The following is a 451862-nucleotide window of genomic DNA, read 5'->3' as shown; positions in this document are numbered from 1 at the left end:
GCACAGTTTGAGACTGTGGAACATGACTGAGTGGGGCTGCGTGAATGCTCCAAGCAACTGACCACTGGACACTGTTTTGATGATTGAATGCTGGATTTACTAGAACTGCAATTACAGAAGTTGCATAATGGCACATCTCAGAGTTATACTAATATAGCAAATATATATCCTATGATTAAAACACACCTCTGTTGAAACTAAACTGTGACTGAGCAATGTGGCGCCATCTTGTGTGGTTATAGACACATACAACTTATATAGGGTAGGGTTTGGGGCTAATTTTAAAAAGACAAATTTTCAATTAAGTCATGGTGATTAGTACCAACCTAAACTCTGGGAAGAGAGACAAATAACCTTTATGGCTCCAAATGATTATGGACATGAGAAAGAACACTGTTACTATGTTTAAAGAAAACACATTGCAAATGGAAGCATGATCAATATATTTTTATTTTTTTCAAAGTATTATGACAAGGATTCATTCAACAGAGTCTTTAAAAGTTTATTAGTCTATGAAATACAATCTGGATTTCACCTCTTACAATTAACACAGACACCCTCGCACACACTAAAACATTGCAAAGACGTCTTTAAAAATGTATCTGCTAAACAGGATAACTTTATGTCTGCAGAAATTCATGTGCAAACAACAGCCGTTAACGGGCCAATGTCTTCATTCTGTGATAAACTGATTAAAATATTTCACTTAAAAGCATCTCATGTCATGTAAGCAGTGGTTCTCAAACCTACCACCCAAGATGATATTTTCTTTTCCAAGTACAACCAGACTTAAACCCAGACAATATCAGGCCAAAATTAGGACTAAACGTGGTCTAAAATCAAACTAAACCAGGTCTAAAATTAGACTGAACAATTGATAAATAATTACTCACCCAAAACATGAATTGATTTGTCTTTAAATTAAACAAATACTATAAACACTAGAGGGCCGTGTACTTCTAGATGCAGACACGCACCACAGTTTGAGAAACACTGCATTAAAGCAAACCAAACCAGTTTCTGTGATCATCAGTTTACAGGCAAAGAAGCGACAGACAAACCAGTCTACATTCATTCAGCCAAAAACCACTACACTTAACACACACCAACTGTACAAGTCACTAAGATGGGCAGTCATGGTTTTATTAGACTTAAAATAATGTATTGCTTTTTAAAAAGTTCTGACAACTTCACATCATCACCCATTGAAGTGCTGTTCTTGCCTACTGTTCAGACACAGACCATAGTATCAGATGTATCAAGCTTGCATCACCTGATCGAGCACTCACCTTTATTATAATGAAATATATGTTCTACCACCTGCTGCCAAATATAATACACTATTTATTTGGTTCAGACATTTAGCATCTACTCATATAGCACAGATACAACTCTTCATGTTTACATGAAGGCATCATTTGGTATGTATTTGGCCCTGAATATCATTAAATATAATGATTCAAAACTGATTTTTTTGAAACATGAAATACATGGGTCCTATTTATGATGCCAAATAAATATAGTAACCACACTAATTTAAAATGCCAATAGTAAAAGTTTCATGAACAGAGCAGATTTAGAGAATACATGCGTCCACAAAAAATCATTTAAATGCAAAGTGAATTGCCTTTTATCATCTTTTAGGTGACCGGTTGCCATAGGCCCCTTTTCTGCTGATCAACCCTGATCAATGAGTAAGTAATAGCATCTGAATCACATAACAACACCCCTGGCAGGGATGGTGCCAAATAACACACTTTGGGTGATTGTATGGTTACCATGGCCACCATGTACATTAAGATGTCATCGAGAAACAACACCGTCTTCCTCAATGCTGCATACTGGATTTGACATTTGGGGGAACAAAAAGCTTTACATTGTAACCTTGATCTTGCTGCATCAAAAATGCATTGTGCTTTAATTAACAGAGTAGGTATATGTAGATACAAATAAAATACAGGTACATTCACTTACAATATTAATATAGAGTTTTACATAGTTTATAAAATATATCAAGCTACTTTTTCCAACTACTAACATCTTTAGCTTTAACCTGTGCATGTACTAAGACTGAATTGAGAGGCATGATTGATCTATATGGCTTTTCCTTGTGCTGGCTTCAGCCATCACTACTAGACCCTTCTAAGACATAAAAATTTGTATTTTTTATTGCATGTTTCTACAAATCTACATTTAAATTGGTAGGGGATGTCAATTGTTTCTGGAGGTTTGATCAAGTGCACTTAATTGGCACATGTTATTTTGATAATAAAAGCAGTTTTAAACACACCTCTTAATATTAGTAGTATTTCAACAGACAACTGTGAGTGGGGCCTACTGCTAATCTCCAAACCACCTATTCAAGGCACTGCTTAAACTGTAAACATGGCTGATTAATAAAATGACCATAAAAGCATGACTACCAGAGCTCCAAGTGAATTGTAGTGAATTTCAGATGTAGGTGTAGGTCATGGCACAGATATTCAGTTCAAAAACATATATACTATGTAATATGTTAACTCTGGATCAGCCTACATGCACAATTAATATCTGCTCCAGTCTGCTGTCTTTGTAAATCTAAGAAGTCAAAGTGCTATCACTGTCAATATAATATTTCTGACTAATCTTAAAATAAAGTATCCAGCTTCCTCTCAGCTATTAACTTACATTACATAAAATATACTATATTCTAAGCTCAACTCATTTTAGGCTTGAATATATAGTCACTGTCCATGATGATATGGACTACAAATTCAGCTGTCATTCATCTACCCAAGACTTGCTTGCCAACAAGGATAAATAAAGATTCATTTAATTGACTAAAGGAAATAGTGGTTCTAGTTTCTATCCAAGTCTGCTGCAAAACACTAAATTTTGTCAAATGTCAAAAATATCAAAAAATCTTCAGTTACCAGACAATCTTGGGCTTTGAAAGATTAAAACTGAACTTTGGCAGAAATAAGTCTTCCATTTTGAAAACCTATAGTGCCTCATGAGTCTGCTGGTTTGCAGTAACACTACAGGGCTGCGTGTAGTATTTGATCAAGACAAAGATAAACCATCTGTTTCTCTCAACAACCTCACACTCACACAACAAAAAGTCTAGTAAAACTATATTACAGTGGAGACTGTAGCTGAATTTTGTGACTCTGTAGTTTCAATGATATTGCCAAAATTCCCATCTCTCTGTAGTCTCTCCATCAATTGTCCAACACAACAGTGTTTAGAATTTAATCCTCCCTCTGAAACTCAGCAAGAATATATTGCAATATAATAGCAATGCAAATGTAATTAAAATGCCAGTAGGCTTACACTATTAAAGAATCACCACATGGATATACAAGTTTCTATGTAGAAAACAATAGCCTTAAGAAACGATCTGCTGTGTCACATCATTTATAGATACTTTTAATTCAAGGCAATTCAAGGATTCACAGCACTCACTACAGTACTGAACGAGTGTGTTGTATTTATTTATTATAGGCTATACTTGTAGTAATTAAGAGCAAGCCCTTGAGATAAGAAAAATTCAGAAACATTTTAGAACAGCAATCTCAATATTAGGACAGACAAACTATGCCATTTTAAGTATCTGCTGACTTAAAGTGAGAGGTCAAATGTTGCCACTGCAGATGGGGTCATGATGCCACATCCACACTGTGTGGCACTGAAGGCATGTGACTACCATGAATGAGCTGCTTTGTATTTACATGTTTAGATATTAATGCCTTCTTCAAAAGTACACAACCACCAGGAATGATTTAGCAAATTCACAGGAACGTAATAGTTACGACTGAACACATTTTTACCATTTAAAGTAAAGACAAAAATATACACAATAAAAGTAGGTTTTAACATTTGTAGAACATTGGTAAGTTTTCACAATGTTGTTGTCAGCATGTTGGTATAAACAGTACTTTAAGGACTGTAGCCAGGAATGGATTTACAGATTGTAGTGTCTGTTGTGAATGTAAGCATCTGTAGATAAAATCAGTTTGAGAAAAGGATGATTTGTGTGCATGCGCTAGTAGAAGGTTTAAATGCCAAAAACCTGCTGCATTCACTGACCAACAGATACGCTTTCACCAGTTCATGATGCAGTTTCTGTTCAGTGTCATGAAGTACACCTGACTGCTGCCTCCAGACCGCACAGATGCAAAGAACACCTAAGAGATACAGAAGATGGTGTTGCCAAGATATCAAAGAGCAGCACAGCCTTGAAAAAAATACTTATACTATACGAACAATACTAGAGTATATTTTCAACTACACTGTTGTACTAATGTCTGATGTGTCCAGTGTCTCATTTCAGATGCTGTGTTGAGATAGTTATAAACAAAGAGACTGTTGTTCACCTACCTTGTCATTCCTTTCACAAAGAAACTTGAGCCTCTGAGCCCTTTTGTGCATGAACACTCCGTCCAGGTGGCCCGTCTCCACAGACCGGATCTCTATGGCCTTCTCTCCCCAACCCATGATCTGATTTGAGCAAATGTGGGCTGCAATAAAGTCTAACATTAGTATTTTTGGTTGATTTTTTTGGTCAATGCTGTTGCACAACTTTGTTTCTTTCATACCAACAGAGGTGGGCATTTCCCCCCACTGCAGGACCACATCCTTGATGATGCGCCCATAAGTGTTCACATAAACCCCTTCATCCTCATAACACAATAACATCTCCATCCCATCAGAGCTGGGCAGGAACACGATGGCATGTGGGGTTACTTGGCTCTGAATCTGTGGCAACAGTGGATATGTGGATTAATTTACATAAAACATATGAATTATATTGTATGTATAAAATGTTGAAAAAACATACATGGACAGGTATATAAATGTCGTAGTTGTTTCCAGAGTCTACATCAATGGCATGGAAACCAGCACAAGAGCCATAAATGACTTTAAGCCTCTGACCCTCCTCTACAGTCAGATCCACCAGGAGCGGTCGATGTGGCAGGTCTGAAAAAGACTGGTTCACACAACAAATCCAGGTTTAGAGTGACCAAAATGAAGCCATTATTCCTAATGTACAGCAAATAGAGAAAATCTTACCTTGAAGGCCATGAATTTGTGATAAGGCTTTGGAGCCCAAGCATATACTTCTACTGCGTTCTTCAATGCAATGACCAAGAATTTTATTCTCTCATATTTCACTAGAAAAAAAAAAAAATCACCACAAAATTAGAACATTATTCAAATAACAAACAAGCTTAAACAGAGATATAAAAAATTACTAGAACTCACCAACTTTGTAGTGCACACAACCCTCCATCTCGCCCACAGTGGTCCAGCCCTGTTTCTTCTCCACCTCGGGATCATTGTGTAGGATCTTATTCCTCAGCCAGGCCAGGTAGTACACACGAACTTTGTTCTTCTTGCCTTAAAAGACAAAGTAGAGATGAGACACTTATTTACATTTTGCAGTCTATAATTAGTGATTGTCCAATATGGAGTTATTTTAGCCCATATCAATAACCAATATCTTTCAATGTTGTTATCAACATTTTAATACATCTATTATAGTGAAGTTACATTAAAAGATCACAAATTAGCTTTTTCTTTTATCAAATTATAATTTGTTGTGTTTTCTCAGAATGACACATAAGCTTATCACATCCCAATCTAAGATTATTTATTAAACGACTGAAATATTTATAGCGACGTGGGCAGCCGTAAAAGACCTGATATAGTGATGAGCAGGTTGAGGCCCTCCAGGACGTCCATCTGCTGGAACCTACGGGAGTTGATTAAAGGATAAACTTTGCCCTGTCCACTACGGTCCAACAGCTTCAGCCCATTTTCTGTGCCAACCAGCAGGTTCACCCCTGAAAATACACATACACTCAAGGTTGCAAAAGACTAAAGAAATGCCTGTGGATTGATTTGCCGACCAAAGTGAGCAATTAGCGAGCCCTCAAAACTATTTAGAATCCCTCTCATCTGACTATGCATCTGATCCAAATAGCACTCACAACATGCAATGATAACTATGCATACAGAGAGGTACTAGTATTCATATGTAAAAAGGCAGATTAAACTCATGATTCACTGTCAAATTTCCATGCCAAATCCTTATAGTTATATCCCAATTTATAATGTTAATATTATAAGCTCACTAAAATGAATTGATTAATTAAAAAGATCAACTCAGCCAGTTAGTCGGTCAATGGAGTCTTAGTTAAGGACTACAGACTTCTTCTGGAGGTATAGAGGCAATTCAAATAAATATTGCAGATTTATGTAGATATATGGCCCTCACCCCAAAGAGCAGCACACAAAATCTCTGAGTTGAATCTTTTCTTGTATTTCCGGATCTCTGGAGTATCTGTGGGTGGGCGTGTGTTGGTGGGATTTACATTAACCATGGATCCTTTCCTCACTTCCATCTTCAATTGTTCAAACCTAGAGCCTTAAAAAGGAAATGGTTTTAGCACAACATCCAAAGGTTAGGTTCCAGAGGTGTGAAGCTTCATACAGACCACTTAGCGACATATTGTCTCCTTGGCCTGGGGACTGGTACATGCCAAGATCTACAAATGTCGTGAAGGAGGACTTTCCAGTGGCTTTAACCAATCCTCTAGATTGGTACTGTAATGTGCAAGTAAAGTGGGGTTAGATAATAAAATATTTCAAAATGTTTATTTATGTTCCTAAGCAGGCAGGTTGGCACAGCTATACTAAGTATCCTAAAATAGCTTATATTTAACTTACATCATAGACAGACTCCTTCCCAGGGGAGGAGTGGGAAGCTGAGTCTGTAGGGGAATGGGAGGGCTGCACCACATCTGGTAGGTTAGTGTAACCATTATGGTTTCGCTTCTCTGGGGTCTTCAAGACACAAAAGGGTAAGAAGTCACTCAGATGGCTCAATATACAATAAAATATACTTATTTAAAAGGACATCAACTTGGAATCTTAATTAGGGCAAGCAATTATCTTCTATTGCACAGGATCAGTAACATAATAACAGACAATTGCAGAGCAGAAGACAACTGTGTCCCTTTTTCAGTGACAATAGTTAAGAGCTTCTTTGTGCATTGAGATGACTCACCCTCTGCACCAGCATGGTCTGGTCCCCGTAGCCTCCAGCCTGCTCTCCCTCTCCTTCCTCACCTTCATCTTCATGGACCACCATGGTGTTGACTGAATCTGTGTCTGCATCTCTGTGTCTACAGTAAAATCAAAATGTGTCAACAGTATATATTTCATGATGTATAGTGCATAATTCATGAATGAACATAAATGTGTCAAGTGTTAATACCGGTCAGTGGGGCTCTCCTCCTCCTCTGGTCCCTCTCCACTCTCGCTCTCCTCACTGCTCTCACTGCTCTCGGAGGATGACGAATAATCATTGGCCTTTACTGGAGGTCTAGGCTGCTCCTCAGCTCTCTCCTTGGCATAGAGGCCATGATCCTGTGTGTACAGTCAATCACAGATCACATTTTAGCATTAATGTAAAGTAACTTAAATACATACAGTTAATGAGCCAAACTGAAACAAAACAGTAAACACAAAGCACCCAAATTATCTTCAAGACATTTACACCAAGACCGTGTCAAATGAAACATCAAAATCCTTTTGTTTTTTACTGAATATAAAATTGGGTAACATGCATTTGATCATGTATATGTATTGTGGGCATGACCATGCATCAAGACTCAACACATGACACATGACACAGCAATAAGCAATACTAACCTCTCCTATAGCCCTCTTGTAACTCTGTATGGTCAAAACATTAATAAAACAAGTGTAAAGAATATATTAAACAACTTAAAACTTTCCATCATATAACGCTTTTTGGTTATATTTATCATAAATACATTTTATTGAGCCTCCCTGTACGGAGTATAATGCATCATACATACAGTAAGTGTATAACTTACAGCGGGCCGTCCAGGGCGAGAGGAGGTGCGAGACTCTCCTGGCTTATGACGATTGTCATGGGACAGAATGGGTGAATCCATTTTTGAGGAACCTGAAAAAACAGGAGTTATTAAACGTGCTTTAATTTTGACAGAAATATAAGTGCAAGGAGACGTACTCAAGATGCGATGCCTCTCCAGGGAACCAGTTTGGGGCAAATTGGAAATGACGCTTATACTGTCGCCTCTCTCCCAGCGGTCATTACGACTAAGATCTGGATTGCTGCCATAAAAAAGTTCAATCATTGTCCAGTCCAGTCATCTGTGTCTATGTAAATTTGTAAACACAAGGAAAAGAAAGTAAATATCCACAAGAGTTATACCTGGCTCTTATTGGATGCCTGATGCCAGATGTCAAGTTAGTGTTCAGAGCTGTGGCAATTGATGCTGTTCTTTGAGGAATCTGAATGGGGGAAAAAACATCTTAAATGTAACAGTGATGTGCAAAGTAATAATATTTGAAATTGTATTGAGAGAGTTAAAAGAAACTGAAATACAAAGATTTTTCACTACATTATGTAACATAATTGTGGCTTTGATTTTGATGAAAGGACATACTTTGGGAGGCAGCTCCACATCAGGCAAGCGGATCCAGGGCCCACGTTCCTCTCTTATCTGGTGCACCTGTGGAGCAGGGTTCTCAGAGGTGGGGTCTGAGTTTTGTCGCACCAACTCTCTAGAGTGAGTGGGCCGAGGTGTGGGGGTGAGGGAGGGGTCCTGGGTGGGGAAGGCAGACATGTTCTTAGTGGGCTGGTCACAGAGGGACTGGGAGCGAGGCACAGGAGCAGCATAGGGTTTTAGTGGCACCAAATGAGCCATTTGGAACTGTAGCAGCACCAAGAGGGATCAACAGCCATGTGTAAGAAACAGTGCAAAGGAAGGTGGGTAATCAAGTGAAAGATGAGAACGCCGTTAACAAATGCGGGAGAAACAAGAAAGAAGAAGAAGAAAATGTAAGTGCATAGGCCAGAAATATACCCATCAAAGCTGATTGAGACCTTAGGCAAAAGCAGCCAAAGGTTCCCCATCTTAATAGCACTGACCTTGCCCTGTCCTCCTTGGGGTTCAACAGGTCTCTGCATGGGAGGGGTCTGAGCAGACTGGGCCCCTGATTGGCTAATGGAGTCGGAGCGAGACTGGATGGCAGTGTCTGAGACAGTGGTGCAGATCTTAGGGGAGCCTTGTCTGTTGAGTTTACTTCGCTCCTCGACCTATATATATTAATGTATTTTATATTAATTTTTTTATGTGTAATATATATATATATATATATATATATATATATATACACATACACATACACATACACACACACACAAGATAGTAGCAGCAGTATACCAGCAGTGTATTACGATTAGGTGAGTACCTCACGTGCCCATGAAGGCTTGTTATTAGGCTCCAGGTTTTTGTTGTAGTGGTAGAGCTGGGGCTTCTTCTCCTGTTGCTGTTGAAGAGACACGAGATATGCGTGTTCCTGCTGCAGCTGCCTCTGCAGACGCTCTGACTGACGCTGCTCCTCCAGCTGCTTACGCTTGTACTCCTGAGATCAAAAATAACAGTCAACAACTAGAAAACTATAAGCATAGGTACGGATTAACATAAACAGAGAATAAATGGTGCACACACCTATTGGTCCTAAGGACAATTATTAGCAGTAAAATTGTGGTATATTCACTACTAGTTTGGTTTAGTGTGAAAGCTACAATAAACTATAAACTAAACACAAATTGGGGAAAAATTGGGATTAAACATGTAACTGAACCTGGCTAGTCCAGTTTCAGGATTAAGAGTGAACTAAAAAAGGACAAAACCAACTACAAATCAAGAATAAAAAGGAGCTCAAACAAAGAGCAAATTGGAACAAGTGTGAATGCATCCGTAGTCCACGTTTCAATCAGATAATTTCAAGTGAGCCAAACACAGGTCATGGGAACACTTTAAATGAAAGGGATCGTAGCTTTAAAAACTAGAGATAAAATATGAAGGGGGCAGTTACCATAAGTAGTGCTTGCTCCTGAAGTAACTGCTGTTGGAGGATTTCCAACTGCCGCTGTTCCTCCTCTAACTTGTGTCTGATAAATTCCTGCAGAAGTGGAGGGGTGATCAGGTACAAAAACAAACCGTAAAAAGTTGCATTATATTTTCAGTATAGAGCATGTGCAATACACTAGTTACAAAGCTATGCTTTTCTCATAGAAGGCTACTGTCTATTATCATAAAAATATGATAATGTTATGATATAAATGAAATCCTAAGCTTGCAGATAACAGATGCAAAGTACACATTTTGTGCATGAGCTTATTATACAGCTATAAAGATCTATCAAGATTTCAAATGTCAAGAATAGAGTGAGGGATAAAGCTTTATTCATTATTTATAAGGTAGTCTTCTGCTTTGGGTAGAAGGGAAATGAGCAGGAGAGACACAACAAGCTCACCCACAGAAAACTCATCTCTGAATAAATACTCTAATTTAGACCCTTGCTGCTATGGCAACCCACTCATGGAATTTCACCGGCAGAATGTGCTGCTGAATGACACGCCCACGCTCTGTTCTGATTGGTTAGTGGCAGTGCTATCGCTATTGTGATTGGTTACCTGCTCTCTCTCTGCCATCCTCCTGTCTTCCTCTCGTCTCATATCATCAAGTCTTCGATGGGCACCTTTTTCTTGCTGCCTCACCATTTCCCGTTCCTTTCTCTGTTGCTGTGTGCGAATGGGTGACAGGAAATAAACAATACAATATGAATTTAATTTTTTTGCAACCTCTGCTGTCTTGTCTAAGTGTAAAATGATTTGTCAGTGATGCAAACTCCTGGAAGAGTTATAACACTTGCTAACCTGCATTTTGAGCTTTGACCATTTTGACTTAAAATATGCATAACATTGTGGTTACCTCTTCAAGGCGGCGGCGCTGCTCTTTCTGCTCCTCAATGCGTTTCTGACGATCATGCAGTAGCTGCCGTTTGTGCTCCTCCGGGTCTCTGCACTGAGCAGCCAGTTGGGCCTGTTGCCTCTTTAGGGCCTCTGACCGCTCCTTATTTTCCTGCTGCAAACGCTGGAAGTCTCGCCTCAAAGTCGACTCCCCAGGAACGTTAAGTATTGAACTGGAAATAGAAATAAACTTAATATCAATCTAAAATCTCTCCTAGACAAACAAGCAATTACCTGGATTCTCTGTCATCTCCTCGATTTTCATCCTCTTCATCACTTCCACTGTACTCATACTCGGTCTCCTCTTTACAACACAATAAACATCAGTGTTTAAATCACCTAAACCCGTCAGCATCTACTTTTAAATCAAGCCTACCCTTTTCCCCCCTTTTCTTCCGTGTCCGGTCAATGTGGTCTTTGAGCTGAATTCGGACCTGCCGCTCAGTTGGCTGGTCCCGGATAAACGAGTGCTTGAGCAGCTGCTCCGTAGACGGTCGGCTGGGATACGTCTTCACCAAACAGCCCTCAATGAAGTCAATGAATTTCTTTGACCTGTGAAGGTGGATCGTGTTGGGAAAAGAGAGGATATAACGAGTATATATTGATCATAAATTAATTATAGATTAAAATAAATAAATAAATAAAACCATGAAATAAGTCATTAAGTTCTGCATGGAGTATGCAGTAGGTATGCACTCCTTAATGCCAACTCTAAATATCTGAGGTTAATTGCTTTTCATTGTAAAAGGTTTACATAAAAACATTAAAAACAATAATAAACAGAATAATAAAAACACTAAAATAATACATTCAGAATGCTAAGAAATATCCAATCTATTAGTGACCGGACTGGGAAGAGCATAAGGAGCAAAATGAGGTGAAAACAGAAGATGGCAGAATAGCAAAGTCACAAAATCATAAGCGCAGACAAACTTTTCTTATAACACATTTAAAGTGAAGTACATTGTACAGTACACACAGTGTCAGTAATCACATAAAAGTGTACATCAGATTAACTATTTTTAAAAGGTCAGGCAGAACAGCATAGCTAGGTAGGGTTTTTATTTGCAAGCACTGTGGTCGGGGAAAATTGTTTTCCATATTTAACCCGAACAGATAGGATTACACATGTACCTGTTGGGCAAACAATGCAACAACAAGTAACTTACCACTTCTTTGACTTAAGTTTAGGAGGGGGATTCCGGGGAATCAAGAAGAGAGCCCTCATTGGGTGCATGTCACACAAAGCTGAAGAAATAAAAGGAAATTGTGGTATGAAACGGGAGCAAAATGCCTGTACAAAGCCACAAGGCAGTGATAGTGTAACATGAATGTGTGCTCATATAATGGTTTGTAAATAATACAAGCCACCGTTACAAACACCGTCTCCTCAAACATGTCTACAGCTGCTGTTATCCAATCTCTCCTGGAGCCTGGGGCTTACTGTTGAAGTGAATATAAGAACAACGACTGTGAGTCACTGTTTTCCCAGCGTAGGTAGCTAAACCTGACTGGTTAGCTACAGTTTCACATAAAAACTTCAACACAGCAGTGGTGGATAAGCAGCAATCAGGATTTTTATATTATCCTTCCTGGTGAAAGTTAATTTTGAACTGACCATAACAAATTATTTATTCAATCACTTTGGGTTGGATGCAGTTCCCTCTCTCCTTACTCCTATTTAAGTATTTTGGAAGTAGTCCTCATAGTGCACCTTGGTGTGTGCACAAAAAGGATTCATGAGTTGCTGCAGATCTGAGAGTAAATATGAAGTAAAAATGCTTAATGTGTACAAGACACAGCAATCGGTAATTAAAGATTAGTGACAGTTTACAGAAGGTTTATGTGATGCCAGAAATCTGACACATATTGTGTCAATCAACTGGCATTTGGTTACAAAACCTATTATTTATCATCAATCACTTTTTTTTATAGTCTTTCACTTTGTCACAAGTGACATCCAATAATACTGAAGTGTACATGCTGCATTATTTATTATAGCATGTCAACAGGCAAGTAGTCAGTCCCAGCTGCAGCCACAATACAGCCTGATCTGAGGACTGTGAAAGCCTACTACACAACAAACTTAAGATTTTAAGTTCAACGCATGATCAATTAAAACATGTTTCAGTTGAATACTGGAACAAAGGTTTCTCAGTGGCCTTGTTCATATGCACACCAAAATCTGATTATAATCCGATTCCTGGAACTTTAAGATTATATACTGCAACTGCAAAATCTGATGAGTGTAATCAGAGGGACCATGATCAGAAAGAAATCAGATGATGTGGCCGTTTAGATGTCATTTTAATGACATCTAAACGGTTCTTAAAACTCTAAAAATCTGATAATCACATTTTGAGTGTGCATGTAACCGCAGCTAGTGCATTACACAATACAATGAATGATTTAAAGCAATTCTTAATCAATAGTAAGGCGCAATCAGTTCAATTTTTTACTAAGGTTTGACAATGAATTTAGCAGCAGACAGAACAGCCTCCACAGGCCGGCTACCATCTCACGACTACACCTTGATTACAGTGAGTCAGCACCATCTGACAACACAGACAAGCCGGCTGCTCATGACAGACACATCCATTCATGTGGTTTCTCAAATGTATTTGGAGAAATCTATAAGCCTATTTGCATTTATGACAAAGGGAAACTTCTTACGGGGCGCTCCCTCTGCCATCTCGATGGCTGTGATTCCCAGAGACCAAATGTCACTCTGAAAAACACAATAGAGAATGAGATATTTCTACCTCAATAATGGCGCCATGTACAGAAATGATATAAAGCAGGTTACCCTAAAGTCGTAGGTGGAGTCTGGGTTCTCATCACATGCGATGACCTCTGGTGCCATCCAGTAAGGAGTGCCAATAAAAGTGTTCCTTCGACCAACCGTCCTGTCTAACTGAGCACTAACTCCAAAATCAACTAAACAGGTCAAACAAAGAGGAGAGAAGTTGAGTGACTGGTAAAACACCAGTAAATGTTGCTTCAAATACACAAAACACAAATTGTTTTTACCAAGTTTGACTTCTGCGTTCTCTGTCAACAGCACATTCTGCCCTTTGATGTCCCTATGGATCACTTTATGAGCATGGAGGTGGGACAGGCCCTGTTTAGAAAAAGGAGAGTTTAGGTGGTCCATCTTGACCAACAGATATACAATTTGTCAATTTAAGAACACTACTGCGTACCCTTAGGATTTCTCTACAGATGTAAGCAATCCAATCCTCTTTTAAGGAGCTTCCTTTTGTGTTTTTTACAAGGTCTGTCACTGATCCTGCCCCACAAAACTCCATCACCAACTGAAAAAAAACCAAACTTAAGTGAATACAGTACATTCAATAATCAAAGCATAAATCATAGTACTGAAAATGATGCTTGGCACACCCAAAGTTGATCATCGTGCCCTGGTGGACTTTTCTTGACAAAAGCACCATAGTAAGTGGCTATGTTTCGGTGGTGGCTGTATTTCTTTAGCATGTTGATTTCTGCTTTGATCTCTTCCTCCTCCTCCTCTGTAACATCCATCACCTTGATGGCTGCCAGCTGCCCAGTTTTCACGTGACGCCCCTGAAGCAAACAAGTGTATACTTCAATTTCAGCTTTATGCAATTGTATGTAGGTTTTTTGATTCTAAAGTGTTTTAATGTCTTAAAAGCACTGATATCACTTTTCACTAGAAAAGACCCAAAAGGAATACAAGTGACTATATGCCCAATAACTGACCTTGTACACTTGTCCATAGGTCCCATTGCCAACGACCTCGACCAGCTCAAAGATTCCTGCTGGATCCTGTGGAAAAACAAAAAACAGGATTCATCAGGTGCAGTATGTGACTTGCAGACAAACGTAGGATGGATGTTGTGTCTGTATGTGTGTATAGAAAAAGAGTGTGAGAGTTAGAACAGGCTACCTAAAGTCCAATGGTTAAAATAAAGTGTTCAAATGCTTTGTTCTTTGAGGCATGTTGACACCTTTGTGTTTATGTTACAGCAAACCATGTCAGGTAAAAAAAAAAATCATGTCAAAAAACAGAAATAGATCCTTTTCTTTTTGTGTTACAAATCGATATGTAGAGCATCTAAATAGATATGTAGAGCTCAATATTGTTGGGTTCTAATGGACTACTCCTGACTACACATATAGAGCCTAAATACTACTGTTTACTCTCAAAGTTATGAGGAATGTAATGAGACCAGTTAATCTACACAGCATTCAACTCTATTTATAGATTTTGACACAAAAGAAAACAGCCTGCCAAGATAAAACTAACTTACAAAAGCAAGAAGTAACCCAGTCATATAAATCCCACTGACTAGTAACTCTATGCTCCTGTATGGGCTCTGACCCACAAGTACAAATATTTGTAGTATATATATTTTGAAATGCATATGTTAAACTGAGCAATAACTTGTAGAATTGCCAACTTTACAGGGTTGAATAGGATCAGGATTACCAGGCTTTGGCAAAGAAGCACAATCAATGTTTATCCGATTTTAAACATGTCCAGAAGTATTGACAAAAAGACTGAAATATATAACTGACAAATAAATACAAGAATCACATGTTTGTACAGATCTAAACTTAGATTAGTAGCTTGTATACAAACTAAGAGCAGTTATTTTGTTCTTTGTGGAGGAAATTAATGTACTTCAAAAATTACAGCCATTGGAATTTGTCAATTTTGTCCAAATTTCAATTTTGATTTGAATCTTGCAGCCCTAGTATATATTTTTCCCCAAAAGAAATGGTGAAATGGATTAATGGAACACTTAAAAACATTTCAGAGTATAGGCTTAATGGTGCAGGCCAGTGGACAGAGGGGCCACTACAGGACAGTGAGACATCATCAGGCTAGTCTCGTCATGTTCAGAAGACTCCAACACAACAATGGAAAGCTGGAGGTAGGGGTGGGCGATATGGACCAAAATGAATATCTCAATTATCCTAAAAAAGAATATTCAAACGATATTTTAATAATGTGTCAGGAATGTGCTAAAATGTGTCTTCATTGAGGTTAAAGTACTGCAAAACATGAATGGAAGATTAAATTCAATCAAAACAAGAATGGTTAACTTTATCACTTTATCAATGATCATTATAGGGCTGAGCGATTTATGAAAAATATCCAATTGCGATTTTTCTGATAAGCATTGCAATTAGGCTGGCGATTAAAATGTGAACTTTGCACAGAATCCCATTATTAAAATATTAAACACATCCAGAAGAGTTGACAAAAAGACTGAAATATATACCTGACAAACTCATACAAGAATCACATTTCAGAACATGTTTGTACAGATGTGTTTGTACAGGGTTAGCAGCTTTTGCACAGATTAAGACTATAGTAACTACTATACTACTGTATATAGTCATTTAAAAATTGCAGCCTTTGCAATTTGTCAATTGCGTACATTCAAATTGGGATTTCGATTAGATTACAATTAATGTGGCAGGCCTAGACTTCATCACCAAAACTTCTAAAACAGATTACTAACTTCATCAGCTATTCGTAACTGACAGAATTAATATTGCAGATGCTACACACTAATTAAAATGTGCCATAAATAGCTAAATTCACATGATGTATATGTTAATTTACAACATATAAGCCAGTAAAATGCTCCATTGGGCAAGAAAAACAAAATCAGCGCACTTCTACTGAGACATCACATTTAAAGACCAGACAAGTTCTTAGACAGGCAAAATGAAGAAAATGTAAACACTAAACGACGATGACTCAAGACTTTACCCTGAATTACAAAATAAAGATCTTTTTCACAAAACACACAATCCAGATACTAATAAGGAGTAGGTAGCTTTGACTTCATTATGCAACTCCCTCCCCAGAGAAACAGGGAAAATGACAAAGCCATATTGAAATGGCGTGAAAGTGGAATAGCTTAAGAAGATGTGTGGGTGGTGAGACTGCTGCTTTGGTTTAAAATGTACAGCATGACTTATCTGGCTTTCATCTGCTTCCAATGATGGGTTTCAGCCTTCAACAAGGAGGGGAAACGCATTGTAAAGTACGATTTAGCACATTTGTGAGTGTGTATAAAGAAAATACATGTAGGATAACACGGCTTCAGCACATACTTGGGTCGGTGGGAGCTATGACGTGAAACAGAGTGGCAGAGTAGTATAAGGAACAATAATATACAGTGAGAGTGGGTGTTGAGGCAGAGGCGGCGAATTCACCCACGTCCAAAGCAAAAGGTGTGGGTTGAGAAGAATGAAATCAGGAGGAAGGGTACAGCTGCCTGGAGGACTAGCCTCACCAACTTAACTAAATAAATATGAAACAGTGACCAAATAAACTGATAAAAACTGAGCAGGGAAATGTAGCAGGAGATACCAGGCTTTTGTGTTGTTAATAAATAACCATTAAACCGCTGGGATACAGGGCAAGAATTCCTCCAAATGATAGTCCTCTGGCAGTTAAAGAACAACACAGCCCTAGGCTGAGCTAAAGACACTATGCCAAAGTGGGAGGAAGTGGACCATACGTTTCCTGCTCTGATGTCATAGTGGACACAGGAAGCTCCTCCAACATCTGCTATCCATGGTTAAGCAGCTGCAAGTGTAATCAGATATATAGAATATTACTAAGATAAATAACTAATAGCTTCACAATAAGACACATTTATTGTATGAAAGAGGCTTTGTAACTGTTGCAAAGTTACATAATGCCTACCAATGTGTACCAAAATAAAGTCACAAGACTAGACTTTCTCACAAGTTCCTGAGAAAACTGATAAATCTAAAAATCTGTGTTGAATTTGTTACTTGTAGAATTTGCATAACTAATTATTTTATTCTGGTTCAAATAATTTTTTAAGGTCTTTAGATCAGTGGGAAAGTATCAGGTGACCAAACAACCCAGGATTTAGATTACAAAAGATCTATGTTAAATGCTTCATGTCAATGAAAGCTACTCTTGCAAGTGTTTATTTTTTAGGATTACTATTCCTAGGAATTTCTTAAGCAAGTATTGACAATGTTGCAGGTATAAGTAGGTTGTGTGTGGCTGTTTCTTGCATTACCTGATGTTATCAACTATGGCCTGTGTATAGAAGCTTGAAGAAAGTATCAAATACATCATTTATGATATCATTTTAAGAGGTATAGGCTATTTAATGAATTCTCTCACTGAATATGGCTAAAAAAGGGTGGGAGTGAGGTGTCCAATACATTTGCACACAAAGGTTTGCATTTGATACCAGTACTGTCTCTCAGGTGATTCAGGTGTTGCAATAGTTTAGCATTGTGCAGATAATAATACTACTTACCCTGAGTGCAGCGAGGTCTATGTCATCCAGGCTTCGTGTGGGGGCGTTTTCAGACATTCTGGCAAAACTTACTGCGTTAGCGAAGTAACCCACTTATTTACAACTAACAGATCAGCGTTTGGCTGCGTTATCGAATGCAAAAAGCCTCGTTTAAAGATAAAATTCAAGAAAAAGGCCGTGGTAATATGCCATAGACACCACTGGCGCTTAGATTGGCAAAAACATTGCAGAATCAAGTGGCACAGGCGCACCCAGCAGGCCAGCTCACGTAAAGTCTGATCCAACGTCTGAATGTTATCACCAGCTTATAATTGTAATTTCAAATGCATTTAACTTAAAATAACACTCTATGTGCGTCACAAATCCTCTATTAGCACCAGTCTCTAAAGTGTCAGTAGTCAGTGGAGCTCTGGGTTTGCTGTGCACCTCGCTGCGCTCGATCATTTTGACAAGACGTCGCGTCTCCGAGGCTTTGCGACATCACAGGAGATTTTACAAAAAACAAAACCCAAAATGACGACAAAAGTACTAAAAGCCGTACCTACCCCACCGTGCCATCCCTGTCTGTGGAGGCAAAAGTCTAACTGTGGTTAAGCAGCGCAAATGCTGCCTTCAAGAACAGCGCAATGTCTGTGTGATGGCGCCGAATCCGACCAGAACCAAGAGCATTACCCAAACATTAAACTACACCCGCCAACACGGCTTTCACCTGTGTCCAACACAAAAATGGGCCTTAATGGCACCTGTCAAACTTGAACACGACTTAAATATTCCGTGATTCTTAAGTAATCAAAATATTGAGTCAGGTGCGCACAATCTCTCGTAACTGGCTAACCAGAATGATTCAGGCTAACACGCTAAACGCTACCTTCCACAATAAAGTTTCCTGGTTCATCCATTTTCTATGTTGACAGTCGCACCTAGCACTGTCAACCTTCCGCGGAAAACACAGGCAGAGCCAGGCGGACAGGCGGGTGGACAGGCGGACAGAGACAAGCACACAGAGACAGGAGGGCGGTCTGGTGTCGCTTTGGCCAACACGGTGCTGCTGTAAACTATGTCCCTCCGACGTCTCAAGTTGTGCGTTGCGCTCGATCGGTCGCAGCCAAACTGTGACTACAGAAATGTGATCCCAAAAGGCCAAATGTACGATGCAGTAAACTTGTTATCTCGCCATGTTTTGCTTTCCGTGGATTCGTCCCTCCTCCCTGTGCTGCCTGTGCTGTGGTTTGGAGGGTGTAGTGACGAGGAGCTGCACACTCCTCAAGTGTTTCTCCTTTCGGAAAACTACGGCACTTCATCAGGGACAAACGACACAAACTACATTTAGACTGCGCCAGTCCAGGTAATAATAGTTTTGATTATGAATTCAGTGACAATAGATTATTCAAAACTAGTTAAATGAGTTTTCCGTTAACTTTTTTATTATAAAAATGTCTGTTAAAGTTACAATTTTCTGGCATTACTTTCCTGAATAACACAGATACATTTTTTTAAACTACAATTAGTGATCTATATGTGCTTAACAATGCCAAAAAACAACAAACATTGTACAGTGTCATTTCTCATGGGCTCATGTAGTTGTTGCATCTTTAATGAAAGCACAGACTACTGCATTTCTGGCTACAACAAAGTCAACAGAGAAGAGCAGGCACAGCCATCACCCTGCATAGGCCTGAGATACAGTCTTGCTCAGTGCCACATGAAAAATGTAGCATCTTAGTAACTTTATTACTGGTGTACATTTGAAAACAAAGGTGAAATGTTTTTCTTCTGGGTAACTCACCTTTGTGAGACAAACATTTGATATTTGTTTAAATGAAGCCCTGTGCTTTTTGTCACTTTAAAATTACACTTTTAACATATGCAGCTTAGCAGACTGCATGATAAGTATATTCTCTGATATACATACAGTTTATAAGATCACAGACGGCACTTGGTGTCAAAGCTGTAGTTGTTGAATGTGTTTGATTCACAGTGTTCTTCCTGTTCTGTATCACGATTATTGACTGCTATGAAGTAATTATTCACAATGTTGTAAAGGAAACTCATAAGTATTAATAATTACAAGTAACCTAAATATATTGTTTAATTATCTTGTCCACCTCTCATCACCTCAGTGCTTTCACCTGTTCATATGTTTAGAACTATTAAAATAAGATTAGATTCACACATACAGTCTTCTGTTGACACATAAGCTGTTGGTTTCCTGTACAATTTCCTTATTTAGGCACACTCTAGGCTTTTATTTCAGCTACAATCTAGTCATCTCTTTATATCCGTCACCATAACAACCACAAATGTTCTGACAGATTTGCTGGCACTGCAGCGAGAGGTGAAACCTCGGAGGGAGCGAGAGAAAGAGAGAAAGGAAGACAGAGACACAGCCACCCACCAAAAAACCTTGCACCAATAACTGTACACCATGTTCCTTGGCCATGAGAAGCACAACTTTCTATACAGTCCTGCAGTCCACCTCTGACTCACACGTCCTTGTATGTGTGGCCTCTGTGCTGTCTGTACTCACGATGACATTGCTCTGTAGATGTTATGAAACGACTCTTGTCACACTGAAGAACCCGGTTAGTAAGTGTTAAATACAGTTCATATAAAATATAACAGTCCATAAAAACGTTTGCAAGTTAGAGGGTGAACCTAAACCTAATTAGTGAAAAAGCACTGTAAATAAGTAGTTCATCAGAAGTGACTTCACTGGATTTAAAATTGGACAAGCCCTCCAGCCATATTTTGGTACAATTATGTCCAGAGTCCCACAGGAGCCATGCCTTCTTTAGTGCCCAGTGGAGGCAGAAGGTTCTCTGCTTTCAGATACTTCAGAGGGAAGTGCACCAGAAGTCCTCGAATGGCTTTGAGCTCCTCAGCGGCTTGCTCTGGGTCAGTGTCACACAAACGACCCACACACGCGTAATCTTTCAGCTCACGCATGGTGTGTGCTTTGTCACAGGGCAAGCATTTAAACACCTACAAAAAACACATATTAACAACAAAACTCATAAACACAAGTACTAAAAATACTTACCCTGTCATAAATAATGTCATTTTGCCTAGCAGCTTGATTCCAGACCAAAAAGAAAAAGTCATCACTGATGGGATCGTCAATGTTGATGCTTGGGTCTGACACAGCTCCCACAAGAACACTGGACATTGTAAGAGTGCATTAAAACACAGATCACCATAGCTTGCATGCAGAAGACCGGACACACTGGTATAGCCTAACCTGAAGCACTCTTTGCGCAGAGCCAGTGTGACAGGTCCGGCCTCGTACTCCTGTCCATCCATCACAGATGGCACTCTCTCTTCATCTTCCACAAACACAGCCAGTTCACTATCTCTACTTCCCAGCATGCTGCGGTCATTGATATTAGCTGAGCCTGGAACAAAGTGTATTGTTCTGTTTAGACCCATTTTTTGTAGTCTGCCTCATTATTAATTTTCTAATCTAATACTATTTATGGAACTATTTTTTTCTTTAATTTTAAAATTACTTTTTTAAAAAATCACTCTGAAAACTATTACACTATTTTGCATTTGTATTCAGAAGGATTCTTAATTAGTCTATGCCTTCACCGATTATATAGCAGCGGTCATCAGCGATGAGGGCCTTGCTGTGCACATAAATAAACTCCGTCACTAGAGACTGGGAGAGCTGGGCATGGGTCCTCAGGCCACACACTGTGATGTACTCAGTCCACTGGTCTACTACAGAGAATAAGCAAAGTGTTATCCACAACAAAAATACATACAATGGTAAATATGAGAGGATTGTGTAAATGACAAAGGATGAAAAAGAAAATGGAAGTGTTGAGTGGATACCTATGATCAGAGACTTCATTTTAAAGATGCAAAGAAAAAAAGAGAAACGTGTTAGAAAAGAAAGAGCCCAAGATGTGAAGCTATTATTTTATCATTTACAAAGACAACTTACTTTCTCCAAGCCTTGAAAGGATTGACTGACTGCCACGACAAAGTGTCCTAAAAATGCAAAAATCTTATATCATACATTTTAGTTTAATTCTAGAGAGAGATGATGCAAATACCAACAAAAAATAAATAAAAAAATACCTGTAAGTGAAGTGCAGGATGGCATTGATGGCATTTGCCTCTCCTGATGTGACATCTCCCTCAAAGCCAGGAAGCAAAGGAATCACAATATAAACTCTGTACTTTTTCTGCTCCCTGCAAGCACAGACTCCTTCATGTCCAATTTCACACAAATCGATGTTAAATAAGTAGTAATTGGCTGCTAAAATACTGTCATACTTGTGTGCACGCAAGATCCTGTTCACTATTGCATCTCCAATCCCATTGTATACTGTCTTTCCATCTGAGCAGCTAATAAAAAACTGGTTCTGTGAAGATAATAAAGAGTTGGTAAAGATTCCAGGTGGGAGTAAGCAAAGTCATGCAATCAGTCCTTGGTTAAACTAGTGTAGCTAAATATTTATAAGATGGTATTTGGCACGACAATGTTGAGAACCATTGCCGTAAATGTAACATGACTGTTACCTCAATGTAGATGTAGTGCTCACTCTTCTCGATGGTTTGAAGATAAGCATTCAGGATTGAGTTTTCACAGGTTCCTGTAGACCATCGATCTGCTGACCTCAAGACCTATGACACCACAGTTGCACTGTTGTAATTTTCCTTCAAATCACATTTACAGCATTATATAATAAAGTGATATATATTGACAAAAAACAATCTACTTTTCTGAAGATTAATTATGAGAGTACTAAAACTAAAATAATAAACCCTGATTATAATGAAGAGACTGGCCAGGATCAATTTCAGGTCTCCACCCTGGAATGAATAACTCAACATGCAACAAAAGCTATTGTTATCCTACACCTTGAGTCTGTCAAGGAGGACATGAAGTATAATGGTATTGTGAAACTGTTTTTCACACACGTGTTGGTAAAGATCTTCCGTAGAACGAAAGAAAATGTTAGCTCAAACTAAAGTCATTTTAACATATTTCTTGGGTATCTTGGGATTTACATTTTGCTCCTGGCATGCCCCACACATTGTAAAGAGAAATAATGGCTGAACTTTAACAGCTAAATGTCACATGGGACATGTCTTTGTGTAGGCGATTATACTGTAGAATGTACAGTGTGTGTCAAGGCCAGAAGCCGGTTACCTCCGATAGCTGCACACTGTTCCATATATTCAAACTTGTATTCTTATTCACAGAACAATAACATTTTTAGATTGATCACAAAGTTTGAACTGAAAACTGTTCATACCTGCACTCTGGCTTTGCTGGCCCCAGGTACGGTAAATGGTAGATCACCAGCAGTGCACTGGGACTTTGGAAGAAGGTATGGGTAAAAGTCATCCTTGTATTTGCTCTTGAAAATCTAAAGAGGAAATAATACCACAGCTATTAAGCAGATGTCAAACCATAAATGATCTTAAAAAAAACAATAAATGTATAAATGATGTTAAAGCAGTAAATGTATAAGACCTTTGTGAAGTTCCAGCGTTGGATGAAATGACGTGCTAGATCTCTGGCAGCTTTTCCATGAAAATTTGCTGCAAGATCACGCCATGGCATGCGAGGAATTTGTGTGCGATCAATATTATCTACATGACAAAATCTCAGTAAGTTCCATCTTACACACTAAACTCTGATGTTGAAGCAGATAATGTACCTTCAAACGGTTTATCCAGTTGGACCCAATCTTTTTTGACAAAGTTGCTATAGTCTTTGCCAAGCCACAGTTTAGTGTTACCAGTAAGATCCTCACAGTTAATTTCTGCTGCCTGAACCGGTTTAGACGGAGGCCCATCAACATCAGTTTTCTGTGGAAACACAAAGGTTGTTTGTGCTGGTTTGTAATATGTCTATATGGTAACTCTAAAATAACCATACCTCGGAATTCTCTGCTAACCCAAGATCAGTGAGTCTGTAGTGACTGTCGTCCCACCGCCCAAAGGCCAGGTCGATGCCTCCAACAAAAGCCACTGCTTGGTCAATAGCCACCATTTTCTCATGATGAGCCCAGAGGAACACCACAGAGGAGACATGGTCTGGATGACGCATCACCTGACATTAAAGAAACAATATAACCCCAAATAACAAGGTTGGGATGACTAGGCACAGTCATTGGGAAGGGCAGAAATATGGGTGAACCTTGATGTTGGGATGCATGTCCATGAGGACTCTCTTGCTGTGCTCACTGTTGATGCCAAGTGCAAGCTCCACCTCTTTGTAAAGCAGGACACAAATTTTGACTCCTTGTTCCTATAGTAAGAGACTTATTTTGAATTAAACCATGTAAAACTAGTTTAAACAAAGACATCAGAACAACAAATAAGGCTTCATACTGCTTTGCGTCTGAGAATCTCATCCAATCGCCAGTAGTTATCAGTTGCAGGCCTCTTAAGGTAGATTTCAGGACTGAGCCTAAAAGAAAATTATTTTTTTTCTACCAAATTTAACAATAGGTAATACTACAAAATAATGTGTCACATGAATAATCTTTTCAGAACACTTACCACCAGTCTGTAATGTATATTTCCTCCTTGGCTTGTTCAAGTGCATCAGCCAAGTCTGAGAAGTATCCTTTTCCATTCACATACCTGCATTCAACAAAATAAAGTCACTGTAAGAAAAACTTAATCCAATCAAGACCAAATTATTTGTGCATCAACACTGACCATTTGGTGAATGTGTTTTCTCGCGGCGGTGCGAAACTTTCAAAGCGTTGTGGCTTGACATAGTCACATGACTCTGCCAGACGGTTGATTTCATGGCTCCACCAGTGAGTCTGTCTGTAGCTGCTGCACTTAATAATTAAGCTCCTAAAAACACACACACACTTAAAGGTCAAATCCAATTGATGAGACAGGACGATGTGTCCAGTAAGAGACTTACCGAGCAAAGTTCTCAAAGCACACTCCATATGTAGTGTCTGTGTGGGCACGGCCCACTTTCACTTTAAACTCAGGGTCAAAGAGCAGCACAAAGTTTATACTGCCATTGTCCCTGTTCATGTACAACAGGAAAGAGTCCTTTACCACGAGCCAGCGGCGCGACCAGCGGAAACAAATCTGATGATGGCCGATACAGTTCAGGCCTTGGATACGATGACCCCCTGACCTCTTCACGATAGGCCCTTCTCTAAAATGAATGTAAAAAAGTGTTACAAATCAAAATTGTTAAATAAATAAAATAAATAAATGCATAGACAATTATGTAACTTACAGCCCCTTTGGTCCAAGATCAGTGATGAAGGAAAGGGCACCCACTGAGAGAAATTCCAACTTTAAAAACATTAACAGAAAATAAGTAAGATGATAAATAATATATGATATATGTATAATGTATGTGTCAGTCATAGCTCATACCATGCTGTGGTCATTCCTACAAAATCTATTTTCCAACAAACCATTCAGGTATTCTTCCAAATATTTCTACAGCAATAAAAGGAAAGTAATACAAGAACATGTAAAAATACTGTATATGATTTTGTATTTTTGGTGATGTACGTGAATTACAAATCAATTTATTACCATTTTGCTCGATGTTCTCCTTGTGCGTTCAGTCCCATGCAGACTAGGCATTTCCTCTGACATGTTTCTAAGCATGTGTCTCTCCTTTGCAAATCTGTAAAAATAATTTGAATAGTCAAAACATTTTTTATAGCCAAAGTAACAAGACGCCTGGATATCTACAGAACACCTGCCTAGATGTGGACCAGGATTATTTACATGTTAAATCAAACTTACTTTCCCAAAGGCATAAAGTGAAGCATCATTTTGTGCTTGTACAAGTCTCGATGCAGCTCCTGAAAATGCTTGTACTTCCGCTTCACCGTCCAGTGGAAAGGCCCATGGGTTAGACGCACAGTGTACAGAGTCCCTACATGAACCTTAAGGAAATTTAGATCATAAGATAAGACTTTTTAATAACTTCCCTATCAACCAAACATTTCATGTACAGGAACAATGACTATGTTTCCCATTAACAGTGGAAAACATGACCAAGGGTGGCCGGCCCTGGTGTCACTAAATTTGTACCTTGGATCTTGTAGTGTATTTCTCTGTATTGTCCACATGACACGTTATAGGAACCCCAGGAATCAAGTAGGGAACGCCTTTTTCTTTGATTTCTGGTAGATGATGAACCACAAGGAAAGGACGCCCATCTGTGAGTCAGAGAGGAAAACCTAGATTTTTGCACATTTTGCAATACAAAGTTAACAGGAAGTGCTTAAAGTTGCATTTACCACTACTGGACATGAGGCCATCAATCTGATCTGGACTGAGTACATGAAGGTCATGTGAGAAGCGTCTTCTGCTGACCTTTTGGGCAGATGTAGCATGAGCAAGAGGCTCAATAACATCTTCTTCATCCTCCATGGTTGTACTGTTGAGCTAGCCGATGAGCTGAAACAAACTGTCGATATTCAAACATTGTACCCAAATAAGCAAAATCATAAACAACTACCTTTGATGCTGTCAAACCTGTCCTTAAATTCATATTTTGGGCACCTTCTTTTAAAGAATTGGAAGAACTGCTTGCCTGGGAAATCCAGAGGGATATCTCTGTATTTTTATACAGACTGATATCAGTCTGATCCCCAGACACTCCGTTGCATCTCAAGCCCGGCCAAACGTGATCGTGCAATCAGATTTGTTTGTTTTTTAAGTAACACATGTGAAACAAGGAACTTATATGATACCTTTGATTTACTAATAAATTCAAATTTATCTCACCTTGGATTAACAAAATGTAATGCTTCGCTCTTTGATTCTGCAGAAATCTGCAATGTTTTTCAGTTCCCTTGTGGTATTTTTTTCAATTTTTTTTCGATAGCCGATAATATGTGTTCCTCATTGGCTAATACACCTGTCAATCACACCCATTTGAAAACGGGGAGATTCAATGGTGACCACACTCACATGGTCATTAAAGAATTGAAGTGTGTATTCTGGATCCCAGGCAAGAGAACTGCTCTTAGAAATCAGTTCTGTGTCATTCCCTCGCAGATTTTTTAGCCGATTTTAAAATGTCAAACACTGAACTTAGCGTTCATCGAATAGTTTCTGGCACTATGGTGTAATGAATGTATTTACCGGTACTATAAGTGACCCAGAAGCTTATCTCTTTTGTTTACTTTTTAAAGTGTTTTTGTATGTTTCTAATAAGATAAAGTTTTACGTTTGTTCGTGAGCTCTATTATTAGCAGCAAAAAGCTGTTACTCTATATTTATTAAGTCATGTTTTTTTGGACAAAATATAAATCATAGCAATGATAAAACAAAGTACTTGCTTTCCTTTCAAAGCCCTTGGACGTTAAGGTGCTCATAAGAGGCTTATTATGGCATGTTAAAGTATGTCATGGCTCATATATAAGAGTAAAGTATATTGGTAAAAATATATGGTGAAGTCTGCAGTACTGGAGAAGCATTGTCAAGGCTGCGTGGGTGAAAGTCCCTGAATGGCTGCTGGTCTCCCGGGCAACACGACTGCAAATAGGAAGTGTGTGCTGTGTGAATGTGGCTGAGTGAGAGAAAGAGCACATTTGGTGACGTTAAGGAGGAGCAGAAGATCAATGTAGGTAATTTGAGGTTAGATCAGGCAAAGGTCTCTACTATAGGCCACTACATGTTAGATCAAGCCAAAAAGGAAACAGATCCAGCACATGTGTCAGTTTATGGACAATAGTAGGAATGCATCATCATTAAATAGTGGAGAGTTAGGAGCACTTTTATGGGTTATAAATCATACACATGTGTTTGACTGAATGTAAAATAAACATTGAGTGTCGCCTGATAAGAAATTATAAGAGACTGGGCAATATTATTCACAATGAAGATTAACAGGTGTTGGATAGGTTGACATATCACAAATCTAATTGTGTGGTCCTATTTTCATGTTGGCTGGGTAGAGATGAACTGGCCCAAGAGGGTGTGTTTAGGTCAGACCAGCACCTGGGTCTAGTTACACTGAACAATCACCTTCAGCCACACCTCAGGCATGCGATGACTCTAAGGGCTGGATTTCTACCAATAACAACTTCAAAGACAAAAGGCACACACTGACATGGTAAAGGGTATTCTGGTTTGTAGAACTTTTTACCAACCCTGGCTCCTAAAGCATCAACAGGGCAACCATGCGTAATTACAGCATTATGTAATGTTATGTACAACACAGCACAATCCTGTGAGCCAAGGAACAATGTACACAATTATAATCCACTAAAATGAGCCTTATTTAAGTTTTAAGACCTATCTTTGTGCATTATATTTAAATGCACCAATCTAGATCCTTGTCATTGTCACATTACCGGTCTATAACAGATGTCAAAATGGCATCAAACTCTTTATAGACAAAAGGCTACGAGTTACTCAACAATTAGTCAGTCAGTACTAAAAGTCCAGCTCTAAACACCAACTAAGATAATTTAACTATCCATTTACGTTTACTGGATTAAATTGCCAGTAGCTGGTGGCTAAATGACTGGGTTTAGGTATCCACCCATTCCTGTTTCCATCGGCGACGCATTCCTCAAAATAATACCTTCATTTTCAGAGCTATGCAACAAACTCGGCAGCCAAGAAGTTTTCAGATCATTCACAGCAGCTTTGTTTTCTGAAGTGTGGAGAAGTTTATAAGTTTTCATTTGATTACACTGACTTATACACACATTAACAGCAGTGCTAACTAGATAAGCATCACTCTCTTCAGTCAATCCACCATGGCTACTTACCTCAGCCTCTGGAAAATAAGGAAACGCAGACTCGTCCGCGCAGAAATGTGTCCAAAACGCGCGTCCGCACTGAGAGCTCCGTGCGTAAAAGCTTTCTTTCATCGTGTTTTCAAAAGAAACTTCATTTGTATTCTTTACTAGCTCATGCACATTGCGCTAAGCCCCGCCCCACCAGCCTGCTGACCTGCCCTGGAGAGAGCTAAAAGGGAAAGCTGCACCTAAAATCAGACTCAAACATGTCGTGGGGCTTTGGAGCGCATTCAAACTAAATTATTCTCAGATCTGTAGTGTTATGACTGTGAATCTCTCATGTCACAGCCACACGGACATTAAAAGGCAAGTCCTGACTAGACTTTGGGGAGGGCAGGATATGGCTTCACATGCTGCAAGAATGTTTAGGGGAGGGGCGGGCCCATGAGGCAGCTGCGGTATGTATGTGTGTGACAAGTACATGTTTAACAAGATTACCAACAGCTAATGTTTCCTTTTCCATGTGTTTCAGCACGGATGTGTACAGGTAACATAAGGTGAATTGGTTTTTCAGGTGTGCTGCATGAATTAGAGACAGTTGTTAGAGATAAGGCATTAAATGTTTGCCCAGTAATCTTCCGCCTTGCCCAAATTTATTAACGCTACTTTGCGGCCTCACACCACAAGGGGGCGCTCAATCACAACCAATACTTTCTGAAATTGCACACGTCAGCTCCTGCTCTGCTAAAATACAGGCAACCAAATGTAAATAAAAAAAATTTAATACTATTGACATGGTGAAATAACAAATCATAATGCACAAAATAAAATGTATATTTACAAAATATGGCACCATAAAATCTAGACCATATTTCTCCACACCAGCTGTACCTAAGAAGACTTTCTAATAAATAATTGGAGAAGAAAGTAAGGCTTTGATTGAGAGTGGGGTGGCTCACATGCACAAGTCCTTAGCATAAGACATGCAGTGGAAGTTCCAGTATAATCCGTGTATGGCTCTTTTGTGCTGTAAGAAATGTCTCAATGTTTCCTTTGCTCTCAACAGAATTTGTGCACTGGGCGAGAGTTCAACATCAACCTGGTCTAGCCTTATGCATGCTGTAGCTCAGTGCTGCCTGTCTCTTAAGCCATTACCAAAGGCTAATAATAACACAAATTAGGTGTTAACATCAAAATTACTTAATATTGTATTTGTGTCAGAAGGCAGGACCACTTGGCATTACAATCAGCGTGAGCTGATTTCCCAATAAAAAGATATTTTCAAAGTATAGTATTTTCTCTAACTTGGAGTATATTTTTTGTTCTCTCCAGGAAACGGGAACTCTGGTGCTTGATTGAAGTGTCCATTGAGGAAGATCGCAACTGTGCCGATGATGAAGAGGAGAATAGCAGCCCAGAAACAAACCTTGTCAATCATTTTTCCAATTAGTACCCAACTCTCAATCTCCTGTTGATGCAAAGAAGAAAGGTATTTCCAAGTGTGTCATTAAAATTCATTAATAACAGAAAGTGGGTCGTTGAATCTTGAACTCACAGATCCAATGGTATTCTGTTGTCTTGTGCTTTCTGCAATAAAGTTGCAAGCATCAACACACTGCTTGATCTCAGGCGCTGCTTGGGCTAAACTCTTGTATAGATTAGCTGTGCTGCTCACATCCATGTTTTCCACTGTAAAAAATCATCATTAGTTCACGCCAATTATCAAAGTACATTGTACTTGATTAGTTGTCATGTACACTTTAGATTACATTACATTGCATTGTACCCTAACTATTATATATTAGAGACAATACATTTTATGAAACAGTTTTTTTTGTTTTTTTTGCACAATTGTAACTACTTGATTAACCCATTACCACTGCTAGACATACTAACCAATGGATCTGGTGAGCCCATGCCTCTCTCTTTGTTTGTCGAACATCATCTCACTGCGAGGCTGTTTGAGCACATATTCTTCTGCTCTTTGCATCAGGCCAAAGGAGCTCCTTCGTCGCTCTGTCAGTCCATTCACCTCTGCTGTCTCTTCTGTCTCATCGATCAATGGAGCCATGCCAAGAAGGCGAGGAATCATCTTCAGAAACAGCTGGACAAGGTGACCAAAATACTTTATCACCATATTGAATTGTTATACAGTATACTGTAGGATCATCAAAAGTATCAATAACTAGGTTGTTAGAATAGTTGAAAATGAAATACTAATTGACTACAGTTAGTATCAAAACTTATTTGAGCAAGTATCTAAAACAAATCACATAAACTGGACAAAATGTGACCTGTTCTGAATAGTTTCAGAATGATATCGACACTGCATGGTAATATTAAGAATGTACTGTTACTTATTATTCAATGTTACAGTCTGTTTTCTCAAAAAGAGAGCATTTAATCACTGCAGTATTGAAATCTGTATCTGGCCCTTTCCTCAGTTTCAAAATGGCAGTCTGAAAACACTACAACACTAGTATACAGTAAATATACACACGTGTTTGACGCTGTGGGACATGGTGTGAGTACTTGGACTGCGCAGAGAGAAATTTAGAACCACGATTTGATTGGTGGCGATCAGAGTTGTCACGGACATCACAAAAATCAGATACCTGAAAAGGACAAGTATTTAAGTTAAATTTGATGTGATTATTTAGTGTTTTTGGCTACAGATTTACTGTACTACACTCACTTTCCAATGAGAGGAACAGAGAGAGATGTTTCTGGGATTTTCTGTGCTATAAGGAATAGGAAAACAGTCTGGGCCAGTAACACTGATATGGACACAGTCAGCTTCTGCCCTCCAGCTGTGAACAAGCACAATTATTTTAAATGAATAATGTCACTATGATATCTCATGGACATTTCTAAACTGTTCCTGTCTGGTCCTCACTGGTCTGATAAAAGAAAATATTTATCATATGGCTCTTAATCTATTGTGGTTTGTGGTGCATATACAGACGAGTGCTAACCCTGAGCAGGCAGGAAGTAGGCGAGGACGACAAGGGAGGAGATGAGGGAGCAAGGCAGAATGATGTTGATGATGTAAAAGAGGGGCTTCCTTTGAATGATCAGGTTGAACATGATCTCCTGATACTCCAGATCGTCAGGAGAGTAACGAGGGTCTATTTTCTTTCTGGCTGGGCGGTGGACGATGGCCCACTCACCATTCTCTAAGACAAAAGCATAATATAAAAGATTATGTAAATATGTAATATGTTAATATAAATATGTACAGAAAAACATTTATTCCTTGCTCTTTTGAATTATATGGCCACTTGTCTAGAGCCAAGCCACAATCGCAAAGCATCATTAACAAATTAAGTGTACTATTATTAAGTCTATTATTTCTCAACAGATACATTTTTGACAGTAGATAAAATATTTGTGATTAATTGAGATTCCAATTATGACCCAAAAAATAGTGATTCGCTGTAATTGAGTCATAATCCACGTGTTCATCCATGTTGTCGGTAAAATACTAAAATAAATAATAAAAATATTAACTTTTTTTAATCTAATTTTGCACACCCTCCTCTGCTCACTGTTACCAATGAGGAGTGTTCAGATTATTTGTACCTGTAAAAGCTTCTGGATCAATATCGACCCACTCAATTGTTTGCCCGGTCTCCCCTACTGCCAATGTCAGGTCGACTTCATTGGCACTATATGTCTGTGACCTGGAACCAGATATAATTCTTGTTAAAGCTAAACTGAAATAAACAAATTGCCTACATACAAGACTATGGAAATATCTTACCTAAATGCAAGTGTGCAGTTTTGGTAATCAAATGGGAAGTAGGTAATTTCAATGGCACATGTACTGCGGTAGATAGCAGGTGGAAGCCAATATATCCAGCCTTCATTACTGATCAATACATTGGCATAGTAAGCCACGTCAAACTTGCCATCAATGCTGCAGATTGAAATTTTAAATGAAAACAGGTGGGAAAGTCTCTACAGTAAAAACATTATTAGGTTAAGCTCCTGACATACTTATTTTCAAGGACTATGTCGGGCAGCCACACAGTGTTGCATGGGACTCGAATAACTTCTATGCCATAATACTCTGATATGTTCCAGGAAAGCCGATAATCCGACCATTGCTGTGAATGATATTTAATCCCACACATTACTCCATGTGGGCCAAACAATCTATACAAACTATACATATTCAATGTTCAATAAGAGAATGATAACTTACAATTTCAATCCACACATTTGTTGTAAGGGTCTCCTCCTTTTCATTCTGTTGAAGTAAAATATTGCCATGATTTATAATATTTGGCTGAAGGCCTATTGTAATTAAATACTGCTAGCATTCTTACCAGAGAGATGAGGTTAGTTAAGGTCAACTTAATCATAACCTCCACTTTGTCTTCAGGTTTAACCACTGGCCGAATGTTTTTGTTGTAGTTTTTAAAAAGTTCTCTAATTAGCTTTGTCTCCTCATTACACTGCACTGTTCAGAAACAAAGAAGAAAATAAAACAGAAATACACGTTTCATACATATATTTTTTATACTTTTTATATGTTAAAAGCCATTCTAGCAAGCTTGATTATCTGTGTTCACCAGTGTATAGATTTGATAGTACACATTTTATTTTTGACAAAGGATTGAGAGAACAGTAGCTAAGCTACACTGCCAGAGATGAGAATTAAACCTGTGCTACACTATGCACTCAATCAGGTAAGACACTGAAGCACCACAGCAAAAACAGGACATCACTACAAACTATTGAGTGCTTTTACATCATGTCATAGGAATGATATGGCTTATCTATTGTATACACACAGTATAAGTTATATTATTAGAAAAAAGGCATGATTTCTAGATTTTTAGAGTCATAAACAAGTGGGAGCCTGATTAAAAGTTTGCAGAACTTATTCATTATCATGGGTCTATTTCCATGTTGCCATAACCCATTTTTTGCATCATCAACAGAACTATGGAAAATACAAAGCCTGGTTAGTTTTGCATATTCATTTAACAATGTCATGTCACTAAGTAAACCAGGGAAAAGTATTTGCATACTGCATGGGACTCCACATTGGTAGCCTCAACTGCGCGTTGACTGAAAAGTAACATCATCACCAAATACTAACATAACATTAGGCAATACCTATCAAGGCTATTAAACAAAATGTGGGTAACGGCTGAACTTCACTGTTTTCTGACACATGCAGGTAAAATTGAAGAGTGGCAGAGAAAGGTCATTCCTAAGCCTTTTCCGTCCAGAGCCAACTGTCATTATCACAGCTCACATTACACAACAGCTGGGCTTCCTGAAAGGAGGTCTTAAACTCAACACTCGAGTCACTACAAAAAACATAATTTTCATCATTGGGCAAAAATGATGACAGTAGCTTATTGTAAAAGTAAAGTTAAGATGTCAGTATGTAGTGATTGATTCAGCTCGCTGTTTGAAAGGAAAACAAGTCAAGCATATAGATAAGTTCATTTCATCATGGGGGAATATCTTTGTCTTCTACAAAATATTAATTAATCCTGTGGACCATTGCTGTTTAGGAAAATCAAGTAACGCACATACATCTGGATGTCTATGACCCAAAGTTTAGAAGTAGCTAAGCTAGTAGAAATAATAGTATAACAACGTACTACAGGAGTCCTCAACCATTAGCTGTTCTTCTCATAAGCTCCCCAAAGTCCTTATGAATATAGCATAAATGTGAGTACTCATGTTTGATTTAGCATATACTTATGAATGTATCCTGTTAGCAGAAGTCATGTATCCATCCAGCACAAGTGCATTCAGATGATCAAATGCACATGATGCATGTGAACATAACATTTACTGTTACTGATTCACCAAACAAACACAAACACTGACAAATAGATTATGCTTTTGTTTATGTCATTATGTCACAAGGACACATTAACTGTAGGGGTTGATGAGTCAACTTTTGCTGCTGTGCACTGTTTAATCTGTCTAACCTCCATAGTTTCTGGAATAGGGTCTGTAACAGAAAAAGCTTAAGTTGATGAATGAATTAATGTGGCAACAGAGAGCTCTTTTGCCATTTTTATTTGGTGAAAGTAACACTGTGCAAAAGACTGGAGACCACTGATCTGAGTATATTCGGACTAAATCCAGAAATGCAAAAATTAGGACGCAAAAATTAATGATTAAATGGGGCTAACTCAGGAATTAGGAGTGGCCTATGCGTCAGTCTACAACCATGTCTGTCTTAGATTTCAAAAGTGCGATGCCACATTGCAACCAGGGGAGCTGATTGCCAAACTACACAAATACGCTTACCTAACAGATGCTAACAGATAACAGAGATGTCCCATGGCTTTTGTGTATTTGCTTATATATTTTTCAGTAGATTTCTGTGGAAGTTGCTGCTCCCTCTGCAAACTATGGTACATTTTGCCCAAAGCTTTGTTTAATGACATATGTTTGTGAGCTGTAAGACATGTAAACAGGAATAAAACCAGGATCTGAATTGTCTTTAATCTTACCCTATCAACCCTACCAACATCTTGTGTATCGCCCTCAGTTGTTAAGCTGTATCTAAATAATAAATACCTAAATACCAAAGAAGCAATTCAGCAGTACTATTTTAATACCCAAAGGTTCATTCACAAAAACATCAAATACAATTCCTTTTCCAGCATATTTTCTGAGTGGTATAATAACAATATTAATGATGCCTTAAATTTGTAAAGCACTTTACAGGGTTGCACCACCACCAATTAGTCACGCACACCCCGCTTTTATGCAAAGCATAAGCATGTGGGTGAGCTGTCTTGCCAAAGGACACAACAGCAGAACTTGCTCTGAGCGAGAATTGACCCACGACCGAGCCACTGTCACAGTTGTGATTGTGATTACTTTATAATTAAAAAAAGAACCAAAACAATACCCTAATTTATTAGAAAACCTGGTCCCTGCTTGACGTCTGAGACAGTGCCATAACATGTTATGTGCGCTGTAAACATTACTCCTAATTTCCCTTTGATAAATAATTACTTTTGATTCCTAGTAACTCCATGAGAGAATACCCTTATAGGAATGTTCATGTCATTCCACTGTACTGGCACACAAACTGTCTTGACTTTCTCTGTATCTTAATCTAACTGATTTTACTTGTGTGATGTGAGCTGTGCCAGTCAGTGCAGTAATATCAGATAACAGGTCACAACACAAATTATCCCTGCTAATATCATCAGCATACTACATACACACACTGAAATGTACTGCTCTGCATACCTCACTACAACAGTTATGTGGCTTCTCCATGAATAAAAGGCTTTTCAATTTCACCTATAAGATTGACATATGCTATCATGTTTACTAGACTTCCCTATTGTGCCTTATAAAAATACCAAAACGTAGTTTAAACTTTTTAATAGAAATGGCAACAGTGTGTGTAGTTCATGGATTTACTAACTACACAGCAACCACAAGACTGTGCTGTAGATATTACTACTCTGCCTAAGATTTGCAAGTTCATCCGACTTACCTTGCAAAATTAAAGTCCCCAAAATAGTTACAACTCCACAAAGTATCCATAACTTCTGTGTCGCCATTGCTCGCCTTCTCTGCCACTTTGGCCTCTTTTTCCAATGTGCGATACAAAGGCAGAATGACACAGACGCAGATATCCAGAGTCAAGAGCGTACAGGAAGAGCCCCAAATCCCCTGCTGGCCAGCCCCTTGACTGTTGGTCACCCCGGCTGTCGCTAGCCCACGGTTCATGTTACACAGCAGCTGAAAGGAACTAAACCAGGACATCCAGTCACCCACAATAATCATCACTGCCATCATTAGACTCAACTATCTGACATAATGTCAACAATTTAAGATGGTACACCACCCACCAATTTTAAGCTAAGACATTTGATCAGCTAAAACAAATAGATAAAGATAAACATTAGAATTATAACACAAGATATACCTAAATGCATGGAACAGAAAATTGTAGGAATGGTATGAAAATGTAATTTTGCAAATAAATAATGTGTTGCAGAAATTCAACTTCAGTTGAAGTTTGTCTATTATTGACCAAGTAGACTGGATTGATAAGCAGTTTGGGACCTAATTTTGCCTCAAAGCTGAGCATCCCAACCTCTAGAACTAAGTAACTTGTTACACCTGTCACAACATACACACTTTTAAACACACGGGATTGTTAATGATCATTGCAGTCTGTTTTTTATTTTTGATTGTGTTGTACATTTTATGAATTTCACACTATTCTGCATGGTGAAATTTCTTACCAGTTTGCAATTTTTGTTTGTTAATCAAGATTAGCTGTAAATCCTTTGATTATGTCAGTACATAGCACTGCCTGCTACAGTTCTAGGTGCAGGCAGGGGTCAAAAGGCGAACAACTGCTATGTGTCTTGTATATTAATACACAAGATAGCTTAGCCTTGCCATTTCCCACACTGGTCTTCCGCATTGAGAAAGTGTCTAGGCTATTTTGGCTGCTGTTATAGAGAAGAAGAAATAAATAAAATAATCAAAGGGAAAAAAATGAGGTCCTGATTCTGTTTTACTATTTAAAGCTACAGAATAGTATAAATTAGCAGAGACATTCAAATCCATGGCTAAGTATACTGTATGATAATTGGTGGTGTGAGTAATTCAAGTTGAGTCAGTGTGAGTACAAGGGCAGCAGACTGGTGTTAGGAATGTGCTATGTGAGTTGCATAGTATGTGATGCACTTCTAAATATACAGATGGGGAAGCGGAGATGAGCTCCTTTCAGGTAACCGGAGCCTTCACAGGCCTGATTATGTGTCTCACACACGGAGACAACCAGGGACAGGGACAGAACTGGACAGATTCATATCACTACATTAGCCACAAGGGGGTCAATATTGTTACAACTACTAACCAACTATTTATAAGAAGTATGCAGAGAATGGGGGAACAATGAGAAACAATGGGGAAATTCTCGTGTTGTACCGCAAAGTTCAAGAATAACAGGAGAATAAATATAAAAACAAAAATCAAGATAAATAACTATTAAAAATAGGCTTTGAATAACATACAAATAGTGTACAGATAATAAAATACAACTCTGTGCAAATAGAGTATGAGGCTGCAAAACTATTGTTGAGTAAGTGGCTTGATGATGTTATAAAGTAGAACAGTGAATGAATGAAGTGCATGAAACTGTAAAGCAACTGTCTACAAAGGCTTTACATAAGACTAATCTATTATTATTATTATTATTATTATTATTTTTTTTGTTATTGTTATTCTTTTAGAAATAACATTGAATTACATATTGATTTGACATGGATAGCACAGCAAATATCCTGGTGCAAATTCTATATTTATCCAGGCTTATGATTTTTTTTTATTTTTATTTTACACAGATTTCACATGATTACACTCAAACAATATATGATATATTGATAACAATATTAATACCCATTCTTGTGTGTTTTTTGTAAATGACCATGGTGTCTTTTCAGTTCTTTAAATTGTATCAAGTTATCAAGTGTTTCCTGTTCATAGAAATAATCAAATAGTTGTCGGACTTAGGTCATTGTTGGCACATTCCTTTATCAATTGTAAAGTTCATGCTTGTGGGCTTCTGTATCTGCTGTAAAACTCCTGTAATACCTTTATGAGAAAATAAAGAGCTACTCCTATCACAGAGTATAAAGGCCATAAAACAACACTGATCTGTGCATGTTGTCAAAATAGAGATCATAAGTAGTACTTTGCAGGTGTCTGGGTGGTCACGTGTTTGCTTTGTACTTACTACAAAAGAATGCTGTATAACGTTTAGGATAAAATATGCACATATGGATGTATCAGTTTGAGCCTTTAGCCATTTGTATTATTGAATAATTAAAGTATTCCACTCTTACATGTGTCCCATAGTGCTTATCTAATCCAGTTCAACCAAACCTCTGCTATGAACTATTCTTTTGCCCTTTTATACTCTGTTGTTCAATTTAAAGATTTGAACTGCTAATAACCCCGAAAATATGTAAAAATTAGTTTTAAAAAACATGGCAATAGTATATCTGCAGGTAGTCCTGTCCCTTTAACCTAACATCAGCACAAAGCACAGCCAAATCTAACTACATATGCAGTATCCCTTCCGTAATCCTTGATTTGTTTATTTTCAAATTGTGGTTTGTGTTGCTAAGGCACAGTATGTTGGCTTTGTTTTGCGTGCGGAAAACTTATCTTTCTGACTCACTGTTCCTCTTTTAGTCTCTTTTCTAGTTATAGAATCTACAAAACATATCTTCACTGTTGCATAAGAAGATTGAATTAGCCACATTGAATCAAATGTTGAGAGGGTCACATGGTTTGTGAGCTTGAAATCCCTCCGTCCGGAGCAGTGTCTTCTGATTGGCTGGGCAGAATCGAATCAAATGCCCCATGACCTGCCCCTCCCTTCTCTGTGATTCATGCCCCATGCCCCCCCCCCCCCCCCCCCCCCCCTGCTGTTCTTGGTACCTCTTTATTGCACATGTAGTTTGGCATGAGTTCAGTACATCCTCATTCTTAAGCCATCAGCAACTAATCACTGCTATCAGTATCAGAGCTGATAATCATACGAACACCCTCTCATCTTGCGTCATGTTGACTTTAGACTCAAAAAATGTCCCTGAAGATTTTTTTATCTAGCTTGATCTAAAAACTAAGTCAGATTTATTCCATTTAGTTTTTTGGAATTGGTGTTTTGTAATCTCTGCTTGCCTTCAATCAATACTGAAGCTGGCCATAGGCTATAATGCCCTAGTTAAAAACCGATAAAGACTGAGAAAACAAGGTTTGTTTGCGATTTGATATGCAACATCTTAGTTAAACGTAATTCAAACCAGTATTTTTACCCTGGGAATAAAGGTAGTGCCTAATGGGAGTGCTAGTCCTGTTAAGAGTGGTATGAATGAGACACACATGTTAGAAAAGGGAGGGGGAGGGGGGATATGGGGGAGGAGGACTATAGCAGGGTGGGAGGAGGAGAAGCGGAGGAGTGGAGCAGCATGTGCGTATGCTTGAGCTGACCAGCAATATAACACATATATAAGAGATGCATGTAGAAAGGAAAGAGGCGGGTTACTGTCGGACATGCTGAGTATAGCTGTGCTTTATTATCAGCCAGCGCAGTGTGGCCGAATGATCTCTGAACCCATAGATTGAGCAACACGAGGAGCAGAAGCAGCAAGAGGGAGAGAGAGAGAGGGAGAGAGACGTCAAATGTAGTGTGAAACAAAGGCAGGGCTGAAGCCGGTGCCTAGAGAAAGGGGAAGGCTAAGGTAGTAAGACTGGAGCGATCAGAGAGCTGTGGAAATATGCCAGTGTAAAGAGGGGGGCAGCGGCGGGAAGGCAACTTCTGGAGTGGAGGTTTTTGGGGAGGAGTATGAGAGATTTGAGAGTGCGACAGAGGGAGGGTCAGCAGAGGCAAGGGTCTGCTTCAGAGGGATTGTGGTGACAGCCAGTGCGAGGCAACGGGCACCCATGTGAGACACCAAGGAATTAAAGAATACAAAAGATCGACTGAAGGATCAGGAGAAGAAGCAGCCAGATTTAAAGCTGGACTTCAGAATGGGCGTGAAGAGCAAGGCTGCGCTGGCCATCGTTGTCTTGCTGCTCTTCCTCGGCTCTCTTTGGCTACGTGAGTAATTTCTCCCTCTCATTCAGTCTGTGTGCGGTTTCTGTATTGTACTTTATTTCTACACAATCCTTCCCTTGTCTCAAGCACATATGCTACACATCAGGAATCTGTCACATGGGGCACTGCTCACAGATCCACACGAGGTGAACACTGCTGCCTATGGAGGGGATTTCAGTACACAGGAAGCATGTGGTTTGTTTCTGATGTGTAGAACAACTGGATGTGATTTAAATGGTATCCTGCGTGAGTGTCTGGGAGTGAAGATAGTAGCTTTTCCTACAGGAAACATTGTCACTTAAATGTGTCCATTATTATTCATTTAAAGCTGAAGACCCTTCTGGCCCCAGTCTCAGCAGGTTTCTCCAATGTGATTATGTTCTGGCACAGAACACATATCAGGTGTAGTCAAATGTCAGTGCAAACAGTTCACAGTGTCCTGCTCTATTTATTTAGTATCTGTTTTGTGTTTATGTAGTATCCTCTCAGTGTTGGTGGAGGATTGTGGTTCATTTCTATGGTTTTGACACCAACAGCAGGTGTCTGGCTTCTGCCAGACTTTCTCATAGGTGTCATTTAGGGACATCCAGGACTAAGACCACAGGAAAATCCCACAAATACCATATATAAAACCCATATTGTATTAAAACAATTAGTGAATAGGAACACGACATCGATATTACATTTAGAACTGTAATCATCATATATTATCCCCTTCAACTACTTTGGAGTGAAACAATGTCTTGAAACACTTAATTAGCTTGTCTTTATGGAATTCTGCCAAGCCTTTTTTTAGGTCATAAAAGTTCACTATGTCAAAGTCTGAAATGAGCTTGTTTGGATTAAATTCAGTAGTTATACCCAACACTAAATTGTTTTTTGCTAGATACAGTGTCTAGTGTAAAATCTTTTGGCAATTTGTTTAATTCTCAAAGTTCATCATGCATCTCTTCTGTCTTGCCCCAACAGAAGGCGGCCTGGACTACCACTGGGATTCTTGTATTAAGGGCTATAATCGTGTGAATAAGGTGAGCAGATGCATGGATTTAATATGTATGTTTTATTGTACTGCTCTGCTTGTGCAAACCTGATGGAATCATTTCCTCCTTAATGAATCCCCCCTCTGTCAGCTCCACCATCTGTATAACAGCAGTGAGGCCACAGCTCTGGATGACTCCATGCTCATCGAATTGTGCCCTGGACAGAAGTTCCAGGTGTCTCTGCTGCTGTCCCACCTGCAGGCTGGGCCCACTGGCCCCTCAGACGTCCTACTGGAGCCCTATCTCGCCAGCTGGGATGAACTGGTCAAGTAAGATCACTTCATTTTATGACCAATTTTTTTGTATTTTTAGTATTACCATATCTCACACTTACATTAGTGGGATAATCATTTTAGAAATCAATATCATTATAGTCATTTGTTTGTCTAATCTTTGTTTATTGTAACTGTAGATTTATGGAGGCTCTGGGTTCAGTAGTGGGACTGATTTCCAAAGAAATAGAAACAAAAACTACTATAATCCGTCAGCTGGCAAGTTCACCAGAAGACGATCGTGAGGCCGAACTGAATCCTGAGATCCTCCCCATGAAGACAGAGGCAGAGCAGAAGCCCCCCACTCACACCCCTGCATACCGCTCGGTGCGCTCTATGATCCATGTTGAGCTGGAGAAGGACATGGTGGATTTCCATCAGCAGACAGACTCAGGCTGTAGAACTTTGCTGCGCCTCCACCGGGCGCTGCTCTGGCTCAAACTCTTCCTGGAGAAACTGGCTGACACTCCAGCAACAGGCCGCCTAAGAAGCCCCTCTGACCTGTGCCGTGAGGCGTACCAAAAAAGCCTGGCCAATCACCACACCTGGTTTGTGCGGCGGGCGGCGGAATTGGCCTTCATAGCCATGCCTGAGCGCACCTTCTTCTTCAGGCTGGTGTGTGTGGAGGACCAGGTAGAGCTCAGCATTGTGCTCACTAAAGTAGTCCAGGCTCTGGAGAAGGTCTACAACAGAACGCAGATCGCGCTGGAAGAACATGGTATGCTGGATTTGCCATAAGAGCAACCATTTTTCATGTCTTTTAAGTGCCATATGTTTACTAAGTGCTGCAACAATCAACGAGAGCCACTTTGCCTTGAGTGAGACATTCCTCTCCAGTCACTGAGATAATAAGGTGGTCATGTTATGTTTTACCATGAAGATGCATTTAAAGGCAGCTGATTGATTATGAACTGTCTGAAAGCACTGTGTATCCATTAGAAAGGCACGCTCATTGTAAAGTGGTCAGAAGAGGCCAGACCAACATCATGAGATTCCATAGTGCAAAATACTTAAGCTCCAGGTTGACCCACATTGTGAGGACCATAAGTTCTGTGTTTTGGGGCACTCTACTTGACACACACAAGTGTACCTTCTTAATGTAAAAGAGGTTGTTTGGGCCATATTTTTTCGAAGCAGTATTAACATATTTCACACTGTTGAGTGAGCCTGAATAGATAAATTATTTCTATTTATCTAAATTTAAAATGCTGTTAAAATAATAGCATCCTATGTAAAGGAGTATGCTACCTCAAGAAAAGGTTTTGTTACCTTATAATGGCCTAGTACATTTACAATGAATATACTGTAGAGTAATTATGTATTAGCTGTAAATTTTTACAAAGAGAAATTGTAATTGTAATGTGCTACCTGAGTTTTGATATGTCATTTTTATAAAGTCTTAAAAATCTCTGATAATAAACGGAAACCAGTTGTCATGAATTCCTGTGGATGGTTTACTTGTAATGATGTCCTTTGTCCAGCAGATGTCCATCTCTTAGATTAGGTGCTCTTGTCAGCGTTTCATTTTAACCACACTTTGATCTAGTGCTGAGTTACTGTTCTTTATTATATTTTTGTGTTGGTAGTTAAAACGATTTGGCATATTTTATTCCAAGTTATGACATATGGCACTTCTCTAATACAATTCAATATTGTAGGTTAATAATTATTAACTGGAACAATGTATTAAAGTATGTTAATCTCCTCGTGAAACATGTAAACCCAACATGCATGCACAGTGTAATAGTTATGTGTCTATCATTCAGGATATTTTAAGTCCACAAAAGCCACTAATGCTTTGTAATCCTCATGACCGCTCCCTGTTTCTAAGGAGAGAGTGAGAAGGGAAAGACAAGGACAGAAGTCTTAAGGCGAAAGGAGGTAGGAGCTAGTTTAAGGTCACCAAACGGAAGTTCACTTCTGATGTAATTACACACCACTGGACTCTTCTCAAACTTAAGTACAGGTGATGGGTAGAAAGCATAGGCTGAATTAACTAAGTATTATATTAGCCTATATTAATCCAGTTTACAGAAAAAGAAGTAGAAGAACTAAATGGAATTGTTAGAAAGAAAACAAATAAACATAATGTAATGCCTCCAATAATACTGATGTGAACTTGGTCAATGGCCCCATATTTGCTTGCAGAGTAAACCAGGGGCATGTTACAACTTGGTGCAATATTTAAATACAATTTCGCAAAAGATATTATTTACACGCTTGGAATAAGTATTAGTGTAAATTTAAAACAGGTCTCATTGAAATAGAGTGTAGTGCCTCATAGATGCCACAAGATGAATGAAGCACAGACAGACCAAGGAAACAGAGGGCTTAAATTCCCTTAAATGACATTTATTTGTTTCTCTATCTTGTTTTTGCAGTAAACATGAGCAAAAATATACATACAATAAGAGCAAAAATAAAGGTTTGAGAATAGATTTACCATCCCACAATATTCCAACATGTACATCATGTAATCCCCATCCCAAACTATCTTCGCAGCACAGTCCTATAGGCCAGTACTAAGGTTAGAGGGAGAGACCAGGGTGTCATGAGGTTAATTGGACCTAATTACATGGCTTTGTTTAGCATTTGTGCGGGAGCTTGCTGTAGTATTCTGTATTTAGCCTGGCCATTTTGTCACTACTGCAAGTCCTGTTCACATGATTTCCAATCAGTGATAAATACATGTAGTTACATTGAGAAACATAGGACCCACACATAAATGCTGATAACCTTTGTAGTTGTTACATCCAAGATAATACATTCTCTCCTCTTTACAACAATATATCAATAAAAATATTCCTTTTAAACAAAACAATATCCTTCATATATTATTCCATCTTCGATAATAAAGCATGTTTTGGTGACAATTGCCATGATGTCTTTGCTCTTGATGATTCAGATGATAACAGCCATACAACAAATTAGATATTGCTTTTTGAGGACATCTCCAAATAATCTCACCATCTTAAAACATAAAAATTTATAAAATCAGAAATAAATGGAGATTTGGACATTCTGTGACACTGGAGAACAACGCTGTCTGTCCACCAAGAGGCACTGTTGCGTAGCAGTGAAATAATGTTCCTCTGTGTTGTGCGTATTATCGTTTATATAAGAGTAGATATTTGATACTTCATCCTTAGCTTTCCATCTTGTGTCTACAGCTTCTCTGCATAACATTTATAGCTGTGATCTTTGGTTGAGGATGTCTGGTTGATTCATGTTATATAATGTAAAGATCAATGAAGCAATGCCCAATTAAATTTAAGTGTTATGGAAAATCATGATCACAAATTAAATTGGTAAAAGGTGCCCGATTGAGGACTAAGTTAGAAAATGACAGTGAGGCAAGAAGGAAAAGGAGCAACAAAGTAGGGTAAAGAAGTTCAGCATGCCTGCTCTGGATTAGCCAACCAGATTAAGAGATTACAGTGAAATTAAGTAAGCATTACTGGAATGCTAGGAAAAAATGCATGTGAAATTGTCAGTGGGCTGCCACAAAAAGAACAGGATCATAAAGGACATAGATATAATATTTATATTCATAATTTTGTTTAATTAGTTGTCTTGCTGTCTAATTCCATTCATCCATCCACATTTACTTTTGTAAAAAGAATGGCCATGTTCAAAAAGCTTTTCAGGCAAAGAGTTAAGTAATTGTATCAGGTCTTAGCAGATGTTTGTTCTATGTTGTATACATCTACTAATCAGCACCACTTTCAGATAATTCAAGCTCGTATTTAAACTGTGTTGATGTGGATACAAGAAGTCTAAGTAATTTTACATGCACCTACAACTTTGCTATACTTAAATCTAGATTTTAAAAAGAATTGGGTGATTTTCAGGGAATGACCAGGACGGAGTGAATGAGTCGATATAAAGGGAACACAAACATCTAAGCCCTCTCCACCCAAAACATTATGTACATTATTCATTTCACTTCACAAAGAAAAAAACACACACTTCAAGTGCAAATAAATAAAAATATGACACCGGCATCTATTTCAGATACATAAGAAATAGATGCAATACAATAAAAACACTTGAAACGCAGCAATGGATAAAGTTAAGGAAATGTTTGATATGAGCATGAAAGTATTGTAAGTATGTAAAGCTATACAATTCCCTCCAGGTTAAAATAACTAATGAACAATAAGTCCTCTTGTGAAGAATGGGATCAAGCATTCATAATGTATGCCATTTAATGAATATTGCACAGTGCATGCAACTTCCCGACCTACAATATGAGATGTCATTGAAACACACACACTGCTTCCACACACACACGCACACACTTCTTTTAAAGGTTTTGCAGATTTAGATCAGATTCGTCTCAAAGTACTCTCCCTGGTGGTCAGTGGTGGTCAACATAACCTTAACATTTAATTGAGCAAAGAGGCGGGACACATGGACCTCCTGCCTTATCGCACACTAAAGACAAAACACACATGCAAAAATGGCTTTGTCTCAGCATCATTCACACAGGGAAAGATATGTCATCCAGTTGTTATTGTGTTATTGTTCTTTCACAAAACAAACATACTGATATAAGGTTATGATACCGGTATATACTGTTGATACACACATTTTTGTATTGTAATTGATGTCTAATATAGAGGGATACATCATAGGGAGGCAGCTGAAGTGGTGACGCTTGCTGATCCTTGCAAAGAGTTTCACTTTCTTTTCATGTATATCCCTAAGTTTGTCATGCACTATAAATAGACGTTAACTAATTTACAGAAAAGTGAATGTGTCCCAAAGCTCACAAACAGAAATAATGACAGAATAACCACCCGTTTTATGTTTTTGACTTGTTTGGTCTCACAGTTAAGTGAGGGCTGTAAACAGATTCTATAAAAGGGTGTGCATGCTGCCATTTGTTTCTGTAAATGTGCAATGTTGCTGAAAATGAAGAAGGAGGGAGGAGTTTGGTGTGGTGGGTGATGTAGTTAAACCTAGTTCTTCGTGTTGATCCTTAGTTTGAAAGACACACGTCCAGCAAACTTGTCCCTTTCGCTCCCAATGGGAATGTTGTCAGCGTTAATCTTGCACTCAATGTTGACATCTTGGTTATGGGTGACGTTAAGGAACTTGATGGCGACCAAAGGCTGAGAGTAGTTCACCTAAAGAGAAAGGATATGTCAAATGTGTACAAGTGGGAACATACTAAATACATTTTTCTAATTCTGTTATTTCAGAATCAATTTCGCTCTATTGACAGGTGAAGTAAATTTTTGTAACTAAGAAGTAATACTTGTACTGCCCTATTTATTTCCATGCAGTAAAATGCTTTGCAAGGTTATATAGTATGCTGTTGCTCTCATTTTAATAAATTGGTATGGCAAATAGGCTAACTTTAAAAAGCATTAAAAATATTAATAGATACTGCATTATTATTGTGCTGTCTCTAAGGATTAAACAACAAGAGTGCCTTACAATGTGCTGTCCCTTTCTAATGCACTTAATAAGGGGCTAAATACAACTCATAATTAACATCACACATGGTATATTTTCCTTACATAGCATTTAGATGTCTTACCTGAGCTTTCTTTCCATAGTAAGGGTAGTACATAAGATTAAAAGTGCCATTAGGAGGGAAATACATCAACTCTCCGATCTTGTCAGTGTCTTCCCTCTACAAAAGAGACACACTGTTAGTCTTGTGCATACATAGACATTTAATGAGCACATAGGTATTTTAACATGAGTTTTTCTAGTTCCACTAATACTACCGTGTCAAAGCACTATCTTGTACAATCCTAAAAAAAAAACTACTAGCACACCAAACTAAATTATAGAGTAGTGCTAGCAATTAAATCTAGACTCACTCTACACACTAAGGTCCTGTCCTCTTACCCATTCATCCTTGCCCACTTTATATCTCTGACACGGGATATATCATGTTGCACAACAGTGAAAGGAGAGAGTGACACACACAGATGGAAATATGAGACATGAGTGGAAACACAAACATGCAGTTACATAAAAAAAAGAGTTGATGGCATATTCCTGATAAAACAGTTACACCTGGGCTGAGATCCAAAAGATTACATCAACACTTCAGTGTGAGAGACAAAGGGCTGTACCTTAGCTCCACAGGTGACATACGGAGCGTTCCCATTCTTTCCTGGCAGCATTCCAATCACCTGTAACAAAACACTTTCACTCTTCACCGGTGACACCTTTTCATAAAACTGGCACAATGCCTAAGCATTGGTTTCAGATTCTTGTTATGTGCAACATTTTGAAGATTTTTCCCGATTCAATATATACAAATTTAAATATCCTAATCTTCATTCACTTCAATCATTGTGAAACCACTTGAATATTTAGGGCTTGATTATGGCAAAAATAATGATCACAGTTATTTGTCTCATAATTGCCCTAATATATTTTATTTGTAACTATTTTTTGTGACTTTTGCATTCATAGCCACCTACCCATAACTTAAGCTTTGCAGGGCATGAGGACACATATCATCCTGAATGGAAGTTAATTCACTGTAATTTCGCTTACCACATATTTGTAATTGAATAGAGCAGCAATTGAAATCATTAAATAAATGTAATTAATGTGCAGTCCTATAACCAAGCTACATAACTGCAATTTTCTTTTAGCCCTATTGCTCTATCCATTTGTAAAAAATTGTCACAGTATTTTCTGGCAGCTCAATCAGCTCAAATCAATACAATAATATTATTTTACAGTAAAGTATATTGTAGAGTTATACAGCTTAATATGAATACATTAATAATAGTATTATTTATTTGATCTTATTGACAAAAACTATGTATGCCTTTTTCAGTTGGGGCTTTTATTGTTTTAATTGGTAACCATATCATCAAAGCTAAATTAAATGTTAGAAAATCAAGAAATAATCATGTAAGCACTACACCATTTGCCCTGGTTTTCTTGTAACCATAATGCCATGTTTTGATGCTTACACACGGCAAAATGTGACATCAATAAGATCATTTGAATTAAATTGTGTAGCGTTAGTGTAATCTATGTCTGTTCATTCTCGTACAAATGGGAGTGGTCTATAATCATGTGTGTAAAATAGTGCTATATCCTTCACCTACAGTACCAGTCTTTCCTCTTTGATTAGAAACAGCCACTCTCTGTATCCTAGCAACACCATCCTGGCTCTCCTCCCCCTTTTTCTTCCTCGTTCGATGGTTTCATACCCTGTTCAGTTTGATGATGATGCACGGCTTGCCCTCCTGGTATCCATAGTGTTGGTCGTAGATGCCGGAGCACTCTTCCAGCATGGTGCGGTTGAATTGACAGGAGCGTTTTGGGTTGTTCTTCACCTCTCCACTGTCCTCCTGCTTATAGTACTGGTCCGGGACACACTCATCATTTTTCTGGACTTGAATTGAATTGTTGTAGGCTGTAGGGTGAAAAGAATGAGTTACTACAATGTAAAGTGATGTATTATAGGGCTGGGAAATTATATATTGTTATATTTATTGATGTGATTGCCAGCTCTGTGCTTACACTCATTCTTCCTTGTCTCCATCATGCTCTGGGTGAGTGACAGGTGAAGTATGAACTCTCAGAAGCAGCAAATAGCTTTACTTACCACTTAATGACATTTATAAAGTAAATAACTGCATGATTAATGATAAAACTGAAACCGTGATCTAGGTTTATGGATTTCTTTGGCACATGACCCATCCTAATGTATGAAATGTTATCAAAGGTACAATCAATATTTTCTTAAAGCCATATTTATTATGCATGTTCTGGCAGACTTACGTGCAAGGAATTTGTCCAAGGCCTGGGCATACAAGTCCCAAGTCTCTGTCTTCTGGATGTCATAGACGATCTCAAAGGTTTCGTCTGCTTTAGGTCTGATCACCATACCTAGAGGGGAGAGGCAAACGGCACAACTATAACACAGACTGATCACATGTTTGGAGTTTGGAGAAGAGGTGAACCTGGTGTGGAGAGGCGGTCCTGCCAGGTGGGCTTGTGGTCATCCAGAGTCTGCAGCATGACATACATGGTAAGTGCAAACAGTCCCGCCAGGAAGATGTAGAAAATTAGATAGAAGAGAAGAATAAGACCTGAGGACAGAGGGGAACAGGGGCTGTATTAATAATCAGCTATCACAGTGAAGCACAGTGCAAATACATGAAATACATATCATTCACAATTTAGATTTGGTTTTAAGTAGATTCCCCACTTTGATTAGCAAGAGCTTTGTATTTCTTGAAGCAGCAGTGGCTCTATTGGATACAGTTGTTGTTTCCCTAGGCAAGAAACATCATGGACCTTGTCTAGTATTAATGTGGAATGTGACTGATTGATTGGTGGTGGTCAAAGTGGCTGATGGCACAGATTGGCAGCCTCACTGCTCTCAGTCTACCCCAGGACAGCTGTGGCTACAGTAGTAGCTTACCACCACAGAGTATATGGAATGAATGAATAATGCAACATAAAGCGCAAAGAGTATCTGGAAAGGCACAATATAAATCAGGCTGTCCACCAGCAATGTTTCATGGTGTATCTTTATTACTGCTTTGATATGTTAGTTGTGTGTGCAGGGAAGTAGTGAGCCTGCCTAGTGACAGCTCACATGTTCACACAGTCAAAAGGTGTTAAATAAGGCAACTGTCAAACCAGAGTCACACTTCAATCCTCCGTTTGACAATATACATAAATTTAATCTATCCATTTATCTATCTGTTCTCCTTCATCATCCATGGGAGTTATCCAAATATAGAATATAGAATGCATTTACAGCATTCAATTATGTTTTTAATTCACTGTAGTCTATTTGTACTTTGATAAACATTTTTCAGTAAGATTATGAGACAACCTTTCTGAAATAGAAATAGCTCTTTGTAATGAGATACACGTCTTACAGAGTATAACATACATTGAAAATTGAAAGTGTCATTGTTTCATTATAAATAACTGAGTATGAGTAACTCATAGCTGGAGAGAATCAAAATGCTTTGGCAATGTCAAAATAAAAAGATCATAGAGCTTCTCTCACATTTGTGATGATGTCTGCTTTGTAACTCGCTTTCACACAATGCAGATTGACTGAAGCACTCTCTTCCATACTGCTCAGCTTGAAACAGATACTCTAAAAAATGTACTCTGAAGGCAACAGTTATGTAATCAAAATGTAATCAGATTTTTAGATCAATTTATTTTATTTAAAGCCACATTTCATTAATCGCAATGGTAATTAATAGATAATTAAATGAAACAAATAATTTACAATGTGCTCAGATCATGGAAATGCAACTACTACCAAATCATTTATCCAAAGAATCAATATTTGAGTTCATATTACGATTGATTGTGGTTCATGCCTCAATACTGGCATTTCTCATCTTCACACAAACACACTTGTGTTCATTAATAATGCAGAGGACACACATCTGTATAAATAATGACATCTGCAGAAACAAGTGCAGTGTGTGTGTGGTCACACTGTCGCTCCCAACACACATGTGGCCCAGCTAATCCTCTGGAAACTGCAACCCAACATCTGTCTCTCTCTTTCTTTCTCTCTAAAACCCCAAAACACCTATTACATAACAGAATTTTCATTTCCTCAAACTGATATTGAAACTAATAGTGCCATTGTCTGTCATGTGCTACAAACATTATTAATCAAATGTGACTTAAATAGCTGCTCTCTGACCCATTTCATTACAAAGCTGCAGTGTCTCGAGAGGGGGGTGTTCGAGATGACAGAAACTGGAGGAGGAGAGCGAGGACCCCCTGGAGATCAGGTCAGAGACTGGGTCAGGACATTACAACCCTGGTTTGTGTTAGCGGACCACACAGATAAGGTGACACTATAATTACAGCCTGCCAAACTATATCAGTCAATGTGTTTTACTCAGTGAGCATCCAGTATTTGTGATGTGACTTTATTGCCTCTAAAAATTGTAATGTAGTCTTCTTAGTAGCCCAAAATACAGGCAAAAATTTCTATAGAGAGCCAAAACCTTAAAAGTGGTATATAATAGTTTTGACATATGTACACAGAAAAATATATGCGGAAATATGGGAACCTAAAATGAGCAGTAATATCATTGACTCTTCCTGACAATGGTAGTAAAATGATTTGAAATTTTAGTTTACCAAAATGTCATACTCTTGAATGCAATATGTTTCAATCTGTGTTTGAATTTGTGCATATGTCTGTTCATTCACAAATCAATTCACAGTGCTAAGCCAGAATTCATGGCGGAAAAGATCTGGGCCAGAATTTGACCTTTTCTGAATAGTTTTAAATGTATCTATATCCAGTAGAACTACTTTATATTTTTTAAAAGTATTATTTTGAGTTGGAAAAAAATATATGTTGGGTGTTTTTATTGTCATTGTGATCAATATTGTTATTGAGTATGAAGCCTTTTCCTTTTTCAAATTTTTAGAATCATAACCACTATTGCATTTAATTTATTCCATTGTAAGAGACAGAAGGCAAAGGGTCCCAAATTCTTTCACTGTTTCAAATAACTTAACTCTCCTCTGATACAGATGTTGGTCCCATAACATTTCATTGCACAGAGGGTCATTAAGTATAAAAAGTAAATTGCCTGTTACATGGCACATTGTTGTCTTGCACACCTGAGGCCTGGTCAGGCTTCAGCTGAGAGGCCTCACCCTCCACCCTGTCTCCACACAGCAAGGAGCACTATTAGCAAGCTCAGCGCTACATCTGCTCCTCTCACACACTCAGAGCAATCCATAACAAAAATGTCAGGGGGACCAATCTCCACAGGGAGCAATTACACTGGGTACTGCAGTCATACAGAGCCAGTGCACATATTTGGATTGTTTGAGTGTCTTTTGTAATGTTTGTACTGATTTTTTACAGAGGACAAGTGGAAGTAAGCATTGTGTGTGAAAAATCTGTTACATTTGATGTTGCATTGCAGTAGAAACTTTTTTTCAAATTTTGAAACTGATTTTAAATTGTCATAGTGCCTTTCAACACAGTCAAAGCACTTTCTGTATTATTCATTCTCTCCACACTCCACAGCTGCCCTGGGGTAGACTGAATCCTAAGTATTGAAATCAAGTTTCTTTATTTGTATAGTTACCAAGCTTCTGTAGAGTTACCAAACAACCAAGAAATAAAAAAAACAATTGGACACCCATCACGTTTAAGGTGTGTGACTGGGTTAAATTTTTTTTTTTTGTAAAAATGTAACTAGATACACTAGAATGTGAAAGCCTCCCTTGTCACAAGGAGAGGATGTGCTATCCACAAACATGAGCCCATGCGGGGGCCAGTGGCTGAGCACATGGATCGAGGTCAGGCACACTGGCAGCTGGATGTCCCCTGGTATGGAGGGTGTAGGGTTAACTGTCTGATGGACAGGGCACTGGCTCTCTTTCACTCCAGGTAAGGGTCACAGATGGCCGTTGAAAGCAAAAGACAAAAGCACTGGTTCAGTATCCTACTAGTTCTTAGCTCATAATGGCTGGAGGTGTCCCTTTGCTTTCACTGTTAATTAGCAGGGCTTGTTATGCACTGACGCTGCAACCATCAAACGCAATGCTAGGATAAATAAAGCTAGCCTTGATGTAAACTCCCCACACTAAGTAACGTTCTTTCATGTTTACAAGGTCTTTTGTTGTTTTTAGAGGGGACAACATCCTCATTTCAATAGAAGTAATTGTTCATCCCTATTTGCTTTGAGCATTACCATCAGAACTGCAGAAGTGGTCTACTTACAGGGTTATTTTCATATCATTAAAGCACTTAAAACAAAACAGAAGACACAAGAGATCTGGGTTTCATTCCTCTTTGATCTGCCTCTCCTGACATAAATTAGATCCTGTCATTACCAACAGAAACAGCATTTGCCCTGGCCAGACCTGTGCTTTGCTCTTTGCTCTGTCATGGCTATAACAAGAGATAATTTCAGTGCCGTCTATGTCACATCCTGGAGTGAGTGAGGAAGTGCAGAAGGGGAAAGGACAAGTTTAGCTGTCGACCAATATATAGTGAGCAGCAGCTACATAAATAGCCTAATTAACCAGCCTTAGAGCGCAGCTTAAAAAGGCCAGCAGACCTTCAAGCACCTGGGACACACTGAGCTGGATTAAGGCATACCGTGTAAGAGGGCAGCAGTAAAGGAAGCTACAATCAATGAGAAGCCATAGTATATGACAGATTGTTCATTCATCAACCACAGTTACCAAGACAGCACTGGAACTGATTAATTATAGCAATCATCGCTCAGTAAGCGCTGTCATTGTGAAGATTAGAAAGACTTAAAATAACCCAAAGTTCCTGAAAGTAGGTGACTTAGCTCAAAGTAAGGTTCCACAATGATACCTCCCCAACAGCCAATGAAGTCATTAGATTAGGATTAAGTTGCTCACTGATTTACACACATTGGGAGGGGCCGGGCAGGGGGTGATACAAATAGCATTTGTCCCTCGGCTTTACCCAGATTAAAACGCGCCAATGTCATTAGAACAGAGCCATATGTGCCTATCATGTCATGAATCTTTCAAATAGTTCCTGGCAGCATGATGAACAGAAAGTGAAAGAAGCTTCAGTAGGCAGACTTGTATTTGCCCATCCGAGGGAAATAATATACCAATGTAATAGCATTTACCCCTAGCGCAGCTCTAAGGTCCTAATGTGCAATACCTGCCCTGACTGCGGCTGAATAAACTGTTCCTCTGAGATGTGATGATGTGCACTTTGCAACAGACTGAGACCTGTTCAGCAGCAACACTGCAGCAGCGTGCCCCGGTCCAACTAAAGCCAACCCATATGCCTACACCCTTCTGCTGAGAGCACTGCGGGGAGAGCAGCCGCGAAAATTAATAAATAAATGAAGCAATTCAATCAGAAAGAGCGTTGACTGCCGGCGTTTCCCAGTGTGCGCGCTGCCGCATCAGAATCAGCACCAGACCGGAGTGGACAGCGACAGCCACATTTAAAGTTTGCACATGTTTCTATGAGGCAGGAAAGTCCAGGCATTACACGACATTACATTACACCAGGAGCGACCTGTTACGGTGGGGTTGCGGCAGTGATATACAGAGCTATGTTTGACAGTACTCACCCCAGCTGCTCGCCGTCCTGCCCAGAAACTCCCTCGTTCGTGGGTTCCATATAAACTCCTTCCACTCTCCCTTTTCTCCTTCTTTTGCCATTTTATCATACAACTACACACTTCAAAAGCTCTAAAGAGGCGCCCTACGGAGCGAGTCAACCTGTCCGAGAGCTACAGGGACTGGTGCAAAGAGGTCTGCTGTACCGCGCCAAGACAAGAAACAAGCTCGCAAATAAAAGAGATTAAAGCACACGGAAACCAAATCAAAACCTGGGAACTAAAAATGGATGCGGAAGAGGACCGTTAACAGAGGGCTAGAGTGCGCGGATCTAGTGAGTGCCCTCCCCCCCAGCTCCTGTCTGCATGCCGCAGAGTTTTGATGAGTGGTGCAGAAATCTAGTGATACTGCGGTAAAGCCAGTACCCCCGCCCGCCTCTCTCACTCACACCTCCCCCTCCATCATCCATCCTCCATCCCAGCAGAGACACAAGTCCCGCCCCTTCACCCACACGGTGACCAATCAGATGTGCAGCATCCTCCTCTCACGCCAACCTAACGACGGAGCACGTGGCAATGAAATGAGCGTTTCTATTGGCTACTGGTCCAAAGACGTCACGTCCCCAAAGAGAAATCAACATCATCCATGTGATATTCATAAAGGATTAAAAGTGTCCCTGTTACTCAATAGAAGGACGTGTTTAATAATTCACCTTTCATCTCTCGTCACACACTGGACATTTACTCCTGGTTTCCTCGAGAGCGTGTGGTCACATGATCCGATTGTAGGTTCTCAACTTGGGAAAAATCTAGGCTCAATTTTTTAACTGTAACTTGTAACTTTTTCGATTTAGACCTGCATCCTTTTGAATTAATAATGACATGGGATCGAAGATTGAATACAAATTTAAAAAAAAATCTGTACTGAAGTGCATGGATGCCTTTGGTCATATGAGCTCATTATTTTATGAGATTGCAATTAAAAGCTTCATCTGAACTTGTGGAAACCTCCAACTGCTGCATTGGTGTGGCTAGCTCCCTCAGTGGGACAGAGATGGATCTGCAAGAACATAATGTCCACTCCTGCAACATCTCTGCTGTGATGCAGTAGACCGGTGTTTCTCAAACTGTGGTGCATGTCCCTCTGGTGGTACGTGGGGCCCTCTGCAGTTTCAGTATTTGTTTTACACAAAACTATTCATCCTCCTTTGGGCTGATCATTATTTAGAACTGCCTTAACTTGATTTAGTCTCATTTTAGGACCTGATTTCGTTCATCATCTGGTGGTACTGAAAAAACAAATATTATCTTAGATGATACTTGGTGTGAGATGTTTGAGAACTACAGCAATAGACAATATATAAAACATGTAGACAGTCTGTTTGTTATGTAAAGTTCATTATATAAAATTTATTTGAATGACAATATCAATGCAAATATAGCACTACAGTGATTTCCAAGGTACACCGTATCTTACCATATCAATATAGTATGGCACTCATATAATGGCCAGTGTTTAGTAGACACATAAAACCAACAGCTTCAGTAAGCTATACTGCAAATGATACCCAGGGTTTGATATCAGTCGGTGGGAATAAATCATATTAAGATGATTACTCTGCATTTGGAATTACATTTGGGGCTATTTCATTGTAAGGAATCTCTGCATGCATTGCACTTGCCCATATCCCTCAACCTGACTTGTTTCAAATGGACTCATGAAGCTTGAAAAAAAACTTTTAACAGGAGCAGGTGGAATAAAAGATAACAAATATTTTTTTAAAAGGCCAAAGCAGTGACTTTCATTACATTTACATAGGTCTCCTTTTCACGTGGTGTAACTGTACAATTTGGTGCTAACTATATCAAAAACATCAACAACCAAAAGACATTCAAGTGCCTTAATATTATTACATCACTCTTCAATTTCACATGGCTCCTAAAATTAAAACAAATATGTAAGAATAATAATAAGCACTATATCCATATTAAAACAAAATGGTAAGCCTCTGTGTATCTGAACAAAACCAGTTCAAGGTATAGCAGCAAAGTATCCATAACGTTGACAGGACTAGTTGTTGAAATTTGTACATAAATAAAAAATCTGTACATAAAATCATAAAGGATAGAAATAGAAAAATGTGTAAATGAAATGTTACCACAGCTTAAAGGGAGTTTTGCATAAATTCAACTGATCAGCTGTTGGAGTGAAGTTTTGAAAGAGAGGACTTTTACTGCTCACTGATATGACTGGAAGAAATGGATGGTCTGGCTGCAGCGGATAAAATGTATCTAGAAAATAAAAAAAATGTTTGTACAGTATATGCTACATAATATGTATTGACTAAGTATGAAAATGGAAAGAATTGCTACATTTTCAATACAGTTGTACATTATCTATTTACAGCAGGGTTGATATTCTCCAATACCATGATTTGTGCAGATTGTTCCAGCATTGAATCGAGGTGATCAATATTCTCACAGTCTTCTCAGTTGCACCAGTCAAAGTTATGGATGTCTCTGTGTTTTTCAGCATATGGAACAATCACTTATGTGCAACTGTGATGGAGTATTTGTATTGATGATTTTGACTGGACTGCACCACTTAAGCCCTCTATCACATTACCCTTGTTTTATACAACCATGTGACATTGTTATAGTGAGTATTTGTAGAATGTATATGTCTGACATGATCATCTCTACACACAATTTTACAATACTGTATGTCTATTGTTGACATGCAGAAATGACACAAAATATGACTCATTCAAGTCTTAGATATGTATGTTAGGCTAGTTGACACATTGATATTGCTCCAGCACTGGGAGCATATTGCTATAAAATTGCAGGAAATGTAGAGTAAATTAAATAGAATTTTAGATTACAGATATGCAAACAGATACAGTTAGGTAGCTTTTACTCTCCAGTGATGATTATTTGCATCCACAATGACAATTTATTGATACCAAGACATCTCATATGCATTCACAGGAAACACTTCAGGAACTGTCTCACTCAAGAGAGGTTTCTACACAACAATAGTTCAATCTTTATTGGCAGTTGCCTTTTTTACTTTATCTAAATGCTGGGAAAAATTAAAATGTATTTTTTGTCTTAAGGAGACAGGAAAAGATTTGGCAACAACAATCTAAAAACACCCCTTACTGGTAGGTCATGTATTTGAAGCAGTAATAGTGGTGCTTTGTGGCAAAAAATCATTGGCAATTAGAACACATTAAGAATAACAAGATATAGCAATTACAAATCATTCATTCAGGTAAGAAATTACTTTAGTCTGATTGTGACTCTTTACAACGCATTTACCAGTTTTCCCTAATCAAAGTATCAAATACCCTAACTGTCCTTAAGTCATCCTTAAGAGCAGTTCAAAACACAAGTATAGGCAAACTTTTGTAATGAATATCACCACAACCATTTAAATACATTTCCATTATAGAGCCACAGTACACTCTTCCTGTTGCCTTGTTGGTCCTTCAGCACAGTCCTCTGTCCGCCCTCAGATGGCTGTGTCCCACACTACAGCCTGTGGCCGCTGGCAGGGCGGAGTGCCAGTCTTACGAGGTTCAGGTGTCCGCCTCCAACTCGGGAGGATGGGCATGCTGTCCTGCTTACACAGGCTCTTGTCAGGGCGTCTGTGGGCTTTAATCTCTTTGCACAGGCAGCGTTTGCGCTCGATCACCTCCAGCAGTTTGCCGTCTCTCTGGGTCTGAGCTGTAGAGGAGGCAGTCCCGCTGATGCTGGGCTGACCCTGGGCTAGCTGAGCCAGCTGCTGGAACTGCACCTGTAGGTGGTGCTGTTGCTGCAGCTGCTGCAGCTGCTGCTTTAACTGCTGCTGATGGAGCTGGAGCTGCTGCTGCTGCCGGGACACACTGGGGCTGTTACAGGAGGCTGAGGGCAGGGCCTGGGGCAACAGAGAGAGAATCTCAGATGCACTGTATCAGTGTAGGATTATTTGTATCATCCAAAAGTATTTCAAGGTCCATGCCAGAGCCATGCAAATTCAAAACAGACTATTTCTACAAGAGCAAAAAAATATTATGAATACAAGTTTATTATTCTAGATGTGGTGTTGAACTCTGTACTAGTTGATTGACTATGCAGTTGGTAGAGCCTTCCACCAGGAGGCAGTGCTGTTCTACTTTCAGCTGATTAAGGGAGGGTCCATGAGAGTACAGACAGACTCTGCAGCATGGTCAAACTGCGTCAGCATTTGCTATGCAGCCAGAATCTGGGCAAAATGTGCTGTAGAAGACTGCAGCTCATCACCTCAAACAGTCTACGTGAGGCCCTTTCTTGCCCGTGCACTGAGTACACATTAGCCTGCGTCATAAACCTTTACTACTCAGACTTTGGTGCCAGAACAGAGCTTTTCTGCTCACTGGGCATAGCTACTGCTATAAATAGACCTGTTCAAGCACTGTCTCTGGCAGGAAGAAGTAATAATGAGAACAATATTAATGATCACTCCCAAACGTAGCCTGTCTAAAGTGAATATGATCTGAAATGAGGGGTGGGTACTGAAGATTTACCGAATTGAGTGTGTCCCGTGTGGGCAGACTGCTCTGTCTCGGGACGTCTCCTCCCACCTGTCTGACTCCAGCAGCAGAGGAGGACCGGCCCAGCCGCCCCACTTCTGGAACAAACCAACAGCACATCAAAACGAGCACTTTGCAAATATTACACAGCTTTAGACTCATCTGTGCTTTGAATTAGCAAAATCAATAATTACATTATGATATTCTGGTATCTAGCTCTAGTATATTCCAGATTGTCAATTCAAGGTAAAAAAAAAAAGTACATTAAATAAAACTGTAATAACTGTAGTAACTGTCAATCAATGTTCTAACAACATAAGTATACACAGGATAAACATGCGTCAGCAGATTTTTGCTTACGTCATCTGTACTTTATCTCAATACATAACTTAAAGTATGTGATATGTGACTTTTAATTACTATCCTGGTTAGTCACAATTTAAAGTAACAAGCTTATTTATGAAGCTCCTCTTTCAATGACTGTTTATGGTTTAGCATCACTGAGGATCTGAGGCAAAGTGCTGTGTTTATTGGCAAAGAGAATCCTTGAGGTATCTTTCCTCTGAGTGACAAAGAGACACAGAGCTTCAAGGCTGGCTGCAGTAAAGGAGGAGGGTTTGTTAAGGCTGTGTCTAGTGGATAAACCATTTTGGTCTGAAGTGGACTGTGTATAGTGGCAATAATTTTGGATATTAACACTTAATTAGGTGCTCTTTTTGTTGGTCTAGAAGAAAATTAGAGAACTCATACCTCCATTGCGACAGGTAGGAAACGTCTGGCAGGGTAGAGGCAGGCCTGCTCTGGGCAGTGCTCTGAACCCTGAACTACTGTCCACACCAGCCAGAGACTCACTGTGGCCCAGAGCCCTGCCACTGGCGCCACTGAAATGAACTGGTATCCCCGAGTGCCCCCCTCTAGAACCAAACTCTTCTTTATCCATCCGCAACAAGGCATCAGCACTGCCATTCCAGGCACGACCCTCATCTTTAAAGACAGAAAGACAGGTACATTTTAAGTTAAGAACATTTCAGGCAACATGTCCATAATAACTGCACACGTGTCTAACTACACATCTTAATTAAATCTAACTCCACCTTGTAACACAATCTATCTCTACATAATCTTTTCAGGTGCAGTGAGACTTACTCTCTGTGTCTCTGCTCCCATGACTGAACGAAAGCTTCCTCTGCATGGGCCAGTAAGAGCCTTCATCTGCTCCTAAACTGGAGTGGCTGTCCCAGGGCAGGAAACCAGCTTTGGAGTGGAGTGACCCTGACCCTCCATTGCTTTTGGAGGGTCCATCAGCAAGCCCAGTCAGGCTGGAGGGCTGCTGCAGTGAGGGTGTCTGTGACCCGGCTCGGAGGCTCTCATAGGCTGGGGGCCTTCGAATTCCTCCAGAGGGGTATGTCCAGAGCAGGGGGCTGTCTGAGGAGGGGGGCTTGTAGGCAGGCAGGCCATGGGCGTGTGAGCGGAGGTGTGGGCGAGAGTGAGGCCGCTGCGATGAAGAGAGCGGTGTGGGAGTGGAGCTGGTGCTGCTCTGGGGGGTCTGGCTGGATGAAGAGGAGGTGTCTATGGGCAAAGAGTGTGGACCTCCATCTCGGTCTCTGTCTCGGTCTCGGTCTCGGTCTCGGTCTCGGTCTCGGTCTCTGTCTCTGTCTCTGTCTCTGTCTCTGTCTCGATCCTTGTCCCTCTCTCGCCCTTTGTCCCTTTCCCCTCGCTCCTTATCTTTATCTTTATCTCTGTCTTTATCTTTCTCACCTTTCTCCTTCAAGAGGAAGCTAACAGACTTGCTTTCTTTGCCCGTACCTGTGGTTTGAGTCTGCACTGTGGCTTGGCTTGTGGACTGCCCACTGCTGCTTTTGTTGGGGGCGGGCGAGTCACCTCTGTCAGGTTTGCGGTAGTGGTGATAGTGGGATGGCCGGTGGTGCGGGTGGTGGTGGTGATGAGAAAAGGGTGAGGTGGATTTGGAGGAGGGTGGTAGAGGTGTGGAGTGACTCCTCGCTCTCAGTCCAGGGGCAGGGCCAAGCTGCGAGTCCCGATTATGTTTGTCTGATGAACTGGATGACTCTTTGGAGCCAGAGAGGGACACGGGGACACTGGAGGTGGACGAGGAGGTGCTGGCTTGTGTGGTGGTGTTAGACGTTTGCGTTTTGGCAGAAGAAGATTTGCTCTGGACACCACTGGAGGCAGCAGCTGGTTGGGGGAAGGCCAGCAGTGGGGGGCGATGCTGGAGAAGATTTGGGAAAGGCGCAGGAATTTTTGTGCTGGATTCAGACTCAGATTTACTACCTGGAAGAAGGTAAGGTGTGGGAGCACGTGGGGTGTGTGGGCTAGCAGATAAAACCTGCGGCACTGGGGTGGAAGATGCGGATGAGGGCAGAGGTGAGGAGTGTGACATTGACACATTTGCTTTCGGTTTGGAGTACGATGGCGATGATGAAGAAGGCCGGGGCAGAGAGGAAGAACTGGAGGAGGAGGATGGTGTGGGATGGTAATGCTTGGAGGATTTGATTTTTTCATGTTTGGGAGGGGGTTGTCTGTGGCTGCCCCTATCTTCCTGTTGGGGGTACTTCATCTCTTCGTATATGGCCTCGCTCTGGTCGGAGTCAGAGTCTGGAGTGGTTGCCACAGGGGTGACCGGGTGGGGGGTGGCTGTCTGGCTCTCTCTACTGAAAACTTGTCCCACCATCTCTATGTAGACGGGCTCATCGTCACCGTCGACCTGGACCTGGGAGTCGGCCCCCTGGAAAGGCAGGGAGGCAGGCACACGCGGGGGCACGGCATCAAAGGTCAGCTGGGTGCTCGGGCTCCTCTTAGGCTTCAGTGGGGGGACCTTTTTGGAGCAAATCTCACCAGAGTCAGACTTCTTCATAGCTGCAATTAACAAAAGAACAACAAATGTCAAGCAACTTCAACTGACTGGGCAGTTTAGTTTTATTAGAATAGCTATTTGGGCTCTTAAAAGCACATTACATCTTTAAATGTGCACTATGGGTCTGCCATTATGGAGACATTTGAGACATTTTTTTGCCTGAAATGTGAGATTAAACATGTCTGTCTTCCATCTATCCATTATGGGTGTTTCTATGTCTTGATAAACATGCATTCTAACTATGATTGGGGTAACCTCTCCACAGAGCTGACCTGTAACCTGGCCTGGTGGTGCCAATGGCCGGTCTCCATGAAGATAAATTAGTTAAATCATATGATAGATGAGAGATGAGTCATATGATGGAACATTACAGACAAAGTAATAACATCTCATAGAAGCTCGTACACTAAATTACATTTTCAGTAAAATCTGTATTGTTACGTTATTTATTATGACTGGCAATAGATCATAAACTCATGATAATCGCCTTGAGTTGAGGGTGGAGGCTATGTTAAACTGAGCAATCTTTATGTGCACCTAATAAAAAGTTAAAGGCCAAGATATTAATAGCCTTTTCCAATAAAAATCTTTCAAGCCCCACAGGTAACTCTTTACCACACATATCCTTCTCACTACACAACCTCCTTTGGTCCGTACTCACAGTTCTTCCTTTCTGAGTGCTTGGACTGAGAGTGTGTGGGTGGAGGGGGCAGAGCAGCTTCGGGGGCTCCTCTGCCATCTCTGCTGTCGGTGGACGATGTGCTCAGGCGGGTGCTGGGGTGACGTTTGGGTTTTACTGGGGGGCAGCGGGCTCCGTGCTGGGACTGCGTGTCAGAGTAGTCCTCTTCGTTCTCCAGGCTGCTGTCGCTGGCCCCTACCGCATGGCACGACTGTGAACGGGGGGCCATGGCAGAGGCACACGAGTGAGGGGACAGGTCCTGGGAAGCCGGCATGGTCATGAAGCCCATCCGGAAGTGGCGGCGAAATGATGCCAGGTCTCGGACTTTGCCCACGGTAGCAGAGGGGTCATTCTGGGTAGAACTGTAAAAAATAAATAACAAAGTGCGAAGCGTAGAACTCAATAAGAAGGACTAGGAACAACAAAACATATGCCAATGTATAAAAACACAGTAAAGTTGTAGATAGTTCTAGATAGATATTTCTACTTTAAGGGTAAAAGCTTTTTTCCATTGACTTAATAAAGATGTACGTCTTCAAATAATGTATTATTTATTTTAGGAAGTACAATCACAACAGAACAGTGACAATAAAAATACACAAATGATTGATTTTGTCCTTGGGCAATTACTTAGTTGATGAAACAATCAAATACAGTTGGAGGGTTAATTTTGGGTAAATCTATATTTTTAGAATCATAAAAAGTTTTATTGATGTTGTCACTGAACAAACTTCACAAACTAGATATGTGATTCTGCAATATATAATATATAATGAAATATTTATTCAACTATAATAAAATAGAAGGCATGCATATAATGAGGTGTTAGAATAAAAATAGACTTTGACTAAATATAAATAGACTACAAAATGCTAAATATGCAGAATATACAGATAGAATAGCAGAATAGAAATACACAGGAGAAACAGTATAGAAAATGTAAAACAATGATACAGTGGCCTTTATAGTACGCTGACCACCCACCATCTTCGCTCTATCTTTAGTTTTTCTGCACAGCCTTCACAGATGCGTTTGCAGGCTCCCGCTGCCTGAGGAAGGCCCTGGAGGCTTCATCCTTTACATTCATATATCTCACATGACTCTTCCTCCACATCTGCTTCACCCTCAAACACTTTCAATTAGAAAATCAATTCCCCTGTCATAACAAAGTGCTTTTAGACGGTGCAGTGCGCTAGTCTTTCTTTTCTCTAACCCCTGCACACATCTGCAGTCGCCTTTTATATTGCCACTGGCACTGAATCTGTTACCATGGAAACAGTTATGATTTTCATGAATTTAATACCTTGTCTTGTGTTTTAAATCATTGATTTTTTTATGAATGCAACAATGATAGTTCAAACAGAAAAAAATAAACCTGGGTAAAAAAACAGGAATAAAAATGCATACATATATTTATATCGAGGGAGTCCTCGATATAAAAAGAGCAGTGCTGCCATAAATAGTCGTGGTAATTCTTCAGTTCTATAAAAGTCAGGATAGCCCATAACCCTGATAACCCTTCACCATTTTAACACTACAATTATTTAAGACAACACAAAATGACCTTTAGGCTGTGTGGCTCTGGTTTAAACAAGTTTACTGCTGGGATGTAAGTTATGATAAATTCTTGAATTTCACTTTTAAATGTGTGAACTGATATCCCAAGCCTGCAGAAAAGGGGAAGGGGAAAACATTTCCATAAAAGAGAAGAAATAACAGCTGTCATTGTTAAATTTTACACTGTAATTTGAAAGATGTTTTGTTGGTTGAGATATTTGTAAATGACTGCAGTACTTGGAAGTACACATCTGGAGCAGCCCATCTGTGTATAAGTTTAAGGCTGCGAGAAAATCATATCTGTGCGAGTGTGATTAAACGTTCATAAATGCTGTCTTGTTATTGTGTGCATAAGTGATTCATCATTGCACATAATGGTGACATATGACTACCGGTCACGCATATTCTCTTTTAGATCTGTGGAGATTGCTGTGAAGCAGTGGAGTGTACATAACAGACAATTGGAGCTTACAGTTCACTGGAAGCAGAGGCAACACTGAGTTTGATGGCGGTGCAGTAGACAGAGGACACTTATTGTGTAGTCACAAAGCAGACTTGTGTGTGCCCTTGGATGCCTGTGGAAATGTGCTTGTGACTCCTCAATCGATACAGATACTACACACAGCCAAATATAGTCCAGGATACTGCCTCAGTATCTTCACATGCTTGGTATTTTAGTTCTCTTTGAAGATTCTTAATTAGATGGAGTCCATCTTATACCTGGACTATCACCTATTCATTATGTTTAGATAGTATTCAACAAGTAAGTGTTGTACAAAAATGTAAGTTCTCAAGTTTTTCAGTAAAAGTACTCCAATCCAGCCACATAGAATCAAAGGCAAGTGTGCTTCTCTCAAGGTTAAGTAAACAACCAGGAGTTATATGCCATTATCTGTTCTGAAGGAATATGTAAAGAACAGTGAATAAAATCATTAATTTGAAATTCAAACATCCTGAATCAGAGTGCCAGCTTTTGAAATCAGTAGAAGGATTTGATTGTCAGTGTACAGCTGTGCTTATCCCTTCATCAATAATGATGGTGATTATTCAAATGTAGTAATGATCACATACATTCATGATCATTATGTATCCATGGCACAAACCTGGTCTGTGCTCCAGGAAGACTCCTCTGAGTGAAATGGCAGACTGGCTCTATTTTACTTTAAATATAATATTATACATATTGTGTAAACTTTTGAGTCTTTTCTGTGGCTTTTTACTTTAAGGCTGTATCAATTACATTAAGTAATTATTGTGTAAACAAGACAATTTGACAAGAAATGTAACACAATTATTACTTTTCTGTTGAAGGACATTTACTGCAGCTCACACCAACTCACTAAAACAATATTTTCCTAACACTGGTTCCAATGTGGTTCATTAATTGCAATAATTGTAGTGCCTTTACAATTTGTGTTATTATTCTATTGATGGTTAATGGTAACGTGTTGAGTAGAAGCTGCTATGGTACACACAAATGAGATACTTATCACAAGCACTTTTGAAATTCAAAATGCATATCCTCATCTCATTAAAACAAATCAATGTAAAAGCAGTAAATTTTTGCTAGTACAGCTCACGGTCGGTGCAGATTCCTTCCTGATCGTGTAGTGAAGGTTTGAGGTCGATGCTGGCTCTGTCCTCATTCTGTAGGACCTCACTCACATCTTTGACACTTGACATGACATTTTAATTGATCGCCTAAAGTTATAGGTTGTCTCTGAGAATTGTCTCTTACTTTTATCATGAGGGCTATTCTCTCTATTTTTGGTTGCAAACAATTCAGATGGTGAAATTCATGTCAATTGAAGAAATAAAGGAATAGACATTTCACACCATGTACCTTTAAGATTGTGAAACTACTACTGTCACAGTGACCTTTATTCTGTGACAAAGACTGTTCTGCCTTAGTGCTTTGGAGAGGCATAGTATTTCAAGCACAAGTTGGTAAGTTTTCAGTTTTTTTGGGTTTTTTTTTGTTTTTGTTTTTTTTGTATGTGTATCACAGAAATAATTATATAGTTGGCTTTTTATTTAAAAGGGCAGAACCCACTTTCAAACGTTCAAAATGAGACCACTGTATAGTGTTATTATTAATTATTTTTATCACTGCAAATCAATTAAGAAATAAGGCTGGTGTGTTGTTACCATGCAGTCAGGAATACATTTGGACTGCTGAAAACAATTTAAAATGAACTATGTCATGTTTTTTAAGAGGTACAGCACCTTTAATACTAGACACATACACTTTGATGTACTGTACATCTTCACCTAATGAATGACCAAACCTTGTAGGTCACTGTAAAGGTCACTTTGAACAAAGTGTCCACACGTCATTGAGAATAACAGTTTTAGAAGGATTTGAAAGGCACTTTGCTTTTTTTTTTCAAAGTTCATTCAATATTCATTTTGGAGAGCATCCTCACAGGACTTATGTGCAAGCTTGATTCTAATTATTCTCACAGTTTTCACACAAAGAACAACTCAAAGAGCTCAGAGCCAGGCTGGTTCTGCTCTTCTTGATATTGTCTTGGTATTTTAAACATTGAGTATTCCATATTTGGGGCCTTTCTGTTATCACATCTTTATAAAAGTTATTTTCCTCTTGAGAGCCCTAAGTTCAGAAACCAAGAGTCCTGAACTTTACTACCATCTCTCACTACCGCCTGCGGCCTTTATCCTCCTTTGTACAGTCCTATCTTCTAAGGGGCAATTTATTTATTTTTTCTTACTTATATATTTACCATTGCTGGAATCACCACTCATACCCTTGTTTACTTGTCAAAGGCTGGGCCTGGTTCGTACATGGATGGGAGACAGCTGGGTGTACCAGGTGCCACACTGGGGCGCCAGTGGCAAAAACTGTTGTTAGGCAAGACACTTCGCCCACATTACCTAGTATAAAAGTGGTATGTGTGTGAGTGTCGGTGATGGTCAGAGGAGCTGATGGTGCAGATTGGCAGCCTCCCTTCTCAGTCAGCCCAGGGCAGCTGTGGCTACGATAGTAGCTTACCAGTAGCACTATATTATTATTATTATTATTATTATTATTATTATTGTTATTAGTAGTAGTAGTAGTAGTAGTAGTATGATTATTATTATTATTATTATTATTATTATTATTATTACTACTACTCTATTCTGTTCTAACTCTGATCTAAGCACAAGTAGTGATTAAACACGACCGTTCACTTTTCGAATCTTATATAAGTCTACTGCTTTTTGTTCACATTGTTTTTGCAAATTAGTGGCATCACGATCGCAATACAAAGTTTCCTTAGTACTATCATGTAAAGAAATACTAAATTTGTCATAAAACATAGCATTGGAACATAGCAACATTGATTTGCCAGTTTACATATCATCTTATTTATATAAAAATGTGACCCAATTTTTATTTTTACACAATATTTCTGGTAGACCTTTTATAACTTCCCACCGCCTGTCTTACTCTTACACTTGTTCTGATATGAGCCTATCTCTGGTGCCAAACATGAGTGGGGCTCATTTGCCACTATGACTCACTGAAATAGCCCAAAACTAAACTTAACTTAAAGATGACGCACATAAGAAAAGTACGACTGGTTATACTTACAAATATTACAAGTGCTCAGTATACTGTGCCATGCTGCTGAACATAAAGCAGACTGAAATGGCTATTTGGAGGGATTTGGGGAGTTAAGAGTAGTAATTTTGGGAATTGAAAACAGAAGAAAATTTATTACTGACTTAATTAAACAATCAGAAAAAAAAAAAAAGTTTATTTTTTTCATAAAATGTTGTTCTGGGGATAACAATAGGTCCTGATATGGATATAGGGCTGTCTTTTTCAATGAATTTACCTTTTCTCATTGCATTAAAATGTACAATGCACTTAAATAAAGTGAAAATAAATGAATGCTTTACACTTTTTTCTTTGCATAGTCTTTTTAATCTGGCCTTAAAACTGATCCCCTGAGCTGCTCCATGTAAGATGTTAATAATGTCTAATGCAATACACAAAGTTAGGCCACAATGTGTGACCCAGTGAAACCATCATATACAGGGTTGCCCTCACCTCTTTCTGCTTCCTTCCTGGTCCCTCTGCCTCCAGTCCAGTCGGCTCTTACGATACAACAGGTTCATGTCGCCACTGGAGCGCTCCTCGCCGCAGCCAATCACAGCGCAGTGTAGCCGCTTGCTCCGCCTCTCTATGTCACGCAGGAAACTCTCGACTGCCACATCCTGGGCGGAGCCAGAGCTCATGGTATAGAAGAGGAGAAGGAGGTGTCTCAAGGGGAGTCGCCCACAACTCACCTAAATGAGAAGAAACAGGGCCAACGTTAGAATAATAAATGATCAAAATTTATGTTAAATACTTTCCCAGTGAAGTACCAGCTGAGATTAACTGATTAGTTTGTGAAGTGGCACGTTAAATTAAATTAATCTAAATGTAGGAAACACATTTCACCTTCTAACTTTATCCTCAGATATGTGGAAAGCTGAGCCCACTCACAGTAAGACTGCATGTGTTGCGCATGTTTTTTTTAGGAATAAAAATACTTGTAATTGATTAAATGCAAAATGCTGTGGATTCCATAATATGTTTAGCCAATGCAACATCTACATGTAGACAAGGAGGTGGTGGACACTGCACTAGTAAGTCACACAGAGTAGTTTGTTTGGGACAGGAGGTAATACTGCATCATAAAAAAAGCTCTTAGGTTATTATAGGGGAACAATGTAAATGTATTGTGTGCAATACTAGGAAATCCACTATGCGCAACTAAATTGAAGTATATTGAAAGATTTTAAGAATTATAAAATGTCATGTCAGAAAAGGCATACACAATAACGCAACAGGCCATTTAAAGTATTAGATTAACATTGAACAAACCAGACCACAGCAGCCATTAAAGAACCAACTGCACTGACACATGTGGAAGAAAGTTACCATTTGTTTACACTCAAAGCTCCAGAGTATCCCATGCAAACCATTATGACTTTCATTATCTCGTTATGAATATTTGAGTAAGCATGGTAACTCGTCTGTAGTGCGTGTTTGGCTGCAGGCCCTGGGATGGCCTAGCTGCAGCAGACAGTAATGTAGTCTGTCATCTATGCCTACACGCTCACCCCACCAGGAGCCAGACCACTGCTGTTGTGGGGCAGAAAACTCACGGCCCAACACTGTAGAATATGGACAATGCACTTGGCTCAGAAAAGCACAGATGTCAGCTGTAACGCAATTGTTTTTTCCATCATAAACATCAGGACATCTAGAATTACAGCAGAGTGTTTCAGGGATACACTCTAGAGGTAGTGTGGGGTACATTTACACAAGACAAAAGATTGTGTTCACAACTTTGGATATCTTATGTCATGTAATAATAAATATAATTGGGCTACTATGTGTGATATGACTAAATGGTTTGTTTAGTTGACAGTTTAAAAGCAAAAAACACTGAAATAATGCAGGCAAGGCAAGTCTGTCTGTATAGCACAATTTGTACACAAAGTAACTCAAAGTGCTTTACAGAATAAGAAAGACATTAAAACAGCAATACAACAAATCAAAACATAAATAATAGCAAATAATCATCATAAAATTGACATTAAAGGAGAAGAGTGCAGAAAAAAAGCCTTTTGGTCCTATGCACAGCCAAATGTATGGATTAGAATTGTTGCCAAATACAAGTGTTTTTTCCAATCTAAACATCAGAACATCTAGAATTCCAGCATCAGTGTTATGGGATATTCTCAGGACAGTGTGGTATAATATTTAATATAGAATAGATTTTGTTTACAACTTTATATGTCATTCAATAATATAACACAAATTGTTTTGGTGCTGTCATTGTTATTGAGAAAGTGTAATAACTGTCAAATACTAGTGTTTTTCAGACAGGCAACATTCCTCAGAATCTTCCAGTTTTACTCATGTATTAAATGTGAGTGAAAGTAAATATTTCGTACGCCATAATAAAGCCTACATAAAAGTCTGAACTCAATGACCTGAATTCAGCTTTCATCTTTGAAATTTAGCTTGCCTGTGGAATATAATGATGATACAACATATAACATAAATTATACACAACTTTCCCATTTAAAGCAATGCAGTGACTCTATACATATTTGAGTGTGTTGCTAGATTTACCACTATAGGCCTGGGCGGTGTTTCCCTGGTAAAGCTGGCCATGTAACAGGGAGCCCTCAGTAAGATCAGGTCAGGTTACCTTCAGCATGTCCAGAACTGTGTCGATGTGATCCTTTTGTCACAGTGTGTCACTTATGTAGGCCGCTCTATTCCTGGACTGACCACCACCTTGGACACTACTCCTGTGTTGTGGTCACGGCTGTGTTGAAGAGTCTATGTTAATTAGGTTAGGACGCTGCCTCTGTAGGTACAGCTTTGATTTGGGTTTCTAGGATAGAGAAGAAGGGGGCTCTATACTATTGTGCGCTGGGGTAGTATCAGTGAATCTGATCCACAGAAAAATACACTTAAAATACACTATGAGAAAGCGTGTGACAGCTGCTGTGATAAAAGCACTACCAAAATTTAAATCTGGAAACTGAAGAAGCCGTCGTTCTATATAAAACAGTTCTATAAGGTATATCGTATACCTGTTACCATACCATACTTACCATACTGTAACTTCCTACACCAACTTACACTTTAAATAATGTATCTAAACTAAGATCCCAAAGGATCAGGAGTTTGGGTGCGCAATATTGACAATTTCAATATTTATTTATTTATTTTAATTATTCTTGATTTTCTCAATCACAATGTTCAGTCGATATTTTAACAAAGCATCAGGAAGGTGCTAAAATGTGCCTGTTGAGGCTCAAGTGTAGCACTAAACAAGAATGGACCATAAAACTACCTACAAAAGAGCAGAAGTAACAGTATCTTTTTTAATAGTTTCATTCATAAACAATATACTCGATATGCTAATTTTGCCTATCTCCAAAACAACAGTTGCGATATCATTTACTTTGCTGTATCTCCCACCGCTAGTCAGGGGCATAATATCATTAAAGCCTCATCTCATCTAACTGAATTTATATGCAACACTGAAAACTCGTTAAGCATTCATGCACAGGCAAACAAATGGCATGCATATAATCACATGTAAGCAACCACTTATGCATATAATGGCACAATGTGAATTCAGCTTAATGTAGGTTATGCACATGCACAGCCTATAAGCCTTAGCAACAGTAAGTCTGACCTGTTCACTTACGTAGTCAGCACGTAATCAAGTGTATCGAAATAGAAATGTGTCTATAATCATAAATTCAACTAAATATGTTTACTCTATTGACTTTCAGTTCCCTGAATGTGTAAACAACCCAGTTAACTAAGCTAGAAGAGCCAAATCTGTTCAAATCACCAAATCACCATACAACACCATTCGTCTAATAAAGCTTTTACAATACTACATGTTTTTAGTAGTTATTAAAACATGCATTTTCTGATCAACGCTGAAAGACTGTTCCCTCATTCACACATGTTTAACACACAAACTCTGCATATTTAGGCCGAGTTTTTCTGTCAGACAGAAAACACACTGTTCCATCTTGTGATGTCCTGTTGTAATACAAAAAGTGCTCCACTGTGTTTTAAAACTCCACATACCTTCATTAAAACCATTAGGATCATTTCAGCCCTGGAATTGCCAATCTCTACAGAACAAAAGGTAAAAAGTAGCTGTTAACTTGAAAACTATCTCTTCATGACATCACAAGGTGGAACAGAGTATTTTGAGCTTTGAAGATGATAATAAAAGGTTACTAAAATATGTGTGAATGAAACAAAACACAACTCTAGGTATGTTTTTGAGGAAGTAACAACATTATTACATGGCTTAAAGCTCTTAAGGGTCAATTTTGCGTAATGTAATGTATTTATATATACATGAATGACTGTTATTCTTGCATCTTCATTTCTTTTCACATCATGTCTTCCATAACAAATTCTTTATTGTTTACAAGCTGTGGCTGTGATCTGATGTCTCTTTCCTTCAAATTATCTTGGCTTGGGACTGACACTAAGAATACATGGACTATGAAGTTCTGAGGAAGAAAAGTGAATCTATATTATTGTATGCTTGCAATTCAGCATTATCACTTAGCACCATATTAGGCAAATATTTTGGAAACACTTTATAATAGCTACACTTTAATGAATAAAGCAGGAACAAATACAGAGCTCGTAATGGATGCATTGTTTATTGAGAATGATTTAGGCATAGTTAATTCCCCAACCCTAAGTGTAGTGACTATTTGTCAAAGAAAACTAGTAAACAAAAGCGGCGAGCAAACTTAGAGCTGAACATAACTCAAATAATCACTTTAGGCACCATGGATATGTGGTTTATGCAGAAAAAATATAACAAAATCAATGTCCAGGCCCAGAGATGCATTTTCCATAGGTTTATTTCCATGTACATAGGCAAACAAATAAGGTTACATGTTCAAGGCCTACTTCTGTCTCTCCTGCTGATGGGTAACAACCATAGGCTCACCCAGGTGCACTCTGGTCTACGTGAACCACCCACCTATATCCCCTAGGTGCCCCACAGACTAAACCAGAACAGACAAGTGTTACCAATATGTTATACTCATTTTATTCTCTTACTAAAAAAAAACTGAAGCGACCAAGATAAATGAATGCACCATATCATCAACTCAAAAGAGAAGAAGGGTGCGGGTGAGAATGGATCGAAAAGGTATATAATATGTAACAATATGGCAATTAACACAACTTAAAATATTATAATATAGTTTGTCACTTATTGGCGAAACATCTTGTACTGTGCCTAGACTAGTGCGGACTAAATCTCTGCAGTCTACAAAACCTCTGCACTCAGATGATTGAAGGTTCATGATACAGCTTTTCTTTCTCTGATGCCACCTGTTGTTGCTTTGCCAGGAATGTTCCACAGTATGGTATTAAACTTATAAATCTTGTAGTTATTCTATTACATGTGTTTTTATTGGGTGAAATATACATTGAAAAACATGGATTCCTACTAATTAAGTTAAACAAACATATACCTAACTTACTTGAGACTGCACTGCTCATGCACAAGCAACAAGTATTCTTTCTGATAGCCCCATTAGGTAATATAATAATATATATATAGGTAATTTCCTCCATTGTGTTCAGAGCTAAAACAGTATTTAAGAGTGCTTTTGTGAGGTTGCTTCAGGAACAATTGGATCTGAGCAGAGCGGCAGTACAGGCTGTCTTGTTCATTTCTTCTGCACGTCTCGTTCTGAACACCACATGCTCCCACATAGACACTAGTATCAGGACCGAAATCCATAATTATACACTGATACAGCCCATAACTGCAGCAGAAATAAAAAGGAGATGATTTAGAGCCAACAAGTCCATAGATATTTACTGTTTCCCCTGTTCTGTATTTTGTATTTATTTTATATTTTATTTAGTGTTGGGAGGGTAGAGTTCGAATGGAAATTCCAGCCAAACCAGAGACCATACAGTACAGCTTATGATTTTTAGCTTGCAGGAACATATGGACCCAGGGGAGGAAGGATGTATGGATACAGGACAAGAGGAGAAAAGAGAGGAGAAAGAGATCAAATGTACGGAGACAATGCAATAACAGTGTTGACATTATTTATTTAAGCACACACATGTTTAATTTTGTAGCATGTCATTCTAAATAAAAATGCTTATATCAAAAATAAATCTAAATTATGTTTGAAACTAGGAAAGCCAGGATTAAACTCAGATTAAATGTTTGCAATTCAGGTTTCTTGGACAGTAAAAACATTTTGATACTTAGCATTTTGTATTACATTTGCTAATATTGGGATGGCAGTATGTACTGCATGCAATAATTTACTGCAAATTGAAGTAATTATTGATACATATAACATTTTTGAAGTCAAACAGCTGATTTAAGAGTATATATACAAGCAAATGGAGGTAAAGGAGGAGAGGCCCAGCGAATGAAAAAACAGTGAAAAGCAGCCAGACTACGCGGATGATGGGGGAGGGAGGTGAAAATCTCGCACACTAGTCGCTGTGTGTGGTCTCCTAGCAACACTGTCAGCAGAGCATCTCCTACTCGGGCCCTGAATATATGCACCAAACACGGCAACGTCAGCCCTGGCACTCCCCGCAATGTGCTGGGGTCTTTAGACATCAGCAGTGCATGTGATTTGAGCTATCTTTAAACATAACATCTGTATCCAACTCATTTATGACACATACGACACACATGGCAACTGCATAATCCTACATGTAATGGATTATCACTGTAATTATCATGAAGTGGAAATGTGAAGTGAAATATCAAAATGTATCTATTACATTTTTTTTTTTTAAAGAATTTGAGATGCAAAAAGGCCTGTGAATCCAATGACTATAAACATGCCTGTGTTGGGTGGATGTTGTTTACTGAGCAGAAAAACAAAGCGTGACCTATGACCTCACTTCAAAGTCAAGAACAGTGAGGTGGAAAAAATGAACTGAACATCTGCATTTCCATGACAACTGTGGATGCCATCTGCTGATAAACATCATGCGATCGGATCAAAAAAGCTTCCCAACAAGACTGTTGCCCAGCAAAATGAATTATGAGGTATAATACATGGTTTTAAATGATTCTCTGCCCATTGTATTAGATAAAACTGTTGTAGTGAAGCCACTTCTAAATGTAAGTCTGAAAAAGTCAATCACATTCATTTTGTCCTGTTATCATCTACAGAAATTGGTCTGAAATGATGGTCATGCCACACAGGAACCATAGCTGTAGAGATGTTAGCATTAGTTATAGAGAGAAGAAACGTTGCAATTTTACAGTTATTCTCGATCACTGATACCACGACCAAACAACAGTAAATTCCTCCTGTCCCTTTCACTCATATTGTATCATACCACATCATACTGTATCATACCATATCATATTGTATCACACTGCATCATGCTGCATCACACTACATCATACTGCATCGTGTCTCACCGTACCATATCATACCGTATCATACTGCATCATACCGTATCATACTGTATCATACTGCATGATATTGTATCATACCGTATCATATTGTACCATACTGTATCACACTGCATCATACTGCATCATACTGTATCATACCGCATTGTACCATATCATACCATATCATACCGTATCATACTGTATCATATTGTATCATAATGTATCATATTGTATCATAATCTTTCACACCATATCATACCATATTATACTGTATCATACAGTATCATACAGTATGATACTGTATCATACTGTGTGATACTGTATAACACTGTCTGTCATTCCTCTCAGTGATTCTACATTTACCTAACTGCTGTCCTTAACTGCTGTCTAGCACCGGGATGCCCCTTATCATGTACCAGTGTTTCTTCAGTCATTATAAATCTGTTTACTAGTATATTTTCAATATATTATATTGTTTTAATGATATTCATGACATCCTACAGAAACATTAGCTTTATGAAAACTTTCTGAATGATGAAGATGAAGTGATGAAGATAGTGTGAAATAAAAACACTTTACTTTTACTTTTTGCACTTTTTAAATACAGATTGAATTGAAACTTAGTTTTGTGTCTAAATGGTACTGAATACTCATGATTATCAATTATCAAAGTAATCTTTACATCTCTATTAAAACCTTGCATGCAACCTTTAAGCCAAAAAATTAATTTGAAATTTGAAATAAATGCATGTTTTGACTTTTTTTTTTTCATTTGGGTGTTTTTATTGCACTGAAAAACCTAGAAGCACCTAAGACCTTACCCTGAATGGACTTGCATCTCCTTAAAGTCTTATTTGGCCTCAATAGAGAATGTTCCAAAGTATGGTTTTAATGTGGCATCTTCAAAGTTACACCTATAAAATGTCTAATAAAATAGGAGCGGTTGCATGTCTAATTTAAAAGCTGTGACACTTTTGTACACACCTTATTAATTAGTAAATGAGAGATAATTGCACTTGTATTTTTTTGCATGAGAGGCTAAATGCCATCATATTAAACATTCACTGAGCACACAGCCCATAAAATCACAGCCCCTGTGACTCCTGCTTAACCTGACTCATTTGTTTTCTAATACCTACATGCGTTCACTGCCACAAAACATTTTCCAATGAGTTTAATGGTGTGAGTAAAAGTGGCAGACACATAATGAGTTTGGTTGGTTCACGTAGCTTAGAGCTTCCTCCAGGCCAGCACTGGTAAAGTGTCTGAGCGTAGAGACCGCTTTGATCTGCTATAGCCAAAAGTGAAGGCATGCTGCTTCAGTAAACACACTCAAGACACATGGGGTCTTACACTTCCGAATGCTAAATAAACAACAATCAATGGCTCTAAAATATTTTAAAGAGACAATTACGAGTTTGAAGTAGTATTTGTCTTGAAGAAATCTAAATCAGAAGGAACATACCTGTCATGATAACACATTTTGGAGTGTGATATACTGCTACAAAAAACATCACAATAGATGATAATATTGAAACTCAATAATCGCAGTAAACCCTTCTCTAAATGTACAATATTGTTGAGAAAAACATAAGCTGTGAAAAAATAGCTGAGTGAAACATTTAGGAAGTGAGATCACCTATCTATAATGAGCCATAGAAGCAACTCTATCCAGCTCAAACGGTTTTATAAATTTCTCCATAGAGCAAAGAAAAAGCAAAGGTATATACTGATTCCCAAAAGTATTGTTCTCTCTATCAGTTATTGAACAAGTCAATATGTTAAATATCATGACAAATCACTGGTTAACACACAGACATAATTTGCTGCAGGTGGTTCATAAGACAAATATTTCCTAAGTAGGAAAATTGAAAGAGACTGAATGAAAAAAGATTTTCAGTGATTTTTCTGGGGTTAAATTACAGTCCTGCTCCAGATGTTCAGCTCTTTGCAGTATTTCAAAAGTGGTATAAGGAAGCAAACCCAGGCTATAAGTGGCATGTAATGATCTATATCCTTGAGATACTAACAGGTCTAGTTTAGGACTACAGCCTGACACTTTAAAGCTAAGAATATAATGGTGAAAGTAAGTTTTCCTTTTCTGAGCATGGCTGAACCATGTATGTGTTTAAGATACCATCACAACATTCTATGAGCAAATAATTCTTAATATAGATGTGGGCAGCTAAAATGAACACAATTAAAATGCAGACATTTGCATCAGAGCATTAGTCCATTATAACAAAAATAATCAGATTCTACATTTATTACTTAGGATAACGTGTTGTTATTTATTTCTTATGAAAATGCGATGTAGCTAATCAGTGGGGAAAAACTGTTGTCCCCCATCTAAGAGCATCCTCTGATAACCTGAAAACCATCAAGTGTCAAACATAAATGAAAAAATACTCTATTACCTTTTCATTTACACTGACAGGTGTACTTACAAATGATGCTCTGGGATCATCATATCATCACAGCAAAGCTATGTGAAAAAGTCAAATGTATAAAGCAATCCTCCACAGTCCAGAAATGTATCGTTCAAAAGCTAAACTCCTTTCAGATCTTGAGCGTTGGGGTGGGCACAGAAGCTTTGAAGAACACATCTAGTCCTTCTCCTTTGACTCTTTATCCTCACAGTCTTTCCTTAAGATTTTCTACACTGGCTCCATTTTAACATTTTAAAGCTTAAATCTTTGTAAGAGGCTTCTGATCCTTCCACCTGGCTGTGTGAATTTAAAGCGATCTTGATCCATCTTTATTTGCATATATGGTGTGATTAATACTCTACTATGAAATGGTTTGAAGCAAAGAAGATCATTCAAATAATTCCCACAGTGTGGAGCATTCCTAAGTCCAAAGTCACTTTTTCACCTTTGGGCGCCTTTGCTGCTCCATAAGCATGTCTAAACTGGTCTTAATGTGGAGCTGCTTGTGTCCCAGGCTCCAACAATATCACATTGTGCAGTGGAGGCCTGTGGTGATGACAGTGGACGGAGCACTGCAGGCCAGAGGAATCTGGCACAGTATTTCCTTTGACCCCTTTTCTTGTGGGCACAAAACTAAACTAAGGATAAAGCAATGCTCGTGTGCTTAAAACTTTAGCTTTGTGATATTACTGTATTAGAAAATGAAGTTTAAAAAATGTTGTCTACCGTTTAAAAAAGCATTTGAAGGATTCAGACTACAATTTATAATTCCATTTTTGAATAAACAAAAACAAGCACTGATATTTTTAACTAAAGTCATTTAGATTTATTTCAGGAACCATTGAGTGGTCTTTTGACAGTTTAAATTAATGTATAAATATTACTTGCTGCATTCTGTATATTAAAGAATAAATGTATGCATTCTGTGGATAGTGGATTGCAATAATTAATCCCACAGATTGGTTTAAAAAAATATGTATATATTTACTAACTGAACACCATAAGGCCACATAAAAATGCTGTGTCACTGTTTTGCAACAAATTAAATCAACTAATTGTAAAAGGTAAAAAAAAAAACACACAGATCCAATGATACATTCAACATGCATGCTTCACTCTCTCTTCCCTCATGTTGAGTAAATTGGTTATAAAGCCAAAAAAAAACAACCCTAAAATATCTTGTATCCAATAAAAAGTCCCACCCCTCCTCACTATTCTCATGCGAATTTGTACAAATGTGAATTCAATAAATGGCACTGACACCTATAGTGCTTTTCTTTTTGCCATCTTAACTGTGTCTGGAAGGTTTTTCACACATTTTGTCAAAATATCAGTGCTTATACAACAATGGCATACTTAATTGTGGTCTGAATGCTGTAACTAGTTGTCAATTTTTAAATTGAGCTTGCATTATTGGGCCTTGTTCATGGTTTTCAAAAAATGAAAAAACATAGAACCCAGTACAACATTAACAACTGAAAACAGAATATTATCTTTTGAATGGCCAAATCCAAGAAATTAGAGCCATAACATGATAAGGTCATTTGAGGAAAATACATGAATATGCTAATCACAGATGCTAATTATTTTATTAGCAAATAACAGAAAAGGTCACCCACTTTTTTTTTTTAAACCAGTCCATACATTACATACTGTAGTCTGACAAATCTAGCATCAAGCCAAGAAGAGATAGTTTCTTTCTTGTATCTGTTCTAAGTTAAATGGATAAGATGTGCCAGGGAGGGCATCTGGTGTAAAACTTAGATAAATGCTCTCTGTTTTGTTGAGAGGAACCTGGCTGCACCGAGAGGACCCATCCCGCCGACCTCTACCAGGAGGACCCTCACATAACTGACCTCCATCCACAGGTCCATAAAAGTAAACAGCCCCACGCCAAAAGACTGTCGAAGCCCACTGGTTTATGGCCACTGTGTTCAACATAACATTACAAAAGTTAACATTGCTTAATACTAAAGACAAGGCCAAACCCCTTTCCAAACCTTAACCATTACAGATTTGTGCCTGATTTGAACACAGGGCCTATGGCAACACGGACAAAATACACCTACCTACATGCCTATGCTATTCATGCCCTTATGTACACTTATGCTGACAGTTAAACGTCTGTTTTTGTTTGTGAGACCATGTTTTAAACTCCTAATTAACATACACAAGCAGCGCAGAGGCAACACAACACTAATTTCAAGAAAAAATCTCTTGATGAGTAAATGTGTTTTTAAGTAAACAAATGGAAAATGGTGAGGGATGTGTGGGTGGAGGTGCATCCTGGTGGAGGTCTGTAGAGTAAGGTCCTTTGGGTCTGCAGCCAGGTTCTCTTAGGTTTGTTTAGCTTCATTCTTTTTTTATAGGCATCAGGATTTTCTTTCTCATATAATTTTAAGATGCTAAATGCATTCATTCAAACGTATGCTGACACTATAGTGTCTGTTTTTATTTACCCTGTTTAACTGCATGCCCTTATTTTTATTTAATCATAGTTTAGGTATTATTCTTTGTTTTATGTTGCACCATAACACTGAAGCAAGTTCCTAGTTTGAGAATTTTGTTCACTGACAATGGCAACAAAAGTTCTCATTCTGATCAATGTTTTTACCAGTTGTGGCACAGCAGTTTATTGGGTTGTTTTTTTGCTAATAACATGAGTTATATAACCTACCATACTGTTTACATATGAATATTCAGAATCATATGAATATGATCCCAGACCCTGTATGGTGTAAGACGCTCCAATCAGTGTACTTGACTCTCGCTTCCCCTCCTCTTTGCCCTTCATCATCATCTTCTGCTGGAATCTGCAGTTACCAAGGTGACCCACTGCACTTAACATAGGCCTGTGCGGACACTGACCGCCTTCAGAAGCTCTTATACCCAGGCCTATACACAAAGACAAGTGCAAATGGGCTTTAATGTAAAGATGAATCACTCAAATGCAATAAATAACATGATTCAAAGTTAGAACGTTTCTCGTTGAATATTGTTTAAATCATTAGAGAATTATACATAATCATATTTAAACAGTTGATGACAAAAAAAATCATATTTTTCCTCCTATTTATCAGTCACAAATTTTGATTTTGCATGTTATTCTGTTGTATTAAAACAGATAAAACATATTTCAATATTAATTTCTTGAGCATAAACAAGACAGACTTCAATAACTGCCTTTTAAAACAGAAAAATGTCAAATTTCTACTTACAAAGTCCAGTCCTTGCTTCACATGCTTTTACTGACAGAGGATTGGCTGGACAGCCATGAGCCAGTATATCTATTTTGTGAGAAAATCTAGATGTTTTAAAAGTTTTACTTGTGTGTTTTTTTTTTTTTTTTTTTGAAAAATGCTTATATCCAACAGTTTAACAGAATATTTGTTTGTACATAATAACATTGATATAGTAGTAAAAGGGAAAGCTATTTCAAAATTTCTAGGAGTGATGCAGGACAACAAACATTAAGGAACATTTTAATTTTAGACAAGAGTGACACTGCATGACAATGGCGCACAGACCTCCCTCATGAACAGTGTGCATCCTGTCTATATTTTGTTCAGCTGAAGTCAGACTGAGAGCGATGCTGTGGTGGGCTGTGTATGTGAGTTAAAAGACCCCCCTGAATGCTGAGGGGAAAGCTCTGCAGCTGCACACGCTTCACTGATCCACAATTCTTCGGCAAGACTTTTTATAGACAAGGATTACCCAGCAATATGTGCACCTCCATGTTTGTTTTGTTTGCTCAGAGATGGCACACAGGCTTTCTCTGTAACATTATCTCTTGAATGAAGAGCATAGGATGTAATATAGCTTTTCTAGGACATCACATGTGCACAATCAGTGCGTTCTTTTATTTACTTGAAAATTCTAGGGTAAGGCCAAAGATTTTTTATATACACAAAAGGAATAAGTAAGCAACTAATAAAAGGTATGGGATATGGTTTTATGGATAGAGAGTAAACCACAGACGTCCTGTTTAGGTAGTGTAAAAATGGCGAGATACATCTAGGCCTTTCTTGATCATTTTATCAACAAAAAACATGATAATGACATATCGCTAAATAAATGAGACATCAACAATTATTTTTATTAATTGTATTTACCGAGTGCACATCTTCTTCTAACTAGTTATTTCAGTTTTTTGGGATACATGAAGAGTTGAATTATAGCTCTGTATACACAAATCTATATGTTTCAATCCACCATTTATTTATTGTCTGTGACAAAGCTAGTTTCAATGTTATTTTTTACATATTTTCTTTAGCATTACATCACACCTTTCTCAGGCTTTTAATAGTTTTACCATCTTGCAATTTGGCATACCTTAGGATATACAATGTATCTAGACCTACTTGTAAATTATGTCTGCAATTTCATCTCTTTTGATTTTATGCTGAAGCTTACTACACATTTTTCAATGACCTATAAAATGCGTGATGGCCTGCGGTTATGTAGAGTGTCCCTGGCCCAAAATTCACAAACTACTCAGCATCACTTAAGCAAAGCCCAATAGCCCACAGCAAAGTCCTGGATCAGCTGCACATCCCTGTTCATGATTTGCCTCAGAGCGTCTTGTGATGACTACGGCACATACAGCACATTAGAGACGTTCATTCAAAATACCAGAAAGCTTCAGTCATGAGGCACAAGATCAAAAATAGATCCAACCTTGAAGAAAAACGAAATCTTAAAAGAAAATCAAATCTGTCCACATATGTTAATTTAGCTAAAACTCACCTCATTACACCTGTGATTGAAAGCCAGGGCCAGAGCGTGGGTGGGCAGGTAGTCCACAAGTGGTTAGGCAGATTTCAAACTATGAGGTACTTTTTGTTCAGTAACTCCCACTACACACAAGTCAAAGAGTAGGCTCTACAGAATAAACATGCATGCCCACACGCAGCCTCCCACTCATCTCATTACATACCCTGATAATGTCTTCTATGGCCTACTTATGAGCGCTGTGTGGTAACAAGCACTGGAAAAGTATTAGAATATTACAGTATGGGCAGATTTCAGGAGAAACATAGGTACTTCGGTCTTTTTTTTTCTTTCCTTTCTGCAGGCACTACTCCATCACCCTGTCAGAATCTGCAGTTCATTACTGAACTGGGCATTAAACATCATGTGTGTTTATTATATTATATTTATTACTAAAATATTCATCTCTGTTTTTTATAGGATCCCTGTTCTATGCAAGATATCCTGTAAAAATATTACAGGATAGGGTCAATAAGATATTAACGAAACCCACAACATGTTAGCAAAGCAACTTGAACTATATAAGGGATTTGATACTTAATTGATAAGAGAATTTACTAGACAATGGTTTATTTTAGCACTGTAGACTTTAAGAATCTGTATAAAGACACAGCACGGTGGAATATAGCAGGGATGCAAGATTAGTTAGGTAATCAATGAGTATTTAGGTCACCGTATAACTGTATGATGATTTTAGAAACAAAAACAAGCCAAATCAACATATACTCCAACAAAGTTAACTGAAATGTTATATTTATGTCACATTAACTTTACTTTGTCATTAAGAAAGTTGACATCTGAAAGCTGTTCTCATTTGGGGATCCAGTATGAATGAAAGTCAATTAAAGATTAAGAATAATCGGAAACTCTGGATATTTCTTCTTACAACAATTGCAACACTAAAATTTGATATTGTGACATCCCTAGTGATTTCAAGTAGATTCATCATCATTTAAAATAAAACGGATTAGTGGCTCAATTACTTATGATCTAAAATAACAGAAAGACTAAAGTCATAATAAATAACATTATTGTCTACCAAGAAATGAAGTGTTTAGTCAGACAAATACTGACCAAACAGAAAGTCATCTGTAACCTCTGCTAAATGGAGAGAAAAATAGAAAGAAAAAAAAACTGTTGACATTACAAACATTGCATCTGCAAAGCACTACTGTATGAATGTGGACAAAGAGCATTTTCATTCCAGTGCTATTTGATAGCAAAATTGAATTACTTGTGTGAAGTAAAATTCACACTAGTATCTACAGCTTCCAAACCCTAAAGCTTTAACTATTTTATACCAAAAATATAGAATAAAAAAAGTTTCCTATTTCTAGAGTGTGTGGTGGTGCACATAAAAGCGCTCTATTGCAGTTGTCCTGAAATAAATCTGACATTGACACAGGCTGTGATTGGCAGTTTTTCAGCTGGGAGTCTCACTTGAGAAATCTGTATTCCTGTTATTCCGGCTCGCGATTGTGCTGGCAGCTGTAAAACCAAGAGGTACAAGCTGGAACAAATGTGATGGCATGTTACTTCACAGTGGGGTGTCTCACTCAGGCTGCTCTGACACACACTAGAAAATCACAATTGACATATTAGTGGATATAGACTTATTGTTAAAGTTAAGACATTATTCTGGTATTATTTAATGTAACAGCTGTTACATTTCTTATCAACAGCATGTTTTTTGAATATCACTCTTGCTAATGGTGGCTCACTTGTGGTGTGAGGCTGCTGGGATCGTTTCCACTGAAAATTAAGATTGCTTTGACATTTCCAATGCTGTAAGTTATTCTGTTTCTCTTTTGCATCTTGGTCCTTACATATGCAGGTAGCACCCTGTCTTCACCTATTTTCACCCATTGTTGCTGAACTTGAGGTTTTGCCGGTTTCCTGCGACCTTTGGGAATGACACGGACAATATATCATACTTCCTGCTATACTTCAGTTATGGTCCAGATCAGCTTTAGATTAAAAAACAAAAAAAAATATTAACATTATAAATACTATACATATAAGCTACTGTACATGCTTAACTTTAAAAAGTGTCAAATTATTCAAGGTCTTTTGAAGGTCTTGGGAAAACAGAAGTCAGCACAATTACACCATAATATGACTTATGCCATAGTTGAAAAAACAAAACACCAACATAGTGTTTAAGTTGTAATTTCAGATTTTATCTAGAGATTGTATATACTTTTCAGACATAACACTAAAAGTGGTCTACAGTGCAAAGGTGCAATAATTCCATACACAATGTAGTAGCCTAATTAGCAATTAATAATAATAATCACATTATTATATATGACAGTTATATCCTTGGTACGCTCTTTATTATTTAGCCTACATATTGATATGGCTATTATTCAGGCTTAAAAGAGTGTATTTTGTAAAACCTTGAAAATAATTATATTGTAAAATTGTATAATTTGAAGTTTGTAATTGAAAAACCCAGCCACATAGTGTTCTATTCATTCTGATTGTGCCAATTAGCTTTGCACATAATGGAGCTAAAATGATTTTGCAAAGGAGGCTAAACAGAGGAAAGAAGCCTAACAAATGACAAGTAGGAACATCTGTGTCGTTGTCTCAAATATACACATGTATGATTAAAATATAATGAAATACATAGTAATAAATCCCAGCATAACTGTCATCCCCGTCAATACGAGGGGAGTTACAAACTTTATTTATTCTGAATAGGGCCGTGCAAATGACTCTGAAGGTTTAATGAGGAGAAAACAGAGGGGAAATGAACAAAGATGAGTTGCCTGAAGGAAATCATTACCACACATCATTACTCTTGACTACTCTGCAATGAGAACTGGCTGCTCAAACTAACACATCTGAATTGCATGTGATCCCTGACATAGGACAGGATGCATAGGCTTTACCATGTCATAAAGTACAGTGGAGTTGGAGCTCCACAGAGCTGGTTCTGGTTGTCATTTGTAAAATAGTCTACTATATATATATGCTTTAAGATTGTATATGAAAGTCAGACTAAAAATGCCATTGTTCAGATTTCTGGTTAAACAAGCTTGGTTGAATAAAGCACAACTTATCAACAAGTTAAGTGTAAGACAGGTTTGAGTTTCCAATAGGTCACAAGCATCACACTCTTTACTCTCTTCTCATTATCACATAGAGGAGTGCAGACCACAGCAACAAGGATCTAACACACATCCTATAGCCAACAACAGCTAACAACACCGCTACTTTTTGCCCTAAGAAAATACAATAAAGTGTGATTATTACAAGTAATAATTTATCAATATTTCTCTCAACATATCATGTTTGCATTCATATAAAATGTGTATGTGCACACAGGGGCAAACATCATGGAGATATGAAAGACTTAAATCACAAGGTGCAAACTTAAATTAAGCTTTATTTACAAATTGTAATAAACTACAAGTTAGCAGGTTGTCAATATTATCAAAAGGCACAAGAAAAAAGCCCACAATGGTTGTCCCATAGCAGTGCCTCAGTAACTGCTTAGATATAATTGCAAAACAAATGCTTAAGTTACATTATTTCCATTTTTTCCATTATTGAGTTGTGTTGTAACTGTATGAAGTAGTGATTTATATAAAACAACGAGGGCTGGCCAAAGATACTAAAAAAGTCAGCTTTAGAATGACATTGAGCTGTATTTAGACTACATATACGCCCATGGACCACTCTGGCACCTGGCACCTACGACTGAAGGATTACACAGATATAAGGCCATGTGGGAAAATAAAAGTACTACAAGTTATTGTTGAAAATGTGATTATCTAAATAAAGTATCGTAATCTGTATTGAGTCTATTCCTTAGCATCAAAATTGAGTTTGAAATTTTAGTATGGGGTAGTATCATAACACTAAAAAGTGCACAAAGATGCATCCACCACAAACCAACTGATTTGTAGGTTTTTCTTTTTTGGTAATTTTATGCTTCATATACTGAGTGTTTGAAAATTAACATTTTTACTCAGCGTTATGGTCCACACACATTCAGATTTGTACCTAATATAACCCTTTGCCTCAATAGTAGCTTGTCTAACCCCTGCTGTCTGCTGACCCCAAACTTTACAGACTGTTTGGGTGCTGAAGGAAATCCATGCAGGCACACGCAGAGACCAGACCAAAAAATCCATTACAGCTCAGTGTTCAGCAAGACGAGGGTATCCACTCCACCAAAGAAATTGGCTTAAAATGTCAGCCCCTGCCATGTCTCTCTCCTATCCGTCAATTCCTTACTCTGTCCTTTCTCCAGCTCTAGTCCACCCCCATGTGGGCCGCAACTAACCCTCTTGTTTTAGCACAATGCAAGTCTAAACATGATTGTAAGAGTTACATTTATCAACAAATTGTTAAAATTACATAAGAAAGAACAAACAAGCAGTCATAAAAAATAGATCTCTAAATTTAACCACTCTTATAGTCTGCAATGTGGCAATGTTTTTTCCTCTAATTGATCATCATTATTTTTGATTACATAACATTACATAAATTACATTATTTATTTATTTTAATTAATTTCAGTATTTGCCTAAACATTGCATGCATTCAGTCTAAGCATTATGTAGGGAACGTTCTATAATGCATTTTTCCAATTATAGGTGTTTAAGTGTTAGCGAGGTACCTTGAAAAACACATTCTACAGTGAGCATGGTCGTTTCTCCACAGACTCCACCTCTAACTTGATTTGGTGTCTCAATGGAGATAGACACGTTTAATGCTATACTGTGGAACATTTCAGGAAAGCAATAACATATCCATGGAGACAAGTAGGTTTTGGATCCTCCAGCCAGAAAAAAGTTACATAGCACACTATTAACACAAACATTCCAATGTATTTCTCCTCAGTCTGAACACTGCACCAAACAACATTTTACTGAGCAGTGATTGGCAGCAGGCCTCTTGATAAAACAGTTCCAAGCTTATGCTTGAAGATTTGAAACGACTGAATCTCAATTAGGTTAACATTTTATTAGCGCGGACAGACTAAAAGAAAACTCAGTGACCTCATAATTTTATTCCAAACTAAATCTCTAAATGCAACTGTTTTAATCCCTTCTTCATGCTTTACTACTGACATTTTGAGGACTTGTAACTTTAATAGTCTACAGTATGTGCCTTAAACTTACATAGCCTAGTAAACACCAAAATCACAGCCTGACGTCTGACTGCATGTGGCTAACACACTGACCTATCTTTCTCTTATCACATTTCCAGCAGCATTTGGGGAGAGCAGGTGAGGGGCACAGTTGACGCGCTGCTGTCTCTTCTGCATTCAAGACATACTCCACAAAAACGTGTGGCTCAATGGCTGCACCCAGTGACCCTAAGTCACACAGCTGCAGCTATAGATCCCATCCCTCCCTGCTCGTCCCCCCTGAGGTACCAACCGTTTACTATAACCAAAACACTGGCAACTGATCCTAATTTGTCTACTACCTATAGTTACCCCAAGGCACGTGTGCTGTGCAAATGGCCCTCACTCAACAGCAGGCATGTTATACCCCAAGGTCAAGCGATACTGACTGGTAATTAATTGAATTTCAGGGGGTTTCTAAGCAGACAGAGCAGCAGCAAGCTTGGAGACACCATACAAGCAAAGAAAAATACAAATGAGCCAAAACATTTCAGATTTCAGACAAGATTCAGTGTGCCAATATTTACAGATCAAGGTTTGCATAAAGCTGATACAGATTATTGTAAATATAGAACAGAGAGTGTGGGAGAAACATTTAGAATACTAGGCTAGAAAAGCTGGAGGAGAAATCTCACAGAGAGGGATGCTTATCTGAGCGCCTGTCACGCCCGGAAAAGAGACGAATAAACGCGGCGGAAACGGAACCTTTACGTTTTGTCCGCGGCTTATTTTTATATTTTGGATAAGCTTGCGCCCCATAGGTGGCACTGGCTACTGCAGGATCTCACATCCATGCCCAATGCATTTTCCCTATGGAAGATAACAATAACACAAACGGTGTGAAGCGAACATCCAAGCATGCCCAGCACCACCACATCCTCACCTGGCACAAACATACACCACACACATACACCTCTGAAATACACCACACACATACACCACAGACGTATGTCAGAGGTGTATACCTCTGACATACACCACAGACATACACCACAGACATACACCTCTGACATACACCACAGACATACACCTCTGACATAAACCACAGACACACACCACAGCTGTGTTTCTCTCTAAAAACCCGGAGAATGCAGATGTTTTCTATGGGCCTTGCCACACGTTGCCACTCACTGTAGCATCATTTGCCTAATAACGCTGTGCATATCCGAGCTCACCGGTCAGCTGACAGAGGCTTGTTTTTAACTGAAATATTTATAAAGCCATGTCACGATTTGGTTTAAACACAGTTGGTGCTTAGACAGTTGGACATATTGTTTGCATGTCGCGCGTTTGCGACAAAAACAGGCCAATATGGCACAGAGCTTCAATGATAAACCGTTCTCACATCAGTCAGCCCAGATTTGGGGCTAATTATCACGCCAAACGCTCTGAGGCCCGTTCCTATGCGCACAGCGTAATAAGGGTGCCGCTTTATAAGCAGACGGTGCATTTTCAAAGTGACAGCTGGCAATGCTGGGTACATGGTGCCTGCACGGGCTGCAAAAACACTACATGACATTAATGAAGCTTTGAATCTTACCTTAGTCACTAAGGAGCCTATGGCTGGCGCAGATCCGCCTCACCACGCCGAGGTCCAGCTCGTAAAATGAGACAACAACAAAAGCACGCCGGTTGTTGATGACACAGCTGTCCTGGCGCACGCGACAAACGAGAGATCTTTCCCCAGATGTGTCAAGAAGAGCAGGAATGTGAAATCACTTATTCAGACGCATATCACCGGATTGACGCCTTTTCTTGACGTGAGAGGTCTTCCATTTTTATGATAAACAGCGCACACGGTAGCCTATACTATTGAGACCCGCCGTAGCTCTGATTGAAAATCATGATGCAATTCAGTACGACGTTACAAAACGCTCCAATGCAAACGCTGGAGAATGACCCCATCCTCGTCTTTTGGTGAAAAGCCACGCGACCTCTGCAAAAGAAACATTGCTACGCTTCAGCTGCGCACAGTCACTAAACACGACAAACAGCACTGCGCAGATGGAGGCGCACTGCACGGTTCAAGCGGTGGCCATCCTCCTCACGCGGACCCCCATTCATATTCAGCCTGGAGTAGACCCACAGAGTAGACCCAGAGACCAGACCCAGAGACCAGACCCACAGACCAGACCCACAGACCAGACCCACAAACCCAGAGAGCAGAGCGGGTCTATGGCACCGAGTCCAGCTGCTCAAGGAGATCCAGGGCGCGCGGGAGCCGCCACAAACGCCGTGCTGTTTTGGTGTCTGTCTGCTGAAGCGTGTTTTTCCACAGTCTACAGTGGCGGAGATTTGGCAAAAAAAAAAAAAAAGCGCTGCATTATGTCAGCAAGCATTTGATGTGAAAGCCCCTATCCCCCTTATTCTAAAGAGGATAAAACAGTTTAGCTCACGATAAACCAAAATATTCGCCTATAAATAGACTCCAATTGGAAATCTAATGAGCCTATTGTGTAATCAAGCACTAGTATGAAATCTTAAAACAATGTGTGACTGCAGCATCAGAAAAACACTCAAATGCAACAAATATTTAGCAAAGAATTCATATTAAGTATTTTAGGAGCACGTGACTCACTGGCCCACACATGGCCTGTGAGGGGACTGACACACCCCCGTCTGTGATCACAAAAGGACAGCTAAGGACATCCTAAAAGGAGTATTAGCATAGGCTATTCTACACAAACCAAGACATGTGCTAGTTACATCTTTTATCAGTGAAGCTCAGTCACTTTTTATGTTTTTATTTTTATGTTTTTATCTGTCGTAGTCTGTGCTTTTACAGGTGAAGTGTGGCCTAGTGGCTTAAGAGGCTTTTCTGTAATTTATGGATAGGTCTCCTTATAAAACATTGGGTTTTACTTATTGCTTTATATTATTGTAGAGAGAAGGGAAGGGCCCAGGACAATAAAGACAGACACAAGCTCTGTGATGGCCCCTAATAGGCTATAATTTTTATATCCATATTAATGTCCTTCTATTACTTACCGCATCAAATGAGTATAACAACCTGCAGATAGTATTGATTTTTCTGTTTTATTCAAACGTTGTTCTTGAATAGGCAACACATTTGGCTACTTCATCCATTTAATTATTCATGAAAGAAAAGGCAAACATTGTGGCCTGCGCTGTGTATTGTAAATTGAATAGGGAATAAATGCAAATTATAGAAGTAGATGATTTAATTGTTTATTTATTTATTTATTTTCTCATGAACTGTGTAATAGTGTATTATTTAAAAAAAATATATATTGTTGTTATTATTATTATTATTATTATTATTATTATTATTATTATTATTATTATTATTATTATTATTATTATTATTATTATTATTATTGGTGGTGGTGGTAGTAGTAGTAGTAGTATTTTATTTTTTATTTATTTATTTATTTATTTTTTTTTCTATTGGATGCACAAATAGCTCTAATATTATACTGGGGTCATGTCAGTAATGCGGGTAATTTGTTGCTATCATTAACATACTGACTTAAGCACTTCCTTTTTTCCAGTTGTTCAATTTCACAATATAATACCAAAAGTCTTCAGCCATGTACCATTGCTTCACTGTACAGAGGCTTTTATTTTGAAATATGAAGGGAAGTGACTTTTATATTTTGGCACATCAAACAGAAAGCAGGAAGTGATGGCTCTGAATTGGCAATGAAGAAAAACATATCTGGCTTTAAATATATTGTGTAATGTGTATGGATTTCTAATATCTCAGAAATTATATCAGTTGTTTGCTTCTAGATACAAAGCAGACCTACTCACCATGAAATGCAAGGTAAGAGTTTTGCAGTGTTCAGATTTCCAAATCACTATGTGCATGTTGAATGATAATGCTATGTCTTTTCAGATAACATCTTATGAGGGCAGTGACCATTAAAGTCCAAAATGCTCTTTTCCCACACAGAAAGTAGAAGACTCCGCACAGCTGCATTTGGTTTAAAAATGTCATTATGCCAGACATCCTGGAACATTACATGATTGTGTCATATTGTCAGTACAGTTACTTCTGATATTGCAAGAGTGTGTCAAAGTGTTGGGGGAGTGGATCTGTTATCACTGGTCTGGTCAAAGTACATGCAGTGGTTGCCATGAACTAGTGAGACTTCATTCAAATTCATTGAAGAAGGAGACCACAGAAGGTAATGTATTATTCATATTTATCAGTGTAATAATTATCATTTTTATTTTACGTATTAAAACATTGAAATTTGAGTTGAAATTTGAAAAAAAAAATTGCCTTTTGTTTAGTGCATAAATCAATGTCATCAATGGCACTGATTTATTAAGAAAATATTCTGAGCCAGCTCCTATGTAGGTCATTTATTAATAACCTCTTGCCACTTCTCAAAGCAACGTTTACAGGATACACTGTAGGGCTGCAAGAATTAATCTGAATAATTGTGACTAGTCAACTATCAAAGTAGTCAAACATATTTTCATAATAGTTTTTGTTAACTGGGTCATGTGACCCTAAAACATTTGCCAAAAAAGAAATCAGTAATACATTTTATATGCAAATATTCTAGTGACCGTCAGTCACCACAATTCAGGCTTTATTTGGTTAAAATCTATTTGAAAAGTGTATATGTACAGTTGAAATAATTCTATAACTAGTCATCTAAACATAAAATAATCACTGGCTAGACAATTATTAAAATAATCGTTAGCTGCAGCTCTGATGGACAGGTCAAGTTGCACAATTATCAGCACTATATCACCATCATCATAACTTTCAAAATAATTACCAATCAATGTACATTTGTCAGGTCTATAATTATATGGCCCATTGCACATGTCATTGGATGCAGAAAGTTAATGTTGTGTCTGATTTTTGCAGAAATGGCAAAGGAAAAAACGCAGTGGAAAGAGCTGTTAGAGGCCGTAAGTGTTCTTCAGTGGGTGCTCACGTTTCTTTTTCTAGGTGAGGCTATATATCTTACTGGCTTTATTATCAGTGTACTCAATATAATTACATTTAAATGCAAGTTATATTTTGAAAATCAATTTTTTTACAGAAATAAAAATGAATATTTTTAACACTGTCTTGTATGTGTAATGTCAGGGTTGTCGTGCACTATTTTGAGCATATTTCTCATGTTTACATCTCTGTGGGCACTGTCTGCATTGTCCTTTATGTGGCTGGTGATGGACTGGCATACTCCTGAAAAAGGTAAAAAAAAAAAAAAAAAAAAAAAAAGTGGTTTAGTTAGTTTTTTGCATTTGTACACGTATTTCCATAAACATTGAATGTAACATTTACATTCCATTTTACATCCCCAGGTGGCAGGGGAACCATGTTTGTAAGAAAGTGGAAGGTATGGGAGCACTTCAGAGACTTTTTTCCAATAAAGGTAGGCCTAGCCATGATTATGAACTTTGTCATATTTGTTTTAGTGTACAAAATTTAGGAAACTCTGGGGGTATATTTTCACCATAATTTGTTTTGAACAGCTAAAAAAGACAGCAGAATTGAGTCCAAGCAAAAATTACATTTTGGGTTGCCATCCACACGGCATTATGAGTGCAGGAGCCTTTAGCTGCTTTTCCACAGAAAGCTGTGGGTTCACAGAGCTGTATCCCGGTATGCGCTCCCGCCTGGCCATCCTGGCAGGTCTTTTTAGGATCCCACTGTTAAGAGAATATATCATGTGTGCAGGTTTGTACAAGACTTACCCCTCCTATACATCTGTCCCCTCTGCACGTCCAGTAATAAAAGATGCCCACAGAGATAACTTTTGTACTTTGCCTGTTTTCTGCTCAGGCCTTTACCCTGTCAGCAAAGCCAGTCTCACACACCTCCTTTCGAAGAGTGGCAAAGGCAATGCAGTTGTTATTATCATAGGGGGCGCTGCCGAATCACTGGCATCGTCTCCTGGAGCCAATACAGTGGTAATAAAGCAGAGAAAAGGATTTGTCAAAGTGGCCCTGGAGTTTGGGTGAGGACATATAACACAGGGAAATATTAAGTCATCTATGTGGACAAAGCCATGACGTCTTCTCTTCCTCAGGGCCGACCTGGTACCTGTGTACTCTTTTGGGGAGAATGAACTTTTTCAGCAGGTGATTTTCACCGAGGGCAGCATTGGTCGAAAATTACAAGATCTGTTTAAAAAGGTCATGGGCTTTGCCCCATGTTTATTTGTTGGTGAGAAATTTGCCTTTCTTCCTTATAGGAGGCCAGTTACTACAGTTGGTAAGCTCAGTTTTCCAAATCCAATTAACTCCTCAGATGTAGTGGTAGCTAATTGATTCTTTTTACAGTGGGAAGTCCTATTTCCGTGCCAAAGTGCATGTCCCCCACAGACGATGAAGTGGATCATTATCACAAACTCTACATGGAGGGTCTGACAAAGTTATTTCATGAGCATAAAGTCAGCTGTGGCCTCTCAGAGAATCACAAGCTCCTACTCATTTGACTCAGTTCTGATGTAATGGACCATACAAACACTGGACATATCTTAATGTTGTTTCTAGATGTTCTTGTACTTAATTATGTTGACCAAATGTGTTGGTAAAGTAAATTATTGCCTGTAAACCATCAAGTTTCTCTTTTCTAACATTGCAGGTTGTTAGTTACACCATTTCAATGGTAAAGGAACCGGTGATGTTTTCTGATAGTAGTCAGAGCCCACTCATAATGCAACTGTAAGGGTAAATGAATTTCCACTTTCCATTTTAACCTTTTGGACTTGTGTTGAAAGCACCAATATGTGCAGCTAAGTGTAATCCTTATTGAGGACAGTAGGGGGCATCAGTATCCAGGATCATTTAGTATCTCAAAGTTGGCCTCATTCTTTGCTTGGTAAGGTAAACAAATACTGAGTTCTGATATTTACAATTACAATTTCTAATTATAGCATAGGCCAGTGTGTTCAATCCACTCTTTTGTCCCTATAACCTATAAATACATAAAAAATGTATTGCTACTGGACAATAGAAGTAGAAGTTCAACTTTATTGGGTAATCACCAATGTATATCATACGTGTTCCAGATGTACAAGATGCAAAATAAAACAGGAATAACAATTCAGTAACTACATTTATTAAGCAGGACACAGGGCTAAGGTGTACTCCAATCAGACAAACCTAGAAGAAGTCCATATCATCTGGGGCATCCAGGTCACGATACTCAATAATGTTGCGTGGATCACCTCTTGACATCCTGTGACAAAAAAATTATTTTATAAAAAAAATGTAAAATGACATAATATATCATAACAAAGTAAAAGCCACACGTACAGTGCTCTCACCTAAGGTTGCGTGGCTTTCCCAAATAGCCACCTTGACCACGAAAGTTGTCATAGTTCCCTCTGCCTCCTCCATACTGGTTTGGGGGATAGGGAGGCCCTCCTGTGGGGGAAAAGGCAAAAAAAACTATAGCAATGCAGAATCTTCACACTTCGTTCTCGGGGGGGTCACAATATCAATACATGGGTCACAATATCATTATGAATTCAATGATTTACAATGCACCTAACATTTTATAATATTGCCAACAATCAATGATCTCTGGGGTTACAAGCATAAAATAAAACCTTACTGTGCTAAAATAACATATGAATTTAACCATACAGGTGTAGTGTATTGTGATTGTATTTACAGTATGAGGAAGGTGAGTATTACATTGGTCATTGTTGACCTGTAGGGATAGAATAAATACTTCTCACAGGATATAAAAAGGACTACTGACCACCATAGCCCATTAGTGGAGGACGAGGTTGTCCAAAGCCTATAGGACCCTGGGGTCCCTGAGGAGGGAAGGGGATGCCTGGAGAAAGTATACGTGAAGAGGAAAAAAAAAAAAAAAATCATGTTTATATTGTAGATATAAATAGGATTATAATGGGCAATGCATTACAGATCACACTGACCTGGGCCGGGCAGAGGAGGCAGCTTCAGCTCTGGTAGTGAGGGTCTCTTTGCATCCATTAAAAAGTTGTTAAAGAAAACCACCTCTTTTTTGACTTCTTCAATTTTGTCCCCATGTTTGTTTAAAATGTGCTTTCGCACAAACTCAGGGCCCTAAAGAATCCATGTACATTAAACATGTATCACCCATTCATTCAAATCATGCATGATTTGTTTTGTAACCTACAACGGGCCTTACCTTAAACTTTTTACCACTGAGGGGGCAGAGCCACTTGTCCTTTCCCAGCTCTTGAGTGTTAGCCAACACAAACTTCTCCACTTCCTCTTCAGGATCCTTTCGCCCCATCTTCACTGCCTCCTCCTCAGAGAGCACTTCTTTCAAGCTAAACAATGGACTGAGTTTCTCTTCCATCATCTTCTGCCACTGTTGCACTGTTTGGAGATCAGCATTTTAAAAAAACATTTGGCTTTGTTGACAACCTGTTTACACCTTCTTACCCTCTCCCTGTGTGATACGGTTAGGAGGAATAGGCCCGCGCACATGAATCATCCCACAGCGATTGGGCATGTCATCCTCACTTGGGTATTCACAAGTGTTGTAGTAGTCAATGGAGTGCACAATACGAAGATACAACAACAGATGATCTAAAACCTATAAGCAAAGCCTCAAGTCAAAATCAAAATTTGCACTGCAGACAAAATAAAACTGAGAAAGATGTAAAATATTGGTGTGACCTTTGCACTAAACAAACCTTGGCAAGCTTGTCGTCCCTCTCCACAGTCATCTCTGTGGGATTTCCCTCCTTATTGCCCTCCTCTGGATCCAGCCCAGTGCCCAGAAGCTCCTCCTCTTCAGCACTCACCTCCTCTATCAGGTAATCTGTGATGTTCCTCAGGATGGGGTTCTGAGCTGGCAGCTGTGAACATAAACATTATAACTTGTTATCAATGTTCTATCAAAACAACAGGTTTAAGGATAGAGTACAAGACTAACTTCTTTGTGTAGCCATAGGATATGGCCCCAGTGCGCTTTAGATTTTGCACTGATTTAATTTACTGTATACAACTGTACAAGTCACTGAATGAAATACTCTGTAATAAACCAAAATCAGTATACCTCAGGACTCTCTTCCTGGGTTTTGTTGCTCCACAATTCCCCTTTCTCATCCAAAGCATGAATCAGCTTTGCAGCAAACTTGATGTCATTGCGAAGCACCTGCTTATGCTGAGTGATCCCATTCACATGGCGCACCCTCCGAGCCAAGTCCCTGTTCACCCCAGGAGCCAGCTCACAGTCTCTTAGCTACAATGGGCAAGGATTACACAAGTATATAAATATATACATTATCATGCAGGAATAAGGCAAGACTTTTATGAAGTCTGTATCTCTGAGGCACTTACTCGAATATTCTGCAGGCTCCAACACACCTCTTTAATGTTAACACTGCGATCAAAAGTCACCCAGCATCTTCGAAAAAATCTTTAGGATCGCAAAAATGTGTAAGTGAGGAAATAGATGTTGCTTGCACTAATGAATATTCAAGTGATTGATTTAATTTGAGTACAAACCTGCGTTCTGGGTGGGGATCAGACAAGCAAACACGGAGAAAACCGGGGAATCTTCGACAGAGCTGTTATAAAGTAATGCATCTACATTATGAACAAAGCCACCTATAAACAGCAATTGTTTATTCATTAAAACTCACAGCAATAATCTCTCCTTTTGAAATGGTGGGAGCAATGCTTCTCATAAACAAGGAGCAGGTCTTGTGAAGTGGTCGAGGTCTGGGAGAGTCATCTTTGGGTTTCTTCTCTTCTTTCTTGTCATCCTCTGAGTCTTTAGGCTTGTCTTCAGTCATCGGAAAAAACACACTATTTACAGTTACCCATTTATGAAGGCAACAATTTTGCAGTCGTCTTTATTTTTACCTTCCCCCTCTTCCTCCTCTTCATCCTTGTCTTCCTCTTCTCTCTTCTCAGGTTTGTTATCAGAGCTGTTTGAGTTTGAGTCGGAATCTGAGTCGGATTCACTCTCTGAGCCACTTCCTTCATCATCACTGTCATTTCGTTTCCTTTTTCTTCTTGGCTATAAAAAGTAAAACCAGTGACTAGGACATTCAAGGACATTGGTTTATGAAAAAAAAAAAAAAAAGATTATAATCCAAACTAAAACTGGAATGCCTTAAGTAGCATATTGAAAACACAAAGATTTACGTACTCTCATACATACAAACTGATTATGCCTCATTTGAAAGCTGCCAGGACATTCGCATTGATTCAATGCGAATGTCCTGGCAGCCTGTGCTTGCTGTGCTGTGGACTTGCACCTTGTCCAAGAAGTTACTTTGTGCCAAAGTGACTGATTCATAACGACTTTAAGCAAGCTACAAACAAGTCAAACTGACCTAAAAAATTAAAACTAAATAAGATCTCTGAATGCTGATTAGCAAACAAAGCTCAAATTGTTTACATCTCTCTTCTGGTGTCAAGGCGCCAGAAGATAGATGTAATTTTAGCCACAGGACCTAAAAACCCAAAGTGTGGGGCTCATTCTGAGAACACGTTAGGTCATTAAGAATAAAGCAGCATTACAATGTCCAGATTTGGTTTAAACACGTATGTTAATATCTGGACCCCATGTAATGTTCAGAAAATATTAATCTTTACCCTATACCCTACCATTTCCCTGTACCCATTACCCTGTACACCAACATTTCTTAAAAGTGTGTGATTCTTAAATCAGATCTAACCTTCTTGGGCTCAGGTGGTTCCTGTTTTGGAGGCGATTTGTTTGCCGCCACTTTAACGTCCTCGCTTTCTTCTGGTGCTTTGGAATCTGCTTTCTCTTTGCCGACAGAATCCTCCTCCTCATCCTCCTGTGACACAATTTACTGTCGTTATACCACAGCTCAGCACAATTTTTTATTTTGTGATTTCTACCTTTTCATTTTTGCCCCCTGAAACTGGATCTTTATGTTCTGTCTCTGGGGTCTTGGAGTCCTCTTTTTTTAGCTGCTCAGGGGCACCTGGGGAGGGTTTTTCCCGCTCTTCCTCTTCTTCAGAGGGAAGGTCCAGGATGCGGAGGTCATGGTCAGTCCCTCCTTCCATCTTAATCACAGCTGAAGAATAACAAGCATTTATAAATAGTAGTATGTTCTGATAAGGTTGAAAACAATGTAGACAATGAAAAACATCCACTAATAAATAAATAAATAATATTTTATATATATATATATATATATATATATATATATATATATATATATGTGATATATATTATATTCATTTTCATATATTCACTCATATATATAGATATATAAGAATGAATGAATCATTATTTAGCAGCAACCATTTATTTTAGCATAATTGTTTCCTATGATACTAAAATTATTTATTGCTAATAAGAGATTTAAAAAAGACGACAGTATTTGGAGAAATTCCTGCACGTTTGAGTATTCACCTACCCCGCATGAGCTGTACTTAGTTAAGATTATTCAGACAATACAGACTCCAGGTCATATGTGTAGGGTTAAAACATGCCATTTTTCAAAAATAAAAATATGTAAATGACAATCCGCTGTTTCCTACAGTGAGATACTACTGAAGTTGCGGGGCCCCATTAGTTTAGCAGCTTTGAACAGGACGTTTGTGATCCTGTTTCTATTGTAAGATGTTCTGGACCAATATTGTGGTTTGCAGTGAACAAATTGTAAAATACTTATCTATGTATGTAATAGTGTAATATTAAACTCTGAGAAGAAAAATACACTTTGAATATCCTCTATGGCATTTTAGAACTTACCTGCATCCAGTACTTTGATAATGGCTTGGCTATGGTCAATATCCAGGGATACTCCATCAAACCAGCTGTTCTCCATGAGGAAGGTGAAGACATTGAGACGATTGTTGAGGGCACACTGGGCTTCAGCCTTAAGTCGACTGGCTTCATCCGGATGGTACTTGGACCTGAACCTAAGATATCCAGGCCCACAAGTGCATGGGTGAAATGAGGGGGGTTGGGATGAAGGGATGTACAAGTTAGAGAACATATTATACAAATTACAGAAAAATCATGTGATATGTATGTGACATGTAAGGATGTCTACTGTAAATATGCTTAATGTTAAAAAAAAAAAAAAAAGCCCAATTAAGATTTGCCTAAACAGATCTCTAGCATAAAAAGCCATCTTCTGTCTTTCAGCCAATGAATGAGATTCAGCCTGAGATTAATGCAATTATTTGAAAGAATAAAGCATTAATTAAACATTCACGTAACAAAGATAAAACACAATGTTTATCATTGAGTGGGCTAGAGTTACCTTTTGTTCTGGCAGTTTAATAACAATTTACTACAGAGATGAGACTCTTCTGTGAATATGCGCTCCACTTCACCCCAATGGTGTGTCTGTATACACACATATTCGGTTTTGGGATTCGATTTGATCCAAATTGGAAAAAAAACAAGTTATGCAAAAAATAAAAAAGCTTTCAAAAAAATATCGCAGTTCACTTTCTAACTGAACTCCTGAACTGAACTTTGTGTCTAAAAGCAACTGCATTGTGCGCAGTGCATGCCCTGACTGTCTAGGACCGATTCCTGCGGAAGGGCTCCACTCTTCACCAAAACTGTTGCGTAGAAGGAAGAAAAACTTGTTAAGGCAAAAAACAAATAAACATGTTATCTGTGAAATAAGTAATGAGCATTAACATAAGTTACACAGTTCCATAAAAAATTGGCAAAACTAAAATGTTAAAACAGAAAATTGTTTTGTCTGTATTACTTAAAAGAAAACTTGAAGGGATATGGCCAAAAATAACTGATGCATCCAGACGAATTTTAGCTTTATAAAAAACACTAAGAAAAATACACTGGTGGCCACATTTTAACAAACTATAATAAGTTAAAAGACTGCAGAGAAGGTCATTCAGATCATACCACTCTTCGTCTTTATGAGCCAAAAAGAAATCCTGCATCTGTTGACGGCGGAAGTCAAGCTTGTACTCATTATAGCGTTTGACGGCTTCAGTCTCATCCACGGAGTCATCCAGAGACAGCAGGAACTCCTTGAAGGTCTTCATTATTGGAGGAGGAGGGCCTAAGTCCATGTCATGAATGCTACCCAGCCTAATGAAAATGTTCAAGGTAAATTCCAAAGAGAACATACTAAATATTTTTTTTCCACTGTTTTTACCTTGCTTGTATGGGAATGCCATGATGAGGCTGCATGAGATGCATATCGGGATGACCCCAATGCTGTGGTGGTCCATAGCTCGGCCCAGCACCACCATAGCCCAGATCATAGCCTCCTCGATATGGCTCTCCCCCGTGATCATCCCTGACAGATAATACAAGACATTTTATTTGCGGCAGTTTGCTCTTAATTATTAAGACAGCTGCAGTTATCCACTGACCAATCACGCCTCATGCGTTTCTGCTGTGGGCTCATATCATGCCTGGGAGGAGAGAATCGATCTCTCCGACCCCGATCATAATCTCTGTACTCTCCACGGCTTCTGCGCTCTCGCCCTCTGTCCCATTCCCTGAAAATTAAAAATAACACAACACATTAGAAAATAAACATGTACAAACGTGTCCTACTGGTGTGTGAGCATTTACCTGTCATTCCAGTCATCTCTGCGTCTCTCTTCTCGCTCCCTGGACCGGTCATAGTCGCTCCTTTCTCGTCTAAATTTGTCTCTTCTCCTGCGGTCATATTCATCGTCACTGTCCCCCATGCCTGAAAATAGATGAAGAACAATCATAATGTCGCAAACAAACGCGGCAGCACTCACCGCTCATAAACACCATTAGGAACTGCACAAGGTCCCTACAGTCTGCACTGGACTAGGATGTTCCAGGACTTGTAGAGGTTCATAGAGTGCAAAAATGCTCCTTAACCCAATGTCAGGGATCAAGACTTTAACACCAACCACGACTAATACAGCCAAACCGTTATTTAGCAGCCAGTGTTACTTACTAATGTCCTACATACTCTTGAAACTTCAATGTGTTTACTTAAGTAGCAAGGATAAAGATGCCCCACATGGCTTTAACAAAAGGCAAGTATTAGTAGAAATATTTTAAATAGTATGAACAAAGCGCTATGTTAGCCACGCTCATGCACAGGCTAACCACTGCGCAGCATACGTGCTACGGTTTAGGTTACATCTGAGTTGTGTTTTCACGTATGCGAGTTGTTTTCATATATGACATACCAAAACTATGGTATCAATATTATATCAGAAAAAACAAATTATACCAAGTTCTTCAAGAGGTCAGTCCTTCCGCCTTTAGCCGAGTGTCTCCTTCTGTGAACCTGAAAAGTATTAAACTGCACCACCGCACCCTGCTGGTAGTGTACGCACATTACACCTTATGATCATACACTGTATAATTATGCTTCCATTGTTCCGGCAATACACATTCAATTCAATTCAAGAGCACATGACATTTTCTTCTGCTATTTTATAGTTCACCTTAATCGGTGCTGTTATCTATATACTACAGTATGCTGTCTCGTTATTAAGATCTACTTTCACAAATACCCATATTGTTGCCAATTGTTGCACATTAAAAGGGATAATGCCATGTCTGTTCTTCACACGGTCGTTTGCATGGTTAGGTGAGGTGTGGAGACCAGTTTAACCAGTATGTATATCATACATGATCTTCATACATGATCTCTACTTTAACAACTGTTGGCTGTTGTTCAACTTAACCTTTTAGAATCTTGAAACGGGTCAGTTTGAGAAAACTTAATGTTTTATTTTATTACTCATACAGATTTTTGTGTATTCAATTTTCCTTAGTATTCCATCCTGAATCCAGTGCAATACTAAAACTTTATGTTTTTCTTTGTCCTTCCTCTAAATCGTAGCTTGTGCCTCATATAATCTGAGATAACTTGAGGCCAAACTTGAGTTGTCTGTGCTTCATCCACTATGAATAATGCAGATTCCTCTTGTTGTGGATAGGCATCTCCAACTAGAGAAGCAAACTGAAATCCGTCTTGGGAAGGAACCATTCTTGGGACAAGATAGGCATCTTCTAAAAAACCCTAAAAACACAAACACAACTGAGAAGAGATGCAATCCTGTTTAATATAACCAAAAAAAGTCATATTACCTGATGTTTTGTCTCTCGGGCATCCAGCAGCACAAATAAAGATGCAGACAGACAGAGCAGGAAGGCAGATCTGAGCACAGAGGAGCAGAACAGCACAGGTCTGGCCATCTCTCCTTATACCTGCAGTGGTCCAAGTCTGGAGCCTTTTAAAACCATATGCACTACTGCAAAATATGACTTCAGATCTATTAACAAATGCCATTAATTATAATCGCTAGCTTAATGTGATTTGGGCTACCCTTTACCTTTCAACATATTCTTTAATGTATCCATAGTAACACCTATTGACTTCACCTTGCCTTGAGGCCTATTGTTCAGATTTGAATAGTAGTCTCTGCTAAGCAGTGGTGATAAAATGAATGCTTCAAAGACTAAAATTTGCTAATTAAGACAGATTACAGAGTTTAAAATAGTTTGTCTAATGCAATGCTTTTAATTCTACACAATGAGGACTGTGTCTTTATGTGCTAATAATTAGCTTAGAATTTTTTATCATATAAAGCTCCAGGAAGTCATATTGAAATTGTTTTAAATTACTTTAGTCTATACTTCCGGTCAATTATTTTATCCTCATTAATGCCAAATATAAATGTTCACCACCATAGGGACTGACAATTATTATATATGATATATATATTAATTATATCATATATATGATGCATTCTAATGCTGTCTGTAAAGTTCACAAACCCTTCAACATATAAAATAATCTGAAAGCTTTCTCAATAACTAAAGGAAATAAGGAAATAGTACGAATGAGAACTTTCCCAAAGACTTTTAATCAGTCAAAGACTTTGAAACCGTAACAAAAACAAGGAAGTAAGATTTTCTTTAGTCGTCATTCCTTTTAACATTTACAATGGAATGTTAATAGTTATTATCAGTTTTCTTTTTCTCAGATCTACTATAAATAAAATGTGCACTAAACATATTGTGTATTAGTTAAGCGTCACAAGCAATGAATGAAAAAAATCAGAAGTACCTAAAAGTAGGAGCATCAGAACAACAGTGACCAGGTGTGCACTAGGGATGCATCAATACTGGTATCAGATATGGCCAAAGCATTGACCTCAGTATCGGAACTAAAAATTCTGGACCAGTGCATCCCTAGAGTGCACAGTACAGACAGCAGGAGTGTAACAATCCCTTAATTTCCAAATATAAATACCACATAAATCAAGGCCATTATAAGGCAATGCTCTTTTTTAAACCCCCCAACTAATTCCTACAGTCGTTTATAGTTTCAATTCTTATAAAAATACAAAAAGTACTAAATATTGTATATACATAAATCTACAGGCAAAAAAAGTGTTTAAAAAATTATTTTTTGTCACTGCCAGAGACATTCCTCAGTTCAATTAAAAGAATGTCAAACACAACATTTGAAATAACTGCAGAAAGCAAAACGTGCAGGTAATGCATTTTTAGATAAAATAAAAGAATTCTGGGGAAAATAAATAGTTGAAAGAATCAAAGTTTCCCAATTCTTCAATAAGATGATAAAGCATATTGAATAGTTATATTAATTGCACTAATCCATCAACCATGAACAATATAATGAGCTTCATATTGTTTTTCATTTTGTGCAAATCTAGACGTCAGATCAGATGGTGAGTGAGTGACTCACATGCATGTAATGTAAACTATGTGCAAGTGGGTTTTTATGTTCTACAATGATCATATTTGCTTTGAGACACAGGTAGTACTGTTTATGCACTTTCATGTTATTACAGCACATTAGATTAGATGACTTACTTCAAATGTTTTATCAAAATCACATCCATCAAACATTGACATGATCCCTACCAATGAGCTGAGCTGTGTCATCATCAGTGTGTGTGTCATCACTCTCCGTGTCAGTGTTCTCCTCATGGGAGTAGTACCCCTCAAAGCCCACTATGGGGGATTCACTGCGGGCAGGGGAGGCCAGGCATTGGGCAGTGGTCATTGTAGTGTGGTTGATGGCGGAGTAGTCCACTAAACTCCCAGAAGGAGAGCCAGGATTGGAGGGTCGCAGCAGAGGGGTTCGTTCAGAGTCGCCCTCTGTCCCTTCCTCCTCGCTGCGGTGGCCTCCTTCCTCCTCAGACTCAGACTCTGAGTGGTCTGCAGTGGGACGAGTCACACGCTGTTTGCACACAGGACAAGTCTTTTTGGTCTGTGTCAGCCAGGGGTCCACACACTTGCAGTGGTAAGCTGAGAAAACAAAAAATTATAATCAAATCACAAACTTCTGAAAAGGCGTAACATATGTTACATATATTTACCATGTGAACATGGTAGGACTCTCAGTTTGTCCCCCTCTTCATATTCATCCAGGCAGATGGCACACACGTCATAATCATCTCCTACAATGAAATGTTATTTTAATGCCACTATAACTACAATACAACAAAACCATTTTGACAATACCTTTCGAAAACACATGCGTCGGAATGCGTTTGAGCTGTTCTTTGGACAAGCGGTTTTTCCTCATCCTTTTTGAGTATTGTACACATCGTATGATCTGCAAATACGGGGCCATTGTGGTGTTTAGATTCAGTATATTAAAACAGAAGTATATTCTTAAAATTTATACAATTTACGCACCAAGACAACACACATCACAATAATAATGAGGCCAATGACACCGCAAAAAGGTATCAGGTAGTAGGAGAGTGGAAAGCTAAAATCTGGTTTAAGAATCACATAGGCCCTGAGGGAAAAAAAAAAGAGTTGTTATAATACAGCATTTTGCCATGTCTTTATAGCCTGACATTTTAGTTGAAGCTTTTCTCACCCCTTTTCTGGAATAATATAACTTTTGAGCACTTGAGAAGCATAGAAGCTGGTAAATACAGATGGAATCTCAATTTCATCAGCAAGAGTCTCTGTATAAAGGCGACAGCATCAACATGAATGAAAATGAGAGAGAATGATATCTTTATTTAATGGTTACTGACACTGCAGTAAAAGGTTAACATTTCAATGGCCTTACCATTACTGTAGTTCATACTCAGTAGAGTGTCTGAATACATGTTGTGAACAATGGCTGCATCAAACCCAGCTTGTTGAGCATGTAGGACCTAGAGCAAATATTTTCCAGATTATCTATATGTACTATAATAGCAGGTGAAGAAGCATAATCTTTAGAGTTGCATATACCTTTATATCAAAATTACATTCAAAGCGCTTTATTAGTGCTATCAATTTGGTAGTGTTAGCATCAAAATTTGGAGGCAGTGGAGGTGCTGTGTCTATTGGTGTGCAGGCATTGAGTGGACGAGCTACCACCAATATTCCCTTCAACAGAAAGAAAAATATAGGTTAGGTGAACAATAAAGAATTTTGTAATGCATAAAAAAGGAATTCTTATATTCAACCATTAGCCCATCCTTGGGCAAGCTGGGTCCAAAAAGAGCTGGAAGATCCTCAAACAACATAGATGTCGAGTTGGAGTAATGCTGTCAATACAACAATCAATATTGAAACTCAAGGAATGATTTTGATATTGACACATTGTTGATATACTTACAGCATAGATATAGGCATAAGATGATGAAGAAAACAGGGAGCAGAAAACCAGGAAGAAGACATCTCCAACATGAAAGTGCATCATTGTCAATTATTGCTGAATTCAACTGTTCAAAAAGAGGTAAACCATAATTAGGATGGGACCAAAACTAGAATATGTATGCACAGAGCAAGTACAAAAATGGGAAGAGGGTGGCTGTATGGTTAGTAGTTAGGGTGTGTTTCTTTGCTTTGCATTTAAACAAAGAAGGCAGAGACGCAAACAAGAAATTCGGGCATAACGTGACCTACATTTTCAAACAAAAAAAGTAAATTTGAGGCATAAAGGTGTCTTGGGTAATTATGCTATACTGAAATTATACCACAAGAGAAAACTATGCCTTAGATGAAAGGGGTGTGACGCAAGAAAAGAGTGTGGATTTGTCCCCATGTTTACGTTTGGCTGACTAGGTTGACCACAAATCGATAAAGCAAATTCACACAAGATCAAAGTTAGCAGTTAAGCTCTATTTATGCTGTAGCCTTCATGTTAGTAGTCTACTTTGTCACTCGTAACCACAGACTGTCTATGCTGGCAACAGTTATGTCGAGTGACTATAACAAAGCTACGAACAACAGCCTGTCGCTAAATAGGCAGATAGACCACAACATGACACGAAACCTTAGTTTGTTTTCTGATTGTGTCGTAATATAACAACGTATTTTCTTACATATCACAATGTGGGCGCTGTTTTCTCGAAAAACAGTCCCGAGAGAAGGGATTAATGCTAACCTTGCTCAGGGCTGACGTTAGGTAACACAGTGTCGTCTCGCTGTAAAATCGCTGTACGATTATACCACACTCGTAACTGCCCTGTATTCACACAATATCACATTAAATACAGATCAACTTGTCCGATTGGGAGACGGTGCTCCCGTTTCCTTGTGTTGTTAGCTGTTAGCTCGTGTTTGTTATTGTTGCTACTTGGAAGAGGAACATTGATCCAGCGCCTGTGCTCATGGCGCCGCTGCTGGCGGGAGGGAGTTACTGCAAGAAGGCCGGACTGTGACGTCACGCGGGGAGTGTTCTGCCTGTATGCCTATGTTAGAATGTTCAGCAGTTACCATGGAGACACAAGACACACACTGGCAACACTGTCATATTTCTAAGATTGTCTGTTCATAGTCCTGTTTAGGTGTCTGATTTTCAACAAAAAAGTGAGAGTAACAAACTAAAAAAAACCTGTTGCCTAATACTAGCCAGCTTGTGACTGTAATGTTATTTGAGAGGGATTTGTTTAACAGCACAAATTACATCAGTTGCAAAGTATCAACAGCTTGTACCAGGAGTATAATCAAGAGTGAACAAGGTCTAAAATATGATCTTAGTTCTGTCCAAGGAATAACCCAAAGGAAGACATACACGTAGATTCATTTGGCACAGATATTGTGGAACAATTTCTAAACCTGTGTTAGAGCTCTTTGGTTTGGTGCTCTCAGCAACATTAACTTAAACCGTTAGAAGCAACGTGTTTTACTCCCTTACTTTAAAAATAAACACAATCTGATTATATTTCATGAATAATTTTCTGAAATTGATGACTAGCCTCTCAGTGAGGGAGTCGTGCATCTTAACTTGCACACCAGAATCTGGATTTTAGCTGAGTTGTATGCAAATTTGGGTTTATTCCAATGTCAGTGCATGGAGTGTAGTCTGAACATTTGAGCTTCAGATGTGTACCCTCCCCATCTCCATTCACTTTGCTTTATGGAAAAGTTGAGTTAGCATCACTTCATTTGGAGGAAAACATTTATTGTGATAGTTTCTTTCATTCAAAGAAAAGAGTAATGTATCAGTTACATTGTAGTTTACTCACCCATGGGATAATTTAAAGCAGTGGTTCTTAAAGCAGTCATTGGAGGATCTCAAGATATAATTTTTAAATATTACACTATTTTATGAAATTTGGACTTAAAATTGTAAAATTGTTACTGGTATTAATTTAATTTTGCAGTGGAGGTCTGGTATTGGCTGCAAAGTTTTTTGGGGGTTCTGGCCTCAAAGGTTTGGGAACCTCTGATCTAAAAATCCACCCCTCACAGTAAAAATACATAGATTTAAGATGTGTTTTTTTTAGCAATAAAACAGTTGCAATTGAATAAATACAAGATAGATAAGTTTAAAGCCACACCATGGAACACGCAACACAACAAGAGACAAGCCGGTAGAGGATCCAATCACCAGAAAAGTAGGACAGCTTTATTTTACATTTAATCTGTCATCGGGTAGGGCAAGGCCCGGGGGACATGGCTAAAATAAAATATAATCTTGATACTTTACACATCTTGAACTATTACAGTTTGTATTTTCTGATCAATTTTACAATTTTGCCTTTTGTCATGCTTTGTAAAACGAAAACATAATTTGATTTATTGCTGGACTGGCCCTGGATCATGGCATATGGAACTAAGACTTGAATGTAGCTATTTACTGTGTAAAAATACATAGTACCTTTATCATTTTTTCCTGCTTTTACTAATAAAGGGATTTGTAAGAAAGACAAACCACGTCACAGTGTCAGAATCTACACGTTTATTATTAATCTTTCTGTTTTTGTCAATTTGAGCTGCAAACATGTCAGTCCATTCAGCACATCTTGGCACACCGTACCAGGTCAAAATAAACTTAAATTAGATTAAGAGAATATCCACTAGTCTTCATTTCTTCAGCTCCACTATGTCTTGTGAATAATTTTAGATGATCATCCGCTCTCATAGAAAGTGAGAAACACAGCACCTAGAGGGTTAAAATAGTGTGTTAATGTTTTTGGAAGCTAAAATGATAAGAAAAACTCAAAGACTACTTACAAGAAGCCTTTGCCACATCCTAAAGGTCCAAAGAAGAGCTCTGTTGGCAGGCACACTTTCCGGCACACTCCATTCATACTGGGGCAGGACCATGGGAAAGATGCCGCCTCAGTTTCAACAGCTGAAAAACTAAAACAATTATTATTTACATCTACACAATACACAAACTAAATACTTATTTTATGCATGCTTCTTTATCATTTTTGCTATTATTATTTTATCTTTAAGTTGCTCCATATTGGTGAAGCAAATTCCCAGTTTACTGACAACAGCAATAAAACTCTTCTGATTACCAATTGCAGAGGTTTCAATTTTTTGGGAATAGAATGTCGACTACAAACAATAAAATATCCTAACTACTTATATTAAAAATAGTTTACCCTTAACAGACTCTTGTGGAATGCATGGGTTTCTTCTATTAGTTTAGCAGTTCATATTTCAATCCTCTCTCAAGTATTACTACTCATGGATGTGTGCATAAAATGGGCACTGTAAACGAAATCCTTATTTTAAAACATAATTTGCAACTCTAATCACAAATTGCAGCACTCGTCTGAAAAATCACACATTTTTTTCCCAAATCATGCAGGCCTAATATGATCTGTTAGCAATAAATGTATTCTGCTTCTTACCATTAAAGAGAAAGACAACCAGCAGAGCCAAGGCTACGATCCGATGAGACAACATGGTGGCAGTCAGGTTCGAACTGAAGAGGTTCTGCCTGGTTGTGTGTATTTGGGTCTATGGGAGGAGTGACAGTAATAAGAAGCAACACAGTGCGCACTAGGCCTTTTATTAAATCATTATAGAGCCAACATGCCTCTCATAATTCATTTAAAGAAACTTGATCACCACGCCAAACTCGTGATGGACTGTTGTCATGAGACAGGGATTCCAGGGAAAAATGATGCTTCTTTGGACCAAATTCAAATGCTTCTAATGTGGCTCTATTGTTTATAATGTGACAAATTTGAGAAACTGTGCTGTGTAATCACTCCATAGTAAGTGACATTACTGGATATTTTGTTTTGGTTTTGCCACACAAACAACACACAGATACTGGAGGCCATAACTGAGACAGAAATACAGTCATTTGTTTTAGTTTTAATCAAGATGCAGTCAGCTAATTATTATTTTTTGAAGAAGTTTTGTTTTGTTTTATTTTAACTGTGATGAATTGTGCATTGCTTGATGGGAGATGCGGATGTTTGTTTATGGTCTGTTTTGGTGCTCAAAAAGAGGAACTTAGATCTTGTCATTCCTTTTTCCTTTTTATTCATTGGTGTAATTTTTTTCATATTCAATATAATATCTGCGCTACATCTAGTCATACTTTTAGCTGCCGAAAATGTATTCAATTTCAGTCGTTGTTTTAAATGTTTTGGGGGTTTTTTTTCTATGTAGTCCACACAAAATATGCTAAAGATATTTTACCTGACAACATAAGCACTGGGCAGAAATGTTAATATAATAACTGGATTTCTGTGTGTTTCAATTATTACGCCTGAAAACATGGGATAAAATTATAATGGTTTAAAAAAATGTTATTGATTAATGAACTGATAACTTGCCAGGCAGTTTTGAGATTAGAATATGCTGAGTAAAAAAAGAAAAATGATATAAAAATAAAGTAAAAAGCAGTGTATTCTATATTTTGAGGGTCTACTGGCTCCACAGGTCAAGGCCCTCAGACTTTCATCCGAGTTACATCAGTTTCCCTGGAGTAAAGTCTTCACTGTTTGTCCCTCATGTCCTGTCTCCAGTCTCCAGTGATGTCCAAAGTCACACCAATACAACACCCGCTAATTGCTTTCAGAGGAAAACCAAGTGGACTAATGATCAATTGCATCACCTTTAAAGTTTTTGTTTCAACAAATGTTGCTTTAGTTGTGTAAGCATGTTCCTTTTATCCGATCAGAAGAATCACTGGAAACCAGAGAGTAGAATCACTCGAGTTTTCTTGTTCCCTATACATCCAATCTAATACAAGTCCGGTGCGTACTGTCCCTAGTACGTGCACAAAGATCTCAGGGGTGGTCCCGTTTTGATCTGAGTGCCTTACCCTGAACGCCACATTTAAACATAAATCACAAATATTCAGTAGCTGGGTGTGGACATCTTCTTCCTTCTGGCACTCCTCTACCCTCCAGGCGCCCCGCTGGCGCAGCGTTATCTGTAATAGCTTAATCTATCTATTATCACAGTACGTTCTTTTCTATGCGATAGGGCAAGAATGGAGTGTGTTTGTGCAGTGTTGCGTGAAAGTCCTAAACCTCCTTTTAGTCTAATCTTTAATATTATGAGCAATGACGTTTACGTCCTTCAGTCTTTAATAATAAGAGTCTAAATCCTAACAATGGTAAAACAAATTTTTCCTGTTCTTGTAATATTGTCAACTGTATAACACTGTAGACAAATCAATCAAAATAACCTCATTCTTACATTATTTTAGTTGTGCAGTGGTTTCAAGTGGGTTCAAAGTAGTGGTTTAAGGCGACCAAGACCACACTGTCTTACACGCTGAATGACAGCCATAATTCAGTAGCTAAAAGTCTCTTTCAATAACTTTACATTTAGGCAGGGTGGAAAGAGACAAATACAAACAGACAAATAATTTTGCCACTGTAACTGAATACATTTTAAGGGGGATTTGAAGGGGATGAATTATACAAAATTGATTTATATGAGTTTATAATCAGATTAGAACTGTGTTCCATCACCATTTTCTACTAGATTTTTTATTGATTCATGCATGTTTAAGGACTCCTATACTGCCTGGCATTCAGGGCCTGATTGGAGTGCTCTTTCCTAACTCTGTCTTTCCTAACAAAGACAAAGTCTGCCATACATCTGCATCTCTAAAGCACTAACCACTCCTTTGAAGATAGCGAGGTTCAAATCTTAGCCAGAGAAAAGAAATAGTTTGAGAGGGGAGTTAAAGAAGCTTTTTTTCTTAGGAAAGACAATCCTTCCTTAAACAGGAATGGGGCCTGAGACATAACCTCTCCCCCGTCTATAACTCCATCCTCAGACCCAAACAAAGAAAACAATAGCAGGGTGGTTAAAGGCTCAATAGGGCAGCTTCAGCTGAAACTGGAGACAATAGCTGTTTACAGTTTCAGTGTAGTTAGCCCCTACACTGAAAGATATAAGGCAGTGTCCAGCAGCAATCTGACCACGACTGAAGAAGCAGCTTGGATAAGCAGCCAAGCGTCTTCACTCCTACAACAATTTGTCCAGTTGACAGAATTAAACTTCGTCTTTTGCTGACCATATCTCGGACCTGTACCTCTGCCGGTAGCTTATGGTCTACTGGACAAAATTTGTTAATGGTCTTGTGGACCATAAATCTACACACTCAAGATGGTGTAGATGCTGCTAAAAAGCAGCTGAAAATGTTTCCCTTTGAGCAAGTGTTCTCACCCCCTTAGCTTAAGGGCTGCTATGACTAATGTTATTACAAATATAATTTATGCTGTTTTTACCTTGACCTACGTCTGTGAAAAGAGCAATCTAATAAACTTTACTTACATACTTACTTCAAAGATACAATGACTCATTCATTTGATTCAAACATTTCACTAGTGTTTTCATTTGTCACAATATTAAAATTAAAAGTCAATTTGTAATACAAACATACACTTTTTAATGAACAAGCTAAGCTACACTAGCTCATGATACTAATTTTCAACGCAGAATACAATTCTTTCAGTTTTTCTTTTATACTTCTGAAAAGATCTAGCTATGACACTAGTTCAGTATTGCTTTGTATCAATTTTGTCAAACTTGCAGTTTATTTCAATCACTTGGACACTAAAGTCTAAATCTTCTGCACAAATTCCACAACTTCCACTCGAGGAGCAAATACTCATTTCATGTGGGCACAAACTTATATCCATTTTTAAGCCTTGACCCTCACATCAAAACTACAAAACACTTTTAAAAATACAACAATCAACTATTTAAATACAGAACACAGATTAAAACTGCACACTCACCTACCTAAATAAATACTGGCCTATGGACTTTGGAGGAAAGTCCATAGAACAAAGACACAAAGGACAACACTGAACACACAAGAACCACAATGAATAGATTTTCTAGACAGACACAGAAGCACTAGAAACACAATGTAAACGACTTCTGTAGGGAGACAGTTGAAGGCCCAAGTCAAACACAGTTTAGACACCAACTGCTAAAATCCAGAGATTGGAAAGTATTTATTTTTTGTTGCCTTAATGATAAACCAACAGAAACAGTGTGATACTGGTCCTACAGGTGTCTGACTGCCTCACACTACATGAGAACATTCTCTGGCCAGTGTCTGGATGATGGTTAGATAGGTTTATATGCGATGACTGTGTTTATATTTTAACCATAAAGTGTCTTATGTTTTGTTCTAAACAAAATCTTTTGTTCTTTTCAAACATTCTGAATTTTGTGTTTGAAAGATTCATCCAAAGCTACAATATGCCAACATCTTAGATTACCTCAGAGAACAGGATCTAAATGTTTTTGTTTGTATTTGTCACAGAGGAGCACTCTGGGCTGAGACAGATGATCCCAAATGTCCGCCTCCATCCACTTTAAAAGGTCATACATAAGAGGGAGGGAGAAGGAGCGTGTTACAACTTGGTGTGTCTTTAAGAAATGGATACTTACTATTTTTCATGTACTAACTATAATGTTTTTAGGATGCTTTATCTTTTTGTGTTCTTACGATACCAAGAATTTAAATTGGATTTTGATTTTAAGGATTAGGATACCACCATGGTACTAAAAATGCTTAAATAATTCGACTAGCCGTTTTCAACACAAAATATTAGTACTTTCTGCATCAGGTCTAACTCAAGATCTTTATAAAACTGTTCAGGAACTTTACTTACAAATAAGTATCTAGTTTTGGTACTAGTTTTAGTATAGATTAGTATATGATTTTTTTTTATTTTTTTTTTTTTGTGGTTGTTACTGATATTTTTTTCTCATTTACAAATTAATGCTCCAAAGTAAAGTTGTAAAGCTTTAAGGTTTTTTCTCCTGTCTGTATTTTGCTTTATCTCCATATTCCAAAAAGATCAAAACAACAGTATATAAAGTAAATATGTATAACTGCCTCTTGTATGTCTTTTACAGATATGGCCAACTCTACAGTGGTGACATTCTCCATGCCCGCCTTCGCCCTGTTGAAGGCAGACAAATATGAGCTGTTTGCCCTCTTCTTAACACTGTACATCATTACTATTACCCTAAACATCTCACTGATCACTGTCATTTCTAAAAACAAAAGCCTCCATCAGCCAATGAATATTTTCTCTTGCCTTTTAGCTGCAAATGAGATCTACGGCAGCACTGCTTTGCTTCCTGCCATCTTGGTTTTGCTCTTATCTGACACATTTGAAGTCTCTGTAAAATGGTGCATGGCCCAAGTGTTTTTCCTTCATACATATGCTGGAGCTGAGTTTTGTATATTAGCTGTTATGGGCTATGACAGATACACAGCCATTTGTCACCCCCTGCATTATCACAGCATCATGTCAAACTCGAGATTAAGCAAACTAATCGCTCTAACGTTGCTATATCCATTTATTATATTTTTCATGTATTATTCCTTAACACTAAAGTTGAAATTTTGTGGTAACCACATGCCTAAATTGTACTGTGTCAACATGGAGCTTGTTAAAAATGCCTGTTCAAATGTCACTCATATAAGTATAGTAGGTCTTTGTCTTATTTTTTTCTATGTGGTGCCTCAAGTGCTCATGTTAGTATTTTCCTACATCCAGATTTTAAGAGTTTGCAGAAAATTGACCAAAGAATCGCAAAGAAATGCTTTGAAAACGTGCGTCCCACATTTGTTGTCGATTGTGAACTACACAGTGGGATCCCTATTCGAGATTCTCCAAACGAGATTCAGTATGAGGCATTTATCACTAGAGGCACGGATTTTCCTCTCCTTGTACTTTATTGTCATTCCCACAATAACTAATCCAGTGCTGTACGGGCTGGGCACTCAGCTGGTTAGGATTCAAATCCTCAAACTCTTTATCAAATACAAGATCCTGCCGACAAAGATTACTGTGGCTGTGACAGCTACATGACACAGTGTGCCTCTCTCCAGGGTAAAAACACAATCTAATACCACATGCTTACATGCTAAATTCTCACTTCCTCACTTGCACTCAAATGTGGAAACTCTTATTTGAAGCCTTTAGTTGTTGTTAGAATCTATCAAAATGTATGCTTAAAAGAATGAGTAGTGTGGACACAAAAATTCTAAATAAAAAGTGACAGAGACGTATAGGTTAAACAAAAAAGTCTATTTAAAATGTTAACACAACAATAAATATCTTTGTTAGTTTGTTTTCACCACTTTGTCACCATTCACAAATTAAGAGCTGATGAAGCCTGGCTGGAGGTGAACCGTTAACTACAAACCAAGTAGTGGCAGCCCAGTTATTGTAGTGAATTATTCATCAGCACACATGTCCTTGTTGGAGTCTGGTTTGAGCCCAGTTTAGTCCAGATGTAGACTTGGTTTGGCACTGTTCTAATTCTGGTTTGATCCTAATCTAATCCCGATCTAGTCATGTTCTAGTCCTGTTGTAGTCCTGGTCTAGTCCTGGTCCAGCCCAGAATTTGTTCAAAATTTAGTGTCAGTTCAATCCCATGTTTTATGTGGCCTATGTGCAAGTGTGAGCATACTTTATAACACTGCATTGCCTTTTTATTTTAATGAAATAAACATTAACAGTTAGTACATACATATTGTTACTTATTTCCCTAAATAAGACCAATCTGAAATTTATGATGTAAGAAACAGGGCTTCTCAAGAGCTACAGTATGACATCAAAATGTTGGGCATAATAAAAAACATCTCGAAAGCAGATACACTGTAGGCCAACTGTTGATTAGACAATACAAATTAACATGCTGCATTGCTCTTGTACATATAACTGCTCAAATTTTAATGACTATCCTGTTATATTATAGTGTTTTATACACTTTATGGTAATCACAAAGGTTAATGTGGGATTTAAAAGCATGGATCCAGCTGCTTGCCTGACATTGAAATATGTTTTTTTTGTGCTGCTTAGGTATATGTGCATGTATTATTTAAAATGTATCTCTATTATGCAATAGTGTAAATCCATTTGATTCCATATAGAAGCCAATAAATAATTAAATGCATATTAAATGGTCCTATATTGCTGTCAAAAAACTGACCTTTGACCTTGACTGTGAACAGCTCTGTTACACTGAGACACACAATAACACAAACATCTCTTTTCCCAGAGGAAGTCATTAGGACCTTCTGAGGTGCCCATTTAGATACCAGGAAATATAAGGCCAGATGTTATAGTAAACAAACTATAGTAATTAATAGCCTAACTTTAATGGCCTAACTAAGCCATATTAAAGTTAGAGTTATTTAAATTAGAGTAATGAGGCGATGTTTGAGGACTGGAGAGGTGTGGTTACAGCTGCCTTAGTACTTTAGAGAGCCAGAGGACACAGGTATCTGTCACAGGGGAGTTAAAATTAAATGTACAAAGGAGCTCATTAGAAGGATGCATTTGGGACAGTGAGGGTTCATCTTGGATTGAACTGAGTTAAACTTTAGGCCTGTGTGATAAGAGTTTTTGCTCTACAATTTCCCAATGTCTATTGATATGTTCAATTTCTCTGAGGTAACTTCCATTTACCTGGCTGGATACTATGGCATGGAGAAAACTAAAGAATGGTATTTCGTCTTGTTCTTCATTATATACCTCATTATAATAGTGGAAAACGTGCTGTTAATAGGGACTGTGTGCGTGGACAAGTCTCTCCATGAGCCTATGTACATTCTGATGTGTAACCTGGCAGTAAATGGTTTATATGGAGCCACTGCGCTCTTGCCTGCCCTGCTCAGTAACGTGCTCTCCCGCTCCAAAGACATCTCACTGGCACTGTGCCAGACGCAGCTTTACGCCATCCACACATATGCCATCACAGAGTTCACAGTTTTAGCAGCTATGAGCTACGACAGGTACATGGCCATTTGTTTCCCTTTGACTTATCACACCTTCATGTCCAAAAGAGTCTTCAGGATGATTCTTCTGACCTGGCTTTATCCCTTGGTCGCGTTTTTCCTCGTTTTCGCCCTGACGATTCGCCTAAAAATTTGCAAGAACACTATAGACAAAGTATACTGTCTGAACTACTTGCTGGTGCAGCTTTCCTGCACTAACACAGCTCTTGAAAATACTGTGGGTCTCCTCTCGGTGGCGCTCTACACGGGCCCTCAGCTGATCATGGTGATCTATTCATATGTGCATATCCTCAGAATATGTTTAAAGACTTTTTGTAAATCTAAACTTAAAGCGTTGAGGACCTGCATTCCGCATTTACTGTCGTTGAGTAACTATTCTGTTGGATGCTTCTTTGAGATAGCACAAGGCAGGATAAATAATACTTTGTCATACCAAACTAAGCTGTTTTTAGCGCTGTATTTTCTGATTTTTCCACCTATTTTAAACCCTGTCATTTATGGTCTGAGTATACAGGTTATTAGGGTCAAGTTCATCAACATTTTCAGTAGAAAACTGCAAAGAAAGTAGTCCCAGCTTTTTTTTTAAATTATTATTATTATTATTAATGGTGATTTTTTTTTTTAGATGAAATCTCCAGTGCTGTTCTTATCTTCTGTATCTTCTAGTGTTGTATTCTTAATTATTGTGCATTTTGCACTTCAGCTGTGTGGGGTTATTTATTTAAACGTGTACATTGTGTGTATATTCTCTACACCAGGACTCACTGATGAACTGTGAGCAAGTTTAAAATGCTTATTTCTTTGAACTACTGAAATGAATGAACTTTCCATGACACCACCATGTTTAAAGTAGACTACTTCTGTTTTATTTTTTTATTATTCGGAAATTGTAAATTGATCAGATGTTTGTATAGATAAAATATAACATATGACTTGAATGGGCCATACTTCACATTTATTGGATACAAAAGTACATGGCTACAGTATGGCGCACTTGTGCAAGGTCAGTCTGACAGGGGAATGTGTCTGAATTATACAAAGCATGCTTGTACATTTAACACTCAATAAATACAAATATGTCCATCTTTCTTATTATCCATAAACATTTACAAAAGTATTGCTGGACCAAATTCATAAAAACATAATGCTTTTTGTAGGTTTTGTATTTACCAGTAGCTTCACTTATAAATGCAAAAAAGAAAAACAGAAAGGTTAACCACATGCATACAAAAATATACAGCTATTCTGAGCAATAGTTCTGTTCATAGTTGCCCAGCATTTAATCTGTGCCCGTCTTTGAGGAGGAGCGGCTATCCAAACACAAACCGCATCATCTTTATAAATTACGATGTACATTCACAATCAATGAGGCACAGCACTTAATTTACAAGTAAAAATATTTATACCTCAAGATGTTGCTGATGTACATGTAATATTCAATATACATTAACACTTTGAATGTAACACCTGTACACTCTGAGAGCATACTCATACTCACAAAACATGCATGACAAAATGTTGTGTACAACTATAAAACCTGATACACAACTCCAGCATTATTCACACACACTGGACAGAAGAAAGGGAAAGTGGCCATGCATGTAGCAAAGTAACAAACTCAAAGTGCTTTGTCATAAACTGTGCATCAAACTTTTAGCTGTAGCAACTTTTAGTCTTGTGCAGTTTTCCTTCTGAAAATCAGCCGTGTCTCTGAGGAAGAAATGTCATAAAGGTGAAGATTGAGAGTGAAGAAAATCAATGATGTACAAACTGCTGTAGGATGCTGGCAGCTCAGGCACAAGCCGAGGTGGTGATGTCACTTAACTTTAGCCTAGAAAGCCCATAGATCGGTTTGTGTCTTGGACAGGGACATTCTGCAGAAAAAAGAGAAAATTTAGGTACAAATAAAAATGTGAAGTAGATTGGTAAGCGGTGAACTCGCCGCTATCTTGACATATGTGAGGAAAGAATGACGAATGAATCAGTGCAATGTTTGCACTAATAAGGTCGCTATATGGAACTCCACATGAAAAGAAGCCATCTGTTTTGGATGGCAGGGGCACACTGGGCAGGTGTGGGGGGCCCAGAGAAGACCTAAGACAACTTGTAGAACGCCTCTGGGTCCCTCCAAAGGAGAAAAGTGGCTGGTGCAATATTTTAAATATTGCAACATTAGGCCTAGGCTTCATAAACATATCCTTCCTATTTCACAGTTCATCATCTGGGATCTGGTCTGATTGTTTTTAATGTATTTTTATACACTGTTGGACAATAAATATCTTAAAAATTCACTTCAGAGTCTTGCATTTATTGTGCGACATACAACAGATGAATAATAAAGACATATGACTTATAACTACTTCATAAACACCACATGTACCTTGAGTGCACTGTGGAGGACCCGTAAACGGTGCAGTTTGTCGTTGAGCAGAGGGTCGTTGACTCTGCGCACAAACGAGCGTTTGTACTCCAGTCGACCGGCTGATCTGTGTTCAGCTGAGGTGGACAGCCCCGACTGCTCCAGAGCCCGGTACAGGTCCCCCAAAGAGTCCGACTGCAGCCTGCTCTCACGGGGACGCCCTAAGACAAGGCAGAGTCAGACACAAAAGAGGCTTGTATTGTTTATTTTATTTGTAAGGCAAACATGTCAATCATTAAATCTGAAATATGAACCAACACGAATTGTTATATTAATTAAGTATTTAAAGCCAATAAGTATTACAACTTTGGGATAAATGTTTCCCTCAAGATTTTTTTTGTCAAACCAAACATGTACTGATTCTGCATACAGCATAGCAAATACAGAAATGTACAGCAAATGCTGTAACTGGTTTGCAGTTTACCTTTGCTGCCCTCTGTTGGTTACTTGTAAAAATTACACTGCAGCTGGAATCTTGATTTTATCTTTCTGCAAAACTGTGTGGTAGGTCTGGAAGATTTAGGGTTTGGGTATAAAACTAAAACCTGCCTTTTGGTATCTAAGCTTTATGTTTCTCTCAGCTTTCCCCAGAAACTAGAGAAAAAATAACAATAAAGAAGAAAAGGACACGAAGAAATTGAGCCGTGGGCCAAATTCTTTATAGTGAGCAAGAATCAACATTAACATGAGATGAAAAGATTTCTTCTTGCTTGAGCATCCAAATGCAGCCATGAGGCACAATGACGTCTCAATAGGACCACAGCGAGAGAGAGAGGGAGAGAGGTGGAGGGAGAAGAGAGCTAGTGTGAGGGAAAAGGGTGAACTGCCAAGATAAATCAGTATCAAATCTCACACAAAATTTTATCTCACTTAGACAACTGCCCTGCGGGTCTCAAGGGAACAGCGAATGAGCAGACCACAAATCCAATCTAATAATGTGGTAACGGTTGTATTAATCGTGTGACATTTGGCCTGGGCTGCCTATTAGCAGCTTCCTCTTAATAAATCCACTTAGCGGTGTCAGGGAGGGTGCCTGGTTGAATGCTCTACGGATCACAAGGATCTAGTACCCCACTGATGTGAGGGAAATAATCAAGTAAAGTTGTTTGTATTGCATTATTTAAGATGAATTTAAATGTTGTAGTTTGCCCAGTTAAACAGAGGGACATATTTCTGGACATGGAATGTAACAATAGGATACAAAATATTACAGTATAATTGGCCGTAATGAGACATTCAGTCTTAAACAAATAAATATTTCATTGTTGTATCAATCCTACATTGTTCAGATATTTGATTTTGTATTCATTATTTTACATAGATTATTACCTATTTCCCGGGGGCGCTCCAGCTGGTAGTTCTGTGTTTCGGCCTCTTCAGATGCAGTGGCAGCAGCAGCAGCAGCTAAAATGGCGTGTAGCCCACTGTCCCGGGGGAGTGTGAAGCTGCGAGGCTTGCCTCCCATGTCCGAGTCAATGCTGGTCCTGAGGGGCAGAGGCAGCGCCCTGTACTGCTCCTGCAGAATGCTCCTCTGGTTGGGCAGCGTGGAGCGGCTGCGGTACTCTGACAGCTGGTCCCGGTCCTCAGACAATATGGACTCTTCTGTTGGGAAGGTCTGGAGGTACTGGATCCTGGAGGAGCTCCCAGAGGGGTCCTGCCAGGAGTTTCTATGCCCCGTGCCGGTCTTCTGCCCGGGGGAGTAGCCGTTGTTGCCTCCATCCTGAGACTCAGAGTGATAGTCTTCATGAGAGGAGCGAGACTGGAATGTGTCCGAAGAGGAGAGATGCCCGCGCTTTGGCTCCAAGTATGGGCTCACCTGAAGAGACAGATGCCAAATGAAACAGAACAGAACAGGACTGTAACTGTAACTTGTTCTGTGTTCTACAAAATCATACAACATTTCTCAAAGGAAAGGATTCCTCCCAGATTTTGAAGAAATTGTTATAGTATCGGTCTTCTAGAATTCAAATGTAAATATATCTTTTGGTCCTCACGGAATCCTAAAAATCAGGAAGAAATCCTTTTCGCAAACCCCATGAAGAGCAATGTTAAACTCACTGAGGCTGCTCTGGGAAATGTGTCGTAAGGTGGAGGTGGACTGTCCTGTTTGGGCATTGGAGGTAAGTCTACGTCATCATGGTCGCTCTCACTCCAGTAATCTGTCAAGCACATAAGCAAAGTAGGAAAATTGTATTTGCACTTGAATTTATTCTCTGACCATTAATTTGTTTATTTATGTAGTCATTTTTCAACTCTTTCCACTTATGTCAGGAGGTACATCAGAAGTAGATTTTTACATACTCAAGATGTGTATAAATCAGGGGGGCCCAAACTCTTTTCACCGAGGGCCATATCTTGAAAAATATTCAACACGGAGGGCCAGTGGTCAATACAGTGGATAATTCAGATGGGTGCATTTAACATAGTTTTGACTTCAAACTTTAAATAAGGCTTGAAATAATAATATTAGGTCTGTATGACAATGCAATGTGATGTGATTTAAGTTATATTGGTAGGATTACTCAAATTTGCCGTAAAAGTACTGATTATGATCAATTGGGTCAGTTCAACTGAAGGCCAATAAAAATTGGTCTGAGGGCCACATTTGGCCCCGGGGCCATAGTTTGGACACCCCTGGTATAAATGGTTAATGGTTAATATACATTTCTGGATGGCTCTTACAGAAGTTATAGTTTACACATTACAGAGGAGCCAGTGCATTCACTTGAGCTGAGGCAAGGTGTGAAGAAGAAAAAAAATGTATAATGCAGCTCTTCCTCAAGGTGTTAAAACACACTGACGATGTGATCTAACCACCCACCATTCAGCAACACTTAAGATCCTCAACGTAGGCTTTTAAAAAAACAACATTTTATCTGAACTCCCTCCTGCGGGAAGCAACATCTGAAAAAAATAATAAAAATGACTAAGTGACAAGTGCTGTGCAGAAAGGCAGAGTTGTGTAGAGAGGAAGAGAATTGGTACAAGAGAGGAAAGGTGTAAAATCGCACAAGTTGGATCCAAGAAAGAGATGTGTAATGGGCTCTAGTTGAACTGATATACTGTAGAGAGGCTTTCTGCTGCTTCAAATGTTTTAGAATAAGCCATTTAGGGACAAACGGAAGAAAATATAATGTGACAATGTGAAATAATACAAGTTGTGGAAATTGAATTGGACTGAAGCAGTGAGCATAGCTTTGGGATTGAACATATCTGCAACTACCAGTGTATATTTGTTATGCTAGGGTTTAGTTTTGGTGAGATGTGTAAAAAACATAGCAAATATATGCATTAAAATAAAAAAGAAAATAGTATTGTGTCTATTTTCAAAACTAAGAAACAATGCTTTCCCTTACAAAGTTGTCAGTCACACACATCCAAAGTGCAGGCCCTGAGCTTCCATCAACATTTTAAGTTAATCTTTTTCTTATTGTGTTCTCAAGGCACATGTGACTTTTATTACAATCAGAAAGAAGGATAAGATACACCTGAAATAGTATATTGAAAAGAATACCAATATACTCATACTAATAACAAATTACCATATGTATAATTACTAGTCCCTGGACTCTCTCATCCATTGGTTTCAGAAAAATGAAAAAAACAGCACTGTTGCCATAACAATTAACAATTCAACAATATATATAGACACACACACATATATAAACTTCAGACACATGATTGAATACTGGACACTGAGCCTTGAAATGAATACAAGGCAGCTGTGAAACTTATTGATCCATCATGCACCCCAAATCTGTCTGTGTTACTCATCAGCGGAAGTGTTACGTCATGCTACTTGTGCCCTATGACAGACCAGCAATAAGCATTAAAAAGATATGAGTCATCTCACCTTGGTCCTGCCGATTTTTCTCCTGCTCCTGCGAGTATCCAGCTACTGCCATACTGAGCCTGCTGAGCCACCTGAGGGAGAGAGCACATCATGACGCACTCAGCTTAAAACAACCTGTGTTTGACACCTCACAAAGCTGTTTAAAGGTAGAGTGGGCAGCCCAATAGTCAGACTCAATTTACAGCCAGCATGGGGTAGAAATGTGACATATGAAAGGGATTTGTGGGTAAGAGGTAACTGGGTATGCGAAAACCTCATTAACTCACCGAGACATGTCATCTACATCATCCGCTGCGAAATAGAAAGTCTTTATCTTCGGGTGGCAAGCCTTGAAAGCGCTGAAAAGGAGAGCTGGGGTTACATTACAGCGGGTATAAGCAAAAGAATAGGGACATATGGTGCACATTTACACATGAATGCATCGAAATATGGTGTTTAGGATTAACTGGCAAATCATCACATATTTATCCACTCAAAAGAATCAGGCGGCAAGCAAAATGTCACCACGTGGAAACTAGAGAATGGATGTGCACATTTATGGATTCATATTGCAGTTACAGGGAAGTGACTCAACTGAATTAAATCATTTGGTGTGTAAGATTACAATGCACCAGAAAATACTTGCAATTCATTGTTTTAGAAAGTTGAATCATATACTTATGTGAACAAAAATTATACATTTCAGAACATATTTGGCAATTAAGCCTTTGATAATAATGAATTATGACTGCATTAGGTAGATGCAGCAAATTTTTAAATATATTCAAAATCATAGCAAAGTTAGTCAATGATAAGCAACTTCAACAATATGCGCTAAAATAACCCCTGTGTCATTATCTCCGTCTGGTACACCACTGTTCAGTCCTTGGACAATGTTTGATAGCTAGTTAATGGTCAAATTTAGTCTTGTTGAAATTATTTTTCAGGTTTTATCTTTGAGAACAAATGATCTTTGTCAGACTAAAACTCCGACACACTAAATCGTGCCAAAATAAATAAAAATGTGTGTGCAGTACAAAATATTTTCAACCATGAGAAAAGTATAATTTTCAATTTCAACCAGTACTCACAACTTTCTTCTGCACTCAGTTGCCCTTTCGATCTTGAATTCTGGGAGGCTAACAAAACCCTCAGCTTTCTCATCCTATAAAATATTTAGTCATTCATTTAAGTCATTGTGTTACTTGTGTTATACTCAAGGTAAAATGTGTTTTTATTACCTCTTCATTCATGTACCAATAAAGACATGTGCCTTTCAGAATGAACCAGTATTTCTTCCATTTCTGTGAAAAGTAGGTTTTAGCGTCCTTCTTCTTCCATAGCCAGCCCTCGCAGTCACCTTGTCCTAGATCCCGACAGGAAATACGACGTTTACTGACAGAGGGCATAGGACTCCCCCCTGCACGCATAATAAATATGTTAAACACATTAAACAGCTGCTTGTGAACATTACCATAAGAGGTCCGACCTGCGCACTCACCTTTACTCTTCTTCTTTGACCGAGACAACAGCGAGGAGCGATCAAACACCTACAGGGGGAATAACATTGGAAAGTACAATTACTGCATAATGTGTTGCTGCCATAATCCTACAGATATATTTTGTGTTTAATAAACCTTTTCAGTACATTAGACTAGAAAACCTATAGGGGTTAGAGGATCTTAGACAAAAAAATGTATATTTTAATTTCTTATTTGTAATCATCACTATCAGTAATTTTCAATGAACCAGTGCATTTGTGCCCACATTCTTGTCAATGCAAAATTGTAATGGATGTAATAATCTTCTTAGAAAAAACATTGATCCCTTGACCGTTTTATACTGCAGACTGCGAGGCCCTGCCCCTTCATAGTGGCATCTCATCATGACAAGCACTGCATTTTCATTTAAATGTTTTGAAAAATGACTACGTGACATTTTTAAACCTGAACTGTATGACCCAGAAAAGTGGGCAGGAATAGGGGTTAGCTGAACACAGAAAATACAACTCTGACTAAGCTAATGATGAGTTGAAACCATTATAATGTGGTTAAAAGAGCAAATTAGTTGATATTGTTTACTTTGTTTTGTATAAATAAGTTATAAAAGATAACCTCACACAATGATGATACAATAATAATATGCAACACGACACTAAATGAGTGATAATCCTTTCGTCTTTCTCTTGTGTTAATCAATATACAAGTGTTGGGCATTATATAAGTAATATTATTATTATTGATTAGGTACTGACGTGATAGAGGGAGGCGGAGTCGGAGCTGGAGGTGGACCGTGACACTTCCAGGGTGGGCACTAGAGTGTACTGAGTGGGGCTGCTCCCTCTCTCCACTTTCCTCCGGTTCTGACTCAAGCTGCGACTCAACAGGAACTCCTCCCCGGGGCCTTTGTCTTCACTGGCGAAATGCAGCAGGGAGTTCTCTGTCAGAGGAAAACACAAGATAAATACCTCACTACAGCCCACTATTCTCCACCTGTGTGACTGTGCTCACAATGAAATGCATAATGACATACCCACACACACAGCACAGCTACAACGCACTGTATATTAAACACCTTTCTATTAGAGCCTGTATTTATTTCAACAATATGAACATAAGATTGCACAATAAATACAATTAAAATTTAATTTGAATTGACACAGCAATCAAAGGCTGCAATTATTTAGATAAATGTTCTCTGTAAAGAACAACATATTATCTTGTAAATATATATTATATTGTTATATATTGTTCTGAAATGTGTGCCATTCTTGGATTAGTTTAGTAGTGTAAATTTCTGTTGTATCTCAAATGGAAATGCTTCTGGATGAGTTTAAATGTGTAGTCAGAGCAGTGGTGAACCAGAGACAAATACTGACAGATGGGTTTTTGTAGCTCATATTGTAGGACTGCATCAACAGGAAAGAAAATAACATTTTTCTGCCAAGTATTACGATTGTGATTTAATTTGCAGTATATGTTTAAAAAGTTGTGTTTGTTTTTGATAACTACTAATCAAATTTGCTGAAATCTTATTTTTTCACATATGAGCATTGAGAGTCAAATCTCACCTTCAGATTAGAAAAACTGCCACATTAAACAGTGCCAAGATAAAAAAGAGATAATCTATGTTTATGTCTATATTTACCTCATCTATCCGCTGCTGACATTACTTATCTAAAATGTGAGATGCCTTCAGACTGCCTCCAAATCATCACAGAACAATTATGTTGCCAGACTGGGAACTGTGCAGTTGCTTTATGTAGGTGTGTATAAAACATCAACATTTTCAAAAAGCACAAAGAAACAACATATCACCGTCATCCAAAGTGGAAGCAAACAAATCACTCTAGTTCTTTCTTGGAAGACTGAAATAAAGCAATCCAGAGTCTGCCCACTCCATTTGACACCTAACTGTGCAGCCACAAACACAATGTGAAAACCTCAGGAAAATATCAACTCTGTCTGCTGTTGCCAGAGCAACCGTGCACTTTTTATATCCAAAAAGATGCAGGAAGAGGGCGATAAAGAAGGAAGGTACAGTCATACAAGATGAACGTATGGATGTGGTACTGATGTGCAGCATGTTATGAGCTCTGACAGGCCAGCTCATGCGTCGACTTGAGGCTTGCAGATCTGAAAATCTGAGGATATTATGGGATATCCACCCACTCGTGCCTCAGTCCCTCCCCTTCTCCTGTTCTTTCCTCCCACTCACCTCTGCGGCTCTCTCTCTTCAGCTTGGCCAGGTCCTCACCGTCCCCGACCCAGTTATAATCCAGAGGCATGGAGATGGGCCTCAGCCTGCCTGTAGACCAAAAAGTATCCATTAAAAGCTCTAATATTGGTCCAAAACTGTCTCAAGATGTCCATGTTTTGGGAGTGTTACCATATGTGGGCGTGGTGGCCCTGCACACAGAGCCCTGGTTCTGGTCGTACTCATAGCAGTACAAAATGGCGTCTTCTTCCACCAGAGGAAAGCGCTGCCGACACTCCTGGTCCAGGTATGTGTTTGGCGACTCTGAGCCTTTTGCCACATTACTGTCTGACTGAGTGTCCTCTCCAGACAGGTTCCCCTTGTCCTCCCTGGTATCACAGAAATCTCCAGTCAAATGAACAGACAAGATTACCAAACATTGCCTAATTAAATTCCTGAACCTCAAATGTCCTTATATTTGCACAGTTAGGACTGAAATAGTCTCTTTGATGAGATACAAAACATAACTCTTTTTGCAGGTAGTTTGAAGAAGTATTGCTTCATAATGAGATCACCCCATGAATGTTCAATGGTGTCTATGATCTTCTATTTTTATTTTTCCTCTCCTCTCTGTCACAATATGTAAATTTTCATTTTAATCCAGAAGCCACCACTGACAAAACATTGTTCTTTTATATATTAGAACAATTAACACTTTACATTAGACATTGACCTGTGACAACAATATTCTCTATACTGTAGTATCATTAAATACACACGTAAAATGATTTGGAAAATAGCTTTTGGCTTTCTCAAACTTTCCTAGAACAACTCGATCTAAGTGAAAAAATCTAAAAATATTCTTGGCATGTGTGAGGACTTGATGAGTAATCACTAAAATTAACAACTAAAGTAGGAGACTTGGTAAATGTTGGACGAATCCCTTTGGTGATTAGCTTTAATACAGATGGAAGTTAGCTTGTTCACCTGGGCGTGTAAGGCTCACTAGGTGGAGGTGGGATGTAGAGGTCTTGAAGGGCGCAGCTTCCTCTTCTGGACGGCGTGCTCAAAGTGCTGGTGGGCGTTACCACACTGCTGCTCGGGCTCTGAGGAAAGAGGGGCTTCGTTTAGGTGTTAGGAAACAAGGGAGCAGACAGATGAGGCAGGAGAGGAAGAGAAAAGTGTTAGAGAGATGAACAAGATGGAGGATTTCACCCAGTCAGTCAAACAGGGAGCAGTTGGCGGACTAAAAGCGCGGCTGTGTGGCATCTCAGGCATGAAATGAGTACAGTGTAGTTTGCTCTACTTTCAACTGGTGCACACAGACACATAGGTCGCACTGCACTTTAGTCTGACAATCATTTCAGGTCAAGGGAAATATCCTCAGCCTATATATTCACCCATATTTACTAAACCTAACCATTTATCTTGATGTGGGGCCAAGGTTGCCTGGCAGTGTCATGCACTAGGGCTGCACAATTTCATGATAAATTATAATTTTTCTGGCAAGTACTACTATTAGGATTGTGTTTATATTTGTGATGTTTGATAAAGGATTGTGCTGAGAGTGCACATTGTAAATATAATTTAAGACTGAAATCTAAATTGATAAACTCTGATATCAGAATCCCATCACATCTAGAATATATTTGTAGATACCCAAACTAGGGGCACAACAGGATTTTACTATAAAAAAGACAAGATATATAAATAATTCCAGCCTGTGATTTGATAATTGTGGCAACTCATATTGCAATTTCAGTTTGATTGCGATGTATTGTGGATGCCTAACGCTTACCTGTATCTAATATACAAAGAATTGGACGGATGGCAGTGCAAAGCAAAGGCCAAAGCACTGCAAAAGAATGACTACATTTTGGAGCTCTAATAAAAGACTTCTAAATGAACCATCAAAAGAATGCAAATTTGTTCAAACTATGCAAATGTGTTGCATAACTACAATAATACTAGGGTTGTATTGTTGCTATTGTGAGTGTCAGAGTTACAGTCAGATTGACAATTCAATAATACTAATACCATAATTTGGCTTCAACATCACTTTCTACATAACTACATCGTTTCTGTCTCTAAAACGTCAGCTGTAAAGAAGTACAAGACAAATGGGGGAGGAGGCTATGTACAGCTGGGCCTTGAGGGAAGAGGACATTTTCTGTTTGGCCTGGGACTCGATGAAAAGCCGTCCACTTTAATACACATCCTCTTTACTTTCATAACGTGATTGGTGCAGCTGAAGTAGGACAACAAATGCCATTCTCTGTGTAAATGTCAAATGAGTACTCAGTAGTGCTAGACACAGGATTAGATCAACAAAAAGTAACTTAGCTAAGATTGTCAGTGTGGCCTATACTAATACAGGAATTCAGTTATATTTAAAGTTATAGAAGTGATGGGGGACTGACATTTATATACAGGCACATTTACAGAAACACTTATGATGACTAAACCATGTACATTGATTTGTCTTATGGTCTTACTTGCAGTGCCAATGGTTTCCATCTCATGTTTTTCAGCAGGGCAGGCGTTGAGGTGAGTGTGCTCTGGGGACGTTTCTTTAGTGTTAGAGTCACTCCGGCTGGATCCCCTCGTAACATGTTCACCAGGTTCTTCAACTGCCAGCCAACCTAAATCAATCAACCATTAAATTACTCAGTGACAATTTAGGTGACCCTGTCTTGCAATGCAATAAACCTTTTTCTTCAGATTTTGATAGGGTGCACTTAACTGTAACACAGGCAGATGGCCCTTTACTATTTACAGGGAGAAGAAGAACTCAGAAGGGAATTGTGGACTGGTCCAAATATCAAACCCACTCAAAGCGTAAAAATAATTAACTATCAACAAGAGCTGTCAAAAATATAGAAAATCATATATTATTAAAACTTGTACCAAAACTCTTTGGAGTAATTAGCCAGACAAAATAGGCACATAAACAGGAGAAATTTGACCTTGTCAGTTTTGTCAAAATTGGTACAGAGCATACAGCCTATTCCTTAGAATCAGAATCAAGCTTGAAGTAGCATGAAAAAACACTATCAACCCATTGTTTCTGTTTCTTGCTGTAAGCTAATCATTAATTATTATTATTATTATTATTATTATTATTATTATTATTATTATTATTATTATTATTATTATTATTATTATTATTATTATTATTATTATTAAAGTAAATAAAAAATGTAATACACCAAAGCTGCAAATCGGACATCATAAGAGGATTTGTATATCTTCAGTATTAAAAAAGGTCAGGAATGACAAATGGGCGGTGAAATGGTTATATTGTGAACAGTAGCCTGCCTTGTAGTAAAGAACGTCTAACCCACTTATGTTGATCTTTGGCACAAAAACTCTCACCCTGAGAAACATTGTCTGCGACTGAACCTAATCTGCCACATCCCGTTGGAGAGAAAGAGTCCTCTCTCGAGCTTGGCTGACTGCACTGAATTTCAAAGCATATTTCGAATGATGGCCAGAAAACGCAAGCACTGACCAAGCAATCACTTTATTCCCTTCCAAGTCATTTTTCACCTTGACAACTACAACATAGAAAACTCAAAATTGCAAAGTGCATTAAAGAGATCCGTCAATTAAATATTTTTGGAACCAAGCCCCATCTATTGCTGGATAGAGAAGATTGGCTTTGGTTTCTCTTATGCCAAAAGTTATTTAAAGCAATTCTGTCCTCATCTTCTCATATTTGTTTTTCTGCCTAGTTACAGTACATGCAAAGTGGGTACATTTATATGGCCAGTAAAAATAATAACAGGATCTGATTTTTGGTGTTTACACCCACAGAAGAAATATGAAAATCAAACACAAAAACACGTCTATCAGTTAATCAATGGATTTTAGTATCTGTTGTATTTGGAAAACAAAGTACAACTGATTTAAATAAAAGTCTTTAAATCTTTAACATTTTCATTTTTGTCCTTGCTTCATTAGTTTCCAATGTTTTGGTGTTTGTTAAATCAGAGATAAGAAATCAGATTACTCACATCAGATGTAACTGTTTACTTGACATTTTGATAGTCAGATAACTGAAGGAATCAGATAATGATCAGATTTTTGGTGTAAACATAGCCTGTGATAGATTTGCGCTATGACCAATGCAACTAAAATCATTCCCAAACTGTCACCAACCTCAACCAACCAAATGTAATTAACTTAGCATGTCCAGTTCCATAACAGCAAAGTTTGTCAGTCAAGATGAGTGGCACTGGCTGATCACATGACATGAATGCTGTCTCCTGATTGGCTGTAGTCTCCTCAAGCTGTCAGACTCACTCATGTCACTCACAGATGCTGCTTGTGTAGCAGAACAGTCTCCTTCACTTCTAAACTGCACTGTCTCCATCACCAAACATTTACTTACATCTAGGCTATATCTTTGGTTTGTGAATGTCTATGATAATCACTGCTGTTCATTTAGTGTCACAGTGGCTGAGTGGCTTTTGGGTGGATTCTGGGTTCAACTCCCAGGCTTTTCTGTGTGGAGTTTACATGTTTCTCCTTGTGTCTGGGTGGGTGCACAATAGGTAAAATCCTCCAGCATAAAATCTAGAGATGGGCCCACACTGCTTGTGACAGGTTGCTCCTTTATGCTTTAACGTCATATTAACATACCACTTTAAATAAAAAAAAAAGACTAAATGAAATGTTTTAGAAAATATATAAGACAGTAAATGAAACCATCTCCTTTTATCGACCGGGCAAAATGACACATTTCAATAGTTATTAGCAATCATAGTTATCAGATAGATGTGATGTGAAGAGATGTTTAGTTAAGCTTTTGAAACACTGAACCTTTACTACTAAACTAACTACAGATAATAGCCTGTAGAGACAATTTATTTGAGTGACAGATGGAAAACCAGCGCAGACTTCCTGCCGTCAGGTCAGGCCATTTTCAAACTTCAAAGGACAGATAAAAAGTGTCAGTGCTAGAAAATAAAGTTTGTTGGTTGAAAGTGTCATTTTTCTGTGGGTGAACTGACTGAAACACAGCACACTCACCGCCTGCATAATCATTACACTCCTCGCTGTTGCCCTCACAAGTAGTAATTATTTTAGACAATGGCTGCTATTTTTGAAGTGTGCACGACTGGAAGTTTGTGCTGCAATTTAATTAAATTTAAAGTATGTGCATTTCAAAAAATGGCATAATACAAGATGCAAGTAATACAAGTAAGAGATTTCTTAATGTTCGAATATATATATATATATATATATATATATATATATATATATATATATATATATATATATATATATATATATATATATATATATAACAGAACAGGCCTGATCTAAAGATGTTAAGTTTTCAACGGGTAAGACAAAACTTGCCTAATCGGTTGAACAACAAAAGCAACTAAAACTGAATAGTCTTTTTTCTTACATTAGCTAAGTAGATGATCGTTTGCAGCCTGAGTCCATAGTTGCATATTAGTTAATTACAATTTTAGTGGTGTATAGTCATCAATGGCACTCACTACTGTCTGATGATTGACTTGAATGACTTCATCTCCCGCATGGATCTTCTTACAGCGGTCAGCCAGGGACTACAAAAATCGATACAGGAATTATTGGACATTTCCCTGTTTCACAACCTCATAACTAAAAGCATGACATCAATGACAACTCTTCATCCTCTCATACTGCAGTGGACTTACCCCTTCTGTTGTGCCTGTGATCACATGCAGTCCGTCATATGTTGACTTTATGTACATGCCCTAGGGAAGGACAGAGTGAAAACACTGTGTATAACTTAACATGAAAGTAAACACAAGGCTCATTAAACAAATCATCCTCTAAGATTATCCATGTAGACATCTGTACATCACAGAGGGGTCACTGCATGTTGACATATTGTATTAAATCTGCATACAGTGTAAAAGGGAGAATTTCTCAGTATTTTTCTGAGTCACAATTTGTAAAATGTACATGAAAAAATCTAAAATCTTCAGATTATTAGTCCTTAAATCAAAAAGATAAAGAAATGATTCATGACTTGGATCAAATCACAGGACATTAAAGGCTACTACTTATCACGATACACTTTGCATGTTTCTATTGCCATTCAACCATCGTCTGCCTTTTCTGAAAGTTCACGCTTCACTGCGATTGGTTAAATGCTGCAGTCACACACTCAAAGCTTTACAGAGGTACAGAACCAAAGAGAAATGGGTGGGAACAAGTGTCTGTGTTTGGACAGCTACACTAAACAGAGAAATTGTGAATCATGATATCAACATGGCCAAAAAAATAGCAGCAGTCACAGGGATCAGATGACAATTTGTTTTTATCACCATATCGCCCAGCCCTACTAGTGCTTTTTCACAGTGGAAGTCGTTCGAACTAGCTTGTTTGAAATGTTGGTCATCTTTTTCCTGAAGCTAAAAGGGGTCTAAAGTGCAGAGACACACTCTAACCCAGAGCCACGCTTGAGTAGGCCTCACATGGCGGCGCACACGTTAATGGCACAGCCGTCTCCAAGACAAGTAAGAGGTTTATTTTTAGGCCACTGCTGTGTTCAGGTTTTCATGGAACGCATGACAGGACGTCCATTGCCCCCCACTAGCTTTCTATGTGGGGGCGGGGTCTTCCCTTTGGCCTAAGGCGCCAAGTGCAGGTCAACTGCATAAATCCAGAACAGAGCGTTATAAAGGGACTATATCTGCATTTATATCTCTTGACTCAAATATATATATATTTATACTATTATATACTATTATACTCATATATTTTTATGAGCATGGTGTACTGTCCAGTCAGAACATGGCTTGTTCATTTTAAGGTGAGTCACATGCCCCCAAGCGCAAACAAACCAAATTGACTCAGGGCAGACATCATAGGTCATACTGATATTAATGTACACCAGTGCCTTTACTATATGACCCTTTATAAACAAAACATCTGTAGTTGAATATTATGTTGTATAGCTAGATTAAGACCATTTTAAACATGTCCATACTGTCACATGGAACTACTGTAACCACATACAGTTGTTACAGTCCCATTAGCTGTAAAAGTATGATTGACTCCCACAATAGCCCACCCTGTACCCAATGGTTACATTGATCTTTTAATGTATGTTTCACAGCAGATATATATAGATATATACAGTCACATGTACTGGATGGTAGAAACCAATGAGATATGTCATATTTTCCTGTATGACATTTACTGCATGTCTCCACAATGATTTTGGGATAATACTAGTGTTTGAAGCACCTACATAGACTTATAATTTTAATTCAAACATGCCTCTTACTACTACTACTTTCAAGTATTGTGTTTGTTTGTTTTTAACCTCTTCTTCATCAGTTAAGCTGTAAGCAGTAAGAAAACATGTAGGGTAGTCCTTTATATTCAGATTCTTGAGCCCATACAATGAAAAGTTTGATAGTTCACAATAAAAACCTCATAAAAATCATCTTTTTAATCTTAAATGTGTTTCTCATAACATTTATCCAGGCCTGGTACAGGTACAAAGAAGAGCACTGTAAAGCACTGTAACTAAATCACTCCCTAAAAAAATACTATGTCTGTTATGCAAATGAGTCTTGCAAACATATATAGTACAATATATTCCTATGGGCATAAATCTTCTGACCTGTAGATTACCACCAATAATGCTAATTAAATTCACACATGCATGCTGTGTGTTTAGAGAAGATAATCTACCTGTACAGACCCTCCATCCCACAGATAAAAAACATTTAATTACATAAAGTGGACACTGGGCCAGAGCTTCACATGGGGTGTGGAGAAGACATCCTTACCAGTCCTTCAGTGGATTTGATGTTGGCAAGCTGCACCACTTCTAAATGTGCCGCCTGGGACACCATTGGATCAGATGAAAGTGAGATGATATGGTCGCAGACTTCAGACAGGGTTTTACACTGGGGACAACAGAGTACATTTGAACCAGGGTTTCACACAATATCTGAAGAATACGCTAATGTAATGTTGAATATTGCAACACGCAGCATAATTTATAATTTTAAATGACATACACAATTTGTTAGAAATGTAATTTACTTACTATCCCCTTTTACAGTAAAGTCACAGATTCTAAATACGCTTGCTGGGTTTCTATGATTTTGGGGGCATTACCTTGAGTTCCTGGAGTCTAATACTAAACAATAGTTATTGCTTGCCTAATCTTAACCTATTTTAACCCACATCTGAATTTATAATCATAGCATTGCTCTAATAATGAAGTATGGGGAAATATGGGAACCTGATTTCTCCCCAAAAGGGAGGCAGGAAACATTCAGACATAATCATTATGATAAAATCAATATTCTTTCTTTGCCATTTCATTTCTTATTCTGGATTTCATGTAGTGCCATAATGTTTTATTTATTCATTATCTTTTGTCTGATCAGTGTATTTGAGACTATTGCAAGTTATAGTTTGAAGTAAAGATTGATAACTCACCACATTAAGGATTTTGTTCTCGGTCTCATAGACGGAGCAGTCCTGGGAAACATACAGAGCACAGAGTTACCTCCAGAGAATGTGTCAAAATATGAAGTTATTATTGGCATTTCTGCTGTAGGTGGATGTAAGCAAAAAATCTAAGCAGCTTGGCACCTCTAACCCCCTTGCACTCCCACACAGACATGCAACAAACACCAAACAAATGAATCACCAGAGCGGAGGCATGTCTCAATCGCTTCGGCCTGTCTTTCCTCTGTCCTGTCCCTCCATCCACCCCCTGCACTCCCGCCCCTGCTCTCCTATCAGCACCGCCAACAGACCAAGAATCTCCCCACTTCCTGTAATGTATCAGTCTCATTAGCAGTACATGTCTGCACTTGACAAGCTTTCACATCTGACTAATGTTTGAACGGCTATTTGCATAATTTTTTAAAACATCTTTCATCACTGCATCATGTATCATCATATCATTCAATGCACTTCTTTAACACATCAAGGCTTGTCTCTTAAAAATAAACCTGGTACCAGTGATCCAAAGTAAATATATAATTAGTACAGGTTGTTTACAGTCCGTGTATTATTATTATTATTATTATTATTATTATTATTATTATTATTATTATTATTATTATTATTATTATTATTATTATTATTATTATTATTATTATTATTATTAAAATATTACAGTACATTTAACTGCAAAAGAAGGCAGTAATAGTAAATATAGGTCATTCCAAAGTATTCAGTATTGTATTTATATAACATTATGTCCAATTGGCTGAGACACTTGTAAATGTATGAATGTGGCTGTGAGCTGTGATGCATGGAGTTGTAAAGCAACAAAATAATATTACTTTATTGTTATTATTAGTATAGTGGTCCATCTCCAACAAGCATATGCTGCCACCAGGCCAAGGTCAGATCTGTGGAGAGTTGAGCTTGCTCACAATAACAATAACAATAACCATTTAAAAATTTATAAATAAATAAAAAACATCTCAGATTGAATAAATCCAAGTACAGTAAGTTAAATGTTATGGAACATTTCAGGCAAACCAATCTCATTTCCATAATGAGGTAAGCAAGAATTGGAACCCCCACCACAAAAGTTACATAGTCTACCTTTAAGTAGTAATATTCTGAAGTGCAAATACAAATTTTTACTCCTAAACAAACTTTGTTTCTGCATTTTCTATGAGCCTAGAATATTTGAAGCTGAATACATCCACACTATTGCACTGCTAGTTCTCTCACGTCACTAATGAGCCCAATGAATAAGTGCCACCTCTTCTCATTTCCGTCACATGTGATTCACTTCAAGAATAAACGTAAATTGGGTCCAAGTTAAATTACTTTGAGTACCTGTTGCACAATTGTGGTCAGTTCAAGACACAACTGGATGACATTATTTCTGGTGACAGAGTAATCAGCCACTGCTGCAAACGGAGATCTGAAAAAGAAAGAGCACCTGGAGTGAACCATTAGACCATCCTTTGGTAAAATGAAAATCACTGGTAAAGTTAGTTAGTTATGAACATCATTTATAGTTTAGATGACAAACAGCTACTAACTAGAAATGTTGTAATATGAAATCTAAGTGTTAATAATTGTGAAGTTTTACAATATGCACCATAACAATATTGTGAAATAGTTTTCTTTTGATCACATTGTCTGATAGATTACCATTAGTAAGTGTCCAAATGAAACTTTCTACATGATAAAGTCAAGTTAATGTGATTGAAAATATTGCTTAATTTTGCTTCAAAAATTTTATCTTAATATTGTTGATAGAGAAATTGCATTTCCACACTGCCAGCTCAGTCCTTGTTATCTTGGTAAATTTCATAAAGTATAATACTCCCTACAATGGAAGCATAACTAGACTGCACTGGACACTACTATCACAGTGTCTTGAGGGTACATGTCTCTGGATCCCACTTCTGTGCTGATCATAAATAAACCTCTGCTGCATTATAACTCCAGCCTTTTCTTCCAACTCTCAGACGACTTCAGTTTATTCTACAACAATTATATTCTGACCGGAAAAATCACATTTATAAATTAACTGATTAAAGTTGGGGTACCTGATATTCAAACTGTATTCAAACTTCAAAAAATTAAGTATGTATTTATACCTAACTAGTCCCTAGCTCTCACAAAGCTTTTTCAGACAGAAAAGTGACAGCCGATCCAATCTCATTCCAAAACGTCTTATAGTGACTCACGGGGCTCATAGCAAGTTTGCTATACATTCAGTGTTTTCTAATTAGATGAAGACACCCATCTACACCCATCTACCCATCCATTTGTCACAAAGATTTGCTTTTATGATACACATTCTGGGGTAAAAACAGATTTTACTCATTTATGAGAAAAAAAGTTGCTACCAACTAAATCCTCATACATGTTTTCCAACTTCATACCTGTTCTGTAAATTAAGACACATTTTACATTATAAAGCTGTTCATAATTCCTAGTATACTGAGTGCAATGTGCCATTTTTATTTAAATTCAGCATTGTCAACTTCAACTGCACATTGATCATATGCAGACACTGTCTCTTTCCCACAGAGGCACAAATCCATGTAAAAATAGATTTGCTCGATGTTTGTGAGGCCATCTCCCCCCAAGCTTTTTTTTTTCCTTGTTAGTTGATTAGTTATGGAAATAGCAGAGAATCTAATGCAAATCTGGTCTAAACATAAAGCTATCCCGGGATTATAACAATGTTTCAGAGGCAGGATTTCAGCACAGGCTGTGTATCATTTACTACATTGAATCTTATGCGTCTCATTTTCCCACAAATCTTATAGCAGTTGTCAATATAAAACAATATTATATTGTTGTCAATATGTGCACTTCTTATAGGTTCTAGAGTGACAGAACACTGAGGCTAGGGAATTCAAGAACATGAAGAAATCCATTCATATTATTTCACAAAACAAACTTTGTGTGGCCCTAATAACAATAACAACAATTGGTCTATTTTTGGCAAAATAGTAACATACTATGGCTTTAAGGAAATATGTACTGGTAGTTGAGTATTTTTTACATTTTTTTATTAAATACAGATGCAATTGGATAAACAATCATTTAACAAAACCTTAAAAATAAGCACTGCCAGCATATTCAATTATTGACTGTGCAAAAGCCTCACTGTCCTTCATATAAATGGTAGGATTATGCATACGTTTGTGTCCGTCTAATGTGTTCAGTGTGGAGTTATAGCACTTTGCAGCGCTCACCTGTCAAGCCAAGCCAGAAGGCTCTTGGCTGCAGCGATGAGATCCACCACTGAGGTCAGAAAGTCATTGGGCAGTTTTCGAGTGGCTCTGCCGTCGTAGTGTCCACTGCGGCGCCTTCCAGTAATGAAGTTCTGCAGTTTCTTTGCTGATGCATTCAGCTTATGAGAAAGAGTTTTTAGGTTCTCAGTCTCCAGGCCATAGTTCTAAGAGAGAGGAATAATGTTTTACTTCTTTTGTTTTCATATTATGGGTAGAAAAGCTATATAAACATCATTGTTTCAGTTTAGATAAAATCAGTAAGGACTAACGATTATTCAAACTCCAGTTCAAGTGAACAAATGTTGAAAGATAATTGGTTTATTTTGGTTAAATATATTAATTATTAAATATATTAATATAAGTAAATAAAGCAGCACCACCCCCAGTGTATTATATGAAAAGTAATAGATTAGAAACAGAAGATCAATACAAGGTAGTGACTTAGTCAATATCTCATCACCTCAGTCTGGAACTTGAGTGCTCCATCTCTGGTTTAGGGCAACTGTTTGCTTTTAAGACTACCCTTATGTGATCATTGACACTGCCCAGAGCTAAGAAATGGCCAGCGTGACCATCTCCATAGAAGACTGATCATGTGACCACTGCCATGTGAGGGAACAAACCAGTGTCATACTGAGGTTGTCCACTTGCCGTGGCTGTCACTTCACATGTGCATGGAAAGTTGAGCATTCGTTACCACTGACTATTGCACAAACACACACAAGATCGCTGCGGGCATCTGTCACCCTACTGTTTCTTGGGAGGGGAGAGAGAGAGGCTGGAGAACCACTAATCACATTTAATACAGCACTGCCTTTCGGACTTAAGGGCAAATCCCAGTTATGTAAGGAGCTTTGGGGTAGTTGCAGGACCCCCCCTTCCACCCCCCACCCCACTCCCCCATGAGCCAGGCTGGACAAGAGACTCTAGTCTGAGATAGCATCTGTGACCTATGAACATAAATCTCCTGTTGGTCTCCTGGGTTAAAGCTGGCATCCTTATGGTGCATCTAGTACTGACATTGTCTATGTCCTTTTTATAGCTCATAAAAGAGCAGAAAATCTTTTGTTTATAAGCTCACAGGTGCACAGAGTATCGCACAAGTATTGTATTTGTCCGAATATGACAACATATCAGAATACGCTGGTAGATCTGTATTGACTTGTGGTCTAATATTTACCTGATTGCACCTGGAATGCACCATTGAACAGTGCTGGAATTAATAGTATCCAGCACTTATTGCTTCCTGTTGCATCAGGATGCATCATTTGTTTGAAATACATTTGATCTGTGTAAAAAGAATGGATTGTTGTAGGCTTAGTAGTAACAAACAGTGCAGCACTTTAAAAACTGCTATGTTTATGAAATCTCTAGTTAAATAGTGGATTTGGATTTAGTAAAAAACATCCCACAATATATCTTTTTCATGACTTGTGGGTTTGTACCCACAAATATATAGCATAAAGGAAAATTTTCTATTTGCATGCTATTTCTGATTGGTGCTCAAAGAGCGAATGGAGCAACAGTGCCCAGTATATGTGAGGTCATTACAGAATTTGGTCATAGTCACTGGCCTACTAAGTGCTAATAAAGCTGAGTAACTTTAAATAGTACAACATGACTAAACAAGTCACAATCTTTACACATTATTGGCATATCTTCACAACAATGTTTTTATACATGACATGTGTAAGTGTCATACATGTCCACAGCCCTCTGATCAGCACATCATGATAAAACTACTTGTACTTGAGAAATCACTTGAAGTAAAAGAGGCAGTAATCCTTATCAGCACTAATGACAGCTGGGAGATCTGCCTGCCTAGGATATTTGGGTCTGATTATTAAAACGCACATGTTTCCCAGTTCAGAAGGTGAGTGATTAAATATTAAAGCTTCTTGCAGAAATATATTAGACGTGCCTTAAGTCCTAAGAGTACTGAAACTTTAATCTAGGAAGTGACCATTTTAGTGTTTGCAAATATTCACTTTAAATGGAAAGTTACCATGGGCGCCACCATTATCTGTGGCAGTGTTTCCATTTTTCCTGTTTTTTCCGTGAGGCTGTCGATAAGTTATATACACACTACAAAACCGTTTTCAAGTCACCCAGAGAAATGGTGCATTTTTGACTTGCTGGTGCACTTTAGTGGCAAGACTTTTCTCTTGATCCCCATTGAAATGAATGCCAAAACAACAAAAGTGCAGGCAAGTAGCATTCAGAGGTAAAAGTAGGCGGGGCAGAATAGGACGACTCGAGCCGTTGTCTTCCAGGGAATGGTGATGCTATAAGCTAAGCAAACCTTTTTTTTCACATTTTTCCTTTATAAAAAAATAAACCACGATAAATGATTCTCCGTCTAAAATGTGCACCCCTGAATGCAACAGTTGTAGTGTGGCCTATTTACGGTACAGTGTGGCATTTCGGACTAACCAGAGCACAAAGCAGATCCACAGCCTCAAGAATGAGCTCCTGGTGTCCGATCCGGGACACGCCCAGGTCCTCCAGCTCCTGATGGGTGATCCGGAGCAGCTGGTCTCCCCCAACGTTCTCTCTTTCAAAGTTCTTTATGTATTGCTGCAGGCAATCATCCAGACCTGAAGAAAACCACAGGAACAACTCTGTGCTTCTTTGAAATTCTCAACCGATGCTCTAATAAATAAATAAATTCATAGGCAGATCAGGCGTAAGATTATAAACACTAACAGACACACAGAGCATCTTATTAAAGTCCACATACCAGATTTTTTCCCATGTATATGAGCAAAATGTCTTGCCCCTGTCTGCATCTAATTATAAAGATGATAATCAGTAAGTACACATTGGTGAGCTAGTTGTTGTTACTTCACCATGGCGTCGAAACTCCGCTGTGGTCTTTGAGTTGTGAAAAGTGTTTGTAAACTCATTGCAGTGAGGAATAATTTTGGACAACTGGAAAATGTTTAAAATTATCTAGTTCAGTTTTTACTATGGTAAAAATCAGATAGAGAGTTTTGATATGACGTTGCATGGTGATGGTGGAGATAATAGGCTACAAGTAAGTATTTTTGATGCTTTCTATTCTTTGTCTGCCAATAGTAATGGTCCACAGAAAGGTTTTAGGGAGGTCAAATGACAGTGGTAAATTAGATGACTTAATGCTTAATTTCATTTATAATTTATGATTGAAGTGGCATTTATATGTGGCTATATAATATAATATTATTAGACACTGAACAACCTCTACACAGAACCAAAGGGGCCGGCCTGGATAATTTGCAATATCATGACTGCGTGGGAAGTGTCAGTGTGGCCATATTTGATTGGCAGTTGCTGGGGAAAATCAACAATAACATGACTTTCAGAAATACATTCACTTTCAGCTTTTCAAAAGCATAATGATGTCCTCCAACACCAAAACTTAAACATTTGTGATCTAATTCGAATAATCTGTAGCTGTACCAGTGCTTCCTTCAAGGGACTTGTCTGTTCAATGGCAAGAAAAAATGTGATAATAATTTCTTGTCACTCTATAGTGACAAGAAATTATTAGTGCTTTGGATCAAATGGTTATTTTTTATTATTGATTATTAAAGCAGCATGTTTACACTGAAGTTCACAAAGTTTCAGAACTGTATTAAATGGTTAAAAAACTCCACAATACTGTATTATTACTAGTACTTAAGCTTAACTTAACATTACATTGACAACTGTGAACAAAACCTCACATACACCTAGGTATATCTGTGTTATTCATGTTCTTAAATTTTGAATAGCTTTGTATTAGAAATGTGCATATCCCCTCAAATACCAGCCAGTGTCCTGCATGTTAATCACTGGTCCTTCTCCTGCTGGTGACAGAGAGTATCCTTTGTTAGTGTTTCTAAACCCTCAGCCTCTCTCTTCTCTCAGCCCTGAGCTCATCACAGAAAAGACCATCCAACACGTGACACTGAAGCCCAAGGCCCTGATCTAGTATTCCTGTTGAGTCCGACTGGCAGTTCAACCAAAGACTGGAAACTTAACGGGTCTCATGCCACTGCAAGAACCGTCAAACCTTGAATAATCAGCCTGTTTACCAGCTTAATTGAGTCTCATTTTGTCAATGAAGTATTTCCCCGAGTTGCCATGGAGATGAGTAAGGACGTTTTGGCTGGGGTTTCTCTGACCTCAAGCGCAAATGAAGTAGCCTACTCAGACAGAAGACAGGTCCGAAACGCTGATAAAGTTACTGATATAGATTTCTAATAGGTCTGGTGTAAATGATCTTGAAGTAGGGCTGTAGTTCATTAACTGGTCGACAAAATCTTAGTCAATCTTTTTTTTTTTTTTTTTTTTTTTTTTTTTATCAGTCAACTAATTATATTACTTGGATTATACAGATTCAGATGCACCCCCGGGAGAGAAAAAAATGCATGGAGTGAGTAATGCTATTTTCAAACATAATAGATGCAGTTTAAGTACAATTTTTGCATGAGACCCCAGGATTTTGCAGGCTTTTACCTGCGCCAATGCCATTGCACCCCCTCTTTTAGTCAATTAATAGATGAATAGGGCATGTCTTTAGTTAACCAAGAAGTTCCTAAATGGACTACAGCCAAATAATGAACAACCTCATAACATCACAATGTTAAAGAATACATTATAAGAGTATAGACTGACAAAAGAAGACGTAAACCTAATTTTTCCACAAATGTAATAGATTTTTCGTTTAAATCCAACTGTCCTAAAACTGCCTTTTTTTTAATAATTCATCTCTTAACGATTATGACAAATTGACTTAACTTCATTAAGAAGTCTATTACATATTACATACACATTTATAGAGCATCAACATCCTATAGATGATTTGACTATCTCATTGAAAAACTATATGTAACCATCTTTTACATTTTCCTCTAAAACAGATCTATTACTGTAATATGTCCAGAAAGTTAATGCAACTGGAGAAATGTAATATTTTGTTTCAGACTTGTCCCTGGTATGATGAAAGGGGAGCTGCTGCAGATCCCCTGACACTGTGTAATCTGTGCTACATGAGTGATCCTGTCCAGTCCCTCCATAGGTCAGATTATCGAGCATGCAGAGGAGAAATTAAAAGCGCAGCACCAACACATTCTAATCTCTCTTTGACATAATCCACTAATGGCACTGAAGCAGATTGACAAGGCTGTTCGTTCTGTGATAATGGCACTTTTTTGTCGCTCTTGACATGATCAGTGTCTGAAAAGCAGAAAGAGAAATGGGGACAGCCTGAAGATACAACTCAAAACAGAAATGAATGTTATTATTTGGATCATAAGGGATTATACTAACCTGCATTGTCAGTACTTCAAAAACCATAAACATCAAAATATACAGGATTTTATAAGTTTCTCATAGAGTTCAATTGCAGATGTTATGTATATATAGATGTTAAACTAAATCTTCATTGAACAAATTGGCAGAACTCTTTTGTAGTAATTTCCTACATCTCCAGTTTAACTCAGCCATTACAGAGCATACTATAAAAGCCAAATGCCATGAAAATGTATTTGTAGAATTTGTGTTTACACTTTACACAGTTGAAGTACAATCCACTGGTTGGGACAAAGTGTCACTCAAGTCAGAATCTTTTGTGCTTACTTATGAGACTCTCTGTTTAAACGGCCTTTGTCACAGCTGGGAATGGGGCACCCTTCTTACACAAAAAGAGAGATGGAGGGAGGGAGCAGCTCGTGGGATTGTGGGAAGGTCACAGTTTGGCCCTGTTTGGCCTCCAGTGTCACCCCAGAGTGCTGTGCTTATAATGGGACGTGTGAATGGTATAGCCGACAAAACGCTGCCAGTCTTTGTAGAGCTGAGGAGACAAGAATAAACAGTTCCCCTCCCCTGCACTTTAAATTAGCATTAGCAAGCTCTGGGCACTGAAACGGTCGCTGCTCCAATTGTCAAATATGGGACACAAAGAGCTGTATCATATGAGTCAGATTCAGTCTGTTTTGTTTTTTGCTTCATTGCCTTTTTAAACATTCATTTTCAGACTTCAAAGAACTTTCGTCACCAAAACAGGACTTAACACAACTTTTTAACATACAATTAGGTTTGTTTCTTAATAAATAGTAATATCTCCTGTGTAAACTTGGGATCCAGGGGTCCATCTCATATGGCCCTGGAGATTTTTTTTTTTTTTTTATCTAATGGTACACAACACACCTATTAATGTACTTAAAATATAACAACTTTCAGCATGGCCATCATCACCCCCGCTTCTCGTCCAATTTCACAATTACTTCTTTCTTGGATCATTTTGAAACACCCCACAGGAGAAGAGAATGACTTTAAGAAAAGCTCTGCTCAAGCTTTTAGCCCTTGGCTAAAACTTGCCAATTTCATTGCTTCTGGCTCTGGCATATTAACTATTCCGATTTACTGAAGGATCTGAGAAATTAGGATTTCTATCAGTTCATTTTACTGCCTTGTCCCTATTACAGGTCCTGTGCAGACACATTTTATGTCTCATAAAAATGCTGCTCTAGTGTGTAATACAGTTAATCAGGTCTGATCTTCACTATCACCATAAATCCGAGGGAGGAGAGGAGGCACCCTCTGAGTTATGACCTGGGAGGTGTCTGTGGACCAGTGAAAGATGTATGCACTAAATGTGGATATGTCATCTGAGAGATGTGAGCAAAACAACTCCCAAAACAAAGATGCTGGACTATTTCAAGATTACATAATCTAAAACAATTTACTGATGCAGAGCAGACAGGCTCACATGATAAAACAACAATTTAGGCAGCAACAAATTGGCAAAAATCATGTTGATCATATTGATTTGGCTGTTCATGAATGGATTTACAAATGTGAAGTTCTAAACCAACTTCCACCAGCTAAAACCAATCAAGGAGTGAGTGAGACACCTACTCCAGCACGAAACAGGATGTTCCTGTGGCATTGAGGGATGGGTCAAGTGCAGAGGACAAATATCCCAATGGGGACAATAAAGTGTACATTAAGTGTATCTAATCCTAGTCTGAAAATGCAGCCTTGTACAAGACCATAGCAGTGTCAGAAATCTTAATTAATCTTGATCTTAATTTCTCCAAAACCATTGTTTAGGCATAATATTTTGGAAAGAGCCCTAAAAGTGATAAAAGTAGCAAATAGACAAATTTGCATTTAACATATATGAAAGAAATACAAGATCCCCATTTACTAAATAACAATTGGGCCCAGGTCTCTTAGATCCAAAGAAAGGTGCGTTATTATTACTCATGTAATTATACCTGGATGTGTGCTGTTTGCCAGGGAGTCTCACGCGTTAACACTAAGCGCTGCAAGACACAATAGACGTTCCTAAACGCCCACTGTTTGGATTTGTTGAGGCTATCGATACAAATAGTTTCTACATAAAAAAGAGGTTGTGGGGGAAATGATGATATAGATGATATACCCGGACTATATACCCGGATGATATACCCGGACTAAATCTGGGATCAGCAGGTGTTGTTGTTTTTATTTTTTTATTTTTTTATTTTTTTATAGGGAATGAGTCAAAAGCGTTTCTTTTCATGGTGCCACAAAGGAAGGGCCAAAGCTGTGGAGTTTTTTCTGAGCTTACCTTTCATCCAGTCGACTACTTGAGATGAGCTCCACTTGCTTACTGGCTCCATCACGAGTGCCATGGCAGAAGTTTGTCTTGACAAAAGATAAACACTGCCCGAGTTGTCCACCCCAGCTCTTCAGAAAAATGCACTTGAAAATTGAAGAAAAAAATAGGGTGTGTTGCGCAGATTGTGTGTTTTCAAACAAAACATTGGAGATGGTTCAAATTATCTTTTAAGTGAATCCGAACACACACATTCCTGCGCTGGCGATTGTATCACAAAGCTATTTCCCTTGTTCCTGGTCCGAGGCGCCGTGTCCGTGCTGCTGCTGCATCAGAGCTGACCAGAACACTGTAGAACACATCCCGAGTGTCCATAGATGCGGACACTCAGTGCACTGAGCCTCTGGATGGACGCGCTCGCTCCGTGCATCCTCCTCAGCCTCTCTGTGCACTGGACCGACGCACGGATGAGACAAGTGCCACGAGGAGGCGGGAACCAAACAGGGAGGAGCTCACGTATAACAGTCTACTCCAATGGTCTAGGCACGGGCATCTGTCCATCCGTTTGTTTCGATATGACCACAGTGGAATTTATAGGTCTGCGCTATTTGATTTTGAAATATCTACTTTGTTCATGTCCACGGTTTTGGATAAAACTATTTACTTCTATTTTAAGTAAATGATTTGGATCTGCTGCCCCTTGACCAGGAGGGGCACGTTATTTCCTCCTTTGTCGCTGCTCTCCAGCTGCTCACATGCTCACCACAGCACAGAGGAACCGCCGCCTCTGGCACCAGGGCCCACATAGTCTGTGATTTCTCCAGTGATAAATGAACATGGGTGGAACACTTTTGTTAGTGGGTTTTTTTTTTTTGTTGTTTTTTTTTTTTTAAAGCTAAGATATCCACTTTACATCAGAAGAAAAATAAAATAGAAATATTATGGGACACCATAAACATGTTTTTGTAATGAAAAGACTAAAAAACATTAAAAGCACCATCTGTCTCTATTATGTGGTTAAGGATGCTACAGATTAAAATGATCATTTGAGGCACTAAAGTGAGTAGACCTATGTCCATGCTCAGCCTGCACAGCCAACATGATGGTAGACTCTAAGGGCGCTGCAGTTTGCTCCAGATGTGGGACAGCAGACTACACAATAAAACCATCAAAGATTTGTGGTCACAGAGGTTGTTGGCCCCTAGAGGCAGCCACATCTTTGTCAGTCTGCCCTACGGCTACTGTTATGTCAGAGTGAGCATGACACAGCAGCAAGTGTGCCTGAGGAATACATGACTAATGCTACATAAGGTTCCATAGGTGCTTTATGAATCAATGTATCACAAGTTGTTATTGATGAAATGCACTTACTAAATTAACTGATTTATTAAATGGAGAAATCCAAACATATCTGATGCTGTGTGAAAGAAAATGCTCTATGAAACTAATATCTGGTGGAACCACCTTTGGCAGCAATGAGACCATAATTGGTGATATGTATTTTAAATCAGTGGATTCATTTTAGCCCACTCTTGACAAAATAGTTTTAACTCTTGAGGGTTTGAGGAGACCAAACCATATCACATTTTTATCCTTCTACATAACCCAAAAGTCTGAATGAAAGCAAGTGGCCCATGGGTCCTGAGGCAGCAGCAGCCTCAAACCATCACAATGCTTCCACTAGGTGTGAGTGTAAGCATGATGTTCCTTTTATCAAGTGCAGTGTTTTAATGTTTAGTGGTTCTTTTGTGACCTCCTGAGTCACTGCACACTTCTGGCCTCTCATTTGTTGTCATTATTTTTGGATCACCCATCTGGCTCCCTGGGTGTGGTCAGTGAAATTGCACAAAAATGTCCAAAAACTGTGGTTAATCAACAGGGGCAATTCATTTTTCACAAGGGGTATATGGACAGAATAAATGGCAGGTAAAGTGATTTCAGTGAATTGTGAACATGATTCATGTTATGTTGCAGTGGGCCTATTGCATATGATTAGGCTACTACAGATCTACAGTCTCCCTATAGGCCTACTATTAGGTCTGGACCTACACTTCAGTCACCATCATTTATAAATAAAGGTTATGTCAAAAAAGCTGAAACACACTAGCCTGCCAGCTCTAGTAGCTGCCTCTAGGTGGCAGCGTCGCTTGTTTTATATCTGTATTTTACATTAGAAGTAGAATCACGAGGCGTCACTGTGCTACTTCCGGGTTTGGGTTGGTAAGAAATGATAAACTTAAGAAGAACTTAATAAACAAGAATGGACAAAGTGATACCCTTGTCACGGTAATGTTATCGCTTTATAGTCAAACGAGAAAACACAGGTGTCTCTAGCCCTCTTGTTTATCATTTACAGTCTCTTTTTGCACTTGTACTAATCCCACTAAAATGCATTTGCCAATTTTCTGTTCACAAGATAACATTTCGTCATAGCTTGAACTGTTACCTTGCCCTAATTTCATTCACATAACCCTGTCTGCACGTAAGAATTGTGAATTCACTGCTCAGGGTACTTTACTTCCACCACGAACCAATATAATTTAATGTGTTTGTATATAACGAAAATGTTATAAGAAAACCAGTAGATCCAGTTTGAGTGATAAATGAGCTGTAATGTTATTCCTGTCTTTCTCCTGCAGGTGGAGATATGTTCATTTTAGTTTATGACACCAAGGTGGCATCTGATCTGTACAGCACAAAATAATGGAAGATCCTGAATTAGATATGGAAATAGCCTCACCACCAGGCAGTTTTCTGGAAGAAGATGCTTCAGCCAGCATAGAAAGCCCACCTATTGAAGAGTTGGAGGAGGAAGAGGAGGATGAAGATCTGTACTACATCCCGGAAAGAAGACCCTCTCTGGACCTCGGGCCAAGTCCTATGGAAACAGGCGCACTGTAATAGCCTTCTCTATTGATTATACTACCTCTTTTGAAGAATAGATCACACACAGTATTAGTAAAACTGAAAAAATAACCCACCTAAATTACTTCATGTATACTATATACACACACGGACTTCCCTACTCCCACTCGAAAGGTCATATTGTGGGGGAATTCCTTTGAAACCAGTCAGTTTTTTTTTTTCAGGCTTTATGTGGAGCGGCCAGAGTCTCCAGCTGCAAGTTACATGTCAATAAGAAGTGAAGGCATTGGTAGTTCTCTTAACTTGTCTGAAGATACTGGATCACTTACAAGGTAAGAACACAATATTTAAAGACATACTTATACTTCACTTAAACAAGATTTAAAAAAAACATTTCAAAATTGTTTTTATATATTAAAAAATTGCTTTGTTATAGGATTCATCTAGAAAGAACAGACTCTTTTTCTACCTGTTACTCTGTGGACAGTGATGATTGTGAAATAAGGATATTAAAGTATGTGTACAGTAGCTCAGACAAAATTTTATTTAATCTTTATGCATCTAGAAATATTTACTTTGTTTCTATATTTGACCTAGGGGTAAAAATCAGGATGGTGCAGACGATGATGATACTTTACCAGAGTTAAAAGAAAATCTCACTGAGGTTCTTCATCCTTCTGTGACCATACCATTTGTTTTTAAGGTGGGTTTTGTCTTTTTTTCTTTTGATTAGGTTATTATAGATTTATATTTGTTTTTTTTTATAAATATGTCTTTTGAATCAGGCCATTTGTGAAGTCCTCAAGCAGCTGAAACCATTGGGTCTTGACGCCTTTCGGAGGTCTTTGTGGCAGCGTTACCCACAATCCTTCAGCACCTCTCTACAAAACCTGGATATTGTGGACATAGTGGACCGGATGCTTGAGTGCTACAGCCTACGTGTGTCTTTGCAAATTACCAAGACCCTGCTGCAAGAACTTGAACTAAAGAGGCTGGTTGATTTCCTTGAGAATTTAAAAATACAAAGTAAGTTATTAACTCAGAAACTGTAAAAAAAAAAAAAAGAAAAGTAAGATTTATTTAGTTTGTATGCATTTTGTTATTATTTATGTCATCATTTGTGTTTAACACAATTAATTGGTAGCATATGTAGTAATGAGTTTCTGAATAGCTCTATTAGTAAATATACATTGCATTTTTTTTTTTTCACTGGAATAATTCATTGATTGTATAGTAGAGGTCACATGTTTTTCTTTTTTTTTGTAGATGAAGTGCGCTATGAATTAAGTGAGAGATTCAAGAAGATTTATGGAGTAATTGAATGTTCAGGGGGAGATAAACCTTTGGACAAAGTCCTCACAGATGTCAGTATTAAATCAGTGCGCGACAATGGTCCCAACATTGAACATGAAGTGATGTCGATACAAAAACCAGAAACTATGGAAGGCAAAGATCTAAGTATTAAGGACATCTTCAGCACTGACTTCATTGAGAAGCACAATGAACAGCTGATTTTATTATATGGAAATGCTGGATCTGGGAAGTCAGTGGTCATCAGGAAATTAATTCATGATTGGAGTAATCAGAAAACTCACGACCACATTACACTAATGCTTCCGTTACCTTTAAAGGAACTAAAGCAAAAGGTCAGAGATACTGACTTTTCATTTTTAGACATTTTACATTCATTTTACCCTGAAACCGAAAGACTGAAAGTTGAGGACTACAGTAGCAAAGATTACAAGATCATGTACATATTTGACGGTCTTGAAGAAATTGCCGAGGATATCAACTTTTCAAATGCACAGCTTGTTTTCAACATCCAAGAACCTGCTAAACTAAATGTTCTGATTGCAAACATCCTTAGAGGCCAATTACTGAAATTTGGCTACTGTTTGTTCGCTTCTCGGCCACTGGTGGACTACTGCATCCCCTGGGACACGCATCACTTTGTGTATGAGGTGCTTGGCTTTAAAATGGAAGAGAGAGAGGAGTACTTCAAGAAGAGGTTTAGAGATCAGAGTCAAGCTGGTCATGTCATTGCATACATCAAGTCCTCCAAAACCCTCCACATTATGTGCTATCTGCCATTGTTCTGCTCATTATTGTCTGATTTGTGCCAAAGTGTATTTACCAAACAGGACCCACAGGCAGAACTACCCAAAGGAATCACTTGCATGTACACAAGGCTGTTTCTAGCACTTATACATGACTATCGGAAGGACCGAAAAGTCACCATTGACAAGCTTAAATTCATTATGGCACTTGGGAGACGTGCCTTCACCATGTTGGAAAAGGGAGAGCATTTTCTGAGCATAAACTACCACAAAGATGAAGGGGAACCAGTGGATGACTTTGAAGCAGTGACTTACAGTGGCCTGGGCACTTTGTTCTACACAAAACCACTTTTGTATGTAGAGGAGAGGTTGTTCAGCTTTCTCCACCCCACCATGCAGGAATATGTTGCAGCCCTCTATGCATTTCTCACATTTGTGAACGAGGACAAGAACATTTTTGAGCCACCAAAAAGCAAAATGACATGGAAGCGCAATAAGAAAGGCTGTTTGGATTTGTACAAGTATGCATTGGAGAGAAGCTTGTCTTGTGAAGATGGTAAACTGGACATTTTTGTGCGTTTCTTATTTGGTATGTCCAATGCAAAAAACACAGAACTCATCCAACAATTTTTCAATCACACTGTGACATGGAAATCAGTTGCAAAAGAGGCTGAGGCGCTTATTAAGAAGAAAATGTCAGAAACCCAGAATCTAGCAAGGGTCAAAAACTTGGAGAACTGTTTAGTAGAGCTTATGTAAAACAAGTCCAAGGCAGTGCAAGCCTACTTTAAAATGCTGAATGCTGACATGTTTGCACTAGTTAGAATAGCAAGCAAATTAGTGTTTTGACCTTTGAAGAAAAATATCAGACAGATACAACATATTAGATTTGTATTTTACAGCAGATTTTACACTTAGAAACATTAGCAAAAACAAAATCTGTTGAAGGTTTCAGTTTCTGTGCTGTTTTATATCTCTTAACCGTGTTCATGAACTTCTTATAAATTGCTTATTCCTTTGTTTGCAACGTGAACTCATTGTCAGTTTGATAAACTTGTGAGCTTCACCAAAGGCATTATTCACTACACAAGTAAAGTTGCTCTTGAAATCCTCTTGTGTGACTTTCTTCAAAAACAGATCTCTTTTCAGGATTTCTCCCTGTAGTGCTGTTGATCTAAAACATAGAACGATATGATTGAAAGCTGCAAATTCAGCTACACTCTAAGTTTATTCTATACTCACTCTTCTAACTCCACAATTCTTTCACTGCTTCTTGTGTCTTCAGGGAATTTGCCATTGACAAGCCAGTAGATAAGAGTAACATCATCATGAGTGGTAAATGCCTCACAGTGAAGCATCAGCAGGCTCCCTGAGCAAGATTTAGACATATGAAAAATCAAACCAAGGTTGCAATTAGACAACACACACACAGCATCAAAATTGGAAGAAAGGTTGACTCTCACAAGTTACCTGGATGCGTAAATACATGAATCCGATCAGATCCAATAATGTTTGGAATGCAATCTATGCCTACAAAAATAAGTTATAAAAATATATTTCAAAATACACTTGCAAAACTAAAAAAATAGACTTACCTGGAAACCCATCTATCACAAGGAAGCAGTAAGTAGAAAAAGCTACAACACAGAATGAGTTAGATGTGGCATAATGGACAATATTGTTAGCTGATGTACCTCCAACTACATTTACCTGTGAAGATAAGAGATGGCTTCATTGTTGTAGGCGTTATCTAGTCAGTCCATGAGACTTACTATATATACACACATACAGACTTCCCTACTCCCACTCGAAAGGTCATGCTGTGGGGGAATTCCTTTGAAACAATCACATATAAAAAAAAAAGTAATATGCCGTGCTCCATCACGTACAGTAAATGGATGCTGACTAATCCTTGATTCTTGGTAGTATACTGTGATGGTATCTGTCATGCTGGGAATCATCGATAAAAAAATGCACAAAGATGTTAAACCGTATTCAAATGTTTAATGAAATACTGACAGAAATTTTCAGTTCTGCCCTGTTCCACGCAGTAAGATCCATTAAGGTAAACTGTAGTAGGCATATACTGTGTGCAGTACCTGTTACTTTCCCACATCTAGATAAAACTGTGCCGTGACCATTTGCAGTGTTAAAGTTAAAGGGTTATTCCAGAATAAAGGTTTTCAAAACCATCACAAAGCAGTTCAATCCTTTAAGTTTTTAATATTTGGCCTAATAGTGATGACGAGTCATCTCAACCCTGTAATAATTGTCATTCATTTAGGTGCTATATTAAACAGTTTGAGTTTGGAAATATGACTTGCATAAAACAAAAATCAAAAGATGATGGAACGTGACATTTTCGTCTGACGCTACACAATGATTTCACAAGCTCTATAGATACTGAGCCACTAGATCAACTTCTCATTAGTCAACACTAAAAGTAGTCATGGAATTATTACTCAGGGGAAGTATTGGCCTTATGACCTTTTCTCTAGTTGTCTACATTCTCTCCCAGAATAACCCTTCAACTGATCGTATTTTAATATTATACACTTAAGACATTTGATAAATTACTAAAAGCATCTCTATAATAATTTTAGAGCTGCTCCGTAGGCCATAAAACACATTAATTCTTATCGTTTCAGTGACATGGAAAAAAAAATAAAATTGTGTCTTCAAAATTTTGGTAATCAATAAAATAAACCATAAATGCAGTTACATTGAGCCTACAAATATGTACAAAAGGGATAGACACTTTTAGAGATGTATAGTTCAATGTTAGGGGCCAACAGCCAGTGCAATGTCCTTTGATAATCTCGAAGTCCATTTCTGACATCTAGAGGTTTACTCCAGACCCAGGATGTAGTTGATGCCTTGAACAACTCCAATGATCACAGGTTGCCAGGCAACAAGGTACCGAAGCCAGTCCAAAAGCTGCCCATACATGACATGTGGCCTCTCCCAACTAAAATATGGGTTAAGAAATAAAAATACTGTAAAGAATAACTACATTTTATACTGCAGATAATCAAATAACACTGACATAAAACTGTCAAATGTTTCAAAAAGGATACGGATTACTAAACATCCTCTTCAGGTCAACCTTCTCTTTGCAGTACGGGCACATCTGCTTCTTACCCACAATGCACCATCCCCTTATGCAGAATTCATGGAATCTGAATTTAGAATTAAGGAAATATGGACATTCCACTGACAGACATGATAGCTCACAAGTAATTCATCAATCCACTCAATTATAGTAAAGGATACACATGATTGCAGGTCAGCCTGTAAGTGTTCTCAATGATGCCCTCCTCATTCACATCCACAAGGATGGGCTGACCACACACAGCACAGATATTATCAGAGAGGTGCTTGGTTGGCATTCCAGAGGCACTGTAATACTGAAAACAAAGTGAGATGAAATAATTATTATGCATCTAATGTAGGCAGTGTTTTCATGAGAAATATCTGCAAGTCACAAACTTACACCTATTGTGGATGCCATGAAATCTGCGCACATTTCAGCAAAGTCTCTTCCAAGGACTCCGTAGTAGAGACCATAGAAAAGGAGGGAAACTCCAAAATCCATTGCATCTTCTGGTTTTATCCTGGACAAGATAGACATACAATGTAGTTTTATAAAAAATATTAAGTGAATATTTTTATGCCATACATATACTTTGTATGTTTTAATATTCTGCCCTTTAATCAGACCATTTTATGATCATTCAATAAATTGAAGAGCTCACTTAAAAGCACTGAGATACAGACTGACAGTCTGAGTTTAATTTCTTCTACAAAATACAGGCACATACCTGAATATAAGATTTATACCAAAAAGTGTAAACATGACAACGCTGTATCCAGCTATTCCAGTAGAATAGCTGATCTTGTAGAGGAGGAGGAACCACTTGTACACCAGCCTAAGGTTAGAGAATGAGAATTAAATTAGTTGATTGTATTTGTTCTGAGCCCAGTCATAATTAAAATAGACTCTGGTTTGTACCTTGGTGTGGTGCAGGCAAGTGGCTTGCGAGTAGCACGAAAAGAGACGTATGCCGTGATGGCAGAGAAGATAAACCAGGTGGTCAAGAACCTCCACCAATGCAGCTTGGTTGTAAAGTAGAGTGGTACTACCCACATTTGAAACAGGGTGACCAACTACAAAAAGCAGAAAGAGTAAGTTTAGAAGACAGACACTGAATGCAGAACATGAAACATCAAGAATTATATCTATTTGTTGCCTTACGTTGTATGACTTAGGATGCCTCTGCTTCCATTGGACAAGAACTAGTTGAGCAATAACTAAAGTGACTATAAGGATCAGCACCATCTCTGCGTGCATAGCCTCATGGCCTCTGTGTTTGGCATGCATTTGTGCATGTTGCACCCTGTAGAGAAAATAAAATGGTCAGACAAAGATTTTCTACAATAGGGTATTAGGCTCAATAAAAGTACATGTAATACACGCATGCAGCACATTCAGAAACCAACCTCCATTTCTCCTCTGGTGAAAGCTTAGACAAATCAATCTAGAAAACAATTAAAGAACATAAGAATTAGAGAATGCTGCATTGCAGGATGTAATCTTAATTCATGATGTCTCTACTCTAAGCTGCACATTTTTCTCCTTTAATTATAATGACATAACATGGCATTGGGCATAAAAAGTATGCACAGTTGCATTCATGCAATAAATCGAGAGGTAAAGTTAACCCTAGAAAAACATTTAGCTAACATTAATATTAAACCCTAAAGGACAACCTGAACAAACATATTTGCTCAACTATAGGAGTAGGAAATAATAGTACAGGAAGTATTACCAATTAGGCCTGTCATCTTTGTCTCCGGTGACTGCTCTTTGACCTGATCAGCAGCATACGCCGTGTTGGCGTTTCATATAAAAAAAGGCCCATTTGACGTAATTGACATCGTCAAACATGTGCATTTATGGGGTCAAACGACCCCCACTAGGAACGGGATTGGGCAAATTTAACTTTATTTCACAGATCAACTGAGACAACCTAAGTAACTAAATTGGTTGGTGTGTATCCCTCACATTTAATGCTCTAACTGTATTAGATAGTACAGGCAGGTCAGCCGAAATGTAAAGCCCAACCAAAACTGTTGTATTGTGGCTCCTGCATACTACTGGCTACTAAGCTACATACGAGCTACAACGGGTTGCCAGCATAGCTCCATGGCTACCAGAGAGCTAGGCTAGCCCTCAGTCAGAAAAGTGTCAGATTTAAGTGCTTTTATTGGGGCACTGAAAATTACCTCATGCGCTTCGTCGCGATGTTCCAGTCCATGATCATGTTCTACACCATCAACCTCCACCTCAAACACCCCGGCCATCTTCAGAATACGGTTTACCTTTCCGGGGCCATTAGCATTAGCATTAGCCACAATCTTTAACACAGGGACTTCCGGCTCGTCATGCACAAGGTTTCAAAATAAACGTACATTTATGTGTAATTTTATATAAACCCATTACCAACGCATATGTACTGTCTATGCTCTCAACACGATGTAAACATTTTCCTATTGAATATTGCACATACGCTACTGTTACAAATGTAGACCCATAAAAGTTGATACTTTAATGGGTCTGTAAATTCCAATGCTTAAAATAAACTTAAATGGCTACAAATGGTTACATTGATAATTGTCCTGTTTGGCAATGGCCAAGAGTTGACATAATTTCTCATTTCAGATGGATATTAAGAAGATCAGGAAAGGGCACTACGATCGCTTGGTGCAATCCATCAGATTAGAGCTTGACAGACACGCAGCAGGATTTGTGAGGAAGGGATTTGAATAACTGAGAGAACACAAGTGCTCAAGGTCTGCCATCAGGGCGCAGTTTTAGAGAATTCAGTTTAATTCAGTTTTTGTTTTGTTTTCCAAATGGGCACTTTGGACAATAACTAGATGGATAATAGGTTTTTTTTTTGTTTTTTGCAGATGTAGACCTTCTCTGGATGTTTCATTGTTGCTTCTTCTTAGCACTTAATAGATAGCCTGGTGTTGGTGACAGGGAATAGACTGGAATAGACTGATTTAACGGTGTTGTATTCATTTTAGTTGATATGGATTAAGGTCAGACATGCACAGACCTATAAGAAAAAAATCATCAAGGAGATCTATTTTGCTAAACTGTAAGTAGTTTATAATATAACACAGGTTATAATGCGAAGAAATGTTTTAAAAGCGGTAGCCCAACGCTTCCCATGGCTGGCCAATGCCACTCTGTACGGCTGCATGTTTGCCAGTGGGGACCTGGTCCATCAGCTTTTGGCCAAAAATGAACAAATGGACTGGAAGCACACCAGAAACGTGGCCATTGTGGGCTTCTGTTTTCAGGGGCACTTTAACTATTTCTGGCTGCGAGCTCTGGAGCAACGCTTTCCTGGAAAATCGGCCCAGACTCTCTTTAAAAAACTGCTCCTCGACCAAAGTTTTGCATCTCCACTGGCCACCAGTGTCTTCTATACAGGTCAGTATAAAACACTTTTTTCCAGCATCATGTTATGCTGTACTACATGTATACACAAAGCAGCAAAAGATTATGCACTTGATCAAATTGTTTTTGTTTTTTTTTTAATCTACAATGGGCCTGAATACAGCTACATGAAAGTAGTCTATATATGTATTGTATATTGAACAGAAATAATAAGGGGCAGAGTACATTGACTATACCTTCTATATTTTTTGTCATTTTTTTCTTTAAAATATTATTTCTGAGAAATCCTAATGTATGCTGTGTTCTGCTATAGGAGTGAGCTTCTTGGAAGGGAAGGACGATGTCTTTGAGGACTGGAGAGAGAAGTTCTTTAACACCTGGAAGGTATTTTTTTAAACCCTCATTCAGACTTAAATTAATATGAATTGTTTAGTCCTAGAACATAACCCTAGGTGCAGGTTTACAGACAGTTCTGAGGTAGTTTACTGAAGGTTTAAATGTAGAAACAGACATTAAAAGTTACCATAACACTTTGTGCTTGTTCATCAGTAGATTAGCCTCATTTTTGGCGCAGAGCTGGGGGCAAACAGAGTAAAGCACCATCACAGGTGTGAAATCCAGCTGTAGTCATCTACATCCACCATCATTATCATTATGACTGATGCTCTGTAAAAGATCAGCAGCAGAATTAGTTGGACTGAATTAAAACTGCTTACATTAATTTGCCCAAAAAAGCTTCTGCATATTTTTATAAAACATAGTTTCAAACATTTTTTGTTTACTTTGTTTTATTACTCTCTTCCAGACTGGACTCTTGTTCTGGCCATTCATGCAGGTAAGTGTTAAGTCTATTCTCATATAAAAGCACTTAAGAGTCTCATATGTAGTGGTAACAATTCAACACATCTTCTCTCCCACTTTAGCTCCTCAACTTTGCACTGATGCCTCCACATTTAAGGACCTCTTTCATGGCCTGCTGTGCATTTGTCTGGGCCACATTTTTATGTTTCTCACGTCAGAATGGAGACGGGACAGCTGGCGTCGCATTAGCGTTCATTATGGACCCAAGAAAAACACTTGAGGACCTAGAGGAGGCACGCAAAAAACGCAAACTCCAAAAGGAGGACTTTTGGATCCACAAGTAGAGAAACAAGCAATCAAAAGATACAACTTTTAAATGAATTATCCAATACTGTCTTTTTCATAACACCCAGTAACCTTATTCTTGCAACATTCACCAATGTATAAAGCTCCAACTATACTGAGGCCTGTTAAATATACTGTGTGTATTCATTTTTATAACCCACTAAATAGTTCCTAAGAATATAATGTGAAATATGCAGCCTAATTTATTTATACAAAATCAAATAAACAAAAAATTTCATAAAAACAAACAAATGCACTACAATACAATACAATACAATACACCAACAAAGAACATATTTGCCTTGCAATGATATGCAAAGGTGTGGCTATGCAGTTCCCTTCTTGCTTTTGAATGGAACAGTAATAAACACATTATAAGACATTACTCCAGTGATGGTGGATTAACCGGGATCAGTTCATTGTTAATCCCCCATGACCCTGTAAAACCATGACCTCACAAACAGGAAATAAAATGTCCAATCAGAGACGAGCATGCTTCCTTGACACATCCACTGTGCATATATAGGCATACATTTGTGAATGAGCAACTTTAGTTCAGTTTAAGGTACACTATGTAGATTTGGCATTAAACTTGCCCATCTTGGACTTAAAAAATAAAATAATTAAATAGCGTACTTTGGGACATTTTAGACAAAGTAATAAAATAACAACAATAAAATAAAATCTCCATGGATGCAAGCAGATGGCGGACTCTCCATGTAAAAAGTGACATAGTGCATTTTTAACTGTGATATCTGGTTGATTATCTAGTGAACATTAGCATACATCTAACCTTTACCAAAATGAGCATAACTCTTATATTTGGGCAAACATTGCACAGTCAGGTCCACAGACTGTGATTATACATTTATTACCAAATTTGAGGGTGGAAATAGTAACAGCAAATTGCAATAATAGAATGTACAGTATAGGTAAATGATCTGCTACAAATGAATGGATAGATGGATTATCTAACTTTTTTATCGTTCATTTTATGGTAATTTACCTTCACACCATTGTCTTATCATGGGCTAAACCTTTTACTTTAATTTTTACAGAACAAATAAGACCCAAAAGTGAATTAGGCCAATTTTTCAAAAAGTAGGTCACATTTAAACACCACACCAGAAGCAATTAAATGCCTCTGCAGCCTATTCCGCCCGCTGTTTGAGAAACCTCCCGCCAGTTTTTACAGCCGGAAAAAGTTGCACGCGGCTCAAATAGCGGACTGTGATTGGTCTGAGGATTGTGCTACTGTCTTTTGATTGGTTAAAATCTCTTATCGAGTCGTCACTGATTGGTTGAGGCGTGCCTTGAGTCTGACGTGTAACCGGTCTTTGACTTGTTGGCGCCTCAGTTTGAACTGCAGATTGTCCTCTCTATTCTCTGTTATAAGCCGCTATAGCTCTGCTAAACGGGACTTTTCCTCTTTTTACTACAAAGAGCAGCCGCATATCATCTGTGAGATCAACAACAATATTTGCAAAATGCACGTCATAAAGAGAGGTAGGGGCAAGATGCATGAACTGATGTGTGTAGAACCATTAAATTACAACAAATGTACAGTTGTCCATTGTGCATTTGTTGTAATTTATATATTTATCATCGTTAACGGCCCTTTATTATGTTAGCAACGCTACAGTAAAGTTTTTTGAAAACCTAACAAAGACAGGATCGGCTTTGTTATATCATATTGCTTCAAGTCTTTCATTAGTGCATGTTACGTGCAGATTATAACCCATCTGAATTATAGAGTGCATATAAATTTGAGTCTGGTGCTCAGTATCTACAGCTGATGTCGGATGTGAATCAAAGGGAGGTCTTTGTTGACTGCATTTGACGTTTGAGTGTTGGCGCGAAGCAGCGCCTCTGTTATTGTTCTTGGACAGGTGTTGTCTTGAATACTACTTGACTTAATTCAGTTTGTTTTATTCTGTTAAATAAAATATCAGCTTCATATTGTCTTATGATCTTTCTTTATGACCTAGCTTTTAGCTTATTTCTGCACACATATATTTCAGATGGACGCCAGGAAGCAGTTTGTTTTGATAAAATAACTTCTCGAATCCAGAAGCTTTGCTATGGGCTCAATGCTGACTTTGTGGATCCAGTAAGTTTAGAGTCATCCTAAGCTGAAACATTGACAGTAATATCAGAGTCTAGCATTCAAACACTAATTAAGTAGCATTTCATCTTGACTGCCTTTCTATTGTTCCAGGCTCAAATCACTATGAAGGTGATCCAGGGGCTGTACAGTGGAGTGACCACTGTGGAATTGGACACTTTAGCTGCAGAGACCGCTGCTACACTGACCACCAAACACCCTGACTACGCCATCCTCGCTGCACGCATCGCTGTGTCCAATTTGCACAAAGAGACCAAGAAAGTATTCAGTGGTATGTATAGAAGTTTGAATGTTTATTAATGCTTTGATTATGTGACTAATAGCAAGACCAAATTTCAGATGTGATGGAGGATTTATACAACTATGTTAATCCACTGAATAAACTCCACTCTCCTATGATCTCAAAGGAGACATTTGACATCATTCGTGAGAACAAAGCAGTAAGTGAAGTTTACTTTTTTTCTTTTTTATCACACCAACTTTGTTTTAAACATAATATCCATTTGTGTAGCGTCTCAACTCAGCCATCATTTATGACAGAGATTTTACATACAACTTCTTTGGCTTTAAGGTAACATTTAATCCTAATTTTGAGTGATCCTAATGTCTCACTGGAAATCTAAATTAATTATATTTTTTCATTTTAGACTTTGGAAAGGTCATACCTCTTAAAGATCAATGGCAAAGGTCAGTAATGTGATACAAAATGCAGCATATTGTGCAGTCATGATGTTAATATTTATATCTTTTGTTGTGCAGTTGCTGAGAGGCCCCAGCATATGCTCATGAGAGTGGCTGTGGGGATTCATAAACAAGACATGGACGCAGCCATTGAGACCTACAACCTGCTCTCAGAGAAATGGTTCACTCACGCCTCCCCTACACTGTTCAATGCTGGCACCAACAAGCCTCAGCTCTCCAGGTAAGTACTGTGCTAGTATCGCTCTATTTAAAATGAACAACAAACATTTTCTTATATTCTTCTGACTATCACACAGTTGTTTCCTTTTGGCCATGAAGGATGACAGCATTGAGGGCATTTACGACACCTTGAAGCAGTGTGCTCTCATCTCTAAATCTGCTGGGGGCATTGGAATAGCTGTGAGCTGTATCAGAGCAACAGGCAGCTACATTGCTGGGGTATGAAATATAGGCTACAGTTTATGGCAATCTTTATGTGTGACTGGTTTGTATTTTAAACTATTATACATTCATTTTGATTCTTTTCAGACAAATGGGTGTTCAAATGGACTGGTCCCTATGTTGCGAGTATACAACAACACAGCGCGCTATGTTGACCAAGGAGGAAACAAGGTGAGATTGAATTGTAATTTTAATAATAATAATTATTACATTTTAACTCACATTTAATCACTTTTATGATTATTTTTTAGAGACCTGGGGCATTTGCAGTCTACCTCGAGCCATGGCATTTTGATGTGTTTGAGTTCCTTGACTTAAAGAAAAACACTGGTAAAGAGGAGCAGAGAGCCCGCGATCTGTTTTTTGCTCTGTGGATCCCAGATCTTTTTATGAAACGTGTGGAAAGCAATGGGGTGAATATGACACACTGAACATAAAGGAAGGATGTGTTGTTTAGATACAACCAACTAACGTATATCTCCTAAAGGATTGGTCCCTGATGTGCCCCAATGAGTGCCCAGGCCTGGAAGAGTGTTGGGGAAAAGAGTTTGAGAAACTTTACACTCAGTAAGAGTTGTATTACAAAAAATACCCCTTAGTCTCATTTTATGTTTAATCATGATTTGTAAAATGTTGTAGATACGAGAAGGAGGGCAGAGCCAAGCGTGTGGTGAAGGCCCAGCAGCTGTGGTATGCCATTATTGAGTCACAGACAGAGACGGGTACCCCATACATGCTCTACAAAGATGCATGCAATAGGAAGAGCAACCAGCAGAATCTAGGCACCATCAAGTCCAGCAACCTGTGCACTGAGATTGTAGAATACACAAGCAAAGATGAGGTAAATAGAAACTCCCACAATTAATAGAAAAAAAGAATTGATTTAAAAAAAAATTTTTTTTCAACGTAGGTTGCAGTTTGTAATCTGGCATCCATTGCTCTCAACATGTATGTCACCCCGAAAAGGACATTTGATTTCAAAAAGCTAGCATCTGTAACTAAAGTCATCGTCAGGAATTTAAACAAGATTATAGACATTAACTACTATCCCATTCCTGAGGTAATTTAAACTTGTTAGTTTTTTTCAAATATTTGTATATTTTATTTTAATATGTGGTTCATCTGTTAATTCTAGGCCAGGAGGTCTAACATGCGCCACAGACCTATTGGGATCGGTGTTCAGGGTCTTGCGGACGCCTTCATTCTCATGCGTTATCCATTTGAAAGTGAAGAGGCCCAGTATCTCAACATCCAGATTTTTGAGACCATTTATTATGCTGCTTTGGAGGCCAGCTGTGAACTAGCTGCCCAAGATGGACCTTATGAAACATATGCTGGCTCTCCTGTTAGCAAAGGAGTGAGTTTCTTTCAGCTAATGTTGACTGAAAACACTGTTTACATTTGTAATTGAAAAATGTTTTGTTGCAGATTCTTCAGTACAATATGTGGAACAAAACCCCAACAGATCTGTGGGACTGGGCAGCTTTGAAGGACAAAATTGCCAAGTAAGTCAGTGTTGGCAAGAATAACCTGGACAGCAGATCGCATTAAACTTTTGGGCAGCATTAGCTCAGCTTTTACAGTGTTTACCATTCTACCACCCCTTTCTACCACTGTATATACTGTTTGTGTCCTTACCTTCAATGTCTGCGCACACTGGGGAATGAATGTATGATTGTTTCTGTAAAGTAATTAGAGTGCCCAAAATAAAAGTAAAATAGCCATATAAATCTAACCATTTGTCCATGTTTTGGCTGATTATTCACAGGCATGGTGTGAGGAACAGCCTCCTCCTGGCCCCAATGCCCACAGCCTCTACTGCCCAGATCCTCGGCAACAATGAGTCCATTGAGGCTTACACCAGCAACATTTACACTCGCAGGGTGCTTTCAGGGGAGTTTCAGGTCAGCACTATTTGAACTTACTGACTCAAGGGTGAAAGGCATATTTAGTCACTTTTACTCTTCTATACCTCAGATTGTGAATCCTCATCTGCTTAAAGACCTCACAGAAAGAGGGCTGTGGAATGAGGACATGAAAAACCAACTTATTGCTCACAATGGATCTATTCAGGTAACTACCTAAAATATAGAAATGTTGAACTGAACATAATCAAGGTAAGAAGCGTGTTTATATTCTGTCAATTTTCTGACCACAGGATATTGAGGAGATTCCTGATGATCTAAAGCAGCTCTACAAAACTGTTTGGGAAATCTCTCAGAAGATGGTCCTTAAGATGGCGGCTGACCGTGGTGCATATATTGACCAGAGCCAGTCTCTGAACATTCATATTGCTGAACCAAACTATGGCAAACTCACAAGCATGCACTTCTATGGGTGGAAGTTGGTAAGTTACCGCAATATTGGCACAAGAAAATTTTAAAATGTATTTGGGTGTATATTTTAATGATGTGTTGTGCAGGGCCTGAAAACTGGCATGTACTACCTGCGCACAAAGCCTGCAGCCAATCCCATTCAGTTCACTTTGAACAAAGAGAAACTAAAAGAGGCCCAGGCAGCAAAGAGCAGCGAAGAGGAGACCAGGGAGAAGAACACAGCTGCTATGGTCTGCTCATTAGCCAACAGGGACGAGTGTCTCATGTGCGGTTCTTAAGCAGTTTGACCCCATCTGATTATTTACCAGTTATACCTCAGTATGTGTTTTTTTTATCACAAATTATTTAATGCATCATGAAATGTGCTTTGTATAGAATGGCATCATGCTATGAATTTTTAAAAACATGTTTGTGTGTTGTTTTTTTACTGTCTGGGAAATTAAATGTTTTCTAGTACAATAAGCTATTTGTTGTTATCTGCTGTTTGGTGGGACATAAAAGACACGTTTAAGTGTTATTTTCCAGTGCTGAGATGCTATGTACCATGGGACAGGTGATCTTTCTAGGTGACAAATTAATGAAGCAAGGTGTCCATGTATCATGTCCTATGGGACAGATGTGAAACAAGCTGAGACCTGTGTCATACACTGATGCACAAAAACACATTACTACTGTTACAAAATGACAAAGATAATTTAATCTTTTAAACAACCTTATATTCCACAAACATCTGAACTAACTTAGGGTGCACTATGTAACTTTTGTGGTTGCTTCTTTTGCCTGTATATTTTCCATAATATGGAATGTATCCATTTTCTATTTATTGAATTGTTATTGCTATAGCAGCACCTGCTTTCTTCCATATTTAATGCCATATTTTGAAATATTTTAGACAGAGTGATAACATCTCAAAGGAAACAAGCAGGTGGAACTCTTCCCTAGCAAAATTAAAGCATATACCTTTTAAATGAAAACTTGGTAAGTATTACATAAAGACCATTAATGACATTGTTGATTTTCAACATTCATTCAACAAGAGTAAAAGGGTAGTTGCTGAATAGTGCAAGTGAATAAGTTACTCAATCTGTCCCAGGCCACTGTTGGATCTACAGTTTAGGATTTGGAACAAACTACAAGTGTAAAAAGTGCTTAACAGGCACACTACATCAAAGGTACACTCCCAGAGGTGCGAAGGCTGAAACTTCAGTCATTGGTCCAACGCATGTGCTATTGTGGCTGAACTGCAGTAATCCTATGAGCCAAGATACCCAAACCCTATAGAAGCTAACTTGGACCACACACCCCCTCCACTGAAAGGTCCCCCTCCTGCGACCCGAATCCTGTATCCTGAGAGCTGCTGCTGTCTGTTGGAGACGAAGCCCCTGTTTTAGGCCCAGGTTTGGCAAGACTCTCCTTGGAGACATTCTCTGAGATGTGTTCAAACTTTCGGCCTTTCATCCATTTGGGCTCTGCATTCTTGTTTTGAGCTTCAAAGACTTTAAATCGGTTTACAAGCTGTTTGGTGCCAGTCTGTTCTTTATTTGTTTCTTTTTGGTGATCAGTGTTTTCATGGGATGTTTGCTTCTCTTCTTCCTGGATGTCCTCAGCCTTGATCACATGACTTGTCCCTGCGGTGGTCTCCTCTTTAGATTCCTGATCAGTATTTTCATTTTTCTCAATGTGGCTGGGCTTGTTCTGGTCTTTATTTTCTCTACCTCTTCCTTCCTCCATCTTCACCACTTCACACTCTGTTGTCTTTGATTCCCTGGCTTCAACTGGTCTCATGCCTAACTCTTTTTCTTTGTCCCCGTTGTCTTGATGCAGCACAACCTTGAGAGAGGCAGCTTTATCATCTTGTCTACTGTTGAAACCTCGGAAGTTGTTCTTGGCACCGATTATATATTTTCCAAGGAAAGAGGAACCATCTTTTGAACAGGCATCACTAACAGTGTGTCCGTCGTCTATCAGTAGCTGTTGCACTACCTTCATGTCAGTGTGTAACCTGCCCACTGCTTTGCTCAGCTCAGTGATACGATTCCCAATGTCTGAAAAATATATGTACTTTAATCCAGTTTTTCAAATAAAATTTGTTCTTTAATGGATTGCCTGACAAGTTATCTTTTTTGTCATTTTTTGTATTGTCTTCTGTTACAGGAGCAACAGATGTAATTTAGCACCTTTGCTAGAATCTTAGCACTAACTTTTACAGATATTCATCTTCTTCTATCCTACTTTTTTCTATTTTTGAAATGCCATGTTCTATATAAATTCTATTTAAAATGAACGACAAACATTAAAACATCTATTAAAATTAGTTAATTGATACTCAATTAACTAATCGATTACAAAGTCTATCATAGAGGATACAAAATGCTATATATTTGTTTAAATGTGTTTGTTGTTTTTGTTTAACCTTAAGTTGGTTATTAAGATGTGTTTATTTTTCTATATTTACCTTTTCTTTTTGCCTCCTCAAACTCTCTCCGTGCTGATTCAATGTACCGTTGCACCAGTGCCCCAATCACCTGCTGTCTGTACGGTAGCTGCCCGTCGTCTGAGCTCTTATCATTAGTCTAATGAGACAAAAAGTGACAGAATAAATGACACTAATTTGACATCAATGTGCATTAAGTAAACAAAACATGTACTTACAATTGAGGTAATTGGGGGATATCTGCTGCTGGGATTACATGTGCAGCAGCAGCAAAGTCGCCGGAAGAGTCCTCTGAAGAAACAAATAAACAATATGTATATGTGTGTTTGAATGTAAATTGGAAGAAGTTAGTTTTTATGGGTGGACCTAAGAATGTAGAAGACAGCTTTAGGTGACGGGATGATATTGAAGGGAACAGGCATAGTTAGGCCCTCTCTGAAATAGCTAAGGTACAGCTTTGACCTGGCAAACTTCCACTCCACGTCAGCATCATCCTGTGGACATGTTTCACAAATCAGTGACAAATGTAGAATTATTCAAATTAAATATGAACAAAAGTCAATTTAACACTCTTACCTCAATTTTCTGGAAGGAGTTGGTGATCATAGCAATCAGCATGTTGAGGAGTACGATAACAATGACAAGTGTAAAGATGCCATAGAGAATTCTCCCGACATACTCTGCCAACACAAACTGAGGCATGTCCACATAGTCCTGGTTGGCCACTCCGAACATGGTCCAGAACAGGAAGTGAAATGTCTCATTAAACCTGAAAAATATCATCAATCAATATCAATCATAATAGTAACAAAAGAAACATGCTTTTTAGTCTATTTTTGGCAACAAGTTACATACTGTTGATTTAAATATTACTCTTACAAATCCTATGAGATTGTTTTGGTCTATGGGTCATTGGGTCTTGCAACATAAATTGCACCTAAAGTCTACCTGCTTTGCCTGCTAAAAGGTCTATCTTTACCTGCCCAGATGTGGAGAGATGACATATGGTACATAAACGTTATTGATGCCACAGAGGAAAGCAGTTCCAATGATCATCAGTATAAACATAAATCTGAAAAAGAGACAGCAATATACATTATGCATTTTCATTTTCACATGTAATTACAAACATACTAACTACACGTGAGACAGTTTTAGAAGATTCTTGCATTACCTCATCATATCATCGATCATTTTGCCAATAGAGATCTGTAATGTTCCTAGAGATTCATGGGCTGGCAGGATGTAAGCCAGTCGAGTGAAGCTGAGCATGCTGGTGACTGCAAACAGCACCTCTGCGATCAGCTGTGGGTCCTCCTGGTGCCAGTCATCCCGCACTGCAACATGTTTATATAGAAATACACAGATTTGAGCCATAAGGCAATATATTTTACACTTCACTGTGATTGGTTAAATCCACCATCACCAACCATCACTCACTCCAGAGCATGAAAGAGGCTGGCAAATAGGAGGAGTGGGTGGGAAAAGGGTCTGTGTGTCTGAGCCTTGGGGAGCATTAAACAGAAAAGCACTGAATCACAATATAACATTCTGTCTAAATAGGAACATCATGGTTCAATTTCATATCGTCCACCTCAACAATAAAGCAAAAAAACAAACATTGACAGGTGAACGGCATAAAACTGATTGTGTTATCTTTATGGCACCTGTTAGCAGATGGGATATAATATAAAAGGTTGAGAGTTTATTCCGTCCTAAAAAGGTGGATATGCACAGACTAAGACTAGGTCAGAGTATCTCCAAAACAGGTAAGAAAACAAGCTGACCAGTTTGGGTGAAGTAGATGCATTCATCTGATTTGCTGTGGTCATGACAGAGGAAGTATCCTTTGAGCATAATGACGACACGCAGCGCAAATGAAGCCAGGTACATACTGAGCACCATCATGTCCAGGCAGTTCCACCAGTCCAGGAAGTAACTACGCAGGCCTTCAATCCATACCTCCTTACACTCATACCAGAAAAATCCTGGAAGATCAAAATTTATAATAACAAGCCATGATTATTAAGAGGTACTATAATGGTGATAGCTGTGGGAGAGATAACATACCCACCACCCACACCATGTGGAAAGAACTGTGCAGAATGTTTTGCTGCCTGGAGGCAAACTTGTCTCTGTACATTTCCATAGTTATAGATTCCCCAAGCAACGTGATGAGGAACCACAGATAGGACGCAGAGTGCAGGAGGAACTTGATGACGGGGATCTTGAGTATTTTTCCACCCTGTTTGAACAAGTCATGCAAATGGTAAGGGATAAAACAAAACAATTTTACAGACTTTTTTATCATTCACCACATCTCCTTTTTCATAAGTGCCACCAATGAATCTATCTACCAGCAATACCGTATTCTAGACTGTTTGTTTTATGTATGTTATTTATAACATGTACAAAGTAAGAAGACCTCAGTGGTTAATTTCAATGCAGAATATGTTTAATATGAAGTCTAAACATAATCCCAGGAATATTAAAATAGTTTGGTACCACTTTATAATAACTACACCTTAATTAGCCTTATTAAAGCATGAACATTCATAATGAGCAAATAATTTATTAAGAATGATTCAGGCTTAGTAACTACCTATCTAAGGGGTTAAGAGTTAGGGTTTCAATAAAGTAGTCACTAAGCCTGAATCATTCTCAATAAACTATTTGTTCATTATGAATTAAGTCTTTGTTCATGTCCATTTATTAAGACTATTAAAAGTGTAGTTACTATAAAGTGTTAACCTAGTTAATTAACTTTGAAAAGAACCTTAGACTTTGGTGCAATCCAGTAAACGAGGCAGAGGAAGGGCATTGTGAGGAAGATCCCCACAGAAACAAATAGTTTCCAGGCAGTTCTGCTGCCTCTCCAGCCCGCCAGGTGCCCACACCAGATCGACGATAGCACCTGCTGACAGATCGGATGGGCCACAAACTGCACAGAAATGGGCAAGAATACTTTGTTTGTCTTTTGACTCCTCATGATGAGTTGTTTAATTTTAAAACTTAATTTTATCTAAAAACAAAAAACCAAAACTTTTAAACAAACAAACAAACAAAAAAAGGAATCAGGGAAGTTTTGGTTTCCTGCTTGACTATAATTACCTGTTTCTGGTTATAGTTGACAGCGAGTCGGAGGCGGGACAAGTTGGGTATTCCCTCCTCAAAGGCCTGTTCATCCAGAGCATCAGGGCTCTCATCCCCACAGCTGTTCAGGATGGTGCTCACCTCACTCTGGTTTCGACACATTCCCAATAACTCCACAGCAAACTCCTGGCAAAGCTCCTCCAGGCTGAGGTACTGAGGCTGCACAGATCATCACAATCATCATCCCTTTAATAATCTCACCTCACACTGGACTACATGCAGGCCTGGCTGCCATGTCAGCTGTGACTGTGTCTTCTCTGGTGCAATGTGGAAAAGGCCCCATACATCAAAATGTGGAAAAGTAATATATTATTATTTTTTTGTTGAATTACAATAAATAAATAAATAAATCTCGTGTATTAAATATGGACGCGGACACTAGACAAACCTTAAACTCAGGCTCTTTTTGGGAGAGCATGCGCAGTTCTTTGCTGAGGCTGAAGGCGCTCAGCATGGCGTCGTCTGAGGTGATGGACAGGTAAGCCCGGCTGGCGATGCCGCGGTACGTGTTGATCCGGGACAGGGAGAACTTGAGCAGGTCGTACTGACGCCCGTTCCGACACTCCAGACACGCGCAGGAGATTTTATGCGGCCAGGGGATGCCGTGGCCCTTCTGTGTCAGCATGGTCACTATGTCATACAGGTCCTTCTGACAGGCCAGGGTCAGAGGGGTCACTCCAGGGGCAAACTGAGAGTTGTCAATGGAGCGGTCAAATATGGCTTGGGAGAAGGAGCGCACGTCCATCTTGTTTCCCTTCTCCTGGTCCAGACGGTCCAAGAGACGCTTCACCACTCTGGGCTGGTTGGTGTCCACTGCCACAAGCAGCGCCTCGTGGATTTGTCTAAAGTCAAACTTTACCCCCTGCAGAAGCGCGTCCATGGCGTCCTCGTTGCCCAGGCGGATGGACAGGTTCAGCGCCTCTCTCCAAAGGCGGTCCTCGGACTCGTCCAGCTGGCGGATGATCCCGTCCCCGGTCTTCAGGAGGCCGCACAGCAGCTCGATCTTCCCCTCCTGGATCGCACTGAGCAGCTCCGGGGGGAAGCGCATCTTCTTGTTCATGATCTCGCGCCATTGCTCTGGCTACAGCAGCAAAAACAGATACAGCATGAAGACTGGATCAAAGAAACCTTATTTGGCCAACTAAAGAGAAATTTCAACAACGCAACGCAAAGTTCACGCAGTTAGGAATAATAATAAATAACACAATAAATAAAAAAATTTAAATAGGCCTATTTCAATCTAACAATTTAACTGTGACAGGCCTATGCACTGCAGGTCAAAGTATTTGAAGGACATGTAGCCTATATCGTCTTTAAGGGAATACAGAATACAACTGAAAATAAAAAGTTTCTAAATGGGTTTCAAAGATTGGGCATAAAATTGAATATATCAAAAGAACTTACTGTGAGATCCTCCATTCTTTCAAATGAGAATTATTCAAACTCCTGCAGGAATAAAATCCAAATCATTCTCAGAAACGGTGAGAAAATAAACGCATCTTACATTTGGAGCTGCTATGATGAAGATGATAGGAGTGAAGCACACTCCTTCACTGAGGGGACAAGTGAGCTCTGCTGTCCTGTGATCATGTGCCACCAGCTGACTACATGCTTTCTCCACACACAAAGTCAATAACACATTTGAATCCCCCATAGGCCTGTAGTGTCATGCTTGGCTGGGACCAAACCACACTGTTGCTTTATTCAGTAGAATGATGTGCCTCCTCCCCATTGGAAACAGTGGCTTGGGATAATTAAGTCAGCTGTTACTGAAAAGGCAGCAGCTGTCCTCCACTCCCACAGGACGGTTCAGGGCAGGGGAAAACATGGAGCTGCAACACGCCTGCCCTGTCCAACTTCCACCAATAAGTATCTCAAATTAATTAGATTAGCAATATTTTATCATTTATATCAATAATTTTCATTCAACTAAATGTTATTCTGTTACACCACATAAGATGTTTTTGTTTTTTTTTGTTGAAAATTAAGATTAAATGGATTGTTTTTCATTTCATGCAAGAAATTATGGTGAGACATGTACTTGGCATGGTAGACTGAATTAAAATGCATAATAGGAATAACAAGTAAGGATGAATGTTATATTTCTATAGTTGAAAAAGAAAAACAAACCTTTTGTGTAATTATCACATACAGACTGATATACTGCAAGTATTATTTTATGTTTTATGTAATTTATATTAGGCTAAAATAATAATGTTCATAGATTGAAATGTCATTTTAAGTTAAAACTTCAATTATCAGTAAAACAATTAGGTGCTTCAAATATGAATAATACTTTTGTGCACCTTAATATTATAATTATCACAATAAAACACACTGGAAGTTCCAATGAGGTTCATTTGTAGTAGTATTCTAATCTGAACAAACAGCCACAACTTTTTTCAATCAGTAATGTAACGGAGTTTTATATTAAATCCAACATATAACAAAATAATCAGGAAATAATGCACACAAAACTGTGATAGGTATTGAGGAACAGTGGTTGAGTGGAATTCTGTTTCATATGGCACAAAAATGTACTTGTTTGCAAAACAAGTCATAAAATACTGTCTAAGTAGTGATCTCTTTTGTGAAATAACAAAATCCCTAATTCAAAAATACTACATTTAAAAGCTACTCAAAAGTACAATATAAACACATTAAAATCAAAATAATTGTTTCATTATTTAGCACTGTATCTGAAGATGTGTCCAGATAATTATATACCACCCCTTGTGACAGCTATTATCAGTACTTCCTGTCGTCAGTACAGTTCACACAATAGGCTCAACAGCCTCAAGACATCAGCTAATGCACATGTGAAGATGACATTAGGAAAAGTTAGTATTATTATTATTGTAAAAATAATCAAAGTGGCCTAAGAGTGCCATGGACTTGAACAGATTGTTTGTAATTGTTATTTTTTCCAGGCGCTAGATTTTTAAGCCAACTATTTTAGTGAATTAACACAATTTTAGCATATAATTTAAAATATGTTTTAAACATCTAAGAAAATTCAAAATGACAAATGAACATGACATGATTCTCAATGAACATTCCTTTGTCATTGTTTTATAACACTATTATGAAATATGATCATTGTCACTCCCACATGCAGATCACTTTAAAACTGAAAATTTAACTCCTAAAATTAAATATGAACCAAAGTCTAGTTGTGCATGTGTCAGACAGGTTAGTCTTTTTTTGATTCAGCATCCTCCTTCATCTTCTGCTCCTGCATTCGGCTTCGGGTGGAGCCTAAAGAAAATAGTGTAGATCATAGTTATATCCAAGAAGCTACAATAAAAACACTACCTAAATAGTATTACTGTAAAATATACATAAGTGAATTAAAACTTACTCATCTCTGCAAGTTTCTGAATCAGGGTGGAGTCTCCACTAGATTTGCTGCAATCAAGAAAAATAAAGTGCAATTGACTAAAATGCAAATGAATGGATTTGAGAGTTACAGATGTATTTCTACAAACCTGCCATCAGCTTCATCTTGACCATCAACATCGAAGCGGAGCCTCTTCAAAGGTTTAAGACTAGGTCCGAGATCCAGAGTCCTTTTGTAAGAGCGATCACTGCTGTTCACCATTTGGTTTATCTTTTGGAAGCGGTTTGACAACTGCACAAAGAACAAAAATAAAATAAAATCAAGTGGTCTTTACCTTAACAGGCATATTTCATGTTTTCATGTTTTGCTACGCACCCCAAACGATTCACCAATGGATACCAGCATTCTGCAGGGACAAACATAAATATGTAAATATAGTTCTGTCATGGATGTTGTGAAAAGATTTTGTAATAAAAACCTGGAGCGTGGCGTCATGATGCCAGGAGACATGCGCGTGCTCTTTAGTGGGGAGATGTACACGTTGTTGCTTCCCGGGACTCGGAGAGGAGAGTTTGGGAAATGGTATGGACTACGAGGGATTTGTGGGATTGGAGAAAGAGTTGGAGGCTGATGGGAAAGAAGGGACATTTAATTATACAGAAATATTTGAATATTTTCAATGAAATTATATTATTGCTCACCCTGGGGGATGCATACTGTAGGATGTTTGTTTTGAGCCTCTGCATAAAGACCTGGTTGTAGAAGACAATGATGGAGTCGTAGTTTCCTTCAGAGATCAGCACTTGCTTGAAGGTCTACCACAGAAAAAAAAAATGCAAGTTATACATTTTATAGCACAATATAAAACCTCATTAAGTTAAAGATGAGATTACCTCTTGCTTGGTGTTTGGCATGTTCTTGTATGCTGTAACAATAGTCTTGAAACGCAAATCTACACTTTTCACTTTGGCGATGGCATACATGGCTGACATCATCAACTGTAAACAAAAAAGAATTTTACAATTTACAATGGTATGGATAAAGATACATTTTTTTCATTCAAGGATTAGTTCTGGGCCACAAAAATGCCATAAGCTACAAAATATAAATTCCTTTTATTTTATTCTACATACAATCTGTACATATGTGCCTTATTCAACACAAGTCTCCATTTTAATTATTTTGTAATTTTTATTAAATTTACATCCATTTTTGGCTCTTTGTTATTTTATTGTAATGTGTGAGCTATTGTGTCTAGGTAATCTCCCTTATGAATCAATAAAGTCTAAAATATACTGGAAATAACTCTGTATTGTTCTAAAGCCAGCAAATATAACAGTTAACCTACAATTTACACTGAAACAAGACACTCCTGCTATGCAGCTTTCTGTCCTTGGTGTACCCATAAGTGACAGTTTGACTATGTGACATAAAAAACAGGTAAAACAAACGTCTTTAGAGCATTTTTGATAAATATTTTGGGTGACAAATAAGTTACCTGGTCAAGATGGCGGTTCCTCATGAGCTCATACTCATGCTGGAGTGTGTGCTGGAACAGGGTCCAAATGATGGGCTCCAGTTCAGGGTGATAAGAAAGCAGGTAGGAGCAGAGCATCTTCAGACGGGTGTAGGCCAGACGGTACACTGAATTAAAATTACACAAATAGTTAAATATAATTAAAAAATTATTGTATAATGTAAATACACATTTTTGTCTTAAAGTACATTTTTTGTAGAAGAGACTGAGAGAGTTGGACTTTGCGTGTCGACTTGGTTGAGCTGCGACTTGAGTGGGGGTGAGTGCAATGGCAGGGGCCTGGGAGCTGAGGGTGGCAGGGGATTCAGGAGGTAAGACCCGAATACCCGGGCGCAAAGGAGACAGATATCTATAGAAAGAAAACATTTTAATTTGTGGCTGTAACAAGAAAGTAGTGACATGTGTAAAAGATAATCTGTTAAAAAGAGGCTGAGGAACAGGTTTGGTTGTCTTCAAATGACACTACTAAGCAGAGGTGGGTAGTACTTGAGTCACTTTTTCATAACATTTTAGACCTGGTTAAGCAATATATTTTACTTTCAAACAATACAATACTTGTGTAAAAGAACTATGAGCAAGTTGAAAAGTGTGAAAACCTTGTGGTGACAATATTAAATAATTTGAATATTTGTGTTTCTTGCACCACTCCTTCAGATAAGATCTAGTTTCACATTTTTGTGGCATATCTTTATAATAATATAATATAATAATATAATAATAAATAATATTATTTAAATCATTTCTTAACACATACCTTCTACCTCTACTTGAGGACAGTTTTTGTCTACTCTGCCCACCTCTGTTTCTTAGTGTTGATATTGCAGAATGTTAGAGCTAGTTAGCTTGACTCTGAGCACTCACAGGTCAGCTGCTGTGTGGTTGTGCTGCAGTGGTTGGTTGAGGTTGGCTGGAGTCTCTACTGGTGTCTCTGCTGCATCGGCCTCCTGCTCAAGCTTCAGAAGGTCAAATAGCGGGGAGCCCTGAAAACACAATATTTATTTCACTCATCAGGAATCACACAGGTAGTATATGGCTCATTTATCTCTATTGCAATTTCAGTTTCCCATTAATTCTGGGGAGGCTATGGTGGGACAGTAAAATTAATTTGTGTATAAATGTCACATAAAATTTTTAAACACTCCTTTAGACAAAATGTGATTTGTCCAGGTGTTTTTAAAGTAACCTTTATTAATGGGAAACACTGAAATTTATCAAACCAATGAAAATTACACACAAATATCTGACCAACTGAGAAGATGTGATACCGGACAGAGATCTAGGAAATCACTTGTCTAGAACAATTAGAGGTTGCACATTTTGTTGACACAAGAGCACACTCTTCTGTCCAAGATCTGTAACTGAAAAAAACAAACCCAAAAACAATCAGTTGGAAGACAACTCTTATTTGTTTTATAATGAATGTATCCATTGTTGTTCAGTGTAAACTATAGGCACTTTAAAACCACATTTGCCTCAAAGCATGGCCTAAAGCACAAAACCACACTTGAGCTATTTTTTTTGTCCACAGACCTATTGGAAGTAGTTTCCACACAGCAGCTGCAGGCACAGACTTGTTGCATGTCACATATTACCACACCCTGCTCTGGACTGACACATCTCAAAAGCAAAAGTCTGTGTCTCACCACACAGTATACAATGACGTAAAGGAATTTAACTCTTTATTACCAATCAAAGATGTTACAATGATTATCACATTGTGAATCTAATCTGTTTCGGATCCATGTAATCTGTGTTTTATGTGTGGAACAATAAAAAAGTCAAAAAGGGATGACAATGCTCATTATGTATACCTTAAAATAAGGTATACATAATGAGCATTAACTAGCATGAATTTATTGAGTGCAATTAGGGCTGTCGCAGTAACTGCAATATTGCAATATCTCTGAATCACACCGTACACGTGAAATGCGATCACCATGGCCATGGTGATCGCATTTCACATTTTAATGAAGATCCACGAACCTTTGCCACAGCCCAATGTACAATATGCAAACTTAGTCCTCCTTCTGTTTTTTTTTTTTTTTTATTGTGGTGTAGTGGAGTTTGAACTGTCAAAGCTCCACCCTCCCTTCAGGCCTTGATAGTCTAGCAAGTTCTTTGGTTGAAGCATTTGGGCAAGAGGTGATTCAACACACAGTGGCAGAGCAGTGCACTATAGATCAACTTCACTTGGATTGGTTTGGCTGGATCAGCAGGACCGCACAATAAGTTGTTGAGGAATCAGCATTTTTGAAAACAGGCAGGAAAAAAAAAATACCTCAGGACAATTTACTTCTCAAATTTGGATTAAAGAAAAGAGAACTTCAACAGGCTCTGGATACTTGTACAACTGGAAGAGGTTGTTTTTGCCAAACCATTTCAACATGTCTGGTATGCAAATTTCAAACTGCCAGTAACACATTTGATTATTTTTTCATTTTTTGAATAATAACAGACTGTAAACATGTATAACCACTCCATAGCGATTTTCAACTTCAGTGCTGTGGGTAGCACGGGTGCCCCATGTAACAGAAGCGATGAGTTTAAGTACCCTCTGTACAGTGCAGTGTTCAGTGTGGTGTTTGTGATCGGACTTCTCTTTAACGCTGTGTCTATGTATATTTTTGCTTGTACTCTGAAACTGAGAAATGAAACTACTACATACATGATGAACTTGGTGGTGTCGGATTCTCTCTTTGTTCTCAGTCTACCTTTTCGAATTGTCTACTTTGTGAAGAGGGAGTGGATTTTTGGCCCAGTGCTTTGTAAGATTTCTGTGGCTTTATTCTACACAAACATGTACGGGAGCATCCTCTTTCTAACCTGCATCAGTATAGACCGCTTCCTGGCCCTTGTGTATCCCTTTCGCTCTCAAACCATTCGCACAAAGCGCAATGCCAAACTAGCTTGCTTAACTGTGTGGACAATAATACTGTCTGGAGGCATAGCTGTTGGCTATCAACTGAAAACAACATCCCTCAAAAATATCAATTCTTCCACCTACTATTGCTTCGAGAACTACTCCAGAGACCAGTGGAGGTCAGAGCTGTCCAAAGTGGTGATGTTTATAGAAACTGTGGGTTTTATCATCCCACTTCTGCTCAATGTGTTCTGTTCGGCCATGGTGCTACGGACATTAAAAAGCCCCCAGACAATCAGCCGTGGAGGGAACCTCAACAAAGCTAAAGTTTTAAGGATGATCATTGTCCATATTGTAATTTTCTGCTTCTGTTTCATTCCTTACAACGTAAACCTCATATTTTACGCCATGGTTCGCTCCAAGGTCCTCAAAGGGTGCAACGCTGAGTTTGTGGTCCGAACAATCTACCCCATCGCCCTGTGTATAGCTGTCACCAACTGCTGCTTTGATCCAGTCATTTACTACTTCACTTCAGAGAGCATTCAGAGCTCCATCAAACGCAAGTCCACTAAATGGCAAAATGGGACAAAGCTTTTTGACAGACTGCAGTTAGACAGCTCCAGAAACAGTCCCATCTCAACCCCCAAATCTCTCAATCTAAGACCAACTCTATCAAAACTGTGCGACGAGTCTGCCAATAATTCAGACAAAGACATTTAGGAATAATGAAGAATGCAAACCCATAAGCCACACTTTGAACTCTTAAAACAAAAGGCCAAATAAGTTTGGTTTGATTCACTGTAATGTTATATTTGATGCCCTGTGTGAGTTTGTACAGGAAATTACAACTTTGTTCGACTATGAACCAGTATTAAATTAGTTTAAATGTACTGTAGCTTTTTTTGTGTGATCGCAGAATTGAAAAGATTTTTTTTCTGATTGTAAGCACTTTGTAGCATAAAGGATATATTTTGTTTAATAAAATCACTTATAAATACTATATTCTATAGTATTTTAGCATTTACAGTTCTATACCTCAGAGGTTTTAACTGAGTTTGATAAAGCCTACGCCACAGAAGAGCAGCCTGGCCAGTTATGTGCTACAAGACTGAGCGCTACTACATTCCTGGTGAGGCTGTAGCCCGAGGGTCCTCACTGACATGAGCAGATTAACAGCAAATTGTGAAACAAGAGACCTGCAACGACATGTCTCACCACTGGATTGTACCAGAACAGAGCAAACTCTACAAACTCAGACCAGCAAATTGGCACATGTTCAGCCAAAAATAACCAGTGTGTACATCTCACAGCAATATGCCTATGTGATTTCAGAAAACTATCACTTCATAATGTAATCTGCAGCCCAATTGTATAAAAAATACCAATTGTTTCTGTTATGGTTGTGACAGATGAGCATGTAATTAAAAGGTTGCCATAAATAAAAATGTACATTTTCAATGTATTTGTAGAGATTTCAGTTCCCACAAAGTGATGGAGGAGGCTATGGTCCAATTGGACCAGAACATCTCGCCCCTCTGGCACTGGACTCATGACTTCACATTGTAGTATCTATTTGTACTGCTACTTTTGCACAGTTGTTCTCTGCATATTGTATATTTATCTATATTTAAGTTAATAAGTTAATTTTATTTTTAATCCCTTATTTTAACACATTTTATGTTACTACTCATTATTTTACGTTTCATCCACCCTCCCCAAACCCAGACTAAAATGGTCATCATTAAAGACACTGTAGTAGCATAAAGGTAGAAGCAGGTGATGTGTTCTTACACACCTTTTGGCAGAAAAGAGTTTAGAGGAGAGTGATGGTCAATATGTAACAGAGTGACCAGGTGGGAGGAGACAACTTGGAGCACCTGTTTATCTCCTCTGACTCTTTCAGTTCTTGGCTGCTCCCCTGATGTTACAGCCTGAGGTGAGTCATGGGATTAATACCATCATGATTCATGTTTTTCTACTAACCAGAAAATTCAGATTTACTTTATAATAGGGGATATTTCAAATATCATTAATATTTAAATTATTAGCTCAAAACACAGGCACTTGCAGAATAGTTTAGTTATAAACGTCTTTTGCATCTATATCAAATACGTAATGATTTTGGTGCAGTGTTTTAATGTTTCCTTTTTTTCTAACAAAATCTAAAACTAACAGCTCTTAATTAAGGCTTAAATTTAATCTCCGATGTTTACCTGTTTTATGAAAATCTTTTATAGACAGCCTGTGTTTGTCCCACATAACTCATTAGCTCGTTGCTCGTCATTAGTTGATTCATGTCCCCTCGACATATAGACTCAAGTTTTATAGCTCATGAAATTCTTATTTGCCGCAGGTGTAACTGTTCTGACAGAGGCAACCCAACTCCACTGAACTCATTCCCCTTGTTCAGAGTGTGGCAGCATCAGGGCTTTGATATAAATATGGACCAGTGGAACAGGAGTCTAGAGCCACTCAAACCCTATGCACCTCTTTTCAACTGCACAGTGAACACAGCATACCGCTACATCTTCTATCAGGTGTCCTACAGCATAATTTTTCTGGTCGGATTGGTGACCAACACTCTGGCTTTAAGCAGATTGTGTCAGCAATCTCATAAAAAACTCAACAGCACTGCCATCTACATAATCAGCTTATCTGTAGCAGACATGTTTTTTGTCATGTCACTACCTCTGAGAATCTACTACTACCATCAAAAGGCACAGTCCCTTTCAGTCAGGGCTCTATGGACACCTGGAGCCACCTACTGCCAGCTCACCTTCACCATCAAATATATCAGTCTGTATGGGAGTATATTCTTCCTAGTGTGCATCGCGGTGGACCGTTACTTCGCAGTGGTCCACCCCTTGAGCTCCTCAGTGCAGCGGAGGCGTGTGGCACAGCTGCTGAGCTCAGTGCTGTGGAGCCTGGTGTTAGGACTCAGTCTGGGCCTGCTCTTTCTGCGTTCCGCTGCCTCTCACCAACACGAGCCCTGTCTGCTGGACCCCAGCTCTGCACAGCATCGCACCATCATCCTGGTGGCCCTAGGGCTGGTGCAGGGAAGCTTTGTGCTGCCCACACTTCTCTTACTCTTCAGTTACTGTAGAGTTTTGGCAGTGCTGCGTCAGCCGCGGCACCACTCCCACAGTCTACGCCGTAAGCACACACTTACCATCATCTACTGGGTCCTGGGCGTGTTTCTGTTTTGTTTTGGCCCATATCATATCAACCTGTTGGGCTACACACTTACTCATGTTGGACTTCTGCCCAGCTGTGCTCTAGCCAAAGTAACTAAAGCTCTGCACCCAGTGGTGCTTTCAGTGGCCAGCTCAAACTGCTGCCTAAATCCTCTCATCTATTACTTCTCCCGAAGTCTGGTGCACCGAGAACCATCATCCGGAGGGAGTGGCAGCAAATGATCCACAACACCGCAACAATCAACTGGATTTAAGTGCTCATCAGTTACGGATTTTTTTTAATATACATAACTTAATCCTAATTAGTAGTTTTAACTGAACCAAATTACTAAATGATCCAATCACTTTTCACCTGTTGGATTAGATACCTTTTTGTTGTTCACATAAATCATATCGTAAATGAAATCACAGTACTGACCATGACCCATGCAATCTTCTCCATGATGAGGTTTTCACAGGTCTCCAGGTGTTTGACAATGTCTTTGCTCAGAGTGGGCTCGGCTTTGATGAAACTCTCGATCACTTTGTAAAAGTCAAAAGCTGCAAGTTCAAAGACGTCCAGGATCCAGGGGAAGCACAGGTTACTTTCAGATGACTCGCTACCATTTCCTCCAGACTTAAAACTGCTCTCTAATCAATGACACAACAAACAATAATCAAGATTATGGCATTACATACTACAGCAGGCTAAAACATTGTATATATACACTAGCATCAAAAACATTACCCACCTCCATATGTCGCCATGACAACCTCCAGAGCACAGGCCAGAAGAGATGTGTGAAATTTTGAATCATTGAGCAATTTACTGTGAGGAAAATAACATGGAAGCTAAATACATACTTTAAAATGATCAGTTGATATTACTTACAATAATGTGGCAAAAAGCATACCTGAAATTCTGCACGGAGAGTCTTTTCTCTTCCTAAATATTAAAAATATTGTATTGTTTAATTGAAAAAGTACAATTTAAATGTTTACATTTTTGAAACCATTCTTACCGATTTCAGCATTGCCTCCATCACTTTATAATACAGTCTGACACCAAGGGTGTATCTCTAATAAAAAAAACAATCTTTTAGTCAAAATATCCATGTACTGTAACTTGTCAATCAACCATCTTTTTATATTACTTGTTTCCCAGTAGAAATGAAGCGTGGACCAACAGCCTGGCTGAATCTCTGGCTAAAGGTCTGCCCAAGAGTTTCTAGTCGTTTCAGTACATTTTGTGTGGGATCTACAGTACAATTCTGAACAGAAACACTTAAAGTTAATTTAAGTGTAAATTTACTACAACTATATTTATATTGTGGTGTTAAGAGACATACTTTAAAATATGTATTCAGATTTGTAGAGGGCTTATCTCCATTGGAGACCAGATCACCTCTGAGTTGTTGAATAGATGTCATTGCTGCCCTAAGTACAAAAACAAATCAACAAATCAAAAGCGTGTTCATTTACATGCAGGTTGGACCTGAATAAACTGACCTGATTGGTGTTTGTGGAATAATGCGGACAGCATCGTCTTCCTGCAAGTTCTTCTGTGGCGTTTTTTCTACTTGTGTTCTGTAATTTAAAACTATGTCAAATGCAACCACCACATTCACTGAAAAAGACAAAGACTAAATTACATTTCAATTTTAGGAGCAAAAATGGTCTCGTCTCCATCCAAAAACAGTCGGGCATCAAAGTCCCTCTCTTTGAGGTAGTGTTCTTCATATTGCTGATTCAGAATCTTAACCTGATAAATAAAAACATACATGTTGCATTTAATTAGTTTTTAGTTTAGTGCATTTGGAGTTTATGATGACAGTAACATCCAGTCATAGCCATTTTATTACCAGTGAATATACACCCTGACAGAGTACACATTTTTCTGACACCATGGATATCATATTCAACACACACCAACCTATATGTAACAGGAAGCAGCTGCATAAGCTTTACAAGCCTTTTCTGACAGAGGAAGAAAGAGGATGGGGTGGGGGAGGGCCTGTATAACAGCAATTTAGATTAGTGGCACTCACCTGAGGTAAATCTATAGATTTCAACAGATGCAATGACTCCAAGAAGGCAGTGAAACTTGTCTGATACACGTTCTTCACCTGTAACAATAAATGCAAAATTAGAAGACTGTACCATAAAGAAATATGACTGGTGTAAAATAAGAGTCCACAGCCAGACCTCTTCAGCATTGCATTCATTCTCTTTGCTTAAAGTCTCCAGTAGCCGCACATCCAGCTCTGGTTCAGGGGGTCGCGCTTTGGCTTTGTTTTGGCTTCGACGAGATGTTCGTGTTGGAGGACTCTGGACTGTGATCACTGATTCTATGAGAAGAAACATCAATTGTAGTTAGTAAAATAGTAGCTTTAAATTTCCAAGTCAGTATTTTGACTTATGAATACTATTTGGATGCAATAGTTTTAGCAACACTTTTACACATTAGAATTTAGAATTTTGCAAAAAGCTCCTCAGCCTCAAAATTAAGCTTACTGTAAAGAGGTTGCACAAGGTCTGCAGGACATCGCTTAATAAAATATTCCATTACACAAAGAAGCAACTGGAAAGATATGACCAAGTCGTCCTCCATCTGCAAAGCTTTTCCTTTGAACAGAACAAGTGTAATTTTATACATGTAATAACATAACAACAGAGTGGAACAATTTTTACTGCTCAGACAAAGTGACAGATTTATTATTAGTTGAAAGTACCTTTGGCCAGGAGAAATAGGGTCCAGCAGTTTCGTGAAAGCTCTTGGTTTCTAAAGAATAAAAAAAACATGTTCATTCAGATAATAAATATTGCTCTAATTTTGTTAAATATTTAAGTAAAAAATCAACTTACCCCTCATTCGAGCCCAAAACAAATATTTTCTTACATGTTCTGAAACAAAACATTTAACTTTTAAGCTTTTAAGTCACACCACAAATCAGACTGAACAGCAAATATTTAAATCTTCTTACTTTTCAAACCTCTGATAAAGAGCCAGTGTCACATCATACTTCTTCTCCAGTCTCATTACAGCTGCATTAACTTTTGTACTGATAGTATCCAGATTCACATCAAGTTTTCTCACCAGACCCAGAAACCCTTTGACACTGCAGATAAAAAGATATGCAGTGTGAAACTGAATGACAGGCTGTTGTTTTTTTTTTTACAGTCATTTCACATTTGTCTAATACCTCAATTAAACTTTTGGACAGACATTGGATTAAAAAATTGGCTCAACATAATATGAATTATTGCTATTGGCATTCTCCCCAAAAATATTGAGGTATTCATTTTTGTCAGTATCGCCCTTTCACTGCCCATCGTTATGACCATACTTCATATTGACTGCCTTGAGAAGCTGTGTTAAGGTGAAACATGCTGTGTCCATGTCTGTAATCGTCACAAAAAGACAAGCTCCCCACAGCTTTGCACGGCCCTCCTGGAAGAAAATGAGTACATTAAATTTCAATTGAACAAAACAAGAGCATACAGATTAAATAAGACACATACCAACACTTCATTCACCGTTTCCTGGACAGTTTTCCAAAGTTTCCAGGTCTGCTCACACACCAGGTCTGACACATGAAGGTTCTTACAGAAGATGACAAACTCTGTGTCTTTATCCCGGTGTCTGGGGACAGAAGGCAACAGAGGACAGAGGTCAGAGGGTAAGGTACAGCGACCCCACAACAATGAGATGCTTTGTTATCAAAAGAGAAACAATAAGGCGCTTTGTTACCAAGGGAGAAATATGCTGTTATGAGGCGTAATACCCGTGCGATAGAATAATAGGCAAGGCAAGTTTATTTGTACAGCACAATTCGTACACAAGGTAAGTGCTGTACGGAATAAGAAATATATTAAAATCACAACATAACAAATAAAAACATTGCAGAATAAAAACCTTTCAGTCATATGCACAGCTAAACAACTGTTTTGACCCTGGATTTAAACAATGTCAAAGTAGAGGCCTATCTTACATCTTCAGGAAGACTGAAATGCTGATATAATGCTAATATGGTGTATTAGAACTATAAGTCCGTGACCACTGATTGTGCTTGGGTTCTGTAGTGAAAAGAAACTTTTAAAGCAGAAGACGGCTAGTTAGCAAGAAAGTGAAGTAACAGCAAATGTAGGCGTCGCTTCTGGTCCATGTAGGCATTTAACTAGCATACAATTCAACACGGACACACGTAACAAATCTATAAACCTATAACTTACTTTTTCAAAGATAAAACTGGGCTTTCCTTCTTGTCCGATTGAGATCCACCTTCAGCACCAGGCTTGATGAGGTCTTTCTGTGTACCAGAGTTGCGCTTTTTGGGTGGCATCGTCAAAAAATGTTATCTTTAATAGTAAATAATTAAAACATCACAATAAAGCCGTAAAAATAAGACGATAACAAAGTGTAAAGCACAATACACGAGTTCTGTGGCAACAATACAACACAATCCAATCCACTTCCTCAATCCGTCCGTGAGGAGCGCTTGTTTTGTGTCACGGGATTCGCGGTTGTATTTGTAAATTATAAAATATATAAGGATTAAACTCTTTTTGAAAAACTGTTAGCATTTCGTTAATTGCCTTAACTCAGTTTTGGTTAGAAATATTTTATTAAAGCAATAAATTATGCAAAAGGGGATTAATTAATGATTATCTCATCGTTATAATTTACCATACCACATGACTAAAGGTTACGGCAATTCACAAAACGAGCCAACCCAAGCTCGCTACAAGAAAACGCGGGAAAATATAGACGCAATATCCGCTTATTTGCATACACCGCACTATCCTGGCTCTACTGCGCCTGCTCGAGGACTGAAGCCGTGGCGTGTCTGGTTTTATTTACAAGTATTATTGTTTATTTAAGGCAGCCATGTTTTATGAGCTGTAATTGTGTATTATATATGAAATTAAATGAATTTTATTCAATATCATATATAGTTGACAATCTCTAGGTAAATGCAGTGATGCTGTTCACATTGTAACACTAATATTTTATTTTCGCACAAATTAAAACAACAAAACCAAAGCAAGGTAACATACAGCACATTACTGACAGTTTCAAATATTAAATAAAACTCTATCATGTACATAAGCAGCATGTGGAGTGTGCAATAAGGCACATTTTAAATTTTAAGGTAAGAAAATAAACTTTTAAGTAGTAACCATTTGTACAATAGTAAGCCACTTTGACATTTACAATAGTTTACACATGAACATGAAAGAGACCAGCAATTTTCTTTTGTTCCAAACATGCAAACGAGTAAACAGTCCCTGTAGATCAAAATACCAAAACATTAAAAAAAAATAATAATAACTACCGGTACTTGAAATGTAGACAAGCATTTCGTTTGGCAACATATTTTTTGTTTAATGCATGATCTTATAATTTATCATTTAAATGATAAAAGCAGTTTCATAAAATAATAATTTAAAAACACAACCAGTGGTTTAACATTTTTTAACATTACATGAACAATGTGTGAGATGGAAATTCAGGCAATTTTTTTTTTCATAAACAAGGTAATTTTTTAAAGGTGCACTGTGTAACTTTTCTAGTGGACCATGCGCCACCTTCTTATTGCTTTACCAGAATGTTCCTCAGTATGTTATATATGTCATATTTATTTAATTACCGTCAAAAGTACAATGAAAAATGTACATTATTACTGTGAGAGGACTTGCCTTCATGGAGATAGAGATGTTTAATGCTATGCTGTAGAACATTTCAGGTAGAGTAATAAAATATGCCTCCAGGCAAGATGGTGTTAGTCCCTCTAGAAATAAAGTTACATAGTGCAACTTTAACAAAAAACTTACAATAAATTACTTACTAACACTGGCAATGTTAATAAATTATCCACATTTCTTCTTATAACATAAAAAATCTTCAGCACTGAAGATTGTCCTGACGGTAAACAACAGCTTGATTTAGGAAATAAATCCAGGAGCACTGCAGGACAGTCTGTACAGATGCAGCTTTCAGAGTCAAATTGTGCAATTATAATTTTTACATAAAATAAGTCATTCCCTGTTCTGTAACGGATCATGCGTGGCTCCCCTCCTCCCAGGTCATGGCGGTGAAATCCATATCTGTGAGCGTCACTGTAAACGGAGCCTCCACTCTCTCCGGCTCCACCCGCTCCTCCACCTGCCTGGCGCTGTTCAAATTGTTCACCCTCCAGGAGTTTAGAGGTCGAATAGATTTTTGAAAACGCTGTAACAAGAAACCATAACTATGTCAATAAAATCTTTGTCATATTAGTGCAACTGACAATTAGTTTAGTCGACTAATCAGCAATTAATCTTTTGAATAGTCAACTTGACATCAAACGATTATTTCTATTGTAGATTGATATTTTTAAAAGACATTTTTAAACAAATAAAAGGTTCAAATATAATGGATGAAGGCTTCTAAATAGAGAAAAGTATTCTAGATAGAGAAGTGCATTATTGAAAAAAGCCACAATTATAGTAAAATAGTCACAGTTAGCTGATCAGCTGTTGCAGCCCTAATATTATGCACATCAGTTAATCTTTTCTTGTGTGTAAAATGAGAGTAGAGCATGACAAAAGTCCACTGTGTAAGAAGACCTAACAAGGACAGAATGAAAAAGAGGTGATACTGACGTCTTTTAGTGTCCCAGTTTCTTTGCAGATGGCGACAATGCCCCAAATGGGGATCTGTAGACAGCAGACTGTTGCCATGCACACGCCAAGCGCTTTACCCCACATGGGATACACATAGGACCCGTAGCGAAGAGGCGTGTTGTACATTTCAATGAAGATGTAAGTCAGGATGAACTATGTAAAGAGAAAGACACTCAGTGAGCAACGTGCAATATAAAGCCAGTGACTAAGCCACATTTGAATGATCTACACTTCAGCTGCAGTCACTTATTAGAGAAATTATTTTACTGACTTTCCAATAAAGTATCTGCATTTTTAAACAGCAGCAGAGTTCACAATACACTAGATCAAGTTACGCTTACAGTCAGTGTAGAAATACGATACAATGCAGAGATTTTAAAGGAAGTATAAGTATGGTATTACTGAATGTTCCCTGAAAATGAATAAAGTTGATTAACTTATAAGTACTGTGTGGCCCCAACAGGTCCTGGATGAAAATTAAAGTCTCAAGATGCTAACTTGTATAAATAAAAGATGAATAACTAAAAATGTGCTTACCAGTAAAAGAAACGGAGTGAAGAAAACCCAGCATGCTTTGAAGTAAATCAAAACTTTGGTGCACCACGGAGGGCAATGACGGATCATATCTATGATGTCCTGACAAAACTGGTTCACTCCTATTAACATATAACACATTTAATACCAGCAAGAAGATATTCAAAAGGCAACAGATAATAATAGAAAATGCAGTTAACACTACAAAAAGTGAAGTTTTATACAAATAGTGACAAAAGACAAAGATGAAGTGAATGCAGTGGAGGCTGTGCGTGTTATACCATAGAAAAAGGAGATGCCAAGGCACATGAAGAGGGTGATTATGATGAGGCCAAAACTGGTGCTGAATGAGTCAATGAGAGTGAACCAGTAAATGCCCCCCTATGAACACATTGGTCTGACATGTGAGTGTAACGGCACATGGATTAATAATGAACATAAGTACAGGGACTTAGGCAGGTCACTTACATCGGTGACCAGCAGGAGGCCCATAAGGTAGAAGGCAAAACAGAGTGCACCCAGGAACAAACACTTGAGCAGTGGGTTTTGTCTGAGCTGTGGAAACTCGTCCAGCACTGCTGTGGTGATGCCCTCCATGTTGCCGAACTGAGGGTAACAGAGCATGGCATTATTACAGCGAAGGGGCCTCATGCACCATTGTTTGTGTGAGGGGCTTACCAGAGTATCAACTCCCAGCATAAACAGCATGAGGAAGAATAAGATAGACCAGAATACGGAACCTGGCAGTAGAGCAAGGGCCTCTGGGTAAGCAACAAATGCCAAACCTGGACCTATAGAAAACATGATGAAATGTATATCAATTAAACAGGACTTTGTAATGGAGCTACTAATGGATCTACTGTGCCACTAAAAGTGTGTGATGTGGAGAGTTTGGATTTTGGAGTGTTAAATGACTGTCTTGTCTATTGAAAGCCTTTTTTTTTTTTTTTAATTATGATCAACGGAAGTAAAAAAAAACAAAAACATGTTGAATATCTCTGGCATATTGCCCAGCCCTACCTGTATGCCCATAAGTGAAATAAATGAATAAATAATATTTTGATGCTTTTATTTTGCAATATACATATTACTAAATTATCAAGGCTTTAACCAACAGAAAAATACCCTAATTTCTTGTTTAAATAAAGCTTGAATGTATCAAATGGGTCAGTTGCTCTAAAAATAATGTATGCTTTTGAATACGAACTTTGTTTTCTCAGACAATGCAAAGTACCTGTATCAGCTACTTCTCCTACAGGCACACCCTTCCTCCACGCCATGTGTCCTAGGATGGAGAAAATGGCAAATCCGGAAAAGAAGCTGGTCCCACAGTTCCCCACGGTGATAACTATAGTGTCCCTGAAAGAAACATAATTTAAATATGGCTTAACATGTTGACAGCAGCACTGACTACTTTTAATAATACGGCCTCACTTAATTTCATTTCATTCATGTATTTATTTGAATTAGGAAAGTGCATATTATGTGTCAGCAAGCAGCTTCAAAATAAATTTGTTGCAAAATTGACTTGGCTGTTAGCCATATTAAAATGGAGTAACCCTTTATTATTAGTCTGTCTACATCTCCAAAGCTGAAAATGTTTTGTTCCACCTTGTGATGTCATGTAGTTTTCAAGTTGTCTATAGCTACCTTTTATATTTTGTTCAGTAATGATTGTCAATTCCAGGGTTGAAATTATCCAGATGATTATAGTCAAGGTGCATGAAGCTCAGAAGCACAGTGGAGCACCTCCTGTATTACCACATGACATCACAAGGTGGAGAGAAGAACTCAACCTGTATATGCAGGATTTGATTGCTAAACATTTGTGAATGAAACAAAACAAACCTCGAGGAATATTTTTGATGAGGATCAGAAATAAATGTGATGTAGGCCTTTTAAGCATTAAACCAAATCGACAGCAGACACATAACATAACATACCTTATCACATTGTTGTCAAACTTGTTATATGACGCCATGGAGAGGAGCCCACCAACACCAATGCCCAGAGAGTAGAATATCTGCGAGGCTGCATCATTCCACACCTGCAGGGGGAGAAAAAAGATCAAGGCCAAAATAAAAAATCGCTATTGAAATAGCAGTAATTACAGAGGTATGTACATTGTATAATCATCAACCCAGGCGGATTAGTTGATCAATAAATACATGGTCTGCCCATATTAAAACAAACATGGCTGTTTTTAAGTAACAGAAATAAAAACAGGACTGAAAATATTTCAGACTTATGTAGAATGTATGGGTGAAGCACTAAATGCTGTGAATCAGACATGAGAAAAGTTAGATTTTTTCCAAATTTATTGCACAGCTCTATCAGAGAATATGAACAGAGCTTATGACCTAGTGGTTGTATGCTTGGCATACAACCACTAGGTCATAATAACACATAATTATCTAATCATTTCTCAACAGATTATTATTGTTATTATTATTATTTATTATTATAATATTTTTAATAGAACCTTTAGTTTTAGTTTCAGAACAGTTTCAGTAAACTGTACAGTACTTATAAATTGGCCATATTTGAATAACAACTCAGTTTCTCATATATGTCATAATTTTCTATTTTAAAGTGCCCAATACCTGTGCATTTAATAACCGGGCCCAGTCTGGGGTGAGGTAGAAAGCGACGCCCTGCAGTGATCCTTCAAGTGTTGCCCCTCTGATGATTAGCACAATTAGCACAAAGTATGGGAATGTGGCTGTTACGTAGACCACCTGTGATAAAGAACAGAGACATACACTTCATAATACTTTATGGTGTACTATATTATCATTTTTTTTATATCTGCCTTTTAATGTACCTTCCCAGAGCTGTGGATGCCCTTGAGCATGCACAGAAAGATGATGAACCAGGCGGCCAGCAGACAGAGAGCCAACTGCCATCGCACAGGGCCGGGGTCATGGAGCCCCTCACTGTACACTACCCCCAGAACACGCTCACTGAAACATACATTAACATATCAGTGCAGTGTCTCAGCAAATCAGGTACAAGAAACTAAACAAAGATGAAAGAGGACTTGTGATCCATGATTTTTCAAATGTCATGTAGACAGTTGTGAGTAATGTGATTTCTCTCTGATTGGGCACATCTGTGCAGGTGTTGACAAGGATGCAAAATTATGCAAAAAAAAAAGGCAAATCTAGCATGGCAAAGACAAATAATAATAATAATAAAAAAAAAAACTTGTGTGGACTGTCTCACTCTTGGTTCACTTTTATTAATATTAGTACAACATTTCCAAAAATGTCAGTCAAGTGCTTCCTCCAACGCACCTCTCTCCCATTCCAGTGTGTGTTTACACAGAGACATGGCCGTGTAAATGTGCCCACTGTGAATGGAAGTTTAAGGATTATGACTGATATTAAAATTATAACGTTTCTTCTCACAGTAATCAAAATTGTGACTAAACTGGAACTAAAGATAGTTAAAGAATTAAACATGCCAAAACCAAGTCTACATCAGGGCAACTGGATTCAAAACAAGACCAAACCAGGATTAGTGCACCCTTAATTAATATTATCACGTATAAGTATCAACACAAAAAGTCTAATTCATACACCAGTAAAAATAAGTTATTGTGCATTTGAAATTGTAGCATGACTTATGGGACTACAGCTTTTTCTTTGTATGAGGCAAAAGGGTGTGAACTGTTAAGTTGTTGTTAACAGAGTATTTGAACAGGGACAAAGACTATGACCCCAAAGACAACAATATGTCAAATCAACAGCACACAAGATTTGTAGTGCAAATTTAAACATATTTAATCATAATAAAATAAATCACAGCCAACGTTTAAATAAATAAATAAAACAATAAAAGGCCCTTACTTAAAGAAGATTTCAGTGGGGCTGAGTCTTTTGGTGGTATAGTTATTGCCTTCAGTCTCATTACCACATAGCGCTGCATTGGCTACAGCATCACAGGACCAGGGCAGGGGGCTCTGAAAAGAGCTGCCCAGGTAATAAAATGTCCATGCAATGATGACATTATAATAGAGAGACACAAGTGTGGACACACACAGCATCCCAATGCCAATCCCTGAAGAGAGAAAGCAAAAGTCATATTTAAGGTTTATACACATCACTCTTCTTATGAACATAATAAGAGCTGTCCCAAAGCACATTAGACTAGCAGAAATAACATTACACTAGCCAAAACAAAATCTTTACCCTCCAACTGGATAAAGATTTTCAAAGAAAGAGAAAAACACAGGCAAGTCAACAGGAAGCATAGGGGTTAGCAGTATCCCAGTCTACATTATAATACCATTATTATGAAAAATTTGCAGGAGGCTGAATGAAAACAGGCCTAGGGCCAGATGCACTGAAAATGCCTTGTGCTAAGGCTATTTTGGCTACATGATATGATTAAAGTAATCCCTGAACTACAAAAACATGACGTGGCAGTCAATAGTTAGTCAGTAAAGTTCCTTGTCTGCAGTTATTCAGGAATGACTGGTGACGCAGCTTATTGATGTCAATGTCGTACTTTTCCTTTGTTGTTTTTAAAGGACTCTGCTCTAAATAGTTGGGTAGCAGTTTAAGTTTGTGACGTTTTCTTTAAATCCACTGATGAATGCTGTCGTTTTGTCCTTAGGCAAGACACTTAACCCACCATGTCTGTGTGTGTGTGTGTGTGGGGGGGGGGGGGGGGGGGAGTGGTTCTTTGATGTGTTTGAGTGGCTTAAACATGGAAAAGCACCATATAAAAATATATGACCATTTACCATTTATTACCTTTTAGTAGAGGGCAACATTTCCACACAGTGATCGGGCCTGCTGCTCCATACTGGCCTAAACTCAGCTCCATGAGGAACAGTGGCACTCCAGTGACAAACAGCATAATAAAGTATGGGATCAGAAATACCCCTATGAACACCAAACACAGAATTAGACTGCTGGGATTGTGAAGAATAGCAAAGAAGAGGTTTTGTATAGATCTTAGTAATAAAACAAGGTGTAGCTGCACTAAAGAAGTCATTGTTAAAACTGTCTAAATATAGCATCAGCCGAGCTACATATATGCACAGTGTAATCAAGAACGTCACAGTGTGTCTTATGGCTTTATAAACTGCTGCATTATCAAATGCCACAGTGAATTCTCAGTATGAAATAAATGAGGGCAATCCCAAAGAACACTCCACAGCATCTGATCATTCAAAGATTACATGTATGTCCAAAACTTGCCTCCTCCGTTGCGATAACATAGGTATGGAAATCTCCACACATTTGAGAGCCCAACACAGTATCCGATACAGGAGAGCAGGAATTCATATTTCCCACCCCACTGTTCCCTCGGGATGGTTGGAGGGAGCGCGGGTGCAGGATCTGGATCTCTGGAGTCCACTGGTGTCTGGGGTTGAGTTGTATGTGTTCCGTTAGGGCCATTCTGAGTAACAGCATGTCCGTTTTTATGTACTGAATTCTATAAAAGAAATGAATGACATTAGGTACTCTGTAATATTTAATGTATCATCAGTGTTGACAGTGTTTCCTCTTCTCACCCAAACCTTACCATGGGAAAGGGTATGTCATTGTAATAAAAGAGGAAGTCAGCATTAGTGACTCAACATTTTGTGACTCAAAACTCAGAAACAATAGCAATTCATATTACAAGTGTTATAAAGGGTAGATTTTATAATATATTTATGGTTACAGCCTGTAATATACGAGACAGAGCTTCATGAAAAGAGTACAACAAAATCTTATTAAACCCAACCAGACCCATTGTGTATGTGTAGTCATGTGTAGTCATTTTTATTATTTGTTTTATATTTCATAGCAAACTTCATAAACCTCAGGCCCAGTAGGAAAATGTACAGGCCTGTAGACTACATTACAGAGATAGTGAATGTTCACTTATTTTGTAAGGCCTTGAGAAAAGTTTAGGTAAACACATGTGCTCAATAACATTATCTCTTTTCAGGGCATTATCTGTAGAGCATTATCTCTCAGGGCATGATCTCAGGGCAGCTCCAGGAAGACCACGGAGCGATGTGGACAAACAGGTTGAACCACTGCGCCGTCTTCATTTCACATCCCACCAGAAACTTTGTTCGCAGTGGCAAAAACGACTGCTTTTACACGGTGGATACATGATAGAAACACAGTGATAGGGTGAAGGGGTTGAGCAGAGTTGTGGCTCGTACCTGCGCTGCGGGGCTCTCTGCAGGTGTTTGGCCGCTCGCGTCCTTCATTTCCCCGACAGGCAAAGGTGAACTTTTATTAGTCAGCTCGTCGTGGTTTTGGTCACATTTCATTTGTTTAAAGTCCTCTTAAAACGATCGCCATGTCCCATAAGTTAGATCCAGGCCCGGGTCTACTGTTGGTCGTTGTTGACGTTGTTAAAACCGGAGAGAGACATCAGCGATGATGAAGGAAGAGACTGTGCGCGGCGACATGTAGAGGACAGGAGCGCGCAGGTGCGGCGGAGGTGAAGAGGAAGCACCGCCTCTTCCTCATGAAGGGCAGGCTCATCAGTGTCATGGATCTATGGGCCATATCTATATATGGACTCTGGGCTGGCTGCAGTACAGTGTACACTGCCACACACTGACTGAGCATGGATTTAAATGCAAAACAGATAGCAGAGATGCAACATAATCTGATCCAACCACACCTCTCAGTCTGACTTCCTCTCACTCTGATGAGGCACAGAAAACATTAAATACAAAGAGACAGAATTATGAAGATCATGTTCTAAATATCTTTGCAGTCCATAAAATTCAGTCCAACACAAACACAGTAGGCTATGACGTCTTAAAATGTGCAGTGGCATATCAGCAGTGAGAAATAATATTGAGCTCAGTCATGTGGATGTTTCCTCCTCTTCTCTGCACTGTTTAATCCACATAAGCTTGTGTTGCTTCTTTAAATCCACCCAATCTGTTGAGTGCCTTTACTGAGCAGTGCAACTCACAGATCTGGGTCAATAGATGATGGTATTCAAGATGCTAACTAGTGAGATATACTACTGTATTCCTTAAAGGTAAGAATTGCATTATCTTATTTGAATGGCTATCTGGTAAAACTGGAAAGGACTTGTTCATTTCTTGGAGTAGACTTGCAAAATGGAACTTCAAAGTCAACTGAATGGGGAAAGCAACAAATATTTTAGCAACAATGACCATGACACAAATAATGGAAACAACATTTTGGTCAATGATTTTAAAGTTTTGCCTCTGAGAACTGACGGGAATCCCTACTGCAACTACTGGATACAGAGTTACAGTGGCTCTTATGCCATGGCCGCCAGAATCAGACTAGAAACTCTTAAGTCTAAGTCAAGTTCACTTGTGCCCACCTGTACAATGAATGAATCAATGTACAGCTATGATTTTTCGAAAGACATTTGGGAGATTGGTCGAAATGAACTCTCAGCCTTGGACTCAGTGGATCTCATTGATGTACAGGGAGAGGAGGAGGAGGATGAAGAGAGTTGGTAACTGACAAAATCTATTATAAGTTACAATTATACTAAGTTCTTTTCTAGTAATGTTTGTGCTACTGGCAGGTTGTATGTTTCATCAAAAGAGTTTACATTTGAGGAAAAAAATGAGTCTGCTCTCAGATGGTGCAGGCACGTTTTGGATAATCGCAGCCCTGAGATGGAGGCAGCCTGTCTAAAGCTGATAAACAGGCTTAATTTAAGTAAGTGATTACATTTGTTTTTCATTTTAATTTAACGACTTGCATTTTCAAACCTCATTATATTGATGAAGGGCGGATTTCTTTCAACAGAATTGAGTAGTGAGTCTAGACATCCAGGCCTACAACAAGCTGGCACCTTCTCTCTTGATTTAACAATGGACCAGACTTCATTTAGCGAAGTTGCTTCCAACTATTTTGGTAATGCCTCTGATCTTTTGCTCTGAAATAAGAATGTTATTAAATGAGACAATGATGCACAGATTTTTTTTTTTCTATCAATGCAGACAACATTGACCATGACATGTCACTTGACTCAACTTACAAGCTGCAGAACATTACAGATGTTTATGATGTGGCCCGTATACAAGAAGCCAGTGCGTAAACTTAGTATTTGGCTTTTGATGCACTGCCAATTACACAGTATGCATTGCCTATTATCATGTGTTTTTTGTAGGTTTGCGACAGGAGAATGTCTACACACTCAGACGTTCTAAGTCACCTCTGACACTTCCTCTCTGCTCTTACACCACAAACATCCTTACCCACAGAAACAGGACAGAGGCCCCCTTCTCTATTTCATCTGTGCCAGTGAACCAATCAGCAAGAATGAATAATGAAAAGAACTGTCTTAGCCCAAAAGTGACCAGACTTCATGAGTACAAGATGCTCAAGCGTGCACAGAATCAAGGTCTTCACTCATTATGAGAATAGGACTATGTTTGTGTGTGTGTTTAAGTGGTGTAAAACCAAACTGTTGTCTCAGGTGTATCCAGTAGGTCCAGATCACCCATGCGTACCAGTCTTCGCTCTCTGCAGGCAGTGAGGAGCAGTCGCAGTTTAGACATTGACCACTACAATCTTGACCAGATCCTTCACGTCAGACCTGGTAGGCTGCCTTGGAGTGAATAGTCCTGTAATAACAGTTAAATTATCTTAAATATGTGAATACCTAATGTCACATTGAAGCCAGACCATTGTAGTCAATATAAATTGTTTATAAATAAACTGCTCATCTTGTAGGTGCGTCATCTGCAAGAACAGACTCAAGTTACAGGTCTGCATCCCATTCAGCTCACCACATGGAGCCTGTCCAGCCCACAGCCATAAAAAGGTGCCAGAGGTCCCACTCCCTCAGCCCATGCAGGATCCCACACCCATCCATTTCCTCTGCGGAGAGTTTTTGCTCCTCTCAAAAAAGAGGTGCAGCCTGGGTCCGAAGTGGAAGACAACTACAAAGATGAAATCAAGTGAATAGATATTCACTTTTAGTGACTTGATATAACAGCAGTTTAGAAACACAATTGTGGACAGGTAAGTAGGCCTATAGGCTGGACTTCTTGGAAGTGCATATTTTCAGCAACAGGAAGCACTTGACAAAAAATACAAAAATACAAATGAGTGACGGCTTCATAAGACTCAAGGCATTGCCAAGTTTGTGGTTTTCTCAGGGGCAAATACAATTGTGTTAAACCCAAAAAGGTATAAACTTCAGTTAGTAACCAACAAACTAGCCGTTGTTTTGTAGACGTTCTGGAGAAATGTATTTTACACACTATTAAAAGTAATACTCCTATTCAAATTACTATATTTTCACATTTTAGCCATTTATTCAAAGAAACGATTTAATTGAATTTGTTAGATTTCCCTCTGTTTGCCACTTTTGTACACATAGAAAACAAACTGTTCTGCATCATTGAAACAAACATGTTTATTTGTTTTAGCTATGCATTGTAAGAATGTATTTTGGGTGAAATCACACAAATTAAAACAGTACAAAACTTAAAAGGACACACTGCCAAGGTCATAATAGTGTATGATATAAAAAGAGTGATGTGTAAATTTGTTCATTACACATCGGTATTTACAAACATCACATTTACATTAAATGAAATAAGTGTTTTTTTTACATGATTAGTCCACTAATTATCTGAGTCCATGTCACTGTCTCCTCCGATGGACCGGAACTCCTCGCTCTCCTCGTCCTCACTGAGCTGGACTTGGGAAAGAACAGCAGGCCCCCTTCTGCGAGCTTCATCTTCTTCATCCTCCTCCTCCTCACTAATGCCATACTCATCACCGTTACCCAGGCTAGATGGGGGCATCTGGCTGCGGCTCTCTGGGTCCTCATAGCTCCCATAACTTTTGACAAAGACAAAACATTAAGAGACCCAAAAGACAACATGCATGGTGTTGGAGCTTGCAGCACACATACCTGACATTACTGTCTTCCAAATGAGGCTCATCTGGTCCATCCCCTTCATATGACATCATGCTCTCGTCCTGCTCCATTCCCATGCGAGCAGTCTCTTGGGTCCTTCGTGGCGGCTGCGGTCTGACATCCACCTCTCTATCAGAGTCACTGCCACTCTCTGACAGCTGGATGGCTATAGTGTTTAAATTAACAAAATACATTAAATCCAGTAAAAACAGTTATTCTTATATAACAGTAATTCAATTTCACATCATAAACAATGTATTTGTTTTGGATTTTGTGCCCTTTCTTCTATTTGGTGATTTGGTTATTTGACCTGTTAAGACATGCAGACCCAATATAGATCACAGTGATTTATTATCCTTGTAGGGTACTTTATCCTTTAAGATATTATGACCCTTATCGGGAGCAGTGAGCCGACCAAACTGCAACACTTGAGACCCTCTCCAATCTGGTCTTGAGTCAGGATCTTGTTTGGAGGATTAAAATACTGAGATAAAAAGTATAAACTTACAGGAGAACGGGTTGTCTCCTTCCTCCTCACTAGCGTCATCCTCTCCATCAGACATGAGCAAGTCCTGGTACAGCACACTGGACTGAGCGGGACGATTCGACCTGCTGTCCTCCCCTTCATCATCCTCCTCTTCATCTTCATCATGCATTCGTCTGCGAGGCGGCAGCAGCATCTCATCTTCGTCGTCGTCATCCTCCAGGTCTCCTTCTGCATCCTCTGCCTGGATACACAATACAGAGAGGCAACATAGGTAATTATCAAGTTTCATGTGGATATCCTATTTCATTCAATTCCCTTGTATTATGTTGTGATTAAATAACAACAAAATTGATACATGTATTATAGTCTTACAGGGGCAGGAGTTTTAGGCTTTCCATCATCGTCCTCTTCAAAGCCCTCAATGTCCACATCTGACTCTTCTTCCCCGGGTCTTCTGTGACGACCCTAAAAAAAATGATAATCGTTTACACAGCTTACTTTTTATTTTTATTCCATTTCTTAATTTGCCCATTGCAAAACTTTGACAGTAAATCCACTGCACAGATTTTTTCCATTTGTCCATAGTCTAAAATCTTACTCAGAACCTTTTATATTTACCCATATTTACTCACCCCTTTCACTTTTTGTTGATGATCGAAATTATCTTAGCTTATAATATTTAAGAAGAATCTCAACAAACTGGATGTATTCAGGATAATTTAATGGCGAGACTGTGTGGTTGCAAGCCTTATTGCTTAACTCACTCATACCTGACCCCCTCTCTTCTCTGTAGTAACCACTAGAGGGCCTTCAGAGAAAAGACTGCTGGTGTCTCTCGCCATGCTTCCTGAAGCCCCACTGTCGAACAGGTCAACAGGCTGGCCCGCGCCAAATGGGACAGGAGAGCACCCCAAACACAAGTAAAGGAACAGAACCAAAAGGAACAAAGGAGAAAGAGACACTACAATCAAGCAGCTACAGATGATTACAGATAAGGAACAGATGGGTTAGTGTAAGTCAGGATTAAAGAGGAAATGGTACGACTTGGTGAGGTGTCAACAGGAAGTGGCTTAGGAGAAGAGGTTTGCCTTAAGGTTTACCTGAGGAGTATAGGGCCCAGGAGTCATTGGGTCCAAGCTCTCCAGGTCAGCTGCATCCAGAGCAGCCTCTTTTGCAGTGGAAATGTCCTTTTCCAGCTGGGTCAGATGCTCATCATACTGTGGGTACACCAATAACTATTACTAGTAAATGATAATAAATAAAAATGTATAGACATATACACATATATAGAGTTGCATACATCTGCCAAGGTCTGTTTACAAACATTGACTATCTCTAGAGCCGTTTTGGTGTATGGGCTGTCTGGACCTATAAAAGATAATAAATAAATGTTCATCAGATGTTTTAAGAAATGTCTTTAATAATGACTAGATATACAGTAATAATTTACCATTGTACTTAATGCTGTTGGTATGAATGAGGCTGATGTCGAAGAGGAAGATCTCTCTGTTCTGATATTTATGTTTAGAAATGTTCTGAAAGAGGCACAAAATACTGTAAGTGACAAGTTATTTCTGTTGGTAAAACTATGAATAGCTTTGCATTCTCTGGCACCTTCCGGACAGTCTCTAGGTCCATGGGATTTGCAATGACCTTGTGATAGTCTGGCACAAACTTCTTGTTGACAGGATGATGGAATGGCCATGACTGCTCAGAAGAAAATGGATACAGTCATCAGCATAATGTAAAATGCCCTTCAGGTTTTAATAATTTTTGCCCTTCATGAAATAAATTAGTAAAACAAAAAAACTTGGGGGGAAAAAAAAGACTCACATCAGGCACTGCCATCATTTTCTGAGTCACAATGTTGTCCAAAATGAAAGAGAAAGCAACTTGATCGTCATCATCCAGTAGAGGGTTGATGGCTTTTTCCAGCCTCACCAGTCTGTCTTCCTTCTACACAAACACAAAAAAAAATAATTAAATGTTTAAAAACTAATTTGCTAGATAATAAACATTTGTACAGTAATACTAACCTCCTTTAGTTTTGTATCACACAGGTCTAACATGGACTGGGCCACTTGTGTAATTGGATGTTTTGCTCCTGCGATTGAATAATACAATTATGAAAAAAAAACAAAAAGCATGTACAAATATTTGAGACATGCCTCCTAATAAGATGTCACATTTATACCATTGTAAGTGGCACTGTTCTTGACAATAAGCTCCACAGCTTCTCTAAATTCCTCTCTTGATGGATACAGGCGCTTTCGTACATTTTCTCTCAGAGTTTGCAGATCCATTGGGCGACTAATGATCTTGTAGTAGTCCTTCACAACCTTGGCATTCACAGGTGTGTGGAAGGGATATGTCTATAGGAATAAGTCACATGACTGAAATAAATGAAACAGATATGTTATTATGTTATGTCTTACATTTGGATGATCCCGCATGTCATTTATGATGCTCTCCAGCACTGAAGACAAAGTCACCATGGGGTCAGTGCGTCTGCGATGGATAGACTTGTGTGGCTTCTATAAATGAATAAAAAATGTAAACAGCGGGTATTTGGATGTGGCAACAAAGCTTAAATATGTTAATAATTACATTTAAGTAGTCACAATGCACAGCGCTGCCTACACGCCTCTTCTTCTTTGCAGGCAGCTGTTGCTTGGGGAACTTCAACACCAAAGACTTTCTTCGCACCTCATCAGCACTGCAATAAGATAATATTTTCAGTCATGATGGTCAGATAAATGTGATATAATATAATTGGACGATTTTGATACCTTTCAATGAGCTGTTTGCCCAGTACAATTTTGGTGCCCTCCACTTTGATCAGCTCCTCATTATCATTGTGAATAACTGTCTTTTCCAGTTCCTCCTCTTGTTCTTCAGTCATTGCCACGGGGTTAGAAGGTGGTGCATTGGTTTGATAGTATAGTGGGCAGAACTTGTTGGTCCTCATGTGTCCAATAGCACCACAAGCACCACACTTAAGCTAGGGAATAGAAATAAAAATTAAGGAACACGAAAAACAATTTACCTATAAAATTATTTAACAGTGTAAGCGATGGTGCAGATGCAAGTTTGCTCTTGGTACCAAGCAGAAAAACAGGGACAGGGAGGAAAAATAGTATTGAATCAGCAAGCTTACTTTTACCTTGAGGTCTGGCCTCTCTTTGGCCTTTTTGGCCTTCTTCTCTGGAGGCCCCTTGAACTTGTCCTTCTCTTGGTTTCGTTTCAGTCTGCGCAGCTGCTCCTGAATGCGACGACGCTCCTTCCTCATCTCCTCTCTGTGCTGCTCGTCAAAGAGGGCAAACTTCCGGCTGCAAAAAATAATCATCATTAGAATGTTCAAATGTACCTTGAAAAACAGCTATGTTAAAGCTTCTCACATGAAGTCATCATCCTTTGTGGTTCTGATCCTCAGGTAAGCATCAATGACAGAGGCTTTGCGCACAGTTTCACAGCGAACATACTCTTTCCCATCCTCATCTCTGAATGTGCGGTAAATCTTGAGCCTGCGGCCTGTAGCTGACGAGTTCAGACTTGTAACAGAACAAGTGTCATCGTCTTTGTGGGAGCTGGTGGACAAAGAACTTGCTGAAAAGAAAAAAAAACAAACAATAGATCCATATTAAGATGGAGACGGAGATGAAAAAAAAAATACTAGCTATACAACAGATTTAAACGTACATAAACCTTTCCGTCTGTCTTTGCGGCCCTTGTGGTCTCTGTCACTCTCTTCTCCCATCAACATCCTCTGGAGCTCCTTTCTCTCCTGCTCCTCACGCTCCCGAGAAAGCTGTGAGCTAGTCTTTTTGTTCTGCAGCATGTTCTCAATATTCTTCCCCATCTCCTCAAAGTCACTGTCCTCAGCAGAGCTGCTGTCTGTGTCAGTGGACAGCACCTCGGTTGACTCCAACACCCTGGAGCAAATTAGAAAATGCAAGGACTAGTTAAGATTAGATCAAATGAGAATCCCTAAATAAAAACACAGATGTCTCTGACTTGTTCTGCAGGTCAAAGATCCTCTGGCACTCCTCCTTATAGCGCTCTTGATGCTCAGCCACAGAGAAGCGTGAACCTCGGGCAAACTTACTCATAGGCCCTTCACCTGAACGAGCCTGCTCTGTGGACATGGTCCTCACTACATCAATCACCTCCCACCGAGAAAGCTTCTTTATCTAAGAGACACACATGTAACTTATTTGGATGTAGCACATTACATTTTTAAGCACCAAATTGATAAATAAAATCCTCACTTCTTCCTCTGGTACCCCAAACTTGCGTAGAAGCTGCTTTGCGTTTTTCAAAGAAAGTCTCCTCAAATCGGCATCAGTTCCAGTCACAGTCTTTTTGACAGGCTGTGGTTCTTTGTCATCCTACAAAACAAGATTAAAATAATTAAACTAAATCTAGTTAAGTAAATGTCAAACAAACACCAAACAAACCTTCTGTTGAGTGGGCTTGTTGGGCACCTTAACGTAAGAGAAACCCTCTCCACAGCCAGTAGGATCAGCTACACCAGTGACCTCCAGAAGACATTTTCCCTTCATGGCTGAAATGAATGCTCTTGTGGTATTCCATGGAGCTGTCCGAACCTAAAAGCAGGATATTTTTTTGTAATGATTAACCCATTACTCCACTGTCTACTCACTTCTAAGGGTGATTAAAACATTATATAACAAACTGTATTGCATTAACACCTCATCATCAATTTTCATTTGAAAGTCCTCTTCATTCTCTTCCTCCGGAGCAAAGAATGACTTCTCTCCATAACCAGCATCCTAAATATATTGAACATTATGGTTAGTGAACTGGACACAGTATTATGTATAATATACCACGTCAGTGAAATGCATCTGGATTACCTTCAGTCTCTGTTCAGCCACCAGCATGCTGTAGTACGCACAGCACTGTTCAGGAGACACCATGGCTCGGATCTCCTCTTCAGTGGGTAATCTGAAGTCAGGCTTCAGTACCCACCAATTTGAGTCCATTCCTAGCACAACAGGAATCATTTAGATGATTTTTCATAAATTCCACCCAAAACTTAAAACATAACAGCTTTATTATTTTTTTTAACAGTTTATCCTGTGAACTGAACTGTCCTTACTGCAGCATACCTTCAACGTAAGCTCCATATTGGTAGAAGTAAAAACCTCTTTGCCACCTCATTTTCCTGCCTGTAAATTCTGGGAGCACACACACTGCAGATCTCATACAGCTCTCAACAACACATAACCTCGACATAACCTCAACATGTCCCTGATGACTATACACAATACAGGGGCTAATGGTGCCATGAAAGGATATTGGAGCTAACTGTACCTGTGCGTTTAAAGTCAGCACAAAGTTTAAGACGTTTTCTAATGCTGCTCTCAGAATGTGAAGGAAAAGCTTTTTTGATGTCCTCCATCCGGATTCTCCTGGGCCGGTCCTTGCTCTTCCAGAACAACCTGTAAATAAACACCTACACACCACAGCAATATTAAAGAAGGTGAAGGTGAACACAGGAGTTCATTCACTGCTGACTGCAAACCCTCACCTGTAGGAAGTCCCTGATGTGGGTATTGGCTCTTTTGGAGTTGGGTCCAGGGACCTCAGACAGTGGACACTCCTGACCAACTACAAAGATATCCACCAGCTCTCTGATGTAGTATCCATGACGTGTTCGTAAAACCAGAAAATCTGTCTCTGGCATTTTGTGGAGGTAAATTGGTGCACGGAAAAGATTGTTCTCAAATGCCTAAAAATATATATTATAGCCATTAATATCAATATAATGTTCTTGTGACTAACTCCTGAATAAACCAACCTGCAGCAGCTGTCCAGGATGCAGAGATCCAAGGAAGGGTGATGTGTGACAGTACACAGTTTCTCCATATTTACAGTCTGGTGCTCCTGGGTCCTTACCAGGTTTCTGAAGTAAATAATAGTATTTTCAAAAAAGATGATATTTTAAAATAGAATAAACAGCACATGTAGATTAGATAAACTGAGACGCACGCGTTTGTAGTAGTTCTTTATCTTGGTGGCCATGCCCACTTGCATAATCAATGGTGCGTATTCTTCACTGTACTCTGCCAAAATCAGATCTCCATCTTTGCCTGTAAGGTCTTGAGGAGTTCGCATGAAAAACATATCACCACCTCCAGATGCCTGTCGCTCTTGTTCTCTCATCTGTGCAAAATAAAACACATTGTTTATAAATAACCACCAAAATCAGCTCAACAAACTAAAATGTGTAGATATAGACCTTAGCCTTTTTCTTGATATGTTTAAGCAGAGGCTGAACTGGATGTGGCCCTGGTTGAGCCAAAGCACCAAAAGAGTACTTTTTCAAAGCCGGCCGATGGAATTGACGTAGTTTCATAGGTCCCATGTGTGTAGGGAAGAAGGGCTGCCTCAACTCCAAGGCAGGGATAGAGTGCTGTTCAAAATTGTAATTTTATACACAGTTAGCGGTATATAAAACCAGACGGGAACAAAAATGATTTACCAAATTACTCACCTGGATAATGTTTCCTCCAAAGGTGCCCCGCAGGCCTTGCTGTTTGGGATAATAAAACTCATCATTGGAGAGGTTCCATGGGTCCTTTATCTCGGGCTGGGACATGTTCTGAATAAATGTAATAGTTTGTCAAGATTTTTCAATAGAACGTTCAGGATTAGAGAAATGTATTTCTACCAGGACTTTAACCTTACCTGCTGAGGTTCATCTTTTATTACTCCAGTCTTGCCCAGCAGGATTCGACTTTTCTTGAGTGCAGTTTCTTTTTTGTTTTCTTTTGAAGGTGAGTGGGATGTGATTTCCTCCTTTTCATCAGGAATTTCTATAGGATACAATAGATTAAATTAAACAGCATGTATAGATATTTTGGAAAACTTCTACTTGCTGTCAGGTATGACTATACCTAAAATAATGTTCTCATCATTTGGATCAAGCGTAAGGACAGGTGGAGAGAGGTAGTAATCCATTTCCTGATCATCCCAGATAATATTGTCTTCCCAGCGTCCATACACCAGCTCCTCATTGTCAATGGGGAAAATTGAATACCACGGATTGTCATCTTCATGAGACGCTATTGAGCAATGACAGAAAAGTTAGAAGGATTAAATATAAGATGCAAATAAATGAAGAAAAAATGAAATTCATACTTTGATTATCCTGACTATTTTTGTCCCGCTTAGAGCTAGAGATCATTGATGTTTTTGGTGCAGGAGGTAATGGAGGTGGGGCAAGTTGTGAATTACTTCTTGAAAGACCTGTGGAGTTTAAAAATATAATTAAATACTGTAAGATAAAATAAATAAAATTTATGTACACTTGTGCTCACCCTGTTGTGCATTGTAAGCATTTGCATTGCGGGTCATGCTGGAGGGTAGCCATCCTGCCAGACTGGCTCTTTGGGTCTTTGTCCCCTTGTGTTTCACATCCTCTCCATTCCAAATAATGTCATCCTCCCATTGCAACTGAGTGACCATCAAAAACAACTCATTCTCAAGGGCTCTCTTCTCTTTGTCACTCCCCTCTTCACATTCTTCCTGTTCTTCAGACTACAATAAGCAAAAAAGGAAAACATTTAGACCAAAGTAAAAATACTCATTTATTACTTAACACATTGAGTTTACATACCACCATTGCTGTGTCTGGTACATCCTGAGGCACGTCTTCGTTTTCCTGCTTGTCTGTTTTTTCCTTTAGTTTGAAACCATAATTGAAGTTACTCCCATCTTCAGGAACGCCAAGCATATCGTACCAAAGCTGAGCTGGACCATATCTCCATTCCGCTACTTTTGGTCGAGACTCGGTCTCCTTGTCTCCGTCGCCACAGGCCTGTGAAAATTTTGATTCTACTGGAGCCATCATGGTAATCTGAAAAGGAAAAGGTGCACTGTTTGATAACAATATTAAACTTAATTGTAGTGCCATAGCAAATCCATCTAAAATGCAATTCATAATTGTGTAATTGTATAATGCTGTAATTAAGGGTAACTGTAATTTATTTGCTATGTAATTATTGTTATATAAAAATGTAGCAGCAAACATATTTTACTGCTCTACCTTAAAAAGACTTACTTCATCATCAGAGAGGCACTGCTCTGGAGGAGGAGGTGGTGCATACTCATAGACCCATCCAGACTTCTTCTCTTGGCCTTGTTCTGAGCTTTCTCCTTCAGGTGGCGGGGTCCCGGGCTGATGGTCTCTGTGCTTTCGCTTCTTCTTCCTTCTGGCACTTCTCCAAACAGATGGCATGTTTTTTCCGGGACCAAACAATCTTAAGAATCTGAGAACCTGGCATGATATTCAAAACATTATTACAGTGTGAAATGTATGTAATAAAACATCAAAGTCAGGAGCTTTACCTTTCCAGGTCTAAACTCTGGGAATAACTCTGTGACACTAGGCAAGGCTTTGGCTGCATCTTTCTGCATGATTCCAGCCAGTGGGAGGTTGAGTCGGTCTGGAGCCCCTCCTGAACCAGACTTTTGTGAAGGACGATCGGTTTCAGACTCTGAATCTGAAGAACTACTGAAATCAACCTTGTCTCCAGAAGTAGATGGTGCAATAATTGAAGGTAGTATAATACCATCACCCTCCTCTGCCACTGTTAAAATATAATTTTATTTTATTAAATAAATCATTTGCAATCAATATGCAAATAACATGCTACTCTTCTGGCTGTACAATTAAAATAAGCAGTCTATTACACACCACTTGAACTCTGAGCAGGTTCATCTTTTTTTACAGATGTGGGAAGACTTGGTGGAGGAGGGGGTGGCATAAGCTTGGAGTCAATATCCTCACAGTCTGCATCATAGTCATCTTCATCATCTTTAAACACAAAGGTACATTGTAGTTTAGAACCATTACAGTTCAACATGTGTTGCAAGTGTGTATGACAGTTATTATCCCTAAATAATTACCAGGCTTCTTCCCTGGTTGCAATGAGCTCATTGCCTGACGATACTTTTTCGTTTCATCCTCTGCAACTTCACTGATGTCCGAGTAATCAACCGCATCTTCAGTGCTTTTTACCCAACCTAAAAGATTTTAATGTATTGGAAATGATCATTGGATGTCTAACTTTATTTAATAGGAGGATTTTATTTTAGGCTTACCTTCTGCATCAACAACGCTAGAGTCTTTAGTTTCCTCTGGGCTGTCTTCCTCATTAGCGGTTATTTCTGTAATGAGTGATCCAAGTCCAAGATTGCCCAAACCAGCCAGATGTTTCTTGGATTCCTGCAAGTAAACCACAATATAGACAAAACAACCAGGAACATTTTAATAGCAGAACAACATTTAAACTTACGTTGTCCAAAACACTGTCGCCCTCCAGCTGTCCATCTTCATTTATATTTCCAAAAAGGAAGCCTGTGATCGAAAATGGACGGTCCTGGTCTTCATCACTATCAGAATCTGACATCCTGCAGAAAAAGTAATTGAATTAGATTGAGAAAATGAGATAAGCTAAACGTGTAACACAACTTTCATTCAAATCTTACTAGTTAAAGCAATTGTCAACAAAGAAACAATGCTAGCAGTTCTACCATGCAATGCAGCTTTACTATGCCAAAAATGTATGGAAAATTTACTAACGAAACATAAAACACATTTATAAGCACTCTTACGCAAACACGTTTTGAATAATGTGGGGAAATTGCAGAAACTCTTGCTACATAAATGCTACATACTGCTAGCTACGAAACGTTTAGATTAGTCAATGAACGAAGCGCGTGGAAAATGCGAAAAAGCTGCCAGACATAAAAGCTTGAAAATACGTTATTGGTGCACATAGCTCGTGTGCTGATCCAAACATATACGCATAAACTTGCCTGCAATTTCCCTCTCCTTCCCGCAACCGATGCTAAGTGTTTTTATTTTGCAGGATGTAGCTTCAGTGGCTACCGGAAGTCACATATGACCCGGATATGTAAACGTAAGCTAGAGACAAGTTGAAAAGTGTATAAAATAAAATGATTGCGTTTGCGTGAAGTACGTCATGTAAATAAGCGATTATTAATTACAAGACACGAAGAGACTTGGATGAAATATTAACATTTAGTGAATGTTTAATACCACATTTCATAAGCCTTGTGCTGAATTATGTCAAGTGTAGTTTCAAAGTAAGATGAAGGGCAAAAAAACTTAAGCCAGTTTGTTTTTTATTAGTTTGTAAAACAATAGTTTTGGAAAAGAGTACAAAAGTGATCCTGGACGCCACAGTATGAAACCAGCCCAATTATGTAGGGTGAAAGGTTTGCTTCTTTAAAAGGCATTATCTACAGACATGTTAATTTCAACTGGCCATACCATACACAATAAATCACTAAAACAATTACAAGTAATAGGTTAACACAATGGCTGACCCCATTAATATGCTTACATTTTTAGAAAAAAAAACTAAATAAAAAAGGGAAACAAGTAAAAGGCTTGACCACAATGCCAACCTGTATCTGGCAGTAAGTAAAATCATGCAATATGACCATCGTTCCACTAAAGAGAAACAGCAATGCACTACAGCTGTCACACAGTGAGAAGGGGCAGCCAGAGATGTTCTTTCTGACAGCTATTGTAAATGTCCATTGGTTTGTGTTGAGTGTTTTCTACAGTAGAGCAGCAGCTCACTGAGCAACCTAATTTGCACATACCCTCAGTTAAAAACTTGTCTTTCACAATCATGTTTAAAAAAATATAACTAAATGACCATTTCCCAAAATGTGGGATATTCTCTTATTGGGAAATAAAAAAAGCTAAGAAATACATGAATAAATAAGTCAGCTTGACATCCATAAAAATTAAGTGGATACATGGGAGTCGTCAGAATACCATCCACATATGCACATCATGCATTTTTGGCCCGGGTATCCGGCAGTGTTAAAAATGAGGGCTCAATCCTCCCCTCCTCCAAAAGTCGCATTCCGCAATCCAGTGGGAAACTCACCATACAATATCTAAAATAAGTTGACATTTGATCTTTTTTCAGCAATTGATTAACCATGTACAACATGGTTTTACCAAATGAAAACATAAAAGTGGGAGCAATGTGGAAACAAAGGACTACCATTGTTAAAGCAATCTCTGTTAACCACCGCTCACCAGGTGTTAGGGCAGCAGAAGTGAACTTCCTGTTCTGTCAAACTTCTTTCCTTTCGAAAGGGCCGCTACCTGCTTCATGAGCTCTCTGTTTTTGGCCTACAGAAACAGAAACTTTACATTTAATAAATCTTAACTACAACATACAATGGTCTGTGTTAGATGCTGAATTACCTGTTGTTGTTCCATTGCCTCTTTATGTGATTTCTCCATTTGGTTCATCTTGACTCTCATGTTGGACTCCTGATACTGAAAATCTGCCTTGAGCTCAGTCAGCTTTAAGGAGAAGATTTTGAGACAATTGTTATGGTTAAATCTGCTTGGATTGGTGACAAAGGCAGCCGTCAAAAATCCCTTGCCTTTCTGTCTTTTTCCAGAATAGTTTGATCCCTTTGCTGTAGAAGTCTTTTCAGTGACATCACTTCCTCTTTGAGCTGGCTAATGAGGATGAAGTTGTCTGTTCCACCAGAATCCATGGACTGAGTGATTGAACTGCTATTGAAGATATATTTTAAAAGTGTGAAATATGAAAAGAGAATACAACTAAATGGCACATCCAGAAAAATGACTTACCTGTCTCCATTAGATGGCTTCAACTCAAGCTTTGGTTTCTTCTTTGGAGTCTCTTTTTGGATTGAAGATGATTTATGGCTGTAAAGAAAAAAATACATCTAGAAACACAAGGTTCAAAGCCAAGTCCAACACAGTAATTGTTAGTGGGTTTTTTTCAATCATCAAACAAAATGAAACAATGAAATGAAATGTTATTTGAGCAGGTCCTAGAGAGTTTGGCTCTTATCAAACCAGTCAGCCATTTCTTAGTCAATATGCACATATACTTTACAGCAAAATAGTAGCTGCAGTACACCACTTTCTGTTGAATGAAGTTGCTTCATCGAAAGTACTAACAATATCAAAATACCTTTATTGTTGTGACACTTGAGACACTACAGAAAAACTAGAACATGATCTGTCTGTAAACTTAGTGTTAACTTGTTATTAAGAATGAATGAACAATCCTTTCAGCGATTTAATAAAAAAACAAAACAGAACTTTAAAAACTGTAGTGAGAAAAGAAAATTTTACCTCTGCTTCCACAGTCCCTGCTCCTGTTCAGGACTCAAGCTCCCACTCAGTCTAAATAGGAAAAGTGCACTGTTAAGGAGCTATACAATGTAATAAAGGCTTGGTGGGTTAGAAACTAAAAAAACAAAGACAATAATATACACACTTGTGGTGGGAGCTGCTGTGTCTGTGTTGGTGATGGTGATGATGATGATGGTGATGTGATCTGGAGTGGTGGTCTTTCTCATTGAGGGAGGAAGAATTTGATGAGCCAAAACCTTTCCTTTGCTCCTTTGTCTTCTGCAGGACACGTCGGTATGACAGAGTACACAGCCAGCAGAGCAGCTTACCATCCACCTTTAATACATAAGAGCCACAAGTTAATTCCCTTACGCATTACATTTAGAGTTGAATCAAGTAAGGCTGCAAAGTGAGCACCTTTCTTCTGCCTTCCTCTTTACGATCAAAAGCACACTGTTGTTTGCACTGCTCACAGGTTTGAGGAGGTCCATATTTCTTCTCTGAGTTTGTACATCGCTGACACTTGGTTCCAATAAAGGCCGCAATAATATTACAGTACTGGCAGGGTTTGGGCTAGAAAGAGAAAATAATAAGTAAGGAAAACTACAGACATTACAGAAAAAAAAAAATAGTAGAACAAATATGAATTAGTCTTTATAAAAAGCCAAATCCTTACCGTCCCAAACTGTTTGACATTCTGTGCACACTTCTTACAAATGGTGTTTGTTTTGCTGAAAAGAATAAAAGAAAGGGTTTAAGCAGCAAGCATGAAAGAAAAACATAAACTAACTACACACGTTCATTCTTACCTTTCTTGTTGAAACTCTGATCTGCAGTATGTGCATTTGACAATTGGATGTGCAATGCGGCACTCCTGTGAAAACAAAAATACTTGTTTTATCAGACGAAAAAATAAATATAATAAAGCCCATCAAAAACAATAAACAGAAATAAAAAATTAAAAAATACAAGGCAATAGGCTATAAGTTAACCATCTTCTAGCCCCATCTTCAGCAAGTTGAAAAGACCAAAGAGTATTGGTTGAACCATTTGTAAGTGAGTAAAGATGTTTATTAAGCTCGATTAAGATACTGCAGCAAATGATACTCTATTGAGTATTAGAGGTAATTTGCACACTATCGAACTATTAGTGTTACATAATAGCAGCAAGACTAACCCACCCAAACCACGGATATGAGAGATCAGCGAAATCGACATTGGCGCGGCACACATTTGTACTCTTATAATCAAAAAGCTCAAGACACTGAATGCATCACAGTCCCAAACCTTGCACAGCTGCTGGCCTTGAGACAGCTCCTCAAAGGGGTACCGCTGGTTACACTTCGTACAGGCGTACAGCGCCGACGTAGCCATCCTCTCAAACTGATGTCACGGAGCTAAAATGGCCTAGCGTCCAGCGGAAAACTCAACAGATCAACAACGCTGTTTTCTTTCCCCGTCTTTGCTTATTCAAGAACTAAAACAGTGGTGGCATCCGATGCTAACATTAGCTGCGTTAGCTCTGTTGGCTAAGCGGTCGAGAGCTGGACATAAATAGCTAAGCAGCGGAAGAACAATAAACTCCAAATATCTATGACCTCTACGGCATTTTACGCTGTACGACAGAACCAACTACACATGTACGGCATATTTACTGTCACTCGATCATAAACGATACAAGTAGCTCAAATTAGAGTTTAGTTTTAACTATTCTCGCCAAGAATGGTATTTTCCTGTTTTCCTTCTTTTTGTATCGGCGTCGTCATGTAACCGGAAGTTCGCGACGCTCTCCATTAGAACAAACTTCATCGCGATACTGCACATCTACGCGGGATTTTCAGTTTTAAATCTAGCAAGCCAATCAAAGACGTGATTTTCAGAGTAATGTTTGTAAACAAAATTGTTAATGAAGAACTGGATACTTATACAGAGATCCATCCCTGCACTTGAGATGCAACAAAGTATCGCACAATACAACGCACATTAAAAATAGTGGTGTTCAGCAGCCAATTCATAACACAACTCAAACTTAAACCTATTCATTTTAAACTTTAATAAACATATGGTTCCACACACATTTGCTTTTGCATGTCTTTGGGTTACCGTTACATTTGACATAAAATCAGTCAATAGGAAGTTTCAGAGGTTTATTTAATTTAACCTTTAAGGCACTGCTAATCTACATTCAATAGACTATTTACTAATAACTATTTAAGACACCTGCTCTATTGCATAGTTTAAGAATACAGAAAAACAAAAGATATAACTTATATTCTTTGAAGATGTGGTTTGAATGTTATAAACGAGAGGGCAACTAGCATCACTATGAAATGGCCCCTACAAAAAACACAACTGTATGTACTACCTGGGACACTGTATTTGGTCACTCAACTAAAGCTTATGACATCCATTAAATCTTGCACAATGCCTATATCACTGCCCTTAATCTAAAACATATGTTACTGTAAGCTGCTGTGGAAATGAGCAGACTCATTCGCTTTGACTTATAAATAGCATCAATTAGGAATTTAGAGGAATGCAACAAGGAATCTACTTCTATACAATTTAATCTATAATAATTCCTCAAAAACTAACACTGGTTAAAACCTTGGTTGAGTTTAATGCAGTTGTATCACTGTGTGCAATATGACTCTGAGACATGTTTAGTCCTGTTGTAAGCTCAATCCTGTAAGGTACATCCTTAGTTTTTCACTAATGCAGTGCCAGATGTGGAATAATTTCTCTTATTGCAGCACCTTCTACATTTAGAACTGAACCCAGTCCAGAGGGTCCAGTGCTGTCAAACAAAAGTCTGCACAGGTGTGATGGAGCGTGTGGGAGACCCTGCTCGTTCGGAGGACGAACCAGAGCGATTGGTCACTTCACGTTGAAGCTCCTCCACCCGCCTCTGAAGTTCAGCACGCTTTGCCAACAACTCCTTGTAACGCTGATGGACCGGTTCCTGGGAAGAAAATTAAGGTTTGATTTCTTTAGAGCACAGTTAATATTTGCCCAGACATACCTGAGGTCTCATCCGAGGATTCCAGCGGATGTAGTAACCAACCCAAAGCTCTAGGTGGCGCAGGCTGACAACAGGGAATAACACGTGATTGGAGTAATTCACATACAGTGGATTAGTGAAATCATCCAGTTGGCTGTTTACATATGACCACAAGGACACAGTTCTCTTAGGAATCTCCTGTCAGATAAAAGTAAAAAATTACTTCATCTGTTAAATTTGAATAAAAAATAATAATCCAAAACCCACTTCCTTCATTCTCTGTTGTTCACTGTTGCACAAAAATGTACCAAAAAGACAGCTATACAGATGATCCAAGATAGTCACCAGGAAATATTCATTATACTCAAAAGCTGCAGGAAACTAAAACAAACAAACAAACATATAATTGTATACAGATCATTCTTAATATGGTATTCAATTTAAATAAGCTTACTTGTCGAGTGAGCTGCCAAACACAGTCAATAAACTGGATAAAAACAGGTGAGCGGTCAGCATCAGTATGGTTTTTATCTCCATGACCAACGCGCTAAAGGGAAATTATCAACAGCAATATGTGAACTGGATGAAATGATAAAATTAGATTTTCCAAAAATGTACTGCAATTTACCGTCTGGAAACGATGACCAAAGCTAAGCCACTCTTTTTCAAGCAGCACCTCAAATCCACGGATAGTGCGATAATAGCCATCGAGCATCAGCATGGCCAAAGATGTGAGCTGACCTGTACGGTCCCAGCCATCGCTACAGTGAACCACTACTGATGTTTTTCCAGATTCAACTTTGTCAGCTATTCGCAATGCTCCAGCCATTATCAGCTAAAGATAGACATAAGAATAAGTTGGAAATATAAGATATAGCTCTGTGGGTTATGAATTACCTTGATGTGTTCAAGCCAGTGAGTAGACTCCAGATTGGAAAGCCAGTGGGAGTCCTCAATGTTCGGATAAACAACATCCTTAAGTTTGCGAAGGGACTCTCTCATAACGTGAATATTGTGAATGTCTAAAAAGACAAGTTCAGCGTTCTGGTAAGCGTCCTCACTTTCATATCCTCCACCTTTCATCTGAAGGAGGGAAATACTGGCAATTAGATAAATCTCAAGTGACTGGTGTTTCATTCAATATATTGAAATGGCAAATCAATAAGATCTAACAATTTTGCCAGTTACATATATAAACCTTGTTGGCAGCAGCATTGACACTGGGCCGGGCATCAAAAATGAAGAGCTTATGAGACTGGGCATTTGCATCCATTATGGCTTGGAGGTACTTCTCATCTTCTTTGCTGCGTTTGCCATTCACACCAACCATAGGCTGACTGCAACGTGTGATTGTAGCCTGACTCTCTGGATGAATCCAAGACAAAACCTACACAAAGATTATGTAACACGGTTTTCACATGACTTATCACATGACTGAAACACATAAAACAAAAGTACGTGTTCTACTGTGTTACTTACAGGAATTCTTCCTTTAGCCCTGAAGGCTGCCACCCTCTTCAGTTCCTCATCTGGCATGTTGACAGGAACAGCCAGTGTTGATGGATAGGTATCGCAGAGTTCATAGTGGTCATTTACTTTTGTTATTCTCCAGCTTTCATTAGGAATACCCTACATACACATGGCAAGATCAATCATTAGGGATGTTTAAGATGGTAAACATTAATTGAAAAGTGAATCATTCAGTATACCTGTCTTTTATACTCAGCAAGAGCATCATATACCTTCCATCCATTTTCAGGAAACACTTGTCGATATTGAAGAGCAAATATTTGCTATCAAAACCAAGAGAAACAATCTTGAACTCCTGTGTGGAAAACAAATGTTGAAGTAGTAGCCAGTGAGGCTAAAAGCACTTACTAGTCCATTGGAAACAGGAAACGCAAATTTCATCAGGACCTCAAAAACTGACTTCCTGAGAGTGTCGTCCAGCTGCTTGTGTGCAAATCGGAGATTACGCATATCCTACACAGGCAGAAACAACATTTTAGAGATACATTCAAAAGGCTTTTGCAAAATAACAGTAACTTATAAACTCTAATAACATTATATTATTTATACTGGACATTTTGATTTATTTGACTCGATAAGTTCTCAATACTTTTTTTCTCTACTGTAACTACACCTTGCATACAATCCCATACGAAATGTCCCCACGGGTTGAGGCATTCCCAATCTTCTCCACTCGACTCACTACACCAAGAGGCAGGTCCAACACAAATGCAGGTTCCTGGAAAATGTCTCCAATGTAAGCCAAGATGCTAATAAAAGTAAATTGTGAAATTGTGAAAGAAAAAAAACGCACTCTGTCCATGCACTTAAAGAACAATCTGTAATTGGTGACAATCACGGTTCCCCTTATGGCTCCAATGAATGGGCAGAAGTAGGTGACATCTTTCGCTACAAAAGAACTTGTTTTAGTAACAGCAATTAAACTCTTAACTTAAAGGTACATAGAAAACATACCCACGTCTTGAACCGTTTCATTTAGAAGAAGTTGTGGCTCTTGTTTGTCTGACTCTCTCTGGATGTGCTAAAATGATCAGAAACATGAAATTAATACACACAACAGGCAAATAGTGTATTATCTCTAGTGAAGTCCAATCATTGTGGTGTCCCAACCTTTGCAGTTGCTTTGGTTTTCACCTAAGTCACACAAATAAAAAGGGGAGATTTAGGCCCTATTGTTTGTTGTATTTAGACTATTTGTACTGATAAGATACTCACCCTGAGCTCTGGAGAAAACTCAGTGGATGTGGACTCAGAAGAGGCTGGCTTGACGAGGGCAGAGCGGTCAGAGCGGGACGTAGAAGAACTAGACACAGATTATAAAAACTAATAAAACCTTTGTGAAACAGCACATATCGACACTGTTTGTGTTTTCATGGCGTTGTTAAAGCCTTAAGTCACTCTTATAAACCGTGCATATAACTATAATGTTACCATGACGACGCTCCATTGTCACTTTGCTTAGTGCTAGTCAATTTTCTTACAAAATAACACAGTAATAACATTATTCTCAAGGTATTCTTTTTTTGTTTTTTGTTTTGTTTTAAGACACAGATACAGTGTGCTGAGTGGAGTTCTGGTGGAGTTATATTTACCTGGATAATGAATCAACGCTAGGCTGACGTGACGAGGAGCGCCTCGAGCCCAAACTGTCAATACTCCCACTTTTCTCCATGTTTTGTGGTTAAAAAGTTTGCCACGAACCGTTTAACGCGGCACAGAGAGTGTAAGCACCGATAAGTCTAGTTAAAGTCCTTCTTGGAGTGAACAAATCCGCACAAACAAAAGGGAGCTGCCATCTTTTCCCAGCAGCCTCCCAATCCTCCAGACAAGGAGTGATTGTTCAGCATGGCGCCCCCTACAGACCACTTCCATTCTGTTAATCTCTGCTGCGCATTTCTGACCCTGCTATCAAAGTATTACATTTAAAATTATTAGTATCACTTTTTGCTTAAATGACACCTGGGTTAGACATTTGGTGCAGATTTGATTTTTCAGGCTGATTTTGAGATTTTTTAGAGTTATAGGATAATTATGTAAACTCAAAATCATCCAGTCTATTTTTCATTGTAATAACCTTTGTCCAGAAATCAGAAAATTATCACATTTTGGGTCAAGACTTTACTCACTTTAAAAATACTACAATTAGAAATAAATATGATCCAAACAAAATGCAAATCTAGGCATGAATGCAAGATAACAAAAGAAAAAAGTCTATTCAACAACATTTAAACATGAATTAATGTTTATTCGATGTTTTACAAATGGAAAAGGGACAATCGTATTTAACACGTATTTACAACAAACCAGTATTATGCAAGCCTTATAAGTAGAATAAACAAACAGAGGTTATTTAACATATTTCTCCATAAATTTTTTGTGAAACTCAGAACGAAGAGTGTCATTGACAAAACGTTTTTCTTTCCGAGCCTCGTCTACTCCTTTGGCGCAATTCTTGAAAACAACATCGTCATCCCACCTGAAAGATATATCCATGTTATAATAAATCTACAAGCATCATTTATACCATTTGCACAATAGGGCAGGATTTTACCTCCGTTTGACTTTGAATGAGCTCTGGGTCTGGCTGGTCTGTTGCTGTTGCTGTCCTGCTAAATTAATCAATGGATTTCCACTCAAGATGTTTTCCATTCGGATCCTTTCCTCTTCAGCCTTTTGCTCACGTTCCTACAGATAAAACATTTGAATACTGACTATTAAAAACCTTAGCTAGAAAGTGCTGAAGGGAGCGACAATGAGAGATTCGATGGGGAGGTTAGATGTAACAGAATGAAGTGGTGACTGAGAAATGGGACAGTGTTTGTATACCTGGTTACAACTGTCTAAATGTGTAAGTGCCACTACTGCTTTGTACTGTTTTTAATATGAGAAATAATATTGAATTAACTGAAATGCTGTCTCACCTTGCGTTCTTGCTCCTCAGCGCGCTCTTTCTTAATCTTCTCCAGCTCAGCCAAAAGTGCAGCAGTGTCATCATCATCACTCTCCTCATCAGAGTCCTCATCGTCCTCATCCTAAAACAAGGATTCATTTAAATAAATACAAAACCTGATCCCTTTACATAAAAACACTATGAAGACAAAACAATAGCCTTACGTCAGTGAGAGGGTCATCTGCATCAAGATTAGCTGCCGGAATTTGATCCAACCTCAGCCGCTTGGATGATGATGATGAAGATGATGAAGTTGTGTGCTCTGGGAAGTGTAGCAATAAACGTCACAATAAATAAAATGTTACTACAAATTTACTTTAGTTGAAGAGGAGAGTCTAACCTCTTGGTCCTCTCTCCCTGGTTTTCTCACGTGCAGCCACACGCTCCCTCTCTTCCAGCTCCCTGCGGAAGTCACGGGCGCGGACCTCCTCTGGGGCATCCTGAGTGGGTTGTCTGTAAAAAAAAATATTATAGATAAAGCATTTAGTGTCACAAATGTGTGAAGCAAAGTTGTTATAGTCGTCCAACAAACCTGTATTTGATCTTGGTATGTCCTGGTAGGTCTCTGCTGGAGTATTGTTTAGACAGAGCACTTAAATCCCCCTCTCCTTTACCCCTGCCTCCTCGGGCTGGTTCAAACGTAGGCCTAGCAGCTGTAGTCATCGTGGATGGCTCTAAAGTACATCAACACGCAAAATAAATAACAAACAACAAAAACAAACTATATAGTACTGCACTGTATACTATACTGTTGACAGTGCGCAATACACCATAACCACGTGACACAAGGGCAACTTATAAATTGTTTGTACTGTAAAATTAATTGAATATTCATGCACTATTGTGCACTAGCGTAACCTAAAGGCAACTTAATACTACAGAATGTGTTAATGGCTCATAATGTAAGATTACAATCTAAATGTTTAAACAATTTACAGTTGACTGCAAAGACGCTCTAACGACAACAATAAATGACCCAAGACATGTAGTCTACTATTCTGTAAAGTCTTTTTTTAAATAAAAAATAAAATAAAGACAAAAAAGCTAACAAGCTAACAAGCTAACCAGCGAGTGCAATGCGCCTGTGGGAGAATATCACCACAGGCCTTAACGGAAGCAAACGACGGACGCGATAACAGATTATAAGAGCATTTTAGGCGGGATAAAACATATCATATTGCTATTATTTAGAAGTTGGAAAACACACCGAGCTGCTCCTACACGGTAACCGGAAAAATTGTTAAAACCTGAACGTCACTTCCTACAAGAGGATCTGACGCCACTGCAGTTTCTTGGTAAAAACGGCAGGGGGCGTAATACAGCACTATTTTAAACCTCCTTTAACATACGTTTTATACTATACACTAGGAGACATAATATGCTCTTTTGATCACATTCATAAGATTGGCCTACTGCAGCCAGGGTGTGGAAATTAATGACTAAAGCATGTAGCCTATGAAAACAGTGACCCACGTCAATGTTAATATTTAGGTACCAGTTCTTAGAGTAGCATACATAACCTGCAATCCTTATCTTAAGATACATTTTGTTCTTCCTGATGTTTACATTTCTTTAACGCATGCATATTTCACATTCTGAACACAAGGACAGATATGTCAATCATACAGTCCTGTCACTCTGTTAGCACAGCACTTGATCTATAGGGCTGTTCGCATTCTTCATTCCTAGTGAGCAAAAATGCATCACCATTGTGTTCAAATGTACTTGTAGCCTAGTTTGCAGGCACTGCTTTGAGTCTAGACAGTGCAGACACCTTCTCAGAAAGTCATACTTGAAAGTCATATGGTAGTCATATAGATATAAAAAAAAAAAATCCATAACATTTATGTTAAAGGTGCACTACTTTACTGATGGCAATTTCTTTGGCAAAAATGTTCCCCACACACGCACTTGCACCCTTGCACGTACGCGCACACAGTAAGAATGCCTGTTAATCAAAGTATTAATAGTCTGTAGCAATAAAAACAAATGGAATTGGAACATTACTGGCAAAACAATAAGATCTATGTGACAAGTAGTAGTTGTGCACATTTAAAATGTCTACGTTGATTCTTAATACTTATCTTAACACTTATTTTACACAATCCATTTTAGGATGAAATGTGTTGTTAAGTCTGGCAACAGGAAAATTATCAGTCATACTATAAATTGTACACAGTGAAGTCCATCACACAAAAGTACTTGTGATGGAGAACAGGACAAATGACATGCTATAAATTCTGACTGACTTGATTTTTTTTTTATGTGCACTACATTCTCCCAAAATAGCCTTTTTGGTCCTGAGATACGTTTCTTTCAGTGGCCAAAAAAATAAATAAATCAGACATGGAACATGGAACACTAAGTACAATACAGGTCTGGTTTGAACAGTGAAATGTTGTCATACAATACAGAGCTGTAGAGGAACTAATTTGTGCAAAAAGCAGATTTTGGTTGAAATCCAACTTCTGAATGTGTCATTTCACACTTAAGGCAGCATTAAACTATGTATCAGTGGCACCTGTCTGCCCACTGCGTTGCTGTGAACAGGACACCCACCCACTCACTGAACCTGCGCAGCAACATCCAGGTGCTTCACACCTAACAGGGAGGAAGCTGACAGGAGAGGAGGGGGTGGAGGAGGATTTTCGGTTATAGCCACAAAACATGCATCCAATCTGGGCTATTTCAGAGCTGCAGAGGAGACTGTAAGGACCTGCCACACCTGACAGTGCTAAAACAGCTGGCTACAGGTGAGAACACAATTGCACAGACTTCACAATGCTTCTTAGATTGAATGTTCATCTGCTATGCAAGCTGGGGGCTCATTACCGAGCTGGAATAGCTTTCATCTACTAAGCATAATGAATGTGACCGGGTTAATTGGTGCTGGCAAAGTTTCAGAAAGATTAATAATACAAGATTAATATGCTAAGTGTGGGTCAGAATGTTAAAACCCACATGCTGAATACAAAAATGATGGTCATGTTTAAGTAAACATTCTGCTTTGGTCATAACTATGAATGCAGAAGAAGACATCTGCTAATGGAAAAGACACTTCAACTGCACAGACATGTAAACTCTTAAATTTGTATTAATGCATTAAATAATGTAACAAGTCCCAACACTATAGGCACATGTGGATCTAGTTTATAATTAATAGGAAGTGGTGATGGAAATATGTATGTATTATGTATTATCAGAGAGTGCCAATAGAAGGTTGTTAAAAGTATAGTATTTACAACAGTAAATAATAAAATGTGACGTAATAGGTTTGAAGTAACTAGCAATGATGGAAATACCCGCTGTGCAGGAAAGAGACTAAATAAAAAATGCATAGTCTTTCTAGCTAATCACATTCATTTTTCTCTTTGATATTTTCACAAAGGCCACGTTTAAAGACCGAATCATGTCACAAGGTGAAGTAAATTTCAAATATATTGAATGTCATCACCAGTTCAGATATGTGTGCTGATTAAAAAAATAAATGCAGTCGTTGACAGAGAGAAGGTGCTACAAACCACCAAGGTACGAACATCAATCAAAAGTGATCTGAGCTGGATCCAGAAAATGAAGAAAGCAGAAGAACAAGACAGTAGCACAAAAGAAAGGTCTGTTAACATCAAACATTTGAGAATGACAAGTATCCACTCTGATGTATCCTGTTTGCCTTTGAGCAATGCACTTAAACATATTCACTGGTGTTTACAGCACAGTGCCCGCAGAGAAAGACATGTCACCTTCACCGAGACACCTGTCATATGTGTTGATGACAGCCAAGAAGTTTGAGTAAGTACCCCTGGAGAAAAATCAAGAAATTGGTAACACTGCCATTGAAACTCTGATGTTGTAAAAACTTTAGAATAATAATATAAAGAATGTCATAGTCTCCAGCATCCAAAAAATTTAAACTCAAGAAAAGTTAGTAAAATTATCAGAAATTTGTGTCATTACAAGCATGGAGGAAAAAATGTATAAAAATGTATAAAAAATTAAAAAAAAAAGTGATTTTTTTGAAAGTTTATGTCTATCTAACAAAGGATGGTCAGGAGCTTTGGTGTAATTCCAAGATGGTCCTATTTTGGCCATAATTGCAGATGCAGTACTGCCCAATAAGTGCTCAATACCCATGTAAACATGACTATAAATCATTTACAATTGTCTCTGTCTTTTGTAGTTAATGAAATTAACATTTTCCATACCCAAAATGAAGATAAACCAGTTTTAAAAACATATCCATGAAAGAGTCAGTAGAGTCATAATAAGTCTGTCACAAACTTCTTTGTTAGTTACTAAAAAAATGTATACTTCCTACAGGTACAAATTCCTCCGTGCGGGTGGTACATGCATAAACATTAAGTTAATTCTGGGCTGGCTCTGCTGCATTCTTAAGAGCCTTTGGTGCTTCGGGCTGACCTGTGCTTTAACAGGTGCACCACTGTCTGAATACAAACCCTTTGAATGTCTCCCTCGGGCCTCAAGCGGTTTCTTCAACATCTGTGTAATTGCTTCCAAAAGGGACTTCTGTGAATTCCAATTTAAATTACCAAGAATAGTTTGAACTGATTGAAACAATGTAAACTGCAATAATGGCAGGATTAAGGAAACTAATCCATTTGAATTGCCATGTAAATACAGTACAGTTATCTCACCTAGGGCTACACCGTTATTACATCACAGACTTTGAAAAGCACATGGTACAGAGACTCACATAGTAAATTATTCATTATTACAGACACATTTAGGCAGCAAAATAGCAAATACCTTTATTCAAGCAAACACTAACAGATTAAAACAAAAAAGTAAAGGACAACAAGGATAGAGAGGGGAGAGAGAGAATTTTGGAGTCAAATTGTGATCATACAGACAAGTAATTGCGATTGAGATTAGATTTGCAATTCAAAAGGTAGGATTCTGGTTCAGGTGCACATTGTAAACAAGTAACCCTAATCTAACATGTTTGTAGAGGTTTAAACTACAGGTTCAATAAGGCTCTTCTACAAAAAGACATATATGTATATTTTGATCTTTACATTCTATTATTGAAATAACTCTAGCCTTTGCAATTTGATAATGCTGCTGAGGTGTCCCTGCATGGGCACTGTAGTTCAACTTCTGAAATCTTTCAAGTTTTACCCGTTCCTTAGGTATTCAAAGTACCTAGAGAGATAATACTTAAGTCACATAAACAAATCCTCTCCTATGTGTTGAGTTGGGCCAAATTTCTGTATTGTTATCGTGGGCTGCTGTATCGATATAGTGCCAAGTGTATGTTTTGGTATCTTTCACTAAATTATTTACCCTGTTTTGATGATTGAAATGTGGGTGTATTTCAGATTAAGTTTGAAGAGGTAGTGTTTTCACAAAGTTACTGTTGTTAAAATGTCTTTGGTTCTTAAAAATAGTGATACATCATACTGATAGTAGATAGATAAGATAATTAGATAAATGAGATAGTCAGTTGATAGTGATACTTATAAAGGTTTCTGCAAACTGCACACCTGTTTGGTCTTTAGTCAATCAAGACTTTGAACAGCTAAAACAAATATATACATTGTCTAATGAAATCATTATAGCATATAATATGGATATTTCTAACAAAAAAGTTAGTTGGTTATGCGTAATTTGCCATATGTTGTCCAGGCAGCTACTTCTAAAATGTAAATGTTTTCCTGTGGTTGTCAAAATATCTTTCAAATTATTACTCACCATAAAATATAGCACGGCTGGGAGCTGACTGTTGCTTTACAATAAGACAAGGGACAGATGTGCTGTTAGACTTTATTGATTATTGTGTCAATGTGAGAATATTGCCCAACAGCATAAGGATTCTTAAACTCAAGCTGTGCCAAAGAAGGTCACTTAAGTTTACCCAGTAAGGATAAATAACAATGTGGGGAAAAAAGGTAAATCCTTTATTAATCCTCTTCAATGATACTGGGTTTTTGAAGCCAAAGCCCAGTAGTAACCGCATTTAAATGAATAGTACAGCCTTGCTTACTAATACAAAGCTGTGTTGGCATGCAATTAATATTAACACAGTCGCCTCTCTGGCCAGCTGACAAACAGAACATGCTGCAGGGAAGGTTGGGGATGTGGGATACATACACAAGTAGGCGTATAAACCCATTCACTATTTCAAAGTAAATCAACTCGCTCTGTTCATTCAGCTTGGCTTTTATCAAATTACACAGTTAATGGAGAGAGTGGTGAGGAGCTAAGAGGGGGACCCAGCCTCTGTGATGTCCCCTACCACCTCCTCATGTGGAGACACGGACAAGATGTCACATTCAGTTACCAAGTTGTGGCCTGACAAATCGGGGTTCTCTCTGACTGCATAGTGGCAAGGGAGAGGGTAAAGTCCACAGCTTTGAAAACCTTCCTTTACAATCCTGATCCCATCCTCTTCCTTAGTGATCTGATATGTTCTTTTAAAAACACATGAGAATTCCTTTTTACTAACATTAAAGTGAATATCAGTTGTATTAGTGTTGCCCAGGAGAGTAGCAAAGCGCTGCTTCAGTAACACAAAAAGTCCCACCTCGAGTGGCTGCAGGATGTGAGAGCAGTGAGGGGGGAGACACAGCAGTATGACACCCTCTTTACGTGCCGCTTCAACCACCTCCAGACTCACAGGGGACTTGTGTCCATCAAAAATCAGAACTAAAGGACGCTCCTTTGGCCCCTGAACAAGGAAGTGTTTGAGAAACCATCTCCTGAAGAGTTCAGTGCTGATACAGCCTGATTCTGACCATCCATACAGAGCACCAGGAGGTCCCTGGCTTTTATAGCACACACCACTGGGATAGGCCTTTGAGTAGATAACAAATGGAGGGACGTCCTCTCCAGCTGCGCTAAAACAAACCAGGACAGAAATGTGGTCCCTGGAGCCAGGCATTGGCTTATATCCCAGACTGGATTTAGGAAGAGACAGCCTTTTCCTGCCCAGCTCAAAACCCATCTCGCTACAGTTAAAGATTTGATGTGGTTTGTCCATTAGTCTGTGAGAGGTCACCACAGAGCTCAGTAAATGGTAAAAGTGATCTACTGCCTCTTTCCTCACACACATTGTCCTCCCATGGACCACACTCTCGGCTGGTTGAATGCTTAGATTCTTCTCTTGTCGTTTTCTGAAGTTAAGCCACCAGGTTTGGCCTAATTTGGAGAAGGCCACCCTCCGATGCTGCCGCCTATAAATCGATGAAGCGAAAGACACCAGCTGTTGCTTGGTGAGTGGGAATCCATGGCGGGCCATGTACAAGGAGAACTCCACCAGCAGCTCCTCATCAGCAGACGTTATGAGCTGGGCAGGACCACTGCGGCTCCCCGGGGTCACTCGACCGCTCACTCTGTCCCCAAGTGAAGACTTGGGCACTCCAAACTCCTTCGCAGCTTGCCTTACCGTACAGCGTCCTGACTTCACCTCAATCAGCGCGCGCTCCATGGCCTCCTCTGTCCATCTCTTCTTCTTTGTTCTACCAATTTTGTCTAAATGGTTTCTGGATGGCATGGTTTTGACTGGGGTGACAAAGAAGAGGCATACATTAATAACAAATGTGCATGTATTTAGAATGCTACAGAAACAGCAGTTGATAGAAACTCTTATAGTATGTAACTGTATTATGCATTATGATACATGTGTACCTATACTACACACCACATTAAATGATGCTAGAATGAACTTACACTCCATCAGGGAAACCTACTGAACATTTCAATTAAACTTTTGTAGATATTTATTTTTTGGTCATTTCGCCAGTTGCCAGTTACCTAATCATGTGCTGATTCAACAGGGACAACCAAACTTTCTTGGTCAAGTTCTCTTTATATTAAAACTGTGCAATACAAGACTCACAATGTAAGTTTCCAGGGTATTAACTGCTCCTTCTTCTTCAGCTCATTAACAGAAGAGTATTCATATAACAGGATTTCTCCAATGGTTGTTTTGCTTAAAACGATCCATGTACCTACAGCAAAGTCGAATAAAAACTCGTGTTGTTGCAGCGCAGAGTCGCGTGGAGGGTGGATGTTTTGACAGGAAGTAGCAGAACCAACATGGAGTCTAGGCTGATGACCTTTCAAAATAAAGGTTTACGTGCGGTCTCGACTCACGAGCACCACACTGAAGATGAGAGCCGTGAACTTTAACCATGAAACAACTAACCATGGTCCGGGAAAAAAATCAAATTATAGCAAGATAGCAAATCATATGTCGTTTAGATTTGAAGGAAAGTTATCTTACTCTGAAAAAAAGGCTACTTCAGAGTCTAACAAGATTGATGGAAAATGTCAATACTATTACAATTTGAAGTCTAGAATGTTCAAGAATGAATAAAAATGCACCTGGTTTCTCTTTTAGGTTTTCATTAACGAATAAGAACTGCAAAAGAATAATAAAAAAAAATAGACCTATATATGTATTAATTGTATTTTCACCCACTAGTTCAGCAACGAGTCCACTGTCGCTAAAAGAAGTGACCAGCCTTAAACAGTCATTATTATTATTATCATTTATTATTTATTATGATTTATTATTATTATTATTATTATTATTATTATTATTATTATTATTATTATTATTATTATTATTATTATTATTATTATTATTATTATTATTATTATTATATATTTTTTCAAATATAGCCCAATCTGTTTATTTACCAGGCTTTTTTTATTACTTTTTTCCCTCTCTTAACAGGCTGGACACTTCTTCTGAAAATGGATTACAAAATGGGAAGCATCCAGAGCCTGTATCACCTGAACCAGCTGCAGCAACAACAACTACAGAAGAGAAAAATCATGTTGAGCCCCCCAAATCAAATGATTCTGCAGAAGTTTCCACAAAGGTTGAAGAGCTTATTGTGAATGATACAACATCAGTAGAGTCTGTAACCTGCACGGTACCAGACATATTAGTCGAATCAGTGTTCAAAACTCCACCTCCTCAAGAGAATAGCAATGGGGTCTCTAAGGCAAAGGCATTAGATATTTTGTCAGAGTCTTTAGTGGAGCCTATACTAGATGTTAACCCACATTCTGAAACAGCAGCAGATCAAAATGTCTTAGATATGTTGTCAGACTCTTTAGTGAAGCCAATACTAGATTTTAATCCAAGCTCTGTTGAAGTACCAAAAGAACCAGAGATCCCTGCTACTGAAAACATTGTACCACAAGACAACGCAGAAGAAGCTCAGTTAACGTCCACAAAGGAAGGAAGTGTAGAGGTTGATGTTGCTCAAAATGATCTGGAACCAGTAAAAGCTAGTGAGGAGACCAAAATCCCTGATATTGATAACACAGAAACTGAAGAGAGTCACTTACATTCCACAGAAGACGTTTCTGGACCCGAAAGTCTTGAAATTATTGCTTCTGAAAATAATGTGGACCCAGTGAGAACTATTGAGCAGGCTGTTGAAGTACCAAAACAACCAGAGATCCCTGTTATTGTAACAGATGTACCCCAAGAGAACTCAGAATCAAATGAAACTCAGTCCACAAAAGAGGATGTTGTAGAGACCATAGATGGTGAAATTAATGTTCAAAATGAAGCTGAACCAGTGAAAACTAGTGAAGAGGCAACTGTAGCACCGAAAGAACCAGATATTCCTGCTACTGTAACCGATGTACCTAAAGATAATGTAGATCTAACAGCAACTGATATTGAACAGTCTGGAACCACAAATGCTGAAGTTACTGAACAAAAAACAGCAGACATCACAGTTATTTCATCAACTGACACAGAATTTAAATCTGTGAGTCTACCTAATGGAGACACAAGCACAAATGTTGACAGCACCATTACCCAAGACAGTGTTGCTGATCAAGGCATAACAGAAGCTGTATTATCAGATACCAAAGAAGCAATTGTGGACCAAAAGTCATCTGTGGAGTCAAAAATTACAGAGGTTGTTGCCCAAGAAGACATTGCAGTGCCAGATAATACTAACATTGTAGTAGACCCAGCAGGTACTACTCAAGCTGAGGAAAGCACAGTTAGTGGAGTCATTGAATCTGAACAGAAACAAACAGCTGAAAATCCAATCCTTTGCACAGAGACCATAGCTGAACCTCCCGAAGAAAATGCTGAAGATGTGAATAAGGTTGAGGTTCAGGCTTCACTTGAGACTCCAGAAGCTGAAAATGTAGAAACTGCTGTCCAGCCTAGTCCAAACCTGGCAGAAATCAATCAAGATGAAATTTTCAAAGCTGAACCTGTAGTGGTGTTGTCTCCGCCAGAAAGCCCTGCATCAGAAGTTGAGGAAAGCAGTCCATTAAAAAACATAGCAACAGAGGAGACATCTGAAGTCACACTCACAGAAACTAAGATTGTGCCAGATAATACTAACATTGCAGAAGAACCAGCGGGTAGTACTCAAATTGATGAAGAGGAGAAAACGCCAACTGAGGAGAGTCCAGAAAATTCAAATATAGTTGAGACTACAGTTCAGACTCCTAATCAGTCGGCTGGAGAAATTGTGGAGACGATTACAAATGGATCAGAATCAGAAAGTACAGCCAAAGATGTTGAGGAGAAGGCAGTTATTCCTGAAAAAGAAATTGTGACAGATGTAACACCAGCAGAGGAAAGCACAGTTAGTGGAGTCATTGAATCTGAACAAAAACAAACAGCTGAAAATCCAATCCTTTGCACAGAGACCTTAGCTGAACCTCCCGAAGAAAATGCTGAAGATGTGTATAAGGTGGAGATTCAGGCTTCACTTGAGACTCCAGAAGTTGCTGAAAATGTAGAAACTGCTGTCCAGATTGAACCTAAAGTTGAGTCAACACCTGTCGTCCCTTCAGTGGCAAGTGAAAATCAAGCTGCTTTGGATATAAGTGATGCTCTTGATGTAGTTACACACAGTGAACAGAGCAAAGAAGATGGAGGAGCATTCGAAATCACTGATGCATTAGATGAAGCAACCACTGACAAAACTGTGAACGGGTTTGAAGAGCTCGAAGACTCAAGTGGAGAGAAACAGCCCACAGACAATATCAGGTATGCAATAATTTAATATTTATAAATAATGAAATAGAATATAAACTTTTTTGTATGGTTTCCTGCAAAATATTGTGTACCAAAGTGTGCCTTCATATGCCCGATCAAAAAGAAAAAAATTAAATTGATTAAATCTATGTAATCCCTCATCTGTCCAGTAGTCCAATAGTCCATAGCAAAGGTTTCAAAGGTAGTCATCTGGACAATCTATCATAAGCATTTTAAGATAATACATTATAATCCAATAAAATACTGTTTCACTATTATCATATTCAAATGTATTCACTTTGATAGCCTTGTGCTCTCATATTTATACTGTTTATGTTGCAGTGTGCCAAGTTCAGAGGAGAAGGAAGAAACCAGTTCCTTTATTATGAGGTATTTAAAATGTTTCTTGTTGTGTTGTGTGCTCTTATGTAAATTAACTTGTCAATATAACTTCTGCCTCAGAGATGGGAAAGAAGTTTGTTCACACTGTGACCAGTTTATTGGACTGATAAAACTCACACTTTCTTATCCCCCGAAGTATCTCCACCCTGAATGTCTAACGGTGAGTATTTCCATCTTCCGTTAAATAGGCTACGAATGTGAAGACAAATATAACGGTCACCTAAACATTACATATTTGATGTATCTTTTTAGTGTGGTGTGTGCACAAAGGTCCTGGGAGACCTGCTGACCCCCATGTTTGAACACAACCAACTGATTTACTGCTATGAGTGCTATGATAAAGTCTACAGTCTCGCCTGAGCCATTTATTTTCACAATAAACTTCTGTGTTTTTACTTTTATCTCATGCTGTATTTACCACTGTATGTTTAATTATATATTTTTATTTACACAACTGTTAACAACATATACCTATGGCATGAGAATGTGAAGTTGCAGATTGTAACAGATTATCTCTCCATTATGGTGTTTGTAATGATAACATAATATAAGCGGCATGCACGTTTGTCCCTTACAGTTGTTTGAAGCAGGAATGGGAAAGTGAAGCATTTGAATTTGATTAAGGTTTATTACTGCCCCACATGGTCAGATCCAACAGCTTCTGTAGCTCCTCTGATTTACTGAAGTCAGTGCTGGGTCTGCAGAAAGCTGTGCTAGTGCATCAGACACTGTGGCAGTTGTTTACAATTGTATGGAGAATGTATGTAATGCATTATTAATATGACAATAAATCCACGCATAAAAATGTTTTTTAATTGTTTTTAATCTACAGATGAAGCAACAATCCATAAGCAACACTTGAGTCTTGAAGTATTACATAAAGCCCTGAAAGCAGCATTAGCACCAGCTTCTTTTTATGCATTGTGCCCTCCCACACACTGGTGTTTAACAAAGCAAAAAGCTAAAGCCACTCAATGCAATTTGCTTTGAAGGGAAAACTAAAAGCCAGATTCTATCTCAGAAAACTTTGATACATTCAGATTTATTTTGAGTCTACATCATATTAGCAAAAATAGTGTGAAAAGCCAGCCATATCCACATATAAAATGTATGTATGCATCAGTTAACACAGAGAAACATGTACAGTACTGTGCGTGCACTAGTTTAATAGTTAACAAAAATATATACAGATTTCTGATTATTTTGCTGTGTGTTTGGCAGTCTTAAATTATTATGCAGTGTGTAATAGTGGTTTTATATAATGTTGTGTGAAACATGAAACTATACTAACACAGTATTTGGGAATTACATCATACTGTTGTTGTGAGGCCTTGGCAGTGGCCCTGTGTCCTTTTTACATATGTATATATCTACATCAACACACCTCAGAGTCTTACTTTTTAAAGTTTCACAACAATACTTATTGCTCAGATTTACCGTATCTCTTAATTATTCATCAAATGTCATTCTTGAAAACAAAAACACCTTTACAAAATGATACATACACCACAGGAGGACACTGAGCAACCCGAGAGGATCCGCAGAGCCTTAAGTTTGGTGCTGATATAAAAGTGCTTCATTTCTCCCTGTTGCTCATATGGACAGTTATGAGATACCTGTGTCAGTTATTGGACAGTTTTAGAGAAATAGCAGCGATTCGTGTGGACGCCGCTGTGTCACAGAGATGAATGGGAGCCAGTGATGTGTGCAGTGACTGTCCGTCTCACAGCCAAAAGTGGAGCTGGAGCTGGACGGATGGAGGCGTGGAGTTAGCGGATACCTTTCCTGCCAAGAAACCGCAGGACGGCGTAGTTGTAGGTGGTGGCGACAAGATACAAAAACTGCAAAAGAGAGCATCAGACATTCAGGTTTATTACTCATTATTAGGACTATAAACAGGTCTATTTGTTATGACACTATAACAGTTATGCAATCAAAAATATATGCAATCTATTATGATAGTCAAAGCACTCAATGCTTCAGCTTTAACTATTCCAAACTAGATAAATCTTGTGGTGGTAAAAGGACAAAATCCCTTAGAAATGCACTGACTTATTGTAGCATCAAAAGATTTCTTCCATAGTTTGGATATATTCCAGTATAAATGTACAGGACTAAAATGTTAGAGGAGAATATATTGGTGGTTTCAGATTAATACTCTCAAAAGGGGGGCAAAAGTCAGTTATCCCTATTGATTTGTCACAAGAAATATCCTACATCCTATAAAGATAAATTCACAAATGTTGAATCTGATTGTTTCTTTTGGTAACTAGATCCTAGGACTTGCTATAATTTAAACAAAAGTCTATATTATATTTTTGGCCTGTATGTTGTGATGTCATCTGAAACCCTGCCATACATAATAAATAAGAAACGTAAGGCATATGGATTTTCGAGAAATAATAACGCATGATGCTAAAAGAATAAATCCAGACCAACAATACAAGATTATGCTATGTAAGACAAAAACAATGAAATATATTAAAAAACATGTCTCACCAGTGCTAACAGCATGACTCCTGCTCCTGCAAATGTTGTTATGTAGAGGTCATAGACCACGTGGAACTAAACACAAAAAACACAACTTCTTTAGGGGCCAGAATTATACAGTTCATTTACACACTGCACACACAGTAACAGTTTGTTTGTGTGTGTGTGTGCATTTTAACTCTCATAGAAATTTCACCTCTTCACTTCAGCAAGGACAAATAATACCAAAGCACAAAACAAAACTTTCTGAATGAATGTACTTACTTCACTGGCTTTGCAAATGGATGCCAAGGTCATCCCACACGCTTTGCCAGGCATCGCGTTCCAGGGAAGAAGACCTGAAATGAAGACATGACACAGGCATCACAATGGCTGAATCCTGATCAGTTTATTTCCCTTTTATTTTATGTGAGCAATACAGAAAATGTAGTAAGATTTCATTACTTCAACCACAGCACTTTGACTTTGTACCGTGTATTTAATTGAGCCACATTAGTATTTTGTTCAGGTGGGCACATACCATACTGCCGAGCATCCATACAGATCCAGTTGTGCTGACTGATGCTGGGGGTGGTCTCGGCCAAAATGTTGATGTTGTGACAGGTTTGTTCCATGTTGAAGAGGAAGAAGAGTGGGATGATGCTGAATGCAAAAACTATCAGCCAGATGAAGGCCAGAATGTACGTCACTATGATGAACTATAAAGAGATGAGAGAGGGCATTCTGGGTCAAAAAGCACAAAGCACAAGGCTGTATACAAGGCCATGTGGAGGTGCTACTAATAGTTATTTTCTGTATTTTCTTCTTTCTAATGAGTCTATTGTCACACATTAGGCACCACTCAACTTCTACCAACCTCTTTTCTCAGTTTAATTGCACTTAGATCATTTGATATTTAAAACAATTAAACTAACTGTAGGAGGCCTATATAAAATTGAATGCATGTCAGTATCATATCCATTCACATCCCTTAACCCCTCCCATCCACACCTCTCTGCTATTGATACTTTCCAGTGACATCATGATGGGGGGACAGCATGGACGTGTATAGAGGAATGTTCAGCAGTTACCATGGTGACACAATGCAGACATTAACAAACAAACCCGAACGTTTTTAGATTGACTGACTTCAGGAATTTTAGACAGAGTAGTGCTTTTTGTTAGCTTTACATCTTCAAGGCATGTGCATGACATCAGCTGAAAGGTATTAAAAGGGAACCACTCTCCTCACCGTGAGACTGAGGCCGCGACCACACTGGGTGCTCCTGAATTCTCCAAACTGCTGCTTTACGGCGCTGGTGCTGTAGAAGCCTTCAGCCAACAGTGAGATACCATAGAGGAAGAAGAATGAGGCCAGGCCATAGATGACATACTGGAAGTACCTGATACTGTCGAATCAAAAGGAAAACGCATTTAGAAACAAAAATACTCTTTAAACAGTTAGTCTAAACATATGACTTACAAAGAGTCCATGACCACATAGTCCTGAGGGTTCTTGGCAAAGTGGGTCTCCACTAGGACTTCTGTATGGGCCAGAGCTTGGTGCCCAGCTCCGCAGAATAATGCCGCGCCTGCATACCACAGCAGGGTGGCCACCAGCGAGGGGTACGGGATTGCCCCAATGCAGCGGACACAGCAATCATAACAACCTGAGGGGGTATAATAGATGAGCAGACAGGCCGCACACACTGCACACACGATCACACAACACATCAGTGCACCAGCTGCGTAGAAGCCACCACCATCACATCCAATAAGAAAGACACAATCAACAAAACAAAAAGTATCCCAAAACTGCATCCAAACACAAGAAGCATGCCTTTCAGTGTAACAATGAAGCAGATATCCACAGAGCAAATCAAATGGCAGAAATGGGAGAAATGGGATAGAGGAGAGCACCTAAGGCCTTGCAAAGCCAAGGCTGCCTCACTGGAAACATCCTGAACGCCTCAACAAGAAGTCTCCCACTGCCCACTACTCACTCCAGTATCCACGCTACAATTACAACAGTAAAAGAGCCCTCTCTGTGCTGACTACATCTATGTGAGAACCCCTGCACTGGTCCAACCCTGGGGTGGTAACACTGGGAGAATGGTGGTGCTACATTGGCCATGAGCTCCAGGAGGAAAAGGCTGCTCTTTGTGGATCTAAACACAATATCGATTGTCTTTGCCAGAGGTGGAACAAAGGGCAAACACACAGAGACAATAGTACACAGAGGGGCGAGGGGTGGTGCCCGTGGGGTCACCAGGATGCCACGGCAACACTGACCTGATGCCACCCTTCAGCACTGCAATCAAAACACCAATTTGTTTTTATAGCTGATTTAAAACATAATGAAAAAGTCAGATATTCATGTATATTTTTGAAGGAAGAAACAAACTAAGCTAAGTATAAATAGTAACAGCAGGAGGAGTGCAAGAGTCCCTAAAATGTGCACATATACGCCCACTCTTCTGCTGCAGCACTACACAAAACACAAGCCAATGTACAGTACAAGTGTGCCAATGCTTTTCCTAATTCTCTCAAATAGTGTCCAAACAGCACCCAAATCTATTACAAATTCACTATTTTCGAAAACATGTTCACTTTTAAAACTGCAGATTGATTAGTTTGTTTAAAAAGAAAGTGCATGTTTGGTTTTGATCCCATGAGAAGATGCAAATGTATTCACTGGACACATGTGGGAGTGAGTGACCTCTTTCACATGAGTGCCCTGGTATGGCCTTGGCATGATGAAGCTGACCATCACCAGCAGCCAACTTAGACATCACATTTAGAGACACACAGTCAGCAAATTATTGAGTATAAATTGAGTTTCAGTATATTCAATAGTATAATCCAATTTTGTACAACTAATGCAATCTAATAACAGTACAAGTACAACCTTTCAGAATAGTAGGGTTAAACCAGGACTAACTCAGGTCAAATGTCAACGTTTGTTTGTAGTAAATTTGGAAAAAGATGTACAAGTCTCTCCATGGTCTAGCACCAAAACGACTCTGACATGTACGTGCCATGTAAACCGTCTCGTGCTCAGTGTCAGGACTAAACGTGGGGAAATATGCGTTTTAGTTTTATGCAGCTAAAAGTCTTCCTGAAGACGTGAGACAGGCCTCTACTCTGGCAATGTTCAAATCTTGGCCGAGTTCTGTTTAGCAGTGCATATGGCTGAAATGATTTTATTCAGCACTTCTTTTTAAAATATTAATATGATTCTTTATGTTTTTTATTGTTTGTTGCTGTTGTTGTTGTGTGTGGAGATTTGAATGCATCTGTCGTACTTCACTTTGAAATACTTTGTGTACAAATTGTGATTTACAGATTATCTTGCTTTGCCTTGCCCAAAGGTAGACACTGTTTATTAAAAGTATGGTAATGTATCAAATTGGAAAGAAACAAACATGACTAAAAACAAGAGGTGGAATTGGACAAATGTAAAATAAACCTAATAAAAATATGCACTAAAATGCTGCGCACCATTGGAGCACTACAGAGAAATAAAAAAATAATATGACTTGTATAGTGCTTGGAGACAAACAACAAAATCAGATTGGATTCATTCAGGCTCACATCAGTAAGTTATTGACACAGATTTTCAAAGCATATTCAACATAAAAGTTATTAAAGATTCATAGCACTCACCCATGTCTGGTAAAGGTGGTTTGACAGACTTATTGGAGTTTTTTTCCCAGATGCCCCGGTGACTGTAGAGATATGAGGATATGAGAAGTAATTCGGTGTGGCTCTTATATGAATCTGACTCCAGCTTTTGTCTCATCAACAATAGAGCACATCTCCCCGAGTCTCATCTTAAAGTCACAAAGGCCCATTTCAGCTGCCACTCATTTTTATAGCAGCGCCAGTTTGGGACAGTTCCAGCCTGTTCCATTATAATCTCTATGCTTTGATTTTTTAAGAAATGTCTGAATGATTTTTAACTTTGTCTTTCAATTCCACCTTTGTTTTATTTGAAATGTATAGATCTATACAATATTTTCATATCCACTTGAACCAAAATTTTGTCATTTAAGATGTGCAAAAACATACTGGAAAATACTATACTTATGGTAAGGATAGATTTCTGTTATATATAAAAAAAAATGTATAAGTATGTTTGGTCCTATGCAATACCATGTCCACCTCTTGCAGAATGGTGTTGACTTAAATATATTGAAAATGAGTGTAAAATGAGGTAAAATGAGTGTAAGTATATCTTTAGTCATATACTTTCTGCTGCCATGGGTGAGATCGCAGACTCTATAGGATGACAGTTTGTCTTGAGAGTCCTCGAAGGGAACATCTTTAAAAGTGCACACACAGTAAAGACAGAAATAAATTGCGATGCCAGTGGATGACATTGATGAAGTTGACTAACAAGGGTGACATTGAGGGTGGGCTCCAGCTGCGGCTCCCCCTCCCTCCGCTTTGACCCAGTTGATGTCAAAGCTGAGATCTGGACAAAGAGGCCAGTGTAGGGCAACAAAAATACTGACTTTTTGGGAGGATTTTGCACGCCATCTAGCATAAATAAAAAACTGGCTATAGGATTATAAATACTATCAATTTTATGTCACGATTGGTCTAAAATAATTACGATAATCTTTGAAAGTTGAAAAAAACATCATGTTATGAATTCTTCTTTAAAGATGCATGGGGTAGCTTTTCTGGTGGGCGGGTCCACCATCTCCATGGAGACAAGTAGGTGATGTCACCAGGTCGTGACAGGTCAAGCCTGTGGAATGTGAACCCTCTCAAAGAAATATACATGTTTTCAAGGTATTGTTTTGTAATAAAAACTATGGAATAAATGCGAGCTAGCAATAAGTTTATGTTTCTATTGTGGAAAATTCCAGGGAAAGCAATAACATCTCCATGGAGAAAAGTAGAGACACTGAGTCACACGGTGCTCCTTTAATGAAGACCTGAGCATGCTTGAAACACTGATGTTTAGTACTGAGGCCTATGTGTCTATATATGTTAAAAAAAGATGGAGGGTAGAATTTTAGTGTCATTTTCTGTATATAATCTTATCTGTCAGCGCATAGGATGTTTTTGGATCATGCTAATAACTCTCACTGGTAAAATGTTGGACAAAGATAAATGTTTCAGTCGTCAGAAAAACCTCTGTATTGTAGTGTGAAAAATGTTTAGATGTAATCAATTACAACAGCACCACTCCAGGTTTCTTATATGAATATAAGTACTGAGGAAATGAATGGTTATGACATTATAATAATAGCCTTGTGGATTTCTAGCTTGTCCATGAGAGTTTTGCTTTGTGTCTTGACAACCCAGAGCCATAAAAGATCAAGTAATTAGCGTGTGCAGAAAGGATTAATGCCATTGGTTTTGTTAAGCTCTAAAGGCTATAGAAGAAGGCCTTTGAAATCTGAGGGAAAACACAGCAAAGAGAAACATTAATTATCCCACAGCCTGTGAATGTGTCAGTTTGTCTTGTGAATGAGCAGTGCTTCTGACAGTCAAAGATGGGATTAGGTGGGAGGACAAGTTTTCAGGGTTTGCACGACAAGACGAGAGCAATTCATCCGGTTATGAATAAACCATATCGCACAGAAGCAGGATCGTGACGTCAGTCTGAGGTGCATCTTAAATGGGAAATTATTGTGTAAAACCTAATAAAATACATTCCAGAAGTTCAAAGTTGAAACAAATAGATTAATGGTATTCAACACTGATTAAATGGGAATTATAACTCTTCTAATTAGAGGTCAGCTACCTGCTAGTTTCCATAAAATATTCCATAGGGGCATTGAACTTACCTCTCTCTATGGAAACAAGTGGAATTTGCTAGTACTTTTGCTTACATTACAATCACTTACTAGTATGCTCCCTTAACACATTCTAACCAAACATTAACACAAGTAAATTTGTAAAATAGTTGATTAAATTAAAATGACAATACAGTTTGTGATGTGTTGAAGTGCTTGTATCATAATCCTCTCTGCAGATATGAACACTCCATTAGGAATAATGCATGATGGGCCCTTTTATAATTGTGTGCTCAGTGATGGATATACTCGTCCGTGTTTGCATAGCCAATGTGCATATGTTTATACAGACCCCCGTGAAATATTTGCTGGGCCCCTCCTCTGGCTGATATGATAATGTGCAGTATTTTATCTTCTGTCAAATGAACAAACAGCCATCACACAGACAAACAGGAGGCAGAGGACAAAGGCATGTCACGAGTGTGCTTAAGCTGATGACCTCCTGTGGTGAACGACTAAATTATTCGTTACAGTGAAATAGGAAGCACTGTGAACTCTTCTGCAAACAGCATTATTCATCTGCACCACAGTTTTCACAGGGAAACACAAATATCAAACTGAAGGGAACATAAGAGAATGAAGGAGAGTCAATTTATTTATGTCCAAATGGTTCTTTGGACACAGTTGCCTGACCTTTAAGTATATTTTTTACACAACATAAAGATTGTTGTTTGATATTCTACTGAAGTACATAAAATACACAAACAAAACATGTACATAACTGAACAATGCCATTTTAAGAAGTGAAGAATTTAAATCTGCATATAGCATTTCTAATGAAGGGTCTGCCACCTGCATATCTCAAAATTAAACAAATGTTCCACACTATGGCTTGCATTAAACTTATCAATAGTGCATATATTCAATGATAAATATATTCATACTTTTTCAGTACATGCATTCTTATTCTGAGCAAGGTCATCTCTCCACAGATCTGAGCTGTAACTTGGCCCGACAACATTACCTGTTTATCTCCAAAATGATAGATAAGTTCAATGCCATACTGTATAACATTTCAGGCAAAACAATAACATTTCCATAGAGACAAGCAGTTGGCAGATTTTCCACCAGAAAAGTTACATAATGCTTCTTTAAGACCTTTAAATTAGGTGATGTAATCTCTTGGTGAGTGTGAATGCTGAATTACAATCTAAACATTTACTGAAGAATAATTTTTGAAAACTTAGAGCATTTAGTTCCAAAAATCTTTTAATATTTGTTTCATTTTGATTAAACAACATTATGAGTCAAATAAACTTCAATGTCCTTTCGGTCCATTCTGCTTTTAGCCAATGCATACAGGGTCCAGACCACGTGTCCAAGGAGCACTTATGCGTTACTAAAACTCCTTTTAAATGTGAGTAACTGAGCTTCGGAGTACATACAATTACTATGTAGTTACAGTTAGCTTTCCCAAAAGACCTTACATTATTTTGTAAACAAACAACAAATCAAATGTTGCTCTAGGTTTATTCTGTACAAACAAGCCAAGCCAAAAGAATGAGTTAAGAACACATTTAGAAGCAAGTTTCTTATAGTGAAGCAGAAGTTATAGTCCTATAAATGTCTCCAAATTAAACAAAGACACTTAAAAAACAAAGTATATCAATCATACTCAAATAGACTACAATAGAGTACACAACACTACATATGCAGAACTCAATGGGTAACTTTAAATGATGCCTATAATTTACAAGTTTGTAGCGCACTTTTAAGCACCAAACCCAGGTCTGGTGTACTTCTATGGTATGTCCCTATATGAGCAAGTTACAAGGCATTTGAAAGTAATTACAGTAAAAATACATTTTAATTATAGTAAGCAATGTATCATGAGAAATATGTATAAAATAGCTTGATAATAATAATCCTGCGAGTCCCTCATCTCGTTCTATCAATGAAATGTAATGTCACTTTGCCCCACACACTGCAAGGGATCAAAATAGATATCACAGAGTAAGAAAAAGCTCTCCATACAAATCCAACTGTAGAAACATTATACTAAGTTCTTGCTATTGTTAAAGTCCCAAAAAAGCCAAAGATGAAATGCACTTTTTCAATCTTTTTCACTGCCTCAAGTACATGATTATTATATAAAATGATCGCAGTTAAGACTTCCTATCATGACAGAGCAAAGGCCAGATGTCGGACATTTGGTAAAAGACATACAGATACCCTATTGACGTACACATCCTAAATACAGCTTTACATGTGGACATCTACGTCACAGTCTATATGCCAGCAAATCTGGTTTACCTGTGTGGGACCAAAAACATCCGTATAGTTGTTGTTCCATCATTACTTAAATGGACTATTCGCACCCTTAATTTGGCATAATTACACCCAATTATACAATTTTTACACCATTTTTGTTATATTGCTACTCATGTTACTCATTTTGTGGCAACTTTTCACAATTTTCATGTAGAATTCTTCTCTCTGGACTGGACAAGCTACATGCAACACAATGCCCAAACACAGGCATAGGCAACATGGTTTTATTGCTTAAAATAACAAGACAGGCCTTTGATTTGATTTAGATTGACTGAGGCTATGTTCACACTCATCTTGGTTTACTCCTAAGTCCAGGTCTAGTCCTGGTTTAGTCTGAGTCTAGTCCCAGTTCTGGTAAAGTCTGTGGAAGTGTGAATGCAGCCTGAAAGTCACAGTTTATATATTAGTATTATGTAGGAGTTTATACTACAGATTTTCTAATTGCAGGACAAGTAGGGAGATCACCTCAAATGATAGAAAACATGGTAGGATGGAAAATTTAAGCTCATAGATAATAACTGCAATAACACCACACGGTTTTATCAACTGTAATGCACAGAAGGAGTTCGGAATAACAATAGATGTCAACATATTGCAACTCTGAATGCTAGGACACCCAAAAGGTCTTTCTCTAAATAAGTGGGACGTGGAGCAGGGGCATGTGGCTGTGCAGGACAATGAAAAGAGGGACACATGGTCACCCTAGATACAAGAGAGTGTTTTACATCTAATTTTATTTCCTTGTTCATCATTGTATGTAGTGCAGTAACCCTGACCCTAATTGTAAGAGCACTGATATTAATAACTTAATGTTTAATACTGATTTATCAAACGTGACAAGGTTCCAAGTAAAGATTTTTACTGCTAAAATCTACTTAAAATTCACCAATCCCTTGGGTGCACAATTATTACGTTATAATTAGGCGCTTTGTTCTTTATGTGGAGAGAGCAGGAACAACAACTACATACATGCTCTTGTGATATCACCCGCACATGAACCAGAGCAGTTACGCCCCGGTTATACCCGTGTGGTGGAGTGGGTACTGGGCAGGCCCGCGGAGCTGTACCCAGCGGGGAACGTGCTGTAGGGGCTCATACTGGAGAGGCCCATGAGTGAGTTGGGGATCATAGTGATATTATTGGGTGTCATCAGTGGTATGTCATCCGGGGAACGCCGTTGTCCCAAAGAATAGTCCAGGCTGGGAGACACATGGATTGGGTTGTGCAGGGCTTCACACTGGTTTCTCTGTTGGGACGATAGGGTCTCATCCACTGTATTGGTGTGGCTCACGTTGTTTCCCTTGCTGTCCCGCTGAGGGCTGGGCTGCTGGGACGTATCCTGCCGGCTGCGCTTGTCCTTGCGGTAGTAGAGGGCGGCGAATGCAAGAACGTTGAGGAAAAGTAGGGACGCTCCAACTGCAATAGTGACACTCAGCTCTGTGGAGTAATCTCTGGGGTTGGGCATGATCAGCGGGCCCATCTCTCTGCTGCCGTCTGCGTTATGGGCCGTGGACACTGGGGGACGCCCTGTGACCCCAGCCCTCTTACCGTTGGACTGGGTAGGATCGAGTGGGGTGACTTTGGTGGTGGTGGAGGAGTAGTGGAACATGTCGTGGAGGTTGTACAGGTGAGGGACCAGGTGTTTCCAGAAGGCCACCTTAGTAGCTCGGTAGTGGTCCCGAATGCGAGGTTTTAAACCGATGTGTAAGTACAGCTGATCGTATGGGTCATACTTAGACCAGGCTACCTCCTCAAAGCGGTTGGCCTTGGTGTGGATGAACTTGGTGTCCTGGGGAACAGGTTTATTAGGATCCCTGCAAAAGACAACAAAAACAACAAAGATAAAGATGTGTACAATATAGGTGAGTGAAAATAATAGCAGTGGTATGAGAAAATAATGTAATAACAGCACAGTATTTCCTCAAGGGTCAACATGTCTCTTTCACAGAATAGTGACCCAGCGTTTGACTTTGAACACTTTTGTGTTGGACAATAACCTCTCTTATGCAATCAAAAGGTAGATGCCAAAGCAATAGTTTGTATTATTAGGAAAAGTAGAACCTAAAGTAGACCTTGATGTTTTAAATCATGTACTCTCTCATGTAGGCACAACATTAACTATAGCCAGGTAAACATTACTAATGGTTTATATTGTGTTAATTTCAACTGTTGAAAATTTAATCTCTGTATTAATTTGATTTGATACATCTTTTAAATTTAACATTAAAAATTAATGTTTCACTATAAATTACACAGCAGCCTTGTGCAAATTGCTCAGAAAGGACCAAAATCCCTTTTAATAGCTTATGCAAAGTGTCATATAGTTTCCAAGCCTTTTAAATTTTATGTAAATCCTTGTAAATGGCAGCAGGGCTGCCCCTAAAAGTCGATGCATTTAACCCGGTGTTAATATTAATCTAAGAATTTATGCTGTCTATTAAATTAAATGTATTACCATAAAGATACATTTTTAGTGGCTTGAAAGGGCTAAAATGCAATGACACCAAAATAGCACAGTACAGATTTAGGGAGATGTTACAGTGAGGCCAAGTGTGGCCATTAAAAACACTGTACACCTCAGATGTGTTTGTGCCTTTATAATAAACCCAATTTATAGACTTTTTATGTTTAAGAAGTTTCATAAAGTGAACTAATTACATGAGCCTAGAGCACCACTTTCTGTGTGAACTAGAGGGAGAAGAGAGAGAATAAGGCCGTGACAGTTCAGACTGCTCTTAATTAGGAGCAGGGCTTTGGGTCGAGTCTTGTAGTCTTTTAATCAGGGCAATAAAAGGAGGGTACATCTGAGGTGGGACAGCTTGACAGGAAGAAGGCTGCTCTGGCCAGGTTAGATTTAAAATGCCAATAAAGAAGCCATTTTTAGGCCAGAATGTATCTCAAAGCCAACAATGTGTTTTACTCAGAGATGGAAGAAACCAATTACTCATACTCTGTGGTTAATTAAGTGTATGTCTCCTGCACATTATTTGAAATACATTTTACCTATAATTGAATATAATTAAGGGGACTGAACCCGATTCTTTTTCTTCAAGTAAAATGTGCCTTGCCCCAGTGCAGGTATATTGTAAAAGCAGTTCTTAGAGTCAAGCTGAAACCATTGTGTGTAAACATTAAATGTTTACATTTTTATGACTGTAAAAATCCCATACAGCACATACAAAATCATAAAAACTATAAAGCGCAAACAATTACAAATTTTAGTAGAGAAGAAATAATACTTGTACTTGTGATTTCTTATCACTACATTTCACCCACCCGCTCTTGGCGAAGTTGGTCCAGTATGTCATGACCACAGCGCTCAGCATGATGTCATTCCTGGAAAAGTTGCAGGGGAACAGGTCAGTGGGGCCGACCATGGGGATGCCAAACACATAGGGCACCTCGTCTCCATGAGCTGAGTCTGACCACACAGGCTTCATCAGGCTCTGACAGTGGTGGTAAAACGCGTAGAAGTAAGTGGGTGAACCGTAGCGAGCGTGGAGATCGGCTGTCACCACTGAAGGCTCCACCCATTGATGATCGGTGAAGAGGGCCACCAGAGTCTTCCTCCTGGTCTCAGGGTTGTCCTTATCTGCCCAATCTGTGTACATGAATTTAATAGTCTCTCTTAGCGTGTCTTTACCTTCAGGATACCCGTACAAGCTGTCCACGAAGTCGGATACGGCAAAGTCAAAATCACTCCCAGACACTCCATCCTCCAAGTCCATCACATTCTCCACGAATCGGAGTCCTTCGCCCTGGTTCACCCCCAGCATGATGTCGTAGTTCAGAAACTCGCCCTGTTCCATCAGGATCTCGGGGTCGTCAGGGATCACGTCTCCGTCGATGACCGGACCAAAAGCCACACGGTATCGGGCCGGCTGGATGTCCTGCTCCACCAACTCTTTAGCACTTTTCTTCTGCAGGCATGACACCATATCCACGGTATCCAGGACGTTGCAGCCCACTCTCTCAGCTAGCATGCGCGTGTACTTGACCGGCTGGTAGTTGACGGCCCAGCTGGACAGGGCAGAGCCGCTTTGGATGATGGCACGGTGGAAAAGCCCTGGGACAGAACACACAGGACAGAAAACAGATGTTGGTGGTTGTTAGGAATGTGTTCAGTGTATTTAACGCCAAGGGCACATAGCCACCACCAGACTACAATATAGTTAGACTAAGGATTGTGCTTATGTTAACTAATAATAGTTGTGCTTAGTGCTAAATATCAAGTCTGCAAGCATTTATTATAAATTGTTCTTTTACGTGAAATAAAGGCATTTTGGGACGGCACAATTTTCTATTGTCCAGAAGCATTCACAACTGAGAAAAGGCTGAAATATTAACTGATAAACTAATACAAATATCCCATGCATTTCAGAACATGTTTGAAAACTAAAGGTGATATTTTGTTATTTACTGTAGACCTATCGTATGTAAATGTTTAAACAACAACAGTATTTTACTATTATAAAGTTTATTATAAATTGCAAAGCCATGACGATTATACCTAGTCAATAATAATTCCACTTGCAGTTTCACGGGCTGTCACACATTACCATTGACTTACTGATCACCTCAATAGTCCTGTTATTGATTTTAGTTTTTTCATTTATAGAAATATCAGAGCGGGTCATAAGGCAGTGTATTTCAGATAAAAGCACGGGGTAAGGAAAGCCATTTAAAGATAAAATCTAACAGTAGGACTAACTGTACTAATGGAGACACATTTTTCACTGTGGCAACACCCAAAGGCAACAACCACAACATTGTCGTACAACATACACGGCTGGTCAGTTTGGAAATACCATGTTTTTCTCTCTCCCTTCAAACCAATCTTTCTTACCAATGAGCCAAAATGGGGGCAATCTGAACATTTCAGTTCATGAGATAACAACTAATTACCCGATAGCTTTAGATACCCCATTCCAAATGAAGTCATGCTTGTCTTATCATAACATACAGCGAGACAGCTCTCCTCTCATTGAAAATCTGAACTCAATCCAAAGTTTGCTCTGCACTAATTTTAGCCAACACGTGATGGATTTTGAATATACATTAGGGAAGAGCTGCCAACTGCTTTGGTTGTGGCAAAGCCGGTCTGTAATGCAGTCTGGAGAGCGAATGAGCAGCTAATGGGATGTTGGCCTCTCCCTTTGTTAGTTTAATGATAAAAAGTGACAAAATATGGGCTGTTTTTGCTTGATCCGCTTATTGGATTTGAGAGCCAAGAATGAATCACTAGATATAAAATGCGTGTGCCGAATAGGGATCAATTTGCAGCCTTGTTTTAGTAACAAACCTCTAAAACAAGCATTGCACATACTCACACTAAATTGTTAATGCAGATTGCATATTTCTCTACAGTAAGAAGGAGTCAAGAGCAGTCCAATTTTGGGAAAAAACAGCATCATTCTGAAATCATCAAGCACTAAATAATATACGAGACCACGTTAGCCTAAGACACTCCAAAATGCCTACAGACTAGTGTAGTTTAAAACATCAAAAATAGGATACTAAAAGATGCTAAAACTAGTATCAAAATGAGATATCCATTTTAAGAGGGACCAATACTAAAAAAAAATCACATAAACATGACAAGAAATATATTTTTACTGAATAATTTTAGAATGATTGATTAGAATTAGACCACATTGTAACATACAGAAAGTACTATTTTTGTGTTGGAAATTACATCAGAACATATTGAGCCTAATCCTTAGCATTGAAAATGATTTTGGTATGCATTTGAAATATTTTTATAAGGTAAACAGTAAATATTTACCTGTAATGGCCGTATTTTGGATTTAGTGTGATTTAAGAATACTATTTTATAATGCTAAGAAATATTTAATTTGGATACTGAGGAAAAGGTTTGTGAAGCTGATACCAATTTCAATACCACATGATAATTCAATTTAAATAATAGAACATCATTTTCACACAATAATAACTGTTTCTTTAATATGGCCTTACACCATTTATGTACCAATACTTGTTTAAATGAGTATTTAGCATTTCAATACTTGTTGATTTAGTATTTCGGTATTGTGTGTTCAAAACCCTTGTCTTGATAGTGCCATATGCACAGGCCACTCTGTGTTGTAAGAGTAAATAACACATTTCTTAGTTGTATTGTTTATGCTGCACTCCCCCTCTGTGAAGTGCTAGTATCAACATTGCTCTGCACTCTTCAGCTTGGGTTAAGGCATATCAGACATTTGGTTTAAAAAACGTAGGGCGGTGTCACTTTCTCCCCACTTCTCTGTCATTTATTTTACATTTTTAGGGCAGAGAGTGAGCCAACCAACTTCAAAGACACCCTGAGGTCTTTGTACCGAGTGAGGGCATCATCAAATACCAAATACGCTCAAAAGATGAAGCCGCACGCACGGACAGCCATTGATACAGCACATGCTTTCTGCTCTGGCTGTGATTTTGTGTTCTATATCAATAAGTAAAGTAGGGCAATACACTATAAGATGAGAGCCCCAATTCCCAATGCACCACCTACCTATATGAAACTATGCAGCTTTGAGGTCGTCTTTCCCCAAGTTTAAAGGCAGTTTCATAACACATACTAAAAATAATGTGGATTTATTAACTTTCTATTAAAAAGTGAGAATCTGCAGATGACTATGCAGAGCTTAATACATTTGAGTACAAAGGTTAAGGACACTTTTTGGACAGTGAACTCTTTATTTAAATGACATTGGTGCATTAGTTTGGGAATAAATACTTTAATCTTAGCACCAAAATTCACATTGAGAAAGAACCAGTTACTTTTACTGTTCCCTTGTGGGGTCTTATTTGTAGTAGTAGAAATAGTGCCCAGAACTAGACTCTTGTAGTTCAGCAGTATTTGTTGTAATGTCCATCCACTCCAAGAGAGAGCCAGTAAAAGTATTTCAGTGTTATTGGCCTCTTGGGTGGGATTTAATTAGCCCATCTTGCAATAGTACAAAATATTTAGGAAGCCAAGAAAAAATGGACAGAACTCTCTTTAAAATGTATATATTTTTGCTAAAATACTAGATAGATAAAAGACAAGATTATATCAATGACCAATAGTGCAATCTACTTATTATAGTGCAGTTACAGTTACCTTACCTGACAGAGAATGTACGTAATTTGCGAATCATCTTATAAATCTGTTGTTGCTACAGTGATATAAGCAGCATTTTGGCCTTACCTTCAGAGTGATGTGACAATGTTAGCAGACTGACACAGGATGCTCCAATCCCAGACCCAAACACTGTTATACGATTGGGGTCTCCTCCGAAATAACCAATGTTTTTACTGATCCAGCGCAGGGCTTGAATCTGGTCCAGGAGTCCGTAATTGCCTTTAGCTGCCTGGTCTCCCGTACTGAGGAAACCTGGGGTACACACACACACACAATGAAAGGCGACATACAGTGAGCTGAAGATCTGTAGTCCGCTGCCACTACTTTGATCTAGAGTTGTAGCCCGGCAGGACATCTGAATTAACTGACACGATTCGTCCTCAGGTGCAAAATCTGGTTATCTCCCATGGTGTGCTGACAACTTCTGTCCTTGTAACAGCTTCAATGCAGTAGCAGCAGCAGCAGCATTGTGGCCCATAGGGAACTTTCTATTATACAACCTTTTCACAACAAGCAGGACATTCATGTATAAATGGAAAAACCTTTGCTTGTTGATGAATTTCGTATAAATACGCAGGTCACAGGTGCTCAGTTTGATTGTATTCCCTTGCCTAGTCTCATTCTAACAAGGTATCGCTTCAGAATCCTTAATGAGAGGAGAAGCAAAGTGGACTTGACCTTGCTTTCTGCACTCTGTATCTTTTTTTTTACCAGATTAGTTTTATTTTCGAAATAACAATAGCCAGTACTGTATAGATTAGATAAATAATGTGTGAAAGAATATAATTTGCTGTTTTAGGGAGTATGCACAACAAGGACAGACTGTGCTACGTGACTTTTCATTGAGGGGATGACATCAATATGCAAATCATAACAACACAATGCTCTGAAGATGGTCTACCTCTTTTACCTATATTGAACTGAGCCATATTTCTTTCAAGAATCTTTTTATGAGCCCCTTGGAGGGAAAAACAAGTGGCAATTAATGGCGATTATATTTTATCTCCTCCCTAAAAGCCCCATTTGAAGCACCGTTAAAAGATAGCACACAGGGACACAGTAGCATCACCTAATATGCCGATCCGGTAGTTGAGCGTGACGACCACAACGTTCCCGTAGCTGGCCAGGACGCTCCCATCCATCATGTTGCCTGTGCCCTCCATATAGGACCCTCCGTGAATGTACACCATCACAGGCCGTGCTTCCGAGTCCCTTATATCTGCAACGTCAACACACACACACAGTGACACAGGCAGACGAGCTGAGCAAACAACAGCAGCGGCCACAGAAATGAAATGGGGAATTAATAAAGCACAAAAGTTTATGTCCCCTGTGTAAAGTATATGGGGCTGTTTTTTTTTACAAGAATACCTTACAGCCAGAGGTGAAGCAGGCTTGTGGTTTTAAAGCTGTAAAGATACAATGGAAGAGCGAGGGATGTACTCGGTGGCAGAATAAATGGGTAGATGTCTATTTTTACACTCCATTAAAGTGATGCAGTAGCCTGTGTTGTTGCTCACCATATCTGGTATCTGTGTTCTTCATGATAAATATATGAATGAATATACGGATAAAATTTGAAGTGCAGAAACTTCAGATTTCAACTGATAGGTGGGGTTTAAGATGGTGCTGACGATGCTGAGACATTTGGCAGTCCAAATCAACTCCTCACATCCTCGTATAGATAAACTATGTGTGAAGCTGATTCTCACTGAACAAGCATTGGAAGTGTAAGAATTGGACTTGGAGAAAAACTTTTATTACTGTAACATATAGGCCTATTTACACAAGATGATTATTTGAACATAATAGATGAAATTATATGTATGATTAAGTTTAGATACACATTGCATTATGTCTTGTAGCAAGGACCACATGATTTTTGAAAAAAATCATCTATCTAAATCTATTTGCTATTTTAAGCATTGTGATTATGATTAGATTTTGCTACTTATTTTTTAGAAAGGATTCTGTTCAGAGTGCACACTGTAAACAACTCCAGGAAATGTGAACTGATAAACAAATTCAACAATGCTAAAATGTCTGCAGAGGTCTAAACTACAGGTACAAAAAAAAAAAAAGATTCTATAAAAAGACAGGATATTTTGTTCGTTGCAGAGAACATTTTATTATTTAAATAACTGCAACTCAAATTGGGATTTTTGATAGACATATGTTATGCAGCCCTATTATTTCTATTAAAAAACTACTTAAATGTAAATAAAAGTTATGAAAAATCCAAAAAGTAATCTCCAAATACCTTCAGATATATGTGTTTCTGCATGTGCGAAAGCTGGCCCCTTTTTCTTGTGTGGTCCTGTTGCAGATGAATGAAAAGAAAAGAAAACACACAAATTGGTTAACTGTCCATTTAAAATTACAGATTGGAAAAATAAACAAGAAATTATGAAAAATGTGTTGTGAAAGAGACACCACAAAGATCGTTATGAGTAGACAGTGAGGGGGAGTCACCTTTAATTGGTTTATCATCCGTGCCGTTATATTGATTTATCTGTCTTTACTTTGACTGGAGTAATGAATCTTTTTTGGTTTAATTTATTTATTAAGTGTGTAACTGCTTATTTTCCAGTGCACACTCAAGAGCTATTGGTGTTTGTTCAAATATGTGTATACAGTGTAAGAAAATGGATTGACAAAATGATTAGTATCTATTCAGTTATGTTTTCTTAATGTGCAGCTCAATAAAAGGGAGGACAAGATTTCTTTCCTTCCACCTAACAATGTTGTACTTCTTCTAAAAATAGATAATATTTTTTCTTTGTATGTGCAACTTATAAAACAAAGTGGCATGATGAAAAATATAATAAATGTATAATGTGATATTAATGCATCATTTGAGCAGGTATTGGTACTAAAAACAGTGCCATTCACAGGACAGAAATGAACCTTTTCTTAATAGCTTTAGAGTAATCTTGAGTTGCATCGGAATATAAGACCACGTAGTGTATGTCTATGGAACATATCTGGATGCCTGAGAGATTACACAGATACAAGACCACATGGAAATATAAAAGAAAGTACTATGCTTTAATGTTGAAAATGAATAAAGGGTGTTTTTAGTATCATTGTGGTATCGGAACTGGTTCTGAGTAACAAATCTATTCCTTAGTATCGAAATCTAGCTTGAAATTTTAGTATCATGACAACACTAGTACAAATGCAGGCACCACTTTCGTATAAAAGACCATTTTGGCCTTTTCTCTTCTCTGTTTATGTGTTGTTGCTATGGCACCACAGAGCAGCCCCTACAAATAAAGGATCTGTGCAAGTTTGAGCTCTTTAAGTCTTTTATTCTGACACTGAGCTGTGATGAAGGGGTAATACATCTTCAGAAAGTGTGCGTAATCGGTGCACTGAGGTAACCTGGTTTTCAGAGAGATGTTTGTCACCACACCAGATTAACATGGCAGCGCTAATCTCCCCAGACATGCAAAATGTTCTCTTGCTGATTCACTTCACCCCCTTTTTAATAAATACAAGAACGCTGGCATGTATCTCCCCTTTTTTTATCACCATATCAGTGTTTTCTGCTCCTTATTAATCCCAAAATATATCCTGAAATGCAAGGTAAGTAGAATCTAAGACAATAGACAGGCCGTGACTCGTACCCTGCTAATTGGCCCCCAGCAGACACACTGTAAAAATCACCTCGACTTAATAAAACATGAAAGAATTATAATATGGGATTTGTAGCAGGAAACATAAAACACTGTGGCACACAGTATTACCAACTAAATGAGTAATTGCTTATAATTAACTTTGATATAGAAAAAGTGACAGGCCGATATGCTGGTCTCATCACTTTAAAAGCACTAAATTATGTCTTAGTTTACATGCACCGATAGTTCACCAACACCTTACCTCAGCAATATTTCCTCTAGATGCTGAAGCTGAGACTTTGAGTATCAGTAGTTACTAAGACGACCACGTTTTAATCATTATTCATTAGCAGATTGTTGTGCGTAGGGTTATGAATGAGGTGAAGATGTGTGAAAACAGAGATGACCTTTTCAGTTGTAGTTCCAGTGCATTTGATTACGGTACTATGATGTCATAAGTCTGGGTCTTAAAGATAGGAATTTAGAGTAAGAAAACATGTTGAACAGTAGAGTATATGCAAAATTATCTGGCAATGTCTACTACATTTGAGTATGATGAGTAGATACATGTAGCATTATCTACCTTGAATTAAAAAAGCCTCTCCTCTCCATTATCCAATCACCAAGTAAATTCTAAATTTATCTCAACATTGCAATGTCTAAGCAAAACAACACATATCAAAATCCATTTCACTTTTCCCCTAAGGCCCAGACTTATGAGGTATGAGGATGTTCCTGAAACATATTAAACAGTGATAGTTCCATTAGCCACTCACCGTCCTCTGTGGGCGCATAGATGTTGAGATACAGACAGTCCTCACTCTGGTCCTGGATGTAGGTGGCCACGATGTCCAGGTTGTAGGTGAACCATATCGGCATCATGATCTCTGGGACAGTGTTGTGGATGTTTTGGGGACAGACTGGCATGAAGTGTGTGGCGTTCCTGATTCCTGACCAGGATGAGGGCTGCTCTGGGGGCATAAAGCGCTTCTCGCCGATAGGTGGAGCAGCATATGGGACTCCTAGATACTGATCAACAGGCCGGAGCACTTCACTGGGCACTGGGACCCTAAGTCCCCTCAGCTTCCCAAACTGAGTGGTCACGGTAGGGTAGAACTTTTGGCTCGTGGCCTTGGTGAAGGACCAGCAGGAGCACAGTATCCACCATAAGAGGGCGCAGTGGGTAATCGTCACTGTCCCATGCTGGTGCTGGGGCAGGTGTGCAGGCAACAGGTGATCTCGAAATGAAGCCAGCCACATGGTCAGGGCCAATATGGCGCCCTCAGACGACACAAAACACACTCACAACGGTAGTCTCCACTTAACCGCTCTGCACGGGTCTGATCACACACGCATCACCAGATATATCCTTTATCAAATCCAAAGAGGCTGTTCGCTGATCCCTTTTCATTGCAGTAAGTCCAGATCTAAAAGGAAAAAAAATAAAATAAAATAATAATAATATCAACATCAACATCAAACATTTTTAAGTGAACATTGTCATAACATTGCAAATGTTATGATTTCAAATGAGTCTGATCACTACATTATTCTTAAGTTTAGATCTCAATTTTAAAATTAAGACGGGACATTTGGAAAGACAAATATTTTCTGTGGAGTACCTCAGAATCACGTGACTGTAGATTAATTACTAAGTAACACAATTCACAGCATAATCATTATAATGCTGATGCTAATTGTTTTTTCATTTTTAAAGTCAACTTTCTAAAGGGAGCGTAATGCTATGATGTAGTAGTGAATTTGAAAGCATCTTAAGATAAAAGGGTTTGGTGACTATTTTTCCTCTTATGCAAAACCAGCTTTAATATGCATAAGCCAGATAAAAGGGGACCTCCCTAGAAATGACAGTTAATTGTGCTCCAAAGTACAATCTACTATTACATAAACTGCCCATTATAAATGTGCAGAGTCTTTTGCTATTGTAGTTAAAGAGCTTGTTGTCTAAAGAGAATACATAATGAACAAGTGGGTCTAAGGGAACAACATTTGCATCATAAACTAGTGTAATTGCAGGTTAATTGTAGAAAGGCTTTTTTGAGTACATTTAGGATAAAAAAAGTTTGAATTTGCTGCACCATTCCTCTTTTCAGCAGATGAACAGGCAAAGTGTCCTTAAACATTGCACAATTTCCTTAGGGCAAAAGAGAAATCCTATCTATCTATTGCATTATCCAACTGATAAAACTCTTGTCTTTCTCATCGGCTGCCACCTGTTAATACATTTTCACCCCCAATGTTTTTCCTCTTTCCGCTCCGTTAGATGCCCTTGCTTTGGTAAACGCAAATATCTCTTCCCCTAATCATGCACAGTTAAATGATTCCAAATAAAGCATCAGATGTGAGCTCACCCATGGAGAACACTGAGCAAACTAGATTGCGTTTTCTTTCCAATTAACCACTATGTAACACACATTGTATTCGCAGGTACCACTTGACGTCTGCAGTCTCACTTTCTCTAGCTCGGGCCATCAATGAACAAAGCAAAACAAGCTTGTTAACCTAATCAGATTTATTGACGAGTGGTGCCTAGAGCATTGCCAAAGAATTGCCTCTTAAGAGAATGGTTTGTATCCAAGGGGGGCGCATTTCTGGCTATTTATTTCAGCACAAGAGTAGAGCACATTGGTTCTTCAACATCTCAGATTGGAATGAGACTAAAGTTAATTTAACAAATGCTGCACCACTGTCTTCATTAATTAACACTTGGGAAAATTTCCACTGAAATGTAGGAGGGGCCTTTCCTGCTGTCTTTCTATTATGACAATGGCAAACAGCTCCCAAGAAAAAAAACAAAAACAACAACATATTTTTCTGGAGATAGGAGCATATCCACCGGTTTGGAACTGACACTGGTAATAGATCATCAAGCTTTAGTGTTTTAAAGGGAGAATTTCCCCCTGTTCTTAAAATGTGCAATGAAATTGTTCCAAAAATCAAATTAACCAGATGCAAGCTGTGTGGTGGACATCGCTGGTCACATTTGGTTATGCTCTCCCTGGCCTTAACAAGCAACCCTGTCAGAATGGGGGATAAAAAAATACAAAAATGTGCCTGGACTTCTGAAGATCAAAGAGGTGATATGAATTCTTAAAATGGGTAGCTTTTTCCATTTTAAAATGCACATGAATTTGTTATGTCGCAACACACTTGGGGTCAGTCTAGATGAACATTACTATTGTTGCTGCTCCCACTAAAGATGTGGTTTTGACTGATGCAGGCTGTTAAACCAGAACCTGACCTTATCCTTTAAGTGTGTTGGTGTAACTGTATGAACTGTGTGCACTGGGCTAGAGCACGGCTTTTTCTCCTTATACGCTCTGCTCAGGGACAGATGTGGATAAAAGCTTTATGGCTTGTACCAAATGGGGCACATAATTGAAGAGAGCCTCCATGATAAACTGCAACTTTTGGGGTACTTTAGCCTGGCAGTGCGTGCAATGTCTGCAAGTGTCTGTATCTGGAAGAACTGAGATTTAACAATGTGTTTCACTGTCTGTCCCAAGGGAATGTCCAACACTTAGTTCAATTATGATATGAAAGATTGGAAGCAAGTAAAATGTGTATCCATATTATCATGCTATATACTGAGCATCACTAACTACAAAGCTGCAGCATTGACAGGCACACAATTCAGCACTAATTCAGCACTAATAAAAATCTCTGGGACAACATCTTATCGATTGGCTGTGCTTGCCTGGGGGCCCTTAACATGAGAGCATTAGAGAGTGCGTCTGCATGTCACACTACAGCACTGGGCTCCCGTGTCCTTGTAATTCGTCTGATCCCAGCAGTGGACGTGGGATCCCCATATCAGTCTATTATAGGAATACAGTAACAAAGAACAGATTACAGGTAGCATGCAAACACACCAGAAATGATCTCAAAGTGGATGCAAATGTGACCGAGTCTCAAAGAGAAATGCAAGCCACAGCCCAGATAGCATCGACAAACTGCTGTAGCGGAGCCCATGTATGCGCTACTTCACGTTACCACAGATGCCTCTTTAATTTGGGTCTAGGACGGTGGGATAATAAAGGGAATGAGGAAAAACAGCGATCCCACAAAAGCAACACATAAAACGGGGCGCTATCTTTACAGTAGTGTCTCTAAGTGTTAGATTTAGCCCTGGTGCCTGTGATCAATCTGCAGAGATTTGTCCCACGGTATAAACAGAATGATTAGGTTAACTCACCTGCTTTTACTGAAGACCATACGCGCTCCGTGTCCACATTTGCTCCATCGCATGCCCGTCACTTTCGATCCTCACGGCAGGTGCGCGCGATATCTCTGAGGTTTCACTATCACACAGATCTTTACTCTTATCTGCTGCTTTGCACAGTCTGTGTGCTTTGCGCATTCACGACGCCAAGGTCAGGAGCGCCATCGGTTTTAATGGAGCGCCCACCACAGAGATCCGCACGGCGCCCACTGCCAGCGCGTTACTAGGCAACCACTGGGATACGCCAGTGCATTAAATTCAGTCTGAACCACCGACAAAATCCCAATTTAGAAACCATTAACTAAACACCTTAACCCCGGACAGCACACGCTGTATGCTCACACCCTTTGTGCTCAAAGCATCGCCACCAGCTCACAAACAAGTGGCTTTATTCTCCAAGTGTGCAGCCAGCAAGGGGACTGAATGCATGCGAGCAGCCTTATTTGCTCAATTAACAAAGGACTGCGAACACATCACGCCTCATGGCACAGCCCGAGCTTTTAGAGGGACCTTGGCATGAAAGAAAACTTCCATTATCCAAACGCCTCCCCAGTGGCTACAGAGTAGTAATTTTTCTATTTAAATATGAGCCCCTTGTAATTGCAGCCTATAAGATAGAGCTGCTATTAATTAGTCAGAGCAGTTGTCACGTCACAATTAGGGCTGCTCCCCAAACCGCAGTGCCGCGGAGCCATCGCATCGCCTGACGCTCTACATGCACTAACAAGCTGCTTGGATGGCAGAGCACAGGTACCATGCACCCTGGTCACGACTGTGAGCACTTGTTTGAGTGGCAGGATGGTCTCTGTGGAGTGCTTGGACCCCTGCTCTGGAGAGGGATGGTTCTCATTGTTGCTGTGAAAAACAACCTTCACATGTAAACGTTACAAGTTCATTGTAGCCAAGTTAAGCTTTGTTCAGCAGGAAAGGAAGATATTGTTCTGGAGCTGCTGACAAAGCAAAAGGTTTTCATTTATGTAGTTTCTTCTCTGTCATGTTTGGTGGCATGAGAATCTCATAAGTTTATGAGGGATGGTGCATATTGATATAGTGGAGACAACTCACAAAACTGTAGGCCATTTCAAAATGCCATTAAAGGATGGTAATTAATTAGGAAAAGTTAAACAAGTGATTTTATCTTATTTACTCTTAAATTAAACCACCACTATGACCCTCATACAGGTCAATATCAGGTATGTATACCCAAAAAAGTCCATTTCAAAAGAGAGTGGTTAATTAGCACTCCACTTCAGCTCTTTACAGACATGGACTGGGTCTCCTCGATGTGGGTGCTGAATCAGCTTGATTAGGGGAGCGATCCCACAGCTTCCGCAGACATGGGTGCACATAGGATTTCATGCTTAGCGGCATTATTTTCTTGAAGACAACTGAGGACAGTAAACCAGCAACAAAACAGTTTAATGAAAGACTTCTCTTTCCAATTCCTTTGAATACTCATTTTATAAACTGAAATGTTTTGTACACAGAAACACATGGTCTAAGTGAATGTATGTGGATGCTGTTAGTATTTGTCTAATCTTTAACTTTACTTGAATGTGTGCGTTTTTTGATCCAGTAGCCATCACAGCTACATCCAACAACTGATCAGTGGAAGTATCAACCAATTTTAGATTTTAACATCTAACCTAAATAAAAGGTTTTGGAAACCATTTAAATGTGTATTTCACCATTATTTTATCCAGACACTGATTTGGTATCTCATCTGCATTCCTACGGCCTATGACCCTAATGGACTTGGAAATTGAACCTGCATCCTTCTAGTTATGAAGCATGTTGCTTGATTGACTGATTCAGTGATAATCAATATCAATATGATCAGAGAAAGAAATTGGATAATGTTATGTTTTCAGTGGCCCTGATTAAAAGTATGCTTTGTTTCTGTTCCTGAAATCATTACAGAAAGACATTTTTATTTATATTTTTAAACAAATCAAATTGAATTGAAAAAATTAAGACTTGAGGAAAAATATAAATTTTGTTTACATATCACTCTGCCTATAGCCTCAGGTTATGTCCACCTTGGACAGTGTCAAGTTGCAAAGCAGATACACACAGGCAATTCTTTGTTCGACTACAAATATTTGACATTACGCATACTCCCACTGTCACCCATAAATAGCAGAGCTGACATAAAGGATATATTATATAGTTATAATTAACAGTTGGGGATTAATGTTTGTAATAACAATAATAAAGGCAATTTCTTTTATTTTAGCAGTGATAAGATTAATTATTTTATCTCTTTTCAATGATTTAAAGTCTTGTTTCTTCAGAAGTTGTAATATGGTGACTTTATGGTATCTAATTGCTGCACTTCACACACCTATTTATTAGACCCCCCTCCAGTAAAGTGGTTTCCATTTTAATTGTCCCCTGTCTGAAAAAGGGTCAGATTTGTCTTTGTTGTACTAGAGTCCCTGGTCTTTCCTTCCGATCCCTCTTTTCCTCTGCTTTGTTGTGTTGAACCTGACGTAGAGCCTGCCAAGTACTAAGAGCCTAGAACATAAGTGTACCCAAATAACTCAAGCACTCTCCCAGTTCTCACACAACCATTTCACTACATTATAGATATGACACAGGTTGCCAGTCTTTTATGAGGATCCAATTTTTGGCGCAGTATTCTTTCCCATATATTTTAATGTATAGTGGCTTCGTTAATCAATGGGTTTATATCATAGTATTTTCAAATAGATGTGAGAAGAACAGTGTAAATTAATCCAAGCGCTGCTTTTGTTTCCCGAATAAACCATAAATAGATTGGTTTAGGTTATATGAAACTTTAATGAACCCCAGGGGGAAAGTGGGTCATGGCAGCCCAACAGGAGAAGATACACTGCAGGTATTCAAATGATGAGCACAACAAGAGAGAAAATAGTGCACATAGAGATGTGATCAGCAGAAGGTAGGCTGCTATAGCACATATTATAGTAAAATGTCCTACATTTGAGAACTGAAGTTATCCCCTCCCACTATTACGATAATCACATCATGGCTTCAATCATGCATATTTTATAAGCATTCTACAATTTGATCAACAGGCAATTGTTAAAAAGCAACAGGAATAGTACTTTCCTTTCAAAGTTTAAACAAAAGAAACACAAATAAATTATTTAGCTAATAATTAATTAACTAAACTAACCTTAGTTTGCAAACACATCCACCCAGCGCCTCTACTCACAATAGTGGTTGGACATACATTAGGCACGAAATGACAGCCACGCTTCTGATAGAGTGCCCTAGGGCAGCGGTGGCTGTAAAAGTGGTGACCATTAACAACAAATCGATCAAATTTACCATTTAGCAATTCCGTCCATTTACCTTTTCCTATTCCAGTATGAGCCGGAGCAGCCCTGCAGACAAACTTCAGGGATTACACTCCGCTTGTGTTCCCGTGATGCTTTGGACGTTAATGTTAGTCATTTGTTTCCAGGCTGATGTTTTAGGAGAGATACACACATTAAATGGTTAAAGTTGATAGTTGGACTAGCGGTGTTGTTGTGCGTGGTATAAGCGGTGTGTTTGCATAGTTTTAGGCAGCGTTAGCTGTGGCAGGAAGCTAAGAAGAAGAAGAAGAAGCTTAGCGGAGCAACACACGAGAGGAAGCAACAACTGCTGTCGCGGCGGGAGAAAGTCAAAGTTACTATACCACTGAGTCCTGCATTTTTAGGATTAAAACATGGAAATACCGGGTTTGGGAAAAGAAAGACTGGTTGTGCCGACAGATTTTACAAAGCGTGAGTTCAAAAGCTGTCAATATAAACTGGATTGAATGCAATGTACTCTTCATATGCTGCTTTTGTGCTGCTAAACTAAACTAAGCCTAACTTTATAGGCACATTATGTCATTTTTGGCCGCCATGCTGGATGTTTTTGCTTTGACTGTAATGTTCCACAGTACGACATGAATCGTATCTAGCTCCATGGTGGCACTTCAGTGACGGCAATAGTTCAGAAATACAACTAGATCTGTTGAGAAGTTACCCCACTCACAATAAGAATGCACGTTTCCAGTAGGGTTTGGTACAGAACACCTTTAACTGAATACATGCAAGAAAAATACATTTAATGCCATACTGCGGAACATTCCAGGCCAAAGCATTACCATCTACGGAGACTTGCAGGTGGCATACACTCCATCAGAAAAGTCCCACAATGCACCTTTTAATTGTCACACGTATTTCCTCACAGGTAAGGTCCAGGACAACCTTGTGCCTCCATCACATTTTGCATCTGTTTCTTCTGCTGGAGCGCAAATATCAACAACAGGAGGGAAGATGCCAGTAACAGCTACTCCAATTAACTGGACCAAACCTAGTCTAACCTCATTACCCACTGCAGACCATAGCCAGAGCAGTTATTGGCTCGCCATCTCCCAGACACAACAGGAAATATTAGAACTCAAGAAGGAGAATCAAAGGCTAATGGTGCTACAAGATGAAAATATAAGTAGAAACAAAGTGATAGATTATAATCCAAGGTATGTGATGAGATGCATGAAATGCATTATGTTTCTTTTTATTTTCAAGAAAACTCTTAAGACCAGGCATGTTTTATGTATGAAATGTATTAAAAGTCTTTATTTAATTAGGCTAACTAATTCAAATCACAAATTGAATAACATCTAATACCCTATGAGAGCATTGGCTTCTGTTTTGTCTTGCAACTATTAACGCCCAGCTACCAATGAGCACCTTTAATTGTTTAGCGACAAAAACTTCATGAGCATTTTGGATCTTTTCTACATTGTTGTATTATTAATTATGTCTATATTTTAATGCCAATGGATAGGAGTGAACAGTGGGTATCACAGTGGCGTCTGGAGTCTGAGAATTACAAGGCTGAAGCTGATAGGTTGAAAGGGCAGGTGCAGACATTGAAAGAAGCAGCCATCGCACACAGAGAGGAGATAAGGGATAAAGACATAATACTAAACAGGTAGGCTCATCACTGGTCAAGTACTTAGTACTTTGTAGTGACAATAACATCTAAATATAAGTGTTGCATTCTAAACAGACAAGCACACGAGTTGGAAATGATGCGTGAGGAGCTGCATAAGACTAAAGCAGAACTTGGCCTTGTCAGAGAAGAGCTGTCTCAAGCTAAAGTACAGAAAGAACAAATATGTTCAAAGGTAAAACTGAAACACTGGCTAGGTTTACATGCACTTTCAAAATCTAATCACTATCTGCTTTCTGGATTTCTCAGATTAGAAATGTCATGTAAACTATTATCTGATGCAAGTAATCAGATTTCTTTCTCATTGTTCACAGCTGTGCAGATTTTCACAAGGAAAATTGTGTAAAAAAAAAGCTAATGTGGCAAAGGCAAAAATGAAAGAGAATGTTAAAGATTTTTTTTTTTTATTTAAACTGATTGTACATTGTCCCCCCTCAGTATGATAATTTAAACAGAAAGTCAAATGAGGAAATCCAAAAGCTCAACAGGGACTTGGAGCTCACCAGGGAGGAGGCTAAGGCCTTGAGTTTGAAAGCAGACCAGTGCAGGCTACAGGCAGTGGAGACGATCGAACAGCAAACCCAAAGATTGTCAAAACAAATGGAGGAGTTGCAGAAAAATCAGGAAACTGAGGTATGTTACAGTTTTTGGTATAAACTATAATATCAAGCGGTGTCCTGGAACTGCATTCTTAAAATGTCTTTCAGATACAAGAGATGACTGCCTCACATAGTGCTGACCTGCAAAAGACAGTGAGAGAAAACCGTGAACTACATGACCGACTTCAGATCATGTCTTCAGAGGTGCTGCTGCACAAAGGCAGGCTGACAGAAGTATCAGCTGAAAACGAAGGCCTCAAAGATCATTTAGGGTGCCATGTTTAATCTTTTAGGAAAATATATGAAGGCTTTTTTAGACTTCTTTCTAATTAAGAAGTGAACTCTGGTAAGACTTTCCTTTTATGATGTTTTTGTTTCAGCCAAATTAGACAAGCCTTTGAGACACAGTCTGCAACACTGCATAGCCTCAGAAATTACATTGGCCAGCTTGCCCCTGAGAGTGGAGAGAGAGACCGACTTAATGAAGCAGTTGAGGTGCAGACAACATAAACACTATTGATTCCAATCAGCCTACTGTAAAGTAATTGCTTTTGTCAAAAGCCTTAGAAATGTTCTTTTAGGGAGATGTAAATAACCTGTGGAGAATATTCACTTTGTATTAATTAGGTATGTGTGATTATGTGTCAGAGACTGAACAAAGAGAAAGCAGCTCTTCAGACGACTGCCGAGCTTTTGACTATCAGACTCAACTCAGTTAATGAGATCCTCAACCTCCAAGAAGAAAAGCTAATAAAGAAGGTATTTGTACTGTACAGCAGTGTAAGCAGGTGATATCTAAGTACATATATTCATTATTATTTAATCACTTTATTTAGACTTTGTCAACTGCAGCACAATCTATAAACCTTTTTATGTTGTGAAAAATATTGTCTTAGACACTAGCTACATTTATTTCTCTTAAAATCTGCAAAAAGTGCTGTTTTCTTACAGTTCCTGTAGTAACTGTAGAATAACCTTGTGCCAGAACTCCACAGAATCGGTTGTGAAGAATGGATCTGAATCTCTGCATGTGCTGCAACTCTGGAGAGAAAAAGTCTTCAAATTGTGCGTTCAGCTTCGAACTAAAGACATTGAACTAAGAGGGAAGAAGCATGAACTACTTTCACAGGTATGGAATCAGCATCTATTACAAGTATTGTTATCACAAGTGTTTTGATATACTCTTATTTTATATTGTATGTTCCAGGTTAACGCAATAGCACAGCAGCTCCAGCAGGAGCAGCACCAGACCAGTGTGCTCCGGCACAGCCTAGAGGACAAGACTGCAGCTCTGGATCTGGAGCGGGTACAAAAAGAGGTTAGTCCTGAGCAGCTGATGTGATTTACATGGCTGTCTGAAATTTTGATGATGCACAATAAATATTGTGTTCCAGTAAAAAGTAATGAACGCATATACATTTTTACCACAGCAGAGGGTGCTGACTGCATGAGATTTTCTGCTAGTTTTGGTAGCTGCAGCTGGCAGGAAAGGCTCAGAATGTAGCATCATGGAAGTCTTGCACACTCAGTTATACAGACACTTTTTTCTCTTCAGACTTTGAAACAAGACTTGGCCCAGACTCAAAAGGAAAATTCCCAACTCAGGTTACAGACTGAGAAAGACCAGAAAGATCTAAAATATCTGGCAGAAGCTGTGCAAAGGTAGAAAAATTGGATTTATATATTATAAATATATATTATAATACATTTATTTTTTTGCAAAAGGCAAAACTAAAAACATACATTTTTTTTCTTTCTACAGGTTCAGTTTTGTTTTTAAAGAGAAGGTATCAGAGATGGACGTTGCTCAAACCAAACTGAATATGTGTGCACAAAGACTAACATTTGCCAAAAGACGAGTGGAGACAATTCAAGGTGTGCTACTTGAGACTGATAAACAAAAATCTCTCACAGCTCAGTGTTTGAAAGTGTCTGCTGATGTTTTGATTTTACAGGGCTCATCATGAGGAGAGCAGCTCTTCAGAAAGTGCAACTATCGACTAAACAAGCAGAACAAGCTGCTGACTGGTACAAATATTTCATTTTGCAATGTGTGGGCTGTTATTAAATATTTTATGCCAGGATGTTCTGAACTAAATTGTTAAAGAATTACTTTGTATTCTTTAACAGTATAATATGTTGGTTATACTGTACTGTTGTTCATGACATATTTCCTTTGCTCCAAGCTGACTTTGTCTTAAATTAATTGCGAATTAGTAGAACAAAACATTTTTAGTTGAACAAAACATTTTCACTAGACTAGATAAGACTAATATCTGTCTCATCTTTGGTATGTTCTTTGTTCACTGTGTCTCCTTTGTCTCCCTCAGCATCAGAAGCCTGCAGACAGAGCTGCGGTTGGTATCTGAGGAGAGAGACAGACTCACTCTGGAGCTCAAACGAACCCCGGAGCTAATTGAGAAAGCCCTCTCCGATCTCAAAGAACAATGTAACATCCTATTGCACAGATGGGTAGATTTGATCTGTTTACTACTTGTTTGTCTAACTTTCCCTAAATGCCTCATCTGTCTGTAGATGAAGGCAGACTGGTGCAGAAGCAGCAGGACTTGGAGCACAGTTTTGTGGACATCCAGGAGGCCGTATGTGAGCGGGACCAGGCCCAGAGGAGGGCAGAGCTGATCCAGGAGCAGCTGCAGCAGACCGAGGTCAAACTGGAGCGCCTCAGCTATGAGCTCCTCTCTCAGCAGGAGAGCAGCCAGAGAGGTGACACTCGTCTCTACATTTTACACCAAATCCCTTTCATCACAGCCCTCCACAGGACATGAGCTACACTGTCCACTCTTCACACCAGCAGACAGGATTAAGTGGCATGCTCAAGAGCACGGTGGCAGTGCAGAGGCTTTCACCGCCTCTCAGACACTTTTTCACAGTTAGTTTAGGGATGTGCTCCAGTCACTCTACAAAGTGAGGAAGATTTAATGCAACGGGAATCAATTGCACACCAGCTTTAGTATTTAAAGTCATATAAAATATATTTTGTTACTTTTTCTTATGGTTTACAGACATAAACAGAATAATATCATATTATTTGTAGGTTATAACTTCCGTACATGTCTAAAATGTATAAAATTTGAATAATGCACTGTACAGCGTCTTTCAGTGTCCAAAAAAGCTCCATATAAATTTGATGCATTATTATAAAATTTTTATGTCTAGGCCAACCAAGTATCTATTTATCAACTCCAAATGCAGTCAGTTCCAGAGTGTCCCTGAAGATCTGTTTTCATCTTGTCTGTTCTTTTTTGTGCAGCCCTAGAGGAGAGGGTGTTTGAGATTGAGGAATGCTGTGCTGCAAAGTTAAAAGAGATGGAGGATCAAGTCAATAGAGCCAGAGCTGAGCATACCAGAGCAGGTAAGAGGAGGAGGAGGAGCTGCACAGTCTCTCCACACAGGGGAATAGTTGTGTCTGAGATGCAGACAGCCATCTAATATGATCTCAACTGTTTGCACTGTATATATCATTTACTCATGGCTTCTGCTCTGTCTGTATTGTCTCCCACAGTAATGACGCTGCGGCACTTTGAGAGACAGGCGACCAAAAAGAAAAAACATTTGCAAAGGGACCATGCACATCGCGAGGTACATGAAATTAGTTTTAAGCGTTGTTTGACAACACAAAATTATGACTCAATTTTTTTTTTTCTATAAAAACGGGTTCTATGTTTATTGTGTGTACCTGTTATTTGGCTCTAAAGAATAATGAACGTCTCATTTGTTCTTGTAGTATGTTAACGTGTGCTTTTATTAGCTGAATACATTAGCATATGACTCATTAATAATACTAACACTTTTTTTTATCAGCAGCATAATCATTGTGCTATTTGTTCATTTCAGCTTGTGTCTTGTGTACAACCTTTTTCAATTAGAAAAGTGTTTTATAGAGGGAGATGTAAAAATATTTTAATATTGCATATTAAAAATTACCTCAAAAAGAGACAGAAATGTATAATCTCCCACATGAGGGTATAAAGTAATATTTCTGCTTTTTTATTGGTAAATTTTATGATTCAGTCACATTTTAGCACATTCATGATGCATCATTAAAACATGTAAACAATACAATTTTTGTTTCTTGATCAGTTTTGTCCATATCGGCCTTCTGTACTATATTGTGTCATCCTATTTTAAGCTCATAAAACTTAAAGGCTTTACTGTATTTAAAACATGGTTATTCTTGCCTTTCATTTAGCCTGGTTTGTCGATTCCTATAAACATGGCTGTACAACGCAGCGCTGCTCCGTGGGAACAAAGAGAACCCACTTCACAGACACCGACTCTGGGGCCAAAGGTTCAACTACCAGCAGATGGTGAGTCTCCTGCCCGAGCGTTACTACTGCCACCACTTGGTCTTATGAAACATACGGGGCATCCATTAGAGGCATTACATTTGACCGCTGTCCGTTTTCTATGCTGACAGCTCGTCTCCTGTCTGTGCTGGAGGAGCTTCAGAGCCTGAGTGCTGCAGTGGTTAACAGCTCAGAGGACTCAGCAGCAGAGGAGGAGGAGGAGGGACTGGTCGCTCAGGACAATAATAAAAAAGGTTCACATAGAGACGGACGTCATGGTGATGCTGAGGATGAGTGACTCAAACGAAGAGGCTGCTTTGTGTTTGCTAAAATGCAGCTAAAACATTTCCCATTGTAAAAGTTCTGTGTTTTATTTATACTTTTTCAGAATTAAGTTATTTCTATACTGAATAAAATAAATAGACTTTATTATATCTAGTTTCCTTGTACCTCATTTCCATGTATTTTTTAATTAGATTAATTGATACCCACTCTTGACATCAATTAAAAGAAATGCATATATATTTATTTAAATGGGACTTAGTTTCTGTGTAATACAAGTTAGAGATTGACTACTAACATTGCATTGAAAGCAGCAGCTAAGTGAAGCATTGGACCTGTATTAGCAAAACTAAAACTACTTTTGCTCTGCTCTGCTTATGAGATCTAGCAGATGATTCATAATGAAAAATCAATATACTCAATTCCAAGGTCCCTTTACAGAGGTCACTGCTAAAAAAATTCTGCACAGTGGAGATGCACAGTAATACACAGCATGATGACCATCTAATTGGTCAATTTGTCATGCTGTCATGACTGCTAATAAATGTTGCATTAGTTTAAAGTTCCACACTATGAGTTAAAAAGGTAATATAAAAAAAGACCAACAGAGAACTGAAGGCATAAGGCTAATACTGTCATGAGGTTCAAGGTTCAAGGCGTCTTTATTATCCTCGAGGGGGCTTTGGTTTGCAGCAGTATACAACACATACAGACCATATATATAGTATTACAAGTAATAGTAATAATAAATAGGTACAGTACAGGTTACAGAACTGGTTAAAAATGCCAGTAAACTAATGTATGTATTTCTCTGGAAATCTGGAAAAGTTGCACAGACAGCATCTTGTGACATATTTTTGCTATTCCAGAAAAGTATTGGGCAGTAAAAATGTAGGCCTATGATACCAGTCAAAGAAAGTACAAACATTAAATAATCTAAACTTAAACGATCAAATATGCTTTCAGCTTAAACCCACTAGAGGGCAATGTTGTCAAACGGTGACACCCACTGTGGAAGCATAGGTTTTATCTTCCTTTTATATGCAACATTTTGAGGACTTTTTACCCTTCAAAAGATATACTTTGTTTCAAATTGGTAATCGCTATGGCAACAATCCCCTTTTTTTAAAAAAAATTATTATTCAGAAATCCATGGAAATATCCTTAATGTTGTGTTACCGCTTAACCAAACTATTCTGCCCCATTACACCACAGCCTATTGGCGTCTAGATTACTAACCCAGTTAAATTGGATTCATGATTTTTCCATTATTAGCCATTCAGACTTGAGCACATATACGTATGTGCACATGCGTCCTGTGCTCAGGCCTCTGAACCAGCTCGTGGTTCAGAGAATAGATTTTAAAGCAGCTCTGTTTGTGAACAAGTATCTCCATGGACCAGCACCAAAGTACATCTCCCACATGTGACAGCCATGTATATCATCTCACACTCTGAGGACTTCAGGGACCGGCCTCCTGCTGGTGCCCAGAGTCAGGACTAAACATGGGGAATCAGCGTTTCAGTTTTATGCAGCTAAAACCTGGAACAGTCTTCCTGAAGATGTGAGACAGGCCTCTGCTTGACAATGTTTAAATCCAGGCTCAAAACATTTCTGTTTAGCTGTGCATATGACTGAAAGGTTTTTTATTCTGCACTTTTCTCCTTTAATGTTAATTTTATGATGATTATTTGTGATTATTTATGTTTTGATTTGTTGTATTGTGATTTTAATGATGTTTTAATGTTTTATTCTGTAAAGCACTCAGAATTACCTTGTGTACGAATTGTGCCGTACAATAAACTTGCCTTGCCATTAATAGTTGAGTATTTCCAACAAAGGCAGATTTTTTTCATTATTTTACCTAACTCCTTCATCACCTGAGTTTTGTTTCATTCATGCATTATGAAGTAATCAGTTTATTTTCAAGACTGATGCTCACTGACCTCGTTAGCTTTTGTTTTCCCAGTGTTTGGTTGTTTCTGACAAACTTGATCTGCATGTGTCCCTGTGGTTCTCGGGCTGAGACTGTCACAGTGCAGTGTGTCAAATGAGAACAGCTGCTGCTGTGAGGACGGCCTGTCGTCAAGACTGTGCATCAAAACAGGCCACAGTTTAGCCTATGGACCAGAGTGATCCAGGATGCACAACCGCCCAACTTGGAATAATATACTAATAATCTGTATATGAGAAATGATTAGATGATGCCTTTTTTCTAAATTGTTTCTTAACAAACAAATATTGTTTATTTGTTCTGAAATATTATGCCAAATATGCAATAAAAGAAAAAGTACAAAAAACCTTTTGATTAACCATAAAGATCAGACCAGTCAAAGCCACGCACTTTTATAATATGTAGGGACTAATTACACAACATACATGCTAGAACTGTAATGTCAAACTTGCCAAATATTCTCCTGCTAACCTGAATGGTTAAAATGATGAAATGCCTTGCTCTGGGTTGTTACAGGGGTGTCATAATGTAATATTTGTCCAGAATGATGTAGTGGTGGTCTTGTGGCCTCAGGTCTGAGCAGACTTGGACTTGGATGTGAGTTTGATGTGATGTGGTCAGTCAGAAGTGTGGAGCACCAGTGCAGAGTGCCAGGGCAGGAGGCCACGCTACAGGGCCAGAGCTGTGGACACAGGAGCGGCCTGAGCCAAGCCAACCAAGTAAGTAACACTATTTATAGATGCAGCCGATGTGGGGCATTGTTGGCGGGGAAAAGCAACAGTACAGTCTTACAGCAGTAGCCGCACACTTCTGCAGCTGTGCTCTTAAAACCAGTGGACAAAAATAGATATACCTACAAACTATGCACATCTACACAACACCTGAATATCAACAGAATAACTTCATTTTCTTAAGAACAAAGAGGTAACAAGTTTGTCTAGGTTGTCTGTTTGTTATCATTTTACATGCAAAGTGACATTCAACAAAAATGTGAAGATTCATAAGATAGATAAGACATTAATTGGTGAATTCAAAATAAAACATGATTTTAGCTTCTTTCCTTGTGTGCAGAATACTGGCATAGTTTGGTCAGACTAATGGAACATTTTACAATAAACACATTAGGAGCTTTTGTCTCAATTACAAAGATATTATGAATTCTAGTTTCAACGGCATCACGGTTGCCATTCTACTTACTTTCACCAGATCAAAAGAACAGGACCAAGCCAAGTTTGCATCAAGACTAAAATGGGCTCAATCTAGGACCAGTGTTAGACTGCAGCTAATACATTTATGTCACAAACTGATTAATAGGTTAAATTGCCATACATTTCAAATACCCTTTTCTACTCCACTAATGAGGGTAGAGAAATGTGCTAAATCCATTTTGTGTTCCATTTTGTGGCATGTGGTTCGCAGCAGAAGACAACAGCAGTTATCATGTCATCACAATAGCACGCTGCAGGCTCCACCTGTGCCAATCACACACTTGTTTGGAGGTGTAATTGCACTTTGCTTTTAGGACGGTCGGTGTAATCTGGATCTCCAGCAGCGACACGTTGCTGATGGTGTCACTGAGACTGTTAGCGCCCAAGCTATTTGAACACCTGCATGTGATTTACAGCTTGAAGTGGAAGTATACATTTTTTTACAGATGAGTCACAAATGTACAAAGAAAAGAATAATGCGTCATTTAGAGGGAGTGTGGCTCTTATTACTACATTTAGTTTGCTAGTTATAAACCACTACAATAAATACTAGATAACTGTTCCTACTGCTAACTTCACTCACTATAACAAATAGACTCTTTATCCCATTAATATTCCTATTACTTTTACTACGTATTTATATTCATGTGTTTATGCAACTACCATGCATTCTTACTGAGAGCCAGTGCCAGACATCTCTATGGAGACAAGCAGGGGGCGGACCGTTCACCAGAAAAGGTACACAGAGCACCTTTACCTAGTGTTGCTGCCTCTTCTTCCATTACAGCTTATACAATCACAATGACTAACACAAGCAAAAAATAATTAGCAGTGCTTATTTTGATACAATAGTGTTTAGTTTAATATTAGCCTACTGTATAAATGGAAGTCTGGCATTTTCATGTACAAATCTGCTAACACAGTATTTTAATTATCACATTTAGGTTTGATTCACACTTGTTCTTGTTTGGTCCTGGTTTGAACCTGACTTAGTTTTGATGTAGACTGGTTTGGTCATGAATTTAGTACTGGTTTAGTGCTGGTCTAGGTCAAGTTTAGATCTAGGATTAGCCCCAGTTTAGTCTCAATTTGGATGTGGTGTGCTAGTGCTAACACATTTTAATAGAAAAGGGAGATAGTAACATGTCTCTCCATCTCCCACTACAGCCTTATCAGCCTAATAATAACACAGAGAAAAAAAGCAAGCATCAATAATTAAAATGTCTGGCTAATTTGTTTTGTTCTCAAAGCGTTTTGCCTGTGGGATATTGTGCTGTTGAAGACATGGGAATATTTAATCAAATTCCCATTAATATTCATGTGCGCCTCGACAGTTGCCTCTGCACCTTGGCTCCATTCTTACTGTTGAAATAATCACAGAAATTTCCAGGATTTGGGTCTCATTTGTCTCCCTCATCGACCAGGCAAAAGAATGAGAATTTTCTAAATAAAGCACCAGCAGATTCATTACATAGGATTGTCCCTCTAGAGGTCAGACTGTGCATTGCAGCGTGAGTTATATTGTCTCATGGAGAGTGGAAAGAATCTAAATCTGTACTAATGAGGCCTTCATTTTAATTACATAAACTTACTGTGCTGTGACCACTAATGCTACTAATGCTACTACAAAGAAATGTGTTTCTAAGCAAAGCATCTCCTAACAGGTCTTACCTTGACTATTTTTGTTGTCATTAAAATAGTTTGGGATGCCAAAACAATAATATAATCAAACTGCAACAACAAATGCTAAATCAGAAAATGTGAGATCTCTGTGACACACAATGGAAGACTTCCAAACCACCACAAACAAATTTTGCCTTGTGCATTGTTAATTGTAATTATCGCTGTTGTTATTCCTGATCATGCCTAGGCCACATCCTGCTTAGATCACAGTGATTATCTGTGTCCTATTTTATTTACTAATGAGCCCCAGTGATACTACTACTACCTAAGGTGCATTTCTTCCATCCCTTCCATCACCAATCCTCACCACTTTAAATGTGTATTTAATTTGATTACATATCACTTGTGTAGTATAGCCACATTTAAGGGCAGTACAACTTCACAATAAATGTTTAATTTTAAATATTGTTAATCATTTGTAGTAAAATGTTGTATAAAATGCATTTAATGTCCTAATGTCACCTCAGCTGTAAATTTGATTTGCGGAAAAATGTAATCTATTCTTTTTATTGGACCCATAAACTGTGAAATCAACAGTGCGAGAGTTTGAGTGTTTGAAGTTGGCTGCAACCAGCACATTAAAGACACGAGACAAGGAAGGTACAGAGGTGAATATTTTGAATGTTCTCTGCGATACAAAGAAGGGACAGTGGATAGAAGTGTTAAGGTAGAGCTTGAGGCCTGCAGTAGAAGACCAAAAGAGATGTCTGAAAGAGAAGAAAATGCAGAGGACAGGGTTTGATAAAGAAATGGCAGTAATGGGAGTAATGCTTGAATCACATATCAATTGAATTGAATCATATATTCAATTGTCATCTACAGGGTGTCATGAATTTTTTTCCCACTCTGCAATACCAACATTTAATCTCAAATGTTGTCCTTGTAAAATTCTTTTAGTTACACAGCAAACACAGTTTTTATTTATTTATTTTTTTTTTTATTAGATTTACAACATATGTTTAAAAAGTAGGATTCTGTTCAGAGTCCAGAAGCATTAACATGTGAGAGATGACTATGAACTGATAAACTACAAAAATCTACAGTGCTTGAAAATTGCAACAACTCATTTTGATTTTGGTTCAATTCCCATTTATAGTGGAGCCTTATACACCAGACTTCCTATGAATCACAAACGCCATCTGAAAATGCTTAGTCAAGGCCTATTTTTTCTGGATCAAATGAAAACTCACTGTGGAGCCTGTAGTTTTTCCGCTTGTTCCTGACATAAATCTGCTGCTCAGTTCTGGGTGGCCTCGAGCTCCAGTGCTTATCACCCACAGGTCAAACACACAGATGTACTGGCTGTAATGGAGTGATTACTCAGAGATGTCAGATACAATCAGTGTCACGCCACACAACTACAGCACACTGCACTTTTGTCCACTCAGCGGACATGTGCGCGTGTGTGCACCTATATACCAGACATGCTTTGCGATACACCACTGGAGATAAAACAAGCCTTTTGATTTTTCCATTGTGGCACTCAGTCAGAAGAATCATCAGAAGTAGATAGTAGATATTTCCTATGTGCCATATCAGTGTCATGATTGGGATCAAAATATCTTACAGTAATAAATAATAAATAATAAAATGCACAATAGCTTTTGTTCATATTTTTGTCCTCTTTATTTCAGAGTTGGCATATGTAAAAAAAAATCCTCTCAATGATAAATATTGATTTTTGATATTTTTTTTTCAACAAATAAAAATGGCTTTCAGTATTAAATTCATGAACATAAACTAGACACTTAATCTGTGGCATTTAGCATACAAAAACTGAACTCTGATCCAAACCACATGCTTGTGCTGAGTGAGGATTGGCTGTTGACCTCAATTATAAATGCCCAAGCTTATCACTGCCGGTTTAAAATAATTAGAAATATAAATATTTTATTATTTATTTACATTTATCATAAATCAAAAAAGTGAAAGTTCTTTTTGTTTTAGAAAATGTACACAGAGGGGGAGTAGGTATTAAAAATGTGATGCTAATTAGTTCCCAGTTGAGCTTGAGGCCTGATGAGGAGCTTTGGCACTGGGTGTGACATTGCTCCTTGTCCACCTAAAGCCCAAAGCCCAAAGCCGTAGAGAAGTGACAGGTTTCACTGAGCGTTGTGGCGTGTGGAAAATCTCAGAACACTTCAGTCAAACTCTGCTGCAGCTCAGGCTCAAACATGAAAGAGATTTTATATGGACTCTTACTGTTGTTGACACATTTTATCAGCTAACTTTTTGTTGAGCTTAAGTCATATTGGAACTGCAAACTGTAACATATATATTTTTGTTTTATATTTTATATTATTATTTTCCATGCACAGGTGTTGAAAACTAGCACTTGTGCTAAAGCACTCAAAACAGTGCATCTGGCTTGTCAAACGTGATTGTGACGTCCTTAATAAACATAAAAAAATACCAACACCACTAGTGTAACCCGCACCATAGATTGAGAAACACTGCTTCAGCCTATTTCTGTTACAACATGAGCATCCAGTCTTGCATATTAAAATCATCATTAATTCCCTTTAATCTCATGCTTGATATTCCACCAGGTTCTCACTGTACATACATGCATGAAGATGATGATTAGAGACACTATTCTCCAGTTCAATTAACGCATATCTTATACTATTTTATTTTCTCTCTGATCCCTGACCGAGAATAAATAATGACTCTACACACTGTGCACTGTTTGCTTTAGAAAACATTGTTTACTAGTGGTTTTTATCACTAATTATCCTGCATCAACACTCATTTCATTATGTGCCCAAGGAAATGAGGCGACACATGCATCAAAGCTCTTCATTCTCTCCCTATGGGTCCAACTCTAATGTCACTTTAATAGAGATGTGCTGGAATATGAGGTTTCAGCAGTTGTTGTAGCAAAATGGCAGAAATGGAACTGTAAACCTTCACCATGGCAGTATTTCTCAAATATAATATTACAAATGTTCAGACTGGAATCAAACAGGAAATATTCCAACCCTACACTTCTGTGCTTCATAAAAATAACTTCCTAGGTTAGAGTCAGTTGTCTTGCAACAACAGAATGTACTATAAACTATATACATATATAAGGTTTTGTTTTGGGCTTTACTGAAAAAGTAATGCTGTTGTTTGTAGTAAATTAAATAACAGTGTTGTAATCTTTATACATTTTTTGGAACAGTATTTCAAATTTTTATTATTATTATTTTCACAATGTTCTCATCAGAACAGAGAGGATAGTATAAATAAATACAAAACAAACATGGACTTGCTGAAAAACATTCCCATTGATGAACAATTTTGAAATAAAAATCATGTGTTTTTGCACACTGTAATTATAAGTCACCATTTATTAAAATGTCACTTTAGATGACTTTATTACAGGAGATGTGTGATGAGTGATTGGTAGCTGTATTCTCTGTGCTAACGCTGGATATGTAAGAATTCAGGCCATGCTGCTCCCTCAGGCCTACAACTTGTGTGCATAATTCTTGGCTTGGAACCAGCAAAAGCTTTATATGAAGAACAGGGTTATGCTTGAAGAGTGTAAGAGAGCTGTGGTGATGTGCTGAGCACAATCCATATTCATCTGCATTTTTGGTTTTGTGAGTAGCACTTGTTCATTGTAGCTTCTTGACCAATGCCAAGCCACCGATTACCACTGCATTACCATATTTTATTTCAAAGAACAAGCTGGAAAATAAAGCAAATTCACAGGAACCTGCATAGCATGAAGCTTTATCGACTATATTGACATGGAGATGCCTATCAGTGTAACTCTTAGGATGCATTAACATTTGTCCTAGTTTGGGTCTGGTTTGAGCCCACTTTTGGCCTGCTGTAGACTTGGTCTAGTCCTGGTCAAATTGACTACACCCTTACTTACTGTATAATTGGTACAATGTCATTGAAACCAGTAGGGTGAGTTGAAACAATATATAAAGGCAATACACTATTAAGCTCCCTCTGTTTGTAAAAGACTTGTTAGAAAAATTCTATTTCTGTGCTGTACTGAAGGCTCTCACTGCCAGCTCAGTCCTTGTTATCTTAGCCTGAATCATCATATGTATAACATTTCCTACATCGGAAGCATATCCAGACTGGATGGTACTAGACTAGAATGGACAACACTATCACAATGTCTTGAGGGTTCATGTCTCCGAGTGAGTACTGTACTAATGGTAAATAAACGTCTCCTGCGTTACAACTCCAAACTCATACCTCTTCTCTTCAACTCTTGGCCTACTACAATTTGTTCTAAAACAAGGCCTTTGACATTATCATAACTTTTCTCCATGGCATCTAGGCAACCACTTATAACATGATCACCTTTCTACAATCTGTACTATATGTGCAATTTATTATGAGTTTCATTCACAACATATATCCTTTTGTTTTCAATTCTTAATTGTTATGGCAACAGTGCAAAAGTACAAAACTTGTGTGAATCTCTCAACTACACTGGTTGCTGGTTGTGAAAGATTAGAGTATGTCAAACATTACATCAGATATGTATCAATAGAGACAGTTCTAAAACAGTCCTATTGATTTCTACTTGATATTGTATTGCACTGCTGCACTAATGTAATATTATGCGGACTGAGTCCAATCTCTTTTTAAGAGATGAGTGAGCAGAAAGCACAGTCATCAGCTGTAATAGTCAGTAAATTCCAAGTGTTTACCAAAACTGTGTCACTTGGACAAGTAAACGTTCAATTAAACACACATAAAATAGATATTATCGTTTAAATTACAATGCATAGCCCATATAAAGTTGTAGTAAAATAACTTTTGCTAATGCATAGGTCTATGTCACACTTGTGGTAAGTAAATTGTGTTCCATGAGTTCATATTATTAATAAAGAAAAAATATGGCACAATTATTAAATTATGTTTTCAGTGTACAAAACATACAGCATAGTGCCACACTTTTCCCCAAGAGCAGCACTTAGTCAATTACGAGCCTAATATATATCATTAGTGAGGCAACTTGGCAACTAGTGATTAAATAATGATAAATCGCAGCATTAGCTCTCTTCTAAGTGCAGTGGGAGACCTACAGGGGACAGCCTCAGATTACACTGAGAGGAGAGCTGCATCACTGTTGCACAAAACTATATTTAGACTAATAAATACATAAGAGCATAATATCACCAATTAAAAGTGAAAAGATGTTCTAATACAAAATTAAATACACATATAGTTGAATAACTAAAGCCTCCCAAGGTGAGTGTTGAGAGCTTTAGCCTAGTTCAAAACTACAGTGCTAGTATGAAGGAAGCAAGTTCATAAGAAATTAAAGTCACAATTTCACCAAACCATTTAACACATATCATTGTTTAATAAGCTTGTAGTAGTTTGTTCAAGGCTTTTAAGACAAGGAAGGCAAGGAAATGCAAAGGAGGAGGTGAATGAGAGAGACATCAGTGATGATAAATGAACGCGGCATCCTGCTTTACGCGAGAGACAATCTTGGGCTACTTTTTGGAGCAGTTGAGACAAATTCAAATAGCGCATTATTCGCTGATTATGCAATTAAATGTTATGGAGACACGTTTTGCGCATCTCTGAGTTGAGTCCATTACAGAAGTGGTGTGGGTGTCTTGGTTCAAGTCTTTGCAGCACGATCTGCACCGCCTCGCTCCAACTGCAGTGACGTGAGGAGAAAGACGGGGGGCTGCTCTTATTATAATTCACCATCGGACCAAGTTTGATAAACGCCCCCTGCCGCCTCTGCCTCCCTCCCGCCCTCACTCTGTCTCTCTGTGGCACATTTGAATGCAGCCCATCCACAGAACGGAGATGCGCGTCGGCTCCACACGGTCCCACCACCATCTTTAACTCACAGAGCGGCTCTGTGGCTCTGTACCGGCAGCAGAGGAGCGCTGCAGTTGCGCTGGCACACACTCTGTTTGGTGCACTCTGCCAGAAAGAGAAAGAGACAGAGACAGAGAGAGCGAGAGAGCGACCCGACGATCGCATCTTGTGGATTTCTTTTGCGTATATGTTCATGGTTTGCCTCGCTTCATCTCAAACGCGGGAGTTAATTTTACTTCTCCGACCAAAATGTGGCTTCGAACAATAGCGGCAACCTTTGTTTTGTTGTGTGTTTTTGAAGAGGCGCGAGCAGGCTTCCCGAATCAAATCAACATAGGTAAGTTGAATGGGGCACTCACTCCACTGGGCTGCATCTCTTTGTTGAAGCTGCGATCTTTTCTCTGTCAAGTTCACCCCGTTACAACGTCCTGTGGGCGGCGGGGTAAAAATAGAGTTGATCCAAATTGGCTTTTTACGCTCTCTGCAGTGCATTATTTAGCGAGGAAACGTGACATGCCCTGACTTATGTGAAGTTAAGTCTTCTCATCATGTCCCAGAGATGGCTAATAACGTGACAGCCGCTCACAGACGCATCTATCTTGCGCATAAGGACAAAATAAGGCCCGGTGAAGTGTCTGTTGGACTGAACTAATGAGAGGCTGTTGTGTGACATTGTCTTGTCTGCTGTAGGTGGACTGTTCATGCGCTCCACGGTCCAGGAGCACAGCGCCTTCAGGTTTGCTGTCCAGCTGTATAACACCAACCAAAATGTGACAGAGAAACCCTTCCACCTCAATTACAATGTGGACAACCTGGAGTCATCCAACAGCTTTTCTGTCACACATGCCTGTAAGTACTGACACTGCTCCGTCTCAGGACTGCCAATCCCAGCTCACACTACTGGATTTACACCTTTCGTATTTGCTTATTTATATGAATCAACTGGAAAGAAACTGTCACTGAACCCCTCAATTAAAACCAGCACCATAGTTCAACTGACTATACACACTGTCATATGAATCAAACTAAAAGTTTAAAACCAAAATTAGAGAAACTCCATCTGTACTTTCAACATGACTAACACAGAATATACCCTATATTAACCACACTACATTATTACACTGACTTGTTGAGTAGCCTAAATCAGACCTACGCAGAACCATTGTTCTTGAGCTCAAATCCTCTTCCAGAATTGACAGATTCTGAATGGTTGAAATCCTACTCACACATTTACTCTCGCACCTGCCAAGTTATGGGTCCTCCTAATGCACGCAGCCGTCTCACGTTCTGTCAGAGATTTACCAGCTGGATGATGGAGTGCGATGGCCTGTAATTGGGTAAAACACAGTGATTTTCTAAACGCAGTAATTCAGTAATTCCAGAGAAGATGAAGATGAGCGGCACTTGTATGACAACGTGTGAAAGAAGAGAAAGCAACTCTCCACTGTAACACTATTTCTATTATAAATTAATCATGTAACTTTTCTAGGAAAGGCTCCATCACCTGCTTGTCTCCATTGAGATGCTCGTGCTATCATTGGAATATTCCACACTATGGCATTAAACGTCTTGTCTATCTCCATGGAGACAAGGCGGTGGTGCCACCAGGTCAAGTTGCAGTACATCTATGTTAAATCTATGATTTACAAAAATTCTATTAAATACATTTTATTTCATCAAAACTTGAGTGTAAGAGGTCACACAAGTACATAGGTATCAATCACAAGTAGAAACTTGATCCAGAGGGTGAGTTGCAGTTCCAAAACAAAGAATATTTCCTGCTGGGTCCATTACTAACTTCAAACCTGAATCAGTTTGCTAAGCAAGTGGTTAATCCCATTAACAGTTAGTGTACAATAATATTATATCATACATTATATAATACTCCATGCACTCATTTGTTTGATTGAAAATGACCATAGACTTCACTTTTGCTCTACTAGTCTAGCTATTTGGTCTAGCTATCCAATTAGCCATACTATTGCTACTTTAATGCCTGACATTACACCTATGAACCAGAAGAATATTGTTTAATTTTCCAATAGTAAAATAATTTGTTCATCACATTTTGTTATTATTTATGTTCTTACAAATAGTTCAAGAACATCGACAAAATACATTTATAATAAACCTCAGTTAAAGCAACAAATAAATGCTCTCTATGTCGGTCCCAATCAACACACACACAAAATGTAATCCAAAGTCCCAACTCCTTTCCAAACCCTGCTCTTTTACTGCTACATGATTGGCTGTAGACCTGTCAATTATAGAGCACCAAACCAATAACTGCGATCGATCACAAGTAATTGCACTGCCCTCTGTTCACTCGTCATGGTCACTGGTGGTTAGCTCTGCAGCCTTGAAGTCGTGGAAAAACAGGCCATCGTATTCACACAGTCACACATCAGCACAGTGTCCAGTCCAGCCTTGTACTGCTGTAATTACACCGAGGGTCAGCACTTTGCTCAAGGGCACTCAAGCAGTTGCAAGTGATGAAAAGATGCACATTACGCACTTGGAGCCATAGGGATGAACACAAGCTTGGAACATTTTTTAGAATCTTGGACCCTGTGAGTACTGGAGATTACTCAAGCAGCACAAACATTTATTGAGAGTGCATCAGTAAGCATAGAGTGTAATGGTAAAAGCAGTTCTTTTTCAGCCATCTTGAATGTACTGTACTAATGAGCAGTAGAAGCAGAGAGGTATGTGGCTATATATATAAAGGTGAAATATGTAAATATTTGGACTGAAAGCATAGAACGCTTAATGTTACATGATCTATATGAAGTTGTTGTTTTTTTTCCCCAAATCTCAATCAGGTTGATAGAAAACATACATTCACTTTTGACACTCTGTTTTGAGGGACAACAGAGGGACTTGTAATTCCCTCCTCTTTTGTAGTTAATCTGTTCCAACATTACAGATTGGCTGTTCCTTTCTCCCTCAACAGCCAAGGTCTATATTTTTAGAAACTGGGAAAACACGGTTAAATAGTGGACTGGTTCTAATCCCATTATAGCTGCTCTTACACTAACACTAAGCAGAACATTTTTTGCCTCTGACAAATGTTGAAGACAATAAATATGGTTCGGTGATATCATGGTGATAAAAATCAAATTGTAATACCGATCCCGTGATAATATGCTATTTTTGCAAAATTGCATCACAGATTTCAGACAATTTTAGTTACCTCTACAAGGCAATATGAAGATGCTATATTTACATGAATCGTGATAAAATCAAAACTATGATCTGGCTCCAAGAAAACTGTAATATTCATGTTTTAGCATATCGCCCTCCCCTGGGTAAAGCCTCTTCTATTTTGCATTTAAACTTGTTGATTGTCATTCAGTGCTGGTTTGAAAGTGACTTCACATATTCTCTATTCATCTCATCTCTTAGAGTTCACCTGGGAGTGTGGAGCAAGGTTGAAACACAAATGCAATTTACCGTGTGATGTTGTATCATGTCTCTATTAAAAATTCAGACCTGAGCCAGAACTCACTTTGAGGAGGCCTTGATGAGAGCAGCAGCAGCCTTTATTGTCATTTAAGAAGCTACACAGTAAAAATAAAGGTTAAATGAAAGTAGACTGGCACGCTTAATCTTTGGATACACTGAGGATGACAAACACCAGTGAGCTGCTAATTAGGAGCAGCCTGCACAGTTACTAAGGCAGTGCTTGAAAACCTCCCAAAACTACACACTTCTTATTTTAGAACTGTATATTGCATAATGGTCACAGGCGATTGGCAGGTGCTGATTTAGTTTGACACGCAGCGATTCTGGCAGGGTTTAAATGTTATTCTTGTCATAACTTTCTCTCCATACTTACTACTTACATACTGACACGGGCTTGCATTACAAAATGACAGACAGTGTTGGATTCAACGCTGATGGAGGAACTGACATTTTGTACAAAAACTGACAATCTTGCAAAATTAAGTTCCAAGTCCAATAGTTGCAAATCTGTTGTTATTATTTTTTATTCATGTTTAACACCAACTATAGCTGTTAAATAACATTTGCTTTGTTAAAAAAGGGGGTATTATGCAAAATAGATTTTTTCAAGCTCCCACATTATTCTCTATAACTATCCAAAAACAGGATAAAAAAACTGCACACAGTAACTTGACAATCGTGATGTGATGTGCAGTAGCTTCATTAGCAGGATGCACACTAAGCTGTGAGACCGCTCTGAAGGGGGAATGACTTAATTCAGAGCATCAAAAACAAAAGTAAAACTTATAAAACATGTTACATTGTTTTTGGCGAATATAGCATTTTCGAAACAATAAAAGGTAACTTGGTGATCAAAATATATCATGTATTAACAGTCCCATAGAAGTAAAATGTCCCTCTTTAACAACTCATTGGCTTATTATACACTTAATTTGTCAATTGTTGTCTAGCTAATAGTAGAAAATAATATGAATAAATAGGAGTTATGGATTTATGGGTCCATAAAATAACTTATTCTTATTATTTTGTAAATTTTTGTAGGTTGTGCTGTTCTCTAGTTAGGTCAGTATATAATGATTGTAACAAATCCTTGATGGCAAATGACTGTGTTATTGGCAGCATGGATCAATAGGGGGGAAGGCTATAGTCCAGCAGTGTGTGTGTGCGTGTGTGTGTGTGTGCGCGCCTGTGGGGGTGTGTATGTGAGTGCTTAGTTTATTCAATATGGAAAAATCAATTCTCACCAAGCTTTCATTTTCTCTGTCTCATTCTCTCCATTTAAATATATGACCAGACTAATGCTGAAGAACTCTATAGTCATCAGACAGTGTAGCCTGTTTAGGTCAGCACAAGGCATAAACTGCAAACTTTCTTTGAATTGCTTTCGACAAAATGGGAACTTGGGGTTTATTATCTTGACCGGTTTGTGCGTGTGGGATGTATTGATGTGACACGATGCCCCAGGACGTGGCTGATGGTGTGCATAAATGTAGAAACGGGAGGTAGAAGCCATTAAGAGAAGAGGTCAGGGGCAGACTGGGACAAAGCCTGATCACCAGTCTGGGTCCAAACGGAAGAGAGATCTAGTTTCTCACTTTGGGAAGAGCTAAAATAAAGTGGGTTGCATCTAATTTGTTGGTTGGGTTCAGGTTGTTTATAAAATGACTTAAAAATCCCATAATGAACATAGTATGGGCCAGATTAGATTTTAAGGGTCACATGCTAACACTGTGGTCCAGAATCATTTAAAAAAGATATTGGACTTTATTTTTGCAAGATGGGGGCAAATACTAACTCTAGTGATATGGGTCTGTCATGAAACAATTCATGTTTTATCATTGTGCGATAGACCTGTTATATGAGGACTACAGGACTGGAGGGATAAAGAATTCACCACTCAACTAGATGATCCTGGGTTTGATCCTGATTCTGATGAACACCTTTGCAATAGTCTTTTTTTGCACAATTTCTGGCCTGAAGGCTCAGTTATGGGTGAAAAGTCAACCATCCTATCATTTTTAGGCTGGTATTAACCCAGCTTAGTACAAGCAGTTGCATCACAGTGCAGAAGTAAACTTGTGAAGGCCGGCTGCTAGATGCCACAAACTTTGATGACATTTGGTCAATTTTTCCAAAGTCTTTTATTCTCACTAACTATCCTCCTCTGCCATGAGTCACCCATGTGTGCGCGCAGACACAAGCTAATGTTAGAGTGCTGGAGTGTGTAGGCACTGGAGGCCTCACTAATGCACCAGCACCAAACATTTGATGAGGCCAGATATTCTCCCCCTCCACCTCCTCCATAGTTCTATTTCATAATATACTGTGATTAGTCACTGGTTCTGTTTTATATACAATCAACAGTAAGTAGGCAAGCAGAGGTCAGCCCATACTTAAAAAGGTTAAAGAGGGATTAATGCTTGGTGAAAGGGCAAGCCTTAACAAATCTAACATTTTGGCCCAGTTTAATCTTTGAAGTAGGGGTTAACAAAATGCCAAAAATAATATCACAATTTTCTGGGAGTTAGATCATGATTTCGATTTTATCACAATTCATGTACATTTTGTATCTTTTTATTGCCTTATAAGATCAACAAAATCATCTGCCTTTTCTAAGAATTAACACTTCACTGCGATTGGTTAAATCCAGCTGTCACTCACCAGAGCCTTACAGAGGTTTACCTACTTTGAATGTAATGTAATGGCTTTGTAGTACAGAAAACAAAACAATAAATTGTGCAAAATTGCTTTTTTGAGCTTGTATCAAAAACATAGGTTTTAGGTTTTAGATATCACCCATGCATGTTGAAGATGTCTCCCAAGCCGAACCCTCCTAATGGTTAGCTGTAAGATTCTGTCCAGTGTTGCTCACCCCACAAGCCTATGTCATTCATGCTCCCACATGACAATTTTCCAGAAATATACAAAAGCATGATACAAAACTGTAAACAACAACTTGATTGCATTGCGATCGTGGTCTGAAGGGGGAGTGACTTAGTGTAGAAAGCAAAGGGAGAGGAAACTCAGAACAACACAACTTATAAAAAATGTTAATATGTTGTTTTTGGCAAATGTAGGATTTTCAAATCAATAAAAGGTAACATGGTGATCTAAATATGTTATGTGTTAGTCAATAACCCATAGAAGTAAAATACCCCCTCTTTAAAGAACATTACCTCACACATGCAAATAAAACCTGGAACAGTCTTCCTGAAGATGTGAGACAGGCCTCCACTTTGACAATGTTTAAATCCAGGCTCAAAACAGTTCTGTTTAGCTGTGCATATGACTGAAAGGTTTTTATTCTTCACTTTTCTCCTTTAATGTTAATTTTATAATTTTATGATGACTGATATTAAATGAGAAGAAACAGCATGATTTTACAATTATGCTTGATAATGAAATCGATGACCACACAACAGTGAAATCCATTCTTCTAGTGTATGACTAGCTTCAAATTTTTGTAATGATAAAGTAGCATTGATGTGACAGATTAAATTAAAATGACTTATTCTCAAAGTTACTCACCTGAAAGCCTTTATAGATTCCTACTAAATAGCATACAAAAGCATAACATGTCTTACTTGTATCTTTAAGTGATTTGTAATTGTTGCATTATCAAGTCAATTGTAATTCCATTATCCGCTGTGGAAGACAGAATTTTTCTTTCACACACATATGGCCTTTAAATCTGTGCAACATTTATTCTCTCACAGTAATTACGTAAGGTGTTAAGCATTGCCTTGTCTTAAGGTTTTGTTGATTCCAATTTGCACAGACTCCTAACACTTTTCCTTCTGCCAAATTTAAAGGTCACCATTGTAGCGGCTTACCCAGTTCCGGCTAGTTACTGCTGCTAACAATTGTGTCAATATGTAACTAAGCAAGAGTAACAACCTTGGCTTTGTCACATTGTGGTGGAGTCATTTAAAGTGACAAGTCATGAATGATGCATGAGACGAGCTTGTCAAATAGTTTGAGCCCAAGGGGAGGCTTTTTTGCATGATCATTTCTATCTTCAGTCTTCGCTAAAAAATGAGTTTTTTGCGGCAGAAGTGACATCCACAAAGATTGTGGCATCAAAGACACATGACGTCAGAGATAATCAGAAAAATAAGCAGCATTTTGATTTCAAGTCGCACGCCTGACTATTGGTGTCAAATACTTCCTGTGTACAATTCGGTTTTGGGTAAGCCCAGTCATGGAGGAAAGAAAATGTTATGATGTGATTTTAAAAATATCTATGTGACTACAGCCAGCATCCTGTCAGTTTGAATAATTCGCTATATGAGGGTGCTCATCCTTACGGAGTCTTTTGGGTAATACATAAAAGACCTCACAGTTTAGATGTTAAAATCCTGCTATTTCTTGTCTCACAGTAATCTTAACATAGCTGTAAAAAAAAAAAAGTGCAGAGGTGAATGGGCTTGGGGGCGAGCCAGTGGAGATCTGAATGTACTTATATGTCAGCCCAGTTACAGGCGATGCTGATCACTACTGACAAGCTACACTGATGCTGCAGCAATTTGTTGCACTGCAGCGTCCTTCAGAGAGTAGGCATTTTGAAAGCTGTGAATTAGTCAATGTTACCTGAGATTACCATGGGATGACAAGATGTACAGTGCAAGAGTTAAGTGATGAAATATTTAGGCACAATGCTTTCTACTTGTGCAATGTGTCATAATATTTTTTATACTATGTTTGAATGCTTTGAGATTTTTCCTCAGCCAAGGAGGATATGTATTGGCAGCGCTGTATTGTTATAGTGTTTGCCAGATAACTGGCAAAAGTAATGGTAATGATTGTTACGACATTTTGAGGGAAGGTCAGCAATAGCCCAAGGAGGAAAAGGTTGTTTTCAAGTACATCAAATTACTTTACACTTATTCTTACCACTATCCATTAGTTTCAGAATGATGAAAAATTAGAACTGTTGCTATAGTGATTAACATTTTAAAACTAAAAAATATCTTTTGAATGGGAAAAGTAAAAAATATTGAACTAGCAGAGCCTTGCTTGTGCCCCAGTATGCGTTCTATCTTTTACCACAAGCCTTTGTGTGTGTCTTAAGGAGGCGTCTTTTATTTTATGTGTACTAAATAACAGAAATAACAAATATACCATACACATTTGAAATTGCCACTCTTTACAGCTGTTCACCGGTACTCAAACTTCAAAATTTGGTTTTGATGATTATTAAACTATGACTATTTTTTATAGTCAACTAGACATGATTAATTGTTGCAGCCCTAATGTTGAGTATTAAAGTTTGTGGTATGTTTTACATGGGCTACCTCCAGGAAGGCACAAGACTTCATATATTTTTAGTATGACTGACATTTACCTTAATACTCAAGTTGTTATGTTGAATAAGTACCTTAACACCTTAATAATTTCAACCTGAAGTCAGAATGTGTTGGAAATGTGTTTATGTTTGGTTTGAAGTAAAGTCTTATTTTGACCATTTATCTTGATTTATCTGTGAATACATTTGCACATAGCTGTACATCCTATTCATTTTATAATTGCAGAGTATAATTTATTGGTTATGATTTATGATGCAGCAATAACTTATCTTACTTTCAGACTACATTCTATTTGCACTGTGTAGCCCCCACCCCCTCCCCCATCATCTGCTCTGGCCTGTGCCCTGCGTTATGTCTGTGGTCAGTCTGTCAAGATGTACTGCACAACAATGAGTAAAAATGTGATGCACCTCAATGTTAAAACAGACTGATTATGTAGTCTGTGTGCCCTTAAAATCATATTACTAAATAATAATGTAGAATGAAATTACCTATTTTAATTATTGAATAGATGAAGAGAGTTCAAATTATGTTCTCATATCACTTGTGTATTGCTGTCATGATTGTATTTGAGATATCTCCTTGACCTTAGATGTATCACACTTGTTGTCAGAGCTGCCCTTTTATGTGGTCTTTCCTAATCTTCGCCGGCTCCTATTAGCTTCAGAGTGCAGCAGAATGAAGAGGCTTTTTACCCTTTTTGTATTATGCTTCATGTAAGGTGCGCCTCTGTGATGGCTGTGCAGAATACAAAGGCTGTACCACAACAAATTTGAGTGTGTTTGTGGACAGAGCCATAAACAAAATATAGAAAAATTGTTCGGCAAAGTATAACCTTGTGGCTGTCGTTTTTGTCATTTATTGTCAGTTTCACCCTTTAAGAGCAATACTTAGCTTTTGCACCATCAACCCCCAGACCCTCCGTTCATGAGGGTTAAGGTATGGTACAATTAGAGGCGACACCAATATTGACAAAAAGTAACATCTACATTTTATTCTGATGACAATATTTGTAAATGTTTTGCAAATTTTGCACACAATGTGCCTTTGTAAACCTTTATTATTAGAAGACTATATGCTCCATTATCTAATTTTGCATATCTCCATAACATATATTTTGATATTGTAACACCGCCCCCACCTCTAATACTAACACTTTTCAATGTGCCAAAGTTATGCATGGAAAAAGTTCATTGCAACTTAGGCTTGAATTCCATGAGTGTCAGGAGAAATAGAGTAAATTACATATACACTACAAGAATATCAATGCTGTTTATAAGGCCCAAGAAATACAGAATATAGGAATTTAAGATATATCGATCAATAGAATTCAATGTTATACTTGATTTTAGAGTGTTTCCAAGTTTTGTGTTTTGGTTACATTTCTTGTTTACTCTATGTTGTCAATAATTATGCTACTAGTAGATCACACGCTTCACATTATGCAAACATGGCCTCTACCCACCACCCCTCTTCATTATCAGGATTTTTCTGTTCTTGTTTATCTTCAAACACACAACATCTTTGCATGTTATGTTTATGCACATAAATCAGTTGCATATTACTGCTGTTCTGGGAAATTGACTTGAATTGAAAACAAAAAAAAAACTGTTGAAAGTAGAAGTTTACATACACTATATAAAAAACATATACAGTACTTTTTTTTTTTTCTTACTGTCTGAAATGAAATCAGACTAAACGTTTCCTGTTTCTATTTGCTAAATGCCAGAATAATGAGAGAAGGATTTTTTAAGACAATTTTTCATTACTTTCTTCAAAATCAGAAGTTTACATACAGTAAGTTTACTCTGCCTTTAAATCATTTGGGGAAACCCAGAGGATGATGTAATTGGAAGCTTCTGATTTGTTTTTACATTTTAGTTAATTAGAGACACACTTGTGGATGTATTTGAAGGCACACCTGAAACACACAGCTTCTTTGTGTAACATCATGGGAAAGTAAAAAAAAATCAGCCAAGATATCAGGAAGAGAATTGTGGACTTGCACAAGTTGGGTTCATCCTTGGGTGCAATTTCCAGATGCCTGAAGGTGCCACGTTCATCTGTTCAAACAATTATATGCAAGTATAAACTCCATGGGAATGTCCAGCCGTCATAGCGCTTAGGAAGGAGACAGGTTCTTTGCCCCAGAGATGAACATGCTTTGGTCCAAAATGTGCATATCAACCCAAGAACAAAAGCAAAAGACCTTATGAAGATGCTGCTGAAGCTGGTAAATGTGTGTCATTATTCACAGCGAAACGAGAACTGTACCAACATGGGCTGAAAGGCCACTCTGCCAGGAAGAAGCCATTACTCCAAAAGAAGCATTACAAAGCCAGATTACACTTCTCAAATGCACACAGGGACAAAAAAAAACTGCCTTAATGAGCATCGTTACATTTGGAGGAAAAAGGGGAAACTTGCAAGCCTGAGAACATCATCTCAACTGTGAAATATGGGAGTGGCAGCATCATGTTGTGGGCTTAGGCTGGTGCACTTCACAAAATAGATGGCATCATGAGGAAAGAACATTATGTGGAAAGACTGAAGCAGCCAGGAAGTTAAAGCTTGGGTGCAAATTGGTCTTTCAAATGGACAACAACCCAAAGCATACTGCCAAAGTGGTTACAAAGTGGCTTAAGGATAACAAAGTCAATGTTTTGGAGTGGCCATCACAAAGCCCTAATCTCAGTTGTATTGAAAATGTATGGGCAAATTTGGAAAGGCAAGCAAGGCAGCCTACAAACTTGTCCCAGTTACACTAGTTCTGTCAGGAAGAATGAGCCAAGATTCCTGTCAATTCTTGTGGGAAGCTTGTGGAAGGATATCCTAAATGTTTGGCAAAGTCATACAATTTAAAGGGAATGATACCAAATACTAATGAAATGTATGTAAACTTCTGACTTTGAAGAAAGTAATAAAAAATTGCCTAAAATCCTCTTATCTCTCATTATTCTAGCATTTAGCAAATACAAATCATTTTGGTAGTCCTAATTGACAAAGGCAAAGTTTAGTCTGATTCCATGGCAGACTGAGAAAAAAACATGTGTCTTTTTATACAGTGTATGTAAACACTTCTTCTGGTTTCAACTGTATAATAATTTTTATAATCTTCTTACCATCTTGGCTGTTTCTCTTCCCTCACACCAGCTATAACTCTGCTTTTACTAGGCCTCCTTCACTGACATATTCAATACCCCCCATGCTCTAACTTTATTTTCAGTAATATAAGAAAAGCAGACAAATATACAGGATTAACAGGAGGATTCATTTAATAGGGTCATCAGATTGTCTGTCAGGGCAGTTTGAGGTGAGTAATAGCCCTTAAGACAAAAGTGTCCCTCCTCTGTGTCCTGCATTAGATAACATAAAGTGTCTTTCTGATGCACGGCTAATCCACATTCCTCTCCATCACCATCACTTCCAGCCCTCTCCAGTCACTCTTTATCTCTCATTCTCCAAAAACAAAATGCATAAATCTCTTGCTTAAATTTTAGGTGGGATACTTGCCAAACCCTGTACAGCTGTCCAGTATTTTTCTATGAGAAGAATGTGCCTATAGTGTCTGTCAGTCAGCACTTTCCACGATTTCTTGGCATCCCCTCTCTCACTCAGAAATGCTGTCCCGTATGGCCATCAGGACAACTTGATTACTTTTGTTTTTGAGACTTGCTTCCAGTAACTTTTTTAGTTCCTTAGACGAATTAAGTGCATTGCCGCACCTAATTAATTACTTTTTAAGTTGGACCCAATGATTTCTGTGTCCATTAGTACAGTCTGTCAATATTGATGGTCTTGGCAGGAGTAAGCGAAGAGTCTTAGCTACTGTAATTAAGACATGGACTATTTGCTTCTCTTAGAGGTGGTTCTCTTATATAATAATGTTAAAGGTGCACTTTGTATTTTTGGGAAGGTATGCCACTGGCTATGTTTCAGTATGGCATTAAACCTATCACATTCAATTAGAAAACGTATTACTATTTTTTTTTTTATAACATGCATTCTTATTGTGAGCGGTGTCACCTCTCCACAACTATGACCTGTAACATGGCCTGTTGGAGATAGATAACTGTGATGCCATACTGTGGAATCTTTAAGGCAAAGCAATAACATCCATAGAGACTAACAGTCGGTAGACCCTCCATCAGATAAAGTTACACAGTTCACCTAATATTGCTGAAAACTTTACAGGCATGTGCTCCTTGGATTGCAATGACAAGTAGTAGAGCCAGTGGAGTACAGCACACTTACAAAGCAATCAGCCTACATTAACATACAGTGCATCACTGTATTTTTATATGTTTACTGGCACAACGCCATTTCTGGTGTTGTGATTCAGCAGCTGTCTTGTAGAGAGCTGCAGATTTCTGGTGGTAAACATATTCAGTTTCAGCTGCTGAGACTGAGAACATCTGCCATAATGGAATGTCACCACTGACAAGTGTAGACGCACACTAATAAGGACAGTACAGAGTCAACAGCAGACAGAACTGACAGGAACATTTGATGGAAGAGTTTTAGCTGAACATTTTCTGTTAAATCTGGCATGTTGAAATTCAGATATAATGAATGCATATCATGTGTCAATTTAGCTTTACAGTGTTAAAATTATGTAAACACTTGAAGAATTAAATATGAAGTGTCATAACTTCTATAATCTACTATAATCAAGTTATTCATTTTTACACTAAACAAAAAAACATTAGCCTTAAGCATATTTGGCCTTTTGAGTACCACCAGATCAAAATAAAATTTAAAACAGGACTATGTCTAAATTGGGGCTAAAATGGGACTACAGTTGCCATAGTACTTCTAAACAAAGACCATCCCAAAGGACAGAAAGGTGGATTAAACTGACTCTAAACTTGCCAAATATTGTATTATTGTATTATAACTACAGAGCATGTACCACAATCTGTGAACCACTAAACAAGAAGGTCCCATTTTCTAGTCCAAATCTGTATTTATTTATGGTTTAGTTGAAAAAACAAATACAACATGAACACAACAGATTATATTGGTATGATTGTTTACATCACCAAGGCAAATTTACGACAAATTTTGAATAAAAAGTTTTGTAGCACTAAAATCTGAAAATTCCATTGTTTTTATTAGTTTTTCTCTTACATTTCCATTGACCAAACCAATCAAAACTAAAACTGAAAATCAATGGCTTGATTTTTGAAAACTTAACATTTCACTTGAGGAGTGAAATGCTCTGTGTCCTTTATATGTGTCTGTCCTGATATGTGACCCTGCCGTGGGACAGGACAGTGTGCACAGGTGTACACCAGGTGTACTCTCATGAGACTAGTCCGACATGCTTTTATACCTGTCCCAGAGGGGAACAGACGTCTCTTTTCTCCTCTAGCATCACTGGAGGCACTGCTTTGTGACAGCTGCAAAAAATAACTCCCATCTCACATGAGCAGGATATTTGTTACCACCACAAAGTCACATTATTCTGCTAAAAGTGCAACTTCTCTCTTTGTGCTTTACACAATTTATGTATTCTCTTTTCACACAAGGGCATTGCTTTATCCTTTCAATAGAACTTCCAGAATATATTTTGTGAAATTTGGCGCTATGCAGCAGTGGAAGCAGTATTCAACTGTATAACACCAACCATGGCAGGTTCCTCCAGCATTAGCAACTTTTATGATCTAGATATAACATATTCTCCACTCAACAGGAGAAAGCTGAAAGGAAAGGAGTCTATAGCCACCTCCCTCTGACTTAGGAATCATAGATACAAGAAGGATGAGAATGCAGTAATGAGCACCGTGAGTGGTGGGGTTTGGAGGAGCAGGGTAAAAGCAGACACCATATGTACAGTGCTGGGGTCATGCAGTCTATCTATATTACTACAGCAGGTTCTCTACAGCAGTACTTGGGCTTAGTACAAGAGTCTTTGTCAGTTTCATACATTTTATGTCATCTACGCACCTTGAAAGACATGCTTGACTGAACTAAAAAGAGGTGACAACCAATGTAACTGGCTTGAAATGATATTGTATATCTACTTTACCTAGTAACTCTGGCCCTTGCAACTGTATTGTCAGAATGATTACAGTCTAAAACTAAACTGCACAAAGAAATTGCTACAGTATCCTGCACTTTATGGTTATAATTAGGAGTGTGTAAAAATGGTGCCAGTAAACAGTATTATATCTGAATATAGAATAAGGAAATCTAATGACACTGACGCTTCTATTTATATAAAACACTTACGTCCCGTTTACCCACTGTTTTTATAATAACAGTGTTAAAATGGAGAATTTCACTATTGAAGATAAAATGCAAATAAATAAATAAATAAGACAAGACATAAATATTTTTATATTGCCTCCAGCTTTTGAGCAAGTTACTTTAAGCTATAAAGAGGAACGCCTCAACTTACAGAGAAACAAAGAATCTGTAAATGACAACATTTAATGTTAGATGGAATAGAAGAGGTGCAGCAACTGTGCCCCTGAACTCTGACCTGCTCCTCTTAGAAACCGCACAAGTGTAGTTACATTAGTCCGCAACTCTGCTGTTTCCATTTAGATTTTCTCAGCGCACATTCATCTTTTTAAGTAGAGAGAGGACTATTTTCTCCTCCTTATTTTCTGAGATGTTTTTGTTCACAAATACAGGGCTGACAGTATTTTAACTCACATTTAGAAGTCTTTCTTAATTCTTCAGAATTACAAAAAAAAATCAAAAAAAAAAATCATGGTGACTGACTTCATATGGACAACGAGCACATATGGATTTTCAGCTTATAAGCAGTTGCTATAGTTACAAACACATTCCAAAGTCATAGTCACCATATTGTTTAAATCATTGGGGATTTATCAAGCACTAGCAGGAGAAAAACAAGTTTTAGTTAAGTTTAAGCAATAGTAGAATAAATCCAAGTCTTCACCAGCAGCCAGAAAACATATATTTACATCAATGAAAAGACACAAATTATATTCAGACTCTGAAGATGGATGTGATTAGAACTTACATTTAGTGCATCCTCTGGCTTATCCTGATAATTTCTTTTTTTACGAGACACAGGTCACGGCCTTCATGCAGTTCGCTCCCTCTTATTAAACCATTTAGTGTGAACAAATAAAATAAAACAGTTAGCACCTTGTAAGAACCAGTATCCACTACAGCAGGGACTTTATAGGCCCAACCTCATTTCTGTGTCCCTGCAGATGGTAACCGATAGGGCTTGTTATAAATCTTTTATAGTGCAGCAGAGCCAGCCGCCTGCACATTTGCATGCTCATATTTAAGGCTATTTGTCCATTATGAGCTATGGCCAGTGCACTGATTTCCCCATTATTTCCAGTTGATTACACGGAGCGCTTGCATTTGGACCAAGGAGAAGTGAAGGGCAGTGGGCAGCGCAGCGTGGCTATGTGGAGCTCACATCCAGTATGGCACACATTCACACAGATACAGACCCTTTCACATGATTAATGCTGCCTCATTGGAGCCTCATTGTGAGGTTTAGGCTGCAGTGCCGTTCAAAGCCATTTTTGTGAACTTTTCTACACAATATCTTCTATGGTCTTAAAAATGGATGTAAGAATACATTTTGACTACATTAGCGGCCTTCAAAAACATACAGTGGAATCTCACCATACGGTAACAGAAGGCATGCAAAACCTATAGTTTCTTTGCTAACTTAATAATTAACATGCAAATGCTAGGAGTTGTGCTTTATATTTTTAAATAAAATGCTGACATTTGACCTCTTGACCTCTGTCTCCAGTTTGCTCTCAGTTCTCACGAGGAGTCTACGCCATTTTTGGCTTCTATGACCGAAAGTCCATGAATACCCTGACGTCCTTCTGCGGGGCACTCCACACCTCCTTCATCACACCCAGCTTCCCTATCGACACTGACGTGCAGTTTGTGATCCAGATGAGGCCCAGTCTGAGGGGGGCCGTCCTGAGCCTGCTAGACCACTACAAATGGGAGAAGTTTGTGTATCTGTATGACACAGACAGAGGTAAGCATTGTCCTAGGCATTATATCACCACCATCAGTTGTTCTCTAACTTAAAACAAAACCAATATCACAGCACGGGTACTTACTGTGTGTCATCTATATTCTAAAGTGAGCCATACTAAATGAGGTCAGACAAGAGCCCAAATTAGGACTGAACCACTTCTGAACCAAATTTCAACAAGGCTACACCTTATAAGTAGACTAGAGCAATTAAAAATATACAGTTTAATACTTAAACTAAACTAGTGATAGGTGATACTTAAATTAAACTAGAAGGTACAGCAAAGACTTCCACAGTAGTAGAACTACAGCTGTCAAAACTACAAATTTGTAGCAGTATTAATTCTGAAAAAAAAAAAAAAAAATTATTTGGACAAAGTTTCCTAAATAGTTTCAGAATGGGCTTAATCCTTTATTCTGTCTATATATATATATATATATATATATATATATATATATATATATATATATATATATATATATATATATATATATATATATATATATATATATATATATATATATATATATATATATATATATATATATATATATATATATATATAAAGACAGAATAAAGGATTAAGTGTGTGTGTGTGTGTATACACACACACACACACACACACACCCACACACATGGAGGGTGAAATTGGTATTAAAAATATGCATTATTGCAAGCGACAATGTGAATGATCATGTTGCATAAGAATATGATTATTCTAAATCCTATGTGTTTCTAGTTTCAGATTCTAGTATGTAAATCCCTGAACCCCTGTGCTCATTCTAAGTAGCCAGATGCATTTAAATTTATGTTGCTAATGAGTCTAAATTGCCTCGCTATGGGGTTGAATGCAGCTGAGAAATGCAGTCAATATCTCCTTGCACCCAGTGACTCACTCACAGGTGCTGCTGCTGTACAAGTCTGACGATGCTACAGTTCCTAATCCTCACCAATCGCAATCGCTGTTTAGAAATCAGCCCTAATTGAATTATACAAAGACAGAAAAACAACATGCTCCTCCGCTGCACACATTTCATGGACTCTAACTCTACTGACAGCACTCATCTGGAGGTAGTTTACAACAACAATATATTTGCATTTTGAACATCGAGCTTAGTTTCATTCACAGCAATAGGCTCAATATAAATGGTACGAGATAAATAGAAGCATGACGTATGCCTTGTATCTTATCAGCTCTTACTAATGCAACATTGGCTTTGTGTTTAGATAAATATAGGCCACAACATTTTTATTTTATTTTATATATTGACATATTATTACTCATTTTCATACCTTTCCAATATCATGCAAAAATCATCTGTGCACAAAATCTCCAGTTGGGTGTCATCTCTCCAAGAACTACAGGGACTCAAATTGGGACTCAAAGGGGATAGCAAATTCTGACACTCATTAGCTAGTTGCTGCTTTTAAAATGTTTTGACATGGAAACTACAAATTCTAGACCCTCTTAGACAACTTTCTAAAATATTTGTATGTACTGTAACTGCATTTTTATGACTGTCCTCTATTCCACTTTTAATCAGCTTTGGACTTTGTAGATATAGGTCTAGATTGGCACTGCAGGTGAAGTGTCCTGCTGTGCATCTAAGGTATTTTTAAACTACAACAGAACATTTCTAGGACAAGAGCACTCCCCTCCTCTTCCCCCGCCTCACGTTATATCTGCATTCCAGGTGGGTGTCACGTACTGCAACTGTGTCTTAAAGAACTCTAATACACACACACTCACACATACACACACACTTTTGTCACATTTTCAGTTGCATCACTACTTAGTCATCTGTCACCAAGTAGCAAATATGAGTAAAACATGCAGCTAGGATCCCCTACAGCACTAATAGTGATTTATATACAGCTCTTTTGCAGCACGTTTAACCACTTTAGGGACTTTGTTATTGTAAAATTGTTTGGGAGCTATGTGCCATTGATCTACGTGTCAGAGCTAGATTTCGCAAGCACATAATTGGTTTGGTGGAAGCAAAAAAAAGAAAAAAAGTGGAAAATAGTTTGTGTTCTCTCCGGAGCAGAGCGGTCTTCTAGTGCTCCCCTGTGTGGACCCTTGTCACTGGGATGACTCTTGCCTGGCAGCTCACCATCTGTAGCCCTCTGCCAAGTTCTCAGTTATGAGCAGGTAAACATTAGGGTAGGAATGAGCCAGTAGTGTGCTCATTTTGTATGGTGCTGCTATGGTCTGGTAGCATTATAGTCTAAGTGGGATTATTTGTTATGAGTTATGGAATATAAAGTACAAACTAGAACCTGGAAGCAAACAGCAACAAGGTAATGATGTTAATGTTAGAAAACAAGAAAATGGTAATTACAATTAAGGGTACACTTTATTGTCCCTGTAGGGAAATTTGTCCTCTTTTCTTACATTTGAACAATCCTTTAATATCACTGGTGCAATCAATCAGGAGCAGTGGGCAACCTCAATGCAGTACTCGGGTGTCCATTTTCAGATCCTGAGCAAGGCTTGGTCAGAACTACCTAAGATTTGGAAAGATAGTGGCTGATGTGTGTGTAGCTGCCAGTATTATTAAATCTTTTGGTCCTTACCAAGAAGTTTGCCTCATGCGCACAAGGCTTTAATCAGAGCAGAAGTCCGCCCAGTGTCAGTCTCATATCAGGGGCACATTAGCATGGAGCTGTCGATCCCTGGTGCACTTCTCACTGTAGTGGACTCGTCTTTCCTTTCATCACACACCATAAGAAGGATTTCTCTTCTCTAATAGCCCCCAGGCACAGCTCACATCAAAACTCAGGATCAGCGTGATGGGGTTTGACTGTAATAGAAAGTAAAACGCCCAGAGACACCACTTATTGTAGTGGAGCATGAACTCTCGTTTAATTTCCAATATGCGCTTCAGATTAGCAATGGTGCCCATCCAGAACTGGCCTGACTTTCATGTCAGAAAAGCTCTGCCCAATAAGTTCACTGCTCTCATTTAAATGTTTCCCCTAAATTGAGTTTTCATTAGGACCCAGTAAAAGGCTAGTGCCCGTTTCTCAAAGCCAGAACAATGGGTCTGTCCCTGTTTTCTGCAATGCCTCATTAAAAAGACGATTGTTTGATAAACAAATCTTATCTGAAAGCAGTTACCAAAGGCGGCACTTGGCTCCGAAAACACAGACCACTGCACAACAAGAAAAAGCCTTCTCCACAAAGGCCATTAAAGAAGGCCCAGGCTGACTGCAGTGCAGCATCACCTATTTATCCAGGACACGCTGCAGATGAAACGTCCTCATTAAACACTCTAATGGCCGCTGGCCCAAAAGACTTCTTGAACTGAGAACATCTGGGTTTCAGCATCTGTCCACCCAGCTCAGACACCCGCTTATTTATGGGTAGGCATACCTACTAAAACAGCACCCAAAGTCAATTACCCAGGATATTTATCAACTCATTCAGCTCAAATTGAGTATAACTTGCACACTTGTAAACCTGTACGTTTATGGAACTTGTCTATTTTTAGTCTTCAATAACCAAAGCAGTAGGGATAGAATAGGAAATCACGAAAGAGACAAAAAAAACATGGTGAACAAAGTGAATATTGATGCCAGCTCAAGGCTCCTTGGCAAGATATAACCGTGTGCCGCATTACTATTATTGTTATAATAGTACAAATCTTTCCAAAATTTTACTTTTGCTTATATTTATTTTATCAGACATATGGTAGGACCTTAAATCTGAAATGATCAACAATCCACTCAAAAACCTTCATTTAAATTTTAATTTTAAATTAAGTGGTCTTAAAGCTACAGTATGTAAATTTATGCTCTTGCATGATTCTATGGAAATGCAAAGTTAAACTATGGAGAACCACATTCTCCATGGAGATAGATATGCTTTATACCATGCTGTGGAAGATGATAGCCAGAGGAACAACATTTGTGTGTAAACAAATGTAGTCTATTTTATGGGTTAAAAGTTACATACTGTACCTTTAACGTATTGTAGCTGTAATATGCACACTTTAGATTTTACCACTATATATGCAGGTATATACCTATCACAGTAATGAGCATCAATGCAGTTAGCGCCTGATGTCTGGATCACCAGAGAGAATGTGATTTCTTTAGTTTTTCTCCTTCTTCTCTGTCTTTATAATATCATTTACTGTGTGGCACTAAGTGTAATATGAAACTCTATGACTCTACTGCATCCTTCTGTTTCATAGACTTTGCATTACACAGACTAGGCCCTAATGCCATTTCACAGTCATCAAAACGAAAGACACGTCTAAGAGCATTAAGTGCAGCTCCTCCTGCTGCAGCTCTGACAAATGAGACTGGCCCGAGCATGCAGGCATTTGCATGGGTGCGTAATCACTGTGCCCCGCTGCCCAGTGTCTGCTTGGTTTCGTCTCCACCAGGAAACCTCTGATTAATTGCAGGCTGCTAAAGAGCTGTACTCAGCAGTCAGGCAAGCAGTCTCATTAACAGAGTGGGATAAGATATTGGAGGGAGATGGAGGGAGTCTGGCACAAAGCAGCTGTTTCCCTCCTTCTTGAAGATGGACACTTGTCAATAAGGTCTTGACCTGGTCTGGCAGGTGAACACTGTCGTCTCCCTTTGTTCTCATAGAGAGACTTGGCCTGGAGTCTGCCATATACGATTTCAGCTTTAAGAGGCCCCCTGGTTCAAGGACATATGTATTGTCCAGATGAGCCTCCTCCAGGCTCCTCTATCCATACTGGATTATGGGGATGTGGTGTACATGCAGGCTTCAGCTTCTACTTTGAAACAGCAGGAACCACTCTTTCACTCTGTCCTTTGTTTTATTATAGGTGATGGGTTTGAAACCCCTCACTGTATTCTCACGGAATGGCCATCACTGTCTGTTATAGGAGAACAGCACTGTATGAAATGTATCTATAAGGGACTACTTCAAAAACTGCTACAATACCTCAGCTGCTTGTTAATCATTGATACTGGAATATTAAAAGCAGATCACATGACTGTATAAGTTTAAGGACTAGCCTCACCAGAACTGAGATGGGAAAGAGGCTTTTAGCTATGGATTTACTATGGCAAAAAATAAAAATCTGATGTTGCATTTTTAGTCAATTGTAAAAAATGGAGGAATATTATCCCCCGTTTTAATGCCCAACTGGACAATAAAGACAAGCAGAGAAAAGGGAGACCTAAATTTTTTGTAAGAAATGTATTAAGCAGATCCAAGACTTTTCAGTATTGACATAAATCACAATAATCCATGATTGGGTATCTATTACGCCACAATCCACATGAAAATAATGCACAATGTACTCAAATAACAAAAAACAAGAGATCTATCAAAACACATTTAACTATCTAACCTGGGATTACACCAAAATATAAATAAACATAATGTGTGCCTTTGTATACAGTTATACTGTATACTTGCGATACTGAGCCTATTTTAATATATAATATTAGTTTATGTGACTGAAATATGGAGAACATTACACATTCTACTAATGACAGCTAAACGTTTAATAATTTGATAATATAGACTTTAATTACAAATTATTTTATGTGTTAGTAGTAATTATTTATACACTTTGGTAGGCAGAGAAGATAGTCAGAAATACATGGTCAAATGAATAGTATGACATAAAAACAGAAATGGAGTGCAGAAGTCAGCAGAGTCCTGAATCACAAAACAGTCCAATGCTCTAAGGGGCCAGTCCTGTCACATCCACTGTCACAAAACACCAGCGTTTACTTGGACCAATCTCACTCGCCCACCCACTTCTATTTCTGCTTCATCTTCTTGTCATATCTAATCTGGCCTAACCTTTGCACTGGCAGAGCAAGGAGGCAGGTAGAGAGATGCAGTTTTATAAGACAGTGCCTCAGATTTGAAACGTAAATAGCTATTTCAGGAAAATGCAAGGCCATTACAAACTCGTCTTTCTGCATAAAGGAAGAAACTGATGTACTGCTGGCATCTGTTTATAGTCACAACATGCCACACAAACCAATATGTTTTTGCTTGTGCAATATGATTAGCTCACTATACGTATTCAAAATGTACTCATTTTACATTTTACAGTTTCTATGGAAATGTGTTGTAATAAATGGCATTCATTTGTATTTTTAATGCTTTCCTGTATGCGCAGTATGTAATAAGTCAAAGTACTCTTTGTGCCAGTCCCAAGCCTAGGTGAGTAGAAAAAGTTGCATCCGTTATAGCTGGATGTGCCTCCGCTGATACTTTAAAACACCTGTGCAAAGCTCACATTATGCGGGCTCATCCGGTTGTTGGAGGAATTGTGGTGTTCAGGGAGCAAACATTTTTTACCTGTTTTGGTCATGTCCCCTGATACAGAATGTTTGGAACATGTTCGATCAGAGAATCAGTTTATTTAATTTACAAGTGTCTTTAAATTGGGACAAATGATTATTTGTACTTTTATATTCTGTGGACACAAGCACTGAGATTACCGTAAATGTTTGTTTATTATGTTCAGTTTAGAAGTATGGAAGTCAATAACTAAAAAAATGGTTAAAGGCGATTGGCACATGGAACGGATTACGATGTACAATAGACTTTAAATTGACACATTTGACAAGATATGGGAGAAATGGAAATTTTATATTCTGCTTAGAAGGCCAGAATACTTTTGATCCTGTGACTGTATACCTAATTTGTTTATTGTTGTTGTGTTTGTGCCGTTTTATGTATGTAATGGAAAATTCTTGAAAAATAAAATTATATAAAAAAAGAAAAAGTTACATCCACAACAACAGTTATTGAAAAACAATGCATATACCACACATAACTGAATAACTTGTCATTATATCTTCAGTTAAAGACAAAAGGGGGGTGCCACTGGCAGTGATGATAAATTTAACTCCACCTTCGTGTGTGTATTTTTGCATTTAAATTGCTGTGCTATATAAAACAGTGAGTGGCTAAGGCAAATCCATACAGTGCTGATCTCCCTGGCACTGCTGTGTGGGCTATAAGCTCATATATATTCAAAAGAAGCCCACATCCCGGCCAGCTCTTTGTGCTGCTTTATGCTGAAGGCTTTAGGCGTTTTTCTTGGATCAGTGTGGACAAAAGTGCAGGCTGATTTTTCATCGTTTCTGTCCAATTTGACCATCGTTCAGGCTGGTTTTCCAACTGTTGTGTTTTCCAACAACAAAGAAAAGTGATGATGAAAATCATTCAGTTCTAGCGTCATAAGGGCAGCAGTTAGAGGCAGTATCTCCATTCTAACTTTATAAATGAGCCGTACATAAAACAAATAATTAAATATGCAAGACTGAGGGCCACAAGAGTGCCTTGCATAGAAAAGTTGAGTAATAAGGAATAAATAATAAGAGACATAAGCATGTATATTTTAACACATGTCAAGTCTCACATCAAGGACAAACTTACAACCTGAACTGTAGGACAAAGTGTGTACAACAACTTTGGAGAAGTCTTAAACCTGGAGTACTGCATCAACACGACTGTGTAGTTATCCTTGAGAAGATATCAGGTCAGCGCTGCAAAGCCTTTTACACAAGAGATGAAATAGTATAAATTCTATATATAGCCGTGCTGATTCTTTTGAATATGTATTACTTTTCAGGACGCTGCTGAATAATTGACTGGGTAAAATGCCCTTGATGCTTGTCCTGCCTTCTGGCTGCAGTAAAACCCACCATCTGTTTACAAAGTCAAGAAACTCAGTCACAAGAGTTTGGCTCTTTGTGCCCTGACCACTAAATAATATTAAGTCCAAGCAAGTTCAATTTGATCTATCTACAGTCCTAGTATTTCATACCAGCTGAACAGATGACCATGCACATGATAAAATCCTGTATCTCCAGCTTGGCGCCAGGAGACAACCCAAAATAAAACTCTCAAGGAAATCAAGTGTAAATCCCCAAATCCTTCTGTGTAAATAGCTGCTAACACATTTCAAATGTCTCGACTATCCCAGCTTACACTAAGGCAGGAGGAGAAGTGTCAGTTGGATTCTCCTATAGGGGCACAGCAGCTCTGGTTCTGGTACACATAAAAATGTGGACAGTGACAGGACAGTGCCATCAGTCAGAACAGTACAGAGGAAACTCTAAATTCCTTCACCTCTAAGCGTCTCCAAAAGGGCTAATGTGAAGCGCCCGGTAAGAGCTACTTGTCTTTAAAGGCCAAACCTGATCAGACTGCTGTCTGCTCCTCACTTCACTGTGAAGGTCAGCAGCAGGGGAACAGTGGGACCAGGGGGAGAGAGAGAGACGGGAGAGGAATACTTAAATACTTAGCTGCTCTGTCAGTGCTGCAGCTCATAGGTACATTACTATGAGAGGGATCAGGCTCTGAACACTGGTTATTATTTTATCAGCATATGAAGAGAAGATAACTGAGAAATAAAGATTTCTGAGGCTTTTTCCCATTGATTCCTATAGAATAACCAACAAAGATCCTTAATAACATGAAAGTATTCAAAACTTGTATTTCAAGTACAAAATCAGTAACACTAGCAAGCAGAATTTGTTGACATAATAATCTCAGTGTGAAATGCAACATTTCTTTATTTTAAAGTCTGCCTCCTGTTTTCTGTTTTCTTTATGGTGTCTTGTTTTTAAATTACTACAACTACGTTACAATGTGTTAAATTAATATTAACTTAGTTCATTCTACATGGCATCAAACAGTCAAAATGCCTTTCTTAGAGTTACAGTATTAATGTTCTGAGCAGCAGCTCTTTAGCCACAGCTGTATTGTATATTCTAATAACATGAAATTAGATTTTGTGCCTATTAAAGATTAATAGTTGTTTGTTTACTGCTTAGTACTGTGTAAAATGGATTTTACATGAGCAGCTCAACTGCGTTGTGTTTACTGTGAACAAATAGGACTTGAAAATGGGATGTTAGTTGAGCCGTAACGCTAAACGCAGACCGGTGTTTTGTTCGTCCCTATTGTACTCGCACACAGCCCGTGAAAATACAGCTGGTGTAGAGACTGATGCACATTTCCATAAACATATCTCACACAGCCTTGTTCAGCAGGGAGAATAATATGCATTATTTTATAGGATCAGCAGTTTTATCACAGCAGCAGGAGAAAACCCAACGCAGCATTTGTTCAGCTCAACTCAGTAAGGAACAGTGGGAGCAGCCTTCAGCCATTAGATGTGATCCACTATAGACACACATATAATGAGCCTGCGGTCTCTGTGTTGGAGATAAGAGTGTTATGTGGTAACTGCTACTTACTTGTCTTACTTACTCTTTTCTTCGACTGTCAAAAGTTTCTGCTTGATAAGGTATTATTTTATCAATGGTAATCTGTCTTCTGACATTTTAAGCATATCTAAAATGCACAAAAGCATTTCTGTTGGCCAATTGTTAGAAGTGAGAACAGTGGTGAAAAATAACTGCAAAGTATTTTTTTGACTTGTGAATACTAATACAATAATATGTGAATACTAATACTATAATAACATAATTGTGGAAGCAAAACAAGATTCAAGTTGTGTTTTGGATATGTAGTTGTTGCAGTTCTAATAGTAGGACAAAATAGTAGGTGGAATTGTATTTGTGGTGATGGTAATAACTTTTAGTAGATGAAAATGTAGCTTTGCATTATTACATGTTAACTGGTTACCACTTACAGTATTTTGGAATAACTTTTGTTGAGGATGGCATAAACAGTTATTTCCTGTCTACAAACATCCCTCTAGAGCCGATGGGAGTGACCTCATTTTCAACACTTAAAAATCAATTAAAGCAATGTAATGATCCAAAACCTACAGCCCGCAACCAAAATCATCAAGCTACGATCATTTCTATATTGAGTGATTGTTCAATAATTGAAAGATGAACAATATTTTGGACTTGATAACTATGGAAATACAAGTATTTTTAGTAGTATGTTTGAGAGGGTAAAATAATAAACATAGCTATGATTCATTAGCGACTAAAGTCTGTAATTGTGGAATTTATTTATTGACAATAAGGTGTATTTAGAAAAGGGTTTACTGAGATTATCCTGCTTTAGGGTTATTATGTCAGTTGTATGAAGTGGTGTTTACTGTATCGTAGATATTATTTATCACAGAGTCATACATACAGAAAAAAAACATCTTTTTTTGGGCTCAGTTAAAATTAAAGTTGGCATGCACAGGAACAGTTGGTTTACTTCCTCGAGTTAAGCAGATGTTTTGATGAACTGCCTTATGAAACCATTACAGCGCTCAGCAGGAGGTGGACATTCCCGCAAGCAATATCACAGATCAGCCAGTCCACTGTCAGCTCGCTATGTGCCAGCTTAGACCTCCAAATACTACAATTCAAGCACTTCTGCCAAAACATTTTATTACTAGTGATTAAAATAGGATTATTGGTTGGCTTATGCAGTCTTGCACAAGAGGGCACAGGACATTTGAGGACAGAGGAAGAAATAGTGGAGGCTATTTAAACATTGCAGAGATTGTATGAGTCAGAAGTAGAGCAAACCAGCTTAGCTTTCCTCCTTATAAAAAAGAATGGGGTTATTTGCTTGGAGCTTACTATAAATATCTTTGGTTGTTAACGTTTGAATACAAGGAAAAAATTGTTTGCATAATTGTTTTTGCATTATAACTAGTTTTGAAAATGCTGCAAATTAGATTCTTTATCTAATCTTATGAAGAAAATTTGAAGCAAGATGCAGCTATGGGTAGGGTATTCACCTTTTTCTGGAAGTTGCCGTAGGCATCTTCATCGTCATTCAGGTTGTATTATTTTACATGGGGATGCCAAAATTGACATCACATAAGTTCTATATGGACTACAGAGCCACTTTAACTCCACCCAGAGAATGGGTGCATTGTTGACTTGTTGGTGCACATGAACATAGAATACAAATTTATACAAATCATTATATCATATTTTAGCAGCAAAACGTTTCTTAAATTATCCATTGAAATGAATGGGATTTCCTGTCCCCATGGTCTGAGTGACTGACAGACAGACTAACCAATCACAGTGAGGTATGAAGCAGAGAGCATTACCTCTTGAAAATGATAGATATCAACCTATGAAGTGGACAACAACAGATATACTACTGAAATCATGATCTTTGTCTCAGCAAAACTGTGATGTTACAGAGAGAATATATGAATGTTGAATGAAAGTTATTTAATGTTTTATATGGACTTGCATACTGGTTTGTTTTGTTTAATTTTTCTGCTTATGTTATGTTTTAAAGAGGGAACCCATGAAAAAGAGAGCCCAAGTGCTCTCATTGGGTTCCTCTGTATAAATAAAGATAAAGAAAGAACAAGTTTGATAAAAAAAAAAAAAAAATGAAAAAAGGTATATTTGGTATATTTGAAGAACTACCATCTGTAGTGACTAAAGAGTATTACATTGGTGGTCTGCTTTCCTGCTTCCTTTGAGACTCATTCTAAGCCATTCATCCCATGCCACAGAGAGCAGTGCAGTGAACACACCATTGTGCTCACTGGACCACTTTTATGGCATTCCCATTCACCTCCATTTGCCAGTCTCCGAGTTGCACGTTGCCTCTGACTGTGGTTCCCACCCTGTGAGAAGGCTTTTTGTGATATTTTAAATGTGTTGCTTTAAAACTGGAACTACTCTGACATGGCTGCCTCACATTTGACACAATTTAAGTGGAACCAAACACAAATCATTTATTTTGTTTCTAAACTGTGTGCGTGGTATTTTAATGGCATTGTATGCTGCTCCTAGTCATGTTTTTGCAATTTTAGTGTAACTAGTTTAATTTGCAAATTTGTGGTTTAAAACAGTTTAAGAAGAACAAAACATAAAGGCGTCATAAATACAGTGTTTATAGTGTAGTTTACAGTGTTTGCCTCTGGAAACAGATGTACTCAACTGTTGAGTCAAGTGATTTCAGACTAATGAAATCATGTTGAATGATTCTTTGGTGCCCACACATCGCACCTTCAGACAGTGGGCGATTTGAGGTCTTTGTGTGTCTCATTTGTTTGTTACCTGAGCTGTAGAGGGTTGAATAAATAACATCTATGATGCATTATATACTCTAAATAACCACTGCTATAACTACCTAGTGTTTCATTCCGCTATTTATTTATTGCAGTTTTTTGTTACAATACTGTACATTTAGAATATTTTTGGGGATAATTCTGCTTTAGGGTTATTGTGCTATTGTGCCACTGAAATAAATTTATTTCAGTACCATCGTTTATCATCTACATTTTCTTCAGCAATATATTGCATATATTGCTGAATATTTAAGACATTTTACAATGAGTGTGGCATTTCAGCTAGTAGTCTTTATGTCCTGTTTTCTCTTGCTGTTCAGTCGTTAGTTCTGCACTGTCTCTAAACTGCCTGAAAACACTGTTAGCTTTCTGTAAACATTGTGTGACTATTAATTCACGGCTGATCAGACACTGCAGCGCGCAAACTGCATCTCTCTGTCTACACAACAGTGGACTTCATGCCTCAGTAATGTGATTGATTTACCTCCTGCTCTCAGACACTGATTGTTCTTTGAAGCTGTTGTCTCATGTCCGCTCTCCTCCTCCTCGTAGGTTTTGCCATCCTGCAGTCCATCATGGAGTCTGCTGTGGCCAATAACTGGCAGGTGACCGCGCGCTCAGTGGGAAACATCGTAGACCCCACTGAGTACAGACGCATCATTGAGGAGATGGACCGGCGGCAGGAGAAACGCTTCCTCATCGACTGTGAAGTGGACAGAATCAACTCCATCTTAGAGCAGGTATTTAACACAGACACAAGAGACCAGACTGAGCTAGGACTGTAGAACAACACTACACAACACTATGCACTGCTCTCCAATTCAACTAGTTTCATTTAAAAAATCAAGTAAGTTACACTGGAATTTAAACAAAGCATAAAAAATAAGTACTTAATTCATAATGAGCAAATACAATAATATTTTACTAAGAATAAGTCAGGCTTAGTAACTACTTAATTAACGGGTTAGATATTTATTAAGTAGTTACTATTAAGCTACTTTTACTTTAATTAACCTTCAATCAACAAAAGACTGGCTGTGTCCCTTGATGCTCTCATTAGAACATGGGGAAAGTACATTGGATTAGGTCTTGTTTTGTTATGTTGAGTGCGTGTCGTTTGAGGTCACCTGGGCTTCATTCTCTCACAGAAATTAAACAGCCTCCTCTTTCCTGTTTCCTTGGTGATGTGTTTGCTGCTGAAGCTACAACTCAATCTGACAGTGCCTTGGAGCATACTTTTGTGCTACTATAAGATTGAATATTTAAGAAGTGACTGTCTCTTTTATTGCACGTCAGAGAATCAGATTTTCAGGCATCTCAATAAACTTCAAGATAGACACTACTTTATATCCTCCATGGAAGAATGAGTTGTCACTTGGCACAGAGTGAATAAGAATCCACCACACTGAATAACAGGACAAGACACTGTACTGTATGTAATTGTGCTGAGCTATTACTGCCGGAAACACCTGATCCTTAGAAATTCTATAGTTCGCAACATAATACTGTATAATACTGTATGTCCTTCGAAATTAACTTCTCAGCAATAAAAGTAATATTTATTTTAGTCAGTTAAACCAATCACTCACAAAGACCACTTATTCTCTGCAGTGTGACTGGGCCTCACTGAATAAACAGGGGATGTAAGATTGCTCTAAAATTTAATGGAATTATGCTACTTACATTACTGGAATTGCAGTTGCTCAATGATGGAAAGTCAAAAAATATATTCAGAATTATACATTTTTGGAATTTCAGCATTTTCTCCAAAGCACTCCAAAGTCTGTTCATGAAATCATTATCCTTTGATAGTGTGTGAGTATATGTTAATTCAGCCACAATTGACCCATCCTTTGCAAGCATATCTTAACCTTGTGTTCCTGCGCTTGAGACTTGTGTGTAAAAGCATCTGCCCTCTGCATAATGAGCTCCATTATGAATGTCCTTATGAGTTTCATCCTGACCTTCACGCCTGCTCTGTCTTCATTTGCTCTGATGTACAGGGGAATATTTTTGGGTGGCAGCAGCAGTTGCCCTGACCATTTTTAATAATTACTGGCTCAGCTTTTTCACACCCTTCACTTTGATGACACCGGTTTTGTAAATGTTCTTAGATTTTTGTCCTTATTAAATTTAAGTTATCCAATTACATAATGGCGGTCAGTTGGTGCTGGGACGATAATCTCTTTAGTTTAATGTGAGTGGTGGCCTTCCAGCATCTGTCAGAGGGACCAGAGTCTGCTCAGAAGCTCCGGAGGGAAGAGACATGGTGGAGTCCCAAAGGAGGCAGATTCCAGTATGAGTGGTGACACCAACACTTGCTTTAATGTAATATCAGCTCCCGGTGTAAGTAGGACACACTGTCCCATAACAGCACAACAATGAGCGTTCTAAAAATAGCCTACCCTCCTAGCCTCAGGGAAGATCTTTCACAAAGGCAGCAAATAAAATTGAGATCAGGCAGGCATCAAAAAGCACTCATCTTATTTCATCTGATTCTTCACTCACCAAGGGTCAGCTTTGTTCCAGTTCCAAGCATGGATAAATGGAAAGGGTTGAGTTGAGAATTTCATCTAGTCTTTTCCACCTTCAAGGCACTGTAAGCACTTTACATCAAGGAACCACTCACCCATTCACACACCAATGTACGCAGGGGGGAGGGCAAGGTGGGTTAAATGTCTTGCCCAAGGACACAATGACAGTATTCATTTGTGGAAGCTAGAATGGCAGCACCAACCTGTAGGTCACTGGATCTGACCACACTACCAATGATGTTTATGTCAAGAGCAGGATTTGAACCACTGGCCTCAGATTAGTGGACAAACACTCCAACCAACTGAGCTACTGTCGACAGCTTGCTGTAAGAAAAGAAGGTTCATTCACTCTTAATCAAACATTTAACAAATCTATTAAAATTGCATTTCCTTTCTAACGTTGCCTCCTCCCACGCACATCACCATTAATTAGCAGAACAGCTTTTGTCACCAGCTCAGTTTGATTTGTTAATAATGTGTCTTTTTGGGCCCTCTGCTCCCCTTCAGGCTCAGGAGGCATCAGGCGGCTCATCCCTGTAAAGCAAAGACGCACACAAACACCCCTAAGGCTTCTAGTGGATAATAGAAATAAAGTGGATTAGTTATTGCTGCTGGAGGACAAGTCTTAGGCCTGTGCCCAGTGACAGACAGACGGAGAGACTGGGCTGGTGGGAATACAGCCTCACATTAAGTATGACTGTCTGGAGCCATAGAGAAAGCATAGGGGAGAAGGTACTTGGGGAGCAGTGTAATGGTCCAAACACTCTTGACTAAAACATTTATCCATTTACATATATATATACATACATATATATACATATATATATTTATATATATACATATATATATATTTATATATATACATATATATATATACATATATATATACATATATATATACATATATATATATATATACATATATACATATATATATATACACATATATATACATATATATATATATATATATATATATATATATATATACACAGAGAGATAGATAGACAGATAGATGGATACACACACATGTATGAAATATCAGTATAGTAATAATAATATGTATATTAGTAGCAGTATGTCCAATTCAGATATTTGTTGCACTACTGATATTCAGTATGATTCAGTGTAATTGAGGAGGACAGCTGAAGAAGACTAGTAACATAGCAATAATGATAAGACTTGAAAATTCCAGTTTTGTGAGTGCTTGGCCTGCTTGTTAAATCCCAGCTGAGCCACCTGCAATTGCTTTTAAACATGCACTAATTGGAATAAGTTTGCTTCCCCAGTTGCCTTTAAAACTTAGAGGGGATATTTTTGTGAGCTAAATTAAGGCTGATTATACAGAGTAGCATGTTCCCTATTTTAAGTGGTAGCATTATTGGAGGGTTGTGTGTGAATGATGAATTGCTCCAGCATGTCTGTAGAAATCCTAATAGGCCGTCTAATGAGATGTGGAGTATAGAGTTTCCACCAACCCACTGCAGACCACTGTCCTCTGGAGAATGCAGTGATTCCTCTGTATACACCATGTAATATGTGATGTCTACTGCACTACTGTGTCTCATAATTGGTACACAGCTCAAGTGTTAATAAAGCGCCTCCGTGTGCTATCATTAATCATTTGATGAAAAGCCTTGACATTTCTTATGGATTTTAAGTGCACTGGCATCTCCTTTAAACAACCAGGCTTAAGAAAACACTAAATAATAAATGTGACCAGGTTAAACTCACGCTGGAGAGATTCCAGAGCGATACAAGACTGTATACAAGAGACTATTTATATTATCAGTAATGTTACTTACTGTACAGTGTGTTACAGTACTTACAGTAAAACTTTCACACAAACACAACACAAACTTTCACACAAACACACACATATATATATACATACACACACATACCCTTTTCATATATACATATATATATATACATATATATATATATATATATATATATATATATATATATATATATATATATATATATTTTTTTTACATGTATTTTTCTCATTGTGAAGTAACCTTGATAATAAAGTATTACAATTACAAAAGAAGTTATTCTTAATTTAGTTGGTAATTTAGTTGGTGATTTGTTGACAAGGAAAGGTCATTTTTGAACAGACAAAATACTACTAATTTTATGGACTAATCTGTAATGGACCCCACGTTATTTTCTTGTTGTTGTTTTTGTAGTCTTGAATGTCCTTGTTTCTAAATAATATTATCTCTTATTTAAGGCCTCTATTATAAGTGACTAAGAACAAACAACCCACAGCAATCAACAACATTTTATATAAACACCATATCATAGTGGTATATGAATGTGCCTTTGCAGACATTTTCTTGCTCAAGTTCTGCATTCTTACTGTATGACTGCTATAAATAAAATACAGTACTGAAAAAAAAATCAAAGATGTGTAAAAGCTGCAGCGTGTAGCAAAACTACAACACAAGTAAATCACCAGTGGCATGTGAGCAGAGAAAAGGGTCGACAGCAAAAGGAGGGATTTCTAAATCAAAGTGTTTAAAGACTTCTTTGTAGCTTGTACCTCCAAAGCAGAATCAAGTTGAAAGCAAAATCCTGCTTGAAAAACAACTTCAAGAAACATATGTGAGCGAGCTGGCAGGATGACAACTCCAACAAGGATGCACTAAGGACAATGCAGTTTTGTTTTGCTTGAATATGGGTAATGTAATAGGGTCTCATCATTTAACACACAGGATAGTTTGTGTCCTTCTAATTTTTATGGAATGTCTGTAAGAAAGAAACTTAAGCTGTTACAGTTGTCAGTTTGATGGAAAGTGTCATATTGTTGACCGCAAACAATAAAATATAAATAAATAGATGATTAATATATGGTGGTTTTGTGCAAAAGATTAATTTATCAGATCATGTATTTAAAGCAGATTAATTTGATTTTAAAAAAATGCCAAATAACAATAAATATAGCTTTTTTAGTTTAAATCCACAACTCAGGAAACCGAGTGTCCTAATTTAGCATAGTAACATATCTACCATACACACACAAGTACACAAAGTTTTGTTAACTAACAACTAGGTAGTAATGATTACTTAAAATAATGTAATGTTACATACTAAATAAGTGAATAAGTAGAAGGTTACTTTCTCAATTTTAGTATTGTAAATTAATGTCATATTAGTAGTGATAAATTCAACCCTAATGACTACATAAGTATTCCTAGTAATTTTACTTCAAATTTAAGCTAAAAAGGAACTCAAACTTTAAGCACAAAATGAACCAGCATTGAAAATGCAAAAATGCCTTTAACAGTGAAATCAATAGCAGGTGAATCAAAGCATAATGACATGTGTGCAGTCTGCAACATAAAACGTCTCTATATGTATGAATTATAACAAAAGATAAAAATAGTCAAAATAGTGCAAATGTGCTCAGCAAATTATGTTAACTTAAACCAAGTCTTTCTGACTTCCTTACTTAATTCTCCAGTAAAGGTTTAAGATTATAATTCTGACTAAAGTGAAAACACAAAACTTCTCACATGAATACAACATTCATGTCTGCAAACAGTAGTTTTATATCCTTATTTCAGTAGTTTTTGGACAATCAACATTTCAAGATAACAAAATCAGAACTGAGACCATACAGCAGATATGTGAAACATCACCAAACCAAATGTTGCTTCGAGAAGAATTCCTAAAGCTTTCACTTATTGCGCCAGGCGTTCACATATTGTGCCATATCGTGAACCTGCAGTTATGGATTCAATTGAAGTGTGTGTCAGCAAAAAATAATTAAATAGCATCGGTGCTGTTTCCAACTTTACCTAGGATGGAGAATAATGAGTAGAGGCCAGGATAAGTAATACTGATAGATGATTGGGCTTGTATTAAACACATTTATATTTTCTGGCACACCACCAGTATTTCTTGATAAGGCTAAAATATACTTTCAAATCATCTTGATGCACTCCTTCTTTGAGTCTTCCTCCATGTTTTCCCATCTTATTGGAGAATACGCCAATGAAGCATCTCACATGACCATTGCTACAAAGACCTAAAAAGAAACAATTAGTCACTGTGAAACCTTATCAGTGAAAAAATATCAAATACTGTTTACATTTAAAAGATGAGTAGACATACTGTACAATAAAAAAGCTTTAAAGAGTTTCATAGATCTGTTATAGATTTGAGTCAAGTTTTACAGTGGAGGCAATGGCCACAGTTTGCCCATAGATATGCCTGTGCAGCAATCCACTAAAAGGGAGTGTGGCATACTGCATCTTCATAAAAAGGCAGATTACACTTACAATTCACTCCCCAAATTCCAGCTAATTCACTCCATGCTTTCTCCTTTCTGCTGTTATGCATATAAATTATTTTAATAAAATAATTTGCCAACTAATATAAAACGTTGTAAACTAAGTCACCAAAGAGTGAGACACGTGAGACTGAGGATCAACAGATGTCTGAAAGAGAAAACATTAAAATATTCTGAGTTGTAATAAGCTGTTAAACACAGTCCTCTTAAATACAAAATGCCCTCTTACCCTTTTCACTGAACTGTAGTCTTTTTTTATGTACAAAAGCCTCATCACCTTATCGACCTCATGTGGTTAGGTCTCAGAGCAGAAACTTCCATTAGCAGCTCCTTTTGAACCAGAGGATAAACCAACAACAGCAAAACTTTCAGCTGTAAAGAGACTGTCAAAATATCTTTATCTTTATCTTTATCTGTCTTTGATATTCATTTCAATGTTATTTTTTACTGAATTGTGTTACACAACATCTTTATTAACTAATGGTATTAATTTAAAATATATAATTGTTTAATTTTTTTAAGTGAAAAAAATAAAACAGAGCACTCCTTTAAGCAGCAAAACTTATATTTGTTCTAATAAAAACACTACATCAATAACTTTGTAATTAGCCTCATAAAAAAAACATAAAAAACATACTGTACTATGTAATATGGAGTGTTATATGAGCCAAAGCTAACCCCTGCTAACCTTATGCGCAGTCATCACTGGGACACACACAAGCACAAGGTCTCCTCAAATGTCAAAAACCAAGTATAAAAAGGACAAAAGTAAAATATTTCTAAGCTCTCTTCATTTGAACACCAACATAAATACAATAGTACTCAGGAAAAATGTTTACCGGTAGTTAAAAGTTTAAATTATCATGACTTTTTAATGAATTAATTAGTTGATTAAATACTGGATTCATATAGCACCTTTCATGACACCCAAAGCACTTTACAGTGCATTACTCATTCACTCCATGCTCCGTGGTGTTAAGCTACTATTGTACACTTGCCTTGGGGCAGACTGATGGAAGTAAGCACATCAATCTGCGCCATCAGCCCCTACAACCACCACCAATGCACTCATTCAATTTTCATTTATTTTTGTAACGCCCAAAATCACAACAACAGTTGTCTCGAAGGGCGTTCATGTTTTGGTTGATGGGGGAAACCGGAGTACCCGAAGGAAACCCATCCAGACACGGGGAGAAACATGAAAAACTCCACACAGAAAGGCCTGGTGATCCGGGGATCGAACCAACCTTCTTGCTGTGAGACATGAGTGATGCCACTCAGTCACCGTGCCGCCAAGACACAAAAAACAAAACAACAGGAAAAATCAGACACAACAGGAAAAATCAGACACAACAGGAAAAATCAGACACAACAGGAAAAATCAGACAACACAAGAAATCGGCCAGGTGAGGGGGAGGAAGACCAGACGAGGAGGAGGAGAGCCGGGCGAGGAGGAGGAGAGCCAGGCAAGGAGGAGGGCCAGGCGGGGAGGAGGAGAGGGTCCAGCTGTCATCGGGGCATCTGAAAGAGATACACTCCACAGGGGGAGTGGGACAGGGGACAACATGTGAATAGCATTGCTGATGAGAAAATAGGACAAAGTAGAGGACAGTGCTCAGGTTGCCATACATCCCCCAGCTAGTTACTCCTACTGCAGCTTATCTTATCCCGGGTTTTAATGACCCTAACTCCCTCACTAACTCATGCAGGTACAACTTTCATACTAGGGTGAAGTGAAGTGTCTTGCCTAGGGAAACAACAACAGTTTTTGCCACTGGTGTCACACTGTGGCACCGAGTATTCCCAGTGGTCTCCCATCCAAGTTCTAATCAGGCCCAGCCCTGTTTAGCTTCTGAGATCTGACAAGATTAGGCTTTGACAAGCTGGTATGGTACCACCATATATTTAGAATTATTTTTATTTATATAGTTTTTCTGCTAAAGATGTAGTCTAACTATATTCAAAGTCCACAGTGAGTCCACAATGTCTAACAAATCTATTAAAACTGCATTGAGTCTACTGTGCTTCTGTGCTTATTCTTGTGTTGGTACATTGTAAATCAGTATAAAAATGCAAACAAATTTGAAAAAAAAAAATTTGGTTCTTTTCAAAAATAAGATCCGGTTCTCACTGTTCACGTAAAGGAACCGTTCAAAAGAGCTGACTGGTTTACAAGCGCCACATGACTACTGGACCTAGGGTTGCTCTTACCCTGTGTGATTGCAAGGTTATGCTTACAGCAGGTAAAATGTGTACAAATTAAGTGTAATTTCCTGCATTTTGGTGAGATTTTTCAACAGTTTTTTTTACTATAATGACAGCAGTAACAATCTCCAATAATCTAGCAGGCAATGGATAGAGACCTTTTCAAGGACAAAGCTACATTTTACAGAACATTTGGGATTTTTCTAATTTTCCATGTCTGAAAAACAGGTCAATTATTTTCCAGGTCTTTCACTATTCCAGGACACATTTACTGTACCTTTAGTGGGTCTGTGGGCTTTGGCAAACTCCTGGAGTGCCGGACGTTTTCCTCCTTTAAAAAACATTCTTCTTGCTGAAAAATGTTTAGTTTGTCCAGTTTTTCTCTGTCTCCCTTGTTCCGGTGACTGGAGAGCAAAATACCACCAAGATCAAAGAGAAAGACGTCATAGAAACTTCTAAAAGGGGGGTGGGATAATGTGTCACTTAGTTGCTAGTAGTAGCTTTATTTTTGGAAAAAGGTGTACTGTAGTTACATAAATTTATTATTATTATTACTATTATTATTATTATTATTTTTATTATTTATTTTTTTTAATCTGCTTTTACCATACTTAGGTTAACAACATCTAGTCCTGTCTACTCCTGGTTTAGTCCTGGTTTAGACCTGGTCTAGAACTTCTGGTTTAGTCCTGGTCTAGTCTTGGTTTAAAACCTGGTTTAGACCTAATCTAGTCCTAGTGGATGCCTACTGGAACATCATGAGTCAACTTTTAGTAAACTTAATAGTTTATGTGGGTAATATTACTATTTAAAGGAAAGTTGTGACAATACTTACATTTTGTATGTAACGTCATTGAGTTAAGTCTTGTAATGTTGCTTGACAATGTTCAGTAAACAGCCAACTTGAATGACTTTTCAGTAAACTTACTACATTTTTTTCTTGTAAGGAATACTATTAGGGTTTACAGTGTACTTTAAATTATTGCTTATATTTCTATAGCCAAAGCTTAATGACTACACGCAGCTGATGTAATGTGAGGACATTTAAAAGAGGATGAGCAGAGTTATGCCTACCGGTATATTTGGAGAACCAAAAACATAAAAGTTTTCTAGTTCTCTCATTTATTGCTTCAGCCTTTTATTCAAAATTATACTCTAAAACCTGATGGTCTGCTCTTTTTATGTGTACTCTATTGGCATACAAGCCCCTCATCAAATATTTCATATTTTGTCCCATAATTAGTCAGAATGGTGAATGGGGACAGTTAACAACATTCGAATGCTGGCTCCATATTTGGGCGAGTTGGCAGAAGACAAATCACTGAAACAAAAAGACAGCTCCATCAGTAGGAGGCCAGTCAGATCCTCATGAAGGCACTTGGGCATGTTGCCAGCTCTGCACAGGACTTGGGTTGCAGTCTGCTTAATTAGAGTGAAATCCCCAGAGAGGATCCAGGCTCATACTACAGCTTTACACTCAAAAATAGCAGTGCATTTCTCCTTTTTCCAGACAGGTGGAAAGACACAGCTCAGAGCTCTGGCAAATGAAGGGAACAATGCCTCCGCTAAGTCTGCTGGAGTTTGTTTTATGCCTTCTTGCAGCAGAGATGGCCTCATATTTCTTGTTGTAGCCTTGTGGTGGAGGTGAATACTAAAAGACTGCGGTGTCATGCTTATTTGTCTTCTGTTCATGATTTGTTCGATTATATTTTGGAAGCTGGAAGTACAATATCACACCACATTTGGTTCATTGTACACTGCAAAATGTGTCTAAAAAGGCTTAGTATAGTATATATAAATTGGACCACCTCCTTTTCATAGTTGCATTTCACAGTAGAAAGTACTGGCTTTTTATTTACATTTTCATTTGAAAAATGGCTACCCAGCCAAAAGTTGATTTTGCATAAAATGTATCCTTTAATACATTCAATATTATAAAAGCGTCATAGCCTGATTTCTCGTGTTTTCAAATCAGGACAGAAAGAGGTGGTTGAGGTTTAACCATTTGTTTTTCAGCACCTATAAGCAATAAGCATTCACAAGCAAAGAATCATCAACACCACTTAGCAACATTAGCCTGCTACTAAACACAAGCACTGCGCTGACATCATTCTGTAACCATTTAAGACAGTCACTTCTAATTTAGATGATTTAGTCAATCAGAAAGCCGAGCTTAATGGGCAGTTGCCAGTTAATGCGCACTCTTTATGGTCAATTCCTTAATGTTCAGTGCTCGGTTATTTAGTACCAACACTGATGAATGCAAGTAAAACAATGTAGTATCCTACTGATTTGCTGGTATCACTATCTGTGTATCCCTAGCCCTTAGCATTTGCATAGGCTCTGTGATGAATACAGAAGATCCGATAAGATTGGATAAGACAGCATAAATACCATTGATCCTGAAAACTGCTTTCTTTTTGCTTATAAGATGTTTCTCACTGAGCATCTGGTTGGAGTACTTAGTGACATTCTTTTCTAACCTATTTACAAATCAATTTAATTCCTGGGTCACAAAGTGAAGTGAAGATTGGACCTGTTTATTCCAAAACAAAGACAAAGTCAACTGAATGCAATATTTGGCACACATAATGACTGTCAGTTTTTCAGTGCAGGCCATAAATGTCAAATAGATCCCAAAATGGCTAGAATTCATCTTCTTTAGACCATGGCTGGCTGTGCTGCATTTTACAACCATCAATCCAGGAGTGGTGAAGTAGTTTCATTTTGGACTGAAAGGTGGACTGGCCTTCAGTGGCAACATTTAGCAGAGGCTCTGAAATGACCTTTACATTGCACATGTTTAGATTTATTTATTAGTAAGGACAGATAGCATATACTGTGGCTTTTATCTCAGTATTCCCTTGAACTAAAAGAGACTTTGGTCTAGTGCATAAAAAATACAAGAAAGGCCACTTCAAGGGAATAGTTCCTTCTGCTTTTCTTGGCCCATTACTGACCTTTAGAAAACAAAATCCAAAAGTATCATCTTTAGCGATCTTACAACTGTTAGGTGCACTTGTGCCCATGTTTTTACTGTATAGTGGTAGTGTTCAACTTTTCTTACTTTTTATTTGTCTTCAGTCTTCACTTTGACCTGGTCTTAATGACATTCCTGTTAGTTTCTGCTTTAGCTATAGTCCTGGGTTTTGTACATACATTTTTCTTTTCAATCTACAGAGTTCTACTGTGACTTTTTGGGTTATCTTGCAAGAAAGAAAAACTATGGCACTAAATTGACTGGCAATGTTTCTAATACATGAAACATAAGTAACTGAAACATAAGTGTTACTGTACATTTCAACAATTGAAAAGTGCATGACAATTGTGTCATGGGGCCTGCTCATGCTCTAAACGTCAGGGGAGAACCAAAGTGGAGCATCAGAAATTTCAGTGCAGTACACAATGGATACAGCTTTCTAGCAACCTGTTTAGTCAATGGAAGAAATATGAAAATTAGCAACATGTCAGTTATGTAACAACTGCATTTAATCAGACAACAGATGTAATAGTCCACAGTTTAACAGCAGTTGCTTGATTGGTCCGTTTTACTTAGTCATCTATTCTTGCCATAACATTATTGTTTGTGTGAATTGAATTCCACAATAATAGCATATTTTACTGTCAGCCAAAGAGAAGCTAAAGCCACTTCCATCTATACTTCAGAGATGGTTGGTGAGTGTTTTGTCTGCTGCCAACAAAATGCAGCTGTCAGGGGAATTTTCAAGGTGAACATTTTCATTTACGCCACAAAAAGTCTCCCTGGAGCCAAGTGGCACTACTAAAATTCAGACACAAAACAGATCATTACTGGATGAAAATCATCTGTTTTTCATGCAACTATTTGAATGTCTAAAATGTGATTGGTATTTTTTGTTAACATGTACCTCACTGCTTTTTCTGTTTCAATTTTATTAAGAAAAAAAAACTAGTTGTTTGTTTGCCTGCTTAAGTATGTGTGTCAGTCATTATGGCCGCTAAACAAGGCTGGCTGGAGCAGAGAAGGCATCAGTTAAGGTCCACAGAAAAGTGCGAGCTTTCTGCCTCCCTGTGTTCGTGACAAACTGCTCTCACTGCCTGTTTTCTCTTTAGGCGTCAGAGCTTCATTAGGTTGTAGTTTGCTGCTACACTCAGAACACAGCAGCTCCCTCACAAGTGGCAATATAAACACGTTTTGGACAATTGGGAAAATATTAGGCTGCAAAAGCTCTCTGGAGGCTGATTTTCACTTGTACAGATGAGTAAAATCATCACATGTCACGGCCCGTAATTGGATTAGCCACGTCTCCTCTGAGTGTTTACTCAGGGCCAACCTTGGCATATCAAGGACACATAGTCTCCTGAGACATTGCAGACTGAGGAGGGCACAGGTGTGGATCAGGCACATATGTCAAAAGACTTTCAGATGACAGTAGCAGAAAATCACAGCAAAGTACAAAATAAGCATTGCTACCATTGTGAGAACTGAAGCTGAATTTCAATATTAAGACTATTTGAAGATTATTTGAATTAACTGTTGTCTCATGCTCACTGCCAGATGTTGCTGTCCAATGTATTACAGTAACTTCTTTCATCTTTTTTAATGATTAGGAGGCTTGTGCTTCTTGTAGACCAGTGCATCATGATATTCATTGATCTAAAACCCATTCAGTTGAAACCAGATGTTTATACAAACTATATAAAAACTTTTTTTTTTCTCTTTTTTTTTTCTCAGTTTAGTCTGACATGAAATCAGACTAAACTCTTCCTATTTTAGGTCAATTAAGATTACCAAAATTATTTCTATTTGATAAATGCCAGAATAATGAGAGTAGGCTTTTTTAGAAATGTTTTCATTATTTTCTTCCAAGTCAGAAGTTTACATACATTTCATTGGTATTCGGTACCATTGCCTTTAAACTGTATGACTTGGGTCAAACATTTAGGATATTCTTCCACAAGCCTCTCACAAGAGTCGGCAGGAATTTTGGCCCATTCTTCCTGACAGGTGTTGCTGAGCCAAGTTTGTTGGCCTCCTTTCTTGCACATGCCTTTTCAGGTCTGACTTCAGGTCTGCCCAAACAATAGGATTGAGATCAGGACTTTGTCATGGCCTCTCCAAAACATTGACTTTGTTATCTTTAAGCCAGTTTGGCAGCATGCTTCAGGTCATTGTCCATTTGGAAGATCCATTTGCAATTTTTATTTTGTCAGACCACAGGACAAATTAAGGTCTTTGTCCCTGTGTGCATTTGCAAACTATAATCTGGCTTTTTATGGGTTTTTTGGAGTAGTGGCGTCTTCCTGCCGCGTGGCCGTTCAGCCCATGTCGGTACAGTCCTTGTTTCACTATGGATAATGACACACTCCTACCAGCTTCAGCCAGCATCTTCACAAGGTCTTTTGCTTTTGTTTTGGGGTTGATGCACATTTCAGACCAAAGCACGTTCATCTCTGGGACACAGAACCCTCCTGTCTCCTTTCCACCATTCCTATGGTGTTTATGCTTAATTGCTTGAACAGATGAATGTGGCACCTTCAGGCATTTGGAAATAGCACCCAAGGATGAACCTGACATGTGCAAGTCCACAGTTCTCTTCCTGATATCTTGGCTGATTTCTTTTGACTTTCTCATGATGTTACATAAAGAAGCAGTGAGTTTCAGGTGTGCCTTCAAATACATCTACAGGTGTGTAACTCAGATGTTGTCAATAAACCTATCGGTAGCTTCCAAAGATAAGACATCATCATCTGGGTGTTTCCAAATTGTGTAAATGCAAAGTAATCTTACTGTATTCTGACTATGAAGAAAGTAATGAAAAATTGTCTTAAAAATCCTTCTTTCATTCTGGCATTTAACAAATAGAAATAATTTTAGTAATCCTAATTGACTTAAAACAGGAAAGGTTTAGTCTTTTTATATAGTGTATGTAAACATCTGGTTTCAACTGTACATTAATGTAGCTCAAGTATACATTAGGTTACTGGCCACACTTCAGTGATCTCAATAAAAAGTAATATAAAATATGATAAGTGCTATAACATCCAAACTGTTATTCCGCTAAATCCGAGAACTGCGCTCTTTCACCATTCCAAGGTTTGAAACAATCATGTTTCTCTACATAGTAAGTGCAATAACCAGTCACACTGGCCATTTGATATTCAGATGATTCCAGCACTGGTTATGCAAACTGTGGAGGAGTGAGTAAAAGACAGAAAAAATAAGTAACCACCTCCAAGTTTTCAGTCTGATCTTGTGCAATAGAGAATCCAAACAGAGGCAGGCTGATGAATAGTTTATACAACATCTCTTTCTGTGGTCGCCTGCCGAGACAGGAGCTGATTCTGGGTTTAATTAAGTCTGAATCAGTGTCTAACACAAGTGAGAACAGTGAGAACTGCACAGTGAAAACATGGTTCAGGCAGGAACCTTGACCTTATTTTACATGCTGAAGTTAATACAAAGGAACAAGCACTGTCATCATGGTTCATGGCTCTGTGTCTCCTACACACAAAAGTACAGCACACTTCTCCACGGCCCTAAAAAGTCCAACTCTCTGTTTCCATGCTACAATTTGAAGTACTCTGAAGTGACTCATGGTGTCCTCCTTCCTCCTGTAGGTGGTGACCTCAGGAAAAAACAGCAGAGGATACCATTACATCCTCGCCAACCTGGTAAGAGCAGAATGCAGCAACATACCCAAACACCCAAAAATGTGATGCAATGTGGTGCAAAGGCAATTTCTGCATCCCAAAAAAGTACATCTGCATCCCCAAAAAGTACATATACACTGTAAATAACTACAACTTGTCAGGCAAATATTTTAAGCTACAAGCCATATGCAGCAAGTTTGACTTTGACTCTTATTGTATGTTTAAAATAACACTAATTGAAAACATATCAACTTGTTCTCTCTGGCTTGCTGTCAGGGCTTTTCCAACATGAGCCTGGATAGGGTCTTTGCTGGTGGAGCCAACATCACCGGCTTCCAGATCATCAACCCAGACAGTCCCGTTGTGCAGCAGTTCCTCCAGCGCTGGGAGCGCTTGGATGAAAGAGAATTTCCTGAAGCCAAAAACACTCCGTTGAAGGTCAGTAAGGTGGAGATGTCGATGCCATACATTTTATTTAACATAATCAAGGATATTTTTTTTATCTCAAAAGTTCAAAGAGAAAAATGTCAAAGACACTCTCCTCACGGAGGTGGCTGTTAAATAGCTTCACCTTAAAGCACAGATGTGCATACAATTTAATATCCCAGATAGGAAAAACTTGATTATTAATTTTGCATGGGACTGAAATAGTGCAGTGTGCATGACTTCTCTTCTTCTTTCATGGGTTCAGTACACATCAGCTCTGACCCATGATGCCATCATGGTGATTGCGGAGGCATTCCGATACCTGCGGCGGCAGCGGGTGGATGTGTCCCGGCGGGGCAGTGCGGGGGACTGCCTGGCCAATCCCGCAGTGCCCTGGAGTCAAGGCATCGACATTGAGAGAGCGCTTAAAATGGTATGCTGCTTTAAACAACAGAGAAGTAAAAGAATTCCTCTTTCACTTGTTGTTGCCATGGAAACAAATATCTTCTTTGGTTGATTCTTTAGGTCCAAGTTCAGGGGATGACAGGAAATATCCAGTTTGACACATTTGGACGGAGAGCTAACTACACCATTGATGTGTATGAGATGAAGATAGGGGGGCCCAGGAGGGTATGTTAATGCAGGCAGAAATAGTGATGAAATTATCAAATTAGATAATGATTGTGTTATCTTCAGACAGCACACGGGTCCTAATTTTATTTAGATTTGTAAAGGGACTGCCAGTAGCAGGCTTTGTGAAGCCTTAATCATGTGAACTTGCGTTCTTTCTGAGTTGAAAATGTCCACTGTGTGCTCACAGAGACGAGCTGTGCAAGGCTACAACTCTGCCAGCATGTTCATGCTGGTAACACAATCAAGCAATGGCAAAATTAATATCTGTCCATACACAAAATTTTTTGTTTTCAATTGCAGCTTCATTGCTAAATTAGGCAACAACAGCAGCTATGTGTTTTGCACTATATTTAGGCAATGCACCATGTGTGGATTAAGTCTTCCATAAAAAATATAGCCTCAATCACAGAGACTTTGGCTTTCTGAAAGACTATATCACTTCCTAAAGAAACTAAGTGGAACCCATAACCTGATGAACGTTTTGGTGAGTAAGATATATTTAAATTGCAGCATTAGTAATTTTCAGGTTTGTGTAAACTGTGCACTTTCTCTCTACCATCTATCCAATGGTAAGCTCAGTGTCAAAGGGGGAAAAAAAATCTTGTAATGGCTTTGAAGCATCAGAAAAAATATGAAATTCCCAAACCAAAATGATTACATAGGACTTCCAGATTAGAATTAGTATGTATCGTGTTAATGTGAGGATTTACCCAATTCCACCAACATGTTAAGTCAACAAGATGAATAACTCCAACTCTCTAAAAGGCTAGATGGATTGGCTATGGATGAATAATTGAATGAATACTACCAGAATTAGAAAATCCTTGTAAAATATTAATATATTTCTAAACTCTTCAATGTTATTTTGACAATGTAAAATAGTCTAGTGCATCTGCAACAAAGGAGCACTACCAGACTGTAAAGTGTGCCTAGCTACTATTAAATTGATCATTTTTCAAGAGCTCCTCTAGTGCAGCTTTCTTGTTATGTAAGTGAGCCGGGAATAGATTACACCTACTCTGCTCTAATGCATGAAAAAGTGAGAGGGCCCAGTACAACACTACAAGCTCTCAATATTGTCTTGTGCAGATAGAGCCGACCAACTCATATGTACTTGGAAGGCTGTATCTGTAAAAATGTATAATGCTTTCTAACTGTCAATCTCTTGTTTTTTCCAGATTGGTTACCTGGAACGAGTTGAAAAGTTGTGTTATATAATGGATCAGCAGTTCACCAACGAGTCCTCTTCTGTGGAAAACCGAAACAATTGTGGTCACTACTATTATGGTACACTTTTAAAGCAGGTTATAATAGTTTTGATATTAAGGATTTCTGCCACTCAAGGTCATGGTGTCCATTGTTGCAATCTGTCCTGGGACGGTAGAATTATTTTGGTTTTGCGTTGCTTTCCATCCACTCACTACATGTTGAAACAGTCGATTCACCAAGAGGTGTTTCAAACTGTATCCGTGTGGGTGCCAAAGCATTTTGAGTTTTATCTGATCAGGTGGCTGTTGTAGTAGTGACGTCACAATACCGGCTCTTGATAATTATATTGTTAGGGACATAGATCATCGTGTTTTCATTAAGTCTGTACGTAAGTAAAAATGTTTCCTTTTCATTAAGTAAATTGTCAGTGCCGCTGTAGAAAGTCAAATTCATCATGAAAAGGAGCATTTGGCCAAAGAGAGGATATAAACAGCCAAGGGTGACAGCCTTTGGTTGTTTATCCCTCTTCTTAACAAGATCAGGCTAAAATATTTAAGTATTAACAGGCTTAGAGTACACAGGACGATATAATATAGATAGAAAAACAAATCCATAGGCCATTTTTAAATGTACGATAAGGTGCGCCTTATCTTACATTTAAAATAATGACTTTTGTTAATTCTGACTTTGCTTATTATGTTCGCATCTTATGCAAATTCAGAATCATGTGATCATATGTGTCCATTTCAGAGTGAGCCAAGTCATTGTCCTCATAAGCAGGCCAGACAGGACCAGCAGATGTAAGGGAAATGTTACAGAAGAGCTGTCATCACACCTTTTTCTCACTGTCAGGTCTTTGATTTGAGTAATAATGACTGTTGTAGATGCATATTTCATTTTTGTGGATTAATGCCATGTATATTCAGACAATGTTAAAGAAAATGCCATTACTGATGAAATGTCAACCTTATATTAAAAGGTATGACACTTTCATTTACTAACATTGCCATCAATCGAGAAAAATAAGGAAGGGATGTAATATTCTTAGTGTGTGCATTAATGGTAGATTAATAGTACATAATAGTTTTCATTAGGCTCTTTTCTAAATACTAAAAACTAAAATAGTAAGTTAATATATTCAGTTGCTTGACAAACAGTACATCAGTAAGAGGCAGCACCCTAGTCACAGAGGTATATCTTATAGTATACTTTTAGTACAGGGCCATTGTAGTGTAGCATAGGGAAGCATATGTGTGTTTGAACTTATTGTAGCGCTTTTGCAGTCTGTAGGGTTATTAAAACAGCTTGTTTTCCTGTCAGGCAAAATGTATCACAACCATTGCATTTTTATTTTATTTATTTATTTATTTTTGTATAATGTGGCTTAAATATTTACACACATCTTCCAATCAGCAGTCACTGATGTTTACTTTATGAACTGGAAAGCTCCTTAGTGCAGCCTGTCCCACCCGTGCGCTGCTCTGACACAAAGCACAAGCAACCCTTCCGCCCCCCTTGCCTTAAAGTCCATCCGATTTGCTTGGTGTCTGTATTGCCTATTTCTACACAGCCTAGTTTTTCTCCTTTCCCAGCAGCCCGTGCTAACTCTACCTGCAGCTTGCCTTTTCACCCCTATTTGAATTTCTCTAATGCTTTATAGGGACTACTACCCCTTACTGTCCCATGCTGTGTGCTCCTTGCTCTTTTGCCTTTGCTATATATATATATATGCATGCTGTGTGCAACAAGGCCTCATGTTTGTAAAGCATGAGCTCTTCTTGCCATGGTTATGTACTTTGTATTTCATAAGCAGTTCAACACTTATGTGTAATTAACAGGAAGCTCCGTATGTGATGTACAAGAAAAACTATATGCAGATGGATGGGAATGACAGATATGAAGGCTACTGTGTGGATTTAGCTTCTGAAATTGCAAAGCATGTTGGGATCAGATATAAACTGTCCATCGTGCCAGACGGGAAGTATGGAGCCCGAGACCCAGAGACGAAGACGTGGAACGGGATGGTGGGTGAACTGGTGTATGGGGTGAGTATCCATCTGTTAACATTGGGGCAAATTTCAATATATTTGTTTTTCTTACAAATATTTCTTACAGAAATTGAATATTTTCTCATTTTCCAATTTTTGCAATTATTTAAGTATTCAAGAGCAAAATAATTCATCTTATGTCTTGATTAAAGGTGTAGCTTGATTTAAGGTGTAGGTGTAGCTGTGATTGTGACCTAAGGTTTAATATAATGTCTTATGTTAAACACAGCACAGTAAACACCTATCAGGTTATTGATGAGGCTGACTGTCTGGAGGTGACTTTAATGTTGTCCTCACATAATGCATCTACTTCACACTCTCTATTTACTTTGAGGTAGATTTGGGCAAAAAAAAAAAATCAAACCTATAACCTATACAAATCTATAAAATGTGTGATTTTAACATGAATGATATATGCATTTTGGACAAGTGACTAGCTTATAAATGTGTGAGGTTTGTATATTGTTGAGAATAACGCAGATTGTGCCTGTCTCCGTTTCTGCAGAGAGCTGATATAGCAGTGGCTCCTTTAACCATAACACTGGTACGAGAAGAAGTGATAGATTTCTCAAAGCCTTTTATGAGTCTTGGCATCTCGATTATGATAAAGAAGCCTCAAAAGTCGAAGCCGGGCGTCTTTTCCTTCCTTGACCCTCTGGCCTATGAGATTTGGATGTGCATAGTGTTTGCCTATATCGGCGTGAGCGTGGTGCTTTTCCTGGTCAGCCGTTTCAGTCCGTATGAGTGGCACCTGGATGAGAATGATGAGGCCAAAGACCCTCAAAGCCCCCCAGACCCACCAAATGACTTTGGAATTTTTAATAGCCTGTGGTTCTCCCTGGGCGCCTTCATGCAGCAAGGATGCGATATCTCACCAAGGTTGGTTATTTTTGTGTCCATTCTCCATTTGTTAGCTGTCCTCATCATCTCACTGCATTTTATAGTCCTGTATGGACCACTTCATCCTGCCATGGTGCATATTAGTTATTTTTGAGCTCTGTGGCTTCTGCTGCGGTCCATCTCACACGTCCCACTTCACTGCACTCCCCTTACTCCTCTGCAGTCTGCATCCATTTGTTGTTAAGCTGCATGCTGGATGAGATGCCTTGCATCCACAAAATAACTTATATCCACCATGCTGAGGGCTGTAAAATGCAAAGGGGCCATCACATCTCATTCACAATTCACATGATTCTTGGAGGGCTACCGTGTTTTTGCTGCATGTTTCATTTTACGCTCATCATCTTGGTGCATATAAAGTATTTTTGTGTGCTTTTATTTTATTCCATTAGCCATTGTATTCATACCTTTTTATTTGTACTCTTTTCATGATCATATGATGACCATAAATATATAAATAAATTCTTTTAAACCTGTGACTAAGTGCCAGCTCCCTGAGAGTTGCATGTTTTAGGCCGTGTCTCCTGGTAAATGGATGCTCTATATTTACAGCCTGAATGCTCAGTGGGATAGTGAAAGGCCTATTACCCCTCTGCTGCTGTGAGATTGCAAACCTGCAGTTTCATTATTCAAGTATTCTTGTTTTGCTTGTTAACTTACCTCATATGATAGACGTGAAGAGAAGAATTGTACATTTAGGATAAAAACACACTAATTAACTGTAACATTTTAGTAAACCCAACAATTTGGCCACAAGGCTAATTTTAAAATTGAATGAAACCGCATGTCTCATCAGTTTCCGACTTCTCTGATCATTTCATGTCATGCACTAATTTCATTTCAAACTAGTCTAAATCTCAAGTGGAAAGCAGTACTTTTAAAGTCAGATGAACTAGATCATAATTAATACCTGCAGCCTGGATTCTGCAATTCTGAAGCACTTTTCTTTTGTTTGAGATTCACTTGCGTTAAAATCTGTTAGCTGATAGATATGCATTGACATTGTAGAATTTGTAATGGTGAGTATGTTGGACTGCGTACCCACAAAGCAACGTGCCACAGTAGGATCAGTCTGTAATACTGTAGTGGATACAAGTGTACATGAAGAATATTATAACAACATAAAAAACTGTCCCAAACAGAAATGGGAGAAAAATGTGTGTTTTGTTTGTGTGTCATACCTTTGCCCACTGTGCTTGCTACTCCAGGTCCCTCTCAGGCCGGATTGTTGGAGGAGTGTGGTGGTTCTTCACCCTCATCATCATCTCGTCCTACACCGCCAACCTGGCTGCGTTCCTCACAGTGGAGAGGATGGTGTCCCCCATCGAGAGCGCTGAGGACCTGGCCAAGCAGACAGAGATCGCTTATGGGACCTTGGACTCAGGCTCAACTAAGGAATTCTTCAGGGTAAGCCTCTGTTTGACATACAATACATACATCAGAGTAGACAACAGCCAGCCAGAGAAATTTCCAAGGTGTGCTTTTTGTGTTGCTTGATAAATTAAAGTGAAAGGAACGTTTTTATTATCGTTCTGGCACAACACTGGGAATTATTATTATTTATTTTCTCAAACATTAGCACAAAGACATTTTTCAGCTACATACAAACAATAAAGACTGTGTAGAAAACCTTAATTAAATTAACTTATCTTGCTATTTGGTGAAAAAAGAAAAAGTTCAATGTCTCTCTGGCATTTCACATTTTTAGAATCAAAGACTGGTTGGAGTTTGCTTCCAATTCAATCATTCACAGTCCAATTTGCAGCCTCTCCAAAGTGCAGTCTGATGTTTTTTTTAAGAGGAATGTCCTGTTTCACAGAAATTGAAATGTCAGTCACTTTAGTTCTATTTTTAGTTCTGGGCTGTTGTTGTGATTGGCCAGTTTCAAACACAATACTGTCTTACTTGGGCAAACATGCACATCAGTTAAAAGTGGGAAAATAAAGAGGACACCCTTTTGTTATAACAGGACTATTATTTGGTAGTGTAGCCCAGTGTGTATGGCAAGTGTAATAAGAGCAGTGGTGCGTGTGTGCGTGTGTGTGACCCGGCCCATTTTTAAAGGCGTTCAGGCAGAAAAAGAAGCTAAGCTGAGCCGGGCTCTAAAAGCTCCGAGTAGAGGTGGTCATTTGTAACTGATTGTCCTCTCCTGCTCTGCACACAGTTACAAGCATTAAGCCCCAATAGAGTGGCTTAAATCTAGGGCTTGGCAAGTAATTGAATTTGAATCAAGACGGAGATTCAGTCATGTCTAATCGTCAATGATCAGTTTGGGTCTTTTTAATTGAGTGGTCCACAGCCACTCAATTAAAAAGCCATCGACAGCCAAAAGCATGTGGTGCAGGGTTCACTTTGGAGGGGTCTAATTGAAATCTGTATAGTTTATGTCAATAAGGGAATATTAAATCAAAACAATAATTGAAATAAATCAATTGTCTTATAGCCCAACCCTACTTCAATCTATTACTAAACAAAAACTGATTTTATGTACAGTTCTTTTTACAGAAAAATGAATGGACTGAATACATTGAGAACCACAAGCTTACTGAATTGTGCTCAATAAGAGCCTGTTTTTTCAAGTGAGCATGTGCTAATTGATGCTAGCTTTAATAGCCTGTGATTTGTCAAAGCTGCTTCCAAACAGATGTGACAGTGACTTTAACCTGAATGACATACTGTCCATAATTCTTCCAGGAAGTGGAAATGCTATTGTAAGCACTTGCTGTAGCTGATTAATGAACTCACTGCCACTATTAATCAGCAAGTCTCACTTGATATTGGCTCTGAATAAGCTTCAATGCCAATGATCACATAAATAGAACATGCTTTTAAGGAGTTTGCAAATTAAAAAGGTATTATTCATTAATTAAAGAAAACAGAAAATAGCTATGCCCCAAAATAATTCTAAACAAGCATATTCAAGTAAGTACAAAATATGCCTGTCATCTTCACAATATGGTTGGCCTGTCATCAGCTATTATTGTCATGTCCACGGTGTTTGTGTGAACACTCCAGTGAACAGAAATTGTGCATATGTCAAGTATGATTCACTCACATGACTCCAGTCCATTACAGTACAAATAGATTATTTATGGGACTGTATATAAAGCCAGGCCTGTTTGTAAATTCCCTCAGAAGCCTTCTTTAGTTTACCTGCTCTCACAGAGCTGCTTAGAGGCACCGATTTCTGGACACAGAGATGATTGGAAACAAAATATTAATAAATCAGTTTTAGAGTGAGATATTTATCCCCACTATGTTTACTTTACCTGACTGACCCAGTCAAGCCAATCTGGCCTCTCCGGTCACCACCATTCAACTCACACACCGCATTTCATATGCAATATGGTCAATATAGTCTACGGTCCCAAAGGCACAACAGCAGCATGCATTGGTTGTACCTGGATCAAACCACCAAATCTCTAGTTATGACTCTACTAGTGTTAACCAGCAGGTTTAGCTGCTCTTGTAGTGTTCATAAAAGTAAGGCTGCTATTCAGTTGACACATTAGATGCAAATATGATTACGTAAGAAAACCATGTACATTACAGGAATCAAGACACTATTTGACAATGGCTAACTTAAATTTTACATGTAGATCTGTCCTAGTGCTTACGACAGAGGTGCTAGTGTAAAACATCAGAGATCACTTGTTCAGTTGTTAATCCAGGTCTCCCACATGACCAGCAGTTTGTATCTGCTGTGCGACCAGATTGTTAGACTTCAGGCTACTGGCATCAAGCCCATTGCTCTACCTCTGCAGTGGTCCCTGCAGTTAAAGGGTAAAACTGACACAAGTAGCTGATCTGATATCTGGATGTTAAATTGTTAGGAAAAAGCATCACAGAATTTACACTTTTTGTTAACTTCTTAAAAAATTCCAAAAAGCACCCAAAATAAAGAGTGCTTGGCTGAGGTGTATGTCTGTGGTCGATTGTATATTGTTACTGTTGTGAATATGTTACTGAAATGTCTGTTTTCTTTCCTCCCTGAATACAGCGCTCCAAAATAGCAGTTTATGAGAAAATGTGGTCTTACATGAAATCAGCTGAACCCTCAGTGTTTGCCAAGACCACTCCAGATGGGGTGTCCCGGGTGCGAAAGTCGAAGGGCAAATTTGCCTTTCTACTTGAGTCTACAATGAACGAGTACATAGAGCAACGGAAACCATGTGATACCATGAAAGTGGGCGGAAACCTGGACTCTAAGGGCTACGGTGTGGCAACACCTAAAGGCTCTGCATTAAGGTGGGTGGGATATTATAACAATGTCCTCCATGTTGTTATAGTATTCCACCTACCCTGATGTTTCCTTTTCCATTTCTACCTGACTTCTTCTCTCTTCAAGTGCACACTGGTCATATCTGTCTTGTGTCGACTATGTCTGTGACTTTCCTCCTCTCTCTTTAGCACAGCTGTTGGTATATTAGTCATACTGAGTTCATCCATTTGAATGTCAATGTGCATTTTCACCATTCCCTCCATTTATATTTTTCTCTTTCCCCCCTCCCCACTGGTTTGTGGTGCCCTTTGCATTGCCTCAGATGTAATTCTCAAATACCTCCCTAATTAATCTGCTACTAAAACGCTGCTCTGTCAGTTGTGATGAATGTTAAGCTGCATGCTGGATGTGTATATCTCTGACTCAACAATGACACAATGTCCCCATCCCGCACACTACAGTTAGAAAGATGTATCCTCCATACCACCTCTAATATTTCTTTGCCTCTAACCCTTTCACATTAGTGAAATCTACAACCAATTTGTCCCTTCCGTTCTCCCCTTATATGAACCACTGATAATTCCCTCTATTTCTTAAACAATATTCTAACATATTAGATTTCTCACGGACCTGTTCATTTTCTTACAAGCTATGTTTTATCGTTTCAAGAAATGCTGTTAACCTGGCAGTGTTAAAACTGAATGAGCAAGGCCTCTTGGACAAATTGAAAAACAAATGGTGGTACGACAAGGGAGAGTGCGGCAGCGGGGGAGGTGACTCTAAGGTCAGCCTCAATGTCACCAAAGTCCGGTATCCTACAATGGAGTAATCGGCAAGGCTGGAGTCACTCACTGTAGACTGGATAAAACTTTACTTTAAGAACTTAACTTATTAGATTAATGTTGCATATGTGATCGAGTGGGAACCCTTTACTTGGCTACTGGGTAGTTATCCAGATAAGATTAACAGTTTTGAGACTAGTTATTGGCTTGTAGTTATGAAATCAGAAATTTTTCCCCTTTGTTTTTATAGCTACATGCCAACATAAAAGCTTTAGGGCATTTTCATATCTATATTAGGATTAGAGCTAATACCATTTCCTTTAAGACACCTCTAGTTTTGAATTAAGAATGCACTCTCCAATCCACCTCCTGGGTGCGTTAGGGCCCGCACGGGGGACAGCGTTGTCTTGAGGGGACTAAGCATCTGCAGGCAAACGTGAGAATTCTAATGAAATCTGATTCAGAAACATCTCAGCCTGATATCCTCACATGGAAACCCAATGTAAGACTGACTAAACATCACTGGCTCCTCTTCACTTTAGAGCAAAGAGTTGTCTATGGCCACCAAAACAGTGTAATCAGGGGCCTCTTTTATAAAAGAGCATTTGATTTGACTTGCTAATTTTATAATATATAAACAGTATCATAATATATAAATTGTCACTCCATGCCATTGATTATTTAATAGCATTCTCAAAATTAACTAAACTAATGATAAAATGCACCAAACAAGAAGAGCCCCCCTTCCATATGTGCTTGGGCTTTGTCAAATCAAATCTCTTTTATTGTTCAAAATGCAACCCCTGACTTGTTAGCTAAATGAACAGTGCCTCTGCTGCTCGTGCATCATGACTGTGGTGCGCTGTGGAGGAAGAGACAGGCAGAGTTTGCAGTTATAGACAGTCATCCAAACCGAGTGAGCGGAACTGGATACTACCCAAAGGATAACGCAGCTCTACTGTCTCCTCTCACAGACGGCGCGCCACACCTTACAACTACTCAATTCATGTCCAACCTGACTGCCATTTTTCTCTGTCTTCATTTCACTTTCAGATAATCAAGTGTGAGTAATTGAGCAAAATCACTGACATTTACACTGAAAATAATGTTTATACTAAAATTGGACAAGTTAAAAAATTTTTAAATAAGGCTTCATTTAATGTAAATACATCTGTATATTTAGTATGTGGCCATTATAAGTGTCTGCATCTGCATGTGTTTGTGATTCCCTGTCTTGTCCTGCATTTCTTGTCTGCCTTCAACACATCTCTCCTATTTTGCAGACAGACTGAAAGATAAAGTTATGATGCACCACAAGAGGAAGGTTTTTGCTAGGGCACATTACAAGTAACATTTGTATGATGGATTGGATTCAAACAATTCAAATAATAAATCAACATGTGTAAACTTAAATGTTTACGCAACACAAACATTTTGTCACAGAAATCTAGCAAGCCCTTTCCTAATACAGAAACTTAATTTAAGTAAGATTTATTTCAGTGCTTGTATTAATTTCAATGCAGTGTTGGTGAAAATGTGTCAGTTTTATTCACAGTTATGTGTATAGTTTATCTTTCAAACTGACCTGAGTCGTTATGAATAAGGAGGATTACAAATAGTTGGGTTATTAAGGTTGCAATACACTCAGTGGTGGTAAGCTACTGGCCCCAGAGCTGCCCTTAGCAGACTGACAGAAGCGAGTTTGCCAAACACCACCAACACACACATACATACCACTTTCATACTACGCAATGTGGGTGAAGTGCCTTGCCTAAGGACACAACAACAGTTTTTGCCACCGGCACCCCACTGTGGCACCTGAAATTCCCAGCAACCACTCATTCAAGTACTAATCAGGCCCAGCCCTGCTTAGCTTCTGAGGTCTGACAAAATCAGGCTTTAACAAGAAGGTTTGGCCTCACGTACATCAAGCACATCTAGTAGTGTATTAATAGTATGTGGCTCCATCTGCTGGCTTGTCTAGTGATTACACTATATTTGTATTATAATAATGTGGCAGGCAAAAATGAAAGAGATTGAAATGGCTATTTTACACTTAATTTGTCTTTTAGGTGTTTTGATGATTATACTTTTTGTGCATGTAAATCAGATCGAATTATAGGGCTATCTGAAATATTCTACTTATGTAAATGTACCCACTGACTTTAGGATATGTTACAATCCTATTTTAGGTGAAATGCTTTCTCAGTTCCTTAACAAGTCTGTGTATTTCATAATGGCAGCAAAAATGTTACTGTAGTGACCCTTTGTGGCTGCTCCTAGATGTTGCATCCAGCAGTTTAATAACCAAAGCATAACTGGATACCAGTGGCAGGGGTGATGGCATATTTGCTATGATATTTTTGCCTACACTCCTGTATTATAGCCTACACATATTAAGTGTCTCTTCTCTGAAAAGGACAGTTCCAGGACCAGAACCCATCATAACTTTATCATTCATTGAGCTCTGACTGGAGAAAAGGAACGACAGCTCACCCTTGTGCATGTGTCATTTTTGTTCATTTTACAAACACATCATGTCTGAGTTAGTGAAATCAGGCATTCTAGTCAATTACTGAATTACAAACACTGATTTTGTTTCTGAAAGGATATAACACTTTGAAATCTAGCAGTCAATTTGCCATGATCAAATGTCCAGCACCAAACACCATAACTTAGTCCTTACAATCAGATTAAATACCATAATTTGCAATCAGATTAAAAGCAGCTTTGTTTGATTTGTGCGCACCTTTGACCTTCCAGCATATTTAGGCTTACCTGATTGATTGCTATAATGTCTTTGTCTTTACTGACGTTTTTGTGAGACATCATCTCCTGTAGGTTCTTAATGAAATTTAACTGCTTCATTTTTTCCTGTAAGTCAAGAAAGGGTTCCTGTTAGATCCATCTTGATAAACATTTAAGGCTGCCCATAGCACAAATGCACCACATCGACTTCTGCATATGTTACTTTTGTCATTCTGTGCAGCAGCTGCTTAACTTCCTAATTTAAATCTTTTCTCTTCTTGTGATCAGTGTGTGCCGATTACTCAAAGCGATATAGCTGGGGTCTGGCATGCCAGGGTAGTCTTTGTGGGTTATCACAGGCCATACATTTATTGTAATGTTGCTTGCTAAAATGTGTCTTGGCCAGGACCCTACAATATCGCTTTGCTTAGTATAAAGTAGTTAAAAAGTTGAATAACATAAAATAACATATTAAATGTTATTTATGTTATTTTCCACGTGAAGAACTCCTGTAAACCTTGCTGTATTGAAACTCAGTGAACAAGGCATCTTAGACAAGCTGAAAAACAAATGGTGGTACGATAAGGGTGAATGTGGAACCAAGGACTCGGGAAGTAAGGTCAGTCGCTGCAGGTCTTCTGTACAAAAATGCATTCTGACTTATTCTTCATCTGCAAACATCTATGGCATACATCCTCACAAACATTACATCTGAACACTGCTTGTATACTTAAAATATAACACTGGTTTAAATCCATAAACACATAGAATACGTTTCTTGTCAAACCAATTTGTTACTTCACTCAGCATGATACATAAAGTATATTTTCATACCATTTTCAGAAGAGAATTGAAACCATTAGACTGCTGTTATGACATCCAAACCTCTATTGAAATTTAGCTTATTGGTGTTCTTAATTCATGTACATACATTAGAAAATCATTTCAACATTTGAAGTCAAGAGTTTTATTTGCACAGAATAGTGGTTTATGAGTTAAAAGTACAGGCAGAAGCTAGCATAGTGCAAAGGTGGATCAATGGATTAGAATGCACATAAATGAATTTCAATGTTTGGCCCTAAATAGCAGCAAAAATGGTTCAATTCACCTTCTTCAACTTACTATTTGATTGTAAATATGTAATATATAAAGGTTGAGGAGTTTACTCATAGATTACAGACCTGTACGACCATGACCGCCTTCCTAAATAGCATCACAGCAAGTTAGCCAGTTAGCAACAAGTATTTCTACATTCACCATGTATTTTAATTAAGGCCAAAAAGATGAGCCCATGTGTTTTTCTTTTTTTTTTTTCTTTATATTTATTTATATCATAATTTATATTTATAACACAAATATACTGCTAACACAGCTTTTATCTATGACAGCTTTAGCTTAAAGGGGTTGATGTTAGCATATTAGCTTAAGCCTATTTACTTGTATTCTTGGCTTGCTCTGTCATTAGAAGATGTCTTAATGGTGGTCTTTACCTTCCCCAGGACAAGACCAGCGCTCTGAGCTTGAGCAACGTGGCAGGGGTCTTCTATATATTGGTTGGAGGGCTGGGGCTAGCGATGACCGTGGCCTTGATAGAGTTTTGTTATAAGTCACGCCAAGAAACAAAGAGACTCAAATTAGCAAAGAATGCGCAGAACTTTAAACCAGCCCCTCCAGCAAACTCTCAGAACTTTGCCACGTACCGTGAAGGCTACAACGTGTATGGCACAGAGAGCGTTAAAATCTAAAGGGTGACTTCATCTTCTTAGTTTTAAAGTCCATAAAGTGTAAAGAATATGAAGCTAATCCACTTTGTCTTTCAGTTAATTTCAAGTGAAATGCGTATATTTCACGGATGTGTCCGGATGAACACTAGCACTCTGCTGGCACACTTTATAGACACATGGGTGTTTGGAGTCAACATGAGGTGCTGCTCTTTGTGTCTGAGGCCTGGATGTCCCGGGACTGTACATAGGCCGCCCGCACACTACCGGAGTAGGCTTGGTTGGTGCAGAAGAACTTTTGAGCATCGGGAAACATGGGGGATTTGCCTCTTGTAGTGCCTTATGAAGCATTTGGCGTCATGGCAATGCATTTTCAAAAGATGTGTCAAAAGGGGAATATATTGCTTCCTGACGTATTTAGATAATTTGTTAAAAGCAGCAAACTTGTTTTCTATTTTAAAGAAAAAAAGCCATGATTTGCAATCAAAGCATCCTGAAAATCCTAATATTTTTGTGGTGACATCTTTACTTAGATATAATTGTTATAATTAGTGATAAAATTATTATTTTCATTCATATTAAGGCAAGAATCATCCTTAAAGCAAATGTTAATATCCCACACATACCATCTTGGCACTACTTTCAAAGTGTTTTATATGTGTTGGGCATCATTGTGTTTTCAAAAAGATGCTACTTTGTAAGACTGCTGTTCAACTGCCATAGTTTTCACAATTTTATTGAAATGAGGTAAGCTTTTAACATGGCTAATGCATTTTTAAAATGCAACATCAGCGACCCTTTTAGCATTATGAAGTTTTTCTTGGGTTGAGTACCCACAATAGTGTGTGCAGTAACAGCAGTAGAGCAGTGAATCAGTATTTTCATAGCTACTTTGGTTGTGATAAGCTTTGCATTGTGCCATATCTTTGGTTGAGGATCTGTATAACCAAGCAAGAGCTATGAATTTATTTTTATTTGTTTAATTTCTATGGAAAGTCTGCATTAAAATATTATGTTTCAAATCTTAGCCCCTTATTCCCAAAATAAACTGCATGTGAATTTGGAAGAAGTTGTATCACAATGCAACTCTGAGTGGACCTTGATTAAACCTCAAAGTATCTGACCCAGATTTGATGGATTTGTGAATTTCATTTGTAAAATTACCTCTGCCATGGGAGTTGCATGTGTATGAACATAATGAGCCTCTGTAAAGAGGTTGTGTACAGACAATTTTAATACATTTCCTTAATAAAATGAGGTTTATATTACCCTTTTTGTGAGTAATGCTGCTTTAACCACACAATACAATGAATAGCTGGTCAACACTTATGTTTCTTGATTTTACTGATTAAAAAGGAGTGTCACAACACAAAAGCACACATTTAGAGCATATCACCAGATACTTTGTCAAAACATAGTTCACTGTAAGAGGCTGAAGCTAGCAACCGACTCCAAGAGCAAACACTCATTCACATTAATGTTCAACCACCATTTGATTTTTTAATGTAATGATGTAGAATGAAGGTGCATTTGTTGCAAAAGAAATATCACCATGATTGACACACTAGGAAAACTATTATATTTATTGGGTTTTCTTTTTGTAAAAAAAGGTACAATGAATACAGCAGATAAAATTTCCAAAAGTCATTTCAAAACAGCTGTATTTGAAGTACAGAGTCACAGGTCTTTCGTCTTGATTTTTCTTTACAATTCTACATTTGAATCAAAGCTGAACTGGCATTTTTATAAATTATATAAAACCCGATTAACATAAATTCACAAAAGGACACTGTTGGAGAGAAAAACATGTGGAAAATAATAACATGATATTGATTTCATGTTATCTTTTATTGTACACAATATACACACTGGTCCTTGTATCATATACCTACCAACGATAACCTATAATTTTGCTTGCATTAAAAGATGAAGATAAATAAATAAAAATATCTATGCATCTTTAAAGGATGAGGTAAGTGGGTATAGAACGCATAACGCCAATAAAATGGGTTCAAGCAAAGCTAGACAATGCACAGAAAATACATATTTTTTGAGCAAAACATACCAAATCCATGAACAGATGCTAAGTGGATTTCATACAGTAACCATTTCACTAAATGGGCATTTTTATCAAACGCACATGGCATAACATACTGTATAATAAAAAGACAAAAATGTTTTAAATGTGTTATTGTAAAATCCTGAAATGGAAAAAGGCTGTTATAACTACAGCTAACGGTTGTGGGGTTCTTTAAAAAAGGCCGAAGTATGACTGAAAAACACAGTACAGGTGGAGTTGCAGTCATCTTGAGGGGACAAAAGCACCACTTCTCCAGCTCTGCTGCAAACAACACAGAGAAAAGGAGGCACTCAACAAGTGACTGATTAATTCACAAGTGGCAACAAGAGGATGGCTACTTACCTCCACAATTCCCTGCACATTATCTATGCTTGTCGGAGGATTTATGAGTGAGCGTGTTAAGGCCTATAAATACTGGTAAAACAGAACTAAACACTGGGCTTAACCTGTTAAAATGCAGGCCCACCCTGCCCTTCAAACCCACCTATTATAATCGCGTAGCTTTAAAGGCTTAAGTGCTGCTGGTCTGCTTTAATTTATTTAATGATAAAAGGTGCACCATTTGTAATATTACACAACACATGCATGGCACCTTAACACAGTGAATGATGCTTCCCATAACAATGACAATATGCAGTTAGTAAAACACCTATTTAAAAGCAGTTTAAAATAGAATCCTCTTAGCTGAGTTGTGCTCAAGTGTCTCAGAAGGGTGGGATTAGTCTCTGAATGTAATATCACTTTTTCAATTTAAGTGACCTTCATTAGATTTGAACCATACCGAAGCCATAAACATCATTATCATAAAGGATATTGCTTTTTTTTCTTCTTTTCCACCTGTGTTCTCCCTTTTTTCTTTCTTTTCAGATTTGTCTTTGTCATGTCTGGACTCCTGGAAAATAAGGGTAATTCATTTGAATGTGTACAATTACATCTACTAAATAAACTGATCACAATGTATAGTATAAAACAGATTACACTACTTAAGTGTTCATAATTAACCTTTTTCCCCCCAGTGGAAGTCCTTTCTGTTTTCACAGACTCGCCTTTCTCTTTACTGGAGGACTTTGGTCTCTTGCTCTTCTCTTTCTCAGTTGAAAGTGGAGAGTCGCATAAAGGGCTTGTGCTTTTGCTGGTCTTGGAGGAATCTAAGTAGACAGTGAGTTCAAATGAGCTGTGTAGATAATGACAACAAGCGATTATTGAGTGAGAACTAACTTACTTGTTCCATTTTCATCTTTCCGACGTTTGACTTCCTGACTGGTCTCATGGTCGTTGATAACATGGTCCTGACAATAAATTAATAGAGGAAAGTTAATGATTACTTGAAACTCAAAAAAGTTTAAAAAAAAAGAAAAAAAAGATACTGACTCTTTTCCTCTCTTTACGATCCTTTTCTTCTTTCTTCTCTTTCATTCGTCCTGGTGAGTCTTTCTTCTCTGGCTCCCTCTCTCTGCTCTTCGATCGGTCGACTGAATTGTAGCTAACAGGGTTCTACAATGACATTTTAAATAACACAAACAAGATAAAACACTATTATTTTTTAAAATATAGTATGGGGTCTTTATATATATAAACATTTTAGAAAGACAAAACAAGTCTAACAACCCCTAATAATGGTACTAAAATTACATATGCAACACTATGTAACAAGGAAGGAGATTTACAATTCTGTAAAAAAATATATGCAGTTCTTTTCCTTTAAAATCTTATACTGTCTGGCCTACAAAGCAGCTAAAGCTATATGAGCCATATTGAGTAGTCACAGCTCGGATGACAGTAGAAGGCCGTTCATACCTTGGTTGTGGACTCCTTGAGTTCGGTGCTATTGTCCTGTAGGGATGAATGGAGATGACACATGAGCTGGGAGGGGGTGGGGTGGGTGGACAGCAGTAGAGTCGAAGGGTTGGGGGGGGGAAAGGGAGCTGGTCCTGGTCAGGTCAGCAGCAAGCCTCTCCCCTGACCTCTGACCTTCAAGGACTGAGTTTTTTTACAATGTTATTACAAAAGGAGATGTCAACATGTGGAATGTATCTACTAAAATAGCCCTGAGTTAATAAATTACTGTACTACATTTAATAAGTCTGAAATTTCAGACAACATACATTATAACAATAAAAAACCTGCCGCACATCTAAAGTGCAAGTGCTAAACCGTGCCTACAAGAGTGTAGCTGTGAGTGCATTACTATTCAAATGTAAGTGTTTGTCAGCTGCCCTACGTACACTGCTTGACTGTTGCTGGAACTTACAGGTTAGGAATGATAAGACACTTGGAGCCTAGTTCTCTGGTGGAAGGGAAAAATAAGACCTATCACATGCTCCCAGTGGTTTGGGCAGCTCTCCAGGCGATTCAGGCTGTGCCCACACTCCCCCTTTTCTCCCTCTGTGTAGGGTCAGGTATTTGGACCATTGGGTGATTGTAAAACTGCAACATTCTCGGCTGCTCTCATCTGCTTGGAAAGCCCATTCTCACTGCTTCCATGGAGGTAGGTGCGACTGTCGATAAACGGCTGATGGTCGTGGGGGTAGAGCTCAAGGGACCACTTCAGACTCTTGTCATTTGAAATATTGCAGGCCATCGCAACAAGCCAAAAAAGGAGTGATAACTCAGCAGCAGCGCAGACGCTCTGAACACCAGGCAACGATTGGACAGACATCCTCTGACACTTCTTGATCAGAAAATGGAGGGAAAAAAATCCACTGTTTTAACTAGGAACTCTTCAACTTGCAGAAAAAGGACAAAACTAAAAATAAATGACAGGCACTTTCATAAGTATAAAAATACAGCTTCCAAAAACAAATGAAAAAGCCAACTTCCACAATATGGAAAGAGAAAAATCCACAGGAACGTGAAAGAATGAATAGAAAAAAATCTTAGAAAAAAAATCTTCAAGGCACACTGAAAACTTGTTGATACAAAAATAGAAACATTTCGATATGAAAATACTCAATATATACAACACTTTCTTGACTAAGTCCTTAAGGGTGTCCACCCTTTCTGTGAAACTTAATGCTGATGTCCATTGTATAATCTCCTGTGGATATAGGTGCGGATCCAAAAAAAAAAAAAAAAAAAAAAATCCTCCTCTGTTTTCTTCAAAGCTGCTGGAATGAGCAACGGCAGGGAAGCTCCGGCAGAGAAATGGGCACAGCCTTCTTCAAGCCATACTAACCTTAACAGACGAGGAGTGGGATGGAGAGGAGTGGCTGTCAAGCTTTCTTCTTTTGTGATCTTAAACAGATAATTTATGTTTTAGAAAATGCACCAAACAATAAATATAGTAAAGGACAAATGAGTTCCTTACCCCTTTCAGATTCAGCCGACTCAGACCTAGAACTGGCGTCTTGAGGGATGTGGCTGCGGTGCTGCGGTCTCTCTCCTTACTCTTGGATTCCCTGGGTGCATCGGGTTCTCCATTTCCGGCCTTGTTCTTGTCGTCTTTGGCACTCTTGTCCTCGGTCTTGACGCGCTCAGCCTTGGGGGTCTTCTCCTTACCCTCGCGCGTGGCCCGCTCTTCTTTCCCTGTTCGCTCGTCCCTATACTTCTCTCGCCTCAGCTCACTCTTCAGCTCCGGAGTGTTGGCTGGAGTCTTCTCCTTCTTCTCTTTCTTCTCCTTCCCGCTCTTCTCTTTGTCATCTTTCACTCCTTTAGTGCTACAATAAAAGATTAATTTTAGTAAAATAACTTCAGTTTAAATGGATCCTTATTTACTTAGGGTCAGAGATATATACCTATTGAGAGCACCATTTCCATTGCTGGTAGTCACTTTGGCTGCTGTACTGTTGGCTTTGTTGACTGGTTTTGTGGTCCCCTGAGATTTCTCTTTGCCCCGCTCTGTATATAAACCAAAGCATAAATTGACTATGCTGTCAAACATTCATAGACAAAAAAGGCACACACAAAACCCTGACCTCCTTCCTCGGATGCCCCATCATCGTTCTTGTTTGTGCTGGTAGCAGGTTTTCCAGAGCCTCCTGGACCGTTCTGTTGACTCGCCGTGGTAGCACGTGCTGGCAGCTCTTTGTGATGAAACTCATTTTCAGGGACCATGTGCAACTTCTGACTTTTCAATCGACCTGAATAACTGTCAGATGCAACAAAAGGCTTAAACAAAGCAAACCATGGACAATGTCAACATTAGGATTAATCTGATTATTTTAAGATAAAAAAACAGGCCAGCTTGTGAACCATTTCTACTGTAAAGACTGACAAGGATCAATCTCAAAAAATGTCATCTTAGATTTGGCGTTTGCTAAACATGCTTACTATATGATAATCTATATGGCAGCAAACAACAAATGCTAAATCATATAATTATATAAATAAACAAGGAACAATCAACATGTTAGAAGGTAATTCATATAATGCTCCATAGAAAGCTGGTCAGCACACAATGCTGTTACCCCATTGCTAAGGCATATAGGTCTGGTCTCTTGTCCTTCTCTTCAAGACAGATCTTGTGAACACGGCACTCCAAAGCTTGGCCTAGATTCAGGACTTTTGGGTAGCAAGGCAGGATTTTGGTGAGCACAATAAGAATATTTCTAATGTGTGTGTAGTCTCCCGTCTCCAAGCAGTGAACTGAAGCCTAAGAGGAAAATAATTATGTAAATCAAATTAAATTTAAATTTAAATTAAGTAGTAGGAAGTATACTCACTTTTGTCAGCATATAGTGCCATTTGTGCACAACATGTCTAAAGTTCTCATAGTCTAGCTGATCTGCTTTGTGTCCTCCATCAAAACCTGTTGATCTGAAGATGGTTACGAAACCAGGATAGTTGCTACATTCCTAAATCCACATAAAAAACACATACATCTTTACCAATACAAATAAAGTATAGGACAACATTTTTTTATTAAATAATAAAGCAAACCTTTTCATAGACAGCCCGGTCACTATGCCAGCGGGTTACAGTCTCCAACATGCAGCACAGGAAGCGCCCAAAGCGGTGAGACTCATTTTCTGTGCAGCTGGCCACCGTGTAGATGATAGCTGAAAAAACCTGCATGGACAGTTGCAAATTAGAATAATGACAATAATTGTATATGATTTTATGTGCATGCTTGACATACCCTATCATAGCATAGGAGGGTGCAGAAGTTGGGTGTCTTTTGCTGGTGAATCAGCTCAACAAAGTGTGCACAGTAAACTGCATCAATGGATGAAAAGATGCAACGTGGAAATAGGCAGAGTTGCAGGAACTTTGTTATTGTCTCATTCTTTGTTGATTCTAAAAGAAACAAAAACATCCTGATGACATCAACTTTCAAACTAGATTGAGTCAATTTATATAATTTTAAGAGCAATGACAAAGAAAATTATAACAAATAGGATTAGTCTTAAATTAAAAATTTGCATGAGCACTTACTTGCTAACAACCAGTTATCTTTCTCCAGTTTGAGACGATGGAGCACTCTTTGGACATGTTCAGCCTGCTTCTTCTCTTCCTCTTGCAATTTCTCTTGTAATGCAGTGCAGCGTTCCTTCTCCTTCTTTTTCTTATTTAATGGCTACATAAAAATATAACCATCATCAGTGTTCATAACTTACTCCACCGATAAAGAGTAGTCATTCTGAAGTGACACTGTCACTGAAACTCACAATTTCAGGGTTATCCTCGATGGCTTTAATCTGAGCTTTGAGCTTATTGACCTCACGCTCATAAGCAACATGTGGCACAGCCAGGTCATACATAGTGAGGGACCAGAAGGTCACGTAGAAATTAGGGCGCATATCTTCCCACACTCGAGTGGGGTGGAGTGACACCACTGCCTCGTGAACTGGGTTCATTACCTGTTCACAGGCTGCCACATATTTGTGTACCTTTTGCTGCTGCCGGTTGCCCTTCTCTGCTTTCTTTAGCTCGTCATACTTGGACTATAAAGATGATAATATTACATAATGTAAATTAAATATTGAAAAGTGTTTGTTTGTTTTTTTTAACTCACCACTATGTGATGAGCATACATGGGCCTGGACAAAAAAAACGCAGCATCATGTGGGGTGTGGAACTGGTTGCATAGAACATCAATAGGAGGAACACGTTTAATATAGTCTTCGGTGCTGAGGTTGGAAGCCAAAAAGCCACCAAACTGCACCAATGTGTCATGACACTGCACAAATTGAGATTAAGTTCAATAAGACAGTTTTAGGTAGCAATTTGATTACATTAAATAATGATGTACCTGATCATAGAGGTGACCAACAAGTTTCAAGTGATTCTCTCCACCTTCAAGGAAAACTACACCATTGCGTTGTTGCGCCATGAGTAAACACAGAGGTAAGGCCAAATCATGTTCCAGCAGAGCATCCTTTAGACGTTGTGATGACTTCTTTGTATTTCTGATCTGGCCAAAATAGCCTCCCTGTGAACAAACAAAGTGGAATCAGCGATGTTCTCATTTTAGTAACATATTTTATTAAGAAAATCTATCCATGACATTAGGTTTGTACCTCAGCCTTTAGTTGCTCTCCTCCTGTCATAGCCTCCATTTGCTCTGCTGTCATCTCATCTGTGATCTCAATTCCAGCCATTTTCTGCACCACCTCTTTTAGGATCAGCAGGTCAAAACTACAGCAAAAGAAAGAGGTTACAAACAATAAATAAACATTTGAATAGACATTTGCTGAAATGGAATAATTCTGTATAATAGTCATAATAACCAAATTACCTTTTTCCTGCCTTGAGCTGATTGGTCACATATTGAAGAAGTCCCGCCAACTCAATGGGGTACTTCCTGAACACAGCCCCACAAAGGCTTGCCAAGCCTAGGTATGAATACAAAGGGGAAATAGATTACCAGTAGATTAAAATAAGTATGTTTTATAACAATTTGGTTTGTAGGGAACTGAGCGACTTACTCTGTAGCCACGAGGAGATGGTAGTGTCATCATGCTTCATCTTTTCCTTCTCAGGATTGGCAAGAGCCTCTATTATGCAATCTGAATACAGAGTTAGGGATATATTTGAATAGTGAGAACACATTTCAATGACACATTATAGCCATATAACAAGAAAAGTAGGATACAGGCCAAGACGTCATAATTAAGTGACGTGAGGTATTTCAACGAGTCAACAACGGGGACAATAAGGTTGTCGTACCACTGGATCTGAGATAACATCTGAAAAAGTATTTAAAAAGTTCATGTTTGTTCATTTCTGGGTACATAGAAATGTGTTGCTTTTTCAAATGCATAAAATTTTAATATTTCACTCACATAATCAAAGACAATCGTGGGATTGCTATGGCTCAACTTGCCGATCTGTCTTCCAGACTGCTTCACATTCTCTTTGGTCAGTCGCCTTGAAAGAGCAAATACACAAGAGGACGTTCAATAAGACAAAAGTATTGGGATTGCTGAACAGATATCCAGCTTTCATAGCCTGACACACCCAACGTGAATCTTTTCTATTCTAGTTTAAGTGTGCCAGTGTGCAATTTCCATAGAAGTTGGACAAAAGCAGCAAGTCTGGTTTGGCCAGGCAAATGTCCTCATGTAAAATGCATAAATACAATTTTGTGTGAAATATAGTCATAACAGTCATCCATTGTTTAACTATAGATGAGTAATCATTAGCTTGAAAATGCATATTTTATCAGTACAACCTAATTTCAAACCCCCCATACTTACTTCATTATGTATCGGGCCCTTTCGATGGTCTGAGCTTTCACCTTGACCAGCAGTGGATGGCTTAAATAAGTCTCATTCTTCCATTGTCCATATAATCGGTACCTATGGATTACAAAAAGGATTCGTTTTATGTAGGGTTAAAATGTTAAAGCATTAGAAAATGCGACAAACTCATGTCAAAACATATTTGGAATAACGAATGTTTCTCACCTGTGCTGGTACGGGAACAGTTTAAAAAGACCCCACAGTTCTTCAGACATACAAGCGTTGCATTCCATCAGGGACAGGGAAGGCAGGAGCACCTGGTCTGCAATGCTGAGGAAACAACTCAGGAGTATTTCCTGTAATTAAAACAAGTAATTAATGAATCTAAGAACCATAAAGTAACTTTCAGATAAGTAGAGTAAAATGAAAATCCTTGAATAAAAATAATGAAAAACTCACCAACTTCTCTTTGTCAGATTTGGCATCACTTTGATACTATTAAGCAAAAATGTTTAATGTTAGTGTAAACCAATTTGACATGCTTGCAGAAAAATTATATTTATAGTATAGTGTACCTCTTTCATAAAACCTTTTCCCAAGCGCACTATTTTTGCAAAGAGAATCGGATCGTGTGACAGGTGAGGACCCAGATAACCAAGCATGCTGAATGTGTCCCGTCGTAGGTCTTCAAAGTTCTCTGCAGGACGAGGGGCACGCTTGTTCCTCAGTGGCTGCATCACACATGCCCGGGCTCCTTTGGGAACACCCGCCCTATGTAGTCATAACAGAAAAACAATGGTAATAAAATACGCTATATAATTGTGTCTGGAGTTACAGTATCTTACCTTCTGTACAGTGGTTCTACAGTTAGGTGAACAAGCTGGCAAAGCGCCAAAGCAATGGCCTTGTGAGAAGTAGCATAGAAAGAAGGCATCTGGTCCATAATACATTGGGCATGGTGCCAGTCTCCAATTTTTAGTAATGCTTCTAACAGACCAAGCTTCTGGTTGTCAGGTGGCTGTTGGCAAAAAACAATTACATTGTTGCATAAGCATAACAAGCCACTGTAATAAACAGTTCATTCAGATATGCTTTTTTGTTGCTAAACAAACCTTTTCATTCTTGTCATCATCTTTGTCCTTGTCCTTGTCCTTATCATCATTCTTCTCTGAAGGAAGGACAACCATCACAAGCTTACGGGCAGTTTGTTTGGCTTCTGAGATGTCTCGTTTATGTTCCTCTATAATTGCTGCATCTACTGGCATAAGCTAGTTTAACAAAAAAGGCAACATAGTCAGATGCACAGATGTTTGAAAAAAAAAAAACCAGAACAGAAACAAAAATCATTCTCACAAATCAATGTTACTGTATATTAGCCTTACATGTACATAGAGATCTTCAAGCTGTATTAGGTTATGGTTCAGTAAAGCAGCAGCAATGTGATAAAGTGACTTGGGTGTTTCCTCATTAGGCTCCTGGAAGCAGAAATTTGATTTAATCAAAAGCATCTTGTTGTAATTGTTTTGTTTTGCTTTTTACTAGGCCTTACTTGATAAAATTTAAACTTAAATCCCAGGATGTGGCATAGAGTGAGGGGCTCACACATGTATGACTTGATGAGTGACAGGAAAAACTCATCCTGGTCTGAGCGACTCTCATATACCTCTAGAATGATGTCCAAAACTCGATTTGGATCTAAATTAAAGCACCCTAAAGAAAGGAAAAAATAATTAGGAAGTAATTTTCATCTACCTCTATCATGAGAATATTATTTAGATTTTTTTTTTTTTACAATGCATAGAAAAAGCTGCCGTGTTTTGAACAAGACAAATGTGTATTTGCATTTGTACCAGTCTGAATACACAAAAGAACAGCTTCACCAACCTATAAGGGACTTGATGCTTTCCAGAACAATGTGGCTGGTAATGTTGCCCGAAAGGTCTTGGCCCAACTCTGTTATTAGTTTGGCATAGCCCTCATTTTCTTCTCTAAGCAAGTTGAACTTCTGTTGCTTGTAGCTGAAAAACACAACACAGTTTTAGGGGGATTTTTTTTTTCTCAAACTGAATTCATAACAAATGTCAAGCTTACAAAAGTTTAGTCTTGATTTTTACAATCTTTTGATTAAACTGATGTGCCTGTTTTATTAGTCCAAGAGACTCAAGGGTTTCTGGATCAAGCCTTTCTTTGAGAATGACTTCAGGAACAAATATCTGAAAAGAGATAGAAATTCCTTAAATAAGCCCTATTACAATATTATTATAGTTGTAATGAACTCATCTGATACATTACCAAACAAGCTACTGCTAGTTGTGTGTAGTGTTCACGTTTGTTCTTTTCTTCAAGTGCACCCGTCTCCAAGTCTGTGACAAAAACATTAATGTTTATTACACAATATTTTATACAGTTGTGACAATTCACTATACCAAAAACATCAATTAAAATAGATTTTACCCAAAATACTGAAAACATCTGCTAAAATTGATGGCATGTCATCTCTGAGTTCCTAAAATCAATAGAAATGTAAAAACATTTGTCAGAAAAAAATGCTGTCTATAAATGAAATAAAGATGCAACATTAATTTAAAACTTTACCATCATTTCCCCAAGAACAGCGGCAACAGGTTCCACTTTGAGATTGCCCTGTACAACCTGTGAGCAGAGCTCGTATAAGGCCGCCTGAATGTCTGCAGAAGATTAAACATACAAACATTAAAGTGGCTTAAAACCCAAAACATTGTATTGTAAATTAAACCATACCTTTGATTTCACTTCCATGATTTGTTTTCTCTGTGAGTTCTTTGCAGAGTTGTACACTAAGGAGAGAAATGCATTTTAATATGAATATATTTACAAAAAGACTACCCATAAACTGTCAAGTCAAAACATCTTTGAGTTTGGCAATGTTAAACTAATTATGGCATTTACAGATCTCTACATTTAATTTGATAATAAGTTAGTAACAAAATACATTAGTCTGCTTTTAAGACTTTATTAAAGCATATCATTATCACTGACAATGTAGCAAATACCAATAAATGGTTTTAAATGTCAAAACTGATTATTTCCCTCCAGCTACTTTAGCCAAAGTAACTGCAACGCAGATGCTGGATGCTAACAATGTTATTCCTGGGCGTTTGTTCATTTAATTAAGTTGATCACATTTTGCGTATCCTAACGTGTATGTGTAAATCATAGTGAAACGAATGCCCAAACAAATTATTTTAAAAAGTTGTTCACTGTAGATCCATGTTTACAATTGAATCTGTAGCAGCTAGTTAGCGCCAAGCTAATAGCAGCCAGTACCAGCAAGGTTGCTACAATTTGCTAACGATGCTAAGTCGATAAATGTACGATTTTCTCTGGATTTATTGAGTGGATTGAGCATTACCAATGCATCCAGTATATGTGGTTCTAAACAAATTAATATGAAATAGAATAAAAGCGCAAGGCGATCATTATCCCTAAGACTTTTGAGCTAGCATTAGCAGTCAAATGCACGCTACTTGAATGTGATTCTTGTACGTCGAAACAGTCGACGCTTAGGACAGTTTAGATTTTAAAGGAAATCTTAACTGAATATGTAAATATGTACTCACAACTCATGCTTTCCTGATTTTTCCCAGTTTTTGATCCATTCAGCAGGGAGGGTAAGTGTCGCCATCTTCCATAAACACTGCCCGGATGTGTGAGTGCTCACGGCGCACAGAGGGTCAAATGTGGCTAGCTCTCTGTTAGCGCTGTGCTGTATGTGCGGGCTCGTTGGACACTACTAGTCTATCTACAATATAATGGCTTTGTCAAAATTATTGTTATACTTGTTTTCGTAGTTTCATTTGTGATATCTAAATTTTCATTTTTCTCTTTGCTTTTATTGAACATGATGTGATTTTTGTTAGTGTGAAGATGATGTCCTCCTTTGATGGTTTTTCATTAGCTCGTTCTTTGCCCATTGACATAATAGCAAGACAACCACTACCCCAGAAATAAAGTGGCTATTAGTAATAAGTAATGTGTAATTAATCATAGCCTGATACAGTTTGCCACTATAGACCTCCACAACATATAAACTAGTCTTCTCTTACCATAAAAGAGACACCATTCAGACCCCAGCAGAAGATATTCAACAAGAGAAACGAGACAACAAAGGCCCAATATAACAATGTCACCTGTGTCATTCAATAGTTAATCCAAACCAAACAGTTCTTGAATTGTTATCTATCTGACAAATCAAATGTCTATTTGGATGTATCCTTCTTTTTAGAAGTAATAAAGTTTATTTTGATGAATATAAAACAGCAAATAAAACATAAGACAAAAGACAAAACCTACATTAACCTTAAAGTATGCCTATAAAACAGAAAGAAAAAGAACAAGAAAGAAACAAGAAAAAACATGCCAGACCTTTTATATGAATCGTATAGGCCTACTGTATATTTAAACATATGTATAGAATATACATATCCTAATTACTCATTTGTTAGAATCTGTTCCAACATTTCAGAGCTTTGCTGAACACATTATCCAAACCAAATGACAAATGTTCTGAACTTGAAGCTGTAGTGTAGGACGATGGTAAAGTGTGATTTTTCCATGTGACACGTCCGCCACCTGCTGGCCTAATTGTGTCCTGTTGTAAAGGAGAGTAATGCAACTTGCTTGTTACAGGGCATGGCCTAGCTCTGTCACTATAAATAATTATCCGTAATAACAAACAGATTGTTGTTGTCAGTTGATGTTTTGGTTCTCAAGATAACCTCTCTAGTTGGAAAGCAGAATGTAATTCCTTTTTAAGCTATGAGAACACAGACTGCACACCCTACCTTTAACATACAGGCTATTTATTTATTTATTTATTTATTTATTTATTTATTTATTTATTTATTTATTTATTTATTTATTTATTTAGTTAGTTAGTTAGTTAGTTAGTTAGTTAGTTAGTTAATTAGTTAGTTAGTTAGTTAGTTAGTTAAACTAGGCTATACTGTATAGGGTATCAGTTTACCCTACTACTTTTGTTAAAAGAGTCTTAGATGATAAACTCGACTGGAAAATATTTGTTGTGATTCTCTCCTGTTCTCCCCATTCTCTAGGCCTATTTATATTATTTTCTTGGACAAAATGCTTCACCCATGCATGTGAGAGATTGGTAAAAGGTAGTTGGAGCAGACTGAGAGCCATGTTTGCATCAGTCAGCCTAGAGTCCAGAGAAGTTGTGGTTACAGTGGTGGCTGAGAAGTGTTGTAGAAGTAGTGTGGAAAATCTTTTTTTTTTTTTTTTTTTTTTTTTTTTACTGTAAAAGTATAAAATAAATAAAATAAAATTTGGAGCCATTCTTCTTATTATTAAAATTTATTTCAAGTGATGCTTTCACAGTAGTTTGAGCTGTCGTTCAGATCTTCCGTCTTGTTAACTGTCAATACAAAAGCAATAATTTTATCGCTACTTACAGTATTGATATTTTAATGTTTCATTATATGTTTTGCATGCAGAGCCAACTTTTAAAGCCACCCACTGTTAGTAAATTTGACTAAAATTTCTAAGGTATATTTTTTCCTGTCACATACTTGTAATGTGCAATCCGTTTCCAACTAGGCCTACATCTTAAGAAGGCAAATTTTGTGCACAGAAAACATGAGCGTCACGTGGGAAGCAGAGAGATGACTTGTTTCTGCAGGAGAGGCATATTTTACACAAACTCATTGAAGAAGCTGTTTACTGTTCCCTCAGGTGTCTCTTCCAAAGGCTGGTGTTCACAGAAGGATGGCACCATCAGAAGATCTGGCTCCTTGATCTCATTCTCAACTTCCATGGTACTGTGTATAAATAATAATGGTAGCATTATTTTAAACATAATGATAAAACTTACCTAAACAGGGTGGATAATTGTTGACTGACCTGAACAAAAAGGATGTGGAGTCTGTAGAGTACAATGTGGTCACAGGCAAACAGCCCATTGTCACGAACATGTTAAAGGTACCTATAGAGAGGATAAGCAAAATAAAAATACAAAAAAAATCTGTTATTTTTGTTGTCTTGTTTTACACCGATGCATTGTTAATTCACTCCTTTGTCAATCACCTTTCACATTATGCATTGATCCTGTCCACATATTCACTTTCAGACCCTCTCCTTCGATGCTTGCACTGCCAGTGGTAACCGTGGTACAGAACTTCGCATCATCGGGGATATCCAGAGGGTGATCAACAGAATGCAGTGACTTCTTCTCACAGCTCTGGTTTTTGGAATCTATTTCATAGAATACACCCTGTAACATACAATAAACTTTGAATCAGAGGAGTTAGTCAAAGGGAATTACTGTCTATACTCTGGTCTTACTGAGTGTTTTATTATAACTGATTTCATTGTGTCACTTTTTTACATTTTTTGTCTTTATATTGATTACTACAAATTTGGTTGTTCTTCATAAAAAAACATGTTAAATGAGTTCAAATTTAGTTGATTCCTCTGACCTCCGCATGCTCAACACAACAGAGGAAAAGTTATAGAAGACAGGATATAGACGTCCTGATTGAAGACATAAGCTGATCATTGACAATAAGAAATTATTGGATTTCAGTTCTACAAAAATGTGATTAATTACAGGCCTAAGGTGCTGAGTCCTTCACAGTCTTGTTATGTTAGACAAGATGTGAATGATTTTATAAACAGTATTTAACATTTGATTGTTCAGAATTAAACAGTACTTACTTTATCAAAAAACATGAGCAAATCCAAACCCAGAGAAGTGTTTGTGGGGTGGCTCTCATTGGATCTGAACCGTAGTTTCTTTCCTGTTGAATCATAGGTAAATGCCCCATGTGTTTTTATTTCACCCTTTAGCGACATCTGGTTGAGAGAAAAATATAGCTAAACATGATATTTCTGTATATTCTGACAGCTGATGATGAACTTACCACTGACATCTGTCCTGTCATGTTAGGTGAGTCTGAAAAAGATAAGGAGAGTTAATTGCGCCCAGCACAATGCATTGGATCAGAATTAGTCAGTTACATACGGCATGGATGTTGGTGGGAGTCTGCAGTGGTGGCTGTCAAACACACAGTAAAGACAAGTGTAAGAGCTGCAAACATGTTCCCTATTTTCAGATCCCAAATCAGATGACCAGGACAATCCTAAACTCACTGAGGCTGGACCGAAGTTACAAACACTTTTATAGGACCATTGGGCTTGTATAACACATCCCATGAATGATAATGAACCTTTGGTGTCTGAAACCAAGCTGAGTAAACAGCATCCCTCTTAGCGGGTGGTAAACCCAATCACAATATTTTTATAAATAGATTTCTTCAAGTGACTCCACAGCTGTCCATAATTGTACTTTTATATAGCCTCAATTGACCCTGTCATTGTTGGATATACTTGCTTGCTTGGTCTTGGTTGTATAGTGAGATTTTCTGCCATCCCAAAGACTGGCAAAATGATAAAGTGTTTATCAAAAAATATGTCAAATCAATATGTGACTTTTACTGTTCCCTTAGAGGAAAAATTGTGTAGCTCAATTCAATTCCATTCCTCCTTGCAGAGCTTACCAAAAAGTTGATTTGACCAAGAGAAAGTTACAAAATCTAAAAGTGAAACAATCATTGCAACAGACAAGCAAATTAACCAACATTCACAAGTGATTCCCATCTGTTTCCTTTTCAACTCCTTGGGCTTTGTCTCACACTTAGAGTAACCCCATAAGTCAGGTACTAGGCAAATAAATCCATCAGTTATTACTATTATACTTTAGTTTTAGTGATAGTGATGTCCATAATCTCTATTGCCTCTATAAATATACATAACCTCTACACATTATATAGAGAACATTACAGAGCACCCCTGGTTTGGAAACACTAATATAATGTTATATAGCTATAGATACTTCATCATCTCTGATTGAACTGTGGAGTCTGTGATGTTGTTCATCCAAGTATAATAATCTAAAATCTCTCAGAGTGAGTTCAGAGCGGGTCACACAGCTGGCTTGTAGTCATCACCACAGCAAACAAATAACTTGTGACATGGTTTGCTGTGACTACGTCATGATATATATTTAAAATTTTACAAGTTGATAAAAAGTGATGTATTTGTTGTGGAGTTAAGTTAAATGCTGCAGCTTTTTAGACTCATTTATTACAGGCAACAATTAAATGTGGTGTTAAAGTTACCCTCTGTAATTAGATTAGCTGACCTGGCCATGGTGCATTTTCACAACACTTGATGCTGTCTACATTGCTATTTATTCATTTATTCATTCATGCCATTAAATTTTTTTTTTTTAAAATCGTTGTAGTCTATACATAGCCCACATTAAATAGGAAGTTGAGCAAAAATCACTTACGGAAGTTTGTCTAAAACCACACATGAATGTGAATGCAAATAGACTGAAAGTGGGACTTATGCATGTGAAGGGGGAGGATTTGAAAATAAGGGAAACCCTTACACCTCTCACTATGAAGTAAAAGTCACGCTTGTCTGTCTGTGAATCACTCATAGGTTTCTGGAATCATCAGAAATCAGGAATGTGGGAAAGTGGACGTTGATCTAGGCTTGGATTAAACATGAACTTAAATATTTTGTCTACTAATGTTATTGTTGTCAAGATTTAAACATAACACAAATGTAATATTAACATTGCAAGCATACTTCAGAATTTAAATTTTACCTATGTTGAAAATGATCAAATAATCAGCATTTTGAGAATGGCTGGACTCCAAGTCTATTGTATTTGTATTTTTTTTAATCCCCTCCCCCCCTTCAGTCACCATATTACCATCATATATGTCACCATATATGTCACCATATATAACGGGAAGGGCATTCTGCCAAATTACGGTGTGACTAATTTGGTGACAAAATGACAGAATTATGAAGAGGCATGTGACTTTCTCAAGTAAAACATTAAAAAGTATGTACACACACATATGTTCATTTGAAGGTTCAAAGCTACACAGCAGTAAACCCAGTCTCACTGTGACTGTGTGACCATTGAACTCACAGAGGCCTTCCCTGTGTTTGATAAGCTGCAGTTTCCTACAGTGAATAGTATTGCAGAATGCCATGCTGAAGTGAAACTGTTTGACCACAAAGAGGTAGGTGGAAACCCTCCCACTCTCTGTAGCTCCAAAAAGGAATTTACATAAACTTTATTCAGATTTTCAGCTGTTTTGAAATGTGTACAAAGAACTTACCTCAAGTTGCCAGTTTCATAGAAAAGTAATGTTTTTGCTCAAAGTTTCACTCGGGCAGCCTGTTACTGCGGCATGTACCGCAACACACAAACTTTCACAAACAAGTATAGACAGATACTTGTAGTTTCTTCAGTGCCATAATAAATGTGAAGAATTGCTAACAGGAATTTACCTCTACACACTTCAAAACAGCTTTAGTTGCACAACTTTCATTAGGAAGCATTTTTACCAAATATAACTATAACCAAATAGAATCAATCGTATGTAAAAGTACATTTTCAACAGTAAATTTTTCTTTCTTTCTTGTTCTTCATTATTCATAGATAATTCAAGCAATTATATTTTAGAACAACAAACCTCAACACAATGTTTGAATGAATGGTCATCAATGTGTCAGCAATGTCAAGTTTTTCTTATATTGAAAACACCCTCAATGTAAGGAAGAACTGTATTCAGAAAAGGCTGTATACTGTACCTGTTTTACAGCAACACAAAACAAACAAAACAAAAATAAAAAAAGAAGTATATAGAACTTTATTATTCATTAAAAATCACAAAACCTGTCAGATGGCACAATATTATTCTTACCTGACACAATATTATTCTTACCTGACCTATTCTTACCTTCAGTGTGCCACCATACCATGCTCATCATTTGAATTAAAACGATACTCAATCAAATTAACTTTTTAGTACATTGTTGATTATAGAAAGTAAAGAATGGACATTTATTATTGAAAATATGAGCCATATCAACTTCCCTCACATATATTCAGACATATCATATATCATCTCGCACAGCAGGTTATGAGAAACATACAACTTGAGACTCCAAATAAAAGTGTTGTGTTTCATCTAATTTCAAATTTATAAAAACATTATTACTATAAGATTTATGTAAGAGTGTGTTTTCAGATCAGATGTTTCATGTACAAAATCATGACCTAATATGTGGGCGTTGTTACATAATGACTTCCTCAGTCAAAACAACTGACAGAAATCACAGAGAATAAGACAGAAAGAAAAAAGAAAAAAAAACTCCAAAAGCTGGAAAGTGAAAGCAAGACAACTGGAGTAAAACCCGAATATATAAACACTTCACTCCAACACAGCAACATGAAGGTGTCTAATTCACTGCTTTGCTCTGTACTTCAACAAGGTAAGCTCACCATTTTCAGTGAGTGAATGGCTTATTATGACATATATACATGAATATTTTTAAGTATCGCTGTTTTACTTATTGTTTTAAGTCATATTATTATATAAATTTAAATTGTATTTGGGGTGAGGGCAGTTTATTCATTGAGAAACACATTTGACTTTTTTTCTTTTTTTTTCTGTGAACCGATAGAACTTGAAATGTATTTAATGTACTGTATATTTTTAGCTGGATTTACAAAATTTAGCAGGGAGGTGATCTTAATATGCTATTTTACTACTTTTACTAAAAAAGCTGCAATGTAGGAAAGGCTATACAATAATTTTATGACGCAGATTTAACATTGTAGCTACTTTTGTAATTTAACACTGACATACATATTCAGGGTCACAGCGTGTTCCATATTTTCTATTGTAAAATTGTGCTTTTTCATTTGTTTGCAATGTTATTAAATAATAATGTTGCTGTTTGTGCAGATGACTCTTTGGTGGCAGGCTCTTATCCTCTGCTTCTCTGTGAGCTGCGTTCACTGTCTCCCATCTGCAGTTCTCCACAACAAATATATCACTTCTTATCAACTTGCACAATTCACAAGATGTAGAGTCCAGCAGCTGCTAATGAGATATGTAAGTCCTCAACTGTCAATAGATGTATCACATTTTACGTTTAAACTAATTTGTTCAATGTATGTTGAACAGAAGGAAGAACAGTTGGGAACCAAAGACTATGAGAACAAGAGTCAACATCTGAAAGACCTCCCATCACTGTCTACTGATTTCTACCACTGGCTAAAACTGACAGTAAGTACATGAATACAATTGTATGTCAGAGAATATTATTATAATATATTATTGATATATGTGTAGTTATTGTTTACACTTTCATCTTTAATAGTTCAGCCACAAGGAATAATCCAGTTGTCATCTTAGGTTTACATTAACGGACAGTGTTGTATCAGAAATAACATCGAGCATTAAGCATCAGTGACTGTAGTGACACCAGACAGAAAGAGATTGTATTATTCTGTAAATGCAAACCAATCACCATCATTGATTAATACAAATAGACTATAGGCTATTAGTAATATATAATACCCTACAACAATAGAGTAGAAAAGGAAATTCCCCGTCTGTGTTTATATGACAGTAATGAGAGAGTTTATAAACTGTTATGTGCTTGTCTCCAGGACTCGGAGCGACTTGGCACAGCTCTCTGGGACATGCAGGCCTTTAAGAGCATGTTGCAGTGGAAGAGGGAGCAGCTCAGCTCTGAAGACACACACAGCACTTTACCTCAGAGCTTTCAAAACATCGAGTACGACATTCGAGATCTCATAATAAATGTCAACAATCAGGTAGGCCCCCAAAATCATTTACTAGAAATAAAACGGAACAACAGGATAATAATATTCAAGTAAAATAGTCTTTTAATTGAACTTCATTCACCACATCAAACTTGGGACTGAACTGGGTCTAAACCTGGAACTAAACCTATATTAGAATTATATTATTATATTTGAACTAAACCAGGACAAGAACAGGACCAGACCAAATCTACATTAGGACTCAAATCAGGACCAAAGCAAGTTAAGTGTGAATGCACCCTCAATCAATAAAAACAAGCATAAAGGCCCCAACATGAGCTTCAGCCAACCACTTTACCACAAACTTATTTTAATGGATGTTCACTCAAATGAGAGTGAAAGTACATTTAAAAAAAAAATACTAAGAAAGTATTTTTACCAGTGTATATATGCTTTCCATACTCTTAAAGACATTATGGGATAATCATGTTCATAAATAAAAAAGTTGGTAAATAACCATTGAAAAGTACTGGTGAGTCATATGTTGAACAAAATCACATGCAACCACCTAGTGTTGATATTGACTCATCTCTTTCATGTATTCTCCTTCCTGTTATGACGGGAGAAACTCTGTCATCCTTAACTCATAAAAATCATGAGACCTCCCCATAATAAAACCAAACTAACCTCGACTACTAGCAAAACTGATACTCAACTAAACATGGACCACATTAGTTTGCTGCTTTTTGCATAATTATTCATGTTGAAGCCAGCACATTTGTAAACAATCAGAGAAAATTTTGATTACTTACATTATACACAACTGTTTCATTTAATTTCAGTAATCTGATGACTGATCATGATCAGATTTGTGGTGTACATCTAACATAACCATCGTGCAATTACATCTAATGATTTCCCTTGCAGATGAACTACACTGGCAGGACTTATACAAGACCATACACTACCAGAGGGCACAGAGGGGTTGTCCGTAGCAGTCACCATACACAATGGGACAGTCGAGTGGAGGGATACATCATCCTAAGGGATCTAGACCTGTACCTCATCAAACTGGCCCGGGACTTTCTCCTCCTGGCAACGAAAACTACTAAAGCAACTCCCACTCAAAGGCAAACAGATATAGCAACATAAAGTCTTAAGAGGGACAACCTGTGACTAATTATAGATACTGTGGTGTCAATCTTTTAAAAAAATATGGGGTATTTCCTAAAGTTTCATATTTGCAATAGGTTTCGAGAGGACATTCCAACTTGTTGTGTTAAAAGCACTGAACTTTCCAGAATGTATTTTTGTTATTTATGCTATTTATTTGTAATTTATTTATTTAAAAATGTATTTGTTACAACAGAAAGTTATTGTGTATTACATGATTGTTAATAAAGACAAAGCATTGGAGTTGTGGCAATGTTAATGTTATTTGTGAAACAGTGAAGAGAAATATATCTTCTATGCGTTTGCGTGACAATAGGACCTTTTGAGTAGCGGTAATCCACACAGAATTCTGCCTTGTGTTCCTTCATGTGTTATTGATGTTAGGGGCAGTCTGTTGACAGATAGATAAACAGTCACAGACAATTGTGAATTTAAAAAATGAACATATTTTTTAAATCAGATATGAATTGACTCACCACTAGCAGATGTCCTCTTTTACCTTTGACCACGCTCAATTCAGAGCCCCTGGTAAAATCAACAAAGCCCTCTCTGCCACGAGCGATGACAAACCTTATGCTACAAAAGATTATTAAAAAAGCTGTGTAATGTAATATTTACTTAAAGTACTTTAAGTAAATATTACTTAAGTAAACTAAAACTAAAAATAAAATTAATTACAGACTATATATATAGTATATATAGTTATTTTTGCCAAATGTAAAAAAAGTGAAAATTCAAATAGTATCCTCACATGAACTCATCAGTTTCACATTCAGTTTACAAATAATGACTGTTCAAGTTGGTGTTGGTACAAAATACAAAGAAATGGTTTTATGGCAAATGTCATGGGAAAAAAGGTTAGTATTTGAGCTTAACTGTATATTGTCTTTGATTGGACCTCACCTGCTCGAGCTGATGTTCACGTAGTTGGTCTTGTTTGCCATCAGGGCTAGTTTTGTCACCAGTTCGATCACATGGGTGCAGTGCAACACTACATCGCCCTAAAAACACAGATGTCACATTTTAAAAGAGAAAATGTCAAAAATAGTTTTATTTAGTGTTCCATTTTTTACCTTCTGCTTCTTGTCCTCATTGGGCATGTGCAGGACAATCATCCCATCACTGAGCGAACTCACAGAGATGCCTATTTCAAATGGCAAAACCATGTCATTAACATTCACCATATCATTTATAACAATGTCAATGTTGTCCTCCAGCATTGTGCACCCACACTATTGTAATTATATTTCATTGTAAATATGTGTATTTCACACCTCTTAGGGCATTGTAGTCGATTTTCTGCTTAATTTTAGTCTTGTCCACGAGCACAGCAAATGTGTTGGTCAGGAGCAACTGTCGAGGGCGAGGCTTGAACCCTCTCCTGTCGTATTTAACAACTCTCACACCATACTAAAGAACATATAAGTGTTACATAACAAAAGAGAAACTCCAAGCAGTTTCTTCAGTTCTGGTCAGATTGATAGCTAGGTCTATCAAACAAACATAAACTGTACACAAATACAGTAAGTGTTTTAATTTCAGTGTAGTTAGCTCCTCACTTCGGATAGATATAAAGCAGTGTCCACAAGCAATCAGACCAGAACTGAAGAAGAGGCTTGGATGAGCGGCAAAACATCTTCACTCTTTGTCCAGTTGACAGAATAGAATTTTTCTTTTACTATGGATCATACCTGGATGACAATAGGATTGTGTTTCAATGACTTAAGAAACCCACCTGTACTTTGTCATTTCCAAGTGTCTGAACAACTTTGAGATTGATGTGTTCACGTTCTAATGAAAAAAAAAAAAGTAAATGATTATAAAATAGTTGTTTAAGTTGCAAAAATGCACTGTTCATTTACCGAGCCTGGAGTCCAAAAACAGTCTGGGAACACTCATAGGATAGCTGTCCTTTTGATCCATAAAGAGCTCACTAGCTGCAACCTTCTGTGTCATCTGTACACAAAAATAAATATAAAAAATAAAATATTTTATAAGCAACTAATTCCCTAATAAATTCACTTAACCTGTTTTTTCCATTCAGGCTGGATGCTTCTGCAGTATTTTGTCACCATATTGCACAGGTGAAGCCTTTGTAGATGTTCAGAAGCCTGCCGATAAATAAAAAAAAAAGGAAAAACCTTATAACACATTTCATTTCAGTGTCAGGTGTGTTTGGTAACTGTAGGTTGATTTGTTGAGCAGTGTTAAGTTGACTAAATGTAAAAATTTAAAAACATAACAATTCACATTGGTTATTGTACCTCTATGAGCGAAGGAGGAGGTGTTGGCCAGTTTTTGTCCAAAACACTTTTGGGCAGGTTTTTGCTCAGCTTCATGAGAAAAGAGCGGCGTACGTGATCGATGAAATACTCATTTTCAGAACAGTAATCATTGTGACGATAGATAAAGCCTTTAATGAGTCTGAGCAAAGTAAAATGTAATAGTGGAAATTTACACAGAGCCAAAATATTTCTGATAATTCCATATAAACACAGGTTTATTTAACAGAATTACCTGCGTATCAAGTTTGCAGCTTCCCTTCGCCTCTTGGCCCGTCTCCGTGCCTTCATACCTCGCCAGAAAGACTGGATCACAATCACTACAAATACAAAAGCTTTGTTTAAATCTGATCCAGTGTAATACACCTACTACACTACTGAAATGTGCTGTGATCTTTGTAAATTGAGTCATTTTGCCAACCTGCGTGTCTGATGCGTTTGTATTTGGCTCTTTCTCTGTATCCTCTCCAAGATGTTTGCAGGGTCAAGACTGATAGGACAAAAAAAAAAATATATATATATATATATACATACATACATACATACATACACACACACACACATATATATATATATATATATATATACATACATACATACATACACACACACACACACACATATATATATATATATATATATACACACACACACACACACATACATTTTATATATATATATATATACAAACATACATTATATATATATATATACATATATATATATATACATATATATATATATATATATATATATATATATATATATACAAACATACATTATATATATATATATATATATATATAGAGAGAGAGAGAGAGAGAGAGAGAGAGATGTATACTTCCTGTTGTGACCTTTGTGATTGTTTCTACATTTTACTCACCAATCTCTGGCTTCTTTGCTTCTAGAGCATCTTCTGTGTTGAAGAGGGTTTTTGGAAAACGAATGAAAATTTTTGATCTGCAAAAACACAAATTACATTTTTTATTTCATTGAGAGGTGAAATATATAAAGTGTATTTTGACTACCTGCCAAGCTTATATTCTTCTGGTTTGTAGCCCAGGTGGTTCACCAGTATAGATACCCCATCAGCAAGTGGACCATGCCAGTTTGGCCATGTCTCTGGACAGAGCGGCTTATATCTAAATAAATAATGTACACGATAAACACATAATATATAAATACCATAATACATAATAAATGTTTATATACAAATTGGTTGAAAAGAGAAAGGACTCACCTCTGAAGGAAGGCTTCAAATCGACGCCTGTAGGCAAAGCCAGCTCTGCGGACACGCAGGTTCTCCATCAAACCCAGGTATTTCACCTGGTGCCGGATCAGGATCTCATCAAATCTACCTATAAACATACATATTTGATTTGAATCAAAACTGTAATACACAATCTCCAAATAATCCATAATATACCTTTCACTGATGGTTTTATGTAACTTATTCATGCTTATTGTCATTTTTATTGTTGCAGGTTTTTGTTTTGTTTTACTTAAAATACCTGGTTGTTTGCAGTCATTTGGCTTGATACAGCGCACATAGGACGGCTCTTTGGACATGAGAATCTCCATTAGTTTCAACAGGCTATTTTTAAACTGTGTTGCAGCCTGTCGAAAAGAGAAAGTGTTACTCAGGGGATTTCTGTGTGAAAATGCTGAATCTCGATACAGTAACATGACATTAACAAAGAAAAGTTCAATCATATTTCACCATTTCTGATCGTTTCTGGTCAAAGACCTCCTCTCTTCGGAAACAGTGACTAAGGATGTGGTTGTCTGACTGACACATAACCTAAGACAGAAAGCACCTCACAATTGAACAAGTACAAATTAAAATAGCAAACCTCAATTTTTCCCATTAAAGAAAAATATGACTATATGTGTAAGTTGCTTTACCTCCTTCAAATTCCTGTTTAGTGAATCATTATTTTTATCCAGAAAACCTGGAAAAAAGATAAGTTTTTATAATGAATATCCTGAATATTTTTTGTATGTCATGAGATTCAGTAACATACCATTAACATTGTAGTTGACCTCTCCTGCGTAGTGCAACAGTCTAAATTCCTCTCTGTTCATTACTCTGCGTGTTTTTCCATTGGCCAACTTGTGACTGTTTGAAGATAAATCTGTATAAGATGGTGCACTTTTGCATGCCCTAATTTAAGTTAAAATCCTCACGTGACAAAATGTGGATGACCACCAAGTGAGTCCTCCAGTTTCTCTAAAAATGAAATGTCACATGTTTCCCCAGGTCTCAAACACTCCTCATCCTAAATGACAAAGATACAATTATTTAAAATGTGAAAAAGATATTTTAAAAAGGCAAATATTTTAAAAGTATAGTTAATTGTAGCCACCAAAATGGAAATGATGCCTTTGTGCTTTTCTTCTATGAGGTCACAAATGATCTTGTTGTCAAAATACATCACCGGTTCCCACTGAAAATAAAGGCAAATAATTATCATTTGTTTGTCACTGTCAAACAATATGAAATGCAGTTCAGCTACACCCTGGTCAAGCAGCAATAACAGATACCAACAGTTTTAACAGTGTCATCGCAATTACATGGTAGGAGTAATTGCTTTAACAGCTTATGGAAAAACATATTTGAAAACCGTATCAATGTATAAATACTGCAGACCTTTTACCAACATAATGACACGTACCGCAATCCCCTCTGTCTCATACTCCTCCTGTTCAGATCTGAGAGTGAGCTCAATAAACAGTTGCTGCAGCTTCTCATTGCAGTAGTTGATGCAGAATTGCTCAAAACTATGATTTAAAAAAGCAACAACCTTTAGATAAATTATGCCAAAAGAACAGTTATTCTGGTTAAAGGTACTCTATGTAACTTTTCAGGTGGAGCACACGGAGTAGTAAAATACAAAAATAATAGAAAGCTCAAACAAAAGTCTCCATCCAGGGTAATAGGAGTTTGAGGGGAGTAGCCCTCTGGACAAAAGTGTCCCTCCTCTATGTCATTTGGGTCCTGCAGCATCACAACAGCCTCCAGGGGGAGCCAGGTGAACTCTGGACACACAAAAAGGAAAGCCTCTCTGCAGCCTCTCTTTCACTCTGCTCTGTTGTTTCGGTTAGTGATGGGACGACCATTACATTGCGGAATGGACCGTCTTCTGCCATATTTGTTGCAGAAAGCCTGTTGCATTGTTGTAAAAAGTCTGTAGGATTTCAGAGCTAGCTGAATCTTCATGCAGGGTCCCATATATATATATATATATATATATATATATATACAAAGACAAACTGCTCAGATCACACAATCCAATAGTCCTTAACTTATCTCCTTTGAACTGCACACTTCAAAAAAGTGCAGCATGTGCAAAAAAATCCCAAATTAAAAGTAAAAAAAAATGCTCAGTCAGTCAGCCTCAAGAGAAGCAAATCACAACCATGGCAACCACAAAACCATATTTGCCTAAAAGGTTCACAGATCTGACCAGCAACTATGAAGAGGTGATGCTGTTCACAGTAAGAAAACATGAATGAAAACATCCATTATAATATAAATGCAAGAATGAAAGAAGGAAAGCAAAGCAATCCCATCACCATGAAGACAAGCGACGGAACCTCTACCAGAAAAGTTACATGGTGTACCTTTAAGCTACATTAAAGAAAGGATACCTATTGTTCTGCAACACCTCAAAGCCATAGATGTCGAGTAGTCCTATTACTGTGGATGCTTTGCCGCTCTGATAAATTTCCTCCTGTGTAAAGTTATAAATAATTTTATATTAACAAAACCGCACCAAAGTCAATTCAGTTCACATCTTATAACTTTACCTTGACAGCTAGTGATTGATTGATTTTCTCTACCAACCATGTAAACGCACGGCCATAAACAGCTTTGGCCAAGGCGTCTCGAGCTGACACAGCCTGCTCAAAATTTAAAGGGCTGATCATCTGGAAAATTTGGAATGAAATAATTAGTTTAACACATGATTGAGCTGTAAAAAAAACTAAGGTCTAAACTACCACCTCTTCTCCTTTGGCTGTGAGTTTCTTGTGGGTGAGTGCCTCCCCCAGGGCAGAGCCATCAACTCCCAACAGCTGCAGAACAACACATCTGTTCACAGCTGAAAACTTTCTACATTTTTGAAGATACATTAATACTGGAGGGAGTGCTCTGACCTTCTCAAGCCTTGTTATCTGCTCTTCATTGGTAATATGAGTTTCCCCATCCTCCCCTTCTCCAAACTGCGTGTTTCCCAAATGGAGAATGCTGGCGATTATGTTCAGTGCATTCTGTGGTCAAACATTACATCATTATTCAACAGCATGTGATGAACTTGTTATGAGAGAACAAAATAAACAGTTTTCTTTATACTAATATTGCTGGGTTTCAGATGACATTACCATGGCAATAAAACAATAATAAACGATAAAAATCAGCAGCATCACTGTTTAACATGATACTATCGTGAAATACATTTCTGGAAATTACGTGATGGTTTTACAAAATCACGTGATGGTTCCACGTTAAAATGTGAAACTAAATTATCATGAAAGTACTTGATAAGAAATTATTGTTAGAGCCTAAACCCAGTTTTGTAATTTTCATAATATTTTCATTATTGAGATGATTATTATTATTTTGTTTTGATTTAATATTTATTTAAAGTACATGATTTGGGGTTATTTTGGTAATATTTTACAGTTAACATGATTAGTTGGTGATTATTTGCTTACTAAATAATTTGATTTACTTACATGTAGCCTTTCATTTATTATTGCTAATATTAATCATAAGTTTTACCTCAGTAATGTTTATTTTTCTTATAATTTTGTGCCTATGGCTCCTTATTTAAGAACTGTGCAGGTGCACCATGAGCAAGTGGAGCCAACTGTGTTTTTGACCTGGTATTGCCCTATAATTTCCTCGTTTTTGTATTTGTATGTCCTCAACAATGTGAACACTTAGTAAAGTGTTTTTAACTACAATTGGATCGTTCCGTGGATTTATTTCACTTTGGGGGGTTTCTATTGTTTTATTCTGTAAAGCACTTTGGATTACTTTGTGCCAGCCCCATTGAGCCAAAGAGACAGTGTGGCTTTCTGTCGAGCAGCCTCAGGGAGTGATCACCCCTCTGCCTCTGACAACTTGGGCTGAGAAAGGGGGAGACTATTGGCCTAATTTTGATTTGCTCTATTCATCCAAATGTAACATCCATAGCAGCCACTCAGCACGAGTGTCCAGCTCACCTTTACGCATGGGGGATAGATCGCTCCGTGACAATGACAGAAGAACATCAGACAGATTGCTGGATCAGAATGAGGACACAGAGGCTGCTTAAGTAGCCTCTGTGTCCATATGATTTTTTTTTCCTGATGGTGTAGGCTTTCTGTGCACGACAGAGAGCTGCTACATACCTCAATCTGTGCATTAAGAGGATGACTCAAACCATCCGTCTCTCATAGCTGTGGGATGAGCTCAGTCAGCCACAGACTTGGATGTGGAGGACCACAGTTAGTCTACAGCACTCACAGGGTCATTTCAGTGCTCTCTAAAGGGCTCATCTTAGCATTGGTGATGCGACCTTGCCATTTAAGCACGAGCAGTTGTCCTACTCCTAGAGACACTACTACTACTACTATGACTACTACTACTAGGCTACTACTACTATGGTTGGGAAAAGTCATGCCAACATCAGTAGCATAGCCCATATCTCTCCAAATGCGTAAAAGTGGACAGGTCCTCCATTTAAGCCACTGTTCCTCATTTTACACATCATGTTATTTCATGATACTTTCTTATCACATAATTTCATGAAACTATCGGGTAATTTCATGATAGTGTCATGTTAAAACATGATGCTGCTGACTTTTTATTTAGGTGCAGATTTGTATGCTGCTGTGGGCTACATCACAACATTTTATAGACCAAGAATATTTTAGATGAGTAGTTAAAATAAATGTTAAATGTTAAATGTTGTCTAGTCACAAATTGAAATGATCAGATTCAAATCTAGGAATTTACACCTTTTACATATTTCAAGACAAAATACAATATAATCAATAGGGATATTTGAAAACCTCCAATTTGTCTCAATGTTTAAAATAGCATCACGTATAAGCCAAATGAAGGTACAGAGATACAGACCCGCACATCATCCTCTGTGAAGCCAATAACAGGGAGGGCATTCATGACAGTCTTCCAGTTGTTCTTGTCACTGATAGAGCTGATTCTGGGACAATTGCCCTGAATAGATATGACAGATCAGATAATATAATCAAATAAATTAAACAGCATTTACTGTGTTTACCTGAACTTAAACTTACTTTGACTAAATAGTTGTAGCTCTGTGGGTTTCTGTCCAGGTTCAGTCTTTTCATCAGCTCGTCTTCTCCTCCTTCCAAAAGCTGATAGAAGATATGGAAGTTTCTCTCGCCGTGGTTTTGATGAACAACACGAGACTTCTCCAGCAGGTAGTTTAGGATATGACCACCTACCGGGGCACCCTGTTTTAAAAGAAAATATAAAGGTTTGTTTGATTTCTTTTCATTTCTATAAAATGTAATAAAACCAACCTTAAAATCAAACTGCACATCCATATATTTTCCAAAGCGACTAGAGTTGTCATTCCGAAGTGTTTTAGCATTACCAAAAGCCTGCAACAAAAAGAAAGAACAAAAGGGGGGGATTCAAAATATATATATAATATATTAATAACACTACAAAGACAAAGCTTGGAGATGGTTAGCTACCTCTAGCACAGGGTTGGACTGCAGCAGCTTGTTCCCCAGAGTGTCCATTTGGTCCTTGGCTGGACAGGTGACCGCATAGTACAACAGGATCTTCTTTGAAGCTTCAGTTTTTCCTGCTCCACTCTCACCTGAGATTAGGATACACTGATCTTTCCTCTCAGTGCGCATGGCTCTGTATGTGTTGTCAGACAGTGCATAGCTGAAATAAATAACAACAAATAAACATGTGGCTTTATCTGTGCATAATACATAAAACATTTGGATGCATTCCAAACACTATATGCATAACATTAGCATATGTGTTTATATAAATTAATTTTAATAACTGATGACTTCTATTTCTTTGAAATAATTCAGTAAAACTACTAAACGCCCTAATGTTTGAGAATGTACATTCCACTGAGAGTACACTGGCCTGTTGTGACTCACATATGAGGTGATATCTCGTAGAAGCTGACCCCTCTGTACCGCTCCATCTGTTGTTCGGAGTAAATCTCCAGCTCTTTGTATGGATTCATTGACACCAACACAGAGCCAATGTACGTCTGCCCCAAAGCATCAGATAAAAACACTTGAACATTTCATATGTGACAAAAATAATCATATACTATGGCTACCTCCAACACACTGCAAAAGACCTACATAGATGAGGTTTTCTCTGAAGCGGCGCCGTAGGTTCTCTATGAAGGCTGCCTCACTGTTGTAATTCTCCAAAAGGACAAAGTCCTGGACCCCGACCCTGTCCCGTGCTGTCAATGCACTCTCCATCACTAGACGCACCCTCCCATCAACATCAACCTCCTACAGAAACATTAAAGAATAATGCATTATACTTTTGAAGAGAAGACTTTTACATTGGGAGCTGTAGTGACACTTTCTTGACAGGCAGAGGGCAGTCACACTTCTGTAGAGAAATGTGATAGAGGAGCACAGCTGCCCTGATAACATAAGAAAACATCATCTTAACAGTAGATACAAACAAAACTCTAACATTAGTCATTCTAAAACAACAAACAGGGATGTTTTTGTGCCGTTTGAGAGGGGCCAAAACTCACACAGTTGTTCCACTTAGGTATGCCAAGATTCAACAATGAAGATGTTTAAACATCCCAGCAGTAAACAGGACTGACTTTGTGTTATGTAATAGTGACATTCAAGAGAATAAAAATGTATATACAACACACACTGCTTTATCACCAGACGGGATTTAACAACTGCTTATGTTGACCCTGAATGAAAACAACAGAACGAGAGCTGCTCAATAGATCACAAAATTATTGATATCGTAATGAACTAAAAATGTATATTATAGGGCTAAGGTTTTTATGAAAATTAAAATGTAAAAAAGTCAAAGCTAGCTAGTTAAGTTAGTTATTATTTTTCTCATTTAGTCCAAATTTAACCTTTTGATCTTGGCTTAGTGTTTTTATATTTACATAGTTTGATCAGTCAGTTCAGTCATTTCTATTTCCATTTCACTTAGCTTGTTGTCTCAAGTAAATGAAAATATTACAATAAATTCTTTGCTGCAATACTAGATTTGATTTTTGATCTCATATCATGCAACTATAAATGGAAGAATACAAGTCACTCAAATTCCAATAAAATTTACATATCACATATAGGGCACATATAGGGACTCATGAAAAAGAGAGCCCAAGTGCTCTCATTGGGGTCCCCTGTATAAATAATAATTTAAAAAAAGATATTCCAGTTTGTCCAAAACATACACAGCTATCACTCATTGAAAACATTCATTTAATAATATACTTACAGAAATTAGAAAAATAAAAAGGAGAGTAAAACTAGCCTTAGGAATAAAATCACAGCCTTTTCTCCATCTCCATGTTCCACTGATTAAAGCTCAACTGTAACAAAGTGAGCCGCTCCACAGGACTACTTCAATGTTCAAAAGTAGAGGCTCTCGAGGGTCTCATTTGGCTGTTTAGTGTTGGGATAGGTCATTATCTCTGCACACTAGATGCAGGAAAATCCTCTAAAAACACAAAAGGACAACAGTGGAACATCGCCAAAACTGTGGACTAGAGGAAGGTCAAAGCATTTCCATTGCGACTGCGCCTCCTACTTCACCTCCTGCATTGTTCCTCGCTCTGGCAGGTGGGCGTCCGACCATAACACTTACAGATTACAGTCAGATTTTCCAAAGGATACAACTGTGGAATGCAAGGTCACGCTTTGGCCAAGTCAGTGGATGCTCAAAGGCTTTATGTTGAATGCATGCTACATCTCTGCAGAATCGTAGCTGTGTACATGTGATGCTAACCAGCACTAGACACTGATGGATTATCAAGTATTTTTATCCCTTGAAATGCCTCAAATTGTTAGGCTTTAAAGGTGTGTAACTTTTCTGTGGGAGGTTTGCTGTCTGCACATCTCCATGGAGCTGTAATTACTTACAGGAATGTTCCATGATATGGCATTAAACTTATCTATCTACCATTTATTCAATTACAGTGATTTCATTGCTACAAAATTAAAAAAAAACACTCTTACTATGGAGACCTTCCTCTCCATAGATCTGACGTATATCTTGGCCTGATGGTGTTACCTGTGTGTCTCCATAGAGATATATAATTAAAATGGCATACTGTGGAGCATTCTAGGTAAAACATAACATCGTCATGAAAACCACTTCAAGAAAAAGTGACACAGTTCGCCCATAATTGTTTTTGCCTTGTTAACTAAGGTTTGAAGACTATGTCATGTGACTGATAACTGATGTGATATATAACTGATGTATACAATAGAAATAAACAAAGTCATTTATGAGAGCAAGTTATTTCCTGCTTAAAATGATCTCCCAATGATGTTTCAACATTATTCAACAAAAGTAAAATGTTTTCTATTGACTTTTGCATACCATTACAGACATCAACAGAGGGAAAGTATCTTATCTCACACATAGTATGATCCTCAAGTTATAGATTTGGGGACAGATTTGAGGTGTGCACTTTCACCTCAGTTGACATGCAGGAGATGAGGAACGGCTCTCTACTTGGGCCAGTGGGATTTGGCCCTGAGCCCCATGACTAAGCTCTGTTATTCCAAATACATGTGGATTGTCTTCCTTATAAGGCATGCCCACACTGCTCTGTCCTGGGCTGTGCTGGAGCAGTACCACAGCTGGTTCTCTAGCACAGGCCAGGTCTGTGTGCCAGTCTAATGGAAATGTATCTACTGTAGATAGCTCAAGGCTGCTGCTGCTGTGCTCAATTAAAATCTTGAGTCATAAGACATAAAACCTCTGAATGAGTCATTGGTAAATTTTTTAGGCTCTGTGTAGCGGACCACAGAGGAATGCAAGCAAACATGTTAGTTTTTACACCACAATATTAGCGGTACTTACCCTGGCTTGGTATCTCATCTTGTCTTTTAGTAGTAGTTTGAAGCTGGGGTTTACTCTTAGTGGCACTCCTCTTCTGGGTCCAGCGCACTCCTTAAAAGTATCTATTCATCTTCCCTTTTTCATGAGCAAAACTGTTCTCTGCAACTTTCTTCAATCTTTCAATCACTTTGCCTCTCTTTCTGGCATCCCTGTGAGCACAAAATAAATATCTTGTTCACACCTCCACACGGTGACAGGTCAAGCAAAAGTCCAGCTCTCCTTCCTTTTAAAACCAAACAGCGCAAAGTACTGAGGGAAGGAACTCCTCACATACGTCACAGGCTTAAAAACATCCGGGGACAAAACGCTGCTGGATTGGCTAGGAAAATGTTGCTAAGAGCCTCTAACTACAAACACATAATCAGTGAGCAGGATATAAACGCATATAAAGACTATGAGATCGCTGTGCATTCTTTCATTGCTCTCCTCCCTTTTGAGCATGTTCCCTCCCTTTTTCTTCCACAAGCTCAGACAGATTCGCATGGGATAAAAGTTATGGAAATCTTTGACCAATGAGACTGCACAGTGCACATTTAGTTTCAGAAACACACACGCACATAATAATTTCATTACCAACATCAGTGCTTCAGCTATGCCTTACCATGCCATTGTGGACTATTACTATGGAGTGTGAAATACTGCAAAAGTTGTGCCCTTTAGAGATTAGAACTGTCAGGAGCTACAAAAACAGTGCCCTCCTCTGGTTCCTGTGTTTTTTCCCCCTCACCCGGTTTTGCCTGAGTCTGTTTTTGCACCTTGCCAGCACCACTGAACATCCAACTCTGTGGAATCTGAATAATGTCAGCCAGATGGAGAAAGTTGACAGTTTGTCAACCTCTCCCAGAAGGTTTCAAAATGTCTTGTTTGCGCTGTAAATCTTATTGCCACTGCTGAATTGTCTGGTTCATTTTAACTATGGAATCTTTCTGATTGGGGGTTCGCTGCTTGCTTGTCCCCATGGAGATGTTATTGCTTTGCCTCAAAATTGCCACAGTATGGTATTGATGGTATAGTATCTATTTTTCATTGCGTCAACTTCAGGTGTTTTTATGGCTAGAAATACATAGGAATCTTACTGTGGGATCACCTCTCCATAGATATGACTTGTAACATGGCCCACATGTTTGTCCATAAGGAGAAAGATTAATTTATTTCCATACAGAACAAAGTAATAACATCTCCGTGGAGAAAAGCACGAAGCAAACCCTTTATCAGAGAAGTTACATAGAACACCTTTAAATGTTTTCTTAATCTCCTCACCAAGAGTATTTGCTTGTTGAAACAAAAACTCCCACTCCCCAGTCACTAAGGCTTTCTTTTGAGCAAGAATCAATCAATAGAATACAATGCAAACAGTTAACTTATTTGCTATAGAAAGTTAGATCAAAGCTCAAGAGTTTGTTTTGTAGTTTTCTCTATCCATGAGGTGCGGAAATCTTTATGAAATCCATTGTACATCAGGATGTGCTGTTGTGAACTGCAATGAGCATTTGAATACATGCAAAACCACATTTTTATGTGTGCCAAGTAACCAAATGTGAAGGAGTGTGTTCAGTTGTGCTTAACTTGATTTGTAGCACTTTGTAAGTTTGTGCAGCATTGTATTGCTAGTTTTCATTCGTTCTGGAGATAATTGTGTAACAGCAAGCATGAGGAAAAGATAAAAACATGATCCCAACATGACCCCAGTGTCCTGTGGGATCTCACATTGGCTCAAATCAAAATTACATTAAAATCTTTCAATAAATAAGTCACTTGTTATCTCAGTACTGTAGCATTATTTTACAAGGTCTTTTTCTAATTACCGCTGCTCTGTTTGTTCACCTCGGCTCGCCTGTAAAGACAGTTTCCTTCCTTATGGTTTCCTTCAGGGGCACGCACTTTAATCAAAATTAGTACAGCCTTATATGATCTCTATCCCACACTTTTACAAATATATGTCAATTAATTAAGCATAACATAAATATCTAAAAAATATGTAGTATGTCATAGTTTTAATTTATGACAATTATCTTCCCCAAGTCAAATATTTCTTGCCAGCCTTGCCACAACATTGTCCAAACAGTGGTATAGTTTGAGAGAATCATTTCACCACCTTCTTCTAACAAAGTTACATTTTCCTATTTAAAATAACAGTGACTCATAGGAACATGATGACTTGGAGCGGGGTAGGTTTTTTTCCTTGCCTGATTTTACAGTTTTTCCTGCTCTCTCTCCCGATCAACAAAATCTCATTAACAATATCTTTCACCTTTAGTATTATTTCATATCTATTCCTTTCCAGGTTAAACCGGTGGCAGTGCTGATACATATCTCTAAAGGTTTTACAAGATGGTTGCTTGAGTTACCTAACTTGGCCTCCCTTCCTGTCTATTATGTCTGTGGTAGAGGCCGTGTTTCCCAGCTACTGCCCATCTGCTACACTCACCCTACACTCACCTCTCGTGCCCATATCCCTGTTACACTAGAAAGGATATAGTCTATTACAAGCAAGATGAAAAAATAATTGTGCTTTAATGCAATGTCCATTTAACATGTTCAACGTACAGAGAATGAGGAAAGTAAAAGAGCAATTTATTGTGTAAAAAACAACAATGTAAGGCAGTGTAAAATACAGACCTATGAGTCTGAATGCAAGCAGCAAACATATTGTACTACTTTGACATGGGTCAGTGCCTCTGGATGCTGAGTGTAAGCTTAGGGCTCAGCCTAGTGGCAGTGATATCAATTACACTGCTGTCTCACTTAAGATGTTTGAGAAAAGTGAAACTTTAAAATGTGGGCAGCAGACAAGAGGAAAAAAATGAATATTCTTATCTGCATTCTGCTGTTAATACTCACAACCTGGTTTTGACATACACAATCTGAATATAATGCATAATGACAGGTTTAAGTAAAAACTGCATAAACCACTCCACCCACACAACATTTCATTGGTACTGACAAGGCTACAATTAAATGAAATACACATGAAATTACATATCAATTAAACTAAATGCCCCCACTCTGCTTTGTATTTGTGCTTTTGTTAGACACTGACACAGTTTACACACACTACAAACTGAAAATGTGGGCAAATACCTTCTTTTAAAAGGACAAAGACTTCCAGTTTAAAGTTGTTACATCTCTTCTCCAGTAGGATCTAGCTGTTTCTTTGAGCATTCATTCATTTCCAGAGTTTGTCCACGCTAAACAATAAAGATGGTCCTGTAAATACAAAAGCAGCTCGTGAAGTGTCCAGCCTGGTGCATAGGTATGAACTGAACTGCTATGACAGATACATCCACTAGGAGGCGGCAGTGGTAAAGCTTTGTGCTGCAAAAGCACTGAAGATGATGCTGATAAAAAGATAAGAACTCAAATCTGACTGACTCATGTTTCTAATGCAGTTTCTCCCATTGATAAGAGAAGATAACACTATTGAGGTACAAATTATTCAAATATTAATCATTTTATCTAATACAATCTGCAGAGTAGGCTGGATATAAACATGTCACTTACTGCCAACTTAATCTTTAAGGTGTATTTTTTAACCAGTGCAGTCACTTTTATATGTTTAAAATAACACAACACAATGAGCAAATCTAATCTTGTTATGCCAATATACAGTCCCGGTTATATTTAGGGAGAATTTTTGAGTCTTCTTTATGGGGACCACCATGTATGTCAAAGTTCACAGCCAAAACAGGATACAGGCTATATATTTACAAGGAAATACATCTATTCCTGCTATGAACTTATCCAGTTAGTCCACAAAACTTTGATTTACTTACCTTACCTGTCATTTGGTAGAGTGGACATTTGCGTATTGAATTTTATTAAGTAAGCCTCATTGTGTAATGGATATATGTGGATCTATAGGAGTGCAATGAAGTCATGAAGCAGAGATAAATGGTGAAGAGCTCGTGGCCTGGTCGGTGGGTCCTTTGGTGGGTCTGTCCGCGTGCTGCAGTGTGTGAGGGCGCCGCTGGGTGAGTCTGCCCCTGTCTCCACTGCTCCCTTTTCCCAAAGAAAAGAAGAGAGAGCCAGAGCCGGGGAGGAGGGCCGCTACCGCCGCCATTATCGGAAATCTGGCAGCAGAAATCCCACTTTCACACACGCAGTCGGCTGACAGATTCACCGGGACATGAAGCGTCTATGTAACAGAAATCGCGTGTTCCTTTGAGGCCAAACACTCCGCTATTGCAACGAAGTCAGCATTGTTCCGTGCGCGAGACCGGCCCTGCATTATGTGGCCACAACAATGGACAGAATAATTATAGAAAAAGCAACGTGGTCAAGCGAACAGAACACGGATAAGTAGATTTTTGAACGCCTGGATTTCTCAAGAACAAAAGCCTACACGGAACACCGCCAAATTGTTCCATTTTTGGGCACATTTCTGCGCGCTTTGCCTGTTTAATTGCAAAGAAAGCGCTGGGACTGAACAAGAGAGTCAGGCATGGGCAGGGGGTATTTAAATGAAGGACCTCGGTTGCTTAAGTTGGAGTAATCTTAGTGTTTTAAGTGGAAATAAAAAGGACAAATAGTGCAGTCTGCGGCTCTGCTTGTGCACATCAGGCGGCGAGGTCTGCGGCAGGAGGTGGCCTGACAGATGCGAGAGGAGAAAGGAGAAATGCGCTGGTATGTACGCTACACGCTCACTTCTTTATTGGCTCGTTGCTTATGTGAAGTGCTACACCCTGCACCACAGATGATTTCCCTGGATCATCGTCGGTGTGGTGTTAGAAGAACTATCCCACCATGATCAGACTCTGCTGGTTCATTTTGCAGATGGCCTGGCGTGGTCAGCCCCTCTCTGCGCCCTAAAGCTCATGTTCTCTAGTAATCCTTGGCACAAATCTTTCCTCACCAAATCTTATCAGAGCAGAGACGTTATGGGGCTGCAATAGGTTAACCTCAGATTCACAAGAGGCTCTATTTGGCAATATCAGTCAGGTTTAAGGGTGTTTTGTGTGTAGGGGGGGGGGGGGTTACTTACTTGTTCATAGGGTACACCAGGCCTAGCCCAGCTGAGCACTGTGAACTGCCCATGTTCTGTTTGACCCTGTCAGAGTGAATGTTGCAAGTGGCTTCTCCATGTATGCTCTTTCATATCATTTTACACATAACCCACAAACTAATGTTACATTGATTTTCATGTATAATTATTGAGCTTACCTATTTTCTCTAATAAATATGTGAAATGCTAGTTGTATTGTAGGCCACTGCAGAAAAAAAGTCTTATTTATGAAATAATTTGTTGTGAAATGCCAACAGTCTGTCTTAATGAAATTCACTCTTCTAAGATAAAAGATACATTTAGGGAGAACAGGTTTACAATGATGTTGTACCTGGATTTACCGTCTTTATTCAGCATGTATTCCATGTATTTATAAAAATATATTTTTGAAAGCTTTTACTTAATTATATCTTATTATATCTTCCCCATGTTCTTTCTGTTGATTTTTTTTTTTGCTTTTCGTTTCTATTTTTCACAGGGTCTGACTCATAAGGACTGGCTTAATGACTGCTGATATCACCCCTCTGCTATTTATTCAAATTGAAGTCCAGCGAAGAGTCTGAACTGAGCATCTGTGTGAACACATGTTTGAGTGAACTTTATTACACAGTGCCTGTTGTGGCAGGATGAGTGTCTGGAGATTATGATGGCTAAAAAGCAAGATGCCCGGTCGCCCCTCTACAACCTGGTTGTGGTGGGTTTGTCTGGAACAGAGAAGGAGAAAGGTCAGTGTGGGGTGGGGAAGTCCTGCCTGTGTAATCGCTTTGTGCGCCCCAGTGCCGATGACTTCTACCTGGATCACACATCTGTCCTGAGCACCAGTGACTTTGGGGGTCGAGTAGTGAACAATGATCACTTTCTGTTTTGGGGGGAGGTGGGGCGTGTCTTGGAAGAGGGGCCTGAATGTCGGATGCACGTGGTGGAGCAGACTGAATTTATTGATGACCAGACATTTCAGCCACATCGTAGCACTGCGATGCAGCCCTATATTAAGCGAGCTGCTGCCACAAAGCTGGCCTCAGCAGAGAAGCTAATGTACTTTTGCACGGATCAGCTGGGCCTGGAGCAGGATTTTGAGCAGAAACAAATGCCCGAAGGAAAGCTACAGGTGGATGGCTTCCTGCTTTGTGTTGATGTCAGCCGCGGCATGAACAGGAACTTTGATGACCAGCTCAAGTTTGTCACTAACTTATATGGTCAGCTGAGCAAAACTAAGAAACCAATAGTTTTGGTTCTCACCAAATGTGATGAAGGAGTTGAACGCTATATCAAAGATGCACACACCTTTGCTATTACTAAAAAGAATCTACCTGTAGTCGAGACATCAGCCCGCTCAAATATAAATGTAGATCTTGCTTTTCTCACTTTAGTCCAACTAATTGATAAAAGCAGGGGCAAGCCCAAGATAATTCCTTATTTTGAGGCTCTGAAGCTGCAGAGTCAACAGATTGCATCAGCCAAGGATCGATACGAGTGGCTTATCAACCGTATTGTTAAAAATCACAATGAAACCTGGTTAAACACCAGCCGGCGGATGAACAACTCCCCCGAGTACAAAGAATATGTGTTCTTGGAGGGAACAGCAAAATGTAAAAAGCTTTTCCAACAGCATGTTTATCGTTTAAAACAAGAACACATTGAGAGACGTCGCAAGATCTACCTAAGCACTCTTCCTTTAGCACTTAGCTCTTTAGTGCCTGACTTGGATGAGATTGACCAGCTGAGCTGGTCCGGAGTGCAGAAGGTCCTGGAATCCAAACCACACTTTGCTCACTGGTTTGTTGTGTTGGAGGATTCTCCATGGGAGGACACATCCCACATCGACAACATGGAGGATGAGCGAATCCCCTCAGACCTGCTGGAAACCGGAGAGGCAGAGGACATCTTTAATGCCCACCTGGAGCACCTGCGTAATGAGTGCAGAAGAGCAGAGATCAGACTGGAGTTCAAACATAGGTTAGTGTCATCTCCGTTTGTCACACCAGGGAAACCGTGGGAGGAGGCACGCAGCTTCATTATGAATGAGGAGTTCTATCAGTGGCTGGAGGAGCCAGAGTACTTGGACCTGTATAACCGGCACCAGAAAGAGATTATTGACCGCGCCAAGGAAGACTTCCAAGAGCTCCTACTCGAGTACTCTGAACTGTTTTATGAGCTGGAGGTGGACGCTAAACCCAGTAAAGAAAAGATGGGTGCCATTCAGGAGGTTCTGGGGGAGGAACAACGCTTTAAGGCGCTACAAAAGCTTCCAGCTGAAAGAGATGCTCTAGTATTGAAGCATATCCACTTTGTCTATCACCCCACAAAGGAGACCTGCCCTAGCAGTCCACACTGTGGGGACTCTAAAATAGAACAGATTTTAGCATCTCGTTTCCCCACGTACTACCCCTTTTATGACATGAAGTGTCATTTTGGGGACAACAAGGCCGATAGGATTAATCTGGTCATACTCGGAAAGGATGGACTGGCCAGAGAATTTGCCAATGAGATTAGGGCTTTGTGCACAAATGATGACTGGTATGTGTTAGATGGGAAGATGTATGAACTCACCTTACGGCCCATAGAAGGGAATGTACGTCTCCCGGTCAATTCTTTCTACACGCCAACTTTCACCCCTCACGGTTGTCTGTGTCTGTACAATTCAAAAGATTCACTCTCTTATGTGGTAGAAAGCTTGGAGAGACTGAGGGAGTCCACACTAGGCAGAAGGGATAGTCAGTTAGCGCAGCTGCCTTTGTCACTGCTTTTGGTGACTAAGAGAGGAGTGGGGTCATACTCAGATATTGGTGGAGAAACTGCATTAAGCCTAATAACACAGGGACAGCAGGTTGCCCGAAGGCTTCAGTGTAGCTTCTTAGACCCCGCCTCCCCTGGTGTTGGGTATGGCCACAATATGAGTGAGTCCCAGATTAACCAGGTACTTAGGAGTCTTCTGGACATAAGACGGAGCACCTCCTTCAGTAGCAGCTCCCCGCCCCTCCTCCCTGAACCCCCTGGCCTTAGAGACTCCCCTCTTCAGCCTGTTCCAGAGGCAGACCTGCGCATTGTCATGTGTTTGATGTGTGGAGACCCCTATGACATAGAGCAGCTCCTGTCTCCTTTCCTCATGCCTCAGCACTGCAGGCCTATGTCCAGCAGTGGCACCTCTGTCATATTAGAGCAGACAGTGGGTGGACACAAACTGGCTATAGAGATGTCAGTGCTGTCATATCATGCCTCGTTCACTCTTAGAAAGAGCAGGTTGGTGCATGGCTACATGGCTGTGTACTCAGCCTCCCGTAAGGCCTCTCTGGAGACTCTGTGTGCGTTCCTCTGTGAGGTCCAGGACATTATCCCAGTACAAATCCTGGCTGTAGGGGATAGCCAGGCAGAGCTCACAGACAGCGACTATGCCAGTGAACAGCTGATTGCGGGAGAAGAGCTGGCCCATGAGATCGAAGGCCGCTTCAATACTCTGGTGTGTGGCTCGGGGGGCATGGTGGGGGGCTTGCACAGAATAGAGATGTTTCACTCTTTCCTCATGGAGGTGGTGGAGAAGCGCAACATAGTGGAGGCCACTCACATGTATGATAATGTGGCTGAAGCCTGCACTGGTGAAAACGTGTATTCCCCACGCTGCAGCTCTCCCAGCCCTGTCACTATGTACCTGGACTCTGAGGATGATGTGGAGCCTTCTCCTCCATACTATGATGGCACGCTCACTTCTCACGGAGGAGGCTTCAACATGCCCGACTTGGATTCAAGTGACATCTCAGTCATCTCTGATATTAGGGACTTTGAGAACAAACTCAACAACAAAGTGCCAGCCCAAGTTCGAGTAAAGCCTGGTGTGACATTTGACTTTCGTAAAGTGAGTCGAAACCCCTACATTGACACTCTTGGTCATCGCCGCTCCCTGCCCTCTGCTGTAACCTGGGTTCCTGGCGGAGATGTTGGCTACGATCCGTCTGATTACGCTGAACCACTGGACGCTGTCTCAAAGCCTCGTCTCAGCAACGAGGAGATCATTTACTCTGTGCCCCATGACAGCACACAGGGAAAAATCATCACTATCCGAAACTCTAACAGGATGCACTCGAATGGAAATGGATCGGACAGTGAAGCTGACAGCAGCTCACTGGAGAGAAGGAGGAAGTTCTCTGCTGTGGGGGTTAAGCCCCGGCTCTACCGTGACCGCTCCAAGAGGCTCGGCAAATTCAGCAGCTTTCGTACAAGCTTCATTGGTAGTGACGATGAGATGGGCGCTCTCACAAAGTCCAAGGAGGAAGACTATGGCACCCTGAAAAGTGACAGTCTTGTTGAGGAGAGTGAAGATCCCAAAAAGAGGAACATACTGAAGAGTCTGCGACGAACAGCAAAAGTGAGAGACATTTTAACATTCTAACATCCTTAATTTAGTCTTTTAAGTTTAATGCTTTAACTTTGTATCATGTTTTTCTTTCATCAGAAAACAAGAACAAAGCCTCGTCCTGCAATTCCCAAGCCCATGGAGAGCAACTACTTTGGGGTCCCACTTGTGAATGTGGTGTCTCCAGACAGACCAATCCCTCTCTTTATTGAGAAGTGTGTCCGATTTATCGAGACAACAGGTTAGTATATATTTTTGCAGTTTTAATGTTAAGATAAAAACAATATGTGGCTTTGTCTTTGTACAGTTTCACAAAGTAATGTGCTATTATTTTTGCCCTCCTGAATCTAAATGATGTAAAATCTAGTAACACAAGGCTAGTTCATCTCTTCTGTGAAAAGTGGTGGCATGTGTCTGTTTTGCAGTGTAGCTAATGAAGTGTTTCTGCTTTGTGCTGCCCCCCACTGTGCCCCCCACTCCTTCTCCATTTCTCTGCTCTACACGATTTTCCTCAGGACTCAACACAGAAGGATTGTACCGAGTGAGTGGAAACAAGTCTGAGATGGAGAGCATGCAGCGGCAGTTTGAACAGGGTGAGTTTATCCATGTGCATGTGTGTAATTATGGCATTAAATAATGAAAACATAAACAGCATTGGCACAGCTGATTGATTTCACTGATGACTGACTATGTAATTGACCTTTTTTGTAGATCATGGGTTAGATCTGGTAGAAAAGGACTTCTCCATCAACACTGTTGCCGGAGGCCTCAAAAGCTTCTTCTCCGAGCTGCCTGAGCCCCTGGTGCCTTGTGCTCTGCAGGTGGACCTACTGGAGGCTTTCAGTAAGCAAACACCGCTGTGCTGGGAGGGTCCCATACAACATAAAAAGATTGTTTTTTTAAGGGGAGAAGGATGGGAGAAGGATTGAGTGGACTTTGTTTGTTGAAATATTCTATATTACTGAATCTTCAAGCTTTAGATCACAGCTTGATGATGAAAGTTTAATCCAAACTTCCTCTGCTCATAGAAATTAATGACCGAGAACAGAGGCTGTACACCATGAAGGATGTCCTGAGGAAGTTCCCCAGAGAGAACTATGATGTCTTCAAATATGTTGTGAGCCACTTACACAAGTGAGTTTTTCACATACCCTTTATGTTTCTTTCTTTTGCTCTTCTGTGTTTACTACTGTAGCACTTCTCATGTAGGATCCGCCAACTCCTTGTCTCCATGAAGATGTTATTGTTTTTTTCCTGGAATGCTCCACAATTAAGATTAGATTTGTAACTGAATAAATGTTGAATGGCATTTCATGTCATACTATGGAACAATTCTGTCAAAACAAAAATAACATATCTATGGATACCAGCAGGTGGCAGACTCCCTCAGAAAAGTTACATGATGCTCCAATAAATTCCCATGTATTTAATTTTTTGCTTTATTGAGAATTGCTATTTTTTTGGTGTAATTTTTGTCCATTTAACATTGCACTGTTTTTCAGTTCTTAAATGAACTGCAGAAAAAAGCTTACATAGTGTATTCAGTTAATAGTCTGCCTTTGTTAACACCAGTGCTTGTGTGTCCCAAGGGTGAGCCAGCTGAGTAGGCTGAACCTGATGACTAGTGAGAATCTGTCCATCTGCTTTTGGCCCACGCTGATGAGGCCTGACTTCACCACTATGGACGCTCTGACAGCCACGCGCACCTACCAGACAATCATCGAGACCTTCATCCATCAGTGCGCCTTCTTCTTCTACAACCAGCCACTTATAGACTCCCCCACTGGGCTCGGAGGACTCCCCGCCTCCCCCACCACTGCCCTGACCTCTGCCTACACCTGTTACCGCTCCTCACCCCCCCACAGTGGAGCTCACTTCAGCCCACTGCAGCAGTCTCCCCCCACTACGCCCCAGTCGCCCCTACAGTCCCTGCTCCCCCCCCTGCACCAGCACTCTCACCCCCACCACTCACCGGCTGAACAGGAGACACTGTGAGACCTGCGCCCCACGTGCCCATGCTGGACATTATCTCACTACAGAAAACAGAAAAGTACTTCCAGGGCCTCAAGCCGTATACACTATATCCATATGACAGAGCTGCCCTTATTAGGAAAATCCATTTGTGCTTGCTGAATTTAAGGGCATCATATTTTAGTGGTAGCATTGTCATTGAAGATTGTTTTAAGTCAAGGACCAGAGACAAAATGAGCCAGCAGACATGTCCCATGGATGCTTGTGGCTGAGTCTTGGTCTAATGTGAACAGTTAAAGCACTGGTTATAAGTATTTGGGGTGATCACTATCTGGTACTGCCATGCCCTGAAACAGGAGGGCAACAGAAAGCCCTGTCACTACAAGCCTTCTGATGACACCACTTATCCTATACTACAAAGAAAAAACAACAACTCCATGCCATGTTTTTAACCTATGTTTTAAATTCTTTGTCTCATGATGTACTGCCACTGGACTGATGGACTGTTCCTGTGTATTGAGCTGCTTGAACGGTGCTGTCAGGAGCAGGGGAAGGGTACACATCCAGGGATGCACTTTATCTATCACTGTTGTTTTCATAGCTCAGCCATAACCCTTGCCCAAACAGAGCATTGGCAGATCAAACTTTGTTTACATCAGACATATTCTTTTTGTATTCACTAACTTATCTCCAAGCACTTTTTCATAGTGTAGTGTTAATTGAAGATAATTGAGATGCCACATTGACTAACTGCCCTTATTGTTTTAGTGGTGAGTGTGGCATTAGAATAGGCTTGTGAAACAAGATCCTTTTTGTAAAAACCTATGTTCAGAATATTCAGAAGTTACATTTTAGACAAATGGGAAGTCTGTATCTGACCATTTCCTTATTCACCCAGCCATGTGAAAGCTAGTTTACTTGAAGCATTTGTCTAGATTGCATTTGTTGATCTGAATGGACGTTTAGGGAAGTTTAGGCTGTATTCTAAGAGATTGCCTGCTTTCAGTCAGGTGAAAGATACAAAGTGAAATGGGAAGAGACTAGTGATACCATAATACAACTATGTTGCCATCTGGTGACTATGGAGACTACCGGCTTGAAACCTTAGAGGGTTGGGGATGTATTGCTGAGGCTGCCTATCAGCCAACCTCTTTGTTTTCATCTAATATTAAGGACTTGTAACTCAGACGGTTTAGTCCTTTCACTGTTTCAATGGTCCCAGTAAACACAGCCCTGTAGACTTTTATATAATTGTGAATGGGACTTGGGAAAGACCCATCTGCTGCTTTAGTGAGTTAGTTTAGCGCTGGCTTACACACCCTCCCCTTTTACAGAAAAAAAACAAGCAACACATGTTCAATGGTAGCATTGTGAATGAAGACACAATCATTTAACGATCCAACGGAAGTGAAGCGTTGTCTTGAATGAAGTCTTTGGAGAAGCTGAACCATCAGGCCCTCGCTCTGCGTGTCTGTGTCCTGGTACATGCATTGTATGTAGAGCACTGGTTGTACAAGTATTTTGGGAGCTGAATTCACTGGTACTTTTGAATCACAAGGCTGTTCGCAGTTTGTCACTCCAAACTATGACAGAATCATCAACCTGCCGCTAACTCCAGGTGTACACAATCATTTTACTCAACAACTTTAACTCAACATTGGCAAAGTGCATACTACTCTATAATGTTTATTTGTATGTTGGGGGCTCCACCCATTAGTCAATAGTAGAAAACATTTCTAGTGTGTATTTCAATGATTGAAAGTCCATTTTTACGATTTTTGTGAATGGTTCAAGGCCACTTAAGGTTAATGCATGATTTAAAATACTCAAAGGAAAGCCTCTTCCGTTTAAAACAAATTAGACAAAACAAATATTAAAATACCGAAACAGAAGAAACATATGTACTGTGCACCAAGGACAGACCATGAAATTTGAAGTGTTTGAAGATGAAGGCCTTATGTGAACTGTATAATAGTTAATAAATTAAATCTTGTAAAATTGTCCTCAGCACCTGTTGTTTTTCACTGGTGGCACAAGTATCCCATCTGTGCAGTTGTTAAGCTGCACAAAAGCAGTTTTATGAATCCTACAGTGACGGGGACTATCTGACACTTCACGTCTTGGCTGTTTAAGGACTGTTATTGTGAAGAGGCAGACAGCGCCTGAAAGGACCTATCACACCCCGCTGACATCCCACAATGCAGCACGAGTCTAATTATGATGCTTTGATCTGCGCTTTCTCCACTCACGAGGAATAGTGGGTGGTTTGAGTGATATTTGTGATTGGCAGGTCAGTAAACAAACACTGGAAGTCAAGGCTTCATAGCTATAATTACAGTCCAGTAGGACTTTTGAGTAAAATAACATTGACCCAACAGACCAACACGCTGGTGTAGTAGCTGGGGCCAGTGCAGGTGACTCTATTTAGATCAATTATTCACAGCATCTCCGTCATGAACCACTACCCCCGCTCAGAGGCACGGCCTCAGTGTTCAGCCTGAGAGATCACTTGTACTGCACTGCCCTCTTGTGGCCGTTTGTGAGCAAAGCAGAAATATCATTTTATAAACATAAACATACATTTCTCTGCCTAAAGTCGACATAATCTTCGGTTGCTCACCTTCATTTATTTTTTAATATTATTTTATATTTAAAATATTTGTTTATGTTCGAGTTATATTTAAGTGTGACACCCTGGACATATTTGCTGTAAAACGGCAATAGCTTTTAATTCTGTAATGTTCTTCTGCCTTTATTTTCGGTTCATTTCACAGACTGTATACATAAACCATAGACGTCTTTGTATAGTCTTTGACACTTGCGTGTGACGCTTGCTCACGTTTAATGTTCAGGTACAGATATAATACCAGATGTCTCCAGTAGGTGACAGTAATGGCGCAGTTAAGAGAGTGTGATTCTCTGGTTTACTGCAGCGTCTCAGAGTCAGTTTACATCAGTCCAGACCAGCGTTACTCAACAGGCCTTTTACCTGTGTTTATAGGTGAGTTAAGTACACAAGCAGTATATAGGCAACAATCTAAGGAACATATGTTAGTCCAGCAATGTGTTTTATTCAGCCAAGTTGTATTTTGAGGTTATTCTGTTGTTTTAAATGTATTTGTTAACTGGCGCTAGCTTAAATGCTATCTACGGTTAGCTTCATGGCTCTGGAAAGGTGATTGTTTATAAATGTGTAGCTAACTTCTGTGGATAACATGTAACTTCAAGTACTGGTGAATTAGAGGTACAAAATAATAGGTGCAGTAAATGAAAATGCGTTTACCTTTATATGTCAAGTTCAGGGTTATTTTTTCATGACATTGTTTTTCTTTTGTAAAACAAAATAAAACAAGTGACTGCTGTGTAATTACTGAAGTATTAGTGTGCATAGTCATACTCCTGAAGCAGCTCAGTTCAGTGTAAAATATTTTACAGTCGGTAAACCATCTTATTTAACAAGCTGTTTTATCTGTTTACAGAAATAAAAATCTACCTGTTGCACCTCAGTTGTTGTCCTGTCGTCACGTGTGTAACATAAGTCTTATATATCATATGTAAACCAAGTAACTGCATTTATAGTGTTTAGACAGTATGAATTTCTTTACATGCTGCAGCCAGGAGTATGCTAATTGTCACCTTCATCTAAGTCAGTTCTCCAGCAGTGTTAATTTAATTCAGCCAGTTAATTCAGAGTAAGATCTTTTTTCAAATATTTGTCCTATGGGTTATTCCTGGTTTGCATCTATTCAAGTCATCCATCTGTCTTTTAGCTATATGTTCTTTTAGATGTATGTTGCTCAAAAGCCTCACAATGTAAACATGTAAACAACACAGTACATTTCACTAAGCCAATTTGTCCAGAGAAAGTGTGACTGACGGAAGCCATAACATATGAAAGATAGCTTTATTGCACAAGGTGTTAGAATGATCTTTTTAGTTTTTGTTTCTTTTCATAGAAAATGTACCTTTGAACACAAGCATTTGCTATAACAAGCAACTCAAACAAAGGTTTGGGATACCCGCAACTTTTTTTTGATTTTGCTTTTGATTTTCATACATTTTTCCTTCTATGTTCCCTTTAAGCAAGCATGCAATGACTTTGAGGATAAAAAATAAAATACAAAATAATATAAAAGTTAACGGGACAAATGACAACATCAAAAGACCTTGTAAAAACAATGAAAAGTCATCAAATTAGTATCAAAAACATAAAGGGAAAAGAATAATTTGCCCATTTCAGAAATGAAATAATTCATATTGATTTTAGATTTTGAAAGTGGGGCATCCAAACCTGATGTGTCCCCTGATTTGTTCTGCTGAAAATAGCTCTTCATACAAAACTGTGTTTATGTACAAGACTTGATCTATAAACAACACGCACAAAGGGACAAATCAAGGAGCCATGTTTAGGAAGTTTGACATTTGAATTGAAATCCTTTGAGCTCGGACAGGAGCCTGAACGCACCCATGATCTGACCTGCTCATGTCCACCGCTATGTACACTAGTGACCAAAAGAGCTACGGGTCCCTGATTTGACTTGGCTGGACTGGTTTAGGCCATGTACCAGAACTGCTGAAACAAAACAAAAAATGTTATTCATTTCATAAAATACATATAAAATATATCCTTAACCTCTTTTAAGTCAGACAAATGGACAAAGAAACAAATTAATAAATCAATGTAAACCACAAAACATTGTTGAGGTGTCTCAAAAAAGACCCTCCTTGAAGTTTTGTGTGTGAATGTACATTGGGAGAAAACAAATGGGACATATACAGTACCGCAGAAATAGGAAAACATTTATATAAGATATTTCAATTGAGCGAACATTATATTATCTTAAAATGATCTCCCTGACATTAAGTATATTATGTAAGCTTCATTCACATCATGACTGGGATTTCTGTCTAGTTTGTGAACAGTGTATACATTAACAATTGGGCCATAATACTGTTTAAGTAATAGATTTTAGCAGCCGTTATTCAACAAAAACAACAATAATAGAAGATAGTCTGATTGTAATACTGATTAGAAGATTTTACATAGACATTGTGAAAACATACCACTCCAGTGCCACCTCTTCAAAGTCATAAATGGTATAATAATCTCCTTCTTGCTCTCTGTCCTGGTATTTTCAAAACACACAGTATGGACAATGCTACATAGTATTTGTGTGTTATTTAGGACTCACCAGAACCCTTGCACTTCATATTGAGATTGTAAATTAAACTTAAATCTCTTCTCTAACGCAGTCAGCCAACAGTACCATACAGAACATACTATATATTCACTTCTTTATTTAATTCAACATTTTTAAATTCCTCTTCACGTGATTGAGCGATTGTCTTTTGATAAATTTAGTAGTGTAGACCATACCATAAATTGCAGTATGCACTTCACCAGTACTTAAGTGCACACTATTAATACTTTGTCATAATTTCACTTAAATGTCAATACTATACATAGAAATATATATGTAAATTCTTTATAATACCAAATAATCTCTATTTTTATGTGAGAAATCAAAGCTACTTATTTGGGTTGTCATGTGAATCATTGCGCATGTGTCATTCATTTGGAGATGTGCGGAAAGTTTTCACATGATAAAACTTTGATCTTTTCTAAAAGGTAACCTGATTTTTATGGAATTATTTTTTGTGTAAATTTGCCAATGCTCAATGTGGGATATTAAGAGACATGAGAAGGGGTTACAGTTAGAAGAGGAAACTTAACTTCAAATTTGATAATGGATAATAAGGACAGAGCATGTATGAGAGACAGATGACCACACAGCTTCACACTGGCTATCATAGTTTTCATCTTGTAATAACAGAACTCCTCAATCATAGTCAACTTTTCAAAATGACCACAGGATTGCTTCCGAGCTTTGCGCAGTGCAATCCCAGTAAAAAATGAGCAGAGCGAGCACCAGCCTGCTGGATCTGTTAGTTTGAGTTAGTAGTTTTTCAAGAGTCCCAGGAGTACATGAAAAAGTCCAGTCAGCTGGGTCTCAGCCGGACGACAGCCTCCTGTAGTAATAGAGCAGCTGAGCAGGACACAGGGCCCCCAAAACTGGGGTAAAGAGATGTTTGTGCCCCCTGCCCCAGTCGGCCATGGTTTGGGCGCTTGAGTCAGTGCAAATGAGCGCGCTACACAAGTGTGTATGATTTGGAGTAGGCGCCTGCGCTCTGTTTCTGCAGCCTGCCCAGCGCAGACGAGCTGCTCTCCAGCAGAGAGTCTCTGGAGCCGCCCTTGGAGCTGTTGTTGGGGTTACTGCTGGTGCTGGAGGTGGAGGCTGTGGCTGCTGTGTTGGAGCTGGGCATAGTCAGGGTCCTTTGGGGCAGGGTGGAGGTGCCTGAGCTGGAGCCCAGGCTGCTGGGCCCCGAGTGGCCCAGCTGTTTGGAGTCTAGAGTCTTGTGGCGTCCCTGGGTGTGATAGCCTCTTTGTGTGAGGCTGCGGATGGAAGCCTCCCGCGGAGGCACGGCAGGACATGGGTCGTGCAGCTCCCCTTGTTTACGGAAGAACGGGTCTGTTTTCATGTACAGGGGAAGATTGCAAAATTCACCTGAGGTAAGAGAAGAAAAGAGAATGATGTAACCATGTGAAAATCTTTGTTTTATAATGAATCAGATGGCCAGGAGATTTGCTGATGCTGTTTGTGTTGTGTTTGTGTGTAAACTGTAAAAAGTAGACAGAGGGATAAAACAGATAATTTTGCACACAAAAATTGGCCTGTACTTAACATGGAGTAAAATGTCTATTTCACAACATAAATATGCACAAATAGCATATTTATACTCACTTTTGGCGCGGTGTGGGATAGGTACAGCCACATTCTTGCCACGGTCATAATCCTGTGGTTTGGGAGGTGAGGCAGTGAAGCGGCAGATGCCCGGCTCTGACGGAGTGCTCAGAGAAGTCATACTATCTGCCGGGTCATTGGTGCCAGTGGTCATTTGATCAGATGAACTATCAGATATGAAGCACTCTGTGATGGTGAACTTGGCGTGCTGCAGGTGCTCCTCCAGCTTGGCATGTTCATACGCTCTGGCCAGCTCCTCATACGTGGAGGAGGCGCTCTCTGTTGAAACCATGCTGTTACGACCTTTATCTGAAAAATTAAAGCCAGTTCCAGTTCAGTTCAGAAATATTTAATAGTTACATTGGTTGATCATAGCGTTTTCAAGTAACGTATTTACCTGTATCTTGAGAAAGGCTGGCACTGTAGCTGTCACTCTCTGTGGCAGTGATGCCACGTGAACCCATAGTCCTCCAGTCAGAGGTCAAAGTCCGTGCTGATGCTGTGGACTGGGTCTGGCTTGGTCGACTCAGAGTCCATTGACTTGAATATCTGTTTCTGGAGCTGTGGGCGGACTTGATACTTTTCCTGGACACTGGGTCTGACAAAACACATGCATCATATTTAGACAATGATGATATAAATGTCCCCAGGAGCAATATATATTGTAACTCACTTGTTCCCGGGCGGATGTCGGACATGTCAATAAGTGGTCCTGAGTTTTGAATGAGAGCCTGGTGGTGCAGTGAGACGCCAGTGCAGAAGTTCTGTGGGTTCACTGACTGACTGAACTCAGTGTCTGTTACTGGCACAGCTGCTTTGTCTTCTCCTGAACAAAAACACACCCACTATCATAGTGTCCTGGCACATAAGATTAGTATATCTTCCCTTACACTTACCAATCTGTTTGATGCCCTCTTTGTCTTCTATAAGAAGCTGAACCCGAGGGATGTCTATGTGGAGGCGAGGCCCCTGGGGAGGGCCCTTTACAGGGGTGTCTATGGTGCGATTGTTTTTACTATTAAAAAAAGACAAGAATAAGGCTCACAGAATCCAATTGAAATCTATTCTAACAAACCACACTAATGATTTTTACCTGATAAGCATCTCCGCAAGACTTTTAGCATCTAGAAAGAACATGAATTTTAAAGTGAGATTAAATCAAGAGATGATTGTCATCCATTAAACTGGTTTCTAAAACTTTGTGTGGTCTCACCTCTTAGTCGTTTTAATCTCTTTTCCTTTCTTTTCTTTCGAATAATAAAAAGCAGAGCCACACCCACAGTGACCAGGATGACAGGAGAGCCAATGGAGAAGAGTTTTTTCACATCGTCTCCTTCTCCACGAGCAGATTTAATGGGAGGGATGGTACCTGACAAAACAAACAGGAGTTTAAAATCACCATTGCCTTGTCACATTAGTTGTACTATTGTAGTTCCACTTACTCCCATCATAGTCGGTAGTGGCAAACTGTGAAGTCTGATTGCCACAGCCAGCACTGTTGCAGGCCTTCATCTTCAGCTCATACCATGTGGCCTCTCGCAGCTCGCTGAGGAACAGCTGAGATGTGGAGTTTGCTTTGAGACTCTGCCAGGCCCAGGTGCCTTTAGGCCTGAAGTCTAGCAGGAGGTCAGTGATGGGACATCCGCCACTGGTCCAGCCCTGCAGATTGAGCCCTGCGTGTGTAGAGTTGATGTGTGTGAGCAGAGGCTGGTCCTTGTTGAAAACAGGCTCTGCAAAGATAAAGGAAACATGAACAAGACCAAACGATGTTTAATGCAGGGTTTTCGTTAATTAACCGCCCAACAACAACCTATGCCGGGGGCAAAAAGAACATTTGTATTCTGTTGGTTCGTACATTGTGTATAGTTCCACTTTTTACTTATATTGTGTGGCTGATAATGGTTGAATAATGTGTTAGATCACATTACACTCCACTTAAAAGACAACATGTGATAGATTATCCTAAACCAAAGAAATAATAATATTTCATGTTTCATGTTTATAAAGCTGTTCTTATCTGCTTTATGAGCACTTACCCCTCCCATGAGTTTTAGCTTCAATGATTTCACTGATGCGCCCTGAGCCCACACTGTTCTTGGCCGCCAGCTTGACCTTGTACCAGGTTCCACAGCGGAGATTGTCGAGTCTGAAAGATCTCTCACTGGAGCTGATGAACACATCTCTCCACTCCTCTGTGTTATCCACTGAGTACTGCAGCACAAAACCTGCAAATGCATACAAGCTCTCATTGTCAGAAAGATTTCAGGAAAAATCAGGAATGCAGTGGACTACAACTGCAGCTGCTTAACTGGCCACCAGGTGGTGACATAAAGATAAAATTGATAAGGAGTTAATTCAAGTCTACCTAGAGACAACTGAGTTTAACCTTAGATTGTTTTTATTATTACAAAAGAACATTTTGTTTTAATGATTGATGAATAATAGTCAAAATGATCTACTCTCAGGAGTATCTAGACTCAAAAGAAAAGAACAGTCAGTTCAAACATAGTAAATAAATGCATTTAGCACACCTCTGATAGAACTTCCTCCGTTGTCCCCTGGTATCCATGTAAGAGTGATGGAGGAGGTGGAAGTAGTGGACACAGTCAGGCGAGGTTGGTCAGGAGGAACTAAAAAACAAACCCAAATCATCACCATTAGCCTTCTTATTTACATACAGCAATGTAAACATATGCATCTCTCAATCTTATCTCATACCTTGAACCACTAGATTGACAATAATGGTGTCAAAGCCCAGTGTGTTAGTAGCTGTACAGGTGTAGTACCCAGAGTCCTCTGCTTTGACTGAACGTAAAACCAATGTCCCATTTGATAGAATCTGTCTCTGGCTGTCGGCTGTCAATGGGATGGCAGAGTTATCACTGTATGGAAAGATGCACATGTTATTATTTCTCATGTGACACAAACCCCATTCTTCTGTTATTCATTCATTCATTTCAGCTTCTTGTTATATGTGACATTTCTAAATTGTTAAATGCAATGAAAATGCTCCTTGTTTTTCTTAATTGGAAACTCGCCTGTCTTTGGTCCATTTTATTGTTGGGGTTGGTTCTCCTACTGAGCTACAGGGCAGACGCACTTCCTTCATCCAAGGTGTGGTCACTGTGCCACCAAAGGACAGGATTTTGGCTGGAACTAAACATCAAAAAATAACATTTTAATATAACGTTATTGATAGCAACCATTTTTTGTAAGTGTTTTACTGTTTTCAAATTGGGCTATTCATTGTGACAAGAGCCTTCCCTGTGTTGTGTAAGTAAAAGCTAGTGAATTAGTTTTAACCCTGCCCCTCCCCTGGCCTCATGGATTGAGTCAGTCTTTTCTCCATAGATTCTCCTCTTTATTGATTCTTGCCGGCTATTGTACTCCCTAAGGGTCAGTTTACTAGATAGGCCCTGTTCATCACCACATAATTAACAACAGCGTTTCTTTCTACTCAATCAATACTGGAACTGTCAGTCAATATAAGTCTACCCTGGAAAGTGAAAGAGGCAAGCATCGTGCTGTTGTCATTTTTACAGCCATATTTGTAACATCATAACCTTTATAGGAATCGCTTTAACCTTCTCATGCTTTACACACTTGCCCGGGGGACCTACCTTTCCCAGCAGGCTCCACGGTGACCTTTGAGCTGATGTTTCCGCGGCCGGCAGTTGTCACGGCGGCAGCCCAGATGTGGTATTGTTTACCACGGGAGAGGTGCGTGATACGGTAGAAGAGCATCTCAGGATTGGCCTCGTACTCACTGGGTGCCTGGGACAGAGGGCATGCACCATTATGTTAAAACGAAGGAAATATCTCCATATCTGGATATGGTCATAATTTGATTTGATAACTTAATTTCAAACACTTATTTTTTATGCATAATGAATCATAATGAAATATGGAGAATAATTAAGAAATATATCAAGACATTTCAGTATGTTGGAAGGAGTAGGAAGAAGTTGTAAGTTTTTTAATCCTAACCCTGGCAAAATTCCTATGCACTTTTATGTAGTAGATATCATCAGTCACATATAAAGTTAAGATATTTACAAGTAATAATAGCTCAGCAAGACAGTAGTGTAAATATAACACACACAAAATGATAGCATACAGTTAATGAGGATTTGTCCTCATATACATACACAGTATATCTTATATAGTATGATTTAACAACTGTCCACCTTTTACACAAAGACAAATATATGTTTGCAAATCTGTCTCTCTGTGTTAACATTGATTTGTAAAATTAAATACGTAAAGTATATACATACATATATATAGTGTAACTGTATAATATAGGTGTCAAGTTACCAGTAATTTCTTCATAAATCACACTATTATAATAGCAATAAAATAAAAAGCTCTGCCCTAAACAAAATTTGTGAACATGAAAGCTTGTAAAACAAACTAAAACACAATTTGGGGCTACGGCTCTGGCATAAATGAGATGTAGATTCTTTCACTACCTGAGGCACACTATAGCGCTGTTTTCTCTCAAGTCAGTGCCTCTGTTTCCTTAATGTGTTCATATCACATTGTTCATCCCAGCTCCCTCTATCCTTCTCTGTCTAGCTCAGTGGAGAGGAGCGGATGGAGGGATGAGGAGACGAAAGAGGGAGAGGAAGGGTGCGCTGAGACATTCCTATATCATGGCCATGGTGTGCTGAGATGTTGTGGTGATCCGTGAGTGATATTTGAGGGTAATAAAAAGATGAACAAAAGCACTCGATCCCCTGCTCTGTCTCTCCCCTCTCTTCCCTCTCTCCCCTCTGTCCCCCAGCCTCTCCCGGCTGCTAATGGCGTGTCTGTTCCCCCTCCTCTCTGTGGCCGGGCTCATTTACATGGCACTCATGCACACACACGGAGGAGGATTTGTGAAAAATAAGTGAGATTTAGGCTCATATCAGACTTCAGGAGGTGCTTATGTTTGTGTGCACATGATCTAACCTCAACCTGAAACATGGCTCGTACAGTAGACGTATAAATAGAAAATGTTCAATTGTGATGCCTCCAAAAGTGTCTGTGTGCTTTGGATGCGGCAGTGTGCATGTGTGAGCTTGTTCGCTGCTTCATTTGCATATCTACGTCTCATCACGTTGCCAAGACAACCTCATCTGTTCATCTGGAAGGGCAGGAAATAAAATGGTGGTGCAAACATGGTGATAGAGATACGAGCAAAGATAGCTTAGGTTTAATGAGTAATGCTGGTTACAAATCAATTATTTCATCAAATTCCTCTTCACTGCTGAGATGCTACTACATAAAACAGACTCACCGGCTGCCCTGAGCCAGGGCTGGAGCAGTAGATGGTGTACTTGCGGATAACACCATTTGGTTTGAGAGGTGGTAACCAGGAAACAACCACACTGTTAGGTGAGGCAGGGACCGCTTTGATGCCAGCTGGTGGACCAGGGACTAGAGAAAAAGAGGTGGACATTGTAGTTTGTGGCATTAAAGGTTGTAAATGATGCAGTATTCAGGCAATTTATCTAGTTTTGTACAGTAGTTTTGTACACCTTAGCATTGGTATTTTACATAATACAGTTTTAAATGACAGAAAGCTTAAGCACTCATTTCCGTGCCCCAAAAAACATTTACCATTTGCCAGGGAGTGCGAGGCAATTTGAGCCCGGTAAAGAAAGATGTATGGACTTTAAACACAGACTGACACTACATCAATTATCACATAATGACATCACAACCTGGAATGGCAGAATGCCAAAATTTGCAGGATTACACAAGAATACATGAATGAAACCATACACTACTGTGGGTATGCCTTTGCTATAATAAAAGGCTGGACAGTAGATTTAGCATCATTAGGGACTTTAAGCATTATGCACACACTGGGCATTGGTCCCTATTAAAATAAGCAAGATCTGCCAGTCTTATCCTTCTCTAAGCGGCTCTAGGACTTGGAGGAACTCCCTTTCAAAGGACAGTGACATATGTTCATTTAGACAGTGGTCAGCAGTTCTGACTCTGTGACACCCAGCACTCTTAAGTCTCACAAACAGATTAGATGGTGTCTGATCCGCTGTTGGCCACTTGAGCCGACACTGGACACTACTTAATGCTCTTAATAGGGGTAATCAAGCCAAAGGAACAAGAGATGTTTAAATGGGTGAGACATTTTACAATAAACACATCAAGAGGCAGGATTTACTGAAACTGTGAACAATGATGCTTTTGTGGCAGCAGCCTCACAGTCTTACAGTGTGGGGTTAACACTGTCAGGTCTATTCAATGCCCTCCATAAATATGAGTCCCTCTTGACAATGGGTCTCCTTTGGGCTCTACTGAGGGAGGCAGAACAAGACTGGATCCTCTAAATCTTTATAGTGAGGCCTTCATCCAGTCAGTCAGCCTGTTCATCCCCTGTGCAGCTTACTACACAAGTAGGGATAACAGAAGTCAAAGTTAAGAACAGAGGGCTCAAACCAGGGAGGTGTAGATAGGAGAATGGAAGATGGTACATTTCCTTTGGGGAGTGATGATGAGGCCAAAGGGGAGGGGTACAGAGGCAGCCATCATTATCATAACGGGATGTCCATGTCAGAAGAGGAGTAGCAGAGGGAGGGGAAGCTAAGTCCCATCTGGTGCCCAAAAGCTGCCCAGACCCAAGATTACAGACCAGCATTGTGAGTTACTGTAATACTAGAGTCACAAGACAAACCTTTAAACAGATATCAGGTTTTACATTATAACTAATACAATAGATATATTACAATACATTATACTTATCAGACTTAAAAATCTTAATAATAGGTATACAGAGCATGGTTAATGATTTGTAAAATTCTTCAAATGTATTATTTCCTCTATTGTTATTGTTCTACCTATCGTTCCATCTTTAACCCTGAGGCCCCTCCTCTTTCCACTTCACAAAGAGACATGGATCTTGCTGTAATCCTGCCTCCAATGGTGTAAGCACAAAATTAATTCTCTCTAATCCAAGAGGAGTTAATCCCCATGCCTATGGCAAGGGGTCTGGTAGAGGGGATGCAGTCTGACTGATGGCTGGCTGACTTCGGCCCTCCCTCAGCCCTGAGCCATGCACCCAAAGCCTCTTAATTCTCATTAGGAGTGCTAATGGAGCTTCCAAGCATAAATGAGCTTTTGTCATGGGTTTGAGATACAACCAAGCTCCGTATTTTGATGTATCCCTCTCACCTCTCCCTTCTCTTACTCTTCCCATGCAAAGCAAAAAGAGATTCTCTTGAACCCATGGCTTGAATATATATGAATATCCTTACGGTCTTCTCGGGTTTGGATGTAGAGTACGTTGCTACGGACCCCATCTCCGGCCTGCGTGTAGGCCAGAACCTGGACGCTGTAGTTGGTGAACTTCTCCAGCCCTCTGAGCTCCACCTGCTCCCGAGTCGTAGTGATATTCTGCATCTCTCCCCACTCTGACATCAAAGTGCACTGATTAGATCAACATTAAGAATAACTTTTATCTAACATTAGCTCAATATTAGTGCTTAGCTGTTTTATTTATTTATTGTAGAAAATAATCCATCTAAAAAAATAACAAACATGCAAAGGACTATTTGCTTCTGTACTGAATTCATAATTAATCTACACACAAACAGGGGCAGATTCTGGTGATGTCAATGAAAACAACTGACACACAAAACCAGCGCACAACATGGACAAGAATGTGTTTGGATGGGCAGGTTAGTGAAGTTTAGAATGAGATAGGTGATAATTACTCTGCATTGGCCACTGGGCTTGGCCCCCACAGCACCCACCTCCGTCAGGGAAGAGGGACCAGAACACAACGCGGTAGCCTTTCAGCACACCGTGCAGCGTCAGCCGTGGAGGCTCCGCCCATGTGATCACCGCCTCGTCCGATGTCACAGAGATGGCCCGCACATTTTGAGGGGGCTCACTGGGCACTAGAGAAAGAAAACAGAGTCAAGTAAACATAACCAAAGTTAACAAGACTGATGCAGAGATTAATTAATTAATTATTTTGTTTGTGCAGTGATCATTGATTAGATTCTTATGTGATATGAACTGAGAGGGTCGAAAATATTCCTCAGCCTACTTGGTCTGATCAACAAGTAATAATCATAATAATGTATGGATATAAAATAGTGTGTGTAGTATTATTAGATCTGAGCCAGCTACAGCTGTGAACAGTATAAGAGCCACACCACAAAGGGTTAAATGTAGATGAAGTGGGTGGGGTGAGCTGCATTAGGGAGAATAAAACCTCACAGTACAATGCTCATCTCTGGTATTCTGAGATGTGAATCTAGTATTTTTGTTATCATGATGACCATGTCAATCATGAATTACTGTCCACTTTGATAAAATACAAGTAAAAAAACGCGTGTTGTGTAAAAAGATAGGAGACCCACATAAAGGCAGAGATAAGGCTGTGTAATAGGATGACAGATAAAGGAAGCAGAGGCGGAGTGGGCAGACATTTATAGAGTAACATGCTCCTCTTGCTCTACCAGCCTAATGAGGGCACTAATTAAAGAAGATAGAATAATGGGGGATGTGCAGCAAATCCATTTCTAACATGTCGTCTCTTGATTCAATTGTGTATAAGATAAGATAACCATTATTTATTTTCACTATAAAGAGCTTTTACATTATTAACTTGTTTCTTTCTTACCATCTTCGAGAGTTGTTGCATTGATCTCTGTACTGGAAGGACCGGTGCCTGCACGGTTGAAAGCCTGGACCACCACCCCATACTGGGCAAACTTTTTTAGATTGTCCAGTGTATACACTTCACTGTCTCCTGTGGCTTTCATCTCCACAATACTGTACTGGCCATTGCTCCCAGGACCATTTTCTCTGTAACCAATCTGATAGCCACGGATCACACCATTCTGCAACTCCTTTTTTGGAGCCTGGAGTAACAATACAACAGCTCAGTATTATAATTGAAAAACTGGTTAAAAATGAAAGAAAGGAAGGATAACGTGAATCAAGTGTGTATAGAATCAATCCTTTTAAATGAATGTAATATCAAAATGAAACTATAAAAGTTAAATATGTACCTTCCATGTGACTCGTATGCTCTGAGACGTCATTGGTTGGAGGATAACTTCCATTGGTGGCCCATCAGGTGCTGATAAAATACATAATACATTAAATACACATTAAAATAGTTTTATAGTAAAAATAATAAGGCCCTCATGTGAAAGATGGTTGAAAAGTGAACGCACGTGCTTCCTCGGTGCTGATGGTAAGCTCCTTGCTGGGAAGGCTGCGGCCAATCTTGTTGTAAGAGTACATCCGGATGCTGTACACACATGCTGGGTGCAGCTCTACGATGTTGGCCTGGTTGTTGGTGGGTGAAATGTTTCTTGTTGTGTACATGTGATCCCAGGAATCTGTGAAATAGAGACAATTTTAAGATATGTCACTGGGTCATATATAAGATTGTGCAAAGGTCTGGCCTACCTGATTTGTTCTTGTATTCAATGTCGTAGCTGGTGATGATGCTGTTCCCATCAAACCTCTGGATCCACCGCAGATTCATGCTCCTGTCTTTGACCTCACGGACTTCGAGTTCAGGGGGATCTGGAGGTTCTGTTAGGAAGTGAGGATAGACAAATGAAATAACAATTAAGAATTCTTTAAATGAATTAATTCTGATACATTTTTAAATGTATACTGTACAACCAGGGATGTCTATGGATGTACCTTGAACAGTAAGTTGGATGAGGCCACGGCCCTCTCCATAGGAGTTAATGGCATGGCAAGAAAAGAAAACAGAATCTCCTCGCTCTGCTGGATTCAGCTGTGACAATACAAAAGGAGAGTTAGATTGATCATTTACATGGGCAGTCAAACAGATCAGTTACAGATCATTGCTTATAGAATTTACAAAAATGTTTTAAAGCTAATATCATGATATAAGTTTAGTTGAGTTTATTTGTTTATTTATCAGGGACAATGCACATAAAACATTTACCTACACAAAGAGGTAATGTTTGTGCCAGGTTATAGCAAAATTGCAGCTTTTAAGTTTCACTTGCTGTCCTTGGACAGGCTGATGTCATAAATGGCATACATGCCAACAAAATAGAACATATGCCAATAAAATACAACGTATATTAATAAGTAAGTAAGGTTTGTTTGGTTAAAAGTATATAATATGTTGAATGATGAATGATGATGGAAATGTTAAAATACAAATAGTGAGCATAGTAAATGCTTGTCATATTAGTGAGTGCATATTAATATAATTAGGTCAGTTTACTTCTGCATTATGTTTTATTCTATGTCTGACCTTTAGAGTAGAAATTACTTCGTCCCCCTTCTTGTTGATGGTGATGGAGTAGCGAGGATTCCTCTCAGCATCAATGACAGTGTCTCCTCTCTCCCAGCGGATGATTATAGGTTGCTCACCTCGTGCTGTGCAGTTGAGCTCTTTTGTTTGGCCTTTCCGTGCCATGGTGGTGTTTGGGTGGCTTGTGATCATGGCAGGAACTGAGTAGAAGCGCACACACATGTCACTGTGACGAATCGCATTATAAGGAGTAATGAGACGAGGGAACAGGGATGTGATATTAGAAATCGAGGATACATTACAGATGTATAGACATCTCTATCTCTTCCCTTGGCCCTACATTTTCATTTCACGCTTCAAGCCCCACTAGGCCTCTGCCTGATTCCTCATCCACCGTCTTCTTCTCTGTTTTCCGTCTATCTCACTTTTTTACTTGCACATAGATTATTGATTTGAGGGGTTCCTGTGGTTTTGTTTTCATAACTAATTCATCAGGTCTTTCACAAGCAAACATTCAGGAACATGCAGACAGGCAGCCGGAACATATCAATCAATACAACAGTCAAGGTTTGGTTAGGTTCATACAGGCCTCAGGGTAGGAGTGCACTTTACTGGAGAGGGACTGATCCTCCCCAAAAGCTATGGCTTAGCTCTGCTCACAATTTTTACAGATGAGAAGAACTGGAGGTGAGAATGTGTTCAAGTCCTAGAGAGACAGAGTGATGCTTACTTTTGACAGTGAGGATCATGCTTTTACTGATGTCCGAGCCAACTCCATTGGAGGCCTGACAGAGGTAGTAGCCGCGGTCCTCCTCCAGAACATGGCGGATGAGCAGAGAGCCATTAGACATGATCTGAATACGGCCTGTTAGAGGCACTGGGTGATACTGCTGTGGGTTTCCCAGACCTATTCAGAAACAACAAAAATCTCAACAAACTTTTTAGCCTAAAGAAACTTTCAAAAGATTTCTCAAACATGGTTTATGTTTTACCTTTAGCATGTTTCCACATGACTTTTGGAGGAGGGTAACCTTCTACAGAGCAGTTAAGGACACCTGCCTTCCCATAGATACAGTCCTGGTTGTTGGGTTGTACCACAAATCGTGGTGGTACTAAAATATGAATGTATTATAATGAAATTCACCATTTATAATTTTAATGAATCTTCCGTTATTTATTATTATTCACTCACCAGTAACTATCAACTGTCTCTCCCAGCTGACAGTGGCAGCAGCATTGCTGGCAATGCAGGTGTAGTTTCCGTTGTGCTTTAATGTCACCTTAGAGATTTGTAATGAGCTCATGAATTCTTTGGTCTCTATTGCGACTCCGGAGGCGGAGCCTGGGATTATGAGCTGGCCATCTTTGTGCCATGTGATGCGTATGGGCATGTCCCCAGATGACACCACGCAGGCAATATATATAAGCTTTCCCACGGAGGTAGAGGGGATGTCAAAAGGTTGGATGAGTGGTGGTACTGTGGAAGAAGTCGGAGTGAGAATAACAGTCACCATAAGACAGAGAGGAGGAGAGCACAGGCAAGTCAAGCTCTGCTGTGGAAAAGAGAAGGTCATTGGCCGCTGGGCCCCTCTTCTCTGCCCCCCTCAGCCCCATCCTGCTGCCCATAATAGCCGCTCTGGTTAGAGTCCAATTGGCAGAAGGAAGTCAGTCCGTTGCCATAGTAATGGAGGTTGGGGTGGGGGTACTACAGCTGAGACATCTGGGGGATTTAATCTAGGCTTCATTATTATTCATCTAATTAAATCAGAGACACACTCACACCCAGGCACACACACTTAAACACCTTTGCAGCTGCCCCGCTCCACCATTATTACCCCACTCACAGACACAACAACACACCAATACACACTGCAGCATATATTTGACCAGCAATTAAGGCATAACTCTATCAGCAATATTTAACACCACTTTGGAAAAGCTCTATCTATATGCACACCACATGGTTTACAAAAGGTAACACAGTGCCATATCTCATTCAAAACGTTACAACATAATCACTAGTACTCCACAATGACTCTTCATACATAATACATACCTTTGACAGTGACATGAACAGTCTGGTTGATTGACACTTGGGGCTGGATCAGAACACTACACAAGTAGGTGCCCTCATCGGCACCCTTCTGTACGTCTGTCAAACGCAGGGTGCCATTCTCAAATATGACTTGGCGATGATTATCAGGCAGCTGCATGCCGTCTTTAAGCCACTTGATGGAGTAATAGGGGTAGCCAATCACACGGCATGTGATATAGGTGTTTCTGCCAGCCACTGCTGTGATGTCCCGCATAGGTCTGATTCGGGGCGGACCTGAGGACAGGGGGAGGAGCGGGGGGTGGACGGACGGAGAGGTAGGAGATGAGGTGGGCCAAAGGTCAGAGGTCATGGCAGGAGTAGCAGAACAGAAGGAGGTGATGCAGGTTGGGATAGAGTGATTGGGTCAAGTTGAAAAATGGAGAGGGAGGTTAGTTAAGCTCCATACAATTTGATGAGGATCAATGTTTTTTATACATTATTTTTAATGTGTTTATTTCTACCGCACTGTTTAACTTTGCTGGGCCCAATGACAAATATTTGTTTTCATTAAAGCTTCACACAAAACAAAAAAAAGTCAACAAAAAGGTTCCCAATAGAAGCATATGTTTACCGTCACTACAATACAAAATCTATGTAGGCTCAATTGCTTTAAACTATCTGCTGTGTTTTTGTATGTAGTCAGGTGTGAAGTGCGTTTATATTGAAAAACAGACAGGCACCTCTTACGTTTATGCGCGCTTGGTACTCTGCGCTACCCGCCGAGTTGCGTGCAACGCAGCGATATACTCCTCCATCTCGAATGAGCGGGCTGCTGACGTTCACATGAGACACAGTCAGGCCGTCCGAGAGCGTGTACTGGCTGGTCTTATAGGTGGAGTCTCGCACTACGGGCTCATCGTCCAAAGTCCAGGTGATGGAGGGCGGAGGAGCTCCTTTTGCACTGCACATGAGGGAGAAAGGCTCGCCAGGGTTGACCACACGCTCACTGAAGGAAGACACAATACGAGGAGTTCCATCTAAATGGTCAAAAGAACAGAAAGTTATAAACAGAATCTGTTTATATTCTTCATACTTGACATTTAGCAGTGATTGGAGAACTGATCAGTTATTGTGGACACAATTTCCAAAGTGGCTGATATCACACCTGAACATTTTATTTCACCCAAATATTCAATTTCAGACAGAACAAGCTGAATGATATAATAACACAACATTATCCTTCAGATTGCAGCAGTCAGCAAAAGCCTTTGTTGACAGGAGATATATTGCTTAACAACATTTCTATCTACCAAAGTCATCAAAGCAGTGTGACAGAATCTAGTTTAGAGCCATGTACAGATGTTGGACACAAACATTTAGTACACGTACCCTCAAGTAAAATAATGGAGAAGTCCTGAGAGGTGTGGCCCTTCCTGGTGGCAAAGCATTGGTACGCCCCGGAGTGTAACTTCTGAGCCGCAGTGATCTGAAGGGTGTCGTTGTGCTGGCCCTGAATGGACATGTGCTGGTCTGGAACAATGGGCTCTGTGTTTCGGTACCAGCTGATGGTGTATTCAGGGGAGCCCTCCACAGTGCAGGTGAAGAAGAGCGTACTACTGATGCCCGTCTTCAAGTTCTTAGGGGACAAGGTCACTCGCAGTGGGTCTGTGGTAAGGAAAGACAGCAAAAATTGACATATTTTTAGATAAAATATAGAGATAGAGTTTTGACTGAACAAAGGTTTGGTAAATTATTATACAAAAAAACACTATTTGTTTCACTGCATTTTACTGTATTTTCCATTCAGTAAATATTACACCGTTATTGGTCAATTTGTTGAATGTTTATGTGGTTGTGTTATTGTATGCTTTAATGTGACAAAACCCAAAAACATTAACCCAAAAGCTCAAAAAAATAATGTAATTTTTGCATGTGTTGCATTGATTATACCAAGCCAAAAAACATTACATATGAATTTAGAGGCCATTATTAGTGTAAGAGAAGGGAGGGAGTAAGGCACAATCAGTGGCAGTGACTCAATCAGTTGGACACGCTCATTAAAAAGCAGCTGGAGATATCTCTTCACATCTCTGTCCATTTCTGTGTGTGAGGCGTGTCTATGTCGTATATGTCTATGTGCAAAATGTCAGTGAGCAATAAGGCAGCTGGTGGTGTGTGCTGGGGGGCATCGCTGCACCTCCCAGTCCCCCCCACCCCACCCTGTCAGAGTCACAGAGTGTGCTGCCATGATGTGCCCACTGGCAAATCCTATGTCTTGCTATCTTCCACTCTGTCTAGCCTTGTAGCGCTTTCTGTTTTACTGAATGGCTCCAACAATCTACATTTATCTCCACCCATTTTTATTATTGTGTTATCAGATGGCAGACAATGTCATTCCTGTAGTGTTTGGATGTGAGATTGCCCCTCCTCTGACCCTCATCTTTATCTTTGTCATCCTCACACTCCTCTCTCTGATGATGAGTGCTGTTGGCAGTAGTGTTAAGGATCCAGTCTGAGTGAATTACTGCCCTGTCTGGGGTTTGGAGGGCTGATATGACAGGGCATCACATGACTCACACACATGTTTGTCAGACTGGAGGTGAAACTTATATGTGTGCCTCAAAGCTCAAGTAAAACAGGAGTTTGACTTCCTGTCTGCCAGCTAGCCTCAACGAGGCGCTGGTGTGGGAGTGTGGCAGCTCATTTCAGTGTATGGTTCACACACCTATAACATGGAGCTGTCCGGACACCTCTTTAGAGCCAAAGCTGTTAGTGACTTCGCAGGCATAGCTGCCACTGTCCTCCTGCCGCAGGTCACTGATGGTCAGCCCGGTCAAACGCCGAGTCCAGCGGGCGTCTGAAGGCAGCGGCCGGCCGTCTTTGAGCCAGCGCACTGTGGGGCTGGGGTAACCTCCTGCTATGCACGGGAGCTCGATGCTCTGGCCCGCATAGACCTCTCCTGCTTGAAAACTGTCCAGGATGGTGGGAGAGGACTCATTGGGGTCTGAAACAATTATGTTAGATTACACATAAGGCTTTAACTCGCTGAATATAATATTATTGTGACTTGATTCTTACCCATAACAGAGAGCCTGGCTCCGTTGCTTTGGCGCGTCTCACCGCTGTACTTGTGTCTGGTAATGCACCTGTAGGTGGAGAGGGCATCCTCCTTCTGAACATCTGAGATGTACAGAGCCCCAAAGGAGGTCAGGGAGAACCTGTTACCTAAAAGACAGAGAGACAATGGAGAACAGTGGAGCACACAATAATGCCAAACAAACATACAGAAAACCAGGATGGTCACTCAGGTACAAATATATTGTGCACATTGCAAAAACATATTGTGTTAAGGACAAACAGCTGCTGAACAGTTGGCACTACCTGAACTCCTAATGTTCTGTCCTAAAACCTGGCAAATCATCAAGGGCTAGAGGACACACAGCGGTCGCTAAGCACCAGCAGACAAAGCAGAGACAGCCTGCACACTGTGCTCAAGTATGGAGTCACTAAATCACTACTGGGGTAAATGCAGTGTGTATGTATGTATATCTATATATATGTGTGGGTGTGTGTGTGGGTGTGTGTGTGTGTGTGTGATGATGATTGATAGACTGCTTTCAAGCACACCTATTTGTTAATTAATGCATTAATAATTTATTTTAAGCCTATGTGTTGACCGGGTCTCCTCAACGTGAATGGGTGCACATTGGTAGCAGTTATGGACTGTGCATGTTTGCATGACCTGAGAACAGACACAGGCTGCAGTTTCACAGCTGCCTTTGTTTGTCCCCAGAATGAAGTCTTACAGGATAATAAGCACTTTAGGACTGCGGCTCCCACAACACCCACCATTCGCCTGTCAAAACACCCTGACACAGGCGGAGAAAGTCAGCTGGGTCTGTCAAAACCACACTTTCAGATTTAAACAACTATTCATCTGATGTGCAGCATTGTATCGAAAATGGTAGTAATTTTGTTCACATCTGATTTCTATAGGTCTTTGGGGACAATGTTTGGACTGCTTTGGCTGTAGCTTGCAGTCAACGAGCAGAGTGGCAGATGGAGTAAAATATTAATTACTAAATCACTGTGCTCCCTCAGCTTTTATTCATGCTGACTTGACTAGATAACGAGAAACAGAGCCAATGTTTCACATCATGTTGCAGCGCAGACGGCTGCAGCAAAACATGCACAAATGCACAATGAGCTGTACAGTTTCTGTTGATAACAACACCGCTTTTAAATGCTATAAACATTCAAGAACCAGCCTCTTATTAATATTATAAATACCTTAATTTCTATAAGAACTTCACTTACATTACTTGCTACACTACATTCACAATGCACAATCTTTACATAGTAACACTCCCATGTATAATTTATTTTCGTATGTCTTTACAGCTAAAGATGATTTTATGAATGATCGCCAGAGTGGTGTTTTGGTGGCTTACACTGTCCCATGAAATGGAGGAGCTAAAGGGCCCTTGTAGCTGAAAAATAGAAGCACTCACAGATCCACAAAAGTCTCCACAGGAACCATTTAGAGGTTCAAGTATTTTTTATCAAATATAAATGCTTTTATAAAGAGTCCTTTCACGCAGAAAGAAGCATTACTCAAAGACGCTCCAGTGCCCTGAGGATTGTAGGATGTTGTTGGGTAATAGTCACATGGAAGTGCATTCAGTTAGTAGGCAGTGTAAACATTGGCATTGCAAAAAAAAAATATATATATATATATCAGGTCTCAATAAAAATAATATTTTTTTTGTTTTGAATCAAATCTTTTTAATTTGCTTTAAAATGTTGCATTGTTTTTATATATTGTTTTTTTTTATAGTTTTCTTTCAACTGTGGCATTTATTGTGCATGATTTTCACATATTGCAAAGGTCTACTTGTGATTCCTGTCTGCATTCTAAAAAGATGCATTTCTCAATAATTAATAGTGCATGGCCTTTACAGACCTCTCTGGAGTAATAAAAGTCTGAGTCATTTATTGGATTTGTGAAACCAACAAACAGTCTTTTGACCAGACTACAAAACCTGTGGCAATGGAGGGAAAAAGGTAAATAAGGAAAATACAGACGTTTAACAAATATGTAAAATAAAGATGTGACACTTGGTCTATAAATAGGGCTTATACTGTAGCCAGTGTGAGTTAGTTGCAGCCTCATTTTCTCACATGCAAATGAAGGCGTCGGCGCACAGATAACGAGGCCCATATTTCCACCTCCTCAGTGGGGCCATTATTTATTGATGTTCTGCATCTTTCCCCCTCCCTCCCTCTCGCTCTCACGCTTTCTTCTTCCTCTCCCTGTTGCTAGGGTCTTCTCACTACCATCCTGTTTAGTTTTCAGCATTAGCAATTATTAAAGCACAGCGTGTTTACAATCAGCAACACTGAGGCATTAAGGTTGTTTGTGGCACTGCGGTGTACAGCGGTGAAAGTGTGTAACCAACGAATGATGGTGGAAAATGAAATTAATGGGAATGTAGCAGCGATGTGAGGGTGCTAAATATAGCCACGAGATGCAAATAGGGTTTATCCAATCACAAATATTTGTCAAAACTCCACTCTCTTCCTGTTTTTAGAGCCTTAACATCAACTCTAATTTGTTCATATTATACAAAACTTTTTTTCTTTAACAACTCAGAACCAAGACAGTTAAAGCCTTAAATAAGACAGTTAAAGTTTTAAATAAATAAATAAATACTTACTAATATATATATATATATATATATATATATATATATATATATATATATATATATATATATATATATATATATATATATATATATATATATATATATATATATATATATATATATATATATATATATATATATATATATATATATATATGTAACAGTATTATCCGAGATAAATCTTGAATTCACTGATTAACATATATAAGAATTCCATGTATTTCACAAATGTCTTGGAAATGTTTAAACTTCAAGGTAAAACTGTTTTCCCTAAATAGACAGGATATTTTGTTGTTTATAGCTGTTTCAATTTGATTGTGATACATTGTGCAGCCCTACCATTTGGTTTAGTGACTAAAACTTAAAAATGTTAAAACTTTTAACATATTGGTGTTCCTGTGAGAGTTTATATTATGAACTAGCAAACAAGCTATTGAATAGGCCTCCCTTCCCCCGGCTGATCTCTGACTGTGATCCCTAGAGGTCCATGCCTTACTCAACTCTGTTTATGGTCAAAGGCAGTGGATCCTTGCCTGGAAGGGCTTTTCCAGTTAAAGGAAGGTTAGTCTATTTCAGTTCTTATTAGACAACCACAAGTAAACATAATGAGCAAGGTAGCACAGGGTCAGGGGTTCAACTCCTCCACAATCAGCAGCAGACAGCAGCTCAGACATGGATGCCTGCAGCGCACAGCATACAGGATCTGACTGAACGGGTTAAGAAGACACGTAAAGAAAAAGGAGAAGCATTTTTAAGTCAGAATAAAAACAAAACTTAAAAGATTTTTTTACACTTTATGTTCATTTGTTTTATTTTAATTTTGCCACTGAGACAGTAATGTTTTACAGTAAATATTTAAGTAAATATATTTAGTAAATATTTAATCATGATACTTACAATAAATAAACATTATTTTCCTAAAATAAATTATATGAATACGTTCAAATATGTATTCAGGCTTAGAAGCTTTCAAGAATAAATAATACACATACAGGTCTGAATATCTACAATTATTGACCTTTTGCATCTGTTTAAAAGTTTAAATACCAATAGTTTTTCAAATTATCCAATAATATTCAGCTAATAAATGTAACAGTCAACAGTAATTAAAAATAGGATCTCTTGTCTTTTGAGTAATCATAATTTTATTATTGGGACTACAGTGGAGACAGAGGGAGAGAAAGAGGGAGAAGCAGATCAAAGAAGTGTGACTGTCACCAAAAAGAGGTTCATTCTGTAGACTATTCTCTGAGCAGCTGCAGGAATATTTGTGCTGCATCCAAAAGCAGATGCAATGAACAGTAGCGAATTTAAAATGGGACAAAACATCCACAATATTGAACAGAAAATATTGTCTTTGTCCAGGATAGTGCTCACAGTTCTATGCTAGTGAGTGACCAATCAGAGAGAGTTGACTTTAAATCAGAACACAAAAGAAGGAGGGAAACAATATGGAGAATAGTCAGTGGTTTTGTTCTGTGCCTCCCACTCAACCTTTATGCAAAAGGGACCAACATTTGTATTCAAAGAGAGCGGCCCCTTCACCTTCCTGATGCTCTCTCCTAGCTCTCTACTGTGTACATTAAAAGCCCAAGTAGAAGCAGGTGTCAGCCAATTAAATATATACACTTCCCTGTCTTTTATTCTGCTGCACACTTACTGAACATCTATGAATGGCGCCCTCTTAACTCCTTTCAATTCGCATTCAAAGCGCGTTTTATTGGCACAAGTGATGTGTTACAACTGATTGTGTGAGAGGAGCCCACCCTAGCACAACCAAACAGCTCAGGCAGAGCCCAGTCGCACCACTGCCACTTGAGGCCTTTCCTGCATGAGCGAAGAATCGGAATCTGGACATTAAAAATGCTCTGTCTCAAGCACTGGCCATTTTTAAAGGCGACAAGATGTGGACAAAGGGGGGAGGGAGTAGGCGAGCGCTCTGTCATGTTTTCATTAAAAAGCCACGCTTCACTGTCTCTTCCTGTTGCCGCCTGCTCCTCTAAACCAATTCTGACTGCTTACCTCATCTTTCAATCATTTCTTGTGTGCTGAATAAAGTGGGGTCTCTGACACAAAGTTGTGGGACCCCGAATAACGATAAGGGGGAGGTATAGTGACAGCAGTCCAGCAGTTTCCACCTCGCTTCTGCCTCGCTGGCTGCTATGTCCCAATTTGCCCTGTGTGACTTTCAACAGTAAACATTGGGGGAGGGGAGCTGATCCAGGGGTGAGTGCGGGTGCCGACTATCACACATTGACGAAGTCGGAGACAGGACGTAACTCTTGGTATGCAAAAGAGCACATCTGTGTAGATATAACTCAACACAAAGCTGCAGTGATGCCACGTTCCAGTCCATAAAGCCGTCCAACACAGACAGGCAGACGAGGCCGCATAAAGCTAAATGGACCATCTCAGATAGAGGGACTGCTGAGGAGATTAAGCATCAGTAGAAACATCAGAGGAAACGAGGGATGGAGGGGAAGAGGGTGGGAGGATGGAGAGCCAGAAGAGGAATGGGGAGAGATGTAGAAATAGGACTCCATTATTCATGACGAGTGTTTCATGTGCTGGGTGACATCTGGGACAGCAGTGATAATGAGAGTCTCAGGAGAGAGAAAACTACATATACACACACAGTAATCGCTGTCCTGATGCACCACAATGAAAGCGCTATTGTGGTCTGAGCACCCACCTCCACTGGACAGCCCAAAAACTCTAAACTATATAAACAATAAACTATCCTGAAGCTTCCACTGGCCGACAGCAGTGGCTGGGATGTATGGTGCATGTCTGCTATCATATGTTTGTGTTTTCTGGGTGAGGCAGTGTACTCCAGCTTAGCCCATGGCCCCAGGCAGTTAGCTGCATTAGCGGCACTGAGTGAGCTGCCTGGTCCCTCCCTATTAGAGCACTGGTGGCAAAGGAGCCACTGACCAGCGCTGAGAGGCCAACACACATATCCACACAAACTGGTATTTAAGTGTGGAAAAGGACCAAATCACCAGCACTAACATTGTTATAATAAATAATATAATACAAACTGAGTAAGTTACAAATAAATAAAAAAAAACAAACATGCACAATAGTTTCTCCAGCTAAGGTAGTCCTGAAGTCCTCACTAAGCCTAAAGATCTAGAGATGGGTCCTCAGGCGCCCACTGTTCCTGACAGGTTTCCACAGCGGCATTGAGGCTCAAATGCAGTGAAATTTTCCAACGAGGACAATTCAGTATACTTTACCTTACCTTAAAAGTAACTGACCGCACTGTTATCATCACAAAAGTTAGCTGATAATAAGATAACAATATCACGCTAAATAGCAGATCATTGCTTGTTTCAAATCACGTTCATTGAGAGGTTTCTTGACAGCGAACTTATCATTAAAGAAAAATGTATTGATATAAATTGATTGATATTGACAAAATTATTGCTTGTTAAAGTAAAGCTTTTTGATTAAATCTTCATCAATAATAAAACAAAAGTACACATAGATCACAAACAAATAACAGCAGCATTTCTGTTCAAATGACAATAAACACCAAAGAGCAAACAAATCGACCAGTGATGGTCAATTTGAAAAACTCTGCTCTCTATATTAATAGCTGATTGACTTCCAGAACATTTATCACAGCAAATTAGGGCTGCAATGATTAATAAATATCATTGGGTCTAGTCAACTATTAAAATAATCCTAATCGTACTTTTCACCCATCATGTGAATAAAATGGCACATCCACCAGATTAACAGAGTTTGGTGTTTCACTCATTTATTCTGCAGAAATCCACGCAGTTTTTCAATCCTCTGTGAAATTTTTCTCCCCTTGTAATCAGCCACATTTGTTTTGATATGGATGGACCATGCATTTCCGTGATTGACTAATTCATCTGTCAATCACGCTCATCTGAACAGACATCTTTGTAAACTATTGAAGAAGTGTGCATTCCAGGCAGACCATTTAGGCCTTCAGTCACCATGTGTACAATAGAAATAATTTCCTTTTGTTTCAACAAAATCAAAAAAATAATCACTGACTAGTGACCGCTATGACCCTACTGCAAATCACACAAATGTATGTATGTAGCTGTTTATTTTCATCCCATGTCCTTCACTTTTCTGCACACTGCAGTCAATCAGGGAGCAAGAGTGTTTGGACAGCTAATAGTATAGATCAATAGGTCTGAATCAGAGGTCGTGTAAGAACATAGCATCAGTAATCCCATCTCGACACTAAATGCAAACAAGGGAAAAAGCTAGTGTATGGACAAATTAAGCAAAGTGTTTTTAGTGAATCAAATTATAAGGTGTATCTAACCAATGCTTTACGAACTGATCTAAAAGTTACTAGCTTTATAATAAATAAAGGGTGGTGTCTTTCTTTAAATGTAATTTCTTAGAAGATCATGCACTAATCTGTTTTTCACTAGCCTAAACAAAGGAGTAGAAACCTTCCAAATCCTATTTAACCCAATCCATGACACATAAAGATCTACTTTTTTCCAAAGCTGTTACTGAGCTTTCACTTTTTTCAATGCTCCAGGTTCAAGACTAAATGTAAAGAACAACTGGCTACTATCAGTTAAAATGATTTATTGATTGTAAGCTTTGATGTTATGATTGATGTGTCATTTGACAATATCCACTATGGCCCACAATAAAGATGAGTAAATTAACAGCTACATGACTACTGTTTTTTTCACTTTCACAATTTGAACTTTGAGAAACTAAAAGAATGAGCTCTTGACTAAGTCAACACGCTGGACACACAGCTGACAAGATTCCCTCTTGTAGATGGGTTCTAGTGTAAACAGTGGTCAGTACCTTTTGACAGTGATGCACTGCCAGGGCCTGTCCTCTCATAGCCTTTAACTGTGGTTGGCACTAATACACTGCATGTGTGTATTTGATTTGAGGCACAAAGAGATAGGGGTAGTCAGAGAGCACCATGCACATCTATATGTGCACGAGATGTGACATGTGTAGTACTGTGTAAATAGTGGATAACAGGCGACACTTGTCAGCCCTCTGCTCTGAGCACACAAAGCCTTTGGACGCTTCATTGTTGAGGTCCTCTCACACTCACCCCCCGCCACCTTATCCCAAACTGGGCCCCTCAAGCAGAGATAATTATGCCTTTTGTGCCCCCCCGCGCACACACAGACAGCACACACACATTTGGGCTAATTAACACACCCACCCACGTGCCTCTTCAGCCCAACTTAGTCAAAGATGGCTGCCAGCACCCCATCTGCTCCTGCCCTGCTTCTGGACACAGTCACTGGCTCAAACATGAGGGAGCAAAATGTCCTTAATACAAGTATAATGTTAACGCACTTGAAGTAGTTAATATAGTCCAACAGCTTTCATATGTTTCAATGTATTTAAATTATATATATAGTCCAAGCCTCATCTACATGAGTTTTGCTGTTTCAACTCCCCCCCCCCCCCCCCCCCCCCCCCCCCCCTTCCCCCCATGTTCTGCTGTGTGCCACACGGGACAGAGGGGGTGGTGCCACGGTCCATGCGCTCTGTTCGATGAGCCCTGGGGACACCACGTGCTCCTGCCCTCCCCTGTCACAGAGCATCCCACAACAGGACAGCCATCACAGTAACACAGCTCAGAGCAACCTTAATGTAGCCCCAGTTAATGTTTAATGAGCACTCCATATTCAGCTAGTCCATGCAAAACCTGAAAATGGCTTTATTGTGTTCATTTCGAGGCAGACAAAGCAAAATACATATGTGAGAGGGGCATCCTTGTACACTTACACTCGAGTGTGTGTTTTACAGTGGTAACTACAGGGGCGAGACATTCCCAGATAACTGAACTTATTAATGTATTCCTGTTGTGAGCGCTCAGACACAGATTTACACACTCCAGCTCACCATGAGGTCACTCTGCCATGCTGTCAATGCACCTGTGTGACCACACACTACTATAACTTACTGTGAGAGGGTACAAACAGTGGAAATGAGTTATATGTCAAGTATTATCAGGTATTATCTAATCAAATATATTCAAATTAATCAAGAGAACACAACATAAACATTGTTTATTGCATAAATTGATTAACAATTAAACAGTAATTTTATAGGTGCTCCCAATTAACCCCCAGCATAGCTGCGTATATGTGAGTGTGCGTGGTGTCAGTCACACTGACCTCTAGCAAGGCCCCCTGGGGCCCACAATTGATCTGAAATGTAGCCTGTAACTGACCTCAGCACCCTGTAGACCCCATTACAGTCTAAGCTCACATCGAGACCCCATAACACCGCTCATATGATGACAGGTTAATGACAGAACAGTTTACTTATAGGTAAGACTTTACATCCGTAAAATAATTATGAAGACCATAGTTGCCTTTAAATACTGTTTCTTCAGGCCTCAACTAACCAGAGCCACATAAGAGCACAGTGTAGCAGGTGGGTTAGAAAGAGCAGGCTAGAGCATCTCCAGTGGACCAACATGTGGTCACAACCATCTGCTGATGCAGTCTCTGTCCATCACAGCCTCATGAGCTGTTTGAAGACCTGTCTCTAGACGATGCCTTGTCCAGAGACAGGTCCCTCACTGGGGACACATTTACACCTCTCACTAGCTACGCTCCTCAGATCATTTTTCAGAATGCAGTACACAGCGCAGAAAAGGCTTAACCCAGGATTGGTGCAACACAGAGAAGTGAAATAGGTCAGTCTGCTGCACCCCTCCCCTCTAAAACCTCAAATGTCCTGACTGGACATCGAAGTGGGACAGGCCATGGGACACACACACAGACAGCACAGCTCCAGATGGGGAACGTGTGTCTCTGACAAAATGGGACCCGCTGAGGTCCAGAGGCCACGACGCCATTGTGTTATGTCATCGACCCAGTCTGCGGTTCACTATGTGATCCTCCTACTGATCAAGGACAATCTTCCAGGAATATTAACATACCCAAGGGAAATACAGATATAACAACTACAGGGCTTACATAAGTAGATCTATAAACAAAATTTAAGAACACACAATACAAACACACAATACAAATTATAAAAAAGACATGTTAAAAGGTGTATTCACTCCCATGCTAATAATCTTCCTGTATGGTCAAATCATTTGGTCTGTAAGGAAAATTTGCTTTAACATGATCTCGTCTAGTGCAATTAATCTTCATCAATGTGAGAGGCAGAGTATTTGTTACCACGGAGACAGCTTATGGGGACTGAACTAAATAAAAGACATACAAGTCAGATGAGTAAATGTAATGGTGTTTCTATTTTGGTCCACAGTTTCATCTTGAGATGAGTTAAGAAGCCCTGCCTTGTGTCCAATGCATGCTGGGATTAAAAGCATTCAGGAAAAATACAAATCTAGTTTTGCCAAAACCCAAATAAAGAATCACATTTCTCTCAGCTTTCACTGTGGTTTAAGCCAAGCATAAGCAACAGGCGAGACAGGCGACAAAAACAATCAATGACTCAGTGAGCTCTCAATCACAAAATCAATTTTAATTTTCACATCTTCATTAGGTCTTTCACTTGCGCAGCAGGGAGGAAGAGAAGAGGAGGAGAGGAAGAGAGATCGTTGTCGAGTTAATGTTATCAGTTATCAGTGATAAAGGTCATCTGTGACATTTTGGATAAACATATTACATAACCACAATCTGACATGATGCTGCTGCATTTACCTGTTACTATGCAACCAAGAAAAATGTGTGCATGCTGTTTTCCAACTAATATTAAAGATATTTTTCTTGAAATGAAGTTGATAAATTGAAAATAAATTGATAAATTTACTTCCCATAACCTTTCTGAATATTCTAATAGGGGTGAATCAGAGCTAGCCCAACACACAACCTCAAGACTCAACTAGGATAATACAATTAATAAATTAGAGCTACATTAGGAGAGATTTTTTGCAAAATAAATGAACAAAAACTAGCATCGCAAAGTCATTACTTATTACTTATTTTTACTGTTAACATTTGCACTGATTATTATTATTTGGACTTAACTTAGTCCCAGAGTGATTTTTAAAAAGGTATGTTTAAATGTTTAAAATTATTATGAAAGCCTCTGTATGAAAAGCACTAAAGCTATTTGTGGCTGTGCATGATGGTGATGCCTCATGTTGATTGGCAGGAAGGTTATGGTCAAGGATGAGTCCAGCAACGTCCACTGTTTGTTTGTGTGCAGTGAAGTCATATTCAACATCTGATTCTCACACTCGCTGCTCATCAACTGACCTATATACCCCTAATTACACACAGGAGCCACAGCAAAGCACAGCGGCACAAGACCATGTACCAACAAGCAGAAGAAAGTGTCGTCAAAACCTCTATCAGAGTCTTCAGCCACAAACCCCAAATGACCTCAACAAACAGGAGTCTACTGTACATCACTGTGCTAGAACTGTTATTCAGCAGATGCTACAAAAGTATTCCAGTTTGGCTATGGCCTTTAGTGGCAATTTTAGCATGTCACAGTATTAAAAATAGTATTTAAAAAAATAAATAAGTAAATTAGTATAGTGATACCATTTTCCATGTTTTTGTTGCCTCTTCAAATTAAATACAATATTGAAAGTAGTTGCCACAATTAGCAAATAAATTATTATAAAAGATGTCTTCTGCAGAGAATAAATATCCTGAAATGCATATTTCAGCCTTCTCTGTATGTTACTGCTTCTGGATGTGTGTGCACTCTGAACAAAATCCTACTTTTTTAACATGTATCACAAATTTAATCGCAATTGCAATACTTAAAAAAAAAAACACAGTTTGATTTTTTCAAAACTCGTGCATCCCTAATTGAAAAACATAAGATGCAATGTGCTCAAGATTAAAAAGTAAAGCAAAATGATTCATTATGTGACAAATGAATAACCATAACACCAACCATAAGTTTTTGTGTGTGTGGGGGTGTGTGTGTGTGTGGGGGGGGGGTGGGTGTGTGTGTGTGTGTGTGTGTGAAAGAGAGACAGTGTCAGTGTGTTTTGTATTTAAAAAAAAAAGCCATCTGCCAAGACCCGAGGCCGTTCTTGTCCTACTACCCTCTTTGCTTCATCCTCTCCTCTATCCCCCATCCATCTAAGCTTCATTGTGAGAGAAAGCAGTTAAAATGTTATAATAAAATTAAGCTCATAGAACTGGGCAAGTGCAGCTGACAAAATAAATACAGTAATTCTGCCCATAATAGCATGTATTTACAAAACCACTTTGAAGATAGGCAAAGAGCAGACATGGTTGTGTTGCTTTCACACGCACTAACACACACATACAAATGAGGTTAATGAAGACGAATGGGGGGCCACAACACTATTGACATCCTGAGTCTCTGAATGGAGCTCTTCTTCAAGGACACAATGTAAAGAGTCAAAGCACCAAAGTAGAGTTGATTTAGATATCTAGAGTCGTAGGAGGCATCAAACTGACATGGTCTGAGGGTTATTCTCAGATACAGGATCAGATAAATGTAATCCAGGATTTTGCAATAGTAATAAATGCTTTAAAAATCTATCTTGACCAGGTTTAAAGTTGTTTAGTTTATCTCTCATACCATTATCAGAATCAAAATACTTTATTGATCGTCAAGAGAAGTGCTTTAGTTGTTGCAGCTCCAATAAATAGCCAAAATAGTAGGGCTGTCGGCCTCTTAGTCATTAGGAATTAGGTTTAGATTCATCAAGTCTTAGTCGACAAAAATTTGTATTAGCCGACTAATCATTTTATTTAGAATATAAGAATTTATATGGGACAATAGCAGAAAGGAGAGGTTAGTGAGTGAGTTATCTGAAGATTTTGTATTTTTCGTATATTAAAGGCAAATCAAACTCATGTGTCAAGTTTCCTAGTTTTTTTTTTTTTTTTTTTTTTTTTTTGCAAAATAAATAGTTATTTCTGCATTAACTATCGTGCAGAGTGTAGTCTTGTGATTCCAGTTACATAAAGATACATAATGGTTTTGAGAGCTTTTGGCACACCCCCTTTTTAGTTAATTAATGGACATGACAGGATGTCTTTATTCAACTAGGAATTTCTTAGTTTCTTAATAAAAACACAGTGCCAGTCATCTAAATGAAAGCGAAAAGTAAAAATAAAATGTAAGTATAAAAATTTTAACCGTATCTTTGTCAATTCCAAAGTTTTGTTGTTAACTTGTGCCTTCATAGCAGAATATATTTAGTTCGCCTTCATAACTGACAAAGCCTCTTGGATGATTGGTTCAAATTGGTGAAACGTCTTAAACCCAAAAACTAGTCCAGATGACGTCCTCTGTTTCACTGAGAGAGGTGGAGAAAAGAGGAAAGAAAAAAGAGAGAGAACGAGAGAGACAGAGAGGGAGGAGGGGACTAGCTCAGTGATCCAGAACAGTAAGCAGACAGGAGACACGAGTTCAGCGTCCAGTTGAACATATCGCACTCAGGGGGGCATTTAAACAATCCACAAAAGAACATTCACATATAAATAAAGACAAATCAAAATCCAATGAATTCTGTCCCCTGACCCTCTTTTCAGTCACAGTCATGGGTGGGAACTCATTACAAATACTCATGTGACTGTAACTGAGTAGATCCTTTGGGTTGATTTTTAAGCCTGTACTATACTTGTAAGTAAATATAATTCTAGGATCCAATTGTAATTAGGTACATTCAAATTCTAGTTAAGATTCCCAGTCCCAGTCTACTGCTGTATCGCTGCCATCTCTGCTCTGATTGGCCTGAGCGCAGAGAAAATGTGGAATGTGGTTTGAAACAATAAATTACAGTATTATATTGTTGAATTGACAAAGTTTTGTATAATAAAGAGAAAATAAAATGCCTACCTGGGACGATGGACACGGTGTCTCTCTCCCAGGACACCACGCTGACGTACTCCTGCACCGCGGCGGGGATCAGGCACTTGAACACTGCTACGTTTCCCCGCATCGAGCGTTGGTCTGCCACACGGACAGTGTAGGGCTCCCTGAAAACTACACACAGAATCACAAAACAGTCAAAATGAATATGAAATATGAATATGAATGCAAGAATGGAAACCTTATGACTGATCAATAGTTGTGAAAATCAATAAATCACTCAAGTAAGAATAAAAGTATTTGGAGAAACTGTTAATTCACTGGATGTAAAATGTATTTAGTTTATGATTTATGTTAATGTTAATTTAATCTGACAGCTCAATAAAACATTAATAATGAACAGATTCTGGTATATCCAAAGAAAAGAAAAGATCTCAGTTATAATTGCAATAGCAAACCATTCAAAACCAAATATTCTATTGAATGGTTGAAAGTCTTACAAATGGTGTCCATAACAGGAAAAGGTAATTGAAACACATGAAAGGGGAGTTTTAATGATTTGATGTGATCAGAATGGTAGCATGGTTGGTTAAACTTCAGTGAAACACAACAGGAAAGTCTGGGCCAGTTAGAGCCTTGTTTTATGCAGGTTCATGCATTATTTTACACGCTCCTGAATGGGCAGAGACTTGTTAGCAAAATCTCATGAAAGAAAGAAGGACTTTGAAGGTTGCTATGAAACTGGTTTTGGATTTCTTCCTTGGAAACAAGATTACTACATGCATAAATTCATGTTGTAGAACAACAGTTCAGTTTTTTAAATAAATTAAAAACACAACAGCTAAAATGGATCACCTATATGTCATACAAACAGTGTGCACTGAAGCATAGTGTCACTGGTTGATACAGAATATGTAAATGTGTATTGGATGATTTAGAAACATACATAGTTGAATGACGTGATATTTAAAACAACAAGCAACATGTAAATCATAGTCAACTTATTTTTCTTCCTTAACCATAGAGAGCACCTACTGCAATGATAAATAAACATGAACACAAAAAATATCATAAGTCATAACAAAACTTTTCAAAATAAACCCACTTCATGTGTGACCCCAGCCACTGTAATCCCTAGTCTTCTGAGGGCAGGTTTTTGGGTCATGTGAGTATGAAGACAGTGACCAGCCTCAAATCCTCAACACGGCACTAGTATTAGTATTATATATAGTATTAGATCAGGCCTGCATTGAGATACTGAATGTGAAAACAGATGTTGACAGCTGGAGAGGAGAGGGAGGGACCATTCAGTTGAATGAATGATGATACACACTGGTCTAACTGTAAACTAGTGTTGCTCAGCTTTATGTCAAGTGTCTGCACCTTCCATCCAGGTGAACCCAAAGCTCCTGAGACTCCATTTTACATAAGATGGGGTCTCGCTTAGAACAGCTTCACAGTCTAATCAATGGAAACCACCAATTAGGTTTGTTAATGAGAGATAATTAAAGTAGTGCGCAGAGGCTATATATAGTCTGGCATAAGAGGACAGTGGAGACTAAGGGAGCACAGAAGGAGAACAAACTAATGAGGACAGAGAAGAATATGTAACAATAGTTTCTGACAAACTTGTACCACAGTAATGTAATCCAGTATTTCTTTATTAATATAAGCACAAAGATTCAAAACATCCAAAATTAATAGAGCATCAGAACTTATAATGTGGAGCAATATAACATAAGTTTGTCACAGCTTTTATACAATCACATAGTAAAGAAACAGAAATAGATGATTTATGCTGGAGTTTTGACTTTGGTTCTAGCAGACAGCGCTTGCAGAGGTTATATGAGTTAAAGTGCAATGGTTCATCTCCAGCTTTGTCAAAGAGGTGCGATTTGGGCGACAAGCTGCTAGGATGTGATGCTACTGATGCTGTCTATGCAGACTGTGTTCTAGGTCAATGCGTTTGGGGCCAGACGGGCTGTTTCAGGGCAGGTGGGAGATTCTCTCTGTTGGCTGTGGGCTGGACTCTTTTGGTGGCTGTCAATCACATCTGCTCTACTTTTTTCACTCAAAACTCACTCTCTCACCATTTATGCAGACATCTTTTTTAACAGTCCCAAATTAAACTTTAAGTCAAAATTTCTAGTCCCCATCAAAATAACATATCTACACATCGATAGCAACAATACTCGTCAGAAACATGGAAAAGAGCTCTTGACCGGAATGAATGACATAACGTTCACTGAACAATTGGGCAGTATGTTGTGGTGGTTGCAGCAGGTATAACTGAAGACAACCATAATAAAGCAGTGAAAGCACTGTCAGTGAATAATGGAGCACAAAACCGTAACTGGACCCACCAGCTTTGATGCGGATGTTGGGGCTGCGGATCTTGCCCGCCTGGTTCTCCGCGGTGCAGAAGTAGTCGTTGTCGTGGATGTAGCTGTTGTACGCGGAGGGGGAGAAGGGGTACAGCTGGAGTGTCCCGTTGGCGTGCACATGGCGGATGTGGGGGACATCGTAGATGTCGTCACCGGTCGCCAGGTACCAGCGCAGAATGGCACTAGGGGTGCCCCCTGCTGGACAGGGCAGGGACACCCCCACCGAGCTGGAGTAGGTTACCTTCTGCAGGGAGGCATTCACAAAGTACAGCCTGGTGGAGCCCACATCCTCACTGTGTACTGTGGGGAAACACACAACAACAGCCATTTAAATGAGATTTAAGACTAAATGAGTATTTCAACCAAGGTTCCACTGTTTTTATTTTTGTTATTTTATTGCAATAATCTGTTACAGCCTCTTTTTCAAATACTCACTGATTATGACTTTTAATTACAGATTTCCTCCTGATTCCACTTCCCTATTTTTAATGCAAAGAACTTTATTTTTAAAGGTCTTGAAAAATGATTGATCAGATGAAAACAAAGACTTTGCAATCAAGCTGGGTAATAAGCTTTAATGTGATTTAATCAGAGAAACCCCATCACAAACTGATTGGCACATAATAGACAGACCAAATGGGCCTTCAAATGGGTGGTGAAATAATCATAACAAATGTATGTCAAATGTCCAGCTGCAAACATCAGTCATGTGATGTAGAAAGCCAGGGATTTGGGCTAAAGCCTGTGGTGGTTTAGGTGGAACGGGAGGGGCAGACTCTCTTACCTTGTACAGTGGGCACACATACACAAACAAAGAGAGTCCCAGAGGGGGGGGGGGGGGGGGGGGGGGGGGGGGGCTGATAGGTTATGTGATTGGAATTTCTATGCCAGACGCACAGATTTAAGTCAATTTAATCTCCTTACATATTTAACACACACATCACTGCACAGAGCACACAGTTAAATGTGGAAACAGGCAGGAACACTCTCCATTCAGATTCAGATTAAACACAGTGTTGAGGCTAAGGGGGAACCCAGGCTTTAATATTTGGGGTATGATAGTAAGATGATAATGTGGGGGAGGGGCACACTGGCTGACAGATGTGAGAGAGAGTCCACTATATTCAAATGTCTCTAGACAGTTACCTGGAACTACATGATAAATTCATCATATTTATATTGAGTAAAATAGATTTATAATATAGCTCTTTTGGCATAATTGCAGATCGTATAATTTGTCAGTGATCCTTTCTGACGGGCTAAAACAATCAATGAGTTATTGCTACTGTTCCATTGCAAAACCTTGTATTGAACATGACATGCACATAGATTATGCATCTTAAAAGCAAGAAAAAACTAAAACTAAAATCTACCCACTATTGCATAATATAGTCTTTAGGAAACATGAGTCATGAAACTTTACAAAAACATTTGTAAGACATTTAATGCAGAATGGTCTGGACATCAGGTTGTTTAATGTAATGAGACATTAATCTATGGGTGATGTTGACAGATAAACACTAACAAATAAAGCCTGGCAGAATCACTCATTGCCATCAACAGTAGCAGCATTCTGGCACTAAGCTCCCTGCGGCAGATTGAAGAAAGACACAGTTTTTTTCACGATCTAGGAGGTAAGTCAGTAATTGCAGTATCTTATGACAGAAGTACTGTCCACAGTGAGATTGATAAAGCTGGCAGCATGGTACAGATGGTATATGAATGTGTCTGGTTGTCCACTGTTGGTGTGGCAGAAACCAGGTCAGACTCCCTCCCCTCTGCAGATTACTGATAATGGCCCCTGAGCATAAAGCCCATATTAAAGATTGCAATATCTATAATCTCCCGATGGGGGACAGAAGTAAAGTGGAGAAGTGAGGGGGTCACCCTGAAAGCTTTGAATGGGGGGAGTGGGCATCAGGCCCTTAGACCCTCCTCGCACACACAGTAGATTATGTGGCCTGAGGGCTTTTGGCACTGGGGGGCTGGGGAGCACAGGGACTGATGGAGAGGAAAGTGGAATAGAAAGGGGATCAGAGCAAACTCCGGCCACTCACAGGCTGTCAAAAGCAGGCGCCACGTGCACTTAACAGACGCACACACAAACATAGCTCCGTCACACTGGGAGGAGCGGAGCGCGTTGCCATGGCAGTGCTGGCACTCAAAAACTGTGACTGCATAAAATACTGCCACAATTTAACCCAACAACAGTGACCCACAGAACAGTCTAAATATAGAAACATCACACAATTAATCTTTATGAAAAAGTTTTACAAAGCCATGATTTCAGAAAGGTATCAAAATAATGTGACCTATGCAGAACACAGTCCAAACCTGATTATCTCATATTATCTATGGTAGAGGAGGTCTGCCATCAAAATAAAAAAATAAATAAAAAACTTTGGTTAGAATTACGCTACAAACTAAAAACATATTACAAAGTTAATTTACTTGTTCATTTACCGCTATATGAGGAAATAGATAATGCTAATAGCACAATGACTAATTTATTTTCCAAACCAGGATTAAGGCTGACCTGTTTCAAACGCACTTTATAAACCGCTGTCTTGTCAGTGTCATAAATACACTATATGTCTGCAGACAAACTGTTGACAAACAGCCAATGTTTCACTTATGAAACAACCTAATGAGTAAGAAGCTCAGAGTCACTAACACAAACCACTACCACACTTCTACAAATTGATTACACCCTAATATATTATAGATACCAAGAGACCACTTAAACTTTCAGTTGAACATTTTTTATGGTTGACCTTTTTGAGAAATGACCATGCATTTGCTTCATACTGAGACATGCTGAGCACTTATCTGTGCAGTTATCTTTGTGATGCATACCTGTAACAGTCTAGCCCACAGTGTCACCAGGGGAGGTGTTAGTGTCGTACTGACCAAACCTGTGTTACTGCTGTGGCTCACTTGAGCCCAGGAGGCTTCATCAGCCCCATTCAGACAGAAGCAGAGAAGGAACACTGATGGCACCATCGGAGTAAAGCAGAGGCTGTCAGAGGAGCAGCCACTATTTTATAAATCCTGCCAGAGTGCCAAGCATGAATATGTATGTCTGAGAAGCACAAGTCATAACCTATGCAATGCAAGGTTTCATCATGCATAATGCAGCTGATCTACGCCTCCCCAGATTGTGTGAGTGTGGCACAGCAGTGAGCGCAGAACTGCATTGTACTGAGGAGGTAAACAAACCCCAGTGTTCCACACTAGCACAGTTTTAACACTCAGATTTTGTTGTACCATGAGTAAAAGCCCAAAACCTCCCAATATTCCAGATTTTTTGTCCCTTTGTCCCTGTGAGTGGTGCTCTTATATGCCATTAAATCTAACTGGTAAAGTAACTAACTGGTAAGTATTTTTTACATATAGATAATAAAACCTTCTATTTCTATTTTGCAGCAACAATTCAAACCAGCTCAAGTTTCTCCTGTCACCTTTTCACACGCTTCCAAGGTTTAGTGACAGGCGGCCAAAGTTGTGAGTCGTGTTAGTGAGACAGAGGCGCTGTGACTGTGTGGTAACATGGACAAGGCGGTGGGAGGAGACACTATGTAAAGAGTGTGAATTGAATACTGGAGGGCTGTGGAGCAGAGTAAAGATAGGTGTAAGCTTATAGATAATCCTCTGGGGTACAGCATAAGTAGGTATTTGTGGGTGGAGAAGAAGGGTTAAGGTTGTTGAGGTTAGATCTAATCAACGAGGTGCCCCCACCTACTACTAGCCACCTACTGTCTCAGCGAACACTCTGTCCCCAACAATACACTCCCCACCCCACCTACCACCATGAGACCCCCCTTGGCCTGTGCTGTGTCAGTAAAAAAAGTGTGCTACTTCAGCAATCCCGTGGGACCTGCTCCCCCTCACATCAAAGCAGCCAGTTTCTATCTTAATGTGAATATCAAATCTGTGGATCACAAGTCCCAGCACAGTCTGCATAAACTGCCCCTCCCCCAACCTTTAATTCTGCCTAGTGATGAGGGTAAGAGGGAGGGGAGGAACTACGATAGGAAGCGGTGGAGGGAGGGAGCAATGGAGAGAGAGATGGAGAGAAAGATGGAGAGATTCAACAAAAACAACTACTTGCTTTTAGCTTTGACATTTGCTGCATTGCTATATTTTGGAAAATGTGCGTCTCTGGTGCCCAATCAAATTTGTGAGCTTAATTTAGTAACAACTTATCATTGGTTAAAAAGAGCTCACTCATTGAATGTGTGCATGTTTCAATTATAGTTCAAGTTTTAATGTTGTATGAATGTGTTTGCTTTATTGCTTAATGATGTAACATGTAAATAAATATGAATAATAAATATGAATGCATGAATAACAGTGACAACTGATAAGCAACGCAATATATAATATATATAATATATAACCAGCTATAACTATAGCACCAAGCTTGTGAAGCCATATTCATACTAATTATTAAATAGTTTCAAGTTGAATTAAATACACATTTATATATATATATATATATATATATATATATATATATATATATATATATATATATATATATATATATATATATATATATATATATATATAATTTAATTAGACAACTAAATTATTGGTTGAAAATAAATGAATGAACCCCTAAGTTTGGAATAATAATATGTTAATAATGAATAGTGGGTGAAAAAGGTGTTTCTTTGGGCCCCATAAAAATGAGCTGTATTATTATAAAGTTTGGGCAACTGCGCTCTGCGCCTGATGGCAGCTCTTTAAATGACATAGGTCTGTCATTGAGGTGCCTATGCTCAGGTTGTGTTTGTAATTGTGCAGCCTTGCAAAAGCAGCTGAGGGAATTGCACTGGGCACAGGGGGGTGGGGGGCGCGGGGCTTGCATATTTCTATTTGGAGGGGTGTGAACACAGAGGACTAGTGTGCCAGGACAGAGGCTTACTGTTTTATTTCTTTATTTAAAAATTATTTTTGCACAATATTGGTGATTAAAATGATCCACTGCTGTGAAGGCCTCGAAGGCCTCAGTGATGCAAAGTCCTTTTTCATTTATTGTGTAGTGTAAGGTATACATTTCTACATATTCTACATATGAGATAGCTCTGAAAGGTGTATATGAATATGTATTGTCATCGTGGCTTCTCAAAATGAAAAATTCACTTAGATTTGATAGTCTACTTTGCAGGAAAGGGTGTTACTTTAATTGATCTTTTTTTATTTTTTTTTATTTCTTGTATATAAAATAAAATACTTGTCTTGCTTGAACTCACACTGACAATGTGTCCCCTGTCACGGCAATAACACAACAAACTTAAAGTGAGCCAAACACACACACGCGCCTCCCAGGGCCTGCGCGTGCCCGTCCACGCGGGCTCCAGGTGCGATATTAGTGAGGAACATGACCGGGCACGTCTCTCGTCTGCACCCACACCCTGCAAAGCCTTATTTCGTCTAATAAATGTTTGCATATTAATAAGTAACCATGAAGCTGCCGTTAATCATTTCAAACGCTGCCATTACGCGCAGAGAAAAGACTTTATTATCACACTTCAAACAATCAAATATTTACACTACGACACTTTGCATCCAAAACCATTTTTTCTATTATAAATGGATTAAATACAAAACGTACACGAGCTCAATAATGGCCTACATTTGATGAACCAGAGCCCCGTGCGCAGTAAATGTCGTATTTTAACGCACACTTTGTAAATGTTCGGACCTTTTCTGAGTCTGTGCTAATAGACAAACATGTGCAAACATGGCTTCAATCACGCGAGATAAACACAGACCCACAAACAGCCCTAAGCCTCATAGCGGTGAATCTGTTATTTTTAACGCAGATTTGTCCAGGATTATTATAATGCACTATACCAGAAGATCAACTTCACCAAAGGCCTGAGATTTGCTGTATAAACGCAACAAAATTACACAGAACTGAATCTGATGAGGGCATTAAAATATCCAAAGGAAATTATATGATATAGAAATATAAAGAAGACCAAATGAAAGAATGGGATGAATGCTCTATTATGGCCTTTTATGTAGACCAGGAGTGTAAACCCATTAGACTAATAGGGCCGGTGTTGACAAAAGGCCTATAATTTGCCACTTGTTTAAATTGCACTAGCAATCACTGCATTAAATAAAAACAATAAGGTAGGCTATACAGCGTCCAATCCCCTCAAACACATTTTTTCCGTAAAATGGTGCCAAACCAGACATGCTAAACAACAATTTGCACAGGACGGGGCTTAAAATACAAAAATCTGTGCAAACTTTCCAGAAGTGATTTTTTGGACAAAGCTGCTTCCGAAATGAGCAATGAACAGATAAATGGAAAGCCGGTAGATGTTTTCATTTTTCTATGCCTCGCTCGATTCGCACCTTATTCTTCCCCATTCAGCCATTTTACATATTCATAAATGGAGTTGGTAATGCGAAAACAATCCGTGCCTCATTGAGAGCATCCATGAGCGCAATCTGCAGCTAATGCCCAAATAAAAACTAAATCATGTATTTGCACTTCTCGTGCTTATATTTAGAGCTTTGTTTATGAAGTGGGCTCTTCGTTAATTAAGGTTTATCTCATTCTTCAACAGTCTATGTAGCATGCATGATGTCAGTATCAGAGCAAAACCTAAGAATCTCACGCTATCAAATCTGGACTCGTTTTTCTAAAAGCAACTTTTTAACATTAATATTGCCAATTTACACCTCCATACACCAGCGCACAGTTTTGGTATGTGCACAAATAAAATAAATGTGTTGTCTTACCTTCTTGGAGAGAGTACAACAGGAGTAAAGTTACAAGCCACATGCCATAAATAGCAGGTATATTTTTCGTGAATTTTTGGCAATGCTGGCAAATGTGAGGCGCGCCTTTTTGGCCAGGCAGGTCTCCGTGCTGGACTGGCGACTGTGCTCCCCGGAGGTCTCTCCAGCCCTGCTGCCCAGTTAAGCATGGAGGGAAAATGAGAGGATACCCAGCCCCGCCCATGTCCCTCCTCTCTTCTTCCAACACTACTGTGAATACAAATCCATCCTCCAACACAAATCAAACACCGATGGACGGCTCACAGAAAACATTTCTCAGTTGGGGAAGCCTGGACTGCACATCGCTTGCGTCCAAAATGTTTGAACAGAGTAGTTTGTTTTTTTGTTTTTTTTTTTTGGTGGACGGATCTCTTGGCACCTTGGAGAGCGCACCCACCTGTGCGCCCCAGAAGAACGCGTTTCCGGCGCTGTGTGGACCTATAGACAGTTTTGAGCAAGCAGACAAATACTTTACGTTTATTTTGTCATGTGAATGGAAATTAATTTGTCTAGTGAAATAGGCCTACGCTATAAACACACTAGACACTGTTTTCTTTGTCTCTCACTCTCTGGGCGCGTGCATAGACATTTGCGCAAAGGGAGACTGGGTGTGAGGTGGCACGGCACAAGTGTAACAAATACCTTATGCTAGCTCAGAGAAACGAGACAAAATAAGACGTTGAAAACTTGCAATAAGTATGCAAAGGAATGCGCTTTTGGGAATCTCAGGGCTGCGTCTTTGGACATGAAAAAATCATGGTGAAGGACCGTGGACAACAGTGAGTCAAGTGAAACTAATGACTGCAAAACCAGCCCCGGAACCGATGCAATTTCAGGGGATTTAATAAAGTTAAAAAAATGTAATCACACGAAAAATGTAATTATATTTTGCCACGTCTTTCGATAATAACGACTCTGATAAGAAAACAGACAACTAGTGCGAATACACACACACATTTTTGTTTAAGCTTCTAATGATATAGCCCAAAACATATAACTTGAATGTACTTAAATGAAACAAATTATTTAACTGTGGGGCCTTATGAAAACAAAAATAAGGCTTATAATGTGTTGAATGGTGATTATGAGTAGCCCTAATGAACAGAAAATGCGCATTAACCGCATGGATGTATGTATTACCTGTCCTGTATTTGTGGTTTTGGAGAGCCAGAGTCGTACGGGTCAACTGTTCAACACTTGACTGTCCTTGAACTTAACTCTAGGGTCAGCTCCACCTCTTGCTCCTGTGCCGCTGCTGAAGCTGCTCACAGGCGGTGTCCTGCTGCCCTCTGTTGGCCAACATAAGAAATGACTTGACCATCATGACTGAAAATGGCCACTGAAATAACTGAACATTTCTCACAGTTATGTTTAGACTACCCTAAGAAGAATAAAGCAAGCAAACAAAAAGACATACAAAATGATTGAACTGACGCCACTAGCCTAAGTATTCAGGTGAAAACAATAACCATCAGAGGTTACAACTCACCCATGACCACATCTGGTTTTGATCAACAACATAAAATAAAACATCACTATGCCAATCAGTAATGAAGAATAGAAGAAATATTCCAAGACATGTCTTTAAAGCTGACCCAAAAGTGAGAGATAGAGGTGTTATATCTTACTTTGTTTCTGGGGTTTTTTGTTGTTGTTTTTTTGTTGTTTTTTTTTTTTGTTTTTTTAAAAACGATTTAGGTTTAGGACTACACAGGTCACATCTCTTGAGAGGCAATCACGGTCACAGTAAGAATGAATTTAGTATTATTATTTTTTGTTTGTTTGTTTTTTTATTTAATTAACGTAAGATATTTAAGTTTAATTTCATATTGTGGAACGTTCCAGGAAAAGTACATGTCCATGGAGCAAGTGTTGATGTGATTAACAGGGGACCACTTAAAGCCACTTCAGGCCATAGACTGTATATATAGATACAACCTTAGTTACTTATTGCTAGCTAACTTACTTGCTAGATACAGTTGAAACCAGAAGTTCACATACACTATATAAAAAGACACATCTGCTTTTTTTCTCAGTGTCATGACATGACATCAGGCTAAACATTTCCTGTTTTAGTTCAATTAGGATTACCAAAATTAATTGTATTTGCTAAATGCCAGAATGAGAGAAGGATTTTTCATTACTTTCTTCAAAATCAGAAGTTTACATACAGTAAGATGTACTTAAAACAATTTGAAAACCCCCAGATGATGATGTCATGTCTTTGGAAGCTTCTGATAGGTTTACTGACATTTGCGTTAATTAGAGACACATCTGTGGATGTATTTGAAGACACACCTCTAACACCCTGCTTTGTTGTGTAACATCATGGGAAAGCCAAAGAAAAATCAGTAAGATATCAGGAAGAGAATTGTGAACTTGCACAAGTTGGGTTCATCCTTGGGTGCAATTTCCAGATGCCTGAAGGTGCCACGTTCATCTGTTCAAACAACTATATGCAAGTATAAACTTCATGGGAATGTCCAGCCGTCACAGCGCTCAGGAAGGAGACATGTTTTGGTCCAAAATATACAGATCAACCCAAGAACAAAAGCAAAAGACCTTGTGAAGATGCTGCTGAAGCTGGTAAGTGTGTCATTATCCATAGTGAAACGAGGACTGTACTGACATGGGCTGAACGGCCACTCTGCCAGGAAGAAGCCATTACTCCAAAAGAAACATCAAAATATTGCAGTTTAATAATAATAATAATAATAAATTGTATTTATATAGCGCTTTTCAGGACACTCAGTCGCTTCACAGTGGATACAATAATAAAATATCACAAAAATGCATACAGGGACAAAGACTTTAATTTTTGGAGACATGTCCTGTGGTCTGACAACACTAACGTTTAACTGTTTGGCCATAAAGAGCATCTTTACGTTTGGAGGAAAAAGGGGGAAACTTGCAAGTCTGAGAACATCATCCCAACTGTGAAATACTGGTGTGACAGCATCATGTTGTGGGGTTGTTTCGCTGCAGGAGGGACTGGTGCACTTCACAAAATAAATGGCATCATGAGGAAAGAACATTATGTGGAAACACTGAAGCAATATCTCAAGCCATCAGCCAGAAACTTAAAGCTTGAGCACAAATGGGTCTTCTAAATGGACAATAACACGAAGCATACTGCCAGACTGTCGCTGTCAATGTTTTGGAGTGACTATCACAAAATTCTGATCTATTGTTTGGGCAGACCTGAAAAGGCATGTGCCAGCAAGGAGGCCTACAAGCTTGGCTCAGTAACACCAGTTCTGTCAGGAAGATTTGGCAAAAATTCCTGCCAACTCTTGTAGGAAACTTGTGGAAGGATATCCAAAATGTTTGACCCAAGTCATACAGTTCGTACACCTCTGATTATTCTGGCAAGGTAGGCAACATGATTCTCCATGGCAGGGTCATCAAGAAAATGTGAGGGGCAAGGCAAGATAGTTCACATGGGGCCCCCATCAAATTGCAACTACACACGGTTCAAAATGAGGTTACAATAAAACAAGAACTTAAGAGGGTCCATACAGATCACATGCCTGAAAGTCTGGGTCTGAGGAGTCTGGGAGCTACCTCTGGGAAGAAAAAAAAAAAAAAAACAGAGGGTAGCATATGTTCAGCAAATGTTTTTTTTCAATTGAGTGATGTGGTTTAATTCAGTAAATGTCTTGCACAGTATTATTACACACAAAGTTCAAGTGAGAGGTGAGGGAGTGGTATTTTTATGGCAATGACAGAAATACACAATCATTATTCATTCTGTGCCCATACATTTAGATACACATTGTAATGGCTACCACAAAAAAGCCATCTGTCACAATATTGATTGAGGTACATTTGAGTGGTTATCCTCAGAAGCGCTAAACAGACAGGAAAGTCTGTCAGACGTAAAATGTGATGTTAATGATGTATCAACAACACTCTAATAATTAAACTTCACACTGAAATGGAATAGATTTAAATAAAACTTTATTAGATATTTGCCTCTACAGAAACCCAGATCTCTTATACATGGATGATGGCTAAAATGGGACATCTTTTTAAAGCGAGAAAGAGCATTTTCATTTATTTTATTGCAGTAATGTAAGTAGTAACACTATATGACTTAGAGCGCATACTGCAAGCTTGACAGGGATTTTACTCTTGCTTCACTATGGATGTTCCATTTTTACCACACATCCTACACAGAGGTGGATCTACTTTCATTTACTCAAGTACAATGACTTCAGTAAATAAAACAGTACCTGTCTGAATAGACCCCCCCCCCCCCATCATTCTGATTTTACATATTTTTTTCAAATTTTGTGGTCTACGATTTGAAAATACCACATTAGATAATCAAAATTTTCAGTACATGTTCTCAAGCCCTCTACCCACCTCTGATCCTACAAGTTACAACCAAAAGAATAGGTTCCAATTTGGAGGTATTCCTATGTCTTGTATTGCTGATCATTTGAATGGGCATAGCATATCATTATGTTTGCATAGATTGGCTTGTTGTCATGTCAAAACAAATATTATAAAATAAATAATGTGTGCAAAAAGTTTGACTTTGTGTGCTGTCTTATTAAAGACATGTGAATTAAATACAATTTGTCAGGGCAGATTATTGAAGCCAGATTTTAAAGCAACTTGGGCACTACAAACACTTTATCTGTATCTGTTATAAGGGCTTTTACCTCCTTATAGGCAACAAGCAATCAAACCCCACCACACACGTAAAATATTGATCATTTCAAATGTCACATGATACAGTATTGCTTCAGCGATTTCAATGACGGAAGACATGAGACACAAATATAAACAGGATCATTTTCAGTCATCATAAGAATAGGCCCACCAATGCTCTTTGACTTCCTACATGAGGTCTATACTGAAAAGGCAGCCAACATTCAAGTCTGCCAAAGACACAGTGTTTGTCTCCCCCTCGCTCTCCAGAGGTAATGATAACAGACATTCATAGTCTTGGGTGTGCAACATCTGCGTTCAGTGTTTCCAGTGTGTGCATTGTACAGTCAAAACATGATGCTCACAGCACATGTAGAAGTGTCACCATTTGGCACAGGCTGTACTATACTCTCCTGATTTACAGCTGACCTATACCAGTGGCTCTGTGATGATGCCCCCATCACATTATTGACTTGCTTAAGTATTGGTGACAGTACTAACTAACTATATAACTGATCAGAAATGCATGATCTTTTCTGGAGACACTTAGTTAAGTAAAAAGATTCAGTGATATTGTGGCAAAGAATAAAATATCTGTAGATAGCGATTAGCTTTAGTCACCCGTGACATCATCGGGGTTTAAGCAGGAAAAGCTGGAGTTAAAGTAGCTCTATTAGTACTCATGTCACCAGTTTTCCTTTTTTCAAGTTTCTAAAACTAAATGAGAGGAGCTGCACATGCATTGTTAGATTAGATAAATCCTAAAAGCATCATCATCCTCTTTTATTACAGCTGTGGGTAACTAATTTGGCTTTCCAGTCTGAAAACCTATTGTAGTTTAGTTTCAGACATTGGATGAAGAGTTCTTTTCTGCGAAAAGCATCAAAACACTGCTAGGCACTCGTGTTTTAAGCAAAAAAATGTAGACATTTGGTTTCAAATGTTTTGGTTAGTACTAAGAGAATGTAAATGAAAAAGGGTTGTCTAAGAACTGAAGTAGAGCTGACTACCATATACTACAGTATACTAGAGTATATGTGAGTGCTCAGCCCAGTTACCAAATAGACATTTTTCTGTCTTAAGCATTTGACGTCCAGGTTCAGTATGTGTTTTAGAAGTTATGATAGTGTGTAAGAAGCATACAGGGCAAGTGCTACTATCTAAAGACTTGATTAAGCTTATGATTACATCTTTGAGTACATTATCTCTACATGAATCAATGCCACGGTTGTATCTTTGGACAAGTGATGTGTTCTCCCATAAGAATGAGAGAAATGATGAACATATCAAAGGATCGAAGAAATTATGGGACTTGGTAAAATTTGCGATGGGATGGGCATTACTTGCACTTTTTTTTTTTTACCTTGTCAATGCATATTTTGTTGTCAAAAAGGCCACAGCCAGGCACATTTTTCAGATCCCAGCTTTATCTGTTTTTGCATTGCATGTGAGCATTATATAAATATGCAAAAAAGGTCCAAAGTTGTCAGCACTTATGAGCATACATACATGCACTTTCTTATTTCTTTTTTGGTGTTGGCTTTGAGTCAGCTTTGGATCCTGAGAGGCCATTTTCTGTATTGTCGATCCCTGATGAAGTTACAAGGCACTCCTTACTGCAGAGAGGTAAAGAAAAAAAGAGAGTCATTTCCTCTACAAATACGTAGGTTAAAGTGGAGACATGACCCTGCCTCATTAAATCAATTACTCTATGTAATATATGATATCGGAGCCAGTATCAGTTTCTGTCAAGCACTATATTCTGATGTAACAGAAGGCAATGGTTTCTTATTTGATGAACTCACTTTTTTTCCTCAAGCTTGGCCAGAACAAAGAGTGTGAAGTTCTTGATCAACATGAAGCCCATTAAGAGCGCGATGGCTCCTCCGACACAGGAGGCTATGATGATGGTCACTGTGTTGTCCACTACCCTCACTGCAACAAAACAACAGAAATGGCAAACTGGTTGTGTCTTTTAGCAGAGGATTAAAATAAAAACAGTAAAATAATAAAGCTAAATATAGCCGTAAGTGGCAATAATCAGCTCTTCCAAGGGGAGGGGGCATTGATAGGCCCTCAATTTCTCTCTTTACATTACACCCACTGCCACTTGTGAAGTGCTATTGTGCCTTCTCTTCCTCTTTGCTACAGAAATGGGGGCATTTCTAGAACTTTTTTGTGCAAAGTGTGTGGCTGTGCCACACAAAGACCGTAAGATTTTGAAAAATCTGAAAACAACATTGTTTTCTGCCCCTATGAATGTTAGTTCCACTCTGTAGAGGGTGCTAATACACCCAATTCCATTGTTTTGCATTGCATTGTTTTTGAGTTTAAAAACTGATTAAAAATTTGTCTTTGTATGTGCAAATGGGAGCAAAGTTTGTGAATTGGAAATTTTGCAGCTGTGCCACACAAAGACCATAAGACATGTATAAAAAATTTGATGCACCACTTCTAGATAATTTTTCACAACATTTGAGACTATTCCGACAAATGCCCAGGGAGGAGTTTGTCAAAGTATCTCCTGTTAAAAACATGACAATTTATGAGATTTGGCAATTTTACCATTAGAATAACATGGAAAGTTGCTGTCATCGCAATGCCAACACTATAAATAATATGGCATGGGTGTCACTGACTTTTTTTTCATCAGGGTGCCAAAATGGAATTTTGCGCAAAATTTCTGAAAATACATAAAAACAATTCTCCCCATAATAAATTTTATTTCAATGTGTAGGGCGAGCTAACTCTCCAAATTTGACTTTTTTTCACATTGAGTAGCTTTAGGGCAAGGAGTTTACCAGGGTCCCTGGTCACTGTTGGGCACTTCACTTCCCACCAGTGCTAATACGCCCATCACCAGCTTCTGGCACACGGGCACAATTGAATGGAAAATAAAATAGGGCTATAATTGGGCTATGATATATTTAGCTTGAAAATATCTATGGACCCGAGCAAGAAATTAAAAACATATAATTTAAAGTGAGGTACACAAAATTGTATATTATAATTAATAGTATATTATACAGTATATTATAGTAATAATGCCAATCAATAAGGGCTCAAAGTGTAATGTAACACAGAAGATTTTTAGATTTAACACCTGGTCAACTGAAATCCAGATCTTTTCATTTTGTGAATTGTGAATTTGATGACCACTTACACTCTTCCACCACAATGAGATGAAAAATGGCACTGTGGTTCTTTCCCTTCTCCTTTGGATTGCGTCCGAAGCAGGTGTACTGACCAGCGTCGTCAAAGGTAATGTTCCATAAGAGGATGGACATGTTGTTTTCACGGTTCATTCCCACAAAAGACACTCTTTCTCTGTATATGTCCACGTGAGGCTCCACCCCCTCAGAGGGAATCGTCGAATCACACACCTGCAACACACAACAGTCAGCCTATGCTCAACCAAGGCTCAAAACTATTCAATATGTATTAAGTATTATCATATACCTTCTGCATCGTGCCATTATCATTGAACTGCCAGCTGAAATAGAGGTCTTTAATTCCAATGCAGCTGAAGTATGTACATGGAAGCATGACAGTGCTGCCGTTGACTGCCTCCAAAAAAGGGACTTTGCCCACAGACATCTCTAGTGCCTGAACAGACCACACTCCTAGTTTCAAGGAAACAACAATGATGTGGTCACAACAATCAAATATGTAATGTATTGACAAGTTTAGTTTACAACTAACTTTTGACTGTTTTCTCAGACAAAACAATACAAGTGTTTCATACGCATCTACATTCAGTCTTTAAATATGAAGTGAATGTTATTTATACCATCTTATTTATTTCAGGAAGCAGAAATAAATAAGATATTATAAAGACTTCCCTCTTCATGTGGCCCAATGTGTAACATGACACAACAAAGTCACAGCAATGACATTTCTGTAAATTGTACAAGGAGAAAACTGCTGTGATACTGTAACAATACACCAGGAAGTGCAGAGGGCAACGGGAAGTGACTGTGGAGAAATCCTGGGATTTGGTCGACTGATTAAATTCATTTAAGTTATCCTTTCATTGTCTTGAATCTAACAGAATTAAGACACTGCTGAGATAGACCATTTGGTGAATATGAACTTTGTTTATTGTGTTAAAGCTCCTCATTTTGTGTAATGGTCAAGGTCATGGAAAGTACCAGTGAATCAACATATCTGCTTTGTATAAACACTGAGTTCACAGTGAAATGAGTAGTGCAGATGTTTAAAAGTAGTAAATGGCAGTGGTTCTATTTCTCCATCTCTAGACAACTTTGGAAAACTATGTACATGTAACTGTGTGCTCTGAAACCGCCCCTGTGAAATTATCATTCATAGCTAAAATAATTATTTTTGCTTAAATTGCAATAAAAGTAAGCTCTTTCATTACCAGCATACACTCAAAAGGTGTTGCGTTCAAGCCTATTGTGATAAAATATTTATTTTTATGAATGGAAGCCAATTTTCTTTTTACTACCCAAACACATCTACATTTAATAATAAATGTGACATGCAGGAGGCATACATTACCAAACAGCGCAGACAGGATGAAGCTGACTGCTGTGTGCGCAGAGCCAAGCCTCGGGGGTTCAGCCCCACTCCACCGGACTTCCATGGCAACTAAACCAGCTCCAGAGCAGGTGTGGGATCCAGTCCGAGATGGTTACTGTTGAACTATTAGCACAACTTTATGTCCCTTCTGCCCTATTCAGATGCGTGGCTCCAATGTTGTACCTTTTGTAAACTGCCTGTCACAATAAAAACATGATATAAAAGCAAAACAGAGCTCTTCCCTTTAGGAAAAACCATCATGGACAGATCTCAGAGTGCATTTTCACACGTACCCCTCTTCAGCAGTATCACGTCAAAGAGCTGCAGTGGATCGGACAGCGCTGGAGCCAAACTGTGCACCGTCAGGGTTCACTCAAGGAGAGTCCGGCAGGCAGCACTTTCACTGCAGAGACAGCCACATTGCAGCTCTGGCCTGGCTCAGATTCAATTAAAGGAATGAAGTGAAAATAAACTGAACACCAAAGAAAATCAAAACTGTCTAGAAAAAAGAAGCACTGCAGTTTGAATTCTTATAAACAAAGCTCTATCGAGTTTCTTGTTCCCTGCCCGTCCCTTTGGCTCATCTCTCAACTTTTCCCCATCCTTACCTGGACCATTCATTCGCTTTAACTCGCTGGACCCTCCCCTCGTTGTTCTGCTGGCATGAGGTGCATATGCAGACTCATGCACTCCTGCCAATGTTATCTGTGAAGATCAAGACAAAGTTCTGCAGTGCAGATCCTGTTGGGGGGCTATGTAATGCAGAGTTATAAAACGATTCATTCATAAGAACAATAAAACCATTGACTCTCAGTCAATGTATTTCATTCAGCAGAGAGGTTCAAGTGTCGATCTTTAATAGGTTCAATACCTTTAAGTCCCTGCTCTATTCCTTTAAATGCATTTACTATTCAAAACTACTACTAAATAAATGTGTCCAACTCAGTACCATACTTCAAATAATAAATTGTCATGTGTATTATGAAGAATTGTGTGAATTCTTCTATTGATGCAGCGCCAAGATTGCACACGCATCATTTTTATCCCTTGGACAGCTCCCTTTCCCATTACAGCATCGGTCTATAGTGCCTTGTGTCGGCACTATTCACTGCAAAACATTAAGAGGAAACTGCTTATGCAAGACTTGTTTAGGGAAGTTTATTGCAAACTTAAGTTGCATTTTTAAATTGTACTGGTATCATGAACATTATTATACTATTTACACTGCCAATTTTGAGCCATTGTTGCAAACTTAAAATCAACATAAAGCACTACTTACTGCTCCTTGCCATTTGCTATGCCTTTTTATTATTATGTATTGTCCAAGTTAAGGTTTGAATTTTAACAAGGAAGTTGTTAAGAAGTGGCATTCAGTCCAAGACCAAGATACACTCAAAAAGGAAGACAAGTATATATGAGCCATAGATTTTAGTCATAATCTGTGAACATAAATTGCCATCATGTGATCGGATTTTTTCTAAAAATGTACAGATTTTAAATGTGTGTAAATGGAAGCAAAAACTGCTGCTATTTTTATATACCCAGAGAAAGTATTGGCTCGGTTGCTTCCTGCTGCTATGGCCCCACTGCTCCACTCTCCTGGCCCCTCCACTCTAGTATTAATGCAGCAGCAGTGGGAACTCTTCCAGAACTGCAAAAACAAAAAACAAAAAAGCCTAACAGCATTTTACTGCACTGGAAGTCTTGAAAGTCTTGAACTACTCCTTGGGCGTTTCCCTTACTTATGTTATTTGTAAATCAATCACTTTTACCTGCAACTGCTGCAGTGTTTAAAGCACATGGTCGCTGCTGACAGAGGTGTCATCCGCTGCTGCAGCGAGACCCAAGGACACAGACTCAGCTCTTATCTGGGCCAACATGAGCTGCCCCACCGGAAAAGAAGAACCAACGTGCATTTAACCCGTGCATGTTAATCCATGATAAAACTATACAAATAGAGCCTATTACTTTCCATTTGTTTTCCTCGTGTCTCCTCATAGCTGTGCCTTTGTATTTCAGATGCATGTACACACACGCCTCGTCCTTTTACACGAGCAGGCTCCACAATGAGACCAGTGTTGTTGGTGTAAACCACCACTAGGGGGTGATTTTCTCCATGATTAGTCCTAGTTCGACGTCTTTGTTATATTCTATTAGTTCTATGATGTAGTTCTGTTCTATAGTTTTGTGATATAGTATATAGATATATTAGTTCTATTATAAAGCTCTTGTCATATTTATGGATGCATAATTCCTTGATTGTACTGAGTAAGTGTTTCCGAATAGCCTAAAAATAAACTAAATGTGGCCACTTAAACTGATAGCAGGCCTACTTAAAGGGACTCTGTAACTTTTCTGGTGGGAGGTCCGTCATCACTGACATGTTATTGCTTTGTCTAGAATGTTCCACAAGATGGCAATAAACAGCTCATGTACCAAGTGTTTGTTAGTATTGTTCCAATTAATATTGTTAAAAATATTGTTCATATTGTTTCATATACAGGGCATGCTTATGAAATTTAAAATAGAAACTCTGCCCTCTTTAAGATACAAGGGGAGTAGACAGTATTTGAGCATACAAGCCACTTCACACCAATGTTCTTAAGATATAAAATGCCACAAAACATAGACAAAAACATATTTATTCTAAAAATAGTTCAAATAGTTCATACAAAGCTGAAAAATGTCTCTTATGAACAATGAGAACTATGGTACAACACATACATGTACATTTTGATATCCAGCAATGTAAGATAAGAGCACATGTGTTCCATATTAATATAACAATAAAAAAAATACTACATTGGTTTTGCAGAAAAGGCCGTTTCAGCTTTAAGACATTCAGTATTCAACAGACGACTTTCCTTTTGGCATCTGAGCCCTGACACCAGTAGAAACACTGATATGTACATAGTTTTTTTTGTTGCTTTTATTCATTAAAAAAAAAAAAACAGTTAGTCATCGTCATCATCGCCATAATCATCGCCGTCATCGTCATCGTCATCATCGTCATCATCACCCTCTTCATCTCCATCCTCTTCATCATCGTCATCTCCACTGCTCTCCTCAGACTCTTCATCATCTGAGCTCTGGGCCTTTTTCTTCGTTGACACTAAATGAATGGCCTCGGGTTTGCTACTGCACCACAGGCATACACAGTGTGTGAGATAGAATATCTCTCAGAACAAACTGAAATGAAGCCATCATGACACTCACAGGTTAGAAAGAAAGGCAGCTGTTCACTCCTTTTGAACACTGCTGAATAATCCCAAACCTTAAATTCAGATTTCAAGCCATTATTATCCTTTTCAATTCATGCAAGTTTAAATGCTAATTCAGAAAATATTTGAATTGGCTGAAGTCTGAATGTATGTTTTTAGAAATAAGAGAAAGAAAACAATTCATCACAGCACAATCAGTACATTATGCTCAGCCATTAGATTTTTAAAAAGGTTTTTGGGTACAGACACAGCTGAAAAGTGATTCATTTATAAAGAAGATTAAAAAAGATTATGCTGCATGAATTGTGCTCAATAAATAGTAAAAAAAACAAACATATTTACATCTCCACTACAAAGGTAAAAACATATATAAAGCAATTACTAAATTGAATGTAAAACATAATTTGAATGTAAAACGGCTGTAAATTTAAAAAATTAAAAAATATAAAATGATTGACTATGGTCACATTTACCAATTGTATCACATTGGAGAGCAAATATAAACAGAAAGGCTCAGCCTTATTCCTCTTAGTAGAGTCCTGTGCACCAGAGCACGCGCTGCCCAGCTCTAGCCTGCACCCATCCCACTCCAGCTGCAGGCCTCACCACACTGTGGGGTCCTTCCACTGATCTTCTGGGACATGCATCTCAATGTCTCTGTCCATTCGCTTTTTCCTGCAGAGCTTCACTGTTACAACAATGCTGAGGACGATCAGGATGAAAACTATGCCACCCCCCACTGCTAAGGCCAGCATGCTGATCTCTGAGAGGGATACTGGGCAAACATAAAGCAATGATGCATAAGAGCATGAACAGTATATATGTAGATGTGAAGAGTGCACATTCTGAGGTAGCAGTGGTTCAGGGAACAGATAATGAAAAACTAAATGAAGAGTTATGCTTCTAAAAAGGGGATCATATATAGAGTTTAAAAACAACTGATATGTGTTTTTGCAAATGATTTAGACCCCACTAAATTTTAGTTTGTGCAGTCAAAATCTAAATATAGTATTATTTACAGTAGAGTAGTAAGTAAGCCTCTTTCCTAATTATCTGACTCCTAAGAGTTAACTCCCTTATACTTCTGCAAAGTATTAGTCATGGAAAAGGAAGGAACTATGAGGCCGCACCTTTGTTCACCACACGGAGGCTGATCTCGCCGCTGCTGCCGTGCACGTCGGGCTTGTTGTGGACTTTGCATATGTAGGTGCCATTGAAGGTTGGAAGCACATCCTGCAGTGTGATGGAGGCATCTTTCCTCAGGATGTCCCCAGACCAAACAGCCCGGCTTTTGAAACGGCCTTGTTGAGGAGGGAAAGGCTCCGTATCATAATAAAACACCTGACAAAGACCACAAAGAAATAAATGCCTTAGTCACTTATCCAATGGTCATTTGAAAAACTGAGGTAGGCGATAGATCGCTCTCTGGATATGTTAATACGAATATAACAGTCATGCACTCAGCACTTTTGCAGATGTTAGATAGACTGTTATATTTAGACAAATACTATTATTTGAAAGCAGATATGCCGATGTGTCAGATGTTGATATAGTGGCTTAGTGGTGGGCAGTTGAATCCCTGTTCCAACCAGTAGATTTTTCCCACCTTACCTTTAATGGTGACCTTACCTGAATGTGGAGAATGAAGAAATAATAATGTAGTGCTTTGAGATGCTTAAACATAAAGTGTGGTGACAATGACAACTTCTCAAACAGAACTATGTTTATTTGACTCACTGATTCCTCTGGTCCGGGCACCAGAGGCCGGAAGTTCCAGGACACTGTGACGGACTGAAGTGACACTGGTGAGGTGGAGCTGAAAGTGCACTTTAGTTTCACGTCTGTCCCATTGACTGCCTCCATCTCTGCTGGTGTGACAATTTCAATGCAACCGACATGTTGAATCCCTGTAGAAAATACCAATCATGTCAGTCTGTAGACTGGATTAGAAGCATTATTATGCGGTTAATGGCTGTTGCACTGTGCATATTTTAGTTTAGTCAGATCCATCTATCTGCCTTTCATATATAAGCCTGGGAATCACTAATCAACTTTGCTCCCAACCCAGTGACATTCCATGTTATCTCTACAGTTGCTTATCAGCCCTGTTCTGGCTACAAACCACCACCAGAACAGGGCATTCAAAAATCCAGTCTCCACTGAGAGAAAGAGGGAAACATAATAACAGGAAGGAACAAATTCGTGCATTCCTCCATTACAGAAAGAGTTACCTTACTTCACCATACTCCAAAACTAGACCTATGTGTTTTCCTGTTGTAACAATTAGGGATAGTTTGCTTTTGTTTGGGGTTTTTTTTGTCATTAGAAAAAACTGAATAGTTCAAGGCTATTTAGACATTAAGTGGTTTATGTCACATAGTCACATTTCACACATCATGTGCAACTTTTAAACATCAGTCACTTTGATCCTTTATTATCACTGAACATGTATGAATAAAAACATTTCCATATGTAGGTGATGTGTAGGCACCAACATGTAGATTTCAATAATTGCAATAAATCAAGAGCCTAGGTCAACCTACTTTACCTGTCACACTGGGCAATCCATCTCAAATGAATCCCAGTGTGGACATAGAGGCTTTAGTGCGGAGTTTCATTAGAAGGAGCCTTCCGCCTGTTTATTTGGACCGTGTGTGTCCTGGTCAAAAGTCCATTGATAAAGCCTTGTCAGTCAGCTGCAGTGGACTACACTATGCCTGTTGTGACACACCGTGGATATCACTTTATAGGGACGCTTTTAGCACAGGGCGAGTCGAGAATGATTGTTGTGTTCGTGGAAAAGTATGAGCGTTTCCAGGAAGCTGTTCACTCACCTGACACCGCGAACCCTCCCAGCACGAACAGCCATATCCTAAACACGGGACACGACATTTATGCTGCTGTTGAGTTACTACTGCGTCATGAGAAACACACAGCAGTATTCATATAGGCTACAAAAATGTCACCGAGGCTTGTCCGAGGGGGTTAAATGCCTCTAGTGTTGAGTAAAAGTGAGTCACAGGGCGCACACACCTTTGAGAGAGAGGGGCGGCGCCTACGACTCTCAAGCCTCACATAACCTGTTCACCTGCTCCTCACAGCGGGACAGTGCAGCACTGCTCCAGTATGCCTAATGTTACTGTCACAGACACACAGGTCTGCTCCAGTATGCCTAATGTTACTGTCACAGACACACAGGTCTGCTCCAGTATGCCCAGTGTTACTGTCACAGACACACAGGTCTGCTCCAGTAGGCCTAATGTTACTGTCACAGACACACAGGTCTGCTCCAGTATGCCTAATGTTACTGTCACAGACACACAGGTCTGCTCCAGTATGCCCAGTGTTACTGTCACAGACACACAGGTCTGCTCCAGTAGGCCTAATGTTACTGTCACAGACACACAGGTCTGCTCCAGTATGCCCAGTGTTACTGTCACAGACACACAGGTCTGCTGTTCACTTTAGAGCAGCGGCTTTCACTTCAGGACAGTTCAGTTGAAGGCGGGAAATACCACTGAAAGGCGCCATCTAGTGGTAAAAGAAGAAACTTGATGTAGCTTTTCCTGGGTGTGTAGACCATGGAAGTATAATAGACCATGGAAGTATATTAGACCATGGAAGTATATTAGACCATGGTGTAGGCCTAATGTAGGCTGTCATATACTTTTATAATAGACTCCAATTGGTAGCCAGTAGGTTGCATATTGTTTAGGTCTACACAGTGTAGTTGTGCACTATTGCTATAGGCCTATTACAAAGTAATAAAACACACATTACCTACTCTTTCTAAAAAGAAATAACAGCTATGCAATGACTGAGAGTGTGCTCTTATTCAACCTGTAAAGACCTGTATTATTGACACAAAAATGAGTTATCAAAAACAATTTAGCATTACATTTTGGAACCACTGTTTTCATTGGAGCTGAATATATTTCCTTGCAATGCCTTAGTTTCACCCATCGTTAATACTGATTTCCATCTGACACATTGTGCCTGACAAACAATTTGCAAATAATGGAAAGGCAATCTATAGATATAGGCCTACATGATCTATGGCAAGCTACCCTTTAAAATGTTGCCTATCAAAAGAAGTAACAAATTCACACAATACTGACATGTTTTTGAACGACTGTGGCAGGCTGGCACCCACACATTTGTTAGTAAATTAAGTGAGTGAAATTTTCTTTCACTTGGCATAAAACATTCCCACTTCTGTGTGTCAACGTTTTCTGATCAAGTCTGCACTTGTTCTTTAATAATAGTAAGTCTGGCATCTGCTCCAAGATATTTTTTGGATAAAGGCTGTAGGCTGAATGCACTGACTATTGTCAAGTGTAAATGAGTGTACATGAGATGAAGATGAATGACTACTCATTCATTTTAGACTAGAATAGATAGGTTAAATGAGAAGAGAAGAGTATGCTTCATTTTCAGCTAGAGCAATCCCTGGCTAAAAGGCCTTCGCTTACAGTACATACACTGCACCTATAAGCACAAGGTCTATTTTAGGGAATCTTGATGGTGTAAAATTGTGCAATTTTTGGGTTTATCAACTGTCATTGTGTTATTATAGATTACAATAAGGACTTCACTTGAGGTAATGAAATAGTTTGTCAAAGGATACACATGTTTTCTACATTTTTGAGTTCAATAAACACATCCAATATGAAAAAAGCATGCTTTATTTTAGTCTGTTTTCTGGCCAAAAAAAAGACAAAAAAAAGTTACATGCTGGGGTTACATACTTTTTTTTTTATTTTTATGGACTACAGTTCAAATGAACGAATTATTTAACAAAGGGAGGAGGGAGGACTGGAAGGAAGCGTATGTTCCCACAGCTCTGCTCCAATCTTTATAATTGACAGGACACAAACATCAATTAAGCTTGTTTATTTTATATAAGATATCCATAATGATTGCTTTTGATTTACATATGCGACTAAAAAGGTTTCTTGGTTTACATTATAACCTGACAGACTAAACTCGGGACAAACTACGCACTCGCCAATGTTGATGATGCCGCTTTCAAGTACTATTGGATAAATTGTAAATACAACTAACAAAGTTTCTATCCATCGTTTGCTCAAGTCAGAGAAATGGGTATTCTGGAAGCATCACGAACGATCCCAGTTGTGGGAGCCAAACAGAGTTCACAACAAATGAGATATTTTGTATCAAGTGAACCTTAAGCTTGGGAGAATGACTGTAATCAAATAGTGAATATTTTGAGCAGAAACATGCACTCTTAAACAGATGCAGAGTGTGTTCTCAAAATCCGACCAAAAGCATAGGAATAATTCCACACAGATCTATGTTGCACACAGGTCGGATGAACATTACCAGTGCCGCCCTCCAAGTGTCCGACATTTCCCTGAAAGCAGCACGATCCTCTGCTTCTTGACACACCTTTTGTTGTCATCTGAAAGGGGCAGCTGCAAAAGATTTACTGTAAAAAAACAACAACAACAACACACAATTAGAAAAAGTGAAGACAGCGCAGCACGCACACAGGTATACCTTCTGCCTAAATAATACAGTTTAGCTGTTTAGCAAGCCTTGTGCGAAAAACGGGCGTGTCAAACGTTAGCTTGCTGTCAGAGATGCAATGACGAGCATGCAAGCTAACTGGCTAATGTCACACATCCAGTAGTTGAATTGAAATAACAATGGTTAGGCCACACTGCATGCTTTGTAAGGCGGATTATAAACTACGCAAAACCGAGTAGGCCTACACAAAGACAATATTGGTGATCTGACTGCTGCAGTTGTTTGTTCATTAGACATGATCCCGTGTGTTTTAGGATGAGCGGTGATGAGAACCCAGCTGCAGTGCCAAAGCCTGTGGAGGATGTACAGGGAGATGCGAGGTGGATTTCACAGGTTGGTTAAAATGATTACTGTTTATAACTGTAAAACAAGGCGTATATAATGCATATCAACAATAATTCTTTCTAACTATGTAACAAATCTGATATGATCTTATATTTTGGTATTAGTGCATTTGCACTAATTCAGTGTAAATTCCTTTATTGGGCTTCCAACAATTGAAAACGACATGTAAAATACCAAAACTGTAACATACTGGCCAGTACCTTTTGTTTAGTAGCCTCACTATAGGTCAAGCTTGGTTAATCCCGCAAAGCTAATAAACTGTAACAGTCTGCTTAACTCAGATGGTGCACCAGACGTTCTTATGGGTTAGGCTTTTGAGTATTATCGTTTGCCAGGATTAAGACGACTTTCCACACAATGCTGTCCTTGATCTTGTGCCAGATTTACACCTTATCTTGTTATATAGATTTCATTGTTATTGGTGAGCACAATGGTCTGTATGCAGTGAATTGATCCTTTCTTGTTTTCTTGTACAGCACACACGGTTTGTACAGGAGTGTAAGGATGCAGAGCCAGATGTGCTGTTCATTGGTGATTCAATGATTCAACTTATGCAGCAATATGATGTAAGTAAACACTTTTCTTATACCATACATATGTAATGTGTGATATAGTGTTTGCATGACAACTACCTACCAGTGCATGCTGTCCATTGGTTATTTGCCACTTTATTGCTTATCATTTACCAAAGCCTAAACCTTTACAATAAATGCTTATTTTTGTCCACAGATCTGGAGGGAGTTGTTCTCTCCTCTCCATGCTCTCAACTTTGGTATTGGAGGGGACACCACCTGTAATGTGCTATGGAGGCTGCAGAATGGGGAGCTGGAGAACATAAGTCCTAAAGTTAGTTTTTGTTTGTCTATGTAATGTTTTTGCTTTTAATGAATATCTTTTGGATTGACTGCGGTTGCATCTTATAGTGGATTATGGATGTCTGGTTTTATTCAGGTAGTTGTGCTGTGGGTAGGAACCAACAATCACGAGCACACAGCAGAGCAAGTAGCAGGAGGAGTAATGGCCATTGCACAATTTCTTGCAACTCGTCTACCCAAGGCCAAGATAATTGTTCTGGTAAGATTCAGTCCAATAAATATATTTGAATAATATTATTGCTAACTAGCATTGTTTATGTTCAACTTGACTATTAGATTATAGTGGATTAATTACTGAGTAGCAGTGTAATCTTTTGTCATCTTCAGGGCCTGTTGCCGCGAGGGGAACGGCCAAACCTGTTGAGGGAGAAGAATGCAACTGTCAATAGTTTGTTGCGCTCATTGCTGCTCCAAATACCCCAGGCTCAGTTCCTTGATGTCAGTGCAGAGCTGGTCCACTCTGATGGCACCATCAGCATACAGCACATGTTTGACTTCCTTCATCTAACATCATCAGGGTATCGCGTTGTAGCAAAGCCCCTTAATGACCTTCTGCTGCAGATCTTAGAGGAGACGCCAGAGGAAAGAAGGGCGTCACTGGTTTAGGGTCTAAGAAATCGATTCATCCAGATGCTGGTCTCCAACTGGGTGCGATGGGGGGGCGTGCTCCTGGGACAGCCCTGTAGAGGGCTCATTCAGAGGAGGATACCTTAAAAGTGAGTGTGGTGTGTGGGATCATATTTATATGTGGAGGATGAGCATGGAGAGGGAGAGAGGCCGCGGCATACTGTAGGTAGACACTGTGATCACAAAAATATAGAGTTTATAGCCAAGAAACAAATTACAATAAATTCTGAATACAAATACTTGCCCTGTTCCTTTATACTCACAATAAATACAAACTAACGAATTTATAAATCTTTCAATCCTGTACTTTAAGTCTTTCAAACACTGCCAGCCAAGAACATACACAAAGTTATGTAAAACATGCTCTTAAATGTTTTAACACTACTTTACTTCCATTTCATTCTAATATTTATGTTCAGGTCCTACTATTGGCACCCATAAAGTAACTTTAATCTGAAGAATGTCTCTCTCCCTCTCTTCTTAAAATGACAGTATTTTCATGTAAAAGCACTTCTTAAATGTAGTTTCTCACTTTTTGTTCCAATCTTTGTGTTTTAGTTGACCGTCAACCTTCTGTACTGCCTGACATTTCTTCTCGACTTACACTACCAGTCAAAAGTTTGGACACATCTTCTTTCTTAGTTTTTCTTCATTATTTACATTTAGTTTCTCACTGAAGGCGTCACAACTATGAATGAACACCCATGGAATTATGTAGTAAACAAAAAAAGTGTGAAATAACTCAAAAGATCAGTTTTATTTTAGATTCTTCAAAATAGCGACTGCAGTGATCACAGCTTGGTTCACTCTTGGCATTCTCTCGGTGAGCTTCATGAGGTAGTCTTTTGAAATCATCTTCCAACAGTCTTGAAGGAGTTCTCAGTGATGCTGATCACTTGTTGGGTCTTTTGCCTTCACTCTGTGGTCTCCATCATCCCAAACCAACTTCACTGGACTTAGGTCAGGTGACTGAAGGCCAGGTCATCTGGCGCAGCACCCTTTCACTCTCCTTCTTGGCCAAATAGGCTTTACACAGCCTGATGATGGTCCAACTAAACACAAACTGGATGGGACGGGATGGCACCGCAGGATGCTGTGGTAGCCATGCTGGATTAGTGTGTCTTCAATTTTGAACAGATTCCCAACAGTGTCACCAGCAAAGCACCCCCACACCATTGCACCTCTTCTCCATGCTTCACAGTAGGAACCATGCATGAAGAGACCATCTGTTTACCTTTTCTTTGCCACACAAAGATATGGTGAGTGGAGCCAAACATCCCAAATTTGGACTCATCAGACCAAAACACTGGTTTAATGTTCATTCAAACAAGCTTTGTCTGCTTGTTGAGTTTCCTTAGTAGTGGCTTGATGTAGAGATGTGCAACTACAACTCTTTGTTGCATTTATATGGTTTTTAATCTGAGAGTGCTGTTAACTTGTGAGGTGACTCTTGGTTTTCATGTCCTGGGATGGTCTTCATGTGAGCCAGCTTTGTTGAAGTGCTTGATGGTTTTAGCGACTGAACATCTTCAAAGTTTTTGCAATTTTCCCGTACTTTAAGGTAATGATGGACTGTCGTCTCTCTTTCCTTAGTTGACTCTTTCTTGCGATAATTTCAATTCTAACAGTTGTCAAATCAGCTGTGTCCCAACCTGACTTGATTGAACAAAGCAAGTGATTGTCCCAGGCCCATGAAAAAGTAAAAAAAAGTCCACTAATGAACCCTGACAAGGCACAGCTGTGAAGGGAAAATCATTTTGGGTGACTTTATCTTGAAACTTATTGAGAGAAAGCCAAAGATTTGCAGCACTGTCATAAAAGCAAAAAGTAGCTACTTTGTGTAGTCTAAAATATAAAACATTTACTTTTTTTCCATGTTACGTAACTCAAAATATATACCAAGCAATATATATATATGAAGTCTTCAATATACATCTACAATGAAAGTTGTAAAAAATAAAGAAAAATCATCAGAAAGTGTGTCCAGACTGGCAGTATAGGTCATTGAAGTAACATTTTGGTTACTACTGAACACGACCATATTAATTGTTACTACTCCTAAATCACAGGTCATGTTAAGGATGCCATTTGTACCGTATGTGAGCTGTTCCTGTAGCTTCTGATTAGAAAATGAAAAAAAAATTAGCTCATCAAGCGTCCACTTGAGCGTCCAAAGCGCATCATGTAACTTTTCTGGTGGAGGGTTTACCACTTGTGTGGATGGAGAAGGTGATGCCAACAAGCAAAGTTACAGGTCAGATATGTGGAAACCCTACACATTTTGTATTTTTTATAAGGCAAGATATGTTTAATGCCCTTCTATGGAACATTTCAAGCAAAGCCATAATATCTCCATGAACAGTAGCAGTTTGTGGGCCCCTACTTGAAAAGTTACATTGTGCTCCTTTAACCCAAGCTACTGCTGTCTTAATCTCTGCACCTGGTGTGCTGTGTTTATAGTGTATGTGTGTGTGTGTGCCTTATGTGTTCCTATGGCAATTGTACACAGTATGTCTGTCTGTGAATTATGAAGAGTTTACATTGATCTAATTGGCTGTTTGCTTTGTGGCTTAACTGTCTTGCTATGAAAGTCAAGCATTCCAGTAATAAATGATTTACCATACACTCCTATAGTCTTTCAATTAGGCTATTATTATATTTTAAATCACATATTATTCCTTGTATGTGTGATGCAACAGGAATAACCTGCTTTATATTGAGTCCACAGTAATGTCTTGACTGAAGTACACACAACCTGTATGTGTGATATGCTGACCTAACAGCAGATGGGGATATTTCACCAACAATGCAACCTTTATCCCCAACCCTTAGCTTTGTAATTACTATCCACTTAATTTAGTTGAGGGTACAAATATTGTAATAACTCTCATAAAAAAAAAAAAAAAAACTGACTTTGGTTGACTCTGGTTGACATAATCCAGTTGGATCTAGTCTTTAGAAAACCCATTTTCCATTTGAAGTCCACAATCATCTCCACTGTCTTCTGGGCGTTGAGCTCCAGGTTGTTGCTGCTGCACCAGGACACCAGCCGGTCCACCTCCCTCCTGTAGGCAGACTCATCGCCGTCCGAGATGAATCCGATGAGGGTGGTGTCATCCGCAAACTTAACCAGTTTGACGGAGTCGTGGCTGGAAGTGCAGCAGTTGGTGTACAGGGAGAAGAGCAGGGGAGAAAGTACACAGCCCTGTGGGGAACCTGTGCTGATAGTCCGAGTGTCCGAGACATTCTTCCCCAGCCGCACGCGCTGTCTCCTGTCTGTCAGGTACAGTCAGTGCTCATGACTCAAATGTTGTACTTTGAACCACGTGCCTGATCCATCTCTATTGATAAACTAATCAATAATCAGTGTGTTAAACAGTTCTATTTTAGACTGTCTTTTGGTCCAAATGACCTCTATCAATCTATCGATCTCTCTCTCTCTCTCTCTCTCTATATATATATATATATATATATATAAGAATATATATATAATATAATATAGATATATAAGAAGATATACATATATAGATCCCAGAATCAAGGTGGTAAACACCTCCTAAGGTAGTGAAGAATGATCCAACCAACCGGACATTGTGGTGGTGGATAAACAATGTCCACCACAAAGCCATTGTGGTGGAGACTGCAGTACCAAGTGATGGGAACATCAGGAAAAAGGAACATGAGAAACTAGAGATACACCAGGGGCTCAAAGAAGAGCTGGAGAAGGCCAGAAAGGTGAAGGCATCAGTGGTGGCTACAGCAGATCCCAGGAAAAACATCTCAGTCCAGAAAAGAAACAGGTACTAGGAACAGAATACTGCGCTCCCACCCCCTACAGAGGGTGAGGGTGAGATATTTTATTTATATATATATATATATATATATATATATATATATATATATATATATATATATATATATAATGGAATTTTAGTGAAAAGACAGATTACCAAAAATTGCAAATTTTGTGTAAGTGGTGTTGTTGGGTTATTGTTTTATTTTTGTTTTTTTGTTTCAAAATAATATATAGACCTAGACCAAAATACTTTAATACATATATGGATTGTGAAACAATCTTCTGGCCATACTTTAGCTCTATATATTGGAAGTTGCTACCTGGACCGTAATAAACGCTAAAACATTGAATTACATAATATTCCTTTTTTTTTCCTCCCATTGTTTAAACAGTGTATGTACCTATGATTGTCTGTGGAAATGCACTGCCAAATGTGATAAATGGCACAACACACACTTTGATATTGCCCCAATGCATCATGGCCCAAAGCAGTAATGAGGTTTATATTGCACACTGTAAGAAAACAGCCCACTACTTGACCAAGGACTGAATAGACTATAAAAGCTACACCATGTCCCCACAGCCCCAAGTTTTTGAACATAAGAAAAATAAATATAGTTACATATAGCTAGATATATGCAAGCCGTGCTTATACCCTTGAAAAATTGTGAAAACTTTTTATTTATTTATTTGGAGCCCCATTAGCTTCCACATAGTGGTTGCTAATCTTCCAGCAATCTATTGCTCCTTAAAATGACTGTTTTCACATACTATAATGATTAGCATCCAACTGTATCCACTAGAAAAATGTAGACTACACCACTGCATCCAAGCCTATAGGAAAATCTCTTAAGTGTTGCTTGCCTCTAATTTGACCCCTGCTTTATTGTTATGAAATAAACTGCATGTCTTGACCTTCAGTTATGTAATATTGTCGCAGGAAATGAGAAGCAGAAGCAGTTGGAAATTATTTTGAAAGAGAATTAAGAAAAATCCCTCTGAAGTAGCAACATTAAACCGTTAATTCTCCACTGCACATGTGTTAAGGAGTTGGTGTGGCATATACACAGTATTTATATTGCCTATTGAATGGTGCACTGTGCAGGATAGCCACTAGAGGGAGACAGTGGGCACCTCAAGCTCAGTAAATGGCTTCATCTTAAAGGTGCATCATGAAATTTTTTTGATGGAGGATCCTCCACCTGCTTGTCTCCATTGAAATATTATTCTTTTGCCTGGAATGTTTCACAGCATGGCATTGCACGCATGTTGCTTGCTTACTGGTGTTTTATTGCTCAAAAATACCTTGAAAAACATTCATTGGAAACAAGCAAGCAACATATTGTGGAACATTTTACGTGAATCACTAACATGCCCATGAAGACAAGCAGGTGGCAGACCCTCCACCTTAAAGTTACATATAGTGCTCCTTTAATTGCTTTCTTTTTTTTCTGCAAGTGTAACCAATATGCAAAATGAAAGGCCTTAAAGAAACAACATTGAATAATATAACTCAGCTATATGCCAATTTTTAAGATTGCTTCCTATTTTGTGGCCTCTTAAAGTCTCTATTCATGTGGCAGGTTTTGTGATGTTGTGCTATAAGACGTTCTGACTGAATTCCTGAAAGAAGGGGCTGGGGCTGCATGCTGTCACGGCGCGGTACCTCTCTCCTGGCTTATTCATACCCATGACTCATAGGCCTACTCACAGTCAGTCACATTGAGACTCGACTTGTTAACTGATCCTGGGGGCTGTATCCATAATGAACGTGACGACACCTGCTCTCCTCCACATCTCCTGCCAGTGTATTTCACAAAGTGCACTCATCCAGGTTAGTCCAATACAATCAAGCACCTGCAGTAAGAGAGCAAATGCTATGGGCTGAGAGATGCATTAGCTGCTGTTTTATCTGAGGCTCTTCTTTTGACCTCTCATTTG

The 451862-nt window shown here is 38.7% G+C and overlaps 38 protein-coding genes and 2 long non-coding RNA genes across 69 annotated transcripts; 13 read left to right on the top strand and 27 right to left on the bottom strand.

Moving 5' to 3' along the window:
• Positions 1-486: 486 nt before the first annotated feature.
• Positions 487-19464, bottom strand: mink1 (misshapen-like kinase 1). 2 transcript variants are annotated; one of them, XM_055226803.1, is made up of 31 exons: positions 18163-19464; positions 14597-14662; positions 14258-14440; positions 14062-14172; positions 13889-13979; positions 13665-13795; positions 13532-13586; positions 12028-12106; positions 11235-11410; positions 11093-11162; positions 10821-11031; positions 10523-10630; positions 9922-10008; positions 9292-9465; positions 8969-9136; positions 8484-8642; positions 8249-8328; positions 8045-8148; positions 7887-7978; positions 7262-7413; positions 7052-7169; positions 6712-6828; positions 6480-6588; positions 6260-6409; positions 5682-5825; positions 5245-5379; positions 5053-5153; positions 4820-4969; positions 4578-4737; positions 4360-4499; positions 487-4166 (listed from the first exon to the last, which is right to left on the bottom strand). In XM_055226803.1, exons 1-31 carry the CDS (start codon positions 18217-18219, stop codon positions 4083-4085), a joined length of 3762 nt encoding a protein of 1253 aa, XP_055082778.1. In that variant the 5' UTR covers positions 18220-19464; the 3' UTR covers positions 487-4082. The 2 variants fall into 2 exon arrangements, with proteins under 2 accessions (XP_055082778.1, XP_033834274.1); XM_033978383.2 differs by having other exon boundaries at positions 8484-8750; positions 18163-19399.
• Positions 19465-20387: 923 nt separating this feature from the next.
• Positions 20388-29227, bottom strand: pld2 (phospholipase D2). The gene is made up of 24 exons (XM_033978385.2): positions 28905-29227; positions 26418-26577; positions 26209-26336; positions 25918-26060; positions 25702-25795; positions 25537-25602; positions 25394-25452; positions 25064-25309; positions 24847-24990; positions 24685-24768; positions 24514-24592; positions 24320-24430; positions 24059-24232; positions 23838-23988; positions 23651-23769; positions 23430-23543; positions 22690-22794; positions 22444-22532; positions 22246-22359; positions 22109-22155; positions 21751-21882; positions 21401-21554; positions 21203-21320; positions 20388-21144 (listed from the first exon to the last, which is right to left on the bottom strand). Exons 2-24 carry the CDS (start codon positions 26548-26550, stop codon positions 20920-20922), a joined length of 2829 nt encoding a protein of 942 aa, XP_033834276.1. The 5' UTR covers positions 26551-26577; positions 28905-29227; the 3' UTR covers positions 20388-20919.
• A 412-nt stretch (positions 29228-29639) lies between these two features.
• Positions 29640-36583, bottom strand: chrne (cholinergic receptor, nicotinic, epsilon). The gene is made up of 12 exons (XM_033978367.2): positions 36370-36583; positions 33206-33339; positions 33082-33126; positions 32874-32983; positions 32638-32793; positions 32457-32557; positions 31850-32050; positions 31570-31684; positions 31375-31489; positions 30771-30978; positions 30430-30563; positions 29640-30342 (listed from the first exon to the last, which is right to left on the bottom strand). Exons 1-12 carry the CDS (start codon positions 36434-36436, stop codon positions 30175-30177), a joined length of 1554 nt encoding a protein of 517 aa, XP_033834258.1. The 5' UTR covers positions 36437-36583; the 3' UTR covers positions 29640-30174.
• On the top strand, positions 30883-43249 carry gltpd2b (glycolipid transfer protein domain containing 2b). 3 transcript variants are annotated; one of them, XM_055226805.1, is made up of 4 exons: positions 30883-30987; positions 41467-41525; positions 41628-41806; positions 41950-43249. In XM_055226805.1, exons 1-4 carry the CDS (start codon positions 30936-30938, stop codon positions 42545-42547), a joined length of 888 nt encoding a protein of 295 aa, XP_055082780.1. In that variant the 5' UTR covers positions 30883-30935; the 3' UTR covers positions 42548-43249. The 3 variants fall into 3 exon arrangements, with proteins under 3 accessions (XP_055082780.1, XP_055082781.1, XP_033834260.1); XM_055226806.1 differs by lacking the exon at positions 30883-30987 and adding an exon at positions 33507-33568; XM_033978369.2 differs by lacking the exon at positions 30883-30987 and adding an exon at positions 39862-40500.
• An 879-nt stretch (positions 43250-44128) lies between these two features.
• Positions 44129-55288, bottom strand: atp1b2b (ATPase Na+/K+ transporting subunit beta 2b). 2 transcript variants are annotated; one of them, XM_033978934.2, is made up of 8 exons: positions 54886-55041; positions 49762-49890; positions 49580-49687; positions 49006-49211; positions 47905-47964; positions 47675-47701; positions 47358-47453; positions 44135-46941 (listed from the first exon to the last, which is right to left on the bottom strand). In XM_033978934.2, the coding sequence occupies exons 1-8, from the start codon at positions 54974-54976 to the stop codon at positions 46774-46776; spliced, it is 885 nt and encodes a 294-aa protein (XP_033834825.1). In that variant the 5' UTR covers positions 54977-55041; the 3' UTR covers positions 44135-46773. The 2 variants fall into 2 exon arrangements, with proteins under 2 accessions (XP_033834826.1, XP_033834825.1); XM_033978935.2 differs by lacking the exon at positions 47675-47701 and having other exon boundaries at positions 44129-46941; positions 54886-55288.
• Positions 55289-56335: 1047 nt separating this feature from the next.
• LOC117381849 (neuronal tyrosine-phosphorylated phosphoinositide-3-kinase adapter 1) lies at positions 56336-89950 on the bottom strand. Of its 2 annotated transcripts, none has more exons than XM_055226742.1 (7): positions 89384-89950; positions 68595-68833; positions 62963-63342; positions 60576-62303; positions 60180-60413; positions 59424-59527; positions 56336-58795 (listed from the first exon to the last, which is right to left on the bottom strand). In XM_055226742.1, exons 2-7 carry the CDS (start codon positions 68780-68782, stop codon positions 58391-58393), a joined length of 3039 nt encoding a protein of 1012 aa, XP_055082717.1. In that variant the 5' UTR covers positions 68783-68833; positions 89384-89950; the 3' UTR covers positions 56336-58390. The 2 variants fall into 2 exon arrangements, with proteins under 2 accessions (XP_055082717.1, XP_055082718.1); XM_055226743.1 differs by having other exon boundaries at positions 59424-59524; positions 89384-89944.
• A 1515-nt stretch (positions 89951-91465) lies between these two features.
• mogat3b (monoacylglycerol O-acyltransferase 3b) lies at positions 91466-94533 on the top strand. 2 transcript variants are annotated; one of them, XM_055226417.1, is made up of 9 exons: positions 91466-91630; positions 91760-91994; positions 92693-92776; positions 92918-93025; positions 93136-93206; positions 93307-93511; positions 93617-93791; positions 93864-94048; positions 94117-94533. In XM_055226417.1, the coding sequence occupies exons 3-9, from the start codon at positions 92695-92697 to the stop codon at positions 94269-94271; spliced, it is 981 nt and encodes a 326-aa protein (XP_055082392.1). In that variant the 5' UTR covers positions 91466-91630; positions 91760-91994; positions 92693-92694; the 3' UTR covers positions 94272-94533. The 2 variants fall into 2 exon arrangements, with proteins under 2 accessions (XP_055082392.1, XP_033834773.1); XM_033978882.2 differs by having other exon boundaries at positions 91703-91994.
• A 342-nt stretch (positions 94534-94875) lies between these two features.
• On the bottom strand, positions 94876-102073 carry srrt (serrate RNA effector molecule homolog (Arabidopsis)). Of its 4 annotated transcripts, none has more exons than XM_033978878.2 (20): positions 101985-102073; positions 101342-101462; positions 101137-101265; positions 100917-101060; positions 100661-100849; positions 99527-99696; positions 98665-98843; positions 98475-98600; positions 97654-97810; positions 97431-97573; positions 97294-97355; positions 97126-97204; positions 96842-97027; positions 96477-96641; positions 96223-96376; positions 95963-96156; positions 95727-95877; positions 95546-95638; positions 95106-95205; positions 94876-95017 (listed from the first exon to the last, which is right to left on the bottom strand). In XM_033978878.2, the coding sequence occupies exons 2-20, from the start codon at positions 101458-101460 to the stop codon at positions 94942-94944; spliced, it is 2616 nt and encodes an 871-aa protein (XP_033834769.1). In that variant the 5' UTR covers positions 101461-101462; positions 101985-102073; the 3' UTR covers positions 94876-94941. The 4 variants fall into 4 exon arrangements, with proteins under 4 accessions (XP_033834769.1, XP_055082311.1, XP_055082309.1 ...); XM_055226336.1 differs by having other exon boundaries at positions 95095-95202; positions 101985-102072; XM_055226334.1 differs by having other exon boundaries at positions 95106-95202; positions 101985-102072.
• A 1537-nt stretch (positions 102074-103610) lies between these two features.
• Positions 103611-107368, bottom strand: rnf167 (ring finger protein 167). The gene is made up of 10 exons (XM_033978881.2): positions 107133-107368; positions 106362-106467; positions 106210-106290; positions 105992-106129; positions 105825-105912; positions 105627-105717; positions 105437-105542; positions 105260-105353; positions 105115-105195; positions 103611-105043 (listed from the first exon to the last, which is right to left on the bottom strand). Exons 2-10 carry the CDS (start codon positions 106443-106445, stop codon positions 104634-104636), a joined length of 1173 nt encoding a protein of 390 aa, XP_033834772.1. The 5' UTR covers positions 106446-106467; positions 107133-107368; the 3' UTR covers positions 103611-104633.
• A 1605-nt stretch (positions 107369-108973) lies between these two features.
• defbl1 (defensin, beta-like 1) lies at positions 108974-117351 on the bottom strand. The gene is made up of 4 exons (XM_055226338.1): positions 117273-117351; positions 109840-109948; positions 109208-109328; positions 108974-109136 (listed from the first exon to the last, which is right to left on the bottom strand). The coding sequence occupies exons 1-4, from the start codon at positions 117276-117278 to the stop codon at positions 109112-109114; spliced, it is 261 nt and encodes an 86-aa protein (XP_055082313.1). The 5' UTR covers positions 117279-117351; the 3' UTR covers positions 108974-109111.
• An 821-nt stretch (positions 117352-118172) lies between these two features.
• LOC117381904 (connector enhancer of kinase suppressor of ras 2-like) lies at positions 118173-146957 on the bottom strand. Of its 4 annotated transcripts, none has more exons than XM_033978955.2 (22): positions 146522-146957; positions 141373-141536; positions 138901-139103; positions 137018-137105; positions 135653-135694; positions 134992-135111; positions 132880-132939; positions 132700-132768; positions 129682-129828; positions 128174-128292; positions 127379-127575; positions 127208-127297; positions 125745-125929; positions 124992-125040; positions 124732-124910; positions 124582-124655; positions 123778-123849; positions 123512-123582; positions 121717-121817; positions 120988-121474; positions 119620-119819; positions 118173-119113 (listed from the first exon to the last, which is right to left on the bottom strand). In XM_033978955.2, exons 1-22 carry the CDS (start codon positions 146583-146585, stop codon positions 119066-119068), a joined length of 2829 nt encoding a protein of 942 aa, XP_033834846.1. In that variant the 5' UTR covers positions 146586-146957; the 3' UTR covers positions 118173-119065. The 4 variants fall into 4 exon arrangements, with proteins under 4 accessions (XP_033834846.1, XP_033834845.1, XP_055082307.1 ...); XM_033978954.2 differs by having other exon boundaries at positions 137018-137123; positions 146522-146954; XM_055226332.1 differs by having other exon boundaries at positions 128174-128307; positions 137018-137123; positions 146522-146796.
• A 1675-nt stretch (positions 146958-148632) lies between these two features.
• Positions 148633-152205, top strand: nlrc3l1 (NLR family, CARD domain containing 3-like 1). The gene is made up of 7 exons (XM_033978892.2): positions 148633-148795; positions 149149-149406; positions 149599-149706; positions 149811-149888; positions 149972-150077; positions 150160-150400; positions 150641-152205. Exons 2-7 carry the CDS (start codon positions 149213-149215, stop codon positions 152188-152190), a joined length of 2277 nt encoding a protein of 758 aa, XP_033834783.1. The 5' UTR covers positions 148633-148795; positions 149149-149212; the 3' UTR covers positions 152191-152205.
• Positions 152206-152928: 723 nt separating this feature from the next.
• LOC117381135 (uncharacterized) lies at positions 152929-153166 on the bottom strand. Its single transcript, XR_004542217.2, has 3 exons — positions 153142-153166; positions 153027-153068; positions 152929-152961 (listed from the first exon to the last, which is right to left on the bottom strand). It is a non-coding gene; the product is annotated as an uncharacterized LOC117381135 (long non-coding RNA).
• A 267-nt stretch (positions 153167-153433) lies between these two features.
• rnf121 (ring finger protein 121) lies at positions 153434-156877 on the bottom strand. Its single transcript, XM_033978788.2, has 9 exons — positions 156718-156877; positions 155932-155969; positions 155687-155828; positions 155444-155598; positions 155253-155360; positions 154925-155045; positions 154705-154838; positions 154509-154610; positions 153434-154399 (listed from the first exon to the last, which is right to left on the bottom strand). The coding sequence occupies exons 1-9, from the start codon at positions 156793-156795 to the stop codon at positions 154279-154281; spliced, it is 999 nt and encodes a 332-aa protein (XP_033834679.1). The 5' UTR covers positions 156796-156877; the 3' UTR covers positions 153434-154278.
• Positions 156878-157629: 752 nt separating this feature from the next.
• LOC117381736 (mpv17-like protein) lies at positions 157630-159225 on the top strand. Its single transcript, XM_033978741.2, has 4 exons — positions 157630-157936; positions 158217-158287; positions 158709-158738; positions 158827-159225. The coding sequence occupies exons 1-4, from the start codon at positions 157630-157632 to the stop codon at positions 159046-159048; spliced, it is 630 nt and encodes a 209-aa protein (XP_033834632.1). The 3' UTR covers positions 159049-159225.
• Positions 159226-160440: 1215 nt separating this feature from the next.
• On the top strand, positions 160441-164972 carry LOC117381147 (ribonucleoside-diphosphate reductase large subunit-like). Its single transcript, XM_033978031.2, has 19 exons — positions 160441-160555; positions 161071-161159; positions 161268-161445; positions 161514-161614; positions 161686-161745; positions 161822-161861; positions 161934-162096; positions 162173-162314; positions 162405-162488; positions 162569-162730; positions 162805-162884; positions 162957-163158; positions 163228-163377; positions 163453-163674; positions 163746-163822; positions 164086-164221; positions 164295-164390; positions 164476-164664; positions 164740-164972. Exons 1-19 carry the CDS (start codon positions 160537-160539, stop codon positions 164929-164931), a joined length of 2382 nt encoding a protein of 793 aa, XP_033833922.1. The 5' UTR covers positions 160441-160536; the 3' UTR covers positions 164932-164972.
• A 907-nt stretch (positions 164973-165879) lies between these two features.
• Positions 165880-171746, bottom strand: LOC117381146 (short transient receptor potential channel 2-like). The gene is made up of 13 exons (XM_033978030.2): positions 171645-171746; positions 170629-171321; positions 170199-170399; positions 169864-170028; positions 169158-169332; positions 168875-169075; positions 168262-168424; positions 168067-168159; positions 167664-167856; positions 167454-167581; positions 167306-167378; positions 167109-167226; positions 165880-166698 (listed from the first exon to the last, which is right to left on the bottom strand). The coding sequence occupies exons 1-13, from the start codon at positions 171657-171659 to the stop codon at positions 165938-165940; spliced, it is 2979 nt and encodes a 992-aa protein (XP_033833921.1). The 5' UTR covers positions 171660-171746; the 3' UTR covers positions 165880-165937.
• Positions 171747-172648: 902 nt separating this feature from the next.
• On the bottom strand, positions 172649-185640 carry rb1 (retinoblastoma 1). The gene is made up of 27 exons (XM_033978034.2): positions 185384-185640; positions 184673-184793; positions 184498-184601; positions 184135-184269; positions 184016-184054; positions 183883-183932; positions 183665-183775; positions 183356-183498; positions 183199-183276; positions 182803-182912; positions 182660-182737; positions 182500-182587; positions 182305-182421; positions 182173-182229; positions 182065-182096; positions 181903-181979; positions 181590-181801; positions 175979-176097; positions 175306-175466; positions 175079-175224; positions 174474-174578; positions 174282-174395; positions 174059-174207; positions 173956-173986; positions 173729-173871; positions 173602-173648; positions 172649-173498 (listed from the first exon to the last, which is right to left on the bottom strand). Exons 1-27 carry the CDS (start codon positions 185491-185493, stop codon positions 173434-173436), a joined length of 2742 nt encoding a protein of 913 aa, XP_033833925.1. The 5' UTR covers positions 185494-185640; the 3' UTR covers positions 172649-173433.
• Positions 177337-178847, top strand: LOC117381148 (lysophosphatidic acid receptor 6-like). Its single transcript, XM_033978032.2, has one exon. The coding sequence runs from the start codon at positions 177582-177584 to the stop codon at positions 178695-178697; it is 1116 nt and encodes a 371-aa protein (XP_033833923.1). The 5' UTR covers positions 177337-177581; the 3' UTR covers positions 178698-178847.
• Positions 185641-186141: 501 nt separating the features above from the next.
• slc6a7 (solute carrier family 6 member 7) lies at positions 186142-194783 on the bottom strand. The gene is made up of 14 exons (XM_033979036.2): positions 194523-194783; positions 193561-193798; positions 193111-193242; positions 192202-192412; positions 191175-191313; positions 190954-191088; positions 190294-190397; positions 189585-189709; positions 189029-189141; positions 188819-188956; positions 188632-188731; positions 188354-188472; positions 187796-187969; positions 186142-187382 (listed from the first exon to the last, which is right to left on the bottom strand). Exons 1-14 carry the CDS (start codon positions 194631-194633, stop codon positions 187212-187214), a joined length of 2010 nt encoding a protein of 669 aa, XP_033834927.2. The 5' UTR covers positions 194634-194783; the 3' UTR covers positions 186142-187211.
• A 943-nt stretch (positions 194784-195726) lies between these two features.
• Positions 195727-196199, top strand: LOC129456823 (uncharacterized). The gene is made up of 3 exons (XR_008648956.1): positions 195727-195814; positions 195887-196023; positions 196114-196199. It is a non-coding gene; the product is annotated as an uncharacterized LOC129456823 (long non-coding RNA).
• Positions 196200-196324: 125 nt separating this feature from the next.
• LOC117380982 (SLAIN motif-containing protein-like) lies at positions 196325-197264 on the top strand. The gene is made up of 4 exons (XM_055226897.1): positions 196325-196397; positions 196478-196711; positions 196787-196909; positions 197044-197264. The coding sequence occupies exons 1-4, from the start codon at positions 196325-196327 to the stop codon at positions 197262-197264; spliced, it is 651 nt and encodes a 216-aa protein (XP_055082872.1).
• Positions 197265-197710: 446 nt separating this feature from the next.
• On the bottom strand, positions 197711-209925 carry taf1 (TAF1 RNA polymerase II, TATA box binding protein (TBP)-associated factor). Of its 9 annotated transcripts, none has more exons than XM_055226984.1 (41): positions 209842-209925; positions 208055-208169; positions 207861-207984; positions 207666-207782; positions 207454-207573; positions 207105-207346; positions 206818-207033; positions 206374-206613; positions 206063-206294; positions 205896-206003; positions 205652-205819; positions 205443-205570; positions 205249-205356; positions 204994-205167; positions 204744-204917; positions 204553-204657; positions 204283-204483; positions 204066-204207; positions 203606-203736; positions 203441-203521; positions 203186-203335; positions 202997-203116; positions 202743-202918; positions 202428-202660; positions 202127-202334; positions 201886-202057; positions 201518-201729; positions 201336-201444; positions 201164-201262; positions 200923-201100; positions 200765-200832; positions 200562-200684; positions 200343-200435; positions 200179-200263; positions 200029-200096; positions 199829-199945; positions 199499-199606; positions 199101-199193; positions 198750-198969; positions 198236-198407; positions 197792-198162 (listed from the first exon to the last, which is right to left on the bottom strand). In XM_055226984.1, the coding sequence occupies exons 2-41, from the start codon at positions 208166-208168 to the stop codon at positions 197943-197945; spliced, it is 5949 nt and encodes a 1982-aa protein (XP_055082959.1). In that variant the 5' UTR covers position 208169; positions 209842-209925; the 3' UTR covers positions 197792-197942. The 9 variants fall into 9 exon arrangements, with proteins under 9 accessions (XP_055082963.1, XP_033834923.1, XP_055082964.1 ...); XM_055226986.1 differs by having other exon boundaries at positions 201892-202057; XM_055226987.1 differs by having other exon boundaries at positions 206075-206294.
• Positions 208891-212739, bottom strand: fam76b (family with sequence similarity 76 member B). Of its 2 annotated transcripts, none has more exons than XM_033978862.2 (10): positions 212212-212739; positions 211734-211798; positions 211601-211655; positions 211342-211497; positions 211070-211260; positions 210925-210975; positions 210412-210489; positions 210198-210333; positions 210013-210114; positions 208891-209937 (listed from the first exon to the last, which is right to left on the bottom strand). In XM_033978862.2, exons 1-10 carry the CDS (start codon positions 212296-212298, stop codon positions 209848-209850), a joined length of 1011 nt encoding a protein of 336 aa, XP_033834753.1. In that variant the 5' UTR covers positions 212299-212739; the 3' UTR covers positions 208891-209847. The 2 variants fall into 2 exon arrangements, with proteins under 2 accessions (XP_033834753.1, XP_055082965.1); XM_055226990.1 differs by having other exon boundaries at positions 210198-210330; positions 212212-212726.
• A 214-nt stretch (positions 212740-212953) lies between these two features.
• mtmr2 (myotubularin related protein 2) lies at positions 212954-304665 on the bottom strand. 3 transcript variants are annotated; one of them, XM_055226771.1, is made up of 17 exons: positions 304660-304665; positions 217048-217132; positions 216671-216758; positions 216566-216589; positions 216410-216476; positions 216249-216343; positions 216069-216173; positions 215804-215908; positions 215635-215718; positions 215405-215554; positions 215124-215312; positions 214823-215008; positions 214554-214760; positions 214380-214472; positions 214193-214306; positions 213947-214123; positions 213640-213886 (listed from the first exon to the last, which is right to left on the bottom strand). In XM_055226771.1, exons 2-17 carry the CDS (start codon positions 217125-217127, stop codon positions 213725-213727), a joined length of 1926 nt encoding a protein of 641 aa, XP_055082746.1. In that variant the 5' UTR covers positions 217128-217132; positions 304660-304665; the 3' UTR covers positions 213640-213724. The 3 variants fall into 3 exon arrangements, with proteins under 3 accessions (XP_033834752.1, XP_055082746.1, XP_055082747.1); XM_033978861.2 differs by lacking the exon at positions 304660-304665 and having other exon boundaries at positions 212954-213886; positions 217048-217311; XM_055226772.1 differs by lacking the exons at positions 216566-216589; positions 304660-304665 and having other exon boundaries at positions 217048-217280.
• cwc15 (CWC15 spliceosome associated protein homolog) lies at positions 217680-219096 on the bottom strand. Its single transcript, XM_033978865.2, has 6 exons — positions 218938-219096; positions 218746-218858; positions 218570-218667; positions 218377-218487; positions 218007-218140; positions 217680-217931 (listed from the first exon to the last, which is right to left on the bottom strand). The coding sequence occupies exons 1-6, from the start codon at positions 219066-219068 to the stop codon at positions 217802-217804; spliced, it is 717 nt and encodes a 238-aa protein (XP_033834756.1). The 5' UTR covers positions 219069-219096; the 3' UTR covers positions 217680-217801.
• LOC129456805 (uncharacterized) lies at positions 224171-226462 on the bottom strand. Its single transcript, XM_055226773.1, has 2 exons — positions 226261-226462; positions 224171-225923 (listed from the first exon to the last, which is right to left on the bottom strand). Exon 2 carries the CDS (start codon positions 225913-225915, stop codon positions 224623-224625), a length of 1293 nt encoding a protein of 430 aa, XP_055082748.1. The 5' UTR covers positions 225916-225923; positions 226261-226462; the 3' UTR covers positions 224171-224622.
• Positions 230587-236107, bottom strand: plp1b (proteolipid protein 1b). Of its 2 annotated transcripts, none has more exons than XM_033978863.2 (7): positions 235930-236107; positions 233747-233933; positions 233516-233672; positions 232805-232982; positions 232549-232622; positions 232294-232359; positions 230587-231635 (listed from the first exon to the last, which is right to left on the bottom strand). In XM_033978863.2, the coding sequence occupies exons 1-7, from the start codon at positions 236063-236065 to the stop codon at positions 231564-231566; spliced, it is 870 nt and encodes a 289-aa protein (XP_033834754.1). In that variant the 5' UTR covers positions 236066-236107; the 3' UTR covers positions 230587-231563. The 2 variants fall into 2 exon arrangements, with proteins under 2 accessions (XP_033834754.1, XP_033834755.1); XM_033978864.2 differs by lacking the exon at positions 235930-236107 and adding an exon at positions 234184-234390.
• On the bottom strand, positions 239272-252508 carry nlgn3b (neuroligin 3b). Its single transcript, XM_033978907.2, has 6 exons — positions 251870-252508; positions 249734-249790; positions 248543-248692; positions 247540-247725; positions 243624-244413; positions 239272-242161 (listed from the first exon to the last, which is right to left on the bottom strand). The coding sequence occupies exons 1-6, from the start codon at positions 252351-252353 to the stop codon at positions 241366-241368; spliced, it is 2463 nt and encodes an 820-aa protein (XP_033834798.1). The 5' UTR covers positions 252354-252508; the 3' UTR covers positions 239272-241365.
• On the top strand, positions 258738-265563 carry cchcr1 (coiled-coil alpha-helical rod protein 1). The gene is made up of 19 exons (XM_055226775.1): positions 258738-259088; positions 259543-259845; positions 260133-260289; positions 260368-260485; positions 260749-260943; positions 261018-261181; positions 261290-261404; positions 261558-261668; positions 261895-262038; positions 262117-262227; positions 262465-262571; positions 262672-262784; positions 262865-262937; positions 263240-263358; positions 263445-263633; positions 264181-264282; positions 264433-264509; positions 265120-265237; positions 265348-265563. Exons 1-19 carry the CDS (start codon positions 259031-259033, stop codon positions 265512-265514), a joined length of 2541 nt encoding a protein of 846 aa, XP_055082750.1. The 5' UTR covers positions 258738-259030; the 3' UTR covers positions 265515-265563.
• On the top strand, positions 268060-335389 carry LOC117381289 (glutamate receptor 3-like). The gene is given in 16 exon segments (XM_055226770.1): positions 268060-268171; positions 276836-276994; positions 292673-292912; positions 305446-305633; positions 320536-320589; positions 320845-321006; positions 321260-321427; positions 321520-321624; positions 322806-322889; positions 322891-322914; positions 324675-324881; positions 325390-325763; positions 326993-327191; positions 329785-330032; positions 330676-330790; positions 335036-335389. Coding segments are annotated over 15 exon segments (2562 nt in total). The 5' UTR covers positions 268060-268171; positions 276836-276846; the 3' UTR covers positions 335282-335389.
• Positions 335390-336813: 1424 nt separating this feature from the next.
• thoc2 (THO complex 2) lies at positions 336814-348713 on the bottom strand. Its single transcript, XM_033978222.2, is given in 40 exon segments — positions 336814-337598; positions 337680-337726; positions 338152-338229; positions 338340-338485; positions 338560-338626; positions 338709-338831; positions 339135-339170; positions 340513-340571; positions 340645-340674; positions 340677-340993; positions 341072-341174; positions 341252-341424; positions 341744-341928; positions 341999-342130; positions 342216-342344; positions 342415-342572; positions 342711-342852; positions 342944-343219; positions 343291-343455; positions 343528-343707; positions 343796-343913; positions 344014-344110; positions 344204-344284; positions 344371-344464; positions 344561-344645; positions 344975-345076; positions 345185-345315; positions 345419-345454; positions 345535-345730; positions 345805-345977; positions 346072-346227; positions 346342-346434; positions 346509-346669; positions 346844-346977; positions 347051-347172; positions 347252-347322; positions 347414-347465; positions 347555-347646; positions 347720-347775; positions 348559-348713. Coding segments are annotated over 39 exon segments (4620 nt in total). The 5' UTR covers positions 348624-348713; the 3' UTR covers positions 336814-337598; positions 337680-337720.
• Positions 348714-350292: 1579 nt separating this feature from the next.
• Positions 350293-352147, bottom strand: epd (ependymin). The gene is made up of 6 exons (XM_033978224.2): positions 351978-352147; positions 351877-351908; positions 351671-351808; positions 351041-351227; positions 350858-350939; positions 350293-350775 (listed from the first exon to the last, which is right to left on the bottom strand). The coding sequence occupies exons 1-6, from the start codon at positions 352051-352053 to the stop codon at positions 350649-350651; spliced, it is 642 nt and encodes a 213-aa protein (XP_033834115.1). The 5' UTR covers positions 352054-352147; the 3' UTR covers positions 350293-350648.
• A 3089-nt stretch (positions 352148-355236) lies between these two features.
• Positions 355237-358032, top strand: LOC117381324 (uncharacterized). Of its 2 annotated transcripts, none has more exons than XM_055226330.1 (4): positions 355237-355315; positions 355792-355941; positions 356014-356115; positions 356502-356747. In XM_055226330.1, exons 2-4 carry the CDS (start codon positions 355792-355794, stop codon positions 356730-356732), a joined length of 483 nt encoding a protein of 160 aa, XP_055082305.1. In that variant the 5' UTR covers positions 355237-355315; the 3' UTR covers positions 356733-356747. The 2 variants fall into 2 exon arrangements, with proteins under 2 accessions (XP_055082305.1, XP_055082306.1); XM_055226331.1 differs by lacking the exon at positions 356502-356747 and adding an exon at positions 357546-358032 and having other exon boundaries at positions 355249-355315.
• LOC117381321 (unconventional myosin-Ic-like) lies at positions 357926-370616 on the bottom strand. 2 transcript variants are annotated; one of them, XM_033978270.2, is made up of 32 exons: positions 370173-370616; positions 367448-367606; positions 367235-367350; positions 366806-367004; positions 366629-366709; positions 366380-366559; positions 366201-366299; positions 364232-364345; positions 364079-364150; positions 363884-364003; positions 363725-363807; positions 362749-362854; positions 362440-362520; positions 362261-362352; positions 362098-362192; positions 361979-362025; positions 361794-361874; positions 361585-361690; positions 361314-361431; positions 361102-361215; positions 360957-361033; positions 360495-360563; positions 360309-360393; positions 360056-360215; positions 359819-359902; positions 359654-359747; positions 359527-359582; positions 359066-359201; positions 358865-358935; positions 358695-358792; positions 358268-358367; positions 357926-358182 (listed from the first exon to the last, which is right to left on the bottom strand). In XM_033978270.2, the coding sequence occupies exons 1-32, from the start codon at positions 370188-370190 to the stop codon at positions 358156-358158; spliced, it is 3138 nt and encodes a 1045-aa protein (XP_033834161.1). In that variant the 5' UTR covers positions 370191-370616; the 3' UTR covers positions 357926-358155. The 2 variants fall into 2 exon arrangements, with proteins under 2 accessions (XP_033834161.1, XP_055082304.1); XM_055226329.1 differs by lacking the exon at positions 370173-370616 and adding an exon at positions 368580-368646.
• A 3548-nt stretch (positions 370617-374164) lies between these two features.
• arhgap35b (Rho GTPase activating protein 35b) lies at positions 374165-383533 on the top strand. Its single transcript, XM_033978269.2, has 7 exons — positions 374165-374834; positions 375692-379573; positions 379661-379802; positions 380077-380154; positions 380273-380404; positions 380590-380695; positions 381151-383533. The coding sequence occupies exons 2-7, from the start codon at positions 375857-375859 to the stop codon at positions 381554-381556; spliced, it is 4581 nt and encodes a 1526-aa protein (XP_033834160.1). The 5' UTR covers positions 374165-374834; positions 375692-375856; the 3' UTR covers positions 381557-383533.
• A 1918-nt stretch (positions 383534-385451) lies between these two features.
• Positions 385452-426527, bottom strand: LOC117381322 (cell adhesion molecule DSCAML1-like). Of its 2 annotated transcripts, none has more exons than XM_033978272.2 (33): positions 426268-426527; positions 419482-419802; positions 417146-417292; positions 403716-403862; positions 403363-403641; positions 402027-402302; positions 401378-401674; positions 400659-400931; positions 399795-400079; positions 399595-399714; positions 399333-399509; positions 398603-398802; positions 398014-398110; positions 397771-397899; positions 397533-397700; positions 397365-397435; positions 396974-397214; positions 396057-396242; positions 395598-395753; positions 393617-393756; positions 391956-392109; positions 391374-391491; positions 391054-391217; positions 390867-390965; positions 390372-390560; positions 389778-390065; positions 389549-389704; positions 389429-389459; positions 389232-389350; positions 389009-389161; positions 388733-388933; positions 388336-388644; positions 385452-388098 (listed from the first exon to the last, which is right to left on the bottom strand). In XM_033978272.2, exons 1-33 carry the CDS (start codon positions 426488-426490, stop codon positions 387683-387685), a joined length of 6330 nt encoding a protein of 2109 aa, XP_033834163.1. In that variant the 5' UTR covers positions 426491-426527; the 3' UTR covers positions 385452-387682. The 2 variants fall into 2 exon arrangements, with proteins under 2 accessions (XP_033834163.1, XP_033834164.2); XM_033978273.2 differs by having other exon boundaries at positions 396096-396242; positions 426268-426313.
• A 3752-nt stretch (positions 426528-430279) lies between these two features.
• scn4bb (sodium channel, voltage-gated, type IV, beta b) lies at positions 430280-436377 on the bottom strand. Its single transcript, XM_055226473.1, has 6 exons — positions 435801-436377; positions 435487-435704; positions 434425-434588; positions 434129-434348; positions 432771-432900; positions 430280-432581 (listed from the first exon to the last, which is right to left on the bottom strand). Exons 2-6 carry the CDS (start codon positions 435569-435571, stop codon positions 432485-432487), a joined length of 696 nt encoding a protein of 231 aa, XP_055082448.1. The 5' UTR covers positions 435572-435704; positions 435801-436377; the 3' UTR covers positions 430280-432484.
• Positions 436378-438434: 2057 nt separating this feature from the next.
• Positions 438435-441810, bottom strand: LOC117381689 (myelin protein zero-like protein 2). The gene is made up of 5 exons (XM_055226476.1): positions 441563-441810; positions 440466-440635; positions 439859-440069; positions 439335-439503; positions 438435-438645 (listed from the first exon to the last, which is right to left on the bottom strand). The coding sequence occupies exons 1-5, from the start codon at positions 441618-441620 to the stop codon at positions 438462-438464; spliced, it is 792 nt and encodes a 263-aa protein (XP_055082451.1). The 5' UTR covers positions 441621-441810; the 3' UTR covers positions 438435-438461.
• Positions 441811-444130: 2320 nt separating this feature from the next.
• On the top strand, positions 444131-448754 carry pafah1b2 (platelet-activating factor acetylhydrolase 1b, catalytic subunit 2). Of its 3 annotated transcripts, none has more exons than XM_033978690.2 (6): positions 444131-444242; positions 444533-444611; positions 445100-445189; positions 445353-445469; positions 445575-445697; positions 445826-448754. In XM_033978690.2, exons 2-6 carry the CDS (start codon positions 444534-444536, stop codon positions 446102-446104), a joined length of 687 nt encoding a protein of 228 aa, XP_033834581.1. In that variant the 5' UTR covers positions 444131-444242; position 444533; the 3' UTR covers positions 446105-448754. The 3 variants fall into 3 exon arrangements, with proteins under 3 accessions (XP_033834581.1, XP_055082752.1, XP_055082751.1); XM_055226777.1 differs by having other exon boundaries at positions 444158-444242; positions 446129-448741; XM_055226776.1 differs by having other exon boundaries at positions 444191-444242; positions 444512-444611; positions 445826-448741.
• The last annotated feature ends 3108 nt before the right edge of the window (positions 448755-451862 follow it).

Source organism: Periophthalmus magnuspinnatus, chromosome 14, assembly GCF_009829125.3.
Source record: "Periophthalmus magnuspinnatus isolate fPerMag1 chromosome 14, fPerMag1.2.pri, whole genome shotgun sequence".
Taxonomy (NCBI): Eukaryota; Metazoa; Chordata; class Actinopteri; order Gobiiformes; family Gobiidae; genus Periophthalmus; species Periophthalmus magnuspinnatus.
The sequence above is the reverse complement of the archived record's forward strand: the minus strand, read 5'-3'. Positions and strand labels throughout refer to the sequence as shown.

Excerpts from the sequence above, each read along its gene's own strand:
- mink1 (XM_033978383.2), bottom strand. The coding sequence starts at position 18,219 with ATGTCTGAAAACGCCCCCACACGAAGCCTGGATGACATAGACCTCGCT. Across the intron at positions 7,170-7,261 it reads GAGGAGAGCCCCACTGACCG|ACACAGAGATGCAGACACAG; the intron begins GTATTAACACTT and ends ATTTTACTGTAG. Across the intron at positions 6,410-6,479 it reads AGACAATATGTCGCTAAGTG|GCTCTAGGTTTGAACAATTG; the intron begins GTCTGTATGAAG and ends TTCCTTTTTAAG.
- pld2 (XM_033978385.2), bottom strand. The coding sequence starts at position 26,550 with ATGGAGGATGAAGAAGATGTTATTGAGCCTCTTGCTCATGCTACATCT. Across the intron at positions 25,603-25,701 it reads GGAGAACATCGAGCAAAATG|AAATATTTGGAAGAATACCT; the intron begins GTAATAAATTGA and ends TTATTGCTGTAG. Across the intron at positions 21,145-21,202 it reads ATGACATTATTTATGACAGG|GTGTTTAAATGCTTGCCCTG; the intron begins GTAAGTATTTTT and ends TGTTTTTTGTAG.
- chrne (XM_033978367.2), bottom strand. The coding sequence starts at position 36,436 with ATGGCGACACAGAAGTTATGGATACTTTGTGGAGTTGTAACTATTTTG. Across the intron at positions 32,984-33,081 it reads CAAATGTGTGGATTGAAATT|CAATGGTCGGATTATCGGCT; the intron begins GTAAGTTATCAT and ends TATCATTCACAG. Across the intron at positions 32,794-32,873 it reads GACATAGTCCTTGAAAATAA|CATTGATGGCAAGTTTGACG; the intron begins GTATGTCAGGAG and ends TTCAATCTGCAG.
- gltpd2b (XM_033978369.2), top strand. The coding sequence starts at position 40,431 with ATGGGCGTGAAGAGCAAGGCTGCGCTGGCCATCGTTGTCTTGCTGCTC. Across the intron at positions 40,501-41,466 it reads CCTCGGCTCTCTTTGGCTAC|AAGGCGGCCTGGACTACCAC; the intron begins GTGAGTAATTTC and ends TTGCCCCAACAG. Across the intron at positions 41,526-41,627 it reads GCTATAATCGTGTGAATAAG|CTCCACCATCTGTATAACAG; the intron begins GTGAGCAGATGC and ends CCCCTCTGTCAG.
- atp1b2b (XM_033978934.2), bottom strand. The coding sequence starts at position 54,976 with ATGGCAAAAGAAGGAGAAAAGGGAGAGTGGAAGGAGTTTATATGGAAC. Across the intron at positions 49,891-54,885 it reads CAGGACGGCGAGCAGCTGGG|GTCTTATTCTTCTCTTCTAT; the intron begins GTGAGTACTGTC and ends CTCTGTCCTCAG. Across the intron at positions 49,212-49,579 it reads CTTGGACAAATTCCTTGCAC|CCTACAACAATTCAATTCAA; the intron begins GTAAGTCTGCCA and ends TTCACCCTACAG.
- LOC117381849 (XM_055226742.1), bottom strand. The coding sequence starts at position 68,782 with ATGAGCTCTGGCTCCGCCCAGGATGTGGCAGTCGAGAGTTTCCTGCGT. Across the intron at positions 60,414-60,575 it reads TGGGAGCAGAGACACAGAGA|ATGAGGGTCGTGCCTGGAAT; the intron begins GTAAGTCTCACT and ends CTGTCTTTAAAG. Across the intron at positions 58,796-59,423 it reads CACGGGACACACTCAATTCG|GCCCTGCCCTCAGCCTCCTG; the intron begins GTAAATCTTCAG and ends CTGTTGCCCCAG.
- mogat3b (XM_055226417.1), top strand. The coding sequence starts at position 92,695 with ATGGCAAAGGAAAAAACGCAGTGGAAAGAGCTGTTAGAGGCCGTAAGT. Across the intron at positions 93,512-93,616 it reads AGAATATATCATGTGTGCAG|GCCTTTACCCTGTCAGCAAA; the intron begins GTTTGTACAAGA and ends TTTTCTGCTCAG. Across the intron at positions 94,049-94,116 it reads GAGGCCAGTTACTACAGTTG|TGGGAAGTCCTATTTCCGTG; the intron begins GTAAGCTCAGTT and ends TTCTTTTTACAG.
- srrt (XM_033978878.2), bottom strand. The coding sequence starts at position 101,460 with ATGGGGGACAGTGACGATGAATATGACCGCAGGAGAAGAGACAAATTT. Across the intron at positions 101,061-101,136 it reads AAACGCATGAGGCGTGATTG|GGATGATCACGGGGGAGAGC; the intron begins GTCAGTGGATAA and ends ATTATCTGTCAG. Across the intron at positions 97,028-97,125 it reads GGAGCCTGCAGAATATTCGA|CTAAGAGACTGTGAGCTGGC; the intron begins GTAAGTGCCTCA and ends TGCCCATTGTAG.
- rnf167 (XM_033978881.2), bottom strand. The coding sequence starts at position 106,445 with ATGATGCACTTTCATGTTGGAGATGTCTTCTTCCTGGTTTTCTGCTCC. Across the intron at positions 106,291-106,361 it reads CTTATGCCTATATCTATGCT|CATTACTCCAACTCGACATC; the intron begins GTAAGTATATCA and ends TTGTATTGACAG. Across the intron at positions 105,543-105,626 it reads TATATTATTCCAGAAAAGGG|GGCCTATGTGATTCTTAAAC; the intron begins GTGAGAAAAGCT and ends TTTTTCCCTCAG.
- defbl1 (XM_055226338.1), bottom strand. Across the intron at positions 109,329-109,839 it reads GGTTGTCTTTCTCTTTAATG|CTGTTGAAACTGAGGCGGCA; the intron begins GTAAGAAGCAGA and ends TTAGTTTTTCAG. Across the intron at positions 109,137-109,207 it reads GGATGTGGCAAAGGCTTCTT|GTGCTGTGTTTCTCACTTTC; the intron begins GTAAGTAGTCTT and ends TTAACCCTCTAG.
- LOC117381904 (XM_055226332.1), bottom strand. The coding sequence starts at position 146,585 with ATGGCACTCGTGATGGAGCCAGTAAGCAAGTGGAGCTCATCTCAAGTA. Across the intron at positions 128,308-129,681 it reads GGAAACCATTGGCACTGCAA|CCCCTCTTTCCTCAGAGCCC; the intron begins GTAAGACCATAA and ends ACCTAAACGAAG. Across the intron at positions 123,850-124,581 it reads ACTGAGTGCAGAAGAAAGTT|CGCTTTCAAGGCTTGCCACC; the intron begins GTGAGTACTGGT and ends TCTCCTTTTCAG.
- nlrc3l1 (XM_033978892.2), top strand. The coding sequence starts at position 149,213 with ATGGAAGATCCTGAATTAGATATGGAAATAGCCTCACCACCAGGCAGT. Across the intron at positions 149,407-149,598 it reads CCTATGGAAACAGGCGCACT|GCTTTATGTGGAGCGGCCAG; the intron begins GTAATAGCCTTC and ends TTTTTTTTTCAG. Across the intron at positions 150,078-150,159 it reads CCATACCATTTGTTTTTAAG|GCCATTTGTGAAGTCCTCAA; the intron begins GTGGGTTTTGTC and ends CTTTTGAATCAG.
- rnf121 (XM_033978788.2), bottom strand. The coding sequence starts at position 156,795 with ATGGCCGGGGTGTTTGAGGTGGAGGTTGATGGTGTAGAACATGATCAT. Across the intron at positions 155,829-155,931 it reads TCACCAGAGGAGAAATGGAG|GGTGCAACATGCACAAATGC; the intron begins GTTGGTTTCTGA and ends TTTTCTCTACAG. Across the intron at positions 154,839-154,924 it reads TCATGGCATCCACAATAGGT|TATTACAGTGCCTCTGGAAT; the intron begins GTAAGTTTGTGA and ends CTTTGTTTTCAG.
- LOC117381736 (XM_033978741.2), top strand. The coding sequence starts at position 157,630 with ATGCGAAGAAATGTTTTAAAAGCGGTAGCCCAACGCTTCCCATGGCTG. Across the intron at positions 157,937-158,216 it reads CACCAGTGTCTTCTATACAG|GAGTGAGCTTCTTGGAAGGG; the intron begins GTCAGTATAAAA and ends GTTCTGCTATAG. Across the intron at positions 158,739-158,826 it reads TGTTCTGGCCATTCATGCAG|CTCCTCAACTTTGCACTGAT; the intron begins GTAAGTGTTAAG and ends CTCCCACTTTAG.
- LOC117381147 (XM_033978031.2), top strand. Across the intron at positions 161,615-161,685 it reads TCATTCGTGAGAACAAAGCA|CGTCTCAACTCAGCCATCAT; the intron begins GTAAGTGAAGTT and ends CCATTTGTGTAG. Across the intron at positions 162,097-162,172 it reads AACAAGCCTCAGCTCTCCAG|TTGTTTCCTTTTGGCCATGA; the intron begins GTAAGTACTGTG and ends ACTATCACACAG.
- LOC117381146 (XM_033978030.2), bottom strand. Across the intron at positions 169,076-169,157 it reads CCACATGGTGTGGGTGGTGG|GATTTTTCTGGTATGAGTGT; the intron begins GTATGTTATCTC and ends TTGATCTTCCAG. Across the intron at positions 166,699-167,108 it reads TGAGGAGGCAAAAAGAAAAG|ACATTGGGAATCGTATCACT; the intron begins GTAAATATAGAA and ends TATATTTTTCAG.
- LOC117381148 (XM_033978032.2), top strand. The coding sequence starts at position 177,582 with ATGTATAACCACTCCATAGCGATTTTCAACTTCAGTGCTGTGGGTAGC.
- rb1 (XM_033978034.2), bottom strand. The coding sequence starts at position 185,493 with ATGCCACCCAAAAAGCGCAACTCTGGTACACAGAAAGACCTCATCAAG. Across the intron at positions 175,225-175,305 it reads CAGTCTCTTCTACAAAAAAT|TGTACCGTCTGGCCTACACC; the intron begins GTACTTTAAGAC and ends ATTTTAATTCAG. Across the intron at positions 174,396-174,473 it reads TGCCAAACACCAAGCAAGAG|ACCTTCAAGCAAGTGCTGAT; the intron begins GTAATCTCATCT and ends TTTCTGTGGTAG.
- slc6a7 (XM_033979036.2), bottom strand. The coding sequence starts at position 194,633 with ATGAAATGTGACCAAAACCACGACGAGCTGACTAATAAAAGTTCACCT. Across the intron at positions 193,243-193,560 it reads ATGTTATCGCAACGGAGGAG|GGGTATTTCTGATCCCATAC; the intron begins GCAAGTTTTGGA and ends TGGTGTTCATAG. Across the intron at positions 188,957-189,028 it reads TGCTGGGAGTTGATACTCTG|TTCGGCAACATGGAGGGCAT; the intron begins GTAAGCCCCTCA and ends TGTTACCCTCAG.
- LOC117380982 (XM_055226897.1), top strand. The coding sequence starts at position 196,325 with ATGTCACTTGACTCAACTTACAAGCTGCAGAACATTACAGATGTTTAT. Across the intron at positions 196,398-196,477 it reads GGCCCGTATACAAGAAGCCA|GTTTGCGACAGGAGAATGTC; the intron begins GTGCGTAAACTT and ends TGTTTTTTGTAG. Across the intron at positions 196,712-196,786 it reads CAAGCGTGCACAGAATCAAG|GTGTATCCAGTAGGTCCAGA; the intron begins GTCTTCACTCAT and ends CTGTTGTCTCAG.
- taf1 (XM_055226984.1), bottom strand. The coding sequence starts at position 208,168 with ATGTCAGATTCTGATAGTGATGAAGACCAGGACCGTCCATTTTCGATC. Across the intron at positions 207,574-207,665 it reads GCAACCAGGGAAGAAGCCTG|ATGATGAAGATGACTATGAT; the intron begins GTAATTATTTAG and ends TTGTGTTTAAAG. Across the intron at positions 199,194-199,498 it reads CAGAGAAGAGAGGGGGTCAG|GGTCGTCACAGAAGACCCGG; the intron begins GTATGAGTGAGT and ends CATTTTTTTTAG.
- fam76b (XM_033978862.2), bottom strand. The coding sequence starts at position 212,298 with ATGGCTACGTCGGCGCTGTACGCCTGTACGAAGTGTAACCAGCGGTAC. Across the intron at positions 210,490-210,924 it reads CAGGGACTGTGGAAGCAGAG|CCATAAATCATCTTCAATCC; the intron begins GTAAAATTTTCT and ends TTTTCTTTACAG. Across the intron at positions 210,115-210,197 it reads TTCTGGAAAAAGACAGAAAG|CTGACTGAGCTCAAGGCAGA; the intron begins GCAAGGGATTTT and ends TTCTCCTTAAAG.
- mtmr2 (XM_055226771.1), bottom strand. The coding sequence starts at position 217,127 with ATGGAGAAAAGTGGGAGTATTGACAGTTTGGGCTCGAGGCGCTCCTCG. Across the intron at positions 215,909-216,068 it reads CGTATGGGATTGTATGCAAG|GATATGCGTAATCTCCGATT; the intron begins GTGTAGTTACAG and ends CTGCCTGTGTAG. Across the intron at positions 214,307-214,379 it reads TTTGGCAGCTCACTCGACAA|TTTCCTGCAGCTTTTGAGTA; the intron begins GTAAGCTTATTT and ends TGTTTGTTTTAG.
- cwc15 (XM_033978865.2), bottom strand. The coding sequence starts at position 219,068 with ATGACTACAGCTGCTAGGCCTACGTTTGAACCAGCCCGAGGAGGCAGG. Across the intron at positions 218,859-218,937 it reads CATACCAAGATCAAATACAG|ACAACCCACTCAGGATGCCC; the intron begins GTTTGTTGGACG and ends TTTTTTTTACAG. Across the intron at positions 218,141-218,376 it reads CTGAGGAGCAAGAACGCAAG|GAACGTGAGCAAAAGGCTGA; the intron begins GTGAGACAGCAT and ends TTTTATCTGTAG.
- LOC129456805 (XM_055226773.1), bottom strand. The coding sequence starts at position 225,915 with ATGCCATCCAGAAACCATTTAGACAAAATTGGTAGAACAAAGAAGAAG.
- plp1b (XM_033978863.2), bottom strand. The coding sequence starts at position 236,065 with ATGAGACAAAAGCTGGAGTCAGATTCATATAAGAGCCACACCGAATTA. Across the intron at positions 233,934-235,929 it reads ACCACCTTTACCAGACATGG|GTTGTTATGATTGCTGTGTC; the intron begins GTGAGTGCTATG and ends ATACCCCCTCAG. Across the intron at positions 233,673-233,746 it reads TATGTGGTCATGGACTCTTT|TATCAGGTACTTCCAGTATG; the intron begins GTAAGTCATATG and ends TTGATTCGACAG.
- nlgn3b (XM_033978907.2), bottom strand. The coding sequence starts at position 252,353 with ATGTGGCTGGCTTCATTTCGAGATCACCTGTTGCCTGCACACCTGCCC. Across the intron at positions 248,693-249,733 it reads AGAAACACATATATCTGAAG|ATATAAGGGACTCGGAAGCA; the intron begins GTATTTGGAGAT and ends TTGACGTTGCAG. Across the intron at positions 247,726-248,542 it reads CTACCGGATCGGCATATTAG|GTTTCCTCAGTACGGGAGAC; the intron begins GTGATGCTACTG and ends TGTGTACCCCAG.
- cchcr1 (XM_055226775.1), top strand. The coding sequence starts at position 259,031 with ATGGAAATACCGGGTTTGGGAAAAGAAAGACTGGTTGTGCCGACAGAT. Across the intron at positions 260,486-260,748 it reads AAGAACAAATATGTTCAAAG|TATGATAATTTAAACAGAAA; the intron begins GTAAAACTGAAA and ends GTCCCCCCTCAG. Across the intron at positions 261,182-261,289 it reads GGCCTCAAAGATCATTTAGG|CCAAATTAGACAAGCCTTTG; the intron begins GTGCCATGTTTA and ends TTTTTGTTTCAG.
- epd (XM_033978224.2), bottom strand. The coding sequence starts at position 352,053 with ATGTTTGCAGCTCTTACACTTGTCTTTACTGTGTGTTTGACAGCCACC. Across the intron at positions 351,909-351,977 it reads CTCCCACCAACATCCATGCC|ACTCACCTAACATGACAGGA; the intron begins GTATGTAACTGA and ends TATCTTTTTCAG. Across the intron at positions 350,776-350,857 it reads TCCACATCCTTTTTGTTCAG|TACCATGGAAGTTGAGAATG; the intron begins GTCAGTCAACAA and ends ATTTATACACAG.
- LOC117381324 (XM_055226330.1), top strand. The coding sequence starts at position 355,792 with ATGACTCTTTGGTGGCAGGCTCTTATCCTCTGCTTCTCTGTGAGCTGC. Across the intron at positions 355,942-356,013 it reads AGCAGCTGCTAATGAGATAT|AAGGAAGAACAGTTGGGAAC; the intron begins GTAAGTCCTCAA and ends TATGTTGAACAG. Across the intron at positions 356,116-356,501 it reads ACCACTGGCTAAAACTGACA|GACTCGGAGCGACTTGGCAC; the intron begins GTAAGTACATGA and ends GCTTGTCTCCAG.
- LOC117381321 (XM_033978270.2), bottom strand. Across the intron at positions 364,151-364,231 it reads AGATAACAAGGCTTGAGAAG|CTGTTGGGAGTTGATGGCTC; the intron begins GTCAGAGCACTC and ends GTTGTTCTGCAG. Across the intron at positions 361,432-361,584 it reads AAATGACTGCAAACAACCAG|GTAGATTTGATGAGATCCTG; the intron begins GTATTTTAAGTA and ends GTATGTTTATAG.
- arhgap35b (XM_033978269.2), top strand. The coding sequence starts at position 375,857 with ATGATGGCTAAAAAGCAAGATGCCCGGTCGCCCCTCTACAACCTGGTT. Across the intron at positions 379,803-380,076 it reads CCGATTTATCGAGACAACAG|GACTCAACACAGAAGGATTG; the intron begins GTTAGTATATAT and ends GATTTTCCTCAG. Across the intron at positions 380,696-381,150 it reads GTTGTGAGCCACTTACACAA|GGTGAGCCAGCTGAGTAGGC; the intron begins GTGAGTTTTTCA and ends GTGTGTCCCAAG.
- LOC117381322 (XM_033978272.2), bottom strand. The coding sequence starts at position 426,490 with ATGGGCGGGGCTGGGTATCCTCTCATTTTCCCTCCATGCTTAACTGGG. Across the intron at positions 401,675-402,026 it reads CTCCATTATTTTACTTGAGG|ATGGAACTCCTCGTATTGTG; the intron begins GTACGTGTACTA and ends TTGACCATTTAG. Across the intron at positions 390,966-391,053 it reads TGTCAATCTAGTGGTTCAAG|TTCCTCCTGACCAACCTCGC; the intron begins GTATGAGATAAG and ends TTTGTTTTTTAG.
- scn4bb (XM_055226473.1), bottom strand. The coding sequence starts at position 435,571 with ATGGAAGTCCGGTGGAGTGGGGCTGAACCCCCGAGGCTTGGCTCTGCG. Across the intron at positions 434,349-434,424 it reads ATAATGGCACGATGCAGAAG|GTGTGTGATTCGACGATTCC; the intron begins GTATATGATAAT and ends TGTGTGTTGCAG. Across the intron at positions 432,582-432,770 it reads GCCAAGCTTGAGGAAAAAAA|TAAGGAGTGCCTTGTAACTT; the intron begins GTGAGTTCATCA and ends ACCTCTCTGCAG.
- LOC117381689 (XM_055226476.1), bottom strand. The coding sequence starts at position 441,620 with ATGTCGTGTCCCGTGTTTAGGATATGGCTGTTCGTGCTGGGAGGGTTC. Across the intron at positions 440,636-441,562 it reads GGGAGGGTTCGCGGTGTCAG|GGATTCAACATGTCGGTTGC; the intron begins GTGAGTGAACAG and ends TATTTTCTACAG. Across the intron at positions 439,504-439,858 it reads CCTCCGTGTGGTGAACAAAG|TATCCCTCTCAGAGATCAGC; the intron begins GTGCGGCCTCAT and ends ATGTTTGCCCAG.
- pafah1b2 (XM_033978690.2), top strand. The coding sequence starts at position 444,534 with ATGAGCGGTGATGAGAACCCAGCTGCAGTGCCAAAGCCTGTGGAGGAT. Across the intron at positions 445,190-445,352 it reads AACTTATGCAGCAATATGAT|ATCTGGAGGGAGTTGTTCTC; the intron begins GTAAGTAAACAC and ends TTTTGTCCACAG. Across the intron at positions 445,698-445,825 it reads AGGCCAAGATAATTGTTCTG|GGCCTGTTGCCGCGAGGGGA; the intron begins GTAAGATTCAGT and ends TGTCATCTTCAG.